This window comes from Amphiprion ocellaris, chromosome 22, assembly GCF_022539595.1.
Source record: "Amphiprion ocellaris isolate individual 3 ecotype Okinawa chromosome 22, ASM2253959v1, whole genome shotgun sequence".
NCBI lineage: Eukaryota > Metazoa > Chordata > Actinopteri > Pomacentridae > Amphiprion > Amphiprion ocellaris.
In genome coordinates this window covers 24,670,333-25,208,423 of record NC_072787.1, presented here as the reverse complement: position 1 = coordinate 25,208,423, position 538,091 = coordinate 24,670,333, and the positions used below count along the sequence as shown (strand labels likewise).

The 538,091-nt window shown below is 39.4% G+C and overlaps 3 protein-coding genes and 6 long non-coding RNA genes across 12 annotated transcripts; 4 read left to right on the top strand and 5 right to left on the bottom strand.

Moving 5' to 3' along the window:
- Positions 1-1,727: 1,727 nt before the first annotated feature.
- On the bottom strand, positions 1,728-12,830 carry LOC111566846 (serine/threonine-protein kinase H1-like). Its single transcript, XM_023267632.2, has 3 exons — positions 12,540-12,830; positions 11,096-11,795; positions 1,728-2,932 (listed from the first exon to the last, which is right to left on the bottom strand). The coding sequence occupies exons 1-3, from the start codon at positions 12,815-12,817 to the stop codon at positions 2,681-2,683; spliced, it is 1,230 nt and encodes a 409-aa protein (XP_023123400.2). The 5' UTR covers positions 12,818-12,830; the 3' UTR covers positions 1,728-2,680.
- Positions 12,831-64,038: 51,208 nt separating this feature from the next.
- On the top strand, positions 64,039-67,644 carry LOC129347945 (uncharacterized). Its single transcript, XR_008600294.1, has 3 exons — positions 64,039-64,629; positions 64,788-64,862; positions 67,495-67,644. It is a non-coding gene; the product is annotated as an uncharacterized LOC129347945 (long non-coding RNA).
- Positions 66,174-112,151, bottom strand: LOC129347944 (uncharacterized). Its single transcript, XR_008600293.1, has 3 exons — positions 110,672-112,151; positions 67,504-67,629; positions 66,174-66,404 (listed from the first exon to the last, which is right to left on the bottom strand). It is a non-coding gene; the product is annotated as an uncharacterized LOC129347944 (long non-coding RNA).
- Positions 112,152-122,358: 10,207 nt separating this feature from the next.
- Positions 122,359-122,914, top strand: LOC129348034 (uncharacterized). The gene is made up of 2 exons (XR_008600455.1): positions 122,359-122,572; positions 122,687-122,914. It is a non-coding gene; the product is annotated as an uncharacterized LOC129348034 (long non-coding RNA).
- Positions 122,915-127,942: 5,028 nt separating this feature from the next.
- LOC129348042 (zinc finger BED domain-containing protein 5-like) lies at positions 127,943-129,258 on the bottom strand. The gene has a single exon (XM_055007320.1). It carries the CDS (start codon positions 129,256-129,258, stop codon positions 128,722-128,724), a length of 537 nt encoding a protein of 178 aa, XP_054863295.1. The 3' UTR covers positions 127,943-128,721.
- A 4,468-nt stretch (positions 129,259-133,726) lies between these two features.
- On the bottom strand, positions 133,727-134,965 carry LOC129348038 (uncharacterized). The gene is made up of 2 exons (XR_008600462.1): positions 134,696-134,965; positions 133,727-134,118 (listed from the first exon to the last, which is right to left on the bottom strand). It is a non-coding gene; the product is annotated as an uncharacterized LOC129348038 (long non-coding RNA).
- Positions 134,966-166,941: 31,976 nt separating this feature from the next.
- LOC111566280 (uncharacterized) lies at positions 166,942-280,399 on the top strand. Of its 2 annotated transcripts, XR_004847078.2 has the most exons (5): positions 166,942-167,150; positions 169,150-169,181; positions 169,490-169,599; positions 276,639-276,720; positions 280,251-280,399. It is a non-coding gene; the product is annotated as an uncharacterized LOC111566280 (long non-coding RNA). The 2 variants fall into 2 exon arrangements; XR_008600409.1 differs by having other exon boundaries at positions 276,639-280,399.
- On the bottom strand, positions 231,405-457,017 carry LOC111566279 (cadherin-18). 3 transcript variants are annotated; one of them, XM_055007187.1, is made up of 12 exons: positions 456,874-457,017; positions 321,913-322,459; positions 302,192-302,486; positions 294,699-294,818; positions 279,287-279,454; positions 277,420-277,607; positions 276,777-277,030; positions 262,983-263,119; positions 258,559-258,680; positions 253,757-253,874; positions 239,079-239,330; positions 231,405-232,240 (listed from the first exon to the last, which is right to left on the bottom strand). In XM_055007187.1, exons 2-12 carry the CDS (start codon positions 322,141-322,143, stop codon positions 231,735-231,737), a joined length of 2,391 nt encoding a protein of 796 aa, XP_054863162.1. In that variant the 5' UTR covers positions 322,144-322,459; positions 456,874-457,017; the 3' UTR covers positions 231,405-231,734. The 3 variants fall into 3 exon arrangements, with proteins under 3 accessions (XP_054863162.1, XP_054863161.1, XP_023122567.1); XM_055007186.1 differs by having other exon boundaries at positions 456,869-457,005; XM_023266799.3 differs by lacking the exon at positions 456,874-457,017 and adding an exon at positions 344,976-345,279.
- LOC118471348 (uncharacterized) lies at positions 364,833-462,800 on the top strand. Its single transcript, XR_008600410.1, has 3 exons — positions 364,833-364,959; positions 462,210-462,291; positions 462,616-462,800. It is a non-coding gene; the product is annotated as an uncharacterized LOC118471348 (long non-coding RNA).
- The last annotated feature ends 75,291 nt before the right edge of the window (positions 462,801-538,091 follow it).

Sequence of the window (538,091 nt, the reverse complement as noted above, 5' to 3'; positions counted from 1 at the left end):
GAGGAGACCACGCAGTGTTTGCTCGAGTGTTTTAAGGAGATTTTCCTTGCCCACGACCATCCTACTTTATGGAACTCTGTTTCTTTTCAACTTGCTGACACATTACTTCCAAAATACACCAGCACCTCTCGTGTTCTTCCCAGAGGGACATTGATCTCAGGTCAGCTGGTAGAAGCAGACACTGAGAGACATTAACAACCCTCTGGTGCTCCCTTTTCGAGAAATAATGCATGAGCCTTCTCCAAATGACATCATGCATATTCACAATTTAGGAAGTTTTTAGTGGACTAAACGCAGTCTTGTTGTATCCATTAGAACGGAGTTGGGTGTTGGTCTTTAGTGTGAACCAACAGGACTGTAAATTACAGAAAATTAACATTCATTAAGGTGAAAAATGTAAATCAAGGCCTATTTTCTTGCATTTTCCAGAGCTTTTGGCCACTTTGCATTGCTTTCAAAGACGTCTGTTTACCAAGAAAGCCGAAAGGTTGAGCAAAATAAAGCAAGATTTGAAATGCTGATATTGTCAAATTGCTCTTTCCAGAGCTCAAACTGCAGTTTTCAGTATTCTGCCCACGAAAGCTATTAAAAATGGCTGAAAGCATGGGATAAAAATTGCAGTAAGTTGCCCTTGGGTTAAGATATTTTCTATAAAACTGCAAAAATAGGGCAGAAATCTCCAGAAAAAAGTCTAACAGGTGGAGCTCACAATGAGAAAAAGCTGGTAAATTCATGTTTTGTTATAATATTTTATACAATATGTGCCACATTTTTAAGAATTAATAATATTACTGAGCACATATCTAAGAAATTCCAATTCAGAGTCACCATGCTGCCTTTTGTAATTGTATTTTGCTGTGTATGGAGTTGATTATTGATATTAAAGATATTAACTGCCCTATAACATGCTTTGTTGGTTGATTGAACTAATTAATCCTCCTGTTGTCCTCATTTATGGGCACCAAAAAATATTGTTCCTTTGTCTGAAAAAAAAATCCAAAAATTCAGCAAAAAAATTCCCCAAATTTCTGAAAATTTGCAAAACCTTCAGGAAGAAAATTCCAACAATTCCTTAAAAGTTTTATTTTTAAAAAGTTCCCCAAATTTGGCAAGAAAATTCTTGTAAATATTTTCAAAAAATGAGTAAATATCTTCCCAAAAAAATCCTAAAAATATCTAAAGTGATTACATATATATCAGTAAAACTTCTAATATTTTCTTTAAGAACATTCACAAGAAAATCAACCAAAATCCGGAGAAATTCGCTGGATTTTGGTTGATTTTCTTGTGAATGTTCTTAAGAAACATTTTCAACATTTCTTTTTTCCACCAAAAAAATGTTCAAAGATTTCCCAAAAATGTTGAAAATGTGGAAATCAGAAGTTTCACTGTGAAATTTTTTTTTTCTCCACATTTTCAAACTTTAAACTGGATCAATTTTGACCCGCAGGACGACATGAGGGTTAAATGAAAAGCTAAAAGTTTTTTTTTCCCATCTTGGACTAGAATTGTTGTTGAAAATTGCACTAAATTGTGTTTTCATATGAAAAAAAAAACATGAATATATTGAAGTTATTCCTAAATTTAGTACAAAAGCAAATGTAATACGTTCTTAGATGTCAAAATATCATCAGTAACCCGTCTTTCATCTTGATACTATTTATCCTTGTGTGTTTCAGCTCACTTTGTGTCCAAGTAGTCCATACAAAGTCACAAATGATACAACAAAATGGCAAAATCCACAACAGACACCGTATGATGTTGTTGAATAAGGCTGGATTTCACTGGTAATTCTGTTTTCCATCCTACTTGCATTTTAATCCACTCTCGCAGCTTTTCCCCCACCTGTCACGTACGATTTTACTTTCAAAGTTCTCACCAGAAACGCTGTTGTTTACAGCTTACGTAATGTTCGGGGGAAGAGGAGAGACAGAGTGAGCTCTTTATACCCACAGCTTCATCTTAACTTGATAGAGGCCTGTCAACAAATATCTGGATTGTGCTTTCGGTGGTTACACAGGACTGTGGGTGCTCCGGTAGGAGGAGTAACAACAAAGAGCGAAGACAACAGCGCTGTCACACTCCAAGTATGAAAACAGTAAAGGGTTTACTGTTTTCATGCTGCTTTGTGGTGGCGAGTTCGATTTAAAAAGTTAAAGAAAGAAAAAAAGGGAAAAAGATCAGAGCAAAAGAAGGGATTTTTTTTCTACTTTTACATCACCCCGGCTAAGATTAGCTCCTATTCCTCCAATGACGAATTTCTCAGTTTTTTCGAATGAGGCAGGTAATGCAGTGACTCATAATGATCTAAATGAGACCTTGAACCCATTAGCCTGAGCTGTGTGGATAACCAGGGGCGAGGGATTTTGTGGAGGTGGACAGCTCTGTCTCCGGATTGGCCCTGGACCTCAAAAGTGAAGGATATTCACCCACAAGAAACTAGTGGAAGATGGAAACCAGCCTTTAGGGGAACCTGGGTTATTACACCGGTAGAAAAGAAGCCTGACTGAAATCCAGGAAACTTTCTTGGTGAGAGCATTTGGGCTCCATGTTTGGTGCTCGGAGGATTGTAATTGCAATCCATGCCGGGATGGAGCACCTGGTTCCATCTCTTTGCCAGCCTCGTCATTAATCTGATGCTTTAGTTCTCCTGATGCCTTCTGGCTTTAGCTTGTCTGACTCATTCCAGCTGCTGATGCTGGCTTCTTTTGGAGCTCGCGGCGCCGCTCGGGCACCGGGTGGCGCCGCGTGACGCCCGCTGCCAGAGGTTCTGGGAAATAGATCGATGGAGGTTCGTCACGGAGGAGCTGGCTGCCATGGTGACCACCCAGGGGTGTCGGACGGCTTGGTCGGCGGTGAGGCGGGTGGCCGGGTCCAACACCAGAAGGCGCGCGATGAAGTCTTTTGCCAAGTCGGACACCGAGGGCCAAGGCTGTGGGATAGAAGAGGCAGAATGAACACAAAAGCACTCGACACCAAGACGAAGTCAGCTCACATAAAGACACTCTGGAAACCCGCGGCGCTCTAAGAAGTATCTAGACGAGGCGCCTGCACAGATTCAAAGCCTCTTCAAAGGCGGGATGCAAGATTTCATTCGAACAAAGCAATAAAACTATGATCCCTGTGCTCTGCAGGCCTAACAAGCAGAACTAAACTCAAAGGAAAGCTAAATGTCACTGGGCAAAGAGAAGCAGCAGTCTGGGCTGAATGAATACTGGGAGGTACAGTAGAGCGGCTCTGTTGCATGTGTGGGATTTGGGTGCATGTTTATTCTTAGCCTGCATTAGCTTCCCAACAAAAGAGACGAGTTTCATTGGGATCCTTTGGCTCTTTTTTTTTTCTTTTTTTCCCCCCTTCAAAATTCAAATAGCAAGTCGTTCCCCTTGCCGTGACCCGAGCTGACATTCAAGGATCCTTTTGAAATCTGCCATGCCATCTTTCCGGTGGGAGAAGAAGACATCAGAATCATTATCATAATTCAGAATCATTCAATTATTCATCGCTGCTTTGGTTCTTTGTCACGGAGACAACACTGTGGAGGGCCGCCTCAGGAAATCGATGACCTTTGGTGCTCCCATCTAATTTTAAATATTACTGATGCAGTCGTGGGGCTAGATTGATGTGGCGTCAGATTAAAAAGATGGTGGAGACAACTGGGTTTAGTTGCGCAGTAACCTTTATCGACAAAGCAAAAGGCTCCCTTCCTGTTAATAAGCTAAATGCTAAGACTGCTTTCTTAATCACTCAGTCACCGCCAATTAGCTCGAATATTTCTTTCCCGCGTTTGGCCGGGGAGAAGAAAAAGTTAAATACAGTGAAATCTCAGTGTGCGGAAAAACCCACGTTCTCCGCTCAACCTCCTCGCAAAGACTAAATCTCGCTCTTTAGGGAGGTCTCGCTCTCCATTTTAATCCTGAAACGCATTTCTCTCTCCTTTTTTTCTTTTTTTTTTGTCTCTCACGGAGTAATGACAATTAATCAGGCATGAAATTGACAATCGCGAGACTGTTGCCGGTGAGAGGAATTCAAAGAAGCAGGGACTTGCTTATTCTCGCAGTGTAACTGACTGGAGGAGAAGAAGTAGAAGAAGAAGGGGAGTGTGTGCAGAGACACAGTGGAGGGTGCTGCCAGCCGAACAAGTCAGAAAAAAGAAAAAGAAGAAGAAAAAAAGCTTCTCACTCAAACTTTCTTCTCATTGTGTTGTTATTTCACACCTGAGAAGCAGGCAGAGTGACACTGTTTGATTGAGCTCCCACGGCTTTCTTCTCCTGGTGGTGGTTTTTTGGCGATGCCCTTTTATTATCACGCAACATTTGATGGCGAGCAGGTGCCTTTTGTCCTTGATCTGGAAAGACAGGGTGGAAGTTTTGAGATGCTTTTACTCAGTCGGAATTATGCAGCAACAGCCTTTGATGCCAATGCTGAGGGGTATCAAAAGTTTTCCCTTCCTTCCTCCAGCACAGAGACAGAAGAAGAGACATAACTGAGTTGCTTTCCTGGAACTGAGCCACCTCCAGGAAGTTTATCTCTCCCCCTTATTTTGAACATTTTTCACGTCAAAATACACAAAGGCTTTATTGCGTTTGGAGGCAAGGGGGCGAGAGCCGGTGTTATACATCACTGCTGAGCGGAGAGCTAGCCAAAGAGGAGGGAAAAGCAGGAAAGGGAGGGGAGACAAAGTGGAGTGCAGATAGGGCAGAAGCAGTGGAGAAACCTACAGGGCTCGGCTTATTGAGAAACATCTTGTTAGAGCGAACCAGAAGCAGCACTGACTGCGTTTGCGGCGAGTCACATCTTTACCTGACAAAGCCGTAATTGCAACAAATGAAGAAAACGCTAGAAGGCCGGATTAATGCGATCAGGAGGATAATGCACTTCTGAGTAATGAACTGGCTCCGTGCGAGTGTCTCCGCCTCGCAAATTCACCCACCACCTGATTGACCTGGCAGCGTCTCCCGAGCGACGGAGCCAAGTTTAAATATGCCTCATCATAATGAGCACAAATAGGGGAGGTGGCCCTGTCGCTAATTCAGGTGAAAGTTGCAGCTTTAAAAAAACACACAAACACGGTAATCAAAACATCAATACTCGGATGCTTGGAAAGATTGGGCTGTCATGTGTAATAACACTGTGGCCGGGGAGAAAAGCGAGGCCGGGTTTGTTCACGTGTTCTGCACTAGGGGGCAGACTGGGCTAAACCATCAACCCCGCTTGAGGTGGATGAGAAGAGTCACTGACACAGCAGCAGAAATGCAGAGGAGGTTACCAGGATGCCCGGACAATGCACCGATCTGTGCTTTACGTACAAAAAAAGGCCCTGCTCACAAAAAATGAGATGTCCTGATTACGTGCCAGAGAAATGATCCGTTCTGCCTGCAGAAGACTGACTGATAAGGTGTGAAAAGCCCTGGAAGCTACACCCTCCGCCCTGCTGTTGGGTAAACACATCAGTGTGACTCTGCTGCTACAGCTCCTCTGGCAAAAGGTGGATGTCGCACCTGTAGATGAGGGGATGCACGGCATGAGAGTGTGCATATGTTGTTTGTGTGCAGGATGGCGGGGGTGGAGGGTGGAGGGTGGAGGCGCCAGTTCGTGGGAAGGTGCCGGCGGCCGTTTCCGAGCCAGTCTCACCTCCGTCTTTGTTAAGAAACCCCCCACGGCCCACCCACACTCTTCTCTCACATGCATTTAGTTGGATGGCTTCCATTCACATTCAACAAACGCTACAGGTTACTTTTTGGAGGAGCGTTTGCACTGGCAGCCCTTGTGTATTCATTTGCATAGTGCAGAAGAAGATTCTGCACCTGAAGTTACACCGCATAGTTGAATACATATTCATAAAAGACAATAATCCAGGTTCTCCCATTGATGCATAACAAATGCACGTATTACACAACAGTGCAATCTGTTGACTGAAAGAGGTCTTATGTATGGATCTATAGAAGTCTGTTGACTCATATTTGACCTGGCTAGAGAGAGGCTTTTAGAGTGTAAATGAATAATTCACTCCTCTCCTGTCACTAACTATATACTTGTAAAGTCTGACAGCATGCATGACATTATGGCCATTTTCACGTCCACAAGCTATTTCAGTAAAACAGAATCTGTGAACATGTCCATGATCTCTTCCTTCTTTATTGAGTTTATGCACGAAAACATACAGGAGCCCCTTAACTTTTCAGATTTTCTTGGTTTCAAAATGTGCTTTTGAAGGATGATCAGTCCTTATTGTTCCTTGTGATCATCCTGTGCTATCTTATTTGACTGAAGTCTCTGCATTTTATTGTCATTTCTGACCATTTGGACGAACAAAAATCACTTTAGCACTGGTGATTTTCCTCTAGCTCTGATTAAAACCTCTTTGGGTGCGCCAAAAATGCTTTTATGCTGCTTTTTTGGACATAAATAAAGTTGAAAGTCCACATAGGTACCAGCCAGATTTGTGGTGTTAATGAAGTTAGCCTAGTTAACATAATGAGCTGCTACTCCGACATAAACATGGGGTCGGTCAGTGAGGATCGGCATCTGCAGGAGTCCAAAATGGCAGAAGCAAGAGCCAGCGGCCTTGGCAGCCTTGTTGATGTGATTGGAGGAAAGTGCAATGTGTGCATCACATTTAAATTGGTGGAATGGGGATTGAATTTCTCAGATCTATTCAAACAGCAAGGGACAAAGCAGTGCAGCATGTTGAAAAGACGAGACAATGTGGTGTAGGAAACTCAGACCCAGAAACACTATTATCTAAAGGTCAATAGGTCACATGTTAACAAGCTGATAAATGCTGTGAAAAGCATTGCTGAGGTTGATAGGAAACCGAAACAACATGTGGAATGTATGAAGAAAGTTCTGCAGTATTTCAAAAGGATCTTACAAGGAATATTTGGTTCTTAATATGCCACAGTTTCCCCCATTCCATTTGCCAAATTTAAATGTTCTGAGAAAGTTCTGGAAAGTTCTACTAATGTTTTCAGCAGGTAGTTTTATTTTAGTTCCCACAATGTTCTTCTTAAAGGTAATGTTTCATAAATGTTACATTGAGAATGTTCTTTCTTTGCTGTCATGCAACACTGTTGGAACGTTTATCAAAGAATTACGGGAACATTAGAGAAACGGTTTATAAAACTTATTCTGTCATCCATCAGAGGCCTCGAGAACATGTTGAAAAACATTTTCTGAATGTTGGTTCTTTTGTTTTCATACAACATAATCTGAATGTTAAAATGTTCTGCCTTCAACCTTATAGGAACATTATTTAAAATGATCAATATCCTTAAAATGTTCTTAGTTAATTTTCAACCTCATAAGAACATTATTTGAAAAGACGATGTTCTTATGATGTTGAAAATGAACTCAGAACATTATTTGAAAAGATAAATATCTTTAAAATATTCTGTTTTAGTTCATTTTTTAGCTCACACACACTATTTGAAATAAATGTCCTCAAAAAGTTCTGTCTTAGTTTACTTTTAACCTCATTGGAACACTGTTTAAAATGTTAAATATCCCTAAAATGTTCTGCTTAGTTCATTTTCATAGAAACATTGTTTAAAATGATAACTATCCCTAAAACATTCCGTCTTTATGTTTAACCTGACAGGAACGTTATTTGAAAAGATAAATTCCGTCAAAATTCTGCTTTAGTTCACTTTTAACCTCAAAGGAACATCATGTTAAATGATAAATATCCTCTGAACATCAGATTGTATGTTTTCTTCAAAATTTGTTTAAAACTTGTAGGTAATGCTCACAAAGTTGTGGGAACCTTCCCTGCTTCCTGTCATTCATGGTGTTGGATTGCACAATTTTGCTGCTTCTTTGGCACCTTAAAGCCATTTTGGTGACACAGTTGCATCAGTAGCAGCAACTTAGCCTCTATACAGAGGATGCTACTGTATTTGTAAACGTCTGTCACTCCTGTAATGGGGAGTTTCTCATTCTATAACCAGGACGGACCTCATCAGTCTGTGGCGCTGACCCAGTTCAGCTTTAGTTTCATCATCACTGTAAAGCCTGTCTTGACACGCTGACTGCATGTGCCATCATGCTATTTTTATTTTCAGGCCTTTTCTCATTGACATCTAACATAAGGTGTAAAAAATCCAATTAATAATGACGGCATTGGCTTTACTATTCTGGTTAACTGAGACATTTGAATAAATAAAGAGTTATCCGCTTCACGCTATTAGCATCACCTCTGCTTTTCCTACTGTGTGTATTGACATCCAATCACTTTTACATGGAGCATCTTGAGATGAAAAGACGCTGTTTATTGGTTATTTCATGCAAATGAGCATTCTACACTTTTCTCCAGCACTGCTTGTGATTCATTTGTGCAGTTTCTGACATTTAACTACAGCATAGAGGATCCAGTCAGTCACTGTTATAATTATTCTCCTTTATACGAAGGGCAATGTGCTCATTTTTGGGGGTCACTTATTTCAATCGGCAGATGGCTCATTTCGAATGAAACTCTTCAAGTCAAGTTTAATATGTGAGGGGAATTGCTCAGGCTGTTGAGACTATTCTTATCTGAAAGAGAAGCACCCTCGTGAATGACGTGAAGAACCCTCGCGGTGGCAGAAGTCCACATTTTGTGGATACTTGTCAGCCTTCATCACACACTACAACATTATTATTGCAGAGTGTGTTTAACTGTGCTGTCAGTCCGCTGGAGAGGGTGGATACGTGCACATAACGGAGAACGAGCATCTTGTCAACATGGAAATGTGATTGATGGCTCGTCTATCAAGGCCTGCCGCTCAGCCACATATGATGTCTTCATAGTGTTACCATATGAATTTACACACTGATGCATCTCAGTGGGTTGCAACCTAACATGCCACACATGAATGCAAAGGGGCTTTTCTTCACCAGTGTGGCCTACATATGAGCTGTGTCGAAAAGCCACCATGAAAAACGTACGGTAAGCCCTCGCATAAACTCTAGGAGGATTTTTACACTATTGTTCAGTTGGTGGTCAGTGCAGCGGTAAACACAGGGATAATAGTCCAGGGCCTATGTAAGGGAGCCTCTTGTGTGCCAGACTAAAATGTCAGGCTGCATCCCTGAGAATCGAGCCAGGCTTAAAGCCCAGTGAATAATCCCGCCTTGGGTGTAATCAGCGTGAAAGAACAAGCCCGAACTCACCACCGAGCTTGACAGAACAGGCTGTTAAAAATACTCACTTCAGTTGTACAACGGTGGAAAAGAGGGGAGGAGGAAATGAAAAAAAAAAAAAAAAATCATGCAAGGCAAACTCTTCTCCCCCCATTTTGAAGCTTCCTCAAAGAGCCAAACCAAGCGCAAACTTGAGACACCACAACAAACTTTCGCACATCCATTCATGTGCTGCAGAGGAGATGAAAACGAGGAAAGAATGTTGCTGCTACCACACCTGCACTGCTGTACGCGCAGCTGATTTTTCATTACTTAGAGGTGGCAATGATGGAATAATGTAGCTATTTCTGGTCGTTCTTATGGCCTAATGATGAAGGTATGAATCAGTGTTTTGCAGCAAGCACCACGTAGCAGGGATACCTGAACAAATGTGTCGGATAACTCCAAAGCATGTGCATCATACAGCACAACCAAACAAGTTTGCACTGTAGGGAAAAGGCCTTATGTCAAAATTGAGACTTTTTTTTTTTTTTTTAAATGCTGGAGAAAAAACTTCAAATACAACTGGCAAAAGAGCTGCAGCCTCTCCTGCTAAACTGTCTTCCCGAGTGTCTCACTAGCAAAACAAACAAGCTTCCATTCTGACTGCATGACAGCAGCCTGTCAACGATCGCAAAACTGCATAAAAGCAGAGGTCAAATCGACATCATGCAAAGGCACAATGACAACATCTGTGTTTTCTTGTAAGTACTAGCGAAAAACTGTGTTTTTGTCTGCTACATAAGCTGGAATTCAGTTTTGGAACTTGGCACCTATTTAAGCACAGCTCTCCAATGCAAAGAGCCGCAGTGAGAACTAAGACAAATGTTTGTTTGAACACAGTACAATATGATGCATTTCAGACAAATTATTTAAAGACTGAAAGAGTTTTTTACTATGCATGACACAAGGCTGACTTTGTATTGATGCTAAAGTTTGCAAGTTAGATGATAAGCACCATAAAATACTGTTTCCTTAAGTTTATCTAACACATTTTAGCACTACCTTATGTCCTCCAAGCCCATGTATGGTCTTTCTATTCAGTTCATTCCAATGCAATTTTATTTACACTATCGTTCAAAAGTTTGGGGTCACTTAGAAATGTCCTGATTTTTGAAAGAAACCATTTTTTTCCAATGAAGATCACATTAAACTAATCAGAAATACAGTCTAGACATTGTTAATGTGGTAAATGACTATTCTAGCTGGAAACAGCTGATTTTTAATGGAATATCTCCATAGAGGTACAGAGGAACATTTCCAGCAACCATCACTCCTGTGTTCTAATGCTACATTGTGTTAGCTAATGCTGTTGAAAGGATCATTGATGATTAGAAAACCCTTGTGCAGTTATGTTAGCACATGAATAAAAATGTGAGTTTTCATAGAAAACATAAAATCTTCTGTGTGACCCCAAACTGTATGCCATCCCATAGCACTTATCATAGCAAGGTCCTGATTACAAATTTTAAACAGAGAACCCAACAATCCAAAGTTTCCGTTGGATTCCCTATGAGCAAGCAGTTGGTAACAGTGGGAAGGAACCAAAAAAAACCCCCAAACAAACCACCCTTTAACCCTTTGATACGCAACATGGGTCAAAAGTGACCCCAATCCAATGGAAAATTGGTATCTCCTGACCCACACTGCTCATCAAAGGGTTATTGGGGAAGAGGGGAAAAAAAACACTTCGACAGAGTGAGGAAGGCAGCCATCTGCCTCCACTGGTTGGGGTGAGAGTGGGGATGAGGAGGGTGGGAGAAAGCAGGATAGCAGATTATAACAATACAATGTTGATTTCTCATGTGTTGTTCAGAATTGTCCAATTTGTACATATTTGCAAGGAGAATTGATTGATTTTGGTCGATGGAGCTACCATTTGCTACAAGAAATACCAAACCAAACTCCAGTCTGCACATGAAAAGCCCAACAAACTTACATTTCCATGGAAGCTGTATTTTCCTCTCACAATGGACCTGTAGAGTCGTGTGCGGCTGTCGTCCTCAAACGGCATGCATCCACTCAGCACGATGTAGGTGATCACCCCCACAGCCCACATGTCCACCACACACGTATAGCATTTCCTCAGCAACACTTCAGGGGCCATGTACTCTGGGGTTCCACAGGTGGTGCTCAAAGACCACGACCGGCCTTCTCCAGTTTGACAAATCTCAGATTCTGCGATTGTGCCGCCAAAAGTGGCCAATCCAAAGTCAGTCACCACCAACCTGGAGTCGGCTCCGGGGTGGTAGTGCAGAATATTCTCAGGTTTCAAGTCTCTGTGGGTGATACCGAGGCTGTGCAGGTATCCAACCCCAGCCAGAACCATCTGTAGAGCCTGGGTGGCGTCTTGCTCGGTGAAGTGACCCCTGCTGACGACCCGGTCCAACAGCTCCCCACCTGTCGCCAGCTCCAGCACCATGTAAACCCTCTGAGGAAACTGGAACACCTCGATCATCTGAATCACATTAGCGTGGTTCACCCGCCGCAGCACGGCCAGCTCAGATGCACACACCTCACGTCCCTGCGGGGCCTCCACCTCCATCATTTTTATGGCGAAGGGCTGCCGAGTCGCCCTGTGCTCCACACGCACAACGCGGCTGAAGCTTCCACGACCAATCAGCGCCTTGATGTCATATCTGACAGGGCAGAAGGGAATGATGACTCATTACAGCATAACCATCGAATGATACACTGTTGCAGAGCACTCACTGTCTCGCACTGCAGCTGCAGCCGTGATGTATGGGGAGATATCTGTTGCGGCGCGCTACGCGGCATGCAAAGTCGATCAAACAAACTCCTGCGATTCTGATTTAGATTGCCAATGAACAAGGCAGTGTTTTATCCCAGCTGTGACTTATCAGATGTGGAGAGAGAGAGATACCCTCGCCTTCAAAAAGACATCAGTTTTCTTGCTTTAATTGTTTCTAAGCTTTTATCTGACAAGAACAGGAAGGCAGTCTTCAGGTATTACAAGGCCCGGGCTTCTCAAATGAATGCCTGCTATTATTGCATGGAGGTTGGTGGAGCTATGCTGAAAAGAATAAGAAAGCTAGTGCCATTAAAAGGTTCCCGTGAGGATTGCAAAGACTCTTAAGCTATTTCACCTTGTGTTGTGCTGCAATGAATTCCTGTTGCCAAATGCTGGCCTTAAAAAATAATGGGTGTAAGCTATGCTGTCAGTTGCTATGGGCTTCGATTCCAACACTTTTTACAGTCAGTTTCAATGCAAAAGTATACAATGTCAAAGGTTTTAAGTGCCTGTTAGAGATTACTTGGAAATAGCTTTTCTAGGAGAGTTTTATTTGGAGTTATCTCATATCTTTTTACTTTCTGCTGTCACTTGAAAGATGTACTTTAAAATGTGCTCTTGAATCATTTACCGTGCAGTGACACGTGGCTCAAACTTGTCCTTATAGCTGGCAGCTTTGCTCCGTCCTCGTCTGGACTGCTGTCGGCTGTTTGATGTAAGCCGAGGACTGTCAACGCTGGAAGAAAACCACGGACCTCTTCGCTTCTCTTTGTGCTTCTTTGGCTCATCATCTTCTTGTTTTTTACTAAAAACCACAAGTGATTGCACCACGCTTACATAGCCCTTCTTGGATGCCTCGGGCAGCACCTTACCGTTCCCACAACCCATCATTCTGGAGGAAGCAACCATCCAACATCTGCTGCAAGAGCACAAGTCTACATGGCTTCTTTCTGGCAGGTGTTTGCTTGAATTAAATGTAAATAGCAACAGCAAAGCTCCACCTTCTCAGCAGGTCGGAGGTTGGCAGGTGTGTGAACTCACACTCACTTGTGATGCAAACAGAAGTTGGTTTGAAGCCATTGTCAATTCTTATAGTGCAGATGGACACAGTGGCAGCAGGTGTGGAAGTCAAGACTCCAGTTACAGGCCACCAAACATGTTTAACCCTTGTGTTGTCCTGTGGGTCAAAATTGACCCATTTTAAAGTTTGAAAATGTGGAAAAAAATATATTTTCACAGTGAAACTTCTGATGTCCACATTTTCAACATTTTTGGGAAATCTTTGAACATTTTTTGGTGGAAAAAAAGAAATGTTAAAAACGTTTCTCAAGAACATTCACAAAAAAATCAACCAAAATCCAGATTTTTCTGGATTTTGTTTGATTTTTTTTGTGAATGTTCTTAAAGAAAATATTAAAAATTTTACTGATATATATGTAATCACTTCAGATATTTTTAGGATTTTTTTTTTTTGGAAGATTGTTACTCATTTTTCTGAAAATATTTAGAAGAATTTTCTTGCCAAATTTGGGTGATTTAAAAAAAAAAAAAAAAAACTCTTAAGGGAATTTTTTAAGGAATTATTGGAATTTTCTTCCTGAAGGTTTTGCAAATTTTCAGAAAATTGTGGAATTTTTTTGCTGAATTTCTGGATTTTTTTCAGACAATGAAACAATTTTTTTGGTGCCCGTGAATGAGGACAATGAGGGTTAAAGAATAAAAAACACATTTCTACAATGACGTTGAACAATGATATTGGGGATAAAAGTGGCTACCACTGATCTATGTGAAGGTAAGTAATTACAAAACATTCATGCTACAGGGAGTTAAATATGGATATAGTGCAACAAACGTGTCTTTTAAATTATTTCAACTTCATTTGATCAAGAGGGACGACATATATTTATATTTTTCTACTCAAACTGATTTAACAGCTGTAGTTGTGGGATTGTTTTCAGATTTAAAGGATATTTTTGCAATTTAATGCTGCACTTTGATAAGGTCAAGACAGATTTACAAAGGGCAAGTGAAAACCAATGCAGCAGAGGCCGTCATATCTGGACTATTTCCACCGAGTAGTTTGATTTATCCGGCACTGTGATATAGAAAGCTGAGAATGCAACCAGTCTGATGCACACTGCAGTAGGACTAATGATTAGTCCATTAATCAGTTAGTCAAAACTCCAGTTACGTGCTACAAAACATATTTAAAGAATATAAAAAAACAGACATTGGGACTTAAAATGGCTACCACTGCTGCATGTAAAGGTATTTATTTGCAAAACGTTCACACTACAGGGAGTTAAATATGGATACAGTGCAACAAAAGTGACTTGTAATTTATTTCAACTTCAGCAGATTAAGACGGATGACACATATTTACATTTTCTACTCTAATAAACTGATTTAGCAGCTATAATTATGGGATAATTTTCAGAATTAAAGGACACCTCTGCAATTTAATGTTGCACTTTAAAAAAGCCAAGACAGATTTATAGAAGACAAGTGAAAAACCAATGCAGCCAAGGTCATCATATCTAGACGATTTCCATTGATTCGTCTGATATTGTGGTACAGAAAGCTGAAAAAGCAACCAGTCCAATGCACACTGCAGCAGGAATAATGTTTAGCCAATCGGTGTCACGGTTTGTTGGTATTCTCATGTGTCGTCAAGGTGTGCGACCAGCAGGAGTGAAAACAACAGAAGAAAAAATTTAACACAACTGACATGATTAAGAATGATATTTTACATAGACAGCATGGATTCTCATTATTTCCTGACATTGTAGTGGGCTTTTACTTCACTTTTACCACTTTTAACCAGAGCAGAATCAATGTGTTGGCATGACTATGCATCAGTATTGACTTAACCCTGTGAGCCCCAGGCTATTTTCCTTGCAGTTTCACTACCAGTGCTGTGAAGCTCTTATCTTGGTCATTATAAGGGCTACACATACATGCTGTTATCTTTTTTTATTCAGGTCTTCCAGTAGATTTTTATATGAGCCTTTTTATCACAGAAATAAAATAAATGTTTCATGTATCTCACCACAAAATGCTGGTATTAAAGATATCTTTTCAAATTGTGTTGGGTAGATTGTAAGGAATCTGACTGATACTCAATAAAAAAAAAAGGGGGAAAATAGCGCTTAGTGCTTAAATATATATTCACTGAAGTCTTCACAGACAGTAGCCTACATGCAAAGGTAACAAATAAGGAAAATATCTGTCCTCCTACTCATCTTTTGCTCATCTTTTGAATCATTGCAGTTAAAACCAAATCCAGTATTTATTTTTCATCCATAGAGATATATAATGTGAGCCAATATTGAAATATGCTCTAATTTCACAACTTGTACCACTGGAAAGGGTGAGTCCTGCTGTTTATTTTGATATTCAACAGTCCTACATTATGAAATGACTTTCTCAAGACCTCATGAGAAGCAGGAGAGTGAAATTGGGCATATATGAGGCATATTTTCAAAGCTACAGTTCTGCTGTTTCTTGTTATGACATTAAAACATCACCGTATTGATATTAACATACAATTTCTATGCAATGACAAGTTCATGAGTAATTCAAGCAAGAATATCGGCTGTGGAGATTGATGTGCGGCTGTATGTGGGGATGAAACTATGAATAAATTTGATTGAAAATGATTTTTTTCTCTGCAACACTTTGTCACACAGACAAGCGACTAGAAATACTGGAAATGTCAAGTTTAATTGAATTTATTATGCAGTCCATTGCCTTTATTCATGTATTTTTTTTACATTTATTTTTTATTTCTATTTATCTTTTCTTTTGTCTTTTTTGTTGTTAGATTTAGATTGTTTTGCATTTGTTGTGTTTAGCCACAAAAGATTTTCATAGTACAGGGAAACACATTTCTTTATTGTGAATATGACAATAAGCCTTGAACCTTGAATATTCTACAAACCTACTGCAAATTGTCTGTTTATACAAAAGATTAAATGCATGTTGGACACTAAGGCTTGCATTGGCACAGTATTTTTTAAAATTTTCTGTCTAAATGAACTGATTTAAACTTTCCTTTGGACGCTATTCAGTGGATGAAACCTTATTTAGAACTCAGGAAACACTGCGTCTGCATTAATGGTGTAAAATCAACTTTTCTAAATGTCCCTGTTGAATTACCTAATGTGGAATTTCAAATGTACACCGATGATGCTTTCGCCTTCACCAGTGCCAAAACTACTCAAGAAGCATCCTCTATTCTTACATCAGCTATGGTTCGGGTAAATGAGAAACTTTTTAAATCATGCCTGCGTGTTTGTATGTGTTTTTATTATGACCTATTGTTTTATGTTTCACTGTTATGTTGTTTTGTCTTTTTTTCTGCCTAGGGATTGCAGATGTAAGTTAGCATTGTTGCTATAATCTGGCATATTTACATCTATTGCTGTCTAAATAGACGTTCATTAATGTGCACTGTCCCTATCAAGCAAATAAATAAATTCAATTCAAACAAGTTAAGTGTTGTGCAATTTGGAACAAAGTGCATCAGTCCAGCTCTGAAGGTTAAAGTAACCTGAGATTCATGCAGATACTTTGGTTTAGGTGCCACAACACTGCACCTTTACTAGATTCCCATAATGCAATTCTGTACAATCCCGGTGACATCATTGGGTCTATTTTTTCCAACTTTTTGGATAGCTCCCTCCAAAGCCACAGGAGATGTTATGCAACAGGCTGGGTGCCTTTTGAAAAGGAAACCGAAATTCATGTGTAAAATTGGTGGTTTATGCACTTGCCAAGTGGTAGGTCTTTTGTGGGGATAATCCTGCTTGCACACTGGAAATGCTGTGTTTTTTTCCCCCCTCATGCAACAAAAGTGAGATGTATTTTTTAAAATAAATACAAGAAAATGAAAGGCAGACAGAACAGTAGCAGGCACCGCTGACAAAGCACCACCTACAGAGTTTAGCGACAGAAAATTGTGAAACAATGGAGTGATGGATTTTGTGCATAACAGCCTTAAAAAGTATCAAGCATCATAAAGTCAGTCTATAGGTGTTATGGATATCTACCCACAAGTAAAATGAGCCTTCTTTTGGAGACTCTCTCTGCAAATCTTCCTAAATACATAAACATGACGCACAATTTATTCATAAACATGAACTCATTATACCAAACCTCATATAAGCACATTATTTCTGTGCTGCTCCAGTGAAAAGGAATAATTTAAACCCAGTGTACAGCACACTTGTGGTAAGGCAAAAAAAAGAAAACAGAAAAAGAGGTGTCTCTTCCCTGCTTTTGATTTCTTGCTTCTGCTCAGCTGCCTCGTCTGAATAAATATGTGCATGTTTTTGTGTCGTTTTCGGTTTTCTGCAAGGTTTAGCTCTTTTAAACAACGGACTGGGCAAGCTGCATGTCATTTGCTTTTTTTTTCTTTTTTCCTGTGCTGCTCTCTGAAGATTATGGACACCCGGAGACAGCAGAAACAACTTGATGCAGAAAATAGAGAAAGTTTGCGCTTTTCCACAGCTTGACAGGGACACTATGCAACGCTGGGCTTAACAATGCAGTAAACACACACTACCAGTCAAAAGTTTGGACACACCTTCTCATTTAATGGGTTTTCTTTATTTTCATGACTATTTACATTGTAGATTCTCACTGAAGGCATCAACACTGTGAATGAACACACATGGAATTATGTAGCAAACAAAAAAATGTAAAATAAGCCACTTTGGCATTCTCTCAATGGGGTTCATGAGGTAGTCACCTGAAATGGTTTTCCAACAGTTTTGTAGGAGTTTCCAGAGATGTTCAACACTTGTTAGCCCTTTTGCCTACAATCTCCATTGGGTTCAGGTCAGGTGACTGTGGAGGCCAGATCACCTGACGCAGCGCTCCATCATCTTCTTGGTCAGATAGTCCTTCCACAGCCTGGAGGTGTGTTTGGGGTCATTGTCCTGTTGAACAATAAATGATGGTTCAGCTAAACTGGATGAGATGTCATGTTGCTGCAGGATGCTGTGGTAGAACCATGCTGGTTCAGTGTGTCTTCAGTTTGGAATAAATCTCCAACAGTGTCACCAGTAAAGCACCCCCACACCATCACACCTCCTCCTTCATGCTTCGTGGTAGGAACCATACATGTAGTGACCATCCATCACCTTTTCTGGTCTCACAAAGACACAGCAGGTGGAACCAAAGATCTCAAATTTGGATTCATCAGATCAAAGCACAGATTTCCACTGGTCTAATGTCCATTCCTGGTGTTTCTGGACCCAAACAAATCTCTTCTGCTTGTTGCTTTTCCTTAGTAGTGGTTTCTTATCAGCTATTGGACCATAAAGGCCTGATTGGTTCAGTCTCCTCTGAACAGTTGATATAGAGATGTGTCTGCTACTAGAACTCTGTGTGGCATTTATCTGGGCTCTAATCTGAGCTGCTGTTAACTTTCCATTTCTGAGGCTGGAGACTTGGATGAACTTCTCAGCAGCAGAGGAGACTCTTGGTCTTCTTTTCCTGGGGTGATCCTCATGTGTAACTGCACTTGGGGATACATTCAAAGTTCTGCAATTTTCCAGACTGACTGACCTTCAGTTCTTAAAGTAATGATGGACTGTTGTTGCTCTTTACGTAGCTGATTGGTTCTTACCATAACATGGATTCTAACAGTTGTCAAATAGGGCTGTCAGCTGTGGACCAACCTGACTTCTGCACAACACAACTGATGGTCCCAACCCCATTAAGAAGACAAGAAATTCCACAAATGAACCTTGACAAGGCACAGCTGTGAAGTGAAAACCATTTCAGGTTCTACCTCATGAAGCTCATCGAGAAGGTCAAGGGTTTACAAAGCAGTAATCAAAGCAAAGGGTGGCTATTTTGAGGACTCTAAAATATAAAACATCTTTAGAGGTATTTCACAATTGTTTGTTGGCTACATAATTTCATATATTTTGCTTCATAGTTTTAATGTCTTCAGTATGTATCTACAATGTAGAAAATAGTAAAATTAAAGAAAAAAAACATTACATGAAAGGGCGTGTCCTAACTTTTGACTGGTAGTGTATCTTCTGCAGGTAAAAAAGTTGGGAATCTGGGAGGTTTAAGAGTCAACTGCACAGCAAAATGTGCAGATAGAAAAGCTTTCATGATCTGAGTGGAGGTTTAGTCATTATTGCATTATATCCAGTGGCAGTTACGAGGGAGGGAAGTGTTTATTTATATGAAAATGTCAAAAGATGCTATTACACATCGCTGTGTCTTTTCAAAAGGTGCAAATTGTGTTTTCGCTTGACAGAGAATCAGGCTGCATCATCACTTGCTTGTCTGCTGCAGTTTTTTTTTTTTTTTTTTTCACCATTGGAGCCAAAGGGGATTCTGGGCCTATCAGTCTGTTCTGCTGTCACACACTGTCTATCGCTTTTCTCAGAAGACTGTACACACAAATAACGCAGGCACAGAAACCCCTCCAACAGACAGACACGCTCAGCCGGCAGAGGATAGACATCACATCAGCACTGAGGTGGTAAATCGCCCTTCAGAAGCCTTCCTCAAGGGAGTCAGCAGTTCAGCGTTTATCGAACCACTATCTGATTACTAAAAGGCTGTCCTCGGTTATAAATGAACCCGCAACATGTGTGTGGTATTGGTAACACCGGGGCCTTGGGAGTAAAAGCCATTATGGGGGCTGCTGTGAATCAGTTTAGGCCAGAGGAGCGGTCAGAGCGCAGCTGCCACTTGCCAATCAGTTCATTACCGTTGTTATTGTAGTCGGAGGGATGCGATACCTGTGTGGAGAGTGGACTGGAGCGAGGTAAAAGCGCCGGATGGAAGTGGTTCAGAAGCACAGCGGAGCAAAAGGTTGGAAAAGAGCTGGGTTGAGAGTAGAAAAAAATAAATAGGTAAAATAAGAAAGGGTTTGGGTAAAAAAAAATGTTTCAATGAACACTTGAAAAATGTAAGCTTTAGGTGGGCGAGACAGCACAGAAGCTATTTTTGGTGTGCACCTAATGCAACAACTAGCAGGGATCCATCCATCCATTAATTTTCATTTCATCGACGAGGAATCCACGCCACCAAGAGGCTGGACAGAGAAGAGAAAGCCATGTACACTCTGCATGTCAACGTCTTGGACAGCAACATTAATGTTGAAATCGAGCCCGACACCGAATTTAACATCAAAATTCACGACATCAATGACAATGTGCTGAAATTCGCAAAGGTAATCTACTTCGCCAGCGTGCCTGAGATGTCGCAAGTTGGTGAGTTTTGACTGGTTGCAGCTCAAAAGTGAAATCCATCCATTCATCCATTATCTATACTCCCAGTGGTTGCACAATTCATATTTCTTACCTCACCTGAACTAATATTCAGGATAAACATGATACATTCATGTTGTTTATGGCTGCTTCTTTCATTATCATAAGACTTCTTTAGTTGTGATTAGAAGAAATGTTAATGCTAAAGTGTTCATTGATATCTTGAGACAGCAGCTTGTGTTTCACTGTTTGACCATGACAATGTCCCTTGTGCACAAATGAAGTCCACAAAGAAATACTCGCCTTGACCTCGGCGCCGTCCAACAGCTCTGGGATAAATTCGAGACTCAGACTGCGAGTCAGACCTTATCACCCGGCATCGCTAATGCTCTCATGTTTGAACGGGAGCCAGTCCTCGCAGCCAGGTTTCTGCACTGTGTAGGCAGTTAGAGTGGCATATTAATACCCATGGTTTAGTCATGTTCATTATGCAGATGCTTTGATCACATGCGAGTACGCCGGCTCAACCTAAAGAATCTCGCAGATGTTATTCCACTCTACTGTTCTAACCACTTCTTCAGAGGCTTTAGTGTTTTTATCAGGAGGATTTTAATCATTTTGATTTGGAATTTCTTCATGAAAAATTCAAATGTGCTGAATATTTAATCCGCAGAGATCAAATCAAGTTTATTAAAAAGAATATGCAGACAGAGAATATTTGGAATATTACAGAACCTAAAATAATGCCCTGTGGTATTTGGCAGCAGACAGGTGAGAATAACAAGAGAGATTGGTAACCCTAACTGACACAAAGGCAGGTTTAATCACTAAAAACAGTTGATTCACTTGTTCTACAGACTATTTATATCCAGCTAGCAATCTGTGCACCACTTGTATTAGCAGAGCATACTCAAGTGCAACCTTAAAGTTCACTTGTTTGCATTCGTTTCCTTGAGTCCTCTGTCTATTCTTATTTATTAGCATTCATTCAAAAGCTTCATAAGTGCTCAAGCTACAAGATTCCCAACAGTCAGGGTACATTATCCCACTCACCACAGCTAATGTACAGACTTTATGTCTAGCTAGCAATCTGTGCACCAAGTGTATTTGGAGAACATGCTAAAGACATTGGGAAACTTTCCAGCAACTTCATTTTTTTTGAGTCGTCTGGTTATTCTTACTCTTTATTTTTCAAATTTGGAAGCGCATCTTATTTGTTGAAGTTACAACATTTTCGACAGACAAGGAACATCACCATACCTGAGTCCATTTCCTTCTTTATATTAACTTTAAATTTCTGTGTAAAAAAGCACAGACATGCTGTGAGAGTGCATCAGATTAGTCTAGACGCTTTCATATTGCGTTTTCTTGTATATCTGCACACCCGTTTCCAGAGAAAAATGGCTGCATTTGGAAATGAATGCATTTATGTGAACACATTTAAAAGCAATTGTGATTGTCAGTCAGTTTATATACATCTATAGCTGCTTTCATCTGGATTAAACAGTCATAATGTACAAATATGCATAACTACCCTGATAGCAGCAACCATATGTCTTTGTCAAACTAACGAAGAATCAAATATAGTTTAATCTGGCATGCCACTTTACTAATTACAGGCAATATTATGATGTTGCTTGTCTCCATAAGCTTGCTTTATGAGTCTGAATGGCAACAATTTCTATCAATGTAGCAAAATCCTGCTTTGCTTTTCTTGCCATTCTCTTTTTATACTACACACTACTGACTGAACACTCTGCCCCTGTGTGTAGATGACTTAGGTGGCCCATATTTTTTAGATACACCTGCACAGAATCTTCTTCACTGAGGTCACCTGGCTTTTATTTTTGTAAAAGATGTGGGCAAAGGAGTTGTGGCGAGTCAGACAGTTTGAATGAGTTGGTGTTAGCTGGTGCTAAACTTGAAATGGTGAGGCTAACTTTGGCTTGAGTCACTATTACAAATATGTTGCTGGTAACAGAACCGTTGCCTCCATGATCTGGAGGAGGCTGGTGTTGCTGCTAATGTTTGATCTCAGCCTCCCCAACCACTTTCAGATATCCTTGTACCAATATTTGCACAACTGGCAGACACTGTGGGCTGAATTTTGTCCTGTATTGTTAAGACTCACCCAAGTACACCTGCACAAACCACAATGCAGCAGAATTGCACAATTTTAATCATTATTTGATTGATTGCATATCAAAATCCCCCTTGCTACTCAAAATTCAAATTAGCATTCAAACATCAACAGCAAAATATTGACTTGAGGGTGAAAATACATGTTTCTGAACCCTGTAGTAGAGTCTGTATGTCAACATGCACATGATTCTGTCCTACTGAGATACCAGTGTAGCATTTTCACGACCAGAAATGGTAGCAACTGTTTTTAATCTTATTCAGAGTCCCCAAAACCCTTGAGAGACACCTCGTCTGGGCTGATAAAATAACAAGCCGCTGCTGCTGATCGGTCTTTGATATCTGCTCTCCCATCCATGATGGGCCAAATCCTCCTCCTGACCTTTTTCGAGCCCAAACACAACATTATCCATCTGATTAATTAAAGGCATCCACCATTCATCAATGGAACACAGGCCTGTAATTATTGTTTTGTGGAGAGACAAATAATTGGGGAGTCAGACACAAAAAGTATGTTTGCTTATTACAAGCTGTTGAGAGAGGGAGAAATCAATGCCCGAGTAGGACACTTGCTTTTTTTTTTTCCCACGTCGGGGCATTTAAACCCAGACTGCTTTAATGCGACGCCACACGCAGCTATGCAGCAATAAAAGCGGGGCTGCTGAGCACAATGGTGGCGAAAACAAAACTAATTACAGTGACAAGTGAGGCAGGCGCCAGGTCTGTCAACAGAGGGGGAGGATGCTACGTCTCCCAAAGGCAGGACCCTTAGGGACGGCTGACGGATACTCTAATTTTCTTTTTCTGTGAAGAGCTCGGAGGTGGCCGAGGGACGAGGCGCGCCAGACAAATTGCGTGCGACGTCTTGATTGAACAAATCATGAAAGTTGCGCGAGTTGGCAAAATTGGATCCAGCTGACAGATACAGTCACCTGCCTGGGCAGCAGTCCGACGCCTGGAAGAATGCAATTAATGAAGAGCTCTGCTAATTGCTCTTGAGCAGATAAAGAAAACAACAAAAGGGCGGTCAGGTGGTCGAATAACTCTGATTTGGAAGACGAAGAGCCATTCTGCTGTGTCTAGGAAGGTCATTCAAGGAGTAGTTTCTGCAAAGATGCTTCATTCACCCTTAAAATTAAAGATACAGTGGTGGAAATAAGTTTGTTGAGGGGTAATCTTGTCCCATTCTTCTTGTATTACTGCTATTAATTCTTCTAAATTCTTCTGTTTACGCTTTGAAACAGACATTTTGATAATCCACCACAAATTTTCAGTGGGGCTCATGTCCGGGGATTGAGCTGGCCACTCTAAGACCCGGACACTGTGCTCCTGCAGCCAAGTTCTACCGGTCCTGGATGTGTTCAAGGAGCATTATCATGTTGAAACACCCAGCTCTTACCTCGACAGAACAGTGTATGTGCAGAAGGGAGCATGTGGGTTTGGAGAATGGCACAATGGCCAACACCAGCAGCACTCATGCATCCCCAAACCATGATACTGCCTCCACCATGCTTGTCAGTAGGTACTGTCCATGCTGGAGATAATGCTTCTCCTGGCCTTCTGCGTACACTCACATTAGCAGGAGGAAGATAAACCTGGAAACTGGACTCATCTGACCACAGAATCTTCTTCCAGTTCCTGGCTGTCCAGTTCTTGTGTGCTTGTGGACTAACCTCTGTCTCTTATTGATCAGGGGCTTCTTGACAGCCTAGTAGGACCTTCAGCCATGATCTAAAAGTCGGACATGTACAGTGCAGGTGGAACACTGGACACCAGTTTGGTTTGACCACTGCTGTTGAAGCTCCTGTGATGTCATTCAGCGGTTTCCCTGCACTTGCAGATCATAATGCAGTTATTTCTTGCTGAAGAAACCCTTGGACGCCCAGATCGTGCTTTGTCTTCCAAGCTGTTGGTTGATCTGTATTTCTTCAGAGTGAATCCAACAGCTGAAGGACTGCATCTGCACTTCCTGGTTATCTGGCAGCAGCTGTACTCTTCCTGGCTGAGAATCTGTATCTTCAGGTGTGTTTCCTGCATTAGCTTCTTCCTTGTTTTAGTCATTTTTGTCTCTGAAGAACTTTCAAATGTGCTGACTTTATATAGACACCAAGCATGGCAATAAAAGTTGTGTCTTTTAATAAAAAGCACCACCTTCATTAGTGGATCACTGGTACCAAAATGACCCAATACTCAAAATTTCTTATGTATCTATATGGAACCAATCAATTTTAAGTTTCTAATGGCTTTTCAGGATTTGTATAGTATTTGGCTGTGACTGTACAAAAACAAATTGCACTTGAAGACCTAAAAGTGATTCCAAAAACTTTTTTCCACCACTGTATGTGCAATAATTACTAGATACCTGTGTCTGGAACCATCATCTTTAAGAGGAACAACTATTCACAAGACAATAAACTTGGCTCTTTGACATTTAAAATGTATTTTCCAGGTATACAACCTGACCTCTGAGAAAAGTTTACCTCCAAAAGTCAATGAGTAGACGGTGTTCTGTCTCCATGAGTCACAGACCACGATCCATAACTCGCAGATTTGACCTTTAAAATCACCTGGTGGCAAGAACACAATGATAGCTTTCAAAAACAAACCAGGAAAACCTCAAAAAACTGAAGTTAGTGAGATCATTTTAAAACTAAAGATGATATATAATGAAAAAGTTTCCATGAGGTGACACATTGCATGCCGACTGATAAGAAAAGTGAGTTTTAAACAAGTTTTTATAAAATAAACAAGTGTAAAAGTGAGTCATTTTAAGACCTCTGTTGAGCCCCGCTGCTGGTGATAGACTCATCCTCACTTTTGAAATATTGACTGATAAATTTGAGGAAGCAACACCTTTTTTTCAAACAGATATATTGCTATTTTTTCTCCTTTTTTATGGCTGAAGTCTTCAATTATTTAGTCACCCAGTGGCAGAAACTTCAGAGTTTGAAGTGATGGAAATCTAATATCTGTATCACATCCATCAAGCCTTGAGGGAAGTTATTCAAACGGAGGATTTGCTTCTGAGAGATGAGCACATGCACTCCTCTCACCGTGAACCCGGAATTTAATTTGAAAATGGGCAGCAGGATTATTCCCATTATCCTGCTCCCAGACACTCATTTTTAAATGACAGACAGAGATATGCAAGTGGCTGTAATTATATTGCGAGCACAGAAAGGGTTTTCCTTTCTTTTTTTTTCTTTTGCTCATTTTTTGATTGCACCGGTTGGTTGTTATTGGACCCTGCATGGGAGTTTAATCAACTGAGCATTAATTTTCATATTAACACCTCAGAATAACACAAATAGGATTTCAAATTATCACTGGAGTGATTATGGGGTTTTTATGAGAAATCTTAAACAGCAACATAAAATATGTAGATGAATGTCTGGCTCTATTGCCTAGAAAAGGTAGTTTTTCTGTATCATAACTGTCCTGACTTTTCTGTTTCACCAACACCAACTTTCCTTTAATTCTCTGGTTCCTTTAAGTGTCAGATTGATCAAGGATGCAGCCCAGCTGTGCTGATAATTCCTATAAAGAGCACAGAGAGCAGTACTTTATGGTTGCCATGCCAACGCCCAACCGGGGAGCAATTTGATTATCGTTCTTGCTTTTTTTTTTTTTTTTAAATATATAGTTTTATTACTGTGAGCAAAACTGGGTTTGCATAAATGCTTTGAAACCAAACATTCCATTTAAAAAAGCACTTGCATATTTTGCCTAATATTCCTATTGGTCATGCAATTTACTATCCGGCTACATTTTTGTAGCAGGTGGAGGAATTTACAGCTGGGAGCAGAAGGAAAGAGGACCGCCGTTTAACTGCATTATCCTAACATTCAATGCAAGTGGGATCCAAGGTGAACACTAAAGGGAAGTGATGATCCAAACTGTAAATGTAAACATCCATTAGCTGCGCATTGATGCCTCTTGCCTCAACTTTGACCCATCAGATGTGCCGTATCTGCATGCATATGTTTTAAACTGTACTGGATGCTTGTTCTGGGTGATTATAAGTGATGTTTCAGGAGTGTTTTCACATTTAGTGTGTCCCAGCATGACATGATTATCAAGGCTGGAGAAACAGCTCTGGTAATGCCTGGGGCACAGTTGTGGGGATAGCAAAGTTTGTCTGTCGGTTTGGTTGACCCACTGCCTGTAAAATGAAACATCTCACACACCTACTGGATGGATTACTGTTTAATTTTACACCGGCATTCATGATCCAGAGAGAGTGAACCCTACTGACTTTCCTAGAGCCTATATTACTGGTCAAAAGTTTGGGGTCACTTAGAAATGTCCTTGTTTCTGAAAGAAAAGCAGCTTTTTCAAAAAAGATAACATTAAATGAATCATAAATCCAGTGTAGACATTGTTAATGTGGTAAATGACTATTCTAGCTGGAAACAGCTGATTTTTAATGGAATATCTCCATAGAGGTACAGAGGAACATTTCCAGCAACCATCACTCCTGTGTTCTAATGCTACATTGTGTTAGTTAATAGCTTGTCTCAACCAGCTGTATCCTCCTCTACCTCCTACTCTTCCTCCTCGTAGTTCTCTTCCTCGTTATTTTTCATGCCATTTCAGTGATCTCCCTCCTTTCTTGACAAACTGGCAGCTAAAACTGGCTGATAGCAGACTTTAAACGTGGACTAATCAATGAGACGAGAAACATGTAAAACCAATGAGGGCAGATGATCACAGAGGAGGGAAAACATACAAAGGGAGGAATTAAAGCAACTACAGACACACGAGGAAAAGGATTTCTGATTTAAAAAGGGAGTAAACTACAAACAAAACCGAAGATCATGACATTTTCAATGCTAGAAGACAGACGTTTCGAACTTGGAAACAGTGACAGACCCACTGTTTTTAGAGGATAAATCAACAACTGAAGAGGCACTTGGGAAATATTGGTTAGTTTTACATTTCAGTGCCTTGAATGTTCATCAAAACTGCTCTAACACATGGAAACTGACCAGCTACAAAGCTATAACAGGAAAAACAGCTGGTAGCTAGCTATAACCTCCAACTCTGTGCCTTATGGGCTTCCATTAGATAGCTGTGGGCGTACTAATGTTGTCATGTCCCCAGATAAAACTAATAATGATCGACCGCAACGTTGTAATTACTGACGGGGGTAATGGGTAAAACCATAAAAACACGATCCAGGTTGTAAAACCTTGAGTTTTTAGCTAAAAGGCTTGCAGCTGTTGAGGCGTCATAATCAACTCTGAAGCCAAAATGTCTTTTCAGCTGCTTCACTGCACCTTTTTTTTTTTTTTTTTTTTGCTTCAAATATACAATATAATACAAATCCAGTCAATCACATTTTCAAGGTTATACCCCAGAACAGAATAAGACAAAACCACCATTGGGATTTAAACCGAGCCGCCTCAGCAGGTTTGCTATTGAGCTTTAACTGTCTTTATCTAAATTTGGACAAGTTGGTGTTACTTCAAGGATTCAGATTCAAAGACACATTGTGGAGCAGGGAAATGGAGAAAAAACAATGCCTGTGCTTTGTCTTCTTTTGCCGTTTCTCTCTTTTCAAGGGTATTCAAACAACTTTGCAGTGTTTGGCGCCTGGATGACATTTCATCATTTAGCTGAAGCATGCAGAAGTCCTAACCCGTTATAATGGGACTTGGTAGTGCTGACAATACTCCGCCGTCCCTCTCCCCTCTCAGCATTGCTGTCAAAGCCATAAGCACAGTAACGAACGGTCTCTCAGGTGCTATAACACGCCGTACCAATAGCCGTTATCTCTCCACTGTCTTATCATCTCCCGGCAGCTCTACCGTGGAATATATGCCTCTGGGGTAAAAAATGGACTCATGCAGTCAGGCGACTTATTATCAAGCAAAATCATTGCCGCCCACTCGGTGAGCACGAGGTGTCAATATAGAGTCCAGAGGTAGCATCTGTCTTTATGCAGTGACATTGCAGGTGAGCTGCTTGGCTTCACAGGTTATGTGCATGAGACTAATGCGAGGTGAGGCGAGTGTGTGGACAGTAATGTTAGAATTCATCACCTTATGCAAAGCAGTGATTGTAATGGGCCAAGCAGGGATTCAGTAATCAAGGCACGCTCGTTTCTTACCTTAAACAGAGTGGATTGAAGGCTGCACAAAGACAGTGCAGTATGCAGAACTACTGTGTTTGCAGTATTGTTTGTGTTGCTGAGAAATTAAGTCCCATCCGATATATGAGCTTTCTCACTAAGCAATGATTTGGTGATTTACAGGTGCAAAAGTTTAGGTAAAAAGTGCTCAATCTGGTTGCACTGACCTCAACTTTTTGTACAGCAAACTAAAAACTGTATGTGCAGATATTGCAGTTAAATGCATGTCAATAAAAAGTTACTAATTAACTTAAGTAACTGTCAGATTTAAAGCTGTTCAGCCAAAGTGCTTTCCAACAGAGAAATAAGATCGGCATTAAAAATTTACCCAACAAGTTTAAATATGAAGGTTAAGACCCTGCAGTGTTATTTATTATGTGAATTTCCTTGAGAGATTTAAATATTATGGTTAAGATTCTACAATCTAATGTGAAATACAAATTCATCTGACTGAATTAAATATTAAAGTTAAGACCCAACAATATAATGTAGAAGACCAATTTACCTCACCAAGATCCAATAATATTATTCATTATACATATTTACTTGACTAATTTAGATATTAAGGTTAAGACTGTAAAACTGTTATACAGACTTTCCTCTCTAGTTGAAATATTAAAGGTAAGACTCTAAAATATTATTTCTAGACTTGTCTCATATCAAAGTTGATCCCGACTTGATTTAACACATACATTATGTGTTGGCCAGGGCCCATTAAACATCACAGAAGACTTTGTCATGATGCCACTTCACTAGCTAAACAATACACTGCTTGTCAACACAGAACTGCCCATCTCCTCTGGTTGCTACTAACAGTCAGAAGCTCCACCTGGTGGTGCAACCAGGTACTACAGCTAATCTACAATACTTAACAGCGTGTTATGTAGGAAAATTGTATCAGGTATTGGTAGCTACTTAGAATAAAATAACTCAGATACGGGCCAAAAGAATTCAAGTGGGACATTGTTGTAAATTTATTATATATACACTACCATTCAAATGTTTGGGGTCACTTAGAAATGTCCTTATTTGTCAAAGAAAAGCAGTATTTTTCAATGAAGATAACATTAAATTATTCAGAAATCCAGTCTAGACATCTTCAATGCGGTAAATGACTTAGAGTTACTTAGCAGCTACTGAGGAATAAATAAACCACATGAAGCAAAACAATGCTTAAAAGTCCATCAATGTGAGATAATACATTAAAATCTATAACAAAAAATTCTAAATCAAATGTAATCATTGGTGACGACACTTTTGCATGACTTCAGCCGAACCTCGGGGCTGGTTTCGAACACTGCAAACTTTTCTGAATCTCTAATGTTTGCAGAGATTGTCGGTATATTGATATGCAGACTTGAGGGTTCAGCGGCGTCAGTATTACCCAAAGGCAGGCAAACTTTTTGCATTGCAAACCTCAGCCAAACAGACACCAATTTGATGAGGTAGGCAGGAGACTATCAAACAAACGCACCTCAGTCGCTGTGTGAATACAAATGTAGTAAATCTTTAAAACATCCAACAACCTTCAAACAGTCCCGACTACATCACCTACCTCAGAGTCACAGAGAAACCCCATGTGGGAACCGAGAAGCAGAGACAAAAGGCAGCCATGATGCCACAGGTGCTTTAAATACCCTCAGATAGGGGCTGGAACATGGGAGGAGTCGACCCAATTGTATGGTGGTGTGTTCGATAGCTATCAGGGAAGTGTTCATAGGACACATCAGACCTTGAAAAACACTGACTTGGTCTTCTCTTAGGTCTTCGTACATAATACTCTCACTGTCAAAACTGGAATTAGCTTAAATCCAGGGTTGTAATGATCCATATCTTCACCAATAAAATGTGATCAGTCAAAGTACCCTCAAGTAAGACACTCGATCTTCTCCATAATGCCGCTTTAATCCTTCACAAACAGCTGTCACACACTTCGGCGTTTGTCGGTAGTGCGATAGATTTAGTTGTCAGAAATAACAACGCTTTAATCTGGTTTGGCCGTAATTGTGGCTCATTGATTAGTAATTGTTGTGACTGACATTCAGGGAGACACTAATGGGGAGCTTCTGGAATTATCAGAGGAATTAGCACTTGTCTCCGTCCCCATCGCTGCTTCAGACTTTGATCATCATGATGCACAGCAGGTTGATTGATGGACAGATGAACGGGGCGAAGCGAATTCCACCAGTGTGTTCGGACAGAATCAACAATGTGCACACATCGCACACAGGCATATGTGTGCATGCATGGCGTCTCAAAGATTTTTGATATGTAAACATAGATATAATAATAAGTCTCATTATTGTAATATTTTGGATGATTTTCACAATAAAAGATCTGGAATGTGTTGCAGGAGTTATTAAGTCGATTACTAAGTTTGTTTGTACAAATTTAGGGTGAAAAGTCTCGGTTAATGTGAACTGAATGCTAAATATTTTCATTTCTGTTGCAGTATAACAACCTAAGACATCTTTTAGCATGTAAAAATAGTAGTGCTGTGTAAATCAGTCACTGGAAAACTCATCCCATTTACAAGGCTTCCCAGAGGAACATCTTACTGCTCAAAGTTCTCTCCTCTATTGCTTTGGAGACACATTGTGACGATCATTTCAACCTTGTTTTGGTTTAGATTTTGTCTATGTTTGTCATATTTTTCTCCTAAAAATTCACCAGGAGATATAGGTGAGAAAGGAGGAGAGCAATTAGCTACTTGAGATAATTCCCAGCTTCGACTAATGGCTCATTTTCTCCTCAGTAAAGTGACATGTCAGATAAGGTTATTTATAAATATATTTATGAAGTTTCAGCTTAATAAACTGAATACTTTCCGAGATATTTTTTCTTAAAAATTGCCTGTCGACCTGCTTTTAGCAAATTTTTTTAGCGCATTAAAATTTGAGACCAACAGTATCTCAGAATTAAAAATAAAAGTCTGAAATTTTCACAGGTTTTTTTGTCATCATGTCATTAACACTGCAATATTGGATAAGTTCATCAAATAATTTGTGATTCTGGTGCTGATATTTTGAACAGATTATGCTGTATTGAACCAATGCTGCAGTAGATATTAACTATGAAAGCTTTTATATTGAAAACTTACACCCGCCCCACATAAAGATCATGTGAAAAATGTGAAATAAAGGTGTCAGATTTTTCCTCTATTTTTTCGACTGTTGACTTATTTGGTCTTTTAAAAAATATTTTCAAACATTCTTTTCTCCTAGTTTTTTTTTTAGATTAGATCTCAGGACAAGTAAATTTACACAACAGCTGCATGTTTTAGTATTTTGTACATGGATTATTTGAAATTTGATGGGTGGGACGTAAAATGTCCTCCAATTCATGAATGACCCAAACACTGTCCAAGTTCAGCATTCAGTTTTGTGCTGACAGACATGAACACACACATACATGCAGTAAAAAAAAAAAAAAAACACACACAAAGAAAGAGCTCCAATTGCTCAGCTGAAGCCGAGGCCACAACCTTTCCAAAGCCACTGCACAATTCATTTGATCCATGGCTCCATGAGTCAAAGGCCGGACGCTAACCTTTGACAATGACAGGACCAGGGGGGGAATCATGACATAGACGGAGCATCATCCGCCGCTACAGCTCCTGGTTAAAGACACGAAACAACGGCAGAGAGATGCTCGCTTCCATCTCACTCTGACCTGCAGTCTTATTTTTCCTCGAAAAGAATGAAAATGTCCTGCGATTAAAGACACAGCTGACATGTTTTTACTGAACGTTAGCTCGTTTCAGACTCAGCATTTGGCCTCAATCAAAGATACGCGCGAACGTAATTGAAAACAAGTGAAAATAATCTCGACCTGAAGGCAGATTTTCCTGTTTGAATTAAAATAAGAGGAGATTTCTTTATTACTCTGGATAGCTGTAATAGATGCTGTTTTAAATGGGAGATACTATAAAGTTCAGCTCACATAATGCAAGAATTAATAACATGATTCACACACAAGTCATCTGGGATTTACATTCTAATTCCCGACAACACAAATGCACTTAGGAGGCAAGTGTTCCTTATGATATAGAGAGTTTTTATGCTATGAAAAGTGTTCTTTTTTTGTTCTTTTAGGGGCAAGGGTCAAAAAGTCCAGCAGTAAGACTGTGGCAACAATACAATACTCTCCAGGCGGCCCTTTAATCCACACCATTAGGTTAATTCAGCTGATGAAAAACCTTTTTTGCATGGGCTTTTTGCCAAAAAAAAAAAAAGTCTTGAACTTCCACTCCAAGGCCAGTGGAGGTTCAGAGAGTTCAAACATGCTTGAAAGATTCAACCTCAAGTGTATCTTTGTAGACTAAAAACAGTCTATGATGCATAATATGGGGTCCTCGGTTTGTTTCCATTCACCAGCTGTGCGCCACCTTGCATTGTGCTACATTCATTAACTTTTTGCGCTTCATTATGGCTCCCAAGCGTAAGTCAGACTCTCCTGATGGCAGTGCTTTGAAGAAAAGTCATCTCCATGGAAGTGAAATTAGATAGAATAAAACATTTAAGTTATAAAAACAGTGCAACATATTCTGTTATCTTCTTGTCAAATGACTCGTACATGCATGAAAGTCATTGTTATTCATGACTTGTATGAAGAACTGATCGATGTTGTGATGCATGTATCAGCCTTGTTACTTTTTCGCCTGAGTTCTAACTTATGGCGAAAATAGCTTACATTGATCCGTAGGAACGGAGCTCCAACATAAGTCGAGGACCCCCTGTAATGAGAAACTTAGTTTGTAGACAGAGTTTGCACGTAAAAGTGCACCAACCCCAAAACTTCTGTAAATTATGTAAAATTTAGAGTTTATTTCTTTTAAAATTAGGATTTCTCTTCCTACAATGTTCAATGTTCATCCCACACTTCCCACTAAGCATTATTTGGCAATGAGCAAAAGACACCTGGACATGTAAGTTTGGAATGACCCACAATCATTCCCAAATAAATCTGAATAACAGCCAAATTAATCTCTGCCTGAAATGAGTTTTTGTGGACCTGACAATAGAGAGCAACAAAACACTGGAAGATGGGAAATAATCTGGAGATAAATTGATATTTGAGGCTGTGAAGGTCATAAACCCTCGGGATTAAATGCACATCACACTGTGTTACTGATTGATTTTTGGTTGTGGCTATTTTTCCTTAGTGAGCTCCGACACACTGTGCTTCAAGAAAACGCACGGAGCTAAAGGAAACAGAAGATTGAACGTTGCTGAAGAGTGAAAATCATTTTCAGATGCAGCTGTTTTCTGTAGACTGAAGCACCTGAGGCCAAACGTGTGGCTTTTAAGTAATGAGACTAATGCTGTAACTCAATTTTATTTAATTCTGTTATTTAATTCACTTATTGAGCAGATTGAAACTTTCATGGGTGTTTATGCTTTTCTCACTGATCAGTAAATACACTGTAAAAACTAAAAGTCAATGTTTTTAACAGCTTTTGATTACAATTTTAGTTATTTTACAGACTTTCTCTTTTTCAATGACAAATAACTGATGAAGTCACAGAAAAAAACATTAATTTACCTTTTTAACTGCAATTTTTCGAACAATTAAGTGTTATTTTATGGAATATACCAAGTTTAGGCACATTAAATAGCCTAAAATATAAATGTTCATATTTCTAAAATAAAACAAACTCTATATTGCACATAGGAAACTAGAAAAGCACTCAGAGAGGGCAGTACTCCGCCAAGGCTGCTCAGTCGTATCATTTCTGATGAATGAAATCTTGAAAAAAATTGAGGCAGAAATCACGACAACATAGAATGTAGCCATTTAATATAGATGTATCAACAAACAAAATGATGTTGCGCTGAGCACAGGCGTGTGTTATGCATGTGTACATTATGTACAGATACTGAATCGCGTGACCTAAATATGTAGCGGGCGGCAGGAATTGATGGGACTCAGAAACACTCCAGTGACACCGTGCTGCTATCTCACAATGATACTGAAATCTTTAACACATCCATGGATCCAGACTATAAGCCGCATCACTGCCAAAATCTAATCACTTGATCCTTGTGTTATTTCTGACTTTCCCTGAAAATTTTGTCCTAATCCATTTTTCCATTCTTGAGTAATGTTGGAACAGACAGACAGATGCCAATTGTCACATAACTCCACAACATTCCTTGACGGAGTAATGACTCTGGTTTTAAAGTTGAATTAAATTATATTGAAAAAAGGTTTTCATATTGATTTTTGCAGCACAAGCTTCCCCGTTGAAATAAATCTCATTATTCTACCCACAAATAATTCACTCACTTGATTAATTGCTTGATTAATTCGACAGCTAAACAATTTTGGCCACAGTTGTCATTTGCTTTTCTGGAAACAGTATTAGCATTGATTGTGTTTGGGAGAGATACTGAGCTAATCTCCTTATAACTGTGTGTCTTTACATCTTTATGCCAGGTGAGCTTCTACACACTTTCTGAAGAAAAATACATTAACTGTCTAATCTAATCACTTGGTCCTTGTATTGTTTCTTTTTTAAAGGTTTTTTTTTTGGCCTTTTGTTGTCTTTATTAGACAGGTTAATTGAGAGACAGACTGGAAAGCACTGAGAAGAATAGGAAGAAGACCCATGGCTGCTGCGTTGGAAACTGTAGCTCTTGTTTATGGGTCACCTGCTCAACCTGTTCAGCTACCTGGGTGCACCTTTAACAAATCCGTGGATCCAGATTATAAGCTGCATCACTGCCAGAATCTAGTCCACTGGTCTTTGTGTCATTTCTGACCTTCCCTGAAAATTTCATCCAAATCCGTTAGTCCATTTTTTGAGTAATGTTGCGAACAGACAGACAGACAGACAGACATACCCATTGTCACATAACTCCACTGCATTGCTTGGTGGAATAATAATGGGGGCGGGTGTTTTGACACTCCACCCGTTGCCGTCGGTAAACTGTACTTTGTCAGACAAAATTGTGATTATACAACTCGCCTGTGTGGCTTTAGAGAAGCTCCGTCTTGGTCAGATGCTAATTTTTTAAAAAACAAATCTGGTCCTCGGCAGCCTGTTAATGAAGCCGTGCTCAATAAGTCACGGTGATAATTCCAATGAGCTGCTTTATTGGTTCCTCCATGAACTCTGGTAACCAGGATGGACTCATTGCTCTCCCATCTCACCAGTGTTGCATTGTGGTCCGGAGCCGACAGGAACACCGAATGCTGATAAAAAAAAAAGTGCTTACATGTTTTTGCTCCATCTTTGCAAATCAGTCATGCATTTTCCAATTACAGCCCTACAGTCGGCAGCCCATTCACAATCACCAGAGCAGAGACAAACAAGAAGATTAAGAATAAATGATATGATGCACAATCACATCTCTAACCAGACCATGACAGAAATAAGCAACACAGGCTCGCTCTTCAGAAGGGGAAAAAAGGAGGAAAATGGTGACGGTGAAGTGAGAAATTAACTGAAAAAAAGATCTGTGGTGACGAAAGAAGTTGTTGTGATTGATTACATGTGATGTAGAGCAATTAAAAGAAATTAACAATTTGCATTTTAATAACATTATTATCATCAGTTAAATGAATTCATTAGTCTTGATTAGTTTGGTATCAGTATGACAAGTGCAGCTCAACAGAGCATGATGACACTAATAGAAGTCTGCAACAGAGCCGAGACAGATAGTGGAAGATAGGGGGCCGCTGATGGGGGGCATGGAAGGAAGTATGCATGGGGAGGGGCATTTTACTAGAAAAACTGTCTGTGAAAACTCTAAACCTCATGGGATTTGGTTTAGGCTTATATCTGCTTTGTCTAGGAACTCAAATGACTCCTGCATGTGCCAGCAAAGAGGCTAAAATGATCCTGACAAGTCCTGATCAGCAATAATTACACATCATAATCAATCTTTCCTTTATTTTACAGCACGAACATGACATTTGCTGGTCTGTTGTTGTGTTTAGATTGGCAAGAACTGCTGGGAAATGTGAAAACAGGCTTTAAAATCAATCAAGAGGAACGAAAGAAACAAAAGCTAGCAGCTCGATCCCTTCTCTTACAAATAAACGTGGGTTGTTAAACAAAGAACTAATGAGTGGATGGACTGTGCTGCTGTGTGCTGGTTGGGACTCCACGCAGGATGACTCGCCCATCTGGTTCCCCCGCTCTCTGAACCCCGGAAGCGATGTCATCTTTCCGCTTTTTATGACCGTCCTCGTGGTAGACCGAGCCAATCCGGCGCCGACTCATCAACGTGACGTCCAATCCGAGCAGTGGTGCGGCGCAGCCGTATTTACATATTGGATTAGCTAAATACAGACACACAGAGCGCAGAAAAAACAAACAAACAACCCCATACGACCGCAGTTGTAACAGTACATATATATATATATATATATATATATATATACATATATATATATATATATATATACATATATATATATATATATATATATATATACATATATATATATATATATATATATATATATATATATATATATATATATATATACATACATATATATATATATGTGTGTGTGTATGTATTGTTACACCCAGCGTAGGGGTCAGTGAATGTAACATGACAATGTCATCCTGTTGGGGCCTCAAGCAACAAACACCACAGATTTTTCCCACGAAATCAATAATTTATTTTCCAAAAGCGAATATAAACAAACGTTGTATTAAACAAACTAAAAGTATGGATGAGCTGAAGTCAAAACAAACAAAACTACGCTAAACTTCCCGAAAACAAGAGGAACGAAAGAAACAAAAGCTAGCAGCTCGATCCCTTCTCTTACAAATAAACGTGGGTTGTTAAACAAAGAACTAATGAGTGGATGGACTGTGCTGCTGTGTGCTGGTTGGGACTCCACGCAGGATGACTCGCCCAACTGGTTCCCTCGCTCTCTGAACCCCGGAAGCGACGTCATCTTTCCGCTTTTTATGACCGTCCTCGTGGTAGACCGAGCCAATCCGGCGCCGACTCATCAACGTGACGTCCAATCCGAGCAGTGGTGCGGCGCAGCCGTATTTACATATTGGATTAGCTAAATACAGACACACAGAGCGCAGAAAAAACAAACAAACAACCCCATACGACCGCAGTTGTAACAGTACATATATATATATATATATATATATATATATATATATATATATATATATATATATATATATATATATATACATACATATATATATATGTGTGTGTGTATGTATTGTTACACCCAGCGTAGGGGTCAGTGAATGTAACATGACAATGTCATCCTGTTGGGGCCTCAAGCAACAAACACCACAGATTTTTCCCACGAAATCAATAATTTATTTTCCAAAAGCGAATATAAACAAACGTTGTATTAAACAAACTAAAAGTATGGATGAGCTGAAGTCAAAACAAACAAAACTACGCTAAACTTCCCGAAAACAAGAGGAACGAAAGAAACAAAAGCTAGCAGCTCGATCCCTTCTCTTACAAATAAACGTGGGTTGTTAAACAAAGAACTAATGAGTGGATGGACTGTGCTGCTGTGTGCTGGTTGGGACTCCACGCAGGATGACTCGCCCATCTGGTTCCCCCGCTCTCTGAACCCCGGAAGCGACGTCATCTTTCCGCTTTTTATGACCGTCCTCGTGGTAGACCGAGCCAATCCGGCGCCGACTCATCAACGTGACGTCCAATCCGAGCAGTGGTGCGGCGCAGCCGTATTTACATATTGGATTAGCTAAATACAGACACACAGAGCGCAGAAAAAACAAACAAACAACCCCATACGACCGCAGTTGTAACAGTACATACATATACATATACATATACATATATATATATATATATATATATATATATATATATATATATATATATATACACATATATATATATACATATATATATATATGTGTGTGTATGTATTGTTACACCCAGCGTAGGGGTCAGTGAATGTAACATGACAATGTCATCCTGTTGGGGCCTCAAGCAACAAACACCACAGATTTTTCCCACGAAATCAATAATTTATTTTCCAAAAGCGAATATAAACAAACGTTGTATTAAACAAACTAAAAGTATGGATGAGCTGAAGTCAAAACAAACAAAACTACGCTAAACTTCCCGAAAACAAGAGGAACGAAAGAAACAAAAGCTAGCAGCTCGATCCCTTCTCTTACAAATAAACTTGGGTTGTTAAACAAAGAACTAATGAGTGGATGGACTGTGCTGCTGTGTGCTGGTTGGGACTCCACGCAGGATGACTCGCCCATCTGGTTCCCTCGCTCTCTGAACCCCGGAAGCGATGTCATCTTTCCGCTTTTTATGACCGTCCTCGTGGTAGACCGAGCCAATCCGGCGCCGACTCATCAACGTGACGTCCAATCCGAGCAGTGGTGCGGCGCAGCCGTATTTACATATTGGATTAGCTAAATACAGACACACAGAGCGCAGAAAAAACAAACAACCTCATACGACCGCAGTCGTAACAAACAATATTTAATTCAGTTTTATTTGAGTGGATTGAAACTTTCAGGGTTCTTATTTTTTATTTATAGTGTTTTTAAAATTTTTTTTAACTGTATTTTTTAATTAACAATTTAGTGTTATTTTATAGTTTTTACCTGTTCAATTAGTAAATAATGTTAGATATAAAATTGCGTATTTTATAAATGTATTGTTTGTTATTTATTATTAAATTAAATATTAAGTTATCCATTGTTGATATTTGTATAATATATAATAAAACATATATTTAAAATTTAAAAATGTATTTGCATGTAAAACTGGAAATAATTAAATTAAAATTAAATTAAATGTACACAGAGTAAAAAAATATGATCATTAATATCATAACATAATAATATTTACATGTTATATTCAATATAATATAAATATATAATATTTATAAAAAATAAAACTGCAGGTTTTTAACCCCATTAAGAGATTTTCCCTGTTTACTTATATTCCAGATAATAACCGGTAAAATTACAGACAAAAAAATACAAAATTACATGTTAATCATAAAAAAATAGGCAAAAACTGTAAATATGTGTTTTATTTTAAAATGATGTAGATATGGTGTTCATTTTTTTTCGTTTCATTATCTTTTAAAATATGTTTGAGGACACATCTTGAGCAAAATAAGCAACATGGCTGAACATTTCCACCTTGAAATCGCAGAAAACCAATGACAGTTTCCAAAACATGGATTCAGACTTTCAAGGTTTCGTACGTTAAAACCTACAGAACCAGTCCTGTCGTTTTACTGTGTTCCAGCAGAGTTCTGGTGAGCTGGTGTGCTCGAGTTGCAGCAGAAGAAAGGTGCATGGAGATCAATGACTTCATATATTTGTGCTTTCTAAAGGAGGCAATGGTGTAGGGTTACATCTAATCCATTATATATTAGTTTAATTGAAGTAAAAATCTAATTATGTGGCTTTATACATGTAGATGAGTGTTTGGGGGTTTAATCAGCAGCCAGAGAGCTACTTTAAAGTGAGAAACTGGTCATGAAAAATGCAGGAAAACACTAATTTAGCTTTTCAAAAACAAACAGCTCCCCATAGTTTGCTGGTTTGCCTCACTGGGGATATTTTCAGACCAGTGTTTTGTAATTAAACCTCAGTATGCAGCATTTATCCAGGTTAACCAACACTGCTGCTACTTACAGCGGTGCACTTATTAATACTTTGAGCTTAAAGCTTAGGGCTTGACCTTAGAAATAGCAAGTTGACCAATGATTCTCACCAAAAGGTCCATTTTGTTTCTGTTTCTGAAGCTCGGACGGAATACCTGAAATAACATTCAGATGATGTGACAATAACGGGCCCATTTAAATGGAAACACCAGTTAAATGGACCTTGAATACTATGAATACTATTTCTATTGCTGAGATTATGGCAGCTATATCTAAACCTTTTCTTTTTTAAAATAAATGTATAGTTTTCAGCCTTGAGGGAGCTCATTTCCTTTTTTATTTGATCTTTACAGGGTCTTGTTTTGGTTCACTTTTGCAGATGGTTGAAAATTATCCCTCTTAAAACTCAAAATTTCTCTCCAAGTCTTAATTTAAGTCCTAAAAGCTCACCTCTTTGTATCAAAATTGCATGTTTATCATTTTTTGCTCCTCCAAAGTAATCCCCTCCTACCTTAAAATGGTATTTCTGCACTATTGCCTCCTCTAGAATATGCAGATCTACGTAGCTTCTGGCTCCACCAACCCTCAGTTTAGCTCAGTTTTGCTGCCTATGAAATCTTGAAAGTCTGAATCTGCTTTTGAGACATCTTTACACTCATTTTGCAAGGTGGAAATGCTTATTGAATTCTTATTTCACTCATGTGTCTTCTGTCATATAAAAGAATCCGTAAGAACATGTTAACAAGGTAAAAGAAGATTTTCACTCACTTTAAAACTCAAGTCAAGTCAGTTGCATTTGACGGAATCGATGACATGAATAAAGTTCTTCCTCCAGCTCCCTCTGTCCAACATTACAATCATAAATTCTTTGCCTTCCAGACCAGTGTCTTCTTCTAGAACCTTCCTTAATGTTGTGCTCGGCCTGCCAACCCTTCTGACAGTACCAGGTTTCCATAGCAGTACTCGACCAGGTGCTTCATTGTGTCTCAAGGGCTAGTCTACGTTGCCCAGTGATGGTTGACCAGCGTGGATGTGAGCCATATAGCGACTTGTTGGTGAGGAGTGATTTCCAGGAGATGTTTTGTACCATCCGCAACATTCTGGTATAAGTCCCAACAATTCTTTTTGAGCGTGTCTTCAATAGTGACCAGGAGTTGAATCCATGAAGCAAGATGGATTCCACTGACACCTTGAATGCCCTTATTTTGGTTGCTGTTTTCATTGGCGATACCCATATTTTTTTGACAGAGAGTGCAAGGCTCCCTGAGTTTACCAATTTTTGTTTCTATTTCATGTGCTGACCCATGTAGTGCATTCAATGTCTCCTCAGATGTTGGGTGAAGGTGCATGAACTTTGTCTTTCCAGCATTCAGGAAGAGTCCGGTCTGTCTCGTTTCTCAGTCTCGGTCTGTTTTACACTACTTATTAAAACTCAAATATGCTTTAAAATGACATTAAATTAGAAAAAAAAACACATGCACCTTGAGTATTTTGCCCTTTCCAGGTACAAAATGTTGCATCCCTTCATATACTGCATATACATACATATCTTGTCTCCATGGCAACTATGAAACATCCAACCAGATGCAGCAGTGGAAAATTAGCCCATTCAATCTATCCTCAAGATAAGCCTTGTTCCCTGATACTTAGGCTGATAAAACACATTATCAACAGTGTAAAACTTCTGAAACATCTGGCTGCACCAACATCTGGCTGAATGAATGAGTGTTAAATTAACAGCTAATGTCTCCATGGGAAGGAAGAGCCACTTTCTCCTTAATCTGTAGATCAGCACCAATATGCCTCATCTGCACTTCATAATTAGCACAATTACTTACCGCGGCTCTCGTGTGACTTCGGCTCGACGACGTGGTTTTACTAGTGCGTCCCGGTGGGGGAAGATTACTGCTGCTGCTCACCAGCACTGATATCGCCACATTTTCTTTGCTAAAATCAAAAAAACGATCAGAGAAATTATTGCTCTTATTAATTTTTCCTGTGTTATTTTTATTAATCTGAGCATGCGTTGGGTGTTTCCCCAGAATGCTGGCTTAAGTGAATTCTCTTTGCTGATTATTATCAGTTAATTAATGGTTACATGTGGAGATAAGACAGCAGCAAACACAGTATGGAGTAATAACACAAGGACCACTCAGCCAAAGCCTGCAACAGTTGAAAATACTGTTTCCTGCTCCTGGGAGCTGCATAAATGGTCCAATCTGTCTGGTCCACAGTGCAGTGTGTGAGCAATTATGTGTGTGTGTGTGTGTGTGTGTGTGTGAGCGTAGGTCTGGTTTAGCGTTACCAAAACAGGTTCGATCAAGTTGCAATTGTCTGTTATTCCAGCCGTCCCAGAATTTAGAGGTCACTGTTGGCAAACAAAGAGAGATAAAACCTGAATAAATACCAGTCGGAATATCAGACAGCCTGAACAATGAGCCATAATAAGTGACTGAATCATGCTGTATAATTTTATTAAAAAAAAAAAAACAAAAAACAAAAAAAAAACAAAACATGCTGAGCAAGCAGTGAGAAACGCCAGTTGGTCTGCCACGTCTAGACTTGATATTACATAAAGCTAAAAATATCACCTCTGCAGCATCAAAACAGGTAAAAAAAATTTATCAAGCTTGTTGAATGTGTGAATATATCAAAAATGTAAAACACTGTATTATTTATTATTAAATTAAATATTTGATTATTTATTGTTTATATTTGTATAATGTGATAAACTGTATTTTAAAAATGTAAAAATATTAATTTGCATATAAAACTGTAAAAAAAATACCCATATCAAATTTTTAAAAGTAAAACATCATCAGTAACATTATGTAATTGTAATTTGAGTGGATTGAAACGTTCAGGTTCATTTTTTTACTATGATTTTTATGAACAATTTAGTGTTATATTATAGTTTTGGCTTGTTTAGTAAATAATATTCAATATAAAATTGTATATTTTATTAATGAAAATATAAAAAATACAAAACGATCAAATTACATATTCAATCATTTTTTGCTAACATTTGTATAATGTATAATAAAATATATATTTAAATATAAAAGTATTGAACACCTTAATCAAATGTATGTCAAAGACTGCCTTTTGGTGTAAATGAATTGGTGAATATTTAATTCAATTTATTTGAGTGGATTGAAACACTTTTAATGGTATTTTTAGTGAACAATTTAGTGTTATTTTATAGTTTTTGCCTGTTTAGTTAGTATATTTTGTATATTGTATATTTTAAAAATGTATAATTTTTCTTTATTATTAAATATTAAATTCTTCATTGTTTATATTTGTATAATACAATAAAATATATACTTAAAATATAAAATAATTTGCATGTAAAACTGTAAATAATTACATTTTAATTTAATTAAAAATAATTATACACATAGTAAAAACAATTCTAAATAAAATAAATAATAATATCATAATATAATGCTATTTATAAGTTATATTTAATTTAATATAAATATATAATATTTATAATAAACAAAAATGCAGATTTTTAAATCTTTAACAGATTTTCCCTGTTTACTTATATTACAGATAATAACCGGTAAAATTACAAAAAGTACTAATTTACATGTTAAATTAAATTATTCATTGTCAATATTTGTAGAATATATGATGTAATATTATATATATATATATATATATATATATATATATATATATATATATATATATATATATATATATATATATATATATATATATTTAAAATATAAAGTATTTATTTGCATGTAAAACTCTAAATAATGTCTATGGCAAAATAAAAAAAATTAACGTGTATATGCAGTAAGAAAAATTAAAATGAATATATAAAATAATATCATATTAATATATCAATATAATAGCATTTATATATAGTATCTAATACAATATAAATATATCATATTTATACTAAATTAAAATGAAGGTTTTTAGCTTTTTTATAACAGATTTTTTCAGTTGAGTTCAATTACAGATAATCACTTGTAAAATCATAGAAAAAAACAGTATTAATTTACGTCAACCATAAAAAAACAGGCCAAAACTGTAAATACCTGTGTTTTATTTTGAAAAAATCCACAATAAGTGACCGAATCATGCTGCATAATTTTAAAAAATATCTGGCTGAGCAAGCAATGAGAAGCAGCAGTTAGTCTGCCACGTCTAGACTCTGATATTAGATCACTGAGCTAAAAATATCAGCTCTGCAGCATCAGTCAATCCTGCTCTGGACTGCAACCCTGGTCAGAACAGATAAAAATTGATTAAGGGTTTAAGCTTGCTGAATGTGTGAATATTATACTGTTATTTGTATTATTTTTTTTGCCAAATATGCATCAGGGGGAAGTTCACTGCTTTGAGATTCCTGTTGGGCGCCTCACAGACAGTTATGTGGATTCTTTTAATTATGAAGATGAAATCTGAAATCAAATGATTATGAGGCAATATCTTATAAATATTACAGCACAAATTCACTCGGTATCTGGTGAGAACACATCATCTGCTCACGCCCGAATAATCACTCAGGTTTGTTTGCATCGGTGGATATTAGCTCAGACATGGAGGACGCCAGTGTAGGAACCTAATGATCAGACGGTGTCACAATGAGTTGAAAGTAAGATGTCACTGACAAGCGGGTACATCATGTGCTCCCGGTAAAGCGTGGCTTCATTCTGCGTGGAAATGTCTCGGTATGGATTTCCTCGTCTTTCCTTTTTGACATTTCTTTCTCCGGCTAATCTGACACCGAGCAAGGCTGAAAAGTCGATGCAGAGACGGAGCTGGCTGAATGCGTTAAACGGGTTATCAGGTGTTGATGCAGCCAGACGTACGCCGGTTAATTTTCTATGCTCTGTGCTGTAACAGCGAGTCCACGGGGTGCGGTGGACGTCCTCTCTGCTGTTGACTGTGTGGGTGGATGGATATGTGATGTGTATCAGTAGTGACCGTCTGTGCAGAGAGGTCTTCCTCTAAAAAGCTCTCTTGCACAGAGAAGAAGACTGGGAATACCTTTCTTCCAAGATCAATAAACAGCTTAACCAAGTATTTCACAGTGCGCTGCTCCTGGGGGAGCTTCAGTCGCTGCAGGGACCAGGTCCTCCCTTCTAAATCCTCCAACTGCCTCTTAAGTATGACAATTGATATACAGCAGCGAGATCTCCATTCATTTGTGAGGTCATTTATATCATTATTGCCTTTCTTGGTGCTTGGGAAAGGTGAGGAAGCCCCTCTGAAGTAAATGGATTTCACAGGCTGCAGGAAATTGAATGGATATATTCAGTGAAATGTGTGCGAAAGGAGGAAATATCAGGCCAAATCAGGCTAAAACATCCTCCGGAGGCCTTCTTTGTGTTGGGATTTGTCGTGCCAAGTGGAAAGTTTTATAACAAACAATGAATATATGTTACCTATGATAACGGCGAAATGTATTTCGTGTGTTTATATGACATCTGGAGTTCACAGATTTGCAGGGAAAAAAAACAAGCACTTTCACGGAGGGTTCGTTTTTAGCAGGTTATGATTTAGACGAGCGAATTAGACCCGAGAGCTGACAGGTGCTCTTAATGCACTGCTAATGGCGAAGCAGAGTGCCAGTTTGCAATTTTCTCCCACCGCCTGATGACTGTATTCCACTCCCAGCCCGACTTTCCTCAGGTATCTCCGATGCGTTATTTTCTCTGCGGAGGCGCTTAAAACAAACTTGTGGAGGAGTGAGGAGACTAAGCTTCTGTCAAGATGTGCTGGAATCCTCCATGTCTAAACGCACCTCTAATGAGATCTGCTCTTCTTTCTCACCTTGACAGCCTAAACCAATAATCAGGTTATTTTCTAACTGATCCCCAAACCTCCGCACGCTGCAAATTAAACACCTTTTCACCAGAGTCTGTTATATGCACCGGGCTGTCAAGGATGTTTTTTTTTTTTTTTTTTTAACACTGGAGGTGTTTAGTGGAAGCCAAAAATAGATTACAACATCGATAATTGATGATTATGCTTTAATAGACTTTAATCACCTCGCGGATTGAACTGGTTTTAATAATATCCCGGTATGGAGCGTCTTTCTAGGGAATTCCCAGAAAGATTCAATAAGTGTTATAATCAGGATGAATGGCACGTTAACTGGGTTTGACTTGATTTGTTCAAACTCAGGAGGAATGTGGTGGAAGAAGACAATGACTGAAAGAAAGACAGAACTGCATTGGAGTCTATAGGAGGTGGTTGGGGTTGATGGTGGGCCCACAAAGCACTCGACTCTCAGCAGGTTTTGCATCCACGACTGAAGTTGTGTCCAAAATTAGTTTGCTAACATCAAATATATTCTGTGAACACCTTAACTTAGCCAAATGTATGTCAAGAGGACTGAGTTCAGGTTGGAACAACATCAAATTTACTGCTTTGTGAATGCAAGTCGCTACATTAACTGAGCCTTAATGGACTTCAATTACCTTGCGGATTCAATTGTTTTTAATAATACCCTGGTATCTTTCTAGGGGTTTCCCAACAACCGTAACAAAGAAGAAGTTGACGGGAAACAAGGGGAAGAAAAAAGTACTTCCTGAAAACGCAAAGTGATTCCTTTATTCCCAATCCATAAACGACCAGCTCGGCCAATTAGGCGATGATTTAAAGCGGAGACCTCTCAACCCTAAAGACAGTTCATAATCACTGCGAAATCATTACAGGGTGTGTGAAGCAAAGCGGATAGATAACAAGCTCTGATTCCTCTCCCATTACAGCTGGCCCGAGTCCCAGCGATGGCCTCGCTACAGGCTCCCGGATGCTGAGGGTGACTTTGAAAGAGGCGCTCAACAAAGCCTTTTGCCTTTTACACGCAGGGGGGAGTTGGTCAAACACCAAAAGCGCAATTTATAATCTATCTGACAACTTCTCCTTTCGCCCCCTCCCAGCCAAAGAAGCATCACTCATAGCGGCCCGCGCTTTGCATATTGCGAGTCAAAAGCAGTTAATAGTGAGATGTAACTTCCCTCTCTTCCCATTGATCATGTGGCAGCCAGCGACTCCCATGAGCTGTGTGCATTAAGGCCAGTGACAAGCGGAAAACATTACAAATGAGCTTTAGCAAATTTGCAAGGCAGTGTCGCCCCCTTTGATGTATAGATAAGTGGATGCCGGCTTTTTCTCTCCTTTGCGTCTCTTCAGCGAGTTTCCATCTATCTCCACCTCTCTGTCTGCCAATTCTTCGTCTTCTTCCCTTTCCCGCTTTTGGATTAAACAAAACTGATGCCTGTGAAAAGTCCCGGTGATGAACGCATCGCCGTTCTGATGAAGCTGAGGGCGAGCGCGTCATAAATCATGCCCTCGAGAGCGAGGCAGCGGGGGGAAATTGTACTATGATAAATATTGAGAGGTGGAATGAGCAATAGTTTTATCACAATATGGAGGCGCCCACATCTCCCCCTCCACCCCAACCCCTTCGCCCATGAAATGTGGCTTTGTGATTGAGCCCAGGCAGGCAGGATGAGCAGAGAGCTGTAATTCAGGCAGCCACAGCAGAGGATGCTTTTTGGAGCCACATACATCTGTGATACAAAAGCAAGTGATAAATTGTTATCCGACCTGCGAATCGTCTCCCTTTTTTTCCCCCACTTCTCTGCCAGACATGGGAGATGCGTAATTGAGAGAGAACATGCAAACAAAGCTAATGATTTTCCTCCCACTTTACATTTCTTTCCCTGAGGCTCTTGTCTGCCGAGCTGTGCTCATTCATCTTTCACTAAGTACAGCTCTGCGTCTCCTGACCCCCTCACACACTTTGAGGCAGGGAGCATTAAAATGTCTACTTTTCCCTGACAAAAATAGAAGTCAGTGTCTCCTCCGCTGATGATTTCATACTGTCTGGGGCTTTTGTTGTTGCGGTGGTTGAGTTTCGTTGTTGTGGACACCTGAGGGGTGTTTCTCCCTCAGATAAAAGCACATTTACAGTCAATGAGAGGACAATACACTCATGTGGCGCGTAAACTATAGGCCACGAAGGGTCCTGTACATCAAACGTCTGCTTTTGAAGAACAGGAGAGTAAAACACGACTACAACATTATCTGTACTCACATTAACAGCTAATTAATACAACATTTCCAAATTGTACACAGCCATATTTTCATGCATCAGTTTCTACAGAAAACACAGAAGTGAACTGAGGTCGCAAACAGCCGAGCAGAGAAATAAGCAATAATTATGCAGAGTCATGCCTCCTCTCATATCTACAAAACCCCATTTCCGTCGTTCATGATTTCAGGGAATTCAAGGAAGGCGAGACATGCCAGCAAAGACACGCCATAGATTCTCTAATCTATACTGACACATACTGTATACGCAGGACTGGGATGACGCTCAGTGGATGATTTCCAATTTTGAATTTTTCGTTGGAAAGCTAAGCGCTTGATTTGGAGTCTGGCTCAAACTAAGCATGTATGAGTACAACCCAACAAACCCTGTCTCATGTAAAGTAGGTTTCTATGCAACTAAATAGTTTTTCCATGTTATGTTTAGGTGCAACAGTCAGAGCGAACATTTTATTTGAATGAATGAAGCATCACAGTACAGTTTGAACTCCTTTGGAGTCTATAGGAGGTGGTTGGGGTGGATGGTGGGTCCACAAAGTACTCGACTCTCAGCAGGTTTTGCATCTAAGACTGACGTGTCTCAAGTTACTTTGCTAACCTCAGATATATTCTGTGAACGCCTTAACATAACCAAATGTATGGCAAGTTGACTGATTCTGGTTGCTGCAACATCAAATTTACTGCTTTATAAATGTACGCTACCGTTCAAAAGTTTGGGGTCACTTAGAAATGTTCATGTTTTTGAAAGAAAAGTAGTTTTTTTTCAATGAAAATGACATTAAATTATTCATAAATCCAGTCTTGACATTGTTAATGTGGTAAATGACTATTCTAGCTGGAAACAGCTGGTTTTTAATGGAATATCTCCATAGGGGTACAGAGGAACATTTCCAGCAACCATCACTCCTGTGTTCTAATGCTACATTGTGTTAGCTAATGGTGTTGAAAGGCTAACTGATGATTAGAAAACCCTTGTGTAATTATGTTAGCACATGGATAAAAGTGTGAGTTTTCATGGAAAACATGAAATTGTCTGAGTGACCCCAAACTTTTGAATGGTAGTCTATGTTTTATAATGTTCATTTTAGGTGATTAAAATTCTAAGTGTACGTTTAACTTGTGACTTCTAAAAAAGAAAAAGGAACTGTCCTAAAAATGTCTCCATTTGTCTGTCGTAAATTATCAAAATGACCTGTTTTGCTTCCCCAAAACAGTTGTTTCATGGCTTAGGGCTGTCCAAGTGTCAAATCATCCAATGCATGAGGGCTCTGATGGAAATGTTTCAACACTATTTTCTTTGAGTTAGCACATCTGTAAACTTTCCTGACGGACTTGCACATAGATCATAGGGCGATGTGTGATATATAAATGTGGCTACACAAACCAAGCATGGATGGTGTCACTGCATCTGGCTGCTCGCCATTTGTGGGTATTTCCTTCAGCAATGTCCATCATGTCAATGAAACACTCGCAGCCACCAATAAAAAAGTCCTACCTGACTAAACTCTGAGTCCTGCAGGTATGAGGGAGATTTACTCTCAGATATGTGAACTTCAGTCCCTCATAATCGACTTAAAGGCAGTTTTTTATTGGTGGTGTTATTGATGGCTGGAAAGCTTGAGGCAACTTTAGAAATAGCGAATGCATTGGAACATCTCTAGTTTTTCACCCTCTGCCCCACTGAGCCATTTAAACCTCATTATCTTCAGCCAGTGATGTTTTTTTCTATTTGTCTGTTGCAAATATTTCACATGAATTGGCTGACAGGACACATTTTAGCCATGAAAAAATTCAATATTGCTGCAGCTTTCAGGGTAAAGGTAGGATAAATTCTCATTCACATTATGAAATGGCATTATTCCTTTTGGGGGTAACAACGCTTGTAATTGAGAAATTTGTTTTTTGCAGTTAAATGTTGTGCAAAATGTGACTTTTGCACAAAATGCCAAGTGGTCGACATTTAATAGTGATGTATGCACATATTTTGAGGTTTTGCCACAGACTTGCAGATTAGACAACTAAGCAAAAAAGGTGGCATTTATCAAAAAAAATCCTACTGGAAAAAAGAATTTAAAAAGAAGCCTGAAGCTCCAACAGGCAAAGACAGAACATTTAGGTCCTATTTGCATCTCCTGCGTGGGTCTTTTGCATTTAAACCTCATGTTTAATGAGCATTCTTTCAGTATTTCAATTGCAAATCAGATACGAACTTGTCAACACACATGGCGAGTCCCAGGTCAGGGGAAAACTGCTGTACTTCTAGACTCTGTGCGTCACGCGACATCTTATAACTGCCATTACTTGTCACTGCTGCCAGGTTTGCTTAAGCTGACAGAAGGAGGTGAAGTTAGGTGACTGTTTTTTATTCCCTGAAAGACGTTGTCATACTGTACACGTTGCACCTACCACCGGGTGACATGCGGTAACGGCCTCCAGATGTGGTCCGATCCAGCAGCACTCACTTCCACCTGGCGTAAACATGCGTTATTCATACCCAGACAGGACATCCAAACACAGCCTGCGATATTAATGCCAGGTATAAATGGACTATTTTCTCTTCCTCTCACTGAATTGGAAGCCACCGTTTGTTCGTGGGGTTAGCTGGACAGAGAGGCGACAAAGCATCAATGCAAGATTTTTCGATTAATGTTGATTCCTAATGCGCTCACTCATAAATGTGGCGACTTTAATGGCATGCCATTTGGTGCAGAACAGTGTACCCGTCCTTCCTAAGTGCCTACTCATCCCCTGCTTAGAGGGCCCAATAATGCACACCTGTTTTTGCAACCGCTAAAAGAGCAGATGCACAAAAAAAACCAAAACTACACAGCTCAAACAGACTTTTGCTATTTTTATGAGCCGCAGTCAACAATAAACTTTTATACAATTAATTCAGTAAATTACATGTTTTAGCTTTTTGGGATAATCATATTCTAGACTCTCAAATAAGCTGCAAATCACTTGCAACTAGGACAGTGAAGTCATTGCCAGGCCCTTTCTTCTCATTCGAATCCCATTTCATTATTAGCACCCCAGTGAATATTAGCCCCAATGGACTGATTGTCTGTGACGCTAAAATATTTCTTTGACGTGGGATTTCAATATTTATATTAGTCTAAGAAGTTGTTTCATAACCAGGAAGCTGCAGTTTTCCCCTGGAAACAGCAACAACATGCATAAACAACCATGTCTGCTGTGTTTGAGAGTAAGACTGAGCTTGCACAGTATGCGCTTACTCCCTGCAAGCTGTGGCTAAACGGAATGTACAGTATAAAAACGTCAATTTGCATTAAATCTAAGCCGGTACGCAGTTGCACTTGCACCTTATCAAAGCAGAAAATGTACTATATGGCGTCCAATAACCAGCAGTCGGCATGCAATTACATACAGATGTCATGTTTCATATCATTACCACCTGTCACCTACTCTCCTCAACACAAACACAGTCCTGTTAAGAGCTACTCTCACTTACCTCATTGGCATTGACATTGTGGTGACTGAAGAATCCCGTCACAGCCCTGCACTCATATCCAATGTTGTCTCAAGGTGACAGAAAAGAAAAGGGACATGTGGCTGCTATGGAAATTGACCCTGCTGCTCATTTTCAGAGCCGTTTCTCAGCACAGTGTTATCGTGAAGCTCCCGGTCCTTCCATTAAGCACGGCTATAGGCAATAATTTCACACACACACACACTTATTGTGAACTTCTTTTGTCGTCAGGTTTCAATCATCCACCTGCAGAAGGGTTTCGGCAGGAAGCAAAAGCAGCTCTTGAAGTCAAACTGAGTCTGGACTGAGCTCTTTGATGGGAAGGTATATTCGAGTCAGGCTGAAATTTCTCAAAAGCTACTGAATGGATAGCCATTAAATTCTATACAGATCTTCTTGGGCTGCTTGCTTTGACTTCATATCTTGCACCATGAGCAGGTCAGATTTTCTCTTCATCCAGTTAAATATCTCTGCAGGTATGAGATGGAGGGCAGTTTTTTTTTCCAGACATTCGTGGTTCCTTTGGCAATCTCCCGGTTCAGCCCCTCATGCCCCCACTTGGGTAACATTTGTGGTTTTAAATGAAATATCTCCACAACTACTGGTCATGTTGCTGGGAAATTCAGCACAAACATTATTGCTCCCCTCAGAATTAAATGTTTTTCTTTGGTTCGCCCTTAATTGGCCCATTTATATCATCGCTTGATGGAAAACAAAGATTCTCCAGGGTTTGCCTAGACTTTGCTGCATTCATTTCACTCTCTACCATTACAAGTCTCCAGGGAAGTAGCGCCACATAATGATGCTGCCTCCACCGTGCTTCGCATTAGGGATGGGATGCAAGACTTCCAAGATGGGTGAGCACCTTTTATAGCCACTGTAAAGGCATTTTCTAGAAAGATCTGGAGCCTAATTTACACTCAGCCTTTCCCTCAAGAGGGTCTCAAGTCCCTCGTACTAGACCCTCAGGCTAAAACAGAATTGACATCATAACCTTGAAATTTCTTAAGAAAAATAAGTTACATTTCAAAAACATTCTGCCTTTGTTTATCATTTACACATTACAACTTACAGATCACAAAGCGTCTACAAAGGAACAAAACATTTAGTCACAGGTATCTGGAACTGAATGATATGGTATTTTACTTTATGATCAAAACAACAAATGTCGGACAAAAAAAAGACAAAATACAACAAAAACAGGACAAAATATCACAAAAACAAATTGACAAAAAAATGGACAAACAACACAAGCGAGACAAAAAGACACCAAACGAAAAAACAAGACAAAAAAACAATGAATTAGGAAAAACACAAATGACAAAAAACTGACAAAAACCACAAATGAGGCAAAAACTAAACACAAAACGACAAAAACGAAACAAAACGACAAAAACATGAGACAATCGACAAAAGAACAAAGAGCAATATAGTATTTTACTGCAACTTGTCAAGGTCTAGAAAGTATTTTAAATTTACAGTTTTACAAATTTAGAATTTGCAGTTAATGTCTTCTCTGTTATTTTTACACTTTACAAAGTTATCCCACCGACCGGATTGGACTCTCTGGTGGGCTGCTTTTGGCCTGTGGGCCGCATGTTTGACACCCCTGGCCCACATCTACATCTTTGTCACTGTGAGGACGTTAGCTCGCAGATGCTACATTGTGCTCAGAGCACTGTTGACAAGCACTTTCTGAACCACTAAAAATAAAGGTACACATCATAGACTTCAGTGGAGTTTAACTAATGAGTGACTCATGATGATTTCATGAATTGTGCCTGGCTCATTCAGGACATGAGAAACACAGGAGATTCAAGGTAACTCAGATATAAGCCAAAAAGAAACTGAATAAACTGAAACTACATGGGGACACAGGTCATAAATTGCATGCAATATAACACATTTGTAGTCTACTGTAGGTTGGAGATTGTGGAGATTCTTAAAATCATTTCTGTACAGATGTTTTAGTCCTGACAGCCACAATATACCTTTAGAAGACTTCTGAGAAGCTGAGAATGCATCACCACATAATGATGCTGCCACCACCATGCTTCACACTGGGGATGGGATGCAAGACTTCCAAGGGGAATAAACACTTTCTAAAGGCACTGCAGGAGGGCCTCAAGTCCCTGCTTTTGACCACATACACATTACTCACTAGTGTCAACCTTGGTCAGCCTACAACCCTAAATAAATGATAACGTACAAGCTTAAAATTGATTTTATTTTCACACATTCCTTAACTGAAAATCAAATAAGTGTGAATTCTCATAAACGATCATTCATGAATGGTGAGTTCACAACACACCCTGCTTTTATTCACGTACTTAATCATGAGTCAGACATTAGTTAATCATTTTGTAAGTATGATTTTTACTTGAAATATAAAGCATAACCTTGGACAGCCATTCAGAGGCCTGAACCTTGTATTTGTGGATAGGAAGACTTTTATTTAACAGCTCGTTGTGCTTCACACTCTAGTGGAATTAAATGTGCAAGCGGCTCCTGAATGAAGGGAAACCACATTATTAATATAGAAGAAGACATCCTTGAACTTATGAACTGAATTGTTGAGGATAACAATTGTAGTTCTTTCCTCGTTCAAACCACCACAGCCAGCTCAAGGTCCACAACTAAACTCACAAGCTGCTAAAGTCCATTTTGTGTTGCTACATTACACATTTCAGTCAAAGTCTGCTTCTGTCAGACACCTGACAAGGACTTAAATTTCATTCAGTTAGCAAAGATGGCTGAAGTCACTGTGTTGGAGACAAAACACACAGTATGTCGCTGGTTCGTTACTTTTTCTCTTAGACAAGATGGATTTAATTTGCTACTAAATTGTTTAGATGAAGCTTAATTACCCCGCGGTAAAATTTTTATGGGTTCAAATGTTAAGAGGCTGCGTTCGCTAGTTTGTCTGAGATTAAAAGTGGCATGTTTATGAAATGCTGCAGTTGTATTCTTTAATTCAGGTGTTTTGTTTCAACAGATGTGCTTCATTCACCTCCACGCGGCGTCTTGTTACAACTCACTCCTACACGAGCCTCATAAATGTCTGGTCATGAGACTGAAACATGCCAGTCGGCATGCGAGCATCCACACGTGTCGCATGTCTTTTTAATCAATTATTAAACGCCTGTTGTGTGATTCCACGTTTGTTGCTGCTGTAAAGCCGCTCAAGTGTGTGCAAAGCTTCAATCTCACTGTAAATATTAACCATATTTAACAGGATGGAAAGTAATTACACAGACGGTAAAATGAACCGAAATGAGACAAACGAGGACATCACAAGGATACTTCTAATAAAGACTTAACGGCCCGTTTTAACTGTAACAAGCGTATTTTGTCAACAAGAATGGCTTTGTGCGAGCGCTCAGGAGCAAACAGATAGCCGGACAATTCCTCCAAGCGACAGCGAGTCTCCTGAGCACAGCACTTATGCCAGTTTCTTTACTTAGCACCGGAGCAATCATAGAGCTAGACATGCCGGGTTTGACCTGACAAAGGAGGCTTATTACCCTTCCGTAATTGGAAAGCCTAGCGAGGAGGGGGCGCCACATCATGATTCCATTTACAATATTTACAACTCAATAAACATTTCGTTTCATCCTCTGTCCTTCATGCCTGTGAATTCCAGATAACACAGAGGTTAAAGAGAACACTAAATATAAATTGGCTCAAAGCAGAGCATATGGAAGTGAGGACTGAGGGATCCCTTTGAGATTGCCGCTGCTTTACCTTTGCATTACTGCCAAATGATATTGGGTGTGAGGCTTGAATTAGCACTGAAATCAGGCGTGGGATACAATCAGGCTTTCGGAGGGTCTAGGAGCAGACTTTTTGGAATATCCGTGGACTGACTGACTCAGCAATGACTTGAGCGCAGGCCATGGGCTTGATGCATGTTATCCTACAAGGTCTGGTGCCACCCACTCTCCTCTGATAGCATGGTGGGGTTGGGAGGTTTTACTGGAGGGAGGCTGAACTTGAAACACTTAACCCTGTTAAGGAGACAACTGGAGGAGGTGCACTTTAAATTTCTGGTCTCCATTTCATGCAGCACAGAACAGGCTAGACATACAAAAAGTCATGGAGAAAGTGTTTACCCCTGTCCTTAAGGCTGCATGAATGAATATTTCATGTTAACATGGGATCAAAATGGTAACTGTAATATGAAAGGTTCCTTTCAGAGTGCAGCTCTGTCTCTGAAAGATTATATTCCTGTACAACTTAACTGTATTTTCAACTTATTTCTTGCTATTTGTTTTCAATGTATACTGTTCAAATCAGCATATCTTTGCCATTTATTTTGTTGGTTTACTGTCGCACCTCTTCAGCCAACCAATTACACACACACACACACACACACACATATATATATATATATATATATATATATATATATATATATATATACATACATACATTTTTTTTTTAAATATTGTAATTTAAAATCTGCATTAATGTAAGTATTTTGATTCAAAAAGAACAGCAACTATAATTTTTTATAAGGAATTTCATGGTGACTAGTGTTATTTTTAGAACGTGTGTCGGGCAACTCACATGGTCTCTGCAGGCAACCAGGCACCGTGTTGGCTACCCCTGGTCTAGACTGTATTTCTGATTAATGTTATGTAAATAATGCTTTTCTTTCAAGAATAAGGACATTTCTAAGTGACCACAAACTTTATAGCATACCTAGTTTTGGATGGTTTAACAGTTATTAAATGAAGCTCTTTTGTTCTAGTTTTCCTGTTTGTCAAATCTGACTCTGATTGGCAGCTCTTTGTATTAATTAATGTCAAACCTGCTACAAAACCTAATTTAAGACCAGAAAAGAACAATGTAGTTCTTTAATTCAGGGGAATTGAATTCGTCTTGCGTTATAATTATGACCAGTCAAAATTAAATAGTAGACATTTGAAACTTTAATTACAATTTTTCATAATTCAGTTGCAGATATTCCCAATTCATACTGTACATATGTGCAACTGAACTGTAAATATCTGAAATGAGAATCCCCATACACATGAATAGTAAAAGTGACATAATCTGTGCTGGGAAGAATGCCGAAGTAGATACTTGAAATGGCAGTTGTGGACAGAAAGAATGGCACAGTGGATATCTGAGATGTTCTTTTTGAGTAGGAAGAATTGAATAACAGATATCTACAATATATATCTAGTCTAGATATTAAATGTCACAACTCCATGCCATAGTTGCTGACTTATATCTCCATCCTTCATACATTCAAACTGGAGGCCTTCCCTGCTATCTTACAGTCAGAGGAAAATATGTTTCTTCAGACCAGAACATCCATATCTGCAGGTTTGAAGGTTTCCTAGCTCAACATTTTCATTCTGTGGCCCTCAACTTTGCTGTTTTGAGTCATCAGCTTCGCTCCTTTGAGATTGTAAACATTATTTAGACAGTAATTTTTCCAAGTTTCCACGGTGAAACATGTCAGACGTGTTTTGTTGCTGTGCTTGTTTGCTGTCCTGAAGTGGCTCAAAACTCTTGTCGTAGCAGAGGCAGGATGGGCGGCGTGGTGTGCAGTGAATTGCAGTGTTGCCTCACAACAAGAAGGTTCTGCCGAAAGGCAACACTGAACCTTCTGCTTGGGTTTCTGTGTGGAGTTTGCATGTCTTTCCTGCGCCTGCATGGGTTTTATCAAGGTGCTCTGGCTTCCTCCAAACCTGGTTGGTTAATTGATGATTGTAAATTGGCTGTAGGTGTGTGTGTGATGGACTGTCTGGGGTTTACATGCCTCAAGCCCAGGGCTTAGAAAATGGATCTCATTGGTTAAGAAACTACAGTATTCCTACGATTCTACAATTTCATTTAGCAGATGCTTTTATTAAAAATGACGTACATCTGAGAGGAGATACAACACAAGCAAGGATCTAGTCAGGAGAAAACAACCTGGATAAGTGCCTTAAAACTAAGCTAAAAGTGAAGCTTCAGATCAACATTACACTATTTTGCCTCACTGCAAATGTAATACAGCAATGAGTGCACTAAAGAAGAGGAAAACATATCAATTTTTCCACCCACCGCCCTTAATAGACTGGAATGCAACACAGCCATCAAATTCATTACAGTGCAACCCCGCGCTCAGACGACCATTTTCTTTGTGATTACTTTGAATGGCTGTCGTTCACAGCTTCATATCAGGTTTTATCAGAGATTTATTTATCCGTTGCCCAACGCCAATTTCTTTGTGTCGCTTCTGTTTTGTTTGTGTTCAGAATGCGAGAGCACGCGAGCTTCTGTTTGCTGTAAGCCCCGTTTTCTTTCACCATCTGTGCATTTGATTGCTGCTGTTGTGTCGTCTAGTTTTATACGTTTGCACAAATAAGCGATTAAATCATCGCAAAACAATAAATCCTCTATATACATATAGATATGGCTCTTGCAGCATCATTTCCAGGCTCGGATTTTTCAGCGACGTACCACAATAATGCAGCAAAAATACAAGAAAAAGCCACTTTTAGCCGTCTATTCTTGTAGAAGACTACTGTATACACACTCCTGGGAAGCTCTCCTGTCTGCTTTTACTGTAGATGAGTCCTGGAAAACACACTGAGCATAATGAGATGACTGAAGTGCTTTAATACTCATAAAAAAATAACCATCTGCTGTTGAGGCGCTGCCAGAAAACGCAGCTCACACTCACCCTTGGCGGGTTGTAATCCTGCGTCTACGGCGAACTCCCAGCGAGGGCTTGGAAGGGTGCTAACAGACCTGCTGCTCGGATCTGCGGTGTATTAGCCTTGATGAGGATGCAGCGGCGTGTAGGAACGAGGGGGCTTCTCCTGTGGAGGTTGTACACTACATTAGCATCTGCTGGGCCATACGATGGGAGATAAATCTGGAACAGGCGTGATGCATCTTCATTAAAGTCACCACTTACCACCTCACAGGAAAACTGTCAAACTGTCTCTGTGGCCAGATGCTGTGTTTAAGCTTTGTTTGCTTTGTGATTTTTTTTTTTTTTTTTTTTTTTTTTACTTTATTTTTTGTTGAAGAGGGTCTGAGTGAGACAGGCTCCATTTGGGAGACTGTTTCGTGCCACTGCAAGGGAAATTTAGGCATCAATCTTGGTTAAACAATTATATGCTAAGATGCTAATTTATGTAGAGCTTAATGGCAGTGGTGAACCAGTCAAGAAGAGGCTTCTCATCATGCAGCTGTGATGGATTAGAAACCGGTTCGGACAATTCTTTGTCAATATCATTCTGTCAGACTGGATTTGTGTACTGTGGTGGAGAAAGCGCTTCTCTTTTGGGGGGAAGATTGCTCTTTTCTTTAAATCAAGGCTTTAAACTTCAGCCAGTTTTATGCCCTCGTCTCCTGATGGCATCTGAAGTCTTCGCAGTCCTGCTATCTGCAGAAGTTTTCGGATGACTCTGCCACAGTGGGCTGTATCAGCAGGAGACAGGACACCGAGGACAGGAGTGTGCTGGACGAGTTGGTAGAGAGCTGTGAAATCAACCACCTGCAACTGGACATCACAAAAACAGAGGAGCTGGTGGTGGACTTTTAGGAAAAAACTGCTGAAAAAAGCAAAAATTAAAGCAAGGACATTTGAAAATTCAAATCAAAACATTCTGACATTCAAATTAAAACGGTCTAAAAAATGCTAATCAAAACATTCCAAATTCCCAATCAGTTTCAGTCTCTCTTTTATAATCAAAACATTCTAAAATTCAAACCAAAACATTCTCTAAACTGCAAATAACATTCTAAAAATGCAAATCATAGCATTCTGAAATTGAAATCAGAATAATCTAAAGATAAAATCAAAACATCCTAAAAATTTAAATCAAAACATTCTAAATTTCAAATCAAAACATCCTGAAATGCAAATTATAACATTCTAAAAATTTTAGTCATAACATTCCAAAATTCAAATCAAATTATACTAAAATTCAAATCTTAACGTTCTTAAATTTAAATCACAACAGCTGATGGACCTGTCAGCGTATCAGGTCACCTATATATAACAGCTTTCTCTGCTTCTCCTCTGAGGCTGTGCACAGTGAGGAAGACATGATTCATGGTGTATTAAATCAGGACAAACAAGGGTCAAGTTTCACAGACCTCTAAAACCAGAAAGCTGCTCATAGTTACAGATACAACCTGTAACCGTCCACTGACCCGACAATCTTAACAGTCCAGCCACCCATTCATTCACCCACTGCCTGTGTCAGTATCATGGTTTTTTTTTGGGAGAGTAGGTGTGTGTGGATAAAACACAGTATATCTGATGAAAAGAAAAAGCCTCCCAGACTCCATTAGACAGATTAAAGAAACTGCGATCACCTGGTGAGGCTAGCGGGGAGCTGAATTGATCAAGGAACGTCCCCGTCGTCAGATTATTTCCTTCAGAGGCGGCTATCTTGACGAAGAACACTCCGGCACACTCTCCCTCTGATCACTCTGCATCTCGCAATTGACATTTCATCTATGTGTTATGATTAATGCACCTTGGCATTCATTTCATGCGAGCAGGAAGGTCACTGGTATTTGTTGCTGGTCTTAGACATTAGCTCCAACCTCAGCAAAACATAAAGTTGGCTACGTTTGCAGGACAAGACGCCACAGATCCTGGACTCCAAACCTGTGTTGTGTCTTCTGCTGAGGTGTCTGAAAGGAGGTGAATCATATACTTAGCCATCTAATCAATCTGCACGACTTGTAGTGTAGAGAACGGTCCTTTTCTGAGGACTGTCTGTGTACATTTCTGTAGGTGGTTCTTTCAGCGTGGCCCTGATGGCTTTTGCTGTTAATGTTTACCCCAGACCTCTTGTACGATTTATTTTCAATAGTGTCTGTATGGAATGTGAACCTTTGCACCAGAGGAATTTAAAGATGGCAGATAGATGCTGAAAACAGCAGATTATTTAGAACCTACAGAGCCATATATTCATCTTCCTTTGTCAGGTGTTGCTATAGACTTGTATTTGAATCTGCATTAGCTAGAAATGTGGCAATTTTGCAAATAAAATAAAGTCATATTCAGGGATGTCATGGGATTCCAAATAAATAGGCACTACAGGCAGATTCTGTGTCATGTTGATGCATTTAAACTAGTGGTGGGACAAGATTAAATAAATCTAATTAATTAAAGGTGTTGTAATAAATTAATCACGATTAATCACATTTTTGTCAAATAGCAATATTTGTCACAATAAACAAAGTTTTTCAATTCAGATAAATTTTGGTTGACGACTGAATTGATGAATAGACATATACGTGAACTTGACGCGACGCATAGCAAACCTTTTCGTCTAAACTAGCTGTCGAACTTAAACGAGGACAGATTCAGCAGCTTATTTCTCGCTTCAAAGGCTTTCAGAAATACTTTTTACTGAACTGCTTTCAGAATAAAAGAGAAAGCTTGCGACCGAGCCGCTATGTTGGTCCGATGTTTCTACTGGGCTGAAGGTCTGAAGGCTGTCATGTGACCACCTAGTGACCCGCCCACCAAGCGGGCAATATTCAGGTGTGACATGTTTCCATGAGAGAAAAAACGGATCCTGTGGACACGTAGCTTTAGCTCTGGTGCTAACACCAACATGTTTCGCGCTGAGGTGATACCATTGGATTGAAATGCTACAGTGATCAGAAAACTCTGTTGCCCAATTTGCACACAAACACGCTTTAATCACAACTGCCATCGGTAGGATTTTTAAAAGAAAACTTTCCACCCAACAAGCCAAGCAATGTAGTCTCATTTTCCAACACTGGCCACCAAGCTTTCTTGCGCACCGACATCACTCATTGCATCCTGTGTATCTTCTTTGCAGCTGGCAAACAAACTTTAGGTTCATTGCCGCCACCTACTGGGCTGGAGTGTTCATCAGTGTTACTGGTGTGCGAGAAAATAGGGAACTGAGTAATGTGTGATTAAATGCATTATTTTTTCTGTAATTAATTAATTGAAATTAACACAAAGTCCCAGCCCTAATTTAAACACATTTAGTACATTTTGACATTAAAAGCACAAACATTCTGTCTGTCATGCCAATGCATTTAAACGCATTTTATTTGTCACATTACGGTGTTAAACTAATATGCAAAACGTTTCAAGTCAGGAGAAGTAAGAGGTAGCAGGTCATTTATTGCAGCTACATGGCCTTCAGTGAAATACAAAAGATAAATTCTGATAACTTCCTGTGTTATATAGACACCTTTTAATGACTTCATATTGTACAAATTGCATTTGGATGCATTTGCACCATCAAGTTAATTTCTAAGGTCAAGTAACCACTTTTTCCTACACTGGTAAGTTTGCACACATTAGACAGGCCGTCTCTAACCTTTTGTGCACCATGGACCGGTTTCAAGCAAGATAATTTTTTGCGGACAGGTCATCATACACATAACAATAATAATCTTTTTTTTTTATTCAACAAAAATGTTCTGAGTACAATCACTTTTTATTGCTAAATATGTATTTACTTCTTTTCAACGAAGCCCTCTGGTCACTGTGTTAGACCATTCAGTAACATTCAGTGAAGTGACGTGCCAAGTTCTGGACCTCATATGATGCTGTCAGTAGAGTCAGTAGTTTCTAGAAATGGAGCTTTCTGTGTCTGCATGTTTGTAACAAACTCCACTCACTTCCAGGATGTTTTCCTCACAGAGTGCTCAGCAGGTTATCAGGGATGTGGTTTCGATAGGGACAAGGTTAATTAGGGTCCGAGCACCGAATGGTGCGAAGACCCTATTGGAATGCAAGGAATTATTATTTTTCTTTGTGCGACGGGGGAAATGCATTTTTGGCGACCTTATCATACCCCAAAACGCGTGAAAGTTGGCACACACATCAGGACTGGCGAAAAATTTGATATTTTGTGGGAGGTGCGCATGTATTTGCCAAAATGGCTCCATAGCGCCCCCTACAAAGTTGCAAAAAGTGGTCATTAGGCCAACTGGCAGGATGTTTGAGCTACAGCTACAAAATTTTGTGTGCATATTCAGCACATCAGGACACACGAAAAATTCAATTACAGCCACGCCCTAAACCCAACAGGAAGTCGGCCATCTTGAATTAGCTTTAAATTATCTGAGATTAATAACTCAGCGGAGATAAGTCCGAGAGACGCCAAATTTGGCCAGTATATGCAACAGCCCTACCTGATGAAAAGTTATCAAAATGCTGTGCGAAAGTCAAAGGGCGTGGCCATGGCGGTCATCAAAAATATTGATCCTTCGCCATGAAACAGGAAGTGGTGCCTAACTTTCATGAACATGCTCCAATCTGCCTGAAACTTTACTCTCTCAGTTGCAGTGCCTCCTGGTGGATATGCGTGGGCCAGTCGGGCCGCTCGGATGCGAGGACTCGTCCAACGCTGCTTGCAGCTTTTATTGGTTTAGTGGTTGGAAGTCAATAAAACATTAGCGTCAGTCAAATTGAATGCGTCAGTGGATGGAAGTGGTGGTTGCCTTGTGCTGCTCTTCACTTCACTGCAGCTCCATGGTTCCATCTGCTGGACGGACAGAAGTGCAGCAGCTGATGGCAGCTTCTTTGACCTCACGCTGCTGTCAGACCCCAGATTAGGGTTTATTTCAGATATATATAATAGAAAATAGTAATTAAAAAATAAGCTGATGTTGTATTTTTGCAGCAGTGAGTTTTACAGGGTTAAAGCAACCAGTCAAAGGTTATTACTGAGGATTTTAAATAAAAACATTCAGGCAAACAGTTAACATCATAGGGTGCCTGACATGTTTGTTTTTTTTCTGGGTCGATACAGATTTTTTTTTGTAATCAAGGAGATCAATAACCAAGATTTGGAATCACTACACATTTGCAGAAAAAATAAAGTTTTTGAACAGCACATAAAGTTAAGTTAAAATTAAAATAATCACGAGTTGCAGCCTTTGCTTATTTATGTTTTACATGCTGAAGTTGTCCTTCAGTGTTTCACTGATCAGATTGTGCTGTGGGCAGGAACAAGATCAGAGGGAGGCAGCTGCAGCAGACCCAAAGTAGTTTCACATTCATTTATCTGATCAGATTTCAGGGGGCTTTTTTTTTTTTTTTTTTTTTTAAGAAATGGGACCAATAATTGAAAACATGCTAAATATCAGATGGGATCATTGGTGTCATAGGACATCTGCAGACACAGGTCAAAGATTACAAGCAGTTTATTTAACGAATGAAACTAAAACCAACACAGAAAGGATAACTAAACCAAGGTGAAAACAAAAAGGGGAAATCAGACTAATTGTAGGAGAAAGGTTCTGGTTTCAAAGTCTCTGGTCTGGCAGAGAGCGGAAGAATGAAGAACCGGGCCTTTGTGGATTAAGGTGATTGAGAACAGGTGAATCAACCCCCACACCTGTGAGAGAGCTGGATGGATGGATGGATGGATGGATGGATGGATAGATAGGTAGGGAGGTAGATGGACCATAGATAGATGGCTGGATAGGTAGATTCTGCAGTGGGGAAATTTTCAGTGTGGCAGTAGCAGATAGGAAAAAAAGTAAAAAGAAAAGCAGCACTCAGTGCACAGATATAAATAGATGCTTTCTCCTTAGAGAAGAAATAGAAATGCTTGTAAAAAAAAAAAAACCTTGTGAAATTGCACATATTGACTTATTTACATTTTATTGCAGTTACTTCATGGGTGATCTGAACTACTGGGAGCAGGTTTGATTGAACACAGTCTGACTGCTGCAGGAAGGAAGGACCTCCTTCAAACATCGTGGGTGAAGCAGTCTGTCCCTGAAGGAGCTGCCGGTGATGGTCCTGTTTCCTGCAGGGGGTGGGAGATGTCCTCCATGATAGACAACAGCTTTGTCATCATCCTCCTGTCTAACACCAGCCCAGGACAGAGCTTGCTTTCTTAACCAGTTTCTTTAGTCTCTTCCTGTCTGCAGCCGTGATGCTGCTGCTCCAGCAGACCACTCCATACAGGATGGCTGATACCACCACACAACCATAAAAGGTCCTCAGAATTGCTCCCTGCACCCCGAAGGACCTCAGTTTCCTGAGCAGGTGAAGTCTGTTCTGACCTTTCTTACACCGTGCGTTGGTGTTCTATCTCTAGACATGTTTGAATGTCTTTATCAATAAATGGTCAAACACATGTTGAGTGTCAGTTCAGCTCTTGTTTCCACACATGTATATGTTCCTATGTGATTGGTGTCTTGCAGTCAGAGTGTAAAGAATTGAAGCTGTCAGAGGCTTTCTGTGGTGAAGAGGCTGCAGGACATCAGCTGCTCCAACAGGTGATGCCTTTGTTCTTTGGCTACAACCAGAACCAGCAATAAATCAGCATGAGCTGCAGCTTATCCATCTCATAGAGTGTATAATAAAGAAACCAAGAGGTTTTAGTTGATAGCTGTCTCTAGTGAATGACCAGCAGTGTCTTGTTCAGGTTGTGAGGAGAAGTAAAAAGCTTACAGCAGCTGGTATTCCCAGGTAGTCTCCATCCAAATACTAACCAGGCCCAACCCTGCTTAGCTTTGCAGATCAGATGAGATTGGGTGTATTCAGTCTCAGAAACAAACCTACGATGTAAGTTCTGTACCTCACATGAGTCAAATCTCCACTCACACCTTTTATATGTCCTTTGATTGCTCCAGTACTGATTGATGCCATCATTTAAGCCAATTTACAACAACACCTTGTAGGAAATGTGGTGCAGAGGTAAGTTCTGTGCCTCACATGTTGAAGGTCCATGGTTCAAATCCCCACTCACACTTTTTATGTGTCCTTTGGATGCTCCAGTACTAATTGCTAGCATCATTTAAGCAAAGTTAGAGCAGCATCTTGTAGGACAGGTGGTGTAGAGGTAAGTTTTTTTGCCTGGCATGTTGAAAGGTCCCCGGTTTGAAATCCACCTTAGTACCTTTATTATCTTCACCTCCTTAATAGTTTTGTGTACCATCATTTACGAAAACTAACATTACACCCAGTAGGAAGGATAGCGCAGTGGTAAGTTATCTGCCTCTCATCCAGGAGGTTTTTGGTTCGAATCCAGCCCAGGGCTCTTTTGACACTTTTTAAGATAAGATAAAGATAAGATAAAGTTCTTTATTTCTCCCCACTCCAGGGGAAATTTACATTGTTACAGCAGCTTTATTTACAATATATACATACTTTGGCTGTATGACAACCTCTTTCAACCATCATTACAACAAAGTCCATGAAGGACCTTGTGTGAAAGATAGCTCACACATAGGTTGTGTGTCTGTCATGTGGAGGGTCACGGTTCGAATCCCCACTGGGAACCTTGCGGAGGATGATAGCGGAGTGGAAAGGTTGTGGTCTGTGGTGTGGAGTGTCAGTGGATTGGAGTTGAAGGGTGGTTCCTGCAAAACTAAGAAGTTGCCTGAAAAAGGCAAAGAGCGCAAAGAGCGCAAAGAGCGCAAAGAGCGCAAAGAGCGCAAAGAGCGCAAAGAGCGCAAAGAGCGCAAAGAGCGCAAAGAGCGCAAAGAGCGCAAAGAGCGCAAAGAGCGCAAAGAGCGCAAAGAGCGCAAAGAGCGCAAAGAGCGCAAAGAGCGCAAAGAGCGCAAAGAGCGCAAAGAGCGCAAAGAGCGCAAAGAGCGCAAAGAGCGCAAAGAGCGCAAAGAGCGCAAAGCTTCTTAACTCTCTTTCAAGAAGATTTTTGGCGAATTTTGCCCAAATGTAAAAAAAAAGCTTGAGCAGAGTGGGGGATTGAACCTGCACTCTCCAGGTTCCAAAGCACCATCACTACCTCTGGACTACCGGTCCTACATACCCAAATACAGGCTTTTCTTCTATTCGTCAAGGCGGTGACATCAACACTGAAAGAAAAAAAAAAAATCCACAAAATCAAAAAAAGAACATAATCTACCTACAACTTTTAAAGAACACGCTAAAAAACACAATACTAAAAAGTCACACTCTTCTCCTCATCACTCATTTTTACATTTTAACACAATTTCAAAGCCACACAAATCACATTCTTCATGTCAAATCACTTCTCTTCACTACAAATGGGAGAGAACAGCAAACAAATAAAATACAACTTATGGCTTAAATATCTTCAAAATCTCTTTGCTATTCCTCTACATTCAAATTCCTCAACACCACTCAACAATCACCTGCAGGATCTCTTACTTCTTTCTTAGCTCTGACAAAACATCTTCAAGACTCTGAGAAGACAACTCATTTTCAACACATTTGCTGCTTCGTCTAAGTGTCCACACACATCTCCAGTCATCCACAGGCCTCACCACTGATCAGCTGCACAAACTTACATGTTAAACTTCTCCAAAGATAAAATACAGGCCCTTCTGTCTGATCACAACTTTTACTGGTGGCTCATATTTCAAGTTCATTTCCTTGCAAAGTCTTTATTTTGGATTAAAGTGGGATCTGTGACCAGGCAGATCACTTGTTTATTCTTAGCATTTGGATTTCACTGACATTCCTGTCATGTAGAAAAATAGAAATATCTTTGCATTGATTCAGCTAAACTAACTGCAGACACTGAGAGGCGTAAAGTTCAACAAATGCTGTTTTTATTTACTTCACTGGTGACATCAGTAGATGCTTGCAGTGAAACCACCACTGCAAATATTTATGCATTAAAGTATCACAACTGAAAACTCCCTACAAACGTCCACTTCTAACACCACAAACATTGTCCAGAGGAAATGATATTAGCTGAACATAAAAACATGTAAAACAGCTCTGATGCTTTCATCCTGAGCTCCACTCAAACATTTCACTGTGCAGCAGCTCAGCAGTTTGTTTAAGAAAAGCATTTAGGTTCAATCTGTGAAGCCCAAAACCCACCAGCTTTGAAAAATGACACCATTTACCAGAGTCACAAACTGTAAAAACAGAAGGAATTGTTGGATTTTCTATGTGAATGTGTCGCCTCTCTAGTTAACTCACCCGGTTACGTCTCCATCCTGACGCTGCTCTGCTGGACCGGAGCTTCTGGACCAGCCGGGTGGACCTTCCTTCACAGATCTTCCCGGTGGGAGTGATTCTGAGTCGGCCTTGGTTGACTGCAAACTCCTTAAAATGGACACATGAGAGGAAATCGTGGACAAATCGATACAACAGCTTGTTCGGTTTGTCCTGTTCTTAAATGGGTAGAAAACTGCTGAGAGCTCTCAGTTCAATTCAATTTTCAATTCAATTTTATTTATATAGCGCCAATTACAGTCAAATTGTCTCGAGACGCTTTACAGAACCCATATGCCTGACCCCCAGAGCAAGCCAAAAGGCGACAGTGGCAAGGAAAACACCCTTTTAACAGGGAAAAAAACCTCGAGCAGAACCCGGCTCTAATGTGGGGGGACCCATCTGCCTGCTGGCCGGGCGGGTTGAGAGGGACAGAAGAGGTAGAAAGGTAGAGATAGAGGGGTAGAGGTAGAGATAGAGGGGTAGAGATAGAGAGGTGGGGGGTGGGACACAAGGACCATAAAACACAGCCACACATCTGAAGCATCCAGCATCCAGCTCTGGGACCAGGGACACTCGGAGAAAGGACACAGAAAGAAACAGAGTGAATGTAATGCAATAATGGTATATGTAGTAAATACATAGGTAGTTAGAGAAGGGCTCAGTGCATCAAGAGAGGTTCCCCAGCAGTCTAGGCCTATAGCAGCATAACTAGGGGCAAACTAAAGGGACGTCAAGAGGGGAAGTCAGTTGTGCAAATGAAAACACCAGCATACCCCGTCAGGGTCCCCCAGTCAGCCCTAACTATAAGCTTTGTCGAAAAGGAAGGTTTTAAGCCTGGTCTTAAAAATAGAGAGGGTGTCCGCCTCCCGAACCCAAACTGGGAGCTGGTTCCACAGGAGAGGCGCCTGATAACTGAAGGCTCTGCCTCCCATTCTACTTTTAGAGATTCTAGGAACAACAAGTAAGCCTGCAGTCTGAGAGCGAAGAGTTCTGCTAGGATAATATGGTACTATCAGGTCTTTAAGATATGATGGAGATTGGTTGTTAAGAGCTTTATATGTCAGAAGAAGGATTTTGAATTCTATTCTAGATTTAACAGGAAGCCAATGAAGAGAAACCAATATAGGAGAAATATGATCTCTCTTGCTAACTCCCGTCAGTACTCTGGCTGCAGCATTTTGGATCAGCTGTAGATATTTCAGAGAGCTATTGGGACAACCTGATAATAAGGAATTACAGTAGTCAAGCCTAGAAGTAACAAATGCATGGACTAGTTTTTCTGCATCACTCTGAGACAGGATGTTCCTGATTTTCACAATATTTCTCAGGTGGAAAAAGGAAGTCCTACAGATTTGTTTTATGTGCGAGTTAAAGGACATGTCCTGGTCAAAGATAACACCGAGGTTCCTCACAGTAGTACTGGAGGCCAATGTAATGCCATCCAGAGTAACTATATGCTTTGAAAGCAATTCTCTAAGATGTTTGGGGCCAAATACAATGACTTCAGTCTTGTCTGAATTTAGTAGTAAGAAATTATAGGTCATCCAGGTCTTTATGTCCTTAAGACAATCTTGCAGTCTAGCTAGCTGATTAGTTTCATTTGGCTTCATAGATAAATACAATTGAGTGTCGTCAGCATAACAATGGAAATTAATACAGTGCTTCCTAATAATGTTGCCTAAGGGAAGCATGTATAATGTGAACAGTATTGGTCCTAAGACAGAACCCTGAGGAACTCCATGATTAACCCTAGTATGCTCAGAAGAGTCATTGTTGACATGCACAAACTGGAACCTGTCTGATAAGTAGGATTTAAACCAGTCCAGTGCTGTCCCTTTAATGCCAATAGAATGTTCTAGTCGCTGTAATAAAAGTTTGTGGTCGATTGTATCGAATGCTGCACTAAGGTCCAATAAAATAAGTATAGAGACCAGTCCATTATCTGACGCTATGAGAAGGTCATTAGTAACTTTCACCAGAGCTGTTTCTGTGCTATGATGCACTCTGAAGCCTGACTGAAACTCTTCAAACAAGCTATTCCTTTGTAAATGTTCACATAATTGATTTGCAACTGTTCTTTCCAGAATTTTGGAGAGAAATGGGAGGTTGGAAACTGGTCTATAGTTGGCTAAAACATCTGGATCTAGAGTGGGCTTTTTAAGTAAAGGTTTGATTACAGCAACCTTAAAAGCCTGTGGTACATAACCTGTTACTAGAGAGAGATTAATCAGATCTAACATTGAGGAATCAGCTCTGACAGAGTGTTGCTCTGACTCCATGTGTGGACTGAGGCTGGAGTGAACAGAGCTGCTGCTGCTCAGCTGCAGCTTCTTATTAGCACAACAACAGACGCTGCGTTCACTACGTCTGTGGGTGTGGAGCTGATAAAGAGGATCTTCACCACTGACCTGAGCTGCTTGCCACACGGTGAGACGTCCAACAGAGTCACTGAGCAGCTGATGATGAAGAAGATGAAGGCTTCAGGAGGAGGTTGGAGGAGGAGAAGCTGCAGGGCCACATGAGACACTGAAGAGACAAACCAGAAATGATTCACACACTAGACATGAAGAAAAAGAAAACATCAGAGTGTAAAATACAAGAATGAGTCCTGAACATCACTGGTGATGAAGCTCGAGGCAGAAAAAACTCAAACACAAACTGCCTCAACAACAAGTTCATTACTATGGTCAAACTGAGAGCAAGAATTCCTGGAATATTTAGTAAATCTAAACTGTATTTCTGAAATTTAATCCAGACAGGAGAAATATTGTGCATTTTTAATATTCGTGTGTGCTGTCCCCGATAAGCGGCTGGTGAAGGACTTTCTAAGTCCTTATTGCCTCTTTTAATGTGGTTCAGTGTGTGTCGGGTCCCACACATGAACACGGACACACGTTAGACTGGTTCTGTCTTATGGATTGTCTGTGTCGAATATTGAGATCGGTGATAACGTATTCTCTGATCATAAGCCTGTGATTTTTAATGTCGCTTTTCCGTGTGCTGGTCTTAAATCCAGCCTCCTACTCGGTACTGTCGGTTTTTGAACTCTCTCTCTGCCGGTCCGCTTCTCCGCTGCTTTTATCAGCTTCTGCGTCCCTCTAGTTTATCCTCTATGGATACAGAGGAACTCAGGCTCATGGTTCCATTCTATTCTGTCAAGGTGTTCTGAACTCCGTGGCTCCTTTAAAGACTGCACATCGTAGAGCAAAACTGGAGCCCTGGTTCAACGACGCAACTGGAGCAGTGAGGAGGGAGTCGTGGTAGAGCTGTAGCGCAGCTGGAAGAAGGACAAGCTGCAAGTGTCGTTTTTTAATTTTAAAAGACCGCTGGAGAGAGACTATCAGACTGTGGTTAAGGAAGCCAAAAGGGCTCACTTAGCTGGAGTCATTGAGTCAAACCGCCACAACCCTCGAGTTTTATTTAATACCACTGACTCAGTTTTAAATGCTCCCAAGCCGGTTTGCCAGGAAGCATCCATCGAACTGTGCGTCAACTTTCAGGAGTTTTTTATTGATAAAGTTGTTAGTACAAGGGCTCTGATCTCAGCTCCTGCCGTCGACCCCTCTGCCTCTGTCTGCTGCCGGGCTGGGCTCCATAAATTTCAGCCCGTTACTCTGTCGTTTTTCATAGACACTGTCGGCCACATAAAGGGTCCCTCACGACTCCATCCCGCCTCACTTTTTAAAAGAGGTTTTTCCATGTATTGGGCAGTCAGTTTTAACCGTCATTAACAGCTGTCTGTCCACTGGCGTGGTCCCCCACTAGTTTTTAAACACGCTGCAGTCTAAACACTGCTGAAGAAACCTGGCCTCGACACCACAGTTTTATCTAACTTCAGAACAATCTCCAAGCTGCCCTTTCTTTCCAGAATTTTAGAGACAGTTGTTCATGCCCAGCTGAAGTCCTCTTTAGATGAGCACAACGTACTGGAGGTTTTTCAGTCTGGTTTTCAGACTCTGCATAGCACGGAGTCAGCACTGCTACGGGTTTTTAATGATGTTCTCCTGGCAAACGACTCTGGGGATGATGCGGTTCTTGTTCTTAGCCAGTCTGCTCTAGCGCGTCTCCAGTTGGCTCAGAATGCTGCTGCTGCCCTCCAAAATATGAGCACATTACGCCTGTTTTAGACTCCCTCCATTGGCTCCCCGTGCGCTTTAGGGTTGCTTTGAAGGTTCTTTTATTTGTTCTTAAAGCCTTAAATGGTCTGGCCCCTCCCTACCTCTCTGAGCTGCTCCATCCTCATCCATCCTCATCCCTCCTCACCAACCCTCAGATCAGCTGTTCAGCTGCTTCTGGAGGTTCCGAGGTCTAGGAGGAAGCTCAGAGGAGATAGAGCCTTCACTGTTGCTGCTCCCAGATTGTGGAATAATCTCCCTATGCACATCAGAGAGGCTCCCTCACTGGCGGTTTTGAAAACCAAACTTAAAACCTATTTTTATTCACTGGCTTTTAACACAGCATGAATATATGAATATGCCTGAAATTTTACGTGTGATCAGAGTCCGGCCCTCGTCGCATCCATGGGCCGACATGCACTCTCGGTCGTAGCGCCGCCTGGTGGACGTGCGTGGATTCGCCGACCAGCAAGGATGCGATGACCCGTCCAACGCTGCTTGCAACTTGAATTTTTAACTTGAGTTTGGACTCGACAGTTTTTGTCAGGAGGTTGGACTTTAGGCTTTGTGCTGGAGGGTTGAACCCTGATTTCCAAGATTTTCAAAGTGTACAGACCTCTTGAGTCCTGAGGAGATGAGCTTTCACACAGTGTGAGGGCTGAAATTTTCGAAGTTTCACAGTAGTTGTCTGTAAACTAGAACCTTCAGATAGTCCAAGGACTCGTGTCTTCTATGTCCATGTGTAGTTGTCTGTTAGTTTGAAATGTCAGATAGTCTGAGGACTGAAATGTGCAAAGTGTCTTAGTACTTCTCTGTTAGTTAGAAATTTCTGTTTAATCGAAGCCTTAAAAGTTGTGAACATGAGTCTTGATTTCACATTTAGAGTATCCATTTGAGTTTTGGTGAGATGTTCACCTGTGTGCTATTTAGAAATGGTCCAGAAACTCTGATTGTATTCAATGAAAAGTATAGTTAGTGGTGATCAGAAGGTAACATTAGTTTGATCAATGATTTCAACTATTAGTAGACTTTATGAGGGAAGCAGTTTTGAGAAAAGATTTATTAGTAAATCAATTCATAGTGCAACCCAGAACATTGAAAGAGGAAGTGTTTGAAGAAACAACCAGATGTTTTTGTTTCAGAATAGAAAACGTTTTAAGATATGTAAATTTATTTGTTTTTTTGGATTTTGTTATTGTGTCTTCTGTGTAATTAGATATTCAAAAGTGTCACTGGTGTTTTTCAAATTTTTTGTCTGTATTTAGATTCATCTTAAAAGTTTAGTCTTGTTCTTTTGTCATTCTTTATGATTTTATAATATTAGATTAGATGTCCAAATGTTTTGTCTTTTTAATGTGTAATTGTTGAGTGAAAAGTATTATTGGATGTGATGAGTTAAAATATTATTTTCAATATTAAATGTTTAAACTCTTGTAGTTTGTAATGTTAAGAACTTGTAGTAGATTGTAATGTGTAATTGTATATTTAAAGTTTTCATAGGAAATTGTGTTTAATTCCTAGTGAAAGTGTTATTGTCTTTAAGATGTTATTTTGTAAAGAAACATTGAACTATTTAAATAAGTGTAGTAGTCTCTTTCACTTTTTGTTTGGATAGGCGTAGTGAGAGACAGCCAGACAACGGGGTTAGAAATAAGAGGTAGGCCAGCTCATACAGCATGGGGTGTACAAGCGGGAGTCGAACCCGGGCCTCAGCGTCGGGGACCTAGTACATACGTCAAAGGCGTAACCCGTAGAGCTACATGAGCACACATGTTCTGGTCTTGAAAACGTGTATTAATCCAATAGAAAGTCTAGGGGTAGGGTTAGGGTTGGAGAGGAAGGTCCTTACAGTTGTAATGAAAAAAATAGGGTAATTAATATTACACATAAATATTTTTAATGTTAATACTAAGCAGCCGAATATTCTGAAAAATTAATCCGTGGTTTTTCCTTCAGCGCTGTAGATCTAGAAAAACCTAAAGGTAGGTACAGTGCAACCACAGCACCTACCTTTAGGTTTTTCTAGATCTACAGCGCTGAAGGAAAAACCCCAACTTTATTCTACGAATTTTTTGGCTAGTGTGACTTAATATTAAATTATGAAAATATGTAAAATTTAATATCCATGTTTTTGTACATTGCTACTGTCAGGACCTTCCTCTGTAACCCTAACCCTACCCCTAGACTTTCTATTGGATGAATACACGTTTAAAAGCACGTAACATGTGTGTCCATATAGCTCAACGGGTTAAGTCACTCACGCATGTACTAGGTCCCCAACGCTGAGGCCCGGGTTCGATTCCCGTTTGCAACCCCGTGCTATATGAGTTGCTCTCATTCTTATTTCTACCCCATTGTCTGACTGTCTCTCACTACACCTATCCATCATTTTACTGAAAAAGACTACAACACTTATTTACAAATTTCCTGTTTATTAAATAAACTTCTTGAATTTCTTACATTTTTTTTCCCATAATTTATAAAAGTTTGATTGTCTTAACTCTTTCCCTTTCATTTTATTGCTTCTTTTTTAGGTACTTTCTTTCTTTAATCTTCTTCTTTCTAAATTTTTACACCAACCTTAACAATGTTATAAAGCCTTACATTACAATGAAAAAACTTCTATTGTAACAATCACAACTTAGTCAATTATTCACTTTATCCATTCAACTTATTTGTTTAGCACCTTTGACACAGGTGACAAAACTAAACAAGCACATAGAAAAAAACTATGCTAAAACTATGATGACAACTCACACACATATAAAAACCTAATATTTAACATGTTCATAAAATCTGTTGTGCCCAGGGGATGGAGGAAATTTATTGAAACCTTCTTGGCCTCACACAGTCAATCATTTTCTATATTTACTTAATTTTCAGTCAAAGACAACTGAGAACTGCAGAGCAACACACCTCTGCACACAGCACCCTGTGCTGTTTCTAATTATAGAAAGGCATCATATACACACTTCATACTGACATCTGAAAAACCGTAAAGGCAGGGCGATGTTCTTCTTGAATAACAGCCACTCATTTGGTTTCCCATGGCTGGCACGCTAAGGGGAAGATTTTATGGCAGTGCACAAGAACACACACACTCACACACACTCCTCCTAATGCAATCAGTCATTATTATCTGCCCCCATGTTGTGCACCATAAGTCTACTGGCTGACAGCTGTAGTCACCCTGACTGATGGGCTCCAAATCAGTGTGAAGAGCCCCAACATTGATGAAAGCGTTGGCAGCATGGCACCAGCTGATGGCTCCAATCCAGGCCCACTTTTATTACTACTCTGCGGTATACCTGAAACACCAGAAGAAGAAAAAAAAAAACACACTAATACTCATGGAGTTGATCCAAAACGAGCTGCGCCGAAGCCAAAGACACACCCGTTTGTTTTTCTTTTGTGCCAACAGTCTTGTTGTTTCTAAACAATAAAACGGATTTTTACTGTGGTTTATAAATGTATTCAGCACTAACAAACTGTAATTATCTGATCTGCTTTCTAAACATGATAAAGCTCAAACAGAAGATTGAACAACTTTTTTCATGATATTCGAATTATATGACCAGCACCTGTACTTGTATATAGTTTTACTTTTAGCCCTCCACTGTAGGAGAGGCCCACCACAGTTTGTACTTTGCACATTGTAAATAGTTTTGATTTTGCTGCTGACTCATAAACTATTTTGTGACTTATGTGATTGCATCATAACTTCTCATTTTGTCTGTTAAGACACTGGTAGGAAAAGAGTCAACAGTCTGAACCAAACAATTCTGTATTCCCTAATAATGTATTTGTGTTTAATGGGATTTAACATGTTTTAACACAAACTCCTTTATGGTTCATAATTCCGGTGACTGAATTACACCAAAGCAATACTGATTTATCAAACTGGAATTTTCTTAAAACAGTTGTTTTAACGTTTTGGCGTTTAATTTTTTATTTAATCTTGCTAACCTTCACAAACAAACAATAGCATAGACACATCTACAAAAGTTTAGCACGGATGCGAGGACCCGTCCAACGCTGCTTGCAGCTTTAATTATTAGGGTCCGAGCACCGAATGGTGCGAAGACCCTATTGGAATGCAAGGAATTATTTATTATTATTCATTCTTTTACCGTCTTTTGAATTGCATTTTTGGCGGCCTTATCATACCCCAAAACGTGTGAGACTTGGCATGCTCATCAGGACTGGCGAAAAATTTGATATTTTATGGGAGTTGCGCATGTGTGTGGAAAAATGGCTCTATAGCGCCCCCTGCAAAATTCAAAATTTGGTCATTAGGCCAACTGGCAGGGTGTTTCATCTACAGCTACAAAATTTTGCATGCTTATTCAGCCCATCAGGACACACGAAAAAGTCAATCATGGCTATGCCCTAAACCCAACAGGAAGTCGGCCATCTTGAATTAACTGTGATATTTTTTCTGACTAATAACTCATCGGGGGTAAGTCCGGGAGACGTCAAATTTGGCAAATATATGCAACAGTCATCCCTGATGAAAAGTTATCAAAATGCTCTGCAAAAGTCAAAGGGCGTGGCCATGGCGACTCGCGATAATACTGATCCTTCGCCATGAAACAGGAAGTATTGTCTAACTCTGCTGTGCATGTTCCAATCTGCCTGAAATTTTACATGTGTGATCAGTGTCCAGGCCTGACGACATCCATGTGGTTATGTACATTGACAGTCATAGCGCCACCTTGTGGTAGCAGGAAATAGACATTTTTTACACTTTGATGTACTATTCTTAGCAGGTTGATCATATTCACTTCAAATTTGGTGACATAAGCCTGAACACATTGATGATGATTCCCAGACAAAATGGCGACTCGTCGTCAAGGGGCGTGTCTGTGGCGGCGCGGCGAATTTCAATTTCTCGCCATGAAAATTGAATTATTAATATCTCAGCTGGAAATGATCCAATCTGGACCAAACTTGATGTGACGGACACCAGTCAATTTCTGAACACATCCACATTCATAAATTTAGAAATACTCATAGCGCCACCTATTGGCAAAAGGAAGAAATTGTCATTACATTTGCACCTACCATTGCCAGAAACTTTGTCATATCATCCTGAAAATTGGTCAGCTCAGTGTTTCCCCCTTGATGATGCTACAGTGTGAAGATTTTGACGATTCATAAAATTCTGTTGCCGTGGCAACGCATCGTTTCCGTAATAAACAAAGTACTTTTTGACAGGTTAGGAACGCTCATATGCTCGCCAAAATTGCCACACATATCAGGACTGCTGAAATATTTGATATTTTAGACAAATTGTCCATGACTGTTGCAAAATGGCTCCATAGCGCCACCTGGAAAATTTCAAACAGTTACTACGGCCAGTACGTGTCACCTAGAATTATGAAACTTGGTAGGCATATGTAACTCGTCAAGACACACAAAAATGTAGTTGACACCCATGCCCAAAACCCAACAGGAAGTCGGCCATTTTGAACTGTATGTCATATGTTTTGACGATTTTTGGTCCATTTTTTACCATGCAGAAGCTCCGACTCTCCTCACCTAAGCACAAGATCTTGGCAGAGGGAGCAATCTCTGCCTGGAGCAGACTTTTTAGGGCTTCTAACCTTCCACTCGAAGAAGAGGAGATCCCATAGGCTCTGATGATGTATTTGATGGAGTCACTGTGATTGTCAGGCTCTAGCAATAACCCTGCTGCACCAGTAAGTGTTTGATATATGAAGAAGCCTGAGTGACCTTTCCCCTTTTGATGCACTATGGATGCACCCACTGGTTGGCTGGGTGTATTTTGTGTTGTCAGGATTGCGCTCTTCACCTCTGACTGTACGGTGTAGCCTTAACTGATAAACACAAGACCTCACTGACAGGAGAGGTGTGGGTGGAAATATCTTTGGATTAGACACACACTCTGGCTGCAAGGGCCTTGACCAGATTGCCACAAACGTGTTGATCTCCTGGTATGATACCTTCAGAGAGGACGGTGCACGGTCCATGGTGTTCTTGGGCAGAATCAGAGGCTGTATGTTATTTATATCTGACCTGGATCAGCATGCTTGTGTAAAATCTGCCTGTTAAATAAAATCTATTTCAGATGTGATTTTATGAGATTTGTCAGCAGGGAGACACCTCCAGTAGCTGACAGATTAGGCCCCAATGGAAACGCATGGATGCACAATGTACAGTTCTATTTCATCAGGCAGACGCTTTTATCCAAAGTGACGTACATCTGAGAGTAGATATAACACAGGCAAGGGTCTAGTCAGGAGAAAACAACTTGGATAAGTGCCATGAAACAAGTTCAAGAGAGGTAGTGTTGTGGCATTTTGAGATTGAGCAAATAAAATTAGACGAATAGGATGTGTAAATCAAGTTTGAGCAAACAATGATAAGATTGGAAGATCTAACGTGTCAACTGAAGTTATGAATACACTAAATAATACTAATAATAATGGCAACCCAACGGAAGCCAGTGGAGCCCATATAAGGCATTAAGACCGGAAGTGCATGCCCTCTCTTCGTCTGCACACGTGACTTGAAATCAAGGTCATACTGAGCTAAGCAGAAATAATCTGCTATAGCAGAAATAAAAAAAGAGGAGGTGGTCCAACTTTTGATACGATTACTTCAAATACCTCTTGATTGGGTCTAAAGACGATGGGTTGTAGCTTTCCAGAATGGAAGAGGAGTATTTAGGTATATAAGATGATGTAACGCTTTGTGTAGTTAGTTAAAATGTCAAGATTTTGCTCACGTTTGTTCTTTAGGCCTCTGTATTGAATGAACATTATTTGCATCAGACTCTGAAGACTTCAACTTTTGATCTAGAATTGATTTTTGACTACATTTTTGACAAAGCTGCCTGATCATCTCTGGCCCTGAGCAGGCAGACTGAGTCACAACAGCAGGACCTTGGTGCCTACAGGCATTGCAGGAGATAACAGGAATTATTATTATTTGGTTTTTGCAGTCTGTCAAGTGCAAAGCTGTTCAGTGAAGAATTGGGTTTTTAGTCTTTTCTTAAAGACTGAGAGGGATTCTGCAGATTGAACAGAGTTTGGTAGCTTGTTCCACCACCAAGATGCTGGTGAACGACCGGAAGATGGTGTTGTCTGCCAAGTCCACGGCATCAATAATTACGTCCAATTTCCTGATCCGGATTGTGCATTTGGTGTATGACGAACAGTCCAAGGAGGGTCTCAACAGTTTCCAGCTTAGTGCCAAAATCCAGGATCTTCAGCCACTACTAATCAGGTTTTCAAGAGCCAATGACTTCTGATTGGCTCTTCTTGAAGAAGGTATTGATGGAATCCTTGAGGACGGAGGCTGGCGAGCTGTCCACTGGTCGCCACAAAACACAAGGACAGCGTTTCGTGGTAAGTTCTTTATGCTTAAAATTATTCAGATACAAGCCATTTCTACGACAATTAGAATAGGCATTGTGTTATTCGTGCATGATATAACCAGGCCTTGAAATTTTGACCCAACTGGTCCATCATCAAGAAGTTGAGGATCCTCTGTTGTAAAGCATAAATATCTGATTGTTTCTGCTTGAAATATCAATTAAAACTGACCACAGGATCAAATATTAGACTGAATTTATAGATAATAAATGTTGCACCTCATTTCATTACAAATAAAGCAGCTTAATACTGACACCTAAAGGATTATGTCTCAGTATCTTATCAGCAAAATGACTGTTCTGTGGCAAAACGGCCTAATTAAGTCTTGCAATCTGTCCTGAGACCCCAATACTGATGGACTGCAGCATTAATAGCAATGAATGAGATTTAATAAGCAGAAATAAGGGTTTTGAGTAAGTTTCAAGTCAGTTTATTGTATTATTATTACTTTTTAGGTGTTCCAAAAGTCATGACAACATATTTTGCTGCTTATTTATCTTAACTCGTTAATGTATAGACTAATTACTGTCAACTATTGGCAACCTTTAAGGTGGAATGTCATCTTGTATGTTCTCAATGCATGAGTTGGTGTCATGAATCAATCAAGTCCACCTTAAGTGTCTATACAACAACAGACTGTTTTTGGATTTTCTGCTTGATTTACACTTTAGTGACAGTTGGGTTTTCTTCTAAAAGTTCAAAATGTTCATGAATTTCAATCAGAATATGCAAACTGAGAAGAATGTATTTCCTCACTTGGTAAACAAAAGTGGTAGAAAACATCTCTGGCGGGAAGGCACCTGTGGTTATACTAAATTGTGTTTGTAGAGCCGCAAAAAACAAACAAACTTTAAACTCATGTTTGTAGGTTTTACTTTTACTTAAAGGACCAATTCACCCCAAATCACCTTATTTATCACATAGACCTAACAGCAATAGAAACATGTATTTCTTTGCTGTAAAGAAACACCATTTTGAGGGGAAATTGTGTGTGTTCTTCTTCATATTATTATTCTAATTGCTTTGGGTGACCTGACTGGGAGCGATCTGAAAATACAACATGTTTTTTTGCTGTAACATTAATCATAGCTAATGTTACCCATTTAAGTGCACCATAAGGGCCCTGGTACTGTGTTTGCTGACTCATCTTTGTAGCTTAATGGGTTGAATAAATGGAATCCAGCCATTGTTAATGTTTATTACACTTGTGAGTTTCTCCATCTGACAATATAAGCCATCTGCCATGAGGAAGTAGTTCGAGGTCACGTGAGTTATTCACACTGACCCTGTTAACATAACTGAGGCAGACTCTGTTAAAATAATTATTATTTGCACACATCTCAGCACAGCCAGGGATAGGTTAGTGTCACGTCCGTGCGCTTCGACATATCAATAACACATATGGGAAATAATTTTACGAATCGATAAACTCTACCGCACACGTAATGGGCTCGGCGAGGAGCGATCGAGCCGATGTGCGACCGGCGCGAATAAGGTCACATGACCCCCTCAGACTCACTCAAACACGCTTCAAATCCATCAAATTAAATTCGATAAAAGACTTTGCAATTTAGCAGTATTCTCAAATGAGGATCTGAGAGACCAGGAGGAAAAATCGGGGCAAGTACAGTTCAAGTTCAAAGCCAAAGGCTCATCTTTCATCCCGTGGCACTGAGGGACACGTTTGTTCGGCCCTGCAACAATGATCTGTCAGTGTTAATGACTGATGAGTGGTGATTTATTTTTCACTGCAGTGCTGTGTAAAACAAATCACTTCATATTCCAGCCCTGTAATATTCTTTATTAGGACAAGGATACTTATAGCTATATTTATGAGTGGGAGACACACACTTGTAATCAAATTACTATTTGATCACTTGAGGCTGAATGATAAAAATTTACACGAGTTTTTTTTAGAAAGAACATTAGTCTAATTGGGTCATTCTAGAATTGGAGGACATTTGGGCTTCCAAGTTTTTGAAAAATAAACCTTCTCTTTTCCAGTTTTCTGCTCCATATTCATCAGTAATAGGTAATAAACTATCAAAGGCCTGATTGGCTCAGCTTACACATCAATGGTAGCATTTTTATTCCATGTTTTCTGTTGTTTGCTAACCCTACTCTAATCACAGTAACAGGGTTGCTAATCCATGCTAATGTGATCTTTTTCTCAGCAGTAGCAGCTAGATATTTAGCTGCTGTTACTGCTGACCAAGAGGACAAACTGACTGATGGAAAACAGTAAAGACAAAAGTAAAAAAAAAAAAAACAACAAAGGTCTTTTCCTGGTTCACTGTTTTCTTCTTCTTCTACCAACTAAAAAGGTTATGCTAACAGGGTTGTTGTGCATGTTCTATGCAAAATAATTATTATTTATAATATTATGCGGATTAAAAAAATGTTCCTACAATTACAAGAGACATCAATGAAAAAAATAATGCCAAAAAAGAGAAGATTTCAGTTTTATTCTAACTGTTTTATTTGAGATTCAATTTGGTCATCAGGAGGGTGGGACAAGAGAAAAATGGTGTTTTAGTGGGAACTTCAGACTTATTTGGTGATTCTAAAAATATTTTCAAACATTTTTTTCTCCTATTTTTTAGATTTGGTCTCAGGACAAGTAAATTTACACAACTGCATGTTTTAGCATTTTGTACATGGATTATTTAAAATTTGATGGATGGGACGTAAAATGGCCTCCAATTCTGGAATGACCCAATTCTATTATATTATACTACATAATGCTATACGTGATGGTATGTACTGTGGGTTTTTACTGGTGTTCGTACCAACGTGAAGCCATGTCTATAAAATATTACCAACTGTGCATGTTAAAAGCATTTTTAAAGTACTCCTTATTTAACATCAGATCCACTTCCTGGTTCTAAAGTAGATCTTTTTCTTCACTCAGGACAGCGCAGAGAATATTTAATACAAGTGTGCAACAATTTGGAATTCCAAATTCCAATTTAGGGTTATGTTCTAGCTTAATTAAAAAAAAGGAAAAGATAGGATTCATGCTTGACATTGCATACTGTAGATTTGAGTCAGTTAAAGGCAACAAAATAATGATTTTTACTTGTTAAATGTGAAGATATCAGGTACATTTATAGTAATTGATCAGGCTAAGTCCAAGCTGGCCTAAAATTTCAGGTCTTTGTGACCAAAATAATCAAAATGATCCCAATTAAAAACGACAAACTCTGTTCTGGATCTTGTAAAGACATTTTATGGAGCCATTCTGTTAAAAACACATGAATATATGCATTCAATTAAACAAATTAGCTTGCTAATGAAACTGCAGCTTCACAAAAAAACATCTGTCCAATATTTTTTGTTGTTGTTTAAAGCCCCCAAAAGAAGTGATGACATACTTTTGTGGGAGTGAGTGCACTAAATCAACTATTCCTTGACATTTAGAGCAAATGTAGGTGGCCTCACACTGCCTGGGTTGCAGTGACATCTCCGTCTTAAATGACATTTATCATGCATCATTTCCACCACTGCATGTTGTTGTGAAGTTCAAATCCAAATTTTAAGAAGTTTTTCTTCTCATTAAATTTCAGTTTTCTATGCAAACTAGAGGAAGACACAATGGATGGATGAGCAGCGCTGTCTTACCACTCCTGCAAACTGAATCCATTCATCTGCATCTTTTCATTTCAAACAAATGTCTAGCAAAGGCCATACAAGGAAACCAAACAATGAAAATGTTCTGCCTGCATAATTATGAACAAAGCTCTGTAAAAGGTTAACAAGACTTGCTTCGACTGCCAACAAGATGTAAAAAAAAAACAAAACACACTTTATTAGGAGGACACCTGTGTCGAGTTAACAGCCATAAATGTATACAATCTGTGAGATTTCACTGCTGTAAACAGCAGTGACCTTACAGCAGCTCCCATGACAAATTGAGCTCAATACTTTTTCAGATAAAGTTGCGAGTGCAGTAAGTAACTCGGGGCGTTAAAATTCAGAAGATGCATCAGTGCAATCTGCTGGAATAGCGTTGCCATCAAGACAAACACAGCTCAAGTGGCAATCATGCTTTTTCTTTGCCAACATTTCTCTTGCAAAGCAAAGGAAGCTGCAGCGCTACTGTGATTCCATACTCTTCTACGTGATTACCTGTCAATCAAATAGACTCCAGTGCTGCGGAGGCTCTTTAGAAGGGATTTTTATTCTCTTCTTTAGAGCTGTTTTTGAGCTAAATTTGATCCAATCCACTTCTATATAACTCAAGTAGTCAGATTTTCACCTTTTTCCCTGGATGTTTTAACAGACCTCAACACAGTCCCTCGTTCATTTAATTGGAAATTGTGCAACTGGTGCTCGCAGAAGCTGAAAAACCTCAAAATGTGAGAAGAAAATTTGCAAAAATGTTGTTTCTATTGTGCTGGATTTCACATGATCTCACATGATTCCGGCTCTTCTGGTGTCACAGCATCTCTACAGCTCTCGGGAAGCAATCAAAGTTTGCTCCCATACAACCCCAAAACAAAATGTAACAGTGTGTTGTCTCTTTGCAGCTCTTCCAGATCAATTAAAAAGATATAACACTGTTCTTTTACAGCTCTTCATGTGTAATAATGTCATGTTTAACACTGATCTTTCTCCCAATGGCATTTTTTTTTTTTTTTTTTTTACTGCAGTAACAGACTTGTAGGTACATTATGCTCTATGCCAAACCTGTACATATGTAAATTCATCAAGTCATATGTGGACAAATTCATATGTCAGGGGTCACCAACTATATTTGTCAGAGGGCCAGAATTTTACCGGACAGTCACCCTGGGGGCCGGACCCTCAAACAAAAATTAAATAAAAATCTAATTTTGGCATAACTTTATTATTTGATGTTTATTGTTTATATTTTTTTCCATTTCATTACAAAACTGAAGGCATTTTTAGCCTTTATGAGTCAGGCTCCTATCACCTATACCACAGTCAACCACCAGGTGTGATAGAGATATTTTGCCTCAACTCAATTAAGTCAACTTTATTTATAGAGCACTTGAAAAACAAACACTGCGGAAGTGAAAGGAAAAGGCCTCTTAACACAGGTAAAATGTCACTCTCAAAGGCCATGAAATGAAAAGTTGATGTGGAAAACAGATCCTTTATAATGACTGGACTGAAAAGTACGCATTTATCATGCCAACCTTCCGAAATGCGTCACCTGTATGCCTCATTAGCAACGAAACTGTTGCTGTTGCAAAAGAATATAATCTGCGCCGTCACCACAACACTAAACATACAAATTTCAAGGATTCATATCCTGAGCAGTCAGAGGCCCGTCAGAGAAAAATGGCCACATTGAAATCTGCCTGCACCCGTGCAAATGGCATTATTACTGGAACTTTAACTGATCAAGAGAGAGTAAGGTGTGCATCTCTGCAGGCTGCCTGGGTGCTTTGCAAACATAACCGGCCTTTCACGGAAAGTGAGCTTTTAAAGGAGAGCATGGTCACAGTTCTGGAGGAACTTGCCCCTGACAAATCCATGGACAGAGCTACTGCACCTGTCAAACAAATGCCTCTCTCTGCTTCAACTGCTGCACGTCGTGTCCACGTCTTGGCAGAGCATGTCCAGCCAGCTGTCATTGACGGGATCAAGGAAGCCAAATACATTTCACTGGCTATTGATGAGTCCACTGACAACACGGATATTTCACAGTTGTGCGTTTTTGTCAGATACTTTGATGGCAAAGATTTCCGTGAGGAGCTGCTGGCATTGCTTCCGCTGGAGGACAACACCACTGCTGACATCATCTTTGGAAAACTGGAGGATTTTTTTAAAAGCCATGGATTGTCCCTGGATAAAATCAACCTGACAGTGACAGATGGTGCACCTGCCATGATTGGCAAAAACAAGGGTCTGGTGAGCAGAATAAAGACTGTCGCTCCTAAAACTAACGCACTTCACTGTATTATCCATCAAAGCGTGCTGTGCGCAAAGCTAAGCGGGGAGCTCAAAGAGGTGATGGAGAAAACAATGAAAATTATTAACCACATCAGAGGAAATTCAAGCACGCAGCAAATTTGTGCTGGAATCCCAGGCTTCTCATGATGACCTGTTACTCCACAATGACGTGCGCTGACTCAGTAAGGGCAAAGCACTGCAGCGCTTCGTTGAACTCCGTGCCCAAGTAGTGGATTTTTTGAAACAAAGTAAATCAAAAGCGGCAGCTGACCATCTCCGCATCATGCAAGACAGAGAATACATGTGCAACGTTGCGTTTTTAACAGACATTTTCTCCCATTTGAATACACTTAATCTCCAGCTGCAAGGAAAAGAAAAATCAGTGGTGGATTTGGTGGAAAAACTTGATGCCTTTGGGAACAAACTTGATCTGTTCCATGCAGATTTGTTGTCAGAGAGGCTGCTGCACTTCAACACACTGAAGATGGTGGGAGAAAGCAACGTAACTCTCCATGGTGCTGAAAGCCTGAGCACATTCTGGCTGTCTTGTCCCGAGGACTATGGCACATTGAAGACGCTGGCTATGTATGTGCTCACCATGTTGGGTTCAACCTACACCTGCGAGGCTGCGTTCTCCAAGATCAACTCGATAAAAACACACGAGAGGAACCGACTGTCAAACCAGTCTTTGGAGGACTGTTTGCGCATAAGTCTGACAGCAGCCAAGCCTGATGTGAAAAAGTTGGTGTCAGAGGGGAAATGTAACTTCAGCCATTAAGCAGTGTGAGGAGCCCATTTCAGCCTTGTGATGTGAAATCGCTATAGCCCACTTAACGTTTTATTTGATGTGCCAACATTATTTGTGACCTGTTTTGTTCTGGTACCAGGTTAGCATTTATTTACCATGCTATTTTAAGTTATGCCAGTTGGTTTTTCCTCCTTTTTTTGTCCTGAGAAGTCTACTAGTTTGAAGCTTGTTGTTGAGACCAAGGGCATGAGGAAAAGTTATGTTAAAAAAAAAGAACTGTGTGAAACAATAAATGTTAAACAGTGCAGTGAGTCTGTCCTCATTTGGGAATGTAGCCTAAATAGAGTCATAAATGGTGGGGATTACTGATAGTTAAGAGTCTCAGTTCTTGTTGTTTTCAGTTGCTTTAATAGTGTGGACCACATGATATTTTCTCTTTGATCCTCACAATTTTGGAATCCAGTCGCAGGCCGGATTAGACGGTTCGGTGGGCCGGATTCGGCCCGTGGACCGCCAGTTGATGATCACTGTCATTTGCAGACTCGCCATGTCATTGCTGTACTCATCCATATGTAGACTCACTATGTCATATACACGACCAGTGAAAAGTTTGGACACACCTTCTCATTTCATGGTTTTTCTTTATTTTCAGGACTATTTACATTGTAGATTCTCACTCAAGGCATCAAAACTATGAATGGACACATATGGAATTATGTAGTAAACGAAAAAAGTGTGAAATAAGTCATAACATGCTTTGATTACTGCTTTGCACACTCTTGGTATTCTCTTAATGAGCTTCATGAGGTAGAACCTGAAATGGTTTTCATTTCACAGGTGTTCCTTGTCAAGGTTCATTTGTGGAATTTCTTGTCTTCTTAATGGGATTGGGACCATCAGTTGTGTTGTGCAGAAGTCAGGTTGGTACACAGTTGACAACTGTTAGAATCGATATTATGGTAAGAACCAATCAACTGAGTAAAGATAAATGACATAACTACATAATTACAACATAATTCCATATGTGCTCATTCATTGTTTTGATACCTTCAGTGAGAATCTACAATGTAAATAGTCATGAAAATAAAGAAAACCCTTGAATGAGAAGGTGTGTCCAAACTTTTGAACAGTAGTGTACGTGTGCTACCGTTCAAAAGTTTGGGGTCACTTAGAAATGTCCTTATTTTTGAAAGAAAGGTAGTTTTTTTCCAATTAATATAACGTTAAATTAGTCAGAAATGCAGTCTAGACATTGTTAATGTGGTAAATGACTATTGTAGCTGGAAACAGCTGATTTTTAATGGAATATCTCCATAGGGGTACAGAGGAACATTTCCAGCAACCATCACTCCTGTGTTCTAATGCTACATTGTGTTAGCTAATGCTGTTGAAAGGTTAATTGGTGACTAGAGAACCTTTGTGCAGTTATGTTAGCACATGGATAAAAGTGTAAGTTTTCATGGAAAACATGAAATTGTCTGAGTGACCCCAACCTCTGATCGTTTGTGTATGTTGTGAATCTGCGCTTTATAAATGCACTTGAATTGACTATATATATTTTCTCTCTGAGACCTTTATTACTATATCTTTCTTTTTTTTTAGCCCTATTGTACTTTTGTAATTTCTTATCCCGCTTCTGTCATGTCTCATATGCATACAGCTGCTGTAAATGTGAATTTCCCCAGTGACGGATCAATAAAGTTTATCTTATTTTATCTTATCTGCAATTCAAATTATAGTCAGATCACAGTTGTTTTACCAGAGTCTCGGTTCCAGTTCTTGTTGTGTACAGTTTTGTCAACAAAATGTTACCAATAAATGAGATATTACAATGTATGCACGCAGCAAACTGGTAAAAGCAAACACCCTTTGTCCAATATCCTTCAAACCAAGACTGAACAGGTTTTTGTGCAATGCAGGAATGCTGTTCAGTGATGTCGTCATGACATATGTGCTGGAATTTTCTTCTTATCGGAGAACAGATTGCATTCCTACTGCCCATGAAGTGTACTACAGCTTGACTGGAACCAATCTTAAATCACTTTATTTAGATGGACCCAGCTACAGTTTCTTGGTCTGGTGGCTGAACCGCTCACAGATTTTCAGCCGACGTATGCGAGAGGTCACAGAGAACAGCTGTAGGGCTTCCTGCTGTTACGGTTGTTTGTCAACACGTCGTCTCCCCCCACAGATGAACTCATTTATCCCACTATCCTCCTGCTACAAACCAAATGTTCTCCCTCACTTGCTCTCCTCTGCAGCAGAGGGGAAACGAAATCAGATGTGGCGGAATATTGTCCTTATTAACCTTCGATCGAAACTCTGCTGGAAAGACAGGCTTCTAGCCAGACTTGCTAAATTAAAAACTTGTTCACTAGGCCTGAAAGGTTTTCCATTGACTGATTTTGTTTTCTTTGCTTTTAAGTTAAAGGCAATCTAGATTTGTTTGGTATAACTTCAAGAGTGAAATCATTTACTATCAATTTTACAAAGTGCTATGATCCTCAAAGGGATGCAGAAAGGCGATGCATAAATAATTTGATTGCAAGGAGAGACTGAAGAAAGATTTCCTTCCCACAGTCCTCTTTGTCTTCATCTCTATGTTTCAAATCATTTTGTTTGTGGAGTCAATCATTTTAAGAGATGATTTTCACTGTCAGCGTAGAATGTTGTTGGTCTGCAGGGAAAATGTCATTCCATGTCCAGGCAACATGATCAAGAATATATCATTTACTGAACTCATGATGCCAGACAGCGCTGCCACTGTCAACCACTCAGACATGAACCATCAAACCAGATGTTTTGATGGCTGAGCAGGGACGCAGTTTTTTCAAATCACAAATCCACATACACCGATCAGCGACAGCATTAAAACCGCTGACAGGTGAAGTAAATAACATTGATTCTGTCGTTACAATGGCAACTGTCAAGATGTGGGCAGTCGGTTCTTGTAGGTGATGTGTTGGAAGCAGGAAAAATGAACAGCAGACAAGCAGCAGATTGTGATGGCTAGATGCCTGGGTCAGATCGTTTTGTGTAGGGTGTTCCCTGTATGTGATGGTCAGCTCCTAACCAAAACTGGTCCAATAAGGACAACCAGTGACAGTTGAATGGGCGCTCAATGCTCACTGATGCACATGGGTAGTAATAATAGGCCTAACTAGCCATATAGAGCCACTGCTGCTCAAATGGCTGAAAATGTTAATGGTGGCGACACTTGTTGTGTAGCTGCAGATTGGTCAGAGTGGCCCTGTTGACTCCCATCCACTGTCAAAAGTGATGGGAAGCCAGTGGAGGTGGTGTGATGTTAGATAAGACTAGGTGATATAGCTGAAAAGTGTAACATGATAACATTTTTTATTTGAGTTGATATAATCAGAAATCTTTAATCATTTTTAAAAACTGTCACACCCTCCACCTCTGGCTCCAGGTAGTGGCAGGTTTCTCCCTTCCCCCTCCCTTCCTCTATGCTCTTTGCATATTTATACATAGACTCTGGTAGTTGTAATTCCGCATGCCCTCAATAGGGTTTCGTGTTTGGACTTATTTCCGTGTCCCTCGGGGCACTTCCTGTTGCAGTCCTTAGACTCGAATTGTAGTTCTCATTCTGTACTGCATAATTATCCATCCGTCCATCCATCCATCCATTATCTATACACCACTTAATCCTCATTAGGGTCGCATGAGTGTTTTTTGTTACAAAGACGCATGTGTTTCAATCATTCCATCATAGAAAATTAAGAGTTGTAGGAGTCACTGGAAAAGCTATAAATATATACATGGAAGCAAACTATAACAAGTGTCTGCAGCTTGGTGGGTAACCTCACCCTTTTCTTGTATGTGCCTTTTTGTGCTTTGGATAGACAGCACAACACTTGAACCTCAGTCGGGCCCTTTTTCCCTTATCTTGACTTCCATACTGTCCTCGCTCAATGAAGTCTAGGGTTTACAGCTTCATAAAGCAAGAAGACCTTATAAAGATAACAATCCGTGCAAATATTAGTTTTTTTTTAGACCCCCACTTGTCTCACATCCGCCGGGCATTAGCTGATATCACACACTGTGAGTAATACCTTACATTTAACGGCAAGACACTTAGGTACATATGCCGTTGTTGATGCGTGTGCATGGCCGAGCTTATAGTCTCAGACATAATGTCTTCAAGGCTTGTGTCACTGTTTGTAATTTGCACATGCAGATATCAACAGACAGGGATGTGCTCCTGCATGGAAGCACTCTGCTTTATGTTGCTATTTATGCCTGAGGATAAGACAGGGTCAGAATGAAGGACTGCCAGATGTGTGTAAATGCTGCAACTGATCATTTCTATCATATCATCCTCTGGGCGCAGGGCTGAAAACGTGTGACATGCCTTCGCTTCAGTGGATATGCGCCATTCCTGGCTAAATGAATGATGAAATGAAGCCAGATGGGAAAAGAACAAAACAGCTTCCTGAGAAGAAGAAGAAAAAAAGCAAAGATGAATGGAAAGAGAGAGAGAGAAAAAAAAAAGCTATGAATGTCAGGCAAAGTCACAGGAGAGTGCAGCATTTAATACAATAGCGATCTCAATCCTACAAAGAAGAAAGAGCAGAGAGAGGAGAGGAAAGTTACACTCCAATGGCCATGAAACTATTGATTTCATAGAGAAAGACTGCTGGAAAAGCAAGCACAACTTCTCTAGGTCCTGACAAGTCTGGGGCCTGATTACTGTTTTCAGGGCTGCGGCTGAATTCATCTAGTTGTCTTCATATTAGTGTGACACTTTTTGCACCGGCTTGCAGGAATACATCTCCACACGGCGCTCGGCGGCTTCACCGAGACGTGACAACCCCGCATACCGCAACACCGAGCTGCCTGAAAGCTTCCTCGCTTCCAGTTTGTTTTCCATATTCAACAAAACCCCAACTGTGAATCACACCGGGCTGCTGAGTGTGATCAATGACAACAGTTATCAGGGGTCACTTCAGCCTTGTACGTGCTGCGACTGATATGTAGATCGAACAACGAGCTCCGCGTGACATCATTCCTGTCTCATCAGATTGTGATTGATGAAATTGGTCGACCAAGGTCGGGATCATGATATTTGACCTCCACTTTGAATATGCCAGAGAGGGAGAGATTAATGCACCTTAATAAACCACTCACTGCTGCGTTGTTATGGAGTCTGACGTACAGTTTCATAAATGGCAGAGGTTAACATGCGTCTTTGCAAAGCGTTGCCCTCGCTGTTCATCAAACGCTAGGGTTAGCCGAGCACTAAAAGAAAATACCGTGCGACAGAATCTTCATGAACATACAAGGACATACTCATTGTAAATCATGTCTTCTAGTCCTTCAAACGATGTGAAAATATGCCACTGATTCCCATGTGATTCACGCTGTCACCAGTGCCTCCTTAGCATGGAGACTATTGCCCTTTTTCAGCAGAGTGTGACACACAGCACAGCTCGACAAACTCAGAAATCAGGGAGGGATACACAAAGGTCACCGGCTGACAGGACTAAGACATATTGCGCCCTGAGGAGATCCTCTGAGGAGTGAGCAACTTACTGATTTCACCCTCTCTGGTTTGCACATTCGGGGGAAATTACCATTAATATTCAAGGACAACAGCCATGCTTCAAAAGCCATTTGAATAAGGTAAGATTTCTTTGTCATTCAGGCATCATTAATGAAAATTGCTGCAGGCAATGGCATATTACAGGTTTATTGCTATATAGCGGAAGACTGCAGACTGTTGGGCATTGTTGTTGGCACATCGATTGTGCTACAGGACATTCGGAAAAATCAATATGTGTGTGTGGAAAAGGATCAGTCACCTTTTTCAAGCAAATGCCTTGATTTACAATGAATGGTAACAAGGAAGCCTTCCTGCGGTGAAAGAAGTGTTCAGATCCAGTACTTACGGTAAAGTAGCAATGACACTGTGTCATTTTACTTAAAGCTGCATGCAGTTGCTTTGTTTTTTCTTTATTTAATTCAACAGGGGATTAATGGACAGTGTGTGTGTGATTTGCTCTTTGTAACAAATCCAGAGAAACTCACTGAAGCTTGCCTCAACCCTACCGAGGTCACAGTCCTCAGTTTTCTGTTCCACTTCTCAACTGTTTAGATTCATTCTCAAATCTCTCCTTTCCAGAAAACTCAGTGACATTTCACTGATAATGAACCTAATATTTTCCTCTAGATTTGGAGCCAGAGCTAAAGGAAAAACACATATTGCTATGTTACATTGCTAAGCCAGCAACAAACATGACTCTAAATAAACTCTCAGTGTAGAATTAATGAGATGACTGCAAACACATGACCTAAAACAACTTTTTAAGGAATTGTTTTGTTACTGTCCTCAGTATACGCGCTGAATATAACTTGACAGTCAGATAAACGCCTTCCAAACATCAAGACTCTGAAGACATTCCACTCTTTATCCACAGGTTTATTGACATTAAAAGAAGAATAAAACTGAAACAGACACATTGTAAACATCTCAAGTCATTATCTACAATAAACGAAATCCATTCGTAGATGTTACCTTTTAACTTTTAAAGTGCAAGTATTAATTCTATTTTTCTCAACCTAAAAAATTAAATATACGACGGCATATTTAAACATAAATCACTTGTCTTTGGATCTATTTATTTGTAATTACTCTCATATAAGCGTATTGTAGAATATCAATTAGCAACGATGAACGCTAGTAGCTGGAGAAAGTTTCCAACAACGAACTTCTCAAATGTAACACTGTCCCAAAAATAAATGTTTGCAATTGTACATGAAGCACAGAAGGCATAAGATGTATGTAGACGTTGCTGGATTAGCCCAGATACAACCAGATCAGCCATTTTCAACTATGTACTGACTTACTTCCTGATACTGACAACTTCAACTTCCTGTCACTCTTAAGGTGCCCTCAGTGAAATACAAAAATTTGCAATTAGAAAAACATAGAACTTTGTAATATGTTAAATTAGCTGTAACAGAAAAATGATGTCTGAGATATGTGTTTTTTTTTTTGTTTTTTTTTTTTTGTTTTTTTTTTTTAAAGCTTTTTGTGACTCCCAAGTCACCAGAAAAACTACAAGTGTAGCTCTAAGTCCACAGATATTTCCGCTACCATTGTGGTTGCAGGTTTGTTTGGGCTCAATCCAAAACCAGCACCGATCAAGAGGCCAGAAATATGACTCCAAATCAATGCTATTATTGCTGTGCTGTGTGCACAGATTAACATTTTACCGGAAGCAAATAAAACATTATGTAAGGTGTTTGTATTTTAGCTTGCTGGGGAGTTCTTCCTTCCACAAGAAAGCAATCAGTGCAGCTTTATGCAATTTAATTAGTATTTTCAGAGGTTTGTGAGAAAAAACTGAAGTTATTTTGAAGCAAAACCTAACTGTTAGTTGAGAACTAATGTAGGAACAGCAGCAGTGTCATGCCAAAGATACAGTTTTTGTTATTGCAGCCAAGTGAAATGCCTTCTTCAGTGTTTGCAAAGCTACAGTAGCATTTATGGTACAGAGACTTTTATTCAGGGGCCAAAACAGAGCAGCATGGAAATTTAGTGTCAAGTAGGCAATTTGGTGCATCAGTTTGAAACTGATATAACATGTTCGTTAATCAATAATTCCCCAATTAAAGAAGGAAAAAAAAAACTACAATCTGTTCTAAAATGCAAAATGATGAAATGATCCTTCCAAGGCTTTCCAAAAACTCTAAGCTGAATTAGCATAATGACCTTGTGACATCTCATTTGAAGTAATAGCCTGTATTGCTTACATTTTTATTTGTTTTCATATTAGTCTATGTCAACACCGATTGCTGTTCAATCTATTTCAGCCAAAAAGGTCAAAGAATTTTTCTTATGTGACTTTTAAATGCAGCTGTGTCATTCGTGGATTCATGGTTGCACCAAAAATCGTTTTTTTTTTCATGTTTTACAGGATCTGGTTGGAGCAAATGGATTATCTTTGGAAAACTTTTAACCCTTTAAGACCTACCATTGTGCAAGTCCGCCAGGACATATTCTTACATTTTTACATACTGCAGTGCAATTTTTGGAGTATTTTTTTTTTATTGCCTTACATCAATATAACCATTATATCCCAAGTTTTTTATAATATGTATTGACTTATGTCTTAACTACTACAGTAAATTGATTAAAAGTGCAATAAACCTTAAAAAAAGTGAAAATCGTTTTTTTTTTTGTTTTTTTCACAATACAGAAATTGCATAGCTGCATCCCTTAAATTTGTAAATGTAAAAAAGTTGCACACTATCCTGAAGATTTTTGTTATGTGCACTTTTTGTGTCTTTTTACAAACCCATCACTGCAACGAAAACGCGCCCTGAGATAAGGTGAATGTGTGAAATGTTATGTTAATGTCTAATTCCCCAGATTTATATGCAAAAAGAATGATCCATCTACCTTATCTGTTTTCAAATCTACCGCCAATTAAAAATGAATATGCAATCGTAGCGCTGGCGGTATGCTGGGCTCTACACGGTTAAACGAGACATGCAGAATAACGTGATTTGATGAAATATCACAAGTTTTGGCTTTTTTGGGGGGATTTTTCTGAACAGAACCAGGTGTCACACATGTAAACTTCAGAAAAATCTGACAATTCGTCCAGTTTTTACAATTCCTCTGATAAATGGTGTAATTTGGGCCATTTTTAAAGACAACACACCTTTCAAACCTGCCAGCATGTTGAAGGGTTCAAAAGGTTCATGTCAAATAAAAACACTGGATTAAAGAACAAGTCAAGTACTTTAATACCCTGTATTTTCTTCCACTGCCCTCCTTGTGTAAGCATTTATCAAACATTCTCTGCCAGGTTGGTTGCTCAACTCATTCAACTGTGAATGGATTTATACCGTAGGGATGAAACCTGTGACCTCTGCTCCAAGAATATTCAAGCTTATGCTAACACATCACAATATTCAGAGCATTCAGATGATTAATAATAAAAAAAGGGCTATAAACACAGCTCACAGATACATACTCGACGGAATTCACATACATTCCCACACAGAGTAATGACTCGGTGATTCACGAGCCCAAGTGTTAGCTTGACTAGCAGGAAAGACGAGGCGGGTTCGCGAGTTTCATCAGTTCTGCCTCCACACGGCATCTCTGTGGATGCCGTGTGTCACGACGCCTGAGGGGGGAGCAAATGAGACGAGACTCAGACGGTGGCGGTGATGGTTTACGCCTTGTGAGAGTGAAGGAGAAGGAGAAAAGGTGAGACAGAGGAAATGTGAGAGAAGACGGGAAGGAGAGGAGGTGAGATGGTGGAAGAGAGATGAGAGAAATACAGCAGGATGAGGTGTAAGGAGAGAAAAAAGAAATAGGAGTTCACAGACAGACTGCCGTTAAGTGAGAGATTGCAATGCATGCATGACATTCAGAGTTGTAAATGAAGAGCAGCAGTGTGCTTCCTTTTACAAAAAGTCTAATTCTCTATTTGTTGAAGCACGACTCCGGCACTGCAGATTTTCTACAGTAGAGGAAGACATCTGTAGCTTCACACTGATCACAAGTATCAGTGTCAACGGCACAAGGGGAGGTAGATTCTTTCACAGTATTCACTACTTTCTATGCTTTTGCTCCAAGTATGGAATTTTCCTACGACATTCCTTGCATTCAGTCATTTGCATTGTTTATATTTGGCTAAAGTGGAAGATGATGAAAGTGGTCTGAAATTCCAAATCATGGGCCAGAGTCTACGACTTGACCATGTTCAAATGTCCTAGAATGTCTTCAAAGAGTCACCAGAAGTCAGCATTCGAGGGCAGCAGGATTTTATTGTGGACAGAAACCCAGGAGTAGTTTTAGCAGTGATAACACCCCAAGAAAAAACAGACTGACTGAGCTGTGCATCGTCTTTTATGTTGAGAGAGTTGGTCATTCTCTCCACGTCTATAGGGTGTATTTTTAGAGAGACAGTTTTGACACCATGGTACTTTTCTAAATCTTTTGGTAAGATGTTGACATCAGGTTATCGTATTTCACCATTAGGTCACACTTTACAGAGAACATGTTCATTTTTAACAGTTAATTTGCCTTAAATATACACCATTATGTTTTGAGTACTCCATATTTCATTTATCTACAAAGCATGTATCTGTCTTTTCACCAAAAATACATGTTTTACTTTATGATCTTACTACAAATCAACCACTGCAGACTTATCAGGACTTTTCCGTTGGAACTGATTAAATTGTGGTTGTGTTTCCGAGTCCCATCAATTCCCACCGCCAACTACATATTTAGGTAATGCGATTTAGTGCTCGTACACAACGTACACATGCATAACACGTGTGTGTGCTCAGCGCAAGGTCATTTTGCTTCTGGGTTCATCAATATTAAATGACCACATTCTATGTTGCTGTGATTTCTGATCAAAATAACAAAATGCTGCATTTCTGACAATGCCATATGGGAGAACACACAGCCTTGGTGGAGTACTACGGCATCTGAGTGCTTTTCTAGTTATATATTTTATACACGTTTTAACTCTTTTCTTCAGTCTAATAGCATCTGCCATAATTATATAATCTTATACTTTTAGCACATTGTAGCCAATAATATTATATTACAGGCTTTCCAAAGATTTTAAGTTGAATTAATGTAATGATCATGTGATGGCTAATTTGAATTAATAGCCTGTATTACTTACATTTAAACACTGCCTGCAGTTCAATCCAGTGCTCCCAGCCCAAAAGCTTTTTTGCTGTTGTTGAAAAAAGTCTAATTCTGTGGTTATTGAAACACGACTGCAGATTTTCTACAGTAGAAGACATCTGTAGCTTCACACTGATCATGAGTATCAATGTCATGGCACAATGGAAAGTAGACTGTTACTATTCACTACCACTGTTTTTTTTTATGCTTTTACTCCAAGAATAGAATTTTCCTGCAACATTTCCTGCAGTATTTGCTTGCAATTCTGGTCATTTCCTTGTGTCATGTAGCTGCACACAGCTATCTAATGTTAGCATGCATTTTAGCATGCCAGCGCTGCACTGAATGACATTGCTGACTATTTTCTTTGGTCTCCTCCATTAGAACAATGAATCCTCTTCAGTCATGGTTTGTTTGGATACACAAGCTGCTCTTCTTCAGCCCTGATAACACTGGTCTACAAGCAAAATGCTTCCTGGATAAGAGTAGTGAAATTTTACTAACTTTTGGTCACTTTTAAAGAAAAAATAAGTCAGAAGTGCCAATTAGCTATAGTTTTCAAGATACAGTATTAGGTCAAATTGTGAAATTTCTTGAAAATTAATGAGAAATCGAGTCCCATTTCAAATGGGAATATATTTGTCTGAGACATAATCAATTTAAAACAGTGATTCCAAACAAATTTGATTGAGCATCATGTATTTGACACATTACTTGCAGAAAACCTGTGTCTTGAAAGTTAAGGTAATGTATTAATGTAGAGATATTTCTTGGATCAGTAGCACGAGTTGACCTGTGGATTATAATTCCCATGCAGCCGTTTTCATAACTGAAAAGTTGCCAGGACCTGATATTTCTACGGAACTCTTGTGTTTTTTTAACTCTGGAAGCAGATATGCCTCGAAACTGTGTAAACAATGCAGATAATTTCTGTTATATTTGTGGTGAGGTAACCTTTGCATCACAAAAGCGGACTCTAACAGCAATGGTGAGAAAAGCATACCATCTTTATTTTGGATGCAAAATAGGTGACCAGGACAAAAGCTGAGCCCCACATTATTGCTGTAACACATGTGCATCAAATCTACGCCAGTGGCTCAACAAGAAAAGAAAATCTATGCCTTTTGCAGTTCCAATGATTTGACGTGAACCAACAGATCACACTACTGATTGTTATTTTTGTATGGTACCCCCAGTTGCAAGTGGTATTTCCAGAAAGAAAAAGTGGACAGTGCAGTATCCAAATATTCCATCAGCTCTTCGCCCTGTGCCTCATGGAGAAGACCTACCAGTTCCTGATGCACCAGAATCTTACTCCTTGGACTCTGATGATGACCAAGATGATGATCAGGATGCAGCTAGTCCTGAGCCATCAACATCAGCTGATCCAGACTTCAGGCCGTCACATTCCTCTCCTGAACCACACTTTATATCTCAGAGTGAACTGAATGACCTAGTCAGGGATTTGGAACTGCCTAAGAGTAAAGCAGAGCTGTTGGGCTCCAGGCTGCAACAATGGAATCTCCTGGAGAGTGATGTCAGGATCTCTAGCTTTCGTGATCGCCAAAAAGGTCTGGTTGAGTTTTTTCTGATGGAAGGTGATCTGGTTTACTGCAGCGATATCAATGGCTTGATGACAGCGCTTAGCATCACTCATGATCCAGATGGATGGAGACTGTTTATCGATTCATCCAAAACAAGGCTTAAAGCAGTTTTACTCCACAATGGAAATGTTTTGCCATCCATTCCAGTTGGTCATGCCGTTCATATGAAGGAAACATATGAAAATATGAAACAGCTCTTAAGGTGTATAAAGTATGAGCAACATCAGTGGCAGATTTGCGGTGATTTGAAAGTGGTTGCACTCGTACTTGGGCTACAGGGTGGATATACAAAGTACTGCTGTTTTCTATGTGAACGTGACAGCCGAGCCAGGGAATCTCACTATGTTAGGAAAGACTGGCCGCTACGACAGTCCTTGGAGCCAGGAAAGAAAAATGTCCAACACTCACCCCTTGTTGATCCCCAGCATTTGTGCAATAAAACTTTAACATTAAGTATCTTGAAAAGAGTAGCCAACTAAGACTTTTAATGTTTGTTTTTCACTTAATTGTATCAAATTACATAAGATTTAGCAAGTTTTATTTCTGAAGCAGAGACTTCCCAAAATTTTGTAGACCAGTGTAATAGTGTATCTGCAAGTGGTTGATACACCTGTCATTTCACAAAGAACTCATTATTGTGATGCTGCTGCCACTGTAACGAAGGCGCTGGAAGTAGCTTCAACACAGCACTACCTGTAGTCTGATATAATCCTTCAATAGGCTATTTCTGTGATCAGTAGTGTCTGTGTTGCTGAAATCCACCTCACACACCTATAATAAAACATTTTCAGGGACACCTCACAGATGCCATTTCAAAGCTCACCTGTCCAGATGTCCAGTAAAAGCTGTGAAAACAAGGATAAAGAGATTTGTGTGTCAGGTATCTAGTTTGTTATAACCAAGACACACTGAACACATCCTAAAGGAATCCATACACATCTTAAATGAATCTGGCATCCTCTGGCATGATAGATGATAAATAAAAGACCAACATAATGCAGCCACCATCATGGTTTCCTGTTTTAGGATTTGGCCGTCATCAACTTGATTCTTTAAAACTGGAAGTGAGTGTGAGAACATTAACATTATAAACGCTCATACAGTAGCCACTTTTCAGCTACAAGGTATCAACACCCTGCTTTATTGTCTATTTTTCTCTAAACTGGACCTAAATTCACAAAATGAACATCATCCTGTATCGAAGGAGACTCAAAATGTGTGATTGAGACCGTAAACTCATCAGGAAAACGTTTGCTGAAGTAGCAAATCAAGTAAGAAATAGTCATTTTATCATAGACTTCTATACAATCAGGCTTTCTTTTGCAAGCAGATGAGTCGCCCCCTGCTGGTCATTAGAAACAATGCAGGTTTAAATCCCTTTTGCGGTGGATTCACAAATCTAAATCTGTCTTTTATACACAGTTTGTGGTTCCCACCAGTAGCCACAAGTGTCACCAAAACAACACAAGAATGACAACTGAAATATTATGTTATGCTTATATGATAAGTTAATATTCTATGTTATCACTGGTACATTTTTCAGTGGTGAATGTAAATAAAAGTTCCAATATCACCCCGTTATTCTGTTAGAATTCCTGCCATTGCAGTATTATTATATAACTGTGTCATTATTATTGATGTTAATTAATTGACGTGGTATTCGATAGTGTAGCTGGTATTAGAGGTAAAAAGTGCAGTGTTTTCCTGACATGTAGCGCCAAAGAAGCAGCAGATAAAATGAAATCTGAAGACTGTACAGTTCTTGAGTATTTTTCTCCCCTCTAGGATCGATAAAACAGGTAACAATGTAAAACTGATACAGAGACAATACATGCTGGCAGGCTCTGTATTGCTTCATGGCTTAAATAAGATTTCTTTTCTCTTTTTTGGCTTTAGTATCGCCCAAATTTACTCCACTCTCACTTTTCTGAACTGCTTAACTTCACATTTACTCTGGCTTATTCTGTCGAAGCTGTTCAGCATTTATTCATCTTTTCGCTCCTCAAAAGAAAGACACACGACATCCCTGTGGCCGATACACAACATGCTAAACGGAGCTTTTAAATCTGAGCCTCCCTCCACAATATGAGCACACGAGGCATGTTGTGATGCTTAAATAATGTTGCATTACAGCCACATATGCAACGGCTATGTCAGCACACCCCTGCATGCTTTATGGAGCGATATATTATCAATGAGCAACATCAGGATCATCCTTGGAGTCTTTTCAGTGACATTAAACTGCAGATCTCCGTGCTCAGTGCTGTTTTCGGTTCATATGCAGTAAATTCTGCAGCCACATGAGCTGAAAATGTTAATACTGTGGCATCAATATGACAAGTGAATGCAAGAGTTGCTTGAAATTAAAAAGAAAAATGGAATTAGCTGGTAGGCTTTTGTTAAAATCACTGCTAATCATTTAAACTGATCAGCCACAACATTAAAACCACTGACAGGTGAAGTGTATAAGATCGATCATACATCCAATGTGCTGCTCTGCTGGAAAATCTTGGCTCTCGGCGTTCATGTGGATGTTACTGTGGCACTTCCACCCACCTGAACATTACTGCAGACGAAGCACATCCTCCCTAATGCCGGCAGCTTCCCCCAGCAGGACAATGCAACAGCTTGACGAGCACAACACAGATCCCAAGGCATTAACCCAGCCTCCTCCAGATTCCAATCCAATGTTCAGGAAACAGCCACATCCACAGAGGTCCCACCCACAAAGTTATAAAATTGTTTTTGTAGTCGATCTTGTACAATATTGATCAATGCAATTCAGATTAAGACTCCAACAATCAGAGGAAATCATATGAAATGTTCCAAATTGTGGATAATCAACATTAGATACAGCATTGCCTATGTTCCTCATTCAAACACATACTCGCACACCAATGGCAAACCAATGGCTATCTTGGAGTTTTGTATCTTGCCCAAGGGAACTTTAATTGCCATAGATACAGCAAGAGAAAAAAAAAATCAATTAAAATGGGGAAAAGCTCGAGTTGTAAGAGTTTCATTTGTGCAAATAAACCTTAAACACTCTACCTTGTTTTTCAGGAAAAAAAAATTCAATTAGCCTTTGATCAAAAGAGTAAAGAGAATAAATCATTGAAATTACTACGCCGGGGATTAAACTGACATGAATAAATGACTTATATAATGAAGCATTGAACATCGCCTGATGTGTGATGATGATGTGTGTATATAAACAAATGGTAAACACATGTAAAGCTGTGTGTCTTGCTGTGTAGTTTAAGGAAATACGAACAGATGCCTTTTTTGTTCTTTTTAAAAAAAAAAAATACTGATAATCTACTATAATCTTTGATGTAAAAATGCTGCGTCACTTGCAAAATGATGTTTTACCTCTACTAAACTACCAAATGTTTTCTTTACAGATTGTACGTTTATTCTGACTGAAGCTGAAAGAAAGGAATCGTGACACTAACACGACTTTAGCAAATATAGTCACTATGGTGCAGCATGAATTGTTTTTGAAATACATCACAGGGAAGAGACAGCAGGTGCCATTCTGCAGCATTTGAGCATGTTTGTTCAAACGCTGTGTATCTGTCCTCATTAAGACCATGGCAACCTGGGATATTTACCGGCTCTGTGTTGCTGATTGTGCTTTCATTCAGTCGCCGTCCTCCAGTCACAACTGTTTTTCTCTGGCGCCGTGTGAGCCGAGCCCCGCTGCGACAGTGATTTCCCGAATAGTGTTTGTGTCACAGTTCCTGGGAGTCCTGTCCCTCTTCAGATACAGACATGATTCTCTTTTCCAAAGCTCCTAATGGCTCCACTGTTTTCTTCTCTGGTTCGACACCAGCAGTGGTCTTTACAAGTTCCTCTTTAGGGAATCTTTTATTCTTTTTCTTTCCTCCCAGTCTTTTCTTGCAGCAGGAATATGGAGATGTTCGGAGTGTTTGCATCTCAGGCTGCGTTCCCAGTCGGTGATGGATGTCATGTTTCCTCTGGAGGTTTTTGTTTATGACAGTCACTATCCATTTCGCTGCATATCGCCACTGCACAGGGTGCTGTTACGTAATGGGCTTGTTGTTTTTACGCGGAATTGATTTATACACCTTTCTGTAATGGAATTTTTGTGTGTGTTGTGTTTTGTTTGGGGGCCGTGCTCGTTTTCTGCACTGACCTCAGGTTCTAATGCAGAATGAGATGCTATCCCCCGAACATAATGAAGTGCCCGTAACAGCTTGCCAACCTGCGACGTGTCTGCACTGACATTTGTTGTGGGTTTACCCCTCTGGCACAGAAAGCCACTGTGAGGAAAAGGCTCATATGTCCCACCGTTTGGACGCAACATTAAACACAGAACCGCCTTGTGCACTGCAAAAATATCCAGTTTGAGCACGCTTTTGATGTTCTAATAAGCCCCACGCTTCATTTTTCTAAAAATATTTCCCCGCAGAATTGGAAAAAAAAAACAATCCTCATTGATTTTCAGAGAGCTTCTTGATCAGTGTGACCATAGCCATCATTATATGTTAATACTAACAGAATTACACTTCATTAATCAAAGCCACACAAGCTGATTACAGTGATAAAAAGGCTGGAAATGATTGGCAGCTCTTTGGATTATAGCCTAGCTAATGTGCTGTTAATTATTTCTGCAAATGTGGAGCACTTAAAACAATAACATTCAGGCACAGTAATGTAGCTACAGGGGAGAAAAAATCTTAAAATAATCACAATGCTAATTGTTATGCTGTCTCTATGAGGATTTTTTATATTTATGGAGGCTTTTGCACAGTTATGTATTATTACATGTGAAAAAATATGGTGACTTGCTAAACAAGGTGATTAACAGTTTGACATTTATGTCGCCTACAGTTGCAGTTGGTTTTCTGGATATCCAACATCCTTTTGAGGAACTTGATTACCCTTTAACAGAGAAACCAAGGTTTTTGTAGGCATACTAAAGAGGTAGAACAATATGAAAGCCTAGAAGTGCGCAAAAAGTATAACTTTTTTAACAGAATTAGCTTTGGTATTTTTCCACTTTATAAACATTCCTTAAGTGCCTTATACAGGCCAGAGTGGTGCAATTTAATATCTATAATCAGAAAGTTGGATAAGTGGGCACTGAGCTCATTCCAAAAGACTCTCATCACTATGCCAACATGAAAAGGTCTCCTCCTGTTCACGCTATCAGAGAAGCAGCATGATCTCAATGCTGCTGCTTTTAACATGCACTTGTTTCAAGTCCACGCTGAGAGGAAACAGTAAATAATGAAGGCTGTTGCCGCTGAGAAGCTGGGTGGAAAGGTGTCACATTGAGCATTAGCAGTAGGTGCAGTGGGTCAATTACAGAGCAGTGTGGTGATGAATATTCCCAGCACTGCCTGAGAAACTACAATGTGTTGTTGGCCTGTCCACTCAAACTGCAGTTTCCCTCCCCTTCAGCCTAAAACAAGACATTCCTATCGAACCCATATATCCACGACGGACTCCTGGAGAATAAGCTGATGGAGTTGTCAATCTCCACCACATCACACTTGATAAGAGTTGAATGCAGATGAGCTATTGACAAATTGCTTTTTTGCCAGGAGGTTCACATAGAGGTAAAAGCCCCAGGTTCACTCCACGGCAGTAGAGGCGGAGTGATTTATAAAGAGGCAAAGACACGTCTTTGCATTGACAGGCGCTTCATCAGAGTCCAGATTGGGTTTCATGGTCAACTAGAAGGAACTGATGCGTTAAGAGGAGATTGGCGTCCTCTATATTCAGGGCCTTCTGCTCCAGCTCTGTTTGCAGTGCCGCATCGACTGGCAAACACTTCAGGTAAGGAATATATATATAGAAGACAAGTCAAGTCATCTATCTGCCAGCCTTTCTGAAGGGTATGCTTGGTATTATATATTTTTTTTAGAATTATCAACAAATCTACTGGAAAGACCTACTGTGCTGTATTCAGAAAGTCTTGAAACTAGTGACTGAGACCATAAACTCATTAGAAAAATGTTTACTGAGGTAACAGATCAAATGACAAGTCAGTAGATTTCTATGCAGTCAGATTTCTTCATGCAAAAAAAAGAGTCGGCCCCTACTGGTCATTAAAAAGAATGCAGGTTTAAGGCAGTTTGACGTTTTTTCAGCTCAGACTTGGAGACTACGTCTGCTTTTATATACAGTCTGTGGCCTTGCTTCACCACAATAAATGTTCAGGAACATGACAAAGATCCTAAAGCCATGACTCAGCCTCCAAACTTCCATGATTTTGATTGAACATCCATGTGATGCACCAGAGGATGCCTGAAGATGCACTGAAACCCATTCTGCAAACACATAACCCACAATGGACACCCTTGAAGGTCTCAGAGTTTTTAGGGGACTAACACAATATTGGGCAATAATGGCTTCAATATTGGTGCTGACTGATTATTTTCAGGATGAGTATTGCTTTGCCGGCTGCACAGTTGCTTGGTGGTTACCACTTTTGCCTTGCAGCTAGAAGATCCCTGGTTTGCGCTCTGGCCTTCACGGGATCTTTTTGCATGGAGTTTGCATGTTCTCCCTGTGCATGTTGGGTTCTCTGACTTCCTCCCACAGTCCAAAAACATGCTGAGGTCAATTGGTAACTCTAAAATGTCCTTAGGTGTGAATGCAAGAGTGATTGTCTGTATATGTAGTCCTGTGATAGAATGGTGACCTGTCCAGGGTGTCCCCTGCCTTCATCCTAAGTCAGCTGGGATAGAATCCAGCCCACCACAACCCTAATGAGGATTAAGCGTTGTATAAATGGACGGATGGTGTTGCTTTGTGCCACGGAACCACAGGCTCTATCAGATTTAGTCGAATGAATTAGTTGTCAGTTTTGATCTTTTGCTTTTTATGCAACTAAAAAAGACTTTTAAAAAAGCAAAATGAACGCCTGCCTTATTCTTCCAAATTTTTTAAATCTGTTAAATAAAACCGTTTTGTAACTGGAGAATCACAAAAGCAGGCCAATATCAAAAAGAAGTTAAACACAATGTGAGTGACACTCGGTGCCCGCGGTGCAAACCTCACTGTTCATCTAAATAATCCAGTTCCATTAGAAGAGAAAGAGAACCGCAGAGAGGCAGAAGAAATAACTAGCTGGCTGTGTTGTAGTTGTACAACTGTGTTTCCCCGCTGGCGTTTTTGAGCCATGTGATTGACTGGGATTTGAGGCGAGGGTGAAAGTGGTTTTCGAAAAGAGATAATGACAACAGAGATGGGGGTGATATCCAAACTGAGAGCTCATTTGTCACTCATCATGTCAGCCTCCCGCTGCGAGTCTCGAGGTAACGCGGTGAAAGAGGCGCATTCAGGCTACACAAAACTTACATCTCGGCACACTGGAAGAGGATATTAGCGTTCTTGTTAATGGAGGAGTGTGGATCATAATGAACAAAGGAAAAATAATGATTAGCATTAATGGGCTTGGGGGAGGGGGCCGAGTCGATGGGACTGCTTTTCATTCCTCTCTTTAGAGTAACTGAAGAGTGATGCGTCTCTCAGTAGGCTGTTGTTAATGTGTCATCAGGGGCTTCTGCAAAGCTACTGCAATGAATAATAAGTTTAACGATGTTTGTTCTCTGTGATGACACATCTACAGGGCTGGTAACCACTTAGTATTAAACCACCACTCAACTGCAGGCACCAAACCACTTACACTGCACTCCTCATTTTGTTATTCATAGTGGTGCGTAGGAATATATTTCATACTATAATATTTCTGTCAAAAATTGATTCTTCTTCTTCCTGCAAAATTATGGATGATTATGAACATTTCTTCCCCCCTCCCTACTCTCCCCTCTCTCTCTTTTACTGTCAGGAATCAGGCAGTGCAAGAATAAATGGGTTCTCATTTCATTCAAAGTGCCTTGAATTTCAAATAATATGACCTTTTTAATATGCCCTCCCATTCCACAGCTGCATGATGGTCCAGCAGGTTTTTGAAAGGTGCAATTGACAGGTGGGCACAATATGCCTCAGTCTGGACGGGCATTTTTATTGAAATTCGTTTTGAATGACAATGAGTCCGAGAACCTAAATGTCCTCTCCAATTTTCATCTCAAATTTAGACTGATAACATGATAATGGTCACTAATTATTAATTTTTTCCCCTCGTGCTTGTTTGTACTTGACTCCAGTGGAAGTGTTTCATCTAGACAATGAATCGATGCAGTTTATCCACCTACACACAAAAAGCACTCATTCAAAACGGGCCAAAACACCCGTTATTGAATACCGTTTTTCATGATGCTGCAAACATACAGACACTAGAAGAGCAACTCAGGACACAAGACAGAACTTTTTTCTTTCCTTTTCGGTGAGCGAGGCATGCAACGACTAAAAAATGAACTTAAAATGCTCATTATTTATATCATTTGTGCATGCTATTGCACACTCTGGTCATAAATGTACAATGTAAAGTCATATATCTTTTATTATTGCTCAGTTAAGGTTTCAGCTCGAACTGCTGAAGATGGTTTCATTTTTACTGTGAGTGTATAACCCCTGGTTTTCTAAACAGGCTGTTTCTGTAATTTAATTGAAGCTGAGATGCTGCTGTGCACAGCCCCTTCAGGAAGAAGACTCTCTGTGTTTTTGATTGACAGCACTGAGCAAAACATTTGACTGTGCAGCATTTGACAGAAGAAATGGATCAGACCAAGACTTTCTATCACTTCTAACTTTCTCTGTGAGCGATCACCTGACATGAAAATATCACTAAATTTAGAAATGTTTTTGTTAGATGGACAAAAATCTGTATTTTCGTTTGGAAACGGCTCTGAATTGATTGCTGGTTAACATGTAGCCTTAATGTGTTTCATTTCAGTCATTATGTAATACTTGCTTTGTTGTCTGACAACAGAAACTGAAAAATCTGAATTGCAAACAGCTTTATTTAGACATTTAATTGCGTTAGAATGCAGTGTATGTGAGCACAGACTACAGGAGAGAACCAAACAGATGTAAACACCAACCATGTTTAGACAAGATGAAGTGAAAGGAACCCACACAGGGCTTGTTTATTGGTTCTAAACTAGTCTTAAAGTTTCCATCTTCTCTCAGTGTCCCTCATCATTACAATTTCCACGTAACTTTGACCTGTGGGTATCAAAACTAATGGTAACATTAGCTACATTAGCCGCAAAAAACATTGACACTAAAGATTTTGGTATTGTGATGACACTGGCATCGATAATGATAATAATCTTTTTTTATGTGTTTTCTTCTCGTGTTTTAATTACACTACCATTCAAAAGTTTGGGGTCACCCAGGCAAATTCATGTTTTCCATGAAAACGTACACTTTTATTCATGTGCTAACATAACTGCACAAGGGTTTTCTAATCATCAATGAGCCTTTCAACACCATTAGCTAACACAATGTAGCATTAGAACACAGGAGTGATGGTTGCTGGAAATGTTCCTCTGTACCCCTATGGAGATATTCCATTGAAATAAGTTGTTTCCAGCTAGAATAGTCATTCCTACTGAAAAAAATGCTTTTCTTTCAAAAATAACACATTTCTAAGTGATGCCAAATGGTAGTGTATGTTTTAACTGTGTAATTTTGTAACCGTGTTTTGTATTTGCTGCTCCCAATCTCTTAAAAAAAGAGGTTGTTAATCTCAGTGGGATTTCTCCTAATTAAAGGTTAATAAATAGAAAAATAATAACAAAAGGAGTCCACTGGATCTTCAATTTCTCAGATGATGGCAGTGCATAAAAACTCTCATATTCACTCTTTCAACCAGCAGAAGGACATTTGGTGTTTTTGCTTGGACATTTTAGAGTTTTGGTAGAAGGAGCCCTAAGAAAGCAAATAAATCTGGCTGGCTGTGATGAAGCAGTGAGATTATTGTCAAAGCTGTCACCAAAGCAGCTTTTTACCATCTCAAAAACATCAACAGAATGAAAAGCTTTGTCTCCCAGAAAGACCAAGAGAAACTCATCCACGTGTTCATCTCTAGTAGACTGGATTAATGTAATGGTATTTTAACTGAACCAGGGAATTGTAACCAGGACTAAGAGATCTGAATACATCACACCACTTCTAAAATCTCTACACTGGCTTCCAGTCAGTCACAGAATAGATTTTAAAACCCTACTGATCATTTACAAATCCCAGAACGATTTAGGCCCAGAATGCATCTGTGATATGTTCAGAGAATACAAACCTAGCAGGGCTCTTAGATCCAAGGACTCAGGTCAGTTGGTCCGGAGTCCGGATTAAACATGGAGAAGCAGCATTTAGCTGTTATGCTGCAAACAAGTGGAACAAACTGCCAGTGGAGATTAAACTTTCACCAAATGTAGACACTTTTAAATCCAGGTTTAAAACATTTCTTTTCTCATGTGCCTATGGATAAAATCTGCATGGTATCTTTTAACTTATCTCGACTGTTGCTTGTTTTTAATCATCTTAATTCAATTTAGTTACTGTACATGGTTTTAGTATGATTTTTGCAATGTCTTATGTACAGTTTAATGTTTTATCTGAACCTCACTGTAATGCTCTTAATGTTTTATGTAAAGCACTTTGAATTGTCTTGGACATGGAGGGTGCTATACAAATAAACTTGCCTTGCCTCATACAAAGTTTGGTGCTAGATGACTATTGTTGCCTTAGTTGGATACTTGGCAGCTCAAAGAAATTCCCAGTTAGTTTCCAAATTTAAAAATGGATTTTCCCCAATATGGGACCTGTAATTTACCGTTAATAAACACTGCGCATTCTTGTTGACATGTTTGTTTGCATTCTAAGTCATATGGCACATATCACAAATTGTACATTTTCTTCACTTATCCCCTCATTCGCACTCCATACAGATGATTTACAAGCTACAGGAGCCGTGGCAGGGACAACTGATCCAAAAATTACTGAGCTGTCAGTGTAGTGGCAACAATAAAAGACGTTGCTGTTATGCAGCCTTCAGTGGTGAAGGTGAAGGGCTAAAGCCACATAGTAGATTCCATACAGCTCCATCACCGTGGCGACTGATTACCCACTGCATGAGTGGTAGGAGGAAGGAAATGAACACAGGAGGGAAAACAAAGGGTCAACGCAATTAACCTCATAGATGTGCTTACTATGCTGGAGTTTCTATAGACGCCGCATTGACTGGTGCCGTTAATTGGTCATGGTGAGGGGGTTGTATATAATACGATCATTTTTAAGGCTTGGCCCTGTGTAAACATGGAATTACATGCTAATTAATTGATAGTGCTAATTGCAATTATACTCAGAAACTAGATCTTGACAGTATCTGACATTTGAGATAAAAAAAAATGCTATGTTCGCAAAATTAAAAAAAACAAAAAAAAAAACAACACACAGTCAATCATTTACCAGCAATGCCTTTCAGGAAGTCTTTGTGTTTGGCTATCTGTCAAATGAATTCAGCCACAATAGCAAGTCATCATTTTTTGATGGGAAAAGCTTCACATTTCAGTGATTACGACAAAGACGTCAATCATTGCGTGTGATAGGAAATTCACTCAACATTTACTGCCACCAACTGCAGCCTTTTCTTTTTCAACTGAGAAAAAAAAAGCTTTATTTTCTTTTACTTTTCATCCCCATGCGGTTATTCTGTTTACTGATGGAGACAAACCACTGCTGATAATTACGCAGAACTTCAGCCCGTGCCTGTGTGAGTCCATTAAAACCACTTCGACTGCTTTTGTACTGACAGAGAAATCAGCTTTCTCTTGCTCAGACAACCTGTCGCACGATGCACAAGGACATATCAGCAGTGATGTTCACGAAATAGTCCTCAAAACAACCCAGTGTTTACATGGCCGTTAGAAGAAGCTGCTCATCAAGCACGAGATCGTAAAACTGTAGCACCTCATCAGTTTTATCATTAGTGAAAATTCGTATCCTGAAGGCACAGGCATGATGTCAAAGACTCTTGGGAGTTGGAACTATTGAATTTTGATAAAAACATTGATTTACCTTTGGTAAAATGACTGCATATGGATGGGTAACTTCAAGATATTACTACGGCTTATACAATAGACCAAGGATGTCAAATTAATTTAAATTCAGGGGCCACATTCAACCCAATTTGATCTCATGTGGGCCAGACCAGTAAAAACCACAGCACAATAACCTATAAATAACGACAACTCCAAATTTTTCCTTTGTTTTAGTGCAAAAAAGTACACATTTAAGGAATTATCTTTTTACACAACATTATGAACAACCTGAAATTTCTTTAGAAAAATAAATTCAGTTTCAACAACATTATGCCTCAGTTTATCATTTACACCAGGGGTGCCCGACCTTTTTTGACCCAAGATCTACTTTTCAAATAGCCAACCTCCTGAGATCTACCAGTCCAGTGTCAACATCGCAAACCCACACACATCATTTCCAGCCTGCAGTAACTAACCGAACAACACTTTTTCTAGTCACACAACCACTCAACATCACATCACAAACCCTCCCTCTCTCAAACACACACACACAGACAAATTCCTCTCACACAGTTGCCAGTTTGCATCGTGGACTGTAGCACAAACCCACTCTCTCTCACACACACATGCCAATCTGCATGGTGAGCAATAGCCATAACTGACCTAAATATGAACTAAACAGAAAAATAAACAAGATAAAAAAAAAACCAAATAGATCTCTGAGTTTGAAAAAAGGAAATCACTTCCTACCTTAGTGGGAGACCTGGCACTGGGAGGAGGAGGCTAGCTTCTCGTAGTCAGGAGTGTAGGAGCTGGTTGCAAGGCGTAGGCAGGCTGCAAGGTGGTCATCTGTCATTGCTGATCTGTGCTTGGACTTGATGATTTTCATGTGTTAGAAAGCAGACTCGCACAAATAAGGTGATCCAAAAAGAGCTGTCAGGTTCAAGGCACATCTTCTGAGATTGGGATACTTCTCCTCCACCAGTAGTTTCCAGAACACCACATGCTCTCCAGGTTGAGCGGATGTTGATCTGGCTTTGATCTCTGTGTCAGAATCTCATCCTCAAGAGCGGAGTTTTCCAGGTCAAAAAGTGATTTGACTTTGGCGGCAATGTAACCGACATCAATACTTGCACCAAATGGATAACACATACAGCTGGCTACAGGCTCGATGGATGCAAAGTCAGTAAAACATCTCTCAAACTCTGAGGAGATGCTCTGAACATAACATGCAGTGTCAAGCTGTGTCACACCTTTACCTTGACGTTGTAGTTCTGCTTGCATGTGAGGGAAGTTGTGCAGGTTACCAGGCTGCAGCCTGCTGGACATCAGCTGTAGCTTGCTTTTAAACGTGTTCACTGAACTCATCATGTTGACTACATCTTTACCCTGCAGCTCTAAATTCAATTCATTGAGCTCACCAGTCAGATCAGTGAGGAAAGATAAATCTAAAAGCCACCGGTGGTCCTCTAGCTTTGTATGGTGCGGCCCATCAGTTGTGATGGAGATCAGCGAACGAAGCCCATGAAAGCATTAAAAATATCCTCACCTCTGGTATGTCCTTTTAATGGCAAAATTGTGAGTAGCTCTTCCTTGGGGTTCATATCTTCAAAAACCATCCTGATGAAAACACACAATTGAGTCACATCCACCACATCAGTCGACTCGTCAGATTGGAAGGAAAAACATTCGCAAGCGTCAATATCCTTCTTCAGTTGCTCCTCCACATCCACAGCCATTCCCTCACATCAGCTTGTAGTAGTAATGCGGGAGAGTTGCACTTCTTTAATGGCCTTCACGATCTCAGTTTTATTTTTAAAGTCGTCAAACAAGCTATCTGCTGCCTGGAGAAAGGCTTCCTTCACACTATCGCCGTCACCGAATGACTTCTTGTGTTTAGCTAGGACGTGACTGACGCGACAGGAAGCAATAGTTGCGGCCTTATATCATCCTGGGTCTTCGGTTTGGTGAACACTGACTGTCGTGCTGCGAGCTGTGCTTTCAAATCCTTCACTTTTGTGGCGTGCAAAGGCGTTTTTGTCGGGAAATCCCTCTCGTAGCTCCCGTGTACTGTTTTAAAATGCCGCTCCAGATTTCCTTTCTTTGCCAACGCCACCGTCGCATTACATATCAAACAAATAGGCTTTGAATGAGAGTAAACGAAAAAAATAATCTTCCTCCCATTCAGGGTGAAAATGGTAGGTCTTGGCTCGTTTCCCTTCGGCCATGTTCACGTTTAGGAGTCCGTAACCGCTCTGATCGCTAGCTGCTAGCTGTTAGCTGTTAGCTACTGTTGACAGCTGTCAACTTCCTGTCATACATGCGCTACCATAGGTTCAACGTGACCTACTTTTTTTTTCTCTTTTTTTAAATACGTTTTTTATGTGGAAGTGTTTACGAGACTGATAGGGTGCTCAACAAAACATACAGTCACACATTTAAAAAAAACTTCATTTTTAATTTTTTTCCCCCCTACAGCCCTCGCGGTGGACCCGACTGGTTGGGCACTCCTGATCTCCACATTACAACTTCCAGATCACAGTGTCTACAAAGGAACAAAACATTTAGTCACAGGTATTTGGAACTGAATGATATAGTATTTTACTTAAATAAAGACTAAAAATAACAAACACAAGACAAAATATTACAAAAATGAGACACAAAATGACAAAAACGAGACATAAAACGACAAACGCGAGAAAGAAATGACAAAAATTAGACAAACAGCACAAGCGGGACAAAAAAAACAACAACACGACGAAAACGATACACAAAACGAATAAAGCAAAACACAAAATGACAAAAATAAGACAAAAAACACAAGAGACAAAAAAGGAACAGAACAACAAAAACCTGAGACAAATGATAACAATCTGACAAAAAAGACAAAAAAACGACAAAAATGAGACACAAAATGACAAAAGCAAGAAACAAAATGACCAAAAATAGGCAAAAAAACACAAGTGAGAAAAAAGGAATCACAAAAAACAAAAACATGAGACAAACGACAAATCGAACAAAAAACAACCAAAACAAGACAAAATATCACAAAAACGAGACGCAAAACAACGAACAAAACAAAACACAAAATGACAAAAATTAGACAAAAAAACAAGTGAGACAAAGTGGAAACACAAAATGACAAAAACATGAGATGAGCAACAAAAGTCAGACAAAAAACTACAAAAGCAAGACAAAATATGACAAAAACGAGACACAAAACGACAAAAGAACAATGAGCAACCTAGTATTTTACATTAGCATCAAAACAACTTGTCATGGTCTCGAAATTATTTCATAGTTTGAATCATTTATAGTTTTACAAATTTACAGTTTGCAGTGTATGTCTTCTCTGTAATTTTTACAGTTTACAAAGTGGTCCCAAGGGCTGGATTGGACCCTTTGTGGGCCGATTTTGACCTGCAGGCCGCATGTTTGACACCTCTGCTATAGACAATGTCTGCACAAATATTCAGCACCCAAAGCTACACTACAACACACTTATTTCCAATACAAAATGGATTTAAGGACAGTTAGACCCAATTTGAACAGAACCAAAGACAATTAGACTAGATCTACAACACAGTTGACCTAAATAAAGTGAAAAAGCATGACGTGCCACAAATGAACGGTCACCTACAGTCAAAAACAGTAGCAACACCCACTTTTTTCCCTACACTTCACAGTCACACTAACTCCACATCCAAGTTGCTCTAAGGTAACTGGACTGAACCCAGCCCCTGGAATAGAATTTGGGTTATTTGGAGCTGAACTGAACTGAACCCAAGAAGACTTTTACAACGTTCTACCACAGTCTGCTCACAAATTACTGCTATTGTAAGAGAGGGAAGGAGGAAGCTAAACTAATTCTGAGCCTGTTTGTTACTGCTAGGAGCTACTTTAGCCAACTTAAAGGCTTCTTGCAAAGGTTTTCTTGTAAACTAAGTCAGTTTACATTGAGTTGTTCTTACTTAAATGCATGGAATGTATCCTTCTGAGTACATTCTGTCTTTTAATACATTTGCAAAGCAGATTTGTTGCACGCTGTAAACCCAAGTAATGCATTTTGACATTTGTGCATATATAAAAAGTTGGATGTATACATATGGAGACTTTCAGTTTTTTGTTTGCACTGATTATGCAATAAAAAAAAAAGACATACCCAACAACGCATATCTAGCATTGCATTTGGGTTAGTCTGTGTTTCTAGTGAATAATAATGAGAGCTTTCAGTGTCAGGTTTGGTATTCATCTGCACCATTCCATCCTCTTTCACCTAGCTGAATGCTAACATGCTCTGGACCCTACTTTTTCTTGAAATCAAGTCCAAATATGATGGCAAAAAAGCCCCACGCTCTTCATAATGCATCAAACAGATACATGTGCATGTTTGACTTGTGATATTCTGGCTGCGTGAAAATGCCTGAGGAAGGACATGTAAAATGCATGACGTGTTTAATCGGAGCACGCTTACTAACAACACGCAGCCTCAGAAGGCCCTATTGTAGTTTCGACAAACAACCACATGCGCTCACATGTTGGGAATGCTTAGTATTTATGTGATTATATGTTACCATTAAATCAATTTCCACGTAGATGCAAGTTTGGGCGATTGTTGAACTCGCCTCGCCACGGCAGCCACATGGAAATATGTTAAAGTGAAGAAAGGTTGTGTAGTAATGACGGCAGCGGCGGCATGACAACGACACTAGTGAACCTCGCTGCTTTTATAAACTCACGCTCGCCATATTGTTATTTGTGTTCTTGCAAGCCTATGTGTCTCATCCATAGTCATAAATGTTCTGCGTTTCCTTCTGTTATTCTTCCGTGTCAGCTGTCAAAGTTCAAAGCCTCCGTGTCTCTTTGAAGAAATTTAAATTTTACATGCCTTGTTGATTTAAATGCAATCAGACAGAATATGGCTGCGTTTGCACAACAAAGGGGAAGAACTGTTATGTGCCGCGTAAATACAGTATTCGTCCATAAAAACGGGGATGAAGCAGATTATTCCGCTTGAATTATTCATCGTTTAGGAACACCTTGCACATCTCTCATGGCCAGTGGTGAAACCTGGAGCTTTTTGGTTTTTTTTCCCCCCTCCTATGCTGTTGTTGTTGTCTTCACTCCTGAGTTGAAAGGCTGAACGCTGACAGCTCAAGCATGATTGTTATTCCTCCGAATTGGCACTGTAATATTTAGTCTCCTCGGCATCGGGAGCCCCGCATTTGTCAAAAGTTATTATCGTTTTTCGGTTCGCCGACTACGCCGTCGTGAATTTTGGGGTTAATTTGTTGTGAAATGCTATCAGAAGCGGTGTAGGTAATGTTTCAGTGTTGTGACATGCCGAACAAACATGTACACAGTGCAGGGCCTCCAGGCTGCTTGTATGGTCTTCATTTAAATGTGTGTGATCAAAGTAGCGTTGCAGCAACCAGCAGCTACAGATGGAGTGCGAACCGCACACTGCGCCCCTGGCAACTGTGTCCAAACTCATAATATGGTGAAAGAAAGAAATAGACACACATGCAAGCACACGTATCAAAGACCTGCACACAACCTTCAAACAGACAGGCAGACACACACAAGCTGTAATCTCTGCCTCTTAGCCTGCTGTTGTGTTTCTCTTTTTTCCTTTTGGGTCGAAATGTTTGGGTCTATCATGACAGCAGATTGGGGGGCACAGCTGGCGTTCCCCTGTGCCACACATGTAACACCAGTGGAGATGGATGTCGAAAGCCTAATGTATGCGGGCACACAAAAGGAATCACAGTCTCACCAGAAAGAAAAGAGAGGGGAAAAAAGGCAGAATGAATTTTCAGACTTATTCCTGATGCTTTTTGGCTGTCGGGGTGGAAGTTTGCAGGAGCCCAAGAGCTGTAAATTAGATTTCTGCTCTCTGCTGAATCGTGTTAAACGGCCAAAGGACCCACATGAACATGTGTCCATTCTGTTGCAGCACAGTTTGTTTTCTTTACTTAAAGGATACTTAAAGCAATTTCATCGTCAAACGTTTGGCAGTGATTTGACAGAATACTCATCTAAATCATTTCTTGAGACTCTTTATAAGATTAATTAACTTCATCTCATTTCAGCTTTTGTCATTGTGATTTTATGGGCTTTTTAGGAGAATGAACATCTACTTCTGAGAGTCAGATTTTTGTATTTACACACTACCAGTCAAAAGTTTGGACACATCTTCTCATTTAATGTTTTTTTCTTTATTTTCATGAATTTTCATACTGCAGATTCTCACTGAAGGCATCAAAGCTATGAATGTAGAGATGTGTCTGCTACTAGAACTCTGTGTGACATTTATCTGGGCTCTAATCTGAGCTGCTGTTAACTTTCCATTTCTGAGGCTGGAGACTCAGATGAACTTCTCCTCAGCAGCAGAGGAGACTCTTGGTCTTTCTTTCCTGGGGAGGTCCTCATGTGAGACAGCTTGGTCGTAGAGCTTGATGGGTTTTGCTACTGCACTTGGGGATACATTCAAAGTTTTTGCAATTTTCCGGACTGACTGACCTTCAGTTCTTCAAGTAATGATGGACTGTTGTTTCTCTTTACTTCACTGATTGGTTCTTGCTATAATATGGATTCTAACAGTCATCAAACAGGGTTGTCAACTGTGGACCAACCTGACGAATCTGAAATATAAAACATGTTTTGACACTTTTTTGTTCACTCCATATTTCCATATAAAGCTCCATGAAATGTGGGGCAGAAATGCCAAACTTATACCTTAACTCTCGATTCAGTGAGTCAGGTTATAGCGCCTCGACTCTTAGCTCGGTTTTAGCTTTACATTCTGGTTCTTATGAAACAAACCACAAACCATTGCAAGTATACTCTCCTCCCTATGTGTTCTCAGATTTCATAGGTAGACAGCTAGGTAACGGTGTGATTCCTCAAACCCAAGGCGTAACTTTTCTTGTTTATGAAGATTCACTTTATTATCACTGTAAAACTGTAACAAAGCACAAATCAGAACAGAAACAGAAATCAGAACATAACCAATACATAAAGTAGGTATAGTAGTAAATGCACAACAGAAAAAGGTAAGTCTTATGTACGTACAGACTGTCCAAAGCCACAACATTGAAATAAAAACAGCAGGAGAAGCAGCAGCACACAGTTCCTCTCATGGCCTGACCAACACTGAAATTCTATCTGAAAATCCCCCACTTTAACATCATTTCTATGGAAAAATCACTAGGGGGCGCTGTCACTCATGAAATTCTGCTGCAGGGCAGAACAGTAAGGAACTTCAGGTTCAGTATCTGGCCTTAAGGTACTTTGCCTCCATGGAGAGGCCTGAGGTCAGAGCACCAACCTTATGATTGGTGGAAAAATCGCTCTATTGCCTCAGCTGAAGGTATAGTTTAAAGGTCAGAGAGAGGATGTCATTTATTGAGGCTACATGGCGTGAAAAACAAACCAAACAATGAGCTCTGCATGTAATACATTTGTCATTTCATAATCGAGCTGCAGAGAGGGTCAAATTTCAGATGTTGGAATAAAATACTTTTTCAAAATTGATGTTAAGAAACATCTGATGGGTAGTGCATCAGAAAGGAGAGTGTGTAGTTCACTAGAACAAGTCTAACTCTCTACAGGATACTAGAGCAGCTGGTTTGATCAGTACCTGTACTGGCAGGGAAAAAAAAACAAAACTAAAAAACTAAAAAAGATCAGACTGATAGTAGCGGGCATCTCACAGTGGGTGGGAAACATCAAGGTTGGAGTGGACGTATGATTTACAACTTCAGAATATAAATATAGTATAGTTAGGTTTGATTAATAGTAAAAACATCACACTTGAAACACAGATTATAGTGCACACTTACACTACCAACATGTATAATAATGCTGCCACAAGTACGCTAAAAGTTGAACAAATTTAGCAAAGGGACTTTTGAGTACTTTTACTTTTCGCTTCTCCAGTCTGCTCTTGCCAGAATGGCGAGGTGACACCTTTCCAATGAGAGGGATGCCGGAGTGTGCCAGCTCTGGCTGATGAAACGCGTGGGCTTAGCATCCAGGTGAAATCTCACCCTTTATTGCATGTGTGACCAGCTGGTGCCCTGCGATGCTGCCATTTCCCCTGGCGTCGCTCCCAGCCTCTTAGACCGCGATGAGGCTGGTGCGGCTTGTTTGCACCACAGCTTCTACTCATAATGGCTGATGAGGCAAAGCACCCCCACCCACCAACCCACCAACCCTCTTTGATCGAGGCAAAGCCCAGCTGCCTCTCATCCACTCAAAGTGACCAATTAATGCTAATCATTTAATCGACAAGGTGAGCAGACAGGGGCAGGCTGACAGAGATTCACCGTGACACTATGTAAATGCAGGGAAATAACAGATGAAACACAAGATGACACAAGGTATTAGTGATAAATAAGTGGCATCAGGGTGCCATGAGTGAGTGGTATCAGCGAGTGGAAAACAAAACTCTCGAAGACTTCATTTTTAGCTTGTGCAATCATCTTCTGATGGAATATTTTGAAGCTTTTCAGCTCTCTGGTCATTGATTAAACCCCTAAAAACTCACCTTAGTCTCTCAAAATCACATTTTTGAAAGTCATCCCTTGGAATTAAAAGCCTTACTGGATCCGTGTTTTTGGAACTGTCATCAATACACTGCAGTTTCAAGGTGGAACTGCTTAGCCATGGTGTCGACTGTTTATTTGGCTCATGAGACATCATCTTCCAGAATATAAAAAATACACCATATGGACATGTTAACAAGGTAAAACACTTGATTTTCACTCAAAGGCCTGTTTAAGTAGTTAAGTCTTCATCTCAAAATGACAAAATTTTCCCATCTGACTAACTTAGATTGAGTGATTTGAATACTTAAACCCAATAATCGAATATTCAAGAAGTGTCACTGGGCCAAACAGACAGTGTCTCATTTATTGCAGCTCCAAGATTTTACCAGATCAACTTTTATTCATAACACACACTCACATTCAAGTGTACAGCTTTGGCTATAGAATGGGAAAAAGGACATATGACATCCAGACACCTGTCCATCTCAGTAAATGTGTCTGACAATGTTCTTGGCACTAAATAATGGCACAACAAAGTTCAAAAAACACCTGCTGACAACATAATTTTATCTCAAAGCTCATTTTTTCAGTTGTTTTGGTGCTTTTGACATCACACCATTCTGATTATGAAATATTTGTATGCTGGCAAAGAACTATCTCCTTATACTTAAGGTTTCCATTGACTTCAATGGTTCTCGAGGTGTCGACATCAAATGTAATTGAATCATAGCTGGAGTCCAATATCAAAAACATATGGTCTGTCTTGTTGCTTCTCTTCTACAAATATAACTTCCTAAAATATGTATGGATCTGTCAAAGCTTCCACATTGATCCACTGGATGTCCAGGACTGGCACAGCCACACAGAATCAGAAAAGATTGGCTGCATTAAGGCTCAGTTGTTGAATTGTTCTGGAGCTTTGGACCACATCACACAGTCTTGATTATGAAATATTTGTATGCTGGCAAGGAGCTGCATCTCCTTATGCTTGAGATTTCCATTGACTTCAATGGTTCTTGAGGGAGCAGTAGTGGTGCCTGCCTCAGTTCTGCTTTGTGTTTCGCCTTCCCTGGGGTGCTGGCTCAGCTTTCGCCTTCCTGAAGTTGTTTTCTCTCCAGGAAGTCAAAGAATCAAAGAGGGTTTTATCACAAGAAAAGCTCAAGTCTGCAAGGGGAAGAATAAGATGTGGCTCAAAGCTACAATGTTAGGGAATAGATACATGATCATATAACTTAGACTGGACATAAGGTGCTGGAGTTTAACCCCAGATGCCATGTGAATATGGCTGGAGTCCAATCTGAAAACATCTTCTGTCTTTTTTCTTCTCTTTTATAAATATAATTCCCTAAAATATATATGGATCAGTCAGTCTCCCCATTGATCCAACAGATGTCTAGGAGTCCAGGATCAGAAAAGATGTGATGATCATGTTACTTTAAGGTGTACAAAGTATTTTTTAAAGAGTTCTTTCTTCCTTTGTACTCAAACCAACAACTAAAGTGCTGTCAAGAACACATCAAGCTAGCATGGCCTTGCAAGCCAGTCAGGAACCTGAAATAAGCTAGTACCACTTCCTGTCGGCTACCATCAATGGTGCATTCCTCAGTATGCTGGGAAACTAACTGTACATTTCAGTATAAAAATAATCATACTAACAAAAGCCCTGTTAGCAAGGTTGGCACCAGCACTATTCTGGCCACATCAATCATTGCACGCAATTGCATCATGTAAACAAAGGAGACAACGGCGCAAGCAAGTTTATGAAAATCTCCAGTTGTACAAAAGGTCCATTTTCAGCTCCCTGAGGCTGTGTTTCCATGAAAAGACAAGGCCAAAAGAATACTTTTTAAACAAAAAATACCATGTGTGTGTGGACAGGACGTACAAGATGATACAAAACAAGATGTTCGCTGCTTTCATTTTGCTGTCACTTCTTCTTCTGCAGTCTGATTTCATTTCAGTAAACCTGGAAATTTGCTAAGCTAGATAATCCCTCATAATGACCATAAAGCCTTTATTTGGTTTTGTCATTGTTTCTGTTTTATTGTCTTTTCATTGTGCCCTTGAATTGGATTTTTTTCTGACAGTGCACGCATTTCGTTCCACTCTACTTACTGTCAATCATCCTACGCCCACTGGGGAATAAACAAAAAAAAAAAAAAAAAGAAAAGAAACAAGAAAGTCTCCACCAGGGAAATAATTCCTTTAGTTGAAAACAACAAAAAGTCTCCACAAACTTGCCTCTTTCTTTGTGACATCTGTGACAGCTGTTAATTTTGACTTAATGCTTTAAAAAAATAAAAATTACAAGATAACAGTTGGATAAATGTGATTTATTGTAAAATAAAAAGTAAAAAATGAAAAGTTAAATCGGGCAAACATGATGGTCTAAAACTCTAAATGACCCATTATTCTCTTTCCTCTCATGTCAGGATTGACTTGATACCAGCTTCCCTTGAACTCAACCGCACTTATTTTGAAATTCAGAGCTCAGCGGGAGTCCTGATGCCATCATTCACATTTCTGAAGAAAGGTTTTAGTGCCACAGGACAGTCTGAGGGTGTTTATACCCCAAAAAAGAGTGTGAGAAATTTAATCAGACCTAAATATACTTTCTGCTGTACAACTTGTAAACTAATACCAGCTTATATTCCCATTATTACAGTAATATTTTCTCGCCTATGCTCACTTTGAAGTTGACTCGGTGAAAGCCACTCTAATCTGCGCTGATTTCAGCAAAGCATGCTGCACTGTGAGAAATAGCGATGAAAAAAGAGAAGGGGGGATATAGAAGCCTTTGAAGCCCTGCTGACTAACACTTGGATTCAGACCTAAATAAAAAATGGATTTTTTTAAAAAATCTTTTGCCTTCTCTCTCTCTCTCTCTCTCTCTCCACTTTCTACCATTTGCAACAACTTCAAATACTGATCTTCTATCTAAATGCAATCCAGATCGATACGACCAGACAACACTTGTGAACCAAAATAGGAATTTCGGATAAACCTGTCATACACCTGAAGTTTTCTCCAAGCAAGACAGGAAAAAATGCTTGTAGGTTTAAACATTTAACATATTGTGTTGCATTAATTTGGGCTAATTCTACAGTAAACCGTCCTTCAATGCTTACTGCCTCATGACATTTTGTAAGAAGCTGCTGGGAACATTGCAGGAGAGAATGATGGAAAGCTGAGGACTGGACATAAAAAACAGAAAAGCACACCTTTTTTCACTGAAGTATAATGTCCTCGCTTTCGTGCTCTGTTCTTATTTTGTGAGAATGTACACAGCAGAGCCGGCGGTAATTGGGCAGGAGTTCGGATCAGCTAGAGTTTTTTTTTTTTTTTTTTTTGATATAGAGACGGCTTCTAAAATATTCACAAGAGATAGAGGTCTTGGAAAGAATCGCTTCTGTTTTTTGGGTTCAAGCACAAGCCAGCAGAGGAGGAAAAAAGGGGGTGAAAGCTGCTTCACCGAGAAGAAAGCTGTGGTTTGTTCCAGGTGGCTCCCAGGTGTGGGTGATGAAATTATCAACCCACAGAGGTGATTTAACTCACTGCCTAATTAGAGCTCTTCTCAGGCCTGCGTGGGTGATTCACATGTTGCTCATTTTTCTTTTTTCAGATCACCTTCTGTAGCTCCAAAACCCTCCTTTAAAACAAACTTTATGGGGAATATTTCAGTCATAACCTCCTCTGGAATCATGTAAACTTTATGTCATATAGAAAAAGAGTGAAACTAAAGCCGCGATTCCACAAGCACCTATTCGGCACGGTACGGCTCACCACTATTGTATTTGACTCGGCTCGTCTCGGTTTAGTTGTTTTTCCATATAGCCTCATCGTGGGTGGAGTCGTCATAGCACGGCGAGCCGGAAGTCCCTTAACGTCATTTGTGTGCGACACAAACGCAACATAACGGAGACGATGGTTCACCTGCTGCTCAGTCTGTGGCTTTCTGTCAGATTCAAAGTAAAAGAAGAGTCATAGAAAGCTGAGAGCGGCGAGTCGAAACACTCAGGAGACACACAGGAGAGTTTAGGAGGCAATGCAGCAGTATCAAGCTGAAGACAAGAGGATATGAACTAGACAACATATGAGGGTAAGCTAATGCTAGTTCGCTAGCTATCGTGTATCAGTCCTGTGAACGACCCTGTAATGGCTGCAGTTTATCGCTATTAGGTATTAAAATATGTATGCTGTGTATGTGTTTCAGATGCTCTCTGATGAGACTTCATGGGATTTACCTGAAGCAGCAGCACATGAGCCTGCAGTGGCACAAGGTGTAGAGGAGGAGGACAGAGATGTACAGGATGCACTGATGCACTACGTGTCATGTAAAAGTTAAAAGTTATTCTTCTTGTTATACTTCTGTTTTTCTGTCCCCGGACCACTATTGTTTTCTTGAATGCAATTCTGACAATAAACTTTTGTACCTTTTGCAGATGTGTCTATGCTATTGTTTTATTTGTGAAGGTTAGCAAGACTACATGACAAATTAAACACCAAAACATTAAAACAGCTGTTTTAAGAATATTCCAGTTTGATAAATCAGTATTGCTTTGGTGTAATTCAGTCAACGGAATTATGAACCATAAAGGAGTTTGTGTTAAAACATGTTAAATCCCATTAAACACAAATACATTATTAGGGAATACAGAATTGTTTGGTTCAGACTGTTGACTCTTTTCCTACCAGTGTCTTAACAGACAAAATGAAAAGTTATGATGCAATCACATAAGTCACAAAATAGTTTATTAGTCAGCAGCAAAATCAAAACTATTTACAATGTGTAAAGTACAAACTGTGGTGGGCCTCTCCTACAGTGGAGGGCTAAAAGTAAAACTATATACAACTAAATCTCAAGTCTCTGGGAGGTGGACTCTGGCTGCCCACTGCCTGCACCAGCTGCCCCAGCAGCCCCAGCACTGCCTACCCAGCTGTCCCAGCACTGCCTACCCAGCAGCCCCAGCACTGCCTACCCAGCTGTCCCAGCTGCCCCAGTACACCCAGGAATGACTGGTTGAAGGCAGCATTCTGGACCATCTCCTCCCGCTGCAAGGCCGCTTCATTCTCTCTTGCCTCACTGAGGAACAACCAGATGTTCTCATCATGCTGGGCATGACTCCACTCCTCCTCAGCCTGCATCTCCACAAGTACGCTAGGAAGGTCCAATTTTCTGTTGCCCCTTTTCCTCTTGCCTAGACCAAAGACAGAAAAGTGATCAGAATCAGCTTTAGTAAGTACACAACATGCAAGGAATTTGGTTTCGGCTGTTGGTGTCACACTAGGAACATGGAAGAGAATAATAAAAAATAAACTATAGAAAGAGGAACAGGGAGGAAAAAGAAATAGTAGTAAAATTAAATAAAACAATATATACAGAAATTTACAGCTAGACTGGAATAAACACAGCAAAACAATAATTGCTATAAACACAGTAGTGCAAAAAGCAGAGAATGCTGTTCATGGTGAAAAAAAAATACTGTACATGTCCATTGGAATAGTGACTATTGTACAGGTGTGTAGGAATGGCTCAGCTGTTTATTACAGTGATGGTAGAGGGGAAGAAACTCTTCTTGTGTCTGGTGGTTTCTGTGTACAGGGATCTGTAGCGCCTGCCAGAGGGTAGGGGGAGACAGTTTATGTCCAGGGTGAGTGGGGTCTCTGATGATGTTTTCTGCAGTCTGTACTATAGGCTGTAGTCTGTTTCTGTCCTGTGTAAGATTATGGGGGTAAAGAGAACTACAGAAGTGACGTCAAACCATAAAAATCCAATGTTTGCACAGATACAAAGCTTAATTCAGCTCATTTTGTGTCTGGTTTTGCTCCTTAATATGCAGCTCCATGTACATAACGCATAAAATAAGACACCTGTATCAATATTTCAATACAAAACATCCATATAAACATGGATACAGGCACATTGCAAAGAATTTCCCACTATATTTTCACTCAGCATCACAAAAAACACCCAAACATAACAAAATCACAGCCATGATATCGTTATAGGAAGATTTTCATTTCATTTCTGTGTCTTTTACGCCAATACAAGCTCCGGTGGCACAGTTTCCTGGATGTATTGCGCTCAGAGGCGATGATTTTGTGAGTGAATGCATCGCTTCATCTATGAAGTGAGAAGCAGGGAGGTGTTCAGGATGGATGGCAGGCATAAAAAGCACATCAGTTTTGCATCCTGAGTTTTCTGTGTGCGGTTAGGGAAAGACTGCAGCTTTGACTAAATATTGATAAGAATATTTACTTTTTCTGCCCTGGACCAGAGCAGAATCTTTAACAAACCTTAGCTGTGTGCTGTCAGGGCCTCAACAGAAGCATTAAAACACTATAACTGTTACAAGATCCAGTGATTTGGTGGAAAACAAATGCAACGTGTCATTAGTGAACATTACTTTTCCTTAAAAACACATTTGCTCTTGCAAATTAGTTTCATATAAAGTTGAATTCTGATAATTTAACACCCAGCAGAGCTCCATTAAAGTTCAACTAGAGCAGCTCAACTGCAAACACCTGCGCAGGTGAGCAGAGCACATGTTTGGCTTCACCCTGCACAGACCTTCATATGAGCACCTGAAAATATTTATCTCAACTCTAAAGCAGCGGTATCAAATATGCAAAACCGTCCAATCTTTGCAAAGTGTAAAACTTAAAGCGAAGACATCAGCTGTAAATGGTAAATTTGTAAAACCGTGAATTTAAAATAATTTCTTGACCTTGACAAGTTGTTCTGATCATAGTAAAAAGTAAAATACTCTAATGTTCAGTTCCAGATACCTGAGACTAAATGTTGTGTTCCTTTGTAGACACTCTGTGATCTGTAAGTTGTAATGTGGAAATGATAAACTGAGGCTGAATGTTGTTGAAATTGAATTTTTTTTTCTTAAGAAATTCCAGGTTGATCATAATGTTTTGTAAAAAGATAGTTCCTTAAATGTGAACATTCTCAGAATGTACTGTTTTGCAGGAAAACAAAGGGAAAAATTAGGATTTTGTTATTGATTGGTTCGTATGCTGTGATTTTTCTGGTCCGGCCCACATGAGACCAAATTGGGCTGAATGTGGCCCCTGAACTAAAATTAGTTTGACACCGCTGCTCTAAAGCCTTCACTGCTTTAAAATTTTTTGCATCTTCTGCTACAGAACATCATTTTATTTTCTACTGGACATTCTGAAAAGGAAATTGTTTTGTAGACTTAATCTTGGGAAAAGGGGGAATAAATTATACATGTGACCACAAAGTTGTTTTATTTCATGTAATGGTGCTTCGTGTTTGAATAATTTAAGAACCATTATCGCTTAAATAAGGTTAAAGGAGATAAAAGGGAGGATGTACACGACCATTCAAAAAATTTTAGGTCACTTTTTTCAGTAGTTTTTTCAGTAAAGATAGCATTAAATTAATCATAAATCCAGTCTAGACATTGTTAATGTGGTAAATGACTATTCTAGCTGGAAACAGCTGATTTTTAATGGAATATCTCCATAGAGGTACAGAGGAACATTTCCAGCAACCATCACTCCTGTGTTCTAATGCTACATTGTGTTAGCTAATGGTGTTGAAAGGCTAATTGATGATTAGAAAACCCTTGTGTAATTATGTTAGCACATGAATAAAAGTGTGAGTTTTCATGAAAAATTGTCTGGGTGACCCTAAACTCTTGAACGGTTGCGTAAATTTGATTAGATTGGCCGATAAACATCCAAACTGAACCACCTACAGCTGCTCTGACACGTGATAATCAACTATTTGGGAAACCTCTGGATATCACAATGAATAAGAGCAAACCACAGTTGAGGTAAAGTCTGCTCGGATTCATTTTAAGTCAAATCCAATCACACCAAGGGAGCAAAACTCAAACAACAGAAGCAAGGTTTGTCTTTATTCCCCTTGCAGCCAGTAAACAATAAAATCTACACCAGACATGCAGGTTTGTTCCTGCGAATCTATGTTTTGTTTACAAACAACTGGACAGCGTGAAGCATAATTGAATCAAATAGAAAACTGCATAAAACTTTTCCACAGTGGTTCAGATCAAAGAGAGCATTTATCGCACTTTGAAATCTATGCTTGCATACATTGGAAACAACTTCCACAGAATATTTTTTATTTTTTTTAACACTCGCAGGAGTCCTGAACAACATTAATAAATCTCTGGTCTCATGTGACAAGTGAGCATCACATTAAACTAATTAATCAAGGGAATATATTTTTTTAAGCTTCCAGTAATTGCCTGTCCCTCTATGTACAGTAGGGCTGAAAAATCACTACATTTCTGAAATTATGCCTTGATAATTTCATTAGGAGGGCCGGAGCTTTAACACACAAATGGGCTTAGCTCAGCAGACTGACAAGAGGCAGATTACAGATGCTGAGGGGAGGCAAAAAAAGGGGAAAAAAAGAGCATAGATGATTTATAGTTGTGGTCTCAACAAGGCCAGGCACGAAGTAAAGTTGTTTACTACACTCCATCCCCTCCAGATCTAATTCTCTGTCACTCATATGGAGTTCATCAGGTTGTATGGATGTATTGAAGGGATGCGCCGCCAAAGAATTTGCATTTTAACCAGTAATTTAATCTCGCATTGAGTCCTAAAAATCTTGGGAGAGGAATGCCTTTGATAAAGTGGAAGTGGTCTCCCGCTCTGACACACGGCAGCATCCCGCACACCGAGGCACGTTGTTATGACAGCCTCCATTTTTCATAATTCTGCCGTTTGATTACAACTGCATCGTGATTGATGAAGCCCCACCGGTTGACTTTAACGCATCACGCCGGGTCTTGAGGTTGGTGTGGCAGGTTGACGTGTGGAAGCGGAGGGAAAATCCAAGCAACTCGCTCCACTACCGCGCTGAATACCAATTAGTTATTTATGCGAGTTCGTATCCGGGATTTTGAAAAGTTGCAGTTGAGTTTCTAACAGCGACTCTGGAAACTCCAAGCAGTTGGTCAAAAAAAGGTGCAAACCCATCTCCAACTAGAACATTTTAACCCTTTTATTCCACTTTCTCGTCCCAGTTTAACCTTGATATGCTGTATGATTTTCCTTGAGAGTTATTTGAAGGTGGATTACATTTCTCACACCATCTGTGGATTTTCTCTGCGGAGGCATTTATCTTGGAAAAAAAAGTCTCTGAAGAGGTGTGTTTTTGCAGGGTGTTTTTTGTTTTTCCTCCTCAGGGATTGGGAATCTGTTGTTGTAAGAAAGTCTGCTGTGACCATGTGGTGCACGTCTGGGTGGAAAAAACAAAAGATGCCTGAAAGCTTAGGTTTCAATAATTTTGACTTTATCCCACAGCGCTGGAAGTGCTTGACAGGCACACAGAAGGAAAAAAGGAGAAGAAGGAATAAATTATATCTGCAAAGATAAAAAGGTGAACGATCATTTATTTAAAATCGGTGTATGCACATATTTCTCAGGCTTAGCTTCAGATCTGACAAATAAATCCGGCCTCACTGTCTCAGCTGGTGTGAAAAGTTAATGTTGAGCTTCTTGTATTCAGTGATTTTAAAAATTGCTGTTGCTGACTTTGGGTGTTTTACTGAGAATAATAATTAGGACGGGGAAAAGTATCAGACTTCTAGTGAAAATTATCATACGCCAAAGCACATGAACCATGAAACCACATTTATTACTTCATGTCTGGGCAACTTTCAGTAGATTTGAAATGCTACAGCTATAGTACTGATGTAAGAGGTAGCATGAAACTATATTTATCCTATATTAGCTTTTCTTCAGCGTAACATCCAGAACAGCATCTAAAATCCTTCTCCTCACATACAAAGAGCTCAATGACCAAACTCCAGCTTATCTGAAAGGACTCATATTATCCCAATAGAACAGAATGTGCTCAGGCTTTCAGCACCATGGAGAGTTACGTTGCTTTCTCCCACCATCTTCAGTGTGTTGAAGTGCAGCAGCCTCTCTGACAACAAATCTGCATGGAACAGATCAAGTTTGTTCCCAAAGGCATCAAGTTTTTCCACCAAATCCACCACTGATTTTTCTTTTCCTTGCAGCTGGAGATTAAGTGTATTCAAATGGGAGAAAATGTCTGTTAAAAACGCAACGTTGCACATGTATTCTCTGTCTTGCATGATGCGGAGATGGTCAGCTGCCGCTTTTGATTTACTTTGTTTCAAAAAATCCACTACTTGGGCACGGAGTTCAACGAAGCGCTGCAGTGCTTTGCCCTTACTGAGCCAGCACACGTCATTGTGGAGTAACAGGTCATCATGAGAAGCCTGGGATTCCAGCACAAATTTGCTGCGTGCTTGAATTTCCTCTGATGTGGTTAATAATTTTCATTGTTTTCTCCATCACCTCTTTGAGCTCCCCGCTTAGCTTTGCACACAGCACGCTTTGATGGATAATACAGTGAAGTGCGTTAGTTTTAGGAGCGACAGTCTTTATTCTGCTCACCAGACCCTTGTTTTTGCCAATCATGGCAGGTGCACCATCTGTCACTGTCAGGTTGATTTTATCCAGGGACAATCCATGGCTTTTAAAAAAATCCTCCAGTTTTCCAAAGATGATGTCAGCAGTGGTGTTGTCCTCCAGCGGAAGCAATGCCAGCAGCTCCTCACGGAAATCTTTGCCATCAAAGTATCTGACAAAAACGCACAACTGTGAAATATCCGTGTTGTCAGTGGACTCATCAATAGCCAGTGAAATGTATTTGGCTTCCTTGATCCCGTCAATGACAGCTGGCTGGACATGCTCTGCCAAGACGTGGACACGACGTGCAGCAGTTGAAGCAGAGAGAGGCATTTGTTTGACAGGTGCAGTAACTCTGTCCATGACAAACCCAACGAATCTATGAATCCCTTGGAGTCTAAGGGATTCATAGATTCGTTGGGTTTCTCTTTATGCAAATATTAAGAAGCTGTGACCCTACTATGTTAAGTTTCTTGAAAAGTAGTGAAATGGTACCATATAAATAAAACTGAATTGAACTGAAAAGTGGATTCAGAAGCATCTAAGCATGTAATCATAAGTTGGAGATTTTAGTTTGTATAACTTACTGTCAGACTTATTTATTAGCCGTCTTGCCAAGACTAGAGTATGGAGCTGGAGTTCATGGATTGGAAGCAAACTTCCTATCTAATCGGTACATAAACATAAATGTAAAAATGACAAGTTGTGGTACTGGAAAGAGTTATGTGATGTAGCTGTTGGCTGCAGAGCAGATATGCATGTCTTACAGTTTGGTTGGGGAAGAATTTTGATGTTTTTTTGCGTTCTCTTTTTCTCAAAACAATAAATGTGAGTTGCAGATTTGGCTGCCAACTCTGTTTAGCTGCAAGTTAGTTCATCCTGAGGACAGTTGCAACGGTTTAGATGGACTATAAATCTGCTTACTTTCTCCAAAATTTGATGCAAATACAGATAGGGTTCAGAAAATCAAGCAAAAAGCTAATCGCTCTTGGGTCTAGATCCTTTGTGCGACTGTATGAATGGTGTCAATCCCCTCAACTTACACTTAGCAAGACTGCAAATGAGTAGATTGCCAAATGTCGAAGTAATACTTTTAAAATGCTCAGCTTCATGCTTTCCTGTAGCAGTATTTTTCTGCTTCTATTAGCATTTCTAACCACTTTTTCCGACTCCTTTCAGCGATCCCAGAGTAATATCAGCATTATTTCTACTGAGTGTTGGGGCCTTTGACCATGACCCTTTTGCTCTTTACCACCGGCGGTTTTCAATGCTGCAAATTTAATCTCTTTTTTAACTGGTCAGCTCTGCTAAATGGTTGCTCCTACAATATTAATGTTCAAACTATTACTTCAAAATGATGCAAGATTATTTAAAAAATATAGTTTGTTTAAAGAAGCTGTGGGTGAAACAGCAGCTCAGCTTTTCCTCTAGCAGAAGAGGGAAGTCTTTGACCACACTGAGGAATATCAGTGTCAACATGTTCTGTCACCCTGCTTGCACTTATCAACTTACCCTTTTCCCATTTCCACCTTATCAAATATAATTATCTCTATTCTCAGGTTTCTCACGCTCTGTGTGTCTTTTTTCCCCCCTTTTTAAATAAAAATTCGCCTCTATAACCTGTTATCACATGTCAACTGGCACGCAGGATTTATGTCATTTATCGCCTCCCTAGCATGCAGCCCAATATGGTTTATTTCTCAATCTCTTTACGCCCTCGTGATCCCTGTCTCCGTTATCGAGCCCTCCTGGCCGCTCTGAAGATACAGCGGGAGGTTTCGCTGTGGCTGCAGTTTGAGGCGAAGGAGCCGAGCGAGTCTTCTGGTGGGCTCCACTCGAGCTGCTTCTCCAGGATGAAAGGCCACCAGCTGACCGTGTAATTCAATGTAACAGACGGACGGTGAAAATGATGGGTTTACTGCCACCCTATGTACCTCTTATACGTCTAGCTTGCTCAGAACTCTGACATATGCACAGCAGCAGCACTTCCATGTACTTTATTCTTCAAATAATTATAATAAGAGCTCAGACGAGATATATGCCTAATAAAAACACCTCAAACATCGGCTTCTGTGAGATTCGTGGTAGATTTGTGAGCAATAAAAAAAACAGCTTTCTAATTACTGGTTACGGAGCACATGGGCAGAATACAGTCAAAATCATTATATTCTGCAAACACAGAATCACCAGTTGCTGGAAAACTATATATTCATCTCCTTCAAAGAGGAAGAAACAGCTTAAATTGAAATTTTGGTTAATTTCATGTTTCCCCTAACAGATGCAAAGCCTTGTACAAGTGACAGAATGAGGAACGTTTATCTACCTGAAATGATTTCCAAGTGTTTTCATTGGAAAATGTAGGCCATTCCATTTGTCAGGTTCAATTACGTCAATGCCATCTGAACACAAATAGGAAATTTTGATTATTTTCATTAACTTTTGGCTGTTTTATTCAACTTTTCTGCACCTGTGGAGTCAAAAATTACCAACCATTAGGAATGAATGGATGTGACTACAATTGCTGTGTAAAATTCAGTACATGCATATCTCATTTCCTCCCATATGTATGTGTTCTTTATGGGGTTTTTATTTTGAGTCCACATTACACCTTACTCTCCTTCATGGCTTCCATGGCAACCCCATGGGAACCATACCTGTTGGCGCAAACAATCCATTGCATGTTCCAGGACCAGTTATACCTAGAAAATGACGGTTTACATCAGGAGCCTGTTAAAGGTGTTCCTGGAAAGGAACCAGGGGAAGCCTGCCGACATGGAAATGACTGCAGGCCTCCGGGGATGCAATGTAAGGGTTTCTTCACCTTTTATGTGTTCTTGCACAAGAGGGAAAAAGAAAAACATGGCATGGATGGTCAGAAGAACAGGCCTGAGTTCTCCTCACTATCAAGAAATGGGATGTTTTCAAGAATAATGTAAAAAATAAGACATGCAGTGCATCTGTAAACAACATAAAGTCAGTTCTGCTCATTGTCACATGTAAATATGTTCTAGAAACAATGCTTTTTATTTTTTTTGTAAGACATAAAGCATGACTTGTACTTACTCGGGTTATTGGCACAAACTCTTGTAAAAGCTGATGGTACGCTGACTGGCACTGGTGTTCAACATCCCACGTGTCGGCCTACAGCGCATTTGTGGTGTGGATGAAGGTGAATGCAGGCTGGAAGCAGGGGGAATTCTTCAAGAGGAGACTATTCCTAGAAGAGCTCGGGGAAAGCCAGTGCTCATTCACAGCCGCCAACACCTTCCTCCAACACCATCCTCCAACACCATCCTCCAACACCATCCTCTGCTGGATTGGTGAGATATAAGCAAGGGCCAGAAACAAGATCCCCGGCCTCCAGAGGGGGAAAAAAGAGGAGATGGAGGTGCAATATGTACACCAAGAGATGTCAAAACAAGCATTTGCTGCTTCTGTTAAACTTAGCAGTCTGTGGAAAATAGCACTAATGTGTTTCATGTGTATTACACTTTTCTTAAACTCAAAAACAAGTTAAATGAGTTCAGGTCTATGAGGACCATAGGGGACCAATGGCAACTAGAGGTTTTAAGGCTAACAGAGTTCTTCAACTAGCTAAACAAAAAGAAAGCAACTACAGTCCTTAGCCAAACGCAAACACAGTAGCAACACCCACACCAAACAACAGAAACTAATATAATACCAATGTGTCAAGTGCGCAAGACATGAATCACTACTGCACAATGGCTAAGAAACACACATACAGACAAGACACAAGTAGCTTCTCACCAAAACAGCAGCTGCTAACAGAAGCTCTCATTTCCATTTAGCCACCCCTCAGTGGCTACGGAACCTACAGAGCACACACAACAACTCAAGAGACACCAGGGCAAACTGGTCATGCAGTCAGCCGCCCTGAATGGAAGTTTGGTTACAGATTTATATCCCAGGTGTAGTGATGGTTGGGATCTTGTGGGGGGAGGAGTTGTGGTAGTGGACCAATCCGACTGGACGGCTGAGAGCAGGTCTGGAGCTCCAAGCCAATCACTCCTGATGACTGCCAGGTGGGATCTAGAGCTCGGTCTTCATCCAGCTGTGATCAATACAGTCTCCACAAGCCATGCCAACACACAGAGGCTCTACAAAGTCCACTACCAACCACATCCTAGCAGAGGATGTAACAATTGGATTTGTTTTTGTTTTCCGTTTAGATGAAAGCGAAAGGGGATGGGAGTTGTTGCCTTTTTGTTTTGGTACTAGATGCCAGTGCGTCAGAGATGTTTACTACTTCTGAATGTCGCACACATAACCTCAAGGTTTAGAGATAAGCTAATAATCTTTTCTTCCCTTAACCTCAACCAAGTGAGTCGGCCAAACATAACCATAAAAGCATTGGTCATAGTTTTGCTGTCATAATGGTGGGAAATAAATGAATACATCATCAATGAATGTTTCGCAGCTACTTGAAGCATACACTACCATTCCAAAGTTTATCACTTAGAAATGTCCTTATTTTTGAAAGAAAATCAGTTTTTTTTCAATGAAGATAACATTAATCAGAAATCCAGTGTAGACATTGTTAATGCGGTAAATTACTATTCTAGCTGGAAACGGCTGATTTTTAATGGAATATCTACATGAGGTAGAGAGGAACATTTCCAGCAACCATCACTCCTTTGTTCTAATGCTACATTGTGTTAGCTAATTGTAACAACTTTGTTGTATCAAAACCATAAATATATTAGAGTTAGACCAGCATCAAAGGGCTCGGGCGCTTGGAGCCTGAGGTCTGAGCATCAGTAAGGAGACACAAACAGAAATGGATTTGCCAAAATAGTTGTAATAAGGACAATTAGTGCAGGTTAGTTGCACAACAACAACATTACAACAGTACAATAAAAAATTTTTTTTAAAAAAGCGCGCAAATGACAAAAAAATAGAAGTGTCTGAGTCCAGTCTTTTGGTGTTAGTCAGAGGATCAGTCGCTGGGGCCCAATCCAGGTGTATGCGTGTGTCCTTTCTGTCCTACCACACCATGAGCGCAGTAATTCCTCTTCAGGAGCGATCCTCCTTCTCTTGGTCTCTCAAATTTGTCATAGGTTGGCTTGCCATCCAGTTAACTGGAATCTTAGTCTCCTGATGGACGAATCCTTCAATGGGTGTTCTGCCAGATGCTGAACTGTCCAGAAATCCACTCCTTACCAGAAACCTGACCTATAGACAGGTCATAAATCCATACAAAATGTTATCCACACATCGCCATCAACCCAGGCTACACCTTACTTCAGCACCTGACATGCGAGAACACCAAGCATCGGTGTAACCTCTGACCGAATTCACAAGTTCCAAAATGTTCACAGCATGGACTACCCTGATTTAAGGTTACAGATAATCCTCATTAATTCACCATTTCCTTGTATAAAACACATTATGACATTCTATCACACTGTAAACCGTTGAAGCTCAGTGCAAAAAGCTAAACTCCATATCAAAACAGTGTAATTGATTAAATACAGTTAACATCCACCAACTTATCTTATCTACAGTAGTTCAGGTGTACATTATCACCGTAACAGAGCCATTTTTTTACTTCGTGAAACAATATTTACACTCTCACGTGCTAAATACATGAGTTGCTAAGCACATGTTCCTGCGGTCTTAATGCTAATGTTGTTAGCATATGCCTATGGGATTTCTCATTACATGTTAGCATCGCGGCTAGCGCGAGACGATTTTTTCCACTCGGAAAATCCTAACACTAATAACAATTAGAGGACTTTCCCTCACTCACCAATGAACCTGACGACGGTGCCCTCAGTCCCGGACAGTAGGGTCAAAGCTAACTGTTGTTAAACATTCAGTCTGAACCGAGTCTGACCCAGCAGGAACACGTCCGAAGCAATGAGCAGCCAACGATCTTGGAACGACACAAGAGGGAATGCTGGGCGTATTGCCTGGCCGATTAGTGTCCTCCAGCCAACTAGCTCCCCCTAGTGTCAACTTGTGATAACACTGGTATAAAACACCTCTAATACAGTTGCTCCAACCAGCCATTCATCTATTCCTCATTATAGCCTGGGCTACATAGAGGTGTAGTGAAAGGCTCATTGGTGATTAGAAAACCCTTGTGCAAATATGTTAGCACATGAGTAGAAGTTTGAATTTTCATGGAAAAACTTGAAATTGTCTGGATGACCCCAAACTTTTGAAAGGTAGGGTAAAGTGCAAAGATGCAGAACATTAATTCAGCGTTGTTAAAAATGGCCTCCAGGCAGCATTATATTGTCACGGAATTTAGATGCATATAATGAACAAAAAATTACAATACATTGTTTCAGCTATTGCTGTCAAAGTTCAATGAACAATTCAGTTTCAAATTATCTAAAAATTAATCATATTTAAAGTTCTGTTAGTACACTAATTAAGATTATATTAGATGGTCAGTAAACTATATAAGCATGAATCGGTGCAAATTGGCATGTCATCTTTAGAATGACTGATTCTTTACCTTGTTTTTAATCCCACTTGAGATTAAAATGTCTTCCTCCCAAATGATAAATACAGAGGTTTTGTTTAGTCTTTTTCCTCTTTACCGCATCCTGTAGATATAGAACAGTTTGACGTATAGCTTCCTTTCACGGCTGACAAAAATCTGTCCAGGAAGCGTACTATTACTATTGTCAAATTGGGACGGCAGTTTATAGCTCAATAATGCAGTCATCACTCATGCTGTCGCTGACCATCACATGTTTCACATTAGCTGCGAGTCTGACACTGATTTATTCCACCAGCCTCTCTGCTGCAGAGGGGTAAAAAATAAACAGCCAGTCAGCATCTGTTGGTGCCAAACTGTCTTTTGCCAGTATTGTATTTTCATTTTGTTCTTACGATCAGACAGACTTCAGCGGCTCCTCTCTATACCCCCCCATAAACTCTTGTTTCTTGCAGTTGTAGGAGTAGATTTGCTCATGTTTTGACCCATCCAGAAATGCCATTTGGCAGAGAGAGAACAAGCCTTGTATCCTTATATCAACTGTACAGCCCAGGCCTTTGCTGTACCCATCTGTTGTGGAATACCCATAAATAATGTGTGACAAAAGGCTGCGCGGGACAATCCTCGGCCTGCTCGTTTGACCTTTCGACAAAGAGAAACTCGACAAAAACAAACAACTCCCCTTGACACAAGGACGCAATCTAATTTGGTGCAGAGAGGCTGAAACAAGGCTTTCCATTTCAGAGTCTTTCGGGGGAACTGATTCCAGCTCAGCACACTCGCATCAGGACTGGCACACGGAGCCGGGAAAGAAATCAATGGCAAAGGCTTTAACAGGCTAACCATAATTGGGCTCATAGTCTTGACCCACCGTGGTCTTTGGAAGTTTTGTAAATACCAGCGGAGAATAACAATCATGAAAATAGCTTTTGTCTGTCTAGATGTAGCTCATTGATTTTTTTTTCTTTGTGGTTGCTTGTTTTTTTTTTTTTATAACCCTGCAAAGCAACAGGGAGGCTTCTTTTGCCAGATGAAGACATCCAGAATACTAACGGATTACACTCATGGCCAGAACATTACACTTTTGGAAGTAGGGGTTATCGACAGGAACTAATGATCAGAATGAGCCTATATCTGAATATACAATATAATAAGGGCTGCAGTGACCCCGTGGTCATTATATATCGCTCGAGAAAGTGTTAAAAAGGCAGAAAAAGAGCCTGTTTGGCTCGACTGTTGCTTCTTCTACTCAAGTTTGAAGTCTGACCTTTGCACCGAAGGGACATGAAGCAGGACGGATTTTAAATACTGGACATGTATGTCTGAAAGGCAGAGAGGGAGAGAGAAGAGGTCGGCAAGTTCAGCCAGTCATTTGAATGGTAAAGTCATCTGCTGAGGGATTTTCGAAAATCAAGGGACACATCACCTAACAGGCATTTTTTTTATTCTTTCACCACGGATTGGTAGGTCAAGCTGGATCTGATTAAAATGACCTCGGGCTTATAATATAGTGGAATCAGAGGGAATGTGTGCTGCAGAAAAGCAGACCCGGGGTCTCATATAAGCAGATAGTGTAGAATTCACATGGAATGACAGTTCGCACACCTGAAAACAGCCAGTTGGTGCGATTATGATCTGACTAAAGGGAAAAGAGTTTTAAAATGCGAATGCAATGCAATGAAATGTGTAGATGTCTATGGTTTTGTACCTGGGTCTTTAGATCCACAGGATGGGAAGGATTTTGAGCGTGGTTTATTTTTTTTGTGCTCTTAGCTGTTTAATTAACAGTACCCACTGTCATGAAGATCATAAAGACATGGTTTTTGGTTTGGACAAAACCCAGATTTCAGCTCCATCCTGCTCTGCAGGAAGGAACTGGAACATCTCCTGCAATCTAAACCAGGGGTGTCAAACTCATCTTAGTTCAGGGGCCACATTCAGCCCAGTAAAATCACAGCATAATAACCTATAAATAAAAACAACTCCATATTTTTCCTTTGTTTTAGTGAAAAAAGGTACATTCTGAAAATATTCACATTTAATGAATTATCTTTTGACAAAATATTAAGAACAAGCTGAAATTTGTTAAGAAAAATACAAAAAACAACAAAAACAAGGCAAAATATTAGAAAAACGAGACACAAAATGACAAAAAATGAGACAACAAAAACGAGACAAATAACATACGCAAGAAACAAAATGACAAAAATGAGACAAACGACATGAAACAAAACCAAAAAGAGGCAAAAATTAGACAAAAAAGGTACAAAATTAGAAAAAAATGGATAAATGACACAAACGAGACAAAAAATGACAAAAGCCTGAAACAGAAGGACAAAAACAATGAATAAAGCGAAACACAAAATGACAAAAATGCTAAAAACTAAAGCGACACAAAAAGGAAACATAAAATGACAAAACGAGAAACAAAACGATATAAGTCAGACAAAAGACAAAAAAAACAACAAAAACATTACAAAATATTACAAAAATGAGACACAAAATGAAAACAACAAGAAACAAAATGACAAAAAAATGAGACAAATGACCTGAAATAAAACAAAAAACATACAAAAAATTAGAATCCATGAGACTGTTGCCTAAACATGTCCAGCGTGTGCGTGCAGAGACTTTGAATGGAACTGTAAACACCTGGAGTGATGATGACACGTCTTTTCATTTCATAATTTAGCCTCCATATGAGCCTAAATCATTCCAGCTGTGTGTAATAGCATATTCTGGAATTTATTGTGAATGTGGCATGTAGGTGTTTTTACTAGTCTATATAGAAAGGAATAACTGTAAAGAAAGAAAGAAAAAACTGGTTAAAATGGCATGTGCAATTTTACACAATCTTATTGCAGTAGAATACGCTCAGTATTATCACATCCAAGCTGAATTTCATAGAAAATGTTATGGAGCTGCAATGTATTATACAATTCTGCATATTAAAGCCAAATCTTACCGAAAAAAATATCTTTGTGTCACATGGATGTCCTGTTCGTCGCAGTAAGTTGTGCTTCCTGTGTTTCAGAGATTTGAGGATACTTGATTTTTATTCTAAGCAGGTTAATAGGAGCCGATTCTTGTTATATTCTCTTGATTTTCTGCTGCAGCTCCTGGTGTTTCTTGTCTTCCAGGAGGTCCGACATCAACATAGTCAGAAGAAAGGAAAGATTGTTAGACACACAAAGCACAGGGCTTTGACAGGTGGAGACAGAGTCGTGTTTCGTGAACTTGTTAAAGAAGAACCCCACTGATTTTACCCATAAAAGTCTGTTTACAGGTCCTCCGGAGTGCTTTTTCATGTGGAACTGTGAGTCCAGTGTTAAAGGTGTACAAAGCAAAATCAGGGGAATGCTCTTTTAGATGTTCGGTTAAGGTTGGAGAAAGACTACAGTTGTTTCGTCTATTTAATTGGCATCAAAAATGACCTTTTTCAAGACCCTGATCTTATCTAAATGTTGTGGAAAAAGTGGTTGTTGCAGGTGAGCAAATGACATGTAGACAGTAAACTTTTTGCACAGATCTGTTGTGTAGGAGTAGATGTTGATATCCCTTTTTGTATATATGAGACACCTAAGACTCTGTGGGATGGTCAAGTGAGTGATGGCATCCTCTGGGTTATCAGGTTGGTGTCATCCTTCATCGGTGTTTCGTCAATGGGCCCACGACACCTCCAGAGGGTTCAGCAGTGAATCCCAGGTTCACCCCCTAGATGCCATCTAGGAGGATGTGGTTCCTGAAGGTCCAGGTGGAGTCCTTTCTCTTCATCCAAAGCCACTGACTTCCCTTTTCAGTGGCTTTGGAGAGATCCTTGATCGCCTGCCGGTGGGTCTTCCCACGTACTCCCATCTCTCAGAGAAGCCTGGATGTGGAGGTGGCTATGAAGCCTCTGCAGCCTACTTTGACTGGTCGGACCCTCACCTTCCAGTCTTGCAGTTTTCCATCGGTGGCAAGTTCCATATACCAAAGCTTCTTGCGCTCATAGGCCTCCTCTACTGAGCTCTCCCAGGGCACTGTGAGCTCGATAATGTAGACGGGCCTAAGTGAAGCTGACCATAGCACCAGGTCTGGTTGCAGGTTGGTGGATGTGATCTCAGGTGGGAAGCAGAGCTTTTGGTCCAGATCTACCAGCATCCTCCCATCGCAAGCCCCTATCAACTGCCCAGGATCTGGACAGCTGAGAGGGGCCCACCCAAGAAGACCCTCACCCTCCCAGACAAATGTTGTTTTTCGCTATTGGGTTGACGTGGATGGAAGGGCGTCAACACTCATATTCAGTGTAAGTTTTACTCCTGTTAGTCAACCCAAATGAACTGCATGAGTGCATATTCTTAGATGATGGCATCTCTTGAAGCACAAACCAACACATTCTATTTTAAGCATTTGTTCCCCATTTATTAAAAACATGCAATGTGAAATCTCTCATTACTTCCTGCTTGCTTTCTTGTTTATTTTATTTCTATACCAGCATATATGTAATCATATTGTACTTTGTTCTGTCTTCCTGTATTATTGTTAATAACAAAACACATGTTGCAGGTTATTTTCACCCTGTAAATGGGATATATGCAACTGTGGGTATGTCATTAATAAGAAATAAGACATCTATTCCTTGCATAGTTCTCTCCTTACGTCCTCCATTTTATTATTAATTAACTTTAATCACGTCTCAAAGTGATTTCACCACCAGATGTTGTACAAGGAGTGTTTTAGTCGCTGGCTCGCAGACACGGATGCAGCGCTTCACCGTCCGTCAGTAATTACTGTCACCACACTTTCTTGGGTTGCTAAATTAATTATTTATGAAGGCACTCTTCCTATTTTTGCTTGGAATCACTACAACAAACATGAATTTATAATTAATTGCCTCACAGGCGGCTCAGGAGACAGACTCGTGTGATGTGACAATAATTTGCTGTTGCAATTACAAACCATTGTTCACCTAACATGAAGATGATGGGGAAATAAATTTGCCGAATGTAAACTGCTGCGTAATTATAGGAGACCCCCCACAATGTTAGATGTGCGATGCACACTTCCTGATAGGACAACTGACCCGCAGTTTATCAATAGAACCTTGCAAACAACAAGCCTGATGAAACGTCAATAATCATTTTGTGCAGTAATTACTTTAACTACTCTACCAGGATAAACAGATTGGAGGAGAAAAATGTTGCATGCATTTGACAAATTTCTTCGAATTTTAACCCGTCAACGTGAGAGATCCCATGTGTTCTGTCAGTAGCCTGTCTGTTAATCAGTGTTTAGAAGGAAAACCCAGGAGGGGGAAGGCGTTGTCAGACTTAACATACACTATAAAAGTTTGGGGTCTCCCAGGCAATTTCATGTTTTCCATGAAAACTCCCACTTTTATTCATGTGCTAACATAACTGCACAAGGGTTTTCTAATCATCAATGAGCTTTTCAACACCATTAGGTAACACAATGTAGCATTAGAACACAGGAGTGATTTTTAATGAAATGTTCCTCTGTACCCCTATGGAGATATTCCATTAAAAATCATCTGTTTCCAGCTACAATAGTCATTTACCACATTAACAATGTCTGGACTGGATTTATCATTCATTTAATGTTATCCTCAATGAAAAAAAAATGCTTTTCTTTCAAAAATGAAAACATTTGTAAGTGACACCAAACTTTTCAATGGTAGTGTGTATATATATATATATATATATATATGTGGATTTTATATTCTACAGCTAGACTGAAGTTGAAAAACACCACGTGTGAATTATATTTTACTTTATTTTTTTCCCAGTCATTAATTGTAAGATAGAGAGATGGATGCATAGATGTTTTATTCATCCGCCTGGGGAAATTCAAGGTATCAAATAGCTCACAAGTGTCACAATTAAGAAAAATGAGGTGCAAAGGAGCATGCAATTAACATGCAAATTGTGCTACTCGAAGAAATAAGGTGCAAAAATTGCTGACATTCACACTAAAATTGCTGGAATTTACATTAAAGGTGCAAATTCTCCGGTAATAACAATAAAAGAAAAGTATTTAAAAATGTAGTGTGAAATATCAGTACAGCAAATTGATTAACGTAAGCGTTTGAAGTGAGGAAATTTGTATAATAAGGCTGTAAAGTGAATAAGCTTTGGTCAGTAGCCGTCATTTGAGGTACTATATGTCTATATACATTACAGTTCAAAAATTTTAGGTCACCCAGACAATTTCATGTTTTCCATGAAAACTCACACTTTAATTCATGCGCTAACATAACTGCACAAGGGTTTTCTAATCATCAATGAGCCTTTCAACACCATTAGCTAACACAATGTAGCATTAGAACACAGGAGTGATGGTTGCTGGAAATGTTCCTCTGTACCCCTATGGAGATATTCCATTAAAAATCAGCTGTTTCCAGCTAGAATAGTCATTTACCGCATTAACAATGTCTACACTGTATTTCTGATTAATTTATTGTTATTGTAATTGAAAAAAAGTGCATTTCTATCAAAAATAAGGACATTTCTAAGTGCCCCCAAACAGTTGAAAGGGTAGTATATGCACTGTTGTCCAAAAGAGACTGCAATGAGACCAAACATTCATCAGAAGAGTCACCTTTTCAAGCTTCCTATTGACTGAGAATAACTGCCTGACTCTTGTAATTTCATTTTGGCATCAAGGCCTCTGCAACTCATCACTCCTTGTAAAGCACACCGGGCAGCAAATGAGAGCGCGGGGAGTGATCAATGCAAATTACTCGTGAGCCCAAAGGGGAAGGAGTCCGCAGATGGGTGTTGGGGGGGTGGTGGTGGTGGTGGTGGTTGGAGGAAAATGCATGCGGGGCAACAACATCCAGCGGCAGCAGTGTTGGCAGCAGGCAGAGCAGGTAATCAAAAGCTGTTAGAAAAAGAGCCAAGGAGACATCTTCCACACAGCATCACTCGAGCTTGTCCTTTCAAATTCGCTCACGGGTTTCGTTCGCAAAAGGCGTCGGAGCTTCACCGCGCAGGTACCGAACTAAGGCGGTGATGTGAATCTATTGGAACGCTGCAATCAATCACACCTGCAGTTAGTTGGCAATTACTGGAAAATGTTGCATTTCATAATAACTGGCCTGCATAACGAAGAGAGAAAACACATTTGTCAATGCATTCCAATGCCCCATGAGTGTTTTAATGATCCGGTTCCCCACCCAACAGATGGACCAAAGTGCATCACTCAGCAGTGTTTGAATCTGCAGGGAAATTAGATGAAGTAAAGTTCAACTTGGGTCAACTAAAACATACCCAAGATAGGATTAAATTATCTTTTTGTTTAGAAAGAACCAAAGTTAATCTCAGTTCATCTAGTCAAAGCAGAAATGTCAGTTGCTTTACTGATGTGAAAAAAGAAACTATTCTCATTTTAATCTATTTTTTGAGCAGTGAAATGCTGTTTTTGATTAAGAATGTGGGAAAGACAAAACCAAATTAAGTCTGCATTCCATTATCCACACTATCACGCTATATAGGAAGCCACAAAAGATTTAGTATGCTTCAATACATCCAGTTTAGTACGCCAAAATTACCAAATGATGTCCCACTACATCCGGTTGGATTTTGCACTATGGAAACTAATGCACTTTTTCTGGCCATTTTGTCCCACAATCCTCTATGCAAATATGTCATATACATCGCAAAAATGGCACAGACAGCTGAGATGACAAGGTGCCATATTATGACAATGTAGCACATCCCAATTATATATGCATATGGAATGAAACAATACCTATTTTGTGAAGCAGCTGCAGAACATTCTATAAGTACAAAATAACAAGCACACGATTAGGACTGCAGCAATTCACACTGTTGAATTTCATTTAAGCCCTTAAATCCTTAGAGATTGACATCAGAGCATCTTTAAGCATTTCATTTAACTTTATCATGATTAGAGTTTGAAATATTTGATGTCTAGAAAGTCAAGGGGAAATGTGGACATGCAGTTTGCTATCCCCAATCATCCCATTTCTACATTTAGCAAACGCTTTTATCCAAAGCAACGTACATCTTAAAGTAGATACAACAGAGAGGCCAGCTACACAACACAAATCACTGCTCAGTGAGGTAATTTTGTTCCATTTCGGAAACGAACTATTTCAAAATCTTCTGTATCAACCCCCAAACTTGCCTTGTATAGAAAACAAAGGTTAAACTAATGACAGGCCTCTAACCTGGATCCTGTATCAATAACAACCTTCTGCTGAATGTTTTAGGTTTTACTGAAGAATGTGGAGGTAATCCTCGTTCTTCATTATTCCATTTACTTTGTATAAAGCCCCAGTTCCACAGAGCATGATGCTGCCACCACCATGCTTGGTAGTAGGTTTGGTGTTTTTGAGGTTTAAAAAAAAAAAGTCTGCGCAAGACAGACTGAAGTCAGTCCTAAACCGGTCCAAAAGAATTTTCAAAACCAGTCAGAGTAAAACCAACTTTAAATCACATCCAAAACCAAGAGATCCGAGACTGAAACCAAACATAAATCAGTCCCAAGAAAGTCCAAAACCAGTCCAACATCCAGTCTGAAACCAGCCCAGAAGCACTTCTAGAAAGCCCCAGAGCATGATACTTCCACCACCATGCTTGGTGGTAGATTTGGTGTTCTTGGGGTTAAAAAAAAACACCCAAGACAGTCTGAAACCAGGACCAAAATCAAACCTAAACCAATCCAAAGATGTTCAAAACCACTCAGAATACAGTCTGAAACCAGTCCTCAAAAAGTCAACAACCAGTACAAAATTGGGACAAAACCAAACCTAAACTACTCCTACATGAGGAAAACAGATGCAAACTAAAGGGGACTCTCATTCCTACGCAAATGCTCAGTGCTCATTATGTCAAATTTACAATAATGTACAACCTCCGATGTTAACACAAACCTCCCTCTTTCACAAAATCTCCAACTGAGGCTGCTAAAGTTCAAAATGGTGGTTCCAGTGAGAAGTTGAAGAGGCAACGAAGGGTCAGGAGGAGTTTAAAAAGGCTCGTCCAATCTGGGGGCTGCAATTCCCTCATATGGACCAATCACAGAGCACTTGGAATTATTTTTGCTTCTTTTGGGTAATTGATTGGCTGCATGGCGGTGCAGTAGTTAGCATTGTGGACATGTCTGGATTTGAACCTGGTTCGGTTAAATGTGTCTGTGTAGGTTTTTATTTTTCACGTTCTCCTAGAATTCAAAGAATGCGAGCTTGCACGATTGCCCATCTCTTTAAATTTGGCCCTGGTTGCCTTGCCTGTTGCACAATATCAACTGGGATCATCTCCAACCCTCTGCAACCCTCAAAGCAGGTGGAACTGATGGTTGAGTGGATGGAAAAGGGAAATATTGGGTAAGAGAGACAGGATATGACATTGTGGCTGGAAGATGTTTGCAGTCGCGTTGCTGTAACAATTTGCCAACGAGGGCACTCCAGGTGATTATCTGTTTTACTAGCCCTCCACTCGAGTTACATTTGGGCAACCAGTGCAGGAAATTATAGGTGGCCACAAAAGTCAGTGTAGCAGTAAGAATAATAAAACCTGCCTCACCTCGCAGATGTCTCGTCAGGCTAAATAAATGAAAACACGTGTGATTGAATCGTTTTTTTTGCTTTCTCCCAGATGTAGTAATCCCTGACTGGAGTTGAACTGGTCCCTGGTATTTCCACCACTCCTAGTCATGCCAGCGGTTGTGCACAAACGCCACGGTTCACTGCTGTACATGCAGCTCTCTCTGACCTTTTAAGCTCAGAATCAAAATGTGTAAAATTGATTTAGGATTAGACTGACGTGTGCATGTGTCACAATAATTTGAGGAGGGGAAATATGGGTTTGTCAAGTTTTGACCTTTCCGTGGCTATATAAAGATTTTTTAATATTAGCATAACATGCCTGTACCGAGCGGCAGCCTCGTTTGAGAAATGATAAAACCAAAAACTGCACTTCCTTGAATGGCCACTAGAGGCTGGACCCAAAAGTAAATCAGTCCACATAGAATGCCATGTTAAATAGCTTCAATTTAGAGCAAAAATGAACACATATGTACACTCTAACTGCCAGTATTTTACTGTATTTTTAGTGTCACAGTTGTAATTTATTTAAAAAGTTACATACAGTTGATTACAGTTGAATGTGAGGTTTTCTATTTAATTTTTCTGTCATATTCTAACTAGAATTTCCATTAATATTCTGCATTTATATCATGTTGCTGTTGTAATCAACATCAGCTCCAGCTTTGTATGTCTTTTTTGTTGTCTTAATAGTGTCATTTTGTGTTATGTTTTGTGTTGTTTTGTCTTTTGTCCTTTTGTGTCTTGTTTTTGTCATGACATTTTGTTTCTCTTTGGGTAATTTTTTGTGTTTTTCTTGTCTCATTTCCATTTGTGACTCCTAGCAACAGTTTTGTCTTCTTTCGGTCACTGCGTGTTTCATTTGTGTCATTTTCTGTCTTGTTTTGCTCCCTTTGTGCCTCATTTTTGTCATGTTGCATCTCATTTTTCATTTGTCTGGTTTTGGGCCACATTGTTAGTTTTTACATTATCCCACTGTTAGCAGTCATTCTTTTCTTTTTGAGTCCAAAAAAGCATTAAATTTGCCAGTTTTTATTTGTAATTTAGAAAAAACAGTACACTACTGTTTGGTTATACTTATTTATTACAATATTCAACATGGTTTCTGTCTTTGTAGTTAATTTTCACATCTGTTGAGGTGATTTTTTTCTATAATTCACTTGCTGAAATTGCATGAAGGCTTAAAGTTATGCATAATTAAGGGCATGGCTGCTATGAATGACAGGTGGTTGCATTATTTACATGGAGTTCATGGCTCGTACATGACTCACAAAACAAAGGCCTGTTTACAATGCAGGAGTTTTCCTGAAAGCACATCAAGCCGAACCACGCCGCAGAAGATCAGCCAACCAAATCTTTCCAACACTCTGCTCACAAAGCTTTTCATTTCCTCCACCTGTTACGCCTGACAGATCCCAGCAGTTGTTATTATTTCCACTTGTACATCGTAATTTCCACCTGTAGGGCTTCCTGCTGAGGACACATCACTTTATTGAGCACAACGAGCCTGCCTGCTGCAATATGCTAAATCATGCAGCTACTTAACCATGCACAGTAATGACTTCTCTTTCCTTTTTTTTTTTTTTTTTGGTGCAAGTTTCTCGCAGATTCGCCGTCTAGCATGACAAGACACTTCATTACTAGCCATGTGGAGTGTAGTGAATGTTAAGTCATGTGGAGTACAGGGGTTTTTATACAGCTGTAAGCCACTAGTGAAGTATGAAATAAAACGTCAGCTCCTGAGAGTGAACGGCTTGTTCTGAATGCTCAGATTATCGCCTCTCTGTCTCGACTGAAATGCAATTTGTTTTCTGTCTGAGAAAGTTCGGAGGGAGAAAAAAAAATAGAAAAGGGGAGCAGAATGGAGAACAGGAAGTCGGCGGCTTATTAGAATGCAAATGTGCTCCGGGGCCTGAGATTTTGCACGCCGTTATCAGTAGCCATCATGGGGAGAAAGTCACCACTGTGACTCATTCAGGGAAACATGACATTTAGGAGATAATCGGTCTGTCTTTCCGCAATTGTTCTTCAACTTTCCGCCAGTGTGAAACCCTCTCACGCTCATTCAGAGGCTATCTGAGCTGCAGAAGCCTCGTCCCATCCTCTGGCAAGGCTTTCACTGATAGGGGATGGAAAACTGTGGAATATGAGCATCCATCCATCCATTTTCTTCTGCTTTTTCGGGGTCAGGTCACGGAGGCAGCAGGTGAAGCAGTCGTTCCAGACGTCCCTCCCCCCAGCAACACTTTCCAGCTCTTCCTGGGGGATCCCGAGGCGTTCCCAGGCCAGATGAGATGTCCAGTGGGCTCTGGGTCTCCTCCCAGGCAGACGTGTTTGAAAACCTCCAAAGGAAGTCTACCTGAAGGTATCAGAATTAGATGTCCAAACCACCTCAACTGGCTCCCTTTCTCCTTTGCTCTCTCCGGATGTCTGAGCTTCTCACCCTATCTCTAAGGCTGAGCCCAGACACCCTACGGAGGAAGCTCGCTTCGGCCGCTTGTACCCGTGATCTTCTTTTTTCGGTCACTACCCAGAGCTCATGACCATAGGTGAGGGTTGGAACGTACATAGACTGGTAAATCAAGAGCTTCTCCTTGCGGCTCAGTTCCCTCTTTACCATGACGGTTTGATACAACACCTGCATTACTGCTGACGCCGCACCAACCCTCCTGTCCACCTCACGCTCCATTTCCCCATCACCCGTGAATAAGATTCCAAGATACTTGAACTCCTTTGCTTGGGGAAGCAACCCGGAGGGAGCAATCCACCTGTTTCTGGCAGAGAACTATGACCTCGGACTTGGAGGTGCTGATCCGCATCCCCGCTGCAAACCGCTCCAGTGCATGCTGAAGGTCACGCATGTGATAGAAATCCATACCACAGCGGTTTCAAATGTACAGAATGTGCATCATCTGCTCGTTTCCTTCTGTGCCACTATTTTTAAAAATTAGGATATTTTGTTTCCCGTTGGCTCGTAATCGGCCAATCAAGAAAACACTCACGCATGCTGGAATGGAGATGAAGAGATGGGCAGAGGTTGAGGCCGCCCGTCGTCTCCGCCTCGCATGTTCACGGGAGGTTTTTTTTTTCTCCTTCTTTATTTTATTCTACAGTAGATCGTGTGGTAAATTTAGTTTATCACTGTGTCAAATGCATTTCCAAGATGATTTTCTAGCCCAGCTGCAACGTGTGAATTTTCTCTCCCATCACAGAAAACAGAGAGAGAGAGAGAGAGAGAGAGAGAATCGCTCCACACACCCCCTCACTCTGTGAACATTATATCCAGACAGTTTGTGCTGCATAATTTAACTCCATCTGTGAAGAAATGCGGAGCTGGAGGAGAAGAAAGGCGTGAGGAATTTGGTCTCCTGTGTTCTCCGTGCCACTTTTCATACTTAAGCTGGGTGGTATAATAACATTTTCTATCAATGACAGACATTTAAGGTAAAGAAAAGGAACTGGGAATCATATAGTTTAAAAAAAATAATCACAAAAGCTTTTTTTTTTTATTTGTTGTTCTAAATACTTGGGTTTCAGGTGTTCCCCAGGAGACATCCTTAACTGTTCAGAAATGGTTTCACACATTCTGCAATGGGACATTTTGTAATATTTGAAAGAGCTGGATAGCAACATGGAAATGCTCCCCCATAGTAAAGCTTTGAACACTGGTACCTCATCCATTTGGGTATTTGCTGATTATATAAAGCTTTTTCTGGCAGTTTTGTAGCCCAAACCACAATACACTGGAAGTTGTAGCACCCTGAAATCAAGTGTAAGGAGTCTCTTGTAGGAAACTGAGGTTGGGAGAAAGGTAAAGTAGTGGACACAATCCAAACATTTGAGTTTTAACATTTGATCAAGCTCCAGTGCTGCACAACAGCTTTAGGTTGTTCACCCATTTCTTGTTCCCTCAAAAAGGCTTTTGTGTATAATTCTGAAATGTACATTATTTTTCAATTTTGGGTAAACTTACCTTCTTTTAAACCTCTGGCAGTTCAGCACTTACCTTTGTACCATTTCAAGCTATTCATTGGACTTGAACTACTTGAATTTCAATAAAAACAGGAAAAATTGGGATGTTCTAAAACTTTTGACCTGTAGTATATAAAACTGCTTTTTTTGAACGGGGTTTAGTCTATCAATATTCTTCTTCGGAATCTGCATCTGGTTCCAGCATGCATGGTTGAATTACTTCAATATTACAACCCAACAAACAGGCAACATTGGCTACCATTAGTTCCAGGTTCGAATGTGTCAAAGAAACCATTTCAGTCTATTTCTTACAGAATGTTTTAAGGATATTTATCATTTCAAATAATTCTACTGTAATATTTAAACTGAAGTCAGACATAATGTTTTAATTGGAACATTCAGAGGAGGTTTTGGAGGATGTTGTCAAATTATTATTACCTAAGACAACATAAGAAAATAGTTCTCAAACAAACATTCAAACATTTCCAGATGTTACATGATCGGTTACATGATAACAAAGGAAGGATGTTGTCAATGCAACATTCGGCAGATGTTTCGAGAACATTTTTAGAACCTCTTTAGAGGTTATTGGAGCTTTTAAAGATAAACATTCTGGCAAATAAATGACCACTAAAAAGTATTAATGGAACGTTGCACTACACAATTTCTAGCTAATATCTAGCTACAATTTTTTTCCAGAGTAGTTTTAAAGTGATTGAGCAGAGTCATAGGTGAGCAGGAGTGCTTGAGCTGCAACGAGTAGAGAAAGGTGGGTGGACGAATTAAGGAAGACTTCATAGATCTGCATATTTTCAATGAACCAATTGGTAGAGTTACATCGAAGACATTTTGAGGCAGATAGGGATTATTTTCATGTCAAAAACTCTTCTAAATATGTAGCTTTGATACACAGAGATGAGTTTCTTGGGGTTCGATCAATAGACAGAGAGGCTCTTTAAATGCTACAACAGCTTTTCAATAAAGTGCCATTTTGTATTAGCCAGAAATAAGATACAGCTGCAGTCAGGACACCTCGGAGCAGAATAGAAGAGAGGTAGGGAGTTGACAGTCACACCTACACAGTGACGGTTTTTCTCACCAGTCAGATTTCTCAAACTGGAACAGTCGTATAATCATTAGTGCTAGGTTCCTATGTGAGACGGCATTCTGGGAAAGTCTGTTTGTTTCTAAAAAAAAATAAATAAATAAATAAGACAGCCAGTGTAGATTTGCAGAACACAAATGTATGCTTTCCCTCCTCTAAACACTTTATGCAGCACAGTCTGATGTATTTGCCACTGAGCTCCACTGAATTGTCTGGAAATGCGGCGGTTGGCTCAGTGACACTGCACAGTGGACACCGCAAAGACAAATCCTGAAAGGAAACTTCACTGCAGCGCAGAGAAGGACTATCCTTGTTTGTTTTTAACACAACAAAGAAAATATAATTGGAATTATTTGAATTTAATTTCAGAAACTAATCCCTTTGCTTATCACAATCATCCACGGCTTAATCCACGCCTCACAAAAACCCCAGGTATAAAGAGAAAAACAAAACGAAGTGGTTGGAGGAGGAGGATTTTGATGGGGAAAGTTTCTCGTGTACCATTACACGACACAAGCAGGCAGAGCGCTAATAGCTACACTAATTAAAGTGGGCTCAGTCCTTCTCACCATTAAGTTAGGTGTGTGTATAAAGACCCGGGTTGTGGCTGGGGTTGAAGCCCAGTTAATGAGGTTTGCCGAGGAGTGGTGACGCTGCGATGTGATGCAGTTTTTCTCCCGGTTTTAGCCCGGCGCCTCCACTCCACTGACCTCAGCTCATTACCGCGCATGAGAAGAAGTGTCGGTGGTGCTGTGACCCCTGTGGTCCGATTCATTACCCTGCATCCTGCACCATGCCTCCCCCAGGAACAACCACATCCAGAGATTCAAGGTGACAGTGGGAGAAAAAGGAGGAAAATGAAAGGCAGAGGGGAAATGGGCATCGTCCACGGGGAGGGGTTTCTCTTTGGCGAAGGGTCTGATTAACAAATGCCCCTAATTTGCGATCCTGTTGGTGAAATATTGCTGCCGAGTCTGTGGAAGTTGCCAGAGGACATCACGGCGATTTAATACTTTGTCATGTGAGCATCAAATCTGCAATGTTTTCTGACCAAGTGTGAAATTCAGCGTTGACAGGGCTGTGTTTAAAAAACCTTTCAACACAAAGGATTACATAAATTCCAAAATAAGAAAAAAACCCCTGCTGCAGGCTTGGAGCTGTCCTGTATGGAAGTGTAATTACATCAGTGTCTCCATACGAAGCAGCACAGTGAGGTGCAGAAAGCCCGACATCATCTCTCAGTGCCGCTAAATTAGCTTTTGGAAGTGTCATGTCAGAGTTGTTGGGCTCATCCTCAGCAGGAATCCTTCCTTCCTCTTTTTTTGACCCATTTTTCCCCCCTTCGACCTGTCAGCTCCCATATTGCAGCTGCAGTGTCAGACGAGGCCTCTCGCCCCACAGAGCATCGCCGAAGCCCGGCTCGTCTTCCTCCGTGGCAGCTTGTCTAAGGCATGCTACCCCACCCTATCTCTTCCCTGTCTCCTTATTTCCCATTTCCCTCTCATTTTCTTGCTGTGTTTTTACAGCGTTGCTAAAAGAGCAAGCAGATGACCTACACGCACTGGCCTGCGACTCTTGATTCCTCGTCTGCCTTCGCTATTTCCTCTCATTTTCTCGCCGCTCGGTCTCCCTTCTTGTCGGTTTCGTTTGATCCCGCCGTCTGTTTCCTTGTCCACATCGCGGGGTCGTCCTCTCTTTGAGGTCACAGAGTGAGACGCCACCAATCCTGCTAGAAAGCTCTGCCTTATCGCCCCTCTCATGCCTCCGCTAACACCGAGGAGACAAGTTGAAGGGGAGCTTCTAATGTGAATCTGCCATAAAACTGTGCTAAAATTAGCATGTGAAAGAATAGTGCTGACTTATTACTGCTTGGATTGTATTTTCATATTTTTAGTCACCATTTCTGCAAGTGATAATAACTATGCAACCAGGTTAACCCATAAAAATTCCCTTCTTCTTGCTTGAATTGCTCAAAGAATTTATTTCATTGTCTTCCAACAATGCCAATGTTCGTCTGTGCAAAGAAATATCAGCGGTATACAAATTATCTTGAATTTGCATCACATTTAAACACAACTACAACCTGCAGACATCTCCACACCCATTACTCGTCTAAATCAATCACATTCTCATCATATGTATGCTAAGGTCTGTACCATGCAGTGATTGCATGTTGATATTTCACAAGAAACAGCAGAACTGGACATTTGTAATTATGCTTGTTACATATCTGTGCATACTGAACTAATAAGGTTATGATGACGGATCAAACTACTGCAAAGTCATGTCATCGCTATTTCTTCACCCAGTTTCACTTTCCTACTTCTTGGTTGAATAACTCACCTAACATTTCATAAGCCCACCGCATATAGGAATAAACTGCAGAATTCATCCATTCTAATAGCTGTTTTTCTGTGTAATCCATTTTTTAAAATTCATTTCTGCATTGTCTCAAACATAGCGGTGATATTACATCCCGTCTTGCATGAAAAATAAAAATAAAATCATAGATTTGCTTTACATTGTTTCAAAAGTTGTGTTCAAAAGACGTGCAAAAACGAATATCTGTACAAAATCTACAAATTGTAGATTTATGGGTGTCACTGTAATTAAATTTGACTGAGTTTATCTTCTATAGCGCCAGTTCCCAACAAAGGTCATCTCAAGGCAATTTAAATTGTGGAATCAAGTCATGTCAGCAATTATTTTGCAAAGTACAATATTATTGCAGCTGAGAAATGATTGCCTAAACTGGGGAAACAAAATCAAAGTTGCACCTTTTGGAGTAGGAGAGTAATTGGTTGCTGGAGTTCTCATATTTGATTTTAAAATATGGCTGGTGCTTTCTAAGGACATGTCAGGCTTACCAAGAGTTGGGTATTTAGCAAATTGACTTCATCTCTGGTTCATCTTTGCACTCAGTTTGAACCGATGCGTCTAAGTGGAGCCACTGCTGTGCAGATAGTAGAGGGAGTTTGACTTCTCCGTCTTTTCTCTCCATCCTGGTCTCCTTCCCCTTTTGTCCTGCCCCTGCTTTTCCCTTGTTTGTCCCTCCTATAAACACCTCTTGATCACTACCGAAGGAGAAGGCAGGCCAAAGAGTGCAAGCAGCGGGAGCAGCGGGGGGTGCTAAATAAGACTTCTTCGGCAGGTCCCTTTAATAGGGAGGCAGTGTGCTCAGAGAAAGGAATAAAAACAACTGTGGAAGGAGGAGAAGTCATGCAGGATAGTAGCTCACTTTCTCTTTCTCTAATGGGCTGGTGCATGGCCAGGCCAATGAGCATGCCCCGACTGGCCGTGGTCCAGTTCCTCCCCTGCTACTGGAATGATCATGCTCATTATCTTATTTCGCTCCCTGGTCAAGGCAAACTGGGGATTTGGTGCCATCTGGTATTGTCGGCGGCGGTGAAATAAGGCGGGAGCTGATGGTATCAAAGGGGTTTGTCCTGCTAGTTGATCAAGAGAGAAGTCCTGCAGCTGGCTGGCTGCCCGTCTCAGAGGTAACATGGCTGTAGGCGAGGTATCCGTACTGGAAGGGGGAAGCAATCATCATTACTGGGTGGAGCCTTGTACAATACGTGGATTTCTTTGGGGGGGAGGCTTTGTATGAGTAACGTTATTAATGTATCCAGAGAGAAGAAGAAAGAGAAGGACTTCTGTATTGGGTTTTAGATGTGGGGATATTTCCCCTGTGTAGACTTTCATATCCATTACCTGAAATGCCTGGCAGTCAGTGCCACAAATGGAGATCCCAGTTGCTCTTTATCACAACTCTGACATTCAATATTAAAAATACATTCAAGCATGATTGAATGTTTGATGGTGTTATTCTACGACTGTGTCTGGTGGCTGCATATCATTTGCAGAGGCAAACATAAAATGTTACCCCTCCTTGCAGTAGCTACTCTAGAGGATTTTTTAAAGCTTTTTTTTTCTTTCCCCCGACACCATTACTGTTCTATCTTTACAAACAACCACTGGAATCGTGTTTTATTATTGTTGGCAAAGAAAATATGCGAGACGTGAGTCCGAATGTGTGAATCTTGTCCAGCAAACTCGCATTAATCTCATTTGTTCCCTTCCATTATCTCTGAATCTCGCTCTCTAATCATAGACTCTTGGGTGCAGAGCCGCATCCTTCCATATCAAACAAGATAACTGCACGTTGTGAATCAGAAAATAAAGTGCTGATGGCCGCTGACAACGAATTTGATAGGAGGCATCACTCATCCAGCACTTAGCCCCAGTTGTGATCTACAGTATAAATTAACTATGCTGCAAAATGGGCCCGGGCCCTTTAGAAATGTCCACCACCAGCGAGATGGAGTTTTTTCTGAGGGCGACAGGCAACAATCTCTCGTGGGGATTCAGCCCCTTTTTCCAGTGTCCAGATCAAATGAAAAATGAATCACACTGCAGAGGGAAGAATATGGCGCATGACTAAATGGGATGAGGAAGCTGGTGTTGGGGATTTAGAAAAAGGCCAGAGGGAGGTAGTGTAATGTAAACTGTAACTGCTGGAGATGGACCAACATGGAACGTATGATGAAGGAATTCATTTAAAGAGAACAAAATGTGCTTGCAAAGCCTGAATTGAGAGACTATTCCAATCTTGGGATCCATCTAGTGTCTTCAGCAGTTAAAAATTGGTTTAAATTATGGCAGATTTCTACACAGACTCTGTTTAAAAAAGAAAACTGGCACACTGGAGGTCTACGGGTCTTATTCTTTCTTCGCACAGTAGCAGAAAAGTGCTGAGAAACAAAATAATGTCAGTGAAGAAATGTTTACTCAAGCTGTCATAGTGATAAAGAATATAACTTATTTCAGGGGAAATTTACTGTCTATCGGTTAGAAATTGGTCACCTTGAATCTTCAGGGCAAGAGAAAGATTTTGAATCCCACAAGCGGTTATCTGAGCATCAAGCAAGCAGTGCAATATGATCTTTGTCATTTGTCGTGGTATTAGAAATGGCTTTGAATGCGTCATTCATATGAACCAATCAGCAGCCTACTTATTAGGGTCCGAGGACCAAAGTTGCATAGGCCCCTCTTGAAACCCATGAGTTTCTTCTCATTTTTTCTCCTGTTTTTTGAATTGCAACTTTGAGGCCTATAAATACTTGAAAATGTGGGAAAATTGGCACACACATCAGAGCCGATGGAAAATTTTATATTTTATGGAACTTACAAAATGGATCAATAGTGCCAGCCTGGAAAATTTCAAACAGGCTCTACAACCAGGACGTGTCACTCACAGCTATGAAACTTGGTACTCACAAGCAACTAGTCACGACGCACAAAAATGCAATTGACAACCATACCTAAAACACAACAGGAAGTCAGCCATTTTGAATCATGTGACATATTTTGGACCAATTTTTGCACATTTTCAAAAGCTATGAACTCAGACGGGGTAACCCCAACAGAACTCAAATTTGTCAAAGATGTGCTCCAGGCATGTGTTATCAAAAGTTATCAAAATGCTCCACAAAAGTCTGAGGGTGTTGAAATACCAGCTGACAGAATTTCGACAATTCACCATGACACAGGAAATGCTGTGTAACTCGCCTGTACATGCTCCAATCTGCCTCAAACTTTACATGTGTGATCAGAGTCCAGCCCTGATGAATTCTACAGACCAAAATACAGTCACAGAGAGAGCGCCACCTGGTGTATGAGTCACCATGAAACAGGAAGTGCTGTCCAACTAGCCTGTACATGCTCCAATCTGCCTCAAACTTTACGTGTGATCAGAGTCCAGCCCTGATGAATTCTACAGACCAAAATACAGTCACAGAGAGAGCGCCACCTGGTGTATGAGTCACCATGAAACAGGAAGTGCTGTCCAAATGGCCTGCATATGCTCCAATCTGCCTCAAACTTTACATATGTGATCAGAGTCCGGCCCTGGTAACATACATAGGTCGATATACACTCTCAGTCGCAGCGCCACCTGGTGGACACGCTTGGTTTCGCTTTTCTCAAAGGGTTTAAAAGATGCCTTTTATTGAATTCGTCGATTCGTTAATTTTTAATTTTGGGGGGATTAGCTATTTGTCTGTCAAAATTCCTGTGTCACACACATTGATTCCATTTTTAGTCTGTCTTTTAACTAATTTATAACTAAGTCATAGCTTCAATCTGCAGCTAGTGTATGATTTGTTTTGAAAATTAGAACTAAAAATTTAGTGTGGGACACAAAATGGCACAAGATGACATTTAAAAAGAACATAAACAGTTTTCTTGTTTTCCCCTGCAGGCCTTGAATTATGACACAATGTGATGTTCTTATAACTGGAAGCTCATATAGATTTGCAGTACAATAAAGAAAAAAAAAGAAAAAAAACATAAAGAAATTGTTCTGGACCTACTGAATGATTTATGCAAAAGAAAGAGCATGGTATGACATTTTTGATGAATATTTTAGCCATGCATGAGTGCATCATTTATGACACTGGAGTGGCTGTCTTTTCTGACAGAAATGCTTTTTTTTCCACATGTATGATTCCAGGTATGGTGCCTTTCTAATGACCATGCTGGAACGTGGCTGATGCCGTTACCTTCTTCCTCTGGCAGCCACCGGAATAATGAGCCACTGATGAGTCACACCATGACAGCACTGCAACTCAATTACCCGGCAACAACAAACACAGTGGTGAAGAACTGCAGTTTGATGATGCCGAGGAGAAACAAAGCGTCTTGTTCGGCTGTCTGGGAGCTTCAAGATTTGTTTGAACGCCCTTCCTCATCAACTCCGCTGCTGTAGCTGCACAGAGCTAGCTGCTCCATACATCTGATATTAATGCCACTGTTGTAGAGTTAAACCTTCCTGTCTGAACATGAAGGAAGAACAAAGAGGATGCATTTAGTAAGTATACGTGATGTCAACATCACACGAGGAGTCTGACATCCAGTCAACCATGAAACAAACACCTACACATCACAAACAAGCAAAACACAACATTTTTTTTTGCACATAAACACCCATTCTAAGAATATGAAATGCTGAGGAACACATGGAAGTTACAATATTCCAACCTTATGCTATTTTCCAAAAAGTTACCACCCTCATAATAACAAAATGCAAGCTCAAAGGTACACTTTTCCTGCAAAAACACCAAACATTGACTAAAAGCTTGGAGTTTATTGTGAAGGGATCTAATCTGATTAAAGATTTGCCACCCAGTCCTGAGTATGAACATAATTTAGACATACTTAACCTTTAGATTCATAAGTGGGTCAAAAATGATCCGGTGAGGTCGTTTTCTTGCAATATCTTTGTAATGAAAAGTTTTTATCATTTCATATTCCAGCTATTCCTCAAAAAAACATGTTTCTGATATCATTCCATTTACATTTGTAAGTTACCTTTTATACTTTTAAAGAAATTGTAATATTTGTACGACTACCCCAAGCTCTTCATCACTGATAACATTGACATTCTTCTACTGCTGTTCTGCTTAATACAAGTGGTCCTCGATTTACATCAGAATTCCGTTCCTACAGCCCAACATAAGTCGATTTTCACCTTAAGTCTCTGGCGAAAATGTAAACAAAGCTGTTACGTCCATCATGATATCAATCAGTTCGCCATTTGTTTTGCCATGTTCTGAGCGTTTTATTATATCTAATTTCAGTTCCATGGAGATGGCTTTCCTTTTCTTCAAAGCACTGCTATCAGAAGAATCTGACTTGCGCTTGGGAGACATAATGAAGGACAAAAAATTAGTGAATGCAGCACAATCCAAGGTGGTGTACAACTGACAAATGTAAACAAAGTCGTACTATAGCACGACGTATTTGTCCACTCCACTCGCCAACTAGTTCCACCTAACCAGTTCCAATGGAGCAATGAAACGCCGTACATCATAAACCAAGGACCCGCCTGCATCCGGTTCCGGCGTAATGCCGAAACGCTGTAGGTCGAGGACGTCATAAACCAAGGACCCCCTGTATTCTTCTTTTTCAATTATTGAAATGTTCAAAATGTGTTAGAAAGTGAAAAATAAACATATTTCATGCTAAGACTAACCCTCGTAAGAATCATGTACGGATAAAAATATAATACAATCAATCATACAAATTATTATTCTTAACCAAAATGACAAAAAATGGCATAAAAACACATTGATTCTTTTATGGATCATTTTTGACCCACTTATGGAAGAGTGTAGGGTCCAATCACTCGTGCATCTAAGGGTTAACCCTAAATTTGAGTCTATAACACAAGATTAATTCGGAACGCTCTGACTTTTCTTGCAAAATCCTCAAAGTTTACATCACTGGCTCGCATGGTTATTGCAAAAAACAAGCTCTGGTGCTCAAACGCTCACACTTTCTGGTTATTTACCACTGAAGAGGGCGAGGGCGTCTCTCATGGAAAGCATGGTGGGTGTTGATTAATACAGGGCATCAAATTCAAGTTGGCAGCCCCAGAAAAATAAACAGTCCACACTTTAATTAACTCTACAGAAGAAAGAGTATGACTAAGTCAATATTTATCACGTCTGGCGATGGAAGCCCACGCTGGTTTCCCCCACCAGGCTCAGCGCTAATTACCTGGAGGCCAACAGGAGCGCTGCTCAAAAAGTGATGAGATGTACGGCGGATTGTTTCTTAAATTTCCCCCAAGTGCCAAGGGCTAGCACAAAGCAATCACATCAAGGAAAGCACAGACACACACACATACACACACCCTCTATTTGGTAATTGGCTCTAGCATACCGACAGATGAAGAGATGAATGATTAAAGATGAAAAAATACTTCGTGTCGCAACAAAGAGAGGTGGCGCGGTTGCACAGGACAGCTTCCTGCCTGTGCTTTCAACTGATGAGAGGGGTTTCGCTAGCTTGATTTGGAGCAACAGCTCTAATTGTTTGCTAAAAAAAACCCTTGTTATTTGATGCTGCTGCAGATGATTTAATGTGTTGAAGGTGAGTTATACAATAAAAGGGCCGCAAACACCTACAGGTGGATATAAAGAATCTTTTAAGGAAGCTTCGACTTTGCAGGATGACAGTGAGCCTACTGTGAGGCCACTGAACCACAAAGATATCATATTCCCATTGCACAGCGTGAAGACTTCTCTTATCCACTGGTAGGAAAAGAAAAAAAAACTTGTCTTTGAGGGACCAATTTTAATTAACTCCTCATTTAGACATTTTTTCTTCCATATCTTTTGCTTCCCTTACCAATTTTATTCTTCCTCTTTCTTTGCTTTCTTCTTCCCCCTCTGATACGAAATGGTTTCGGGCGCAACTCGCTCAGTGTAATTGTCTCCAAAATGGTGCGATGAAGGTCGAAGCCGAGCAAGGGTCATTTGAATAATTTGATTATGGCACGTTTTTTAACCTGCAAAGCTCTTAATCCGACGGCGGGCCAGGGAATGCTAATGAGTCACCTGCCTGGTTGTGCCCGCCGATAAGCGAGGGGGAGGAAACGTTCCGATTTTGTTTTGTCGAAGCTACACAACACGCACTATTACGCTGCGCTGAGCTCTTTGGGGTATTATTCCCAACCAAATGGCCCCCAGCTGTTTCACATATGTACAGTGATAACTCATAAGCAATTAATGAGACAATGTGACCCCAGCAGATAGAATGGGGCTTCACTCATCAGTTATCTGCTCGCTAGCGCTGCTTAAAGAGCCAAAACTGAGCTTATATCGCACACTGGGGTTCTAATTTATACTTTTGAGCACATTAGGGCCTCAAAAGCAAGAGGACTACCTACAAAAGAGAGAAAATTATCTTTTTTTTAGTGGGAAAATGGGTGTTAAGAACACTGGGGCAAGACCAGTTTTATGACTGAGAAGATAACGATCGTTCCAGAATTGCAGGACATTTCATGTCCCACCCATCAAATTTCAAGTAAAATACTAAAACATGCAGTTGTGTAAATGTACTTGTCCTGAGTCCAAAAACTAGGAGAAAAGAATATTTGAAATTATTATTAAAAATACCAAGTAAGTCTGGAGTTCCCCCTAAAATGCCATTTTTCTCTTGTCCCACCCTCCTGATGACCAAATTGAATCTCAAATAAAACAGTTAAAATGAAATTCGAACCTCCTTTTTTGGTATTGTTTTTTTCATTGATGTCTCTTGTAATTGTGGGAACATGTTTTTTAATCAACATAATATCTTAAATAATTGTTATGCATGAAACGTGTGTCCCACAACAACCCTGTCAGCATAACCTTTTTAGCTGGTAGAAGAAGAAGAAAACAGTGAATCACATGAAACACTGGAATTAACATCAGCAAACAGTTTTCCAAAAGAATGGGTAGAACAAAGCTATGTCCTCTCTTCTATTTTCCAACATATCTATATTTCATCTTTTAGGTTTTTAACATTGTCAGCCTTAGCAGTGACAGCTAGCTAAATATCTAGCTTCTACTGCTGAGAAAAAGCCAACATTAGCATGGATGAGCAACCCTGTTACTGTGATTAGAGTAGGGTTAGCAAACAACACAGAAAACATGGAATAAGAATGGTACCATTGATGTATGAGCTGAGCCAATCAAGCCTTTGATAGTTTATTATCTATTATTGATGAATAAGGAGCAGAAAACTGCAAAAGAGAAGGTCTATTTTTCAAACATGTTGAGGCCCAAATGTCCTCCAATTCTGGAATGGCCCATTCATATCTATTGAATATCACTATGTAAGTGTGATTTGAGACTAAGGGCACTGCAGCAAAAATCTTTTTTCTTCCTGTTTCAGCATCCAATTCTTCATCTGTATTAGAGCTTGCTAACAGTAATTGAAAAATCTGATCGAAATGGTTGTTTTCTTCGAAACTGTGTCATCCCAAAAATACTCCCAGCACAAAAACTCTTAGTATTTTTGTCTGAGCAGTGAGCAAAGATAAAACTCTGCTCACAGAACAGATGGACAGCACACCTCTCCTAATAATAATTTCAGAAGTTAAGTAGGCAGCAGGATTTCACACTTTATTAATCTGTATTCATTGTGAAGCTGAGAGACAGACTGGCCCAGGAATTTCTTACTGAAATATTCATCAGAATCCCGCCGGGCTTCCACCAATAAGACACTGGCATAACAGAGAAAGCAAATAATATCCAAACTAAATTCATTCAGGGTAAACATTTTGCCCTTCCAAGCAAGTCACAATTACAGCGACTTAAGAAGCGGCTCCTCTCCTGGTGTTGATTTTTGCACCAGCGAAGAAGAAAGGAAGACAGAAAGAAGACTTTTCTGTCTTTTCAATTTGTGGACTGGCGTGATGAAATGTATGCTAATACCCGCTGCCAATGTAAATGCATACTAATAGTCCCAACTCGCGTTTAAAAATTCAAGCTTGAGTGCTGTATTTTCATCTCGACAAACATACCAGGAAAATACACAGAGTGCTGGACATGAAAAGACAGATCTGCTGGTAATAGCGGCATCACAGGTAGCAGAAAAGAGGCACCCAATCATAGGGCTTTCTAGCCAACGCTAACCCTTTAGCAATGGTCTGATCCCATTGAAGAACGGTATAGTCGTAGAGCTTGTTATTAGCTTCATGCAACCCCTGTTTTTGATCTTTTTCCATCGTTATTTACAATATGAAATGACAATATAGTGAATTACAATTGGCAGGACACTGGAAACAGAAGTTGCAATATGATTAAAACTTACATGTGCATTAAGAATTCTGCTACTTTTCTCTGCAGAAATGGTGAATTCAGGTATTTCCATAGTAAATAAAAGGCCTGGATGATGTCTCTTTTCCGAGCTTCACCTAATACAGTAACACAGTTTTCAAACAAAATATGTGCAGAAAAATGAACATATGGTAACGTACAGCGAACTTAAGAACAACGGCACAATCTGTGTTGCACAAGATTTACGAAACAGAAAGAAAACCAGCGTATGTTTGTCCCATCTGTCTGTCAGTCTGTCTGTTAGCAACATTACTCAAAAACTGACTAACGGATTTCGATGAAATTTTCAGGGAGGGTCAGAAATAACACAAGGAATAACTGACTCGATTTTGGCAGTGATGCGACTTATAGTCTGGATCCATGGACTTGTTAAAGATTTCTGTATCATTGCGAGATAACGGCACAGCATCACTGTAACTATGACAACAAGTGAACACTACAGCTGACGATCACGATTGTGATCATACTACAAATCCATCGCTGCGGACTTTTTGGGACTTATCCATTGGAAATAATACAATGAACAACTGATTAAATTGTGAGGGTGTTTCTGAGTCCCATCAATTCCCACCGTCTGCTACCTATTTAGGTCAGGCGATTCGGTATCCCTACATAATGCACACATGCAAGGTCATTTTGTTTGTGGGTACATCTATATTAAATGATCATATTCTATATTGCTGTGATTTCTGGTCATCAATACCTAATAAATAAACAATTGCTGCATTTCTACAAAAAAAAAAAAATGCTGCATTTCTGACAGTGCCATACGGGGGAGAATGAACAGCCCTGGTGGAGTATTATGGTCTCTGAGTGCTTTTCTAATTAATCATAGCTTCACATTTTTTAAAGGTCTTCCATGTATTTTGACCATGTTCTGGAACAGCCCAGGGTTCAGAGTTGTGTTTTCTTACTCTGAAGTTGACCAAGGAGCCTCTTCAGATGGAAACTCCAAACCTGACAGGACTTGAGATCTTTCTTTTTGACTCATCTCACATCACTATAAGCAGCAGTCAACCTGTAATCAACAATTTAGTTTTCCTGAAAATTATTAGAACTATACACAAGTGATCGTAAATAAAACATCAGATGATTGATATATAAATGGATAATGACTTAGGAGCTTACAACTGATTTTACGTTCAAACTTCCACCTTCTTTTGCTTTGCTCTGTTGGTTAATACCCCTTTAAGTTCTGCAAAATAAACTTATTTTTAGGCCCAGCTCATGTGTTTTCTCCCCTCCTCTGTCCAGCCTTCAGCCGGCTTGTGACAATATGGACGAGGCTTGTGTTTGCAGGGCAGCTGGTCACCCTGTTCACCCCAGCGTCTTTGGATTTGTGCCGCCTCCGGGTGCAAATACAGCCGAGACCCTCCATTGCTGGAGGACAGGCGGCAGCCAAGTGGCCTCTCTGCTTTCTGCTTGCACCGAAATAGATGAATGCTGAATGCATTTATGAATATGGATGTCTTCAGTCTGTGCTTATTTTGTCTCTGTGCTGACAGTGACAGCGTAAACAAATGCAGCGCTGGCTACACATTTAAGCTGCGACTGAAAGAGGCCCAGTTCTGATGCGTAATGTCACCTGCGGCACAGATCTGATGCGCGAAAAGAAGCATAAAGATGCATGGAGACGCATTTGTTTTCCGTTCTGATCTGCACGTGTGGTGCAAAATTGGATCCTGAGGCATGCAGATCTGCCAGTGTGTCCATGACGGGACATAAATCTTACATAATTAACCTGAGAAAAACGTCGTGATTGTTGCACCCTTGGCAGCTGGGCTGTTAGTGTTAGCACGGACGCTCCAAAACACAAACAATGGAAGGAAACCAAAAGAAAAGAAAAGGCTGAAATAATTGGTATTTGGGGAGATGCCTTTCAAGTTAGTCTGAACTTGAAAGTACAGACACAAGACAAAAACGAACAAATGTCTTCACACCAACACTGTCTCCTAGAAGTTATTGTTCTATGCAGCTAGTTACAGTCACTGCATTGTGTTTTGTAATTTTCAGTTAATGAAGCACCACATTTATATTGCATGTGTGAATTTCAATGACCAAAGTTAGTGAAAGATTGTGGTTAAATGTAATTAAACATGACATTGCTCTCAATACATCAACGTTTTTCTGTATTGAAGATGGAGTTTGTGATTCTGGAAAAAGATGATGATGTACAATATCATTCAAAAGTTTAGGGTCACTTAGAGATGCCCTTATTTTTGAAAAAAAAGAAAGCATTTTTTTCAATGAAGATATCATTAAATGAATCATAAATCCAGTGTAGACATTGTTAATGTGGTAAATGACTATTGTAGCTGGAAACAGCTGATTTTTAATGGAATATCTCCATAGGGGTACAGAGGAACATTTCCAGCAACCATCACTCCTGTGTTCTAATGCTACATTGTGTTAGCTAATGGTGTTTAAAGACTAACTGATGATTAGAAAACCCTTGTGCAGTTATGTTAGCACATGGATAAAAGTGTGAGTTTTCATGGAAAACATGAGATTGTCTGAGTGATCCCAAACTTTTGGACGCAAATATGCACAAGCATGTCAAGACACACTGAAATAATACCTGGATCAGTCCAATCCACTCTGTTGTTTCCCATTTATAGAGTCAGGTAGAAGGCCAAACTTCTTTTTACTTTTAATATTGTTCTTGCTAAGAGCTTGAGTGAATGCTGCCGCTACTCGCTGGTACTTTTTTTAAACTTTTCTTAAACTTTTCGCTATGCCAATGTCGTATTGTTAATAACCTGACTAACAAACAGACGTTCAGAGTGAGTGTGTCATCTCCTTACCTGTGGCGTATCGGCGGTCTCCCACTCCTCACCTGGTTGCTGCTACCTGACGGCTACCACCTCCGCCCATCCATCATGTGGATAAACAGGCTGGTTGTATGGTTTATCTTCGCTGGGACTGTACTGTCCATCTTACTCAGTCCATCGGCAGCCTTTCTCCAGTACACGGCTGCTGAGCTCCTCCAGCTGTGGTTCCATCTACCTGCTCCACCGCCGGTGCTGCACCTCTCCCCGGGCATCACTGGCCTCCCGCGTCAGAAATACATCCACCGTGGGTCTCGCCGGAGCTTCCATGTCAACAACTCGTCGGCCATCAACTCCATCTGGTCCACACGTCGTCGTCCTCGGAGAAGCTCTGGCAGGAAAGCGGACCGCGATGCGTTGGCCAATCTTGCCATGTCGGCTAACGTTGGCACAACCTCCGACCGCAGCGATGTCAACGTCGGACTATTTAACATCCGCTCCCTCACCGGCAAAGCTCTTCTTCTTCGGAACCTCCTCCTCGACCGTAAACTGGATTTTCTGTGCTTAACAGAGACATGGCAGCAACCCAACGACTTTTCCCAGTTGAACGAGTCTACACCACCTGGGTTTGTTTACCTGTCAGCCTCGTCTCACCGGTCAGGGAGGAGGTCTCGCGATAATTCATCGCGAGAAGTGGAGAGTCTATAAATAAAACGTATTATTATTATTATTATTATTAAGAATAGTCCACGCTTCTTCAACACAGATGTTTCGAAATAAGGCAATTGCAAGAATCAAATTGTGCTGTAATGTGTCGAATGTCATTTAATGCTAAATTGCAAGTAGGCCTGTTAGTTAACCACATAAAACAGAAAAACAATTCATTACACAAAAAATTCATTATTATGGCTTGTAAATGTTGTGTAAACAAAGAACTGTAACTTTTCATGGATGCAATTACTAGAGACATCAGTGAAAAGAATAATACCAAAAAAAGGAGATTTAAATTTCTTTGTAACTGTTTTATTTGAGATTCAATTTGGTCATCAGGGGGTGGGACAAGAGAAAAATGGTATTTTAGGGGGGATTCTAGACTTATTTGGTATATTTAAAAATGTTGTCAGACATTTTTTTCTTCTTCTTTCTTTTCTCCTATTTTTTTTAGATTTGGTCCCAGGACAAGCAAATTTACGCAACAACTGCATGTCGTAGTATTTTGTACGTGGATTATTTGAAATTTGATGCTGGGACGTAAAATGTCCTCCAATTCTGGAATGAACCATGCATTGCTAAGCACAAAACAATCATTTTTATCTGCGTTTTTAACACAAGAAAAGCTCAATGCAATAAAAAGTAAATAAATACAATGAGAAAATGCTTATTTAAAACATCCATCAAGACTGAATTAAACCAACGGCGAGACCCGACTTCTGGGCCAAATGCAAACTGGCCGAGCACAACTACAAAGCTTTGCTTCGGCTGAACCCTTCGGTTTAGCAAAAGTCTACAGGACACAGCGACACAAAGAGTGATAAACATCTGGCTGCAGGGATTCCTCATGCAGCATAGTGACATGCTTATAATGAATGCTTCACTGTAATCAATGACCGGCCCCAGTGTGTGGGTGGCGTGGCCCCCGAAGGCCCCACAGTGGTGAAAAATGATCCCAGACACGAGAGTACGTCTCCACATGGTATCTCATTTGCTTACTGTTCTAATAATGGGGGAACCTGTGTTGTGCTCGTGTTGAGATACGCTCTCCCTAAACTAATGCATAATTTGTGGAGGTACATTTTGCTCAGTATTCAGCTCAGTAGATCGCTCAGCAGGTTGCTGGCAACGTGTGAAGAAGTGTGAACCGGCGCCGCTGCCTAACATTAGCTCTGGCTGGCAAGCTCTCCCACAGTCATGCTGTCTAAAGCTCATCTGTGCTTCCCGGCCGGCGGAATTTATAAAGACAACATCTTGCAGTTTTGCAAAAATAAAGAATTTGTTTCTTTCAAGGCAATCAATTTTTCAACCATGCTGCAAAGCCTTGGCATCATATTTATCAAGCATTTTCTAGTGTCTGGGCTCTGTCTGTCCAAGCAAGAAGACTAAATCATAGCTGAAAAGTGACAGACTGAAGATGACATGATGAATCTGACATATTATGATAGTGGTGAGCCAGTGTGTGAGATTTAATATTGTTACCTCCTCTGCTAGGATGTGGTTGGTAGTGGACTTTGTAGAGCCTCTGTGTGTTGGCATGGTGTGTGGAGACTGTATTGATCACAGCTAGTTGAAGACTGAGCTCCAGACCCCACCTGGCAGTCATCAGGAGTGATTGGCTTGGAGCTCCAGACCTGTTGTCAGCCCTGGTCCTCCACACCTCCCGACCCATCGGATTGGTCCACAACTAAAACTCCTCCCCCCCACAAGATCCCAACCATCACCACACCTGGGATATGAATCTGCAACCAAACTTCCATTCAGGGCGGCTGGGATTTAGCGTGACGGGTTTGCTCTGGTTCCTCTTGAGTTGTTGTGTTGTGTGTGGTCTGTGGGTTCTGTAGCCACTGAGGGGTGGCTAAACTGAAACTAGAGCTTCTGTTAGCAGCTGCTGTTTTGGTGAGGAGTTACCAGTCTTGCTGAAGACTCTAGCTCCTATTAGCAGCCAGCTAATTTGGTGAGAAGCTACTTGTGTGTTTCATGGCCACTGCATGGTGATGATTCATGTCTTGTGTTTGCTTGGAAATGTGTGTTTTGAGGCACCGGTTTTATTTAGCTAATTATGCGCATTTGACACGCTTGTATTATTGTAGTTTCTGTTGTTTGGTGTGGGTAATGCTACAGCGTTTGCATCTGGCTAAGGAGTGTAGTTGCTTTTTTCTTCTTTAGCTAGTTTAAGAACTGTTAGCCTTTGCTTGGTTTTATTTGGTCCATAGGTTCCGTCACCGCGGAGGGGTGGCTAAATGGAAACTAGAGCTTCTGTTAGCAGCCTGCTAATTTGGTGAGAAGCTACCTGTGACGCGTTTTGGTATGTTGTGTTTTGTTCGGAAATGTTTTGAGGCACCAGCTGTGCACTATTCACTAGTTTGTATTAGTTTCTGTTGTTTGTGGTGGGTGTTGCTACTGTGATTAGGTTTGGCTAAGGAGTGTAGGTTGCTTTTTTTCTTCTTTAGCTAGTTTAAGAACTGTTAACCTTTGCTTGCTTTTATTTGGTCCATAGGTTCCGTCACCACTGAGGAGTGGCTAAACGGAAACTAGAGCTTCTGTTAGCAGCTGCTGTTTTGGTGAGGAGCTACAGTCTTGGTGAAGACTGTAGCTCCTGTTAGCAGCCTGCTAATTTTGGTGAGAAGCTACCTGTGACGTGTTTTGATATGTTGTGTTTTGTTCGGAAATGTTTTGAGGCACCAGTTGTGCAATGTTTACTAGTTTGTATTTGTTTCTGTTGTTTGTGGTGGGTGTTGCTACTGTGATTAGGTTTGGCTAAGGAGTGTAGCTGCTTTGTTTTTGCTTAGCTAGTTTAAGAACTGTTAGCCTTTGTTTGGTGTTCATTGGTGCTTTGATTTAGCAACATCCACCAGCCCTGTTTTCCTTCATTAGACCATGTTTGTATTACTTCTGTCACTGAGCAGTAAATTCCTTTACCGAACCAGATACATGTGTTTTTTCTTACACCCAGCTGACCCTAGACAACATAAGACAAATATGAAAAATATTGCTTGATTTTACGTATATAAAAATCACAAAATTAGGCAATTACTTACACAGTGTGTTCTGGCTTTTGTATGGTGGCCTCAAGCACAAAACAAATATGAATTTTACAATAAAGACTGTAGAAATTTTTTGTTTTTTTTTTAACCCCGCTTTCAAATTGGATCAGTGTGAGCCAGTGTATTGTGAATACCTTGTAGTAATGAGTAAACATATCAACCAGCTAGTGTGTCTTAATTTAATCTCTCATCAAAAAGGCTTCTTTCATTTATCAAGTAAAAAGGAGCAACAAAAGCCCCATTTTCACAGGGCTAATGTTGTCGGGGGACCTCTACAAATTTGTGTTCATTTCCGAGGTTTGCTGTGATCTTGATCTCATGCGAATCTTCCAAGTCTGAAATTTGTTTAAAAAGTGCACAGCAATTTACCCAACATATTGTGTCAAACGTGGAGGTCATGTTCAAGCAGATGTGATGCAAATTGGCAATGATTTTTCTTTTAATATATTTTTTTTTGTTTAATTCCTAAATCGCATGAAGTCCTCGGGTAATACTAGTAACATGTAAACAGTTCTAATGCCTGATGCTGAAGCTGTGAAACTGCCACTAACCATGAGACTTTTGAGTTGCATGTGAGACTATTGTTTTGTTGTGTTTTTAGTAATTTCTACGAGTTTTATGTTGTGTGCCAGACCATTATTTTGTCACTTCTTGCACCCAAACTACCAGATTAGGTGGAATGAGATCATAGTTTGGATTAAAATTTAAAATGTCCCCTTCAAACTCTTTTCATCCACTTCGTCACTGGTTGCTTATTTAATGCATCGAATATGTTTGGATAAGTTTAGGCCCCAAACTTACCTGGCTACACTGAGACAACAATTTGGGTTAAAACATAATTGCACAAACTGTTCTTATTCACTGTTTTCTGTGATTTTTAACTTCTTGTTTCCTCCTTTTATGCTACAGAAATTGTTTGGTTGCCAGAACTACTTGGTTAGGTGAGAAAAGATCAAAGTTTGGGTTAAAATACACACTTGCAAACTCTTTTCAGTCACTGTTTTTTCTGTCATTTTAAGTCACTGAATGTCAAAAATGTTTGGTTCAGTTAAGGCAGCAAAAACTGCCTGGTTAGTTTGGAAAAGATCACAAATTGGGTTCAAATATGGCTTTGAAAACTCTTTTTAGTCACAGTTTTTGATCAGTTTAAGTCACTGTTAGCTACATTTATGATACAAAAATGTTTGGTTAAGGCAGCAAAACTGCCTGGCTAAGTTTTTAATATGTATATTTTTTGGTCTTTTTGCAGCTTTATTTGATAGTCATACTGAGAGGAAGACAGGAAAATGGGGAGAATGGGGGAATGACCTCCAGCAAAGGGCCATGAGTGAAGTCGAGCTACCTGGAGGCCCTGTCTGGGTAAGTTGAAAAATATCAGTTTATGTTGAAATGCATTCTTGCAAACCGTTTTTAGTCACTGGTTTTCTGTCATTTTAAGTCACTTTGCTGCTTTTATTCTTTAAAAAAGTAGCTTGGTAAAGTTTAGACACCAATGCTACCTGGTACAATGGGAAAAGATCACAGTTTGGGTTCAAATACACCCCGTTTTTAGTCACTGCTTTGTCATTTTGAGTCACTGTTTGCTTTTATATGACAAAAGTGTTTAAGTTGAGGCAGCAAAACTGCATGGTTAGGTGGGAAATGATCATGACTTGGGTCCAAATATGGCTTTGCAAACTCTTTTTAGTCGCTGTTTTCTGTTGTTTTAAATCAGCGTTGGCTCTTTTTATACTAAAAAAGTGTTTGCTTACGTTTTTGCACTGAACTTACCTAGTTAAGTGGGAAAGATTGCAGTTTGATTTAAAATACACCCTTGCAAATTATTTTTAGTCACTGTTTTCTGTCATTTTAAGTCACTGTTTGCTGCTTTTATGATACAAAAATGTTTGGTTAAGTTTAGACCCCAAAGCGCCTTGGTTAAGTCAGAAAATATCATTGTCTGAGTTCAAATATGGCTTTGCAAACTCTTTTCAGTCATTGTTTTTGTCATTTTAAGTCGCTGTTTGCATCTTTTATTCTACAGCAATGTTTGGTTAAGTTAAAGCAGCAAAACTGTGTGGTTTGATGGAAGAATATCACAGTTCGGGTTAAAATACAACCTTGTAATCTCCTTTCAGTCGGTTGTCTGTCATTTTAAGTCACTATTTGCTTCTTGGTGAAGTTTTTTGCACCAAAACTACTTGATCAGGTGGTAAAATATTACAGTTACATTTATAAACTTTTTACATTTGGCTTCAATTTCTTTTTTTTTTTTGTGCTACAAAAATGTTTGATCAAGTTTTCGCACTAAAATTGTTAGGAGAAAAAAGGATCACAGTTTGGGTTAGAATACACCTTTGTAAACTCTTTTCTGTTGCTGTTTTTGTCATTTTAGGTCACTGGTTGCTTCTGTAATGCAAAAACTATAAATAAATAGTTTAAGTTGAGGCACAAACTATATGGTTGTTTGGAAAAAGATCAGTTTGGGCCTTTGCAAACTCTTTTCAGTCACTGCTTTCTGTAATTTCAGGTCCTTGTTTGTCTTTTTTGAACAAAACTTTCTAAAGTAAATATATGCAGCTAGTATTATCTGGGGCAGTTTTAGATGAGTGAAAAGAAATGACACGTCTCTGCTTATCCATTGTGCCTGTTGGGGTAAGTATCATAATCAATGGAAACACTAGCAAATATCTGCTAATTAAATTAATTACAGATGGCTGCTGTTGTGGTCATTGCAGACGCTCAGTCAGTTAACCCAGACAGAAATCAGAGGAGGCTTGTTTGTTGCTTTTCAGGTTCTAAATCGATTCTACAAAACCGTTTTATCAGGGTTGTGAAGAAGCTGGTGGTTGTATTTCCTGACTCGTGTTGCAATCGACTGAAGATCCAGAGTTTATTATCCCTTCCTGAATCTAGACTTCAGTGTCGTCCTTTTTTAATTAGCTTGACAGATGGTGTGATGCGTTCCAGCTGCTTTTTATCCTTGATGCGCTTCGTGTGCTTTCTGAAAAAAATGTTTAAAAAAAAAAAAAGTTTTCAGCAACACCTATGTTCCCTTTCTTTTATTCTCATCTCTGAGCTGCTCAGAAATGCTGCAGTCTGACGCTGGCATCGTTTTGGGTTAAGTGTCAAACCCAATTTTTCCGGGAGTCGCCAAATCTTCGCTCGCTCTCTCATTTTTCCATCTACGGTGCCGCTGTCACCCACAATACATGCAAAAGCGAGAGTCGGCATATCAGACTCAGCCCCCTGGGGAAGAGAAACTCCATCTTACAGGAGAGACTCATCTCACTTTCCTTACTCAGTGTGTGCTCTATGGGTTTAGACTGTCTTGTCACCTGCACCTGGCTTCGCTCAAACCTTGAGTCTTTTTTGGTCGAGATCAGACCAGCGATGTCACCTTTTTTTGCTGAGACAGTGCACATGTTCCTTTAATTGTACCTTTAACTCACTCTGTTCTAGCTTGTACCTTGGCAGCACCTGATGTTAGCCCTATTAGCACGGGACTGGTATTATGTAGGGATCCGGTTTGATTAATGTATTACTCCCCACAACACCCCCTGTGTTTTGTGAACCACCGGCGATGGTGTGTAAATGGGAGCGCTGGAGGTGTTGCGCCGGATTAAAGGCTACAGAAAGGTAGAAATTAGGGCCGTGTTAAAGGGAGTCAGTCAGGATTTCACTTGCTCTCAGGAGACATTTGTCTTTGCAAATATACAGTTTGTAATTTGGGCCAGGTTTAGCCGGTAGAGCTAATTTGTACTGGATTAAAACCTCCGACGATCTCAGCAGCTTTTTAGAAGCCGCCACGTGTTGTCAAGTAGTTCATAATTGGTCCAGTGTGATTAGAGCTTAAGTCAAATAAACCTACAGTAAAATATTCCCGCTGCCAACTCCTGGATTCAGTTGCTCACTCTCTTGGTGTGGCCAAATATCCGCTGAGCTGCAGTGTTGGCCCCGGCTTGCAATGTCAACAAGTCCTTTACCAGGATAAGCCAGAGAATTCTCCACAGCAGGCAGCAAAAAGGAGTGAGAGTGAAGTCGAGTTTCTTTTTTTTTTTTTTAACCACCAGACATAATTTCTGACTCCTGCCTGCATCAAGAAATGCTCATCTGAACAAGTGACAGAAAAGATTTTAGCTCCTTTCTGTCTTAAAATAAAGAAGAAAAAACCCTCAATAAAGGGCAATACAATAACATCTGATTATATCAGGGCAAATCCTCAGGTAATTATGTGAAAAAATGAGATCCAATGCGCCCCGGCAGTGGAGTAAAAAACATCAATGATATTTCCATTTCCTGATTTTTAACTTGGAATTACGGCAAATTGAATAGAATAAAGGCTGGTAAGTGATTTCTTGAGAGCCTCGGCTCTTTGGCTTATCCGCTGAAATCTGAATGACTTGTTAAGGTGAAATGTTCTTAGCCAGTCTTCTGTTTGAATAACCAATTGGCACATCTCTGTGTGCTCAGTGAAGTCAAGAGCAACGCTGGTGTGAAGTAGATTTGAGGAATTTTTTAACATGGACTCAGGCTTTGGTGGAACACATCACAGAGCCCATCCTCAGCAAGGTCCAGACTGGAGCTAATAAGGACGGCCGACTTGTCCTGCTTGTTAGCCACTGCCTTGGATGTTGTAGGATCATATGGAGAGACAGTAACCAGCAGCAGTAAAGCCTGAGATAACGACAGATGGGAAACCTCGCTTTCTGTGCTGTCAGCATCTCATGCGTTCAAGTCTCAAGCAGAGAGGAAATCTCGAAGCGGAATTTCAACTCGAGTTGGATTTCACGCTTGAAAATGAGCAGTTTCATTATGAAAGTCTTGTGCCGCAGTGCCTTACTTTAATGGAAAAGGAATGTTATCATGAGAAGCTAACGATGGATGAGTGCAATCCTAAATGTGAATCCTAATATGTAACCTTTGATTTGGAGGGTAAAAGATGTTTATGAGGAGGTTAAAGTTGGGTCAGTTTAGTAGGAAAAAAATGAGATTTTGCTTACATGTAGTGCAAAAAAAGACTTTCCCCCTTTGAAAGCTTTTCAACACTGGATTTAAGGAGTCATAGATGTCTTGTTGGCCTCATTTACTAGAATTCTTCTTAGGATAAGCTTTATTGATTCCTCATCAGGGAAATTCACATTACAGCAGCTGGATACAGATGAGACAGAAGAATTACAACAGGGCTAATAAATATACACTACTGCTCAGAAGTTTGGGGTCACTTAGAAATGTCCTTATTTTTGAAAGAAAAGCATTTTTTTTCAGTGTAGATAACATGTACATTATTTCATAGTGCCATATTCTTTATAGTTCTTTATAATGGATTTAACTGTTTTCCAAGGGATGTTCAATCACTTGGAAATTTTCTTGTATTTATCCCAGTGCTGATGGTTTTCAATAGCTTTTTTCATGGAGCTGTTTTTGGTGTTCTTTAGTCTTCATGGTGTAGTTTTATCCAGGAAGTACTGATTGGACCTTCCAGATACGGGTGTCTTTATACTACAGTCACTGAGAGAATTTCTTTGCACTCAGATGATCTTCATTTTACTAATTGTGTGACTTCAACTTGTGCTGAATCAGGTGAATCTCTTTCAATAGGGTCAGTATTATTTTTAATTAATTGACATTTCTTTGAAGAAATCTGCTTTCGCTTTGACATGAAATTGTCTTTTTTTGTAAATTCTTTTTAAAAATGCCAAATTAAATTGACCACGATTCAATGTTTAAAAGCAATAAAAGGGAAAACCTTCAAGTGGGGTAGGTTATATAGTATTTCAGTTGCAATATTATCATGTTTAATCGTTTGTAATTACATTTTATGTCCAAACTTGATGTATCAAAATTTGAATCATCATAAAAGATAAGATAGAACTGTATTCATTCTGAGCAAATTTCTTGAATCACATATTGCTCAGAAAATAAAAATAAAATAACGTCAGATTAAACGCAGTGCCTAACAGGATATAAACATGATGCAAGAATAAAAACAAGCAAGCTAAAAGAAGAAGATAATAGAAAAGTAAGAAGTAATACTGGCAGAATGACGCTGAAACAGTAAAGCCATTTTGCACATAATGAAACATTGCAGAGAAAATTGAAATATTGCACGCAGTAATGAAACCGATATTACGCATGCAAGTGAGAAAGTAATATTGCAAATTATATATGATATTATTGTTCTGTGTTAAGTGTTTGATGATTCAGTCTTTACTGCAGAAGCTGGAGGAGCTGGTAGAAAAGACCTCCTATGGAGTTCTGGGATGCAGCTTGTGTTTTTTAGAAGTTTAATGAGTTGTCTGGGCCTAAATTTCCACAGAAAACTGTACTACATTTTTATTCCATGTTTTATGGAATATGTAGTAACAGCTAGCTAAATATCTAGCTTCTGCTCCTGAGAAAAAGCTAACATTAGCATGGATTAGCAACCCTGTTATTGTGATTAGAGTAGGGTTAGCAAAGAACAAATAAAACATGAGATAAAAATGGTACCATTGATGTGTAAGCTGAGGCAATCAAGCCTTTGATAGTTTATTACCTATTATTGATGAATATGTAGCAGAAAGCTGTAAAAGAGAAGGTTTATTTTTCAAACATGTTGAAGCCCAAATGTCCTCCAATTCTGGTATGGCTAAATAACAATAATACAAATCATTATTTTTAACCAAAATTACAAAAATGACCTAAAACCACATTGATTCTCATCATTTTTGATCCACTTATGGAAAAGTCTAGGGTCCAATCACTCCTTCAGGGTTCCTTTCTGTTTTCCCAACTGTAATAAAGTCTTTTCCAAAATAAATGTCACCAAGGTGTCATGGATGCCTCATTTGGCAAACCGATGCACAGACTCCTGACTCTGCAGCGACTCAACTCGTTCATATTTCCTCCTCCTGAGCCACCAGTCAGCACATTCAACTCGGAGGAGCATAAAAAACAATGCAAGCAGACAGACAGCAGCGTGTCGCCGCAGCAGGACTCCATCTAGGAAAGGAACTGTTGAAAGCTCTGTTGCCCTCATTCTGTTAGACGCGGTGAGGGATATGTGCTGTTGGCATTTGAATGCAGATTCAAATCCAAGGAGCGTGCAAACTCTCTCATGTCTGCTCAGAGCCACCCTTTGATGGTAATGATTTGCATCTTTTTTTTAACCGCGATGTGCTGGTGCAGCGAAACATCTGTGGGTAGATGAACCCGAAGCGCAGATTGCACTTGCAAAATGTCACAGTTGACTCTCCGATGGCCGGTAACATGGCAAAAGCTGGTGCAGCCGGGGCAGCGTGCCGTCGCTGTCATACGTGGCGCGTTGGACAAATGATGCCATTTATGAAATGACAGCGGAGATAGAAGGATTCAGAGGCATTTAAAGGGTACTCTATCAGCGAGTTACCGATCTGAGGCCATCGTAATGTTCTTCTCTTTTCCTACTTTCCACGTCGAGATGACAATCAGATCATGTTAATGAATTCCTCCTATGTGCCGCTATAATGTGGTGTCATCTGTTCAGTGGTATTGCCTCGCTGACAACGGGGCTATCGGGCCGTGGACAAATCTCTCCGACGTACCTCAAGGAACTAATGATGTTCCTCTTTCTAAGCAGCTGTCATAATCCATTCTCTTGTTCAACACATGACTGATTTTTTATCTTTTTTTCTCTGTCTCTCGCTGGTTCAGTTGAGTATTTAAAGGTCGAATTGTATTTTCTGAAGAATAGAAATAACAGAAATGGTAGTTAAATGTCAAAGTCAAGCTATCAGACTTCCCCGATGAGCCAGATCTTGATAGTACAACCCATTTTTCTCGCCCTAATGGAATGTTTTTTGGTGAAACTCATGCCTTCGCTCTTCCCAGACCATGTAATATACATGTTGTACTATACCCCCATTTATAATAGATAGTAGACACCTTTATATTTCATTAAAATTGACAAAATTAAACCAGTTTGTTCACTTGTAACGGGTCAGAGTCAGGGTTGCTGGTTTCCTCGTTGAGAAATTCCATCATTCATGACCAAACCTCTGTTCTTGACTGATTTAATCTCTGCTCTTACAACCGGCTGAAGCTTTTCCTCTGCAGAATGCATCAAAAAAATGAAACTGAGAGTTAGTTTTACTACTTGAATCAGTGGATTAAGGGGATCTTTGGCCATCCTTTTAGCTTAAATGTAACTAATGCACCCTATCAGCATGATTCACAGCTATGGGACTTGTTCGGTTTCGGCTCTGTGCACACTGGATTTTACATTCAGCACTTTAATCTGATAACCATTTATTCATTTTACAGTGCTATATAGCGGAGCACGGGGGCCAGAACAACACAAAATGCGAAACACTTGCGGACTGCACGGTGTGATGTGATTACAGCACTACATTAGGCGGCTGGAGGGCTACTATGTTATGCATATGCGCTTTATATTGCATTTTTACGACAAGATAACCTGCCAAACACTCCCGCTGCACATCCCTTCTGGCGCAGAGAACATCTGAATTTCCCCCCATGAAACTTTTTAGCATTCCAGCAGCTAACCGCCTTCAAATTAAAATGCCACATATGGTTGAAGTTCGGAAAAGTCTTCTAGGTGTTTTTTCATTTCATTGAAAGAACTTTAAAAACGAGAAAGAGAGGGAGAGAGCTGGGGTCTCATAAATGCAGATGGCAGCTAGACGGTGGCAAAGCGTCGCTGTTAGCCTTAGGAACAAACCCTGAGAACAAAAGCATGAGCATCCATCAGGCTGCCGTTGAACAGAGCTCCCTCTGGGGAAGCAGGGCAAACAGGCCTCTCTTCTGCCTGTCTCTGCTGCAGCACTCGCTACATAATAAGGATCAGCCCTCCTAGCTATCCGACTGTGCACGCAGAGCAAACAATTACATCTCTTTTTCATGTGAGGGAAGGAGCTCGGGAGCTTCACTCGGTATTCTCTCTCCCACCTGGTATTACTGTGCCGAGAGAGGCTACCGGAACGTCCCCCTGACCTTGCTGCTAAAGATCTCCGGAGCTCTTTCATGTTTGACGACAGGAGGGGTAACTATATCCGCGGCACAAAGTCACGGGCTAATTGTAGATTTGAATCTTGAGCCCCGACCGAGTGACACTCGGAGCTGGGGATACCAATTAAGCGAGCAGTGAGGGCTGCTAAGAGAGCTCCGAGCAGGAAGCGTTTGAGGTTGTTTTTTTTTTTTTGGTTTTTTTTTGCTAAGCAGCTGTTTGGAATCGTGTTTGCAGAATGAATAAGTCACGAATGCTGAATTATCCGGTTATGATGCAACATACGGATGCGTTGCGAAGGTGTACGGGGTCCCTTAAAGTTAAACTCAAATGAGACGTGCACGTTTGATATGCCGAGGAGGCTTTCGCAGAGTCTTATGAGTGAGTAATGATATGTAACAAGTGGTTTAGCTATAAGCCCTGCTACTTTACTCGTCACTCTGCGGGGTGCTTCAACATTCAAAAGTTCAGCCTCTATGGGGGACTAAGGAGGCCCATCACCAGTCAGTCATCAGCGGAGTGCTCGAACCCCCTACCTGCTCCCGCTAATTGTAATTCACCCCTCATAAGAGCACTACGTAAGTGCTTAAAAGGGAAACTTCACCCTCGGTTTCCTTTACAGAGTCGGTTTAGTGGAAGTTCAATCAGGACGATGACTTCATTGACAAATTATCCCTCTCCGACTTTAATTTGAGACCGAACTGCTTCAGCTTGCGTCATGCAATCAGCAAGGCTTAAGCACTCCTCTTCTCACACCCACCGTAGAATTAATCTGCCGATCGATGTCGTCTTTATTACTTTAAACAGATCTGGTCAATATGTTGCTCCCCTTCTAGTTGTTGTTTGTGATCTAGTTCTGTTTACCAACATTTTGAAGGGGGAACCTTTTCTCCTGACAGATTATGTCTGGTACGTTTCAGTCAGAATGTCTTTGCCATTTGGTTTATTGCTTTACTGTTGCCTCTTCTCAGCCATATCATAATCAATTTATTTAATGTTAATCATCCTAGTAGCTCAGAAAATGGAGGAGAAGCAGCAAATATGTTGGGGAAGGATTGTATTTCTACCCAAACTGAGCTACTTTCTTAAACCTAACCTTGATCTGTTGGTGCTTAAACCAAAAAAGAAAAACGAAAATCTACAAATAATAGTCCCAGGCAGGATGTAAACCCTGATTTCCTGAGTGAATCTTGTTGCTGACTCATTCCTCCACCCTTCCCTCCTACCTGCTTGCATTGACTTTGTCGGTCTTTGAAACCAGAGAAGTTGAAAAAACACATTTCTTTCCAAACTAAACTATTTCAGTGTGGTTTAGTTGTGTAGAAATGCAGTCTTCTTGGCTTCTAAGTGAACTCCAAGCACTAAAATGCACCATCAAACTACAAATTGAGCAATGTGTGGCCAGTAGCTGCTGCTTTTGTTGTCAAGGGTGAATCTTACCTTAAAGTATTTGCTGACTTGTGCCATTTTTGATCCTTCATGAGATATAACACGAGGACCCTCACAGTCGCCCACAGGACTTTATTGCGAGGTAAGTGGCCAATTGTTGCACAGTCTGTTCTTCGGTTTGGTGGCCTTGGACCGCAGCTGAAAAAGATAAAAGAACAGCACATGTGCATTTTCGCTAACGGCTGGCTTGTGAGGCACAGACTGCATTGGCTCCCGGCCTCGGCAGGACTCCCATAGGGTTTCCCATTATTTTCCCTGAGATGACGATTTCAAACTCGGTCAGTTCTCCGGCTCCAGCCAGGCAGCTGAAAGGAAGACAAGAAACCGCAGTGTGAGACGAGATGGGCTAGTTAAAACGCCTTCCTTCATTTGGCATCGGCCTTGGGAGACCGGTTATTTAAAATATTCTTTCCATGATCTTGAGTGCGATGGGGAATTTGATTTTCTATAGAAAAGGAGGCATGATGCTGAAAGACGGAGGGAATTATGTGCTACTCTTGCTCTCCATGTACAAAGAATGAAATGACTGATTTCGGGCTTTGAAAGTCATCTTGCGCACTCACATCAGCGAGGTTGGTTTAGCTCTGTCAAAATAACAAGGCCTCAGGCCCCAGGCTGCATGTTTCCCTCTTTAAAAAAAAAAAAAAAAAAAAAAAAGGAGAGCTGGTGTTGGAGCTGTTTTTACTCACACCTCAACATCAGAGAGCTGTTACCATGCACAGACCACGCTGAGAGACAGGCTAGATTTCCCTGCAGCCACCGACAGCAACAAAGTAACCTGCCAGTAGGAAAATTATTTTCCTGCTAGTATCTGAGGCTTCAGGCTTCATCCTGGTGGGATGAAAAGACCTGGACAAGATGGTTCTGTGCAGTCTGGGACATTTATTTTATTCAAATGTGGACTGATTTGTTTTATGATGCTTTATATGCATTTGCATGTTTTCCTGTTTTCTATTCCAAACAAAGGTCACTGATGAACAATGGACGCCCTGTTTCCACAAGGGCTTTTGTAGCCTTTTTTGAGCCCAAAACAGAGACTATGGATCCAGCAAATAATGTTTTATATTGCAGTCATGTGAATTTCCTCCTTATTTTATGTTTACATTATCAGAGGAGAGATAACACCCACATAGAATACCTCGGTAACTCGAAGTAACACTCCACTTTTGCCTGAAGATAATGAGGCGCTCCATAGATATGAGATCTGGTGGATAAAATGAGTTTGTGTAGAATTCCATAGATGGGCTAATCAGTCAGCTGCTACACTGCGTCATTAATCCACGAACAACGCCAGCAACCGGGAGTGTCACAGGTATTAGACGAGTCTGACGGCTCGGTGTGTCTGCCTTCAGGTTGGGATGTGATCAAAATTTAATTGTAGTCAGAGCTAAGTTCCACAGCAGGCATTTCCAAGGGGCTCTGTTTACATAATTGGTTTACATAATTTTGTTTATTAAAATAAAGGCATTAGAGTGGGGAGGGAGGAGGAGGAGGGCTGTGGTATTTGCTGTTCCACAATAATAGGGGAACAAATGAGGCTGATTGGAATAAATACAGTTGTTTAAAAACAGAAATCAGGGCAGAAATGTTCAATTCAGGCAGCAGATACCTGAAAGCAAGGGGCAAGGAGCAGGGTGGGATCGATAATGACAGAGAGAGCCGACTTAAGAATGTTCATGGGAGTTGATGGAGATGATTAGAGCTCATGTGAGATGTGATGAATCATTGGAGGGTGTAGGCTGGTGGAAATAGGAGACGGGAAGAATACCTCAGGGTCTGGATGGAACTTTACAGCTGAAACACCAGAATTGGCCTGCAGGATGAGAATATTATTAGAAGATGGAAATATTTAAAGAACAGCCTCAACATTTCGTCAGGTAAATGCATTAACAGGGGTGTTAAAAGACTCCACCTAGGTGTAAATGTGAGCATCTGAGGCCTTAATGTGTAATTTTCTTAACATTTTGACTTATCAATAATAACTTTATTTATATAGCACCCTTAAGGACAGCACCCACAAGGTGGTTTAACAGTGAAAACAAACAAAGACAATCAAGCAAGACGTGAGGAGACAAAAAATGATAAGTTAAATGAAATTACAGTAGAATTTGAAGAATAAGATTGAAGATAGAAAGTTAGAAATTGAAACAAAAAAAAGTTAGGGAATTACAGAATGAAAGACGACATCACACCAAAGAATTAGGCAGCAGCAGTAAACGTACATGAATACAGACTAGAACACTAAAACTAATTAAAGCTAAAAGTGAACTTCACATAAAAGCAAGTCTATAAAATGGGTTTTAAGAAGTGATTTAAAACAAGCTACTTAAGCCTTATCTCCTCAGGCAGGCAGGTGTTTGTGGGATGAGATCAGTTTATTACACTTTATTATGCCTTTCGGTTTCATTTTCAACCGTTCACATTTCGGTTGTTGCTTCTAAATTAGATTTTTGCACAAAAACAAACACAAAAAAGTTAATCACGATCCTTATTTTCACTTTATGACTCCAACTAGACTCCGTTGTAATTATACACACAGGAATGGCTCATTTCTGGCAATTAAGGTTAATAATTAGTAGCAAAACAAGCACAGGGACAGATTAATTAAAAGAACCAGTCTAAGAGCAGGACAAGAATAAATAACTTAAAGCAGCAACAGGGCAAATAAAGTAAAAGTAGAAATGTGTGTCATTAGTGCCTGTAGTAGCTTCTTTGAACCCATTCTGCAGTTACTTTTCTGTGATTTTACTAGATATTATCTATAATTGAACAAAACAGACAAGAAAAACAAGTTTAAAAAAAGTTGTTAAAAAACAAGGGAAAACCAACTGAACTTTTTCTGAAGTTCTTGAAGATGTTTAACCTTTTAACTAGCAGCAAATCTGTGTGAAATAATGATGCATTTAGATGACTGGCTCAAAAATAGTGGGATTTTACAACCAAACACTCAAATAGAAGAAATTACCTTTTCTAAAAATACAGATTTACAGGTTTGCTAATGAAACAGTCCAACCAAATTGCAGAAAAAATTATTTTTCAATTTTGTTTCACAAATGGAGCAACAACTCAAAGGTGACCAATTAAAAATTAAACCAAGAGACAATTATCCTTCATTGAAGATTTCAAACCCATTTCACACTTCATTCATGACACAGACCCATTCTGTAGTAATTTTGATGGCAGCCACTAGAGTATTTGTGGTTTAAAAGTTATTGCGTTGACTAAATCGGAGTAATCACAACACAACACTCTTCTCTTTGTACACTTTTGAATAAATCCAGCAAAACAACAACAAGTAACTTCTTAAATCTGGGTTTATGTGCAGGCTGGAGAACTGTACACGTTTTCAGCTCTTGCAGGAAGGATTGTGGCTACAGTTCCAACCCTAAAATGAAAAACAAAACAGGGATAACAGAAGTAAACACACAGCAAATTCTCCTTTTGCTACATTTCCAGTACGCTACTGTTTTATTTTAAATCAGCGCTTCTATTTTTCAACACAGGGAAGGAAAACCCTCTCTGGCCTGGGCGCCGGACAAAACAAACCCCACACATCTCGTGCAAGGAGCCGGTGGGAAATGCACCCAGAAAACAAAGCAATTTCAGGGGAGATCACATCTGCAGCCAATTCCCTCGCACTAAATCTATTCAAGATGAATAGTTTGTGTTCACCCCTATTGAAAAAGGTTGTGTTAGCCGATCTGGTTTCTCTAAAAGCAGGAAACAACACATTTTCTCGCTCATAAACTCTCGTCCGAGCCTTTCACTGATCGTCCATGCAATGTCAATCCAATCTAAGCGTTCGAATTTAGTTGTTTTGACCTCAACTTGTGCTGTTTTCCCCTCAGATACAACAGCTTTCCCTGCACCCATGAGGGCGGCTTTGTTCTAATACATCATTTCTTACATTAATGCACTACCGTCTCTGCTGTATTAAAATGCTGCCCTGTTCTCATCACCATAATTACTCTGCCATGGATAATATATGTGTCCTTTGCCCTTTTACTTTAGAGGAAGATAATATCATGCTTGATGCTCTGACTTTATTGGATCATGAATTTCGAGCTCTAATTGTGCATGCCAGTTTTTAATTAGCGAGTTATTATAGCGGGGTAGCATTGCAGATGTGCGTGGCACTCCTGGCCCGGCCACACACTTAATGTGTTTTCAGCAGAGACGCCACACGGCTCCGGATAGGATACCTATTTTGGTGGGCTGGCGGTGACGACACACCCGGTGCACAAAGCGCTCTGGCGGATCTGCTAATGCACCGGCTGTTAGCGATAGGGCTTTTGTTGAGCTGATGAGAGACCAGAGCACTGCTGAGGCTCACTAACCCGCTAACTCACACAAGCAAGTAGAGGGAAGAGTCACTGAACTCTGCAATGATCTCTCCCCAGTCAGCTTTAACTTGTAGCAGGAAAAGAGGAAAAAAAATCCTCCTTCTTCTTTTACTTTCATTACTGTTTGTCCCTGAATTTCTCAAGCAGCTCAGTCTCAAAAACATTTAATAAAACGAGCAGAAACCCTTTATATGTGGGTATAATTTGAATATTATGAACCTTTGACTGGGGGATTTCATTTATTTTTTTACTGCAGTCTTATAGTTATTTAAATATGTAAAAATAACAACAACTACTAGAATAATGACAACATTGTTATTGTTATTATATTAATATCATATACCATAGTATTATTGTTATTTAAATATGTTTAAAAAATGAAAAAACAACAGCAATAACAAATATGACATTATTATTATTATTATTATTATTATTATTATTATTATTATTGTATTTAATATTATTTAATTATATTATTTATTATATTATTGTTACTATTATATATTTTATCATTATGACATATTTTATTATTATTATTATAGTATTATAGTTATTTAAATATGTAAAACATTGAAAAAACAGCAATAACAGCAACTATAATAACATTATATTATTATAATAACATTATTGTTATTATATACTACAGTATTATAGTTTTTTAAATATGTTTTTAAATATGAAAAAAACACAACAAAAACAATGTCAAAATTATTATTACTATCATTATTGTATTATAGTTTTTTAAATATGTAATAGAAATAAAACAACAGCAATAACAACAAAAACAACTATGACAACAGTATTATTATTATTATTGTTATCATTGTTATTATTATTAATATTATTCTTATATACCGTAGTATTATAGTTATTTAAATATATTAAAAATGGGGAACAACAGCAATAACAACTATAGTGACATTATTATTATTATATAGTAAATTATATAGTATTATTAAGACTTTATTAGTAGTAGTATTAGTAATTGTTGTTGTTGTATTAGTATTATTATGTAGCATTACATTCGGTGAAGTCTGCAATGATCTCTCTCACTCAGCTTTAACTTTATACGGATCCATCCATATTTTTTCCTTCTTTCTTGCTTTTCATTACTGTCTATCCCTGAATTTGACAAGCAGATCATCCTCAGAAACAATTAATAAAACGACCAGAAACAGCTTATGTGTGGGAACAATTTGAATATGATGAGCCTTCTACTACGGGGATTTTATTTTATTTTTTATTTTTTGGGTGAGAATTGCACGAATTACACACAAGATTAAGTTGAGGCAACAAAAAGGGTTTGATAAATAAACATTTTCCTGCTAATTACATTTTCAGACATGCACAGCTTGTGCTGGTATTCTTTTTTACATCCCTTAAAAAGCGCCTCCCATGAAAGGCGCTCATTGTGACAGATATCTTCATTCCACCCAACAATCAGCAGGCAAAGCACACTCAGTTCAAATAGATTAGCTACAGTAATATTTGCCCAAAAAGTTTTAATGACTTCTCTTAGTTTTTCTGAAGTTTTTACTCCGTTCTACTCTGTCACCATCCTGGAAAAGTTTTGGGCTGTAATAAAGCAGTCAGTCTTTATTAAGATATATTAAGTTTAAATTGCAAATTTCAAATGATAGTGGGACGTCGGAGGTGTTGGAGGAGGCACAAAAGTTGACTTTCTAACTCAAACGGGTCATGCTCACTTCCTTTATTGGTAACTGACACAACAAAAGTGGTAAAGAAATGGGTTAAATTAGGCCAGAATTAAAATGTTAAGAGGTCTCCTCAAAGTCTTGACTTAAATCCCATCAAGACCATGTGGATGGTGATGTATAAACAAGTCTGTGTCAGAAAACCAACAGTTTAAATGCACCATTTCTGTCAGGAGGAGGGTCAAAGACACAACCAGAAGTGCTTAGTTGGTAAAAATGGCTAAAGGACATTTGTTAAAAACAGTATCATTGCTAGTTGTGTTTTTGACGCAGCAAGGTTTGTTATATTTTTTCAGAAGACGTTTAATAAGTTTATAAAAGGACCAGAAATCCTGATTGTTTTGTGACAATGGCATGTGTTTCATAGAAAGCTATAGGAGTCACTGGAAACTCTGACAAGATTGCCACAAAACACATTATGCGATAATTATTTATTATTGGGCATTTTAATGTAAAAAACGTAGAAAATGTATTCAAAGTGTAACTAAGGGTGATTCATTTTGTAACTACGGGCCTTACAGGATTAAGGTATGATTAAAGTGAGCCAACAAAACCGTGCGGGTTACCTCGGGGAAATAATAAAGTTAGAGATAATGAAAAATGAAAGTTACTGGAGGTCTCTAATGGGATGCAAGCTCTGGTCTCCTGCATGAAAGTCCCTGACAACCTCCACACTCTTCACTTCCTGTATTTTGCATCGGCTCTGAACATGAATTGCGAGGTGCAGGATCATCTGATATGGATGGAATTCAGTGCTGGTCTGTGTTGCTGACGTGCGCGCTGAAACTGCCACATGACATTCCTGTTTTCCTGGAGCTCAACGGTTAACTCGCTTGCAGTGTATGTTTTATGAATGCACGAATGGGTGCATAGCCTTTCCTACAGTACATATCAAAGGGAAGCTCTCAGACACGTCCGGCTTTGAGAATAGCTGTTGATATTCTGTTCATCTTTCTTTATGTTGCCGTGTTTCTGCTCTCCATCAGCTGCAGTCAGAACTCCAGAAAATTGTGCGTTATTCCAAGCACAAATACAGACTGTTTCTCTTGCTCCCAAATCTGTCCCTTCAGTTTTGCTTCGAAAAAAAAAAAAACCTCCTGCTGTCACCTCGAACAGTGCATCCCTCTACCTGCTACATAATCCAGTCCACGCTGTCGGAGCTTGGTGGGTGACAGAAGCACAAACACTTGACTCCCAGCAGTCGAGTCTTCATCATCTGGCAAAACAGAGCTGCTGATCATCAGTTGCAATCTAATCCTTGTTTCTAGCCGTGCCTTTTTCTGTAGAAATGGGGCATTTGCTCTAGGACAGACTGTAGGAACAAAACAGAAGCTGGGGAGGATTATTAGACATCTGTAAAGGCGCAGGATGTTGAAGCTTATTTGTTAGCTCCACAGAAAGTTCAGTGTATATGTTGTGGTCGAGGCCCGTCACCCCGGATTCTTCAAGCGACACACTGTTGGAGAAAATGTAGATGTTGTGAAATATTCTTTTATCCAAACATTTCCATTTTGAGTCTATGTTGCTGTGATTTCTTTTCCTCACCTCTCGAGCAAAGTCCCTATTTTTTTTTGTTAGGTGTTCATTTATGTATACATTACTCCAGGTCCTCGCTTTACGATGTCCTCAACTTATGGCATTTTGTGGTTACGCCACCATCTCCCACAAATTTGTGAAGAAATTCTTGTTCCATCATTCCGACGTACAGCGTTTGCGATGTTTAAACAAATTTCGCACGGAAACTAGTAGCGGAATGGATGAATACGCCATGAAGCGGCGCTATACGAGACTTTGTTTTCATTCGCCGGTTGTACACTACATTGGATTGTGCTACATTTGCTTCTTTTTTCATTGTTCTCTTTGTTAATTTATTTTTTTTTACTGTACAGTGTTTTTATGTCCTAGATTATGATTTTACCACTGTGGTAGTACAAGTGAGTGACATAGGTACTTATGTACATATGTGAGTTCTGACTTAGGGCAAAAATCGTTGCGCCATAGGAACAGAATTCCGACATAAGTTGAGGACCCCCTGTAGTACCTTTTAATTTCTTTGCTTGCATTAACAAGTTCCTGTGCTGTGCCTGATGAATCGTATGATGATAGCTGGTCTTGCCGTCTCTTGCTTGGTAATGTGTGACAAATAGATATTGCATTGCATTTTTGAATGTTTATGTTCTTGTCTTGCAGAAAGCCCACCACTTGTTCCAATGTCAGCAATTCATCTTGTGGAGCATCTTTTGTTCTCTCCAAGTTCAAATCATCTCTTCTTTTGTATTTCTCCAATTCATCCACTCTCTGCTCCAGTACATTTATCTTTTGGTACTTCTTTGCTAGCATGGCTTTCAGTGCTTTTACTTCCTCCGTAAGTCCTAATAGTCATTCTTGCTGCGATGTTAGCTTTGACAGCTCACCTTCATTCATTCATTGACATGAAGTTTAAAGATCCTTTGATCTCTTCCAGGCTTTCTGCAGTTGTCGTTTCTTTTCCCTTTGTGCTGTTTCTTCTCTTCAGCATTCCGTCGTCCTGCTTCAACGGGGCGAATCGACTGGACACAGCAAAGTTGTCCTTTGTCTTTTTCTCTGCTCTTACTTTGAATCGTGCGATGCCATTTTGAATTTTTTGGAATTAAAGTCACATATTCTGGAATGAATGTGAGATTTTCTTCACTATGTAATTGAATTTTTGTGGAAAATGAAACGTATCAAGCTCAAATCAATGGTCCTGTTTCTGCACAAATTAAAACAAGGTACATTTAAGTAGTAAAATCAATTATAAGGGTGTTTATGTGAGGACAGGAGAGTGTTTTCTGTGTGAAAGCAGTTTACCTGCTGTTCCAAATCCATCACAGCAAACTGTTTTATTGTCCTGAACTACGTGACCCTGTTTACTTCAGCTCATTGTTCCTTTTCATTGCCCTCTAAAAGCTGTCAAATGTGTGATCCCTCTGACGGACAAATTAATCTTGACAACTTCCACATCAAAATGTCTCGATCCGGGGCAGCTAGCTGACTTTCTAAAGGAGGGAGCACAATCTTGTTAACTCTCGTGAAGGAATTAACCAAAGCTCTGGACTTAAATGATTCAGACATGCTTAATTATGATACCAGACACCCATATCTGCTTTAACAACCTTATACGTCGAGCTAAAGTGCGTTAAAATGGAAGCATTTAGCAGAGCTGCTTGTAAATCAACATCTCCACAGTACTGTGTCCGTCCAAGTTTGTGAAATATTCTAACCTACTTGACTCCTCTGGTGAAATTATTTGCATTAAACACGTTTCTCCCTGAATTGGCTTCTGCCTGCTGGTTCAACACCAGGCTGATATTTTTACACAGCAGGGCTAAATGCATCCAAATTGTGTATTGCACAATTGTGCTATAACCAGGCTGCACTCAGAGCAATGCGTAGTTGGCAATTGAATGTGATGAACATTAGAGCATTTCCTCTCATTTACCCAACATCTAATAGAACTGTCCCATGTATTATTAAACTGGTTGTATTCTTCGCCGGGCGATATTGCCGGCCATTATGTCCAACTGTGCAGTCAAAATTAATGATAAAGCCAGTTCTTGTTAAAATCTCTTCTGTTGTTTTCACAGTAGAGCTGTTCGTGGACAGACTGTGGTGTGTTTATCTTAGGACAAACCTGTCTGCAAATAATTACATTCCAGCTAAAATGCAGGTTTGTTTTGAAAAAAAGAGCAGATTTTCTTCCAGTAAGGTAACAGCATGACGTAGGAAATGCTTCCACTAAGTCTGTGTTTAAAGGGTTGGATGAGGTGCAGTTTGCATAAATCTGGGATTTGCATCCCTTGTGGAACCATTATTCTGGAGGGTACATTCACACAAAGACAGATTCTTTTTAAAGTGCATGATTTCTGCTGTTTTTATGCCTTGCATACTTCTGAGTTTGAGGACCCCTAAAATGGAAACTATTGGTATGATTCCAAAGGTATGACCTACCAATTTGAAGACCGCTGGGTTGAGGAAGAAATTAAAACTTTTGGTTTGCTCATCCATTACGTGATTGTTTTAAAGAAAATAAAGACATCAGCATTGACAGCATTGGTTAACTCAAAATTACAGGCACTGTTGATCTTTTCGTCTATGATAGGGCCGGTGTGCAACTTAAGAAACCTCTGGTTTTACTTTTCGTCATCTTTCGTCTTCCTTTAAAGTACTAAATCTACTAAGTATACAAACCTCTGCTTTATGTTTACACTGGCACCTACAAGCCCAGTTATTTGAACGTGAAATGTGCTTAAAGGCATGTTTCTGCACAGAAATTATGCCTAAAACTGAGCTAAATCATACATCTGGATGGAAATACATTACTGTTCAAATGTTTGGGGTCGCTTAGAAATGTCCTCATTTTTAAAATTGCCTGGGTGACTCACAATACACAAAACTATACTCAAAATGTGTCCACAAAAGACATAAATCTTGTCAACAATTACCCAAAAATAGTCCAAAATAACTAAAGCTTATCTAAAATTCCTAATGCTTCGCTCACTTGTGTACGCGATTAGATGAAATCCGTCCAGGATGACTTAAGTTTATACAAAATGTATCGAAAAAGACAGAAAAAAAGTCGAAAATGATGCAAATGTGTCCAAAATCAAATCAAGTTGTGTCCTTAATGACGACAACGTTCTCAAAATGACTCAAGATTAGTCTAAAATCACATAAATCTTGTCCCAAATAACTAAAATTTCTCCAAAATTCCTAAAATGTGTCAAAAAATGAGGTGAACTGTGTCCAAAATGACCTAAGTTGATCCAAAATGAGTCCACAATGACTAAACCTTTTCCAAAATGACTCAAAATTCACGTGGATGTCCGGGTGCGTTGCTTACCTGGGAACACATGGCTCCAGGATGTACTATGGGAAGAAGGCAAGCCGGTGGAGGTAGTGTGATGCTTTGGACAATGTTCTGCTGGAAAACCTTGGGTCCTGCCGTCCACTTGGATGCTACTTTGACATGTACCATCTGTCTAAGCATTGCTGCAGACCATGTACACCCTTTCATGGAAACGGTATTTCTTGATGGCCTCTTTCAGCAGGATAATGTACTGTGCCACAAAGCAAAAATGCTTCAGGAATGGTTTGAGGAGCACAACAACGAGTTTGAGGTGTTAACTTGGCCTCTAAATTCCCCAGATCTCAATCCAATGGAGCATCTGTGGGATGTGCTGAACAAACAAGTCTGATCCATGGAGCTCCACCTCACAACTTCCAGGACTTCAAGCATCTGCTGCTAACGTCTTGGTGCCAGACACCACAGCACACCTTCAGGGGTCTAGTGGAGTCCATGCCTCGATGGTTGGCAGCAAAAAGGGGATCAACACAATATTAGGCAGGTGGTCTTAATGTGTGCCTGATCAGTGGATATAAATATGCAATATATTTTAATGAGTATAAACATAGGGTATTAAAACAGACGACTATGTTAGCAGTTTGTCATTAAAAAAAGAAAAAAGCAGAATAGCAAACTCATCATTGTAATATTATGGTACCTCAGCTAATAATACCATTTAGTTCTTCTCAGTGACCACCACAGGAGATAAATGGAGTCATACAGAGAGGCACAATAATGGACTTTGCTTTGATTTCAAATATTTTTCCTGGGCTCTGCGAACTGAGCTGCAGATTTCGAAGCAACCTTCAAATAATTGAAACAAATGGTGGGAATGGGTTTGGAAATAATTGTGATATACTGCAGTAATGTAATGGCAGCAGCTATTTGATCCGCTGCAGTTTAGTTATTTTGATTATTTATGTGCTAGGGTGGTGAATTTATCGTCAACACTGGTGACTGTGTGACATTAAGACATTTGGAGACGGCTGACATGTCAAGTGAGCAGTTATTATTACAAAAGTTTCCGGTGAAAACACAACGGAAAAGGCTCAGCTGTAAATTCTCGCCCCCCGCTCCTCTTCCAAACCCCCTCCCACAATCACAAGGAGTTCAACACGCCACTGATTTTCTGGACTCTTGAGACTCACAGTTAGCCTCCCTGCCTTCCGCCTCGATCTCTGCCACGGCTTCATTACTCGTTGACTACAAAGGATTGCTTCTCTGCGGTGACTCACATGGTATGATCACCAGGCCCCGGTAGCCGATGTGTGCGTGTGGGTTCGTGTCACGGCTTTATTGTCCTCATCGCTTATTAAAGCTCTCCTCCGAGGGATGCGGCGGCGATAAACACAACGGTGGCAGAACGTAAAATGTTGCCTTCCTCTCCGCCTTTCCGACCGCCGCCACGGCAGGATCGATAGTCTCCGTGGCAGGGGTGACGACCACAGGGTCACCCACCGCATCAAGCGCCTGATAACACTGGAGGATGCAATCGTGGCCGCCTGAATGGGTTTTTAATTCAAGCATTTATTGGAAAGAGCGCTGCGCTATTGCCCTCCAGAAAGTACCACTCATTCTGTTTTAGACTGACCTTGGCGCACGGGTGGGCTGAAGTTTCGTCTCCCGGTTCCCATAGAGCAGCTCAGGATGTACAGTAATTGTTTGCCTCGAGTGCTGTGAATCATAGTCGCGGAATTTGAATTTTGAGCAGCCGGATCCATGGGGACAGTGAGACGGAGTGAGTGAACTCACAAAAAAAAAAAAAAAAGAGCGAGAGAAGAAGAAAATTAACATTTAAAAAGCAAAATGAAACAAACAATGGAATTATTTTGTAAATTCCTTTTAAAATGATCCTTTAGAAATAAAATGACACCTCAGGATGATTGCATTGTAGATCTTCAGACACAGATCATTTTCATTTTTCATGACATCCTATGATGTTGGCACTTGACTAATCTTTTTGGGCACTTTTGTACAATGTGAATGTTTATTTTTTTATTTACAATTGGTGAATTCCTGAGTATCCAGAGACATAAACACATGGCCAAGAAAAAAAAACAAGACTAAGATATAAAAAGCAAAATAAACCTCCAAAATTGCATGAGTTCATGAATTTAATTATAAAAAAAACTCTGCCTCAGACTTAAAATGATACCTCAAGATGCCCCAGATCTTTCATTTTTTTTCTATGATCTTGGCATTTTCCTGACCTTGTCATAAACTTTTCCAAACTTTTTGGATACTTTTGTGCTATTTGCTTGTTTTTTTTTTTTGATCACTAAATGCTTGTGATTCCAGAGAACCAAAGCCATACATCCTAGCTATTACTAACACTCAAATTAGCAGCAAGCGGCTGCACAACTTTGTCGACATGCCGCTGTTTAGCAGGTATAGTGTTTACAAAGCTCACTGCTAATTAGCACTAATTACAAAGCAGCGCAGAGCATAATAGGGTTGCCACTGGTTGTTCGGGTTATAAACTTCCCTAATGGAAAGATTAAAATTATTCCTTGCAAAGGTAGCAGATGAGATTCGTTAGGAGCATGAGACATTTCGGTCCAAACCACAAATGCCGACCTCAGTGACACGAGGAGGGAAGTTAAAAGATCAGCAAAGTCACTAGGATTCATTCTCTGAAGACCACAGATGTCAAAATGTCAAGGCAATCCATCCTGATGGCTTGTTGTGATATTTTAACGGTGAGACAGACTGACATTGTCATCCCTGGAGCCACATCGCTATCATGGCTTTAAAGCGTCTTAAGGCAATGGCGATCTCGGTCTCAGTGTTAGATTCTGGGATAAGATTATTTAAGCCTTAAAGTGCTTTTGGGAAACAGGGCTCAGATGATTTTGTTTTTATTTATTTATTTTTTTTACCAACATGTCACTCAGTTTTGCTATTTGTTGACTCTAGCAGCAAGCACAACTATAAACACATTAAAAATAGCAAACATGGCAGGACAGACACGTGCATTTCCTTCTGATTTAAAAAGAACAGCAACAATGCACGCCGTCACTCTAACCTTGATCATGGATCCGACATCAAACTGCTGCAAAATCGAGACTAACATCACAAATCGTCACTTACCTGTTTAAAAAAAACTGTGTAAAACTGTCGAGACAGCTAAGATTAGAAACACAATCAGCTGCTAAATGTCTCTGCCTCCTACAAAATGAGGATGTTCTGCATCCTGTAGGACATTTTGAACCTCAGGGCATACGTGTTGTCACCTGAAAGCTCAGTTTAGGATGACTATGCACAAAATAACGCATTTCCTCAGTAGCTATGCATTCATTTGCCACCAAGAACAAGCATGCACAACTTCGTTAACTTCTAATTCCTGTTGATGGTGTAATATCTTAGCAGAACTCTAGATTCTCCTGAAGCCATAAGTTATAGTAGTAATGTCTAATTCATCAGGCGGCATGACGAGAGATGTAAAGATAGGCGCCCCCCGGCTCCGTCAGCGACAAGTCAGGGTTTATGCATGTGCTAAATGCCAAATGGAAATTACAGAATAATAACCAGCAATCCTCCTCTGATATCCTGGATGTATATAATGCATGTGCTGTAATGAAAATACGTGACAGCTAATCATTCCTGCTGCGATCTTCTCAAAGTCTGAAGCGAAAATTAAAATCCACTCTGATTGTAAAACATGAAGAAACCCAAAAGGGGGAAGTTGTTTTTTTTTCCTGTCTCTTATGAGTAATGTACAGATAGAATTTAGAGGGTTTTATCTACAGATTAATAGATTATTCCAAAATCTGGTGGAGAAACTAAAGATTATTCTACATATTGATTTAAAAAATGGTTGTTTGGTCATTAAAAAGTCAGAAAATGGTGAAAAATGTGGATCAGAACCTCCTTAAATGTCCCGCTCTGTCCAAAGACCTTCAGAAACCAGAAAACGTTCACATCCAACAAGCTCCAATCACAGAAGTGAAGCTTTATTCTTACTCGAGCTGAATAATCGATGATAAAAAACAACTGCAGATTAAATCAATAGTCGACAACTAATTGATTAATCATTGTATAAGAAGCCTATTGATACCTTTAGCAGCTTTTTTACAGTCTCTCTACTGTGTTTTTCCGTCTTTGTGTGCTTGTGTAGATGTCATTTTTGAGGGAATAAAATCATCTGTGCACTTGTGGACGAGGCCAGAGTCTGTATTTGCAGATTAGGTGAAAACATCAGTTAACTACAGATATTTAGGGCATTTAAATGTGAACTAAAACAGGAATATTGTTCTTGGAAGCCCTGAAATGCCTGTAGCCTGGTATCCATGCCGTACTGAAGGTAAAGTCCGTCACAGCAGCTCGTTTAAAACCTTAAATAATTCTGTTTTCTCCTTAAACTTGCTGCTACAGTTCAGTATATGATTACAACAGCTATCTGCAGGTAATGCAACAATTGCAATTTTCTGAGAATATATCCACTGACCGCTGACGTTGCTAAAGAAACGTCTGCGTGTACGTTTAAGGAGTGTAGTCTTAATTATCTGAGGTGATTAAGCACTGTGAAAGGCTTTCCAAATGCAGTCATTATGGCACATTCAAATTCAATCTACCAGCAGGCGAAGGCTATTACAGCCAGCATAGATTTTGATTACTGATTATATGCTTGGATGAGTTCAAACCTCGCCCTCACATTACAACTAGACGAGAAGAAAAACACCTTTCATCGCATTACATTTATTGTTACTTCACCCTTTTCACCCACCGGAGCAAATATCTCCTTCAACTTTGGAACTGCAAAGGTGTGTTTTTGTTGTTTGGAGCTTTTCTAATGCCATATTATTGCACCTGTAGCCCAGAGGAATGCAAGAAAACCAGGTGACAGTGGATTTTATCTCCCCAACCCAAGTATTTGAATGTTTAATAGAAATAGGAAATAGGACAATATGAAGCGTCAGGACGTGTAATGAACACTTCTCAGTTAAGACACTGGTGCAATCAGAGAGTCGTGGTCAGTCGCTGTCAGGCCGTGCACGGCAGTAATCAAAGGATAAGTGCTTTTCATGGTCCAGCAGTGTGCAATTTAGATAACTCTCCAGCAATAATTCTATCAAAACGCCTCATCTAAGGCGAGGCCGGTTTCCACCTCGCAGTTTTTGATGAACCCAGCATGTGGCACATTATTCCAGTATTTCGAGATCAGACTCTTTTCTTTCTTTTTTTTTAAACAATCAGTTACATTCTGATCCAAGAACAGAAATAGGAGGCTACACAAAAGACGCAACTCCTTATCACTCACATCTACTGCACACCGAGAAGGCTTTGATGTACTACAGGAAATAGGTTTGTAATAGAGAGAATTTCATGCTAATTTAGAATTACTCCTGTCCTCATCTACGGCATGTGAAGGTTACTCAGGGACGGCGGTGAAAGAGGGAAGAAAGAAGGACAATGTCAGTGCTTCTCCAGCTGTGATGGTGCAGCCTAAGCATAAAAGTGACCTACTATTATTATTGCCATTTTCTCCTGTCAGGACACACAGTTACTGAATAGCACCTCTAAAAGTTACAATAAAGTGCAGTGACAAAAAAAAAAAAAAGTTGTGGGTGGTAACTATTTACAAAGAAAGTGTGTGTCCTAATCTTATGTAATCTACGCTGCAGTGCTACACAGCAGTTCTCTTTATCCACGGCTTTAGCGGGCCCGTATCGTGTTGTCGGAATCACATGGAAACAGGCAAACGGAGTGCACTGCGCTAATCCCATTTTTGCATTTAATTACCCGGCACTTCAGAGTGTTCAGTGCACCCTGGCTGCAGAACTGTTTGCAAAAAAAAAACACACACACAGACACACAAAAAAAAGTCGAACACCACTCGGCAGCACACTCTCCCCAAGGGAGGAGGGCTTGGCTGAGCAATTGTTCATACTCCTCACATACACGTCACATTAGCATATCTGCCTGCCTGCACAGACATTAAATGCAGGTGAAGCACAACCAGGGTATTATCACTTTGTTTATAACACAAAGGCTGTGTGTGCGTGCTCTCCTCCTCACTTCATTTCCCGCAGACGACATTAGGCAGCATGCTTTGCATACTCGTGTTTTTAATTGCCTGCTAGGATTCGGAGTTCTGACCCATAATCTCTGCTTTCAGCTGCTTGTAAGCCATTTTTCTTTTGTGCCATCCCCGTTTTATATAGATGTGTTGTTTCGCCGGAGCTCGTTAAAGCGTTCACAGAACACCGTCCGCACAATGAACACAGATGTTTTTGTGGCAGAGTATCATGTTAATTTCACTGCTGAGTCAATGAAATTGAATGAGTGATGAATGAGTCGTGTGTTCGCCCTGAACGGTCTTTCATCATGAATGCAAAACCGCCAATAGTTGCCAAATTATTCGTGGAGAAAATAAAAAATACAGATATAAACGAATATAGAAAGCAACAAATAGGAAAAGCATGTGAACTATTGTGGACATTAGATTTGATCAATGCAAAAACAGTGTTTAAGCATTAGTATAGCATTATTACTCCGCCAAGGAACGTGACGAAGTTATGTGACGATCGGCATATGTTTGTCCGTCTGTCTGTCTGTCTGTGAGCAACATTACTCAAAAATGGATTAACGGATTTGGATGAAATTTTCGGGGAAGGTCAGAAATGACGCAAAGACCAAGTGATTAGATTTTGGTAGTGATGCGACTTATAGTCTAGATCCATGGATTTGTTAACGATTTCTGTATCATTGCGAGATAGTGCCATGGCGTCATTGTAACCATGACAAGAGAATGCTACATCAGCTGCCTGCTGATGATTGCCTGATTACAATCCTACTACAAATCCACCACTGCGGACTTATTGGGATTTATCCATCGGAAATGACACAAGAAACAGTTGATTAAATTGTGGGGGTGTTTCCGAGTCCCATCAATTCCCGCCGCCTGCTACATATTTAGGTCACGTGATTCAGTATCCGTACAAAACATACACATTCATAACACACACCTGTGCTTTTATTTGTGGGTACGTCTATAATAAATGGCCATATTCTATGTTTCTGTGATTTCTGATCATCAGTAACTAATAGATAAACAAATGCTGCATTTGTTTAAAAAAAAAAAAAAAAAAAAAGCTACATTTCTGACAATGCCATACGGCGGAATAAACAGCCTTGGCGGAGTACTGTGCTCTCTGAGTGCTTTTCTTGTTTTTATAGTCTCTGTGTAATATTTATTCGAAAAATACCAAAAATCTACATACTGCGCAACAAATCCCCAATGTTGAATTGCCTGTTAAGATTTTGAGTTCTGACCCATAATCTCTGTTTTCAGCTGCTTGTAAGCTATTTTTCTTTTGTGCTGTCCCTTTTTATATACACTACAGTTCAAAGGTTTAGGGTCACCCAGATAATTACATGTTTTCTATGAAAACACACTTTTATCCATGTGCTAACATAACTGCATAAGGGTTTTCTAATCATCAATGATCCTTTCAACACCATTAGCTAACACAATGTAGCATTAGAACACAAGAGTGATGGTTGCTGGAAATGTTCCTCTGTACCTCTATGGAGATATTCCATTAAAAATCAGCTGTTTCCAGCTAGAATAATCATTTACCACATTAACAATGTCAAGACTGTATTTCTGATTCATTTAATGTTTTCTTCATTGAAAAAAACGGCTTTTCTTTCAAAAATAAGGACATTTCTAAGTAACCCCAAGCTTTTGAACAGTAGTGTAGATGTGATGTTTTGCCGGAGCTCGTTAAAGCGTTCACAGAACACCGTCCGCACAATGAACACAGATGTTCATGTGGCAGAGTTACATGTTAATTTCACTGCTGAGTCAGTAAAATGGAATTAGTGATGAAAGTCTTTCATCATGAATGCAAAACCGCCGATAGTCGCCGCATTATTCATGGAGAAAATAAAAAACACCTTTGTGAGAAGTGATTTTTATGGATGCATCTTTTATTGTGAAAACTCGCATGATGGTGCGGGAAAAAGCTGTGATATTAAACCTGAAAAGGCTAAAGCATGTTCAGCAAATTGGCTCAAAAAGGCAAACATTTAATTTGACAGTTTGGAAATTACCTGTACGAGCAACAAAGAGACGTGAACAGCACATCAGAAGTGTGGAGAAGGGGTTAACTACTTAATATCACACCTTACAAAGGCAACAAAGTGAGGAAACGGCACTCAACTTGAGGCAGTTATTAATTCAAATCGCCGCCTCTTCAGCGCCGCACATGTAAACACCAGCTAATATCCACATCATGGCAAGAAAAGCAAGAGCGAGATCCTTCCACCGCCGTCTGAAAACCAACACACATCCTCGACGTTGGCAGTGTAATTAGACTATTTACAATTCGCAGCAGTGGCAGTCAGAATATACCAACAAATTGAAGCTGGGAACGTCTAATTAATGGTGACACCTCTAAACACCCAGGCGTGTGATAGCATGTTGATTACCGCGGCAGTCGGGCTTCTTTCCACAACACAAAATGATAAAAAAGAGACAAAATTAGAAAAACGAGGCACAAAATTACAAAAACAAAATACAAAATGACAGAAACGAGACACACAACAACAGAGAGGAGACACAAAATGAGAAAAACAAGACACAAAATGAGAAAAACAACACACAAAACGACAGAAAGGAGATGCAACATGACAAAAAACAAGATCCAAAACAACAAAAAACAAGACAACAGGACAAAAACGAGACACAAAAGAAGAAAACATTAACATGCATAGTAATTATTATTTAAAATATTACGTTAATTAAAAAAAATCCCCACAGTTACACAAGACATCAATGAAAAAACACAATACCCTCCAAAAAAGGAGATTTAAGTTTCATTTTAACTGTTTTATTTGAAATTCAATTTGGTCATCGGGGAGTTTGACAAGAGAAAAACGGCATTTCAGGGGAAAAACTTAATCCATATTTTTAAAAATATTGTCAAGCATTATTTTCTCCTAGTTTTTTTTTTTTTTTTTTTTTAGATTTGGTCTCAGGAGAAGTACGTTTATACAACAACTGCATGTTTCAGTAATTTGTACATGGATTATTTGAAATTTGATGGCACAAAATGTCCTCCAATTCTGGAACGACCCCTTTAGTCAGGTTTCAGTCAGGTTAATCCAGCGAGGGGTTTTCAGTTGGGCTTGTAATAGGATCTGGAAAAAGCATCTTGGATGTGCGGCAACACCGTGAGCTCTTAACTTGAACGAAACAGGGCGTACCTCGGCAAATCGTCTTAATGGATAATGCCGGATAAAGAAAGGGGATCACGTTCGCTTGTAACGCATTTACCAGAAGCAAAATTAAATTGGATGAGGTGCAGGATTTGATATGATGTTGCAGGAAAATTCCACCCTTGGATTCTTTTTTAGATGTTAAAGAGAATCCAGGAGTTTCCGTGTTACAAGGAACACGGGGATGTGAAGTATCTTTATTCAGGGCGAGAGAATAAAAAGAAAGCAATATATAATGTGTCACACTTGAAAAGGATTTCCAGTGAAAAGACTCGAGCGGTGGCTCTATTGCATTTTTGACTTCTGAGCTTGTTTTTTTTTTTTCGCAGGACAGTCTATTCTTCTCGTCTTCCTACTCCTTCTATTCCATCATCATCCCACTTCTTCAGTGGGGTAAAGTACACAAAACTAGAGAAGATTAAAGTACATGCTTTATCTGACAGTCCAGAAAGGACGATTTTACCATCCTGTTGTTGTTAACTCATCTGCAAAAGAACGTTAGTGTTTCAAAAAATTTGAAAAAGCAAAATTATACGAAAAAGATGTGTAACCACAGTCAGCCTGAACACATTTGCTCTCTTCATGACGTGATTAAAAGACAGGAAGATCTTCCACAAGCAGCTACAGCCCTGTATGATCTCATTCTGTCTACTATTCAGGAGGCTGAGGTTGCTATGGATTCTTGCATGGTGATATTTGAAGGAAAACACTCCTATGCACACACATCAGGACGACCTATCCCTGCATAACGCACATATGAAGAGTCTTTCCCCAGTTGTTAAATGGATGCAAAATAAGCATTATTAGCATACTTAGTATTGTGGTTGCTGTAAAGGCTTTTGTTGTACTGGAATATGTACATAATGTACTTTTTCTGCAGTTAAGCGCAGATGTGTTGAAGTCTTTCCCATCTGCATGTATTAGAATTACATATTTAGACACAAAATGAGAAAAACGAGACAAAACGACAACATCGAGACCCAAAAGGACAGAAAGAAGACAAAATGAAACAAACGAGAGACAAAGTGACAAAAAAGAGACACAAAACAAAAAAAGAGACAAAATGACAGAAAGGAGACACAAAATGACAGAAACAAGACAAAATAGCCCCCGTCACTCGTCAGTTCGTTCACCGTTTCCCGTAAACACCACGTTGTCGCTCGCAACCTCTTTCCTACACTGACTACCCCTCGCTTTGGATCATTCCAGAATTGGAGGACATTCAGACTTCAAATTTTTTGAAAAATAAACCTTCTCTTTTACAATTTTCTACTACATATTCATCAATAATAGGTAATAGACTATCAAAGGCTTGACACAAAATGACAAAAACAAGGCACAAAATGAGAAAAATTAGACACAAATTGACAAAAATGAGATTCAAAATGACAAAAACAAGACAAAAGAAAAAAACGTCATCAACAGGTTATGCTAGCATGTTGTGGGACGCATGTTCCATGCATAATAAGTATTATTTAAAATATTATGTTGATGGAAACAATCCCCACAATTCCACGAGACATCAATGAAAAAAAGATTTGGGAAAATAATACATCCAAGCGCAATGTAGCGCTAAATAAACTCAACATTATTCAATCCAAAATCCCACATCTTTGACTTGGAAATGATCTTAGCAGAGAAACACATTCCTAGAAACATTAACCATGCCACCAGTGCAGACACGTTTCTACGCCTCCTCATCCTAATTGAATAATCTCTCTAACTGCTGGAGCCCATCCTTTCCATTTCAAGGAGTCAAACAGTCACCTTGCCTTCAACACAGCAAGCCCCTGCCCTCCACCCGGCAGCCTGAGTGCATTTTAAGGTGTGCTAAGTTTATCAATTACACTCAGGTACATGTCTAGACGGGGCGAGTAAGGCCCTGCAACATACTGACATTAACGACGTAATTATGCCTTAGATGGATAATGGCTTATTTACAAAACCCAGTCGTTGGTGGGGTCACGTTCATTCCAGATAAAGCAATTTGCTTTGATAGACCCTCAGAAGCTGCTTGTGCATGCAAATGGCGGCATTCATTAATATGTGACTGCTCTCTGCGTGGCATAGAGAGGCTATTAACACCAGACACTGGGTGCCATTATCAGACAGAAGAAAGTGAGATGGATAGACCTTTCTCTTCACTACTATCCGTGGCTGATGTTGTTAATTTGGGTCCTTGCCAGTGGGAGTGGCGCGTTTTCCTAACAACCCCCTCCAAGTTGGTAATTGGTTGGGATATATACCGCAGACAGGAGCGTTCGCCCGGACCGCTTTGGACTGTGGAAGGTGTAATAGTGAGCGGTGTGTGATGGAGAGCTGGAAGTGCACACAATCAGCGGCGTTGACACGAGCTGAGACTCTCCCCTCCCCTCCCCTACTCCCCATTCCTCCCAGTCTCAATGACTCATTAATCATGGAGTGTGCTGAAAGGCGGCGTGACAGGCAGCTAAGAGTGTACACATGCAGAATCAACAGCATAATGACACCGAGTCCGCGGGAAAGCCTCGCCACTATGTGCCCTGTTTGACGATGCGGCAGCCGGGGCGCAAATAAGCTCAAGTCAGCTCGATAACGTCAGTGTCAGTCTGGAGTTGACATCAGCATCGGGACACACTCTTGCTAATTATGCGGCTCCTGAATCACAGTTATGTGATGCTTTGCACTGTGGAGGTGTGAAGCAAATATTAACAATATAAACACAAAAACTCAGAGAATATGGAAGCTGAGAGGAAATTAATTGAGCTATTTTGGTTAGAACGGGCTGTGTAGTGGAATGGTGGTCAGCACTTTCACCTTGCAGCTAGAAGATCCCGGGTTTGCAGGACACAAGGCCTTCCTGGGATTTTCTGCATGGAGTTTGCACAGTTTTTTCTATGATATTTAAGACTCTAACTTTCCGGTTTTGGTGTGAAGATTGTCGTTTGGGCAATGTGACTCTAAATTGTCCGTAGGTGTGAATGTGATTGTTTGTCTCCATGTGTACCCCTGTGATAGACTGGTGACCTGTCCAGCTTGTCCCCTCCCTTCACCTTAAACCAGCTGGGATAGACTCCAGCCCCCCACCACCCTAATGAGGATTAAGCTGTGTAGAGATGATGGAAGGATTATATAGCACCCTTAAGAACAATGTTCACAAGATCAAAACATGCAAACACAGAGACAATCAAGCATGACATGATTAGACAAAAATCATAATAATGTTAAATGAATAGCATGCTAATGTGATCTTTTTCTCAGCAGTAGAAGCTAGATATTTAGCTAGCTGTTACTGCTGACCAAGAGCACAAACTGACTGGTGGAAAAAATAAATTAAAAAGACAAAAAGAATTTGTCTTATCCTGATTATGTGCGTAACAGGGTTGCATGAGGTAGAGTGAGTGTTTGATGATGTTAATTCCAGCATTTCATGTGAGTCACTGTTTTCTTCTACCAGATAAAAAGGTTATGCTAACAGGGTTGTTGTGGGGACACACGTTCCATGCATGATAATTATCTTTTAAAATATTATGTTGACTAAAAAAAATTTCCCACAATCAATGAAAAAAATAATACAAAAAAGGAGATTCAAATTTAATTTTAACTGCTTTATTTGAGATTCAATTTGGTCACCCGGGGAATGGGACAAAAGAAAAATGACTAACTTCATACTTATTTGGTATTTTTAAAAACAAGATACAAAATGAGAAAAACGAGACAAAACAACAAAAATGAGGCACAAAACGACAAAAACGCAACAAAAACGCGACAGAAAGGGGATAGAAAATGACAAAAACAAGACACAAAATTACAAAAACGATGCACAAAATGAGAAAAACAAGACACAAAACGACAACGAGGAGACATAAAATGACAAAAACGAGACACAAAAGAAGAAAAATGTTAACAGGTAATGCTAACATGTTTTGGGACACAAGTTCCATGCAAAATAATTATTATTTAAAATATTATGTTGATTTAAAAAAATGTTCTCACAAATACAAGAGACATCAATGAAAAAAAATAATACAAAAAAACGAGAAAATTTCATTATAGGGAAAACTCCAGACTTATTTGGTGTTTTAAAAATATTTTCAAACATTCTTTTCTCCTAGTTTTTTTTTAGATTTGGTGCCAGGACGAGTGCATTTACACAACAGCTTCATGTTTTTGTATTTTGTACATGAATTATTTGAAATTTGATGGGTGGGGCGTAAAATATCCTCCAATTCTGGGTTGACTCCTATACATCATTAGCACCTAAAACAGTTACACGGTACTGTAAAAAACAAAAAGAAGTGAATAGAAATAATAATATTTGGTTCTACCAATGGTATAGAGCAAGTATCCTATTTACAGGTGCATTACTGCAGACAGGCTTCTCATTCCAGACCTTTGTTAGCCCCTTAGTGCATGTTCCAAAAGGCATCCAGTGTTGTTCTTTTCTGGAACTGTTCTGTCCTCTTACAGTTTATCCGTATGCTACCTAATGGCTCTTTAATATTTAAGTGACAGCAATAGTATACATGTTGAGAGCTAAAAACATTCAGACGATATGTAGTTCATGTCATCTCGGCTGACGTGCAACAAAAAAAAGCTCTCTCCTGATTCCGGTGAGACCGCTCCGCCGGCACAGGAGACGTCCATGTGAGGAGGCCTCAGGCAAGAAAACACACGGCTGTCTGAGGAAACACGTCGATGCAATGCGGTAGAACTAATAGCAACACATGCAACACACATCTCAATACGCCAACTCAGTGTCGTTACAACACGCAGTCATTCTGAAGGTAACATTTCATTTACTGCTTCCTCTTCAGCTACACTGCCATTATTTCGGATTTTATCTCGAGGCTTTCAAAACTGCACATTACAGATTTGCCTGAATCATAACACAATCATCTGTTGACAGTAGCTATTGTCACACCTACCTGTTTTCCACGCTGAAGCAGAAGCATATTCTTTATTGTAAGGTAAAGCCAGGCTTACAAGCATTGCAACAAACAAGCATCTCAGGATTCACGAGCTGTTTGCGATTTGAAGAGCTGGTAATCTGTCATCCTGTCGCAGGTTTTGTCGGCATCGGCGTGCCACAACAAATCTGAGTTCAGCCAAACATGATGGAGTGTCTGAGCTATTTGTTGTAATTTACCTTCTCTGGTGTTCATGCCAATTAAGAACACATTAATCAAAATGTATGTTAGACTTTGTGTGACTTTATTGTGTAGTCGAGAGCAGGTGTTCACTATCAGATGGTAAAATCTGGCTTATAAACACAAAATTCAGAGCAAATTTCTCACTTTTTGTGGATTGGTTGCTATGTTTTTCTACTTTTGAAAAAAATTGGTGAGCTTTAAGACTTTATAAGTGTTTCCAATTCGTCATGAGCTGTTCAAAAACATACTGGAAAACTCATATACACAACCCAAGTCAACATTAGTTATTTCATCTAAGTCTATTACAACTGTATTATTAATCATAACTTATTTATTACACTGTATATTTTATTTTCTCAGTAAACTGTGCATTTTTAGCTTACACTTTTCAATCTAAGTTTGTATTTTTCTTACAGATTTTTACTAGTTACTTACGTATTTTTACTATTTTTAGCTAACATAGTGTTCGCAGTGATGCTGTGCTGCTATCTGGCAATGATACAGAAATCTGTAACAAATCCGTGGATCCAGAGCTAATCACTTGGTCTTTGTGTCATTTCTGACCTTTCCTGAAAATTTCATCCAAATCTGTTGGTCCGTTTTGTCCGTTTTTGAGTAATGTTGCAAACAGACAAACAGACAGACAAACCAACGGCGATCGTCACATAACTCTGCCGTGTTCCTTGGTGGAATATCTAAGTAAAACAGTATAAAGTACAGGTGTAATGCTTTCCAAAGTCTGAAGGCTAGACGATGGGGACTGACCAGTACCCAGGTACAGTGAGTTACAATAATCTACCCTTGAAGAAATGAATGCAGTCATTCCAGTCTTAAATTCAATTTTATTTATATGACGCAGATTTACAACATATATCATCTCAACATATATCATATAGCATAGTAAGGCAGAGACCTTACAAATTACAGAGAACAGAGAAAACCCAACAATCCAAAGATTGGAACGACGGTGGGAGGGACTAAAAAACCCTGGAATAGGGAAGGGGAAAAAAAAAAACTCCAACACAACCAGGCTCAGGGAAAGCGCCCATCTGCCTTGACTGGTGAGGTGAGAGTGTACTTTAAGTTTTAATACAGTCAGGTGAGTTTTATGACAATTCACCCCCCTTATAGTTGTCAGAAATACAGAAATTAGCTATAGACCGAAACTGTTTTTGTCCTGGGCTGTAAACATGTTTATTCCTGCTCTAAAGTTAAGCATTTTAACATGGGCGTCAATGGGAATTGCCTCGCCTTTGGAATCAGCTTCTAGTGGCCATGTGAGGTACTTGCGGTTTGTGGCACTGGTCATTTTACAGCACCGCAGGTTAGCGCTTAAGATTCACATGGATAAAAGTGTAACACTGTCAATGCCCTTTCCCACTGTGGTATAAAAGTATCTCCCCATGCTGCATTCGCTGCCAAAGTACACTGCACTGAAAGTCAACGTTCTCCAAGGACTGTGCAGGTGGGGAGCCAGACAGCTTTAGCTTCACAGGCAGGGTGATGGAGGAGACAGAGGTGTGTGGTCCAGAGGAGATGCTTATATCCAGACAGCAAGGCCAAGAATGGATGGGGGGTAGAGGAGCAGAGATACAAAAAAAAAAAAAAAAAAAAAAAAGCCTAGGGAACGTCTAAAAGTGGTCTTGGGGAAACGTAATAATGAAGAAAAATGTTGATTAATTTCTAGTGGGAAGCAGAGGTTATATAGCCTGGAGAGGGAACAAAAAAAAAGGCACACATGAGAGTGAAACTTAACGAGAGCAGAGAGAGTTCAGGGAGAGGGAGGTAAGACAGAAAAAAAAAAAATCTAACTGTTTTGGGGGAGATCGCAGCGCCAGACCTTGTCACAGGCAGCCAGTGTGCAGATGTTACAATGTACAAAAGGTCCCAGTCGCCCATGATCTGGAACAGCTTGACTATGGCTGCCAGGGCTCTCCATGGAGTGGTCAGGTGGGCGAGAGACAGATATAATAAGATGGGCTATTGTGTTTGGATGGGGCTGTGGCGAGCCAGGGCACTAAAGGTCTAATGAGGCATCGTGTTCCTACAATCGCACATAAATACAATACAATGTGGCCACCTGATCACCGCGCTCGCACATCCGGCAGAAATTGAACAGCCTGCCGGAAATAATGGAGTGTGAACACCTCTGCCCTCAGATATAAATAACAGCAGCAAAAAAAAAAAAAAAAAAAAAACCATATACATATAGATAAACACTGATAGATACAAAAACACCTTCCGTCTATCTGTGTTTATTTACAGTTGGTGCGTGTACGAATACGAATGCCATCAATATAAGCAGAGTGGATTCAGATCCAACCCATTTTCATTCATATAAAGCATATATAGGCTGCATTCAATGTGTCTGCTCGTGTTTTCATAAGACAATGCGTTGCTTCTGTGCAAGTACTGACTGCAGATGATGATCCATGTATCCTGTCAAAGTATTGTTGACGGCGACGTTATGCATTATAAGCCATGATTGGGTCCAGATTACAACTTGGCATGTATGCCATTAGAACATGATTACAATGCAGATGAAACTTGTAATCTATCATCAAAAAACCTACTTCTTTAATCATACTTTGACACTTTAACAAGACCTCCTAATGAGGTGGAATGAGACCAAGTTCTGACCTCGTAACAATCTGGCTGTTTTGTGTGCCATCTAGGCCACTGATTTTAGTCAGATTGGTGCAAAATTCATTTACCATCTTTATCACAGAGATAAGAAAAAAATTATTCACTTGGGTTCCACCTGTGGTGCCAAGAAGCAGTGTCTCAATGAGTGTTATCATTTGCATTTCTAACATTAGTAGTTTTCTGGATTGCACTCTTACAACATATTTTACTGTTCGCCTCAGGGCTGCAGGTGATCCGTCGTGCGATGATAAGCCTAGGAAATGATGCAGTAGATGCTCCATTTATTGTAACAGCACCATTAAGATGCTTCATGTCACAAAGTGTGACCATTCCCCCCTTTATTCCTTTTTCTTTTCTGTTGACCGGCTCCGAATTCGTGCTGGTATTTTCAATCTTGCCACAATGAGCTCTTTTCCGTGGGTCTTTCTGACACATTAGTGCTTCAGAGGCTAGCTCTAAGCTGTTACCATGCCACTGTGTTTGAACTCGGCAGAGGCAAGGTATCCCTTCCCTTCATCATTATCGGACCCATTCTCTTTATAGATATGGTAATGTTCCTGAACTGCGATGACTAAATAGAGAGATATGGCGGAATGCACGGGTCAGGTATAATTCACAGATTAGTGTCCAAGGCATACCTCAGAGGATATAAAACACTATTTTCCTTTGATGTTTTTTTTTCTTTTTTAAAAATGCATAAATGTATTGTAGTTCTGTCATTGATGTAGAAGCCATAGATGTATACATTTATGGAAAGATCTTATCCTTAGAATCGGTAACTAGATAGTTGAATCTTGATGCCAAATGTCCCGCAATGGTTTTTCCTTTTCATGCACACTGAAACATGACTATTATTTTGACAAATCCCATAAGAGAGGCATGGAAGACAGCGAGAGACAGACAAGTAGGAGAAACAAAGCAGCTCTGTAGGAAATAACTGGTTTAGATTAGCGAGCCTAAATGGATGTTTTTGTAGATATGTTCTGGTAAATGTAGCCAAATATAGATCATCACACAAGCATCTAACTGCTAAACGGGATAAAAACACACGATTCTGGCACCTTAGAACCCTTAATTTTTCATCACACCCCATCATGTTTTTATTCCTTCTTACCAGACTTTTTAGTAATCTTCACAGGATCTCTGGCTGGTTGAGAACCCAAAAAAAGCAAAGTGCAAATGGTTAACTTGGAGATAATTAGTACAGCCTCAGTGGTATAAGCTGAAATGTAGCCCAGCTCATTTTAATGTTTCAGCATGCCACCCAGCCATGGCTGTAATTCTGGCCAATCCTCCTGGTTGTCCTGAAAAGTTTAAGGGCATCTTGGTTTTCTCTGCCCTCAATCGGTGCCATCTTAGGGAAGAAATGCTCCAGATTTCTGCTCATCTCTGTTGTTATTAGAGGGCTATAATGGTTATTATGACTCCTTGGATAAACCAAACTCTTTAGGGGAAAAAAACAATAAGCAGTAGATTACAAATGTGTCCGTTTTATTACCTTGTTTAAAATTCCTTTCATCATAGAACACCTCACTTTCCTACTTTAATATACCTCTATTGCATATGCCATTTCTCATCTAATTTTTTTATTTTTGTGCAGATTCTCAGTCATTCAGATCTTCCCAAGTGTTGCAGTAGAAGCCAACTGGGTGTCTTTTTTCATTCTTGAAGATGTTTCACCTCCTTTTAAAAGGTGTTGACATTTCTAACTGATTGATGACAAGGTCCACTTACTTATTCTCACCTCCAACTGACATGACTGAAAGCTTGAATAGTGATGTAACATAACCAAACCACTGTATGTGCAAGTGGAGGAAGGCCACTGTAATTCTCTAGGGAATCCATGAGATCTAACAGCAGCTCCCCTGAGGATAGAAAAAGAGAGGTTTTGCCCCTATCGTACACACATTTTTGCCCCTTTCATGTTTGTTTCATCTTTTATATGTTGGTTGTGTTAATGTATGTAGCCTAATGGTTGGGCAAAGGTGTGTAATTTTGGGGTAATTTCAACCTCAACCCTTATAATACGTCAACAAAACACAATGTACAAGAAAAAAAAAATTAATATATGATTTCTTTTCAGTGGCAGTGTTTTTGACATTTTTTCTTGACATCTGAAACTGCACAAACAATGCTAACACATTGGAATGAATGTTGTTGCATATCATTAACATATCCTAGGCTGTAATTATTTTTTAAAAAGAAATTCCCACCACTTATTATATGCAAAAATATTCCTTTTTTCCCCCATACAAACCATTGGTGACATCATGTAAACAAATTGGCATTTAAAGGGTTAAAATCCTTTAAATGAATCAATATTTAGTAGTTTTAATTGGTATTGATGTTCTCAATCTAACTCAATGAACACAGAAAATAACATTAATATGTAATATGTTTATGGCTGTGTTTCTGACGAGGACGCTTTTGTCCTTAAGGTGTCAAGCATGATTTTTTATTTTTTTATATTTTTTAAAAAATAAATACATCAAAATCACTGTTGTTGGTAATCACTGACATATCCTGGACTGATTATCAAAAAAAGTAAATTGTTTTTTGTGTTTATTTATTTTTGTATAAAACAACAGTGGAATCATGTAAAGAATTTGGCATTTAAGAGTTAAGATCCTTTTAAAAAAGTATGAATATTTAGTTTTTTTATCGGGGCTTATGTTGGTTTAACAATCTAATTCAGTGAAAGTGGAAAATAATACATATATGCATGTTCTAGAGCAGCTTTTTGACATTTTTGTCCTTAAAGAGCTCTGTAACTTTTTTCAAAACCAAAGACCAAATTGTTACACTTACTGTTTCTTATATATTTTATGGAGAATATATTTGTTTTGTTTGTTTGTTGTTTTTTTCATGCAAAGCAACTTTAACATCAGGTAAATAAATTGACATTTAAAGGGTTCAAATCTTGAAAATGAATTAATATTTTTACAATCATGATCAAAGGACTGATGTTGGGTTAAAAAAAATCAAACTGTGAAACTGGGAAATAGTAATTAAAAACCTCTGTTTAACTTTTTCTCAAATTAAGTCCTGGGGTTAAATAAGAAAAAATAAAGAAATAAAAAAGAAAAACATATCTAAAACCTAGAGACTAAACTGTTACTTTTAATTTTTAGTTAATTTTTTGATTAGTTTTTCATACAAAGCAGCAGTTACATCAGTTAAATAAATTGCCATTTAAAAGGTTAAAATCCTGAAATTGTATAAATATTTGGTTATCATGATTAGGACTGATGTTGGGTAAAAAAAAATCAAACTCAGTGAAAGTGCAAAATACTAATTAAATGTTATATTTCTATGGCAGATCGTGTGTCAAGGACATTTCTGTCCTTACGAGCTTCAGTGTAACTTTTTTTACATTGATGTTTGAAGAAAACCCTCAAAAGCAAAATTAAAACTCAGAAACCAACTGGCTTGTCTACTGTCACCGTTCAGCTCTGGGCAATGCTGTTTTTCCTTGTATCAGGCCTTCTCCCACCACATATCCTCAGCTTTAGTTGACGCCCATCTCACCTGCTTCTACTCCCGATCAGCTCACCTGTTTTCACTCTCTTCCACCTTATATACACACCAGCTCTTCAGATCCACTTCTCTCCAGCTTGCTTTGTATGTTCAGCCAAGCCTTCCCACCTTGTTTCATCCTGCTTTGTTTTGACTTTACTTGTTCTGACTTCTCGTCTGTTTGGTGGACTTTGATCTCTGCTTCCCCTCTGGTTTATTTATTTTGGCCTTTCTGGAAACCTGAATGTAAGCTCCAGCTGTTGGTATTCATCAACGCAGCAACAGAAAACAGCACCATGTGTACAAAGAAACGCCACAAGACAAGATCTTCCATGTTCGGGCTTACAAATTGTGCTTCTTGTTTGTTTACGCTACTTACGGTTGAATTTATTCATGTCTTCAGTTAATGCATGGTGTCACACAGATTGTGATCTTGAAGAGAAGTGTTTGCTGGCATATTTACACTTCTTAATGCTATGGACACAAATCCTGACAGCCCACACACTCTATCACTTAAGGATACCAACATCCCTGACAGCCGCTGAATGAACTAAAATGAAATGCAAAAATGACACACAAAATGACAAAAACGAGAAACAAAATGACATGAGTCAAATGATATGAAACAAAACAAAAAAAGAGATTTAAAAAAGAGACAAAACTTTCAAAGCCCCAAAAAAACACAAGTGAGACGAGACACAAAACGACACACAAAACAGCAAAAAAAGCCAAACACAAAATGACAAAAATAAGACAAAAACCACAAGCAAGACAAAAAGGAAACACAAAATGACAAAAGCATGAGACAAACCACAAAAAATCAGACAAAAAAGACAAAAACAACAAAAACAAGACAAAATATTACAAAAATGAGACACAAAATGACAAAAATGAGAAACAAAATGACATGAGTCAAACGATACGAAGCAAATCAAAAAAAGAGACAAAAAAGTTTCACAGTGCCAAAGAAATGGACAACACAAGTGAGACAAAACACAAAACGACGAAAACGACACACAAAACGGCAAATAAAGCAAAACATAAAATGACAAAAATAAGATAAAAACCATAAGCAAAACAAAAAGGAAACACAAACGACAAAAACAAGATACAAATGACAAGTCAGACAAAAAGAGACAAAAACAAGACAAAATATTACAAAAATGAGACACAAAAGAACAACGAACAATCTAGTATTTTACTTTATGATCAAAACAACTTGTCATGGTCTAGGAATTATTTTAAATTTATAGTTTCACAAATTCACAATTGGCAGTTAATGTCTTCTCTGTAATTTTTACACTTTACAAAGTCGGCCGCATCTTTGACAACCCTGATGTAAAGCTTTGCTAACTCATGATCAGTCCTCTGATCTCACACATCCATCTAGTCAGAGAAAAACAATGTGGCTTTCACACTGATCAACCACAACATTAAAACCACTCACAAGTGACCTGAATTATATGAATTATCTTGATGTGGTGGCATCTATCAAAGGCTGGGGAAGTTGAATGTTGGAAGCAGGAAAAATGGATGAAAAAGTAAAGAGCTAAGCTCAGTAGAAGGACCTGCACAATAATAGGAAAGTAGTTTTAAGTGACTCACTCGTGGAGATTGGATTCCCAAACCGAAATGAGTGACTTTTGGTTGGAAATTTCCTTTTAAAGTGGCAAAATCCCACATCATTGATGAGAAACTTCCTTTATTTTAGTATTTTCACCATCAACAGAGCTTAATTGAAGACAAATGAAGTGGAAGAGAACACATAACAGACATTAGAGGCTGTCAGACATAATATTTTACATCATTTTCAGTATAATAGTCCACATTAAGCAAACATGTTTCTACATTGTAGTATTTGTTTTCTCGTTGGTTTGTCTTTTTTCTCTTTCCCCATGTAATGCAGTCACCCAACCATACGTACGGTATAGCTGTCAGAACTGAACACCAGCTGTGAAACGTGGATGTTGTTCCCACAGCACAGATGGCAAGGCATAGACTGCTACCAGTCTTACTTAATAGATGTTGGCATTAATAAATGAGTCAGTTCTTCATGTTTGCAGCCAAACGCTTGTGTCTGTAGCCCAGAGACGCTGACATGTAACCAACAGCATAAAAACGGGTGGAAAACTGACCTTAGTGCCGTGATCAGTCAGAAAATGGTAAAAAACTGCCTGGTTTGGGATCTTAAAATGGCAAAACAACACAAGAATGGAATCAAAAAGCATTTTATAGCTGTTCCACCATTCTACACTGGTTTTTATTGATAACATCCAAAGATTTTCTGTAGTATTTTGTCAAATAACATGTTGCTTTTGACTTTCCTGTGGTCCCCCCTTGTAGCATCGTGTGGGTAAAGCTCTCATGTCCTTGGCAATAAAAGCTTCGCCAGTATACGACTTCCTTTATCATCTGTCTCTGCTGCATAAATATCCGTCGTGAGCGTGTGAAGACCCGGTTTACGGTTCAGTTACACACAAGAGGTCGTGTTTTATTTGTCCTTTGTGAGTTAGCTGCTGGTGTGTTGATTCTCCAACAGATTGTAATTGAGTTAAAGGGTTTTAATAAGCATTTGCATGATTTTAAACACATTTTATGAGGTTTAGAGGCAATACAAGATGGTCAAAATTACATGGACGCTCCAACGTTCAAATATTCAGGATTCTTAAGCATCTTATTCCAACGCCATGAATAATAATGCACTGCCAAAACTGCCTTTTGTCTTTGGCGGAGGCTTTTTCCACACGATCTTAGAATCGGGCTTTAGGGCAGGTCAGGGATCTTTGTTTAAGGTCTGCCTTGCATGTGCTGTTCCAATTTCATATCTGAAGATGTTGGTTGGAGTAGAGGTCACGGCTTTGCGCAGGCCACTCAACTTCTTCCACAGTAAACTGGGAAACTTTTGCCGAGATTATCATTAAACACGGCATCAATGTTTCACTTCAGTGGAGCTAAAGAGCCAAACACAACAGACAAAAATCAAACCAAAGCAAAAAAAAGTGTGATGAAGATTTGACTACATACTCTCATGTGCGATAATCATTGGTGGTGTCTCATTTAAAATGTCCTATTGAAGATTTAATGTTGTAAATAAGCTGTTTTCACAGTTTATATTTGACAAAAACATAACAGAAATTCCAAACGTATCAATTTGATTTTACCCTCTCTGGGGAGTGCCCCTAATTTTTGCTTGCACGGATTTATTTTAGCTGTAAAAGGGTGGATAAAACCCTCCATGAAACGAGTTTAGGTAGGTTTATGATCCACCATTTCCCCGGTGGTGATATTGAACAACATTGAACTTCTTCTTTTTCTTTTTTTTCCCTCGATGAAGGCTGCAGAGCCAAGAGAAGTTCACTCTAAGTGCTACATCAGCGCCGCTCAATCATATTTCCAGACTTTGAGCTGATATTTCAGTTTTTGCACAAATTCAGACCCATTCAGGCTCAATTTGTCTGTCTTTGATCTGCAAATCGGGCTGAATGCACTGCCTCAGTGCATGTATTTGATGGCGCTCAATGCGAGATTAGTTTCTCAGACATGTGGAATTGTGAGGGATTCTGAGTGGGAGGCCTCCATCCTGCGGTAGAGCTGCCGTACCATGTGACAGCACGGAAATATCCCAGCTTCCTAATGAAGTAATCAGACCAAGGAAGATGTTTATCAGTCCAGCAATCACACAGTTGGAAATCCACTGAAAGACAGCCAGGTAAATTAAACGAAACAGCCAAGCATATCAACAGCCATTTATTTATTTTCTGGCAGATTTTTAATCAAGCCAGGTTCCTCTCATAGCTTCTATTTCATGCTTTAAAAGAAACCATTCAGATTGTGCAGTGTTGTAGGATGAAGATTGGAAGATTCTACAACTTCATTTTGTTTTAAGCAGAATGTATACTATGGTTGAAAAGTTTGGGGTCACTTTGAAATGCCCTTAGTTTTGAAAGAAGAGCAGTTTTTTTCAATGATGGTAACATTAAATTAATCAGAAATACAGTTTAGACGCTGTTAATGTAGTAAATGAGTTTGAGGAGCCCTAAAATGGAAACCATTGGTATCATTCCAAAGGTATGACCTAGCAATTTGAAGACTGTTGGGTTCTCCTAAAGAAAATAAAGACGCCAGCCTTGACCACCAGTGGGTAACTCGAAATGCATTACAAATTACAGACGTTGTTGATCTTTTCGTCTATGATGGGGCTGGTGTGCAGTTCGCCATCTTTCATCTTCCTTTAAAATCTGCACAAACGTACACAAACCTGTACTTTATGTTTACACTAGTACCTACATGCCCAGTTATATAAATGTGAAATTTGCTTTTAGGTAAGTTTCTGCACACAGATTATGACTAAATCTGAGCTAAATCATACATCTGGATGGAGATACACTACCTTTCAAAAGTTTGGGGTCACTTAGAAATGTCTTTAGTTTTGGAAGGAAAGTTTTTTTTTTTCAATGAGGATAACATTACATGAATGATAAATCCAGTGTAGACATTGTTAATGTGGTAAATGATTATTCTAGCTGGAAACAGCTGATTTTTAATGGAATATCTCCATAGGGGTACAGAGGAACATTTCCAGCAACCATCACTCCTGTGTTCTAATGCTACATTGTGTTAGCTAATGGTGTTGAAAGGCTCATTGATGATTAGAAAACCCTTGTGCAGTTATGTTAGCACATGGATAAAAGTGTGAGTTTTCATGGAAAACATGAAATTGTCTGGGTGACCCCAAACTTTTGAACGGTAGTGTACGTGCTATGCAAATGAAAGGTTTCTGTCTTAAAAATGACACAATTTGTGTTAAAAAAAAAAAAAAGACTTTGCAACTAAAATGACTTGAGTAAAATCCCCTCACAGATCATATTCGCATTTTTAACCTATATTTATTCATGGTAGCTTCACTGAGATGCGACCTCCCATTTTTGAGGAACATTATCATTACATTTGTACAGTCAATTGCATTTATTTATCAATTTTTTATGTTTCTATTTTTTTAACTTAATTTCATTTCTATTTAGCATTTTTAAAATGTATTTCACAGTACAAGGAGACATGTTTCTCTACCGTGCATATGACCATAAACTTTGAACCTTGAACCATTCATACAGTCTCACATCCCGATGAACTGAATTGGTAACCTTCTGGTCAAGCTTAAGTTGCACCGTTTTTATTCATTTTCGTCCAAATTTAAACTTGTTTTTGGCGTTTTAACTGCTTCCTGATCTTTATCTCTTTTATTGTATTGTCGCTTTTTAAACTGAGAAGGTTGCAACCCCCTGTCCCTTGCACTGGACACAATGTGGTTTCCTTGAGCTTCAGTCAATGACTTTGACTTGTTCCCAGTTAATTACACATTCATCTCCCTTTAATGGGTTTAGTTCACCAACACTTGACAGACTTGGGTCATGTTCTTCATTCAGTCTCTCATGTAGCATCTTTGCAGCTTCACCTGTGTTCTTTCTGACAACTAAAACATGTGATTTCGTACTCCTCCTTTCATACCCCTTTTTAAAGTGCACCCTGGCTGCTGCTGTTTAGCAGCCAAGCCACATAAAGGAGTCCCACTGGGATGTTCCTGCTGGTCTCCGTTCAATCACCAGTGTCCTCCCTGCTCTCCTGGGGGAACTGTGCCTCTTGGACAAACACTTCCCTGCCTCTATCCGCCCCCACACTGCGGTGATTAAGAGTTAAAATTGAGATATTGGTTCGTGTGTGTTTCTGTGAATAGTGGCTTTCACACCTCTTTCAGTTGTGGGCGTCTAAGAATAGCAGTTGGATATTAATGAGTAAAACTGTGGATGCTGGAGCAGTGAACATAAATTAGGCATTTGGTAGATGTTAAACAAGTGGAATATAATAATCAGAGTCTTGCTGGTTCAATATCAGATAGCTCCTCCTTTTTGGAGACTTTTTTGATATGATCCCTGACATAAATAAGCATGAAAAACAAAGACTAATTTTGAGTTATGTTAACATTTTGTTCTACTAATTTGTTCCACTCCGTAGTTAAAGCATGCATGTGCACTTGTTTCATTTTTTCATGAGATATGAGACGCAAGGCAGTGGGTGACTTTGGAGATGGGCTACTGATATTTTTTTATTATAATTTTTAATTTGCTGAACAAAAAGTTTCATTTATTTATTTAAAGTTTTGATTGGGTATGTAAAAGAAATGCTTAGGTGGACTAAACCCACTCTTGTCCAAAGCTGCTGCCAGCCTGGATTTGGGTGATCTATTTATTAAGGAAACATCTGAAACTACTTTTTCTGAGCGAAGATGCACGAAACAAGAATATTGATCAGGGAAAATGGAAAACTGCTCCTGACGCTGTTAACATGACACTTGATTTACTTTAAAGGTCACAAATCGTGCAATATGGTATAACCCCTAGCTTTAGCTTTGTCCTAAACACACTGTTTCAGTGTCTTTACCTAGAAATTAACCTGGTTTACTGCTGACACCGCCCCTTCAGGAAGAAGACTCCCTCTGTGTCTGTGATCAAAAGCGTGGAACAGTTTAGTTGATATTCCAGACTTCACATCGCTTCAAAACTTACTCTTGAGTGATCATTTTACATGTAAATAACACCCAGTTTTGTTGTTTTTAACTCATGCATGAGGCAACATGAAAACACAGGAACACCCAATCTTTGTTTACTGGTGTCAGATTGGTCTTAGTGTTTTCACCGTCACTGAATTTCCCTCAGCTTTACAGTTTCCACACAGCTCTGACCTAGAAGCCTGTAATTCTGCTACAGTAATTTTAGCTGTACAATGTGCTAACACTAATTATTACTCCGCCAAGGAATGCAGCGTAGTTATGACATGATCGGCGTATGTTTGTCTATCCGTCTGTTATTCCATCTGTGCGTAACATTATTCAAAAACAGACTAATATATTTGGATGAAATTTCCAGGGAAGGTCAGAAATGACACAAGGACCAAGTGATTAGATTTTGGCAGTGATGTGGCTTATAGTCTGGATCCATGGATTTGTTTAAGATTTCTGTATTATTGCGATCATCACTATAACTTTGACAACAAGTGAACACTACTTCAGCTGCCTGGTGATGATCACATGATTGTGATCCTACTACAAATCGACCGCTGCAGACTTATCAGGACTTATCTGTTGGAAATGATACAAGGAACGCCTGATTAAATTGTGGGGGTGTTTCTGAGTCCCATCAATTCTCACCACTGGCTACATATTTGGGTCACACAATTTGGTATCTATACATAACATACACATGCATAACACACGCCTGTGCTCAGCACAAGGCCATTTTGTTTGTGGGTACATCTATATTAAATGACCACATTCTATGGTGCTGTGATTTCTGATCATCGATAACTAATAAATGCTGCATTTCTAAAAAAAAAAAAAATGCTGCATTTGTGACAATGTCATATGGGAGAATGAACAGCCTTGGCGGAGTGCTGCAGTCTTTACTGCTTTTCTTGTTTTCCTATTGTTTTTACTATCAGTATTTAAAAAGCAATCCACTGGATTTCCAGTTCCTCTGATGCTGGGAGTGCACAAGGACCTTCGTGTTCACTCTTGTAGCCACCAGCAGAACATTTGGTGTGTTTTGCTGGTGGCTAAGACATTTTAGAGTTAGCAGAAGCAGCTCTAGAGAGTAAACAAACCTTGTAGACAATGAGGCAGCTGGTCTTGAGGAGGCAGGATCATACAAAGCTTGAGCTCAGCGTCTACTGATTTGTGGTACAAAGCAGTTTAGTAAAATTCTCACTGGTTTCTAAAGCTGAAGAAAGGCAAAACTAAATACCTTAATATCTTCATAGCTTTCACTTTACACCTTCAAGTTTTTAACTATAAAACACGATAAAATGGATTTTCACCATATGATACCTTTTTAATTATGTGATTTAGTTAGTTTCATAAATTGAAAAGATCACGACATTAAGGTGTCATCCGCAATGAGACCTCTGACAGAGAGCTGGTATAAAATGTAGTTTTAAGGGCTGTAATATTCAATATTTACCATGTTAACGTGGTGCATTTTTCTCAATAAATTAGCACCTCATCAAATCAGCAGCAAAGTTCTGTCTAATTAACCTCCACAATGCACACAGAAACAGGAGGGGGTGAAGGGATGTCGGCTTTTCTGCAGATTTTGCAGTGCTCAGTGAAAGCAGAACCAACCCACCAAACATCCACATGTTTGTTCCAAAGGCTGAAAAGTTAAACAGACATATTGAAAATAGATTTTTTTCTGGAGAGAATATCAAAGACGATATGGAGATTCTGGAAGCTCACATCAATTGGTTATTTGTTTCTTTTGCCCTTTTTATTTGTATTCCTCTTGCAAACATCGCCTTCACTGAGGGAATACAGTGGGAGTTGTAATAATAGTGCTGTGAAACAGGGTTCCATTTATTTGTTTATTCCATCTCAAGCGTCATATTAAATAAACTTCCCTTGGAGATTTGTCTAGTCAGCTGGGACATGACTGTGCTGTGAGGCAGGCTCCGCACACAGTATTAACTTTTGAGTAACCGGGACAAGATTCAACATAGCTGTATGATTTCAATATGTCATCAGCACATGTGGGCTGCAAATATTTCCCCAGAGCTTTGGAATTGGAATCTGGAGAACCAATTGTTTTCTTTACACAACACATGATAACAAAAATGATCTTTCCCAGCTCACCGCAGGAAAATCTCCCAACACAAGACGTCCTGCAGCCCATGTTTTTCTGTTTTGTTTTTTTTTTTTTTGCTCATGTCTGCTTTTTTCCCCTTAACATTTCGACATTTTTTTTCCTTCCTGTCATACCTTTGCAACACTTCAAGCCGATGTGAGAGCATTTTTTTGCATGTGATGTTCCCATGGCAGCTGCCGCAAGCAAAAGAAGAAAAGGCCTACTGAAAAATTCATTAAATCAGCTTTGCAAACAATTTCTCAAAGAACAACAACACTTGCCTTCCCATTTCTACCTGTTTGATGTTCCCCTCTTAATCTCCGGATACGTTATGCTTTTCATCTCCAGGTTCTTGCTCATTTTGGAAGCAGTAAGAGGGTGTTTAGCTCAAACGTGAGCATGGGAGTGTTGTTCTTAGCATCACACGCGCCACGGGAAGCACGGACAGCCGCGGCACAAGCACGTCCCTCGAGGCTGTTCTCAGCTTGTCGTTTTTATCTCCATATCAAAATAATACAGGATAATCTCAAGACCCACATAAATATACATAATCGGGAAATTGCAAATGGCGCCGAATAGGGGCCTTCGCATTACCTATAACATGTTGTTTCACTCAGCGGGTTTGCAGAGATCACTCAGCGTATCTCGGCTACACTCGTCTTGAATCTGCAAATAATGTCACCGCAGTGTAAACATTGCTTAGGGGATCCTGCCACCCAAAGGAATTCTTCATGCTGTTTTTGTTTCAGCTGCTGCTAAGAATGCGGTTCTGTTGTTAAATACTGTGTTGTTGGCCGACCAGTGTTTTTGCATGTGTCTATAAAATCGGGGACCATAATGTGAGCTGGTACTCAGTTCCATAGTAGTAGTATGAATTAAGTTCAGTCAAAGTAATGTTTTTTCTAGCTGGTGTACAAGAAATCACTGTATTATCATTTTTTAGCTCCTCTCTTCTCTGTATATAACATTTCATTGTGGAACAATCCGCTTTTTTTTGACATGCAGACATGGTGGTGGCAGCATCATGATGTGAAGCACAGTGGTGGTGGCATCATGATGTGAAGCATGCTGATGCAACATCATGGTGTGGGGATGTTTCTCAGCAGCAGACCCTGAAAGGCTTGAAAAGGTAGAAGTAAAATGCAGCAAAATGTAGGGAAATCCCAGGGGACAACCTGATGCTGTGTGTTTTAGAACTGCAACTTGGTAGAAGATTTGTTTTCAAGAAAGACAATGAGTTGAAGCGAACGACCAAAGCTGCACAAAAACGGTTTAAAGACAACAAGGTCAGTGTTCTGTCGTGACCGAGTCAGAGCCCAGACGTCTTTCCAACTGAGAGTTGATTGTTTGGAAACAACTGACAACCTGACAGTGTTGCAAAGAAGAATGAGGTAAACCTCCAGTGTCCAGATCTGCTGATGGGACTCATTCACACAGACTTGATGTTGTAATTGTGCCAAAAGCTGAATCTGCTAAAAAATACTGTCCCTGTCTGACATCGAGTGAATATTTTTATATTTTCATGCAACTGGTTTTACTTAGTAGAAATCCGTTTCCACTTTGACATGAAAAGATGTGCTTGTAAAGTCTTGTCCAAAATGTCAAATCAAAGGGACCGTGATTCAGTGTTGCAAAGCAATAAAAGGGAAAACTTCTAAGCAGGGTGAGTAGTTTTTCTAACTGATGTCAGTAACCCTGCTGACTCTACTTTCAGGTTTGGTCTCACCGGGAGCAGTACTGAAAATCACTGCTTAGGCTTTTAAACCACAAACACTTGGCTTGCTTTGCCTTGGGGCCATTTTTGCAAAATGACAAGAGGCCAGTTAATAAATAAATGCTCTATTTAATCGACTGAATGAATGAACGTTACAACTCATCTTTGTTTAATATTACTTATTTTCAAATGAAGCGCCAAGTGACATCATTGAATATTCACTATGCAGACAAACAATAAAAATTGCAGCATAAGTCAATCTATTTTCACTGTAAATTAAAATAAAATGGTCAGCCAGGGACCTACTGCTGGCATTATTTTGATATCAGATGAGTATCGGTGTTTGCAATATTTTCTTCATAAATTGTTAATTTCTAGATCTGAGAACCTCATATTTATTATTTAACGAAGAAATAAAGACGCAAATCACAGCATTTATTTCAGCAACAGAAGCCTTGTTGTTTTAGCCAGGGCTTGGGAAAGGAAGATGTTCTATTGTGCACTGTATCGCTTGACAGTTAGTATATGTTATGCTTTTGTAAGTGTTATCAGAAGTGAAGTGCTGCAGCGGCTTCCTTTTCACAAGCGTCGGTTCGTGAAAGCTCAACGGTTTTGTCTCTTATGAAGGCAAATCAAAGTGGTTTACATATTCTGTCCCTCATTCCGCTGAATGTCAGAAACACTCATCGGCTTCTCCCCAAAGACCTCATTATCCTCTTAATTTCCAATTATTTCAAAGACAAATGAGTACACCTGGCATCCCAAGCAATCCTGTCAATGACGAACACAGGAGACCACGCCGTCCTCGCCGCTCTCTCGCCGGAGATAAATGGGCCGATGATCAAAACCTTTTCTTCTTCTTCTTCTTCCAACTCGGCTGAAATTCAAGTAGGACTTCCTTCTCATAGCAGCAAATTTCCACTCGCCCTTTTCACACCGGCGGATGGGGTTGTATGCCGCCTGTCGCGTCCTGCTGTGCTGTTGTGATGCAGCTGGTTTGGTTAACATGGAAAGAGGATCTCCCCGGGGTTTCCTAACATTTGCAGTACAGGCGTCATGCGGCTCAACTATTTGAGGCTATTATATTGTGCACAGATTCCACCTGGGGCCTCCTTTATAATTACTTAATCACCTCCAAACATACAGTAAACACAGGAATTTGGTGCTCTGTAGCAAAAAAAACAAAACAAAACACTGCACAGACACTTTAAATGTCACGGAAAAATTGCATTTATCTGTTTTAATGAGCCTCTGATTGGCTTGGTTGTGACACTATTCACATTTAATTAGGTTTTGATCACCTGTAGGGTAGAGGGATATCCAGCCCATCAGGTACTGGGGGTAGATTTTTATTTTTATCGTGTCTTCTATGCACAAATTAGTAATTGATTGCCTCAAATGATTAATTCCTGGCCAGACCTGAGGCTTCAAATCTGTGAATAATGCCACAGATTACCTACTGTGCGACTTAGCTGGTGCATGATTTACCTTTTTCTATCATTTATTATTTATTAAAAAGTCCCCCAATCGGGTTATGTTGAATTAAGCCCAAGAACGATGATCAGACTTCACAGGGTTCCCCGCAAGAGGCCAGAGTTAAAACACACCTCATTTTAATTCAGAGGAGTAAGACAGGATACTTCCCACTGAGAGCCAGGAATACATTAGTCATTCCATGTTTGCGGCACATGCGACGCATTTCACGCTTAATCATTTAGACTGTTGTGATTTCCGACTGTCAGAGCGGCAGGGAGCTCCAGAACACCTAGATGAATTGTTAATGCTTGTAATTCACCCGCAGTAATCACTTGTTTTGCTGATGGGGGCTGTTGACAGTGGGGAAGGTATCACCACACATTAGCCAAGAGCCGAACAAATTGCTTGCAGCTGCTTTCACTCAGGTAGCAGGGTTTTTCCTGCCTAACATTCAGGAGTAAATCAAGACCAATGTTTGTACTTTATCTGCAGGTTCCCATTGTAAAGTAGCATCTCAATGCCAAAATTCACATGTAAGTGTAACAGGGTCAGTAGGGCAGCAATGGTTGTGGGTTAAATATATATGAATTGTTGAACAGATATATTTAGGGTCATCAAGGAGCTTATTCTAATGTTTGGGTTTTTTCATATACTTTATGCATTTATGAGGCCCTGAAAATACTTGAATACAAGTGCAAATTGGCACACACATCAGGATCGGCAAAAAATTTGATATTTTAAGGGAAATACACACATAGGTGGCAAAATGGCTCACTAGCGCCCCCTGCAGTATTATGACAATTCAGCCCCCAAACCATGTGTCACCTACAGTTGTGAAATCTGGTACACATCTGTAACACATCAGGTCGCACAATAAAAACCTCTTGCACAAATACCCAAAACCCAACAGGAAGTCGGCCATTTTGGATTATGTGTCATATTTTGGATGATTTTTCACCAATTTTTGCACATTTTTAAAAGCTATGAACTTAAACAGAGTAACCCTGACAGAGCTCAGATTTGTCCAGGATGTACAGCAGGCATGGGTGATCAAAAGTTATCAAAACATATGCATATGGCGGCCGGCAGAATTTCAACGTTTTGCCATGTAACAGGAAATGCTGTATAGCTGGTCTGTATAGGCTCCAGTCTGCCTCAAACTTTACATGTGTGATCAGAGTCTGGCTGAAAAACGGTCACAGTGATAGCGCCACCTGGTGGACAGTTTTAACAGTTCACCATCAACAAGGCCAAAGGCTGAAATGCAGTCTCAGTTGCAGCGCCACCTGGTGGACATGCTTGGATTTGCTGACCAGCAAGAATGCGAGGACCCGACCAATGCTGCTTGCAGCTTTAATTTATTTTATTGTTCTTTTGTTGTTATTGCGTTGATTGTTATAATCACACAAAGTTTGATCTGCCTCTCAGTTGTTGTGTGGACCCGTTGCTGGGGGGATCCGTACCCCACATGCACTTTTAGCCGCCCCACGCCGTCCAATAAATGAGTTTTTCTTACCTTACCCCTCCCCTTTTGTTTATGTGTTCTGAGAGAGAGGTAAGCGAGATTGTGCTGTTGTAATTTGTGTGTTTTAACCCTACAGAACCCAGCATAGCGCCGGTGCTACGATTGCATATTCATTTTTCATTGGTGGTAGATTTGAAACCAGATAAGACAGATTGATGTTTCTTTTTGCTTCTAAAATTTGGGGAGTTGCACTAACATTTTACACATTTGCCAGGTCTCAGAGGGCTTTTTTGTTGCAGTGATGGGTTTGTAAAAATATACAATAAAGCACACATAACAAAAGTCTTTATGAACGAGACCACGAGATGTTGTGCAACTTTTTTTACATTTCCAAATTTGAGTGTAATTTCTGTATTTTGAAATGTATGTGAAAAAAAACAAAAAAAAAATCATTTTTTTAGGTTTATTCCACTTTTAAGCAATTTATTGTAGCAGTTAAGACATAAGTCAATATATATTATTGAATTTAGGCTATATGGGTTATATTGATGTAAAGCAAATGAATATATTCCAAAAAATGCCACTCCAGTATGTAAAAATGTAATAATATGTCTTGGCAGACTTGCACAATGGTAAAGGGCTACTGTAATATAATTTTACTTGTAAGAGTGCTTTCCAATTCTACTATGGTTATGCATTATTTAATTTCTGTAGGAGTACAAGTCTTGCACGACAGAAGATTTTGTGTGCGTTTTTTATCGACTGTAAAGGTATGTGTTCTGTCTTGTACTGTACATCTACTGTACATACATTGAATGTTTCCCGCCTTATGTCCTTTTGTTCATGTGTTCTGAGAGAGAGGGCTGTAATAAACGGAGATTGCCTCCAAAAAAAAATTCATGTGTCAGTTAAGTAAATGCAACACAGAGAAGAGAAGCCACCGGTTACATAACTGTAGCCATATTAACTAACAGGTAGTAAAAATACATTCAAACCAATTGGGAAACTTCCACCTCAAGAGGATAGTAGTTGTTTCCAAACTTCTTCAATGACAAAACACCACAAAACATCACCGAAAACCTGTTTTTTGTCTCTTTTTTTCTTTGATGAGTCTGAGTTTTCACATAAGCTATCAACTGAAACTTCCCAGTTTCAATTGGGTAGCTGATGTGGGGAGACATCCACATCAGGGACTAATTAGTGCATAAAACCCTCAATGTTGGAGGAAGGATTCAGGTATGAGGCTGCTTTGCCTATTTAGTAGTTGCACAGCATTAGTTTCCTCCCTCCGAAGAGAATTGCTGTTTCATTCTGCGGCGGCCCATAATCCCCTGGGGTGGGGTAGTTGTGTGAAAGATTTATTCTGCAGGAAGACTGTAAACTTGCACAAAAGCCATATGAAGTGTATGTTCAGGAAGACAAAGGGCCGCTAACTTCCTGTTGCACGTTTGGGCTCCTTCAGAAGGGACCAGGTGAAGCCGACATGTAATATTAATGCCCAGGTGGCAGCAGAAAAGCACTCCACTGCTCCACTGACCTGGGTCAAATCCCCAGTTGTAGTACTCTGAGCTTAGTGCTCCACTGAAACAAACTGGCAGTGTTTGTGGGTGTGAATCCGCTGAGGATGACTATTCAAGCCGAAGAAAATGTGTCTGCTTTGGCCGGGCACCAGCAGGGTAACGGATGGTAACTCCAGGGGGCTAAGCATGAATGTTTGAACATGTAAACCCACATGGTGCACAATCCTCTTCCTCACCACTGCTTGTATGTTACAGGAAACATGTGGTGGTTTACAACTAAATCTGAGCAGAGTTCAGGATAGTATGGAGGAAAACTGTGAGGAAATCATTCTTGTAAGCTAAAAGATGCATTCAGACTGGTCATTAAATGAATCTTAGAGGTGTTTTAAATGCAGAGCCAATAGTTGTACTGTTATTGGGTCAATATATAATTGAGGGACTATTGAAGTCCATGGGATATATCTTGCATATATTTTTATTTAAAATAAAAAAGAAAAGAATTTTTTTTAAATGTTCATTATGATCATGTCTTTACAAATTCCATAATTATTTATTATGGCAACAATCACCTATTAATAAAAAATGACTGGATATCATTAAAATGTCAACTAAATAAGAATTTAATAACAACCACCTTCTAATTAGCTAAACAATAATAAAATGAGTTTATTCAAAAATGGTTTTGATTGTATTCTTTTTATTAAGTTGAGATAATCAGGACAGATATTTTTTTGGCAATATATCAAATTTTATATGGAAAATAACACATTTTATCTGTGCCCAAGAAATCACTTTCACCTAAGTTCCCCATTACAAAAACACCTCTCAAGGAAGTGTGTTAATTCCAGATCACATGACCTGCTCCACATGATGTCATTTCCTCCTGAAGAAAAGACTGGCAAGACTCCAAGGCTTTCTGACTTATTTAATATAAAGTAGTGTGTGAGTCAAATGTGGATTTATGGCATGTCTACAGGTTTACTACAATATCTTTAGAAATAACTTTCAATTTCAATTTTACTCTATTCTATATATAATATTTAGAAGAATCTTTCTGTAAAAATGCCATGTGATGTTTGGTTATAGGAGGCCATGTTGATTTATAGGCCTGAAAACAGCAAAAATGTCAACTATGATACCTGTCAACTATGCTACAAAAAGTCCTGCAATTATATATTGACCCTATTGCCTGTTTCTGGTGGATAAAAACAGCAAAAACCATTAACATCATAAATTTTCAGTTCAGCCTACGGTTGTTAACCTCCCTCCTGAGTGATGAGTATATGACTGTGTATATGTAGGTGATTAGAGGTAATTGGCCAAACCAAATGTGAAGAAATGCTACACTGGTAAGAATCCAACGTTAATTTCATGTAACATTTACCAGAATTTTTCCCTCTACTGTGCAGTTCCGGTGCAATTACTTCATTCTGGCGAACACACTGACTGAATTACATCTTAAGACAGACAATTTGCAGTTCATTCCGTGTGCATTAAGCAGGACAGGAGTCGGTCTCATATTCATGAAGAGGGTTCAATTTCATGATGTAGCTTTATATTAGTCACACGCTGGTGAAGAAAGTCAGCAGCAGCATGTCCCCACTCCTCCCCTGCATAACTTTTCAAGGCTATGTAGGTCAGCCGGCTCACTGACACTGCTCTTCTCAACCACCATTTTTTTCCCTTCTTCATTGTTTATTCTGTCATGTCATTGGAAATTATGTATTACCAAAGAAGCGAAATACCACAGAGACAAGTGCTACTCAACAAATGTTCAGCTTTTACGTACCTGAAAGCAGAAAAATGCAAATAAAAGCTACACAAATCAGAATTACGTAATTGTGTTTTTCTAAATAGACTCGTTAAAGCCAGACACTTTTTCCCATTATGGCTTCTCAAATGTCACAAATATGAGTGATAAGTCACTTTGCATCTTAAAAGTTGAACTTCCAACTTCTCCAAAGTACTTCTTAGCAGCAAACAAACCTCTGCGGCCCAAACTTTTGGGGGGTAAAACAACTTTAATGATCACGAGCTTGAATTTGAAAGGATTTTTAGTCTCTTTGATCTTTTATTTCCAGTTCACCTTCACATACTCCAGAGTCATGAGCATTTATAATATGCAAAGCCCTCCTCCATTAAATCACACTCCATGTGAGAGCTTCAAACCTTCTTAGAAGCCTCTGACCTCAAACGATGTGGAAAAAAAAAAGAAGCAGCACCGGCTGGCTCTGCCGGCCCTGAGGTCTTACTTATACAACCTGGTGAAAAAATGAAGAAAAATGAAGAGAAAAAACACACCTTACCTCCCTGACAGTCGGATATACAAACATGACTGCACAGCCATCCTTGACCTGATAAGTAAAGCGTAATTAAAGCTGTTTTGATATGCAAACACAAACAGGCTCGACTGCACTGATGCATGGTTGCTCTTCCAGAAGATATGAGGGGTTTTTAAAGGGTGAAGGAGGCAGTAAAACATCACGAGGAACCATCACCACTTGCAATAGGACTAGTATTTTCTCCGATAATCCATTCTGCTTCTTTTGACAAAAGATAAAAACCTAGGGAGCTATTTCCCCAACAAATACCCTCACACGGCCTGTGAGATATTACCCCCGCCTTATCTGGAGGAAAATATGGGCAGAGCTTTGATAGATTGCGGTTCCACGAGAAAGAAATCTTTATTCAGGGAGTGACGGTTTAATCCATGTAAACCTTTTCCCAGCTTACCGTTCTTTTTTTTTTTTTTTTGAAACTTTACATTACTTTTTAAAAAATTAATTTACGCTTGATTTCATTCCTCGGCTAAAACTTGTGCTGTAAGTGTCATGTATGCTTAATTTCTAACAACTAACTAATTGCGGTGAGATTAGCTTTCCCAATCATGAATGAAAAATCCCCCCCCTCCTCGTCTTGAAAAAAGCTTTTTTCTACCGCAAGATTTATCTTCAAATTTGCACGCCTATGGATGTGATAAGAACATGCTGTGCACAATGTGACAATGGTGCATGAGCTGAGAGAATGATGTTGATTTCCTGTCATTAGTCTGGTGAGGGGAGACCGCAGTGCAGCGCATACAGGCCGAGGCTGTCCATTATGGGTCATATTCAATGCCTTCAAATCGAATAGGATCCTTAATTACACATAGCGAAATTGGCTAATTGTGCAGCTAAATTATTTAGTGGAAGTAAATGATTTCCTGCCCCGGGGCTGTTTATTGACTTGGACATCATCAAACTCGCTGCTGGATACTCGCTGGGGGACTTTGTGCTTCATTCTGTTGCCCTAAATTGTGAATTGCAGCAAATGTATGCAGTTTACGCTCCCGTTCAAAAGTTGGGGGTCACCCAGACGATTTCATGTTTCCCATGAAAACTCCCACTTTTATTCATGTGCTAACATAACTGCAGAAGGGTTTTCTAATCATCAATGAGCCTTTCAACACCATTAGCTAACACAATGTAGCATTAGAACACAGGAGTGATGGTTGCTGGAAATGTTCCTCTGTACCTCTATGGAGATATTCCATTTAAAATCAGCCGTTTCCAGCTAGAATAGTCATTTACAATGTTGACAGTGTGTTTAATTTAATGTTATATTCATTGATAAAAATGATTTTCTTTCCAAAATAAGGATGTTTCTAAGTGACCCCAAACTTTTGAACGGTAATATATGTCATATCATAGAATTTCACAGAGTAAGATGAAGAGCTTACAAACTACTGGTCCCTTCTGAACTTGCATGGTAGAATACCCATTTTACAGTTTCTCTCAAAAGGACAGTTAAACAATGAATAGACATTGAATGGATGCTCCTTTCCTTAGATGATTTCAGAAGGAACATCCAAAAACAAGCAGACAGCCTCTCTGTCAGCCTAAAAGCTGCAAAAATGTTTGTCAAAGTACATTTTGAGTTTTTTTTTTTCAAACCTGTCTTACCTTGTAAATGCAGTTCAAACATCAACTTACAGCCAATTTGACAATTTGGGTCATTCTCCTGCTTCACAGATGCAGCTATACGTCTTCCACAGCAAGGCTCCGCTTTTGCAAAACTACCTTAAAACATGTCTAGTTCTTACTTGTTTACAAACGCAGGCCTCCAGGGCAGGCACTGCTGTTGCCTGAGGAAAGAAATTTTGATGCTTTTAGGGGCCTGGATGTCTTCGGATGTTTGCAGTTCTGTGGGCTACGTTTCCCTTAACAACCACACTTGGAGAGAGTGGTTTGGTAAAGAATGGGGAGGAAAAGTAAAGGATGAGAGGGAGAAAGATGACGGATTAGAAGAGGTGATAGTTGACCGGACACTGCTGTGATCGCCTGATGTTCAAATAATTAGTCAAACGCTTGAAAATGCTAATACATGAAGCCTCAGATGGAGACATTAGCAAAGAAATCGCCACTGAATGTCAGTTTTGGGAACTTCCATGCTTGCCTTTGGCTAACTTACATGACCTTTGCCTTGGGCCAGCCTCAGGCTCCTCGTGGATGTTGGAAGAATTTCTGTGCCTGCCTCCCTGTTTCACTCCAATTATATTAACAAAAAAAAAAGACAGAGGAGAAAAACAGTGGGAAATAATGAGCAAGAAAATGAGGAAAAGAACGAGACAGATGATTGCTATGATGTCATGAGTGGAGACCCTAAAATATTCATCATCCTCTGTTGATCTTTCTTCAGAACGTTGTCAGTGTTTCTGAGGCAACCGACACTGAACTAGAGCTTGACATTAAAGGAAAACGGCTGGATGGAGACGTTTCTGTAAGTTTCCTGTCATCGCCGTTCACAGAAGAGCCAAATTTGACTTTAGTTACGTAAAGAGACGCTCATCATTTGTGGCAGCTGTTGAACATTCCAGACATGACCTTGTTTTACAAAACGCTTTCATGGCACGAAATGAAGGCAAAAATGTGCATTTTTGGATCCAAACAACCTACTTTAAGTCCAGAAACCAACTGACACCACTTTCACTTTGAAGCTTAGTTTTCCTCGGTGGATTAATGGATGTTACACAAAGTGTTTCTTTGTTCTCTAATGGATGTAAAGTTCCTTTCATTTAATGACAACTAAAGCACTGTAAAGAAACTGTATAGTGCTTTTGAATTGGATTCTTCAGGTGACATTTTAGTTTAAAGAAGCCAGAATTTGCCATTACCCAGATGGGAAAATCGTGTTATGGAAAATGTGACAATGACGTTAATCTAAATTGCACGTGTAAAATAATTAAGCCTCTTGGAACAGTGAAAAATCACATAATGGACACTAACTTTGCTATGGAAGTTAGAAAATAAATGGAGTGCCAACCTCCAGATTTGTGAGCTCTATTGGATGCTTATCTGTTTCCATTTTGCATTACTCCAGCTGTGTCCCAAATCAATACAATACTGTATTCTCTTTTGGCAGTTAGCATACAAGAAATCAATGTTTTACTGTCTTACACTAACAAGAAATTGTGCAAAATGTGTATGAAAGCTGCTAGTATGCAAGTGTGAAAAGTTAGAGAGAAATCAAAATGTTACTCTGATACTTGTGTGACTTTTTGTTCTCTGAGGAGTCCCTAGAGTTTTATTACCGCCGTTATCCCGCAGAGTAGCTCCATTTTCCTTTTCGTGCGCTGTGAGACCATACCAAAGATCACTTAAAAAACACAAAGAGTTTAGTGCAGAGTCTGAATTTCTTAGCATTACATAAAGAGTGCACATCTCCCCGAGCATTCCGAAAAAGCTTCACGGATGAGCAAATTAATGAACCAACACAGAGAAGACAAGCCCCTAAAGAGGGGAATCCGAAACGCCCGATAAATTGGAAAGCAGAAGAGGCTCTGGAGAAGCATTTTAAACAAAAACATTCTAAGTAGTGGTGGGATCACAGGTTGAAGTACAAGCTAAAACACTTCTTTTTTTTGTTGGTTTTGGGTTATATTAACTAAATGCACCTAAAACTGATAGATGTGATGTTGTATGTATTAAAAAATGTGCAGATCTGAAATGTAATCCTTGGAAACCACTTGGGAAAGAGCAGACACTCTCAAAAAATCATTAACTAACGCCTAAAGCAAGCCAATTCTAGTAGTTTGCCACCGGATGATGATTGGTCCAACTAGATGGGCCGCAGTCACATAGCTAAAAGCCTGACGAGATCAATAATCATAATCTCATCAGTCTCAGAAGGAATCTAGCTGCCTGCAAGATAAAATTAAAGATGCTAGCTGCCATAAATGGTCTACTAAAAGTTGCATTTTCAAAGTTATGCTGTGTCGCCTTGTCCTACTTCAGGTAACAGTAAAGAAACATGGGAAAAAAGAACATAATGGCCTGAAATGATATAATAAAACATGTTGCAAGGTCATTTGACAGGAGGTTTTGTGCATATGGCTGCCTTCCTGGATGCCTTACAACCGCATGCTGTGCAGTAAATCCGCTCTCGGAGGAAGAAGACAACTACAAATTTTTCACATATCCACTCATATGGATTTCAAGACTTTATTGAGCATTAAAAAATATACACCAAGGAAAATATCATTTTCCTTTTCCCCCATATTTATGTTCCTTCATTGTTAAAATCTGATTTAATACTTCCAGATGAACGACCCATGATCCAAAGCGACAAAATGAAAAAGAAAAAAAAAATAGAGCAGTCCTGTGTTTGTTTGTTTTTTTTAAACGGTCAACAGTAGAAGTTGAAAACCACTGAAACAGTTTTGAAAGCTGTTTGTTCACATCATTCACTGAAAATTTTTTTTAAAAATCGTGTTTCAAACAGATTTGGTTCGAAGTAGTTCGGGAGTGTAATCACAGACTAGGTCGTCACATCCGACTCTGCCTCTCCATAGAGTTCTGCAAGTTTCTGGAACTCGGGTCCCCAGTCGTCCAGGTAGTTATAATCCTGCTCCGACTGTGTGCCGGGAGAGTCTAACGGACTGATGGATCCTGTGGGTGAGCCCTGACCCTCGTAGGCGTAGGTCTGGAGGGAATCGTAGGGCGGCACGCTGGTGTCCATGTCGGCCTCCACCAGTCTCTGCTTGATGAATTCGTGCACGTCCACCTCGTCCAGCTCCACGGATGGACTCCTGCGACTGCGGGGAGGGTCGACGTGTTTCCTCGTCTCCGGTCGAACGTCCCGCCGGAACTTTAGCTCCTCTGCGGCGGCCGGGTTGCGGAGAGCGATGATATCGAAGGCCTCGGTGTCCGCCTCGCCGCCGCCCTCGTCGTCGTAGGTCACCACGTTCTCTCGGATGTCCTCTTCTGAGATGATAAGGGGCTCCTTCTTGCTCCGTCTCAGGGTGATGAAGAGAACCACAATTGCTGCAAGAGAAAGGAACATTTTTTGTAGTACCAAAGCTTATTTTTCCATGCAGATGATAATTCCATCAAATTTATTGTATAACTCTGCAAAACGAAGCCATAAAACACAAAAACAAGAACAGCACTCAGAGAGCCGTTTTTGAGTAATGTTGCCGACAGACAGACAAACCCACGCCAATCGTCACTAACTCTGCTATTCTTGGCAAAGTGTAAATCAGCACAGACAGACTGAAATCCTAATAATCAAATGTGGTTCCAGTCCCCAGGAATGCATTTATGCTCCTACCAATAGATCCATTACCCGCTGACAGACAAACATGTTGTGGATACTAAACAGCAAATCGCACACGCTGATTTTATGTACACATCTATCCAAATTTCAACCAGGACACTAAGACCAACCGAGCGTTGAAGAGTTGTGAGTCAACAACAGGCGTTAGCCGTTGTTAGCATTGCGCCTGATGACTCCTCCAATGCCAGCTATTGAGACGACGACATTAGAACAAGCTGTGGAGTAAATTCAGCCTGGCATTCAACCCATACGCAATACATCACATAATGAGAAAGCATATGGAGCCAAGTCTCATGCAATAATCTTTACGTTTTAGGTGGATGGTGCAGAATGAGCCAGCTGTGTCACAAAACAAACAAAACACAGCCCCGATGCTGGGAAATGTCTGCACTGATAAGCAGCTTTCAGCGTGAAGTATGTTTTCCAAACGTTAATGAAGTCATGAAGTCAAGTAATATTTGATGACACACCACAGCTCGGAACCACAACTAATGAGAGTTCTGCTTCTTTGGGTTAATGATGACCTCTTACCAAGATGTTAGCACTAACATCTATTTAATAAAATGGCATCAGAGAGGGAAGAGTGTTTTTTTTTTTTTTTTTTTACAGCAGTGCAATATCTAAAAAGAGTTCATTATGGTGCATTAGCAGAGAAGAGTGAGATAGATCAGTGTTTTGTTTTTTTCTGCAGTGGCTTCGCTGCTTCACTGCGTTGAACCTTCATGTTTTTCCTCCTACCAACATTCACAGGAACAAAAACAGGGAAATCCAACAGATGAAAAGCCTTTTTTAAAAGGTGAGAAACATCATTTGGTGTTCTATCCTACATCCAGCTGCAGCGTGCTATATTCATCTGTTGGATTAGCGTCTCAGGATGAGGCACCTTAAAAACAGAACAAGGTGAGCTTCAGGAAGGTGGTAGATAAAGAGGAGGTACAGGATTCTGCTTTCATAATCTCAAGGATGCAATGATGCATTTGGCTAATCTAATGTATTTACTCAAGTGATGCATATTTGTATACATACCGAGGTGGCTTTAGGATCCTGTTAATGCACTATAACACAGTTTCAAAGAGATTTAAGCCTCAAAGTTGACTTTAAGTGAAGCTTAATGTCAGTGCACCTTCAGTTTAATACCAGAGACTCCTTCAGTTCTTTAGTTTTTCTAACTAGGCAGCAGCATTTCACTCTGTTTTGGCTCACTTAGTTCGCTTTAGGGCTTTATCAGAAATTAAAATCTGGACCACTACAGTACATTAAATCCTCCTTTTATGGGTGTAATCATGGTCAGACTGACCCACTAGGGAGCCCCTAGGATAAGAATTATGTACTCATTTAGTTAAAGCTATTGTTGCATCCGTTTAAATGGAGCTGCCGCAGCGATATAAAGGAGACTTCCACACAACTTCATCCGGCAACGTCTGTCACATTCACAATTCGAGATCTCTGCCTTGCAATTACTGCAATTAATAGATAGAATCTGAAATTTTTGTCTGTTTTGTCAGACCTGACTTCCAAATTTGTCATCGTACCAGCCATAATCCTGCTGATAATCTCGCCCATGCATGAGCAAAATGACACTGGCATTTAATAGCCAGCAGTTACGCTTGTGGCTTTTAATAATAAAATGAATTAACATCGACTTGATGACTATTTCTCGTAATGTTTTCACTGTAAAGGCACTGAATCAAGCGTTCTAACATGACCATATAATGGCTGAAGAACTGAATTACCTATGAGGCCACAGGCCATAGTTGATTGAGCTGCAGTCAAATAGCATCAAGTTAAACGTAAAATGCAACTTTCCCATTATGGTTTTAATTTAAAAAAGACACCTTATGACTACAGTAATTACACACAGATTGGGCTACCCCACATGTACTGTGTTTTTAAGTGTTTTTCCGATATTGTGCTTTAATGAAATGTTCCCAAACTTGCATGTGATTAATCTATGCACAAAAAAAATTCACTTTTCTCCACCCGGTGCACTGGCCGAGTTGCATTAGTGAGGGCAAAAAATGCAATTTGACTGGGACGGTGCTTATCGCTCGGCTTGTTTAAAGCAACCAATTATACAATGCAAGAATGTGAGAGTGTGTGAGGGGGAGTTTGGGTCAATCATGGAGCAGAACTGGGAAATAAAGGATTTATAGTTTTGTATCTTTATTTACTTACTCATGCATTTTGTAGCAGGTATGGTTTTTTTTCCCCCACCACTTCCTACTTTCCACTATCAGCAGTTTAACACCTCATTATGGCTTCGGAGGTGTTGCCCAGACACTGAGATAACGCGATATTATTACTTAATGGCATTTCATACACCAGACTGCACTTTCCACAGTTCATGATCTACTTGCATTTGTAGTATATTCCCATCCCACTGTAGGAGCCATATTGTAATGTGCTCTTAATGGTCCCTCAGTGGTCCATTCGGGTCATTTCATATGCCCAGCCAACACCAGCCGAGCTCTAACTGTTGCTCAGTGGCACCAGAGAGCATTAGGCCAGTCTATGGATATCCGTTTGCTGTAGTAGAAGTCTAATTTATGGTGCAAATACACCCTGGTTATGGAAGATTATACCCGGAGTGTATTGTATTGTGTCGAATCCAAATAACAGGCCAAGCACTGCAACTCCTTAAGGTTCAGAACTCTCAGCTCAAAGACATTAAATTGTGGGAAATGCAATATTTTGAGTCAATAGTTTGTCTCCGTTTTTGAAATATCTATACAGTAAAGCAAGTCTTTTCTACAATCAATACGCAAGCTGTGTCATTCATCACCAACATGGATCAAGAGTGAACAAATTGGTTTTAACAGCCATATAGATGTGGTTTATGTCTGGAAAAATACACTTGACCCAGTCGGGCTAATGTTGGCAGTTTACCTAGTAGTGTTTCAACTTGTTGCTGTGATACTGGAATAAAAAGGAGCAGCTGAGGGTTATTATATAAGTAAAATAAAACCCTCAAATTAACACAAATGTTACATTTTGCGAAGTACATTGCCGTTACTATTTGTCCTGCGTTGATAAGTCAGATGAGTTCATTCACATTAAGCAGAATTAAAATTATTCCGGTTTATTAGAGCTGTATTTTCAATTCATTTCCTCCCTAAACTTAATTAGTACTGTGATAATGTACCATTTTCTTTGTGGACAAAATTAGTATTTGAAACTGACTCGGAACAATGATCTGCTGAGGAATATTTGAAGTTATTTAAATCGTAAAGTCGTAAAGGCTGCTATCGGCTGAGTCATCCCAGGGACGGTTTGGATCCCTCTCTGGTTTGCTGCAGGCTTAATTAAGATGGCTTATTAGAGGGCACAGAGATAAAGCACGTGCATTAATCGGACAAACGGAAAACAACCGGGCACAAACAAATCACTCTGACAAGCAAAGACGAGTAGGAATTGAAAATGTGAGCTATGTCCACGTAAATGATACACGGACGCGCGACCGGTTTTGTTTGTCAGCGCTTGACCTTTAGTTTGTATTTCTGCAGACACTAACACAGTTCCATTTTAGTGACCAGTGTCATGGGCAACAGTTTCTGCATACTTTATTATTATTATTTGGGGACTCAGTGGACAGTACAGATCACATGGAATGGAAAACTGGTGCAAAAACTACAGAAAATTACTTCCAATATACACAACCGTTCAAAGGTTTGGGGTCATTCAGACAATTTCAGGTTTTCCATGAAAACTTACACTTTCATTCATGTGCTAACATAATTGCACAAGGGTTTTCTAATCATCAATTAGCCTTTCAACACCATTAGCTAACACAATGTAGCATTAGAACACAGGAGTGATGGTTGCTGGAAATGTTCCTCTGTACCCCTATGGAGATATTCCATTAAAAATCAGCTGTTTCCTGTCATTTACCACATTAACAATGTCTAGACTGTATTTCTGATTCATTCAATGTTATCTCCATTGAAAAAAACTGCTTCTCTGTCAAAATTAGGGACATTTCAAGTGACCCCAAACTTTTGAACAGTACAGTATCCGTTGATAAATCATCTCATTTGAGCCTTTACTATCATTTAACGAAATAGTCCAAAGACCCGCTTTAATTGAAATCCAACATAGGACAAGGAATTATTTGATCAAACAATAAGTATTAAAGCTGAAGCTGAATGGCAACTTTTAATACAGTATTTTGGAGAACAAATTTCAAATAGTACTCTCTAGCCTCATTTACCTCTGTTATTAACATACAGTCTGCATCCACAAACCTGCAGCGAGGGTAATTACACAAATGAATTCATGCCTCGCTTTTGTTTTTAGACTGCAATCCTTTCTCTGAACCTTGAGTTTCCTTTTTATCTGGAGCATCAGAAACTTTTCCTGCGCACACTCCCAAGGTTTTTTCCACCATAAGCTCCACTGTACTCATAAATAAAAACACAAAACGCATTACTACTGGTGTAACGGTGCAAAAATGTCACAAAAATAGTGTGGAGTGTTTTACCTGGCACCAACAGGCTAAATCAGCATTGTGTAAAATAGTCTGGTAAGGGTTTGAATGTCCATTTAGATGTAAAATTCCTGCACTCTAGCTTCAAGGAAGGTTTTATTAGCTAGTTATAAATACAATATTTATACAATATATTCATGTTAATATTGGGTGTAAATGGGGCCTCTGTGCATTGAGGTTTAGCACAGAGAGACAAACAGCATATGGGAGAAAGCATAAAAAGTCCCCAGTGGGATTCAAACTGGGGCTATTGCAAGTATTTAGCATATGTCTCAGAACACTATTTCACCAGGACACCCACATTCAGCTATTTCTTCAGTATACCTTGGAGAATGACGACACCGAGATGGTGAATTATACAAAACGGTGCAGAGATGGTGAATTATGAAAAATGGCTCAGGCAAGCCAAATGACGGGTTGTTAAATGGACTGGAATCTGATTATTTTTCTTCTTCTTTTTTGACAAAATCTCAAATCTTTCAGTCGGCACCCTCTACTAGCCGGACTGGAAACACAAACTGCAACACGGGTCAAATCGGGATAGAATAAGAAAAATGAGGCACGATCTGTTTCTGTCTCTTCCTGTTCCTCTAACTAGGATCAGCCTTGTGTGGATGATTAGTGATTCAGCAAGTGTCTCTCACTCAAGCACCAAACAGCGGTGATGGCCTTTTGTTTGACTCAGCCAGAGGCTTTGGCATAAAGGAGGAAGAAAGCCAGTATGAATATGCATAACCTTCACGCACTAATGTCCAGAGACAATCAGCCAAAAGAGGAGGGGCAGACGAGCAACAATGAGGCCGTGTTATTGTACACTTTTGTGTAATCATGTTTTCCTGCAGTTCGTTTTGCAGAGGAAGAAACTCAGACTGAGCTGATGGCAGATTGTTTCATGAAATCACTTTAATCAGACACTCCCTGCTGCTAACATGTCCGATTTTTTTAAACTGAACCCATGACACGGGCTGTCCAGTTTCCAAATTCAAAGCGACAAGATCCTATTTGGAAGTTTGTGTAAGTGTATAATCATTTGCTGTCGCTGTGATGCCTGGGTTGCCATAGTAACAAGGCATGTATTCCCACCGACTGAAGACATGCCGTGACAAGCTGCTAACACTGAAGATGCCTCGTTTCTAAGTGTTTTTCTGATGGTCGTTTGTATTCATGGCGGATAACATGCCCTTGACACAAGCAATCAACAAGTGTTGGCGGCTGTGTTGGCTGTAGCCACATCCGTTCATGCTTGTTCTTATACCCTTCCAGTCAGAACATACAATGTCAAACACATGCCAGGAAGGAGGTGATGGAGGAACACAATTCACTTGTGCAGCAAGAGTGACTGTGAACTTTGACATCGGCTCTAAATCTAAAATATAGCACCTCGTTCATACTACAGCACTCTGGACTAATGTAAATATGCAAACAACTGCACTCTTGCACAGCATACACTTTCTCAAAATCTCTAATTTTTGAAAGATTTGACCAATTTAAAAGCCTTCTTGTTCCTGCACGGCCCTTCACTGTGCACACTGTATGGGCATGCGACAAATAAATTGAAAACTCTTCAATCTTGAGAGCAAAATTGAGCTAATGTTCACTCTTTTTCTATGATCTTAGGTCCCATTTAGGTCTGTTTTTCAGATTTGCGTGGCCACAAACTCAAACAAGTTCCCCCCGTCGATTGCTGCAGGCTTATTTTCAGTATTCCTTCAGTTGTACGCACCTCCTTTCTGAATTACATTGACCTCGCATTTTCCATTCTCTTCTTCTTTGTCCTCGCCATCTCCTTTGTAGTCACCTTTCCTCCAGCCTCCCCTCTTCGCTTCTGTCCTTCATATCTCATCTTTTTCTTTTCTTTCCACCCTCATTCCAAATTCTACCTGTGTCCTCACGTGTCTATTCATCCCTCTGCCCTTGTCATACCCTTTCAAACCCCTCTTTTCCCCTACTCCTCTATGGTCCGTCTCCTCCGCCCATGCCTTAAGGATATTTGCCCCAGGGCGGCTCACCCCTCCTGCTCGGCTGCAGTTCCTATCCCCCCCTCAGCGCCTGTCCCAACTCACCCAGCAGGATGACGATGCACAGCAGGATGGCAATCAGAGCCCCCGTGCTGAGACCCGCCGAGGAGAGGAACGCCTCGCCTTGGCACATCCGGACCTTGCCGTAGCTCTGGCATGGGCACACCCGCAGAGTCAAGGTGCTGGTGCCGCTCAGCGAAGGCTCCCCGCCGTCCCAAACCACGATGGGCAGCTCGTACAGCTCCTGCGTCAGGTGGTTGAAGCGGCGCCGCCTGGCAAGGATGCTGGCCGTGCTGTCTGGAATGGAAAAAAGAAGCAAAACTGTTCAGGAAAGTGACACCCCTTTGGCTAAAAAAGACTAATTGATGGTTCCTCTTTCTTCTCAGTTGCACGCCTCTTCCAGTGAAGCCTTTCTGCAATCACCTGTTTGTGGATAGAGATCGGCTACTAAAAAGAGAGAGAAAAATAAAATAAAATCCACCACGCCTGCATTGTGAATCGGAGCTCAAGCTGCTAGCTTCCTTACCGCAGTTTCCCTGTGTGCCAAGGCTAATTAATTTCCAAGGTGTTCATTTACTATTTTAATGTGCTGCAAAAGAGCAGTTCACCTTGGCCTCTGCAGAAACACTTCTGTTAATGGAAGACGTCATGTAGATAAACAGACATAAAAAGGCTGAATTTGTAGAGGAAGAAAAAGGCAAACAAGATGGATCTCTAGACAGAGGTTTTATGACAAGACTGATTAAAGACCATGAGGCAAATGAACACGGATATGCACTCTTAAGAAAGACAAGAAAAAGTGCTTTGAAAATGAGATCATTAGGTGGTTATTGTTTGTTCTTAACACTTTCTCCCTGGATGGATTCTACAATTCACCTGCATGCAGGATCTCTGATGGCCTGTCCTCAGAGCAGACAATATGAGAAACCACTCAAGTCTGTCTTTGATGAAAAATATTCTATTCTCTTAAAGATAAAATACCTGCAGCTGTGCATTAAGCTACTTCCCAGTGTCCCCTGTATTACTGTGCTCCACTGAAGCAGCCTAGTTAAGAAGCCTCACTTACTTTGACATTAATGTATTGTGGAGCTACAGACATTACATAACTTAGGAGTTCTATAAATACACGTATACATGCAGTGAAGGTTATGGATTGCTACCGACTGTGTAACATGTAGTTGGAGAAAAAATACATTTACTTGAGTCTACTGTGAAAAAATTCCAACAGAGAGGCCTACTGGATAGCAACATGTATAATGCCACTAAACTGTTCTCATTTTAGCCTCCTTGCACTACTTATTACTGATTACTTTGAAGGCTCTGAATGCAAATATACATGTGCAAGCTCTTACATCTGATGAATGCCTTCGCCATTGACCAGTCCCATGCCTGATTGGACCAAAACTCATAATGCTGACCTCGCATTGAGACCAATAATTGTATTCAAAAGTGCTGCCAGCCCGTCTTTCAGTGGCAGCTTTGGTGTGGTTGAAATTAGTCTGAGAATTGTGAGACGCTAGCTTTCAGGAAGGAAGTCTGGGGCGAGTCTAGGGATGCTACTGTCTACTTTGGGCTGGTAGGGGTGTGAAACTCATTTTGGTTCAAGGGCCACATGCAGCCCAATTTGATCTCAAGTGGGCTGGACCAGTAAAATCACAGCATAGCAACCTATAAATCACCACAACTGCAAAAAAGTACACTACTGTTTAAAAGTTTGGAGTCACTTAGAAATGTCCTTATTTTTAAAAGAAAAGCAGTTTTTTTCAATGAAGATAACATTAAATGAATCAGAAATACAGTCTAGACATTGTTAATGTGGTGGAAACAGCTGATTTTTAATGGAATATCTCCATAGAGGTACAGAGGAACATTTCCAGCAACCATCACTCCTGTGTTCTAATGCTACATTGTGTTAGCTAATGGTGTTGAAAGGCTCATTGATGATTAGAAAACCCTTGCAGTTATGTTAGCACATGAATAAAAGTGGGAGTTTTCATGGAAAACATGAAATTGTCTGGGTGACCCCAAACTTTTGAACTTTTGAATGGTAGTGTACATTTTGAACGTTTCTGTACATCTTAGTTTGAGATCCTAGTCAGAGGGGTTTCGTCTCTTCCAGGGGCCCAGTTGAAAACGAAAGAGGACGCAGCACTTGCAGCGAAATCAGGTTGGCTGAGTCACTGACCTTTTTGAAGTCCTTTCTTCAAACATACTTTTATTGAAGGGCTGTACCTTATTTTATTAGAGCTTTAATATCCTTTGAACTGTCTCTCATTTCTTTTGAGAAAGTTCTTACCTTTTTCCAACATTAAATCAGTCGGTATGCACCAAATCGCCTTCATATCTGTCTTGTGAAAACCGATTTATTGACTTGGATTCTGAAAAGGCATTCTAAAAAAGAATATTATTATTGTTAGTAGTACTTGTGGTAGTGCCAGTAGTAGTAGCAGTATTTGTTAACCATTTCTAAGACCTAGCAATGCTGCATTGACCTTTGCTGTGGACAATTCGTCTTTACTATCTTGGCATCAGCAAAAAGGACGCTTTATTAGAGCGCTAAAAGTTTCATTCAAAGCATCTGCAACCTAATTCTATTCATGTACATGGACAGCTATGCAGTACATTGTATAATATTTTATTATTAAAAGCTTGAATTGAGGTTATTTATTAATTAAATATTTCCAATTCAACATAAAATGGCTGCTGGTGTTGGTTGTATGGACCCACTTCCTATATTTAGTGATACTATATATTATATAATGAAATAAATGTGGTTTTCCTCTATTTTAATAGCCTCATTTTTATCATACCCAGCGTTATAGTATCATTTGTTGTGCCGAGGTGACTAGCATTAGCTCATACCTGTACCCTTCTGTCCACATAAGAACGCCTTCCATTCATTTGTGTGCTTTTACAACAGTACAGGCAAAGCTTATTTCCCATTTGTTTGGCGTGCACATTAAAAAAGAAGCTAAGAGGCTTACTCTTAACACGTGAAGCCTACACATGACCACTTCACATGCTGGGTTTACAATTAAGAATCTAACATGCGATGCTTACTGGCGCATGGAAAGGTTATCTGAGCAGAAGAAGCTGTCAGGTATTATGAATAGGCGTAGTTTTAATGGACTGCACGCGGCTGGGTGTCTTAGAGCGCCATGCATAAATGGAAGTAAAATATGCAGGTGTATAATGACATAAAGAATCACATAATATCAATAATAAATAAAACTACCATGCCTGAAGAGCAGCCGCTACTCGATCATCCCTGTTCATTTAGACTATATTCTCTGGGTGAATCGGGCACCTGGATGAATATACTAAGGCCTCACATGACTAACTAGAAGCTTGCAAATGACACGCCGCTTGCTAATATATATATATATATATATGTACGGCATATTTTAAGTTCTGAAAATGCTGAATTGTGCACAAGGGCAACCTTTCCCTTTCCACCCAGCGAAAACACCTCCGCCATGCTGTACTATCGTGCTGATGCTCTGAGACCTCGCCTCCCACTCCAATCTCTGCTCCATCTATGAATAATTATAATGATCGACAGTTGGAATGACAACACGTACTTCAAGCTTTATTAAGTCAGACTTGCAGTATCACCGTATCAGCAAGCAGATGGGTGGAGGAGGGTGGTGGGGGTTTGAGAAAGCAGAGTGGAGATGCAAATAACAAGGAAGAGAGATGGGGAGTTGGAAGATGAGAGGAGGAGGAGGGGGAGGAGGAGAGGGGAGGAGGGGGAATGTTTGTGTCTATGGGTGAGCTGAAAAGAGAGAGAGAGAGAAGGAAGGAGTAGTAACGATAGAGGCTGAGGCAAAGCGAGACAAACAAGCTCAACGTATGCGCCGCTCGCCATCACAGCCTCTTAACACTTTGAAGCACGCAACCGCAGCGGCGCCGGTCCTCGTACGGACCACAATGAGGAAGTTCACATCAATTATGTCATGCTAATTTCACATTAAAACCTCCTCTCTGGTGCAGGTGGGTGGAGGAGAGCTGCGGCGCTCGTTGATTAACGCCGCAGTGAGATGGGCCATCTGCAGCCACATCAAGAGGAGAAACTGGTTAGCACAGATGCAGCTTAACTACCGCCTGCAGCACGAGGCAGGTGACTGCCCAGGCAATGAGGGGAAAATGTGCTTTTTAGTGCAAATGTTTTCCAGTTTTTTTCTAGCGAATTCAAAAAATACACTCAGGTGTGTAAAGTTGTGCACAAACCCATTGACTCCTCACTTAATGCCTTCTGCAAGCCTCAGTATGAGCCACTAACTGGCAAATGGCCTCATTTTTACTCCGCCAAGGAGGTGGAGCTTCGGCAGAGTTATGTGATGATCGGCGTTGGTTTGTCTGTCTGTCTGTCTGTTAACAACATTACTCAAAAACGGACAAACGGATTATTATAATTTCGGCCTGTCTATGTTGATTATTACTCTGCCAAGGAATGGCAGAGTGATGTGACAATTGGCGTACGTTTGTCCGTCTGTTTGTCTGTCTGTTAGCAACATTACGGATTTGGATGAAATTTTCAGGGAAGGTCAGAAATGACACAAGGACCAACTGTTTAGATTTTGGCAGTGATGTGGCTTATAGTGTGGATCCACAGATTTGTTATCATTGTGAGATAGCAGCACGGTGTCACTGTAACTATGACAACAAGTGAACACTACGTCAGCAGGCAGCTGACGATCACATGATTGAGATCCAACTACAAATCAACCACTGCAGACTTATCAGGATTTATTCATTGGAAATGATACAAGGAACAACTGATTAAATTGTGGGGGTGTTTCTGAGTCCCATCAATTCCCGTCGCCCGTTACATATTTAGGTCACGCAATTCGGTGTTCGTACATAACGTACACATGCATAACACGCCTGTGCTCAGCACATCATCATTTTGTTTGTGGGTACATCTATATTTAATGGCCACATTCTATGTTGCCATGATGTCTGATCATCAATGACTAATAAACGAATGCTGCATTTCTTTTATAAAAAAAAAAAAAAAATTCTGTATTTCTGACAATACCATATGGGGGAATGAACAGCCTTGGTGGAGTACTGCGCTCTCTGAGTGTTTTTCTTATTTTTCTTTCCCAAAAGCATTAGCATGATGAGAAGCATCACTTACATAAGTTTTGGATCACTTATGCATTCCAGTTTCTCCATTTTCAAGATATGAAGTTTAGTAAGATTTCACAGCAGCAGATTAAAGACATTCTTGGGAGAAATGCAGAAATCAGCGAAGTCTGTGGGAACATTTGGCCTTTTGGAGCACAGAAATAGCGAGTTAGGTCAAGAAAAACATAAGATTGCTGATGTGTGTGCATAACTGCATTTATATCTATGATGTTTAGGGTATTTAGCATATAGTGTATGCAAAACTCGACATCATAGAACTGAGTCTCTGCTTTTTTATCACACTTATGTTTTGCAAACTAAAAATACACCACCGATAGACACATGCGACGCAACTGCATCTCTGCAGACTTCACACTTGCCTACACACGCACTTATCTGGATTCCTTGTGAACTTTGGTGGGTGTGTGTAGGTGCCGCTGATGGGATTCAGCACAAACCATCTCTCCAGCTGCCACTTGGAATGCAGCATACAGTGCCGAGGTGCCACTATTTCGGGAAGGAACATATATGAAGGCAAAAAGCTGGGATGCTTCGCGTTGATACGGGTTGCAAATGTCACCTGTTGTCGAGGTTTATTGTTCTTTCTGTGAACAGATGTAGCAGTGTGTTTTGTTGTTTTCTTCTATGGTGCAAAGTTTAGAGAATGTGCAGTTTGTACTTGTGTGATTTTCTAAAAGGCTTTACACCAACTTGGTTTTATCTGTGAGCTCCAATCCTCATAATATCGTCAGATCAAGGTTTAAATGATACCAAGGACCATTTTATAAGAATTTCTGCTGAAAAAAAAATTAAACACCTTTAAGCTCTATCTGATTCAGTTTCTTATCAATTTGGCTTTTACCGAAGTATGTCAGATATGTCAGAGGCGCGTGTTTTGGGAAAGGAATCAAACCCGTCAATCAAGTGAAAGGACACCTTTCACTGTATGCGGCTGTATTTGATCGGCTGATACATACATTTTATTCTTGCTTTAGATAATAGAAAAAGCAAGAAGATCACATCAGAGACTGAGGATATTGGGTAGTTCCCGGAAAAGAGTGCTGCATGTCCATGCTATAGAGGTTTAACTGAGCACTGTAGCATATGACAAGCCCCTTATAGTCCTGTGTCCTGCAATAAATAACATTCAGGTGATAGTATCGTTTCACTTTTGGTGCAAAGAAGCTATTCACAGAAACTTAGGGTGACTTGAAATTGCTTGAGCTACTTCCTGCCAATACATCCAGTTTATAATTCACTGTGGAACTATAATTCTCCCAATGAGTGGACACTATAAAAGGGCTTGCATGCTTTGGCGTACCTTTACATGTGGCTTATTACCCAGGCTAACCAGTTTAGCATCCATTAGCCAGACAACCAACATACTGCCAATGCATTCTGGTTAGAAAGGGTCTTAGAGAAGCAAAACCGGTCTAAACTGAACTGTACCAAAAGATTATGGTAAATATTGCACAGATCCTCATGCATATACAGGCAGATACTTGAGTATTGATAACTGGCTGAGCTCTAATATCATTCTGTGTATAAGGGTCATTCCAGAATTGGAGGACATTTTACGTCCCACCCATCAAATTTCAAATAATCCATGTACAAAATACGAAAACATGCAGTTGTTGTGTAAATGTACTTGTCCTGAGACCAAATCTAAAAAAACTAGGACAAAAGAATGTTTGAAAATATTTTTAAAATACCAAATAAGTCTGGAGTTCCCCCTAAAATGCCATTTTCTTTTGCCCCACCCCCCTAATGACCAAATTCAATGTCAAATAAAACTGTTAAAATAAAATTTGAATCTCATTTTTTTCAATGATTTTTTTATTGATGTCTCTTTGAATTGTGGGAACATTTTTTTTAACACAATATTTTAAATAATAATTATTATGCATGGAACGTGTATCCGACAACAACCCTGTTAGCATAACTTTGTTAGCAGGAAGAAGAAAACAGTGAATCACATGATACACTGGAATTAACATCATCAAACAGTTTTCCAAAAGAATTTGTAGAGCAAAGCTATGTCCTCTCTTCGATTTTTCAATATATCGATATTTCATCTTCTATGTTTTTAACATTGTCAGCCTTAGCAGTAACAGCTAGCTAAATATCTAGTTTCTACTCCTGAGAAAAAGCTAACATTAGCATGGATTAGCAACCCTGTTACTGTGATTAGAGTAGGGTTGGCAAACAACACAGAAAACATGGAATAAAGTGGTACCATTGATGTGTAAGCTGAGCCAATCAAGCCTTTGATAGTTTATTATCTATTATGGATGAATAACACTTTAACATCCTCACCAAGAACAAGGCAATGAAAAAAACATTTCTGTATTGTATTTCTTATCTCTTTGGGGCAATAATAACAACAATCAATGTTTTTTTTATGAAGAGACCCAGCGGTTTTTAAAATATTGACCTCTACCAAATGGTCAAGAAAAATTTTTACCCTTTTAAATTTTTTTTTTTTAATATTTCAAATGACACAGTTGTGTTCAGCAACTCCTTAGGCACCATAATATGTCAAAAGTATTACTTTACCTTTGAAAATCACAGCAAACAGAGGCCTCGTGTGAGGAGTGATTTTGCTTCCTGTGAGCAGACTAACTTGCTCTGCATGCTATTTCAAAACACCGTGACATCTACTGGACTTTTTTTTTGTATAATGTACCTCAGAATGGTACCTAATGAGTGGTAGAGATGGCTGAAACAGGTGGAATTAAGCAAAACATCTTTTTCAGTAAGATATAGTGAGTTAAAACTGTGCTCTTCCAAATGGTTGAGCAGAACATTAAAGGGATATGTAGCAGAAAATTGTAAAAGTAAATTTTTCAAAAATTCTGAAGCTCAAATGTCCTCCAATTCTGGAATGACCCATAAATAATAGCCCTGTCATGCAGAAGAAGAAGAAGGAAAAAAAAATCCAAACACATCAAAAGACATACGTTCTATCCCCTTTAAAAGAAGCTCCTACATTCAGGAAGGATTAGTCCGACTCAGTAAGGCGTAGCTTCACACAAAATGCCCAGCAGTGACAACACAGAGCGGTTTGCTTGCAATAAAAAAAAAAAAAAAGAACAAGCAATGTTTTGCACAACGGATTCAGCATATTCATCACACTGTCAGTTTGTGTTAAAGGGTTGTGTTTCAAGTGTGTTAGGGTAATTTCGGGTTGGTCTGTGTACTTCCATGGTAAAAAAATCAAAGGGTTGAGGGCTGCAGAATACTGTTGTGTTGCTCTTTTATGCAGGAACAAATCGTTTGAGCTTTTCCTGCATTGCAATATTGGTTATTTCCTTTTCAGACACTGACTTCAACCTGAAACAATAAATAACTAGGGTACATTCTGAATTATGATTTGATTTAGCAAATATTCCACTGTGACATTGTTTTGACAAAAACCAACACGTGATAGGCTGATCTGCCTTCGACACAAATCGCGACGTCTCCGCAGATAATAGGTGTTTGACAATCGAGAAGTCCAACTCCCATTGCGAGTGAAGTGTGAATGACATAAAAGTTAATTAAACGTCCCACATATCAATGGCTTGACAGCGCTTCTTTCAACACAGCTGATTAACTGTAATATTATAAGGTCTTCTGTGTGCACACTGGAAGAAGATCCCTTCATAAATCAATTGATCTATTTGAGTATGTGGGTTATTTAGAGATCATAGCCTCGGTTTAATTGCCTTTTTAGAAGAAAATGTCATCACAATGTTGAAGATAACGAGATCAAAGAGGCATTCAATTTTCAGTTGTAGTAAAGTAGGCATAGTCAAGTTGAAAATAATTAAAGGGCTTTTAACAGAACCGGTTTGTCACGTAGCGCTTTCCCAGGGCAGCCGAACACAAGCATCCCCCCTTGTTTTTCCAGCTTTAATGGCGCCTAATACACTGTAGGAGTTTGACCTTCAGCTCATCCAGCACTTCAACTCCATCTACACATCTGCATTACCTGTGCTTCGTCTCTGCAAACAAAGACTGGAATTCCACAGTGAGCGAAAAAGCCTTAAACTGAATCCAAGACTGTTTTCTTTTCTCGCTAAAAACTGACACTCGACTGCTCGATCCGATTTTTGTAAAACAGAGCCAGTGAGGTCTTTTATTTTCGTAGCTTTTAACAAGTGCAGACAATGGCTTCCTGCTACCTAATGGGTTCTTTTTAAAATAGGTGTCATTGTTAAGTGATCAAACATGAGCAAAAAGGAGGAATCAGTTGCAGATATAAGTGGTTATTTAACTGAGGAAATAGTTCTTAAGAACATTGGCGTCTGCACAGAGCACAATTTCACACAAAAAAAAATCCATTGTGGGCAAACTGTAACTGAGCAGGGAAAGGAGGTCATGAGAGAGTTAGTCGTGTGAGTGACTGAGAGGGATTTTCATCAGTTGCACAACAACAGAGGGAGGTATTAGGGCTTGGCACAGAGCAGCCACCAACTGTTGGTCCGCTACAACAGCGATGAAAGAAGCTGCTTTGAGAGTGAAGAGCTTACTTTAATTATCAGACACAGGAGTCAACAGTACGGTGCGTTGTGTCTCTCTCTTTCTTTCTATGTTCCCCCCAGATAGTCTGAACACTGCAGACGACTTCTAACGCACAGCCCAAGTATAAAGCTATATGATTTCTGACACCCTTTCTTATTTTCTTTTTTAGTGCAGATACAGGCTAACTGAAGCTACGTGAACTCTGGCTGCAGCAGCTTAACATTTCAGAAGGAGGTTTATGCAGATGAGACAGAAGAGAAGAATTCTGAGGGGGAAAATAACTGATATGAATCATTCCGGGTGGCTGTGGAATTATAGCATAAATATAGTATAAATGAGTAAGCAGAAACAAGAAGCAGTGGTTAAAGCCGTAATATAATGGTTTGTCATTGGAGCTTTTGGTCTGAGAATGACACTGAGTATAAAACAAGGTGTACACTAGCATTCAAAAGTTTGGAGTCACTGAGAAATGTTCTCATTTTTGAAAGAAAATCAGTTTTTCTTCAGTGAAGATAACATTAAATGAATCAGAAATCCAGTCTAGACATTATTAATGTGGTAAATGACTAGTCTAGCTGGAAATGTTTAATGGAATATCTCCATAGGGGTACAGAGGAACATTTCCAGCAACCATCACTCCTGTGTTCTAATGGTACATTGTGTTAGATAATGGTGTTGAAAGGCTAACTGGTGATTAGAAAACTCTTGTTAAATAAAAGTGTGAGTTTTCATGGAAAACATGAAATTGTCTGGGTGACCCCAAACTTTAGAACGGTTGTGTATGTGTGCATTTAAGTGTGGGTAGAACCGTTTTCTTTTGTCTTAAAGCTAGCCTAAGAGCATCCTTGATCAAGGCATTTAACTGCTCCAGTGAAGCTACTCTGTGGTCAACAGAACAAGCTGGAGGCTTTGCTGGGCAGCAGTCTCTTTTTCACCTGGTCAACTAGCCATATATGCTTCAGCACGACAGCTTTCCTGGTTTAAAAGTGAGCTGTCGTGCAGCTACAAGGGGCCCTGCATGCTAGAATGGTCGTCTGAATCCCAATTCCACGCTGACCTGATTGGATGTAATATCTTTTCAGCTCGGTAACAAAAGGCATAAATTGTGAGCATTGTAAGAATCTGTTCTGCATTACTGATTTTTTTCCCTTCAGGGATAACTTATCCCTAAAAGAACAACTTCTACTATGTACACTGCCTCTGTTCCTTCAGGTTCTCTCTGACTAATGATTAAAGACGGAATAATTTTCTATTTCCATGCCATAACACATAATCGGCCCATCCCACATGGGATTATATCACAGATCTAGTCGGAGAAAAACAAGAGCCTGTGGGATGGTATGCGGGAGCAGCTGAAACCCAAATTGAAAAGCACTATTATTCAAACAGCATGAACCAAAAAACTGTCATCAATCCTTCAAGAAAGAAGGGCTTTCTTCCTGGATGCTTTGGGAATATTTTGCTGCAGATGGCTCTGCTGTAATAAATCTAACAAAGTCTAAGAGAATCATTTTGCAAGAGTGAGGACTGCTTTCAAATGCAGGGTATTTGGATGGGAAATGTAGTGTTTTAAGACCTTAATTTGCACAATGCACTTAAAGCACACCTTGTCAATCATGTCTCCACAGCCAAATTTACCCATGAACACTTGGTTTGTAGGGCCTGACTGTGGGAGCATGCACTTATTTTCTGATCCAAGTAGACCTTTCAAAAGACAATGATCCAAGGAGGGTTTTGAATTGCACTTACTCTAAAGATAAGATAAAGTTCTTTATTTCTCCCCACTCCAGGGGAAATTTACATTGTTACAGCAGCTTTATTTACAATATATACAAGGGTGAAAAAAATTTTTAACAGAAAAAATAAAAATAAAAATAAAGTTTAAAAATGCAAAGATGTGCAGTGCAAGAATGTCAGTGCAAATTTTATGGTTTGGGGTGGTAATGATATAGTCCAGTTTATGTTAACATCAGCCAGTGATGCTGATGTTGTAAAGTCTTATAGCAGATGGGATGAAGGACCTGCGATAGCGCTCTTTCTTGCAGGGTGGATGTCTCAGTCTGCTGCTGAAGGAGCTGCTTAAAGACCCCACAGTGTCATGCAGTGGGTGAGAGGGATTGTCCATGATGGATGTGAGCTTTGACAACATCCTCCTCTCACCCACCTCCTCTATGGAGTCCAGGGAACAGTCCAGGACAGAACCTCCTCCTGACCAGTAGCTAGTAGCTCATCTGAAACCAGTTTGCCCTGGAAGACTCTATCAAGAGCTGTTACCCCAACAAAACACCTGCCAAGACTAAAAGGTCTGTGAAGGATTTGGACAGTGATACAATTATCACACTTTTGTTTCTGTCAAGAGTGAATCAATCGAGAGTGTAGCTTTAATTATTGGGGTTCAACAAAACTACTTCATTAACCATTAAGGGGTTTGGCTATTTTTTTTACAGCCCTTTCATTTTCAAAGGCTCAATGTAATTGGAAGGTTGACAGATATGTAGTTTCGTGGCCAGGTGTGGCCTGTTTTCTTGTTATTTCTTGGCATGTTAAGCAGATAGAAGGATTGAAAGTGTTCTCTCAATACAAACTCTCAAATGAAGGTCCTGAAGGAGGCCATTATTAGGCTGAAAAAAACAAACAAGCCTATTAGAGGGATGCAAAAAGCATCCAAGTGGCCAAAACAACTATTTGGTCCAATCTTAAAAAGATTGGCAAGCGCAACAACTCTGAAAGATTTGGAAGACCGTGGAAGACGACTAAAGCGACTGATCACAGAACCTCTCACCAAAACAAGACCTTTGATAAGGACGCAGAGGTATTTTCGTGAATGTAAATACAGAGAGTTTAACTCAAGATAAACCAACAGTAGCACTCAGGAAGGGAAAATATCGATAGAAGACATTGAAAAAGCATGCCCATTTCTGGTTCAAGACTCTTTGAAATGAAACTTGAAACCAGAATGACCGGAAGAGAAGAGTACGGAGATGAAAAGAAAGGACTACTGATCCAAAGCAGACCACGTCATCTGTCAAACACGGTGGAGGCAGCGTTACAGCACGAGCGAGCATCGCTGCCAATAGAATTGGCTCACTGGTGCTTACTGATGATGTGACTGCTGTTTGAAGCAGCTGGATGGAATCTGAAGTGTGTGAATCTACACTTTCTGCCCAGATTTAGTCGAATGCTGCAACGTCGGCAGGAAAGCACTCCACGGTACAGATGGATAATGACCCAAAATGTGCCACAAAGGTAATCAAGAGCTTCTCAAGGCGACGAAATGCTCTGCTCCCAAGTGGTCAGTCACCTAAACACAAGCCAACTGAGCTGCTTTTCACTTAGTGGAGACAAAATTGAAAGCAGAAAGAGCTGGCAGAGCCTCTAAAAGGAGGAAACTCAGCACTTGCTGTCCAGAATTCAGACAGTCATTGAGTGCAGAGGATTTGCATGCAAGTATTAAAAGTAATTGGACAAATCAACGTAAATATAGGGATTATTTTTGAGTCTGTCAAAATGGAGGGACTATTTATATATACATTTAAATTTTAATTCCTAAATTGTTGGTGCAATGCTTTACTTAAACCCATTGAATTAAAGCTTGATTGCTTCGTTCCAAATCCATTGCAGTACTGAGGGGAAACTATGACAATACTCTCTATCCAAATACTTCTGGACCTGATGGTCAAAATACTACATTATGATGATGAGACAGTCACCCCAGCAGATTCCGACTGCCCTTTTCCCTCAACATATGCTTACACATTAATATTAGGACATAGTTTAAACATTACTGCTCACAGCTATGCATCACATTACCTGGCAGGCATCATTATATACCGAAAAGCAGAGCAAAAACCAACAGAAAGTCAATGAAAAGCATCATGAAGTCCATCTTGTTCATTTTTTTGTCTGTTTTCTCGCTCTCATTCCTCAACACAGCATAAGGCAAATCAGCAAGAGGTGTTTGTGTGTAGCTGTGGAGGTGCAAGGAGTATTTTTTGGTGACAGACATTAGAAATATATTTAACAAGTGTTTTTCCACAACATATGCAACATATCCACACCTATTAACAGACGCCAGAGCCTAAGTCCTCAAATACTTGCAATTAAAAGTCTCTAAATCCTTCAATGTGATGTTCTTGATCATTTTAATAGCTAATAACTATATTTTAAAACCAGAAATAATTACGAATCAATATAATTACAGTAGAAAGATTAATAAATAAGTCTTATAAATCCTTGCTCTCTTCAACTATCATCACAGTTTCACTTCTTGGAGGTTCAAGTTGACGTATAATCTGCGAAACTAAAGCAAACTTGTGCCAAGTTATCTATTTATACCACATACGCACTTGATATTTTAGTTATTAATGTATTTTTAAAAATACTTCTTGTGTTTTTGGTGCAGTTGATCGTCTACCCCTCACGAGTGTCACCCACACGACTTGCTCGTGGACCTCGATGTAATCTACAGAAAGGTGGGAAGCAACTGGACCGAGAACTGAACCGACTTATCTCTTATTATCACGCCGACTCCCTTTTATCTCTCTCGTGCCGCCTCCCCTCCTCTTGTTTTTTCACGCTGCTCTCCGGCTCACGGATTCATCCGGAGTGCTGTGAACTCCTCTTCTCAGTGGGCAACCGTGAGTTCTCCTGGCTGAGAGCTTTTTAAAGCCCTGTGATTGCAGACCAACCTAGGGCTAGGTATTCACCTGAGACTGCAACGGTTGCCATGGCAACACCCACTGTTGGCCCTGGGCCGGCACAAAATAATGCACACGGGAAGGCGGAAAGAGTGAGCGCCTGAGCGGGTAATCCATTTGACAACACAATGCGCAAATATGCCAAACCTCTATGACTCTTATGTTTCATGCAGACCTGACTCAGACTAGATCCCAGTGGCTTTCCAGTCTTCAGATGTTTACCATCCCCCAACTGACGGAAAGCATATTTTTATTGCGCCTCCAAGGTACGAGGAAATAAACGCGGCTTATTGGATCTGGGAATGTGGGCAATGAAGGATGGCTCTTGTAGGCGGAGTGCAAAAACTCATAAGAAATGCAAACAAACATATCGATCGCTTTAATTACCTTCATTGTCCTTCAGGGTGAAGTTGGGATTAACCGGTAGCTGGCTGGGCAGAGCGAAGGAAAACCGCTGTCCATTGGCGAAGTCGTCCTTATCCACTGCTGTGACGGTCTGGATCAACTGGTGGTCAGAAGACGGCGTAAATTTAGTTCTTCATTTTACAAGGAGGAACAATTTCTCATTTACAGTGATGACCTGACAAAAGGCCACGAACAATACAAATAAGGAAACAAGTGTTTGAACAGATTAAAAACGATCCAGATTAATGCTAGCAATTCAGTAAAAACAGTCAGCCTGTCATTAGGGTCTGCTGCAGCTTCTGCTTAAACATGTAAAGTGATGGAAGAGATGACAGTTTGAGAGATTTTTGGAGGGAATTCCAATTGATTGCTGCAGCAAAAGTGAAAGGAATTCCTGCCAAAAAAAGTGCAAACCTTGGGGGTAGAGAGTGTTATGAGATCAGTGGATCTCAGGTGGTAGTTGTTGTGGGAGGCGTGTAGGAGGTTGGGTGTCTTCTCTGATAGGATTTTGTAGATGAGTTACAGTGCTGGAGTTGACTGGTGCAACAGTAGGGCCTCTGAGAGGCACAACAAGGACACAACAAGGGGGGCGTGAGCATCTGGGAGGAAAAGGTCCGTCTACGTGGAACTAATTAGCTGAACTATTGTTTTAACATCGGCCTGTTTTCGCGGCACACCGACTGTACTGGCCGTTCAGACTTGGAAGTATGGACTCCAGAGGACAGGAGAACGCATCGTTAATGTGTAATTGCAACATCGGTGTATTTGATCACGTCACCACCTCGGCTTATCTACTCCGATTATTTTGACCAGAGGAGTCAAACATGCGGCCCGCGGGCCAAAAACGGTCCGCCAGATGGTCCACTTCGGCCCGCAGGATGACTTTACAAAGTGTAAAAATTACAAAGACATAAACTGTAAATGGTTAATTTGTAAAACTGTAAATTTTAAATAATTTCTGGACCTTGACAAGTTGTTTTGATCAAAAACTATAACGCTACATTGTGCAGTTCCAGATAGCGGAGACTGAATGTTATATGCCTTTGTAGATACACTGTTATCTGTCAGTTGCAATGCACATGTAAATGATCAACTGAGGCATAATGTCGTTGAAAGTGAACTTGTTTTTCTGAAGAAAGTTCAGGTGTTCATAATGTTTTGTAAAAAGATAATTCAATAAATGTGAACATATTCAGAATGTACTTTTCTGAACTGAAACAAATGGAGAAAGTTGGAGCTGTGGTGATTTATAGGTTATTATGCTGTGATTTTACTGGTGAGGCCCACTTTTGGCCCACAGATCAAATTGGGCTTTATGTGGCCCCTTAACCAAAATGAGTTTGACACCCCTGATATCTTTACTGTGAAGAACAACAAAATGGAATCAGATATATACATACGTGTGTGTGTATATGTATATAAATTTTGTATATATACAAAGTTATTGGGGGAGCGCAGAAGTTTTTGTGCCTGACAGAAAAATATTGAGAAGCTCTGCTGTAAAGGAACCCCAGTCTAGATTTGACTTTAAAAACCACTTTCCAAAGACTGCAACGTCTGATTAGCTGCACCACTCATTCTTAATTGCATGCAGGACAAGGAGCTGATTCTGAAGCATGTCTCATGATTTGTTTATCATAATTGGTCAGAGTCACAGTCCCTCTGACCTACAGCCAAATGGCCGTGTTAGATTTTCTCCTCTACCTGTGTACGGCGCCCGGAGGAGGAGTGCTGCTGCTCGGATTTGAGAGCGTTTGGCTTGTGCCAGGGGGGAGCTGGCATGTAGCAATGACAGGGTTGCTCTCGGGGCAACCTCGCTGCCACTTTTGTCAGATCGCTACCGTTAATTGGTAAAAGACACAGCGAGCAGCGAGGAGAGAGCCGGCGTTGGGGGGGGGAAGTGACCTAACAGCCCCTGTCACCACGGGAAGTTCTTAGCTTCAGAGCGAGGTTCGGAACATTGTTGTGCTCCGGCGACACTTGCACAAGTCTTAACTGTGTGGTTTGAGGAGGTGTGTGGTTGAGCATGTGGACGGCTGACAGGGTGGTCGAGCAGAGCAGAGCGCTACTTCTTCTAATGGTTGCGAGGTTAAATTGTAATGTTTTTGCTTTTCATCAGTGTGAAAACCGACTGCCACTCCATTATTGTTGAAAATCCAGATAATGGGGTGTTTGGAAACCAGAGGAAGCAATACAAATTGGCTGTTAACTTGAAAATGCCTGCCTGAGGAAACATTACTTCTTGGTTGGTTTCTGAGTGGGTGCAAAGTTGTTTTCCATGGTGTAGTTTTTTGGAGCATAATGGCAGTCTAATGTGTCTCTGCTCTTTTTGTTTTGTTTGAGTTTATTCAATGATCTCTGAGCTTGTATATATAGAGGCCTGGCTACCGATGGTGTAAAATAATTCAGCACAAACTTCTAATAATATAATCTAAAACACATCGGAAAACATTAAGGGATTTGCAATTTCAGATTACACACCGTTACTGCACTGAGATGTTTTCCCTTCTCCTTGTTATCCTGTCAGCACATATTCTAATTACTGACAGATATATGCCTTTCCTAAGTCTGGAAACTTTATTTACAATTTGTTGTGTTGAAAGTGGCACCTGTTACACTGGGAAAAAAGTGATTTAAAAAGTGTCTTTATGAACATTTTCCTGTTGTTTGCCTGTTTTGTTAAATTACTGATAATACTATTAAAATCACGTGGAAAAAATAAATAGAAATGTTAACCGTATAACCACAGGCCAAAACTTTAAATCAGGTCCACATTAACATAAATAAATCAATAATTATAAAAATAAATTACATGTATGTGTATATATATATATATATATATATATATATATATATATATATATATATAGTGTGTGTGTGCTTACAAAATTACACAAATTTTGACTGTACTTAAATATCAGATTTTTGCAGCTGTATGAACATAGAATTATATATTACAGATCAGAAAAAGGAAAGGAATTATTTTAACTGTTATTCTACAGATTTACAGATAATATCTTGTAAAAACACACAAAGTCATACTGGCTGTAAAAAAAGGGGAAAAAAAAGATCAAAGCTGAACTCAAAATCTATTAAATATTTTTTTCTGATTTCATTTTTTTAAATAGATTTTTTATTGAATTTTTCTACTGTGTGCATGAGGTAACAATTTTGTGAACACATTAAGCCTTTTCATTTTGATTTTGAGTTTTTTTCCACTTATTTATTATGTCCATATGGTGTTTTTATTATGCTAGAGGATAGTTGGACATTTCTACCAATGACGATCTTCAAAGCACAGATTCATATTTGCAGGATTTCATGTGTAACAAATCTACAGAACCAATCCTGTCAACTTGCAGGGTTGACAATATCCTTCTGGTCCTTTTTGCAGAATTGGTGGAAAAGCTGCAATGAATCTGGACTTTCTGTAACATTATTTTGGTTTGTTTAAATGGGATATCTTGAACAACTCCAATATTAAAACATGCAATTGTGTAGCGTGGATGAGTTTTACGTTGACTGAAGGGAAGCTGGTGTGCTCAAGCTGCAGCAAGAGGAGGACAGGGAATATGTGGACGATTTTAACAGGAAATAACTTCAAAATACACTACAGATCAAAAGTTTGGGGTCACCCAGACAATTCCGTGTTTTCCATGAAAACTCCCACTTTTATCCATGTGCCAACATAACTGCACAAGGGTTTTCTAATCATCAGTTAGCCTTTCACCACCATTAGCTAACACAATGTAGCATTAGAACACAGGAGTGATGGTTGCTGGAAATGTTCCTCTGTACCCCTATGGAGATATTCCATTAAAAATCAGCTGTTTCCAGCTACAATAGTCATTTACCACATTAACAAAGTCCAGACTGGATTTCTGATTAATTTTATGTTATCTTCATTGGAAAAAAACTCCTTTTCTTTCAAAAAATTATAACATTTCTAAGTGACCCCAAATTTTTGAATGGCAGTGAATGTGATTTTGATGCACAAAAATTAGATTTTAAGGGTTTAATTAATGGCTGAACAGGGACTTTTATTACAGTTGCCACGGACGCTAACCACAGGCTAAGAGAAGCTGCTGGAAAATTGTCACTTACAGTTTAATACACCTTGAGCAGTAATTTCAGATATTATTATTAATTGGAGCTGGGTTTTCCTGCTGCAATTTTGATAGACACCCGTCAAAGCAATTAGAAAATGTTCCAGTGCAGTGGTATGTAAATTGAAATGCAAACAGGTTCTAAAACATTAATGAGCAGCTCTGTTCTTCCACATACATTGTCCTCTGAATGGTGTTGCTCCACCATCTCATTCGACACATTATAATTCTTCCCACTTAATCCCCTGGGCCAGGAACCCTGGAGCTACGATGTAACCTTAATTCAAATTTAATACAAACTTTCATTCAAACTTTTCCTCCATCGGCTCCAAACTATTAAAAATGTATTTAGTTGTGTCTTCCCGGTCTTTACTCCATCATCCTTTCGCCCCGGCTGCCATTTCCACGCCACTGATTGCTCTATATCTCAAAAAGCTTAATTTGAATGAATCAAAGACTACTGAGAGCAAATTGGAATGAGCTTCGATTTGGAGCTGTCATGGTTTTTGCTGCTGAGATACTCGTTTTTGAACGAGGGAGCGATTAAGCTTCCACTGAGCAAACTGCTGAGGGAAACAATAGTCGTGGGAGTGACTGCGCTTTCATGGGCAGGAAGTGTGAGGACAGAGATGCAAAGAAAAGCAGAAAAAGGTGCTTTTTTTCCCCTCGAACGCTCACCTGCCCCGGTCTTGAACTCTCGCACACGATGACTTCCTCGTCGGTGGCTATTTCCGGCGGGTTGTCATTGACATCCAGGACCTGGACGGTGACGGGAACGTGGCTGAGAAGACTGGGGCTGTCTGTGACCGGAGAGACAACAAGCGAGAGAGAAGATGAAAGCCAAATGTGAGCCTTGACAGCCAAACATTGGACTCTGCGGTTTTTAAAACTGGGCCACACTGCGCTCTCCTTGTTTATGGGCTCTGTTTTCTCTCTTTTTCTTTTGGGCTGTGCCTTTATAAAAGCACCGAGGGAGTCGCTGATGCAGAAAGCAATTTCGTTTATTGAAGTTCATCTGATCATCGTGTGGCTTCTGTTTGTCTCAGTGTGTGTTCCTGCTTGTGCGATGCAAGAGGCAAATAATGCGTCACAGCCAAGCCAGCTTCCATGTAAACATCCCCTCTGTCATGTGAAACAATAATGTTTAATTTAGCCCTTTCATGTTGAATAAATTAGTGGCTGAAATGTGTGTTTTCTGCTGCCTTTGCCATGTGGTGGACACCAATATTAGGCTTTTAGTACTAATGAGGATTCAGCTAAAATGCTTCTGACTAATTTGTTGAAATTAACTGCACAAATGTGATCATTTTGAATCTCACATGCATACATTTCTGTTTAATACGGCCACACTGAGGTTCACAAAAAGCATTTGGGATATTACATAAAGAGAACAATTATTATTATTTACGATTGGTTGTTTTGAAAGTGGCACCACTGTGAAAAATGATTTTAAATATGGATTTTAACAACAATTTAATGTTGAATCACTGTTATGTTAAATTACAAATGATAACTAGAAAAAGAAACCAACAAAAAACATGAAAAAATATAAAAATTTACTTGTTAATAGTCACAACATAGGCCAAAACTGTAAAAAAAAAAGTCCACATCAAGAAATAATAAATAATTTAATTTACAGATTTTTGAAGGTATATACAAGAAAAAAAAATTAGAAGAAGGTAAATGGTAAATCATCATTTTACCTGTTTTTATTTTACAGATTTTGTCTGCTTTAATTTACAGAAAACAGATATTTTCATTATTATTATTACAGATTTACAGATTATATATCAAAATCTTTCTCACAGAAGAAAGGTTCATTTATATGCTGAAACAAACAAACAAACAAAAATGTCCAAAACTGTACATACTGGCCAAAATCTGTATATTATAGAAATAGTAATTTCTCCTTTTTTGGTATGTGACTAAAACATTTTATTGATTTATTTATTTTCTTTACTTAAATGCACTAAAATATTATTTTAAAGACACGAATTTTCAGTTTTTACAGTTTTTTTTTTAAGGATAAAGTATTAAATATTTTTTCAAATTTATGTCATTATATGAAAGAAAAATAGTTTTACAGATTTTACCTGCTTTAAATTACAAATATTTACAGATAATATCAATTAAAATGACAGGGAAAAAGAGGGAATTCATTGATATGCTGACTAATAAATAACAAATAAATGGACACACCTTTTTATTCAGTGTTTTTCTTTTATTTAATTATTTTGTACATTTATAGATTAGTACTGAAGACATCAAAACTATAAAATAATACATATGGAACTATGTTGTAAACAAAAAAGTGTTGATCTTCAGTATTAATCTACAATGTAGCAAATAATACAAATAAATAAAAAGCATTGAATGAGATGGTGTGTCCAAACTTTTGCCTGGTTGTGGACATATAATAATTTAACAATCTGTATTTCTGGTCAAATTTCCACCATGAATGTGATGGTTTTCTGTCTCAGGTGTACAGATTTCCATTCCCAGCAGGCAGGTTGAGCTTCACTAAAGCCTTAAACATGTGGGATAAATGTTGCACCTGATTCTTCTCTGTCTCTAAATAAAGTGCCCTTGAGCAGGATAGTTAACCCTCGACCCCTGGGGCGCCTCAGCCCCCGACAGAGGAGCCATTTTCTTGGGTAGCTTCCAGGTGTCAAGGAAGTTATTATTATTATTATTTTTTTTTTTTTTGCAGTACGAGTGAGAAGCAAGAAGCAGAAAAATAGCATGCTTGCTCAGCGAAACCTTCCGTGAATCCATATATAGAAATAACAAAAAAGAAAGCTACACAGGTGCACACGTCTCTCAATTAAATTAATGCTTCTAGATTGTTACTTACTTTCTGTATGGTGGCTTTTTTTGCACCCTCTATATTGAAAGACATTCCTCATCCAAGGTGATCCAAACAAAAACCACTAATTCAATCTTACATTTATTCTCTAATTCACTTTCGTCTCTGCGGATTGTGTGTCTCCTGGAAGCAGGATAGCATCTCTGCAGGACGGTTTTGCAGCGAACTGTGCTGGGTGCTTTGTCTCTGGCTATGACACGGCGCGTCCTTGCCCATTCAGAGTGGTGAAAATTTATCATTCTGCCTTTTGACAGTGTCTTGGCATGCGACTGTATCCTTGAATACTAAGGAGAGGTGAGGCGATAAAGCAACATTAACATGCAGCATCCCTGTCGCTCGGCTAGAGATTTGCCCTAATTGTGATTACAAATTACCCGGGTTACCTGATAGCAATTCCTGAAGTTAGCGGGGCTTGTATTGATTTAATTAATTTTCAATGTAGGAGAGGACATTGAAACAATTGGGACTAATTTGATTTTGTAGTTAATTATAAGGAAAATACACTCGAACCTATTTGAATACATTCTAATCAATATGCAAATGATATCCTTCACCCTTGTTTTCTTCAGACTTTAATTGTTAATTTCACTATTAAATGACTTTGCACTGGGCTGTGCTTAAATACTGTCAGTGATTATCACACTGCTGTTAATAATGCTATTTGCTACACATAACGCTGCGCCTAAAACTGGACACGTCTAGAAATATAAAGCACCATTTTACTGATTAAATACTGAAAAGGGTTGGAAATTTGAAGCAGTTTTCTTATTAATCATGTGTTTTCTTTACTTTATCATTTAAAGTGAATGGTATTTTTGTAGCAAAATGCCAAATAAATGCATATTTTTCTCTGGAAATTTAAATAAGAATCCTTTAATGACGTGAAAACTAGTAAAATATAAACTTGCTTGATGTCTTGTGGGGCTTTTTTGATTGGAATTACATAGTTATTGGACTATTAGATTAGTAGACGTCGACATATTACTTCATAAATACTACTTGGTGCCTGAAATGTGCTACGCAGTTTGTTTTGTAGGGAAAGGGAGGCAGTGCAGCACAGATTCATGCACTCATTCCTTTTTATGGAACCTTTCCTTTGTTGATATTGATTCTGACTCCAGTTTTACCCTCTATGAATTTGAACCTGGACTGCTGTCTGACAATATGATCCCCTCAGGGTGTCTTGTTATCTGGTGGGAAAGTAGAAAAAAATACTCAGGGTAGACCTACAGGACACAGTGCATGTCTTTTTTTTTTTTTAGTAATTTCGACTGTTTAAATCATGCTGTCACGGCAGCAGAACACCGCAATGATTTGAATGCTATTCTGATTTATAATGTCTCCCATTAGCTTGAGGCTAAGCAAAGGAAGTGGAGAGAAAGATCAATCTCTAAACTGCCTCTTTCAGGCATTTCATGTGTTTACTCCAGTTCAGCTCAATGCAGGCTTGTACCTCCTTATCTGCTTATTTACCTTTTACAAAGCCATAAAATCTCCATCTTCTGCCAATATGAATGTAAAATATGAGTGCGAAAACTATTGGACTGCAACAACATTTAATAGATATTTGATGTTAGCAATGAAACAAAAGTGAAATTGAGATGAAAATTAAATGTGATTCCTTTTGTTACTTTTAGAGATTCTAGAATTCACATTAAGATGGAAGAATTTACAAACTTAAAGAGCCCACATGATGCACCTTGACTCGGCATTTGTCTGAAATGCTTTCTTTTAGGCTGTCTAAGGCTGCCATCCTTAGAAGTTGAATATGATTGATCAGAGAAGCAAGAATATGCAGAGTGATGCGTGGACAGAAGCTGTCCTAGTGAGAAAATAAAAGCTCACTGCAAGAAAAGCTGCTGAAATTCGAGTTAAACTTTATGAGCAGGGTGCATATTAGTTACATGATGATGTCATTAAGTAACAGAAGAAAAGCCTAGACTTCAAACGAGGTGTTTCACGCAGGTAAGGAGCACTGCTGCTGTGGCATTGGAGGATTCCCTTTGGTGCAAACTTTAATCTTTGTAGGTCCACGAATCTTTTGCTTGCACAAAAGCCATACAACACACTAAATCGAAAGGAAAGATCAAAAATGCATAATACGGGTTCTTTAATAAAACCCTGTCAAATCATGGCTGCATTTCAAGAACAAACAGATGTAAGAGGTGCATTGCTTTTACTCATTATTCACAAACTTGGCAAAATTTGGTTTATGAAAAGAACGCTGGGTACCTACCAACCTCCGAGGCCATTACAGTGATGTTGTGCCAAGGCATGGCTTCCCTGTCCAGAGGCTGTGTCGTACGTATAAGTCCGCTGTTTTCCTCGATTCTGAAGTACCTTACTCCTTCCTCTTTGCTGTCCAAGAAGTACCTATCAGGAAAGAAATTATAATGTTATATATCCACACTCCAGAGAGACTATATGGACACAAAAGACTTCATGACTAAAAACTGCTTAGTTTTGCACATACACTAGTGTTCAATAGTTTGGGGTCACTTAGAAATGTCCTTATTCTTTAAAAAAAAAAAGTTTTGTTTTTTTTTCAATGACGATAACAATAAGTTAATCAGAAATACAGTCTAGACATTGTTAATATGGTAATAGTTGGAAACGGCTGATGTTTTACGGAACATCTCCATAGTGGTATGGAGGAACATTTCCAGCAACCATCACTCTGTGTTCTAATGCTACATTGTGTTAGCTAATGGTGTTGAAAGGTTAATTGGTGACTAGAAAACCCTTGTGCAATTATGCTAGCACATTAATAAAAGTGTGACTTTTCATGGAAAACATGAAATTGCAAAATATTTGTTTAAATCTCCACTTATAAAAAGTAGTAGTTGGTCACTTCCTGTTGTTGAATCCACCACACTTGTCTCTAAATAGGTTAAGAGCCTCACTGTATAATTTCTTTCTCTGGTCACATAAACATCTCTCAGGTTGCCTTCAACCTTTAAATATCTCCAAACTATGCCCTCCTTTAACACAACACTCCACAGAAGTCAATTCTTCGGTCACGTCGCACATGGACTGCTGCAATGTGATCCTCCCACAAACTTATTCACCAACTCCAACTCATCCCAAACTCTGCAGCTCAGGTTATTAAATGTTCAAAGTCCACTGAACATGTCACACCTCTCCTGATTCAACTCTCCCTGTGTCACGACGGATTGACTTTAAAATATTGTTATTAACATCTAAAGCTCTCTATAATCCTTCCCCTGCCTATCTCACAGATGTTCCTCAGACTTAAACTCCATCCTCATCCAACAGCAGGACCTTCTCCTATGCTGCATCTGATCATTAGAGCTCATATCTTGCAAACTGGACTTCATTGCAGGATTTAAACTGCACTGAAAACTTGTCTTTTTAGCCTACTTACTTTGACTGCATTTACAGATTTTAACTCGTTGCTGATGTATGCCGTGTTTTGTACTGTATGTTTTTTGCCCGTTGATTTTATTAGATGTAGGGTGACCTTCAGTGTCACAAAAGGCACCATTAAATAGAACCTATTCATATAATTGCTGTTCTGCATTGAATACAATTGTGAGAGGACAAACTGAAACTTGTATTGGAGCTGTAGTTGCATAAAGTACCGCTTTAAATAGATGTCATTTATGGTTCTGCTTTGGTGATTGCGGTTTACTTTTGTGGATTCTATCAAGTTGAAATTACACATTGTCCCTTTAAACTGGCATTCTAATTTCAGCAAAAGCATGAAAATATGTTTATTGTGCCTTTAGAATTGTGCATCCATGTTTTTTCAAAATGGCCATTTTCCTTGAGTACAGAGGAAAAACATCATGTTAGAAGAACTGGAAGCTTCAAGCTGACTAACATTAGGTAGCGTTTGAGAGGAACCAAATGACTAAAGTACACCTAACCTAAAAGAGAGGCCTTGATAGTACTTCCTAACTTAATTTGAATAAACTTTATTCAATTGTGGGTTACCAATTCAGGCAATTAATTTAATTCTAATTCTAACTGCTTGCTTTGTGCTGATGGAACACAGACACACTTAGTGTTTTTATTGCAGTAAATACTTAAGTAAATACTAACATACTTTGACACCAACCTAAACACTGTTACAGACCACATGTATCCCTTCATGGCCTCAGATAATGCACCCTATAACCTCCAGATACTCTTCAACAGCATGCACGACCTCATCATCAATCTGAAAATGGCCACCACACAAGTGGGGTTTCAGTTGGTGAGTAAGGTTCATGGGGCAACAGTTTTAAAGCTACATTTGGCTGTTTCTGGTCCTGTAGCAACAATAGCCAGCTCTAAGATTTCCTCCTTTTTTAATTTATTGCTTCAAACATTTGGGTTTTTGTGGACAGTGATATAAGACTTTATGCCACAAAATAGGAGTTGCACTATTTGTTTCCAAGCGTGTGGAAGTACCTGCATACGTTTCCACGATCCAACAAATAAAATAAATTTATTTGGGCCTTTCTGCTTGATAAACAGTAATCCCTTTCCAACTTGACACTCCAACTTTGCAGCACTTTCTGTTCCTGAGAATGACATAACTGCATAATAACAGTGATTTTGTCAAACTCTTGAAAGCTCCCTTTAGAGCCAGAGGAGACGAGATGCAACAGTTTTCACAGACTGAGCAACATTATGGGAAAGCTGATCTTTGTGTAATCATTGGAGTGCCCCTCCAGTGTGCTTAGTTAAATGCCTCAGAACACTTCCCGAGCACTTAATGTGTTTCGACCCTGGCTCCAGTTCTGCCGAGGTCTTCGGGAACAAAGATTTATTTGCTTTTGTTTTTGCCCAATTTGGTTAAAATGCACCAAACCAGCAAACAAAACCTTAAATTAATGAGATTTAGTCAAGCAAAACCATGCAGAAGAGACACAGTGAAAGTGAGTGAAGTGCACAAGCAACACAAGCCAAAGGGGATGTATTCATGCTTCCATGATTTTCAAAGCCTCGTCCCACCTCTAAAGCACATGAATAGAATAATCCCTGCTGCTTTTAAATGGACTTTAGTTCTTGACAGAACGTTCTCAAAATACATATTTCTAAGTCAAGAGTAATTATCTTCAATATTTAATAATGACAAAAGGCAATGTTCTGCTGGCAATGTTTACACTTTCGTAATGGCTTTCTAGCTACAGTGTTATCAAACTGGAAGCAAAGCAGCCTGTGGAATACAAAGCAGAAACAGGCTCAGCTGCTCCTCTCACGAGTTCAAGCACGAAATGAGCATTGACTGTGTGTTCCCTAATTTATCTCTTAATGACCTATTTACACCTTTAATCCTGCCTTTATTCTCCTGCTGAGTATACCCTAAGTCGATGAATTTTCAGTCGCCATTACAGATGAAAATGGTACTGGGATATCAATGCCAGGATTGCATTTATTGTAAATAATGAAATGTCTTTTAGCTTGGATTGCCAGTGTAGCGCAAGACTCCCAGCAGAAATGTGTCATGATTTATTGAATGTTCAGGTTCAGAAGAGCATGAAGGCTTTTTCGGCTGTAAAAGTTCGTCTTTGTCAGCATAAGAAAAGCATATTATTTATGGCTAGTAGTGAAAAATCCACTGAAAAACACTTCAGTGCTATTAATTGGTGCTGCTGGTGGTAAATTTAGTACATTTTGGTGTTAAGTGGTTATATTCTCATTTCTGCAGGTAACTATTTGAAAGCACAAGATGCTAAACTACATAATGATGGTTATTAACATTAATTTATTATTTGAGTATCATGTCTCTTCATCTGCACTCACCTTCGCAACCTAAAAAAACCCTTTCAGCAGATTTGAAAAGCATGTTATCTTCAAAAAATTGCCACAATTACACCATTTATCAGAGTCAGAAACTGTAAAAACAGTAAAAATGGTTGATTATCAACTTTCAGTGTCCTCATGAAGCACCTGAACCAGATATTAGCTGAAAATCAAGATATTTCATCAGTTACTTTTATTATTTTACAAATTCACAAAAAATGCAACATTGCCATCAATCAGAGTCTCCAAAAAACAAACAAACAAAACCTTCTATACTCATTAGCAACCAACAATCACGTGATAAAAAACAGGGGCTTCTCGGCTGAGCTGCAGGCAGTGTTTTCACAGAGCAAATAGGCATTGAGTATGGAAACAAACTTAAAATGCAAGTAGTAAAATATAAGTAGCTCAAGTTATCTTTTTCCCTCATATTAACAGCTGTGGGCACCAGGATTTAACATTTTCTTGCCAAATAAATGAATATACTTATATAAATATATATACACTACCATTCAAAAGTTTGGGGTCACTTAAAAAATGTCCTTATTGTTGAAAAAAAACCTTTTTTTCTCAATGAAGATAACATTAAATTAATCAGAAATACAGTGTAGACATTGTTAATGTGGTAAATGACTATTGTAGCTGGAAACAGCTGATTTTTAATGGAATATCTCCATAGAGGTACAGAGGAACATTTCCAGCAACCATCACTCCTGTGTTCTAATGCTACATTGTGTTAGCTAATGGTGTTGAAAGGCTCATTGGTGATTAGAAAACCCTTGTGCAGTTATGTTAGGACATGAATGAAATTGTAAATTTTCATGGAAAACATGACATTGTCTGAGTGACTTCAAACTTTTGAACGGTAGTCTATATGATGTAAATATATATATGTGATTTATGGCGTTATAATTTTGATCTATTGCAAAGAAGACATTTTTATTCTATTTCTAGCCATGTTTGTGTTGTTTCTTGTTTCCATAGATATGCAGGACTTTAAATTGCGGTAAAAACCGAGCCCGACGTGAGTAAAAATGTGACAGGAGCAAATAATAATGATAACGATAAAATTCTCAGAAACTACTCAGGGTTCAGAGAGTTAAGATGCAAATTGTTATTTTAGCATTTACATTTCTACAAATCGTTCAAATATGTTAAAATAGTAGCGTAATCAAGTGTTTTGTTTAGCAGTTTCTGTGTAACTCTCACTGCTTTTATCAGTTTATTTGAATTTACAACTACTTCTGGCTGAGGATGAAACTGACTTGAACCCCTACAGCGTTCGACAGTTACCAGGCCAAGAAGTTTTCACAACTGTTCCCGATAATTATGATAATGCATAAGAGCAAGCAGAGTTAACGACCCGTGAAGACCTCGTTAGGTTATTTAGATGTCAATTTCACGCCATTTCTCAACATTTAAAATGTCACTTCAATAACATGTTTATTTCATCACACGCATGGGCAGACTTGTGATGATCAAAGGGAGCCAAATACTGATCCCTGCTGCATTTTCCATTCTGATGCCAACGAGAGCAGCAGTGGCACAGTTGCTTAGCTTTCAGGGCTCAAATGGATGTCATCAAAATGCTTCCCGCTGATTTTTTTTCTTTATGTGGTGAAACGTACTATAGGACTGGACGTGCATCCCACAAGGAGAGCGAGGAAAGGCTTTCATATGTAGATTACCCTCTTGTTTACGACAAATCTTTCACAACGTGTCAGATGCACCAACTGGGCCAGTTTCTTTGCAAAACAAATGCAAAACTGAAGAACAAAATGATACAACACCAATGTTCGGAGACTTCTAGGTTTCCGTAACCCTTAAATAGAACATGCTTATATTAATTTGTTATATTTTTGTAATGGGTCATTCCTGAATTGGAGGACATTTTATGTCCCATCCATCAAAACTCAAATAATCCATGTACAAAATATTAAAACATGCAGTCGTTGTGGAAATGTACTTGTCCTGAGACCAAATCTAAAAAAAAACAACTAGCTGACCTTAGGTCTTTTTAAATCAAATCTCAAAACCTTCCTGTATAAAATGGCTCTTAATACCTAGCAGCATGGTGACATTTTATTACTTTTATTTTTATTTCTTTTGGATGTATATTCTAGTGCTGTTATTTTTAGGTGAAAACAATGTTTGGAAAATATTTTTAAAAAACCAAATAAGTGGAGTTCCCCCTAAAATGACATTTTTCTCTTGTCCCACTCCCCTGATGTCCAAATTGAATCTCAAGTAAAACAGTTAAAATTGAATTTAAATCTTTTTTTTTTTTTTTGGTAGTATTTTTTTCATTAATGTCTCTTGTAATTGTGGGAACATTTTGTTTTAATTAAGATTTTATTGTAAGTAATGGTTATTATGCATGTGTCCCACAACAACCCTGTTAGCATAACCTTTTTATCTGGTAGAAGAAGAAGAAAATGGTGAATCACATGAAACGCTGGAATTGACATCATCAGACAGTTTTACAAAAGAATGGGTAGAACAAAGGGATGTCCTCTCTTCTGTTTTTCATATTTTCATAACATTGTCAGCCTTGATTTAAAGTCTAACAACTAGATAAATATCTAGCATTTATTCCTGAGAAAAAGCCAACATTAGCATGGATTAGCAACCCTGTTACTGTGATTAGAGTAGGGTTAGCAAACAACACATAAAACATGGAATCAAAATGCTGCCATTGATGTGTAAGCTGAACCAATCAAGCTTATTATTGATGAATCTGTAGCAGACAAATTGTAAAAGAGAAGGTTTATTTTTCAAACATTTTGAAGCCCAAATGTCCTCTAATTCTAGAATGACCCTAATACTTTGATGATCCCTCTTATCTCAGTGTTCAGTTTGGCTCAACGTTTTGCTCCTTTCTCCTCCCTTTCAGGTAGCAGCTGAGCAGTCTGCAGAATCAGGAAGACGAGGTAGACTCGTGCTGTGCTGCTGTGGAGCCTTTAAAAGCTCGTCTGCTCAGTGTTTCTGTTTCAGTCCTGCTCGCATTCGGTTACTCTGCTTATTTTGCCGTTTTGTTCCATTTCAACCTTGATTCATTTGTGTGAATTGAATGGATTACTGTCATTTGTTATGTCAGCATTTGTGTTCTCCCTTTTTCTTTGTCTAAACCTTGAGCCAGTTCAAGACAATAAATAGACTTTTTCTACATATTGACAACAAATAAAACCATATAACAACTTTAAAACTCTCCCATCCAACCGATGATTAACCTAAAATCCATAGACTTTGTTTAGAAAGTTGCACTTTTTTCCAGTACACTGGCTAACAGCTGTGCAGAATCATTCATCTTTCCTCTACAGGAATTCAAAAGTTTAAGATCCGAAGCTAATTAGCATCATCTGCTACATACAATTAGTGTTTATTTGTAGCTCACTCCTAAGTCTTCAACATATTGCTGTAATGAGCTCCTGTGTCTGTGCAAAACAGCTGTGGTTCAAGAGGATAAAGTTAGGTAGCAATTCACAGACTGTGATTTAGGAGGTAAACAGCAACTTTAAAACACCAAGCATTTTTTTTTTTTACGTTTTGTCCAACTTACTGCTGTGAAAGAACATAGGGGTACAAATTAAAGCCTTAATGTTACTTGAAAACCACTCTGATATTTGAAAGTTTTTATAGATTTCACTCTACATCTAGAGAAAATCTTCAAAACCCCGACATGTGCGCTCTTCAAACCTGGACTTGATTAACAAGTAGATTCCAGGAACTGATATCAAACAGATCTGTGAAACCTTCATTTTATTTGGGTTATCCCATCTGGAATCATCAGGGATCTTCTGCTCAGTCATCTCTGATTTGCTTGGAACTTTAATTTGTGTTTTTATCACAAACTAGGGGTATTTAAAATGGTGAAATTTTAAACTGATAAATCAAATATATTCCAAGATTTAATTGCTTGTGGACCCACTTTCAGCACAGTTTTTGTCACGTACTGAAACTTGAGGATGTAGAGGCAAAAACATCTCAGAAGCTAGAAGATAAAAGCCTGAAATTTTTACCATTATTTCACATCATACCATTTGATTCAGCTTCTGTAATATTGGACAAGCAGATCAAACAGTCTTTGATTGTGGGCGAGTTGAAATATGAGGGGAAAAACATTAAACTGTCATTAAAAGTTCCACCATTTTGAGCAAAAAAATAATGATGCAAAAGTCAACTAGTGATATTTTCTGAACCATATGTGGCTGTATGTCCCATAACATACAACAAAACATATACAAAACTTTCTAATATGACATACTTGATTAGAAAATCTAACTTTGTTGACTGTTTTTTAACTGATTTTAGCAGATATGATAAGTTGTACCACAAAACCAAAAGCAGGTTAGTTTATCAGGTTCAAACTTAACCCATTTGTGAAAACAGAGAAATAAGGGTAACTTCATTCCTTTTTCCCACCTCCAGACCACATTGGATTGGATTAAAAAGACTGTAAAGGTCTGTGAAACCTTCTGATATGACCCAGCTTGTTAAGAGGAAGGGAAGCCACATAAAACCAAGTATTTTTGGTAAAAATAAAGTTATTTATTCGTAAAGAAATGTGGTAATAGACACAAACAAACCTAGGTGAGGTAAATTACAAGAGAAAAGGCCTTGTGGGTGCTGTTCAAATCAAAGAATTAAATATAACTGAAAGAGGACTCTAAGTGAAAGAGCACCAAATATCTTTTCTGAGGTTTTCTATTCCAAACATAAAACCCAAAAGGCAGTCAAAGCAGCACCCGTGTTCCTTCAACTCTTAACAAAGGGTGCAGATCAGTATTCAAGCCTACACCTGGCCTCAAAATCCCAGGTAGTCAAGCGAGCGCCTCGGTACTAGTTTCATGGCGCTATCACAACAGCTACAGCGTCTATTAGCTCGAAGCAATAACGAGAGGCACACCGGTAAGCTGAAGACCCACAGCTGTGCCGAACTGTCGGGATCGGGAAGCGTTTCAGTCCCCAAATTGCATCTGTGAGCACCAATCGGAACCACGCCCCAGCAGCTGGAACCAATCTCATGCAGGGGACCACACATTCTACCCAGCATCAAAACACTACAAGACACGCCAGACGGGCAAGACTTGTGGATGTAACATCTTTATTCTAGTCAGGGAAGCACAATAGCTGTAGAATACAACTTAAAAAGCTCTAAAACTGCACTTTAAACAATCTTTGCACAAGCTTTCAGAGGCCGAAGTAGAGCGGTATCTATCTCGACGTGGTCGATCGTGGTCCAAGCAGTGACACTCAAATAGATTAAAAGTTCCACCAGCCGAACACTGTTTTAAACATGGGGACACCGAGTCCACACAGCTCGAACAGCGTCAGCAGAGCAGCAGCTGTAGCGTACCTTGCACTTACAAATATAGCAGCATCACCGATGCTCCGTCTGTGTCTACTCAGGATGCGTTCAAGCACAGCATTAAGCTGTAGGTCAACCGTGTTTTGGAGGAACTCAACGCACTCACTGTAAACATGCCTGAAATGCAAAGAGAAAGGCTTCAAACATACGCTGTGTAGTGTGAGTGAAGCTGTTCCGCTGCCAAAACTGACAGCTGGACTGAAATTGCAGCTGAAACGCTTCAGGTCTCACATACTTTCACAGCAAAAAAAGTGAATCAATACAGTTACTTAAGGTGTTAACTTGAGGGAAACTTAACAGCTGAATTGGACGTTAACTTCTGAGGACAGGCAAGCAAGGAGAGAGGTCAAAGATGATGCATTTCTGCAGGTGTATCTTTTACTTATTCCTTTTACTTTCGCTCCCGCTGGTACTTAAATCAGTTTGATGCATATTGAGCCTAGACGTCTACACACTACCTCCAGGAAATAGACATATGCACGCACTTTAAAGTCAGACACTCCGCCTACTTGGGTTTTATATACTACCCCAACTGACTACCAGCAATATGTGCAAATGGAAGCTTCATACCTTCAAATGTACACTCAAACACGCGGTGTGACAAAATTTAGCCTGTTTAAGCAGCATGGGAGGCGACTGACTGATCCTGTTTTAACTTGAGGCTTTATTGTAGGCGTTGAGATGGTTCAGCACCTGGACAAACTCGGATGCTTCACTCGACTCGACTGAGGCTGATAGCAGCCGTCAGATATTTTCACTGCCCTCAACGTCCCCTCGCACCAGAGAATGCCAAACAGGCCTCCTGGGAACATCAGCAGATTTGGTTTTATTCCACAGCTTTTTTTAAACATAATATTTTGTACTCGCCCCCATAGTTGGGGGGTTTACAGAGATAATCAAGCAAACAATCTCCAAAGTTTGCAGACAAATGGAATCAGGCGCAATATGCAGAAGGTAACAACAAATCTAAGCAAAAATTGTGTATTCAATCAGAATCAATTTATTACTCTGCCAAAGAACGCAGCGGAGTTATGTGACGATTGACGTTGGTTTGTCTGTTAGCAACATTACTCAAAAATGGACTAATGCGTTAGGATGAAATTTTCAGAGAGGATCAAAAATAACACAAGGACCAATACTCTTTTTTTAAAAAATTGTAAATACCAGTGTTTTGCACTTTTTTTTTTGCAAATATCAACAATTTGAACTTTTACTGTAAATATCAGGAAGTTCGGCACCTTATTTCTTCATTCAGCAGTATGATTTCCATGATTATTGCACATTCCTTTGCTCCTCTATGCATCCATCCTGCAGCATACATGTAATTTTTACTACGTCAAGGAACACGGCGGAGTTATATGACAGTCGGCGTATGTTTGTCTGTCTGTTTGTCTGTCTGTTAGCAACATTACTCAAAAACGGACCAATTGATTTTGATGACATTTTCAGGGAAGATCAGAAATGACACAAGGACCAAGTGATTAGATTTTGGCAGGGAAGTGGTTTATACTCTGGATCCACAGATTTGTTAACGACTTCGATATCATTGCAAGATAGTGGTACTGTAACTATGACTACAAGCGAACGCTACATCAGCTGCCTGCTGACGATCACATGGTTGCAATCCTACTACAAATCCACCACTGCGGACCACAAATTTTTTTGGCGGAGTACTGGGTTCTCTGGGTGCTTTTGTTGTTCTACATTGTCTCACATAAAATTTTCCCAACAATATACTGCTTGGAATAAATAAATTCTGTGAAAAAACAAAAAATTCAGAAAAGCTAGGAGTAATCCAGATGTGACCAACAGCAACATGGCAGAAATTCTGAAACCGTTTGACTGAGCTATCCTGAACTGCAATGCACAGAGCAAATTAAAAATCGAACTATCGTCTGTGGGGTTACCTTTTTTTTTTTCCAGTATTGGAGACATCTGTGAGCACTGGGAGAATTTTGCACATGCTGATTCCACTTTTTTTTCAATTATTGCAAATTCAAATTTCATAGTTTTTTTTTTTCTTGATTTATGACATCAAAACTGTCATTCTGTACAAAAGACATGTCTGAGTTCTCTCTCCTTCTAGTCATGGTTGTGTTTCCATAGAGGTGCAGGACTTTATATTACAATGAGTCCACAGTCAAGAAAAAATGGGTTAGGTTACATAACTCTTAAGGGCTGTTAGTGTTTGAGGATGTTGATTAAAATCCAAAAAGTCTTCTCCAGGTCATTTTTCATTTCAGCTGAGGAGAGAAACCAGATGGGTGAAGTGGCAAAAATCCCTCCTCAGAACTGGGTTTCGAATGATGTAACTCGTCTGCAGATGTGACCCACATTATCAGATGTGACTATCAGCAGAATTCTCATTATCTGCATGATAATAATTAAATTTTCTTGCTCACAGGCCGATAATATATCAGGCACCATTACTGTATTGTGCATCCCTAGTCAGTAGTGTCTGATCACTGCTGTTTACAAGACCTGTAGGCTCTGCAGCCCATGGCAACGCTTTTACCCATGATCCTATAACAAGTAGCGGCGTCTCAAGATTGCTTCTTATTGAGAGATTAGCAGGACTTTATCTCATGAGGAGCCCCACGTTTACAGCTGCTCTGTCGTTTACGTGGAGGATATAGAGGGAATTCAAATGAACACAAGCAGTGCAAGAGTGTAATGTCATGAAACGAGGTACCTGTTCAGAGCGAAAACCTAAGATTAGTCCACTGCCCAAGGCCAATATCAATCTTTTTCCAACAGTACACAACCGTGTGTTTATAGTGCATACAAATGCGCTAAGCAGTTGTATTGCCTCGGGTTACTTCACAAGCTTGCAAACAAAATGAGCGGCTATCTGATGATGCCAAGAAATGAGACTCACTATGAATGCTGCAGGATTTTCTTTCGAGGGGATGTGAAAGTGTTTAGGGCATGTAAAGCATCAGGAACAAACAAGAGGCTACCCAACAAAACAAAGTGCATCAACTTAACATTATGCTACAAAACCAACAGGTTACACTATATTATTTGAATTGTCACGTGGTGTAAAAAGATACAAAACATCAGCTCCTGCTTAGGCTGTTGTTTGTGTGACATGTACATATGGATGCACATGTCAATAAACTGAAATGTCAACTTAATATTCTGAAAAATGCAACTGAAGAGATCAAAGATACTAGAACGTTCACAACAAGAGCGTGCTCAGACTTGCTAATTGTATTTCTTCTGATCTCTCACATATCTTAAACGAAAACTTCTGCCCTCAATTTGAATGTATTAGATTGAATAAATCCAGTCTAGTCTGCTGCTTAATCAGGATCAGTCTGTGCCAAATGACATTTGAACTCTGAATATGTTGTGTTTGTACGTTTGTTAACCCTCTGAACCTCGCTGGATTTCAGAGCAATGCTATCTTTAACAATAAATAAATTTTAAAAAATCACTAAATTACACTGCCAGAAACTGTAAAAGCAGAACTGTCAGATTTTCTACCTTCTGAAATCATCTGACACGGCGTCATGTTGGAAAACTAATCACTTTATTCTATATATCCTCATTAAACCCCTTGCAGGAACCTGCTTCTGTAGAAGTCCAAAAATAATGTGCTTCTCATGGCAACAAAGGAACCATGTTTGACTCCGCAACAACAAACAGTCTCAGATATTTCTGGCTGGACTAGGATTAACTGCAGGCTGTGTTTACAGCGAGCGGACCGGAGATAAATAAGGAAACAAATAAAACATGTAAATAGTAAGATACAGTGGGAACTTATCTTCATGTTTTGTTTGTTTTTATGATTTATGGCATTATAATGTGATTCAGAGGATATTTTTGCATTGTTTTTACTTCTAGTCATGGCTGTGCTGTTTCCATCGAGGTGCAGAATTTTATATTGCAGCAAAAAATGACTCCTGGTATTTGTATGATGGATAATATGTAAATTCTTTTAGTTACGCCTTAAGGATCCAAAATTAATTTCAATGTATGTTGACCTTGCACTGCATAGTATCATAAACTACCATTCAAAAGTTTGGGGTCATTTAGAAATCTTCTTATTAAATGAAAGCATTTTTTTTCAGTGACGATAACATTAAATTAATCAGAAATATAGTCTAGACACTGTTAATGTGGTAAATGACTATTCTAGCTGGACATTTTTAATGGAATATCTCCATAGGGGTACAGAGGAACATTTCCAGCAACCATCACTCCTGTGTTCTAATGCTACATTGTGTTAGCTAATGGTGTTGAAAGGCTCATTGATGATTAGAAAACCCTTGTGCAATTATGTTAGTACATGAATAAAAGTGTGAGTTTTCATAGAAAACATGAAATTGTCCAGATAACCCCAAACTTTTCAACGGTACTGTATAAGACATGCAAATGTGTAGCAGAAAAAAGTAGTTTGCTTGAACCTCAGTGTACAAAACAAACCTCCTTATACTTGTAGGTGCAGTAGAACTCGCTGGTAGACCAGAATGCCACAAATAAATAAATAATAACCCCAGATGAATAAATTAGAAAGTAACTCTTGCATGGCAAACACATGTTTTATCAGCCGGGCTCATCCAAACAGACATGGTCACCAGGCATTTTAGACATTTTTTGAAACCCAACTGGCAAGAATTGGTGTGTTTCTAAAAAAAAAAAAATACATTGTTGGAAGCCAGTTAGTTGACAAGAGTTTCACTGGCTGCCTTTCAGCTGAAAGAGCCTCAAAATAAGCCTCACAACATTAACAACCTCCTCTTTCTCCTTCTGTTTCTTTTGCAGGACTATTTAATAGCAAGAAAACTACAGATTTCCAACTCTACCCAACGCTGCACACCAGTTGCAGGACAATCTGCCTACAGAGGTGCTCTTCATAATCATTTCTGCAGATTTTGAATGCAAACAGATAAATTATCCTACCTGACGGGACTGTTCCTGCTGTCTGGATCTCGAGCCGTTACCATGCCCACCTCCGTGCCACTCGGCACGTTCTCATAAACATCCATGATATAATAATCCATAGAAAAGATGGGGGCTTCGTCCACGTCCCCGACTGTGATTTTAAGGGTGGCAGTGTCTTTGAAAGAACCCAGGTAGGAAAAACGAGGATCCACGTGAGTGTTAGTGCCCTCGATGTGGAGCGTGTAGGTCTTCTTCCTCTCGTAATTCAGAGGCTGTTGGGTGGAAAAAGGCACCGTAAGATTAGAAAACACACAGTGCAAAGTAGTCGCACCGACAAAAGCGAATGTTAAACAAATGCACTTATTTGCTATAAGGGGCCCGAACACAGTTGTAATTACTTTGCGGTACCATCAGTGTCAGACAAATTATCGCTGCTTCTTTAAAGTGTATTACTTCCTTGAATATCTATCACTCTCTACAGAAGGGGGTCATTTGTCATAGGCCCTGTATGCTGGGGGAATATGAGGAGTTTATCACTGAAACATTGGTCCACAGCACCGCTAGAGGTCAAAATCTATACGCATCTTCAAGTCTGTACCCAAAAAACACATTATTGATGCCATTTGCTTCAAAAGAAGTGCTGAAGCGGGGATGTGCTTACCTTTTTGAGGCTGATGATTCCCTCTCTCGTGTCTCTGTCCGTGGATATGGAAAACATGTTGGCCCCCTCCGAGTTAATGATGCTGTACTTGATATCTGCATTGACGCCAAGGTCCTCATCGTTGGCTTTGATCTTCCCGACTGGCTTCCCCACTTGAGCTGATTCAGGGACGTACAGCTGGTAATTTTCTGTGAACATCGGATGTGTACCCATTTAGATACAGTGGGGGGAAAAACAGTTTCAAACGCATTACCAACCTCTCCCTGCCCCGCATCAACGTCCTCCCCGAAAAGGGCTTAGCTAAGCAATTTGATTCTGTCACCATTTTTTTTTTTTTTTGTTCCTGAGGGAATGTCATTAAAAATACTCCGCAGTGCTTCAATTGACATTAAATGCTAAACCGGCGCTGATGGTGCTGCAGTGGAGCAGATCAAACTCTGAGGCAGATGATTATTCAGAAAATGCTGATGGTTTTGGAGCACTTTTTCACTGCGGCGCAAATGAAAAACTCCCAAAGCCGAGGGGGAATTATACTTGATGAGGCACTTGCAAAGACAAAGAATCATAACTTTATCATTGCTTAAATTTATCATTAAAATGGAGAAAACTCCAATGGCAGAACAGCGGGCTGTAATGAATGCTCATCCAATCTAGCTAGTTTGGAAAAATTTAACTGTAATATTACAATACTGAGGCACAAAATAAGCATAACACATCATAGAGAGAAGCGCTAAATAGATCTACAATATGAGGGGAAGTGTTAAGTCCATTAGAATTAAACACTAATGCTAAAATATTTATTCAGGTACAATAAAGAGAATATGCTGTAAAGGATAATAGTCCTGACTTTCATGTGCAAACATATGAGGACTTTTAGTCTGTTGAGTGAATGATTTCAAAAATACGTGCTTTCTTTCCATTTCCAAAATGAAACTACAGCACATAATTCTTCTTACAAATACCTTTTAGCTAGTATAACTGCCTAAAGCATCCGCCACGGAGGTCCTCTGCTTAAGGTTGAAAATATCTGAGAGCACCCAGCTTGGCCATGTAGCGCCACAGAAGCTTATGTATTCAGGTTAGCAGAGGAAACGCATTAACATCGCCATTGGTAATTTAGCTACTTTAGCCTCCTGGCTAATTAACTATAAAAGACGCCAAAAGGCAGTAATTTCCCGAGGACAAAGAGTTAGACACTACTGACAAATACAGTGTGTGATCCTCCAGGTTTCTGCATTTTATTCCAACATTTACCTCCATCTATTTTTAGATGGGTCTAATTTTTCAACCTCATCTTTATTAAGTTACTAGGGACCAATCGGGATGTTTTTTTCAGGGCTGATACTGACTACTGGTGTCAAGAAAGGCTGATGACTGATATTTAGAACTGATATACATTAAATGGTGTATATTAACAGCATGCAATAGCAGGGAAACTTAAATTATTAACTAGGCTTCTTCAAAAACAAGGTTGTTACTGAACATGTACACTAGCAATAGGAGCAATTTTGCTGTTGACTGTGAGATCTAGTTGAAACTGAACTTTTTTCCTGCAGTTATGACTACTGATTATTTCTGATTTGTTAATATTACACTAATTTATCACATTTATTGCCCACTAAGGCCCATAATTTAAAGCATTATTAATTATTGTTTTCCACATGAAGTTTCAGGGTAATCTGTAGTTGTCTCTTAACTTCGCAGCTAGCTGCTAGCCTAGCCCTAGCTGATTACAGTCGATAATTAGTTGATCCCTACATTTGACCATTGTTTCTTGCAGATGGTTCAACACAATTAACTTTGAAATGTGCCATTTGTGAAGCGACTGCAGATATTCTGGTCATCCTTAGATGCATTCCATACGTACTCTGGGGAAACGTGGGCGGGTTGTCGTTGACGTCTGTCAGCGTGATGTTGATGGTGGTGGAACCAGAGAGGCCTCCAACCTGGCCTGCCATGTCTTTGGCTTGGATAACAACAGTGTAGTGTTCTCTGGCTTCCCGGTCCATGTTGGCTAAGGCAGTCCTGATGATTCCTGCAAGGTTGGAAGAAGAAAACAAATGATCCGTTAGTGGTTATTAGCAATGAAGACAATACGTGTCGCTTTGAGAATAGACACAAGAAACAGGAAAAATTAAGAGAAATCATGCTGCGGATATAGACTAAGACATGAAAAGAGATTATTGTTACTGTCCTAATATTTTTCCCCTTTCAAAACCTTTTTTCACTTAGACTACTCACATAGCACCCTGTCAATCTTTCCTTTAAAGACTAACACCATAAAACTGCTTCTTTCATCTTTGATTCTCTCGGTCTCTCATTGTCAAGGTTAGACTTTCCTCACTTTTCATTAGATTTAAAATGACTATGCAACCTTGGATCAGGGCAAAATGTAACTTTCTAAGGCACCCACTCCGTCACATTTATTACTACAACAACACAGCAAACACAGCCATGAACTTTCACAATGCTAACTCAGTGATATATGACTGCACCTCTGCCCACTACAGAGAAACTGTGCACAGGTAAATTGCAGCGCAGTAGCAAGCTAAAAAGACAGAAGCAGTACTGGGTTCCCTTGTTGCTGGGCAGCAGGAAATATATTGAATGTAATACGTTCATATCTTGCACATATATTTGTCTGTGTGTGTTTGTGTGTGGCCATGACGTGTTTGTTGGTCTATATTAGTTTTCTGTGTGGGTCTATATCTGTGCCAGAGGGTTAATTCGCCATCTTAGCTCCCGAAACCACATCACCACACAGAGCCTGATTTAATATGTTCTACCTGTTACATCAGTGTTTGTTGTAAATTGTGCCTTTTTTCCCCCAGAGCCAAGACCCTCTGGCAACCGTTGAACTTGTGTTCCTGTGAACTTGTGAACCCTGCAATAATACACAATGGTTGTCCGGGAGCAGTGAGACCTAAGAGTCGATGGCATGGTGTTGATCATGGGGTGAAATAAACTTTGTTGTTGTCGACTCCTGCTGTGAGTGGAAATCACAACAAGGAACATTTGATAAGATGAATCGAGGCTTCGCCGAGGCCTGGCGAACATAGAGGTCATTGTTTTCTGAAATGGTTTCGGTTTCATAATACATAGTTAAATCACATTATGCTACTTGGTTTTGTCAGGTGTACTCCCCCAGTCGTGTACCTAAAAATATGACACTCCTGTACAACTGCACTGGATTCTGAAACATGTTTTCTGCTGGATTATTTTAATCTGTGACATATCAGATCTAAATTTCTAATGAACATATAGTGAATCACAAAATAAGCTGGAATTAACATCATCAAACAGTTTTCCAAAAGAATGGGTAGAGCAAAGCTCTACCCAAACAGGGTTGATTGTCCCACTCTTGCTGCTGATAACCTGCAAGATGGATCCAAGAAAATGCATTAGCCTTTTGCAGAAACACAGCTAATGCACGTTTGTTTTCTATTACAAGTCTTATAGGTACAAGTGTAGAGTAACAAGGCTAGCTTTCTGACTGTTTCTTTAAAATTTAAAATCACATTAAAAAATTATAACATTGCATTTCCATTATGAAGGTACTGTGGTGGTCATTTTATTCTGTTCTCAGTATACTCTCAGAATTGCTAAACTAGTTAGTTAGCTAACAAGCCCCCAAATGGATGAAAAAATAGCTATAGTGTGTTTAATACAAATGTAGGCTGTAGTATTTTATGGTTAAATCTAAAATATGCTAAGAGACGTGCAAATATTGGGACACATCCAGTGAAATAATCTAATTGAGCAGATTCTCACCTGAAATGTGATAAAATAAAAACACCTGCAACTCTTCAAGAATGAAACAATCTATGCTAAAATTGACAATCCTACTGTCATGCTTATGGTCCTATGGTCAGCTTGTGTTTGAAGAAAATCTATTTAGGCTCTAAACTATTAAAACTACAAAGAGTATTGAGGGGTCAAATGAGGTTGCAGCCCACTGGATCTGAGCTCTCCCACTCCTGGCATCCAAATCTCACCCTGCCAGAGCTCATCTTCTTCAGCATCACAACATTAAACTCGCATACAAATCTGCTCCCAGACTCCGTCTAACACCGAATGAACAAATGCAAAATGTCAGCTTCTTTTCCTGGATTTTATTAAACAGCTGTAGCATCACACAGCAGGCGGATCGATATCGTCTCATCCCGAGGGGCTTTGTGCAATTTATCCACAGCAGCGGCAACTTTATTAATTATTTCAATCTTGTGACGAGTCACTGTGATCTTACGAAGCCTTATTAACCTAAATAATTTCCTGCACAGAAAACAGCTGAGCTACAGTGAAATCAGGATGAATGCAGAGCTGCTGCTTACATCCTTATTTTCCGATTCCTCTGCAGAATCACAATTTTATTTTGAAGGATTATCAAGCGGTTTATTGGGGGGGGGGGTTTGCAGTTTTTTGCTGTTTAAACACAATATTTGCAGTAGTGGCGTTACTGCAAGCAAAACTTAATTACTCACTGCGGTAATGAAAACTAACAGACAGTGGGCCTAATAATGAAAACACCATTTATTATCCTTAGCCTGTAAGTTACTATAGATGCATTAGTTAGATCAGTGCGACAGTATGTCTATTTTCATGTACAGAATGAATGTAAATGTTTCCCGAATTACACCAAACATTAATAATATTAATATTAATAAACGGGAAAAACTAGTCTGCTGCTGTAATTTATCATTGTTTATAGGCCGACTTATTGCCGGTTTTTCCTCACAGAGGTGAACTTTATACCATTTAAATTCATTTAAACGATCTCTTCACCCAAATGACCAAAAATGAAAAGTAAATGCACGAATTAAACAAAACAAACATGCCAGGTGGTGTCTGACCATTAAGATGGTTAGATTTAATTTGCAACATCTGACTCTCAAATGCCACCAAAACAATGCAAGTGAACAGAAGTTAGCTGTTACATTAATGACTCACATGCAGGATATTCAGCTACAACATATTATCCCAAAAACAGAGCTGCTGTTAGTCTAGACTGTGGAATTCACATCCACAGAACACCATATGTCCAGCTTTTAGTGGAAACACTTCTACTGATGAAATCGTCCATTTTTGTGTCGTCTGCAGAGTGGCATGTGAGCTCCAACCTCGCTGGACAAGAGCTCCCTCTTTTCACAAATCTCAATTTAACCCCTGAATGAATCCACATTTAGTAAAAATGTGTCTGAAGGACTTTGTTAGCCGTTGATGCAGGTGATTGACCAAGTAAATTTTCACTTATACCAGTTACTCTGTTAAGACTCTAAGTGTAGCAGCTTGAATTTCACAAAAATTTAAGAGTGAATAAATCCAGTTTTGTGATTTTCTATATTCCTCAGGAGAGGCGGCTACAGCAGTCTTGTACAGTGGGTCGTTTTCCTCTCTCTTTTTCTCCAGGACTCCATAGACAGAAACTAATCCACTCGCCTCAGGCTGAATAATCATTAAAAGTCGGTCAAGGAGCAAAGCAGCCAACAGTATTAAGATCCAAGGGATCTTAGGTTACACATCATCTGTCACACGGAGCAGCAGGAGGTCCGACAGACTGCAAGCGAAACTGGAATCATCAGCAGTAAATCAACAGAAATGGCAAAAAAAAGACAGCAGATAGCTTGACAGTGTGCAATGGAACTGTAGTATCCAAAAGTCAATGAGAAGTGATGGAGAATGATTAGCCACAACATTAAAACCACTGACAGGTGAAGTGTGTAAGACTGATTGCTGTATTACAGTGCAAGATTCTGCAGGCGATAGTGAAGGTTTGTCAGACCATTCTGTAGTACAGAATGGTCTGACAAACCACACTGTCTTGTTAGTATTTCTTTAAACAGATCTCAAAATTAATATCCAAATACTACCGTCGGGACCAGATATTCGGATATTCGGGTCCAGCCCTAGTTCTAATGACACATTGTGTTAGCTAATGCTGTTGAAAAACTACTTGATGATTAGAAAACCCCTGTTGCAGTTACGTCACAACAAGAATAACAGTGTGAATTTTCATGGAAAACATGAAATTGTCTGGATGACCCCAAACTTTTGAACGGTGGTGTACCTCAAACACCTAAACATTGTTCTTGACCCCACTGAGGCAACTCCACTCTCAGACGGCCTACCCAAGAAGGACGACAGCACCCACAACACCACAAAAACTGCTCAGGACCAGCTACAGGAACACAACCAAGAGCTCGAGGTGTCGATGTGGCCTCCAAGCTCTCTAGATCCAATCGATGCACCAGAGCAAGTCCAAATCACCCTAAGAATCCAACTAACTACTGTGTCCATGCACCAATTGGTCAGCGCTGTTTTGGCGGCAAAAAATTAGGTTGTTGTTGATCAATGCAAGTTTTATGCTTAGTTTAGGAGTTGGCGTTTGCTTGAAATTGCATTCAGCATTTGACCTAATATCAGATGATTTTGTAATCTCAGTGTAACCTTTAAAAATCTAAACTAGACGGCGTTGAGGGGAGTTTCTGTGAATGATCTGTGAATGGAATGTACTGCTGCATCTGCAGTGGTATGAATAAACTCCAAAGCCATTGATTCCTCCTGTTCATGTTTCTCCCGTGTCTCATGCTTCTAGACTTTTTCAATAAAAAGGACAGGATCGCTTAGCTGCTCTTAAAGGAAGATTTCTTTGGATGTAAAGTGTCACAGCATACGGTGTGTCCTCCGTTTGCACTTCAAGGCCACATAGAGAAACCACATGTAGAATAAAACTAGATTTAGATAGTTTTTCTTTTTCCTCTTTGGTACTTCCAACCATACTGCAGTGGCTCAGTGTGATAGTGCCTATAGCCTCTGTGGTGTTATTCTGTGTGTATTAGTTCTGCCCGCAAAAGAACAACCGTTAAATGGGGCAGCAAGGCAAGGCAGGCTTTATTTCAAGGGATATCAAAGCAAATAAATTTACTCTGGCTCCCAGGTAGGCTCCTCTCTGACACAATATGAAAATGTTTTTGTAAAAGCAACATTTGCACAGTTCCCTTTGCACATTCCATTTAATTGTCCGACATTAGAATCACTCCTTAATTTAAAAGCAATAATAGCGGCTCTATATCTTAACGCTAGTTCTAGCTGAATGATTACCCTAATTAAATCTCAGTCGACTGACTGGTGAGTTGGCAGTGAATTATAGTTTGGTACATTTTGTCTTTGAAAGGCAAAGCAGACAGTGACAGACTGTGCTCTGTTTGAATTCTGGCTGAGTTGACAGGACATATTAACTTCATGCTACCCTCCCTGTTGGACATGCCAGAACTATGAGTAAAATGCACACGAATGATGAAAACCGCCGTTTAAATCGGGATGTCGTGCCAAGATGTCATTCTGCATCCACTGTATGAACAGTCACTTTCTTTAAATAGTAAATAAATAAACTATTCATTTAAATACACATAATTTCATCAGCTTTGTATTTGCGAAGCATTTAAAAAACAGCGTATATAAATAATCCAACATTAAGACTGACAGATTTCATATGGCGAAAACTATTATCAGACTTTGGGGGGAAAAAAACAAAAAATGTCTGTCTTTTAGGTTCCCGCAGAGGTTGAAAATGCTCTACATATTCAACTATTTTCTATTTTTCCAACAATCAGAAGACAAGTGTTCTATTTTTGTTGATGTTCTTTTCAAATGCCAGGTCTCAGCATGGATCTGCTGCTTTTCTTAGCTTCCAAACTAATCAAGCCGCCTGCAGCTATTTTGCCTGTAATGATGCAAGCTCTGCAAACTCTCTTGGAAGTCCTTTTGTTATTAACTGCAGTCTTAGCATTACTTAACCTGGGGTCCTTGAGACACACAGACCTTGGCAAGTGGCCATACTTTCCATTAAAACCACACCAAGACAGACGATTTGACCTTTCAAGTCTCTTATTACCCCTTTACTCGTGAAGGCGCATCGCTCCCAAGCAATATTTCAGGGCGGCGGCTTGAGGAACATTGAGCACACACTGAAAGTATGAGGTTGTTCTATTCTTCGGCTTTGGGAATTCCGCTGTTGTCCACAACAGGACAACCAGCTGTCAGTCATTTAACATCAAACAAATGAGAGGCCGCTGCAGAGGAATGTCAGCGTCGCTTTCACTGCAGCTACATTACAAACGTACAATCACAGAGCCACATTCATTCCTAAATGAAATCCTTTAACAATACAGAAACAGTCACTGGGGTATTATCTGGGAACTCAGAGTACCTGAAAGGCACGTCAGTGTTTTGACACAAAGATCGGACCCCTGAACTCCCTTTCCTGACCATTTCTGAGCTGTAATACCTCAGATAGTCTGTGCTAAATCTCTGCAGAGCTCGTCAGTTAATTTAGAAAATAATTGAGAAAGAGCTGACTTCCTTGAACCTGGGCCCATTTGACACAGCGAGGTGGTTAGCCTTTTCCTCAACCTCCCCAGTCTATTAGGGTTGATACCATCATACTATCCACCTCTTTGTCTGGCTGGAAACTTCTAAAGGAGGACAATCTCCTGGGTGAACAAAAAGGATTATAGGAGATTACTAAAGTGCTCTTCAATCTCCAGCTTCAGGAATCGTGGTTTTTTGGCTCAGCCGATACAGCGTTAGCCCTGTGTGTCTGCACTCTTAAAGCATTTCTGGAGAAAAGACAGATAACATCGGCGGCGAGAATAATCGTAGGAATCACAGCTACAAACATTTCTCTGTTTATACATTAGATGCTGTATCTGACTGAGTCTGCATCATGAATGATTTATAAAGTGACAGCTCTTTCCTTGAGCTAACCAGAGGTAAGACTTAATCCATTAACTGCAAAAAAGAAAAAAAAACAAAAACGTCTTGATCTGTGTCAGCTCCTTCAATAAACTCGAACACTCACAAATCCCAGATCAGCAGAGAAATTAGCCTATTTAGGATGCAGAGGGGACTCGGGGCTTCTGTCGCATGTGTGTGTGGGCAAGTGCAGATGTGAGGTGGGGTTGAGGGGCATTCGAGTGAAACTCGAGAGGAACAGCCTTGATATCTCTGCGGGTTAGTGACAGATGCACAGTAGTGATGGAAGAGACAGGAGTTAAGGCCCAACTATAAAACGGATAAATGCAGCCACCATCTCCAATGTGCTTTTGCTGAGATGTAGAAAACTTCTGATTAAATTTGCTGGCTTGCAGTTTCGGGATTTGCAAACCATGTAATCAAGCACATCCATCCATCCATTATCTATACACCGCTTAATCCTCACTAGGGTCATGGGGGGGGCTGGAGTCTATCCCAGCTGACTCAGGTGAAGGCAGGGGACACCCTGGACAGGTCACCAGTCTGTCACAGGGCTACATACAGAGACAAACAATCACTCTCACATTCACACCTACGGGCAATTTAGAATGATCAATTAACCTCAGCATATTTTTGGACTGTGGGAGGAAGCCGGAGTACCCGGAGAAAACCCACGCATGTACAGGGAGAACATGCAAACTCCATGCAGAAAGATCCCGGGAAAACCGGGACACGAACCAGGGACCTTCTTGCTGCAAGGTGAAAGTGCTAACCACTACGCCACTGTGCAGCCCCATCAAGCACATCCATTGCAGTGAATGTTCTTAAGGCAGTTTGCATGTCACTAAGCTCGCCATATCACACTAGTTATAAACTGTAAAAGCGCTATGACCAAAAGTGACAGAGCTTTCCCCATAAAAAAATCTACAAAATGCACATCCATGAAACATAGAAGTTTATTCTGTCTGTCTATTTCTCTGTTGTCCTTGTGTTTCTGCTCTTTTTTGACCAAAATCCCCAGAAAAGTCACAACATAAGCAGCAGGTAGGGGTTTCAGAGTCCTTCTGAAAGGCTATTTTGGGGATGTGTGACTGTTATTGGAAAGTCTTGACTGTACACTTTGAAAAAGTTTAAAGGAATAATTTGAGATTGTGAGAAATAGTACACAAAGAATGCAAAGGCCAAAAATAAGGGCAGGTCTGCTGCTGCTACTGCTGCTGCTGCAGCTCAAAGGCAAAATCCACTTAGCAGCATCTCTGAAGTCTTATAACATGTTATGACATTCTTCAGTGTTGTTGTTGCCGTGAGGTTGCCAGGCAACAAGTAGAGATTGCAGAAAACCTACCTACAGCAGAAAGTAATCATGTAAAAGCGAGCTTTAATGGTGCTGGTATGCATTTTGCATTCACATTGGCAGCAGCACAAGCTAGCTTAAGCTAACCCAATATTTGCCTGGCTCTGGCTTCATACTTAGCATCTTCACTCATTTACAAAAAATGTCAAAATGTTCCTTTAAATCTACTTGTTTATGGGTAATGAATATTGAGACTGCTGAAATTTGGACTTGCTTCATAATTGCTGCTTCCACATGAAATAATTGAAAGTATGGATAAAGGATGCAATTATTATTTTTTAAAACTTCTTAGCCGATAATCAGCAGTGTTATTGACCTATAATTAACTTACCAGGCAACTGACTTTGGGAAACTCTGTTCTAGTATTTAAAGGACAGTTTTGGTAAAGTGAGCACTGGCATGAAGTCACTGACTGCAATTGAAGTCTCTGTCATGGTGGCCCATTACTAGCTAAACACCACAATGCTCTCTGCTTCCCAGTACAAAGCCACACATAGTTTCAAGTTCAGCGTTAAACAGAGTCTTCACCTGGTGGTGTAACCTGGTACTACAACTACAGTACCTCTGAAAAGTTTTGACCCTCCATGGAAGTTTTCCTCTTTTATTGCTTTTCAACATTGACCCCTGGTCAATTTAAATTGGCTTTCTTGACAAGAATTACAAAAACGGACTCTTTCAAAGTAAACTTCTTCTAAGTAATGTCACTTAATTAAAAACAGCATTTGATAAATGCACCTTTGACTACAATTTCAGCATTCAGGCTGTGTGGACAGGTCTCAATAAGCTTCACACATCTTGCAACTGCAATTTTACCCTATTCTTTGCAAAACTATTTACATGGGGTCCTCGACTTACGTCAGATTCATGTTCCTACGTCGCGATTTTTGCCGTAAGTTGGAACTCACATACATAAGTACCATTTTATTATCTCTAATTTCACTTCCATGGAGATGGCTTTCCTTTTCTTCGAAGCGCTGCCATCAGAAGAGTCTGACTTACGCTTGGAAGCCATAATGAAGGGCAAAAAAACAACACAAACGAAAGAAAGTAGCACAATCCAATGTGGTGTAAACCGGCAAATGTAAACAAAGCCGCCTTCCTCGTCTAGCGCCGCGTGACGATGTATTCATCCGCTCCGTTCGCTAACTAAATTTGTCTTAATGTCGCAAATGCTGTATGTCAGAATGATGGAAGAAGACTTTCTTAATAAATTTATGGGATATTTTATGGGAGATGATGACATAACTACGAAACGTTGTAGGTTGAGGACGTCATAAACCGAGGACCTGGTGTAATCTCTGTCAGATTCCCCCATACAATGCTGAATTCACTCCCGGGCCTGCAGCTGAGAAGCATGATGCTGCCACCACCATGCCTCACATTATGATGCTGCCACCACCATGCTTGGCAATGGGGTTGGTGTATTTGTGATTTTATGTCGTGTTTGGTATCCGCCAAACATATTATCTAATCTGATGGCCACAAAGCTGAAATTTGGTCTCATTAGACCAAAAAACCGTCATTTAGTTGACTTCAGAGTTTCTAACATGCCTTCTGGTGAACTGTAATCAAGATTTCATTTTTTTTTCACAAGTGGCTTCCTACACAGGCACTTGTGTTGAATTAGGTGAGTCACTTAAAGAGGGTGAATACTTTTTTACGTATTATATTTTTGATTAATTGAAAATACTATGTAGAAAACAGTTTTCACTGTGATGTGAAAGTCTTTTTATGTAAATTCTTGTCAAAAAAGTCAAATTATAGTGACCATGACTTGTTGAAAAGCAATAACGGGGAAATTTCCAATGGGAGGGCTTGATTATTTTTAATAGATAATGTAATCTTCAATACACTTTCTGACATGTATGTTTGGGTAATGTGTTTTTAATTAGGTAAATCATTAACAGAAGCAAATCAATTAACTAGTAATCTTTCCCCATCCCTCGTATTTATTTTGAAGTCTGCAGGTTTTCACTTCATCCATAAACAGATGATTCCCCTGATTAGCCTCTTCATTCTTTTTGGATGTGTGATTGTGCTTCACTAAGCAACAGTGAATAATCTCGACACAAATTACATCTCGCTGTGCCTTTCACAAAGCTGGGACACCTCTAATTTTGAAATGGCATAAATATTAAACTAATCACGAATGTACTTGCCTTGTTGAACCTGACATTCTACCGTTTTGTGCATTCTCGTTGTCTTCCAGGGTATAAATATTGTGTATAATTTCTGAGTAATGTGTTTGACAGTCATTTTTAATGACTCACTCATACAGGTTCTATTGATTATCTGTCCTTGCTGGAAACAGGATCATAAAATTACACTTGGCTTCTTTGTAAATAGCTATAAAATCATAACAGTTAATTCATTTTAATGTTTGCCAACACCTACTTTGGCACCTCCTCTTTGCTATTTTACCAAATTCATGATTTTGAATGAATTAAATCAGCAAGACTAGTCGCCTGCCACATTCACCATTGACTTTGGTTCTGTTATCCTTTGATCCCAAAGCTCTGAAAGACTTATTGAACACCATCCAGATGTCAGATCATAAACACATCATAACACATTGATCAACTGGAATGTTTTTATGATAGAGAGACACATTTCTCAAACCCCAGCATGACATGCACTGATAGAAAGAGCATATTTACATAACTTCAACATAGCTTTGAAGAAACTATTAATGGAAAAGAAACTTATGGCCATAGAAAATCTTTTTTGAAAGTGGAATAATTATTACAGAGTACAAAAGCTGCCACATTTGTTTTCTGCTGCCCACATTTTTCCCCTCGAGCCTTCCTTCAAAATCAGTTGCATCAGTCATGTTTATGTCTCGACAAAGTCTTTGTCATGCTCATTTAGTTCTTCAGCGAAATAAATCCCAAATTTATTCCTCTCCTTTAGAACGGTGCATAAAATCATCACAGACACATCAGTTACAATTTCACTATTGAGGATCTTTTTTTTTCCTGGTGATGAAAGTCATTCCAGTTAATTATTCAGTGAAGACGTGCGAATCATGCGCAGTTTAGTACAAAGCCATTAGCATCTGACATCTGACTTGGCGACTAACTTTGAAATGTAGAATATTTACTAGAATCGACTCGTGATGTGGTAAATGCAGAATAAACATGAGTGGATGTAAATGTGACTTAGTTAAATCTGTGAAAATAATAGAAAAGCTACGTTTGAATCTTTACATAACACATCCAGGTTTGAATTAATCTGCACGTGTTCAAAATAAAAGACATAATTATTTAAGTTAGTTATAGCAGGGTGAAGCATGAGTGCAGTGGGTTGATGTTGAGCCCTGTGCTTGCAAAAGTAGGTATGTTTAGAGTGATGCTTTACATATTGCTATGAAGTAACAACACCAGTCATTTCGGAAAGCCTTATTTCCAACACCATTAATGAGCTTTGCATGACTCTGATTTTGGCTTCTGGAACCCAAACACAATATCTAACCCTGTCTCCGCAAAATTACATTTCTATACAACTAAACTATATTTTTACTTAAGATTTGGGGGAAATGTATGTCACAAATACATTACCGTTCAAAAGTTTGGGGTCACCCAGACAATTTCATGTTTTCCATGAAAACTCACACTTTTATTCATGTGCTAACATAATTGCACAAAGGTTTTCTAATCATCAATTAGCCTTTCAACACCATTAGCTAACACAATGTAGCATTAGAACACAGGAGTGATGGTTTCTGGAAATGTTCCTCTGTACCTCTATGGAGATATTCCATTAAAAATCAGCTGTTTCCAGCTGGAACAGTCATTTATCACATTAACAATGTCTAGACTGGATTTCTGATTAATTTCATGTTATCGTCATTGAAAAAAATTGCTTTTCTTTCAAGAATAAGGACATTTCTAAGTGACCCCAAAGTTTTAAACGGTAGCATACGTTTCAGTCATGTCTTTGCCATTTATTTTATTGCTTTATTGTCGTTTCTTTTCAGGCAAACGTCTTATGAAAGGGTCTATTTTACCCCAAACAATGATATTTTCAATCTTGCCGAGTAATTTTAGTGCATAAGCTTACAAAAGCTTAATGCAAGTAGCTACGTTGTTGTGAAGGCATTAACCAGTGTCATTAGATTATCTTTATTGATCCCACAGTGAGGAAAGTTCACCGTTACAGCAGCTCAAAAAAACAGGAGTATAAGGGCAGTTTAAGATTATATTATATACACAGTACAAAAATTGCAGAGGAACATTATATACAAAAACAAATGTAACAAATTATTGAACATAAGATTACAGATCTCTCTAAACTATATAGTTTGGGTGCCTAAAGTTAGTGGAAAAAAAACTTTAACACTAAAAATGATGCTCTTATATGGGATGCAAAGCCCAGTCTCCAGAGTTATTCTTCAGAAAGCCTTTACTTCAAAGTCACCGGTGAGAAAATGTGTTTGTTTCAAAACAAAATGACATTTCTTTCAAGATGTAAATGAGAATGTAGTTTACTTGTATTGGAGCATAATTTTTACGCAGACAGGGTCGCAACATCACTGGCGCAAACACATATGAGGAATATTAAGTTTCTAACTATGTAATGGGGCTAAATGTGGCGTTAAAATCAAATTGCATGTACTGATAAACTAAATAGATCCCACTTCAAGTATGTAATAGGAAAATAATTTTAAAATGAAGCATGTTTTTGAGTGTAAAATAAACATTTTAAACTCAAAGTTAAGTAGATCACACACAGGTCCTTCTAGAAATGAAGTAGTTCATAGTCTTGCTAATCTTGCCTGATCTACATCACTTAATGCACAAGAAAATTCTTTTTTCTTAGTAGATAAAACAGTGCACTCAATTTAAGAGGATTATTTGATGCATTCACAATCTCAAATGCATAAATTAATCCTAAATTCAGTCATATACATCTACAGGATCAGCATTATGGGGTTTGTTTGCAGGTTTTGCTTTTGAAAAATCCCTGTGAAATGCAAATCTGCCAAAATGAAGTTATGATACTCATAATTTGTTGATTTCAAAGAAAATATTATGTTTGAAGATGATAAATTTTAGATCCAACAGGCGATTAGTACCATTACACTGGATACTGATGGCTAATTTTGATAGACGCTTTATTTTATTCATTTCTTCTTGTGTATAACTATGCTCTTTAGCTTTTTTATACTATCAGAATAGATAGAGGTTGGAAAATGAGAAACATATCTGAATGATTGCAGGCTTTATAAAGAATAAATGCTAAAAAATTTACTGCATCAAGGCAAATAATTATTCAGAAATGGAAAACAAACCCTAATTTAGCCATGGATTAACAGTATTTCAGATTACTGAACAGTACAAAGGTACTGTACCTCTGCAGCAGCATCTACAGGTGCTTCGGGGACATTAAGGTACAGTAATGTAATTTAATTTAACCGCCGCGAGACATTAAGAATACCGAGATATTCAGTAAACAATCCAGGAGATGAAACAACACTTCATTACTGCTTTGCCAAGGCTTATATGAGCAGTCTCAGGTTGAAAAGTGCATTATTGTGCACTGTAACCTTGGTTAATTTACCATTTAATACAATTTCCAAGCAGCCAGACGGGTTTAATTCGCTGGTACGTTTGAGCTTATCAAGGCCGCTAAGCCAGGACGGAAGAAGCAGGTAAAACTGTTCACGTTGTGTCTTGCTGCAGATTTAGGTCAAGTCTGAGACAATCCTTTGGGCATTCCCTCAATGCCATATGTGCAGGCCAAACGCTATCATTACCCTCTGTCCTTAAGCGATCTTTCCCTCCATACCTCATGGGTCTTGTAGAATCAGTCACTGCGGCATCAAGCGACCACGCCAAGGTCGAGGCGTATACACCAGTGTGTGTGTTTTGTAGACGTGTGTTCTTTTAATCCAGCTACTAATATGTGCATTTCCCACGGCGGCGTATCTGCAGCCTAAGCATAGTGGGAGCCAGGTACATGCAGCTCTGAGGAGGTGTGAGCAAGCTAATGCACTGCGAGACAGATGCAAGAGCAGCTTCATCTCCCCGGTGTGGCGCTTGAAAAAGTGGCAGCTCGCCAACACGAGCGCTTTAAGACCGAGCATATTAAAGATCACATGCAAGCGCGACTCCCTCCACATTTTCCCACCGACCGCTGGAGGTCCTTGTCCTAATTTGAGGGAGGAGGGTTGTTTGCCAGTGGCGAAAAACAACAGCTGACTTGTATAAATTAATGCGTGGGTGGAATAGTGCTGTGTAGAGAGTGCAGCTGGTTAGGCCTTCGATCACATCCCGACTTCCACTCCCCCCAACGCTGAATTACAATGCAGACAAGATGCCGAGTCAGCTCGAGCAAAACAAGCCATCTGACGTGTCCGAAAAACACACCCAACATCCTTGGAAACCACTGGAGAATATCGCATTTTTACAGTCAAAACCTACTACCTACAGTAGCATATATAGATAGAACAGAATATGCAGCACTGCCAGAGAAAGCCCAGTTTCACTCACAAACCGGCATCGCTTCTGGCTCACCACACCACTGTGAAATTGCTCCATCAATCCCCTACCGCCTTCTCCCCCGAGGTGAAGTCAAAATATTCAGCAATTCATTTGTGTTGCTCATTCAGCAAAAGAATTCATGTTTTACACGGGCGGTATGGTCTCAAAGGGAATAATAGTTGCTCCAGACAGCAATGAATCAATTCATACAAGTGGATTGTTGTTCATGTGAACCGACAGCAGCGGCAGCGGAGGCAAAGCACGCAAAACTTCCAACAAGACATCCAAAGGCGAGTTCAAAAATAAACAGGCGTGCATCAACGCACATCGTATAAAAGTTATATGTCTTGCACTTTAGAAGGTTTATTAACATTTAATGGCTTCCAGCAGAGGCCTCTCAGACAAAAGATGGATGTTTTAAAAAAAATACAACACCAAGCTGTTGCACATGTTGCACGGGGAAACAATGGCTTTCTGAAGGCATCTCTACAAATGTCTCCTCTGACCCCTGAGGAGTTCGTTGTTGCAGACAAAGAGAGGATTGCGTGCTCGACAGTATAGCAGGAGTCCATAACTCTACCGCAGCTGCTTTGGCTTTTATGACGCGCTGCAATAACAGAACAGGATGTTTCACAGGGAGAAGATCAACGACAAAGCTCCCATTTATAGGTACAGTTAGCACGTTTGCTCACCTGTCTTGGGGTCGACGGAGAAATATGGCTGTCCTTGTAGGATACTGTAGACTATCCTGGCGCTGTTTCCGTAGGTGGGGTCATCGGCGTCCGTCGCCGTGACTTGCAACACGGACGTACCTAAAAAAACAACAAAACAGAATAACTTCTTGATGACCGCCGTCTCCCTAAAAGGTTTTTAAATGTTAATGCAGGGATATTGATGTATAATTATGTGCAGGACTTTGTGTCCGGTATCTCCTAGCAACCATGTCTGGTGCATTTAGATGTGAGGAGAATTACTGTGCATTAAATGTGGACATACATTAACAGAGAAGGCGACTTAGAATGTCGAACTTGCAGCATTTAAAGAAACAGGGAGCTAACTATTAACCATTAGATGCACCTGTGATTGGACCCTACACTCTTCCATAAGTGGGTCAAAAACAATGAGAATCAATGTGATTTTATACCATTTTTGTCACATTGGAAAAGAATAATCATTTGTATTATTGTTTGTATTATATTTTTGTCCATACAAGAATGATTTCATATTTGAAATATGTTTATTTTTTACTTTATAACAGGTTTTGAACATATTGATAATTGGAAAAGAAGAATATTACACAGAGTAGCAATAGAAGAATATCAACCTCCATTTTGTTGACATTTTTCCATCTTTTCCTCCAGCTGTTGCTGCTCTCCGCCTGTCCAAGTTTGTGCACTTCATCACCTTTTGTATGATGTTCTAATGGCGCTTTTCCATCAGCACCTACTCAGCTCAACTCTACTTGGTTTTCCATTAGGACGTAGTACCTGGTACCAGGTACTATTTTAGTACCTACTTGGCTGGGGTTCCAAGCGAGCTGAGTCGAGCTGATAATGTGACGTCTACAGAGTGCAGGCCACTGATTGGACAGGGAGTGATGACACACGAGAGCGACTCCTTCACGAAAACCGAGGAGTGTTTTGTGACTTCAGGAAACTTTTACATCACTTATTCCACTGGTGGCAAGCTCACTTTAAACAAACAAGTATATTTTGAAAGTAACACCGTTGTCTCCTGTATGCAGACAATAAGCTAGTTAGTTAGCCATCAACGCTAACTCCGTGGCCGGGCCGCGGTGCTATAACGACTCCACCCACAATGAGGCGGTACTCAACTGTAATGGAAAATGACCTAAACCGAGTCGAGTCGAGTCAAGCCGAGTCGGTACTAAAGGAAAAGCTCCATAAGTGATAAACAGCTTGGGGTAGTGATACAAATATTACAATTTCTCTGAAAGTATTAAAGGCAACTTAAAACATTAAATGGAATGATATCAAAAACATGTTTTTTGAGGAATAATTGGAAAATGAATAACCTTTCATTACAAAGATAGATGACCTCACCGGGTCATTTTTGAACCACTTATGCATCTAATGGTTAAACATGCTAATTTAGCATGTTTTACAACAATAATACACATGAATTGCTGCCAATTGCTTAAAAAAACTATGATAAAATGAATGCGTTCTTGCTATGACACTGGATTCACCAGTTAAACATAATCAGGGCAGAAATTAAGTGTCAATATAACTCAGTCACGAATCTCACATCCTGTTGCACAAAAGTGGACTACAGCATGCATGAGTTTTGGATGTTTCCAGTTTTTGCCCTCAAATGAGAAAATGCCACAAGTTCAATCATCGGATTTTTTCCTCATTGAAAAAAAATGACATAAAGACAAATGATCCAAAAACTCGGCGTGATGCTCGCTGTTATTTGGGCAATTCAATGTAAAAAGCCACTGTAGTTCAATTTAACACTTCAACTGTTGCTCAAACAGCATTACAGGCTTCATTAACCCGTTATAATTACATGATGAGTGCATTGTAATTGACTACAGGCTTATACAGTATAATGCATTAGTATATGTAAGGGTTGTACTACGGCACTGTTGTTTGCTCATTTGTACACTGAACTGCAGCTTTATTTAAACATCCGCTTTAGACTTTTTAATTTTGCTTTTATTATTGTGTTAATGTGGGGAGCGCCTTTTGTAATTCTGCAGTGTTGTTGTTTTACACTGCAGAACAATAAAGTTTCTCCAGTCTTATCACGATTGCGTTAGAAGACATACGAGCTATATGATACATCTCGGAGCCTGTAAATCTCCAGGACACTCGCTTTGTAGTGTTCCTCAGGGGAATTAAACAAAATTAAACAAGTGAAACTCACTCCACTGTGCCCCACCAGATATGATTTGTTTCTTTCCTTGGAAACCTGGAGCAGCAGAGTGAAATGCCAGGAATAATGAAGTGTGCACTCCCCAGTATGCTTGTGAATCTTTGTCAACCTTCTATTGAAAATTTAAATGGGAATTATTTGCTTTGGAAGCTGAGCTGGATCTAAATTTTGCGTTATTATATAAGTTAACTGATGGACTTATTCTATGTTATTGGTATAAGTAGGAAAAAGCTCATTCTGACCTTATATGGGTTATTCCAGAATTGGTGACATTTTACATCCCACCCATCAAATTTCAAATATTCCATGTACAAAATACTAAAATCTGGAGTTGTTGTCAGGATTATGGAATGAATCAAAGAATCAAAGTTTACCCTGGGTGTTCCTTGCTGTTAAAATTGTCCATCAAGGACCAAGGAAATCACTTTGTACAAAACAAAAGAGGGCAGCAGCATGGATATGAGCAGAGATGCACCAATTGGGTCAGTTTTTTTTCAAAACAAATGCAAAATTGAAGAACAACATGATACCAATGTTTGGAGACTTCTAGACTTTATTAACCCTGAGCGTCTCACTCTACCTCATGCAACCATGTTATACATATTATCAGGACAAGATAAATTCTTTTTACTTTAATTCAGTGAGTTTATCCTCTTGGTCAGCAGTAACAGCTAGCTAAATATCTAGCTTCTACTGCTGAGAAAAATCTAACATTAGCATGGATTAGCAACCCTGTTACTGTGATTAGAGTAGGGTTAGCAAACAACACAGAAACATGGAATAAAAATGCTACCATTGATGTGTAAGCTGAGCCAATCAAGCCTTTGATAGTTTATTACCTATTATTGATAAATATATAGCAGAAAATTGTAAAAGAGAAGGTTTATTTTTCAAAAATTTTGAAGCCCGAATGTACTCCAATTCTGGAATGGTCCATATAATCAACATTTCCAGAATAATAATATACATATAAAGGAGCAACACCAGCTTGACTCTGCCATTCTGTTTTCAGCGTCTGTGTTGGAAACTGGTAACAGGCTCTGATTATTGCATATTCTTACTGATAATGAACTCCTAATAGGCTGCATAATACGCTCGGCTTTGTTCCCAATGCACTTCAACTTAAGTGTTCACGTACCATATTTGAATTATATATCAGGAACTATTAAAGTGAGGAGTGCTGCATTAAAAGGTCTGATTGCACTCGTCAAAAAGTGAACAATCGAGAGTCCGTGTGTCTATGTTTACCTTTAAAAACCACAGCAGAGCTCTGCTGGGTACCTGGATTTCACAGCCAAGGTCAGCATATATTTCATGCTGCATATCTTCTTGAGACTAAAGACATTTATTCACCATGAATAGACAGAAACTCCCACAAAGCAACCACCACTTAACAGGTCCAGGAGGGCCAAAGGAGCTAAGAAGGAGCCTGGAAAGTGTGTCAGCGCTCACCTCTAGCAACTGGAACTATGAATAACAATTCAAAACACTGCTGACCAAGGACTTCTTGGATTCATACCAGTTAGGGAGCTGCAGGTTGCAACCCTTTACCACCCAAAATCTTATGCAAATCGCATCTGACATCAAGTCTTTAAGGATATAATACAGAGTTGGATGCTCGACTGTTCTGAAGGCTTAGTTGTAAAGACACTCTGGAGGAAGTCAAGTTTTTTTTTTTTTATCTTGCTAACATTCCCAAACACTGTTTTTAAAATGCTAGAAGACACATTATGTGTGGATTAAGCAGACAACACCATGGCTGAGCATTTCTACCTGGAAACTACATCTCAGAGGTGGAGTTTTATGTCATTTTTCTTCTTAGAATCAATTTAGAGTTCAAATTTGTACGGCTGAATGACTCCAAATTTACAAGTTGCCATTCTGTAGCGTAGCATAACTTTACAATGTTGTAGAATAGAATAGAATATATTTATTTCTCATTGCACGAAATTGTACGCAAACCTATTCAAGTGCAAAGTGCATCAAGTCAGGGGTATATTGGTTTATTAATAAGTAAATAACAGAAAAATGCTTCTAAACTAACTATAAAAATGTTAATACTTCGCCAAGGAATGCAGTGGAGTTATGTGACGATTGCCGTTGGTTTGTCCGTCTGTCTGTCTGTCTGTCTGTCTGTTGGCTACATTACTCAAAAACGAACAAACAGATTTATAGCTTATAGTTTATTTTACGTTGTCATGATTTCTGATCATCAGTAACTGATAAGCAAATGCTGCATTTCTAAAAAAAAAAAAAAAAAAAAAATGCTGCATTTCTGACAATGCCATATGGGGGAATGAACAGCCTTGGAGGAGTTCTGCACTCTCTGAGTGCTTTTCTTGTTTTAAAAGCGAATGAAAGATTCTAAAAACAACACAACATAGCAAATGTACAAGGTATTTGATGCTGCACATTTCAAGTTTTGGCAGTGTTAAGTGGCTTTTGGGTAAAAACAGCTTTTCCAGGTGAGCTGGTGTGCTTGAGCTGCCCTGTAGAGCTGCATATATGTCATTTCAGCTAAGAAACAGTTACTGTCATGGAAGAATCTTATAAATATGTAACTTTGACACACAAAGATGCATTTTTAGGGGTTCAATCGATGGTTTAAGATTTGATTTGTACACTACATCTAGTTTTACACCCTGACTACACATACAGCAGCGTTGTTGGGTTTAAAAATGAGATTTAATCAATCAACTTGATGTTATATCTCCATATTTGTACAACTTTCCACAGTTCTAGCAGTCCAGGAAAGCTTAAGTACAGCTAGCATCCCGATAAAACGCTACTCAGAAATTGTCCCCTGCAGTCCTGACCAACCATCATGAGTTCTGTACTTGCTTTAACATATATAAATCATCCTCACCGTTAGGAACCCTGGTCACATACTGAGCACCATCTTTACATCCACTTTCATCACCTCCTTTAAGTTTCAATCTATCTATCTCCCCTGACCTCGCTGGACCACGCACAAAGCATAATGCGCTTTTAAAGGATCAAAGTTGGGCTCTGAAACTGGATTAGAACCACCAGGTTCTCCTCATCTTTTCCTCAGCCTGGGTCGAGGCACTTTTTTTTGCCATTTTCTTCATCCCCACTTTCATTTTGGTCATGAAATAAAAATCTCGTTTGGTGGATTTGAAGTGTAAGCGCGATGTTGGGTTAAAGAAAGGTGTATTCTTAATGGCAAGCGCTGGCATGGAAGTGGATTTGAAATTTGAAGGCAAAAAGAGAACCAGAATTAATGAAAAACTTACGTGTTTAGCCTTTTCTTCATTTTTCTTGTTTCATAAAGGGTTTGATGCTTGCTGTTTGTGTAATTCTACTCCACATTATCTCCAATAACATTAATTTAATCGTAACTTTTCATCTAAACAAGCTACCACGCCTGCCTCTGGGTTTGGGAAACCGCTATTAAACTGTGATTTTCCCAGAAGTGAAAATCAGAGAGAGCAAATCTCCATTTAGCAATAACTCATCTGGGAAAGATGCATTATGAAACTGATACTTCTTTCACAGAGGACTCGAAAAAAATATGATTGCACTGCTGCACAGGCGGTACGAACCCGTCCAACTGCCTGGCACATGCCCAGCTAATCAATTTAGACAGGAAAAAGAACATCACAACCAATTAGCTGCCACACTCCAAGACAGGCCCCCTTTCCTACACTTGGGAGCCCCAAGTATTGACGAATGCAGAGGGGATTAGTGCTGTGGAGTGTGAGGACAGTTGATTGTTACAGCCGATTTGACGGCGCAGACGCCAAACCGAAGAGGAATTACTTTAATGGACATGAGCAAAAGAGGAGGCGGAGAAGAAAAAAAAAAAGAAAAAAGGCTAATTATTTTCCCCTTCACAGTCCTTGATTTCTTCCCCTGGGTCATCGATGGTGATTGATTCTTTCTGTGCAGCCGATGATGAAGTTTGCAGCCAACACTGAAACTTTAAAATAAGTAGTCTTGTTAGAACTAAATGAAGGATGCCAATACAAAGAAGGTGCCGCAGGTATATTTTTTCGCTACTTCTTTTGCATTCATTTCAAGCCATAGTTGCAGCTTCAAGTAGCAACTGCACCTTGTTCTACCCTTAAAACTAAAAATATAATAGCAGGCGAAAAGATATTGCAGCACTCTCAGAAGAGATTGAGACATGCACTTGACACACCCGAGTTCAAAACAAATACAGCGACTGGCAAACTTGTCTGCATGTGTCAGATCTGTGTTCATGAATATTCATGAGTGCAACCAGGGAGATATTGACTGTTTATAAAAAGGGCGCCTACAGGTCTGTTGGGGTTTGCATATTTAATTGGTTTTTCACATTTCCATCTTCTCCCCGTGTGGAAGTTGATGAAGCCGTTCGTTTTCTTTTTTTGGAGGAACTTCTTTTTTTTAATTAAGTATTTCCACTTCTTTTCAGCAACTGAGGGGATTATTTTAGACAGACGGATACAAATGGAATGTTTTCAACAAACTGTCAGCGCTGCAAATTTATTATCTTATCGTATATTTGAGGCAAAGTCGCTCTGACAGCGGTTTGGACCATCATTTGGACAACCTACATATGTTTTGAAAGAGTGCTACAGAACATTAGAGCATCGCACTTTTTCAGCTATTGTGCTGTGAGGCAAGAATCCGCCGGACTGAGAAAAGGGGTGGCTTTTGTTCAGGCCGAGCTAAAAACAGAATAAAGAAATAAAACATAGATGCTTGCCACATGATGCCGGGCATATGAGGAGCAGCTGTCTCAGTGGAGGCTGGAAAAAAGAGCTCCATGTTTGGAGGACTCCACAGTCTGGATGTGGGACGGCTGTGGAAGCACTATTGAGTGCTTTATAAAGACCTGCCCACCCGGGAGGGGAGACCATCCCAGCAACCAGAAAACAAAGATGGAAAAAAAACAACAAAAAAAAGACGGACTCGGCTGGCTTACAGAAGATCAAACATGCTGGAGAACATTATCACAAAGTGTAAAAACCAGAATGCCGCACAGGGTAGCAACACATTTGATCGTGGCTCCGCTTACTGCCGCTTTTTAATCCATCTCGCAGCAACATTTGGTCACGAGTCTTTTCAAAACAGGGTGTCAAGTCAAAGGTCTCGCCGTAATATTTTCCCTCTTTACCGTAGGGATAAAAGGGATTATAAACATGGAGAATATCTAAAAAGGAACAAATACAACACTCGAGTTCAGACAGATTTTTTATCTTCCGAACCATTCAAACGAGGGCTTACTGCTGTTGACAGTCATTTGAAGGTCCGGCTTATTTTCGACACTACTCACCCACTTCAGACATCTCCGGCACCGTCGCTACAAAGGGTCCATCTGGAAATTTGGGTGCATTGTCATTGATGTCTTGTACTTTGATGATGAATTCCGACTTTGGTTCCAGGGCCTCCTCTGTGTTGCGGTCCAGGGCTTGTGCATGCAGGACGTAATGTGTTTTCCTTTCCCGGTCCAGGCTCTTAGTGGCGTGAATATCTCCCGTCTCTTCGTTGATGATAAATATAGTCCCGGCTCCTTCTCCGCTCAGAATGTACCTGACAGATCCATCGCCTTTGTCTGAGTTTGAGTGAAGCTGTAAGGAAAACCAGACAGAGGGAGTGTGAATACAGAGAAGGAAAAAAAAAAAACAGAGAGTTGCCAAAATCAATCTTATGGTTGATTTGGTTCACAATAGCAGCAAAAGAAATGTATTAAGTGGGACTTTTGACTGACACAGATGCTATAGACCAGTATGGGTTTTTCAGACCGATAACCGATATTTGGAACCGATATACGTAATGTTTTAACAGCATGTGACAGCTGAGAATCTGTCATTTATATTTAGGCTTTTTCACTAATAAAGGCAACTGTAACTGAATATGTAAAATAGAAATAGGAATGATTAAATTAGGATGCTCTTCTCTGTTTATGTAAGATTGATTTCCTGTTCTCTATTTTCTTAACACTCCTGTGGTCTTAACATTCTGTACACTCCCCTTGTCCTCAGGGGCAAAAATGACTCACCCTGGTTCTGGACTGGTTTTGTCTTGGTTCTAGACTGGTTGTGTTTTGGTTCTAGACTGGTTTTGTCCTGGTTCTAGACTGGTTGTGTCCTGGTTTTAGACTGGTTTTGTCCTGGTTTTAGACTGGTTTTGTCCTGGTTCTAGATTGATCGTGTCCTGGTTTTAGACTAGTTGTGTCCTGGTTTTAGACTGGTCTTGTCCTGGTTCTAGACTCTAGGTGTAAACATTATTTGTTTAGCAACAGATAGTACTTGTATATCCTAAGAAAGTACCAGAAATGAGCAGAAAGTAGCTTTAAATGCATTTTTCGAAGGGAAACAACAGTGTTCTGTACAATAGACTTCAGCGACAAAAACTCAACTACAGTGGTCACTGGACAACAGTTTCTACCGATAATCAGAAAAAGGCCAAATATCTGGCATAATAATCGACCTATCCCTAAATATAATGTTCATATCTTTGGTTTTGGATTGAAAATAATAGGAAAGTGGAATCTTGGAGATGTGATGGACATTTTTTTTCACCACTGTTTGAGGTTTTCAAGATGATTAATCAAGAGATTATTGACAAAATTGATGGAAATTATCCTTAAATCCAAACCTAGTCTATATAAAAGCATAGATCTGTGCTGTATAACAATAAGTTGTGATGTATATCTGCTGCTCTTGAACCAAAGCCATTTAAAACCATCTGTACTTTATATAGCAGTGACCTTTGCAGCATGACTGCACTGCAGTGATCTTTAGCCCACATTTCAGCATCAGAAAACTCCACATCTAACTCAGACATTACATTATTCAATATTCCTCTCTCAGGCTCCACTGAAGAGAAAAAAAAATACATCTTTAGAGATTACAGTTTTGGTGGGGAAATCCTTACAAGACCGTTAAAGATGGAAGAGCGCAGCCTTCTTTTCTCACCAGGACACAGAGGAATAAGGGGAAAACGGAGCCACTTGTTCAGCCATAATTGATACCAAGAGGATTAAGACTTTCATGCCAGTAGCTCAGCTGGGTTTGAAACTTTATAAATGCATCTTAACAATACCAGTGAATTTGAAGAGCAGGGCGCCATGGTAACATCATCATTTGAACAAGTTTGATTTCAGCCATGAATAAAACATGTCAAGAAACGCTGGCTTTTATTTTTTTTCCTCCATGTTTTCCTGGGGGAGATATCACAGCTGAACATAACAGGACAATCCATTTTTATTTTGCATTGGAAACGCTTTGCATACTGGTGGTATTTCTGCGTTTCATATTTGTACATGCGTGCACATCCATGAGAACATTATTGAATTCCAAAGCACACAACAGTCTCATCACCAGTAAGATTTATGCAAGTCTGTGGAGATGTAAGATACACATAGTAGGGTTGAATAAATAATTCATACTGTGCATGGAGATAATATGTCACCTCTTCTTTTATTATAATGTACACGTTTGAGAACCCTATATAACCATTTGTATCATATTTGATACATGAGTTTCTGAGACCTCGATCCCATCAACATGATAAATGGTGTCCTTAAAAACTTGTTGTATATAAGCTGATACATGTATTCTGCCCCCTGTGGATTATCATTCCACTACAGGCAGCTGAAGTCGTATTTTGCCCCTTTTCAAAATGGCTACTCTCATGAAATCGTCCACACACGTTTTTCAGGAAAATTATTGCTAATTTTCAAGAATTAATGTTGAAATTTTTGCTATAATGGTTAATAAACATCTCAGTTCCAAAAAATTGGAATTTTCAGGCAATTTTTTTGATGGGTCAGGCTTTAAAAAATGTCTGCAAAGATGTAGAGAAGGAGAGAAAAATAACAAAATAATGCAATGATTTATCACATCAAAGTTAAATGACTTCAACTTTGAAGTGATGAATCCCAATTATAACAGTCGCGGCTGACTGCCAATTAGCAACATCTGTCGGAGAGGAAGAGGTCTGACATTTCACATCACTAACACAGCTCCACAGAGGCACATAGACGGTGCATGAAAACAAACAAAAAAAGCCTGATAAAATATCAAAATATCCTGACATGCACAGGCGAGGAGTGCAAGTCGAGACTCTTTTAATTCTATGGGTTTGCAGCAGTGTTTGCAAAGAAGCGGCAGTCTGAGCCTTAGATGCCTCAACATATGTCTCGACAAACAGCGATTCTGCAGTATCTCGGAGATAATTTCCCCTGCGATGCATCTGATAAGGGCTCAGCGATAAAATAAATATTGAACACAACAGAAATTTATCAACTTAAGGCCCCATTTGGCCTTGATATGAATAAAACTCAAAACAGCTACTTAAAGTCTGGCAAGAAGCACACAATGTTGATGTATGTACATTAGTAAAGCCAAAAACATGTACCAAAAAAGTGGGGAAATACTCCCACAGCAGTGGTGGATCAAGTGTTCATATCTTTTATTTAACTATTAATGCAGCATGAAACATTCTACTTACATTTGACACAAGTATAAGAAGCAAAATGTTCTTAAAGACAAAGACAAAGTAAAAGTACTGCTTTGGTCTCTCTGGTATATTATTACTTTGCCAAAGAACACGGCAGAGTTATATGATGATCACCGTTGGTCTGTCTGTCTGTCTGTTGGCAAAATTACTCAAAAATCAACAAACGAATTTGGATGAAATTTTCAGGGAAGGTCAGAAATGACACAAAGACCAAGTGATTAGATTTTGACGATGTGGCTTATAGTGTGGATCCACGGATTTGTTAAAGATTTACGTATCATCATGAGGTAGCGGCACGTAACTATGACAACAAGTGAACACTACATCAACTGCCTGCTGATGATCACATGATTGTGATCCTACTACAAATCCACCTTTGTGGATTTATCAGGACCTATCCGTCGGAAATGATACAAGGAACCATTGATTAAATTATGGGGGTGTTTCTGAGTCCCATCAATTCCCGCCACCCGCTACATATTTAGGTTGTGCGATTCGGTTTCTGTACATAACGTACACATGCATAACACATTCCTGTGCTCAGGGCAAGGTCATTTTGTTTGTGGGTACATCTATATTAAATGGCCACATTCTGTGTTGCCCTGATTTCTGATCATCAACAACTAATAAACAAATGCTGCATTTCTGAAAAAAAAAGCTGCATTCCTGACAATGCCATATGGGGGAATGAACAGCCTTGGCAGAGTACTGCGCTCTCTGAGTGCTTTTCTTGTTGTACATGATGGAATTATTGATACTGAAGCATCGGTGTGTTCACTTGCAATTGTATTGTAATTTCACAAATACATCCTTTCTATTGAAGAGCTAAAATGTTAAATTCATACTGCAAATATTTTTACAATTGTATAAAAACGGCAGCAGAAAAAAAAGAAGTATATATATGTATATGTCTTTCTATGTTATCTATATTATTGTTGATATGTAAATATCAGTACAAATAACATTAAAAAACAAACAAAAAAACAAAAACACGTTCTCATGTAAAATTAAGGCTAGCAAATATGTATTTAAATTATAGAAAACTATTGTATTTTTATGGGATGGTTATTTTTCTTCTTATTTCTTCTTTTTTTCTTTCTTTTTTTCTGGGGCTGTTGTTTTTTTGTTTGCTTGTTAGTTTCTTTGATTTAACTGTTTTTTTTACAGTGTATTTACAGTTTTATATACAGGAGTCGTGGGATGATTAATGGGAGAGGACAGAAGATAACCAATGATCTGATACACAAATCTGTTTTCATTATCTGTACTTTTTCCTCTAATCTTTGATTTTTGGTGAGATACTGGATCATACGAACGTTTTACTGAAATGAAACCATGTGAGAAGCTTAGAGGGGGGAAAAGTACTATTTTGTGGAGCTGTTATTAGCTGTTAGACGTCGGACAAAGTGAAACTACAGACTATACACATTTGTAAGAAGCCTCAAAAAAAAAAAAATAGCATAAAATGGAAATACTCTCACAGCTGTACTTAGGTAGAGAACTTGTAGCCATGTAATTACCAGCACTTTCCACAACTGCTGCACAAAGCAAGAACAGCCTCTAAAAAACCAGCAATTAGACCCATTTCTTGGAACACATGAAGCAATGAGGCTGTCAAAGGAAAAACTGCAGCAACAAAACTGTAACAGCACTATGGGTCTTTACATGCTTTTTGTAACAGGAAAAAGACATAAATGAGGACTTTAATGTGATAGAGCAAAAACTGACGCAAGATACGAGCTTGCTGGCTTTCACATTTCACAAAATGGGATTCATAAAGGCTAAACTGTCTAGAATTTAATTTATTTTCCCTTAATATACTTATTTAAACAGATTATTTGTTTGTAGCTTCCGTGCAAGCCTTAGAAATTGTTGCAGCTTTCCATCTACCACAACAGAATGCTATTAAATGGCCAAATAACTGCTCTGATTCTGTTGTAAACACTGGAACTGGTGCAGTTTCTGAATTGGGACAGTGTTTCTGGAGTGCAGACCGGAGCTGAAGACCAGACAGTCAACGTTCACAGTAACCTAAATATAGAAGCAATTTATCATCATACTGCTCAATTTATTGAGAGCATTAAAGACTGCTCCCAGTATTGACTGAGCCTCATTATGCTGTATGTCTTTTTTCTGTCATTGTGTTGCGCAATTAATTTGTGTTTCTGCACCGCTAATCCTCGGCTGGACCACCGTCAGACACCTCTGCTGGGAGACACGACATGACTGGAAAAACCTGTACGCCCGCATTAGGACACGTGCGATGGAGAAAACCAATGTCATAGCTTGTGTTAGAGCTCCAGTCTGGTGTATTTTTCAACCATGGAGACACAAATGTACATTAAAAAGGCAACAGACTTCTCTACTAGTTGTCCAAAACCACTCACATACACAGAACCGAGCAATTTAACATGTCGAACAGCGCCGGTCCTCAGGCCACATCTAATCAAAACCTGGACTGGCAAATAAATTACTAATTAGAAAGCCGGCGTTGATTGCCGGCCTGACTCTTGATGAGAACTGACTGTCCTTTCCGTGGTAAATATCAAGGCTGTAATTAGATAAGGAGTAAAAGATCCTGTTGAATCAGGTAGTTAATCAGTTGCTAGATTGTACTAATATAAAACACACGCCGCAAAGCAAAGAAAATCCAACCCTGTTTACACATCGATGGCAGTGTGTACGAGTTCAATTACTTTGTTGGCGTAATTTGGGCCATTTCAGCGTGCTCTCTTTTAATTTAGTGCGAGGCATTAAGAAATATGAGGTTCTAGTGCTGGCTGTGGTTAGATAATCAATCCCTACCGATAAATCTAATCATTTAAAGGCAGAGAATTGGAGTTATTACCCAACAACGGTCCACTTCCGTGTTGACTTACAAGCGTATATACACTTCTGCCCGGCAGCACTCCACTCCAGCTCATAAATGTAATTTTGCCTCCAGTCAGACTGCTAATTTAGCCATTGACTTCCGTCGCAGGAGTCAATAAATCATGCTCAGCAAAGCGCGAACCAATGACGCATATGGTGACTATTACCTTCCAAAATCTATGGGTGATAAAAGTGTCAACAGGTTGCGGGCCATTACACAAACATCACAGGCTGGAAGTACAGCAGTGTCAGGCCAGCTCAGAGCGAAACAATATGAAGATGGAGAACACTCCGATTCCGGCTTCAATAGGAGTATTTTCATCTCAGGATGTTGGGTGGTCGTTACCCTCATCGTCTAGAATACTCCATCATGCCCCATTGTGAATTCATGCTAGACGTGCTCAACATATTCAGTCTTTAATACAACTGTGGGTCAGTTGGTTAGATAAGATCTCATTGGTTGGACAGTCGCTTTTGTTACTTACATAAAAAGAAAACCTGATCTAGGGCAAGTCCATTATTTTTGACGGCAGGAGGAACCTGTTAAAAATAGGGTCTTTTTTTGAACTAGTCCAACCTAATGGAGATCTCCAGCAGCATGCTGATGGCACTTTGGTTTAAACCAGACGAAGTCTTTGCACATCTATTTCAAGAGGCAGTTACATAGGAGAAGACTGAGCGGATCCACAAGGTTTAATCAGACTCCCACACACTGTCTAACTTCCAAAAATACCTTTAATAGCGCAAAGTTCTGGTGCTAGACCTTCAGCGGACAAATCTTTGCAAGTGAGACGGTCTGAGTGAAACTTTTGACTGAAGCTTTTTGGGTCAAACTTACACCGATCAGCCATTAAAACCACTGACAGGTGAAGTGAATAACATTGATCATATTGGTAATATGTGGTGTTCTGCTGGAAAATCTTGGATTTTGGCATCCGTGTTGATGAGACTTAGACACCTAAATACATTGTCCCAGAACAAGTACACTCCCTCATGCAAATGGTAATCCCAAATATCACTGGCCTACTCCAGCAGGAAAATGCATCCCTCCACATTGCACAATCAAACAATCAGGGAGAAACATGAGAATCGCCCAAGATGTTGATTTGACCTCTGAACTTCAGGATGCAGTAGAACAAGTTTGCTTCACCACGGCACAACCCAGAGTATCCAAAGGATCCACTGCCAAAGTCCTGGTCCAGACCACATCGGACACCCTGAGAGGTCCTCTGGTCCAGGCCCGATGGTTCAGAGCATTTTTGACCACATAAGGTGGACCAACACAATATTAGGCAGTCATAATGTTATACTTGATCAGTGTATCTAACAGTTGTGACTCCAAACAAACTAACACCATATCAAAGAATTCCTTGGAGTGGCTGCACTTTGTTAAAACAAATTGTCAAAACATTGCATGTACACTCTGCAAGCAACAGTTTGCACATCACAGCTCAACAACCAACTTCCCCTAAAAACAGCAGGCTAGCTTGTCTGCAATACATTCCTGTGCTGAAATCAAGAGTTAATATCATTCTGTTTTCAGAAATCAAATGAATTATTAGCAGACTTTTTTCGCCTCCTAAGCCACAGACAAGCAACAAAAACCACCTGATGGAGCTTCATGGAAGCTTAGTAAGAAAGATCTGAGACCACTGCCATGTTTGCATGTATAAAATGCATAAAAACTACCCCTTAAATGTACTCAACATGTCTCTTTTTTTGGCTTTAAATTTGCATGATTTTGCACTGCTTTAATCACAGTGTGCAACCTGCAAGATTGAACCTGTGATTTAAAACCTCTGACTTTGTTTTTGGCTCCTGACTGTTAAAAGAGCCATTTATAGTTCTAATTTCCTCTTCCTTGATTGTACAAAAACAGGCAAGTTTCTATCAAAACAGGGCTCCGGTTCTGTGCAGAGGGTGCCGCTGCTGCTGGTTTCCAACTTTGGGATATTTTATTTATACTTCATTAATTTTGATCACACAGAAAATTTCATGACGACCCGCCTTAATGCAATTAGTGTCAATTTTGTTAAACCACAGAGCAGGCCTGGTGTGAGCTTTAACATGCATCAGGACTGTGTGTAGCTGTGCAGACAAGAAAGTAGCTGCAAAGTAAATAATGAATGGAAATGCATGGGATTTTTTTCCACACATGCTGATCGGAGAAGCCTGGGGAGCTATGAGGAGAAGGTGAAATATGACCTCTGCAACCTTGTTGTTTTGTCATCTCCCCAAAAAGACTTTGAGGAATCCTTTTCATCCACAGGGCATCAAAACAAGGGATTGTGTTTATCTCTCTGTCTCCATGGGCAACTTTATTAAAGACTAGTGGAATAGATGACTGGCATGTGGCAGGCAGCTGGCAGCTGGCAATGCAATTTAAAGAGATCAGCAGAGTCTGGAGCTCTAAAGTCGCATGGGCGAAAACACTCCGATCTCAAAGAGAACCACACTAATAATTTCATCATATGCCCACAGGAGCACTGTAAGTGTATTTTCACTTTCTTTTGTCAACAAGCTTTGCAGCTGTTTGGCTTCGGTATACTCATCCCCCAGAGTGGCCTTAAACTGTTTGTGTTCACAAGCTAATTGGCGCTCCCAGCCCAACAGTTTACCTTTGGTTGTGTCCTACCACTTGTCAGGTGTCTAAGTCAATTGTGAGAAGAGATTTGAGGAAGAAAAGCTGATAGGAATCCACTGCTACGCCATTATTTCTGCTACATTTAACAGTAATTCTACTCATTGCGGCGACGATGGATGACATAATGAAGTTAATGGCTCAGATATGTAATCCAACTTAAGCTGTAACTTGCGATTAGTTACACAGTTCCTGTCAGATAAAAAGTCACAAATTATCCATCTCAACTAAAAACAAAGTGTGGAAATTGCACTGATGAACAACAGGAAACGTAGGTATTTCAAACTGCATCAGTATGGCTGAAACAATCATTACTATTCAAAACACACTAATGACTATACTAAAATATCTTAATTGAAATCTATAACACACTGCGGATTAAAGACAATGTGCTTTTTAAAATAAATCAATGCATGTATTGCTTTCGCACTGTTTTCCATATATTTTTATTCAATTGGTTTTCACAATATGTGCCATTCTTACTGAAAAGCTCAACTGAGCATCTGATAAATTTGGTTTATCATCCTACTCTTTCAAATAATGTAATAACACGGGAATATATCAACATATTTAGAATGTTTATTGCATTTCCAATCTAATCGAAGGTATGTTTTACTGCATAATAAAGCCAGAACATGCAATGTATTAGTTCCACATCTCTTTATATCCCAACAGCAATCGATAAATCAACGGCTCTGACAGTAAAAATAGAAAACAAAATGTTATCTGTGGCAGTCACAGGCCTGTAATAACCAGTCCAATCACTGCATTTGGTCCACATGAGATGACTAACAGGTTTGTATGGACTCACTGCACATCAACTCAATCACTCAAGAGGAATGAACGAGGAATGGTGGACGAAGTACAGCCACATCTAAACCTACAACAACCAATCATCCATTGCTTTTCTTGATCAACCTTTATATTTTTCCATGAAAGATCAAGAAATAGACAAAAAAAAAACTAATATTGCCATTAGAATTTCTAAAAGCCTCTACAATGTCAAATTTCAGGCCTTGAGACTAACTTTTTTACTGGTACAACTAACTGAGAAAGTTGGCCAAACTGGCACATGATCTGGTTCCACCTTTCCACCATTTGTTGGTACAACATGGCATTAATCAAGCTTTTCTACTGATGAATAATTGTCTTTGCATGGCCTAGTTTTGCACTGATGTAAAGATGAATAATAACGTTACACTTGATCTTTTTATGGCACTTATCCAGGTTGTTTTCTCCTGACTACCTCCTTGTTTGTGGTGTATGTACTCATTTGGGGTCACTTAGAAATGTCCTCATTTTTGAAAGAAAAGCAGTTTTTTCAATGAAGATACCATTAAATTAAACACAAATACAGTCTAGACATTGTTAATGCCTGTTAACGATGACTATTCTAGCTGGAAACGGCTGATTTTTAATGGAATATCTCCATAGAGGTACAGAGGAACATTTCCAGCAACCATCACTCCTGTGTTCTAATGCTACATTGTGTTAGCTAATGGTGTTGAAAGGCTCATTGATGATTAGAAAACCCTTGTGCAGTTATGTTAGCACATGGAGAAAAGTGTGAGTTTTCACGGAAAACATCAAATTGCCTGGGTGACCCCAAACTTTTGAACAGTAGTGTACGTCGCTTTGGATAAAAGCAGCAAAGAATTGTAGATATTTGCAAAATATTTAATCATAAAATATACAAATTTTACAATGCAGGTTGTCTGATATTACTTCTAAGAACTATATCCATCACACAATCATGTTTCTTGAATTGTAGGAAGCAAAAATCATGATTACAGTTAGGTTTTGTTTAATTTTGCAGCACCAGTACTGTGTTACCCATTGTGACTGAATGCAGTACTGCAATCTTTATCTTTAAAAGTATTTGATCTTTCCATTTCAACAAGCCTCCTCCTCATTAGTTTCTTTAAATAATAGGCTCTAGACCACTTCATCATTGCAACATGGAACAGCTAAATGGGTTGCTTCATGCGTCAGGTAGGGAGACATTGACTGAGAAGACAGAAAAAGTACCACCACTATGGCTACCAATGAATGCAGAAATGTGAATTTTTAACTTCTATGCTTTAAAAAAATGCTTTCATGTGCAGCCTGAAGCCTTGACATTGTTGGTGTGACTCAATCGACACTCCACGACCCAAACATATTCACTTCATTATCATAGAAAAACTATAAAAACCTCCCACACGACGAGCCTCAACCGTCACACATCAAAATACTGCCAACTGCCAACTGATTAATGCATGAATCCGCCACTCATTTGGCTGCTAACAGTGATAATCGACCGCAGTTTTTCCCATCTACCAATGTAACCGTCTTGCAAACGACAGAATGTGTTTAGTTGCTGTATCAGTAGGAGTAAGCTTAATGTTTTTTTGTTTTTTTTGTCATCTTTTGTATCAATAATATGGCAAAACATCACATTTTTATTGATGAACCTTTCAAAATAAAATCTGTTGCTCCAAATTGCCTAAAACACAGTTGGAATTAGTCAATTCATCTCTTTTACTCACTGAATATTTACGAAATATGCACAGTTCACTACTTTAATTGATTTTGGCAGTAATTAATGGAAAAAAGATGCACAAATGAATATTTTTTATTAACAATGTGCACCAAAATAAAGAAATTACACCCAGTTTTACATTATATACTTCTTGGAAGCCTTTTTTAGCTCATTATTTTGCTTTTTAAAACTCACAACTTATCTGTTTGTGCCAGTTTAGAGTTTAACAGAATTCCAGATACAGCAAAGCAGATGTTTTTACCAGAAAAAAGCTTTGATGAATCCACTATTTGCTGCCTACACAACAAAAAACAGCAGATACACAAAGTTAGTCACTACTTAAGCATTCACCAGCTGCTTTCTTCAATAGATATTACTCATTTTACACAAGAATACCCTACCTACATTCATCAAGAAGCCAAAGATATGACTCTAAATTAATGCTAATGTCACTATTGTGTCTTTTTCATGAAAAAAAGCCAATTATTAGCTTATAAATGTATCGTATTGACTTTACAAGGTACTCAAATGTCAGTTTTACTTTGTTTAGCTGTCCCCAAATGACTAAAATCTATTTAGTCATGAACTTAAGTCATTGCTCAGGCACTGTAGAATCAATTTAAGTTAGCTTTTGGCAAAAAAAAATGACATTCTCTATTGATGAACCTTTCAAAATAAAAGTTGTTGCTCCAAATCGCACCTCAAAATACTGATTCTGCCAACCGATTAATGCACGAATCCGCCTCTCATTTTGCTAACAGTGATAACTGACTGCAGCTTTTTCCATCTACCAGCGTATCCGTCTTGCAAACGACAGAATGTCTCACAAACAGCTATGAATGGATTAGAACAAATCTCACATTTGCAGTGGGCGTCCGTAGCAGTCACCAGCGAACCTGTTCACCCGTAGCAGATTAAAACTCCCCATTCATGAGCCAACTGAACAACATGCACCATTACAGCATTTAGTCTTGGTCTGGACATGCCAATTATTCCATTCCTGCCAATTTTTTTCTCTTCCTGCTGAGCAAATACAGAACCGACTGGCCACCTGGTTCGGTGGTAATCAGCCAAAAGGCTTAGAAGTGGCTGCAATTCAAACGGACGTGTCCCATTTCAGGTAGAAGAAAATGACTCAAAGTCTTTCTGTGGACTTTAATGGAGCATGCAAAATATCAGCTTTCTGCAAAAAGGAGTACATGACACGTAACACAATCTTCACAATTACGGGTGGAGGATACGCTCCATTGAGTGTCACCCTGATGCATTATTAGTGGCTAAGCAGCTTGACCTTCATGTGTTTTACCCCTGTACTCCTTTTCTTCTTCATCTTCTTCTTCACTGACTCTGTTCCTGATAATGTGCGTGCCTGGTTGAACTGCATTATTGCTGAATACCCTTTGTACTGGATCCACATAACGTTTGAGAATGTGTTGTTTTGTTTGCTCTGTGCTTGTTTAAAAGGATCCTGCTTTTACCAGAGAGACATTCGCTCATTATGAACCGGTTGGAAGTTGAAGGTAGAGAGGAACAATGTCTCTTTAGGTGCAGGAAGAAGGTGATATAACACTGTGGAGGTGACACTATTGTGAAATCCAGGTTTACATTTCAGACTACTTAGCATAAATACAGCCTCATTAGTTGATTTCTAAATGGTTTCCCGGCAAGTTATACCTTCAGGTACATGTAAACTGTAAATGTGTCGACTGCCTACTACACTGGGGCGCATTAGTACAGATACAACAAATCTACAAATAGCTGTACATGCATCGCACGCAAGCTTGACACCTTTGTTTATTTGCTTTGTTGTGATCCTGCAACTCTTGTAATCAGAGGAGCACCAGACAAACAGTAGCGACATTTGCTCGGCGCTGGCTTTCCGAGTGATTCCGTGAAACTGCATCGCTTTGATGTTGAAAGCGGGACGATGCTGATGCATAAATGGGAGTTGAAGGTGAGAGTCAGGGTGCGGAGCTTTTATTTATTTTTTCTTCCCCCTCCATTGACAGAGCAGGAGGGGCGACGACAAGGAGAAACGACGACCCAACGCTGATGATCAGTGTCTTGGCTTCATATTTGCAATTAGCGAAGGGGGGCGGGTTGGTTTTTTTGATTAAATCTCGGCTCTTATACTTCACTCAAGAGGACTTAATCACTTTTTATGTGGGTGTGCTTGATTGTCTGATTATCACCACATTTTGGCCGCGCTCCCTCCCAATCAACTCCTCCGAGCGCCCCCTTCTCCTCGATTGATTCGTAACAGTCACAGTAAACCCTGATGATGGAGCGCCCGCCTAATGACCATACATCAAGAGGAAGTGATGAGGGGCGTGCTGGAGACACGCCGCCGAGATCCTCCCTCATAGTTGTCCTCTATTCTGACATCAGCGGGGAGAAGCAGAATGAGTCGTTGTCTTCCCCAGCAGGATGGTTGACTTCTTGATGTACAGTAATGAGATTATTAGAGTCCCAGAAGCAATTCTGACACTAATTTAATGGCGCTGCATCAAACTGCGGCTAAAAATTTGATATTCCAATGAAATGAAACTGTCAGCAGATCAGCTTTGGAAACTTTGCGCCTCGTGTTCAGGCTCTCGGAGTGAAGGCAAATGGTTTTAGTCTCAAGTGTCTAAACGGTGCTAATATTTCTGAACGTCTCCACCAAAGGACAGGGGAAAGCACTTTGGACATTATGCATGCCTGCACAGACAGCACACATGCTATTTTCTGCAATTGCTGAACCAGTAGAGGTTGGCTTAATGTTTTTTTTATTGTCTTTTGTGTCAGTAATATGGTAAAACATGCACATTTTTTTAAGGATGAACCTTTCAAAATAAAAGCTGTTGCCTCAAATTGCCTAAAACACAGCTGGAATCAATCAATTCACCTCTTTTATTCACTGAACATTTACTCATTTTGGCAGTAATTAATAGGGAAAAAAGCTGCACAAATGAATATTCTTATATTAACAATGTGCTGTGAAATAAAGAATTTTCACCCAGCTTGACATTGAAGCCTTTTTAGCTCATTATTTTGCTGTTTACAACTCACAACTTATCTGTTTGTACCAGTTTAGAGTTTAATATAATTCCAGATGCAGCAGAGAAGATGTTTTAGCCGAAAAAAGCTTTGATGCATCCACTGTTGCTGCATGCACAACAAAAAACAACAGATACACAAAGTTAGTCACTACTTAAGCATTCACCAGCTGCTTTCTTCAACAGATATTTCACATTTTACACACAAAAAATTGCACCTACACTCATCGAGAAGCCAAAGATATGACTCCAAATTAATGCTAGTGTCACTTTTGTGTCTTCTTGATTAAAAAATGCCAATTATTAGCTAACATATTGATCGGATCGACTTTATAAGGTACTCAAATGTCATTTTTATGTTGTTTAGCTGTCCCAAAATTACTAAAATCTATTAAATTTACATGGAGTCACTGCTCAGACAGTGCAGAATCAGTAGGGAGTAGCTTTGGGTAAAACATGAACCTTTCGAAATAAAAGTTGTTGCTCCAAATTGCCTAAAACACAATTGAAATCAATCAATTAACCTCTTTTATTCATGTAGAATGCTATAGAATTCACTAATTTAACTAATTTTGATCATAATTATTTGAAAAAAGGTGAACAAATGAATATTTTTTTCTTGACAATCTGCTGTGAAAGTAACATGACTTTCACATCTTCCACAAGCTTTTTTGTCTCTTTTGGCTCATTATTTAGATTTATACAGCTCACAACTTATCTGTTTGTGCCAGTTTCAGGCTTAACATCATTCCCAGATGCAACAAGCAGATGTTTTTAGCAGAAAAAAAGCTTTGATGAATCTCCTATTTGCTATCTGTTCAGCACAAAACAGCAGATACACCAAATTAGCCACTTGTTTAGCAGATATTTCACATTTTACACCAGAATAGTGCACCTACCTTGATCAAGAAACCAAAGATATGACTCCAAATTAACGCTAGTGTCACTTTTGTGTCAAACTGGTTCAAAAATTGCCAATATTTAGTTAATATATTGATTGTATTGACTTTATAAGGTACTCAAATGTCAGTTTTTTAAGCTGAAATCAATTACTAGGTCTTTGATCAAACTGTTTCCAACTTCTTTAATGTATCAGTTCACACTTTTCTTCATTGTTTTTGTAGAGTTTTAAATAGGAAATCTTTAGTTCTTGAACCAACAGGAAATCTCAGCTCTGAGAAACTGCAGTGGCCAACGAGGTTAACACAAAAACCATGGCAACCATTCACACTCATGTTCTCATGTACAGCTAATTAACATAACATGCATGCCTTTACAATAATGTAAGCACTAATTAAAACACTGCTAGGTAACGAATGATATTGTCTCTAGTTGTAGCGCTACTAAACAAACCAAACACTCGCATATAGACGTCTCTGTCACAGGAAACCCTCAGCGGTTGAAAAGTATTATTTCTGCCACTTTCACAATGTTTCTTTCCAACAATGAAGATTAATAATGTACTGCTCGCTGTTATTCCTTGTTTTTTTCCTTGTTATTTCATGTAACACTTGACTGCTTCCACACAGAAAACATTCACATTTGCATGGACGTGTTTCATGCATTGCAGAGCGTGGGTGAAAAGCAATTTCGTGCAAAAACTTTGCTTCACTTTTTTTTCCTTCTATATCTTTTTCTACTTCTTCCCACTGTTGAGCTATTACTGTACACGACAGTTGCCTGATTCTGTCACGGCGCGATCCATTTTTAGACGCATGAATAAAACATCCGGCCACCTTTCTTAGAGGTTGCCACTTTGCTCTGCAAATGAACATGGGATAAGACAAGGGGGTATTCCTCGCAGTCTGGGCTGAAGCACCCATTCTGTCAAACACCTCCGTATTTACTGTATATTTTAGCAGCGATACAAGATGATCGCTCGGTTCAAGGTTTTCTGACCGGGGATGTTTTTACTCAACTGCAGCTCCAACTAAGCGGCGCAGTTGGTATTCATCAGGGGGATTTTTTGGGGGGGATTTGCATCGTCTTCCAGAAATTACCATCCAATCTGTAACCTGTCTGCCTACTTCAAAGCGCTGCGCTGAGCTGACTGACATGAAGACATTCACACCTCCCAGTGGGAGAATGGCTTGTCTCCTGCCTAGTATCCGGACGAGCCCTGTCCCCTGGCAAGCATTTGTGTCTCACTCATGCACGAAGCTGTCATTTCCCAAAAGCATCAGCACCCCCCTCCCCCCAGAAAGGTGTCACTGGGGATTATGGGATACCTCAGGAGGATTAAAATGTTCTTGACAGACTGGCCGCTTCACGTGTTTGCAGAAGTCACTCTGTGCTGTCCTTTAGGTGAGAGTATTCGCCAAAAAAAAAAGTACACCGAAGATTTCCAGCTGCCAAAGGGCAAAGAAAAAAAAAAATCCTACATCGTGGCACACTTGTTCAAATTTCTGACCGAGCAGATATCTCAGCACGCTTTGGCTTCTGATGTTTAAACTAAAACAAGACACAAAACAGCAAAGAGATAAAAGGACACAAAAGCCAACAAAACAAGACACAAAACTACAACGGGGACACAAAACTGTAACAAAGACACATAGAACAACTAAAACAAGACACAAAAGGATGCAAAAAAACAACCAAACAAGACACAAAACAACAACGGAGAGACATAAAACATGAAAAATGACACCAACGTGAGAAGAAACAACAAAAATGAGACACAAAATGACAGGAGTGACACAAAACTGTTCCAAATACACATAAAACAACCAAAACTAGATACAAAACAACAAAAATAAGACATAAAAGGCTACAAAAACCAACAGAACAAGATACAAAACTACAAGAAAGAAACAAAATTGTAAAAAAAAAAAAAAAAAAAAAGACATAAAATAACTAAAACAAGACAAACAAAACCTTATTTTCTTTAGATTTTCCACTTATCATGGAACATCCACATTTTTTTGTGATGGAGCAATTATCGACAAAGGAAGCGTTGGCAATTCCCTGCAGAGGAAGTGCTCATTTGCTGCTTGCTAATGTCCAGAGTTTTTTAATCAAGCAAAGGGAGGAAGAAAAAAAAACAATACAGCATGCAGTACGTGCCGAGTGCATTAATCCTCCTCCTCCTCCTCCTCTCCTGTCTTCTTCTAATTAAGGGTCATTCTGTCTCACGGCCACATTAGGACACTGCACACTAGTCCCAGCCCACATAATTAAATCGTTTTTTTGGTGCTTACCATCTGGAGACCTCATCTCTTTAAACATGCATGTCAAATTGATTCCTTAACAATGTTTATGTTTCCTCTCAGTGCTTTATTATCATCCCGGATTAGCTGTTTATGTTTATTTTTGCCTTCATCAGCAGCACACATGAGCAAAATCAACACAAGCCTTAAGGTAGCGGCAGCAGCAGACAGTCGTGAACTTCAAAGCGGTGGACGAATTTCATGTAAAAGTAGCCATAATCCTCCCTTCATCGATGCAAGGGATTGTTTTGTTGCCGCTGTGGGATTTTATGCTTCATTGTTGCATCAAACAATATTAGCAAAAACACGTTTCGCCAATAAATAACCTTTCTGTGTCAGTCTCATGGGGACATTTGTGATTAAAAACCCGCCGGGCTGATTCAATAAGCAAACACGTGAGGTGGAAAGTGATATTTGTTGTTGTTTTCATTTCTCCCCGACTCTCTGTCCAAGCATGTTATCCCTCTTTATGTTGTTTTTCTTCCCCCCTTTTTTTTCCTTTTCCAAATTGTCGAAATACAGACATATGTGCAGCCAGAGCAGCGTTGTGCCTTTCTCATTCTCTCTTAGAGTGCAGCTGAGGATTAGTCTGTGCCTGAGTGCCTAGAATAATGATCACTGCAGCGGAGAAACACATTTTCACATTTCAGGAGATAAGGGCAGGCAATCTGCAAGCAGAGGACTTAACCAGCTCCCTGTGGCTTATTGTAGAGCTAAGAGAAAAGTCACCACCGGCCGATGAACACCAGGCTGCACACCAAACCCAGCACAAGCACCAAGGACACCCACCACTATCTGCTTTTACACTGCGAGGGACATCAATCTCTCTGAAATGACACTGAAATTACACCCATAATTTTTTTTTTAAGGCACCTCGGCTAGCGCTGGCCCTATTGTGGTTATGTCCAATTTCTTACCGCTGTGGTTCATTTCCCACCAAGAGATCAAATCTGGGTTTATTTCCCACAGAGAGAGCCAAATCTAATATTTCAGTTCAAAGATAGCTTGATGTGAAGTGCTATTCTCACTTGCAGACTTAATCCACTGAGAGGAAACAACAAAAATGAGACGCAAAACGACAACAGAGACACAAAACTGCCCCAAATACACATAAAATAACTAAAACAAGACACAAAATACCAAAAACGACACCAACACGACAAAAATGACACAAAACAACAGAGACACAAAACTGTCCTAAAGACACATAAAACAACCAAAAGAAGACACAAAACAGCAAAAATAAGATATAAAAGGACACAAAACCAACAAAACAAGACACAAAATTACAACAGGGACACAAAACTGTAACAAAGACACATAGAACAACTAAAACGAGACACAAAACAGCAAAAATAAGACCTAAAAGGACACAAAAACCAACAATACAAGAAACAAAACTACAACAGAGACACAAAACTGCAACAAAGACGCGTAGAACAACTAAAACAAGACAGAAATAGATGCAAAAAACCAACAATACAAGAAACAAAACTACAACAGAGACACAAAACTGCAACAAAGACGCGTAGAACAACTAAAACAAGACAGAAATAGATGCAAAAAACCAACCAAACAACACACAAAACAACAACAGAGACATAAAACGTGAAAAATGACATCAACATGAGAGGAAACAACAAAAATGAGACACAAAATGACAAGAGAGACACAAAACTGCTCCAAATACACATAAAATAACTAAAACAAGACCCAAATTCCCTAAAACGACACCAACATGAGAGGAAATAACAAAAATGAGACACAAAATGACAACAGAGACACAAAACATTATGCTTCTGTCCAATTTCTTACTGTGGTGGTTCATTTCCCACCAAGAGGTCAAATCTGGGTTTATTTCCCACAGAGAGAGCCAAATGTAATATTTCAGTTCAAAGATAGCTTGATGTGAAGGACTATTCTCACTTGCAGACTTAATCCACTCTTGCGTAGTTGGCTTCCCAGAGTGGCAGACATGCTGAGAGGCACTCCTTAATTACAGAGAATAAAACATTTTTTGGACATTATCATGAGAGGAGCAGTCGGACATCATGAAAAAAAAAAAGAAAAAAGCACACCTTCGTAAATGAGACCTGAATTTCCAGAAGATGCAAAACAAAGTCAACGCGGCAATCTACCTCAGTCCTTTTGTAGCCCATTTCTCCATAAACAAGACAGAAAGTGCCAAGTAAGCTGTTTAAAAAGCCTTGGGATCAAAGGAAGTTCAATAAAATAAATAATAAAAAGCCCTACCTTTCCCACATACTGTGCATCTGGTCCCATGTGTTCTTCTAAAACAAAGAATTGGTTCCAGATCCAGCCTCTCTTGGGCCGGTGGTGCACCTCCGTCTCCCCGTTGGCCAGTTTCGTCTGGTTCTTGGAGGGCACTTTGGTGGGGATGTGGTGGCTCGCACCATAGCACCTCTGGATGAAGCAGAGGCAGACCAGAAAGGGACAAAGACAAGAGGTGGTGGATATCCTCATGGTGGCACGCTCTTTTGTAAAGTTATCCAAGGTGGAAAGGTCCTCCCACCACCGCCGCCGAGGCCGCCGCCACCAATATCCACCGCTGCAGATCCCTGCAGTAGATCCCCCTCCAAGAAAAACAAGGAAATTCTAGATCCAAACCGTGTAAATAATGGTCCTGGGAGATCCTGTGAGATTCATGGCCCAAAGGTTTGCTTTGAAAAAAGATGCATTTACATTATGGAATTTCCCAGGCTGTGAGAAGCGAAAAACGTGAACTTCAGCGTGGTTCTACCAGGAGCCGAGGTTAATCCCGGAAGCCATTGTGGATTTCCTGCAAGGGGGGGGAAGAGAAACACAGAGTTAGAGATTAATTTGATGGATATTAGAAGCTAAACGTCCACTAATTCCCTCCAATTAAATTGCAACTCATAAATCCTCACAGACGAGGATGCACACTTCAAACCGGCTGGAAGTACAGAAGAGGCGGCGAGGAAATCCTGCCTTTTTTGAGAGGATACAAACAAGCTTAGACTGGAGGAGTTCCGCTGCTATTAAAAGGTTGTCCACACCAAGGTCAGAGCTGCTCGGTGACTGCTACCGCCCTGCGAGGTCACACTCATGTATCACAGCGTTGTGGCGTCGGCCCTCCGTGACTCAAAGGATGACTCGACTCTATTAAAAAGTAACCGGAAAAGCTTTGATTCGAGGCATTTTAGCACAACCGCGAGGCTTAGAGAGTGCCTCACGCACGGTGAATAATAAGCGTGACAGGCAGAAATACATTTGCTGTGATAAGGACAGACATCAAGCCACTCAGACGTAAGGCAGGGGGTGATTTTCAAAAAGGCAGCGAGACGGAAAAGACAGAAGATGTTTCTTCTAAATCGAAATTACATACAGTATTGAAAAATAACTGTTGGATTTGTGTGCTAGTGAGTGTGTCACCTTTGAAAGAATGCACATAGCAGGTAAGAGGAGGTATTAGCGAGCGAATTGTCTGGTCTTGGGGTGGATTTTAAAGTTAGATGTGCTATTTAAGTGCAGTCAAAGCATGAAATCAACCCTCCGCGCTGACTTCTTTTTTGTTCCGCGAGAGGAAATTGCATCATTTGACCTTGCTGTTCTGAGATGCCCTTCAGTTTGATGCCACACAGGCGGCTGTACAGCATGATAGGAGGTCTTATTTTCTCAGACTTGCACAGGGAATGCTCAGTTTCCAAATGGAACGAAAGGGTTGCCAGCTCTGCCAGGCTCCGGTGATTATACTTTAACACAACCGCACACCTGCTTGACAAAATATTCTCGAATCTGCACCTCACCGGCTTCTCTGAGGCTTGTCTCGATTGTGTAAACATACACATAATTACTGCTGGAGTATTTGCACAAAAGAATGAGAACTATGTATTCGAAACCACCAAATGAATGTATTTTTAATGTTTAAAACACCATGTAGACATCATCTCCTTCACTCTGCTTTCCCCGCCTCCTTTTCCCTCTGCCAATGGGCAGAGATCCAGGAAGAGGAAGTGTAGATAAAGTGGGGGCGTGGCCTATTAGAGTCTCTCTGAGACCATGCGGCCATCTCAGGTAAGTCTGTGGTGTCTTTGTCTTTTTTTGTTGTTTGTTTTTCCTTTTTAGATAGCATTAGGAATTGGTCTCTGTGGTGAGCTTGCCTGTAGTAGTGAAGTATTTTAGCAATTAGCGGTTAGCATGTAGCACTAGCAGGTTTAGTAAGCTGGCTTGTGTAGTTTCTTGCCTATAGTGGTAAGTTTGCTTTGGACATGGTAGGAGTCTTGCAGCTAGCATTAGCATTTAGAGTTAGCACTGGCATGTTTGGAGAGTTTAGAAGTATCGTTTCTTTGTCACTTTTTAGCAGTTGGCACTAGGTATTCAGCATCTTGCACTGGCTAACTGGTAGCATCGGCACTGGTCACTACCTGGAGCATCTCCCAATCGGGCCTGGTGAACGTGGCAGTGCTGTTTGGATTGTGTCGGAGCAGTGTGAACTGGCACTAGAGGGGGTGAATCTGGGATGCCAGAGTTCATCCTAGCCTCCTGGAGGTGTTGTGGAACTAAATAGGTGAAACATCGTCAAAGGGAGGTTTCCACCTGATGACCCCCAGAGATGTGTGACGAATCACTGCTCACTGGTGTGTATAGTGATGGAATCCTAGATCTTTCATTGAGTGCACATCTTTCTTGTTTGGAGCACAAGTATCTTGTGTTTAAACTAACACAACTTCTTGCCAGGAACACTCTCTGCTCTTGAAACTCCCATTTCCTCCATATTTTGGTACATTGTGTCAAAACTGAATTTGCTGCCACGGCAAAACAAAACTTCTAGCAGAGTCTGACTCATATTCTTTGCCCCGGTCACCCACTGATGCTGAACACATGCCACAATACTCCGTGTTTACACAAAGCAGCTCCCACAGCGTACTCAATAAAATGGGTAGGAGAGGGAACACTGACATGGGTAATTTTTTTTTCTTTTGCCTAAATGCAGACTTAAACTTGGGATGACACATTTGACAGATGCTTCAGAAGTCCGCGGGAACACAAGGACAAAAGGGAAGTGAAATGAGATGATGTTTGGGAATGACAACGGGGTAAGAGCTGATGCCAGGAACAATGTCAGTCAATCAGTACGGCGGATTATTTATAGTGCGGGAGTGCAGATGCCTGTTTCAGTGGAGGCCTGATGTGGGAACGTTTGGACTCCTGGGATTTCGATTTTTTTGAAAAATGTACTTTATAGCCACAGTTGTCACACCGTTTTATTACAAAAATAGGAAAATGGCACCTGTTTTCAATGAATACCAACTGCCTCCATTAACCGTCTGAACCCTAAAATCTGCCAGCAGGTTTCAAAAGCATCATTTTTTTTTTTTTTTTTTTTTTTTTAATAATGCCAAAATGACACCATTTGTCAGAGTCAGAAAACAGAAAGAATGTGATGGTTCTTGAACTGCTCATCTGTGACATGCCGGTCCACTGGGAAACCACATCTGAGCTTAAAAGCATGATATCTGATCTTTTTTTTGGGTACATTTCTCATGCAAAAATTGGTAAAAAATCATCCGTTTACTCTAACCAGATTCGTTAAAAAGCAAAAAATTTGGCGCTGCTCAGTGCAACCATGAAGCTTTTAGTGACTCAGCTGCGACAAAGAATCACTTGGCAAAAAATATTTTTTTCGATGAACTAATTTGAACTGCAGGGTGTGTTTACCCAGAACAGAGAGGAGACAAGTATGGAAAGTAATTAAAAATGTTAGAAGTGAAATATTTATATGATGTAGCGTTTTTTCCAGTATTAGTAACACCTGTGGGCACTTGGAAAGTTGAAAGTACATGTAGATTTTTCCATTTTTTTTTTTTTTAAATAAGTAATCATAGAAATGCAACAGTTTCCATATAGGTGCAGGATTTTATATTGCAGGTAAAAATGAGCCAATAGTAAGAAAAACTGTGACAAAAGTGAAAAACACCCAGAAACTGCACGGAGTTCAGGGGGTTAAAATGAAATTATACAAGAAATTTGACCGAACATTGGAAAAAAAGTGCACAAAAAGTACAGAGAAGCTTGCTCCCTCTCTGACCAATATCTTTTTTCGTAAATATCTCATTCAAAAATTGTTCAATGATAAACTGCTTACTCTAACCAGATTCTGTAAAAAGCAAAAAATTCTGCTCTCCTTAGTGCAACTGTGAAGATTTTAGTGATTTGGCTGCGACAAAGCATCACTTGGCTAAAAATCAGGGACTTTTTTTAGATGAACTCAGTTGAACTGAGAGGAGATGAGTATGGAAGGTAATTAAAAATGTAAGAAGCAAAATATTTATACTATGTAGAGTTTTTTTTTCAGTATTGGTAACGTTTGTGCAGATTTATTTCATTTTATTGTGAAATAGTAATCAAAGAAATGCTATTTTTTATTTCTTTTTTGGAAGTTTGGTGACATTTAAACTGTGCAATGCTGCAAACATGACATTTTTGAGTCCTCAATACTTCTAGTCATGGTTGTTTTGTTTCCATAGACTTTATATTGCAGTAAAGAATGAGCCTACAGTGAATAAAAATGTGATAGTAGTGATGTAGTGACAAGAAACTGCAGTTCAGGGGCTTAAAATGAAATTATAAAAGAAGTTTGACTCATTTTTTTTTTTTTTTAAAGTACAAAGAAACTTGCTCCATCTCCCATAAATGAGATCTATAATCGTATAAAACATGGAGTTAGAGCAGAGAGTGGGTCTACTGTGCAGGTTCTGCAGCCAAATAGCAGCTTGGCAGGGATTATGGAGGGGACAAATACATGTGCTTGATATATAACAGGATATAGGAGCTGTCAGACTTCAAAGCCTGCTGCTCTCTATCTCCTACAATGTGTGCGACAACATTAGAGAGGAACGCCAAAACGAGACATTAATGCAACTCATGACTGTCACGCACTTTGAAGGATAATCGCTTTTTTTTTTTTTTTTGAATTTTAACTAAAATACAAACATTTTTACATGTGTATGGATTAAGATGCGCTTACAACTCCTTGACTAATCCCCATGTTTCAAATATCTCTACATGCAAATTACGCGGCTCAACGTCGGTTTGTTGGTCATGTTGACTAAGTGCAGTGATGTTAACGGGTAATAAGGACCGCCTGCCCAGGCGGCGGAAGCCAAGTGTGTTTCACATCGACTTGGATTAAAGCAGAGGAGGATAAATACTCGGCTACACTCTAAACATGTGTAATCTGAGACAAGATTCTCATCTGCATAGGTAAAGTGATGCCCAAATCCTGCTTCCCCTGCTCTCTTCCTGGAACTCAGAAAATGATACCGAGCCCCGCAGAGAATACTGATGGAGAGGCTCTTTTGAATAAGCCGTTTTAGAGAATTTAGGGTTTTTCTTCTTGGCTCGACTTTCTGATTTGATAACGCCAAAACCCAACGACGGCATGGAGCGCTTTTCCTGCAAAGTCGGAGCGACGAGCGGCGAGACGGTCGTGTCACCTGATTTCAAAATCTTTTTTCCAGCGGTTTCACTTTCACCTCCTGGGGTTCTTTTCAATCAGTCTCCTAATTGTCTGATTATCATGCTGATTCTAAGCAAAATACATTTCAGGGAGCCATGAAATCAACGGCATCTGGCTCCGTCAATGGAAATAATTCCCCCCTCCCTTCTTTTTATGATGATGGTATTGTTTTGAGCAGACTTCTGCCCACGGCATATTTGTATATGAGCAGCATTTAATAGGATGGGTTATACACAGCGGCAGATATAAAGATTTCGGCAGGATACTCACAAGAGTGGCTACACTTATATCCACATGCAATTGTGTTTTAATATGGGGTTGTTATTATTGCAATACCTTTATTGCATTATCCTGGTTATGTTCACACTTGAATTATCAAAAACTTACATGCACCTGGATATTCTACTGTAACTTTAAAGGATGAGGCTCCAGATAGTCAATATTCTAAGTGACCCCAGACTTTTGACTGGTAGTGTATGCCAACAGAAATATCATCTTCTGTTTTATTCATGCAAACTCTAAAACTTAATCACAGGGACCCAACTGGTCATGCAAACAACTTGAATGAACCTCAGCACATAATCATAGCCAGTGGTGACACCTCGGGAGCAGCAGAAAGGCAGAGCGAGATGACAGTGAGATAGATACACCTCTATTCAGTCTAGTATGGAGGGAGAACCGGCTCCTGTCACCTGCCGCTAACAGCTCATGTTTTGGCCTCCCCGCTGAGAACTCACCCACTGCATTCAATTTCACAACATCAGCTCTCCGCCGGTGTCAAACGCCAGACAGGGCGGGTCAAAATGCATATCGCTGAACCGCTGTTCCACCCTCGGAACAGAAAAGACCGGCGAGACACGGCAAAAAGACAGAGAGAGAGACTGTCGGCTTTTCACCTCACCCAAAAGAAGCAAATACAAACATTTTCCACTTATTACTGTTTGTTGACTGTAGTCTCGGGCGATGTTTGGCTGAGCCAGAGTGAGTAAGAGGAGGGTTGAAGTATGTACGGGGAAACACAAACAGCAGGGAGGAGAGGAAAAATGGCGACGCAGCAATATGTGTTTATGTGGAATTAGACTGAGACGCTGCTGTGAAATGTTCCCGAGGCCTGAACATGAATTTATTTTATGTTTTTGTTGTTTCTGCTGAATCAGAGGGAGCTTTCTACAAACTTGTTGAAACGGGAGGCAAGTTTAAAGACACATTCAGCGCTAACAGCTGCAGCGAGGGGTCCTTTTACGCATCTAGAACCATTATATTTAAGTATAAACGGTTCGACAGCATAAATTTGTCTGAGAATTCCACCATTCTGTTCCTGCTGTGCTGGTATCTCTGCAAGTATTTAGTCATTCTTCATTCTGGGCGACGTTGCAAATCAGTGAGAAGGATTTACTAAAATTAGACTTTTCTGCATTGATATGATTAACTACTCTTGCTTGTCAGTCTACCCAGTCTTTATCAAAAAACACTTTCTGAGTAGAATTTCCAGATCAGAATGTTGAACTGGACGTACTTTAAGAAGGTTTTTCATCCACAAAACTCACTCCCATGAGGCAGCTCTTTGGGTTTAAACTTACATCAGCTTCTCTGCTCAATGTGAAACATAAATATCAGCTTATTTTTTAGGTCACAACAAAGTCAAGGAAGCTGTATTACATTATTTGTCCTACATTTGTGCACCTCAGTAGGTTTTAGTACAAATGCATTGGCTGCTACAGTGTTTTTTCTTCCATTGTTGTGTTCCTGTGTCAACTTTGTTTTGCATTGACCTAAAAAATGACTGGATTTGATAAATGCATTTTGCTCCTCTGTAACCACAGAGGATCTGCTAAGTATATTATTACGTAACACAGACTTGTTGGTGTTGAGTCCTTTTTAACATTTCACATCTTGTTTTTTTTGTAACAAAAGAATATGTGGAAAGCACAGCTATTTCCAATTTAGTCTGCTAATGGCATGCATCTAAGCCAGGGGTGTCAAACATGCAGCCCGTGGGCCAAAACCGGCCCGCCAGAGAGTCCAATCCGGCCCGCAGGACGACTTTGCAAAGTGTAAAAATTACAGAGGAGACATTAACTGCAAATTGTACATTTGTAAAACTATGAATTTTAAATAATTTGTAGACCATGACAAGTAGTTTTGATCATGAAGTAAAATACTAGATTGTTCATTGTTCTTTTGTCATTTTGTGTCTCATTTTTGTAATATTTTGTCGTTTTTGTTGCTTTTTGTCTCGCTTGTGTTGTTTGTCTATTTTTATGTCATTTTGGTTCTCGCTCTTGTCATTATTTGTCTCATTTGGGTCATTTATGTAATTTTTTTGTCTCATTTCTGTCATTTGTCCATTTTTTGTCACTTTGTAACTTTTTTGTAAACTTTTTTGTCACTTGTTTTGTTTCATGTCATTTGTCTCATTTTTTTGTGATTTTGTTTCTCGCTTTTGTCGTTTTGTGTCATTTTTTGTCATTTTGTTTCTCACTTGTTTTGCGTCTTGCTTTTGTCATTTTGTGTCTCATTTTTGTAAAATTTTGTCTTGTTTTTGTTGTTTTTTTTCCCTTTTTTGTCATTTCTTATATTTTTGTCATTTGTGTTTCCTTTTTGTCTCGCTTGATTTTTGTCTTTTATCATGTTGTCATATGTCCTTTCTGTGTCGCTTTGTCACTTTTTTGTAAAATTTTTTGTCTCTTTTTTGTTTTGTGTCGTTTGTCTCATTATTTTATCATTTTGATTCTCGCTTTTGTCATTTCGTGTATCGTTTTTGTCATTTCATGTTTCATTTTTGTAATATTTTGTCTTGTTTTTTGTCTTTTTTTTGGTCTGACTTTTGTCACTTCATCATAAAATAAAATACTATATCATTCAGCTCCTGATACCTGTGACTAAATGTTGTGTTCCTTTGTGGACACTCTGTGATCTGGAAGTTGTAATGTGTAAATGACAAATTGAGGCATAATGTTGTTGAAATTGAATTTATTTTTCTTAAGAAATTTGAGGTTGTTCATGATGTTTTGTAAAAAGATAATTCCTTAAATGTGAACATTTTTGCATTAAAACAAAGGACAATTTTTGAGTTGTCTTTATTTATAGGTCATTATGCTACAATTTTACTGTTCCAGTCTACTTGAGATCAAATTGAGCTGAATGTGGTCCCTGAACTAAGATGAGTTTGGCACCCCTGATCTTAGCCGTCATTATCATACCTTGGACTAAAAGCTGATTTTTTTTTTTTTTTTTTGCGGACGAGTGTAAAAAGTAATTTTTATCAGAAATGAAAGACCACATTTGATTGACGCATACCTGCTTTAAAAACAGCGTTTCCTTTTGCCTGGAGTCTGTAGGGTGATTTGACCCAGCTCATTGTTGGTGAAAGAAAGCAGCTTAGTCTGATCAGCTTCACAAGCGGGGCAATCCTCTGAATGTGTGGCACACCCTGGAGGTTCCACCAAATTGGAGGAGACAAATAGGTTGGAGAGAGATGCCAGCAATTCGGAGGTTTAGCCAAGCAGACTGTAGTATGCCATCTTACTAGAAAACACAGGGAATAATGGCTGAGTGAACTGTTTTAGTGGTTGCTTTTTCTACACACACTGTCTGAGCTTGTGAATCCTTCTTCCCCCCTCTGGTCCAGATTAAAATGTGTCAGATTCATAGTCCGATTTTGGCAGCGTTTTTTTTTTGTAAAATCAGCACTTAATGTGATGTAGGTCCTGTCCACACAGCTGCACAAAAAGAGAAATATTGGAGTTTCTCTGTTAGGTCAGCCACCCTCTTGCTCAAAAGTACACTGAGAGCAGTTTTTAAGCCTGAAATATATCCTAAGATTCCAACCACCAACATGACATGTCACACAGTCTTTACTCATCAGACTTCCCAGTCCCAAAATTGGACAAAGCACATCTAAAGCTGAAAACACAAAAATGCTCCAAATCCAGAAATGCAACCAAATGGACAACACATGCAAAACTAACAACACCACCAGATGTTCTGTAATTGCTTTTAATAGACAATCTCAAACACTCTACATGTGTTTTTACAGAAATTAATGGCTGGCAGTGTATTCTCCAAAATAACAAACTGAATATTCCTCACCTCACAGTTCGATTCCAAAGCTTAATGATTAACATGAAACATCTTCTCTGGAGCCATTGTTTGGTTTGCAACAAGTTCATAAAAGATGATCTGCTTCCTCTGTGGATATAAGGGACTCCTTCTAAAACAGCAAAAATCCAGTGATTTGCATTTTCAGATGATTATGCATCATGATACATCAGCGCACTTGTCCAAAACTTAACTTAGAGGACCAGTGTGGAGGATTTAGTGGCGTCTAGCGATGATGTTGAGTGAAGCTGCATTGCGAACAACTGAATACCCCGGAGAACCTACAAAAAAACATCATGAAAGATGTTCTCTGGAGCCATGGCAAAATGAACAAGTCCATAGAATAGGACCTGCTCCCTCAGTAGATGTAAAGGGTTCAGTCTAAGATAACAAAAATCCAATAATTGTTGTTTTTACCCAATTATACATTAATGAAAATTCAGTTCTAAATATTAGATTTCATCTTTGCAAGTAGATCCCCATTAAATCCCACACACTGGACCTTTGAGCACATATTCCATCACCTGCAAGTGAGCGACTTTGATCGCATTACGTAACCCGAGGACGGTCGGCAGAAACAACCTCTACATCATCTAATAATCATGAGTTGGCTCCATAGATAACACTTCCCTCAACTCGTCTTCTTGTCAAATCGAGATCTGAAGACCTGCGAATCAACTCTCTCTTTCTCCTCGGTCCAAAATGACGAGCACAGGAGTGATTTAACTTTTAAGATACAGACAGTACAACTGCCTGAGTAACATTTTAAATGAAGGTGTAACGTGTAGAGACAAAAAAAGAAAGAAAATACTTGGCTGTCAAAGACGTTCGTGCCGAGGATCGTTAAAGCTCTCGGTGTAAACAGTCCAGTAAAGACAGAACTACAGTGAAGCTACGAGCAAGGCATGCGAAGCGTGAACATTTGGCATATTGCAACCGCTCCTGCATCTATTTTTCGCTCGTGCAGATGCAGGAAAGCAGCAGATGAATGTTTCAACCTTGCATTTCAATCTCAGCTGGTTTTTAAACACAGATTAGGCCTGAAGGTAATTAGGCCCGTTGCAGTAATGACTCCCACTGAGTCATGTGGGAAGGATGGTGTGTCAGTCACCCCCTCCCACCATTTTTCCCAAAGTCAACAGCAACTTGTCCTTCCAGTACACTACCCTCCAAACACCATCTGTCCTAACCCTCAGCTTTGATTACCTCAAACCCAAAACACTCCTCGCGTCGCTCCGCGAGGCAAAAGGTTGGCAAAATGAGAGTGGGAAGCGTCTGACGGGTCTCGTGTTCACGTGCCAAGCTAAACAACCTCGATTATCATTTTTTATTTAATTTTTTTTCCCCGTCTCTTCTTGGTGTCAGATTAGAAAAACATGCCTGCACTCGTCAACCCCACTATATGTTGTTTGGCTGCTTAATGAGAGCTGAGTGGAAGATGGAAAATGTCCCATCTGTTGTGTGTTTAATGGCTGGATTCTTGAGCTCTCATCATACAGCGCGAGTGCCAGGATGGAACAGACAGCACCCATCTGCTGGCCACTGCAGGGAGAAAAAACAGTTTTTCAACTCGCATCATAATCTCTTTTCACTGTGAGTGCAGCGCTGCCAAACAGCATCTAGACAAGGGTCCATCAAAATTATGCACATACGATAGAAGAAGCCTAGGGAGCGCCTGGACGCATGGCACTGTGGCTCAACTGGTAATTTTCTGTTGATGATCTACTGAATTCATCTATGCATTTTCAGAAAATAAAACTTAAAATGCACATCATGATTCCTTACAAACCAATATCTTCAAAGCGCTTGTCTGACTAATAGTCGGAGCAAAGATATTAAATTTATGCAACAAATCTTGCCATCTGAGTAGGCGGAACCCAAAATGTTTGGCATTTAGGCTCAATGAATGGTTTTAACAATAAAACAGCTTTTTTTCTCTCTCTAATGAATGATCAGTTTAATGTTTCAGCGCCGAAGATGTTTAAGATGCTTTTTATAGTTTCTGTAATTAATTCTACAACTGATTGTTTTCATTGGTGCGTGAAAATAGAGAAAAGAATTGACACAATTTCTCTTTGGATTATGTCTGGGCAATAAGGCTTAATGATGTTAATAAAGATATTTTCTGTCATCAGTTAAGGTTATGTAGTGGCATGTATGGCAGACTGATGAGTGGTGCAGGAGGCCAGATGCTTCATTAGAATAAAAAAAAAGAAATAAAGTTTTGCTCAAATCATTAATATGGTCAGGACAAACTGTCAGCACAATGACATGACTGTTACTTTGCTGCTGAAAGTCAACAAACCATCAACTGTTGTCAGGATGCATCTTTAGCTATCAAATAAGCTACTAAGGGCCTACTAACCTACTTGTAAGTTTAAGACGGTATTATCAGACTTTTACTTTGGTGAGCTAATGATGGTGGAGCCAGGTAGCTTACATAAAGGAAAAGACACAAAGAATTAGGGATAGGCTGATTATCTTCCTCTTGCTGTAGCTACTCTGTGGTCTCTGAAATGTCTCTCAGTCGCAAAAACTGAACAAAAGCACAAGATGTCGCCTCAAACCAGGCAACTAGCTCACAATGGCTCAGGCTATGCTAACTATTAGTGGCTACAGATTACCCTGAAACAGTGTATGGATAACAATAATTAATAATGCATTAAGATCAAGACCTTAATAGGCAATAAAAGTGGTAGAACAGTAAAAGATTTATAGAGAAGAACAGCACGTAATTGCAAGAGACAAACTGATAAACAAACCAGGAAATTAGCTTCTCTCACAATGGCTAAAACACGCTAATGGGGGAGCGTGTCCTAATTTAATCACTCCTATTTCTATTTAACACATTCATTATAGTCACCCTTATTAATGAAGAAGCCTAGTTATAAATGACCAGTTCTCTGCTATCAGATGCTGTTAAAACTTTAATTTAATGTATATAAGTTCCAAATATCATTTTTTTGGCCTTTCTTGATGACCAATAATTGGTATCAGCCCTGAAAATCCCATATCAGTCGATCCCAACAAAGAAAATGTGACTTGCTCTTCTGCATGTGAAAAAAGAAGCAAAGGAAGTTATTTATATTAAGTAGGAAATGGTAGATAGTTACTTGTTAACCTTCATTTCTTTGAAGAATTGCTCAGCTCCACTTACAATGACAGTCCATTAAATACAGGTTTTCAACCGTAGAAAAATGACTCCTCATAATAATTTATTGTTTTTCTACTGTAGAACACTTGGCAGGTAAAATACAGTCGCACTATGCCAACAAAGGCAAGAAAAAAAGAGAACCGCTACCAAGCAAACATGGATGTAAACAAAGTAGGTCAACAGAAGTCAATTCTGCAATGTTTTCTCAGGAAGGAAATCTATTCAACACGAAGATGCAAAGCAAGAGGTTTTGGTGCGAAATATTCAGTGTTAAAAAGCCTCTGGTTCATGTTTTGCAGCAAAAAATAAAACAGCAAAAGCGATAAATCATCACATTTTAGTAGGATGAGAAAATAAGCGACAAATAGCTGATTGATCAGCTCCTATAAAACTCGCATCAATCGACTATTCGGAGACCTGACTCGTTTTTTCAACTTGAATGAATTCCATCCTCCTGCCAAACAGAAGGAAGAGAGAAAAGCAACACAGGATGAACTCAGAATGGAAATGTATTCATATCACCTACAGCACTTGTTTCTCTTCATGTCTGCGGAAGTCTAAATTCAGGTTGAGGTTACTGGAGTTTGGCAGGCTTCGCTAAAACACACAGAGCAGGTGGGTTTTACAACAAGGAGAGGGCCTCTGTGCTCTCATCCACAAAGTAGGGCCGGGGCTATTCACATTAGCATTTCATACACAGATAAGCTTGCTTTCTCGCTGCCAGGTAGATTCCCTCATGAGAGGATGAAGTGCGAGAGATTTGGGGGGGTTTTCGCAGATGCTCACAGCACTGCTTTTCAAGTGCCCACAGAGACTCGTGGCGGGTGGAGTGGGGGGAGGTGTTAGGAGCGGCAACAGACAAATATGCCACCTCATCATCCAAATGAAGAAAAAAAAAAGCTGGCGATGCAGACGGCAGAGACAGAGGGAGGAAAAGAATGGCGGCGGCAGAGTGTAAGGAGGGAGTACAATAGGTTGTGTGGGCTGCAGGGGACAGAAGTGTTTTCACGTTTTTTTTTAATTTTTGCATAATTTTCAGTGCTGCTAAAAGCTCAATCTACTGCAGTAGCATGAAAAACAAAGAAGCTTGTCTAATAATGAGAATAACTGAGCGCCGAGGTTATGACTCTCTCACATTTCTGACAGTGTCATCAATTAGTCAGCACATTGATTGAGCAAGTCCGTGAAAAATCTTGGTTGAGTTCACTCCAGTATGTGATTTGGTGGAACATGGAAGTGTGCAGAAATTAGTAGGACTTTGTGCAATGCAACATTCATCCATCCAGTCATCATCTATACACTGCTTAATGCTCATTAGGGTCACAGGGGTGGCTGGAGTCCCTGGACAGGTCACCAGTCTATCACAGGTCTACATATAGAGACAAACAATCACACTCACATTCACACCTGCGGACAATTTAGAGTCTTCAATTAACATAAGCATCAACATTATTAGGGTTAGGGTTAGGAATAGGAATAGGGTTAATCACCATGATCGCTGACTTTAGGATCACTTATTTTGAAATAACTTCTTTTGTGAGCTCATTAGAAGCATGAATCCTGGATCTACCCCCTCACTTGTCCACATGGCCTTTCCAATGAGCCCACCCGCTCATCTGTATGACGTCAAGAAATGGGCGTTACCTTGAAATTTTGTTTTATTTTTTCTGTACCTTGGGAATGGAAGGTCGTAGAGACTCGGGACCAAGGCGACTTGGGACTGATGTGTTCAGTGTGGCCAAATTATGTCAGATGGATCACACTTCCAAACATCTACGACGTTCGATTCGGGAGATATTTGCGAAAATGTCTGCCCATTCATGAGCATGGTTTTGGACTGTGGAAGGAAGCCAGAATACTCAGAGAAAGCCCATGCATGCACAGGCAGAACATGCAAACTTCATGCAGAAAGATCCCAGGAAGGTCGGGATGCGAACCAGAGATCTTCTAGTTGCAAGACGACCATCAATGCAACATAAACTACAGTGTAAATGTCATGCAAGGGTGCATCTCAACTAATAAATGGCACGTCAAGCTTTAATTGGGCTCTTGGACAAGGCTTCTTTACTTATTTAGGCACACTGATATCCATTTTGATACATGAAGAGTTACTTGACACTTTGGCATGTGATCTGACAGTTTGGCAACAGTGCAGCAGCTCACAGTCCTTGGGGTGAGGAAGTGGGCAGATGCTGCAAAAATTATGTGATTATGGGGGCTGTTCCAAGACGATCCAGCTGCACAAAATGCAACTTAGCTGGAGGATGAGCAGCAATGGTGAAGATGGTGTGCAATCAGTGGGAATTAGGCAACAGCATCTCAAATCAGCAACTTTTTAGAGCAATTTCTGATAGACCATGTATGATTTGCCATAAAATAAGGATAATTCTAAAGGTATTTGTGATTTTTTTTAGCTTAATACATCAAATTCTTTCCGATGTTTTTTTTTTTATCTCAATCCACTTTCAGCGCCTTTTTTTGCACAATGTTGGACAAATAGTTCAAAACTTCTATTAGATATGTGCTCAAAAATGGGACTTTGGGAATTTTTCCATCATATTTCAGCTTATTCAGTTGCTAATCAGATGTTATTTGATCATACTGAACTTTATTAGAGATGCCAGATCAATGTCATGATGAGAAACAATAGTGAAGATTTCAGGCTTTTATTTTGAATAGTTCCTGAGATATTGTCAACCAAACATAGCTTCGAATTCATTGCGCGACAATTCATGCAAAAAGTGGGTCGAAAGGTTGTTGCTTTTTAAATGAATGATCTCAGAAAGTATTTCTTATATCATTTTAAATAACATACATAAAATTTAGGATGCTTTTTATGTTTTTACAATGTCTTTATGGTGTGTGTGTGTATCTTTTGTTGCTGTACATAGTTGCACTTCTAATTTCACTGTATGCTTTTGAGTACAATGATCCATCCATCCATCCATCCATCCATCCATCCATCCATCCATCCATCCATCCGAAAAAACTGAGCAGAAGGCCCTTGATGATTTGAGAATATTTAGAATTACCCAATATTTTCTTTTGACATTTCAGAAATATCGTCATAAAATCATGAAAGTCATACAAATGCATGTTCACGCCACTCTTACATGTCAGATTTACATCAAATCTACATATAAACCCTTGAGACGTTGCAAAAGAATTTCAATTGAACACATTATTTAGGTCAACTATTGCTTGTTTATTGAACTCGCTGCGAATCGGACCTTTTGCAGGACTATTCAAGTGGTATTAAAAAATTCCATTTGTCGCCTTAACTCCAGTGGACAGTTCCCCGCGGCTCGCCTCATCCACCTCAGATCTGTGAATCAGTATGGACGCCTTGTCCATCTCCTCCCCGCCTCTCTCACTCTCATAAAGCACTGGCATGGTCCAATTAACATCTCTCTCACATCCCCGCTATGCTGTGAAGGGTGAGCAGGTCTGACAGGCGAAGAGCACACTAATGTTTTATCAGCGCCACACATCAGGGTTTCTCTTTGCGCCGTGACACCGACAACCAACTGACGTGACTCGCCTTTCCACTCTGTCAGGAGACTACACGGCTTTTGAGTTAGAGTCCGCTGAAAGTAATACGTTTTTTGAGGGCTGGAGATGTAGCGCCTCTCGACTTGCACAGTGTAATATATATATATACCTCTTGAAAGATACACAGACTCTTTGGGTATTTCTTATTCAGAAAAATGCTGCTCAGGTTAAGCAATTTGTTTCAGGCTCGTGTTATCAAACACACTGTGGTTTTCAGATTTCTTGTATATTCCAGGAAAACTTGCTCCATAAGCCACTATAAGGTTAATCTCAATATTGACTACCAACCCGCCTATACACTGCTGAACTCTCCCTGAGCATAATGCTGAACGTCTCCCGCTTTATTCTGTGTAAATTGCTGAGTACAAAAGTGTAAGTGAAACGCCTAAAGCTCTGAATGTAAATCTAGCAGGGGTAAGTGTGATAAAGGATGTGGCCCAGGTGAATAAAGCACTGAAACGTACCGAATGTGACCAAAAGGCATCCCCGCCAACCCGGCGCTTTTAAGCCGAGAACAAAATAAAATACTTGGAGGCAGCCCCCAGGATCCCAGGCAGAAAAAACGCACAGTGATTACATAATGACAGTTCATCCTTAAGAGCTATTTAAAAAAGGGAAAGTCTCTGAGCAAACACTCACAAACGGCGAGATGGAAAGCCGGCCCCTCTAATAGTACATTAAGTATTCATGCGGCATATTGGCAATCAAATGGCTCTGTTTTCATGGTTTGCAAAGTCATTCTTCCAGTAATACACAGGACAAATTTGCAGAGAGAATATTCTCACATGCATCCCACTGCGGTGCTATTTTCTCTACCTATATATCACACTATATTTTCATTTATTTATTTGTTTTTCACATCACGCTTGTGTGTCTTTTGATTGTCTGCCTTTAAATAAGGCTGATTCTTGGTGTTAATTTCCTGCTTTGCATGTTTATGAAGCGCTTTGCTGGATAAAGATTCAACAAAAGCCTCTTTGCATGCAATGTTTTTATTTAATCCCTAAGTTCTGCCAAAAATATTGTGTTTTTCCAGTGGTTACAGCTGCAACTGCATCTGCTGGAAGTTCAAATGAGTGAAAAAAATGTATATTTTGGACTTCCGCTTTGATTTGGGCAAAGTAGATGCTATTTTCTATACCTTTATATCAAGCTGTTTTTTAAATTTATGTCACATTTTTAAGCCTTTTTATGTCTTTTTATCATCTGCTTTTAAATAAAGCTGATTCTAGGTTTTAATTTCCTGCGTTGTGTGTTTATATAACTCATTTACAGCACTTTGCTGAATAAAAATTCAACACAAAACCTTTTCGCATGCAATGTTTCAATTAAATCCTTCAGTTCTGCCAAAAATACTGTGTTTTTGCAGCAGATACAGCTGCAACTGCCATCTGCTGGAAGTGAAGAGGAGCAAAAAATATATTTTGCTTTGATTTGGGCAACACATATTTTGAGAAATCAATCCTCAAGTTTAAGATAAAAATGGAAATTCAATGTCCTATCATAAAAATCCCCCAAACAGTAGGCTTGTCTACTCAAAACTGCTTGCTAGTTGATTCTAGCCAATTAGGGATAAGTAAATCTTTAATTGAGTCTTCCTGGAGTGAAAATCACAATGCCACGACCGAGATATCTTCCCCCACGATAAAACTTCCATTTATAGTGCCTTGAGTCCTCTTTAAAGAAATTCTTTTCTGCCCATTCGTCACTGACAGTGCGAGTAGGAGATGAATCATTCTAATGTTGCTGTAACCCGCACTGAAGAAACCCATAGTGCAATAATGTCAGCAGACTGCTCTGTGTTCCACTGTAAGCAATGAAACTCTAAATCCAACAAAGGAATGGCAAAAGGCCAGGAATGGTGAGTTAAACTATGGGGCCTGAGACTTTCTCTTTCCTTGTGGCAGCGGGTTTGTGTGCTGTCGTTTGCCTGATGGACTTTTTTGTGCGCCTCGATGCCAGAGAAGCCAAATTCCTCCCAGGTGGGACCATTTTCTGAATCATTAGAGTGTAGATCCGTTGACTGAACCGAACCAGCTGACAGGGTCACGAGAAACACCTTGGATCTGTTACCAGCTGTCTCCTGATTGTCTGACAGCCTATTTAAGTCCACACAGTTGGTGCGTGGTGCTGATGATCACAGCTTTTGCGTTAATTTCTGTCCTTTTGAGGTCAGAATGTTTGGCTTTTATTTATATAATGGGACTAAATGAGTGACAAATGGACAGAAAACATACTGAGGCAAACAAAAATGCTGAGTATATGGATGAAATTCAACCCATAAACGAAAATGATACTTGTTGTAACAGAAATATGTCAATTTCTACTTGAATAAACACAGCAAAGACTCACCTTTATTGATAACTGGTGATCAATGTAGGCTCAAACCAATAATACCATCAAAAACAATCCAGGAATCTGTACAACTAGACACTAAGTCATGTGCAACATACACTGCTGATCAAAGGTTTGGAGTCACCCAGACAATTTCATGTTTTCCATGAAAATTCATAGTTTTTTTCATGTACTAACATAATTGCACAAGGGTTTTCTCACCAACAATTCGACTTTCAACACCATTAGCTAACACAATGTAGCATTAGAACACAGGAGTGATGGTTGCTGGAAATGTTCCTCTGTACCCCTATGGAGATATTCCATTAAAAATTCCCAGCTAGAAAAGTCATTTACCACATTGACAATGTCTAGACTGGATTTCTGATTAATTTAATGCTATTGTCATGGAAAAACCTGCTTTTCTTTCAAAAATAAAGACATTTCTAAGTGACCCAAAACTTTTGAACAGTAGTGTATAAAACACGTATATAGGAGAATATCATTGCAGAAAACTAGATTTGAATGACAGTGCCATTGAATCCTGAATTCATAATTGCAATGCACTGCAGGTGCTTTGTATATTTCTCTCACAACGTGACAGAAATGCTGCTTTTTCCAGAATGCAAATGGCGAATGAAGTCTAATTCTGAGTCGCGCTGGCAACTGTATGTGGTTGATGAAGCTGCTTCAGTGCAGAAAAGTAGCAACAGGGGTGTATAAAAGTCATCGTCTGCAAGATTCCGTTGCAATCTTGTCGGCTCTGCTACAGAGCAATCGCTTTTCAGTGTTGAAAGTGCAAGAAAGTTCATTGGATTCTCTCCTGTTAATAACTTTCATGAGCTGCTTCTCCTCCTCTGTCAGCTGGGCTCACGCTAGCTATCAGTTTCCTCTTCTAATTCCAACCGCTGCTCCTGCCAGCGATTTAAAAACAATGTATAGTGCTTGTTTAATGCACAATGTGAGAACTCATTTTCCGTTTGGAGTGCATTGCATACATTCCCATCAGGAGTAGCATGCCTAAGAAATTTAATGACAAAAATTCCATGCATCATTTATCTTCCGTAAGCCTCACAGCAGCATCGCCCGGCCGCATCAGGAGCAGGGGATTATTTTACCTTGTCGCATCCCGGATTTAGAAGGAGATGGCATCGCTGACAAGACTCATCAACACTCAGCTTTTCAAAGCTATAATTCTTACTTGAATAAAAACGCCCTTATTGTGTGTTCCGGTGGCAGACGGAGCAGGTGAATGAGCACTTCGTTTTTTGTTTTGTTTGCTATCTAGGAAGAGATTGTTGATGTTTGGAGGGGAAGCATAATGCATATTTTAAATGGCCTTTTGACTGTGCTGTTGGAACAAGAAGCCTCTGTTCTTATTCCTGTCTAGTCTGCCAGTGATATGACTGTAAATATTATGGTCACACTGAGGCCACCTGTGGGGAGCCACTTCTGCATGGACCATGAATCCTCGATTCACCTTGCTTCCTTTTAGACTGATCTGACAGCAGAGTTTTTCCTGTTTACAAGTTATATTCCTCCAGACCAAGGTGGAAGAAAGAAATTATGGCATCAAGGTTTTCTCAGTCACGTATACAGGTGGTTTTAAAGTCTAAGTTGTAGTCTTTATGGTGGTCCTCGTGTGAAAATAAGCTAAAAAATGTATGAAGTTTGATGCTTATTTATCATTTAAGTCACATGCTGGTAAAAGGTTCCCAAATGTGGAGATATTTACTGTTTTTGGGACTTTGCTGTGCACATTTTGACAAGTTATCTTTGTAATGTTGTCAGCTAAACAACATTTGACAGCTTACCAGATAATAAAATGATGCCATCATGGTTTCCAGTCACGTAGACAGGTGTTTTTAAAGGCCAAGTCGTGTTTTTTCTGGTGGTCCTTATTGGTGGGGCACTCCTTTAAGACAAACTTCTCAAGAATTGTTCAAAAATTGCCTTTGAGGTTTCTTTCAGTTTTCTGTCTGTAGCATGAGCTAACAGTGGCTAATGATATGAACATTTCATCCAAACTTGCGGCCACTTTAACAAACAGCTATTTGGTGGTGTTGCAACACGCTGCCATACCGAGCAACATGCACCGTTTACGTTGTCTTTGCTGCTGCAAGCGCGCTGTAATCAATGACTGATACTTCCTCGATTGTTCCCAGCTCGGTTGACACAAACACTTCAAGGTGATGTTTGTGTACCTGCTGTCAAACCGGAGATTCCATATTTTTTTTCCCCTGCAAAATCTGCATCAAACATATATTCAGACCCACAAAGTCTGCTTGAGGATGAAACGGCCACGCTGTCTTCAGTGACATTAATGATGGTGCAATTAGCTCAGAGACCTTTCCAGCGAGAAAGGCTGCACGCTATCATAGCAGCAAAGAGTGTTAATAAAGGCGAGTGAGGCCGCTGTGTCATGTCAAAACATCTGCAGTTCATCCTGGATCACTACCAGGCAGGTGGCGACCCGTACATCCATCTTTTCATTCGCCTGATGCGAGAAGGTCCTGCAAAACTTCCCACAGGTTAAACAATCATTCGGTCTGGTGAGGACGCTATGATTTGTGTGTTTAATCCATTTCACTGTAGGGGCTGACACAATCATCCAATTAACTGTTTATCAAGAAAGTGGATCAATCACAATTTCTATAATTGAATTTTTAAGCCATTTTACCAACAGCTATGTGGGAGTTTTAATTTATATCACTGTAAAATGCACTACATTTGAGTGTTTTCCCCTTTTGGTCACACTAATTAAGCAATTTTAGGGCCTCTTTTTGGTTCTACTGACTTTTGATTGACCTTTGCCACCAAAAACTGTCCAATTAATGAAGAAAAAAATCACATTGGAGCCCCAGTCATCCATCCCTGCTCTTCTACAGCTATTTTTTATGCCAGTGCAGCTGGTGGGCTATGTTTCACATATGTTGTCATGCTATTCCAGACTGCTCCACTTGCCAGATTAAATTGGGCAGTTGACCAGTACATCTCAAATTCGAGCACCAGCTCCTTAGGCTTCTTTAGAGCTCAGACAGCCGCCTCATTTTTAATTTTTTTATTTTTTTTTTGCCTTTGACGGCATCCATGGAAGTCATGACAGCCGTACTGCTCTTAAAAGCCGACACACACCGAGCTCTGGCTCTGGATTCAGCACGACTCCGCTGGTCACTGTGATAGTTGTGATGGTTAATTTAGAAGTTTAGGTCAGCGGTGGGGCTCCTGTATCATCTCCTGGGTGGGTGACGGTGGATTATACAGTCAAACAGACCGGAACAGACGGATAAGGCTGACGTGACGCTCAGCTGTGGGCCTTCTGAGCCCGACGTCTTCACCGCACGCCACGCAAGCTGCTGCATTTCTGCACATTAGACGTGAATCACCACATTCTTGAGGCTGGTGCTGAAATGAGTGATCAAGTATCATGCCTGATTGATGATTCAAGTCACGTGCTGGTAAAAGGTTCCCAAATGTGGGGAATTTCAGCATCTAATATTATTTTATACACCAAATCCTACTGACTAAACCACATTTAACAGCAAAACAGAAAATAAATGGCTAAATAAGACAATACCACTGGATCAGAAGCCACTAAAAACGTCCCCAGGCCTGAATTAAAGACACATAAATCAACTTCCATATGACTCCAGTTAGCTGGTCATACATGTAAATAGGATTGGAATGTTTTCTGCATTGAGCTCAAGCAGTAGCAGGCGAATGGTTCCTATAATAAAGCTGTTTTTGTGAAGGAAACATCATCTACTGCTCTTTCTTTCCACATACAGCAGCCCACAAAAACACGTTTGAGAATTACATGACACTCCAGAAGAAGTAAGCACCTTTAAAATAATAATTTAAAAAACAGATGCAAATGCACAAGACTGCCAAACACACAGTCCTCCCTGTGCTCACCAGAAGCAAAAATCAATGCAACATGAACAGCAACTGGCACTTGCCTCACGCATCTTTACACACACACACACACACACACACACACACACACACACACACACACACACGCACGCACGCACGCACGCACGACTGTCAGAGCATCCAGATGACTGAGGCATTCACTCAGAAACGCGTCTTTATTTGTATTTTTTCCCACCCTCTACAGATAGAGATGGTGTCTGATGCAGAGAGGCAAAAAGACACAGAGAGAGGAGAAAGAGAAAAGGCTCGACTTGTGGAGAAGCTGCAGTCAATGAGTGGACTCCTGTTTCCTGCAGTGCGCGTAAATTTCAGTCTGGCTACACTGGTGCGGCACGGGCATCAGAGGGATCGGATAGCCTCCAACTCCCACTCTGTTATAGCAAGCCTGTCTATCATTCATAACTCCACCGAGGCGCTGCGTGCAACAACACCCCAGGAGGGAAGGAGAGGAGAGGAAAGGGGGTAAAAAGCGCGCCGGAGCCAAAGACGCTCATTATAGCCGCAAAATGACCGGTGCGCACTCCTGGACTTGTCTTTTTATTTATTTATTTATTTTTAACCTCCCCTTCTCACTGTTTTTTTCTGCTTAGTGGGCAATTTCACGGGGCGCAATGGCAAAATAATAAAAAATCAAAATACCCGCACGGGAAAACTCAGCGCTCCGGGTGCGTAAAAAAGACCCACGCATGACAACTTAGAAGAAAGACAGATAACACAAACTTATTTCACCCTCCTTACCTGTACGTGTGCACTCCTCCTGTCAGCTTTAAAAAAGAAATCTGAGTTCATTCTCTCCGGTTCCTCTCCCACCTCTCCTCCCCGTGTCATCCTCTCCGGGGCAGGAGCTTCAGTGCGCGGCTTGCGGAGAGCTCTCCTTCCCCCCTCTTCCCCGGTTGCGCGTGTGCATGCGAGAGGACTGGACGCGGCGAGCCGAGCCAGTGTGCCTCCGTGCGTGCGTGCGTGTGTGAGCGCGCGTGTGTGTGCGCATCTCTACCGCCGAAGCATCCCCTCCTCATCCAATCGTGCCCGGCTACTGCGGCGGCTCAAGCCGGAGAAGGCGCCGGATTGGTCCGTTCGCGGATCAATCCCCGGCGATCAAGCCCTCCCGGACCGGCCTCCCCTCATCCCTCCGCCACCTGCCTCTCTCCATTATCTCCCTCTCCTCTTCTGCTCCTGTCTTTCTCTGTTAACACGTGATTATATAAGATAGTGATCAGGAAGCGATACGTTATCCCATTCTCATTTTCTTCCACATTCACACGGTCTGCCTTCTCACAGTGTCCCGGCAGAATATAGAGCATCAACAATGGAGAAAAACTACCCAGCAAGGGGGGAGGTAGAGAAAAGAATTTACAATTTAATAGCTTTTAAAGTTACTGAGGGATCACTCTGTTTTGGGAAATGTATTATTCTGTTATCAGAGTGGAAAATTGTATAAAATACTTCCTGTCAGCAAAACAAATTATACCAGTGCCAAGTTGTGCAAGGCATTTTGTGGGGTTTTTTTTGTTTGTTTGTTTTTGTTTGTTTGTTTTAATTCTAGGCTGGAGTCTCCTTTTAAAAACCCACGCGAGATCGGGTGTGCCTGTATAGCTCAACGGGTTAAGCGGGCGACCCATGTACAGGGGTTGGTCCCCGACGAAGCGTTCCGGGTTCGATTCCCGCTCACGGCCCTTTGCTGCATGTCGTACACCGACTCCTGTTCCTGCTTTCCTGTCTGCCTCTTCACTGTCTATATTTAATAAAAGGCGTAAAAGAAAAAAACACACTCTGTATCAGATTGTTCAGAAGTGTGGAGCAAATGTGATGCTTATTTTTGTCATTTTTAACACCCCAATTTGAATTTTTGTACAACTACCTGTCAATGTCCGTGAGTTTACAGTTACTTACCTGATGAATAGTGTCTAAAATAAAGAGTTTATGTGATTATTTGCAAAATGTGTGTCAAGTTACAATGCTGACAACCATGCTGACTTCAAGGATTCATGTCCAGAATGTAAATAGTTGATAAAACATTTCAACAAATATTACAGGCAAATGTTGAGGGAAGTATTTGCAACATGAATTTTATATGTATCTACATAACACACAAGGAAGTGTTAGAGTGTAGAACAATAAAATAAACATAAAAATAAATAAAAATAAATGTTGAAAATGATGGAATACAATGACATTCAAAAACTTTTAAAATAATAAAAACAGTAGCAAATATATGGAAAATATTGGTGTTTTTTAGCTGAATTACTGTGAATACAGTAAAATAGTGTCAGTTTATGATTCCAAATTGTTTAGAAAAAAGCAAATGTTTTTTATGCATAAAATGCAAATTATATATTTTTCTGTAATTTCACAAGATATTTTCTGAAATCAGAGTGCAAAAAAAATCTGTAAAATTACAGTAAATTATTTATTTTAAAAATTACCATTATTTTATTCACTTGTTTATTTTTTACAGTGTTTAACCAAGGGGTTTTCATAAGTACAGGAGATATTAGCATGCTGAATAACAGAGAAACAAAATTAATTCATGTGGAAGCCTCACTTAGTTTGTATTATTGCTCCAACATGGAACATAGCAGGATATTTTGTTATTTAAATGCCTTGAGCATAGGAAAATGTATTTATTTAGTATTTTTTACAGTTAGAGGAAGTAACTTTATGTCCAAATAACACATAAGAGGAACAAAATAATCGGGCAACAACAAACTGTGTCCTTCCATAATCTTACACCTATAAGGTTGTGGCAGTAAAATCTGTTTTTGACCTTAGTCTTTCCCTACAAAAAATGGAAATCAGGATTCTCCTTCAAAGACTTTAAAAATAGTCAGACATTCATAGACTAAGATTTTTTTTGTTCAAAAACATGTCTTTTAGGTCCTCTGGTTGAGATTTTTGAGTAACTAAGAGTTGATTTTTGCTTTCATCGCCCAGAATCTTAATCGCGCCATCAGCAAAGCACAGCTACCAATTACTCCAGTGAGTTCAAAAGACTTGGGAGTTTAAGGTCAACATCTAAGCAGTGGAATCCAGGAAAAACAGAGTCAAGATTCATGAAGTTTAATTTGCTTGTGTGGCCTTGCCCAAGAAGAAAATGTGCTGCTCTCAATAGCTGAGAAGAAGATTTTGCATACGTTTTGAGAGTCTGAGTAAAAGGAAAGTGCATGACAATGTACTCCAGCACAACTTTATCAGAAATATATTGAGCTTCAAGGCTCTTGAAGCTCAAACACAAATCTCTGAATTGCACTCAAAGACATAGAAATGCAGCTCGAACACAGAGTGGATTGTTTTAAAGTAGATGAATTATGAAACTTCACTACAACTAACAAGCATGAGCAAAAACTGTGCTACTGCAGTATTCGTGCTTCTACCAGAGAAGGGTTTTATGAATTTCCATCTCCTGGAAGAGTGAAACGCTTCTGTTTCCAGACAAACATGATGCATCAGGCAGTAAGTAATGCACCGAGGCGTTTGGTAAAGGATGACGTTTTGCTTCGAATCATGTTTTTTCATTGCTTTGCGCCCCTCTATGAAATTCAAAGCTGCCTCTGCGACCATGTCTGCATCTAGAAACACTCCTCAAGTGTCTGCACGTCTCAAGTCACTGACAGGAGGTCTGTTCCCCCGAGGCTTATAGATGATGTCTAGCCATAATCTGACTGGATGTACAGACTTGTATGGACTTAGCAAGGACAAACAGAACTGTAGAGAGTTCAAAGCCTTATTTTAACATGTTCAACAGCTGGATACATGCAATTAAAAGCCAGTTCTTTGCAATATTTAACCCCTGGATGCAATATCAGGCATTTCTGCTTTTGCAGTGGCATGATATTACTACACCAGAAAAGCACTCAGAGAGAGCAGTACTCCTCCAAGGCTGTTCATTCCCTCATATGGCATTGTCAGAAAGGCAGCATTTGTTAATTAGTTATTGATCAGAAATCACAGCAACATAGAATATGTCCATATAATATAGATGTACCGACAAACAAAATGACCTGATGCTGAGCTCAGGTGTGTGTTATGCATGTGCACATTATGTACGGATACCGAATCGCGTGACCAAAATATGTAGCGGGCGGCGGGAATTGATGGGACTCTGAAACACCCCCACAATTTAATCAATGGTTCCTTGTATCATTTCTGACATGTAAGTCCCAATAAGTCCGCAGCGGTGGATTTGTAGTAGGATGGCAATCATGTGATCATCAGCAGGCAGCTGACGTAGCTGCCTGCTGATGATCACATGATTGCGATGATCACATGTTCACTTGTCACTCCGCCAAGGCACACGGTGGAGTTATATGACGATCAGCATTGGTTTGTCTGTCTGTCTGTTAGCAACATTACTCAGCAATGGACTAATGGATTTGGATGAAACTTTCAGGGAAGGTCAGAAATGACACAAGGACCAACTGATTAGACTTTGGCAGTGATGCAGCTTATAGTCTGGATCCATGGATTTGTTAAAGATTTCTGTATCATTGCGAGATAGCGGCACAGCGTCACTGTAACTATGACTACAAGCGAATGCTACGTTAGCTACCTGCTGACGATTACATGATTGCGCTCCTACTATAAATCAACCACTGCGGACTTATCAGTACTTATCCATTAGAAATGATACAAGGAACAATTGATTAAATTATGGGGGTGTTTCTGAGTCCCATCAATTCCCGCCACCTGCTACATATTTAGGTCATGCAACACCCATGCTCAGGTCATTTGCGTGGGTGCAGCTATACTAAATGGCTACATACTATGTTGCCGTGATTTCTGATCATCAGTAACTAATAAACAAATGCTGCCTTCCAACAAAAAGATGCTGCATTTCTATCAATGCCATATGGGGGAATGAATAGCCTTGGCAGATTACTGCGTTCTCTGAGTGCTTTTCTATTTGTCATAGTTACAGTGATGTAACATGTCGCTGTCTTGCAATGACACAGAAATCTTTAACAAATCCCTGGATCCAGACTATATGCTACATCACTACCAAAATCTCATCACTTGGTCCTTGTGTCATTTCTGATCTTCCTTGAAAATTTCATCCAAATCCGTTGGTCCATTTTTGAGTAATGTTGCGAACAAACAGACAGATAGACAGACAAACCAACACCAATTGTCACACAATTCCGCTGCATTCCTTGGCGGAGTAATTAGCTCAACTTCTACTTGATCGAATCTATAAAAATGCAAAAATAGCAAGAGGAGAAGAGCTCAGTTGCTGTATTTTGTTACTACTCTGCATCAGAATCTGTCTGACATCTCAGCGTGTGCATCGAGTTACCGATAATTAACATCGATCCACAGCCTGGATTCAATGCATACGCATATTAAACTGCAGGTAAACCGTAACAAAACAATCTTTTTTGCTTCCACACATTAAGTCTCACTGCCAAAAAAACAACAACAGCAAGCTGTCATCAAATGAACTTCAATGAACAGATAATGAAATGATGATGAAACGATGATATCATTAGCAATAATGGCACACAATGAATGTGCCCCGATGCAGAAAATACATCAGAATGGCTGCTCTTGCTTACATAATGAGTGGATGGTTTAATTGAAAAATGCACTCTCTCTCTCTCTAGCTGAACCTTCCATTATCCAATTTAGAATAATTGTTTAAAAAAAAAAAAAAAAAAAAAAGAACAATAGATAAATGAGAACTGTTTTGCAAAATTCCACACAAAATCTGTTTGAACCCTTGGTCCTCAGGTGCACTTTGGATTTCAAAATAAAATCACTTTTTTTACTAAAGCAGAATTACACTGTTTTTGAAGCTCTTTTTCAGTTTGCTATTTCTGACTTGTCTTTTCCTGTTTTTTTTTTGTTTCTGTCAGTCACTCAGTCGCTCTCTTTCTGCCTCTCCCTCTCCCCCACGCACACATACATTCACATCACTCAGGTACCCTTGGGCCAGCTGTTGAGTCTGCCTATGAATTCAGCCATGCTTTTGCTCTCTCCGGATCCAAAGGGAAACTTAATGAATAATGAACGGAGCGGTGAAAATGGGCGAGCGGGGGCTGGAGGATGAGCACAAGGGTGAGGGCAGTTGAGGGGGGGAGAAGGAGAGGCCCTTCAGGACCAGGTAATGACGGAGAGACTCGGGGAGGGCAACTTGTTAGTGTTCACTCATCAATTAGACCGTGGAGGAGACATGAAGAGAATGGAGGCTGATGCGTCATGGACAAGAAGGGTGGAAAGGGAAAGGGAAAGGGAAGGGGAAGGGGAAGGGGAAGGGGGAGGGGGAGGGCTATAAACTAAAGCCTGAGCTCGCCGAGGAGACAGATTAGGCATCAGAGACGAGAAGGCGAGCCGCGAGATGAGAGTCAGAAGGAAGTGGACATGAGAGACAGGGGTCTCGGAGGCGTCAGCGGCTCTCCTTGGCATCACTGCCTCCAGCTTCATCTATCATCCAAAGCCCAGTTCCTCCTGCCAACACAACTGCATCTCTGGTCCACATCCAGAGTTGGCGTACGGCTTCAAAAACTCTCTAAAGTGGATGTGCTCAGTATATTAAACAAAGTAATGACTCTCCTTGAAACTGCAGACAGGTGATTTCATTCCTCAGAACTACAGAAGAGGAAAAAAGACAAAAGAATCCCACCACATCATGAGATTTAGAGTTTTCTTTTACTGCCAGATATTAAGGCTGAATTGTGCTCTTTTTAAGGAATTTGTGGGGAATAAGTAGCTGGTTTACATGCTAATGATGATGCCTCTTTCTGAAAATATAGCTGCTTTCAATTAAGCATTGCAAAAAAATCTGACAGTTCCACTTGCAATGCTTGGTTATTTGGTATAGCATTACAATTATTGATGTTATTCAAAATAATTTTCATCTGTGGCAACATTTAAAGACCTCCTCTGGAATTTTTTTTTTCCATTGTTAACAGGGTGATTTTTATAGGCTAGAATACATATGAGTGAAATAAGCAGTCATCACCAATGCTGATCATATACACTACCGTTCGAAAGTTTGGGGTCACTTAGAAATGTCCTTATTTTTAAAGAAAAGCATTTTTTTTTCCAATGAAGATAACATTAAATTAATCAAAAATATAGTCTAGACATTGTTAATGTGGTAAATGACTATTCTAGCTGGAAAAGGCTGGTTTTTAATGGAATATCTCCATAGGGGTACAGAGGAACATTTCCAGCAACCATCACTCCTGTGTTCTAATGCTACATTTTGTCAGCTAATGGTGTTGAAAGGCTAATTGATGATTAGAAAACCCTTGTGCAGTTATGTTAGCACATGAATAAAAGTGAGAGTTTTCATGGAAAACATGAAATTGTCTGGGTGACCCCAAACTTTTGAATGGTATTATATGTCTTGAAAACATTACTAAACAAACACAAATTCAGATTGTTAGGTTGTTTTACATACCAAATCTGCAAAACCAATAGTGTCTGCTTGACTTCTGTCTCACTATTCTTCTTCAGAATTGATCTCTGCTTTAAAAATGTTTGGCTGAACTGAATAGCTCCAACATTACACCTTACTATTGTGTAGGAAGGAAGCAACTTCGCAAAGTCACATCTAAGCCATTTTAAGACAGGAAGGGATCATTAAAAAAAAAAAAAGAACACTTATGAATATGAAACTTTGATACACAGATGAGTCTTTAGTGGTTTAATCAATGACCAGAGAGGGACGTCAAACTATTTTAACTGTTATGTCGAGGTATTCACAGCACATGATAGGGGTTAGGAAAATATTTATATTGGTATAATGCACAAAAACATCTGCAGTGACAAGTCACAACTACTGGTGTTTACTTAAAATCACAATGTTTTCCTACCCTTAAGAAAAGTGCTTCTAAACTTCACATTAAACAATGGAGACCACCATTCATCTCACTAATACTTCCAGGAGGTACAAGAATGTTGCCACAGAACACATACATAATTGAACAAATCAATGCAGAATGTCCTTTCTTGGAGATAAGGAGCGAGATGTTGGCCTGCTAAAAATGTAGCTGTTGGCTTGTGGATTTGTAGGCACCATGTTCAGTTCACTGTTTCTGTCACATGGTCATTTCCCAACCTTTAGTAAGCATTTACTTCAGTCTGACTGAACTGTCAGTGTTTAAGTATCAGTATTGTAAGATTAACAATCATTATCAAGGCCTCTACCTCTGCCACTCTCACCCTCTTTTCTTGTCTTGGTGGGTGGGTGGCAATGTTCCCTGTAATTTTTCCTGAGTCTGAGCAAAGACACAAACTCCCTGAGCGTCCCTTGGACCACTGTGAGCAACATCAGACGTGTGCACTGTGGTCACACCAGCATCACATCCATTCAAGTTACATGGTTCATTAAAAGAATCAAATTACAGCATTTACATTTCTGTTAAAACACTTTGTCAACAGGAGCCAGTTGAAGGCTGCAGTGATTTTAGTGACACTACAATGTATAAGAGTGAAGTTATTGAATATTTGTCTCTCTTTACTGTTGCAGCAGTTTTGCAAATTGTTGACGGACCCTGTTCACTCCATAGACACCAATGTTATTCCTGTAGCTTGAAAGACAGCTACTTTTGATAAAACTGGGCTTGTAGCACATTGTCTGCCTTGCAACAATGGGAAAGAGGCACCGTTTATGTTTTGACAACCTATATCTAATGAGTTATTGATGCTGGAAGTCCGAATCTGTGAATATCTTTCCAACTTTACTGAACTTGGGGCCACTACCACCTAAGGAGTGATATATTTAATTTTGAAAAAAGCATTTAGCCATACTTAAAGCTTTAAGTGCTTTATTAACACAGAACTAAAAATTTTGTATTGTTTTATTATCACAGGTTCTGTCTGAAAAGAGGTGGCATCATTTTAAACAGTGAAATCAAACTAACAAAATGTAATGACCAACCAGTGAGCAATACTGGATTCTGCAAAAACATAAACAACTTTTTTAAAATCTAAATCTTAACACAGTTAATGTATTAACTTATTTTTGTGTGTATGTATGTATTTATTGATTTATTTAGTACTGTTAACATATCAGAGCTCTGAGTGAATTTTTCTTAAGATAGGCAAAGGCCATTTATTGATTACATATAGGCTGTTAAATGTTTATTAAAAACTAAAAAGCATTTAAAAAAAAACAACTTAGGCATTTATTGAGTCACTAAAATACTGTAGAGTACAGACCACATCAGCATGATTATAAGCATCCTCTGGTAAATTAACAACCAGATACTGATGTCTCTCACCATATGGACTTCAGGAGATGACTGGGGGATGATAAACTGTGACCTACTGGTTGGGTTCTCTCTGTTCTCATGTTTCTTACATGTTTGTCCCCTGACAGCCGGGTCCTAATGTTTTTTGAGCAACACACCATACTATGATGTTTTTACAATGATGGTTCTACTATGGAACCAGTTTGACATGTTCAGGTGTTCTTTGTGTGAAAACTCAGAGATTTCAGGTATCAGAAGGTGGTTTTCAACTTTCTTTGTTAACTTTCTGCTTCAACTTTAAACTAAATTTCCTTCACTAAGCCAGCCCTCTGGACTTCCAGGAAGCTGTGTTCCTATTGGCTGTCCAGGTGGCTGTGTTCCTATTGGCTGTCCAGGTGGCTGCTTGGTGTTATCAGGAACACCTGAGCAGCTCAGTGTCTTCCTGCTTTATTTAGCTGCAGACAAACATTTCCTCTGCTTCCTTCACCACTGATCTGGGTTTGGCTCCATTGCTTTAGTTTGTTCTTTAGACATTGGCTTGCAGCTTCCAGCAGTAAAATTGTCTTTAATGTGTTTCTTGGTGTGTTTTAGGGCTTTGTACTGGATAGTTGTCTTGGTAAATGTGGTTCTTTAGTCACAGTTAGCACATGGTGCTAATGTGTGCAGTGATTAGTGGATTTGGTGCAGCTGAGTTGTGTCTTTATCTTGGCTGTAGTGAGTCTTCAGAGGTTTCTGGTCAGACAAATTCTGTATTCTTGTTTGAGAACCAACGTTGGTTGTCGAGAAGGTAAGAGTTCCTGTCCTGATTCTCTGTTCTCAGAGGTTCTCTGGTAGGCTGCAGGAGACTTTAGCATTTGGGTTGTACTAGTTTGGTTTTTGTAAGGTTTCATTTGGACGACTATCTTGAGGCCCCTCCATGTGGTTTAGTGAGGTTTTCTGGAACAGTTCTACAAAGCAACCTGCAGCAGAAGAGACTTTGAGAGTTTTTAGGAAGTTCTGGAGACCAGACTTTAGAGCAGCAGAAACATTTGTCAGCAGTTATAGCAGGAGAAGGTGAGCTTCAGAGTAGAAATGAGACGGAAACCTTCTTGACCCGTGTGGTGAGGTCCTGTACCAAGAGTTTGAGCAGGTTGTGAAGAGTCTGTAGTTCTTTGGTCTGAAAGCACAAGAAGAGTCGACTCATTAAAGGAGAAAACAGGAGATATTGTTGGTTCTTCTGTCATTCTGCAGTTTCCTTAGAGTGAATATCAAGTTTCTATTTTAAATGATTTACCATGTGAGCCCAAGAAGACTTCAATAAACTCCCTCCATCCCCTGGACACAACATATTTTATTACCATGTTAAATCTTTTTTCTTTTTTTTTTAATGTTTTTGAGTTTTAATCATAGTTTTTTTCTCTTTGCTTGTTTAGTTTTGTCATCTGTGCAAAAGGTGCTCAACAAATAAAGTTGAATTGATAAAGTGAATAATTGACTAACTCATGATTGTGACAACAGAAGTATTTTCATTGTGATTTAAGGGTTTATTTCATTTTTAAGGTTGAAAAAAGATTAACGAAATAAACTACATAACAAAAAGCAATTAAATCAAAGGGAAAAAATGTAATGCAATAAAACTTAAAAAGGTTTATTATTAAAAAGTATTTTTTGAATGTTTAACTATTGAAAATATTTTATCTGTATTTTTTAATATTTGTATTTGAAAAATTTTGTTTAATTTCATAATTGCATGTATTGTATCTTGTTTAATTATCTAATTCAATATTTTGTCTGTTTAATATAGTTAAACATTAAATACAATTAAATTCTATTAAATAGACAAAATATTGAATTAGATAATTCAACAAGATAGAATACATGTCATTATGAATTTAAACAAAATTTTTCAAATACAAATATTAAAAACTACAGATAAAATATTTTCAATAGTTAAACATTCAAAAAAATACAATTAAACAAGAATTTTAAACATTTAAAAAAATACAAAACATTTAATTAGATTATTAAACCTTTAAAAAGACAAAACATTTAATTAAAAAAATTCAATGTTTAATTAGAAAATTACATCTTAAAGACAATAAAACTTCAAATAGGAATTAAACAGAAGATACAATGAAGCATTTAAAAAGAAAACTAAACATTAAAAGATGGTAAAACATTTAAAAAGAAAAACCTTCAAGATTTAATCGAAAAATTAAATATTGCGAAAGAAAAAAAATTCAAACAAGCTGATAAAACATTTCAAAAAACAATTAAACATTAAAAAGACAAAACATTTGGAAATCAAATCAGACATTAGAAAAGAATAAAAGGTGAGAAAAGAGCAAAACTAAACATGTAAGAAGAATCAAACTAAAGACAAAACATTTAAAAAGACACCAGTTAGACTGTAGAAGATCAAATTAAATAGAAGAGACAATAAAATGATGAAAAAGAGCAAAAACAGATAAAGATCTTAATGCGTTTTCTAGTCTGAAATGAAAACATCAAGTTGTTTCTTCAAACATTTCCTCTTTCTATGTTCTTGGTTTCATTGTGGACAGATTTACTAAGAACTCATTTCAGAAAACTGCTTTTCAGATAAAGTCTACTAGTAGTTGAAGGCATGGATCAAACTAATGTTACCTTCTGATCTCCATAAACTTTACTGTTCAGTGAAGAGAATCAAAGTTTGTTGAGAATTTCTAAAAAACCCACAAGTGAAGGTCTGAGAAGAACTCAGATGGATGGTCTAAATGTGAAATCAAGACTCATGGTCACAAGTTTTAAGGCTTCTGTTAACCAGAAAGTTCAAACTAACAGAAATACTGAGAAACTTTTAAAATTTCAGTCCTCAGACTGTCTGAAGGTTCAAACTAACAGAGATCTACTCAAGAACTTGTAAGATTTCAGTCCTCAGACTGTCTGAAGGTTCAAACTAACAGAGAACTACTCAGGAACTTAGAAGATATCAGTCCTCAGACTGTCTGAAGGTTCAATCTAAAAGAGAACTACTGTGGGACTTAGAAAATTTCAGCCCTCAGACTGTGTGAAAGCTCAGGTCCTGAGGACTCGGGAGGTGTGGAGGCTTTGGAAAGTCTTGGAACTGAGGGTTCAACCCTCCAGCACAAAGGCTGAAGTCCAGCCTCCTGAGAAAAACCGAGACGAGACTCGAGTTAAAAAAAAAAAAACTCGAAAACGACAAAAAATAGATGATAAATGCGCAAAAAAAAGAAGAATTAGTATCTGAGCGAGTAGCTCAGGAGGATAAGAAGAGGACTACCAAGCGGTAGGTCGCAGGTTCGAGACCCGCCACCGGCCTTTTTCTTTCTTTGTCTTTGTCAGGACTTTGAGAAAATTTAAGAAGTGTCTGGTCTTGAACCAGCGACCTGCAGCTCCATAGGTAAATCCTTAACTCACTGAGCTACAGATCAGATACAAAGAAATAAATTCGTCGTCCCTTTGGCATCGTAGTTCCTCAAGTGACCACATGGGTGGAGCCAAGGCGGAGTCTGGGTGGAGTCAGGGCGGAGAGTAGGCGGGGAGGTGGGTGGCGGCCTCCCCCCTCTACTCCCCCACCTCCCCACACCGCCCACCACACCTTCCCCCGCCCGACGAGTTCTTCGAGTCTCCACGAGTTCTTCGAGTCTCAACAGGTTTTCCCGAGTTTCTGGAGTTTCCACCAGGTCGGAGGCAGAACAAGTTGTCATGAAGAGGTGTTGAAGTCGGCCAGGATGGACTGACTTTTTACAGCGACTAGAAGGAAGACCACTAGAAGAGCAGGTCTTTAACCACCATCCATAAAATCCATGGAGTTGCTCCAGAGAAATGAAGGAAGGTCAACTTTTATCAACCTCCATCCAGATGTTCAACTTCATATCTTTACTTTGACATTTTTAGCACCACAAACCTTTAGTATCACACTTTATTGTCATTTATTAGGACTTTAACGGAATCCACCAGCAGATTTAGTTTTTGTTGAGAAACTTTATTCTTGTCATCATGGGACTGCAGTATTTAAAAGTGTTCCTTCTATTTGACCTCATGTTTATTAGTTTTTGTGGAGAAAGTTATTTTAATTGTCGATTAGTCTCTTAAAAACCAAATAATTAATTGGATTAGTCAAGCGGTTTAAAATTCTTACTGTCAGATTTTAAATATGACAAAAAATGGAAAAATAAAGTGTCTTGAGACAATTGGACCTGTAATTGGCATTATATAAATAAAATTGAATTCAAATTGTATGTATCTTGTAATGTTGGAGTAATTCAGCCATATATGTTAGAAAACACATTTTCTTTGACCATTAATCTGTTGATTGTTTTCTCCAGTAATTCATTTCTTGTTTTGGTTTATAAAATGTCAAACCCAAATATATTCAGTTTACTGTCATAAAAACCAAAAAGATTTACATTCATGATGCAGGAATCAGGCAGTTTTTCACTTTTTATCTTAGTTTAGTCAGAAAGATAGTTGATAATGTGTGAATTGTTGCAGCTTGTGAGCCGTAGAAGGTTTTAATCTTTGGGGCCGAGTGTCAAAAAACATTTAGAAACCAACATCACCAAAACACTCAACAAAGATTTGAACATCATTAAAGGGAAATCCAACTTTTGCATGACAATGTCTAATTAAAGGACATTTATTTCCAACGTAAATGTGTGATATTCATCCTCTGGAGCTTTCTCTTCACATCATCTTCCACCTGGACTGGTTTGGTCAGGAGCATGTGCAACAAACATTTGAAAAACTGCACTTTAACATCAATGAATGACACTGAAGTTTAATCTCTACATAAATGAGACTGAGTCTGGATGTGCTGCTCTGTCATTAACTCCTAAGTTTAGGGAAAGTTCAAACAAAAGAGGACAGTTCAGATCAGACTTGAGAATGAGCTAATTTTGAACAAACATCTCAGACTTTCTGAGCTTCAGCACCTCTAGCAAGATATTTTAACAACAAGCAACTCAAGAGATCCAGAAGTTGGAGAGAGTTAGCTTTAGCTGAGCCAAAGAACATGTGGGACGCTAACCTAGCAAACATTTCAGACTTTTCTCTGTGAATTCTGAGAAATAATTTCCTATTTAATGATAGAGCTACACATCTTAACTCAGTCTCATTAAAACAGACTCTAATTCAGTGTCATCCATCCAAATTAAAGTGCAGTTACCCAAAATGTTTGTTGCATGAGCTCCAACAAAACCTGTCCAGGTAGAAGGCCACTTTGACAAACAGGAAGTGGAAGATTCCAAGCAGATTTATAGAAGGGGGAACCGGACTGTACTAAGTGTGGTCCAGTATAGAGGGGTGTTTTGTGGGTTTTTAAGGCTGATAATGATTATTAGTGAGACATTTGGAGTAGATATTCATTTGCAGTAAATGAAAGTATTTAAAATCTTGAGTTAAACTTAGAAGAACACAAACTAACAGAAAAAAATTGTTGATACGTTTTTGTTTTGTTTACAGATGTTAAGTTAAAGGAGAACTTATTCGTTACGTATAACCAATCAAATCACTCAAGCAGACAGAGCGACCACAGGTAGATAAAGGTTCAGAGCCAAAGTAGCGCCATTTTTAAATGTATTTATTACCATAAATCAGTAAAAAATAAAATACTGATAATCAGTAAATCAGTCAGCCCACAATTACTACAATTCTACAATGTACAGTGGGTACGGAAAGTATTCAGACCCCTTTAAATTTTTCACTCTTTGTTTCATTGCAGCCATTTGCTAAAATCAAAAAAGTTCATTTTATTTCTCATTAATGTACACTCAGCACCCTATCTTGACAGAAAAAAACAGAAATGCAGAAATTTTTGCAAATTTATTAAAAAAGAAAAACTGAAATATCACACGGTCCAAAGTATTCAGACCCTTTGCTCAGTATTGAGTAGAAGCACCCTTTTGAGCTAGTACACCCATGAGTCTTCTTGGGAATGATGCAACAAGTTTTTCACACCTGGATTTGGGGATCCTCTGCCATTCTTCCTTGCAGATCCTCTCCAGTTCTGTCAGGTTGGATGGTGAACGTTGGTGGACAGCCATTTTCAGATCTCTCCAGAGATGCTCAATTGGGTTTAGGTCAGGGCTCTGGCTGGGCCAGTCAAGAATGGTCACAGAGTTGTTCCGAAGCCACTCCTTTGTTATTTTAGCTGTGTGCTTAGGGTCATTGTCTTGTTGGAAGGTGAACCTTCGGCCCAGTCTGAGGTCCAGAGCACTCTGGAAGAGGTTTTCTTCCAGGATATCTCTGTACTTGACCACATTCATCTTTCCTTCAATTGCAACCAGTCGTCCTGTCCCTGCAGCTGAAAAACACCCCCATAGCATGATGCTGCCACCACCATGTTTCACTGTTGGGATGGTATTGGGCAGGTGATGAGCAGTGCCTGCTTTTCTCCACACATACCGCTTAGAATTAACGCCAGAAAGTTCAATCTTGGTCTCATCAGACCAGAGAATCTTATTTCTCATAGTCTGGGAGTCCTTCATGTGTTTTTTGGTAAACTCTATGCAGGCTTTCATATGTCTTGCACTGAGGAGAGGCTTCCGTCGGGCCACTCTGCCATAAAGGCCCGACTGGTGGAGGGCTGCAGTGATAGTTGACTTTGTGGAACTTTCTCCCATCTCCCTGCTGCATCTCTGGAGCTCAGCCACGGTGATCTTTGGGTTCTTCTTTACCTCTCTCACCAAGGCTCTTCTCCCACGATTGCTCAGTTTGGCTGGACGGCCAGGTCTAGGAAGAGTTCTGGTCGTCCCAAACTTCTTCCATTTAAGGATTATGGAGGCCACTGTGCTCTTAGGAACCTTCAGTGCTGCAGAAATTCTTTTGTAACCTTGGCCAGATCTGTGCCTTGCCACTGAGCTCCTTGGGCAGTTCCTTCGACCTCATGATTCTCATTTGCTCTGACATGCACTGTGAGCTGTAAGGTCTTATATAGACAGGTGTGTGCCTTTCCTAATCAAGTCCAATCAGTTTAATTAAACACAGCTGGACTCCAATGAAGAAGTAGAACCATCTCAAGGAGGATCAGAAGAAATGGACCGCAGGTGAGTTAAATGAGTGTCACAGTAAAGGCTCTGAATACTTATGACCGTGTGATATTTCAGTTTTTCTTTTTTAATAAATTTGCAGAAATTTCTACATTTCTGTTTCTTTCTGTCAAGATAGGGTGCTGAGTGTACATTAATGAGAAATAAAATGAACTTTTTTGATTTTAGCAAATGGCTGCAATGAAACAAAGAGTGAAAAATTTAAAAGGGTCTGAATACTTTCTGTACCCACTGTATGTCTCTTTCCTTTGACTTGTTATTTGTACAATATACGATGTATATGATGGTGTTTTTTCATACCAAAGGCTATACTATGATGTTTTCTAAGAGACATACGATGCTACTCTGGTTGTTCTGGCCCTGCACTCCTCCTCTGTTGTTTTCTGGATTATACTCAGCTTCATGTCTTCGTCCACCCGGCCTCCGTTGACTCGTCCCGCCTGCCGTCTCTGGAGCTGAAGCTGGACTGGAACAGACCAAAGTACAGTCCAATCACGATGCCAGCTGCCTCTCAAAAGGCTCCTTCATCTGGCAGGTGGCAGCACTTCTTCTGAGGGGAAGCTGAGCTGGTCCAGCAGAACTTTGGAGATGTGTTCCAGTGGTTGGTGGATGTGTGGGGAGATAGAGAGGGACCTTTGAATTGTTCACAAAGGAAAACAGGGAACCCATTGGTAGTTTTAGTTTAGGGTGCTACTGTGGTGTGTTTTTGGGTTTTAAGAGGTGAACAGGAAGAGTTTTTTTCATATTGATTATCTTTTACTTTGTTCCTGGTTGGAATGCCCATCAATGTCAACATGAAGTTCACTTTTAGTTCTGTTTATTTATTTTTATTTTACTAACACCCATTTGTTTTTAACCCCCTCACATTTTGTGTTGTTGTAAACTTACTCTTTCAAATAAATTGTCGTCTAACCCTCTGGAAACCAGCGTTTGGACTGTTTTTGTGTTGCTCCTCACCTACTAACAGCTGTGGACTAAAGGCTATACTCTGACGTTTTTAGAACGACATGCTATACTATGATGTTTGTTGGGCGACACACTATACTATAGGCTTTTTTAACTGACATATTACTGTGACTTTCTTTTGTTTTAGTTTTTTTGTTTTTTTTTAGCAACATATAAGAATTCGAACAGTTTTAAAAGTTACTATACTTTTACTTGTGCAATGAAATTATTATTCTATGGCATTTTTTTAGATGACATATTATACTCTGATGTTTTCTTGAATAACATACTATTTTGACAATATCCTGCACTATGACATTTTTTGAACCACATATAATACATGATAATTTTAGGCAACATCCTATCATTTTGTGCTTTTTGAATCACATAATAATCTATGTGGGCCATCTCCTCCCGCTGCAAGGCCACTTCATTCTCTCTTGCCTTGCTGAGGAGCAACCAGATGTTCTCATCATGCTGGGCATGACTCCACTCCTCCTCAGCCTGCATCTCCACAAGTACGCTAGGAAGGTCCAATTTTCTGTTGCCCCTTTTCCTCTTGCCTAGACCAAAGACAGAAAAGTGATCAGAATCAGCTTTAGTAAGTACACAACATACAAGGAATCTGGTTTCGGCTGTTGGTGTCACACTAGGAACATGGAAGAGAATAATAAAAAATAAAGAAACTATAGAAAGAGGAACAGGGAGGAAAAAGAAATAGTAGTAAAATAGAACAATATAAACAGAAATGTACAGCTAGACTGGAATAAACACAGCAAAACGATAATTGCTATAAACACAGTAGTGCAAAAGCAGAGAATGCTGTTCATGGTGAAAAAAATACTGTACATGTCCATTAGAATAGTGACTATTGTACAGGTGTGTAGGAATGGCTCAGCTGTTTATTACAGTGATGGCAGTGGGGAAGAAACTCTTCTTGTGTCTGGTGGTTTCTGTGTACAGGGATCTGTAGTGCCTGCCAGAGGGGAGGGGGAGACAGTTTAATGTCCAGGGTGAGTGGGGTCTCTGATGATCTTTTCTGCAGTCCATACTATAGGCTGTAGTCTGTTTCTGTCCTGCTGTGTGGCTGATCCAGAGGTGCACAGGACAGATTGGATGACTGCAGTGTAGAACTGGATCAACAGCTCCTGCGGCAGGCCGTGTCTCCTCAGCTGTTGTAGGAAATACATCCTCTGCTGAGCCTTTTTCAGGATGGAGTGGATGTTCATCTCCCACTGCAGGTCCTGAGAGATTGTAGTCCCCAGGAGCTTGAAGGACTCCACAGCTATGATGTGATGTGTTTAGCCACCCGTCCATCTATTTTCAATCATGATCATGTCTTTGATACTTTAATAAACTTCTGGCACTCTTCGCTTTAACCAAAGCACAAGCAGTACCTCCTCCACCACAACTAAAAACAACATGGTGTGAACTTCATTTCATCTTGTGCACATTTTGGAGTTACTAAGAACAGCTGTGTTTTCTTATTTCTATGTATATTTTCATCCAGTCATTCAGTTTCACAGCTACCTAGTGACTATAAGAAGAATGGTTGCAATACTACACTGCACCAGAACGTAAATTAATTAGAGTGACTTTCTTGTTAAGTCAATGGGAAAAAAATGCAGCTGCATGTGTTCTGTTTATGTGTCTCTGTAGCTACATGTAGCTTTCATCAGGCGTTCCTGAGCTGGCAGCTGCACAGTTTGCATTTACACCTGCCTGAATTCTTGGTCGTTGGTCTCGTTGTTCTGATCATGCTTGCAGGCATTTACACCTGTAATAATAATAATGCGAAAATCAACCATGGTCTCTATTTACCGTGTCTTACCGGTGATAAGAAGTTGCTGTTACTTGCTGGAGGTTGATGTTGACAGGGTCGGTGTCCGAGCTGGTACTGGTGCTGAAGCTGGTGCTGGAGAGGAGGCAGGGGAGCTGGGGGCTCCATGACGGAGGTGGAGTAGGCTTCGCACGTGGAAAGGGATTCTTGAACAGAAATAAACACTCACCCTAAGTACACGAAAAACACGACATTGTAACTTGTGAAAAAAAAATAAACCTGTACGACCACTAGCTTAGTTCGTCATGCTGACTGATGTATTAGCTTCTGAGAGCTAAACGTTAGAAACAGCAGCACAAAATACAAGCGGAGCACGGAGCTAGCACTGATGGCTAACTAGCTAGCGCTGACGGCTAACTGGCTAGCGCCGATGGCTAACTAGCTAGCTTATAGTCTGCTACAGGAGACAACAACGTTACTTTCTAAATACACTTGTTTGCTTAAAGGGAGCTTGCCACCAATGGGATAAATGATGTAAAAGTTTCTTGAAGTCACAAAACACTCACCGTCCTCGAACGTCTCCAACAATGCAGCAGCTGAGTCTCCCTCCTGTTGCTGGCTGGTGCGGTGCCAGTCAATAGCTTCCATTAAATCTCTTTCAACACCTCCTGGTTGACCCACGCCGGCCGTTGTGGTCCTTGGTGGACCAATAGTCATTTTTGAGCTTTTTCAGCTTCTCCCTACACTGCTTCTGTCCTCTTTATATACAGTCTACTGTATATGTGAGCGGCCATCCGCTCAGAGACCTCCTGATAAACTTTCTCCGTCCAGCTCCCTCTTTATTCTTTGGTTCGCCACCAAAGACAAAGTCTCGACCTCTTCATTCACCCACGGTACAGGTCTGGCTGTCATATTAAAATTATGAAAAACAGAGAGTTCCGTGAAGAGCAATGCACACCGTCGCTGTGTACAGTTGTTTTTTAATGCGGGGTTTTGTTTTCGTGCTGGAGTCGCTCTCGTGTGTCGTCACTTCCTGTCCAATCAGTGGCCTGCACTCCTGTCCAATCAGTGGCCTGCACTATGCAGACGTCACATCTCGGCTCACTTCATCGCTTGGAACCTCAGCCGAGAAGGAACGGAAAATCGTGCCTGATACCATGCACTAATACATATGGAAACGCTCGCAAACAAAGACGAACCGAGCCGCACCGCGCCGAGTAGGTGCTTGTGGAATCGCGGCTTATGAGAACAACGGTGGCTACACATAAGGACGCCTGACGTAGATTAGCTGCGTAAATACCATTATATACAGTCTATGGTAAATACTTATGTGAATCGCATCATTGGCTGCAGCAGCCAGTCACCGGTCAGTCACTGACTCACACTGAAAAATAGCACAGAATGAATTGTTACGTGTTTATTTTATTTACAATTTAGGTTGGATTTTTTTTTTGTGCGCAGCGCAGATTTTGTGTGTGCGGAGACCGTGTCAGCAGTGCGCAATTGCGCACGCGCGCAGTTTAGAGGGAACAGTGGTGGGTGGCTAATCAACAGGAATGAAGACACCTGTGCAGAGGCTGACTCACCTGTCTCCAATCAGCTCTCTGCTCCATTAAACCCCAACTCAGACCGTCATTCTGATCCAGAAAATTGATCTAGACACCAGTCAGTTAGCCCAGGCCAAGCTTCACAATAATGTGTTTGTTTGTCTCCACACACCTGGGTCACCTGCCTCTCAGACTCCCTCACCTGACCCTGATGTGTCATCTAAGGTCAGTTCAGCCGCTAGCTTTGTTTCCTGTCAGTTTGTTTACTCATTGCTAGCTTAGCCTGTTAGTGTTGTAGTTGTATAGCATGACTCCAGTGATTTTCCTTGTCTAGTATTACTTGATCTTGGTTTTTAGCTTTGCCCTCTGCCAGTCTCGTTTCTTGTGTTTAGTTTAACCTGTTTTTTATGCTGTTAGTCTTGTAGCATTTATCTCTAGCAGCATTTCCTGTCCTGCACTGTTTGCATTCGCCTTGCTTCTTGTTTGGCCCTCTTTGTTTGCCTCAATTGTTTTTACTGTTTTGTAGCTCTTGTGTTTTGTGCTTGCTTGTTATCCTCTTGTGCCATTAATTCACTAGCTCAATATCATCCTGCTAGTCTAGCCTGTTGTTCTGTTGGCTTGCCTGCTAGCTTCCCTTTCTGGTTAGCAATTTACTGTTTAGTTTTGTAACCTATAAATTCAGCAGCGGTTTGCTTGGTTTTTATCTTTCTCCTCTGCCAGTCTGTCTCACAGCATTTCCTGTCCTGTGTTGTTAGCTTAACAATAGCCTCTTGAGTGGCCTTCTTTGCTAGCCTCACCTGCTTCTATTGTTTACAGCTCTTGAGTTTTCTGCTAGCTTGTTCCCCTTACTAGCCTTCTGCTAAGCTCAGCATCGCCCTGCCTATTATCTTGATAGCTTTCCAGCCTCTCTTCACTCACTGGTTTGCAACCTTGCCTGGTTTAAGTATTTTTCCCTCCAGTCTCTGCATAGATTCACATGTATAAGCTCACTTATTGCAAATTAATTTTGGCTTGTGCTTGGGTTCTTGCTAGGCTTACAGAATCATGCAAATATTGAGATTCTATGTGGAAAATGTAGCTGGAAGATGCTGCTAAAATGCATCAGCCCCATAATCCATTGCTTCACCTCCTCGATTGTCAGGGTTTTATCAAATCACCGGTTCATTCTTTAAAAGATTCCACTTCATGTAAAAATGTTGTGCCATCCTTGATGAGCTTAACAAGGACAGGATGTTGTTCTGGCTGAGCAAGCTGTATCCTCTCCTCTTGGATTCATTGTGTCGTACTCTTTAAACCAGACTTACTCAAGTGATGGACAAACTGTTTTTATTATCTGAACCTCGCATTAAGGCATGAGGCCGCAGCTCCTTCATTATTCCCTTTAACACTGCACGTCAATAGGATCGAAGGTTTTCCAGACATCATACACAGGCAGGCCAATAAATAAGCACGTATGCGTCACAGTGGAAGCATCCTGTATAGATGCAAGACACAGCCTTGCACTAACCGCTGGCATCTTTTGTGAATGCATCGCAGTCTGTTTCCTGTCAATTACGTGCAGTCGGAGCTGAGTTTCGTTTCAATCACTGCTGGGTTAAATGAAAGCAAACTGAATGAATTTCGCAAAAAAATGTGGGGAAAATGTCAACTTGTAGCAAAGTAACAGGAAACAAGCTTTATGATGCTGATGTAGAATTTCACTGATGGTTTATTTCTAAGGATGTATTGGACTTTCTTGCACGTATGAGTGTGGACACGACCAGTTCTCCCTAACGTCAAGCTGCTTCAGAGGTTACTCGGGTATCGATCCAAAAGGCCATTTCTCTGCATGATGTCTATTTCCTTGACGGGTTTTTAATGACATGTCGGTAAATCATTTTGCCAGGGGGGCTAATTGCTGAAGAGCCTTTTTTAACGATACTGTGAGATTACAGTGTGCTCCTCGGATGAGTTTGTAAGCGATTGTGTGGACATTGTTGTGGTGTGCCGGATTTTTAAAAAATATATAATTGTGAAAGCTGGTTGTGTGGCCCTCCATATATAAGAGATATTTGGTCAATTAATCACAGCTAAGCAGAACTGAGGGATTATGCACTTGAGTGAATCTCATTTCAAGCTGCTGGTTTGGGTGGGTGTGTGCTCGGGAGCTGCTGTGGACACAGACAAATGGCAGAGGCAGCCAGCTATGTTGAAGCTGGGAGACACATATCAGCAGGGTTGGACTGGGAATTTGTTTGTCTCCCACAAAGCATCTAATTTATATGTGGTTGACGAGCGTCAAGGTTACACTGTGCCCCGCCATTAAAAAAAAATCCATGTACTCGTCTTCCCTGTGTGGAGAATACTCCGAGTACTGTTGCCCATGACTGCTTAGCTTACACACGGAAAACAAATTACAGCTCAGGAATCAAACAAATCGTTGCTTTTTTGTTGCCGATTCTGAAAACACATTGTTTCCTCATTAGAATGCATCAAACGTCTTGCAGAAGAATATGCTGCGACTGAAAGGCGGCTACACTGTCTCATGCACAATGCTTGGTGCTCTAGTTGGATATGAACAGGGTAGATATCCACAGTTAACATTTTAGAACATTTACAGTGAGCAGCATAGGGATTTACAGAATTATTAAAGAGGCATCGGAAGATGCTGGTTTTGAATACAGACTAAACTTCACAGTGTCTCTAACTAAATGCCTGAATGAAAATGGCAGAGGAATGTTTTTACCTTCCTTCATAGTAATGGAAACTCAGAAGGTTTTCACAGTCTCACTTCACACTTTGCTGTCTTTAATTATGAATTCACAGGATGAGGAGTCAACACTGAATCTGTTTTACACTTGGGTACAAGCAGATTATTTACATCCAGCTCCGATGAACAAACTGAAAGTGACCCGCAAGTCATGTTTGACATGAAATATTAGCTTTAAAGTGGCACAGTAACAACTGGAACAACTGATTTTAAAAAAAGAACAAAAACAATAGAGCAAAAAATCAATCCCATGACAGAAGAGAGTTGTCGACTTTCAAAACTATGTTATATTGCACTCGTGTATCAAGTAGCACCATGTGGCTCGGATCCATTGCTCTCAGTGATGACTAAACATGAGAGATGACGTGAGTAAAGAGCCAAGAGTTCCATCTTCTAATGGGGCGAGTGCACTCCGACTGAACAAGGGAACGGCTACTAATGAAAAGAAGAGGTGCAATTATAGAAGTGGTTCAAGACATATACACTACTGCTCAAAAGTTTAGGATCACCCAGACAATTTCATGTTTTCCATGATAAACTCACACTTTTAATCATGTGTTAACATAACTGCACAAGGGTTTTCTAATAATCAATTAGCCTTTCACCACCATTAGCTAACACAATGTAGCTTTAGAACACAGGAGTGATGATTGCTGGAAATGTTCCTCTGTACCCCTATGGAGATATTCCATTAAAAATCAGCTGTTTCCAGTTAGAATAGTCATTTACCACATTAACAATGTCTAGACTGTATTTCTGATTAATTTAATGTTATCTTCATTGAAAAAAACCTGCTTTTCTTTCAAAAATAAGGACATTTCTAAGTGACCCCAAACTTTAGAACGGTAGTGTAGATCCATATAAAAAATGGAAAACTCATTTAGATCTATTGCTAATTTGTTTAAACTATAGCTGCAGCAAATAATACCTTTTATTCTGCACATACATGTAATGCCCTCTGGGTTGATATTTAATTGGCAAATAGACTCGATGAATATTCTATCCTGCAAACTACTATGCCTCATTGTTCAATAAATGCACATTAGTCTGCACTAGCTACATTCTGTATTGCATTTTGCTTTCAATATCTGGTTGTGTCGGCTAAGAATCATTGATTAAAAGCATAAATAACATTACTGATAATTTCAGGCATCTTAAATCTCTTGGAAAAGGTTAGAAAAGATGGTGTAGGAAGCTGTTGAATCATCACATGTTGCCCAAAATGGCTTCATTCCACCTTTTAGCATTGATTCTCCAAGTCTCTAGAACTCTACTGGGGTGATGGAAGACCTTTCAACTCAACAATTCGACACAATTTGGTGGTTTAATTATGATGGCAGACAGTGCTGTGTTGAGTTTGGTTGAGATCTGCTGACTGCTAAAGCCATAGCATCGGATTCCCATCATTTTCATACTCTACAAACCATTCAGTGACCCCTATAGATGTAGTCAACCTGGAGGAGACCACTCGCATCAGGGTGGTAATGTCTCATAGCAGGATAAAGATCCCTCCCGCAACTCTGTATTGATTTGCAGTGACCCTTCCCTCCAAGGGGACAAGTGGATCCAAACCATGCCTGTAAAATCCCACCACAGCATGACAGAGCCACCAGATCTCTTCAGCATAGATCAACGTTCCAGGTATTTCCTTGAATTTCGTCCCCTCGGCTGTATACACGCACTCTAACCAAGAACCACAGTAAACACAATCAGTGCAGCAATTACGTTTCTGTCGAAATGTAATACTCAAATTTTAATTTCAGGATGGAGGGTGAAAAAGAAAAAATCCACCATAATTTCCAAGATTGTTTGGGCAAAGTGTAGGCAGGAATGCATCACTAATGAGAAACAGAAACTAGAAAATTAAAAATTCTGAAAATTATAGCTACTCTGCACTCTTAGAGGCTACATCCATAGTAAACACATTAAAATATAAGAGATTCATTAAGATTGCAGAGGCAGTGTGCGCTTGCTTAAGTGTTGGTGGTGCTTAACCATGAAGTGCAATGCGGGGAGGAGGAGGAGGAGATATTGTTGGTTCATAATGACCTCTGTAATTCCCTGTGATAAGTCAGGTTCCACCCATCTCGAGGCTTAACTGTGAGGTCAAAGGTCTCTCAGCAGGAAGCTCCCATTCCCCCATCAGATATACTGAGATAACCTTGATAAGTGCACTTTAACCCGTGGAGAAACAGCAGATATCCCTCTTTTCCCCGATTCATTTCCTCCAGTGGGAGGGTATTTTTAATTTTTTTTTTTTTAAACATCTTGCTGAGCTCTCATCAGCAGTGATTTTGCTAACACTGTTGTTTTTATATTTACTAGCTGTTTCTGCACACAAAAGAAGCTGGAAGTCATATAAATCTGCAGGAATATAAGAATTACACACCAAAGTGTCTTTGCAGTTTGCATTTTGCATGCTGTATTGCTCATGCATTGTGGAAGTGAGGATAAATGCAATAAAGAAAGTTGCTTCCAGCATATGATTCAATCTATTGTGGACATTTCAGCTGCAGTTTAATAACTGTATTTACACTCGCTCAGCACTGAACTAAACAAGACGCTGATGTACCTTGTGTTACTCAATCCATAGTATTGATATATGACTGTGACAGCAACATTATATAAGCAAAAGTATGTGTGCGTCTGTATTTACTTGCTTTTGGCCACTGACACTAAATCTAGTGGAGCATAAAGTGACATTAACAGTTTTTGCTAGAAGTTTACGAATCTTCCAGTGACTAAATCTGCCACCAGACTTCCCATAAGGCTGTTTTAGGAGCTAATGTGCATAAACATTTGACAATTGTTTGTTTTGTGACATTCAAGTATTTTTACTTGGCTGTAATGCCTTTTACTTGTGGCCACAAAGAACAGGGTTGCTAGTTAAACCACTTATTGGAAATATAGTTTAACCCTTAGATGCACTAGTGGTTCAAAAACGACACAGTGAGTTTGTTTTCTTGCAATATCTTTGCAATGAAAAGTTTTTATCATTTCATAGTCCAGCTATTTCTCAAAAAACTGTTTTTTTTACATGATTCCATTTCCATTTTTAAGTTACCTTTTATACTTTTAAAGAAACTGTGGTATTTGTATTATTACTCCAAGCCCTTTATCGCTGATAATAGCATACAAGATGTGATGCAGCACACAAACTTGGAGGGATGGAGAGCAGCAACAGCTAAAGGAAAAGAGTGGAAAAATGTCAACAAACTGGATGTTGACGTTCTTCTGTTGCTGCTCTGTGTAATATTCTTCTTTTTCAATTATCAAAATGGTCAAAATCTGTTATAAAGTAAAAAATAAACATATTTCAAACATGAAATAATTCTTGTGTGGTCAGAAATATAATACAAACAGTACTACAAATGATTATTCTTAACCAACATGACAAAAGTGGCAAAAAAAAACCCCACATTGATGGTTGTACGCATCATTTTTGACCCACTTATGGAAAAGTGTAAGGTCCAATCACTCATGCATCTAAGGGTTAAAAATGCTCTGAAAGGGGCTATTCTGTTAAGTCAATGCGTACATGTATAGTACATAAATACTGTAAAAGACCTGTTATTACTGTACTACTTGAACATTATGTTTTTTTTTTTTTTAAATTCTGTTGTCAAAAACATTTGCAGTTGTGCTGTTCTCTTTTCTTTGTTCTCAAATTGAAAGGTCACATTGTTATTTCTGTAACATGCTATCCCACACCCTTCCCTATTGATTTGTTGAAAACTTAGCTTTTCCAGTTTCTGTCTGACAAGACTGAAATGTAGCTGTGAATGAATTATTTAACATTTCACATGGTGAGGTGTATGCCATTAGACATCCACCTTTGTGTGAAGCGTGTTTGCACGACATCGCAGGTGGACGACTCGCTTTCTGGCAGTCGGGCTTAACACGAGGCCGAATAACGGTACATTTGCAGCGCAGTGATAAAAAATTATAACGGTGTGCCACACACTATACATGTTTTGAAGGTTAATGCTGGAAACTCTCCACCACTGTGCGCTCCTGCCTCTGGCAGCGCCCCAAGGAATCTGTCCTCCCATGCATAGAGGTCTCATTTAGAGACCCAGAGTAACCAATCAGGACTCTCTCAGAGGTTTATTTCACACTGAGACACTCAGCATGTGGAAAAAGTGACACCTACACGTACTAAAATAAATCAATTTCTGGAAAAGTTTCAGACGACAGTTGGTAATTATATCATATTGTACTATTATAAATTTAAAGATATTCTCAGTTGGATTGCTATTCTTTTACAGTGATAATGAGCATTTTTTTATATATCGGTGTGATAAAGCACCATCGTGTCTTTCAGTTAAATATCCATTAAATGTATTCATATAGGTGGAAATATTATCAAATGGGGAATCAACCTTCATACTATCATAGTCTCAGCAGAGTTGACGTGGTCTCAACTAAACTGAGGTGCAGTAAAGTGGTTTTAATGGCATGACTCCTGCTTGTCATCAAGATGAATAATGCAGCTCTTTATGTAAGGATATATATAGACTACAAACAATAGAAAAGGAGCAGGAGGTTGATAAATTGCCTTTAATCAACCCATTTTCCTACAAATGACAGACTATCTTCCACCCACATTGCTGCTAAGTTGTTAAAGATTGTGGGTTTGTACTGGTTATAGGACACACCACATGAGTCTGCGCTGTCAGCAAGACATCCGGCTCCAGTAAAAGCATGCAATAACCACAGAATATAAGACATTTAAGCCCTATTGTGCCAACAGCAATGTTCTCATAGTTCACTACATACAGCAGATACTTGGTTTGAATTTCCAACCATGAGCTTCAAAAACAGTTTCTGAAAAATTAGCAAGAAACTCAACTCCATGTTAATTCTATTAGTATGTACATTCTCCAGCCACGTTATTAGGTATAGCTGTGAACTCTAATGCAATCAGATATTACGGCTCGGCTGTAAATTCAACCCCTCCATTAACCTACATGAATATTACTGATGTAAAAATGTAATGCGGTGCAGCACATCAATGCCAACCCTGACCTCAGTGATAAATATAAAGCAGAATTAATGCATTTTATTCCCCGACAAATTCAGCAAAAACTACAACATCTAAATGCCTCATAAAGATAGAATTAATGGCAGAGCTCGTACTGGTTTGCATTAGATTTTACTTTACTATATGTAATAAAAAGGCCAGTGAGTGTATGTAAATGTTTACAGTATATCCAATAAACCTGTAATAAATATATACAAGACTATCTATTTTCATGTAACCTCGTGTATATTTAGCTTTTTGTTCGATAGGTATGAATTACCAGATATTCGTAGCTGCTTTGTGAAGAATATGGATCCTTTTTAGCTGGAAAAATGACTTACTCCTGTGTCATCTCAAATGTTATAGACAGAGTTTGTGTTTTCCAAAGGTAACTGACCTAAAAAACATAGAGAACTTACTTGAGCTGCTGGAGGAGTGTTGACGCAGGGCTGTATTTATTTGAGGACTGATGGAATTGGACAAACTTGCTGTTTGTACAAAGAACTCAGACAATCTCTTTCCTGGGAAGTCGCAGCCCCAGCAAACAACACGAAATCCTATTTGGCCCCTGAAATGATCCACTTCACTCCACTTAATTAATCCTTTAATAGAATAAAGACAAACTATAGGTATTTTGTCATTTCTGACAGCTCCGAATAAAAATAAAATTGCTCCCCGTTTTTAAATACTATCAATAATTGTGTTTGCGTTTATTGTCATTTGTCAGCTGCTTGTGACTCACTTTGCCCTTTGAATCATTGATGCGATCAATACCACGTCCGAGCGCTGCAGCTGTGGATGAAATCCAAGTCGGGACTTTAATATCAGGTCAGGCCCGGTGACCACAAGGCACTGAATCATCCATAATAATAGCTGGATGAGAGACTGCATGGCGAATAATGGTGAACAGCAGATGCATTAGGACGGATGCTGCTGAGGAGTTAGGGCTGAAAACATGGATTCATTTCATCTTTTGGATCGGCAACCTCATGGGAACAGACAATAATAGTGCATATGTATGACATGACTCCGCGTTGTTCAGATGAGATGGGAGATGACTCCACATGTGCATTACTCAGTTTTAGCTCGCTCGCCGCTTTCCCTGATGATGCACTTGTAGAGCAAATCAGAGCATGGAGGTTGGCGTCAGCCGGTGAGCGAGGTACAAAAGAGCGTTTATGAGCAAATAAGCAATCAGCGCAGACTTGCTCATTAGCTTGAGAGCAGTGTGCGAGAGGATTGATAGCAGACATCAGAATCATGTCATGAACCCTCACCTATTGATGGTGTGAAGGTGAAGGCGATTGATTCATGAAATTGCTTTTCCAAAGTTCTGCCAAGGTTGCAGCCTGAAATGGGAAAATGAAGCTGTGCACCACCTGAATAGCACTTGCATAAGTGTGGTACTGAACCTCACAGTGAATGTAAGATTTGCTCTTGATTCCACCAGGTAACTTGGCATTTATAAAAATGGTAGCTGATTACAGTATTAGTTTAAATGTAATACACAGTTGACGATGTATAATTGCAATTCCTGTTGGTTCAAGTCAATCTTTTACTTTTTTAGATTTTTGCTGAGCTTCTCAGACTTTACAGTTGTAGCATTTGAGTCTAACTAGTGTATTAAATAGACCCTCTTTAAACTTGCTCAGAGGAGTCAGCAATTCTGGTCAACCATAGTCACTAAAGAAGTTAAGAGGCCATGCTGCTATGGAAACTTCATTAACACAACTTGGAAAGCCACTGGAAACCCAAAAGTGCCATTATATACATGGTCTTTATAGGTGTACTGTATGTAAACTTTCATTCACAGCAGTAGATCTGCATTTGTGAAAATGCTGTTGCTGTTTACAGTCAACCAACGGTATAGATTTGCTTTTTCAAATCTTTTCCACAGTTCCTCAGACTTTCTCAATTTAGCATTTGTGGCTGAGTCTAATAAGTGTATAACATTATATTATTATTATTATTATTATTATTATTATTATTATTATTATTATTATTATTATTATTATTATTATTATATTGCCATACAGGGGTCACCAGCTGTAGTCGATTGTAATCACTGACAAGAAGTTAAGAGGCCATGTCGCTGTGAAAATTCCATTAAAACAACTTGAACACCCACCGGAGACACTCTTGGACATGCAAACTGCCACTATATGCATCTTTACAAGTGCATGTAAACCTTTGTTCATGACTATTTGTCAGGATTTATAAAAACTGGGTTGCTATTTACAATATTCCATTAGGATGGCATGTACAATCGACCATGTATAAGTACAGTGCAGATTTGCTTCTTTTGAATCCTGGCTAAGCTTCTCAGAATTTTCCATTTGTGACTGAGTCTAATGAGGGTATCAAATGATTCTCAGTGATTATCAGTCCGATGGCGAGCTTGTTGCATCGGAATTTCAGTCATAATGTGCACCAACTAGTGTATGTTCTTGTTGACAATAAAAGTGTCTATTCTATTCTATTCTATTCTATATGGGTTCTAGTCAGCAGCTGTAGTCAATCATAATCACTCACTAGAAGTTTTGAGGCCATGCCACGAAGAGAATTTAATTAAAACAGCGTTCTATATCACCAAAAGTGAAAATTCAAGTTCCTGTATTTATTTATGGCCCAGCAGAGGATCTACAATAAATCTCAGTAACAATCAAAGTTATCAGAGTCATTAGAAAGTCAAGGCTGGCATGATGGTCTTTACAAGTGTATGTAAACTGTTGATCAAACTGTGCATGTCTGTAAATGCAGGCAGCTATGCTAAATGGATGACAAGAGAATCATTATGATATATAATACAATATTCCTAGAAATGTGCATAAATGCCAAGAGAATGTTTAGAGAGAGAGAAGCTACACAGTGTGTGTAAATTCAGATTTGAGGCTGCTGTAATTGATGGTAATAATATTGACCTAAGACGCATCCCAAGTATCTGCAAAATGTGGCTCAATTCCAGGAAGTAGACCCTTCCCTTTCTCTCCCCTCACTTCCCATCTGCTTCTCAAGTGTGCCATGTCAAATAAAAGCACAAATGCTCAGTGTAATTAGGCTCAATTAAAATTTGTTTGGCTCGTATTCTCTCGAAGTACACCAGTTTCCATGTTCTTGATTTTATGATATAAGTGTTTGGACAGATGGGTATTGTGCAAAACCCTAAAACTGTCAACCCACATCTTTCAGACTTCCAGTTGGGAAGGAAAGAAAAAACATTCTGCAGGGACCTATGTTAGAAAAGGGTCCGGCAATATTTATGGATGGACTTTGCAGAGAGTCATGGGTCAGAACGTTTCATTCTCTGGTGAACAGTGTTCGTCATAGGCTTTGCAGCTCGGCTTTACTAGGCTGTACTATTTTCATTTTTTGTAGCCGCTAACCCTTCTTGATAGATGTATAAGCTCGGTGAATTAAATGTCACATTGCAGCTAAAATGATACCATTTTCACTGTTCTTCAAACATGGGTGGCCATGAAATATTGCAGCAATTTGCATACAGTATATGCAAAGCTTGCTATAGTGCCTTTTAGATGGGGGCCTCATAACTGTTACAGATTAGGGTTCTTTCTTAAAGGGTATTCCTTTGCTAAATAAGCAATCTGAAGCTTTTAGTAGGTGTTGTGCACCACAAATAAAATGAAGGTAATACTTTGTGACAGGTGAAATTGCAATGTTTTCTTTTGAAATGCAAGGATTCAGGGGACCAATTAGAATAATGTCCTTTTTAGCACCGAGGTCCCAGCGTCTCAGCAGCCTGTGCCCTGTTCACAGCTACAAAAAAAAAAGCTAAGAGAACACTAATAGGCCTGAGAATCATTTCAGTATCTCTTCCATCCTCTCAGATGGTTAAACACAGTTTGTTCAAAGGCATCACCGGCGCCGAAACAAGTCACACGGTTTTCGTCGTAGCTTTAAGAGCTTCTCTCTCATTATGCTGTGTCAAGAGCTTTTGATGAAACCTGAAGTGACAAGCGTGTTTGCTACCGCAGCAGCACCTAAACGTCTGAGAGGGATTCGCTGCGGAGGAGACGAGCCGAGAGGCGCCTGAAGCCTGAACCGAAAAAACCAAAAAAGTGGAAATCAGCACTGTCAGGTGTCATTCACGCAAAGAGGAAGCGATGTCGAGACACCTGCGTCTCTCAAATTGTCTTACATGCCGAGACCAGAAGGCCTCCGAGGGGAAACGGTGACAGAAACTTATAGTAGAGATGGGGGTTTACGCAAAAAAGTAGAATTTTAAAAGTCTATGTGATGTTAGAATGAATTCAAATAATAAAAACATGAATAAGAAAATGAATCTATTAGAGACGATTATAATACCAACTGTAACAAATAAGTTTGCAGGAGAGATTACCGTTAGGATGCAATGGGTCATGAATGGAACACAAAATAACTCCATTTATATTCTAATTAATATTTTTTCCTCAAGTTTCCTGCTTTCAAATTTGTTGAATAACAAGCCCGAGTAATTAGATTGTTTCCACCAACAGAGACGCTCTGAGTCAAATCTCTTATTAATCCAACCAGCCTCATTCAGAGCACAACCTCACATTATTTTACTGCCATCAAAAGAACTACCTCCTCTTTATAAACACAGATCGGATGCTTCTATAGTTTTGTTAGGATAAAGCTTGACCTTAAACAGGTGGAAGCAGTAAAGAGATGGATTTCTGTGTTTACAGTGCGAAAGTGCATCATTGTTTAGGTTTGTCAAGTTGGAACTTTTCTTCAAAAGCCATGGCAACAATCCATCAGAAAGCTTTTGGCAACAGACAGTAAAATTGCAAATGGTTGATGATTAACCCTTAGGTGAATAAGTGGGTCAAAAATAACCCGGTGAGGTCGTTTTCTTGCAATATCTTTGAAATGAAAAGCTTTTATAATTTAATATTCCAGCTATTCCTGATGTGCACAAATTTGGAGGGACAGACAACAGCAACAGCTGGAGGAAAAGAGTGGAAGAATGTCAACAAAATGGAGGTTGACATTCTTCCATTACTGTTCTGTGAATATTCTTCTTTTTCAATGATCAAAATGTTCAAAATCTGTTAAAGTTTAAAAAAAAAAAAAAAAACAAACATATTTCGAACATGACATCCTTTTTCTTTGGACAAAAGTATGATACAAACAATATTATACACACAAATTTCTATGTAATATTATTTAGTTTGTTTTTTATTATAAAATAAGATAAATTCAAAAGATAAGCGCTGCTTTGTGTGCCGAAATGTGAAACTCTCCTTTTTGTCTTGATAGACACTACAACATTAAGTCAAGTATGTAGGCAAATATACACATTATTAACCAAAATAGAGGAAAATATAGTAGAGGGTCCAATCACTGGAGCATCTAAGGGTTAGAAGAACTACCTTCTCTTTGTAAACAGAGATCAGATGCTTCTATAGTTCTGTTGAGATGAAGCTCGTTATATTCTTAACCTCAAACAGGAAGAAGCAGTGAAGAGACCGGACAGATGCATCAATTTCTGTGTTTACAGTGCAAAGGTTTTAGCACACAGAGGCAAGGTGCATAGTTTTTTTTAGGTTTGTTAGGTTTTAATCTTTCTTCAAAAGAAAACAAGTAAAGTTAAATGAGTTCTGCCTGCTATAGTAATAATCGGGAGAAAGCTTTTTTAGCAACAGAATGTACAACTGCAGATGGTTGATGATTAATGAAATGTTGACTGATTGAGGTGTTTTGCTGCGAATGATGGATGTTTTCAAAGTCAGTGTTAGTTGAAACAGACGCAGGACTCCATAACACCTTCAGGATCAGCTGTTTTCTGACCTTGTGTCTACTGTATGTTTTTCACAATACATTAACTTTAGAGGACTGAGGTGAAATAGGTGGTAATAATTGGTTTTGCTGCCTTGCAACAATGAGCTCAGTTTGTTAAGGCACAAAAAAAGTTGTTGGCAGAGATGGATAGCAAATAATCTAATAGGGTTAAAGACAGAACAGAAAAGAGGGTTTTAATGCACTCATATTGCATTTATTCATCTTTAACCATCTAAACCCGCAGAATTTCTGCCAGGTTTTTGTTCTGATCAGGTTATTTTTACTCATTTTAGTCTCATGTTTTACTGTTATATCAAGTCCCTGCACCTCTATGTAAACAGCACAATTGTGGTGAGAAATACAGAGAACTTAAACATGCCTTCTGTGTAGTATGACACAGATATAATGCAATAAATCATAAAAAAATAAAACATCACTCACACATTACCAACAATGGAAACAATAGGGGCTTTACACACATTAGATGTAATACTACTTCAATTTTTGAAATGCAATTCAGGGAAATAGTCACTGAATTATTGCTATGCTGCTGTTTATTGCAGCTGAGTCACTAATAGCTTCTTGGATGCATCAAGGAGTGCAGAATTTTTAGTTTTTTTGCAGATTCTTCCTTTTATGCAAATTGCATGTTTTAGGTCATTCCAAAATTGGAGGACATTTTATGTTAAACCCATCAAATTTATTACCTATTATTGATGAATATGGAGCAGAAAACTGTAAAAGAGAAGGTTTATTTTTCAAAAATGTTGAAGCCCAAATGTCCTCCAGTTTTGGAATGACTTTGGCATATAAAAAAAAAGAGAGAGGCATGTAGAGGGAAGTGGTTTTCATGAAATATCACAGTTTTAAGTTTAGATTTGGTTAATTCTAGCAATAGTACTTCATGTCACAGACGTAAGGAGCTTCTGAAGTTTGGAACTCCAACAATACTTTCTGTTCTGTTCTGATAAATGGTGTGATTTTGTTCTTTTTTTCATTTTCAAGAAGAAGGATAACATGTTTTCAAACCTACTGGCAGATTTTGGAGTCGAAATTGTGAATCGGAGGAGACATTATGCAGGAAGGTGATTATAGGAAGAAGAAAAAGAAAAGTTTTCTATTGTGCATAACAAACACTGCAAATCAGGCATGGTTTAAATCTACAATACAACTACAGAGAAGGAATCCTCTTCTCTGTCTGCCACGGCTAGTTTGGCACAATACCCTTTTCTTTTTTTCCCTTTGCGAATCAGGCTCCATAATCTTGAAGCAACAAGATGCTCTCCCACTGAGAAGTGAGACTGTTCACAGATGTTGCCGGCGTCTTGATCTGCATGCAGGTCCTGCTTTGGATTCTCCTCTCCCACACAGTGAGCTCCTCAGGAGGTAGCACTCATTATGTCTTATAACGTCAAAGTAGACTCTAAATTCCTGTGTTAATTCATGGGTCTCACAAAAAAAAAAAAAAAGTGACGTCGATTGTTTGTCCAACCCATTAGCTGCTACTGAAGAGCTTCTGGTAACGTGTGAAAAAAGTGGTCAGAAATTGTTCAAAATGTTTGAATAAATGGATCCAAGTATGCTGCAGATTATTCTAGACAGATTTCCTGATATTGGCCTACCGGGGGACAAAGCACACCTATGAATCTAATAAAGCAAAAGATTAATATTTTATGTAATTCCAGTGAACTTGTGAACATTTGACTCCCAGATCAGCATCGCAATCTGCACGAGGACAACTTTTGTACAAACTGGAAAGAAAAACAGCCTCTTTGAGGAGTGAGAAATGACAAAAATGTAAGACAATGTGAAGCATTATTTATAAAAAAAAGGTAGTCCAGTTTCTCAGAGTTTGTTATTTTAAAGCAGGGGTGTCAAACACGTGGCCCGCGGGCCAAAATCGGCCCGACAGAGGGTCCAATCCGGCCCTTGGGACGACTTTGTAGAGTAAAAATTAGACATTAACTGCAAATTGTAAATTTGTAAAATTTAAAATTTAAAATAATTTCCAGACCATAACAAGTTGTTTTGATTGTAAAGTAAAATACTAGATTGTCCATTGTTCTTTTGTCATTTTGTGTCTCATTTTGTTGTTTTTGTCTTTTTTGTCTGACTTTTGTCGTTTTTCTCATGTTTTTGGCATTTTGTTTGTCATTTTTGGCATTGTGCGTTTCCTTTTTGTCTTATTTTTGCCATTTTTTGTCTCATTTATATCCATTTTTTTTGCTTTGTAACATTTTTGTCAAATTTTGTATTTTTTTGTCTCGCTTGTGTCGTTTGTCTCATTTTTGTCGTTTTGTGTCTCATTTTTTGTCATATATTGTCTTGTTTTTGTTGTTTTTTGTCTTTTTTGTCTGACTTTTATCATTTTAATCATAAAGTAAAATACTATATCAGTCATTTAGACACTTGTGACTACATGTTTGGTTCCTTTTTAGACACTCTATGATGATTAAGTTGTAATGTGTAAATGATAAACTGAGGCATAATATTCAAATTGAATTAATTTTCTTAAGAAATTTCAGGTTGTTCATAATGTTTTGTAAAAAGATAATTCCTTAAATGTGAACATTTTTGCACTAAAACAAAGGAAAAATGTGGAGTTGAGGTTATTTATAGGATATTATGGCCCACTTCAGATCAAATTGGGCTGAATGTGGCCCCTGAACTAAAGTGAGTTTGACACTCCTGTTTTAAAGTAAGACACACTGTCCAGGCGATAATCAAACTGGTCCACTAGCTGCAGCAAAAACAGTCAAAATGACGTGTTTTTGTTCTCATGAAACCCAACAAACAACTTCCTCCTTCCCCCGCTTGTGGGAATAATCATTATCTAATGAGAGCAATGTTTGGGGAAGCTGGAAATAGCTCAGTGAATATTTCAAAGCCGCTAGCTCCGGCAGCTATTTACTTGCAGAGTGGCTGAATGGGGGGGGGGAATAAATAAAAATGAACCAACGGCATGGGCGGGGCCGGTTGGATGGGTTGGTTAAGGTGTGTCACTTCTCAGCCTCGCATGTGGTTGATTTCCTCGGCGCTAATCTTTGCGAGACAGATCTGGGATTAGAGAATCGGGAGCGTATCAGTAGGTAATCCAGCTTATGCGTCTCACTGGCAGAGGTCAAGCATCTCGGCGTCTGCTGCTAAATATGGCCTCCAGCCGGCGCACTGCAGAACGGCAGCGAGGATCCGGTGGGATGAGCTCCCCGCTCACTGTACTTTAACAAGTAGCGTTTGGAAGTCAAGGCACTGAAACTTTGCCTGTTGGTACATCTGACCGTACTGCATTCTACACTCCAAGCCTTCCTCTAAATCCAAACACTTACAGATGGCTGTAAACATTTAAGTACATTTATTTTGAAAACCCAGCATGTTTCACTAACCCTCATCAGCACTCTTTAACATCTTTGAGCTTTTACTTTGAAATTCGCCAATCAGCTGTGAGTCACTGGCTGCTTGTAGTGAGCAGAGCAGGCAGACTAAGGAACATCTCCTCAAATAAACGGTCACAGCTCAAAAACTACAAGTCATATTGAAGTAATTCTTTCACCGTTTGAAGCACAGTCTTGTTTAGAACAAGCTGATGTATCTTCATGTCAGTACTGTGTGTTATACAGGTTTGGTGGCAGGTTAAAGAGACCCTACATTTCTGATTTTCACCCGAAATTGGAGCTCCGACATAATTGGAGTCAATGAGAGGTTCGGTCGGCACATTCTGTGCTCTGGGGTGATTTATGAAAAAACCGCAAGTCCCGTGGTAATGAAAGTCACTCTGGGTAAAAGAGGACAGGAATGGCTATACTTATGTTTGAATTGTTGTTGAGGAGAAACTGTGACAAGAGGACAAAGATTTACTATACTTTTTTTTTTTTTTTCAAAAAAATATTTGGTCAAAAGTTAGTTGCATGAACGATTCTGGATTTACAAAAAAATTCTCAAAACTTAAACTGTGACTGCATAAAATATGTAAAAGACATCAAAACACAGATGTAGATGGATAACATTTAAAGCCTTGTGACCTGTTTAAACTTTAAATGAAGTTTCTACTGTAAAATCTGCCATAGCTACAAGGTTCCTAAAATGGCTTGGGTTTAGCAGTTATCAGGTCGACTTCTCATTCATTTCAATGGGAATTTTTAGCACAATATTTTTTTACAAGTTTCATAAAAAGCATACGACGAATAATAACAAAAGACATTCCCAATATTTTTTATGTGATACATAACTTGTATGATTTTTCTAAAGGTGCAGTTGGGTGCCGAAAATCGTGTCGGGACTTTTAACTGCTAATTATGATCAATTAATGACAGAAAAAATAACGAATACAAAAAAATGACACATTAAATCACGTCCCACCACTAATAATAAGAATAAACCCGAGGATAAGTAATAAGTGTACTTCAGTGCTTATGCATCAAAGCACACATGATAACAGTGCAAGAGTTCATGCGGTCAAACACCAACCCGGCTGCTCGCTCTGCATAAAAGGGATTCCAAGAAAGCAGTAAGGTCCCTCCTCATACTGTCAGAATCTTAAGTAGGGTCAGGAGGAAGTGTCTCCAGACGGCTCAGTGCGGGGAAACATTCAGATCAAAATCGGGGAATTACAGCATCTTTATTGTGAACTCCCGTGCTCGTTGCCTTCTAACCCAGCCGCCGATCGATACTACCCACCCATACGCAGCCCTGCAGCGCTGTGATGCAACACAGATGCCAGGTCGCCCCGAGGAAGCAGAGGCCATTACCTCCCAGGTTAATATAGAGGCTGAAATAAATCCTTCACTCCAGTCCGTACACACAGCTCTGGGAAAATGTGCTTTCAGTGTGAAGGATGGCACATTATCTAGTACAGTATTTCAACAAGACCGCCATCTTTGTTGTTCCAAGAGTAGATTTATTGTACAGCAAGTACTGTGAATATGTTTGAAATTGTAGTTATAAGCGCAAAAGTCTGAGAATTAATCTGAAATCTGGGAAAAAAAGAACCAAATAAGCCTCGAGTGTTTTGTCATTCAAGGTGAATTCATGGTGCAAGAAACACAACACAAGTGGTTTAATTTGAATCTAGCTCAGGACCTTTTTACAACTCAGAAAGGTAATTACAAAGGTAAAATTATGTCCAACGGCTATTACGCCTATGGAAAAATTGCAGGCAATAAATATAAAAACTGGGTGTGAAGTTCAGGAAAACCTAGAGGATTATAACTTTAATTAGCTGAATTCTTTCTCCTGGAATAAGTTCAACAAGAACTGAATATGTAATTAAACTGAATAATTTCAAAAAGTTATCCGTGACTTTTTTTTCTTTTGCATGCAAAACTCTTCTTGCACTACGTGGAGGTTAAGTGGAGATTATTGTGCGAGTACAAGCGCATCATCCGAGTATAATTACATTATTCAATAACCTTTGACTTAAATCAAAATAAAGCTGTCTGGCCAACCTTAAGAGGCCACGAGAAATCCCCGTCCACCAACTTCCACAGCCAGAAATTACATCCAAATTAGAGATTTGCAGAGTAATCACCAACCACTCCATCACTCTCAGCCCAAACAATGCCATGAGAGGTGGCCGCCGAGCGGAGTCATTTCAAATCCGGTGCGCTAATACAGCCTTTGCGATGCGAGGGCAACGTCTTAATCTCTTACCTCATTAGGCTGTATAATGTGCAATAAAATTCTCATTCCAGGCACATAAGCGGCGAGTTTTCAGAATTCAGAGGCCAGTGTTGCTGCCAATAGCGGCGATGGCAAAATCCCCACATGGGCAGCAGCAGCAGGTGTGTGAGAAGCAACACACAGCATGTGTAGGACCGCGCACTTTAGCCCGGTTTATATTAATAGCTGGATCCCCTGTTATTAATGTAGGGATATAAACATACAGAGACTGACGCTGCATAAATGATTTGGAATGCATCTTTTTTTCTTTTTATTCATAGACTGCTTTATTACTTCGTCAAGGAACGGCAGAGTTATGTGCCGATAGGCTTACATTTGTCTGTCCGTCTGTCTGTTATCAGCATTAGTCAAAAACGGACCAACGGATTTAGATGAAATTTTCAAGGAAGGTCAGAAATGACACAAGGACCAAGTGATTAGATTTTGGCAGTGATGTGGCTTATAGTCTGGATCCATGGATTTGTTAAACATTTCTGTATCATTGCCAGATAGCGGCATGGCGTCACTGTAAATGACTACAACTGAACACTACGTCAGCTGCCTGCTGACGATCACATGATTGTGATCTTACTACAAGTCGACCACTGCGGACACTATTTTTTTTAAAGATTTCATCCGTCGGAAATCATACAACAACTGAGCAGCCTTGGCAGAGTACTGCACTCCACGACCTTTTTGTTCCTATTCATATCACGGCAAGGCATGGTGCACTTCTTTGGTTGCATGCACACAAGCAGTAAGAGAAAAAAAACAAGTTATTTGCATTTTGAAATCAGGAGAGAAACTCCTTTGAATAACTAAAATGTATTAAGTCATAAAAGAACAATATGTAGATTCTACATGACCACTAAGAAGGAAAACCTCTTGCCAAGGTTCTAATTTGGTGGTGAAATGTGGCAGACTCGCTTATATTTGTGTGGCCAGTATCAGAGAATCACACCATGCATTAAGAGCACTTATTAAAACTTGGGTTTCTCATTAAGGGCAACATAACTTAAGGGCACTTTATTCAGAAATAATCTCAGACAGGCCAGTCCAAATGAATGATCATAAAGCTTTTTTTTAGAATCCAGACAGGAAACTAAAATGTTTATTACAATTGAATGAACTTGCAAAGACATTACCAGAGCAGAACATACATTTAATGGCTGCTTGAATCTTTAATGTATGTGGCTTTTAATTTAACTTTGGACACAAGCCTGACCAGTATGTAAAGACACAGCGCTGTCTAATTTGTATTGTTTTTTTTAATCATGACTGTTACTTTATTTTGATTTTGAGAGGAGTTCTTTTCTTGTTTTGTACTGTTGCCAGCCCATTTGGTGTTAAATAAATTGGGACTTGTCACCCTGGTAACTCCAAAAAATGAAAAACAAGCTTCAAACAAGTTGTGAAAATGTCCTATTTACCCAAAATTGTGCTATTTTCTCACATGTGAGTCTGCTGCACTTAAAAATACAGTATTTTTTTTGCCTATTTATGTATTTTGTTGAGCCCAGTTTGCTGCATCGTTTTGAGTTATTACAACTTCAAATAAAGTTAAGTTTTACCAACTAACTACATTAAATTAGATGCATTAACACTGATTATTGAGGAAAAACTTTTGTTAACATTTGGTTGATAATTAGTAGCATAAACATAAGATTTTGAGTTGATAACTTCAAAAAATTATCTAACTAGTATTTCAAAATATATTTTTATGCGCTTAATTGCTCTAACTATGAACACAAGTTGATGTGATTACCAATATTAAGTCAACCCAATGCATCAAAAATAATGTTGGCATCTTAAAAGTTTTATACTTGCTACTCATATAATCTATATATAACTTTATATTTTAAAATATAAATGCAATACTTAACATAATTAATTAAAAACAGACAAAAACATACATGCCAATTTGGTTTCTCCATTAACATAACTATATAAGATTTAAACGTAAGTTTTAAACATTTGCCTACTTACTTGACTTAATGTTGTAGTTTCTATCAGATCATAAAGGATAGTTTCACATTTCGTCACACTTATCTTTTGAATTTATCTCATTTTATCATTATAAACACACTAAATTACTATTATACTGAAACACAGTGAGGATTGCTCCACCACAATGTCAGAAATGATTTCGCACACTTGACTTTTTTCTCCTGTAATGGAATGATTTTGCCATAACATCAAAGTACACCCCTGCTTTGGTCACACAACAACAATCCATCCTGAGATATAGCATCACTTGTCAAATATAATGCATTGGGACACAAACAGGCCATCTTCATCGATCCGTTTCCCAAGGGTGCTTGAGATTGTTCCACCACAACGCTGCGGCGGTAGGAGGCAGAGTGGCCAGCTGAGAGCCTCCATTCAGCATCCTTATCGCTGAAACATCCCTAATACATCCCAGTGATGGTAATTAACCAGCAAGATTTTGAATCTCTGCGAGACTGTTTAGGATACTCCAGACAGCCTTTTAGTCTCGACGCCTTAGATTCCTCCCTGCTTGCATCGCCAGCAGTCTCCGCAGGGCTTTGCTTGCTTCCAGAAAATTTCTGTAGGAATGCCTACACTTTTGCTCTGTCAGTCCCAGTGATCTTCAGGAGGAATGGCCCTGAAGAGATAAGGCAGCCGGACAATGAGCATGTCCACCTGGAAAGGCGAGATGCTCCATCACAGGGCTCAGGGTTACCGAGGTGTCAGTGGCTCTCCCACTCTGCTGTTGAAGAAGTGCCATATCCTCAATGGTGCTTGGCAGATACAGAAGACCTCCTGGCACCGTTATTGCTGCTGACTGCAATGTCTGATTTTTATACGGCAGTCCAAAATTAAAGCAGCGCTAAGCAAGGAATGTTGTGTAACGAGGACACTGTGTCATGATGTGAGGTTCCTGAAATCAGACCCAGGAGAGCAGCAGTGGTAGCACTTTGAAAACACCAAATCTGAACATGCACGTCATGCTCAAAGTGGTGATAACGACCAGCAACAAACACAAAAATAGCTCTAGATTTGTCAATGTGTGGCATCTACAGGCAAGAACAGTAATTCTCTATGAAATTATGACAATGCAGAGAAGAAGCCCTTTTGTGTACATGTGTGTTTAAGATGTGGAGACTGAATTTTTTAACTAGTTTATCTTGTCTCTTGTAATTATTGACATTCAAAAGTTTGGGGTCACTGAGAAATGTGCTGTTTTTGAAAGAAAAGCATTATTTTTTCAGTGAAGATAACATTCAATGCATCAGAAATCCAGTTTAGACATTGCTAATGTGGTGAAATGATTATCTGTATATATTGTTATATTTCTTTTTATTACTACTTTTTTCTCCCTGTTCTTCTTTCTATAATTTCTTTATTTTTATTCTTCTCTTTCTATATTCCTAGAGTGACACCAACAGCCAAAACCAAATTCCTTGTATGTTGTGTACATACTTGGCCATTAGAGCTGATTCTGACTCTGATTCTCACTGGAAAAGGCTGATATTTAATGGAATATCTATATAGGGCTACAGAGGAACATTTCCAGCAACCATCACTCCTGTGTTCTAATGCTACATTGTGTTAGCTAATGGTGTTGAAAGGCTCATTGATGATTAGAAAACCCTTGTGCAGTTATGTTAGCACATGAATAAAAGTGAGTTTTCATGGAAAACATGAAACTGTCTGGGTGACCCCAAATTTTTGAACCATAGTGTACATTTTGTGAAGCAAATTATCATTATAAACATTTGATTTCAACTTTGAGCCCCAGTATTAACTACTGAAAAGGTCAAAGGTGTAATTTTAATGTCAATAGCAACCACAACTCTGCAAAGCTGCCTTTCCCAAATGTAAGGTTGAGGCCCAAAACGAGTCACATACAGTGTTTTATGGCAATTGGCAGACTGAAATGCTTAACAGAGACATGATATATGAATTCTTTTCCCCAATAAAATACAAGAAGGCCTACATTTTTGCTACATTGATCTGTTCAGCTCAGATTCTGTATGCAGGTCTCTCTTTCTGTTCTGGACCAGCCATGATTGCTGACTTGCAAACCACCATCAACATTCCAACATTTCTTCTCCCGACTTGCAGACTCATCCTTAATGTGGACTCAGGCAGCAAAGTGCATGTTTTCAGCGATGTGTCTGCGGTGAAAGAGTCAGTAATGTGTGTGTGCTGGTTGTATTCGTGTGTATTAGGTGCGTACGTGTCAGTTTCCATGCCGACAAATGACACTGTGTGCGAGTTGAGAAGTGGAACATTGAGAAAGAGTGTAGAACATTTTCATATATGAGAAAATGCTCCAAAACTGAATGTACATATTATATGTGAGGCATGATGGCTAACTTTACACTGTAAAGTTGTACTTTTAGAATTTAAAAAATACAGTTCATGCACATTTCAAATGTGTTATTGTCAGTAGTTTATTCATGTAGAAGTCAAGGCAATTAATAATATGTTTGTGGAAGGTTGGACCAAGGAAGTTATTAAATTTATTTTTTGGCTCTGATGCTGCAAATGTTTGGGAAACCAGGTACTAGATATTAGGATGTTTTAATGAACCGCTTTGTTGAAACTGATTGCATTAAAATAGCAATATTGCAGGAGGGAAAAAAAAGGAAAACAGCCCTAATTGTAGAGGAAACACAAATGCTTAGTAACTATCATGATGTTAGCCTATCTGCACTTGATGTGACATGAATCTACCTACTAAAAATGGCAAGTTTCAAATAAGATGTGGTTTTCCACCTCGCTATTTTAAAGGGGCACCATCACTACATCCTGGGCTTAGCATTATTCAACATGATTGTGGTCGACTTTCCCAGGTTTAGAACTGGTACTATAATAGTCTGACCCACTAGTTGTAGACATAGGACATAAATCTAGATGCTAAAATGGAAAGCTTCACATAAGATATGGATCATGCAATAAGACAGGCCTGCCTGGTTCTTTCAGTAAATGGAGAATTTTAATAAAAACATTCGTCTTCCACCAAAAAGTTTCCTCCTTGCTATTTTAAAGGGACACCATCACTACATGCTGGGCTTAGCATTGCATCAGATGACTGTGATTGGCTTAAAACAAATAGAAACAAATTAGGGTGTTTTTTCCTCCCTGTATGACACTATTATATTGAAGTGGTCATTCTCCACAGTGCTATGTCAGTGCTGTAGAATGGTCTGACTTTGCACTTATGACTAAACACTCACCTTCCTCTGTTGTGTCAAAGCTTTACTAAATATTGAGGAGTGAGGTTGTGAGTTATAACCTGTATCCATGTGGTGCTTTTCATCTAATAAATGCAAAGGGAAATCATTTTTAATGATGCAGGTACAACAGAAGGTGCCTTGAAAACAAAAGTTTGCTAACTGTCTGCATGAACCTCAATAAAATCCTCGTGGCAGGTATGACCCACAGGAAAACCAGAAATGAATAAGTGTAATATAAGTTCTCCTAAATGCCCTGAACTGCAGTGAGCACATGCTCTGTCCGGAGAGAGTTGGACCCACCAAACTGGATTTTAGTTGGTTTTATAGGTTGGCATATTGACGTTCAAGCTGACATTTAACACCTCCCCCACTACCTACATGTGTGACAGGTTTTCACTTTCTAAACCTCTAACTGTAGATTTTCTGTGTGTAAAAGTTTTAACACTCCTGAGAAAATGATAGATTTTGATTTGTCTAAGTGCAGAGCAGTGCTCAAGCATTAAAATATGAGGCATTCTTCAAACATGAATGGACAGTTACTATTTATTTCATGTGCCTAAAAGATAAAAATAAATAATTGTGTGACTTGTGATTACTTCTAAGGCAGGTCAGGAATAATAAACAGCTCATAATAATTCTGGAGAAATTCTGCGGCTCTTCAAAAGTTGCGATAATGCTCAACAAACCATGAGCTCCAATAAATAGCAGGGAGAGGATCTAAAAATGAAGCTAATTTATGCCCATAAAGCAGGGGGAGGCTATAAAAAGATAATAAAGCATTGTCTGTCTGAAATGTCATTAAGAAAAAGCCAGTTAAGGGGGACTTTGGAAAGCAAGACAAGATCTGGACGACCAAGAAAACTTTTGAAGGCAGAGAGGCAAAGCGGAAGCCCCACATGACTGCAGAGGAGCTGCAGGAGAGTTTAGCTGACACAGTAGCGGTGGTGCACTGTTCCACATTATGTTGCTTGCAGAAATGGAGGAATCATCAGGAGGAAACCTTATCTGCAACCTCATTACAAGAGCCAGCGACTGTAGTACTAGTAGCATACAAATGAAAGAAGATAGAGGGAAGCAAATTGTAGATACAAACGTCGTTCATTCAGTCAAGACACTGAGAAAGAATCTGGATTCAAGGACACAATGATCCTACACATAACTCTGAATGCAGCATGAACTACTTGGAGCTGTTGGAAAGGCCGTCACAGTCCCCTGACTTGAACATCATTGAATATCTGCGGGGAGATGTTAGACATGCTGTGAGTGCAAGACGGCTGGAAAATATGTCAGAACTTGAAGTGATCTGCGAAGGAAGGAGTCTGAGCTGGATTCAGAGAGATGCAGCAAAGTTTACAAGCTCTGATATCTGCCTACAGAGTTAGCTGGGTGCCCAAACTACTGCACTTTTAGTTTTTGTCTTCTGTTTTCTAAGTTTGAGAAATGTACACAGTGAATTAACATTTAAAGATTGTTTTCTTAATGTATATTTGGGGTTGCATTTATAAAATCAGCTTAGAAAACCTGCAACATTGAATTTCTACTTCTAAAAAAATGTCCTCTGCTTGCTTTAAGCCAAAAAAATCTTTTTTAAAATAAGTAAAATATTAACTAATTTAAAAAAAAATTAATTCTGAAGTATAATATAATCTAAAGACCATTACCTTGGAGCAACATGAGTTTTGGCATTTATTCCCAACTAGTGAAAGACCAATTACCATTGTGGCCGATTACTGTGGCCGATTACTGAGCCCGATATTTGGCATTTTTCCAATTATCAGTATCAATAAATCCAATTATCCAATCACTGATAAATTAAATGCCCTCCTTCAAGTCTGATGAAGCCATCTCTCTCTGTCTGTTGTCACTCTGTGGTCTCAGAAATTTCTTTAAAGCAGCAAAAAACTGAACAAGAAACACGCACCATCGCCACAGACCAGGAAATTAGCTACTCTCACACTGGCTAAGGCTATGCTAACAGTTAAGATAGAAGGCAGCAACAGATTAACCTGTAAGATCTGGACCTTAATGGGCAATAAAAGTGGAACAGATTAATCTCAGTCGATCTTACATAAACAGAGGAGAGCATCCTAATTTAATCACTCCATTTTTATTGTACATATCCAGTTGTTATTCTTCTTAATGAAGAAGCCTAGATATGAATGACTGGTTCTCTATCACATGCTGTTAAAACATTAATTTAATGTTTATCTGCTCCAGATATTGGTCATCAGTCTTTCTTGATTTCCAGTAATTGGCATCTCTATCGGTCGATCCCTATTCCCGACATGCATACTCCACAAATAAATAAATAAACAGGAAAATCTAGGGAATATATTACACCACTAATGGCATTTAGCTCTTTTCTAATTCACTGAAGTTGTGGCTAAGTCGTGTCTGAGCCGTCCTTATCTTCTATCAGGGAGGGGCAGGTGTAAAAAAGAAGTGCTGCCCACTGCTTAAATCACACCAGATGGCTCAAGAAGCGACACAAGAAGTAGGTAATCTGGATTTATGACCTTGGACATATGCTGAGTGCGGGGGGGGCATCTGTTGTGATGAACATGGCAGATATTTAATGAAAGCAGGAACTTTGTGTTCAGATCTCATACAGAGGAGAGCTGTAAAAATTACAGGACATTACACCAAGGTTACTCCCTGCGACGGCCGGCCCCGTGTTTGGCCTTGAGCAGCTTTTGAATCAGGCTCACAAGTATCGAACTCACAAATGCTGCCTCTCTCAGACACTCGAAAACATTTGTGTGCGGCGGAAAAAAAAATGCAAGTAATGACAATCATCACCGTCTGTGTTTATACAGCAGGTTTTGAAATGGTCTCCGAGGCTGGAGCTGCATGCTGTACGTCGGCTAGACTTATGAAGGTATTACTGAAGGCTCCCTCACTGCAGCTTTACTCAGGCAAGGATAAACAACTGTCAGGTGCTGCTGAAGGAGAAGCTAAGGGATGATCGACAAATGAGATGCTGTCTGTGAAAACAAATGCTGTTTGCTGTAAAACAAAACCCAGCTTTTAATGTCATTTTCTTCTCGGGTTTTGAAAAAAACGTTGCTCCTACATCTCTTGCAAAAAGAAATATCAAGTGAGGCAGATAATTGTTCTGCATGTCTTGTGATTTCCTTGTTTTTGGAGTTATCTCCGCTCAGTTTCAGGTCGGCCCGGTTAAATAGAAGCAGCTGTTTCAGCAACATTCTCTGGCGAAACACAAAAGGCTGCTTCTGAACCCGGAGTTGAACTGATTTATTTCTCTACATCACCTAAGTGTTGCTCATGCTCATTTTCTCTCCACAAAGTTGCAATTTGGCATGACAGCCATGACGCATTATCCCCGCACAGAGATGATGAGGGAGAATTTAAGTTATGTCACATTGACTTTCGAAATAGAAACTGAATCACCGGCTCCCTGATGAGGGTCTTACATGCAGAATAACAGCTCGTTCCACAGAAAATGACAATTATGCTGCTCCTGATACTGTATGCACATCATAGAATGACCACTGCTGCTCCAATGAGAGGACTTGAGCTTCTCTTTTAAGAATGTTTCTTTGGCATCTTTTAAAAAAACACTGCCTCCTAATTCATCAGAGCAGGGAGGACTGCAAGCTCTCATTTCGTCCATTCTGAATTGTGCTTAAAGCTGAAGCTTTTCACACTAATTGCTTGTTAAATGAGTCAAACACAAACAGATTCCGTTGTTTTCCTGCCCCCTCATCAAGGGAAGCGACAAACGCAAACAGCATCATCCATCTGATGTGTGATTGTTTGATTCGGAATGGGGGTTGCCTCAATCAGAACAAAGCCAAATCCTCATTAGTGATCTGAGATATCAGCCTCAACAAAGTCATTTCCCACTTTAACTTGTAAACAGCCGGCCTTTTTTTTTTTTTTCCCAAAACCCATATTCGTGTAACCGAGTATGACATTTCGGTCATAGATTCACATCAAAAAAATAATTAATTAACCCCTGTGTGAACTAATGCACTAACATCACGTCTCAATTTATCTGTTTTCATAAACTTGCTAATTGGAAGGCAAAGTGAATTCCTACTGACAGTTAAGGAAACATGCACTCTAGGCCATTTTCCAGAACCTTTGTACAAGTTCCAACCAAAAGAATTGAATAACCCCTGCAGGGTCTCTTTCAGGGCCATTTTTAAAATAGAAAAAGTACCCAGCATAAGGTAGGAACTTCTTAAAAGCCATGAAAAACTTGGTTGGATTGGTTGAACTTGAATATGACAAAGACTGATTCACCATACAGCCTAACATAACAAACAGTCCTCTATTCTATTTCCAGCCCTGTCTCCACAAAACTCTGTTCCTGTACAACTAAACTGCATTGTTAATTGTGTGGTGAAGGTTCTACCGGATATCATGTTAGTAATGTATTACAAACATGTTTTTAATAACAGTTTTGGCATTTATTTTTACTGCTTCACTGTCATCCTTGTCAGCTGAGGAATCCCATACTGGATGTGGAAGAACTTATCACCCTAGTAAGTCAAACAGTGGAGCAGATGTTGCAGATATGTGATGAAAAAGTTGCATTTTAACCCAAACCATGATATTCTTACTAGTCTTATCCAAGTCATTTTGGTGTCTAACCAAGCTAAACATGCAAACATGTCTGACAACGCTAAATTTTTCTCAATCCAACTTAGTGGTTTTTGTGTTGTAACCTGTCCAGAGAGTGAGCAAACCCACAACAGAAAACCAAACTTAATTCTCAAACTAATGTTCTTTCAATTCTAGTTGTCTGCGTAAAAGTCCGACTGCTGGTGAATGCCACCAAACAACCCTTCTACCTCCTAACGTGGACTCTGTCGCTCTTTCAAACTTGGTGCCTTTACCACGATATCACAAGTTGGAAATTGTATGTACACCACCATTGTATGTTCAAAAGTTTGGGGTCACCTGGACAATTTCATGTTTTCCATGAAAACTCACACTTTTATTCATGTGCTAACATAATTGCACCAGGGTTTTCTAATCATCAATTAGCCTTTCAACACCATTAGCTAACACAATGTAGCATTAGAACACAGGAGTGATGGTTGCTGGAAATGTTCCTCTGTACCCCTATGGAGATATTCCATTAAAAATCAGCTGTTTCCAGCTAGAATAGTCATTTACCACATTAACAATGTCTAAACCAGGGGTAGCCAACACGGTGCCTGGGGGTGCCTGGTTGCCTGCAGAGACCATGTGAGTTGCCCCCGACACACGTTCTAAACTACTACTTTATGCTGAGTTAACGTTGCAGTTGAAGCTGTCGAATCCTAATACTGCTATTGAAATGGAGTTTCATTTAGATTACAGGTTGTTCCTGTAAATGCATTCATAGCAGTCAAAAAGTGGAGTGAGAAACGCCAGACATTTTACACCTTCGATGATTGGCAGCTTCATACTTTTTACTAGACCATCATCCAATTTCCAAACTTGTAAAATAGCCAAGAAAGCTAGAGCTCTTGTAGTTGGAATGTTGAAAGCGACACCATACAAATCCTTACATGTCTGCACAAAGTGTTTGTTTTTCACTAAATATCATTACATTAATACAAAATAGAAGCCATCAGTGTGTTGACTGGGTTTATTTAGCAGCCTATGATGATTTGTTAGCATTAAACTCAATCTAGTGCAGTAATCATCACTTTCAGTTGGTAGAAAACATCAATTTGAGACAACTGTAAAACATAGTGTCCTACATTGAAGTTTACTAAAGGAATTATCCAAAATAAGACATAGTTTATTCCTATCTTAAATAAATCAAGTTCAACAATAAATAGAAGACATGGATGTTGATAAGACACCTGAAGACACATTCCCCTTGGAAGTTTCCCCACTATACAACTGAACACTGAGTGGCACATTTGCATTCTATTACTACAACAAAAAACATCTTCGCATGAATGTGATTTCATCCACTTTTTCCCTCTTGAAACACTAAAGTTTAGCTTTAAACTTCATTGACCTGCATTAGCCTGGAGAACTGGGACCACCTACATAGAAACCCTCAGGATTTACAACACATAAAGATTATTGGTAACATTTCTCTCCTGCAACACGACGTCCTGATGCAGCGTAAATTAAATAAGCCGAGTCCAGTCCAGCTGACAACACCTTCACCCTGAAAAGTGATCCGAAGATGGCAGGTCATGAATCTCGACCGATAAATGCCCTCGGCTCTATCAATTCCTCTCAGCCTTCCCCGGTCAGATGTGGTTTATGTGGAGCCGCCATGGGAACAACAAACTCGGATGGGAAGCACTGCGTTTTCCTGACACCAAAAGGACCCTTGTTGTCATCCTCTTCAAACTGCAAAACTGAGTCATAAAGCTTTTAGATACAGCCATCCGTCTTCTGTTCTGCACAACTCCAGACTGTAACGGAGATGCTTCTAATTCACTGTGTCCGAACGGTAGCCAAGTGTTTTGTAATTTTTTCCGAAGGCTGGCTTGTTAGGATTGCTTTAGCCGCTTAGAGCTTGTCAGATGCGCCTCTTTCTCTCTCTGATGATGAACACAAGCGAGTCTGAAAGCTAATTTTTTTAGCTTCATCTTGCATCTGTGCTGTTTTTTTTCCTTCTCTTCCCCACTTGTGCATTGGATACATGCCTACTACCCATGTCCTGAGCTGTCACAGCGGATCTCTCACTCTTTTCACCCTCTTTGAAGTGCAATTAGCGCTGATGAAGATCCAATGCATGCTGTGTAACTGACAATCAAACCAGAGCAAAGTCAATTTGATCTAATTGGGGAAAAATTAACTGTGGAAGCAGCATCTCGAGGCACTCCGGCTTTATTATTGTGGCATTTCTCCCTCCCGGGTGAAAGCCGAGTGCTCTAATTGATCGCCGTCGCTAGCGTCCAGGGTTGACCACAGTTCACGCTCGACTCTGGTTCGCACGCTGGAGATAATGACACGGCTCTCCTAATATTTGGACAACAAGAACACCGCTGTTTGACATGTGCTTGGTAAATTACTGTAAAAAGAGAGCGAGCAAGCTGGCAGACTTGATGTGACCCGGTGCCCACGCTGCTACGAGTCGCGGTGGTTTGCTAGACAGTTAAATTAGTGCTTGATGCAACTCAACCTAGCCTCCCTAAAGAGCCTGACATTGTATTGGCAATTTGCTAATCAAATTAGAAGATGGATTACGTGCTGAACATCTGGTCTTTGTAATAATGCTCATTATTAAAGCTCCACTGTGCAGGCCGTTAGAGCGCTATGGTATACAACATATGAGACAGAGAGCATGAGTATTAATCCCATGACATTTTCTTGATATGATTTTCTGCATTTGTAGACAGTCGATGGAATGTTTCACTCATGAGAGATGCTACACTTATGTTTTGTGAGCTGGCCGGGCCCCTCTTTGAGCTGCTTGTTTTAATGAAAACCATTTTTTTTCAAACCTCCTCTCTCTTCTGTGCAGCACAAGAGCATTTTGTCCAACCTCAGAATCACAATTTCCCCCACATACACAGAGCAGACTCTTAATAAGACACAAAATGTTCCCTTCGTCTGCAAATAGCCGTTAACTTCTCTGCATCTGTGTTCTTTGAGGACAGACGGTTTGTGTTCATTATCGTGATTCATCCGCAGAAACATTACAGAAAAGATAGAAAACAACCCAACATATCTAAGGGCAAAGTATAATTTGGTTGGTAACAGCGGCGTTTATATGTACAAAAGGTGTAATGGGTGATGGTTAGAGGGCGCCACCTTAAATGTACAGTAAATATTGTAAAAAAACAAGGCAAATCATCCCAAGGTTGTAATGCTACATTGCTAATTACCTCCAAGCGAAATAAAGATTGAGAGTAATTACATTTCCCCCACTGTTCTCTTATTTAGCATCAGCAGAGCACACTGACAGTCATAAGGGGACTTACAGCTGGGATTACCAAAGTAAATCAGAAAGCTTCTTAGCCCCACGACTTCTGTGACAGCGCTAGCACTCTGAAAATTTGCTCACTTGTGTGCATGAGTGTGTGCGACTGTGTGTGTGTGGGGTTGTTTGTTCTGCAGAGACATATGCTGTGAACTCGGCAGGACGGCGCTAAATGAGTGCAGTCATTCTGTGGGATTGTTCTATTAATTCATCTCCTACTGATAGATGTCATCTCGCGCCACAACACAGAATCCTCAAGCTGCCGTGTTTACACTTTATTCAGTCAGGAGGTCTCCTCTTGGCTTGCTCCTCGCACATTTTGGCTCAGTGTCCTGCTAATGGCTTTATTCTTACCATCTCTCTCCAATGTCACACTTCTCTACTTGCTAAAATAAATAAGGCTTTTTTTTCTCACATTAAGCAAAGACTATAAAAACAGCATTCGTTTCAGCTCCTAATGGTGGATTTAGTTGATGTAAATAGTGGTCAAATTTTAGATTTTGTATGTTGTTAATCAAGAAAGCCAAAAACATCAGTGACATTATTAGCTTAGGTTTGGCGTTTTTAAAAATTATATTTAAGGTACAGTTGATCCAATCTTTGTATCTGGCTGCCATGGTTACATAAATAATGTGAACAGTTTACTTGTTCAAACATACACAATATAGCTCTGCAGTGATACAACCGACAAACTAAAAACATCAGTGGCATTATTGATGTATGTTTGGCATTTTTAAGGTTGGTATTTAGGCTATGTTGTCGCCGTCTTTGCGATCGGTTGCCATAGTTACATGTATAATGTGTTTGAACGACTGTACTTGTTCAAATACACACAAACAGTACCATGATACAACCAACAAACTGAAGACATCAGTGGCATCATTAGCTTTGGCTTGGCATTTTTAAGATTTATATTTAAGCTACAGCTGGCCCAATCTTTGCGTATGGTTGCCATGGTTACATGTATAATGTAAAAGACAATTGTTCAAACATACACAATATAGCTCTGCAGTGATACAACCGAAAACTAAAGACATCAGTGGCATTGTTAGTGTAGGTTTGGCATTTTTAAGATTTATATCTAAACTATACAGTTTCCTGTTGTCACCATCTTTGCATCTGGTTGCCATGGTTGCATGTATATTGTAAAAGACACAGTGTTCACACAGCTCTGCACTGTTACAACCAACAAACTAAAGACATAAGTGGCATCATCAGTGCATGTTTGGCATTTATATGGTTTATATTTAAGCTATGTTGTCGCCATCTTTGCGATCGGTTGCCATAGTTACATGTATAATTTGTTTGAACAAGCGTACTTGTTTAAATACACGCAAACAGTGCCGTGATACAGCTGACAAATTAAAGACATCAGTAGCATTATTAGCTTAGGTGTGGAATTTTTAAGGTTTATATTTAAGCTAGACAGTCTACTGTTGTCACTACCTTTGCATCTGGTTGCCATGGTTACATGTATGATGTGAAAGATACAGTTTTCTTGTTCAAACATACACAATATAGCTCTGCAGTGATACAACCGGGAAAACAAAGACATAAGTGGCATTATTAGTGTAGGTTTGCCATTTTTAAGGTTTATATCTAAACTATGTAGTCTCTTGTCGCCATCTTTGCATCTGGTTGCCATGGTTACATGTATATGATAAAAGACAGTTTTCACATAGCTCAGCACTGATACAACCAACAAACCAAAGACATAAGTGGCATTATTAGTGTAGGTTTGGCATTTTTAAATGTTATTATTTAAACTATGTAGTCGCCATCTTTGCAAGTGGTTGTCATGGTTACATGGCATTATTAGCTTAGGTTTGGCATTTTTAAGATTTATATTGAAATTATATTGAAAATAAAAGGTTTTCATATTGATTTTTGCAGCACAAGCTTCCCTATTGAATTAAATCATATTATTCTACCCACAAATAATTCACTCACTTGATTAATTGCTTGATTAATTTGATAGCTAGACAATTTTGGCCACAGTTGCTGTCTGCTTTTCTGGAAACAGCATTGATTGTGTTTGGGAGAGATACTGAGCTAATCTCCTTATAACTGTGTATCTTTACATCTATATGTCATGATGCCAAAATCTAATCACTTGGTCCTTGTCATTTCTGACCTCCCTGAAAATTTCATCCAAATCCATTAGCCTGTTTTTGAGTAATGTTGCGAACAGACTTACAAACAGACGGACAGACAGACAAACGTGTGCCAGTCGTTGCATAACTCCGCCGCATTCCTTGGCAAAGTAGTAATAATTAGAAATAAATTGTTATCGAGTTGCTATAAAGAACTATGCACACAAGTTAGTTATTTTTGCACTTCTATTTGTCTTGTCTGACATGTGACTTGAAAGTTGCAAGTGCATGATTTAAACCTGGAACTTAACGTATACGGCTACAACAAAAACTGAACAAGACTATGCAGAACTATATTTTTCAGGTAAACAGAGTCGACCCACTTTCACCCACTACCTTCCAAAATAAACTGCCACTTCAAAAATACATGCAAAGCAGCTTTAATTCCACCTGTGCATGATGTCTATCTGGTTCAGATTTACTGATTTATGAGTGAGATGAAAGAGCGCAATGCCTCGAGCAAAATGTGTCATTTAACACTTTTTTGTTGTCAGGTTGTTTCTTTTACAGTCACTATTACAGTTCGGACACTATTTACAATCACTCATGAAACCAGGTCTCCAAATGAGCTCAGGACCGTATACTGGGAGGGCTTGATTACCCAGCACCAGTATCAGCTCTGGAGCCCATGAGATCCCAAGTGGAAAAATGAGAAAATGAGTGGCCGGCACGACCCTCCCTGGGTTTGTGTGGCACAACAGATGATCCCCATCATCATTCTCCTGTTAGGGTAATTGGAGTCAGTGAGTAGCTCTGCATCGATTTGGTCTTTTTCTGTGCTGTGTGTGCACCATAAACAGACCTGGAAGGCAAACAAGGCCCTCTGTCTTGCTGATTATCGCCTCAAATCAACAATCTTCCACCTCTTAAATAATCTCAATGACCAGCAGTTTGTTGTCATTTCTGTTTCCAAGCAGGTGATGATTTAACTCTGAGGGAGGGATGGCACCGCCGCATTCAGAATCACTGGAATCTGTGTTTGTGCACTGAAACCACAAGGCTACTGAGGGAATCCAAACCAGAAGGCATTTGCATGAGCTGCTGAGGTTTTCTTTGGTCCCACTGTGGTCTGATGAGACTCACTCTCTGACAGCCCCGGGTCTCGAAGCTGAACCGAGGTCTTATTGACATGGAGCTCGCAGCTTTACTGTGACCGCCACCGCGGCGGCCGAGCTGATCTGCCGACCCCACCGCAGAGACACAGATGCCGATGTTTAAGAACACAGCGGGGAGCCGGGGAGAGGGGGGGAGATAAACTAGTGCCGGGGAGTGAAAGAGAGGACACACACAGAGAAAACTTCTTAATTCCCTCTCTAGAATTTTGAACTCAAAAGAAGCCACTTCAGACAGCAAACTTGTCTCCCCTGGAAAAGCTATTTTCTGACTTCCACTGCACATAATACATGAGTGGCAGAAAACAACACAAGGGTCATGTGGAATCTAATCTTTTTATACTACAATGAAACCACATTTGCAGGTTTAGGCATGCTATGAATTTTTGGACTCCCCCACACAAGCACATTTGATGTCACCCATTGGAACTCGAGGAGCAAACAAGGTGGAGACGAGCCAGGGAGAAAAAGACGGAAAGAAAAGAAAGAAATCCTGGTACAGAGGACAATGCTGCAGTTTTCAGCAGCATGCCAGATTTCAGTGGCTGATTTTTGCCTCTGGCGAAAAATAGCATTCTGCATTGTGACTGGAAAATGCCGCCACACAAAGCCGTGCAAAATGAGCAGTGATGAAACTTTGTAGCTGGACAGAAAATGTGGAAATGTAGCTGTTAGCATTAGCATGTCTGTAGCGCTTATGTGCCGCTCAAAAAATGTAAAGAAACAGAACACGCTTGAAACGTTACCATATAAACAATCCAGTATTTAATCTTATTTGTAAAAGTCTAGTTCTACCTCCTTTTTCCGGCTCAACCATTACCTCATCTGGCATTTATCTATTCTTATATCTCCAAATAGTGATGCATTGTTATTGCATAATGAAACCTGAAAAGCACTCGGAGAGCGCAGTACTCCTCCAAGACTGGTCATTCCAACATATGGTATTATCAGAAATGCAGCATTTTTTTTTTTTTTTAAAGAAATGCAGCATTTGTTCATGAGTTATTGATGATCAGAAATCACAGCAACATAGAATGTGGCCATTTAATATAGATGCACCCACAAACAAGATGAGGCGGGTGTTATGCATGTGTACGTTATATAAGGATACCGAATCGCGTGACCTAAATATGTAGCAGGTGGTGGGAATTGATGGGACTCAGAAACATCCCTACAGTTTAATCAGTTGTTCCTTGTATCATTTCCGATGGATAAGTCCACAGCGGTTGATTTGTTGTAGGATCGCAATCATGTGATCGTCAGGAATGCTGTGCCGCTATCTCACAATGATACTGAAATCTTTAACAAATCCGTGGATCCAGACTATAAGCCGCATCACTGCCAAACTATAATCACTTGGTCCTTGTGTCATTTCTGACCTTCCCTGAAAATTTCATCCAAATCTGTTCATCTGTTTTTGAGTAATATTGCTAACAGACAGACAGACAAACCAACACCGATCGTCACATAACTCTGCCACATCCCTTGGCGGTGTAATAACTCTGGTTGTAAGGCTCAATTATATTGGAAAAAAAAAAAAAAAGGTTTTCATATTGATTTTTGCAGCACAAGCTTCCCTGTTGAATTAAATCATATTATTCTACCCACAAATAATTCACTCACTTGATTAATTGCTTGATTAATTTGATAGCTAGACAATTTTGGCCACAGTTGCTGTCTGCTTTTCTGGAAACAGTATTAGCATTGATTGTGTTTGAGAGAGATACTGAGCTATTCTCCTTATAACTGTGTATCTTTACATCTATATGTCATGCTAAGTGATCTACACACTTTCTGAAGAACGGTACATTAACTGTCTTTTGTTACGTATGAAACATTTCTCATTTTGCACTGAAAACCCGGTTAGATGCAAAGACAAATTGGTTAAAAGAGACAGAGGTTACATTTTTTACCAGAAACGTCACGATAACTGAATGTAGAAGATATGTTTTGTTGCATTTCCCCCTAAACGTATAACTTGCAGCCTTTCCAATTCAAGGATCAGCTATGAATGATGTAGGACATATCTAACAGAGGACTGTAGCACAAAGCCAGTTTGACATAGCTGATCTTTCTTTTGGTCTTTCTCTTCAGCCGGACATGAAGAAAAGGCTTCTATCTTTCTGGACAAAACCTAAAATGCCAGTCAGAGATGACAGGTGTCACAACAGTGGTTTTCATCTTTCTTTGTTAACTCCTGGTTTCTTCAAACTCTCACATAAAAGGGTGAGTTTTATGTGTCATGTGACTCTTCTTCTGCACAAAATGAGACATTTTTGTGCTGTTTACTTCAGTCAATAGGTTGTTAGAAAAGAGAGCAACAAGGAATATAAAAATGTAGAACGGCAAAAAAGCGCTGCAAATGATTTGGGTAGATAACTGTTAATGTATTTATTTTTTCGTCAACTCTTTCTTTCCTTCCTTCATTCCTTCCTTCATTCCTTCCTTAAACTCTTTCGTTCCTTCCTTCACTTGGTCCTTTCTTCACACTTGTCTTTTTTCCTTCCTTCATCCACTCCTTCCTTCTTTCCATCCTTCCTTCCTTCACTTTTTCTTTCTTTCCTTCCTTCCTTCACTCTTTCTTTCTTACTTTCCTTCATTCATCTAGTCTATCCTTTCTTTCCTTCCTTCATCCACTCCTTCCTCCTTCACTCCTTCCTTCCTTCCTTCTTTCTTTCTTTCAACCACCCACTCCTTCCTTTCTTTCTTTACTCTTTCCTTCCTTCATCCCTTCTTTCCTTCACACTATCATTACTTCACTCTTTCCTTCCTTCCTTCCTTCCTTCTCTCCTTCGCTCTTTCTCTCCTTCCTTCATTCGCTCTTTCCTTCCTTCCTTCTTTCACTCTTTCTTTTATTCCTTCCTTCCTTCCTGTCACTTTTTTAGCCAGCGATGCTAATGGGTTGCATGTGGGTAGTGATAATATTCTGTTTCATAAATAACAACAGAATCATTTCTCTAATGTGTTTTTAGTTAGCTGTAGTGCCAGCAGTGTAAATTGATCAGACACATAAACATATTTGAGATTTCTACATCACCTGCTAAATAGCATGTTGTGTTCCCATGGCAACGTGATGCATACGCTGTGGTATTAGTAACATACAGCTCAACAAGTTTGCAGATAGTTCATATTCCCTCAGATAAGACTCTGTAACAGAGTCTTATCTGAGGGATTAAAGTTCACCAAAATGATTTGGTGAACTTAAATCCCACCAGGTTAGCTCCACAGCATCAGTTACCATGGTGATCCAGCCACTTTCATGACCCTGAAAATTCTGACTTTAGGCTCCTTTAGAGGAAATGGAGGCACACTCTAAATAAGACAAACTTAATATGTGTAAAAGTGTCCTCAAATGAATCCTCTGAAGCTCGGCGAGGGAGATCAAAGTAGAACAAAGCTTCTGTTTGTCCTCGTATGGCCTTCGTTTCCTGAAGGCCACATACAAAGGCCTCTAGTTTAAAAGTACTACTTTAAATAGCATCTACTATTCAGTTTCATCTTCTTCTGTGTTCAAACCGGCACTGATGTTTGCCTGCATGTTTAGTCAATCTGGACGGACTGATTGAATGATTTAATTCTTTATTTTTGTGGTCATACAGAAGCATCTGTGATGTCCTAAAGTGATGATGGTGCCTTTCTGCCTGTCGGGAGAAGCAGCGTTTCCCATTAAGTTGTGCTGGCTCTGTTTCACTTGATTTGATTCAATATGCAAAGGCCCTTTGAGAAATCAGAGAGCCTGTAGGGTGTGTGCCATGATAACGTGGCCCTGAATGAAAAGCATGATAGAAGATGGTAAAACAGCTCTATCTATCTATCTATCTATCTATCTATCTATCTATCTATCTATCTATCTATCTATCTATCTATCTATCTATCTATCTATCTATCTATCTATCTATCTATCTATCTATCTATCTATCTATCTATCCATTCTTCTTTCCTTTGTTCACTCTTTCTTTCTTTCTTCCTTCACTCCTTTCTTCATCCCTTAGTCACTCTTCCTTCCTTCCTTCCTTCCTTCCTTCATTCATTCATTCTTTCTGTCTTTCCTTCTTTCCTTCCTTCACTCTTTCCTTCCTTCCCTCTATCCTCCCTTCACGCTTCCTTTCCTTCACTCTTTCAGTCCCTCCTTTCTTCCCTTTCATTCCTCCCTTCTTTCACTCTTTCCTTCCCTCCTTCCTTCACTCTTTCTGTCCTTCCTTCCTTCCTTTATTCCTCTTTCCTTTTCATCTAATTTATAGAGCCTGTATTAATTTCTCCTCTAAATGTGGCCTTGACCTGATCCTGGAACAACTGTGTCTGCAGGGTGCCACTTTTTTTTTAGCCAGCAGTGCTAATAGGTTCCATGTGGGAACTGATGGTTATGGTTCTTGTTGCTAAGCGACTGTCTGACATCCGGATAGAATTCATTGCATAGATAATAAATACACAATGCAATAAACAAAACAATCAAACAAGACAACCAATCCAAATCCAAAACCTGAACTAATGTCTGAAAATGAGAAGGATGAAGTTTCACTTATGAACATCTGTACATCCCATCTCTCTCTGTTTCCTGTTTGCATCAAGCCTCACACTTTTATAGCTCTTTAGAAACTTGTTTTTTATTTTCTTGTTTAAATTCACTACACTCTATCCTTCTTTTGTTCACTCTTCCTTTCCTTCCTCCCTTGCTTTCTTCCTTCCTGCCCACCTTCCTTCATTCTTTCCTTCCTACCTTCACACTTTCTTTCTTTCTTTCCTTCTTCCCTCTCAGTCCTTCCTTTCTCCCTTCCTTCCTTCCTTCCTTCCTTTCCTCTCCTCACTCTTTACTTCATTCCTTCCCTCCTTCACTCGTTCCTTCCTTCCTTCCCTCTGTCATTCCTTCCTTCATTCACTCTATCCTTCCTTCCATCTTTCCTTCCTTCACTCTTTCCTTCACTCTTTCCTTCCTTCCTTCCATCTCATTCCTTCCTTCATTCACTTGATGTTTTCCTTCACTCCTTCCTTCCTTCCTTCCTTCCTTCCTTCCTTCCTTCACACTATCCTTCCTTCCTTCACACTATCCTTCCTTCCATCCTTCACTCTTTCTGCCCTTCCTTCCTTAATTCCTTCTGTCATTCCTTCCTTCCTTCACTCTTTTTATCATCCCTTCCTTCCTTCCTTCCTTCCTTCACTCTTTCTGTCATTCCTTTCTTCCTTCCTTCACTCTTTCTGTCCTTCATTCCTTCCTTCCTTAATTCCTTCCATCATTCCTTCCTTCCTTCCTTCACTCTTTCTGTCCTTCCTTCATCAACATCTACTCTTCATTGTGATGTGAGCAAATGGCTTTTTAAAATCTTCTTAATTCATAACTTCCAGCTTTACTTCTGAACAGTCATTGCATATTATTAGGCAGTAAGTTGTCGCTTGCTTTTCATATCATTTTCTCACCTTTCAGCTAGAAAATAGAGTCATGTAAACACAATAAGCAACAGTTACACTATCCTTTCTTGTTACTGGCATCTTCTAGCAGACAACCATTAGCATTGTTGTTGTGACAGCGACAGCAAAATATGCTGTCGGGAACCCCGCAAAGCCAATCTGGTCACTTGTAAAACACAATGTGGACAGTCATCCATAAATATCAGATTCGACAAAACAAATTGCATGTGCTTGCTGTCTGAGCATCCCTCTCTCTCTCTTGCTTTCTCTCTGTACACAAACTCACAACAGTCCTCCTGCTCCATTCAAAATAAGAAGGAAATGAAGCCAGCACTGTAAAGTGAGGCTCCCAGCGGGCCTTTAAACTGTAAATGTTTTCACACCATGCCAGCCCAAGCGGTGGTGTGCAGCTAAAGCGTGACATGCATTCTCGCCGCGTTACACCGCAATCAATGATACGTGGTGGTCAGGTGAGCAGGTCCTTAACCTTCACGCCGGTAGGAAGACGAATGGCGTCGTGAGGGAAAGGCTACGACTCAGCAAGCCAACACAGGTGCAGGTGTGAAAATGGTTCTGCAAAAAAAGAGAAATCCACACCGCGCACGACAGGGAAGATTAATGTGGCCGCTCTTTGTCTGATTAAGTCGAAGGATACGTTTCACAATTGCCTGAATCGCAGACTAATTGTAGGTGTCCGCATGCGTGCCGTTTTGCAAGTCGATTCCATTTAGCTGTCAGCGTGACTTTGCTTTGTCTTTGCCGGTAAATAGATAAATAAAGGGGGATAAACGAGTAATGCCGCCATCTGTTTCTGTCAATTCCAGCAGCCGTGCAGTTGATGCATCAGCTGCCGAACATGAGAATTCACGTCAAGAAATTGGACATGATATTTTGTGTGATGTGCATTTGTTTTAGTGCCTTTTAGCTGCAGAGTTGGCCTTTTTGTTCATCAGGGGATCATTTTAGGTATTCCCATCTGCAGCAAAACACCAAGTCTTCATGAACACCTGGGCATTTCTGACAGCTGTGAGGGGGAAAATTAAAAGTTTTTACACACAATTTTTTCAACCAGTAACCCCCTTGAGGTATAAACATAGCGAGAATGTGGATTCTGTTGACTGTATGGAAGTTAAAGGGTGAAATATGAGGCAAAAATGGATTAAATTCACAAAAATAATGAAGCCATTTGAAGAAAGAAGCTCACAGTTCTGCATTCCTTAGTTCTTTGCATGCATGATTTGAACTAGAATTATTTTCCCCATTTTATTACACTGATACGGATTTCACAGTCGGGTCTCTCATCTATAATTATGCACAATTCCAGTAGCTTTACTCGGAAAAAATAAAAAACAAAAATGACTGCAGTGGTGCTTTATTGTAATTTCATACATTTGATCTGAAGCACACACTGGCCAAAATGTCCTCTGTTTCCATTAACAAACCCAACTATGGAACTAAACGCAATTCACACAACGCGAGAAATTAAATTAAGTAAACTGTGCCTGCTGCAAGCTTTATTTTTTGCTTTCTCTCCTCTTTCCACCAAATAAAAATGGTATTCACCATCTGTTCTCTCAGGCTACTTTAAGACGTCACTTCAGAAACTCTAAGTGTTAAATTTGGATTACTAAACTTGCTTTAATCATTCATTTAATTCCAAACACTGTCATAGTATGCCTGCTAATATTGTATAAATCTACAAGGGCCTAAGTGTCATGGATGAAGTTGATGCAGGAATGTTGTTGGGGAAATACATGAGCTTCTTTATGTGCCGACAGTTATTGCTTGCAAAAAGTTTTCATGTTGCTTTTAATTTGCTGCGGTTTCGGCAAACCAGGTACAGAATTAAGGGTTTTTGTTCACACGATGCGATGCAGACATATGGTTTCTCCTGGATCTAAAATTGTTCTTTTAGCATTATTGATTTCCCAAAATAAACAAAGAAAATAGAGTTCTCATGTCATGTGAATAAATCAACATTAGAGGCCTTTTTAATTCCTCTAAAACTGACAACAAAACTCACTGGTGAAACGTTACCTTGAGAGGTTATGCGAATGCGTGTTTAGAACACCATCCTGCATAGTTCTTCACACTACAAGGCTGTTTCTTTTTAAGCCCTGCTTTTGTTTGCTAATTCATGAAATCAGTGTTCACTCTTTAATAATTAAGAGCTTTGATACTTGCAGGGGGGGAAACGTGTATGGATTTGTTTGCGTGAATGCCCACATCGCATGTGAGATAATACTCCAAAACATCCCCAGCAAGGAGCCAATGTGCATAAACCGAACAGATATTATGCAAGCGAGTGCACACAGTCTCACATGTGCAGTGCCTTTATGATGCATGGGAGCAAACTACAGGAGAATACAGTTAAATAGAGTAAATTCACACACTCGCACAGCGGATAAGACTTTGTAGACTCTTTGATTCTGCTCTGAGAGCAACACAGATCTCTCTGAGGATCCGCTGACAAACAATGTGCGCATTTAAGACTGTTTGGCAACACAACCATCCACTTCTATGGACAAATAAACCTTGGTTCGCCTCGGTTTGCACAGAACCTTCACTCGGATCCATAAAACTGTCAGCAACCGGCTTTCCCGTGGTTTGTAATGTGCACCCGCAGCAGTGAAATAAAGACTATCTTTCCCTCTGCAGTACAATATCATCATGCATCTTGGAAGTAACCAAAACAAGCAGCGGCGCAAAGAGACGGCTTCACAATTCTGGACCTTTTATGTCTGATAGAGCACTTTTCTTATGTTTCTTTCAAGTCTCCCACAGCAGCTGATTATTTCTGACAACATCAATTTGCATCTTATCCTGCTTATGAATTAGACAGCTGGCAGAATGAGCAAACATATGATTTTTTTTCATGCACGCTTTCTTTCTGGATAAATAATACACTATAATAACATTAGTCATGGAGCCTACTGGTCAAAGCATCTTCATTTGCATTACTCGTGCTCATATACACATACGTGCTAAATATAGGAATGGGAGAGCTAATCATATGCTTTTGTTTTTCAAAAAAATGCTTTACTGGAAACAAGTCTTCCCTGGAGCATATTAATTTCATAGGAATCCATTTTTGCAAAGTTTATTTTTTGGCTGTGGTTGATAGTGAAAGATGGGGGACGTGGGAAAAGAGAGTAGAGAAATTACATGCAGCAAATGATCTAGCCAACTGGGATTTAAACCGACAACTCGCTGCTCAGCTCTAAATGACGTCCCCCATAGCTTTCCTGAAGAGCAGTTTTGAAACTTGTTCTGTCAGTCAATCTTAATTATGCATAATTTTAACTGTAATATAATTTAAATGGGGGAATTACATATTAATCAATCCCCTGTATATTTATTATGAACAGTAAGAATAGCTATAGGGACCAAAACTGATTTTTATATTAGGCTGTGAACATGCTTATTTCTGCTGTAAAGTTGGGAATTTTACCATGGGGGTCTATGGGGATTGACTTGCTTTTGGATTCAGCCCCTGGTGGCCATTTGAGTAACTGCAGGTAGATTACAGATTGTTTTTATCCATGAAACTTAGACTTTGACTCTTTTCTCTTATTAAATCTCTTAACCTTTTACATCTCCTCTCTTCACCTTAATGCAATTTAAATGAGTGGGTTGTTATTAATTCCCTGCACCGTTGTCATGAACAGTAAAATTAGCTATAGAGACTAAAACTGATTTTTGGACCAGGCTGTAAACATGCTTATATCTGCTGTAAAGTTAGACATTTTAACATGAGGGTTTGCTAGCATTTAGAATCAGATTGTAGTGGCCATTTAAGGAACTGCAGTTTGATTACAAATATTTTATGCATGAAACTTAGACTTAGAGAAACTTAGATTATGGCTCAAATTTTTCCCTTCATTTTAAAATTGTGATACTTATTACTTCTCTCTTCACCTTAATACAGTTAAACAATTGAGTTATTTAACAATTCATCTCTTGCACAGTTGTCGTGAATCACAAAATTAGCTATGGAGACCAAAACTGATTTTGTACCAGGCTGTAAACATGTTTATTTCTACAGTAAAGTTACGCATTTTAACATGGGGGTCTATGGGGATTGACTCACTTTTAGATTCCACCTAAAGTGAACATTTGAAGAACTGTAGTTGGGATGAAGATTCATTTATACATGACACTTCAACTTTGACTCCTTTCAGTTATTAAGTCTCTCCACTTTTTCCTTTTCTTTTCACCTTAGTACAATAAAACAGGAGACTTAATAATTTACCTCATGCACAGTTGTCATGAATGATGAAATTAGCTGTGGAGACCAAAACTGATTTTATACCAGGCTTTAAACATGTTTATGTCTACAGTAAAGGTACACATTTTAACATGGGGGTGTATGAAGATTGACTCACTTTTGGATTCAGCCTCAAGTGGCCATTTAAGGAACTGCAGGTACATTACAGATTAATTTAAACATGAAACTTAGACTCTGACACTTACTTACTCTTACTTTTCCCTTCACTTGTAAATACACCTTAGTACATTATACAATTGAGTTATTTAACAATTCACATCTCGCACGGTTGTTGTTGACTGATTTTTTTTTTTTTTGAGTCAACCTGCAGTGGCCATTTAAGGACCTGCAGTTTGATTACAGAATAATTTATACATGAAACTTAGACTTCAACTCACACTTTTCTATTACTAATTACTATTAACTAAACTTGTTTGTGGTGACTTAGATTTCCTTCTTCACTGGCAGCCATGGAGTGTTTTCTCGACTGTTTTTTGGGAGCAGAGGAGCATCCAAATGAAAATCCTTTGAAACCTGGCATCAACCTGTCTCATGAAATATGCCGACACTGGCTTAGGCAACCAAAACATTGCTACAGGGATCCTATCAGCCCCCACTGATGCCTCTCTCTCCCTCCCTTTTCCTTTCTCCTTTCAATTTGGGTAAAAATCAAGGCTAGTTTTTGGACCTGGACATTAGTCAGTGTGGTGACAGATGGCAAACTCTAGATTTATTTTCATGGTTGAGCTGGTGCTGCTGCTATGTGACTGAGATTTCAAAGAAGTGACATTAATCTGCCTCCTGTCTCACACTGGGCCCAGAAACCAGTTCAAGGTGGAACCAATATAAGACAAAAGTCCCAGAAATTGACGAACCAGCAGAGGGCACATTAACATTCATCAAAGGGGTGACACATGCTGGCTCCTTTAGAGGACGACGGGGATGAAGGTTGGATCAGAAAACGCTGCATATCCTCTTCTGGGATGAAGACATGTTAAAACATTCCATTCCACTGTAAGGAAACCTATTCGACTTCCCTTTTCCTAATTGCATGCAACTCAGTGCACTCTGCACCACGTCAAAACAAGTTCTCCAGATTCCTAAAGAGAGAAAAATGTGCGCTTGCAGAGGGCTAATATTCCCTGAGGCGATCAAGTGATTTATAATAATCATGGAGAGTTGATTAATATAATCCCACAAGGAGCTGCCACGAGTGTAATTTGTGAATCTACCACGGTTTTTTTGGGCAGGACAGATGTCCCCAGATGATAGTAATCCCATGGAAATCAAACGCTTGATCATTTCTTCCATCTATTCTTCCAACCAATTGGGTTTTTCTTTTAATTTTTGTTTTGTTGTGGCATCATTGAGATGAAGGCAGAAGAGGCATTTGAAGAGGAGTAATCTAAATTGAATCTTAAATCACAATGCAAACTTTGGGGTGCTGTCATAGCAGTGAAACAGCTAAATGAATGTGGACTACATTCATTTTCATGCAAAGCTAATAGGGCAGTGACAATGTTCTAAAGTGACTAAGATGCTCCACATACAGCGATCTGCAACAGTGTGATGGCTTTAATAAGCTCTAATTGACTGGTTTGTGAAATTGCCAACCTCCACATGATGAAAGGCAGATAAAAGCCTTTGATGTGCTTTTTTTAAGCAATTTTTTTTCTTGAAGTCTGAGGTGGAGGGTGGGGGGAAGCAGACATCACTCAGTAGCCGGGAATCTCCTGATCCAGGCCTTCATCTGATCCTAATGAGCCACACTAATGAAATATGATAAAATAGGCTCCCACTGAACACCAGGACGCTTCGTCATTACCCAGCTTAAATGTCAACAGTAAACAAAACACAAACATTCTTTTTTTCCCCCTCCTTCTTTCCAATGAGTCTGTTCACTGAGTGCATGATTCGAGAGTATACCATCTTTCGTTGAAAGCATTAAAGTTCCTCGTGACGCCGACAGCAAATACAAACTTTAAAGTTCACCCCCATCAAGTACTTGACTTGGTCAAGTATCGGTCCTGGTTCTGCTGGATCTGAGTGCTGCTTTTGATACTGTAGATCACAACATCCTGTTGCACAGGCTGGAAAACTGGGTGGGACTTTCTGGAACAGCCCTAAACTGGTTTAGGTCCTATTTAGAAGGCTGGAGTTATTTTGTTTCAGTTGACAGCTATGAATCTGAGCGAGTGGCCATGACCTGTGGTGTCCCCCAGGGGTCAGTTCTTGGATCTCTTCTGTTCGGCTTTTATATGCTCTCGTTGGGTTAAATAATACAGAAATTTAACATTCACAGTTATGCGGACAATATACGTCTCTGTGACCAGACGACTGCAGCCCAAAAGACTTAACTGTGCCAGTCTCTGGAGCAAATAAACACCTGGATGAGACAGAATTTTCTACAATTAAATGAACATAAAACTGAGATTTTTCTGTTTGGTAGCAAAGACAAGAGGGTTGGCATTCGTAAACATCTTAAGACTCGGTCTCTTAAAACCACCGACCAAGTTCATAGCCTTGAAGTGTTAATAGACTCAGATTTGACTTTTAACAGCCACATCAAAGCTGTCACCAAAGCAGCTTTTTACCAACTCAAAAACATCAACACAATTAAGTTTTGTCTCCCAGAAAGGCCAAGAGAAACCCATCCATGTGTTCATTTCTAGTAGACTGGATTACTGTAATGGTATTTTAACAGAACTTCCCAAAAAGAGCATTAAACAGCTTCAGCTCATCCAGAACGCTGCTGCTAGAGTTTTAACCAGGACTAAGAGATCTGAACACCACTTCTAAAATCTCTACACTGGCTTCCAGTCAGTCACAGAATAGATTTTAAAACCTTACTGATCGTTTACAAATCTCAGAACGATTTAGGCCCAGAATGCATCTGTGATATGTTCAGAGAATACAAACCTAGCAGGGCTCTTAGATCCAAGGACTCAGGTCAGTTGGTCCGGAGTCCGGATTAAACATGGAGAAGCAGCATTTAGCTGTTATGCTGCAAACAAGTGGAACAAACTGCCAGTGGAGATTAAACTTTCACCAAATGTAGACACTTTTAAATCCAGGTTTAAAACATTTCTTTTCTCATGCGCCTATGCATGAAATCTGCATGGTATCTTTTGATTATCTGCACCTCACTGTAATGTTCTTAATGTTTTATGTAAAGCACTCTGAATTGTCTTGGACATGAAGAGTGCTATACAAATCAACTTGCCTTGCCCATCACTGCGCGTTTCATAACTAGTGTCTGTATCTTTGCTGCTCCCTGTCTGAAAGATGTTCCTTGTTCGAAATAAGCAGGGCATGGTGTTCCCTGCCACTTTCGCTTAGACTCGCCTACTCCTCCGCCCTGATTTCAGACACCTGAGTGAGACAGTCACAATTCAAGTATCCTTTGGCGAAACCTTGGGGCCGGCGCTGATGTAGCCCTTGCTGACAATGATGGATGTAGCCATCAAGGAGACTGACGTCTAAGGCTAAATTACATTACATTCAAACTATTTTTTCAGCCCCTTTCAAGGCTAATGTTGCAATGAGATGAGGCACATGTCGTGGGAATAGTTGCGTCTCGGAGACGAAAGGTGACAGCGGCGGCAGCAGCAGAAATCCACTTCGACACTCTGCACTGGCAGCTGATTTATTCAATAACTGACTCTTAATATGGTTACGTAATTATTCTTTGCTCCTGCTTAAGACACACTTTCCAGATGGAGCTGGTGTTTTGTGTTCAGTTTCGCTCTTTTGCTGTGTTTTTTTTTCTGGCTCTGTCAGTGTCTTCAAATACCAGACTTAAAACATAATGGGGCGCCTCTTTACTGAAAACTTCCTCAATCCAATAGTTAATTAAATTCTTCCAGCTCGGCTGTCAGCTCCTTAAGATGAAGTAAAATGAGGTTTGGTGCATGTTTATGTAACTACACCCTTCTTTCTTGCACAGGCAGCTTTCAGTGATGGATTACCAGAAACCTCTGACCATAGGGGGGTCTCAACCTCGGGTGGCCTGAAGGTGAAGCCCCTGGACATGAGGTACTACAAGAAGCTCCTGAGTCTGAAGTGATTAAATGAAAGCACAATTTAAAATGAGACAGGAATTATATGAGGATTGATGAGAGAAGAATGCACAGAGGAAGCTCAGTCGTTCTCCAGTACATCTATTTAGAAAAAAAGGACAAAGGTTCAAAGGCTCGACGGGCTTAATATCAAACCACCACTTAAGCTGGAAGTTTCATTGTTAATGAGCAGCTTGCACTCTCCAGATTAAAACTGAGGATTCTACTTTTCCTTTAAGATGGTATCATTGTTCTTAAGTTGTAATTCACCAGAAGAGTGGCTCAGTTGGGTTTGATTTTCTTTTTGAATTTTCAACTCTTAGAATGTTGCCAACATCACACTAGAGAATGAGATTTTCTCTTCACAGACTGTGGTTTTTGAATCTGTATGCTACATTGATGTCACATAAATCCCAATTACAGATACCCCACGGATTTAAAGCAGTTAGAGGCAACTTATACTAGTTTTGGGCATTTTTAAAATTCATTTTATTGTTGAAATTTAGTTCACTAGTTAGTTAGCCTCTATTCTACTGGAAACACAGAAAACAGCTAACGTGGCGACTCTGGCTAAAGGTAAGAAGAAATATCTATTGATCTATACCAGCATTTTAAAGGTTAATAATTAACATTTTCTGCCAAATCTCTCTGTCCTAGAAAACAGCAAGTTACAGTTTAGCAATTTTCCCATCAGAAAGATAGCAAAACAGGTACCAATTTAGTGCTGCCCAGTGGTATCAATCAATAAAAGTTGTTCCATAAATTTGAAAATCTCTGAGAAAAGGTAAGAAGGAAAATATATGTACATATACATGTATATCTAAGCTTAATAGTAAATATTTTATGTCTAAAATGTATGTAAAAACAACATATTCAACAGTTTTTTTCATCTAGATATCAGCAAGAAAGCAAAAAAGAGCCAAATTTCCACATTACAGACCTTTTTATTTTGTTCTAAAGCCATTTTTGCATCAACCAGTGGTACTGAGCAATAAAAATTGCGCCATAAATTTGAAAATTTCTGGCAAAGAGTAAGATGGAAAGTCTGTCAACCTATACCAGCACCTCGAAAGTTGATAATTAACATGTTCTATCGAATCTATGTGCAAAAACAAGTTAAAGTTTAACAGTTTTCCCATCAGCAAGATAGCAAAAAAAAGTTGATTTTCCAAATTGCTAACCTTTCTTTTTCTGTAAAGCCATTGGTATCAAGCAATGAAAATTGTGCTATGAATTTGAAAATTTCTGTCAAAAAATAAGATGGAAAATCTATCAACCTATACTAGCACCTCTAAGCTTAATAAGTAGCGTGTTATATCTTATCAATGTGCAAAACCAAGTTACAGTTTAACAGTTTTTCCATCAACAAGACAGCATAAAAAATGGAAAATTTCCAAATTACAAACTTTTTTTTCCTTTTTAGGGGAGAAATTCACTTTAGTGCCACCTGGTGGTATCGATCACTTAAAATTGTTCCATAAATTTGAGAATCTGTCAAAAGTACAAGGGAAAATCGATCAATTTATACCAGCACTTCTAAGCTTAATAATTGTTATATTTAATCTATGTGCAAAAACAAATTAAAGTTTAGCACTTTTACCATTAGCAAGATAACAAAAAAAGCTGAATTTCAAAATTGCTAATCCATGTGCATTGCAAAATAAAACAATTTTACTTTTTTCTTTTAAAGCCACTGTAGCGCCACCTAGTGGTATCAATCAATAACACTTCCATAAATGTGAAAACCAGGAGATGAATTGATGAGTAATTCAGCTACTTTCTAATAAAACTACTCTCCGTTCCCCTTGAACATGAGGCACTAACCATGGTGCAGACTCTGCTCATCCAGCGAGGCACATTTTGACCCAATTAGGAGCAGATTAATTGTCGGTTTGGACTGAGTGATTTCATCATCGCGGATTGCTTCCTGCAGTCACATGACCTGTCGTCAGTATGATTGCTTTTCTGAGTGCTCATTCTGCACCGAGCCAAAGGATGCTCGCGCTCGGCATCACTAGAAGTCTGATATGTGTGGAGAGATGTGAGGAGAGGGGAGAATTCGGTGGGTTATTATGCTATTATCAGCCCCTTATCGGTGTTATTATGCATGTGCAAGCAGTAATGTTCTGGTAGCCTTCAACACTGTCGGCGTATCCGATCAGGCTGGTTGCTGTCTCAGTAAAACCTGAAGAGTGCTCCCTGCCAGCGTGTCCAATCGGCCGCTTCTAAATCATGTTTGTGTGCATTCATTGGCGGAGGCAGTTTCTGTTACCTGTTAGTACCACGGAGCACGCGGCCAAGTCTACAGACTGTTTAACAGGCTGCAAAGTTACGCATGGTCACTACATTTCATTAAACAAGACAAGGTCAGCAGCCTGGGCAGAGTAGATGTGCTTTACTGGCATTCGAGTAACGCTGCGCTGCTAAACGCCGCTTGACCTTGTTGTTGAATCCTGACAGGCAGCAGCTCCCCGTTCCCAGCACCGAGGGAGGAGCTGACATGCTGTTTAGCCACGATAGGAACGCGCCCCCACTGTGCATGCATAATGTCACGGTTATGCCACTTTATTACAATATTATTAATTCCTCGGCTCCGGCTCTGTTTTGGTGAGAATCTGTCATTTCCCCGAGGAGTTTATTCCTCTCGTTTATGGCGTCCACATGGCCGTGTCAAGGGTCTGCACCTGGGCGGCTAATGCTGGCAATTATGGGAGGTCATGTGTTGGGTTATTCGTTAATCACGCCGCCGTGGCAGTGAGGACTGTGTCAAATCTGCACTGGGAGAATTTGAGGTTTGCAGATAAGCATCAGATGACTTTCCAGAGCTGTCGAGCAGAGAGATGATGATGGCACTCTAATGTTTCACGAGAAGGTTAAGCTTTCTGCCCTGTTTCTTCAGAAAATTTCCACAGCTAGTTCGCATGTTTTGGTTAAAATTTGAAGACAAAAAGACTAGATTAGTTGGTTTTTGTGGAATTCTGTCTGGTTTGGATCAGCCATCAAAACAATCAAGACTGCATAAAGAAAAAATCAATACGACTGACCTGCATGTCAACATAGTTAGAAAACATTAAAAATATGAAAACCTATAAATGTTTGGGTGGTTTTAGTTAAAGCAGACACTGTTTTTTTCATTTGTGTGATTTTGACAAAGATCAGATCACATTTGATGGTGATTTTATGCAGAAATGTGAGAAATTCCAAAGGGTTCAGACACTTTTTCATGCCACTGTATGTTGTGTATATATACATATATATATATATATATATATATATATATATATATATATATATATATGGAGATATCTTTATTTACATATCTGGAAATGTAATAATAAAGATCTCCAGACATCCACCACATTTTCATATTATATATATTTTTTCCAAACAATTTTGCTAAACTTTCAGGGCATTTCTTCTTTAACTGACACTACGGCATCATAACACGTATTTACCTAAATGCTGAACTGTTTAACTGCATAGAAATTCCTCTAATGTTTACCAGCACGGCTGAATTTCATGCAGTTTTTACCTTGGAAACAGCAGAAGTACTTGCTCATTTGTTGCTCTTGAGCTCAGCTTTTGCAGCCCGATGACGGTAGTATAACACATATGGAGGCTACAGAATAATGAATTTTGATCTGATAAATCAGACATAATCTGTTTTATAAATAACAGATATAGCTCTGTGTTCTTAGCGGTTACTTTGCTAGTTACCTCTGTTTTCATTCGTAACTCGAGCCTTCTCTCCTCTTCTTATCTTCCCTCTGTTCTTTCGACTTATTCTCTCTGCCGGCAGCATAAGACTCGAGGTTCATAGCACGACTCGTCTTCTCATTTGAAAGCCGCGCAACTGAACATTCATTACTTCTGGGTCACGAGAAGGGATTAATAACCTTATTACTCATATTGGACATGCATAAAATGGAGACCTGACCTTCTTTTAACCTGCCTTCAGCAATAGATGGAGGGGGTCCATTAATTAAATATAAAAGATCTTCAATGGACTGTAGGCGTGCTGCATTTACTTTGCTGTAAATGTTACTGTAGAACCCCGGTTAGCAGTAAAAAGAAATTGTCCTGCTTTTTCTTGTGTGTGGGCACCGATTCATTTACGTTCCCTGAGTACAAGCTCCAATACGAGGCTTTAGACAATAAAAGGATCCTCTCAGCCTGGAGTCTGTCTACTGATAAACCTGCACATTCACAGCTTCCATCCGAAATGCACTTAAAGATATATGTGGAGAGGAGAAAAAATAATTGCATTGCATGAATATAGAACCTCACTTATCAAAAACCCCATGCACCCATTTCCATCCCTGCTGGCTCTGTTTTGAATGATCAGATATCCCCAACAGTTTACATAAAATAGCAACACTTTAGAGGATATTATGAGCTGCATGAATATGGAATATGCTGCAGGAAATATGATTATATACAGACAGCCTGTGAAGGACACTCGTCACACACACACCGGCTTGCTGCACCCCATGAATCAAATAGAATGTTGATTTAGGGTTATTTTACCGTCTGAACTCCATGTTTTCCTTTTCTTTGCCCACCCTGTAAAATGTTATGGTTACTTCCCTCTGCCGCTTTCCCCTCTTTCGGCAGAGGTTATATTTTATCCACAAGAGAGCCATTATTTAGCGTCTCCATCACTGCTGTCCTCCTCCCCGCAGTTCTCCCGACTCGGTGCCATTCTCCTTTGTCATTCTAATCTTTTCCTCTGGCGTTACTACTTTGTTTTGACCTCCGGCCTGTAAACGTCTGTGTGAGTTTGTGGGTTTCTGTGTGTGTGTGAGTGCAAGCAAGTTTGGGTTTTTTGTGAAATTTGCTTTCATGGTTGTTGGTTAAAGGCATAGGACGAGGCAGGGGAAGCAGAATTTGTATTCTCATGCATTCATAGCTTCTGCCTTGCTTTATCTCTATGAAAGATGTGGCTTTTCAGTACATCGCTTTCCAATGCGAGGCAGCTAAATTTACCACTTCAATCAGAACCTACCAAGAGAACATGCCTTGCTGTGGTAATTCTCAGACATTTGTAATTACCAATCCATCAGTGTCTGTTATTTTGAATTCATAAGGGTGTTTTTTTTTGGTGAAGTCAGCATTGCTTCAGGGCACCTGCACTCTTCATCAGGGTTCCACCGTGTGTGGTTTCCATCGCTATTATGCAACATAATACATCTGCACAAAATGTTCACATTTTCAGGGTATCAAAAACTGCTGGTTTCTCAAAGTCACTGGTGTCTCAGATGTTCGCACAAAGCGTCCTTTGGCACCAGTGCTGTCTGATAATATTCAACACTGACAGGTGTAGAGGAGATTTTTCAACTTATTTTGTGAGATAAGTCTTGTTTATGCTCATTGTTTGCTTTCATTTTCACACAGTCATTGGTTTAGACACCATAACTATTTGGCTAATTTTGGAAAATATCATGGTTTAGGTTCAAATACAACCTTTTAAAAGATCTGCCGAATGTTTGAAGGCAAACTTCTTGTTGCCTGTAAAGCAGAGACATTGGTGACACCACCAGAGAACATTTAACTACAGACTCATGCATCGTTTTTGCGGTTCAGGGAATTACATAAGTGCTGTATGTTCAAAAATGCAGCTAAAGGTATCCAATGCATTCAAATTTTATGCCAACAGGTCGTGAGAAAGATTTGTAGACATTTGGTGTATTTTAGATGATGAAATGCAAGAAAAGTTCACAGAACTCAATCAGTGTTAGTGAATAAAGAACAAACTCAAGCCCTACATTTACAATTGTGTCAACTAACTAGCTTCGGGATACACATTTTAAAGAGCTTGTTGCCAGAATAGAATAGGATAGAACAGGATGAGAGGCTAGGCTAGGCTAGGCTAGGCTAGGCCAGGCTGGAATGGACTGGACTGTCTTTATTGTCATCACAATTTTCAACAAATTTTGTCAATTTTTAGGGCATAATAAACCAAAAAATATAGTTATGTATTACTGCTACTATAATTGTGTTTTTATAGTGTTTTATAGAATGTAACAATGTTTTATAGCGTATATTGTTGGCAAATTTCATTGTACTTTGTGTAATGACAATAAAGACTTTCTTCTTATTATTACTAGCTACTCAGGTCCAGAGAGCTAGTGTGAGTGTTTGACAGCATTCAGTTCTTTATGGCACATGGGTAGAAGCTGTTTTCAGAATTTAAAATAGACCTACACTAATGTTCAAAAGTTTGGGGTCACTTAGAAATGTCCTTATTTTATGAAGGAAAAGCAGTTATACTCAATGAAGATAACAATAAATTAATCATAAATACAGTTTAGACATTGTTAATGAGGTAAATGACTATTCTAGCAGCAAACGGCTGATTATTAATGGAATATCTACATGCATAATCGTGTTGAAAGGCTAATTGATGATTAGAAAACCTTGTGCAATTATGTTAGTACATGAATAAAAGTGTGAGTTTTCATGGAAAACATGAAATTGTCTGAGTGACCCCAAACTTTTGAACAGTAGTGTTCATAAAAATTCTGTAGAATGTCAGAATAATCACATGTTAATAAGAGGCTCTTGGTAGCTATGAGCAGGGAAACCAATCTAATGTGCATCTTGCTAATCAAATCCAAATTTTTCAAAATAAAAGCTCTGTCAATGGAAAAACTAAGCAAGTAAAAGGTACAGTACTCCTGAAAAATCCTACATATAACCTGCTCAAGCTCATATAAGTGTTGGTGTGAATTCATATTCGAAATATTGGTTTAACTTCAATAAAGTTTGTCTTTATTGCACTTATTTATTCTATGGATCATACAAAAACTCCAACAAAGGAGGAGATGCCAACATTTGAACCTTGAGCCTGCAAATTTCCAATTACCAACTTGCATCTCTAACCTCTGGACTATCAACCCTCTAAACTGCCTCATTATTATTATTCCTACCAGCCTGTGGAAATATAACGATTGAGAATTCGCCCAGATTCAACAAAACCAACAGGAAATCTTTGGAATCCAGTTCTTATTGTTCTGACCAAGACTCCAAAATACAAAGATATTCAGAGAAAAATGTGGCAATTAAGAAACTGGAACAAGATAGGTTATATTTGCCTTTTTTTGCTTGATAATTAAGACACTTAAACAGGTTTTTTAAATTGCAGCCTTATCCATTTTCATCCAATTATTATATTATTGATTTTCATATCAGTGCTAATTATTTCTTGCACTTGTTTTTACAGTTAAATCCAAAGATTCTAATGGGAGAAACTGTCAGTAAATTACCTTGAACAAGACTTTTTTTTCATATTTAAAGAATTAATTTGCAATTTCTAACTAAATCGAGTGCTATTCAGTGATTTTTTTTTTTCTTACACAGCTATGGTTTTATTTCTGACCCAAACATGCCGTTTTGTCATCTTGGTATAAAACAGAGAAGACCTGGATATTTTACTCTGAGCAAGAGCAGCTACAAATTCTGAAGAGACAATGTCTGAGTGCTGCCACCCACATAAACATAAACTTCATCAGGAGTTAAAATAGGCTACAGTACCACCCACAGTGTCTTTAATTGACAAGCGATTCTGTGGGAAGACGGCACCAATGCAGCACATTAAAGAGGGTCTGCAGCCACCTCTACGCCTTGCAGACTTCAGCTTCAGTACGGGCCGCAGCGTGTGATGTAACAAGTTGTCACCGAGAAATCTACCGTCGCAGTGTGGCCACCAGCATCCGAGATAATTGCCATCAATATTTCATGCAGGCAGTGACAGTGGGGCATGACCTGATGCAGCTCAGGAAAAATCAAAATTTCTCGGCTCTGACAGATCATAACTCAGCCGCCGCAATCCATCACGGCAAAAGGTGAGGCCCAGAAGGAAAGTTCCTGACAGGGATCTGACTTATCGCTGTTTGTAAGGCAGCTTGTTGAGTTTGAGCTATTAGAAAGAAGGAAGCTTCATATTCGGGTCAAATGCGTTTTGTATTTTGTGCCATCTTTGGTGCAAAACTGCTGAGATGTCTCTCAATCGACATTTTTTTTAGATTCAGATCCGTTGAAATGAGTGAGACGGGATGGATTCTTTTTTGGATTCGCTTGGGATGAAATTTGAGTTTCTGGACACTTTTCAGTCATGCAAAAAACCTCATTCTTGATGTTTTATGAAGCTGGATTGTAGTTTTCTACATAAATTGGTAGTGGTAATTTATCAATGGTATCAATATCAATCAACTTCAATATGTGTATGTCAGACGTGTGGACATCTGAATAACCAACACCAACATAATTGAACCCACTACATTCGTCTGTGTTTTCCGAACACATCATTAATCTGCTGGTTTACTGGCCTCCACAGTTCTGGTTTTATCTTTTCAATGAGACCTTTCAAACTGCTCAAGGTTTCCCTTAATTCCAATAGAGCCAAATTTTCACTGAAATTAAATCGACAAACCAAAACCAGAAACAGCCCCAGTTAAAGTATTAAATATCTCCAGAAAATAATGCTGGGCTCAAAAAACACGCAAAAACACAATCTTTTAGAGTTGAGACAACTTCTAGTAAAAATTATGTTCAACCAACAAACTACATTAAGTTGGTGGAATTAGCTTTTCCTCTACAATTTAAGCTGTCCGGGTGTGTTACGATAGAGGAAGTAACTTGAAATCCTGAACTTACAGTGAAGAAAAATTAAGTTATCAAACCAAATTCATTAAGTTACCTCAACTAGAATTTAGTGATAATTCAACTAAAGCAGAAATTGAGTTTAAATTACTCCCAATATTAAGTTGATGCAATTACCAACATTATTATGTCAACCCAACCTTTTAAAATACTGTTTGCAGATTAAAAAGTTTATCTAAATCCTTATATTACATTTCTGTCTTGCCACTATGCATTTATTTAAGTGGTTTAAATTGGTCTCTTGAATTCCTTTTTAGAGTGCAGTGTACAGTGTGTCACAATATGTATGCAAATGGGTTTATACAGTATAGTAATCAAATGGATAATGAAGATGGTGACATTTAAAGCAGTTTACTCTTTGACACTTACATAACATCATTAATTTGGACTTTAGAATTGTGTTTACAACAGTTATGTAATCCTATAACTCTGGCACAACGTATTTGTTTAACAAACTATTGAGTGGCTGAGAGTTAAGTTCTCCAAAACTCTGGCCAGTGTCCACTGCTGGATACCACTTGGTTTCCTATGAGCATTTTAACCAAACATATTGGATTCTGCTGGAAACCTCCAAAAAATACTGGAGCTGCAGCTGTATGATGTTTTATTGCACTGATATTGCCATATCTGTGCTATTACTATTTAATTTGTCACTAAATATTTTCTTTAACGAGCTCTTAGTTTATTATGCGCTCATAAAAAGAGATAAAAATGCATAAATTAACAGCAGAGTTTCCTCAATATTTCATATGTGCAGAGCAAACTGACTCTTTATCCTGTGGTCAAACTGCATTCTATATTTTTCTATAACATATTTCTGTAGCTCTGGGAAATACATAAACTGGCAGACTGAGTGATTCCCTCAGTGTGCTCTGTGTACACACTCATCACACACTGAACTCCAACAGTCAAGAGGGTCCTGAGTGGAATGAATCAACAAACAGCACAATTCTTCATGCAAATGAATACACATTTGTCCCTGGTTATTTTTTTTTCCTCCTGCAAGTCCAAGTGATTTCTAGTTTCTCAGTCACAGTGTGCATAATGTATATTATTGATTGGTGTCCCTCGGCAGATTTCATTTTTTAAAGCTGCACTCGCTGAGCTCTGATGGTGAAATGGCTTTAAAAACAACTGAAATCATGAATGCAATCATCACAATAGCAGACACTACCCAGCTGGTCCACACTGCGAATTTATCTTCACAAAAAGGCGGCAAGATTGTGAGATTCTTGCATTTTTTTTAATGGCAGGTTAGCGTTCGTGTAGATGAGTTTCAGGTAGATTGGAGCATGTTCAGGCCAGTTAGACAGCACTTCCTGTTTCATGGCGAGACATGCAAAATGTCTGCCAGGTAGCGCTATGACTGTGACCATGTTTCAGCCTGTGAATGTCATCAGGGCCAGATTCTGATGTCACATGTAAAGATTGAGACAGATTGGAGCATGTACAGGCCAGTTACACAGCATTTCCTGTTTCATGGCGAAATGTCGAATTCTGAGGGCCACCATTTCCACACACTCAAATTTTTGCGGAACATTTTGATATCTTTTGATAACCTGCTGTACATCCTGGCCAAACTTGAGGTCTGTCGATGTTACCCCGTTTGAGTTTATATTTTTGAAAATGTGCAAAAGTTGGTCGCAAATTGTCTAAAATATGACACATAATTCAAAATGGCCGACTTCCTGTTGTGTTTTAGGTATGGTTGTCAGTTACATTTTTGTGCGTCTTGACGACTTACATATGCTTGCCAGATTTCATAGCTGTAGGTGACACGTACTGGGAGTAGTAAATGTTTGAATTTTTCCAGGTGTCGCTATTGAGCCATTTTGGCTCACACCGATGCAATTCCCCTAAAATATCAAATATTTCCCCAGTCCTGACATACAAATTTACATGCATTTTGGAGTATTTTTGGCCTTCAAAACTGCGATTTTAGATGTGATATAATTTTTTAAAAAAAGAAACCCATGGGTTTCAATAGGGTCTTTGCACCATTCAGTGCTCAGACCCTAATTATAGTCTTTCATGACACATAGCCAAAAAGTTGTCACCTAAACCTAATGATGCAGTTTTCTAACATAAAAAACAGTGATTGAAAATGACAGAAAACAGCAACTGAAAATGGACCGCACAGATATATTTCAACATAAACCATTATATTTGTGAAACATTACCAAATAAACGTATTGTCTGAACTTAATGACACAGTTCTGTAGCCTAAACAAAAGTAAACTGTGACTAAAAATGACAAGAAACAGCAGCTGAAGATGAACATAAACAGCAACTTAAAAAAATGTCTGCATAGGTATATTTTAACACAAACTACAATCTTTTCTGAAATATAACCAAACAGATTTGTTGCTTAACCTCAATGAATCAGTTTTGTAGCATGAATAAAAGCAAGCAGTGACTGAACATGAAAGTATATAGTGAATGAAAACTGTTTGTACAGGTGTAACTTAACATGAGCACAATCTTTTCTGAAACATCGCCAAATAGATCTGTTGGCAAAATGTAATGACACTGAACTGTAGCATAAACAAAAGCTACTAAAAATCAAAGTACACAATGAATAAAAAGGCCATGCTAGACTGTAAATCACAGTCTCCTGGGTGAAAATCAAGTGATATGAGCCTCTTTGGAGGTCTATTTATGTGAAAAATAAAATAATAGGCACAAAAAAAGGAGGAATCTCACAATTTTACAGCTTTAATTGCACAAATAATGTGTGGAGACTGCACTGTGCTCCCATTTTTTGCATTTTTTTTTGTTGCTTTAGGTGTCTTTCCTGATCATGTTTTTGTTTTCAAAAGCCAAAATTTGTGGTCTTTGGATTTTGCTGTCAGGGATATTTAAGTGGCCTTAAACAATGGAATGTTTACATCTCCAACACTGTTGCTATATATAAAAATTAAGGAGTAAAGAGAACAGTGTGTGAAAAGCAGTCAAAAGTACATGAATCATTCAGTTAATATGATGCTCTCCCCCTTTTGGCAGCTGAGATTGCCTATTAGGAACAGAGGTTTGCTCACAGGTGAAAATCAGTGGCATTGAAAATGCCTCTGTGTGTTCGCTAATGTGTTTGCCACCACAACCAGACTCTATAGTTCTACCAACAAAGGTAAAAAAGGGAAGGTTGCACATTTCAGAGTCCGAGCGGGGTATTTATTCAGTGCAAGCTGGCGATTTCTCTTGTGTTCTGGAGCAAATGTGCGTAAATATAGCCAGATTTCACTTCTGTTTGAAGGTATCTCACATTGATGAGGCAATAATAATAAAAATAAAAGCACCCAGAGAGCACAGGACTCCGCCAAGGCTGCCCATTCCCCCATATGACATTGTCAGAAATGCAGCACTTTTTTTTAGAAATGCAGCATTTGTTTATTAGTTATTGATGATCAGAAATGTGGACATTTAATATAGATGTACCCACAAACAAAATTACCTTGCGCTGAGCACAGGCGTGTGTTATGCATGTGTATGTTATGTATGGATACCAAATCATGTGACCTAAATATGTAGTGGGCAGTGGGAATTGATGGGACTTGGAAACACCCCCACAATTTAATCAAATGTTCCTTGTATCATTTCCAACAGATAAGTCCGCAGCGGTCGATTTGTAGTAGGATCACAATCATGTGATCGTCAGCAGACAGCTGACGTAGTGTTCACTTGTTGTCATAGTTACAGTGACGCTGTGCTACAATGATACAGAAATCTTTAAGAAATCAGTGAATCCAGATCACTTCCAAAATCTAATCACTTGGTCTTTGTTTCATTTCTGACTTTCCCTGAAAATTTCATCCAAAGCCGTTTGTCCATTTTTGAGTAATGTTGCTAACAGAAAACAGACGGACAAACCAATGCAGATCATCACATAACTTTGCCACGTTCCTTGGTGCCATAGTAAATGAAATGAAAACACAAAATAAAACCTATAAAATTGTCATCTAGTCACCCATCTTGGAGCATTTTTACACTGTAGTTACCACAGAGATGAACAATAAAATTCTGTCAAACCCTGAAAGCATTGAACTAACCTTCCACTACCACGGCAAATAGTAATGTTACGAATTGGAAGACTTTTTTAAAATTTTTTTTAGTTAAAGTGATGTTCCAGATGTGTAAAACTGCACAATTCTATCAAGATTTGAGAGAAAAGAGTATTTGTGGGACTGAGATCATTGTGGAATAATAAAATGGTCAAGAACAGGCGAGCAGCAAACTGAAAAGGAAGGAGACATTATTTCCTGAATTGCCACTGAAAAGAACCTAAGGCAGATTGAATGTTTGCTACCACTACGCTCTGTATTTCCCCACACAAAAGACTATCTCCAACTTGTGACGTGGCGTATCTTTTTCTTCATAAAACACACTGTTTTCCTTCTTTTTTTCTCCTTTTCATTCTTTTTTGTTTTCATTTCCTGCTAGGAAAAATAGGAGCCAGCAGAGAGATGGCGATCTGCAAACCAATTCTTTACTCTGAACTCTGCCGAGGTCAATAAATGTGAATGAAAATGAAAATAAATTCGAACAAGGCGAAATAATAAAGCACACTTTCTACCTCTGAGAGCAGGAAATTACTTACCGTGTAGCTATTTTTCCACTTCTATAATGTTGAAGTGATGCATGAATCAAAGGAAAAGGAAAAACAGAAAAAAACATAACTTAGTGCGTTTTATTCATGATGATTACATTCCAGGTAGGAATCTAAAATCTCATTTAATACAGCGACATCAAGCCACAGTGCAGTGATAAAAAATATATATTATGTTGTGCACAATTTATCACAATATGACCTTTTGCTGACACCTTATGTCCCAATCCCAATTATTATTAAGTTTAAACAGCCAGAAACACGTGAAATTATCAGATTTCTGACAGATGTGCTTCACTTAAAGAAATATAATTATATTTTGGTGCTGCATGTGCTTAAATAAAACATAGGCGACTGGAAAAGCAAGAGAGAAAATAAAATACTCATCTATTTTTAATGTAGTTGCAGAAAAAATCTCAACATATTAGGTAGTTTTATTACCATTTTGACAACCATCCTCCAGTATAATGCTTGACTGGTAACTTGTTACAACCCCGGCTCGGGGGGGAAGGGAAGCAACATAAACAGTTGTTGGATGGTAAAAATCGCTGGCCGTAACATAACTTAACCCTCCAGTTAGGTTCGATACTCAGAAACAGTTTGTTTCAGAAACCAAAAAGTCACAATAAACATTGCTTATATCTCATTGTTAACTCCATTACTAACCATTCCTATCAGTATTTAGTGCAATGGTGTTATTTATCTCTCACAGATCATGGTTCAAAAAGGATCATTCATTCGCTTTTCATGAAAAAATGCATGCTAATTTTTTTAAATTGTACTTTACCATTCAGAGTACATTTAAAAAATGTCCCCTAAACACACTTTCCTTCTAGATTAGTCATTTCAAGAATCATTTTCTGCGTTGAGTTGGCCGTGAGAAGCTCAAAAGTTGACTTGATGTTGTCTCAAAATTATTATTATTAGTAGTATTATTTTAAATATTATTCTTTAATTTTTAAACTGCCTAGAGCCTTTGTTTGATATGCGTGCTAATTTAGCTAATTATTCATTTCAGTTATTATCATTTGCACTATTTATTTTAATTTACTGATCTGCCCTCTCTCCTTATGTCTTGCTTGATTGTCTGTGTTTGCATGTTTTGACTGTCAAAGCACTTTGTGAATGCTGTTCTTCAGGGTGCTATATAAATAAAGTTATTATTACTCCACCGGCAGACTTACATGATGATCTGCGTTTGTTTGTTTGTTTGTCTGTTTCTGTCTGTTAGCTACATTACTCAAAATGGACAAATGGATTTGGATGAAATTTTCAGGGAAGATCAGAAATGACACAAGGACCAAGTGATTAGATTTTGGCAGTGATGCAGCTTATAGTCTGGATCCACAGATTTGTTAAAGAGTTCTGTATCATTGTGAGATAGCGGCACAGTGTCACTGTAACTATGACAACAAGTGAACACTATGTCAAAAATATAACACAAAATGACATAAAAACACATTGATTCTTATACGGGTCATTTTTAACCCACTAATGGAAGAGTGTGGGGTCCAATCACTCATGCATCAAAGTGTTAAAATGGGTCAGTTTGACCCCAAACATAACAGGAGGGTTAAACCCTAACTCAAACCCTACATCTCCATTTTTCAAAACCTCTTGATTTTTGTCTTAGTTTTGTTCGTTTAGAATTGCTTCTTTGCACTGTATGAAATTACACTAAATTCTGTTGTACTTTCTGTGTACTGACATTAAAGATTCTGGTTCTAAAGGCTCGTATGTGACTGAAGAAAGAGGCAAGAACTGAATTTAAGACTCATCCCAGGGCCATGTTGCGTCACTCTCAAATAGAAAGTGAAATGGAGCGCCGAGGGCAAGACCTACGACGCCTTTTCTTTTCAGATTACATTAAAACGTGTTGAATTTTCAAATTTTGCATTGACAGCAGCATGAAAACACACTCGCATGTTCTCCAAAAGAACGGCTTGACCCCTTTGTAAGAGAAAAAAGCTTAGAATTGTGGTTTGAATAGCTCAAATGTTCAGATGAAGGTTGAGTCACGATGACACACAGGATGTTTCAAAAACTGACGGTTAATGCAGCTCCGTTGTTTGAATGCCAGCATAGTGGCACGGATGACCTTAATTTATCGCTAAATATTATGTTAGCGGAAATGAGAGAGGATTGCTGTGTACAATTGAGCAATTATGGTAATTTTCAAATTTATTACATATTTATCAAGGCGCAGCGGGAAAGTATCTATAGTGCCTGGGCTACTTTCACTGTGTGGGTAATGAGACTGTTCAATATTTCCTGCAAACAAGAGAGAACATTTCCTTCTCCCGGTAATGACACCGTGAATGCAGGCCCGGGGTTATGTGGTGCCGCTCTTAAATTCGAGATAAGTAAAAGGTGTGTTCGATGTCATTCACTGGACCCGCTTCATTAGCCAACTGAAACGTCGCCACTGGGGGTTCCTTTAGTTTTGACCACAGCTAGTTTCATGGTCAAAGTCGCAACTCTGAGCTTGTATCAAGGAACAACGAGCACAATCCCCCTTCCAATAAATCAGAAAGAAGTCTTTTTTTTAAAGCAGGGTAAGCCTTTAACCCTTCTATTTCCTTCAAATAAACTAACATCTTTTATATTTGGGTTCAATTTGACTCCAGCAATTTGAACCTCCAGAAAATTATTATAATTAAAATTATTCCCCAACTTTATGTGTCAGGTACTTTATGTCTTTTTGTTGACAATGTAATTAGCCCTTTCAAAAAAAACAAGCCCCCACCCACTCCCCTCATACATCCAGAATACCAGAAATTAGAAGATCACAATAAAACCTCACTGACTGATCTAAAATTGGAGAGATATATATTTTTGGTGTTTTAATGGCTTCATATTACTTCAAAGTACATATTTTTGTTCTCTATAACATATAATGAAGAACTAATTCTGTTATCAAGAATAGAAACATACTGGAGGTTCTTGATTCCATGCCTATAGCCCAATGTAAGTCGATTATTGCCCTAAGTCAGAACTCCATCAGAAGGGTCTGACTTCTGCTTGGGAGCCATAATGAAGGCCAAAAAGTTAGTGAATGTAGCACAATCCAAGATTGCGTATGTTGAAGAAATTTCACTCTTAGTCCTTCGAAGTGTGCTGTAGTGGTGTGTTATTGGTATTCCGGTAATACGGTGGATTTACCAACACACAAAGCATGAGTCTGCATGAGTAAGTCGACTCAGAGCATTTAGAGAGTACACATTTTATAGGGATGGCAGAGGGTGGATCAAAGGGGAGGGAGGGGGCTGTATGTAAATACCAAGGTGAATAATGCTTAATTTGCATATGGTTGCTAATCAATGACAGAAGGTAAGACAAAAGAACAGAGTAATTGAATCAGGGGGTCTAGCAACCAGTTTCAAATGGCAAAGGTGTGACAACTAAAGGTAAGAGGGGTGTCCGACAGACAGTAGCACATAACAAAAGATACAACAATTGTGGACAACTGTGAAGGAGTGACATGTGACAATAGGAAGTATCTGTAGCAAAAGGTGTGCTATTTTCTTCATCACGTGTAACCAGCGAATGTAAACAATGCCGTCTTATAGCATAGCGTCCTGACGTATTCGTCTGCTCCACTCACCAACTGGTTCCACGTAACCAGTTCTGACGTAACGACCAAACGCCATACGTCGCAAACCGAAGAAGCGTCCGTAACCAGTTCTGATGTAAAGATGAAACGGCAGAGGTCGAAGACGTCGTAAACTGAGGACCCCGAGTTATGTTCAATGTCAATTTGACCCCAGGAAAAACGAACACAATTTCAATAAGTTTAGGGCCCTAAAGATTATAAAATTACATGTTATAGTGACCTCAGTATCACCCAAAACAACCAAAACTAAATTGTATAAATTGCTGATATTTCTTGTATGTTTTTTCCATTTAAAAACCTGGGGTCAAATTGACCCCAGAGAACACTGATGCGTACAACATGTGTACAGAACATCACATTAATCTTATATTTAGCCAGTTGTCCCCATCAAATTAGGAAAAGTCATCAAACATGAAGAAATAAATAAGATGTCAATCATTTATTTAGAGACATCAAACACTGAATGGGGTCAAATTGACCCCAAAGATAATAAGAGGGTTAAATTATTAAAAAAAAAATAAATAAAAAATTGCTGTTGACTTTTCAAGGCAAAGTGAGGTGGAAGGTACACATAGCTGCAGACATGCCATTTGCAAACACAAGGGTGAATCAGGCTGCTGTACCATGTGAAAGCACACAGCTGAAGTAAATCAAAGCGCTCAGAAATCTTTCATTTACTGTTCCAACCACCCACTGTCTGCTGGGTCTTTCAGAGGAAGAAATCCTCTGGCACACAGGAAATGAACAGTTTTTTTAAATTCCTGAGCTGCCAAATCGAAGCTCATCGACTCAAATATCATCACCGAATATAACATTTCATCATCGCAACATCAAAAGGAAAAATACTGCATCATTTGGCCTTAAAGTTTAATGAAGTGATGTGGAAAGTGCAGTGAGTATTGCAGTGGTTGCATAACTGCAGGAAACTTTGGAAACTCTGCAACCATTTGGTTCATAAAACACAGAATCTGCTTCACAGAGCAAAAAACTTCTGATCTGGGAAATTCTATGCATGGTCAGATTGAATCCGTGTTCAACAAACCAGCTGTCTGAACTTTCAATGTTCAAACATCAAAATCTGTCTCCTTTAAAATACCTACCATCCCCTCAGATTTATAGATAGTAGTGTCATTTAAATACAATAGATCTGTGTTAACATATTAAAGAATAGGAATTTAAAAAATATACGCTGTAAAAATAAATATGAAGTTTTTCTGTATATTTTAAAAAAGTTATTTATTTATAAAATCATAAAATACATTGTGAATTAACACGTAACGCAATATTTAAAAACCTCTAACTGTTAAAAATCCTAAAATGTTATTTTTAAAAAAGAAAATAGCAATTTTTGACATGAAAAGACAATAAATGCACATATATTATTTTAAAATTTTAACTGTTACATTCAAGCTTAATAATGTAAATATATCACAATAAAATTAGTTACAATTAATATTTAATTAAAATTGTACAGATAAAATCACAAGAAAAGTATTGAATGAATTGGCCATTGTTATATACATTGAACATATTGATATACAGCAGACGTTTTTATTATTTTTTTTATTTTATTATTTTTACAAATGTAAGTATTTTTATTGAACAATAAATGCCAAAAATAAATACATAAAATGAAGGCTAGACAATGTATTTAATTATGGATTTTTTTTAGATTGTTTATTTGTTTGAGTGTTTTTAAGGAGTTCTTATTCTTCTTCTTCTTATTATTAGTAGTAGTAGTAGTAATAGTAGTAATAATAATAATAATAATAATAATCATGAAGGGAAATTTGAAGACTACAGTGAAGGCTAGACAATGTATTTTAATAATGGATTTTTTTGAGTGTTTTTAAGGAGTTATAAATATTATTATTGTTATTACACAGTGTTTTTTAGCACCACAACTGTTGGAATATTATTTATTTATTAGTTTCTTTCTGTATTTATGATATTAGGACTACATCTTGGACTGTCTGTAGTTCAGTCATCATTTGTTCAGTTCCTCTCAACCTCAATTGAAATTGTTAGTGATGATTTCAGTATATAAAAACATTCCAAACACAGTCTGTCAGCCTAAATATTTTATGAAATACACATAAAATCAAGCACAAAACATCAAGGTTATCCTAGTTTGATGGAACTGTGCAGTTTAATTTAGCTCAGGATACAACATGCAGCTTTAATAAAGAGTTCAAACAACCTCCTGTAAAAACGAGTTAAAATTAGAGATGAAAACTTGAAGTCAAGGAGCTAATCGAGGAGACAAACTATATATTATAAGATGGCACTGTGTCTCCCTCCAACTGAGAAGGGAGCACCCTTCAGTTCGCTCAATATCTTTCAATAACTTACAGTGGATTAAGTAACCGCATGAACTTGACTGCAAATTCAGCTGACATCACGCTAAGTAATGACAAAATTTCAATTTTGAGGTGAACGGTTTCTCAAAACAACTCTGCAGCCTCTGACAGGGCCGCATGAATAAGAATGCATCGATCCGACTGAGGAAAATCAATCAGCCAGTCATTCTGGTTTAAGGTGAGCCAAGGTGATGCCTTTGGACAGCTGGAAAATACAGCTCCAGTCTCCTTTCAGCTCCCCGACAACAGGTATTACAGCCGCAAGGACAATGCACTGTCAGATTTTAGTGTCCGACTGAACCAAAGCGCAGACAGATAATCAGTTAAGCTTTTAAAAATACAGTAAAAATCATTTTTGCTGATCTTTAGCTGCTATTCAGCTGAATAGCAAAGTCTGCTGGGATTGGGCGATCAAAGATACTACTTATTTGCTCAGTTGATTAGTGACATGGATGATTAATCCTTTGAAGAAACAACAGAATATGGCATTTAATCTTCAGAAAAATGTTACAGTACACATGAAAATGTGTTGAAATAATGGTGCAAAACTTCCTGAAGCATTTGGTTGTTTTATATCTAGATGTGTTTGTTGACTTTCATCCAATAGCAAGAATAATTTCCATCTAGCTGCTGTGTAGAAGAGCTTCATGTTGAGACGGGGTTCAGTCTGAGGTCAGCTTCTTTTTCTGTCTTCATGTTTCCACTGGGAAGAGTCATCCACACTGATGATGCCTCTTTTCGCCGCTACACAGACGACACACAGATCAACCTCCTTCTCGATCCCCAGTATCAAGTCAATGTAACGCAATTACAAAACCGCCTCCGACACAACACTCTTTGGCTCATAGCTTTTTTCGGGTAAATGAGAACAAGACAGAGATCTTAATCATCTCTCAGCCTACAGAAGGCCACATGCCAAAAAAAAACAACAACGTGGTGGCAGATGTAATGGCAATCCAGGTTTTAAACTCTAAGAAATGAAGCTAATGTGAAAATGATGCAGTTCATCAAATGGCCACTTCCCGCATCAAAATGAAGGAACTGACTTCTTACACTCTTCAACTTCCAGAAGCTGGAACCGGTTGATTGGTTTCAGTTTCTTCCCACTTGGAAGCACCTCCAAACTTAAGCGTTTTCCATCACTGCCTGATCTAGAAAGAATCATCCATGCACACATATAATCCAGACTGGATGCCCAGATAGCTCAACAGGTCGAATAGACCACCCATAAACAGGGGCTACAGTCCCTGACTCAGCAGCCATGGGTTCAAATCCAACACATGGCCATTTACTGCATGTCATTGCCCTACTCTTTTACCCACGTTTCCTGTCTCTCTCTCCACTGTTCCATATAATAAAGACAAAGGTGCCAAAAAAAGAAAGTCGTCCAGACTGGATTTACTGTATCTCCATCTACCTCGGTATCTCTCAAACTGCCACTGCTTACACTTACATACTTACACTGATTTCCTGCTTACAACTAAATCAAAAAGCTGCTGCCCAGATATTAAAAAGGTCCAAGAAACAAGACCACATCACTCCAGTTGTTGCTTCACTACAGGATACTTGCATAATCCTTTGAATTGTCCTTCACACTAATATATCTCAGAACTTTTCACCCTTTACCTCACTGTTAGATGCCTCAGATCCTCTCACGTTGGCTGCTTGTGGACATAAAAAACAGAAAAGGCTTTTTGTGCTATGGAGTAGCCTGCCAGATGCTATTAGACAGTCTAAGTCTGTTGATGCTATTAAGAAGCACTTCAAGACCTACTTCTATTCTCCAATTTTCAAATGTATTTTAATTTTTCTCTCATTTCTTAGGGTTTAAATTATATTTAATCTTGTTCTATTTTCTACAGCAACTGTTATACACTTACACTGCAGGTCCTTCTGCTGTGTGAAAAGTCTTTGTAAAGAACTTTAGTGCAAAACTGGTTTTGCTTTTTTAAGTGCTTATATAAATGAAATATACTTGACATATGGTGATGCAGCAGACTATTTTCTAAGCTTTTCATCAGAGTTTCTAATGTTGTTGTGCACGAAGCAGAACTTACCTTAACCCATCCATGCCAGTACACTTATGTGACCGTGTATACAGGCAGAAGATGGCATGGGAGCAAATGAGGCTCTCTGACAGTTTTGAAAATGCCAAATATCTGCCTGGCAGCGGAGACAAGTTTCTATCCTGCGGGACATTTCACATGGCAGACTTTCAGCCATCTGTGAATAGGGGGAAACACTTATTTATTTATTTGTTAATTAGGGCTGCTCTCCCTGTTTCCTCAGACAGCACTTTTTTAACTGTCCAAACTATACAAACTGTCCTTGCCCTCGATGACAATTCCCCTGCAACTGCTACAAAGCAAACACAATATTTCTAAGCACAACTGAGCTCCTATATATGTATATTGTGACTGAAAATACATCTAAAGGCAGTGTTTCTTCCTAAGGTGTTGGATATAAAGGGCTTTAAATCTGAAACGACCATTAGCTTGTTTGCACTGAACCCAGACTGAGTGATACACAGATATACATGTCGACTTGAGGGATGCATTTAATACACAACATTTCTTTTGTAAAATAGCATTTTAAATCCAGTGTGGGTTTGCACAACAGATATATTCTTTCTATTCATGTAAACACAGACATAAACACTTAAGAAAGCAAGCCAGTTTGCTCATAGTGGTAGATTTATTGAAATTAAATGTCTACTTATAGGGGATCTTTAGGACATTTGCTGCCTTCTTTTAATTATTTGCATTTACATTGGTGACAGGAAGTTAGAAGTGAGCGAAATATGGAATGTGTAGGACAGTTTCCCAGCCAGATGCAAACCAGGAACATCAAGGTTCATGGTAGAAGGGTGGCCTCGGAGAACTTTCCAAGGGAGACGTGTTTATGCTACTGATCAATCGAATGTTAATTCAAAATATATTTGAAGTGAAAAAGCTAATTCCCTTAACTCAACATAATTTGCTGATTGAACATAATTTCAGTAGAATTTGTCTCAACTCAAACATTATTGATGCAAAGTGTTTTCTTCCCCTGTAAAACCCAAACAATATGTTTTAAATTGTAGAGAAATCCAAACTCACCGCACATTCCATCCCATGTTACACGTTAAATATTTCACAAATAGACACTACCGTTCAAAAGTTTGGGATCACCCAGACAATTTCATGTTTTCCATGAAAACTCCCACTTTTCTCCATGTGCTAACATAACTGCAGGGTTTTCTAATCATCAGTGAGCCTTTCAACACCATTAGCTAACACAATGTAGCATTAGAACACAGGAGTGATGGTTGCTGGAAATGTTCCTCTGTACCTCTATGGAGATATTCCATTAAAAATCTGCTGTTTCCAGCTAGAATAGTCATTTACCACATTAACAATGTCTAGACTGGATTTCTGATGTATTTAATGTCATCTTCGTCGAAAAAAATGTTTTTCTTTCAAGAATAAGGACATTTCTAAGTGACTCCAAACTGTTGAGCAGTAGTATGTACCATAGAGTAGATTGTGTTCCCAGTGCTCTGTGTAATCTGAATTTTAATGCAGTGTTGATGCTACACTATGTTACCATATACTTACAGTGGTATCCCAAAAACTAACAATTGTAATGCACTCACAAGTGGTGGTTCTAAAGCGGTAATAAAAACAAATGATGCACATTTAACGGAGGATGTTTTCGGGCTGCTGCCCTCATAGTTCATTATAACCATTCAGCGGCTGGTCAGTTATGACACTTGATATGTGAACACACACGGTCGGGTAGAGAATAATCAATTACAGGCCACAAATGACTTTCAGGTGCGCCATTTGTCTCTACAACTGGGAATGTAGATCCCCACTTTAAGAAGGAGGGTCAAAAAGTTATTACTATGGTAATGCAATGCAAAGGCCAGAGGCAATGAGCCAACAATTGATCTTGAAATTGACATGCTGTCACCATGACTGGTCCCTACTCCATTGAGATAAACAAATGTGCCGCCTAAAAAAAGAACAATCAATTCTGCATTCTGCAGTCTCGAAACTTGGTAAAATGATTATTTTCCATGGAGTTATCAGATTAAAAAGTAAGTGTCTTGTGGGGGGAAAAAATCAAAACACGGGGGTCTATTCAAACTATAGTGAGGCTTTACAGTATATGAAAGAATAGAAAATGCCCGGACAGTTCAAAAAAACAACACTAAGCATTATTTCTTTATTTCCTTTAAGGTCATGTCGGCATCACAGCATACAGCAGATGAATACAGGTGGAATTTCAATCATTAAAAGGCTTCTGTTTTTATGCTTATTCTATGCTAATCAAAGTATTTTTTGTATGATTTCAAGCTGTTTCAAGGTCAAAATGATGGAGTTGCATTCCCTGGAGATGATAAATATATTTTAAAGTGAGAATTAAACAGAGAGAGAGTCACTCTTGTGTAAGAATGAAAAACAACACCTCTTAGTTCCTTTTGTTTCATAAAATACAATACTTCTCTCTCACTCATGCATCAGATGGGAGCACCGTGATGCATAAATCCATCAGTATATGTGTTAGGACAGAGCTCTGGCTTTAAGAACGCATCGAGCTTATTGGCTCCGTGTTTGATGAGAGCTTATGAGATTGTCATGAATGTGGAATTTGAAATAAAAACATGGCTGTCTATGACATCAGCCAGCTGACAGTAAAATGTTTTAGGGAGCGTGGAATTTACCAGTTGGATTTGATATTGCAATCCTTTGTGTGGAAACACTGGGCAAACATTCAAACATTCAAAGCCCATTTCATATGTCAAAGGAATCCTGTACTGACCCACGTAGGACCACTGTGGGAGAGGATCGCGCTACGACACTCGACAGAATTTGGAGACTTGACTCGACATTAGTTGAAGTTTATCCAATTACGACGTAACCTTTGTGGAGGTCAGCGGCTACTGACGCTTCACGCAGTGCTGACTTAATCCCTGCGTCAGATGCGGTGAATTTTAACTCTCATTGCATCCAAGTTGCATCATGTAGTAGAAGAATGTCGGGTCACTGCTGTCTATTTGATTAGATTTTGGCTCCGGATTTTTACATTTGCATTTCACATTCAAAGAATTAAGTCGACACTCTTAACCGGATCGACTGAATCTAATAAGCTTGACTTTGCTTATTGACGATAAGAAACTTGTACAATATGGGAAAGGGTCAGAACCAGATCATTTCTCCTTCCTGAGCACGAATGACATAAATAGAAACGACTGCTGGGGAGCTCAGGGAATTCATCCACCAATCACTAGTTTCCTACCAGGCATGAATATTGCATGATACAAATGTGTGGCGTAAAGCAAATGCTCACTTGTTAGAGGACAGACTGAGTAATAAAGGCAAATAAGGAGTTGTAGGCATACATTTCCACACAATGAAACAGTGGACAAAGCAGGAATCAAACAAGAGCAAAGGAGAGTTTGTTCAGGTCTAAGAAGTCAAGTTAATGCAATGAATTTTTAGAATTTTATTCATGAGCTAAATGAGCAGAATCTCAGCGTAACTTAAAGCTGCTGCATCAAGAACTAAATAAGAAAAGCTCTCAGAGTCATATTGTTTCTGATGGATGGAATCTTGAATAAATTTGTGGCACAAGTCACGGCACCATAGACTGTGGCCATTTAATATAGATGTACTCACAAATAAAATGACCTTGTGCTGAGCACAGGCGTGTGTTATGCATGTATACGTTATGTACGAATACCGAGATCTAAATACCGTGATCTAAATATGTAGCGTGCGGCGAGAATCGATGGGACTTGGAAACACCCCCACAACTTAATCAATTGTTCCTTGTGTGATTTCTGACAGATAAGTCCTGATAAGTCCTCAGTGGTGGATTTGTAGTAGGATCACAATCGTGATCGTCAGCAGGCAGCAGTTGCAGAGTTCACTTATTGTCATAGTTACAGTGATGCCATGCTGCTATCTCACAATGCAGAAATCTTTGTCAACTCTGTGGATACAGACTATAAGCCGCATCACCGCCAAAATCTAATCATTTGGTCCTTGTGTCATTTCTGACCTGCCCTGAAAATTTCATCCACATCCGTTTATTCATTTTTGAGTAATGTTGCTAACAGACAGACAGACAGACGTACACCATGTTCCTTAGCGGAGTAAAAATGGTTTGGGCTAAAATAACCAAATTTAGTGGCATCTGGTGGTGAGGTAATAGAATGCAAACTACTGAAGCATGTAGGAGAACCTGCTGCTTTCAAAGAAAGGTCTTTTTTGGCACCATTGTTTGGTTTGTCCATTTAGGGCTACTGTAGAAACATGGACTTCCTTGAGAAGAACTTGTAACCTTTGTAGATATAAAAGGTGCATTCTAAACTTCTGAAAACACAGCGATATGTAGTTACAGGTGAATATTTGTCAATTAAAACACTGTTAGAATACTATATTACATTTTTGCGAACAGATACGAATAAATCCTACATACTGGTTCTTTAAATATGTTAAAGTTCTCATATTGTACTGTTTTACAAGTTATTGTCCATCTTGTTAGTCCTCAGGATGTAAATTTCAGCTTAAAATATTTTCTAATTACACAGCATTAAGTGTATCATGCTGATTTTATCCCTTTTTGGTTTCTGTAGGTTTGAATACAACTAAGCTGCTGCTATAAACGTCTCTTTGAGGATGAAGGCCTCAAATACTCCTTTTTTGACACCTAATGTCTAAGTGAATTGCAGGAAGTAGCCCAGAGAACAGGAAGTGGGCAAAGGGGGCTAGCAAACATCAAAGCTTGTTCAGAAACATGCTTCTTTCTTATTTGTGGTGAAAGGAAAGAAACAAGGGGATGGTCTTTTCTCATATTATGCGACTATGCATACCGAGAACATGTAATGACGTTCAAATACATTGAAAAACTGGAATTTGTGTTGTATATCATCTTTAAAACAGAGACACTAAAGAACTATAGGTGAGAAAGAAGCACTTAAAGATGAGTTTCAATGCATATTAGTTGCTGAATCTGTTTCTGTCTTGATCCATATGTCATATATTGCAGCTCCTTATTTTAAGTTATCTTACTATGCTAAATAAACAGAACCTGATTCTGCACATACCTATACTTTTCTTCTCTGCGCCCACTGATGTAGATAAACCCCGCTGAACTCACTTGGCAAGTAATGGCTGAGTCACCGCTTGAAATATTAAAAATTTCTTTTGTCAATTTTTTTGATTAAGGACTTTGTCTTGATGGGACTTAATCAGAAATTACTGACTTGGGTCAAAACCTGCCACCTTTAGTCATTTGATATGTCTGGGTGTTTGACTCATTTATCGCCCATGGCACGTCAAATTAAGGCACCTCACAGCAAGGATTTGGGTAAAAATGGAGATTCATTAAAGTTCATTCTAATGCCTCGAGGGAAATCAGCAGTGATAGAGTCAAAGGGCTTTAGCGTAATCCAGTCTGCCCAGATATGAGTAGCACAATCAGTGGTGCTTTATGAGTAATAAAGTGGGAAATATTTAGGCTGCTCAAAGACTTGAGGGGCCAATCACTGAACAGGGGAATGATTCAAACGGACAAAGACCCTCTGTCTTGGAGATGTCACGCCTCATCCTGAAGCCCCTGAAGTCAAACCCCAGCGAGCCTCAGGTGTCTGACTTGAAGCATGATTTTAATGGCATGCATTTATCGATAACTCGCAGATGGATAGCGCAATTCTGTGCAAAGAATTGCTCCGGTTTGTCAGGCAAGACGAATCCAACAATGAACTCCATACCATCAGGCGTTAACAGACACTTCAAAGGCAAATGATCGCTGTGCCAGAGACCGGCGGTTAATCATAACTAATGTAACCTTGACTTTCCCGTTGGTATGCTTGTCACAGGCATTAGTCTGAGACACAGACGACTTCTAATGACTCCACTTTATGTCCAAATAATTAAGGTTTGGGACGTCAGATTCATTTTCCACCCCGAGTCCCCAAACCTCAGAAGGATGGTTACGGAGTGGGGAAATGCATTTTAAGCACTTTGAGGGCTGATTTATAATGTGTTGTGGAGATTTCAGTTGGAAGGAAGCCATAAAGCTTCATTTTGGCTTTCAGTCAGTCTGCGCTGTGCTCTTTAAAGAACATTGCATTAGGGATTTCGTTCACTTTTTTTTTTTTTTTTTTTTTGGTTATTTCACCAGTGGCAATGATATTTTTAGTTTCATTGTATTAGGGTTATTGTTTTTTAAAAACGGTTTCATAGATAATTATGAATTTAAGGGAACGTACTGCTCTGTCTTGTGTATTATTGTGCCTGTCAAGAGGTTTATTGCTTCATTAAGGCTGAGCTACCACTCGCATTTAAAGGGTTTTCAAGTGGATGCTGCAGCCTTTCATGGTATTTAGGTTATTTCTTTGTTATTTGAGAATGGATTTAGCTTTAAAGAAGGGGGGAAAAAGGCACTTTTGAGCTATTATTCTGCATGCAATCCTATATGTGCCACATAATGCAAATCCTAGTCAGTGTTTTGTCATCTGTTGTGCAAGAGAAATCCATAATTGTTCAGTTTTCACCAACACAGGTTTTCCGTCACTTCCTGACAACAAGGTTTCCTGTCATACATCAGTAGATTCTTTGAACAGTAACAAAAAGCAATGTTAGCAGGCTTTTTTTTCTCCCCTACAAAGAAGTGCACAGGCTGCCAAACACATCAAGTATTTTAGTTTATTTTTTGTTTCTACTACTGATTTCCCGGAGGAATGTGTAACTTAAACAAATTTCTTTAAATCCCATAGGCTACATAGGATTCCCTGAGCACGGCCACGGTTTTTCCTCGTAGCGTGGAGAATTAGGAGATTCTTATTGAATTCCGAAAAAAGCTACAAATCCTTTCTGTCCGCTTCATTTCCTAAACGAATGCCTCAAGCTTATATACATGTAAGCCCATAAAACACATTTTAGATATAGTCGCTTGCTGTCGTTTTTACTATTATAAGATCAGTTTTTGTTTGAAATGGGACTCCAAGCATCAACAATGAAACATCTACATACAGAGAATGTATCAGGATAGAGACACATGAAGTCTGTTTCAGCACCTCGGGCTGAAACAGAGCGAATGATTCTGGGTGTTCTGGCACTATGGATGGATTCACAGACAGACTCGGTGTGAATGTTTCAGAACCATGGAGAGAGAAAACAAGACTTCACTAGTGTCCAAATCCAGCAGCACATACTAATTCCAGTTGGGTTTTGTTCTTCTTTTAGTTGCAGTGCCACTAGTTCTTTGTGCGTTTCATTTTGGGTGCTGTGACTGTTTTTCTCCTGCACATCTAAGTCAGGCAGATGAGGTGAACTAGAAAGTTCAAGTTAGTGCATGAGATGACAAGAAGGACTGAGAGGGAAATAAAACATACTGGATCAATAAAACTAGCTAAAAAATAGCATACAAAGGAGTAAGTTATTGAGAGATACATTCAGCATGGTGAAAGAGTGTTCTGTGCAGAATAATGGGAACTGCCAGGTTTCCAGACGTTGTAAAACTAAAAATAGGTAAGTATCTACATTTGTTTCAGTACTGCTAACACCTGAGCACTTGAAACATGTTGGACATGTTGATTCCATTGTTTTTATTGCACTTTTTCAGTTTTTGTGATTTATTGCACTCTAACTGTGACACACTCTCTCTATACTGGGTTTGTGACACAAATATTCTCTATAGAGCCTTCAAATGCTTTCAGATATACAACATATAGAGTCATCATGGTGCCCTGAGTGAACCTTAATGCCTCATATGTGATTTCACTCCACAACAACAGACTCTAACGTCACGCTCCATGTAATGTGGTTCAAACAGCTGGACCAGGAGTTTCCTGTACGTTAAAGCAACATGTACGCACCTCTCATCATCACATATGCTCAAGCTGCTGGAATGTACACAGAAATCAATGACGTGGCGCTTTAACCGGAGTGTTATAGAGTGGATTTTGAATACGGTGATGATTGCGTTATAATCCGCCACATGATTACACATCAGCTCTGAATGCAAAAGGAGTGACTGTTTATGCGAGTGCGGCCTGCTAAATGTGTATAATAATAATTTATGTCTAGAACTCTTCAGCTCGCTTTCTGTGTTGCATAAATTTCCTCTTTTAACCTGGCCGAGTGGATTACCTTTTTCTCTCAAGTGCTTTACGCCGTGACTTTCATTGGTACGTCAATCACGCTGCTCCTAATGACTACATATCATTGTAACATCTGTTTTTGTTTTAATTAGCGCTTTTCAAAAATTACTAATCTATCGAGGTCCTAGGGGAGCCCAGTCAAAAGCACACATTAGTATTAAAAAGACGGAACGAAGGGTTTGAACCTCCTGGTTGGACTTTCTGTGTGACGTTTGCATATTTCCCCCTCTTGTGCCTGCTTGGGTTTTCTCCAGGTGCTTTGGCTTCCTCCCGCAGCCCAAAGATAGACATGTTGAGTTAATTGGTGATCCTAAATTGGCCGTAGGCGTTAGTCTGGGTGTGCGTGGCGGTCTGTTCGCCCTCTGAAGGACTGGTGAACTGTCCAGGGTTTGGATAGCTGGAGATGGGCTCCATCTTCCTCCCTGAGTGACCCTCCGCAGGGAAAAGTGGGTCTAGCTGATGGATGGATGGATGAAATAATTAATTGGGTTCATGTTTGCCATGGCTCCTGATTTAAAGTATCAAACACACTCCGAGGCAGTCATTTTGAAGCAGGCAGACACAGAAAGTATTAATGTGGATTGCATTAGGGATGGAACTGCAGTTTGCCTTAAAAAAAAACCTTTTTACACAATATGCAACAGCATAAACTGTAATTTTCCTGAAATAATTTTAAAAAATAACATGAATTATCAAGCTTAGAAAGTTTTAAGAATAGATCAGTTAGATTTGAATGCAATTTTTCACCTCAGGTGGTAGTTTTTGTATGTTTATACGCTAGTAGGATGAGCATTATTCGTGAAAATCACTGTTGTAAGTGCCAACTGTCCTCACAGAGTGGTTTCTTTTGTGTTCAGGTATGATTGCAGTGGATGTTGATAATCCACTGAGCTGAAACTACTGTGTATTTTTTTATTTTTTTTCTGGAGCAAATAAATCTGAGAGTTCAAAATACTCAGAAAAGCTAAATGAACTCTGATTGGATACATGCATGCACAGCTTTGATTTTACCTCCACTGTTTTTGCTGTCTTGTTTTCATAAAAAAACGACAACAAATACCCATAACATTGATTTAAAAGTGACTCAGAGGACTGAATCAAGCATGAGGTCAAGAATTAAACACCTCGACACAACGATATTTATTATTCCAGGGAGAGGTTTGCTGAGCCCGCGTTCTCGTCTCCCAGCGTTGCCCCAACATCGACTGGGCTTCTAAGCTCTTTCGCAAAAACCACAGTCTTCAACAAAGCTCGAGGCCACGGAGCATTTCCTGCCACTTCCTGCGCTTGGGGACACTGCCCTGACGAAAAGCATATGATTCACTCCTCTCAGTGCGAGGATTTGAGCGAGAAACCCCCTTGTCTCTTTAATCTTCAGCCTAAACACCCTACTGTCTGAGCCATTCTGCTGAGGGGCGCTATTAGAATACTTTCCTCAAAGCAGTGAAAAATGGAAGGAAAAAAACCAATGAATCTTTGAGGCACAGGAGCGGGTGGGACCACAACATGGCCAGTGGGGGCTACACACCAGACGCACGGTGGCAACAAACTCCATCAACCCCGTGGCTCTTTGTGAAACCCAAAGCCGAGCCGCCGCTGCAGCGGTGGCGCCTCATGGCAGCGACGCAAGAGCTGCCAGTCATTAAAGAAACGACTGAGTCTGCACAGAAATGACAGGTTTATTCATTTGAAAACGAGGGGGGCTGGAGATGTGACATATTTTACTCCTCTGGTACACCATGTGTGCACTGTGTGGGCCTTTGCTGTTCTTTTTTTTTAATGAAGAATCCATTTGATGCTGGAAAATGCTGCTGTCATGCTTCATAAGGTGTTTATGGTGCATCATATACTACTGTTATTCTAGTATATATCATCTACTCACTGGCAAATTGACTACCTCAGGCAAGCGCAAGGCCTTTGTGTTATTTGATGAAACACAGGCTTCACGGCACGTCTGTATAGTATGCTTGCTAAAGGATTCAAAGACTCCTATTGTGTGGCAATAAACAAGTTATCATTGCAATGAAATAGCACACATAAACAGATGATAACTCATGAAGTGGACATGCATGTGTTATTTTTCGATTAGCATTTCAATCAACTCTTAATTGCCGCCAGGTGCACTAACTCTGCTTTTAGATAAAGGTTTGCTGTTTGTCTCAGGTTTCTGCAGAAATCAGCCAGTCAAATTTAATGCCTTTTAATGCTATACTGTAAAACTGTTAATGCCATGACTGCAAACTCAAGAAAAGTTACACAAGTTTGTTTTTTGGTAAAAGATGATTTTCATATGAGAACTGTCCCTACATTTTACTATTTCTGAATCCAGAAACAATGCCTGGAACAATTCAGAAGTGCTTTCATTGGATGCATATGAGTGGTGCTGCACAGCAGTGTTCAGACACCAGAGCACCTCTGCCTGCAGTGTTGCATTTGACCCAAAACATGTTCAAAGACTGCTTGATTTTCCCACAGTAGCGGCGGCTCTCGGTGGGAGCGGTGGTCACTACAGCTGCAGGTGTGCTGTTTATAAGCACTGAAGCCGTTACGCTGTTGGTCACAGGAAAGCAACTAGCCACAGTTAACCGTTGTCTGTCTCTTACAGCTGATTTGTGGCCGTCAGACTGCATGTGAGATTTCATGGCATTGACACTCATTGTACCAAGCTTATTTTTTTAATTCAATCACTGCAAAATCCTTCTCCATCTTGACCACCAACGGGCTGTAGTCATTCTCTGAATTCCGTGTTTTCTACCCATTTTTGCTGGAATTTGCATTTCCCCGTTTCCCAGCTCTCCTCCACCTGGTCCAGTCTGCCGGCCACTTCCCAAACATCCAGTTTTGCAGCAATTGTACCAGAAAAGCCAGAACAATAATTGCAGTGGTTCTCCATGTTTACTAAATGGTGGACCGTGGTCTGGATCCGGACCCAAATGGCATCTTATACAGACCCAGACCTGTAATCAGTAAATTGTAACGAGATATTAAATTCGACGGGTTGCTTCTATTTTACCGGTGCAGCTTTCCCTGTATTTCCGGCATTGGTTATCAGCTCAGGTAACACCCAGACCAACTATGTACGAGTTCAGCCATCCCACGTGACGCTGCTACTAGTCAGTGAAGTCTCTCCATTGCAGGTGCTAAACAGCACAGCTCTGCATTCAGAAAACAGTTGAGAGGCGAGGGACAGATGAGAGGAGGACAGACAGCAGTCACATGTTGACCATGTTTGGCTCAATGCACAGGTGTGAGGCAGCTTACTCAGCTATGAACATAATCAAAGCTAAATATCATTCCAGACTCACCGATGAGCTCCAAATGTGTTTTAGAATGACCCTGACACCATTCGGGCCACAATTCAAAATACTGGCAGCTCAGTTCTCCCATTAAGCAACAGGGATATAAGGAGAGTGATATAAGACAGGAAAATAATGTAAAAACGTTCAATTGTTCACATTTTTTGTTAGATTTAGGTATCATTAAAGATGTATATAAGTTGGTTCAGGTTGTTCAGTCATAATTTTTTCAAGTTCTGTGCTTTGTTTTAAGATGTACAGTTATATCAAAAGTTATTTATTAATGAATGTTGTCAAAATGTTTTTGAATTATACTGAATTCATTTGATTTGATGGTAAGTTATTGATTACATGCTAATAAAACTACTAGGTTACATCGACATATATCGCACAAATTCAAGTCAGACATGATGTTCTGGACTTTTGCTTTAATACATTTTCTGACTGGACCTCTGAATTTTAATTGAATACCCCTGATCTAGATGAATTTGCAGCTCATTTTTTGATGTGCATAATCTTCAACTGGCAGTCAGTGGTGTTAAAGGTGCAACAACTAAAATTTTAAGGCCCCATAGCGCAAAAAAAAACCCCCAAATGATGGTGATTTATCTGCAGAGACTGATGGGGTTGTTGATCATCAGCAGCCACTACTGAGCCAGGAACTAAGCTTTTCTCACTTTAAAAAAAACCCTCTCTCTGCCTGTACTGTTGGAACAACCTCAGCAGCTCTCATATTTTCAGCTGCTCTGTGATGGATGATGGTGTGAGTGCCACGAGAATTTTTTTTAATTTATTTTTTTTGCCACCAAGCCAAAAAAGGCAAATGGAAGATTATTAGACTGCTTAGCATTTGATACATTTCCTCTGCACTTGATGTTTCTGTTATCCGCTCTAATTAATGTGACTTTAATATTTATGTCTGCTCGCCATCGTGAACTGTGCTGCAAGATGTTGACGCTGGGGATTTTCTTCACTTCTTTTTTTATTTTTTTTTGGTCGGATGAGGTTGACCAAAAGGCAAAGATGAGCTTCAATCATTCTAATCTACATATTCGATTAATCACAGGTTCCCTCATTAACAGTTAATCCAAATCCTCTTATTACGGCTTAATGAGCGAGTAATTCCGAGTGGCAACAACAACCCGGTTGATATTTATCAAAAACAAAGGGCCAAATAAGTCATTGAAGGAAATGTCACAGGGAGCTGTAACCTTTCAGAAGGGCTAACCTTTAAGGCTTAGTGGCAATATGGAGAGTCATTCTGAGGAGGTGGAGTAGCGCTGAGTCGTAATGAGGGCCGCTGTGGTGTTTGTGATAGACATTAACTTTAGGTTAATGATTAGGGAGTGTCGCCGGGGAGCTCCTTAGTGCACAAGTGCCGCAAAAGCAAGCACAAACAGACACTCCTGCATATGCATGGGCTTCAGTGCTTGCATACACACTCGCCATGCAGCTACTCTGAGGTGTTTTTGACAAATGCATAGTATCATGCCGTCTTGTGGTTTAATCAGAGGATCCCTCGAGGTTCGCTGTGTGTTTATTTGGTCAGCAGCTTCTCTGTGATATGACGGAGGCACTCTGGATTCAGATCAGGTATTGGTGCAGAGTATATAACAGTGTTTTAACCTCACAGCGCTTTCCTTTCCCGGTACAATCTGTAATTGAATTAGCCTGTTTTGTTCTCACACACGCCCACAAGCGCAACTCTAGCATCGGCACGACACCGGCTACAAAGTCCTGAGGCCGCTATTGATGTTCAACTTCGCCTTAAATGTCCACATAACAATCCACAGGAGGTTTTCTTCTATCCAAACACATGGCGGTAAACGCTTTATCTAGTGATGTGTTCTGTCTGTGTGGTCTGTGTGCAGCTTTGCTTGCATGATGAAACATCTCGCCCCGGGTTTAAGTCACAAAAGTGAAGCTGCTGGGCCAGAAAACCACATTTTCTGAGTAAGTAATCATGACCATTAATCATGCTGGCACACTTCTCTTTCCCATTGGCCAAAAAGAATAGGTCATGGCTAAAGACTGTGCCTCCACACCGGCGGTGAATATGCATCCCTCCCTCCTTTACCTACTCAAGGCCATTTGGGCTGTTGTGTAGCAGCACTCCTGTGAAATTACCTGACTTGTGGAGGTAGAAGTAAAAAATAATGATGAATTGGCTATGGAGGAGTCGAAGCTTTCTGAGCTTCATAGTGCTGTTGCGACACTGACGCCAGCAGCTAATTTATTGCGCTATTTTGATGTGCATTTGTGTGAGTAGCTCAATTATTTACAGTTATTGCAAAAAATATATACGAAAAGATTTCTTAAGATTAAGAGGTTCTTTTTTTCCCCATTTCATCTCCTCTCTTGTGGTGGTGTGGTTGAAGTGGATGGTATAAACCTGTTCTGTTGCTTTGTAAGCCCACCATCCACCTCCTACTTACTCTGATGTAGTAGGAGGTGGTTGGAGTAAATGGTGGGCTTACAAACCTGTTTTCTTGGTTTGTGTGGCAAGCATTTACCCCAACTACATTCTGAGTAAGTAGGACTATGGCCCTGTGGGCCCACCATCCACCCCAGCTACCTCTGCGTAATCTGGATCTGGATAGTGGGCCCACACTGTCACCTAAATAAAGTGTAGTTATTTAATGGCACTTTAAGTTTAGGGAAAGATTGTAGTCAAAAACTGTTGAAACCTAAACAGCCAAACAAAAGCTGACTAGTGCTTTGCTGGAAATGCAAACTTCAAAATGTTGTCAGGGAACATATTACTGACGATTTCATCTCCCTTTTGCAATGGTGAGTCTGATTCCTTGGAAGCACTGAATCACTTTTTAAATGCAGTTTCACTTGTTTGAAGAACCATCTCCATGCTAAAAGTGTCTAAATTCAAGCAAATCACTCAAAACGTCAATTTTTGACGCAGTTTTTTCCACTTTTACAATGCAGTGATTTGTTTTTCATGTCAATATCTTGAAACAATCCAGGCCACTCCACTAGTCTGGAGACAGATCGATCCGTAAAGAACGCTTTATTCAAGTTAAATTGCCTTGGAAACAACTAGCATTTGTCACTTGCATTCGGGAAAGTAATGTTTCAAGACTAGAGAAAGTGACTTGCTCAGATGAGCAGAAGATTTTTGCGTTGCACCTTCAAATGTGGCAGGATTTTGATTGCTATGCTCTCAAATACAGTTATTCCATGGTGTGTTTTTGGCTCAGTGCAGGGCAGATTATGATATAAATTAGGTCACACACATAATGTAACTGCTGCTGTTTGTTGTTTCCTGCACACTGAGACATTTTTGAGCCAGGGAAAGGTCTAGAAAAATGCCCTAGTGGGTCCCTTTTAACCTGTAAAAGTATAGACTGATCGCTGACAAGCCCAGATGTTGTCAAAATCCCTGACCTCGTACCAAACTGCTTCATCACCACTGTTGGCAGTGTTGCTGACATGCCGCGCCGTTACTGCATAATGACTTTTCTCATGTGAAGAAAAGGAATCTTGGAAGAAGTTATTAGATTCAGAGCTAATTTAGAATCGGAGGCAATTTAAACCGAGACTTTATCTCGCCGGTGCAGCATTTGAGATGTCAGTGGCGAACGTAAAAAAAAAAATCACCTTATGCTGTCAGGACCTATCATGACAGCTTTTATGTCTCTGAGGCAGGGTTAAGTACCACATGCTCACCCTCTTCTTCATTTTGGCGCATTTAAAAATAAATGCGCTATATGCATTTGCTCTTCAGTGAGTGGGTTTGGCAGAGCGATTTGTACGTGCATTGATAGTGTGGGTCCATTTAGGTACATTAAATCTCCAAATGTTGAGGCTATGAGAGTGAGATTTCCAAGAATATGTGAAGCTACATTGGAAATAAGCTAATTATCCACCTTTATCTGTTACTTTTATCTGTTTTGTCATGAATTTAGCTACTTAAAGGGAAATCTGCATTACATAGCATTAACACACTACCTTTTTCTTTATTGTGTAGTTTCGTCTTTAATCAAAACACTCATGAGCTAGGCTATTTTCGTCTGTAAAACCAGAGCTTATGTGAAAAACTGTCAGTTTGAGTGGAATCCCCACAGCGGACTGCAGCTTTCATACTGTAAGGAAAAAAAAGAACAGAACACAACTTGGGTGCATGTGTTTGTGGATGAGCCCAATCTGTCAATGTTTGAATGCTTTTTGTGAAATGTTAATGAAATAAACAGGCTGAGATCAAAAATATTTGCATCCTATTATGTTAATCCACACGAGGCAACATTTGTCGCTCTCCCCCTCACTGTGTGAGTGTATAGATATTGTATATTTGTTCCTCTAATGGCTCAGTGGAGTCTGTATTGAAGAATCTCTCTAGTGCAAGGAGTGGACCTCCACTAGGCAATTTGGAAACAACATCCTCTCCTCCGGCCAAATTAAAGTATCGCTGCTTCTGTGACTTTCATCTTCGTTATTGAGCCAATCTCTCGCCACCTTTCTGTGCAATCTCTAAGAGAATCATCCTCTTAATGGTGCCCGTCTTAAGACAAAATAGCAAGACAAGGAAGACCTGTGCGATCAGTATCTCTGAAATATATTATCACCTTCACACCATATGAGGAGATTAGTATGGACTGGTTGAAGTAGGGGAAAGATAGCAGGCATTTGTATTTACCCATCGGACCCATTGATCAAGGCAAACACGGTCCCGGAGACGCCCCATGTGGAATGAATCAATGGGGATCAATGGAATCAGACCAAACAGGCTGCAGCCTGTAAATATCAAAGGTCGATTTGCCCGGCTAGAAATGTTTCACAGCTGAATAATAATCAAGGTGAATTTTTTCAAAAAAAAAAAAAAAGGGAGAAAAACTTTCGCCCAAGTCACCATTACAAATTGGAAATGTGAAATGTTTGATTTAAATGCTTGCTCACTGCTAAGCAGAGGATTATAACTTCTGAAAAAAGAGAAAAAAACAGATGCATGAATCACCGAGGTTCAGCTGGCAAAGGTGTTTTCAAAGTAAGAGGGAGCATTGTGGGTTTGCCTGGAACTGTTGTCGCTTTGTTACACCCCTTCTCCCACAACGTTGCTGTCTTTTCACTCCCAGCTGACTAATGATGAAGAAATGCCAGCAAAGTAATCTTTTAAAGGGCACGTCCCTAGACACACTCGGAGGATTTGGTGCCATGATGCTCCCCAGGGAGACATTTAAAAAAAAAAAATCTTCTCTTAAAGTGAGCAAAAACCTCAAAGGTTGAAAAGAATACAAGGCTGCTCACTTTTCTAACTTTTTTCCCTTTTCATTTTCCTGTTGTGCATGCTTTAATTAAATTCTCCTGCTTCCTGCGCTTCATTTTGGTTTGTCACTCCCATTGCTTTAAATGAAAAAGTCATTATTTTTAATATAGAAAACTTTCCTATTGTTAAAACTCTTAAAAAATGAAGACAGCTGTTTTCATTCAGAGCAGAAATTGTTCATAGTATATGATATATCCACAAGTTTCCTCTCTCTTTCAGGAAATCGATGATCAAATATGTGCTTGCCCTAAACACTCGCTGGTGAATCCGCACCAGGCTGTTGAAAGTAAAGAAGCACTTTGAGAGTCCTTTTATCGATGGGTCGACTTGTTATTCTAAAAGTATGTCTGAAAGAAACCTATAAAAACCTTTTTGTGGAAACAATAAGGTGAGGAAAAGCAGATGTCAGCGAGGGTTTCGAATAGAGGTTTGGGTTTTCTTCTGAATGCAGTTTGACATGTCAGTAGAAAAGGCATTTTGGCAGATTTTCCATCTGAGGGGGAATCTCCTCTACAGGAAATGTGATTGTATAGAGAAGAAAAAAAAATATTGACGTGGCCTTGGATGATGGTGAAATACAGCTACTGCGCTAATGGAAAGATCCTGTTATTTGTAGAATAAACCTGACAATACATCTCAAAATCAGCAAATTTCTAAAGATTTTCCACATTGTATTTCGAGTCATTTGAGATCTATGAATGTCTCATCCTGGTTTCCTATCATTTCACATCCAGTACTACTTCCCAGGGTGAGTTTTCCTGCTTAATTTTCAGATATTTCCACTGTCTTCTCATTGCAGATACTTCATTTTCTGCCCTTGCGTGTCTCCCGCCCTTGTAATTGCCTGATTTGTTTCACCTGTGCCTCATTACCCTGCCCTTCTTGGTGTATTTACTCAGTGTTCTCCTCTGTCTGTGCCAGATCAGCTTACACTGTGCTGAGCATTTTAGCCGCTTTACCCAGCCTTTCTGGTGTTTTTCTGACTTTTCCTGGACCTTGCCTTTGCCTTCTCCTCATCAGATATTCTCCGTGTACCAAACTTCTGCCAATTACCGTCTGTTTTTTTGGTCTTTTAAACTGTCTCAGAGTAGTGAAACCGTGTCGTGTCTACTGCTAAGTCTGTGACATGAAAGTAATTTAGCACCACCGCCATTATGCTTATTATATTCTGACATCAGGTAGCAGCTGGATAATCACACCTATCAGCTGGAGGCATTTTTAATCAACAGCTATATGGAAAGTGCAACAATGAAATCCTGTTAACTCTGAAACCCAGATGCAGACCATCCGCCGCTAATAGCCCTATTCAAACAAGAGCAGCGTTGTTTATTATTAATGAATTACGCCTCGGCCTCTCTGTTTTATGATTTCATTCGCATAATGAAATTTCCCCAACCTCTTGTGGCCTGCAAACAATTGTTGCAAGGTCAAAATTTTATAATTGGCAATGTCTAAATAAGTAATGCAGGAAATGTTTTCTGGCCAAAATGCACGTTTTTGTCTGACAAGCGCTCATATCTAGTGTATGACAATATATGTAAGTGTGCTTCATGTTCAGCTCTTGTAAAGGTCTGGTTAAGTTGAAGAAAGTGAAACTACACAGTCAGGATTAGGGGCACATAAAGGCCAAGGTTGAAAGAAACAAGCTTTAAATGTTAAATGGAAATGGCACATGAGCTGCAAAGTCCAACCTTGAAGACTTTCAAACTTACCTTAGCACCTTAGTACAGCTAAAGCTAACTCTAGAATCATGTAAACCACACAGACACAATGGAATTGCTGGCCATTTTTTTGTTAATGTGTGAAGCACCACTTTTCTGAAATACATCATTGTCAGTAGGAGGTGACTGGGGTGGATGTCAGTCCTACAGATCTGCTGAACAAAATGTAAACCTGTTGTGTAGCTTTGTAGGCCCACCATCCACCCCAACCACCTCCTACTTTCTCTGATGTAGTGGGAGGTGGTTGGGATAGATGTTGGGCCTACAAAGCCACTGAAATAAAGTACCTTTGCTAAAAGCACATTAAAGTTAGGGGAAAATTACAGTTTTAGTTAAATGTAAATAAGCACATTGTGTCTGAAGTTACTGTAGACTCATGTATTCAAGCAGGCCTTGATCTTTCTTAACCAAATGCTGGGAAAGCTTAACTCACAACCAACAAGCAAAAGCTGAATAGTGCTTCAGTTGCTACAAGTGGTACAACATTGGTCTCTTTGCTGGAAATGCAAACAAACCAAAAAATATGTCAGTGAACATATTACTGACGATATTACTGCTGCCCGGTTGACCTGACCAGTGGACCAGACCAGGAGTCCTGTCAGAAGCCAAGTCCTGAACGGACACATAAATGTTATGCAAGAGACAAGTGCTAATTGTTCAAATGAACACAAGAGGTCAAGAGTCAGAAAAACATAAACAAATCCTGCTTTATGCATTTCATTACACGGACAGTGCTTTTTCACAGCATTTTTGTGAAGACTGGCTCAAATTCAGCTATTTTTTGCTTTACAGGAAGGTACTTTCTGTTGACGATACTGTATATCACTGCACTGTCGGTCACAGGCTAATTTGATCCTAGTACAGTTTGCAGCAGCTAAATATATTTACAAAACCAGGATGTGTTAATACATTCCAGTTCCATGAGAGCAAATGCAGGAATTCATTCTTCTGTGGTGCAAATTAATATGAAGCCTCGGAATCTTCAAGGTGCAACATTAGCGCTGGCACCAATGTAAAATAGAAGCAGAAAGGGGAAAAAAAACATCCTCCAGCTCCAAAATGATTGAAATGAGATCTCTTAGAAATGCAGTGCATGAACACCTCTTTTAAAAACACTTGAGCGGCTCAGCTGTGGCACCGTATCACCAAAACTGTTGCCAGACACACACAAAAAAAATATTCATTTTTGTTGGCTAAATTCATAAAATGCACTGTGTGACAAAGACCTCCTGTGTGACAAATTATAATTGTGTTCCCTTCACACAATTCAAGCCACTGTGACAAAATGCTAAACAAACACCGAGCAATTTTTGTGCTAAATTTCAAAAGGGGTTTTCAGTTTAGTTGTTATAGCACCTATTTTTACAAAAACCACAGAAGCAAAGGCAATATTTTTTAACACTGTGCCGTTTATCAATGAGTCTTTTCCAATGCAGTTCGCCAGCAGTGCAGCTCTTTCACAGCGCAGTCACAGTGAATGGAGGATGGCACAAATGTCACAATAAACAACTAAACGAGCATGTTTGATCATGTAAAACTAACACGAGGAAGAGTCCAATTCAATTATAGTGCACGAGTGGTTAAATCTGCTTCCTCGCGGCTTGTTTTATCCAGTAAACATCACTGTTTGAGTTCTATTTTTCTCATCCCACTCAATTCCAGAAGCTCAACAGTATCCCACTCTGAACCAGCCTCTCTGAAATCCAGCTGTGTTGACAATCTTGCGTCAGACGTCGGCTTCAGTGCACCTCGATACTTTCGCATGTTGGAGCGCATCAGCAGCCACTCTCACTGAGATGTTACATGTTCTTTGTCTCTTCATTTTTTTAATTTAGTTTTTCTCTCTCTCTCTCTGTCTGGCAGCAGCTTGTTCTACACCCGCTGCATTATAAAACAGAGAGCCGACATGAAATCAACTCAAAGCTATGCCACAGCTTATCAAATCAATTTACCACCCTCGGGCCGGGGTTGCAAATCAACCTCTGGCCACGTATTTGCTGTGATAGAAACAGGGAAAACATGCACAGAAACTCCTTTTATGCCATACAGCAGCAGTCAGATTTTGCATTTAATCATCACACAGTCTCAAAAGTGAAAACTCCAGACGCTAAACACACAGCTAGCTGATCAAAAGCCATAAACCCTACCCAGACGTGGCCATTAACTGTCATATATAGAATAGTGGGGGCATCAGCCTGTTACTATGCTACTGCCTCCAGTTTCCTTTGAGCTCCACCATCAGTCCAGTCATTGAACTCACATGACAAGCTCCACTGTTTGTCTGCAGGATGGGGTGAAAGGTGAATGTGCATCGGGGGGATTTTAGCAACTCATACAGGGGGCTTTAACCCTCCTGTTATCTTCATTTATGGGCATCAAAAAATATAATTTCCCTGTCTGAAAAAAATCCAAAAATTCAGCAAAAAAATTCCCCAAATTTCTGAAAATTTGCAAAACCTTCAGAAAGAAAATTCCAATAATTCCTTAAAAGTTTCCCTTAAAAATTTTATTTAAAAAAATTAATTAATTAATTAATTAATTAAAAAAATCCCCCAAATTTGGCCAGAAAATTCTTGTAAATATTTTCAAAAAAATCTTCCAAAAAATCCTAAAAATATCTAAAGTGATTGCATATAAATCAGTAAAACTTCTGATATTTTCTTTAATAACATTCACAAAAAAATCAACCGAAATCCAGTGAATTTCGCTGGATTTTGGTTGATTTTTTTGCGAATGTTATTAAAGAAACATTTTTTTTAACCTTTCTCTTTTTCTACCAAAAAATGTTCAGAAATTTCCCAAAAATGTTGAAAATGTTGACACCAGAAGTTTCACTGTGAAAATACATTTTTTTCCCACATTTTCAAACTTTAAAATGAATCAATTTGACCCGCAGGATGACAGGAGGGTTAAACGTTATTGCACGCAACAACCAATTTGCAATCCACCAGATATTATTTCTCTAAACTTTGCTGAGCTGCCATAGCAACCAAAGTCTTTGCTCCAGAAAAATCATCTATTTGCAAAAAAAAAAAAAGGTAAATTATGCAACAAAGTTAGGAAGCGAATCACCCACAAGTCTTTTCAAATCATGCATGCATGCAAACTCTGAATCTTGAAAGTAGCACTCACCTTACCTGTGCAGCTTCACCTCCAGATATGCCACATAGAGAGAGAGCTTCAGGTCATGGACGCTGGTGGTGCTGGAGTAGAAGCAGCCAAAGCAGTAAGAGGAAGGAGAGGAGAGGAGAAGGAGGGGGGGAGTGGAATAAAAAAAAAAAAAGAAAAAGGGAAGAAGAGGAGGAGGAGGAGGAAGGCGCAAATGCTGAATTATGGATGTGCAGAGGAGCGGGAGTGGGGGTGAGAGGGATTCCTCTGCTGCTCTCACTCCCCAGATCGCAGAGCGTGAATCATCTTCTGCATGGATCAAATGGCACAGTCCACTGAAGGGCTGGGTCGGCACAGCGAACAGAACAGAGGGTATCTGCCGAGGCTGGGATGGGATGTAATGGTGGGGGAGGAGGGGAGACGGAGGAGGAGAGGGGGGAGAGAGTTATGCTTTATGAGAAGCAGCAGCAGCAGCAGCAGCATCAGCATCAGCAGCAGAGGAGTGTCACAGTTAGTGTGAGGAACCGCAGCTGCTAAACAGTTTCTCAAGAGTCGAGTCCGTCTAATCAGTCCCTACTCTGTCTGCTTTGTTCAATCAGGTGATCAATTCCCAGGGATTCTTCATGGCGACTCCTTGTCCCTGTTTCTGCGGCGATGCGTCCTCCCCATCATCCGGACAATTTGCTCTGACACAATTTCATTCATTCCTTTTGCATAATATTCTAATGCAAAATCTTGGCTGTGAGTTTTTGCATCACATGGCACTTTCTGAATCCTCCCTTTAGCCACAGCTGCCCTGGATCTAACCAATTATTTCTTATCTTGGCTATGTAAGGCGAGCTTTAAAGCCCTTTTCTCTCTCTCTCTCTATTTTTTCTTTCAATTTGTCAATGCTTTCTTGCCGTTGCCCATCTTCTTATCTGACTCAACCCAGTATTCACCCAGTCGTGTTGTTTTTGGCGTCCTTCAGAGGCTAGATCTTAGGGTCACATCACTATTTGCAATTAGAAATTTGCAGTAAGCTCTATCTGAAGCAACTTGTGTGTTCGGTGAATTTTAAACCTCAAGTTTCTGCCCGACCAATAATATCAGTTTCTGCAGAGGCTTTCATTTCTAACGTCAGTAAAAGAAGGAGGCATTTACATATAGACCTGTTTTATCTTGAAGCAAATTCACCACATGACATCTCCACAAGCCCCAACCACACACGCTGCTATCGCTAACCCTGACAGCACTCTTCAGGGTTTTAAAACCATGTAAGGGGTTCGTTTACACATTTGAATTGTTTATTCGCTGTCAGCTTGCTGAGCGATTGCAACTTATGAAGTGACCTACATGGGCAGATGTGAGGAAAAAAGACCCAAAACACTAAAAAAAGAGCCACAAAACAGGGTTGTGTGGTTAAAAAAAGGAATGATGGCAGCTGCAGGGTGGTCTGACACTTCACTAATACATGTATGAATAATAGAGTTTCTCTTTAAGAGCTCTGCGGTACGGTGTGTGCTCATGATGCATGACTGAGCAGTCAGTGGAACATGTTTCTACATGTGCTTCAAAGCATTATAGGTATCATGTATGTGTAAATAACATGTAAACATGAAACTCACACTGTGGCCTCATGTGTACATTTAAAATGTCCAGTATGTTACAAAATGCCAAGCATAATAGAAAGATTGTTTTTGTGTATCTAGCTACATAATTCAGTCCAACATGCTCCTTGTTAGCACTGATTTGATCCCATCCTGTGTGAAACATCTGCCTCTGTAGTTGCTAAATGTTGCACAAATGTTTCCCCATTGACTTATTTGTTCCTTTCAGTATCTCCCTTGTTATAACGCTGCTTTTCTTGGCTTGAAATGCTGTTAAGATTTATTTCATGTAAATGTCAAGCAAATTTTAGGGAACGTTTTGAAATGTAGCCCAAAAAAAAAAAGCAAATAAGCTGCGTAGTTGCATAGTGTCAGTAGAAAGTGGGGATATGGGTTACACTATGCATGACTGTAATAAACAGAGTTAAAGGAGCCACAAACAAAACCAGAGTTTAGTTTCAAAATGCAAAGTTTATGTTTTTAAATTTAGGGTGTACTACAGCAGCCCTCACAAAGTATGTACTGTTTTATGCAGTATTTTTACGACTGGGAAAACTACTTTGTCATAATTTTGCACCATAAGACCTTAATCATGAAAATTTGTTGACTGTAGATAGGTAGGTAGATGTGTAGGTGGGTAGATAGATAGGCAGGTAGATGCGTAGATAGCTAGGTACATAGGTAGATACAGTATGTAGGTATGTAGGTAGATATGTAGGCAGGTACGTAGATACGTAGGTAGATACGTAGAAAGGGAGGTAGACAGATACTATATTCATCCTCTTGGGTAAGTTTAGGTATCTAGTAGCTCACACATATTACATGTAAGAAAAATAAGGTACAAATGGTGCTGGTGGCAGAAGAAGTTAAGTTGATGGTAGAATAAAAAAGTATAAATACTGGTCTTCAGCTCAGCCAGAATGTGATCTCTAACTCTGTACTTACACCACTGCAATGCAAAGAGGTCCCCCTTTGTATTCACTATTCTTCTCACAGCATCATGTCATGTAAACAAAAAGTAAAACAACTTCAAAAAAAAAAAAACTCTCAGAGCTACATGGACTTGCTACCACTCATGCACCAACTTTTGCATTTTGTTACAGTTTGTGGGTCAGAATAACCAGAAAAGCAAACTTTTGCCCATTTACAAGAGATTTGTAGTTTTCAGTTAGGCAGGTTGTAAATATTCTTTCATATCACATCATATTTTATGCTACTTGATGACAGAAACTACTGAAGAGACAGCAACAGATGGTCAGTCATGGGATTTAAATGCTTCCTTTGTCAAAACTTATTCAGAAAACACAGTTTCGTCTCCCATTATTCACAATAACTTTCTTTCAAAGAGGACAAAAATCACCTCAAGCAAGTGAGAAAACTATTTTTTTATGCAATTTTGAGATTCTCCAAAATTCACATAAAAATACAAAAGTATGGCTAATATGTTGTACATTGTAAAACCCAAACTTTCTAAACAATGGAAGAATAGGGTTGATCATTCTCCGTTTGGTCATCATTATGAGGCTTACCCTTTCACACTAAAACATATTTGTTCCTGCTTTAATTTGACCGGCTTGCTAATGACACAGAAGATTGTAGTCGCACTGATTTCCATTTTTTTCTCTTCAGTCAGTCTAGAAATAGTCATAGCTGTTAAACTTTTTCTCTCTCAAAACCCTAATTAGATTTCCATTAAAACCTCTTCAAACATCATCTGATCATCTGCCTGTCTGGATCTACAATCTTGAAAACTGCGAGTTGAAGCTCTTTTAAAAACTGATTCAGATTTCAAAGTCCTTCAGACGAATTCTCTCTTGTTTAGCAGCATCTACTGCAGACTTCATCAAAACAAACCCGAAGATATAAATGGATTTGTGCTGCACATCCCAGACTAAAGGCCACGTGGTTCTGCAACATGAAGCCTCTCTGTCTTCTACCATTTCAGCGTTAGCTACATTACACAGCATTACCATACAGCTCCACCGCCTTACACTTACAGTAGAATAAAATCAGCCGGTTTAAGCGATCATTTCCTGCCTTTGGTTGAATCCTTCTACAAACTCAGGCTGTAGCGGTGCAGTGGGAGGGCTGCAGCTCTGAGAGCACAATATTTTACGGATGATGGACAAGTGATCGCAGGGAAGTGCAGTGCAAGGACACCCTGCAATAAGAAAACATTGGAGATGGAAAGAGAAAAGCCTGATGTTGTGACCACTCCAATTCTGTTTCAGAGTCTCTGCATTGCTAAAGATGGTGCTTCACTGTCTGTCATCTATACCATTGAAATCATTGAGTTTATAGTCTCGCTTTGACAGCCGATTTTGTTGTACATAATCATCTGGCTGCACCTCATTATCATTCTGCTATAGCGCCTCTTTGTGTTTCTTTGGGAGCCAGGGATGCTTTGACTGTGTCTTTGCAGAATAGTAAAATAGGGGAATTTGAGGAAAAAGTTTCAGAGATGAAAACGTTATCATTGCAACTGCTAATTTCCCACATATTGATTTCAGAATAAGACTTTTATCAATAAAAGAGACAAATATATTAGATTTGGTGACCAACAGGGGAAGCTTGCCTAAACTTTTGCTCCACAGGAGCTCACTGGCCTCATTAAAACCAAACATGTGGGTGTTGCATATCAAACCGATATGGCAGAAGTTTGTGTAAAGTTAGTCAAGTCAGTATCACTGGCATATGAAGCTGCCAGAGTGAAAACGTATCAAATCGACTATTCCCAAGATTTTCATGTCAGAAAACGGATCAATATTTGGCATCAGAATCCTGAAAGGTGGTTTCTGGGATATTCTGAATTGAGATGGAAATTCTTGTGCCAGATATTACTCAGAAAAAAAAAACAAAATGATATATATGATGGTTATTACCAGTTGGCACTCATGTTGAAATCTGGAAACCAGTAGCTGGTAGCTGTCATGATTTACTCTACATGTGGTGATCTGAGAAGAAGCTAACACCAAAATCAAATTAGTTCCAATCAAATTTATTTGTATAGTACATTTAAAAACAACCTGAGTTCGCCAAAGTTCCCCAAATCGAGTAAAATCGCACCAGATATTAAAATAAGACAAAACAGGATAATGAGCTTTTAGACCAATGTTTTCACATAAAATGAATCAAAAATGCTAGAAAACAAATTAGGACCACAGAGAACTACCAAAATCCATTGAAAACATGTACATCTTCAAAAATGTCAATGGAGGAGGAAGAGGAAGGTTTGATCTTCCCTGACCCACCTGCCTCGATCACAGAACAGTTAACAGAAGCTATTCTGTGGATGCTGACCTATAATTAGCTTAAAAAACAAATAAAAGAACCTCTTATAGTCTCGTCACTGATGGTGGAGAAGGTTTTACTGTGATGTTTAAGACCCTAACTTACCATTTTTTTTAGTGTTAAGGTTGTTGTTGGGGCAATTTTGAAAATGGTGACATGAATAAAGTGGAAGGGGTTTAAAAAATTGCCTAAAATAAACAGGAAATGGCAGGTTTATACCCACAGTCAATAATTGGCGAGTCAGACTAGTGGTGTTGTTTGGTTGAAAAGTAAAAATTACTAATATTAATATTCAATTAGACTTAATGTGGGCTGCACAGTGACTTGGTGGTTAGCAATTTTGCCTTGCAGCCAGAAGATCCCTGGTTCGTGTCCTGGGATAGACTCCAGAACCCCTAATGAGGATTAAGTGGTGTATAGATAATGGATGGACATATGTTTTGCCATGTATTATACTTTTTTGTGTTCTTTCTGTGTGCCTGCAGGCTTCCCATCATGGTAGGAGGAATGGGTTGGACTATGTGAAACAGCTCCTGGGTGTTATTTGTGGTGAAAGAAAGCAACTGTGTAAGTCGCACACTGGAAGCTGTAAATCTGTTTTCTGTTATTTACAATGAGCGGCCAGCGATTGAGCTGATTGCAGTTTGCCAGATAGCGGGAAACGTGCGCCGATTGAATACCAATAAGTGGAATCTCCGCATCCTCGCGTCTGTTCCTCGTCGAAGCCGCTGATGCAAACTGTTCCGTCGTCTCCTCGATCTATACGATCAACTGTGATGTCTTTTCAAGTGTATATCATTACATCGACGGCGCCGTGGAGCATTTGTCTCCCTCTGAGCGCGCCCTCGGCTCTGTGATTGAGCTTTACACCTGTGTTTTCATCCCTGTTAGGTTTCTGCCTTGTTCAACCGATCCCCGGCTTCTCCCCGTTGCTACCCTGCTGCAGCTCCTGTCAATGTCAGGCTGTCAGGAGGAGGTAGGAATCGGCCGACGGGCTCCTCTCGGCTCGCCCGGCCCAGCCATGCGTCTGCCATCATTCTGGCTGTTGCGGCAGCTGATTGGTGCTCCTGTGTCGGGCCCTGCTGTAGGTGAGTGATCAGCTGTTCTCTGGGATACACAAGTCTGCCGTTGATCAATTGCCCCATTAATCCGGCAGCAGAATGGATAATGCACAGCTGCAGGGGCAGACAACACCAGCACAGAGGCACATGCTCCCTTGTAAAACAACCCCTGAGGTTGTTTTAGGTGAAAAAAAAACCTGGATGATGTCGTCTCCGCTTATTTGCATAATGTGGTACCTATTTTCGAGCTGAAGGAAACTCACTCGCTCTAATAATGCACTGGCTTATAATTCGGTATTGAGGTTGATGGAACAATCATTCAGTCCATCTGGGAAATGACCAACTTGGAACCAAATTAATTTCCCCAAAGGTTTTTTGGAAAATGTCAAAACAAAGCCCCGCAATTACTGACAGACACATCGGTTATTTTGTCTGCGTAAACAGCGGAGACATAGGAGGTATTTGATACAAATTCAGCCTGCAAGTGATTTTTTGGTAACTGTAGCACTGTGTTCAGGCGCTTATTTAACAGTGGTAGGATGTCTCTTGGCTTGGAAACCTGTAGCTTTGCGGCATGTTTGGTGTCGCAGTTCACACACAGTATTTACCATGCACTGTCTTGGTTTTTCACTTTCAAATCTGCCGCTTTTTTTCTTTGCTCAAAAGTCCTAATTAATTGCAAAACCAAGACCAGACTCATCCGCTTCATTTTGCACTTCTAGGTGACATCAAATCCAGGCAGCTGACTGCCTATAGTCGGTGTACTGATGCTCATTTCACAATATCTGTCACCTTGTTTCTTTTCTATAAGTCTCTATGTGTGATCCTGTAAAAGAAGACTACATGGCCCTGATGAACTTATGTAAAGTCTCCTTTTATTCTCATTTTCATAGACGTCTCAACCACAGAAATGCTGAAATGAAGCAAACAAAGCTTCATTTTTCTGCGTAGGCGGCTTTGATTTTCAATTACACTCTCCAAGTAGTCCTGATATAAAAAAATAGACTTACTGGAAATCCCTTTCAACCTTTAACCTTTTATTTTTGATTGAAATAAAACAGTCTGTAAAGTACAACAATAAAGAGATCAATGAGCGGCTCTCTTTCCAGCGTTTTAATGAGCAGTTAATTCTCCCATCTTCCCACTTTTAGCATCGATTTAAAACCGTATAATCATGTGATACTATATTATGCTGATAACTTGTTTTGAAATGATTTTTCACTCGTCTCCTCATAACGAAATAAAGACGTCGTGCCTGAAAGTGACGGCTGAACTGTCAATACGGGTTACGAACTGGCTGACCTTTGCTTTGAGAAAGCTGAGATGCCAACAAACTTTTCAATAACTTTTCGGTAATACTACTTTGCAAACACCAACACACTGTAACTGCAATCACTGTGCTAGAGTTGGTGGATTTTTTTATTGATTCAACTATTTGTGCAGTTGACATGCACTTGATGTGTTTTATGCCTTTATATTGTCGCTTTAGATTGGGTAGACGGGGACCTGAACAAAAATTTACTTCTGAACCTGAAAATCCACTGGTGGGTTGAAAAGGTATATTTTCTTTTTTCTAAATCAGCAAAATTGCACCATTTATTAGAGAGAAACTGTAAAAACAGAAGTAATTGTCAGATTTTTATAGACCTGGTCTGTAACATGTAGTTTGATCTGGAAAATTAACCAAAACTAAGCTTAAAATTGTGATATTTCATCAAACTCTCATTATTCTACATGTCTTATTTACAAAAATTTCAAAGGACCTCTGTCTATTTTGTGAAAAATAACATTTATTTGTGACATTTTCCTGCTAGACGTGAAGTTTGTGAAAAAGTAAAGCGTTTGCATGAACAAGAACCTTTAAGAAACAACAACAAAAAAACTCTTTGTGAAGCCGTTAGTGACTCAGCTGTGACCAACAGTCATGTTACAAAAATGTATAACCTGAACTGCAGGCTGTGTTTCAGCAGAGCACATAGAAGACAATCATGGAGACAAATTAAAAATGGAGATAGTTAACTATCCATAGTATGTAGAGCCTTCATTTGTTCCAAGTATTGGTCACCCTTTGTGGGCACATGGTAAACTGCTGTACATGTTTGAGTTATTTGTTGTTTTTTTCAACTTTTGTTAGATAAATATTCAAAGAAATGCGGAGAAGCCATTTCTGAGTTCTCTCTACTTCTAGCCAGGGCTGTGCTGTTTCCATAGAGGTGCAGGACTTTATACTGCAGTGAAAAGGCTCTGTGGTGCAATGGATAGTGCATTGGACTTCTATTCAAGCACTTGACATGCGAGTCAAAGGTTGTGGGTTAAAGTCTCACTAGAGTTGCATTTTTGCTGTGACTGTGGCTCAGTTGGTGGAGTGGGTGCAAATGTAAAGTCAGAGGTTCAATACCAGCTTCATTCTGTGCTGTACCGTACAAGCTGCAGATTTTTCTGCATTCGCAATTGCAATTTCTCCAGATTTGCACATTCTAGTTATTGCATTATGAGTATTTTGTACATTTAAAAATACTGTGTGAAATCCATTTTTGTACTGATGGACAAATCTGTGCAATTAATACTTCTCTATCATAAAGTAATCTATGCAATAAAGCTGATATGTGAAACATTTCCACACAAAGACGAATTTGGAGAATCTGAAAATCTGCTTTTATTTAGTTTTTCTCCTGATATTTTGTAAATGTCTGCACGATTCGATGTGGCATGTGGAGATCTGATGCATCGTAAAACTTTCGTCAAACGTCTAAATTAGCCTTCTTTGAACTAAAACGAGGACAGCTTTAGCAGCTTATTTCTTGCCTCAAATGCTTTCAGAAACAGTTTTCGCTGAACTGTTTTCGTAATAAAAGAGAAAGCTTGCAACTGAGTGACCCGCCCACCAAATGGGCGATTTTCTGATGCAGCGTGTTTACTTGCGAGAAAAACGGATCCTGTGGACACGTAGCATCATACACGTGTACGTTATGTTTGAATTCTGAATCGCGTGACCTAAATATGTAGCGGTTGGTGGGAATTGATGGGACTCCCCCACAATTTAATCAATTCTTCCTTGTATCATTTCTGCTGGATAAGTCCCAATAAGTCCACAGTGGTGGATTTGTAGTAGGATCACAATCATGTGATCGTCAGCAGGCAGCTGATGTAGCATTCACTTGTTGTCATAGTTACAGTGACGCTGTGCCGCTATCTCACAATGATACAGAAATCTTTAACAAATCCGTGGATCCAGACTATAAGCCACATCACTGCCAAAATCTAACCACTTGGTCCTTGTGTCATTTCTGAGCTTTCCTGAGAATTTCATCCAAATGTGTTCGTCCATTTTTGAGTAATGTTGCACAAATGTATGCCGATTGTCACATAACTCTGCTGTTCCTTGGCAGAGTAACAGCATTACATAAAATTTACATTACATGGTCTTCTTGGTGGAAAACAGTTGATTCCATTTAAAAGTTTAGATCCATCATCATACGACTAGTTTGTATTTCACCACGTTTAACTTTCTGTTACAAAACTATTGATTGTGTGAAAGCAGTTAGTTTGAAGTGAGGCTGGCATAAGATCAGGAATTCATTTATTCATCAGGCACTCATGCGCAAAACAATGCAAACTGCCAAAGGTCAAAAAAATTATACTTTATATTAATTCTAAAATGATAGTAGCTGTTTGTTTTTTTTAGGAATTTTCACAGACTGTTTGTAAAGAGTGTATCATGGCGTTAAGTGCAGTCACACCTGCCTGAGACCTGCTGGTAGCACAGTGAGATTAGAAAATCATCCAGTGTGCAGAGATTAGTTGCAGCTGGAGGCAGTTTGATGTCTAATATTCATTACAGTGACTCCAACACTTCTTGACACCATTTATTGTTTAGAGTTGTTCTTAAAATTCACCTTAGAAGCAACAACTATGCCCAGAAACTTAAAGTGAGCAACTCTATTTCTGTATATGCGTTACCTGGGAAGTCAAGTTTTTATTCACAGCAAAGTCATATTTTATTTCCAGATATGTTAACATCCAAATGGGTAAAATCTGCAGCAGCCATAATGATATATTTCATTGTATTGTCAAAAGAAAAGAAAAACTGACGTCCTCATAGGATTACAAATAAACAGAAGACTTGAGTAAAGCGTCTTCCTCAGTTGGTATATTGACTTTTTGCCTTAATGTCTGTTTCTCACCGGGTTTCAAACACGTATTTTGGTGCCTCAGCACTCTGAAAATAAGTACTGCAACTCAGCATTTATTTCTCTTGCAGAAGCGCTATTTGGAAATAATTTTGTTTTCATTTTATTTCTGTTTTTGACCCTTCGTCTTGTTCCTAGAGGCTTTATCTGATTCAAAATACCAATAATACATGCTACATAGTTTGTAGATGCCATAAGTGTGCTATTTGGTTGTTAGTTTACAAGAAATTCATATTTTCTCGGTAATGCAGACGCACAAACTCACCAAAAAACCTTGATGCAAGTTGAAAAATTGCTTATTTTTTCTTCGGTTTGAGGTTTTCTCAGCTCTATTTTGATGAAGAGAGAATAAAAAGGATTGAAGGACTTGGATTGCAATCAGATGCATTCATTCAACACAGTGCGCACAGCAGGACAATCTGAGGAAAAATATGAGGAGTGTTTGATTATTATCCTGCCGCCATGATGTTATTTTAAGGCTGTGGTAATGCCATGAGTTGTGCGGGGATATTCACCCTGATGGAGTCTAGACAGCGGTGATCCCCAAAGCTCTGGATGGACGTGATGTGGAGCTCAGTGGTGTAGATTCAGGAAGTGGAGGTGAACTGGGTGGAGGGGTTACATCAGTTGAAATGACAGCTGACAGCAGCAGAGAAAGGAGCAGTTGTAAAATTATTTGACAGCAGCACAATCATCTTTAACCTGAGCCTGAGTCTGGAGAGGGTTCCTCTGTTATGGAAGACTTCCTGCCTGGTTCCTGTCTCTAAGACCAGGAACCCCAGGGAGCCTAACCACTTCAGACCTGTGGCCCTCACTTCTCACCTGATGAAGACCATGGAGAGGATCGTCCTCAAGAACCTCCGTCCCCAGGTGAGCCAGTATCTGGATCCACTGCAGTTCGCCTACCAACCGAACATTGGAGTGGATGATGCAGTGGTCTACCTGCTGCACAGATCACTGACTCACCTGGAGAAACCCAGCAGCACTGTGAGGGTCATGTTCTTTGACTTCTCCAGTGCTTTCAACACCATCCAGCCTTCTCTGCTTAGGGTGAAGCTTGAAGGAGCAGGAGTAGACTGTCACCTGGCTGCTTGGACCATTGACTACCTCACCAACAGACCACAGTACGTGAGGCTTCAGGACTGTGTGTCTGATGTGGTAGTCAGCAGCATGGGGGCCCCACAGGGGACAGTGCTCTCCCCCTTTCTCTTCACCCTGTACACATCGGACTTCCACTACAACTCTGGGAGCTGTCACCTCCAGAAGTTCTCCGATGATACAGCCATTGTTGGGTGCGTATCTGAAGGGGACGAGCGGGAGTACAGGATGGTCATCTCTGACTTTGTGGACTGGTGTGAGCGAAACCATCTGCAGCTCAACGCCAGTAAGACGAAGGAGATGATCGTGGACTTCCGCAGGAGGAGGACACCCCGGACTGCACCGGTGAACATCCAGGGTTTGGACATTGACATGGTGGACACATACAAATACCTGGGTGTTCACCTCAATAATAAACTGGACTGGACACACAATACAGAGGTCCTGTACAAGAAGGGCCAAAGTCGTCTCCACCTGCTGAGGAGACTGAGGTCCTTTGGAGTGTGCAGGACTCTGCTTAGGACATTCTACGACTCTGTGGTAGCGTCTGCTATCTTCTATGCAGTGGTCTGCTGGGGAGCAGGGAGCACTGAAAGGGACAGAAAGAGACTAAACAGACTGGTCAGGAGGGCTGGTTCTGTCCTGGACTGTTCCCTGGACTCCATAGAGGAGGTGGGTGAGAGGAGGATGTTGGCAAAGCTCACATCCATCATGGACAATCCCTCTCACCCACTGCATGACACTGTGGGGGCTTTAAGCAGCTCCTTCAGCAGCAGACTGAGACATCCACCCTGCAAGAAAGAGCGCTATCACAGGTCCTTCATCCCATCTGCTATAAGACTTTACAACATCAGCATCACTGGCTGATGTTAACATAAACTGGACTATATCATTACCACCCCAAACCATAACATTTGCACAGACATTCTTGCACTGCACATCTTTGCACTTTTAAACTTTATTTTTATTTTTTCTGTTAAAAATTTTGCCACCCTTGTATATATTGTAAATAAAACTGCTGTAACAATGTAAATTTCCCCTGGAGTGGGGAGAAATAAAGAACTTTATCTCTTTATCTCTTTATCAATCAGAGTCTCACAGGCAGCGTCGTCTTCCTAATTGACGTATTTCGAAGCTTTATGTGCTGGTGGCTAACGGAGGCGGAGTTAGTCAGCATCAGGGTGAGATTTAGCACACTTGGGTGCAAAATACTCAAAGCCGAGCCTGAATAAGTCTGTAGTAGAGAACTGGAAAATAGTAAGAGAGGGTGTTTTCAGTCAGAGCTGACACTGAACCTGCTGTCAATTCCACTCAACCGAGTAAACGGCGAAGCAGACAGAAGTGTGGCAATAATGCTCAGCGCAGAGAGCCTCACCTGCATCTGCACAGCTTTTGATAAGTTACTTGTGGAACAACAGGTCACCAGATGGTCCAGCTCTGTAATTTTTTCCTGATAACTATTGTCCCACAACTAAAAAATGAGCAGCTTTCATTAACTCTTAACCAGCTTCATCCAGTGCTGAACTGTACAAGCTGTAGATTATTTCTCAAATCACTCTTGCAATTTCTCCAGAATTGCACATTGTAGTTAATGTATTATTAATATTTTATACATTTACAAACTTTTGCTCTGTCTCTCCTGATCTGTCTGTCTGTCTGTCTGTCTGTCTGTCTGTCTGTCTGTCTGTCTGTCTGTCTGTCTGTCTGTCTGTCTGTCTGTCTATCTATCTATCTATCTATCTATCTATCTACATTACCATTCAAAAGTTTGGGATCATGTAGAAATGTTCTTATTTTTGAATGAAAAGCATTTTTTTTTGATGGCAGCACAGTCTCCAGACTTAAACCCCATGGAGCTGGTTTGGGATGAACTGGACACAAGAGTGAAAGCGAAGTAACCTACAAGAACCACACATTTATGGGAACTTCTGCAACAGAGCTGGAAGAACTTTCTGAAGAATATTTGATTTCCATTGTGGAAAAAATGCCACGAGTGTGTTCAGCTGTTATATCTGCCAAAGGTGGCTACTTTGATGAGTCAAAAGTTTAGAATACATTTTGGTTTCTAAATTGATTTTTTTTTTTAACTTAATTTGTTTATTTGTTCGATGCTTTCATTTCAGAGTAAAATGAGACATTAATATGCCTAATTTCCAATGAAAAACTGGGAAAATTGGGGTGTTCTAAAACTTTTGGAACTTTGCAACTTCAAAATGAGCCGCTTTTATTCGTTCTCAACATGTGACAGCAAAATCCCTCAGCCTCTTCCTCTTCGCACCAACTTACTGTGATGTCTTTGGTTCACCTGCTGGCAAACCACACATGAATGCTGGCCAACTCCATTCACGAGACAGAAGACAGATGCACGGCGCAATCAAAAGGCACCGCTGCTCAAATGTCTGCAAAACTCAATTTATGACCCCTCCAGACGGCTCAGCCATATGTACTGGCATCTCTGACTAACACCTAACCCAACAAGAATGCAGCATTGATAGCACATATGGTTCATCTACATAAGACTTGGACAGCATTTTGCTTGTCGTTTTGACAACTTATTTAGACTCAGTTTTCACATCTTCAGCAAATCAGTGCACTCTTTAAAGTGTCATTCGTTGTAAGAGAAAACGTGCACTTCAAAAAAAAAAGAGTCAGAATGCTTGTTTGGGTACAAAAAAAATGATGAAATGTAGTCATTTAGGCCACTTGAAAAGACACATTTGTCCTCATTTTTTGTATTCTTCACTGGCTTGATGACAATAGTGAAAATAATTAACGGCAGGAAGTTTGCTGTATCATAATAATCAGCTAAATTTTTTTTCCTGCCTCCTCTTAGCTGCTCTCACCTTATTCGACACTAAAATTTGTTAAGATCCTTGTTCGATCCATGTGACTTTTGTTTACAAGCGCTACTTCCCTTCTAATTGGGATATGTGAACCTTAATGAACTAAATAAAAAGATGCAAATTTCGTGTAAACACACACACAGATACGAGAAAAAAAAATTAATCAAGTCACACATTTGCACTTCAGTGGGGAAAGTGCTTTATTTTTACACATCACAAACCCTCACCTGGTAATTGTTTTTTGTTCACTGCTGTTTGAACCTCTACCTTGTACACTCCCCGAGTACAGACATGCAAATATCCACGAGGAACCGATGAGTCACGTCTCAGTCGTTAATTACTGAGATAAAGCTGAGCATTGCACTCGCTCATTAGCTGCAGAAGCGGCTAGGTGTGTGTTGTGTATTCTGCTCACCACCGCCTCCCTGGACAGTATCAAGGTCACTGTCTGCACTAGCTCCGCTCCGGTAGCAGCATTTTATGTACTGATTGTACTCCATTAGGCATGCGACCACCTTGTCGTGCAAAATTAGCCCATCATTACTGAGCAGTTCAAACATAACGCTCTGCTTTGTTGCTCCCTTTCTGCAAAATGCAACCTGAATTGGTTGTTTTTTGCGCCTGCATCTATACATCCACTCGTCAAATGTCCGTGACACAGATAAATGAATCTATAAAAAGCGGAGGAATGATGAGTGGGGAAGGAGCGGGACTCTCTTCCATCATCCTGTCTCCCAATCAACCGTGATGATTGAGGCCAATCAGTGGCATCAGGGCCCTACCTCCACACGCTCCCCTCTCTCCTCCATTTGCGACCCGTTGTAAAAAAGCATTAGCCGTCCACTTTCCAATGCGATCTGCCCCCACAGAATCATCCCACGCTACACCTAATTGAGGTTTTCTAAAGCCTCCCCCTCCTTACCTGTGGCTCAATCACGCCGAGATTGTATCATCCATAAACATCGTGGCTTTTATGTGTGCAGAGGTTTTAGTGCATCTGCAGGTATACACCCCTTGTGCTGAGTGGAAATGTTTTTCTACGGCTTTTGAGATTATGGCTTGATGTAAAAGACGGGGAAAAAACTGTGAACTTTAAGCTCTATAGTTAATTGAATTTCATGACATTTTCATTCAAATAAATTACCTCCCTTTTCCATGCTTATCGTAAAAACACAACATAAAGACGCTCTGGGAAGCCTTAAAGTTTCCTGCTCTTAACTCCCTGCGTGCTTCATAAAGGTCAGAAAATCTTCACTGCCTCTTCTCCTGCGTGACCTAGAAAGATGTTAATATAATGTTGCTTGTTGCTGACGAGATGAGTCTCTTGAAGTCTTCCTCTGCGGCAGATGCATGGGTGAAATCTCTCGGCTGTGTCAGAATAAGACATCACATGACAAAAAACTGCAAACTAGGAGCCTATAAAGCCTCGTTTGCAGCTTTGTGGGGCTGGAAGTTTTCGAAATAAAGATTGAAAACTAATTGCAAGGTCAGTCTATTCTAAACCTAAGCAACTGTTTCCATAAATTACCATTAATTGTAATAAATATATCTACAGTGCTGCAAAAACAGATAATTTTTTTCACACGGGAATTTCAGTGGCCTTTACTACGAAGTGAGTTGAACATATCCAGTGTATGTTTTTTGTTATCTGCCTTCAATTTACCTAAAAACTGCAGTTAGGATCAGCATTCTTATGAAACATTAACTCAGGAAGTCAACCATTGTTTCTGAGCCTGAATGTGAGTGCATTCACATGAAATAGACAACACAGACATCATAAACATGGACTGGTCAACTGGCCAGTTTGTAAACTGGTATTTTACAAACAGCGAGTGGACTAGAATATGAGAAATGACAATTTTAAGCGCATATTACAGACTAAAAGTTACACAACTTAACATAATCTGGAGCTAAAGCAATAGAGAAATCTTAAAAAAGCTGCACAGTATGTTAATGTTAACAGGATTATTGATATCAATCCCAAATTATTAACTACACTACCATTCCAAAGTTTGCGGCCACCCAGACAGTTTCATGTTTTCCATGAAAACTCACACTTTTATCCATGTTCTAACATGATTACACAAGGGTTTTCTAATAATCAATGAGCCTTTCAACAGCATTAGCTAACACAATGTAGCATTAGAACACAGGAGTGATGGTTGCTGGAAATGTTCCTCTGTACCCCTATGGAGATATTCCATGAAAAATCAGCTGTTTCCAGCTACAATAGTCATTTACCACATTAACAATGTCTACACTGGATTTCTGATTAATTTAATATTATCTTCATTGAAAAACTGCTCTCTTTCAAAAATAAGGATATTTCTAAGTGACCTCAAACTTTTGCATGGTAGTGTACATAGCCTGAGAAAATTGTCAAGATTTGAAGTAAAGTACAACCTTTCTCCATTTTCTGGGTTACGAAGGTAACAAGTCTTGCTCCATCTAATATATCACTGGTTGGGTGAAATGGACCAACAGTAAAGGGATAACAAAAATGGAAAAGATGTTGGTTTTAAAGATATTTGTGATACCCCACAAGCAAATGTAAATCTGCAGAAAAGATGCCTTCATCAAACATGTAGTTTAGTTGCATTGAACAATTACATATTAGAAGTTTAGTTAAGTTTAGGAAACAAAATCACACTTACAGGTTGAGGAAAATAGCATGTTTTGGATTAAAATACGACCCTTTTACAACACGTTTGAAGCTTCGCCGCCATTTTCTTGGTTACCAAGCTGATGAGTCTTGCTCCATCTCATACATCATTGGTTGGCTGAAAAGGACCAGCAATAAAGCATCAAAATAAATGGAAAAGATGTTGGTTTGAAACATATTTGGAGGTAAATGTAAGATGCCTCCATGATAATGTAACTTCAGATGTAGTGTAGTTGTATTGGGATGTAATTTTTGATAACCACAGTGCGTCCAGCCTCCTCCCTTTCAGTTATTTCTACCGGATGACATACTTCTGCCCGGGAGACATAGTGAGCAACTAGAACTCTTAGTCACCGTGGAGAGAAGGGCGAGTGCTCAGTTTCAGCTGTCTGCCTCCCATCAGCCCCGCAGGGAGTCATCAGGCTCTAATGATCACAAGGTGTGAGCTCGTGGACATTTCCTGCTTCACCTGTGACCCTTGTGTTACTTCAACAATGGGCAGCTGGTGGCTTGTGAAGAACATTTTTTTTTCACGCTACCGTCCATTAGCTAAAGTGGTTGTAAAAAAATGTGGCCATTCTTGATCCCATTGCGGCCGTGTGCAGCTGAATGGACTGTAGAGGAGGTTCTCGTGTCATTAGTTAAACTGTTGTTGGGATTTAGGGTTAAATTATCCAAATGTTGCCATTTTAGCATTTTTTTGTTCTATATTTAATCACAATAAACAGTTCCAGGTTGTGTCCAGTCATTTCTGATGAAACAGCACACACACCCTATACGTGACAGCTCACACAAAGTGATAAACCCAGCAATTAATGGCAGCTACAACAGGCCCACCTACAGTCGTACATATTTAAAGCAGCCTCTTCCATCAAATATTCATCACATGGACTGCTGCAGCATCACTGGCAGGGAAATCTCAATTAGCATCAAGCCTGAAAACACGTCACCAATGATTTTATTTAGTCATCAAATGTGATTAAATGCAGGGGAATGAGATGATGTCTGCTACATAAAATAAAACATGAAACTGAGGACAAAAATGCTAATTAAACAAGTTGTTATTGATTGTTGTGTGGATAAAAAGTGAATATTGTCAACAATTTAAATTATTCTAATTGCAACAGTTTTTGTCCAGCACATATTTTATTCTTCACTCCACAATACCCATGAATCAGTGGACGTCTATCCATTTTTAACATGCAGTATCTGCAGTTAGTAATAGTTTATGCAAGGCAATGGTAACAGGTTTAGAGTTCCAGTTTGGTGAATGGTCTTGCAGCTTTGGCATTTTTACTCACTGTGACTACAGTTTTCACCATACCTTCACCATGCCACATACATAGCTTCACATTTTCTTTAAGAGGATATGTTTTTTCAAGTTCTGCAAGACAAGTCTTTGCCTTATGTGCATTTGTTCGATGCTTCCTGTCATCTTACAGGTAATTGGTGGGCGGAGCTATCAACTCAGTGCAACTAGAAACACCTGAGCCAATGAGTCCTCAGGCACAGTAAAAGCTTTTTGCATGTGCTCAAATGTTATAGCTCTTTGCAGAAGATTCAACCAGTTTGTAGTTGAAAACAGCTAATTTGCAATTCCTTACAAGTCTTTTGTGATGTATATTCTGTCAGTTTTGCAATGAGATTGCACCTTAAAGTTTAGTCCAAGCAGAATGAGGTCATATTTTGCCCTTACTCATGTTCAGACCATTGCATTTTTCATCTTCAGCATCTGTTGTTTACCTTCAACCGAGCAATCCTTAATAATAGGAGCTGCATGTAGCTGCCACTTGAGATTTTCAAACCACTCACTGTGTATAAAACCACGTAACTGCAGTTTTGGCTCTTCTCACTTTTCCGACTTGGATTGATTCCTGAAACGGTCATTCTGTGTGTCGAGTGCCTGCATGTGGAGAATCGGAAGCTATTAAAGTGTGATTGTGAATGAACTATGACTAATTCTGTCTCTTACAAGCCAAATTTTCAACATTTGCATCATGTTCTGAGTCATGCAAAAGCCTCTGATTCACTCTTCCTCTCTTTCCACTTTAGCACAGGTAGCATTTGCATGGAAGTGGAGTTATTTAAAGTAGCTATGAAGTATTAGTTTCATCATTTTAGCTTTGTTACATCATCAGTGTGAATTGTAGATGATTCTTATCAGTGCTGAGAGATGGGAAATTATATGATTTGCAAATTTTGGTTACATCTGGTTTAATTAGAATCCTGCAGTGTTGCTTTTCTTATTTTCTTATTTTCCACAATGTAGAAACCCAACAACAAAACTGGTATCAGGCTTGGTTCAGACAAATTTGCACTACAGCCACAATCCACCCCACAAAAAATTTGCATTTTACTTCAAAGTTAGTTCAGGAAGTGGAAACTACAACACTGTATAACTGTGCATGTGCACTTTTTCCTGGCTGTGTTGTTGTATTTTTACAATGATATATTATACACTACCATTCAAAAGTTTGGGGTCACTTAGAAATATCCTTATTTTTGAAAGAAAATGAGAAAAATTACTATTCTAGCTGGAAACAGCTGGTTTTTAATGGAATATCTCCATAGAGGTACAGAGGAACATTTCCAGCAACCATCACTCCTGTGTTCTAATGCTACATTGTGTTAGCTAATGGTGTTGAAAGGCTCATTGATGATTAGAAAACCCTTGTCCAATTATATTAGCACATGAATATAATATGAACATATATTTTATAGTTATTAGTTTGTTGTTGTTGTGAAGCCTTCAATTTGGCATTTGGTTGTTGCCATTTTTGTCTTTTGTAACCTCTACTTATCATCTATTTGCCATGAAACAGAACAATAATTTGAAAAATTAACATCATTGTGTGTTAAATGAAACCTAAAAACTACAAATTGAGACCATGAAGTAATTTGGAAAATGTTGACAGGGTGAACAAATCAAGTGAGAATTAGTTATTTTCCCATAGACTTCTATATAATCAGACTTATTCTGCAAGCAGAAAAGTCGCCGCCTGCTGGCTGTTAGGAAGTAATGCATGTTTAAGGCACTTCTCTGTTGGTTTCCCTAACCAGAAACTGAATGTGCATACATATTTTATTTACAGTATCTGATCCAGAGATGTATTTTAGCCAAGAGAGGCAATGAGCATCAGATTTTATGTATTTATTTATCATGAACTAAGAGACTACTGGCTAATTTTGCTGCAAATGTGCAATGATGAAGACATTTTATCCTATTTCCTAGTCTGTGCAATTTAGGAATTTGAGGGAAGATGCTATTATCAAATGCTCAAAGTTTGCTTAAAAGTGAAATATATTTCAAATGTAATCACCTTTTTGGACAACGGCAGTGGCTAGCAGGTCAACAACTTAATCAGGTTAGGGTTAACGAAATGAATGTTGCTCTTATTTTTGTATGAAATCTTGTTGGTGCATGTAAATTTCAAAATAGAGCTGCCTTTCCTTCCTTCCTTCCTTCCGTCCTGAAGAAGATTTCAAATCTTCAGATCCTAACAACATATTCAGCCCACATTTACAAACCTGATGTCCCTGCAACGAAGTAAATAGTTGTGATGCATCTTCGCCTCAATAGAGAACTCGTTCCGATACTAATAGCTGAGCATAATATTTACTCCAAACACTTAACGATAAATACCAGAATTTAGAAAATATGAATACTTCCTTAGGTGATTATTTTTTTTCTACACTCTTGGACAAAAACCAAGTTTAAAGCTTGGTAGCAGAGAGCGGCGTTGCAGCTAATTCGGCACTGAAAATGTGTTGGTTTCTACCCCCTACAGGGATGATTGATTTACATGGCAAGCAGTGTACTGAGTTTACTCAGAGTGAGCCTCTATCCGTAGCAGGATTCATGACTGTGCAAATATATGTAGAGGCTGGAGGAGGGAAAAAACAAAAACAGAGGGAAAGTTAAAAAGTGGATACACTTGGATGCAGACAGCGATTTGGAGCTGCATAAACATCTCTGCAAACAAACCATTAGAGGAAGTATAATTACGCCTCCCTTCTACTTCTGGTTGGGAACAAGCTGCATCTTGGATCTACTACTTGTACAGAAATGTGTAACAACCGAGCAGGTAGGAAACGTCCTTGAGAAAGTGAGGTTAAAAAACAGCGTCCCACATTCTTGTAAGCAACTGGGTCAGTCTGCCACAACAAACATCTAAACTGCCTCAGCAACAGAGCACCCAGACTCTCAGAAGCATTTAATAAATGAGTTGAGCAAACTTCCAGAGGCACTGAGCTGCAGTATCTTCATATTGGGCTGTTCGGTGGAGAACAAATCGTATGTTGTTGGTGCATAAAAAATGAAGGGTTAGTTGGACGATGTGTAATCAGGCGGCTGATTGCTGCCATTCATGGTCATTGTAGAAATATTGATTTAAAAAAACACTCATAGAGAAGCTTCAAAATCAATCTGGTGAAAATGAACCCTGCAAGACTCAAATGTAGGAAGAAAAAAACACACTTTTTTCCTTCATGTCTCACATATTGCTAGAGGCCTTTGATGCATTAATGAAATAATTTCATTATCATTTGTTTGTTTAACTTAAATTAACTTAAATATATTTATTTAGTTAGTTAATTTATTTGTTTATGTATTTATATGGTGAGTTTATTTAATGAGTTTTTTTATTTTTTATTTATGTATTTTCTTATATATGTTTTGGTCGGTTTTTAGGGAAATTGATAGCCCCTGTAGGAAGTATAATTCCTACATTTGTACTCACATTGTCCAAGCAAATATACAGAGCTACTAAGCACTTATTTTCAGGGTTGATTACAAATTTTGGTGAGTTAATTGGTCTATAAATGTCACGAAAAAGAACATTTTGTCTTCACCTCTCACATGTTGTTTGAGGCCTCTGCTGCCTTAATTAAATCATTTTATTATTTAGTTAGTTATTTAACTTAAATTAACTTAAATATATGTATTTATTTTAATATGTTGATTTAGTTATCTATTTAATGAGTTTATATAATCATTAAATTAATTAATTAGTTTATTTTCTATTTAATGATTTTGTTTATTTATTTAATGAATTTATTTATTTAATGAGTTTATTTATTCATTAGTTTAAATAATTTGTTTATTTATTTGTTTTTCATGTAATTTTAGTTTAAAATGTTTTGATCGGTTTTTGGGGAAACTGATGGCACTTTTAGGGAGTGTAATTTCCATATTTGTACTCACATTGTCCAAGCAAATACACAGAACTACTAAGCACTTACCTTCAGGGTTGATTTCTAATTTAGGTTAGTTAATAGGCCTATAGATATCATGATATAGAATAATCATTTAATGTACTAACAGGAAAAAAAAAACTGGCTAAAATTGTCTTTGTCCCAATGTTCAGCCACAGCGTTGATATTTGCAATTAAAAAGGCTATTTTTGTTTTTTTTCTTCACAATTAGATTGAAAGAGATGACTGTAAACTGCCAGTGTCATTTCATTCAATCTCAAAATCACTTTTTCCATTTTGAATGTCAGTAACATTCTGCACAATGGAAGGTGGTGTTCTGAAATTAATCCTTGGGTTGAACATTTAAAAGGAAACTATCTCATTGTGATGTTGGTGACAGATAATGAGATTTGAGTTACAATATAATTATTTAAAGTTAAGCTTCAGTTGAGTAGATTTAAAACATAGATGGAGCATTATAGCGTAAGATTCCATCAGATTTACCACTGTGGAGCTTTACGGGGTAAATGAGGGATTTGTCAAAACTGTGAAAAATCAATCCTGTATGTTAAAGATATAATCACGCCTGACTCATATAATAGAGAAAAAGAAAGTAATGGGAGGGTAAAAAATGTCAGGACTGACATTAGCTGCTGTTGATTGGTTGTTCCATGCAACCATAGCAACCATAGCCAACACTACTAAACATGGTGCTGGAAAATACACAGATATAAGCAGCTTTTCTTTGCTTTTGTACGAGAAAACTACCTGGAATTGAAATCTTACATTAAATAAAAAGGACATTTTTGAATGACACCACTTTTAATATGCTGGAATAATCCATCATGTCATACTTTAACCAAACGCTATAGTTTCGTGGCTGCAGTGGGCGACTACTCGCGTTGTTATCTTTAAAATGCACCCTGAGGGGATTGGAAAACTTCACCCTCACTTCAGACGTCTTGTACTTCGATGTCAGCAAAGTGGGTAAAAAAAAAAACAAAGAGTAGACGGAACAAACAGAGCAATAAAAAGCATTTCATCTGAGCCAGTGAGGCACATTCACAGGGTCTCATTTTAGTGCTTTTAGTCTCACTTAAGCTCGTCAGAAAATACTGAAGAACAAAGCAGCGGATTAAAGCACATAAAACACACGCTTGCTGTGTTTTTTGGGTTTTTTTGCAGGTTTTAGTATTACATTAAATAATAAAAAAAATTTTTGCCTAGTGCAGCTTTAACAAAGATGTTATAGCCCCGTTTGATTTATCACAATATGAAACACATCTCAAAAATATGCTGATCAAACCGCTTTCGGAATAACAGCGGAGTGATTTATGTACAGTATAATCTGGCCAACTTTGCACAGTGTTAAATTAATTATCCTCTCTTCATGTAAAATAAAGAGAAAATTGAAACCGGAATAAAGTGTGGGACGATTCATCACCCGAATGTCCGTCTTTTAATTTTTTTAAAATTTTTTTTAGTGCTGGGAAAGATGTATTACCTTCGGTGCTGCAGGATAAAATCCCTTCCAAATTTATTGAAACATCAAACTGAAACTGTATAACTGCAGCGCTTGCACCTCCAGAAACTGATGTGACAGTAAGTATATATCATACAGCTTATATATTAAACGCTGAGCCTTCTTATGCACTGAATGTATCAGTGGGAAACCTGTGTTCTGCCCTGTGGATACAAAATTAAAGCGGAGGTCAACTCAACCTGCTGATTTTTTTGGTTTCGGGGACAAATTATAGGAACCGTTTGGAATTTATAGTTTCTGATCTGTTCTTTGGCCTGATTTCTTCTGAGCTGTTGATGCATTTATTCTTCTTTGTATCCCCTTGTTTTATTATCCATCCTGTATTGTTTTTAAGCTCTTTTGTTTCTTTAAAAGAAAAGAAACACTTCTGTTTAAAGTGCTCTGGGAATGGATTTGACCTAATGCAACTTGACTGCTGGAGATGTAGCTCCGCGGGGCTGCATTTAGCCCTTCAAATTGGACCGAAACGTATCATTGAAAGATAATAGTGTGCAAGGATGTTGTGAAAATTGCATTCGCTGAAACGCTCTCTTCAGCCACACCGTAAAAAATTAATACACGAGGAAAAGCGCAGATACACATCAGGTTCATTTTCAATTTTCCTTAAAAACTCGACAGACTTCTGAGTTTTAGCTCCGCTCAGCTTTTAAAGCCAGGTTGTATTGTCAACACAGTGTTGCGCATGGATGGCCACATCTTGTAATACCTGTAAGCAGCTTTTTTAAAAGGAAGTCATTCGGAGGGGAAGTGAAAAATGAAGAGGACTGCTGCAGCATCCAGCTCTGATAGATTTGTCACACTTGAAACAGGATTCTTTTGCTTCAGTCGGAGATGCTTGCATCGTGCCAGATCGGAAACTTTTATAAAAAGGCTGCTCTTTGTAGTGGAGAGGCTGAGAATTATGGATATATGTAGCAACGGGAATGCAATTTTCTTGTCAGTGCTTCTCTGTGAGATTTGAATAAACCAAAATGTTTCATAAAATGTGTGAATCCACAAGTACAAGCAGGGGCTGTGAGGGATAGAGATGCAACATTCGTGAATGAGTCAAGGTACGTGTCCACAGGATCTGTTTTTCTTGCATGTAAATGCACCGCATCTGAAAGTCGCCCGCTTGGTGGGCGGGTCACCAGTGGCCCACTAGGTGGTCACATGATGGTGCTTGAGCTTCAGTCCGGTTGATGTGCTGGACCAACATGGCGGCTCGGTCGGCAACTTCCTCTTTTATTATGAAAACAGTTCAGCGAAAAAAGCATTTGAGGCGAGAATTAAGCTGCTGAATCTGTCCTTGTTTTAATTCAAAGATGGCTAGTTTAGACATTTGACCAAAGTTTCGCAAGGCGTCGGACCTTTGTTCACGGCACCGAACTTGCATAAAGTAGAAGCTGATTCTACTTTATGCCAGTGAGCTCTGGGGAGACACACCGGATCGCAGCTTGAAAAGCACCGCCATGGAACCAGCATGCAACGTGGTGCGTTTCACATAGACAGTGAATGGGATGCTTGAAATTGACGGATCCTGTGGACATTTACCATCAGTCCGTAAAATGGCTCTTTTAAGTAAACAATGAGAAACTGTTGGCAATTGCGAGCCGTTCGTATGTGCAAACAGCCCATGCTTTCTTCATGTGTCACCTGTGTGACCCATGAGTCTGAGTTGTCCACGCTGCCTTCAAGTGAACCACGAATCCGAGTTTGAGTTGTCAAACACAAAAGGAGCCAGAGTCAAAGGAAACGTAGCAGCATTTGGACGACACGCAATGCAGAGCACATCGCAATATTTGTCAGTAGAACGTCTCTTACAAGTCTGGGTCAGCAAACAAGTTACACCGCCATACACATATAAATATATATACACACATATGTATGTATGTATGTATACATATATATATATGTGTATAAACGTATACATACATATATATGTATATGTATATATATTTAAACAGTAACAAAAACAATGTAAACCACACAAGAACATTTTAACAATATAGAAAAACATATAAAAAATAACTAATAAGAATAAAAAGTATCTATGTATAAAAAAATAGAAATAAAATTCAATGCATAAAAAGATGTTCAAATTTTACAAAAAGATACCAAAGATACCAAAAGCTTGTTCTGAAGGATTTGTCAGACTTGTGATCTTGTTTTGTTACTTTAGCAGACGATAAATGATTTAAAAATCTAAAAATCCCCCTCAGTAGAGAGTCTGAAATAAAAGGAAAGTGACCCCAAACTTTTGACCGGTAGTGTATATCCTCAATTTCAGGTGAACAAACACCAATTCAATGCCCCACTAATGGAGTCTAGAGGGTTAATAGTGATTCTGATAACCTCCTGATCCTCCTTCTGCCTTCTTCTAAGGTCATTTATTGGTTTATTGTTTAAAAGAGAAAGAATTTATTGAACAAATCAAACCATTTCAGTGAATATTAACCAGAAACGTTCAGAATGTGCAAACAGAAAGTGAATAATAGCTAATTAAATAATTAAATTCAAGCAGAACAGCATCACATTGGCATCCAATAGCTAGAAATATATCAAAATAAATAAATCCAACACATGATACCAAACTGTTCCTGTCAGGAGGCCACATTGTTCGTGTGTGTCCACTTCGAGTTCACCGCTAATGAGTCATGTGCAACTTTCTCACATCTAAGTTTTCGTCTCTGAAATTCTGCCTGCTGTGTGGGAACAAAAAAAGCAGAAATAAAAGAGACAAGGCTGCTTTTAAAGTGGATATGGTTGCACTGTAGCTCTAAAAAAAAATGTCAGCTGGCTCTAAAATGAAAGCCGGCTCGTCTTTAATGCTCGGTTCTGTGAAATAAAACGAGAAGGAGCCAAAATTACAATGTAAACATCAAAGAATTATACAAGGGATGCAAGTAGCACCTTTGCTTATATCCCTCGGGGAGACTCTGCTCTCAGTCTGTAAATGTAATATCAAAATAGGAGAAGTGCAGCAAATTGAAAAAGCAGGAGGCAGTTTGTTGTTTTGAAGGTTGACTGGAGAGGTTAGAGAGAACGTCAGGTGAAAATGGAGACCCATCAAAGCTGCAAAACACACTCTAGTCGGTAATTACTTGCTGAAACTCCTGAATAAAGACTCACATGAAGAGTAAAATTGAGAAAACATGTTTACTAGTAGTGTGAGGGACTGTACATGTGCTTTCAGATCATTGCTAAGACGCTGCTCTGATGGTGAAATCCCCAGTTTATTTCTCTTATTTAAAAGAAAAAGAAAACAAGTTCATTTAATGTTTCATTTTTCCAAAGTTCCTATTCTGTGATATTCCCTTTCACCCCTGCTTACCCTGATTACACTTTTTCTGAAAAAATTGTGACATTTCATTTAATTGGATGCACCGTTTTTGAGCTGAAGCTACTGACTGAAAAGTTTAAGGCAATTTAAATGACTTTGATAAAGGTTGGGGTGAACTTTCAGCAGCTAAATCTACTTGAATCAGACATAAAATAGAAAATACTGTTCATGAAGGACGTGTAATCATTCACACATACGCAATAACGCACGTTTCTGTGCTCGTCAGTACTCCGACTGAAGCAATTTGGTGATTTAAAACTTTAGTAATGAAGAAGCTGCTAAAGCGTTTTGTTCGGTTTAGTTTTTTGGCCATAAAAGTCATAAAATGAACATTTTGATCACATAAAATGTCATGTGAGATGTTTTCTATGATCATGACAAAACCAACAAGTAAATTACAGCTTTAATTTCCCTCGACATTAGCATTGGAAGTAAGCATTTCTTCTGTTTCTTGAATATTAAATTGACAATTAATGTTTCTCATACACAAATCCAAAACACTTACCTAAATTTCTCATATAAAAATGCTTTCTAAATCCAGACTTAACTCGTAATCTTGCGTTTATGCAAAATGCTGACACCATTCCTTGGTGAAGTAATAATAATAATAATAATACATTAGAATGTGTTTTAAAGAGCAACAAAAAAATAGAAAATAAAATAATGAAATATTTAGGAGAACCATTGAACAACAGAAGACTGGTGTGGCCAAACAGGAAGAAAAAAGTGGAGAAAACACGGCAAAAGATTTTCAAAATAAATCTTCACAGCAAATGCCAATGGGTACAAATGAAGTAAAAGCACCCAATACCTAAATTAAAAAAAAAAAAAAAAAAAAGAATAAGTACAAGAAAGAAAGAAAATAGAGAGGTAAAACCATTTTTTAAAAACACAATAATTGAATAAAATAAATACATAAACCAATAAATATAGATGTATATATTTTTTAAAAGAATAAAAGACAACAAAATAGACAGAATCACATTAAAGTAAGTCTATAAAAAACGTCAGAATATAAACTGACATCAATAATGCTTTAAGCAGTCTCTGTTACAATAATATCTTGCTGTGAGGCCAACAGAACAAATGTTTTGCACTTATTTGATGCAAAAAATGCAAAACAAATGTATAAATGAAACAAAATAGACTGAGTTCCCTACCTGTGCTTGTCAGGGAAAGAAAAGGTTTCAGGTCGTCTGTAAAAACTCAGTGAACTGAGCTCTATAGGATGTTTTAGGAATGTTGATGCCACTTTTTAAAGATAACTGATAAGTCGGTACACAGTGCTTTACACACACTGTTCAGTCATTTCAAACATAACCTACTCCAGAGCAGGTTAGGTGTGCAGCACAAGTTACCGTGGCGATCTATCTCAGAGAGCGACCGTCGGTGCCCTCAAAAAATCCAAGGTTAAGCCTGACGTTAACCCCGAGTCCTGCTTCTCAGTACAGGTCCGTGATCTCAATATGATGGAGTCAGTCTGGGATCATTTGACGAGACCAGAAACACCGAGGCAGCCGAAATCTGCAGAAAAAGTTCTGACATTCTCCAAACAAAGACTGGTCACACCAGATAGGGATTTGATAGTTGTTTATCACCATTTCTATGAAGTTATTCGACAAATACAACCTAGTTCTGGCACTATCTTTGAAAGCAGCCTTGTATTTGAAGAGTTCATGAACAATATTTGCCATTTTGGTTTAACTTCATGCACCAGATGCTTGTTGTTTTGTGTTTTAGTGCCTTTTTCCAATAGTGGACGCCACATTTTGGGAGCCGACTTGCAAATACTCTAAAGATAAATCTGCCTGGGAAGCAAGCAGCAGCATCTGTCAGTCAGTTTTGGTGTCGTCTCTCCTTTTAGCCTCGCAGTGCCTCGGCGGAACAACAAGCTTAGCGCGGCATTTTCCATGCCATTTTCAATTAAAGTCATCCTCGTCAAATCTGGTCGACTCGATTCTTCCTGCTCAATATCACGGCGCCTGGGAGCACTCATGTTAAAAGCAGACCACCCCTGCTAAGCTGTGCCAATTTTAAGAGAGAGGAAAAAAAGATATCTGTACATGTATATTTCTTTTCTGTGTAATGGATGACGAGGAAAGAAAAAATAGGGGGAAGGAAAGACTGGAAATCACCGCTTCGGTGTGGAAAAACAATTAGTGATCGTCAAGTGCAGGATAGATCTACTTAGTTTAAAAAGAGGTTTCCTTGAAATTAAACTGCTCCTTGCTGGTGTCAAAATTTGATGATATGCTAAAACATTTACAATGCCCTTACCCATCAAATTCCCTTTGAAAATGCTTTGCTTTAATTCTTATTCCCATACATGACTGAGCCTCAAAAGCCTGAAATTTCATCATAAAGTATTAACTAATAACTATATGGATACACAACTGTAGTTTAAAGCAAATATTTTAAGTGAAGTTAAATTATCATGAGAGGAGGGGGGTTTCTGTGTATTTATATGCTGCCACATATGGGAAAAAATTGGTCAAAAAGCCAAAAGTAAATGCTCAGTACTCCCAAATGTAGATAATTATTTGAAAAAGTCAACATTTTTGAGGGTTCAGAGGTGTTAGATCCACCAGAAAAGTCCTGATTTTAGGACCAGGTCACGTCTAAATTGGTGGAGCCAAATTTCGACATTGCAGATCAGCTCATATGTCAACTAGTTGGTAGCAGATTTATCACTTTTTCTAGTGTGTCTTTTATTACAGCAAATGAAGGTCAGGGAAAACCTAGCAAAAGGTATTTCAGTCTAAAAGAGCAGCATGAGCCACTTACTGTATGAACATTGTGCAGATGTGGATAACAAGTATGTGCAAGAAGAATGACATGTAAAGTGGTTTTATTCAGTGTCACATTGGTTTGCCTGCTTTTAAAAGAGATATGGCAGAGACTGAATAGAAATATATGGGAGAATTCAGTAAAAAACTACATACCACTGCCCCTAAAAACTCAGTCATCTGCTTTGTAACTGTCATACCGGGAAACATCTCTAGCTAGTTGTCGTGAAATTGTGCACATGCATGATATGAATGTTAACCAATTAAATGGGGAAAAAAGGCTTTTCAAACATATGGCTGCAACCTCCAGGTCTGAGAAGTGAAGCCATTGCAGAGGTGCTTCTCGCCTGCATTCTTTCTAATGACCAGCAGAGGGCAACATCTCTTGCTGCAAAAAGAAGTTCAACTGTACAGAAGCCTATGAGAAAATAACCCTATTTCTCTTTTGATCTGTTACTGAACTAAAAATCTGTTATCTCAATTGGTAGTTTCAAGACTTTCTGAATACAGCATGATGTTAATATTGTCAATTACAGTCCCATTTAGATTAAAATATATTTTATATATATATAGCAGGGTATGTTTTTAAGGCAACTTGTGATCATATTGCCATATGTAGCATCCTCATTCATCAGATTTCACCTTTTTCCTTACATCCAGTTTAAAAGCAAACAAAAAAAATGTCCGACTCAAGGCTTTAAAACTGGAGTCAACAAGCCAAGAGGTGACACCATTTTGGCTTTGTCCATCTTTGATATGCAACCTATTTTTCAATATTATTGTGGGACAAAGTCACCAAACTTTTGCTGTGGTTTATCATATTCAACTGGTGATTCTACACGTTCAGTTTTATCTGCTTCTGTGACCACTAAAAGTACAGTTACGACTCTTCTCCCCATTCATTTAGACTGCACTTTGGTTTTATTGGCCTCAAGTGACCAAGATGGTCGCCAAATGGCAACACTGATCTACGTGGACTTTGGATGCGTCCACATTGTTAGACTAAGGGCTTCACATCAGACCAAATGTGGTTGTAATTTGGAGGCATGCAGATAGAAAACAGGCCCTCCATTACTGGAAATACCTCCACAGTCATTGTGTTGTATTGAAATCACAGAAGCTGCAGTTAACTGTCACTGTGAACACTAACTGTGTTTATAGCAACCATAATTTAGATTTGACTCTGTATGAAAGCCCTAATAAAATGTACACTGCAAGTAAGTAAGTTGGCCAAAGTTTTATAAAAGAACAAAGCTAGTACAGCTCCTAAAGGCAGTAGGGTTATGTAAAAGACAAAAAAACCCATAAAGCATGAAGGAAACATGATCAGTAACAGAAAAAAAAATTACATGTAAGTTAATGACTCAGCAGAGAATGGTGCTAATTTCCGGCCCATATGGAGGCAAAGGCCTGCTGTTTTACATTCAACCATCTAATCAGGGACTGATTTTCACCAGAGGTGCAAGGTGAACACAATTATCTGTAATCAGCTACCTGGTAGGATAGAAAATGAGCTAAAAGCCCTGCTTGTGGAGTCATCAATTACACGCCATTTATTATTATAGGCCATTATTGGATAATACACAGATAGAATTCCATTTACATGAAGCTATGCGACTATTAGTCTCAGATATGTGACTTTGGTTGTAATTATAGTATTTTTTCCTACCTGATTGGGCTTAAGACACACAAAGAGGGTCAAGTATTAATGGAGATTAAATGCAGAAACCATGTCGAGCAGTCAAATTAGAGATCAGAATGTCTTTTAGCAACAAGTAATCGTAGTAAAAACTGTATTATATATACACTACCGTTCAAAAGTTTGGGGTCACCCAGACGATTCCAGGTTTTCCATGAAAACTCACACTTTTATTCATGTGCTAACATAATTGCACAAGGGTTTTCAAACCCTCAATTAGATTTTCAACACCATTAGCTAACAAAATGTAGCACTAGAACACACCTCTGTACCCCTATGTAGATATTCCATTAAAAATCAGCTGTTTCCAGCTAGAATAGTCATTTACCACATTAACAATGTCTAGGCTGGATTTCTGATTAATTTAATGTTATCTTCATTGAAAAAAAGCTGTTTTTCTTTCAAAAATAAGGACATTTCTAAGTGACCCCAAAGTTTTGACCAGTAGTAAATATACTCAATTTCAGGTGAACAAACACCAATTCAGTGCCCCACCAGTGGAGTCTAGCGGGATAATAGTGATTCTGATAACCTCCTGATCCTTCGTCTGCCTTCTTCTAAGATCATTTATTGATTTATTGTTTAAAAAAGAAAGAATTTATTTTGACAAATCAATCCATTTAAGTGAATATTAACCTGAAATGTTTAGAATGTGCAAATAGAATGTGAATAATAATTAATTCACTAGTTAAATTTAAACGGAACAGCATCACATCGGCATCAAATAGCTAGAAATACATCCAAATAAATAAATCCAACACATGACACCAAACTGTTCCTGTCAGGAGGCCACATTGTTCGCATGTGTCCACTTCAAGTTAACCACTAATGAGTGATGGTTGCTGGAAATGTTCCTCTGTACCCCTACATAGATATTCCATTACAATTTCCAGCTAGAATAGTCATTTACTACATTCACAATGTCTGGACTGGATTTATGAATCATTTAATGTTATCTTCATTGAAAAAAAATGCTTTTCTTTCAAAAATAAGGACCTTTCTAAGTAAACCCAAACTTTTGAACAGTAGTGTATGGCTAAAATAATATTTATTACAATGCTAAAAATACACATATGGCAAAAATCCTGAGTAATGTCTTCTTCAACATAAATGAACAGGATGTAAGCTGTTATCCAGAGCTGATTTATTTAGCAATTAGTGTGTTTTACTTTTGCATGCAGCAACATTTGTAAGACCATCTTGTTCCTAATTGATTTCACAGTGAATAAAAAACAATCTGTGGTTGTTGTATTTGTGCTGGTGAAGAAGTGAGTGTATATTACAAATATTAAATGAGCTGTCAGAAGCATGATTAATATTAAGCTCCTCTATATACTATTAATATATACTCATTATTGGACAGGTCTACGAGCAGCCTATTGTTTCATTTGTTCATTTACTCATCTGGTTTGCAATAGCAAAACAGCTAGTTGTTCCTTTTAATAATCCATTTTTTGGGACCTTTTATTTAAATTTGCATGTGAGATGTTCGCACTTGGAATTAATGGGGAACAAAATGCATTAGCACAGCGGACAATGCTTATGAGGTATTTCCCTCGGGGATGTAGTTTTGGATGGGTGGAGCATCTCCATGAATGTTTGCCGCTGCCATTGGAAACAGTGTGTTGTGTTGGGAGGGGAAGACTCAAGGGCATCCGTGTTTTCCTCCCGATTCTTCCAAATTGGACTGCTGTAATGCAGAGAGGCTGTACAGTAAAGACAACCTGCCATCTGTGAATGTTTGACTTCCAACTGTCAGTGCAATGCAAAATAAGAGTAAGTGTAAATAACCCGTGTGTCTGAGTTACCGGCTCTGTGCAAACGTACAGGAGGAACGAGGGCTGTTTTGTCGGGAATATATTAAATATTGACACTGATATCACTTTGCACAATTCTCTCATAACATGCGACGGAGCATCGTTTTCCTGTGAAAATAACAGTGAGAGCTCTGTGGTTGCTGCTGGATGCGACTCTAACTGTGAGTGACAGAGCTGACAGTGGGTCATCCCTTCAGATTAAACATGTTTTTCCATTTAAATGACAGGATGACGATGTAATAGCCAGGTAGTATTTTCCCATGTCAGTACAACACATGAATGAGTTTCACTCCCATAAGACAAAAAAAAAAAAAAAAAAATGTGGTGACACCGACAGCTGGAGAGAAAAGATTGATGTCTTGAAACTCTGCAGGGAGTCAACAAAATAACAGGAAATCATCCAATCTAATACAATCAAATCTGCTTTTGTCAAGCTCATGACGCTTAGTTTCAGTTTAAAATGCGTCAAAAAGTTCAAAGTTGTTGCACTGTTATCCTGCATTAAGAGAGTTTCATGTAAAAATACACAAATATGTTTCATCTGCGATTCTTTTCACACCTTAAACAGAGTTTTACCCCGAACCAAAACTCATTGATCTCCCCTCATGGGGATTTGGCGTCTTGTTCAAGGACAGTCCAGCAGGTGGCTTCGCTGTCATGGGTGCTTGAATCTGGGCCATCTGGGTGAAGGATGGTTGCACTAATTTCAAATGGTTTTTTGTGTGTTTTAGTAGCCTCACCAATGTGCCTTGTCGTATGTCCCTAAAGGTGTAAAAACATAGACTGGGTTTTTGGAACAGCCTAATAAAGACATATATGCTCTTTGAAAGTAACTCATGCCTTTTTAAAGTTGGAACAAAAAGAATCAAATAAGAGGTGTGCTCTGGTTAGAAACAACAAAAAGTGCTCATTTAGAATTAGAAAGGCCTTAAATTGGCAAAATAAAACTTTAATTTCAGTTAAAATGGACTCCAAATAACGGAAAATCCAAGAACTATACAGCTGAATAAGAGACTCATGCATACACATATGCTTTATTAACAAGTTACACTTATACACAAACATAATCCATCCATCCATTATCTATATACCACTTAATGCTCATTAGGGTTGCGGGGGGTGAAGGCAGAGGACACCTGGACAGGTCACCAGTCTATCACAGGGCTACATATAGAGACAAACAAACAAGAGTTACCAATTAACCCCAGCATGTTTTTTGACTGTGGGAGGAAGCTGGAGTACCTGGAGAAAACCCACCATGCACAGGGAGAACATGCAAACTCCATGCAGAAAGATCCTGGAAAAGCCGAACACGAACTGAGATCTTCTAGCTGCAAGGTGAAAGTGCTAACCACCAAGCCACTGTGCAGCCCCACAAGCATAATTTACCAGCATTTTCATTTTAGTTTAGAAAAAAACAAGATAAAAAAGGATAAAGTACAAAGATGGATTGTTTTACTATTCATTTAATAGGATTTATTACTGATAAAATACCCACATTGCAAAAAATTCAAAAGAAAAAATCTAATTCCACCAAAAAAAGTTCCAAACTTATTACATATTGGTGCAGATTTTCAAGCCAAAACTTATTAATGATGTTCAAATTTCAACTTGCCCTAAAGTCTTTATGGATTTCTGCCTTTTAAAAATGTTTTAGAAGTGGTTCACACTGCTGAACACTATTGGAAAACCTTTGAGAGTGCTCAAATGTGAAGATGTTAAGCTCCAGCCTTAGCAAAGCAGCATCCGCAGTACAGTGACTAATTATTAATTTATTCCCTCTTTTACTGCCACAAAGGCTTCAAATGTCTGCAGCATCTTGGGTATTCTTTTTTTGACGTTGTCCTGATAATGTCTTATTTTTCCCAAATGTGTCCTCATTTAACACAACTCAGCCTTCGATCTGTTAATCCCATGAAAGGCACAAAGTTTATGTGATCTGTAAACTATTTCTGTCACCTGCGTTCAGGGTTCAGGGCACGCAGTATCTGGATGAAGCTGTTTTTAAGGGTAGTCTCCTCAGTATTTCACCATATGGTCATGGAGATGATAAAAACCTATCAGAGATGTCAAATTTAGCTGAAGAGCCCCTTCTTTTTTTCTCTATTTCAGTTCAACTTCATCAAATAAACATAAACCTGTCAAGGTACCTCCGGAGAACAAAGGACATCGGGTTTCTTTTGGTCCACCCTTTTTTTTTCTCCCCTATTCCGTCATGAAAACCAAATTTGAACACCATTAACATTTTAAATCGCACCCTTCTCGAAATAGCATCAGAAACACGGGGAGGCTTTAGCCAAAGACAAAACCATTCAGGCATGATGAGCGTTCAAATAAGGCTTACATTTGCTGTGACAAAGCTCAACTGCACCAGTGCGGGGCAAATAAATAAATAATTGAACGGGCTCATGAAATTCATTTTCAGCGTTTCCTCCATACCGGCACAGGCAGGACTGTCAGATGATGTTTAGATGTGAGGATCGGGAGGATTTCGGGGCGCTGTGTTAGGAAAGACCGCTGTAGCTGTGTTAATCTTTGCACCTCAGCCAGAAATGTGAAGCTGCTGTGCATCTTTATCTCCTTTATCGCTGCAGAACAGGCCGTGAGCTGAGCCTCCTCTGCCATAAGCAGATACAACATCTGTATACTGTATGACTCTACCCATTGTGTTCCCACTTTATTATGCAACACATATTGTGCAGTGTTTGTAGCGTCTGACAGCTCCATTTCTTGGGCTAACCATGCCGTGATTAATTGCGGATAGCAAAGAATGACCGAGAGATTAATGGTGAGCTTCAGTTTTTTTTGTGTTGGGCTTCTGAAACTGGACAAAAGGCTTTAAAATCCATTGCTGGATTCCTTAGGTACAATTTTGTTGTTCGGTGGTGTTTTTTCTGCTTTGAGAGTAAGACGTTTTCTGCTCAGCTGGGGTCCCATAGCAGGAAAAACCCTGTGGTCAAAAACATCAACAGTGGGTGGCTGGATTTGATGGCTCACTCTGGACAAATATATGTATATTTTATAAATTCACAATGTGACTGAGGAGTATCTGCAGAAGAAATATGATCACCCAGATTCATTTCTAACCTCCAGATCCAGGCCATGTATCTATATTTATATTAGCAGCCACTGAGTGTCTTACAATAACCACAGCAGGGAATTATTCTGTGACAGAAGAAAACTTAAAGTATACTTAGTGTACCAGGTACCACATAAGAACACCTTGTGCCCGTAAGTAAGAGTTTTGCCCCTATTATTTCCCCTTACCTGCAAAACAATAGCTGGTTGCAATAATCTATGCAAGACAGGGTAAGAAAAGAAAATCTGGGAAATTGAGTAAACCATCAGCAGATGCAGAAGATGGCCCAGTCTCTCGCTAAAATGTTTCACAAAGCAACATGAACTGTTTTCACCAGAAAGGCGGTAAAATTGTGAGACATCCACAATTTTTAGCGGCTTTTTTTGGTGGGATTCATCACCTTAGCCAATTTTTTGCAGCATACGTCACTCTAGCAACCAACCGAGAGATTCAAGATTCAAAGGTTTTTATCTTTTGCATGGATGTATTTCAACCCTGAGCCATATTTTTTAAATTTAACCAAGTAGTTTTGGTATCTAAGATTAACAAAACAGTTTTGCAGTGAAAAATATTTTAAAATATGTTTCTAAAAAAATAGGCCGCACATAGGACTTTTATTATAGTCTTCTTGGTAAAAGGTTTGGGTAAATTCCACCACCAATCCTCCATTATTCTACTGTGGATTTTGTTGCTCTTTAAATGTGGAAAACAAAAAAAATAAACTCCTTTATGCGATATGAATTATTATGAATTAATTATGGATATAGCATGAGAGTAAATAAGTAGGCATTTTGGTTTTAAAGCCATTTACATTGTCTAGGTATCACAAATATTATGCTGCAAAATATTTTAATGGAAACTTCAGAGATTTGTGTATATATCCAACAAAAAAGCAGATTGAACAACAACATATCCTCATATTTAAACCAGTGACTCCCAAAATGACATCTGAATGTTTGCAGAGATGACATGAGTGAGTGCAAATGACATAGAACAAAACCAAGCTTCACATTTAGAGGAAGCAAGACTGGTGGTTTCATCAGTCAAGAGGTTCATTTCCCATGTTGGACCATTACTTTTTTTGTAGTTGACTTTTTTTGTCTTGCTTTTTCAGTTGTGGCACCAAAACTACTTGATTAGGTTAGAAAAAGATCTCAGTTTGGGTAAAATTGCACTATTTCACTTTCAAAACAAGCTGGTCCACTATTTTCTTGGTTACCATGTCACAATCAGAGAGCAATACATTAAATATATGTGCATCTTGATGCACCTACTTGTAGACAACACTGTAAAATCCACAACTCTGCTTCTCCAGAGTCTGTTTAAATATGTATGAATTATTTTAAAATTATAACTTGCTATTGTAAGCATGTCTACTAGAGCTGCATGCAAGCAGCGGAGGTGTGCATATCTGCATATTCATAGCTCCATGCACACTGAAGGAGTGAGATCTAAGCCATTTTCAGGCAAGAAAACTTGTTTAAATTGCTAATTCAGAAACACAGAGATGATTTTTAATAGTTTGATTAAACCCAAACAAGTCTTAAGCCTCTTCCCTGTTAAATAATTCCTTTAATTCAAGAAGAAAATCTACCGGTAAGTACAGGTAAGTTCAAGAGTTTGAAAACTGTCTTCAGTTTTTGCATTATTTGAAGTTACTATTACATATTTGAAAGATGATCTCAAAGTATTTCTTATTTATTTGATGCATGATTTTTCATACTAAAGCACTCTACAAGTACTTCATTTTTCAGACTTCTGTCCTCCAGTCGTAGTAGTATATTTCAAAAAGACAGTCATCTAAAACAAACCTGTCTACACCAAGCTATATATGGTTTAAAAGAAGCTTGTATGTCTATTGTAGATTGACTTGCAGCTGCTTAGATGCTCTTGGTAAAAGTTGTGACAGATATTTTTCAGCGAGCTTTCCAGCCGTATTGAATTTCTGAATGATTTTGTATAGGACGCTGCTCAGTGGCTTGATGGTTAGCACTTTCACCTTGCAGCTAGAAGATCCCCGGTTCATGTCCCGGCCTTCCCTGGATCTTTCTGCATGCAGTTTGCATGTGTGGATTTACTCCAGGTACTCCGGCTTCCTCCCACAGTCCAAAAACATACTGAGGTTCAAAAAGATCCTGAGATTAATTGGTAACTCTAAATTATCCATAGGTATGAATGAGAATGTGATTGTTTGTCTCTTTGATCGACTGGTGACCTGTCAAGGGTGTCCCCTTGCCCCTCTGTGACTCTAATGAGGATAGGGAGGTGTATAGATCATGGATGGATGGACATTTTACAGGTCTGTTCAGTTTGATAGCAGAGAAATTCCGGTTTGGATGCATGGCATTGCCTATGTGCTGGTGGGCTGCTTCATTTATTATGCATAGCAGCTTCTCTTAGTGGAGGCTGCAGCTGGGAATTTTCAACAAGAAGTCCATCAGCCAGGTGGCACAGGAGCCCCACCAGAAGGCAATGGCTGACTGGTCCAGTGGCTGCTCACCTTGTAGCCATGGGTCCAACAAACATCCATCTGCACCTCCAGCCATCGATGACCTAAAACCAATCCCTTGATATGATTATCCCTCTACCGCACCTCACAAGGCATTTTAATTTCATCTGGATCCTGCCATCTCCCCGGTCCAGACCACTGAGCGGTGCCTCCAGAGGCAGAACAGAGTGTGGCAGTAGGTCATTTTGCGACAAGTGCTTATTAATAAAAGTAGGCCAAGTTGTTTGAGTAGCCTCTGGGTTAGCTTATACAGTAGGGATGTAGCAGAATCCACTATGTCTGTGTACAAAAAGGTTTAAACCGCCATCTGTTCTGCTTTGGATCCTCACAGTCTCACATGCATTTAATCTCAAGTCAAAGCAGAAAAACCAGGATAGGTTCCAACCCTGTGCCTGTTTGTTGGAGGCCGAACTGTTTGAGATTCACATGCACAATCCTGACAGGTGTACAGTTGTGATTTTTTTTGTCATTCAAGATTGATGAACAGGTTAAGATTCTGATGCATCTCTCCCAGGAGGGACATTTGGCTGCTCAGAATGACAAGATAATTTATGACTGGAGTATGATTAACCACGCAGCGTTTTATTTGATTAGAAGCCTGTTTGGGTGATGGAACAAATTGTAAGAGTCAAAAGATCGAGGATGGTTTTGGTATTTAGTTCTGCCAAGAAATGCTTTTTGGTAATTATCTAATCATGGCATGTTTTGTACACATAAACTGTAATTATTAATTACTGTCAATTGTCTGTGCTCAGTTGTTGAGTCTTTTGCGCATAGCAAAGAAATAAACACTGCAGTTTCACAAGTAGCATATTCTAACAAGGTTACACAATCCAAAACTCTAACAAAAGGGTATCTGTAGCTGACATTGCCAAAGCAATCAAACAAACAAAAAAAAAGTAAGAACACACAAAATTTACCTAAAGCAATGCTGGAATTATCTGTACTTGCGTTTCTCTGTATCTCAACTATATATCCCAGACTAGCCCACCCTCTGAACAGAGACCAAACTGACTTCACTATAATGCAACAACTGCATTTCAAACTGTAATCTCATGCACCAATTTAATGTAGTGCATCACTGCTCACCCTGTTGTTACTCATTGCTTTTTGATTTACTTTGTAAAGCACTTTACAGTGACTGTTTGTGCTGCTACTGTATATGGTATCTATGGATATAATATATGTCTATGTGCTACAGAACTGACATGGAACACATCACACTAGCCCACTGTGACATGCTGGTTGCAACTGATTATGCAACTTCAAGTATCCGGGTGCAATGTTGGTTGTCCATCAACAGTTGTTGTCTGGCAACTGTTTTCTATCATCCTCCAGGTCATAGACCCAAATGAGACTTTATGTGACCACTTGAAATGCATTAATTAGTGGAGGGCTGTGTCTTCATGCTTGTGGCGTCGCTGAAGGGATGGAAATGTCAGTTTACTGGTCCATTGGGTGGCCGGTGCAACATTCTGGTACAGAGTGAAATGTCTGGACAGTCGGTAGCAAATTCTAAAGTGCATATTTAACGGGAACAGCATTTGTTGACCAGTGCTGTTGAAGCTGACTCAACAGTGACATTCAACATTTGTGTTTCTGCCAATGTGCACATCCAACCATTGGGGGTATGAGTAGTGAGGGTTATTTTAGGCAAACCTTATAAAAAAAAAACAACACTTAACAGTCATGCTTGTTAAATGGTGCAAATGGTGTCCCTCCTAAGACATTTCATTTTTCAGGAAATCATTTTTGAAAAGTACCAAGTGAACACATTGATTTTTGCACCTGCTGCTAACAGCTCAACACTTAAATGAGGCATGCAGCCCCTCAACAGGAAATGTCTCACTAAAGGTCCAGTGTCCACCCCACACCTAGATAAATAGCACTCCACCTCCACGGTGCAGTGTGAAATGACAAGCAGACTCATGACTGACAACATAAACCTTTCATCTGGAATTACTGAACTTTTTCGGCAGCAATTGCAACCACTTAAACATCACATTTCATGAAAATCCCAGGCACTAGTGGTGGAGTCAGACGATTTTTACAGTGATCTTACTCTACTGAAACCATTGCTCAGATTGGGGGGTACATTTTTCTGTCAGCAAATCACTCTGGGTCTGATTGGTTATTATGATTTTCTTCTGTGGGCAATGCAGGTAGACGAGAACTCCCATACAGTATCATAAGCAATTTTATGTAACCGTCATCTATTTAAAAGTTAGAATCGCTCAGTAGATGATTACTTTAAATTACATAAGTTGAATCCACATAATAGCAAGTTCTCCTCAGGACACCCACCCAGCTGAGACATCACACTATGTCCTTTTCTTTCTATCTCTTGGCTGCAGTTTCTGGGTCAGTCTTGCATTGTTCAGCTCTTCAAAGTAGGTTTCATCCCAACAGTGTTTAAGTTTCTGTACAAGAGCTTCAAAAAAGCCACCAGCTAGACATAAGTCAGGCACACTATGTATTTACATATAAAAACAGACACTTTTCAATGGAAATCTTGAAATTGCTCCAAAATAATTTGAGTAGTTGGTTGAATGTGATTTAATGGGGGGGTGATTATTGCACCATTAGAATGCAGAGATTTGGCTCTGTCAGAAAAATAGTAGATTTTTGCATATTTTCCCCACTTTAATGTTTAAGATCATCAAACAAATGTAAATATCACACAAAGATAACCCAAGTAAGCACAAAAAGCAGTTTTTAAATGATGATTTTATTTATTAAGGGGAAAAAAAAAACCATTTCAAAGCTACCTGGCCCTGTGTGAAAAAGTAATTGTCCCTTAAACCTATTAACTGGTTGGGCCACCCTCAGCAGCAACAACTGAAATCAAGAGTTTTCTGTAACTGGCAATGATTCTTTCACATCTCTGTGGAGATATTTGGGTCCACTCTTCTTTGCAGAATTGTTTTAATTCAGCAGCAGTGGAGGGTTTTCAAGCATGAACAGCCTTTTTAAGGTCATGCCACAGCATTTCAATCAGATTCAAGTCCAGAATTTGACTATGCCACTCCAAAACCTTCATTTAGCATTTTTTAAGCCATTCAGAAGTAGACTTGCTGGTGCGTTTTGGATCGTTATGCTGCTGCAGAACCCAAGTGCGCTTCAGGTTGAGGTCACGAACATTCTCCTTAAGAATTTTCTGGATAATGGCTCTTACCATGGCTCTCTGGAGTCCTAAAGCTTTAGAAATGGCTTTGTAAACCTTTCCAGACTGATAGATGTCAATTACTTTATTTCTCATCAGTTCTTGAATGTTTTTAGCCTGTGGTGATCGTAGCCACCACTGTTTGATGCATACTGTTCACTTTTGTGGTTTCCTTAAGCTTCACTGAATCCCAGGTAACATACGATAATGCTGTGTATTCGCAGAGTCAGTGCCGCAGCTTTACAGTTCCCCCTTTTTCTTGAAATTGAGATGCTCTTCGGCTCTCACGGCTTCATTTTTCATTGTGAAGCTGCTGATAGAAAGTGAAGATTGGATCTTGAGAGTCGCAGTGGTTTGGGAGTGTGAGTAAAATGTCAGTTATGTCAGTAGGTAATTGCTCCTTCATTGGTCAGTATGATGTTGTTGCAGTGCTCCAGTTCTGAGACGTGTAGAACTTTCTGACAAGTCTTTTAAAATTGAATCATTTTGGTTTATTAAATATTATTTTCTGGAATCTCTACATTAAAAAGAAAACCTAATTCATGTTTAAAAGCCCTCTTTACGCTGCCAAGAATAACATTTCTTGGATTCGATACCTTTCGTCTATCTATTTATGTATATATTTAGCATAAAAGCAGTCACATTTAGACACACAGACTATGAAGGCACTCTTATTCTATACTTTGTGCTATCAGTTGTCACTGTCATGCTTTGTACACAAGAAAACCCCTTCACTGGTTTCCATATTTATTCATCAGGGAAAGCCACAGAGACATGTCACCACTCCACCCCCCCCTCAAATCCGTCCATTCTGCTTGGATGATATTCCCTGGGATCCCTCCTTCAGATTGCCGTGCGACTGGGATGTCTTCTGAAGCAGACCGGTCGCACTGCAAATCCATGTTGGGCACTGACTCTCCACTGTACCAGATAACGTCTCAAAGTGAATAATGCAGCCATAGCAAGGAGGGCCTGGTGTATATTTATTCATCATTGGTATCTGATATGGTTCTATCCGGGGTTTCATATGTTATCTGAGCCTGGGATTTCTCATTTGAGCAAATCTAAACCTGTATTTCTCCAGAAACTGCAGGTATCTGTGAGAATATGGGGTATAGAACTGCATCATGATAAGCTATAAGCAGGGAAGGGGAGTGTTTTAACAGTGAGCTTCTCCCAGCAGGGGTTAGAGGTCGGTGGTGGAGGTAAGTCCATAGTTGGGCCTCTGCCTGCCACGGATCTTTTACCTTCCTCCTCAATGACCTTGCCCTCTCATTTAGTAACTGACCCTGCAGAAACCACAGGAGCAACCTTCCTTCCTTCCTTTTTTTAAGATATATCCTGCAGAGTTGCAGAGAAAGCAGCTTATTCCCAGCCATATGTACATACACTCATTTTCTTTGGAATAGTTTCCTCACTGAGATGTTGAAATTCATGCAGGGATTAATGCTTTTTCTTTGGCACTTGGGCCCGCCTCACTTCAATCTCATTTTTCATGAATAACTAAAACAAATTACAAGATTTAAATCTGATTTCAAGCTCTGCAAACACTTTTTTTTTCTATCTTTCTGTTTTCAAATTCAAATTGGTACTTTATCAGGTGGCAACATGTGGCAGTGGGTTTTTTTTTTCTCTTGTTACCATTTCTCTAGAGCAAATATGTGGCCTTCATGACGCTCCTCTACACCTGAATTATTCTTTAAAATAGGCCAGTTTTGAGGGTAAAATGTTTTCCAATCACCAATCATCAACTAATTTAAACAGGTTCATTTCCAAAAAGAAGAAATACATAGTATTCTGCTCACTCTCTGTGGAAATAATGATATTCTATTTACAGAGCACTTTTAAAGACACAGTTACAAAGTGAGGATACAATAAACACATTCAAGCACAAGCATACACACTGATAGTGGATATATCCATGCATGGTACATAAATGAAACTTAAAGCCCACAACCAAAATAAACAAATCTAAAGGCAAAATATCTATAAAACTTCCAGAAATGAGTTTCCAGCAGCACTTTAGAACAAACCACAGATTCAGCAGATCTGATGGAAGCAAGAAAGCTGTTGGACTTTAAAGCGTTTTAAGCACCAAAGCACAGGAACCTCAGGAAAACAAGAACAGATAAAAGTCCTTGATCAGATGATCACAGAAGCCGACGGGTGGAATAAGACCACAGCAGCTCTGCTAAATATGCAGGGGTCAGGACATTCAGGGGGCAATTAGTAGCGAGTGTTTCACTGGAATCGTGCTCATTACAGATTCAAGACTGTTTGTTTCTGAGAAGTCACTGTAAAAGTTGTGTCAAACATTTGTGATCAGAGACTAAGTCAGTCCAGGAACATGTTGCATGGGGCAAAATAATGTTGAGGGATTGTCAGTAGTTTGTTTTCCAGTGACACCTTTTAGTCTTTCTGTTTCCATTACCATGCAGGATCCAAGAGGTTCGACCACGACATTAACCAAGATTGCTTCAAAATGACAACAAATCATTGCAGTTTTAAAGGCTCATTCCACCCAAAATTCGACTTTTTGTCCAAATGCTTATTGTTTTAAAGGATTAATGTACCAAAGTAGTGCCTTGTAACTTACACGTTATTGTTTTACATGTTTATTACACCCCAAATACTACTATCTAACAAATAAGCTCTGGTTTTAAAAATTTTTTTCCAACCAAATTTCAACTTTTGTAAAGAACAAGTTTGGTTGAACTTGTTCATGAAATAAAATTTTGGATGATAAAAGAGTTAGTTTTTTACAAAAGTTGAAATTTGGTTGGATCACTCAAATAATTTACTTTCCGTCTCCGCACTTATTGTTTATTGTACCACAGTGGTAATTTCTACCTCACAAATTGTAGTTTTAAGGGCTTATTCCACCCATTTCCAACTAGAATAATAATTTACACTGCATTTCTGATTAATTTAATGTTATCTTCATTGGAAAAAAAATGCTTTTCATTCAAAAGTAAGGAGATTTCTAAGTGACCCCAAACGTTTGAATGGTAGTGTACATAGACAACAAAACCTAAGCTAAGAGAAGCTAAGCAAAGCTAAATCTTTATTAATCCCAAACATTAGAAATGCAGTGCCCAAAAAGTAGAAAAGCAAGATATAGGTATAGTAGAACACTGAAATAAAACAAGTAAGTTAGTATATAATGTCAGAATAGAAGAGTAATAAGTTATGCTGGCAATTATACTGAGCTAATAATTAACAATCACACATGATAATAAAATATTGCACCTGAAAATGAGATAAAAGTGAATTATTGGGCATTATACTGACAATGTTGTATATACAATTTAAACATTGCACATGTAATCAAAATGTTGTAAATAAATATGAAATGTTAAACATGACATGATCAACAATAAGGATATTTATAAGTGTCCCCAAACTTTTGAACAGTCGTGTGTATAAAGAGCCTAACAAGACATTAGGATGTCACGCTCAGTTTTAAAAGTTAGTCGTGGGGAACTATGAAGCGATCCAGCTGTAAATAGGACACAGCAGAGGTGGTTCACTGCAGTAGCCCCACCACATCACAGACCTCAGGGCTTTCAGGAAGCTTCAGTTAGGAGGGCAAAGCTCCACCAGGGAAACCCTCCTCTTTATCATCTGCCATTCAGAACCCACGCACTACATCTCTGCATCTGCTTTTACATAAATAAATAAGCAAAACAATTACAAAATGAACTGGAGAATATTCATCAGGGTGGGTGTGCTGAAGCTTCTGCCAGTGACTGAAGTGAGGAGGGAAATTTCCTGACATAACTGAAGGCGGCAAAGAGGCACAAAGACTTTGTTTCTGTCTTCTCTTTTTTTCGTATTTCGTGATGTTTTCTCTAACCAGCTGCAGTTATCGAAGTGATCGAGTCCTCCTATTAATATCTCAGGTTAATTCAGTCACTTGATCATCGAGTGCGTATTTACAAATCTCTGAACTCCAGCAGCACGTCAGTGAAACAAGCATTTCATGATTCACTCTCCACACTGAGTGAGGGTGGCTTGGAAAAAAAAAAAACAAGTCACGCTTCTTCTTTACGCTTAAAATCTATATTTATTTATTTATTTTTCCCTGTCTAGATTGAAAAATCTGCACTTGTGGCTCTTTTGACACCGCTGTGCAGCCGGAGAAGTACGCTGTGTCAGTTTGACAATCACTGTGAAATGAGATCAGACTCGTGTGATGGACGATGCCTCTGTTGCCACTTTTCCCTGCGTAAAGAATAAAGCGACAGATGGAATATACCTTGACAAAGGTTCGGAGTTTCACCCTCTGAAGTCACGTTACGGGAAACACTTTATTCTTCTGCTTTTTATTCAAGCGAAATGTTCAGATTCGTCATGTATCTCGGGATGTTTACACCACTCTCACAGCGGATGCATCTGACTCACTCTGGCCTTGTTATATGGGAGCTGTCTAAATCCTGGAAGGCTTTCTAAATTGCAGTAATATACAAATTTACGCTGCAATAAATCAAATAACGTTTGAACACGTCCACTTTTACTCTTCCATCTTTCATTTTTGTTTTTCTCTTACATGAAGTTGGGTTAATTATATTTAAATATAAGTAATGTTTTTCAGATTTTTGGAAGCAGCTTGATAGTTACTACATGTCTTACACCTATTTTCTGACAATTGGTGGAATAATAGCACAGGAGCTGGCTTCTTCAGGGTAATGATCACCACAACAGGCAGTTCTCCATCCTCCTGCTATAGTATATACAGTAAAACACCCAGGGAAGTTACTAACACAGATAGCATTGTCCACAACCAGAGTTCTACCTCTAAAAATAAGCAACTGTATATATTCTATACCAGGGGTGTCAAACTCGTTTTAGTTCAGGGGCCACATTCAGCTCAATTTGATCCCAAGTGGACCAGACTAGAACAATTAAAATATAATAACCGATAAATAACAACTCTAAAACCTTCCCTTGTTTTAGTGCAAAAAAGTCCATTCTGATAATGTTTAAATTTAATGAACTATCTTTTTACACAACAGTATGAGCAAACTGAAATTTCTTAAGCAAAATGAGTGAAATTTCAACGATATTAAGCCTTAATTTATCATTTCATCATCACAACTCACAGATCACAGTATCCACAAAGGCACAAAACATTTAGTCGCAGGTATCTGGAACTGAACCACACAGTATTTTACAACTTGTCAAGACCTAGAAATGATTTTTACCCCTTGACGCTTGAAATTATTTACAATTACATTTTTTAAAAAGTGTGTTTTTGCTTTCCAGCTGATGCTAAAATAAGTGGAGATTGTTAATTTATCTATTACACATAGAACATAGATATATAATAATAACAGATATATAATAATTAGGTCCCACTCCGACCAGTCCTATGAGAAACCAGTGCTTGCAAAAGCTTCCGAGGTACGTATTGAATATGCACAAACTGGCATTGGGGGAATGGATACGCTATCTCGGCTGCAATCTCAATGAAAGTGGTATGTTGCGAATTCGTGACAATAGGCGGGATGAAATTCCCATTCATTTCCACATCTGTGTAGTAATCCTTACACACCACACCACACAAACTGAAGTGGGAGCTAATAAGGAAAAAGGTTAAGTTACCCCCCTGCCTTGTAAATATAGAAAATGTACACATAAAAAATGCACAAAAGTTGTTGCAGTCCATCAACAATAGGGTTCAAGCAAACCAAACCCAGTCATATTGAAGCTGCTGACTCACATTATATTGCACAATGTTCAATGTCTTCAAATATTTTCACAGGAAGTATTCATTTTCCCCCTTTCAAATCCATACCATGGGCCGGATTGGAGCTTCTGGTGGGCTGGTTTTGGCCCGATGGCCTTGTGTTTGACACCCCTCTATACCATGCCCAAACAAACACCCCCACAAAAGTGAAAAAAAAAAAAAAAAAAAAGGCTCACCTTAGCATTTTTTTCCCATCCTTAGAAGAGATGCCTGCTGTCTAAAACTGGGCAGCATCTGACCAGCATTCACCTTAAAGTCTAAATTAAATTAAATTAAATAATATTTTTTAAATTAAATTAAAATGGAAAAAATATTTGAAAAAAGTAAAATTTAATAATATTTAAGTTAATAAAATTAAAAAATAAAAGTATAAATACGATCTAAAGGTTTATAAAAAAAATTTGACCAATTTCTTTACAAAAAACCCAAAGAGAAAACATAAAAAAGAACAAAAAAAGCAACATTTACAATTTAGTGGAAATTTTTAAAATTCCAGATTCAGCAGACAAATCTGATTACTAGGTAACAAAATAATAAATGCACAAAATTGCCCAAATTTATTAGTTTTAAAACATTCCTCTGAATGAATACTCTCTCAAAGGATTAAGCTTCAACTCATGTACATACAGTAAAATGTAATTGATTGTTGCCTTATAAACAAAAGCTGAATGTATTTCTATAAAGCGCTATACAACTGGTCCAAACCTTAATGCCGCGGGTGAATTTAATGGTTCTCACGAGTGCATAAAAATTCATTTGTACTTGTTGATGTCACCTTTAATTTGGTGTGAACAGGGACCCAGAGCAGAGCCAGCTAAGGTTTCACAAAGTGAGGCCGCATAAAAAAAAAGCTCCTTTTGAAGGAGAGTAATTTGTTTTATTTAGACACCGTGCTGCTGCGGGAAAAAATGAATCATGTGAAAAATGTACGGACCTTAGGTCTCTTAGAATTACCTGCCAAAATGTTTCATGACTCATAATATGCAAACAGCTAAAGGGTATATCCAGTATCGGGGTGCTTCTTTGCATACAGGAGCTCAAATAAAGCGAGAAAAACAAATATTAGTCAATCAGTCAATCACTCACCTGTGATAAGTGCAGTTATGGGTGGTGGGATGTTCTGTCTTGGATGAAGTCTCCTGACATCCATGATTCATCAGCATATTCTTGAGCTCCTCTTGTAGTTCTATCCAAATGGGAGTCTAAGTGCAAGTGGCTGCATCTTCATATAGTACTCAGGCTGTATGACTCACCATCTTCCGTGGCTATTTCTACGTCCTCCAGAGTGAGCCTCTCTCTCAGCTGTGGTGGAGAAATGAGATTTAAAAAGCAGTGAGCTCCAGGGTGGGACTCTGTCAAAGGCTAAAGAACCGCAGAGCCAACATAAGGAGGACAGGGCAGGGAAGCAGCCTCTAGTTAAACTCAATGGAACTACACACAGGAGCTAAAAGATGCATGAACACATTTGAAAATAGATTCTAAAAGACGAGGTTGTATTGATTGTTATTAATGTGGATTTCCATGCCATAACCGCTGCAATCATTTTCAAATTCTTGAGTCCACGGTCCACAAAGGAAATAACAGCATGAAGCATAAACACCTAATCATCTAGAGGGAGATCTCCTCATAGTCGTTAGGAAGACGAATCAATATCTAATCTAATGGAAAGTGCTTGAGTTTAATTTCACTGTCCGTGTTTTGAAACAATAGTTAAGAAAGCCTAAGCCAACTTTGGACAAAAATTGACTTTCTAACGAACAAATTGTGGTTTTAAAGGTTTACTCCACCCAGAATTCTACTTTCACCAACAGATTCAACTGCTATATGAACTAAGATTGCATCAAAACGACAACAAATTGTTACAGTTTGAGGTTTATTCCACCCAAAATTCTACTTTCTTTCCAAGTACTGATTTTTTTAAATGATCCATGCACCAGAATAGTGCTTTCCAACTAAGGGGTTGTAGATTTAAGGTTTATTCTGACCACATTTGTACTTTTTAACTAAAAAATTGTAGTTTCAAACATTGGGATGTCTAAACATATGAGTTATGGTAAGAGAGATCTCTTCATAGTCATTGGAAGATGAATCAATATCTAATTTTATGGAAAGTGCTCGAGTTTAATTTCACTGTCCGTGTTTTGAAACAATAGTTAAGGAAGTCTGTTCCGTTGCAACAGGAGAGAACATCTTGTGGCCTTTCAGCTAAAAGGAGAAAAAAACATCTGAGGGGGAGATTCTGCTTTGATGTCAACTTGCCAGCTCTGACGTTCTTTCTTTCTTTAAGCTGATTCTTGGGGGTTATGCAGCTTGAGACCCATCTGATCTGCTCCCAGACATTTTCTCTTATTTCTCCCCTACTACAGCATATCAACCTTGCTGAGTTTCTTGATATCTCATTGCAACACCTTGATGTTGCTGAACTGCACCAACCTTCCCTGCAGTTGTCGGCAAAATCGTCCGCCGCGTCCTCTCGCCGGGTCAACAAGACCAGGGCAAGTGAAAAGATGACTACAAATGTAGGAGGAGATTGTGAACAAAACCCTTTAAATTGCTAATTTCAAGGATGACGGCGATTAAAGCAGCAACTGAGCACTTTAAAAATTTCAATTTTATGTGGCCGTTTAGGTTGCAATACTGTGCAATTTAGGAACGGGGAGAGTTGAAAAACCCGACGCAGTGGTGTTTCTCAGCAATTACTCGGCTGATAATTTCTTCCAATAATAAAGTAGCTGAATAAATACAGGTCAACTTGCCCACTGTATAGTTAAGCAGAGACCTGGCTGGGAGTCTTTAGCTACAGGCAAGCTTGAGGAGATTTTCATTTGCCTGCGCTTCAGTGTTAAGGTGCTGCTAAACAGGAATAATAACAGACACAGGGCGCAGATCGAAACACAATTACCAAGTATGCTTTGCTAGAAATGCAAAGCAGGTGTGCTGTATTTCTTTATCTTCTGCTTTTGGCTCATGTTGAGTTTTAGAGTGGCGTTTCTAGTCATTTCAACAGTGGAAACATAAATTTGATGTTGAAGTACGCTCCCCTGTAAGAATCGGGTGTGACTACTTGAGCAGCAATCTCACATTTAACCTCCACAGCGCAAAATTTATCATTTCAACTGTCACCTTTATTTCCTCAAGGGAAGCACAGTGTGAATATCCCCCTTAGCTGTTCTGTAGGGGATTACAAAAGTAAACTGCAGCTTTACGGGGACAGGAGAGGTCATCCCAGCGCCCCCTCCTCCTCCATTACTCCCCCCTTTCCAGTATCTCTTCGATTCCCTCAAACTTCTCCTTCGCTGTATTGCACAAATACATCCTGCCACCGATGGTCTCATCTGGGATTTGTATGTGACCTCCGCTTCCTTGCCCCAGTGTGCAAGGACAAAGCCGATATTGTGCAGTCAGACCCAGGAAAACTAACATCTGTAGCACACAGATGCAGGAAATATGTCCCTACATATAGTCATGCTTGGTTGATGTGTGTAAATGTCACTGATAACTGTGTGTAAAGTGACCTAAACAGAAAAGATGAGTAAGTTTTTGAAGGGACATGGCTGCAGTCCCATCATAAAATATCAAAGACGAATGACAATGACTACGCCTGTTGTGATTTGAAAATATCTGGTCAAGAACACAAATTATGTTGATTAAGATTGTTCAGATTCGTCATGTATCTCGGGATGTTTACACCACTCTCACAGCGGATGCATCTGACTCACTCTGGGCTTGTTATATATAGTCCAAAGCACGTCCTCTTCTTTCAGAAAGCTGATTTTTTTTAAATGCAATTATGGCCGTATAGTTAGGCAGGCAACCCCATAAGGTGGTATGGGGTTTGGCCCCAAGCTTTTGTCAGCAAGAGAAGAGAACCGCTGAGGATATTGCCTGGCAGTGGAAGAAACAATCTGAGGATCTTCTGAACCGACCTGACATGTCATTTGAGGAGAAGGCAGAGTCTGGGGGGTTTGGGGGAAACCTTTTCCATTCCCCTTGGGGAGGTCACCAAGGTAGTTAAATGCTTGGCAGTGGCAACAAAGGCTAGATGAGATTTGTCCAGAAATGCTCAAGGCTTGTGTCAGGACTGTCTTGGTTGAGGTGTCTTTTCCGGTGTTGCACAGAGGTCAGGGACAGGGCCTGGGGATTGACCGGCCGTGGTGGGGGTGTCCATAATTTAAAAAGACAGGACAGTAGAGGATCCGGGGTTCACAATGTTCAGCCTCCAAGGGAAAGCTTGTGTCTTTGTTGATAGAAAAGGTGAATCCAGCCAATTGTAGAACCTACTTTTTCTGGAGTAACAATGTAGTTTCTGTCAAAGTTGCTCAAGGGATCATGGGATTTGCCTATCTAGTCCACATGTGGTGTGGAAATGCTTGGTTCACTGCTCAGTGCCATCCACTATCTGTAAAACCAAAGAGACAGCTGCATCTGTGCAGTTAGTCAAGCATGCAACTCTTGTCCCTGATTCTCTTCTTGATCTCCATCGACAGCCTCTCAAGGCAGAGCTGTCCACTTTGGTGACCTCCGGATTGCATCTTTGGTTTCTGCAGATGATGTGCTACTGCTGTCTTCATCAGTTTGTGGCCTTCAGCGTCCACCGGAGCAAACCAGTCGAGTGTGAAGCAGCTGAAATGGAGACGACGCTGCAGACACAGATGGCTGAAATGAGTTTTACTCATAGGGTCTGTGGATTCATACTGAGGGACAGAGTGAGGAGCTCAGACATTAGGAGGGAGTTCAAAGTGGAACCGGTGTTCTTTCATCCTGAAAAGAGTTGAGGTGGTTCGGGCGTCCTACCAAGATGCCAGCTTGAAGTTTCCCTTGGGAGGTTTTCAATGCACATCCAACTGGGAGGAGACTGCAGGGCTGACCCAGACTACACCTGAGGGATTATATATTTCTTATGGGAAAGACTTGGAATCCCCAGGAAGAATCCTGAGGAAGACCTGGAGGAATTGACAAAGGAATGGTACATCTTGACTTCTGTCCTTCCACTGCTGCCTCTACAAATCAATAATTGATATATTTTTTCTTCGGCAACATGCATAACTGTTTAAATTTTATATGTACAAGCTGAAATGTTATGCTACATTCTGATGCACATAGCATAGCATAGAATGATTAAATTATGGATTATTATCATATCTCTTCTTATGCTGTGCATTTTCTAATGTCACAGTGCAAGACTGTGTTTAACACTGGTGTTAACACTGGGTTCACGTCCTCAGTGTTTGGACCATCAAGGCAACTCTAATGCAGGAGTAAAGATGCTAATACTACATTTCAAAATGCATTTTTATGTAGAAAATCATTAAAGTGACAACACAAGCTTTTACCACAAAGTGTAAATACAAAAATCACAGCAAAGCAGTCATATTACACTAAATGAACAACAATTTCTTGTTTTATATATCATACTGGATCTGCACAAACACAAAACCCTGTTTATGGACAAAAAAGCAGTATGCTTGTTCTACATAATAATATTATTAGGTTTGATGTGAATTAACTCCCTGTTAGATCTCTTAGTAGTAAACTACATAAAAAATGTAGCCCATATCACAACCTTCCTAACACTGGTAAAGTACATAAAGTACTATATATGAAGGGACACGAATGAAAATGTATTATACTTTCACATGTTTCACTGCTGGTGCCTTGAAGGCCCATATCATAGGAAATTTTCATAAAATTAGAAAAAAAAATGTTTTCCTCTAAGTGATTTAACTGTATAATATAGGAATGTGTTTTTTTTAAGCTGTTAAAGAAGGTCTAGGGTCTCCAGAACCCTAAACCAAGTCCCAGTTCCTTGAAAATTACTCAATTAACATGTTATGCTTTGAGAGAATCAGATGATTAAGACTTCTGGCTGACAGTGAAAGCATTCTACTGTTGTTTTCCATTGACAGTCTCATGGTTATGCTGTGATTATCACTTTACTAGAGACATATCAGCATAAATCTCTTGTTGCAAGACTTAATGTGTTCTGACACCAGTTAGTGCCTCTATTTAAAGGTCCAAAAGAACAAATAAGATCCCAAAAATCAGGAGCCATTGTGTCATCAGCTATTCAATAACATGGCTAACCCATTTAAAAGAAGAACCCTGTGACCAAACTATGTTCATAAGATTCAATTAATTTCTGTCTAAAAGAACTGTTCTGCTACATCTGACTCTACTTGAAGCTGAGAACAATTTGGAGTCCTAGCATGGGGAGGTTAAAATACTGTAATAACAATAACAGGATGTGTTTGGGGAAACGCTCCCTCATGTACAAATATGAATCAGCAGCGTTTTCTTGAACGTCTCGGGGATATAAACATCCCCAGGCCAACGGGGATGCTCATGATGTCACAGCAAGGTAAAAGTTCAGCCTAAGGCCATTGCCTTTCCCTCTTTTATTCTTAATTCTATTGATGTAAATTTAATGAACAAAGATGAGCCTTGATTTTAAATATCTAATGAATGTTTTTTGGTAACTTCTGCTGCTTCTGGGTATCAGCTATCATTGATACACATCACGTGATTCGCTGATCAATGATTGAACCGGTTTGCAAATTGCTACTGTCTTTGAAATATAAAAGCATTTGAAGTTGCTTTCATTGTGATTCTTGGAAAGTCTACACTGAGGGGCCTTCAGTGATCAGAGCATTTGAAAAGCAAAAACGACGTCCTCGTACATATTACACAGATGCAATACACGCGTGTTTGTGATGTTCAAATCTAATGTTCACGCTCTTATAAAGATCTAAGTACTTTACATTTAGGAACTTGGGCCAGGGTAGGCTGCAGAGTAGCCATCCTCTGTGGTCCTCTGGCCCGCCCCCTGGACGCCTCGCCCAGCCTCCCCACTTTTAATGCACCACATGACACTCAGGGTTACACTATCACGGTGCAGGGATAATGTCTCCAGTCTGGGATCGGGAGACATATTAATAGGGAGTAATGGGGGGATTTCACTAATATGGCCTCGCTGGTGGGACCCGGCCCCCTTATGGCTATGGGGTGGCGGGGGTGGACCATCATCCGTGTTGCTGTGGCTGGGGGGTCCCCGGGACCTGGGGGCTGTGGTCGGGGGGGGTTCTCCTGCGTGCCCGACGGGTCCGGGCAGGTGCGATGGCTCTTGGTGGGCTGCGGGGGCTGGATTGGCCGTCTCGGTGGGCGCTGTGGCTGTGCTGCGGGCTGGTGGCGTGTGGTGGCTCTGTCCTGGTGGGTTGTCAGGGCGCATTGCGGGGGGTGGGGGCCCTGGGTGTACTGCGCTCGCCTGGGGCCTGGTGCGGGGGGTATGCGGGGTGCCTCCCTGTTGGCGTCGCCGGGCCCCACCACACTGTCCATTTTTACTCTCTGGACTCGCATCGGGTCCCGGCTCCGATTTCCTCTGGCCGGCTCCCGGTGGTGGCCTGCCTTGTGATGGGCTGGTTGCCGCCCCTTCGGTGGGCCGCTCGGCCCCTGTGTCTGGCTTCCTGGCTGTGTGGGGCCGTTGGCCCCCTCGGGGGAGGGAGAGGGGATGGGGGTGGGCGGGTCGGGTGGTGGGGTGGGGGGTTCGGTGGGGGCTGGGGTGGGCGGGGTTGGGGTTTGGGTGGCGGGTGGGTCCTCGTGCCCCGGGCCGCCTGGGTCGGTCTTGGCGCGCTGGGGGTGTCGGTAGCTGCTCCCTCTTGTTCTCTGGGTCCTCGTCGTTCACGGTGGCCCCGGTGGCTCTCTGGGGGTGCCGCCCTGTGGCTCCTACTGCCTGGGGGGAGGGGTGCCCTGTTGGCTTGGCCCTGCCTTGCTGTGATTGCTGTTCTGGGCTTCGGGGTTCTTCACACTTGCATGTTTGATCAGGTCTCGCCAGCTACTGCCGAGTCCCATTTCAGCAAATGATGGGTCCCGCCAGAATGTGCTGAGAATCTCTCCAGTCTCTACCCTAAACTCATTCTCTCTCGCACTAGCATCCTCTTCTGGCCTATTCTATTCTATTCTATACTATCAAGACACACACAATTATGGTGCTCAGTACCGTTTGTTCATTTATTATTGAATCTCTTTTTCTTTTGTGTTGGTTTGGTTTTCTTTTCTTTTTTTCAAATTTTTATTTATTTATTTATTTTTTTTTTTCTTTTTCTATTGATGGACAGTTAGTAGTTGGGCATAACACACCACCTTACAATCTTTAATTGCAATAGCAACGCCTGTTATTTTCTATCCCTGTTCATCCTGTTCGTCCTGTTCGTCCTGTCCAGTCTTTGTTTCCCCCACACATCACTGAGGTGTAGCACTGCCCTCCCTGGCTCATAATAGGGAATTCTAATAAAGAAGGTCTGCTTAGCTTTCAGGGAGGGCTGGTGATGGTCACACACATGCACTAAATATTAAAATATTTGGTTGCAAGACTAAAATATGCATCAATCTCATATAATGTTGACTCCCCTTTTGTGGAGTTAAACAATGAGAACAAATGCAGACAAAAAAAAAAAAGAAAAAAAAAAAAAAAAAAAAACATTTAGTAGTTTTCAACTGTCCTCTGGCACTTTATGAAGATTTACTTGGTTAGAATCTCAAAATCATTCAAGAAGCAGGAAGGTTGGTTTATTGCATATTAGACTAGCAAAGGATTTGATAAGATTTACCAAATATTGGTGCAAGGGATCTGCTTCTCTCTTCCAAAGTAATAAAAAAGCATTTTATAGTCTCAGAAAAAGGAGTAATAAAGATGCTGTAATAAAACCACTAAAACTGGCAGCACTGTTGGTGTCATAAAGGTAGCAATGCTGTTTCAACACTGAGCTTGCAAGTCACAGGAACAAATTTAAATTGTCCTTATATTTACGTTTTCCTGAAAACTAATATTATGTCATCTTAAAATTTGTGTTGTATTTTAGTGATAAAGGCACAAGCACATTAGATTAATATTATAATGGTGCAGAATTGTTCAGGGAACATGAAGGTAAATGGTTTGACCTATAAAGAGATGCTATCATTTTAAAGACAATGATTAAATTGATAATTTTTGAACCATTACATAAAGTGGAATCCGACATAATCTGTATATAAACCTCCAGGTTTAAAAAGTGAGGTCAATGCAGAAGTACCATGCAGCTAACAGCAGGGGGCGACTCCTCAGTTTGCAAATTAAGTCTGATTTACTGAAAATTCTTGTTCTTCTCACTTAATCTGTAGCTTCAGTGAACTTTTTCTATTGAGTTTATGGTCCTAACAGCTAGTTTCAAGACCTTTTGAAAACAGCATAGTGTTCACTTTGCAAATTATGTTCTCATTTAGAGTAAATTTGACGATGTGGGCATATTTGAAGACTTGTTAACTTGTGATTGAAAGGGCACTAGCCAGCCAAATGTCAAACATGAGGCTTTAAAACAGTAGTCCACAAACAGGTGAGTGATGTAACAGTTGCTGTGTCCATCTTTTAAACACAATCTGTGGTCCAAACATTTCCCAAATGGCCAGTTGATACCACTGATGCCTCCTCTCATCTAGATTCCCAGTTGGAATGAGCAGGTGGAGACAGTTGTGCTCAATTACCTGCTGTGAAACGAGACCAGAAATCATTGGACAGAGCGAGGACATCCACAAAACACACACACTAGGACATGTAACAACCATTACTGTCCCTGAACCTTGACAAGAACGATTGTATTGATTATTGTTGCAACATTTAGATGAGTTATTGAAGGTAGAGACAACAGCCGGTTGAGAAAACACTTGGGGTCATTGTGGAAGGCAATGACTGATAAGTACAAGTCTGGATTCTGTTTGCAAAATGATGATTTTGACATCAATCTGTAAACTTGTAGTCACCTCCTTCACAGACTGTGAGTTTTATATCTCATAAAAGTCCACTTTGCAGAAACTTTGATCTCTAATCATGCACTGGTCCAACTAAGTAATTATCCCCGTGGCCTCAAGTTGATCATTAAAAACGTAAATAAGCGGGCCGCTTGTTAACTCTCCCTTTTAAGGTTCTTAAACTACTGCTAAATTGTGTTTCTTCTCCACAACATCTGACATTACTAAACAAAACAAACCCTGCCGAGGTGCGCTGAGCGCCGGGGATGGAGGTTGTAGGCAGGGCAGCGACTCTGAGTTAAAGATCCATTCAAATGGAAGCATTTTGCAGCAACTTTCCAGGGACCAGACGAGCAGTTCGTTAAGCAGACAGCTCGGAGAGCAGAGTGTCGACTCGTGACTGACTGCAGCGGATCTTCGCTCTCTGTGTGCCATGCATCACTCTGTTTGATGTCGAGAACAAGCTCCATTCAGCAGTTTGCTAAATAATTAAAAGTGCATTTCATTTCTCAGCGTTTTTTTCCCCCTTCATTAAGCCAGACTAAAAGAGAAGCAGTTAAGCTAAAACTGGTAACGTTATACTACTTTATATTAAAAATGTAAAGCTGGCAAATGAAATAGCTTTCTGAAATGTATAATCCCTTTGTTGCACAAATTCTAAATTGTTTGCTATTGCTGATTTTAATTACATCCTAATTATGTTTATTCAACGAAACTCATTTTCAATCCGCCTGCACAGCCGAGGTAAAAGTCACTTTACAGTTGCACAAATACATCATAAGTATGGCATCATAAAGTGCCATAAATAAGCCACTTGGAAAAAGTATTCTGTGTTCATTTCATAAGGACTGCGTTCAAAAAAAATATTCTGAAAAATAGTTTAACTTTTTCCATAGTCGAAGCACAAGCATTTGTCCCCTTCAAAAAAATGCACTTTTCAGTCAGTTCAATCAGCAGGCCTGCCATCTATCAAACCAGCGGGTAAACTGATGTAGCCACAACACCGGCTCATTTCAAGAGGCCCGGAGAAAATCAAGTTAGAGCCCACTGAATAGGTGGGCTGTGTGGAGCACAAGGTTGCAATTGGATTGGCCACAAGTTTGAGGAAAAGTTTTCTCTCGTACAAACCCACAAAGAAGGCTCCTTTTTTGGCTCGTTTATTGGACTGGACAGGGCAAGTTCTCAATTATTACAATGCAGTCTGCACTGTACACAGCCTGCCAATGTGCCAATGTGAGTCCAGAAAAGTGGAAAAAAAAAAAAAAAAAGGTGAAAACTTTGAATCAAGTCTGGATTCTGCTTTGCCCGTAGTTTGCTTGTTACAGCAGATACAGAGCAGCTGATATCAGCCTCATGCCAAAGTGTAATACTGCAGGAGAGAGCAGAAGATTCTCCATCAATTTGGGCAACCGTTGACCATAATGCCGGGGGGAAAATTAACCAAATGAAGAAATAAGTGTAGAAATATTAACAAATCCCAAGGATGGCTTAAACTTTTATTCTCGAAAAGAAGCAAAATCTATAAGATGTCAGGCACAAGAGAAGTAAATGAATATTGAAAGAGAAAGCTGGGATGTAGTAATAGAGGTCAAGTGTGTAGGTGCCAATATGGAAGCTCGATAAAATTATAATGACCAGTTCAATCTCTGAAAATGTGAAAACACTGATAGTATACATACAGGTGTCCATCGGAGAGTTGATTTCTCTGCAGATTCCTGCATGATACAACTGTACACATTATATAGAAATAATGTTCCACCGTCTTCACCATAAAACCTCATAATTATGGGAAGTTCGACACAAATTTGACAGACAAATCAAATATTGGCCTTTGAGCTATTAATGCTTATTTATGATGTTCACAATTAAAAAATATAGGGCAAGCAAGACTTGATGAAGAACCTGGTTAGTCACATGTGGCACATGCAGGTTGCGTAATGCAATTGGGTACTGTTGTTTAGACAAAGTGTAAAAAAGTGACAACCATGAGAGCAATGAGAATGATGCCGCCGTCATCAAAGCGATCCGCTGAATTATTCAATCAAATTAATGAAAGTTCATAAAAAATGTAGGTCTTTGACACAGTGCCGCCTTTTTGACAGACGTATCTCAGCGAAATTAACCGTGAAAAGCTCCTTTGAAATACTGAGAGGTCCTTCATTATTAAAGATCTCTAGGGTTTGCTCTTTGAATATATAAAAAAGACAGAGAGAGAGAGAATTACCAAGTCCAAGTGTGGAACACATGAAGTCATGTCTTGGTGTGGTCAAACAAAAATCTAATTTGTTGTGGTACATTTTGTCGTGGCATTTAAAAACAAGCACAAAACAAGACGTGGATAATGCCCAAATGCTTTTCTGTCTGCATGATCCATTTAAAAATCATTCAAGTGTGTCCTGAAATAGCCTTTTTTTTAGCTTCAAATGCTAGTTCGGTGCATTTAAGCCCAAATCAAAACTTCTTCGTATTTATTCCATATGTCCAGTGAGAAGACTAAATTTCAGCATCTCATCAGATCCTCTCTTCAATCATTCAAGAGTAAAATTGATTACAGCCACTGACTCACATGATTGACACTAACTCTCACTTGAGATTTAAAATAGCCTGTAATAGCCTCGCAGCCATGTTCTTTATCCCATCTGTTAGAAGTCAAATCTTAGATTATTGTAAAGCCTAAACGCATGGCTGACACTCTTAATAAGCTACATTGACTCATCTGTCCTCAAGTGTTCTTATTTGGGAAAACATCACAGGAATCTATGGACAAAATTACTAATAAACTAAACTAAAGAAAAGCACTTGGAGAGCTCAGCACTCTGCCAAGACTGTTCATTCCCCCATAAGTCATTGTCAGAAATGCAGCATTTTTATTTTTAAAAATGCTGCATTTGTTTATTAGTTATTGATGATCAGAAATCACAGCACTGTAGAATGTGGCTATTTATTATAGATGTACCCACAAACAAAATGACCAAATTGCATAACCTAAATATGTAGCAGGTGGTGGGAATTGATGGGGCTCGGAAACACCCCCATAATTTAAACAATTGTTCTTTGTATCATTTCTGACAGATAAGTCCCGATAAGTCTGCAGCGATGGATTTGTAGTAGGATTACAATCATGTGATCGTGAGCAGGCAGCTGATGTAGTGTTCACTTGTTGTCATGGTTACAGTGATGCCATGCCGCTATCATGCAATGATACAGAAATCTTTAACAAATCCAGGGATCCAGACTATAAGCCGCATCACTACCGAAATCTAATCAGGTGGTCCTTGTGTCATTTATGATGTTCTCTGAAAATTTTATCCAATTTTGTTTGTCCATTTTTGAGTAATGTTGCGCACAGACAGAATAACAGCCGGACAGACAAACATACGCTGATCGTCACATAACTCCACTGCACTCCTTAGCAGAGTAATGAAAGTAAATGAGTCATAGTAACATGGAAAAAGCAGTTGTTTAAATATGGTTAAACATTTTGTGTGTTATAAGGAAAGGTCACAGGAGTAACTCAATTTCTGATGCAGGGGTAGTAATGTAGCCAAACCTATTATTAGATCTGTTAAAAAAGAAAATAATATATCGAAAATAACTCTAGAAACTGAATAAATGCATGCAGTTTTGTGCTGCATGACAAAGCTGAGCAATTCAATCTATGTAGGCATGTGTCTTGGCTTTAAGCACATGCTAACTTGATCTGATATGTGGTTTAAGGAGTTTATAAGTGGGTTCGGGTGGCAGGAGCTTCAGTCAAGGTCTTCTCAACTTGCTAACCACAATTCAAAATCTTATCAGCCCTTTGACATGGCTTGTTATCGGTGCATAATATTACCATACATATTGGCCAGTAGGGATCTCTTCCACCTTCTATTAGGTTTATTATCATCCATTCTAAGCACTGATGAATGGAAATTAATGGTACATATCCACATGGGCATTTTTAGACATGGCTGGTCAATCAAGCAGGTGGTGTTGTAACAGCTGATTAACAGCTGTTCAACGGCTCTTCAGCGGGAAGCAGCACATTCATCTCTGCATAAACAATGGCTGCGTCTGATTGGACAACAGTTCACTCAGAGCCCTAAGCTGCTGAACCTGTCCTCATTTTAGATGAACAACAATTAGTTTGAAAGTTTTGTAAGGTATTGGATCATGCTGAGTACTCCTCGTTTACATAAAGCAGCCGAGACCTGAGATTTATGCAAATAAGGAGCAGGAAAACGTGACATCCCATCTCTTGAAACGCAACGTAACACTACTAGAATGCACCGCAGGGTGTTTCACATAGACAGTGAATGGAAAGTATTAAAATGATTGATCATGTGGGCACAATAACTCAGATAACATAGGTGACCTCTTGTGGTCGTGCTAATAAGTGCATTTAAAACCTCCAGTGGAGTTGTCATGATAAATGTACTGGTAGGGTATAGTATAGCCCAAACATGATCCTTTTCTAAACTTATCCAAGTAGTTTTGGTGCCAAACAGTGACTGAAAAGCAGCAGGTCTTAAAAAAAAAATTAAAACAAGGCGTTAAAAAAGGGAAAATAACATTGGAGGAACAGTCAAACTCATGTCTCTCGTGTAAAAAACCACTGACTTATACCTTCTACATTCCCTCCAGCTTCCTAATATGAACTTGTTACTCTTTGTAAGTGCAAAATAATGACTACACTGCCATTAAAATATGTAATATCGGCCTACCGAGTCTACTAGAAGGTGGCAAATGTCTCTACAGGCCCATATGTAAGGATGTAATATGCACTAATAATGGGCCATTTAATGGGCTGATAACGTCCAGTGGAAAACTTTAAGTGACATCTGTTATTAGATCTTATGGGAAAGACTTCAGGTTTAAAGGAATATGTTAGCGCTGGGTTTATGGTGGAGAATGCGGGCAGAAAGACCAGCAGTGTGTCTGCAAAGTTGTTGAAGCTGTGTGGGAAGTTCAAAATAATGAGCATAGGTTGTCTCTTTACTGGTCATCTTAGCCATTTATTATATATTTTATTCTAAATCTAGCCTGTGTATAAGCCTATCGACAAACAAACCACAGCTTCAGATACCAATTTTTTCTGAGTGAGCTGAAATTTAGGGATTAAGTCACAATAGATTTTTTAATTTATATCAACTTCATCTACAGTCCATAGTATGACATTTATATATGCTTTTCCCTTGTTACTATCTAATGACCACACTAACTAATGAGCATTCTACATGCATTTCCAGGAAGAAGAAAGATTTATGCAGTTAATTTGAGTCTGCTGCTGAACCTCATGGAGCCCTGCTGCAACAGACTACAGATCCAATTAAGAATTCCAATTATGATGACCAACATATGGGTTCAATAGAATGCATATCCACATGTGGCGTTAATAGTGTGGATGTGCGAACACACATAACTCACACAGGCTCCCAGAGAGTATTATGGAGCTGCAGGCCCTGAGGCAGTGTAGGTATAATATCTCAGCAGTTGTGTGCACAGTAGTCCAGTATCAGTTTCTTCAAGAGGATGTCTACTACATCTGCATTGCGCTTGCCGTTTGAGTTTTTAAATGTATATATTAGAGAAATTATACTCTCTTTTAACAGTAAAGCGCTCCTCTGATGCGTTTTTCTCAAGCTTTTATTGTGCAAGTTTGAAGGGATTCTATAGATTGTGTAAACTGAACCTCAAACGTGATTGAAATATCAAAAAGATCGTTTTACTGTTGGGTGGCAGGCTGCAAATCATGACTTTTTTTGCTTCAGAATAATTGCATACACTTTGCTACATCTTGTATGTCATAATATCTTAGGTGTAAAATTCTGAGATAGTATTAGGCTCATGTGTTGGCACCTTCTGCACTATTCTGCAGAGCCCTTATGCTCCACTACAGTCTATTATGTCTGAATGATAATTAAGCTTCTTGACACGTACATGAAGAGGTTGTTGGAACATAGCCTCTGTTTTTTGGATCCCCAGCTCACCTGCAGACTACACAATAGGAGGACTATAAGCTGCGGCCGCAAAATGCCACATTTTCCGACATGGTCTTCACAAAATCAGTGATTTGCCAGGTTATTGTAGTACATTATATTAAATGAAATGCTGTATCCACCCTCTGTATCATATTCTAGTACTGAATGAATATATTAAAACAAAAAGACCAAGATTAAGTTTGTTTTTTCAGCTTTTAATAAGATCATTTCGCATTTATCTCACAAATATTCTTGGGCACATTCATATGTAAACGTGGGATGCTGGTTTCATTTGGGTATTTCATTTGAATACGCTTGAATTCAAGCCGCATGTGCAGCAGCAGACATCCAGTAAAAACCCCTCTGTGAGTAATTATTGTCCTTAGTAAGGCAAATTTTAATTTTGTTCGCTTTGCAAAAGAGTTCTGGGGAGATTTTCACTGTTCAATTAGATGCTTCACACCTTCCAATGAAGGGGAAGAAAGGCTCAGAAAACAAGGGATTCAAATAATAAAAGAAACATTTCAGATTTGTTGTGTAATTTATAGCAGGATATAGGAGCAACACTCCTGTAAATAACATATTTATAAAATATTTTTGAGTTCCTGATCAACTCCCCTCATTTTTTCCTGCCTAATTCTACAATTTTTATTGTATTCTTGCTGAAAAACCATGATGGGTTTGACAGCTGTTGTCAGAGTTGTCATGTTTCGAGTGTGTTTTTGTCAGTCGTGTGATTCAGATCTGGGAATTCATTGTGGAAGTGTGAAGAAATCTGAAAGATGATGCATTTCTTATGCAACAAAGCATGTAACTCCAATTTAATCTACCACATGACTAGTTAGACGTCAAAGACAGAAAATTGGCTTTTTAAAGCAACGACTTTTATTATTTGAAAGTATCCCAAAGAAGTAAATAAGCACTGACAGATGCAACAAATGCACACACACGAGCAGTGTTGCATCTTAGCGATTGGGTTTAAAAGGACAATCTGAATTTAAATAAATCCAGAAACTCTTTTCTATCACTTGCATCCGAATACCAAAGTAGCAATATCAGTTTGCAGGCAAAACAAATGACAACTGTTCACGATAATCGCCCAGAAGATGAAGGATCATAAAGGTGCTGCATTTCCTTTTTAAGAGTTTAAGGCTCATTTGGGTACGAGGCTCACGGCAAGGCAATTTCCTGGCACCGCCAAAACCGATGAAGACATGGCTATTACAGCACCTGTGGGAGATTTCCACCCATTACCAAAATCTCATTAGCTACATCACCGCATGTTGGCAATACAATAAAATAATAATGCGCGCTTGCAAAGTTTCATTTTAATTATTCAGTGTTTGCAATAAAGTTCTCTACTACGTCCAATGATGGAGATGAGAGAACTTAAATGAGCTTTCCTTTTCTTGCATCTTCCCAGAATGAGGCTGGAAAAAGAAAGTGTGGTGCGTTAGAGGTTTCTTTTCCTTTTCTGTAAAATGTTGTGTGCAGCAGAGAGATGGAACTATGTTGATCCACAATAGATTTGACACATTTGCTGCTCAAAACTCCATTTATTGTCATTCTCTGCTGAGATTCTTTTCATTTTCGGCCACACAAGGTTCAATGATTACAGTGTATATTTGTTAATAAAGTTGGTCAGTCCACCTTTTTGGTCCAGACTAAGATATCTCAATAGATACTGGACGGATAAACATTTGTGGAGACATTCATGGTCACCTGAGGGTAAACCTTGATGAATGTACTCATAGCTTTTCCTGTTTTCAACACCATGAAGTTGACATTTATGGTCAATATCTGACATTAAAGCTTAATATCTTCTATTGGATGAACTGGCATGTAATTTGTTGCAGATATTCAAAGTCCCTTCTGGACGAACCCTACCAGTCATGGTTCTAAGATGATCCCATGATCTCCTTTCATATAGGACCACCATGAGTTGATACCGTTGAATATATTTCAGTGAAATTTGGAAAAGAAAATTGCATTCCCCAGAGGATAAATCCTACTGATCCAATCATACTTCATCTTACACCATCAATAGGTCAAATATTCATATGCCCACTTCCGTATTTTTTGACTAAATACCTGAAAAATCAATCAGCTCATAACCCCCATACAGGAGGTCCTCCACTAACATTGGAATTTCGTTCCTCCAGTGTGACGTACGTGTTTTTCGCCGTAAGTCGGAACTCACATATGTACCTATGTCACTCACTTACACTAATATAGTGGTAAAATCATAATCTAGGACATATAAACATGGTACAGTAAAAGTGAATTTAAAAAAGAGAACAATTCCTTACCTTTACTCCTGTGGTTGGCTTGGGCACTGGAAAGAAAGCAAATGTAGCACAATCCAATGTGGTGTACAACCAGCGAATGTAAACAACGTCTTCCTCGTATAGCTCCACGTGATGACGCATTCGTCCACTCTGCTCGCCAACTAGTTCCCACGTGAAATTTGTTATAACGGTGCCGTACATCGGAATGATGGAACAAGACTTCCTTAATAAATTTGTGGGAGATGGCGACATAACCATGAAACGCCATAGGTTCGAGGACGTCATAAACCGAGGACCGGGTGTACTTGCGTTTTGTGCTAATTAACAAATCTAAGCATTAATTTGGAAAACATTCAGCCACTTTGCTCATCCGCACATTCATTTTAGTCCCCTACTCGTGTCTCAAAACTAAAGGCAACACTACTTTTTCAGTTATCCCACCCAGGTTATGGAGCAATCTGCATTTCCACATTAAATCATGTTCCACCACTGGCAATTTCCAATTAAAACGGAAGACTAACCCTTTTATTCCCATTGCTGTAAGTTCTTCCTATAACTGCTCTGGTACTCCTTTAATCACCCCTGCTGTTTCATATTGATCTTCTACCTGATTTCATTCAGTTTTCTCTTTTGCTTTTATGATTATGCCTCCTCTTAAATCCATACTTGAGTTTTCTGTGATTCCTCTCACTTCCTCCATTATTTATATTCACTATTACATGTTGTTAATGTTCTGTTCTGTCTCATGTAGTTTGTGCTTTGTCTTTTCTGCATTGCTTTTTGCAGCTACTAGCTTTTTTTTTAGATTCTCTTGTTAATTTGTTTCTGCTATCCTTCACCCTCACCCTAACTGGTTGAGGCAGAATGCTGCCCTCCCTGTGCCTGGTTCTGCTGGACATCTCTCTCTCCATTAAGAAGGAGTTTTTCCTCTCTATTGTCTCTATACATTTGCTGATAGCGGCTTTCGTACACTATGTTTTTGGTCTTCATTTCAATGTTTACTATTTAATATTGTCAGTTCTTAACCTCAACATTTAAGTTAGGTAAAAGAAGTTTTCTGTTATATGATATTCCAGGATGTTAACCCTAATATTTAATTTAGTCAGGAAAATTAGAATTTTATGTGATTTTGCAGGGCCTTGACCTTAATATTTAAATTACTCAAGTAAACATACGGAATAGATAATAATGCAGAGTCTTAACCCTAATATTTAAACTTGTAAATGTCAATCTCCTGGAAAGCATTTTCGCTCAACAGCTCTTGTATTAAATGTGGTTTATACTTAACAGTTGGCCTCATTTGACTTGAGTTATACTTGCTAAAGCACTGTCAATCTAAACATGCTCATGTTGGCATTCAGTTGATTATTTAGTTTAGTATGTTTCTCTCTTTTTTTTTTAATCCAGTTAATCATTAATTTAGCTTGATATAAATTCTAAAATAAAGACAGCAGTGTAGCCTACAGTTAAAATATAAACAGAGCAGAGTGACGGATAGACGGATATGACATGCGACAAAGGTCACGCCTTAACTTGTTGCCCACCGGCTTTATTCACCATGTTTAAAACACAATAAATCAAAAGAAATCATCATAAAAAAGAATCTGCTAAATAGAAGTTTTCTAAAAAAGAAACTTGAAAGGAATAAAAATTGCCCTGTTAGCAGTCATTCTTCTATATTTACACATGCTCCCTTTCTCCATTACATTTGAAATGAAAAAATTATGCACACTCCCACTTAGACTGTATTTTGAACCTTGCAGTAACCATAAAACAATGTGCAGGGTCTGAGCAGCACCACACCTGCACTGAGGTTAATACTGTGTGTTTTGTAAATTCAAAGACCTGCGTAGGAACATAACAAGGTTATGTGCCTACACATGTGGAAGTCTCCTTGGAAGCATCAGAAAGCTCTTTTCTCTCTGTCATGGCAACAGTGGAGTTTAGAGACACTTACAGACCGGGCTGGTTGTGGCCTGCTCCATTAAGGTGGGCTGTTTGAAATCACAGCTCAGCGATAGGTGTCTCAGATAGCAGGGAATTAGCAGCTGGAAGGTTGCTGGGTCTTGTTCTTTGAGGTTTTCGCACAATCCCCAAAGGAAGTAAGTGCAATAACCAAAGCTCAAACATTTTAAATGCTAATTTCTTCCAATTTTTGCACGAGTTAGGGCAGGATATTTGGTTTTTCATGAGAAATTGGACTGTTTTTGTGCTTTAACTCCACTCTGCAGATGGATCTGTTGTGCAAGTTGAAATCTCATATCCGAAAAAAAATCAAGTATAAGCAAATATATTACATTTTACAGCTAATATAAACAGTCTACAAGGGGGCATTTACTTAGACACTTTTTTTAGACAATTTCTGAAAAGTGAATTGTAGTTTTTACTCCTTACTTGTTGTGTGTGCTGAACAAATTAGAATGTGTTAATTAGTGAGCTTTGGAAGTGCCAGGGGATGGAATTTGTTTCCTTTGGACAGAGTCGGTTGGCTGCATCCCCCTGTTTCCAGTTTTTACTCCCATCTAAGCCAACCGAACACTTTCTCCTGCTACATATTTATTGTACACACATGAGGAAAAAGTCTCATTCTAACTTTTGACAATGATTTAACTGCTCTTTTTTGGTATTTCATTGGAAGAAAAGTGCAAGTAAAGAGTAAAATAAATAACTTTATGGATTATGGTCAAGAATGAAGCTGTGTTGCAGCAACAGTCTCTACATGACAAAATTTAATACCTAATTGCAATAAACTGGCTCTGACTGTGCAGTTTGTGTTCATTTTAAACCTTCTATAAATGCTGCAACAGCCTTACAATCTTTATTAAGGGAGTAAAGGATAAAAAAAAACTTTTGGATAATTAGTTTGCTAATCCTCACTTAGTCATCACCATCAAAAGCAACATTAATAAGTTGCACTGTCTTGTTGCAAAAAGAAACTTTATTCAGAAGAGACGGACAAGAAATGTGGTGAAAGACAGCAGGGGAATTACAGGCAGCAAATGTCTGGCTGGCTGGGAGTCAAACCAGGGACTCAGCTGCTCAGGGTTTTTGGGTTTTTTGAGCCAATGTGCTATCAGGTCTCCTGAGTAGCACTGCATTGTTCTGTTCTGTACACCGTTACGACATTGCAAATCTATAGGTTTCAACAAAGTGGAACATTTAACAGCAAAGAAACCCTGATATTTCTCCTGAGAACCTGATAGACATCAATCCAAAACGGAACATTCATCAAGTGGAAAAACTGAGTCAGAGTGATTGCTAATGATGCTTTATGTGTCCCAGCTGTGTTATTAAGCAGCCCTATGCTAACAGAGTGAACAAAACAACTTTATGATGTGATAATGGGAGTTTGGTGAACGTCTCCATCCTAGAAAGCTTTGAAAACACAACAAAGACTGTAAATACATGAGAAAAAGGGTGTTTTACATGTTAAACTTCAATTCAAGCAAACACTGCAGAGACATGTATAGTTTGGTATTCTCTTTCTGTACTGTATTCTGGAAACATTTGCTACCATTTCACAATGAAACATGGCAGTCTTGAGGGGCTCAGGCTGTTTCATTAAATCATGAAACAGAAAAACCCTCCGCAGCCTCCATTTTTCTTCCGATACGAGCGTTGCATAAGAGGGACCTATTCAGGTCACTGGAGCTGTTTTGGAGCTTCAGCAGCCTTCACACAGAGAGACTGCTGCCCTTGGCTCTCACCTCCATCAATAATTACTTGGCTTTATAAAAAAAAGTTGCTTTTGGAAAAGCAGTGTTCTGTTGTTAATTTTCTCCCGCATGAAGAAGTGTGTCAGCGGGTAGCCTGTGGTGAAATTCACTGCAATAAGGTGATTTTCAGACAAGACTAATATGGGGTTGAGCAGGGTGAAGGTTTAGGAGAGGAGAGTGATGACACAGCAGAAAATGGCTTCACAGTAGGCTAAGTCAGCTTTGTTTGCTTTCAAATAGCTTCCAAAACTTTTTTTCTTTATGCATATTTGTCACCAAGTCTGACTTGAATGATATGGCAGTAAGTAGCCACCAGCAGAGACAGATAAGAGCCTCACTTTCAGAGATTGCTGGTTGAGTGAGGAGATCCCTTCTTGACATCTAAACTTTATTGAGGCTCATCCACTCTCGCACACTCACAGCCCACAAAAAGACAGTACTGAGACTATCTCCACAGCGGATCATTGTTTGTGTTTTTTTGTTTTGGAGGAGAATACTGCTCCCTTGAATGTCTTGTCACTGAAATAGGGCAGCATCAGCCTGAGTTGCTTTGAACACTCAGACATGATTTCAGGAGGCATCTTAGGGGAAACAGAAATATAAGAAATTATCTCTCGGAGGTGTCGGAACAAAGGCACAAAAAACCAAAAAAAAAAACAGTTGTCTGGAGTGTAACTATTTTCAGCTGCACAACGGTTGATGGTTGTCGGCGGCTAACTGCGATATACAGACCTGCCCGTGAGCATAAACATAACATGATGGCCATTACAGGTAGAAAGAGGATTTCAGCTCCTCAGAGGAAAACGTCAGTGTAAGATTTTTGAGCGCTTTCCCAGAGTCTCATGACATATTTCCAAATTTAAAGTTTTGTAGCAACATGTTGAAGTCCTTTTTTCCCTTTTTTTGTCCAGTGATCCAGTGATTTTCATGCTTATTTGCTGAAAAAATTTTATTCAAAGTCTTTTTTTCTGTGTTTGGAGTTCTATGCACTCAATAATGCATGTGAAAATTCAGGTTTATAAATTGGTTACAGGTTAATACAAAGCTACAGTGAATTATATTTGTGCTCTTAATTGCTTATGCATTTAATTTTGTATTAAGAAAGAAAAACAAAAGCATTAGTTTTATTGGAATTTGTTATTCTATTTTTGGTGCTATTCTGATTTGTCTTTAATGAAGGAAACTCAAACAATATAAGCTATTTGCTCATGTTTTTTTATTAAGATACTGTAAGAGCTTTGTTTTTGAACTATTTGGTTTGGTGTATGTGTGCAGTTCCCTATGCCATTAGAGATTTACTGCAAATTAGTCTTTAATTAGTGAAACTAAGAAAGAATGACATTAGAATGCGCCTATAGCCTATGGGTTGTTGCCATCCATGAATTGCAGCATCTCGATGAGAGACCACACATCCCTCACTCACATCCTTATTCCCTTTCCACCATCACCATCTAAGCAATCTGCATATGTCAGGGCATGGAGGTGGCAGCATCATGATGTGAAACATGGAGGCGACAGCATCATGATGTGAAACATGGAGGCGACAGCATCATGATGTGAAACATGGAGGCGACAGCATCATGATGTGAAGCATGGAGGTGGCAGCATCATGATGTGAAACATGGAGGCGACAGCATCATGATGTGAAGCATGGTGGTGGTAGCATCATGATGTGAAGCATGGAGGCGACAGCATCATGATGTGAAGCATGGTGGCGGCAGCATCATGATGTGAAGCATGGTGGTGGCAGCATCATGATGTGAAGCATGGTGGTGGCAGCATCATGATGTGAAGCACGGTGGTGGTAGCATCATGATGTGAAGCATGGAGGTGGCAGCATCATGATGTGAAGCATGGTGGTGGCAGCATCATGATGTGAAGCATGGAGGTGGCAGCATCATGATGTGAAGCATGGTGGCGGCAGCATCATGATGTGAAGCATGGTGGCGGCAGCATCATGATGTGAAGCATGGTGGTGGCAGCATCATGATGTGAAGCATGGTGGTGGCAGCATCATGATGTGAAACATGGAGGTGGTAGCATCATGATGTGAAGCACGGTGGTGGCAGCATCATGATGTGAAGCATGGAGGTGGCAGCATCATGATGTGAAGCATGGAGGTGGCAGCATCATGATGTGAAGCATGGTGGTGGCAGCATCATGATGTGAAGCATGGTGGTGGCAGCATCATGATGTGAAGCACGGTGGTGGCAGCATCATGATGTGAAGCACGGTGGTGGCAGCATCATGATGTGAAGCATGGAGGTGGCAGCATCATGATGTGAAGCATGGTGGCGGCAGCATCATGATGTGAAGCACGGTGGTGGCAGCATCATGATGTGAAGCATGGTGGTGGCAGCATCATGATGTGAAGCACGGTGGTGGCAGCATCATGATGTGAAACATGGAGGTGGTAGCATCATGATGTGAAGCACGGTGGTGGCAGCATCATGATGTGAAGCATGGAGGTGGCAGCATCATGATGTGAAGCACGGTGGTGGCAGCATCATGATGTGAAACATGGAGGTGGTAGCATCATGATGTGAAGCACGGTGGTGGCAGCATCATGATGTGAAGCATGGTGGTGGCAGCATCATGATGTGAAGCATGGTGGTGGCAGCATCATGATGTGAAACATGGAGGCGACAGCATCATGATGTGAAGCATGGTAGTGGCAGCATCATGATGTGAAGCATGGTGGTGGCAGCATCATGATGTGAAGCACGGTGGTGGCAGCATCATGATGTGAAGCATGGTGGTGGCAGCATCATGATGTGAAACATGGAGGCGACAGCATCATGATGTGAAGCATGGTAGTGGCAGCATCATGATGTGAAGCATGGTGGTGGCAGCATCATGATGTAGTGATGCTTTCCAGAACCAGACACTGTAAAAATCGAGGGCAAAATGAATGCAGCAAAGTATAGGGAAGTAATGGAGGACAACCTGATGCAGTCTGCAAGAGAACTGCGACTTGGGAGGAGATTTGGTCTCCAGCAAAACTGGAACCAAGCATCTTGAGCAGCTATGTTAAGAAAAATGGGATAAAATTACAGGTTCCACATGTGCATGGGTGATTGAGACCTATGCAAACAGTCTTATGTCTGTAATTGCAGAAAGGTCCAAGCTGGAATGCTGTTTTGTGCATCAGTCTGAGCCACTTTGTTTGTATTTGCACATAATAGACAGTTATTAAACCATAAGGAGATATTTTGACAGAAGTTGTATTTAATTAGAATCACTGACCTAACCTTTAGGAGTAAAATGTGTGAAGAGGACTTTTGAACTGAGAAGCAGCTGTATTCATGTACTCTTTTATCATTTTTTTTATAATGGCAGCATATGTGTCTATGACTGGAATGGACACGTTCAATGTTTCTTTGCACCATATGCACAAGACTGACCTTTATACTTAAATATAGTAAGCACATAGGCAGCAGAGCTCTGGAGAATCATAGTTTTATGACTCACATTTTTGGCCGTCAGCCATTTCTGACTCACAAAACAGCAATATGACTAACACAAACTTGTTATAAATCCAGTGCAAATGTACTCCAGTGTAAATAGACCTAATGCCTTATGTGCTTCTTGATTAATACTACACTCTCTGCAGTATTTAAACCATGATTGTAATCTGGAATTAGTCTCGCTCTTCATTAGGTAAATAACCATCTGTGCATGAGTACAATGCCACATAAAGGAGGTAAATGTGTGTGAATTCTTTGTGGCGACTGCAGTGCAGCAGCTATCTTGAATTTAGCAGTTAGGCTGGGATTGGAAAAGCGTGGTGTGTAACGTAAGAGACTGGCAGTCATGGATGACCACACTGATCTCCATATCTTCCAAACACAGCCTTGTTCTCTCGGGTCACCTTGTCTGACTGCTCTGTTGCAAGGGGCTTCATGCATAATCCACCATTTACTCCCATGCTCTAAAAACACAGGGCTTACAGGTGCACAAAGCCCGAGTTATGGCAGCAAAGCTTGTGTTCCTGCGTTGATCCACACCTAAAACACCCAGGTGGCAAGTCCAACATGAGGGATGCACGCCCATAGAGCCGGAATCACTTGTTGTCTTCCAGCGAAGTGATTTGCATGATGCCTCGGAAAAGAAAGAAGCGAACATTTCGAATTATAATTGGGTGTAATTTTTATTTATTGTCTCGCAAAGTGGTTTAGCGAGAACTGAGAGAAATCCTAGCAGCGTGAGCTCCGCCAGTGTGACTTGTTTTTGCAGGTAAACAAAACACAGAGGCATGAAACATTAGTTAATAAGCTTGAGCATTGTTGGCGACAGGTACTTAGGAAAAGATTAGGTAGCCTGTAAAACATAATAAAGTGCCTCTGCCGCACAAGCAATTAAAACATTTTACTGAGAATAATTTGCATTATCAGCATTTAGGCAAATGCAGTAGTGGAATAATATTTCATGGCCTCATATTTAGTATTTGTCACAGCTTGATATTTAAGCATTTTCTTGTTGCATAACATCTTACGGTTATAATGTTGGGTTATTATTGTGCTTCATGTCCAGAATGTCATCTGAAAACCAACAGTGTTAAAAATAAGTGTTTAGCAGAAGCTTCCAGCAAACCCTGGAGCTGTGAAGCTACGCTAAGTACGGCTACTCTCCAGTGTCTTTACACGTTTCACACAGATACTGGCTTTGCTTCGTGTCATTTTGAACATGTACAGGTGCTCAGGAAGCTATTTGGAGCATGTTTGTGTCTTGTAAGATAATGAATGAACTGCCTGAATGAAACTCTTGAGAAATCTTGTTGGCATGGAAACAGCCATGTGGACACTGTTGTCACATATGAGTCATGCTGTGTGTATGTTTCATTATATGTTATTAGAAGCAGAAATTCAAGCTTGAAAACATAAATGCAGGTGCTTGTGTTGGTTTGTGTATGTTTTTTTTTTTATATGATGAATATACATTTTAGGTAGCATTTGTTATGGAAAATCTGGATGTGCCGTAGCAAAAGGTCAAGGTGCAACAGTATTTGTCTTCTTTATTAAAGGATGAATGATAAAGAAAAGGCATGCAGAGTGAATATTCCAGCTGAAAGGGCAGAGCTCTGACACCAGGCTTGTGTTCGGAGGTCTGACCCAGACAAAAGCACAAAATGAAAACTTATAATAGCATCTTTCCTTCACACAGCACAGCTTTGCTTTTCTTGTGAACACAACACAGGTCTTACGGTCTCGGTGTCAGTAGACCTTGGTGCTTGACCCTGGTCACAACATAATCACATGCCATAACAAAATAATAAGAGAAAGCTATTCAGAGTCAGGTCTATTATGAGGCTGATTAACAGTTGTGTCCAGATTTGCCTGTGATTGTCATGTTACAAATACTAGAAAAGCACTCAGAGAGCGCAGTACTCCACCAAGGCTGTTCGTTTCCTCATATGGCATTGTCAGAAATGCATCATTTTTTTATTAGTTACTGATGATCAGAAGTCATGGCAACATAGAATGTGGTCATTTAATATAGATGTACCCACAAACAAAATGACCTTGCGCTGACTACAGGTGTGTGTTATGCATGTGTACGTTACGTACAGATACCAATTGCTTGACTTAAATATGTAGCAGGTGGCGGGAATTGATGGGACTCAGAAACACCCCCACAATTTAATCAGTTGTTCCTTGTCTAATGTCGTATGACTAAGTCCAGATAAGTATGCAGTGGTCAATTTGTAGCAGGATCACAATCGTGATCATCAGCAGGCAGCTGAAGTAGTGTTCACTTGTTGTTATGGTTACAGTGACGCCGTGCCGCTGTCTCATAATGATACAGAAATCTTTAACAAATCTGTGGATCCAGACTATAAGCTGCATCACTGCCAAAATCTGATCACTTCGTCCCTCAGTCATTTCTGACCTTCCCTGAAAATTTCATCCAAATCCATTTGTTTTTGAGTAAAGTTGCTAACAGACAGACAGGCAGACAGGCAGACAGACAGACAGACAGACAGGCAGACAGACAGACAGACAGGCAGACACTGATCATCACATAACTCCGCTGTGTTCCTTGGCAGATTAACAATTCTTCCATGTTCACATGAAGTTTTACTCAAACAGTTTTGACATTCTTTTCTAATGGTAAAAGTAGTCCAGCCAATAAAATGAAATGACAAATGAAAATCATCTCTGTAGTATTTCACTATGCAGCAGCAGCACTGCATAAATTGTAATACTTGTACTGACATTTGTATTCATTGTTTCCGGTTATCTTCACAACCCAGTAGTTGCATACATAATCTTACATTTTTATGGGGATTTTATTAAAGCATATGGCAAAATGTATGTGGCAAAAATATTTATGTTGAACAGACACCACCAAACTTTGAGCTGTACGATTAAAAAACTGCATATTTTTATCTAAAACGCCCATTCCAGATGGCATTAGTATTGGCAAGGGAGGGTCTGGTGTAAATATTCTCTTAGGAACCTGTGAAAAGCGTTGAGGTAAACACTGTGATGGATCTTGTTTAATGCAAATCGGTACAAATTTGCAATATTTTGAGGTACCGCGTACATCTGCTGGGGTTTGACTTTGTTACAAATGTGTTATTTATCTTATTAGTGCAAAATATATGATTTATTAATGTTTTGCCAACCATACCATCACGGTCTAGGGTTTTGTTCTGTTTATTTCCTGTTTTATTTTGACATTCCCTGTCCTTGTGTGTCTCCAGTTGCTTTATTTCTTGCCTTTGTCTAAGTTTCCCTCCTTTTAAATGACACTGATTGGTTTCACCCCAGTCTTCTCTCCATTAGTTGTTTTCCTGTTTTTGACCTGTTTCCTTGTCTGTTTCTGGTTTGTGCTTTGGGCTCTTTTTGGGGTGGAGGTTTCTCATTAGGTTTATGTTTTTTGCGGTGAGACTTTTGGTTTTCTTGGCTTTAGTTACTTCGACTTTTGCTCTACCATCCTGTGTTTGCTCCCCACCTCGCTATTCGACCTTTGTTTGATTTAAATTTCTATTTGCCGCAACCTTACTGTCTTGTTTGTGTCTGTACTTGACTCCTTATCTGAACACTCGACTGTCTCCATGTTAATTTGATTTACTTAAGAGTCAGTTATGTCGTCAAAAAAAAAAAAATTCTAGAAACAGTCTTTGAGCCTAGTATTAGCTACATTTAATGAGCTTGAAAACTCGTAGCCTACACATGTAATGCACACACTCTTATGGAAGTCCCAGTCTGATGAAAACTCAAAGAGAGCCGGACACTTTTCATCTTTCAGTGTTTGAGTCAACACTTGCCCACAGGCTCAACTAAGAAAAAAACTGCCACAAACTTTACCCATCTGCTGCTATTTTTTGGAGGTACAACTTATTGACTGTGGCTGTCTTCCATCAGTGTATTCCTATTGATCCAACCCATAATTACAGTCATCTGTTGTTTGCCAATCAAGACCCTTTAGTGGAACTCTTTAGGAAAACTGATTACACTGTGAATATGATACAATGTACACTAAATGAACACAATGTGCACTATTATTAAGCAAGTGAGCAGTCTTACTTCATTTTACGCATTTTTTCTACCTTTAAACTACATAAACCTGAAAGCTGAATCACCTTCACATGTTATGTTTTTAACAATTTGTATTAAGTTGTGCATAATTATTAGAATACATTATTATTTTTAGGCAACAAACAAAAAAAAAAAGCAAATTTTTTATAGAATGCCTTTCAGATGAATGTTCCACTCTTGTTATAGCCAAACTACTGAGGTGCAATCACCAGACAATCAAATGTTTGGTGTGAAACCTCAACAGTGCTGCAAAAACACAGATAAGAAAGGTGCAAATTCACAATGAAAGACTTGAGAAAAACATATCCTTCTGTGCCACCATATTCCAGAACTGCCGCCTACTTGAAGTGTAAAGAAGTGCGAAGAGACGTGGCCAAAGTTAAGAAGGAAACACCACTGAATAAGATTTATGCATTGTAATTCCAAGAAAAACTTGCAAACAGATAAATGATTTCAGAGACAGAACAATTGAGTGTTACCCTTGATGGAGTAGATAGATGGGCCTGATCGTTAATAGGCACAAGGGATCACTTCTATTTAGGGGTGGAAAGAGCTAGCTTTACCTTTTTGAACCGAGATGACTAAAAACAAACGCCAAAATCTGCTGCTGTTTGGTGGAAGTTACGTTCCTCAAGCAATAGTAGAAGAGGAAGCATTCAGCAGTCATAAAGGCCATGATGTTTCAGCAACACTTTGCTACATCATGCATTCAGGTACAGAACCAAAACCTTTGCGGTGACCCCTCCTTCACCCAAAATAAATCCTCCTGAGAGCTTGTGGGCTCTTCCCAAACCTGAGATTTAGAGTGAGGGAAGACAATACACTGCTTCTGAACAGCACTTGGGAAGCTGTGATTGAAAAACTCCATGGATTTGAACGCTCATGGCAATTTTGAATAAGAAATGTGGCCGTATTGGTCATTGAATATTTTCAAAAATGAAAAATGATATTTAATTGTCATTTCCAGTCTCTTAAATAATCAAAATCGCAATGATCAAGGGAAATTTAAGTCCTTTTTATAATAAAGTTCCAAATAACTCATTCACCAACAACTAATAGTTAATACTAATAGTTTCTTAATTGTGTACACTTACACTGTACATTCACATGAGAAAGACAGTAACTCAGTTTTCATTTGTTAAACATTTGGATCTGAGGTTCAATAAAATTTGGAACTGACTAAAAGCATTGTATTGGTTCAAAAATAAAGTCAATCCAGAGGAATGCAATTTGCCTAATAACTGTACATGCTGTGTAACAATTTGATTTATCACAAATTACATGAAGAAAGAAGTACTTTCAAAGCCATGACACTTTTATCTTTTATTGTACAACCTTTGGAAATGTTTTTTCAACTCTGAATGAATTTCATATTCAACAAATGCACCAAGAGATTTGGCATTAACAACTAGAAAAGCAGTCAGAGAGCACAGTACTCTGTCAAGGCTGTTCATTCCCCTATATGTGTTTTTTTTTTTCATCTAAATGCAGCATTTGTTTATTAGTTATTGATGATCAGAAATCACGGCAACATAGAATGTGTCCATTTAATATAGATGTAGCCACAAACAAAATGGCTTTGCACTGAGCACAGGCGTGTGTTATGCATGTGTACGTTATGTACAGATACCAGATCACATGACCTAAATATGCAGCAGGCAGTGGGAATTGATGGGACTTAGAAACATCCCCACAATTTAATCAGTTGTTCCTTGTATCATTTCTGATGGATAAATCCTGATAAGTCTGCAGTTGTCGATTTGTAGTAGGATCACAATCATGTTATCGTCAGCAGGCAGCTGACATAGTGTTCACTTGTTGTCATAGTTACAGTGACGCCGTGCCGCTGTCTCATAATGATATGAAAATCTTTTAAAAATCTGTGGATCCAGACTGGAAGCCAAATCAATGCAAAATCTAATCGAATGGTCCTTGTGTCATTTCTGACCTTCCCTGAAGATTTCATCCAGATCCGTTAATCTGGTTTTGACTAATGTTGCGAACAGACAGACAGACAAACCAACACCCATCGTCACATAATTCCACCGTGTTCCTTGGCAGTAATAACTTATTTGACTTTTTAAACACTTTCTAAAGTGCAGATTTAAAAAACCACAACAAAAAATAAGTCAAGCTTTTGCGCTTCTTTGTGCACAACCTTGGTAAACAAAGATGCAAATACTCAATCTGTGCATGCCCCTTGTTGTTTTGTGTAATGCCATGTGCCTGAAACAACAATAACGTTGAATTTATACACCACTTTCAAACATTCTAACATTTGTTTAGCACTAGCACTTACAACTTTACAACTTAAAATGGCTCGCAAAAACCTGTGTCTCCAAATATTACTTCATCAACAGAACCTAAAGCTTAAAGTCCGCAGATGTGATGAAATAACAGTCCTCTCTGGTATTTCATTTATTGTTCATGTATCCTGGCGAAGGTGAATTTGTAGTAATTTTTTCGTCCTAGTGTGTGAAGATATTTTGTTTGTGAATCTGTCTCCAAAAAATGTCTGTATGGGTCTACAAGAATCCAACCAACAAGTTGTCTGTGTTCATAAGATATTGACATTACACATCGTTTTTACGCTGCATCTCCAGGTCTTTTTCAGTTCTTCCACTAGAGCTCACTCGGCATTCAAGGACAGAGAATCCGTCTCTATCTTCCAACTCTTCTGAGACACTATGTGCATGTGTGTTTACCCAGTGTGGCACTTTGGTGACGTTCTGTCAATCTCGTTTCCCTGGCGCTGATAAAATCCACTTTCACTCGGTGCTTTTTTCCTTTAGCTGGTTTGTGGAGTTCCTCCAGTAGGCAAAACACTTCTGTTTGTTCTTTTATTTGCATAATGATGTTTAGAAGCTGCAACTCAGGTGCATATGTGTGTTTAAATGTTACAAACTTTGGAGGTTAATTAGACTGAGGCACATCTCAGCTCACAGATAACCAAGTTTTCACAAAAAAAAATAAAAATGCTTCATGCAGAGTTGCACCAAATTAGTTCCTAAGCTTGAACCATATCTTCTCCAAGTTCAGTATGCCTTAAAGAGAGCTTTACTAGTAGATCAGTTCATGTATTGGAGTTTTGACCTCCTGTTTTCTACCACAAATTCATTATCACCAATGGAGTGAACCACTTTATTTATGTTGCCTAGAAGCAGGTTGAGAGATATTAAAACCATGACTAAGCTCACCCGACTCTCTCTGACCTGCCTCGATCATATTAAATCAGACTTTAGATTTAATGTCAACCAATACACCACTAGCCACAGCAAATGTATGCATATTTTTGCTTTTAAGTTTGCCTTTTTGTTGGTCTTCTTCTATTCAGGAAGGTGTTCAGTGCTTAGTTTCTAATTTGAATGTGTGCTGTTTTTACCTTCAGGATACAAATATTGTGTGTTGGAAATACACAATTGGAGTTTTAAAAACTTACCAACAATTTTGGTGTAAAATTAATCAATTTATTAAAAGCTACAACTTGAAAAAAACTCTTAAAAGCCAAAAACTACTGCAGACGGTCTAAGTGGAGCCACTTTGGTTTTTCAGTAAACAAACATTTTAAATCTTGTGTTCAGAATTGTGACAATTCCCTTCCAAATCCCTTTAAATAATGGGGAAAATCTCGCTGGAGCAACTTTGCTTCCCCAAGCAAAGGAGTTCAAGTATCTCGGGATCTTATTGACAAGTGATGGGAAAATGGAGTGAGAGATGGACAGGAGGATTGGTGTGGCAGCAGTAATGTGGGCGTTGTATGATGGTAAAGAGGGAGCTGAGTCGCAAGGCGAAGCTCTCAATTTACTGGTCCATCTATGTTCCAACCCTCACCTGTGGTCATGAGCTCTGGGTAGTGACCGGAAGAATGAGATTGTGAGTACAAGCATGGATGGATGGATGGATGGATGAATGGAGTAACTTCATTTTGATGAATTTAAAGATTTGGACTCATACTACCAACAATTAATTAGGTGGAAGGTGCAGAGGAAAAGATAGCTGGTTGAACAGAGTTTCATTAGAAGTTGTTGTAACTCAAAAAGCAAACTGGAGACAGCTTAGAAATCTGTGACATGGCAAATGTTGGATTAATGTCCTTATTGATTAAAGAATTTCATATTTCTGGAGCAATGCAACCAAACTGAGAGCTCAAATATCCAATCCAGTGGGCTTTATGGATGACATCTTACAAACTGTCCATTGTAAACCTCATTTTGCCTCATTTTTTAACATAACAATTGCATGGATGTCCTGGACAACTAATTAGCTTTCATGTGCAATGTCTCTGTCCTGACTGAGAGAGATGGAACAGATAAACACCAATCAGACACTGTGCAGAACACAATAATCATATTACCTGTTTTAGGA

Bases quoted from the DNA above. Each gene is read 5' to 3' on its own strand.
- LOC111566846 (XM_023267632.2), bottom strand. From the start codon at position 12,817: ATGGTTGCTTCCTCCAGAATGATGGGTTGTGGGAACGGTAAGGTGCTG. The intron at 11,796-12,539 runs GTAAATGATTCA...CTGCCCTGTCAG, and splicing joins GAGCCACGTGTCACTGCACG to ATATGACATCAAGGCGCTGA. The intron at 2,933-11,095 runs GTAAGTTTGTTG...TCTATCCCACAG, and splicing joins AATACAGCTTCCATGGAAAT to CCTTGGCCCTCGGTGTCCGA.
- LOC129348042 (XM_055007320.1), bottom strand. From the start codon at position 129,258: ATGCCTCTCTCTGCTTCAACTGCTGCACGTCGTGTCCACGTCTTGGCA.
- LOC111566279 (XM_055007187.1), bottom strand. From the start codon at position 322,143: ATGAGGATATCCACCACCTCTTGTCTTTGTCCCTTTCTGGTCTGCCTC. The intron at 302,487-321,912 runs GTAGGGCTTTTT...TTTTCCTTACAG, and splicing joins ATGCACAGTATGTGGGAAAG to CTTCACTCAAACTCAGACAA. The intron at 258,681-262,982 runs GTAGGTACCCAG...CTCCGGTCACAG, and splicing joins TGTAATGGCCTCGGAGGTTG to ACAGCCCCAGTCTTCTCAGC.